The sequence below is a fragment of the Struthio camelus genome, chromosome 2 (genome assembly GCF_040807025.1).
Source record: "Struthio camelus isolate bStrCam1 chromosome 2, bStrCam1.hap1, whole genome shotgun sequence".
Lineage (NCBI taxonomy): Eukaryota > Metazoa > Chordata > Aves > Struthioniformes > Struthionidae > Struthio > Struthio camelus.
The window spans coordinates 56,731,331-57,288,433 of NC_090943.1; the positions used below are offsets into that span (position 1 = coordinate 56,731,331).

Genomic DNA, 557,103 nt, shown 5'->3' on the forward strand with positions numbered 1-557,103 from the left:
AGCTGGGCAGCGGGAAAGAGGTTAGCCACCCCGGCATTAAAAAATTCCTGGAAGTTGGTAGTGCAGCTAGCGTGGATGGGATCCTAACAAGGTGAGGGGACATGGAGACTAACAGCAAGGTTTAGCCAACAGTCTCAGTCTGGAGTTCATCTTAAATATTGTAATTCCACAATGCAAATAAAATCTGTATCCTGATATCACTTATCTATTGTTAGGAGATGGAATTAAAGCTGACAGGTGCATCTGGTATTTTAAAGCCCAACTTGAAGATAGTATTGCTTTTAGAGATAATTTTGCATTTAGCTGGTCAAAAATTCTGTAATTATTTTCATGTTGAAAAATGTATGTGTATAAGCATCAACAAACTCTGCAGCATGCAGAGTCCAGAAGAGCAGTGATACGTTTTATTGATCTCTAGATCTGTCTCAAGCTAATTAACACCGCAAAATGCACATATACACACACACATATATACACATATTTAGATTTTTTATGTGTGTGCGTGTGTGTGTGCGTGCGCGCGCACGCATGCATGCTTGGTTAATATCTGTTTTATTTTTTCTTCTACCATATTCACACCGACGTCTTTCTTCTACCTCTCTGTGCCGAGAAACAAGAATCACCAAGGAACTAGAAAAGCTGAGAACAAAAGTACCTAAAATAAACAGTTCATATTACTTGGCATAACTTCAGAGCCAGCAGAGCGGCAAGGTTATCTTCCCCTCTCTGGTTTGATGACTGTTAGCTGGCTGAATACTTTTTGACCAAACAATTTCATGGACAAAGTGACTCCAATTGACTTTCCTTCCAGGTGTATTTTCTTTTAGAAACGTCTCCCAGAGTGCTTGTGATATTGCCATCTGGCTCCAGCGGGATCCTCATCTTCTAGCACACAGCAAAGGCAGCACGTGTTTGTAGGGGGCTGCTTACTCATATCAACAGCTCTATTCAATGGGATTACCATTTTTAAAATGCCTTGAAAGAGCACAACTTGATGTAGCTTTAGTATTCAGACAGACTTACATACTGCATTTGCTCCTGCTTGATGTCAGGGAGGCTGAATACCGTAAGACCAGCCTGACAGTGGGTAACAAAATGCAGGCAAACCTTCACAGAAGTGAAGGCAAAGTAAAAGCCTCATGATGTGGCCCTGCAAGTGTAGCTTACTGTTGTCCTTTATCATGGAAGAAAAATCAGAAATGTTTATTGCATACAACCCTTTTAAAGGAAATTAGCTCAATCTACGGAGAATGTAGATTTCTAAAAGTCATTTTCTGAAAAAAATGTGTGACTGTTTTTGCACTCACAAATGTACTTATGCCTATGAACAAGAAAAGGGCTACTTTCTTTCCTATGATAGAAAACTGGGTGCAAGTTGTTTAGACATATATTAGTCATAGTCAAGCAGACATCTGCTTACGGTACAGGCTGGTGGACCAACACACCGTTCTTGACCTTTCCTCCTCGAACCACCTACCCGCTTTCGCAGCAATGCCTTGTCACTATAGGGGTCCCTCTTAAAAAGGCAGGATGTTGCCTCTGGCAGGGGCAGGCAGTTCTGGCAGGCAGCCTGAGCACCGGCTGCTCACCGCTCTGCCAACACCTGCAGGAGGGTCACACGGACCTTGCTGCGGCAACAGCAGTGGCAGGTCGGGCAGCAGCGGGCCTTGAGCCCACTCCTCCCCATGCGATTGTACTGTCGGCATAGACGTGGACCCTGTACTGACCTCAGCAATTTCCCCCAAACTGCAAGAATTCTTAAAATTGTGTTCGTACTTTGAATTTTGGCTTTTTATTCTCTGCCAGCTCATCTTCTGTGGCGCTGCGATAATTTCAGCCGAAAAGCAAACGTTCACATAAAAATGCAGGTCCCTTTTCACGTTTCTCTCAGTTTTTTGAGATCCCTAAATACCGCTTATCGGGGCGGTACTGGAGCCAAGCAGTGGGAGCGCCAAGGTCCCCGAGGTGGCCAGAAGGGCAGGGCACACACCATCTTGCCCTCTTACCAATCCCCTTGGGTCCCCTGAGTTCAAGAGAGATTTTTGGGTTGGACGTACAAGAGCTGCCTGTACCAACCCACTTGCAAATCACTGTCCGGGAGCAGCAAGGGCAGGCTGCTCCGCGCGGGAAAGTCAGCCGGGAGCCACTGCGACAGGCATGGGGCAACCCTCCATCATACTACATCCAGACAGCCAGTAACACTGCATTTGTACTAGACCTACTTTATGTATTCCTCCATGAGATGTTCCTACCCCTTCCACTGACAAGGACCCGTGATCTCATTTTAATACCCCTTTGGTTAATCTGTTTTCCATGTCACAATAGCTTTTTTAAGTAAAAGCAGACTAAAATATCTGTGCTATTTACTCAGCTCTAACACTGCCTCGTTGTAACTATATGCGTAGTTCCTACTGATGCTGAAACAGCTGTATTACCGATGTCCCTCACGGCTAAGTCTGTGGAAAATAGTCTCACCATTATATTTAAATTTTTTTTGTTCAGATAACAGTAGAATTTCTCCCTCTAGCAACAGCTGCTTCTTAATTCAGATGTGCTTTTATTTTCTTTCCAAAGAGAGAAAAGTTTTTGAAAGCAAAATAGTACATGTCCAAAAATCTTGTCTAAGTAACACCCTCTAGTGTAAAGATGCTATTATTGCATGGAAGATTTAGTATGTCACTGTATGCATTTTTTTTCAGAGGAAGGATGTGGAGAGGAAATAGAAAAAAATCATGAGCTTACGTAAGACTCAGTACATAACCATAGGTCTTTCCCTGTTTAGCAAAGCATATAGGCTGCATTTAACTGGGAGCACCTAAGGTTTTAACAACTTTAAGGTAATTTTGTACTTACTGTTCTTTGGCTTCCTTATGCGTTATTTATGATATTTTTATTTGTGCATTATGGTTTCATATATAAATATATTACACATATTGATTTAAAATATGAGAATAAGATGTTGGCAAGAATAGAGAGGTCACAAAATTACCACCGGTTGGACTTGCAGCATACTGATACTTCAAACAAGCAAAGGGACTCGAGTTGATAGAACGCTACTTTGTAAAAAAATGGCTTTTCAACAGGAATCTCCTAATTTTTCTATCTTTCAGAAAATTCTTTCAAGAATATAAAACAGGATACTATTTTGGTGGGTGAGATTGCTGATGTGATTATGTCATTATTCCATTTACGTTTTGCTGTAGAGTTGCAAGCAAGTCCTCAGGTACTGTAAATTAACATAATAGTCTAAAGTAACATAATAGCACTCAAGTATGCTCCTGCCCCTTGCTCCATTTCAGAATTTTTATGTCAGCAAATGATACAGCTGTGCAGTATGGATAAAGAAAGAATAGAAGCTATTCTATAACTGAGACACAAAAGAGGGAAGTCTTTGCAATTCTCCCTCTCCTGTGTAAATCAAAATCAGATGATCTAAATGAAAGGTCCTGAGAAACTTTCAGTGATTTAGTGATACAAATACAATATTATACTAAGGAAACTGTGAAGAGAATAAATCTTTTCAGAGTGCAAGACAGGCAAAGGTTGCTTAACTCCCGCAGACTTGTAAAAATGCAGAGTTCAATTGCCCAGAGGTTTTTTTCTGAAACTGAGTCCACTTGACAACTGTCTCTGTTGTTAATGAAATCTGAGAGTTTTGTCTCATTCCTTGTTTCACTGATTTCTCCATTTCAATACATTTTCTCTTCCATCTTTTCCTTTCTTGCTGTTCTCTTTGTTCTTATCTTCCCTTCTTATTTGCCATTCTCCACTCTATCTTCTCCTTTTTTCTTCCTGCAACCTTTTTGCTTTTCCCTCCAGCTTCAGTTTCTACGTGGCTTTTTTCAGTCACTTTCAGTATGAGATGGTGCATTTCCTCTCTAACAAACAGTAACAGTAATCCATCAATGTCCTCATATGGCAATATAGTGTAGAATATAAATGACTGTACTTTTCTAATCTTTATTTAATATGAATGGTGTCTTCAGTGAGCCAGTGTCTTCTTGAGACTCTTCCATCCACGTTTTGTGAAATGAGGGGATAAATAAAATTTACCTTGTATGAAATTCATTCTGTGTGTTTTGAAAATGCAGTGTATTTTCCCCCAACAAATGTCCCGTTTAAGGGATTCTTCTCTCAACTATGCCTTAATAAATTCATTCATAAGTAAATTCATTAATAAATGAAGCCTTCTGGTGTTATAAACCACAGTCCCAGCTGAAAGTTATACTGTAATGGTTATAGGGCCTCACATTCTTTTAGTCTGGTTGAGCTGATTATGAATTTCCTACTAAGGCTGTTAGAAGACACACACGTGCTCTAAGCATTTCTAGTTTAAATCCACGTCAGACGTGCAGCTGCACTGGGCTGCTTACCAGACCTGTCTCACTGCTGACATAAATAAATTCCTCTAAATTCCTAAGTTGCCTCTGTGATTATCATATGAGCTGACAAAAACTGTATAATCACCTTTGCCTTGGCAGAGAGAATAGATCCTACATTGCTGGCCATCAACATTTTCTGATTAAGTGTTTTTCCAATAGAAAATACAGATTAATCCAAACTGGTATGTTCTTTCACACTGTGCACCTACCCCTCTACTTGTTGTTCGATTACACCACCGTTTCCCTTTCCCTGGCCAAGTCTCTGGCATATTCACAGGGAGACAGAGGGCAAAAGTTGGTCTTCCTTTCAGAATTACTGAGGTGAGGAAGACTATTAGATCCTTACTGCTCTTCTGTATTGCAGGATTCCCCTGTATGGGGACTGTGAAAAGGGGACTTGGCTCCCACTTGGTTTTATGCAGAGGACTGAGGTGCAGAGACACCGGGAGATAGGCTGCTCGCATACGACCTTCAGGATCCATCGAGGGGGAGAAGATGTCAGGCTGGGGGAGAGGGATGGCCACGCTGGTGGACCCATCCCGAACAAATTCTGCAAGGGCTTTCTTCTTGTCTCTTTAGCAAGATTAAACAGCCTGTCTGAAGTCACCGTGAAGAATTATTTCTAATGAAATTATAATCCAGAAATAATGATGCCCTATGCTGTTTGGTTCTCCTCTCTCTGGCACCTTATGCAATCACATATACCAGCATAAAATGAGTATCAGAAACATGAGAGCTTTTCAACTAATTAGCACAGTAGCAGAGCACAAGGTGCAGAATAGAAATACTCCACCAGCTCTTGGCAGGTTTAACTGGCAGGATTTTTATTTGATAGTGCCACCAGACCGTGAGTAACTCCCAGTAACATGAGTACATTATTGTTAACTGAAGAGTGAATTTTCTGTAAAAAAATGCCTTTTCTAGGCAAATCTAAACTCCAAGGAATAGTACAATGCACTGTATTATAATGCAATAGACTGAAATCTGCTTGCATGGGCAAGGAAGGTGAGCAACAGCTTTCACTTTGAATTATTAGCTGTGAATAAAAGGAAATGACTTTTAAAACTTGGAAGCTAGTATTTTTCTCTAGATGACATGATTACCCAGATTCTTCTATGAAGCAAAGGAGGCATGTTGCTCATCTTTCCTGTGGAATCAGAATCATGAACTCCATTTCTTAGCAGAAAGTAAGTTTAAAAAAATATCCTCTCAGGATTACAGAGTGCTATACAATGGACCACACTAGGATCAGCATTTTTGTCTTCAATATTTTACATCTGTAATTGTATTAGTGTTGTAAGGAAGCCAGAGCTACAAAACCTTTGGCCAGTGTCCCCCTTGCTGTTTAAAAACTGCTCTGTTTGTATTAGTCTTCTAATACAAACTTCTGTAACCCTCTGAAAATTAAAGAACATCGCTAAAAACAGTCAGTATGCTTAATACTTTTTTGAAGAAGAAACTGGGAAAGTAAAATGTTTTTATTGCCATGTTAAAAGACAAATGACTGGCTTCTGTGCCCATGCTCTCAATTCCCATGAAAACTGCAAGTCTCCAGGTGCTTTACATTGCGTTATTTATCGCTACAGAAGAAATTATTTTTCATTAGCTTCCCCCGGCAGAGAGAAATCTTAAACCATGTCATGTGAGGGAAGGAGTGAGTGAAGGCACTGATTCATAATTTCTGAATGCAAAAGGCTGGCATAAAATATAAAGCAGTTGAGCAGGCAGAGCTGGCCCATTGTTCTGCTGGTTTCAGCATGGCATTCCTTTCTTTCTATATCTCTTTCTTTATGCCTTCAGATTGTGAAACATTAGTTGATTTTTTTTCCAGAAGCTGTAAAGCTTTACATAAACTTATTAAGAAAAAAATTAACCCTGACTGGAAATGTCATTGCTATGGGCCTTACACCCGACAGGGTGCAGGGAATGGATCTCGTAGCATTCCAGCAGAAGACAGCCCTTCTTTGGCTCTTTGGCGTGATATAAAGATTTTATATTTACTGTCTATTGCTTTTCTGGAAGACACATGTTAATCCCTCGAGAAACTGAGAAAATGAGTATTCCTCTTTATTTCCATTAGAAATCACTGAGCGTAGATCAAAATGACGAAGTAATTATTGGCTCTGTGGAGAAAAAAAAGGAAAGGAAATTTGTCACACACATGTTGCATTGACCTTGTAAGCAGTTATACACTTCTAGAAATGTTAATTTCATTTTCAGAATAAACTTTACAGAAATAAATTTTACAGGAAATGTGTATTACAGAATAAAGCGTGCTTATTTCCTTCTGTTTTATATTATATAGCAGATTAGATTGTGTATACTAACAGTGCCGCTAAGACTATTTTTGGTGAGCAAATAGGGCCCCTAGGCAGAGCATCAAGCACTACGACATATCCATTTGAGAGATGACATCATGGGATTGAGCCATGTTTCGAAACGCAGCGATAATGGCTGGAGCTGCACGGTATAAATCTTTCAGATCTGCATGTAAAGCAGAAAGCAGAAAGCACGTTCAAATTGAAGTAATTCTGTTATATTGAAAAGGTTCAAAGTGTGCACAACTTTTCTTCCTTTGGGGTGGCAGGAGAGAGGAAAGTTAATGGTAGTTCTCTCTTTTTAATTTTCTATAAGCAGCTTTGAAGACTATACTAGTTATTTTGTCTTCTGGTGTTTGCCTGCATTGATTCTCTACTGCTCCGTTAAGGGAAAGTTTCTATTACTTCCCAATGAGGATAGTTTTACCTAGTCTCTCAGAGAAGGAGATAAAGCCGGTCCTTTCTTGTAACCATGAAGGCCTGTTCACAGAGTATGAGTGATGAGTCTCATCTGGGAAGTCCAACTATGCGGCCTGTCACGTGAGCAAGTTCAGACCCTGGATCTTCGACAGCTCCAACTCACGTTTCTCCGAGAGCAGCACAAGCAAATGCTCCAATTTTTCAGCATTTTTTCAGAAAAGGATTGTTTGGTAATGTATTTTTAGATTCTATTGCATGTTTACGTCACATTTGACAAATAAGGCACTGGAGAGATTTTCTAATGAGAGATGATTAAAAGAGTGTGGTTTGTTTAGCTGGGCAAAACCCAGGCTGCAAGACCAGGAGACAAGAAGCACAACACTGGGGAAGAAAGGCATTCATGCACGGTGATGAACAATATGTGCATAATGAGCAAAAAAAGTATACAACATGCAAATATGAATGAACGGGCTGGAAATTTGAAGTTTTTTAGCTGCCTAGAGCAGTCCAGTCTACAGCAGCTTTCCGATGGGAACAGGGGAGACAAAAACTGAGCTGCTACGTGAGATGCCATTCAACGGAGTTATGGACAGCAGCGTGTGATATTGTGCCCAGGATGGCAAGGGCTGGGTCTGAGCACCCCTGACGAGTCTCTGTCCCTTCAGGGTCCCCAACGCTTGCCTATCAGTAAAGGTATTTCAAAACGGGGAGGAGGGACAGCGAGAGGGTAGGGGGAGGGAGAAGAAACAGTAGATGAGCTTTAGTAAGACCAAGTAGGAAGGAGAAAGACATGAGAAGGAGCTGTGACTTACAAGGGGAAGAAAGGGCAGAACTGCAGGGAAACAAAGCTTCTGTAATTCCCCTTTAACGCTTTCTGGCCAGCGGACCTTCGGAGGGCTCTGAAAGCTGGGCAGCGGCTCAACAAGTAAACCACGAAGGCCGTTAACGGTTGGTGCTTGCGGCAAGCGACAAGGGAATACTTTTGTCAACTAGACGAGAATAAAAAAAAAGTTCCATTCAGAGAATAACATTAAAATCACATTTTCTCACCTACATCAGCTGAAAAACTTCAGAAAAAAAAAATCACTCATGGCACGCTCCTACAGTACAACAGCCACAGGATGTTTAAGCCCATCGCTCAGTATCACCCCACTTTGCCTATGAGGCATGTAAAAGCCTCCGCCTCCTTTTTAATACTCTTTTGCGCCTAAAAGGGGCAGGGCGGGGGGGGGGGGAGACTACGTAATAGCAAGAGAAGCAGGGGGAGGAGGACCAAAAGCAGGGCCGAGGCCCGAGATGGCGCCCTCTCCCGCTCCAAAGGAGGCTCAGGAAAGCCGCTGCCGGCAGCAGCTCGCCCGCCCTGAGGGGCGCCCAGAGGCGCCCACGGCACCCGCGCCGGACACGTCCCCCCTCCCCCCCACCACGCCCGCCACTGCCTCACAGGGCCGGCGAGCGGGCGGGAGAGCAGGGCCGACTGCTGTCTGATTGGCTAGCACTCCTGCCAGTCATCGCCCTCTGCTCCGCCCCGCCGCGGAGTGGGGGAGGGCGGGGGCGCACACGCGCGCGCCGCCTGCCTCCAGTCGTCCCGGCCTCGGACACGGCGGAGGGCTGGGTGCAGAGGTTGTGGGCGGGGGGGGGGGGGGCGCATCACGTGACTGCACGCCCAGGGAGGGAGGGAGGGAGCGAGCCGCCCCGTGCCGCCTGCGCACGCGCAGTTGGGGCGGGCGCTGAAATTCAAATCTCAAGAGCGGTTGGGGTGGTGGTTTCGCCACTGTCGGGGTGACGTGGGGGAGCGGACGGAGCGCGGGCGGCAGCAGCAGCAGCAGCAGCAGCAACAACAACAGCAACGGCAGCGATGGACCCGTTCACTGAGGTGGGGGCATGGCCCGGGGGCCGAGCCCTCCTGGGCTTTGGAGGGGGCGCAGCGGGGGCTTGGGCTGGGAGGGGGGGATGGAGGGAGGGGACGCGGGAGGTGGCAGGGGCTGGCTAGGGTTCGGCGGGAGCTGCGCTCCCTGTGGGACTGCTCTGGGGCCAGATTAGTTGTTCTCAGGTCTGGTTCCTGGGTGAGGCCTATGAGACGCTGGCGGCCCTCCTTTGCCTTATGCTGAGGGTGAATGTGCTTGTAGAGAGGCTGAGCAATGGGGAGGGGGGACAGCTCTCCCCCATACCTTTCTCTCCCCCTCATCTTGCTGGTACCTCCAGTATTGCAGCTGACCAGGTGTTTGTTAGATGTGTGATGTTGTCCGTGAGAGGACAGAGAGGTTATTCAAGGAAGATTTTGAGGAGAAGAGGTCCTTTTTAAACTGGACTGGTGCCTGGCTGGGTTTACTGTTGCATTAATATCTGCCCTTCATGTTTAGCTGTGTGTGTCTGAGAGATAAGTTTTTCCCCTGAAGTTAATGGGAGTGGCACTGGTACACGTTGTGTCTGACACATCTGAAGGCTGACTGTGAGGTTTGCCACAGCAGTGAGCATCTAGTTAAAAATGCCTCTAACTGATCACAGGAGGCAGTCATATCAAGTCACTTTCATTTGCAAGCTCAGTTCCTCTTTTTAAAAAACAAAAGAGGTCAGTCATTAGAAGTAGATTTGTGTTTGTGTGCTTGAGGTTTACAGAAGCAAGATTTGAATGAAATGAATGGAATTGACCAGCTTGAATCTGTATAAGGGTTGTAGCTTTCTTAAAGGTGCTTTTCTCTGGTTTTATGTGACAGATGTAAAGCCATGGAGCTGTCTTGTGAGTGCTTTAAGAAATACCTTAGCATAAATACATAAATGAATAGTCTCAAGTCCGCAGCCTGTCTGAACAAAAAGCTAAACTAAAAATTTTCAAATCAAGAACACTGAAGAAACACACTCACTCCTTTTTGTGTCAGTCTGAGATACAAACTGTTTTGCATAAGTAAATTGCGTGCCCATAAAAAAGACTTGCGTAGATCTGATTTAAAAAGAACGCATAAGGTATTGATCTAAATGAACGTGCTAAATGCCTTATGCCAAGGCAGACTCCCCCCCCCCCCCCCCCCCCCCCCGTAAAGCTTGCTAAGTATAAACAACTAAAACCGCCTTCCTTACTTGGTAGTGAGTGACATGATGAGGCTAGTCTTAAATAAATTTCAAGTCCAGGCTACTAAATCAAGTTTAAAATTGTTTTGCATGCTGGGAAGTATTCCAACCTGAACACGCCCTTCTTCCAGATAACTGATTTTGAAAAACTATGACCAACCCTGAGGGCGCTCCTTGAGTAAACCTCTCTCAAATGTTTGCTAGTACTGCAGGGTGCCTAAAAGCGTGGCCTTATCAAGAATTTTTTTTGCTGTAGAGGACTTTCATTGTATATATCGAGTATATATGCAAAATGAATGCGTGGTGTTACTTGCAGGGAACTGATGAGGTGTTAGAAGTGTTGATCTTATAAAGCAGTATAATTCAAGGCTTTCTTGGCCAATGCATACTGATAGTTCAGCGTTTCCTGACTTTGCTTTACAACAGTAAATTTTGTCCTAGTCTTACTGAATTTAAGCTCAAATAAATTTTGCTGTACAATTCAGTAGAATGCCTTCGGGTCATGCAGTTCTCAAATCACGCCTCTTCTGAGTAACCTTAAAAGCAAATCTAACAATCTCCTGAATGTCAGCCAAAATATTAATATGGAACACACTGAGGAGACCATGCAGTGGATACTTTTTTTTTTTTAAAGCATCATAAAGGCATGCTGCTCCTGACCTTCACCTTATAGCTGATTGTATAATTGCCCTTTCTTCTTTAATGCTTCTAAATATGGTCAATGTGTGTACCTTAACAGATATTTTAAAAAGTGAGATTGTCTGTCAACATTAAAAGTGGAAAGACCCTTTCTAATTTAAAAAAAAAGTGCTTTTGATGCACAAAGCATGACCATCTAACAGTGACTTAATAGATTTCAAATTCCTGTATATAATGAAATGCTTAATTCCTGCTTTGAAACTTTGGCTGTCGTCGGAGCACTTAACATACTGGTGGTAAATGCCTTTTTAATGATCTTGGAAAAGTAAGTCTCCAGTTCAGTGACTTATCATATGTAATAGCAGAGTTTGAATTATGGCAGTTGCATGGAAAACTTGAGATTCCACAAGCCAATAGTGATTGGACTTCAACAATAGGGGCATGCATTCCTGTTAAATGAGATCCTACTTGTAACAACTGAAACTTTGTTTTACTGAATGTGCGTGTGCATTTGAATAGAACTGTAAGAACAGTGCTTTGGAAAATATACTCAACTTGTATTTATATTGTCTTTGTTGTTTTATTTGTGTGTATAGTACCTGCTCATCTTATAGCTCTGTGTTTTGGGTGAGTGGAATCGAGGAAACAGATCTGGCAACAACACTGGCATATAACTCACAGTGAAGGCACTCCTGGTATTTCATGTGTCTTCCCTGGCCCAAATCCTTCCTTGCAGTAGAAATTACAGAAGTGGCGTTTTGCTCTCACAGAAAACTGTTGAGTTTGACTTTCCATTTGTCCAGTGTTGCCCTACAATGAGACATTGTTTAAGACTTCAGCCTCAGACAGTTAAAAATGTGAAATGTGTATTTAATTGCCATGCAACAGGACAGATAATAGCTGGCATAGTTCTCACACTAATTTATGTACCACCAAGCAAGTGCATTTTATGTGCTCCCATTTAAAGCCCATTAGTTCAATCACACAATTTCTTGTCTCAAACTGCCTTACAACCTAGATCAAAGGCGTAATTAAGAATTCTTTAGATGTGATCAAATCGAGTGATATTGCTTTATGAATGCAATTTTAAAAACAAATTATTTCATACTTGGATGCTATAGAGAATTACTTGTTACTACTGTGAACACTTACCAAAGCAGCTAGTTCATACGGAATATGATCATGCTGTTCAACTTCCTAATGGTTAGGAAATGAAAGAACATGTTTTTAAGACAGCTTAACTAAGATCTCTATTTTTCTGTACACAGATATATCAGGATAAATAGCCTGTATATAAAGATGAATACTTATAACATCAGAGTTTCCCTCCTAAAATTTAAGCTTGAAGAATGGAAGTTTAGTTTGATTTAGAAGGTGTAATAGCATCAAAATTCTTTTATTTTAATAGCCATATGTTTTGTTGGGTTTTTATGGCTGTTTGGGAGCCACTTAAATGTTGTTTCTTTTGTTAAAAGGTTAGTATTAAATCAAATGGCCTGAGCATGTGTTTCGGCAACATGTCAAAAAAGCCTACTAGCCAGACCTAACAGTTCCTTAGGACTGTCATGAGGTGATTCAGTAAGAATGTGTAATTACTTTGAAAAATATTTCTGACTATTTGAGGCTCTATAGAAGCCTCTAATGTTTTTTTCACTTTATCATTGGTTATGTCTCTTTAGCCTGATTTACTTTGAAAGTCAAGCCAATGGGAGACACCAGCTGATTTAATGACTGGAGCTTTGGAACCTGCTGGCTGGCTTCATCTTTACTTAATAAAGAAGTAGATGTCTCGTGTCTAACTGTGTTTCTACAGTTTTGATGAACGTTTGTGGCTGGGTGAGAAAAGACCCAAATCAATGCCTGTGAAGGAAATGCTGCAGCCTGTTATCTGTCTAGCAGGGCAAAAAAGTTAAGGTAACCTGCAGGCACGTACTGACTGGCCAGACAGCAAGAGGGTAGCTATTTGACATAGTGTAAGGTGCCTTTTATGTTAGTGGTACTTCCTGAAAATGAGAGCATTGCAGCAGTGAAGTAGAAGTATCATAGGGATCAGGGGTTATTGCACTGAGAAAAAGGAAGTAGACCGAAAAAAATATACGTACGTAGAAACATTTTGTTTCTTCTGCTTTTGGGAGGAGGAGGTCATAACCAGTCAGAAAACCTGACTTTGAATGTTTCTATAGCATAGCATGCACTACAGTAGGTCAGTTAGTAACATTTGGTAGGCATATTTATTTTGAAAAGTAGTCTCAATAAGTTTCTGGTATTATAGACCTTACTATATGCTTATCACAGTAAAAACTCAAATTCTTAGTTTGAAATGTATTAGTTAACTTGCATACTGAAGTGTATATAACATGTGATTTGTTGACTATTCAGAAACTACTTGAACGAACCCGTGCCAGGCGAGAGAACCTGCAGAAGAAAATGGCTGAGCGACCTACGGCAGGAGCGAGACCCCCAGTGCAGACCAAGAGGGCCAGGGAGCCTTTATTGGAAACTAGTAACCAGACACCTCTGCCTGGTGAAGAAGGTATCTTACAACAAGTACAATAAAGAATTATCTTTTGATATAAGTTCCATCTCTTTTCTTGTGGACAAGGAGATAACTCGTGGTGTTTATCCTAAACTAAACAGTGATGGGAGGTAGTCATCTGCCTGCTAGGTCTCAATATGGCTAGTGTTTAGCTTAACCTGAGAGCAGATACTCTAAATAATTAGTAAACTATTTAAAAATAATGATATGATGCCAAACATCATATCTCGTGCTTGGTAAGGGTAGTTTTTGAACTACCCTTGAAAATTTGGTAAGGGTAGTTTTTGAAATGCCCATCAGGATATACTTGCATCATAACTTCATCTATGTTATACTTTTGTACTGTTTCTCTAAAAATGCTTTAGATAATGTTAATTTATTTAAATATTTTGACTTGTACAGTGAAATCTAGTACAAAGCCATCACCATCAAAGCGGCTCTGCTCTAACAGTATGGAGGCTCAAGTTTCCAGTTTAGAGAATAGACAGCCAGTTCCTTCAAGTTCCATAAGCCATCATTCTCCTGAGATGACTTCAGAGTTGCGTGTAACTGCTTCTAACAGGACTTCATCAGTTCAGTCCCCTGAGAAAGGAAAATCAAACACTAAGTCAGAAACTCCTGCAGCCCCTTCAGTCAAAACACGTATGCAGAAATTGGCAGAACAGCGACGTTGTTGGGACAGTGAGGGTACGTTTTGCTTGCTAAACGATATTAATGCTTTTCGATGTTAGCGTTGATGATAATGTGTGCTAGCAGAGGGTGACTTTGTGTGTGTGAATGCTAATATGCTCTCATAAAGAGTTCTTATAGCCGCTACTGGGGAAGGAGAAAGAGGTGCCTAAAAATACTGAAATACAGACTGCAGCTTAGTTTTCTACACCCTTTTCCTAGTACTTGTGTGAGGTCTTGCTCCTCAGAACAGTGATGTAAAATTAGTAAACTGCTCGATTAAAAACGTGCTGGCTTTGCAGTGATCTTTATTTCAACCTAAGTAGTCCCAGGGCCCTCAAAGATAGTATCCTGATCCTTTTGTTAGGAACAATGTCTAATGTTGATAAACCTAACATATATCAAAATACAAATGTATGTAGTATATTTTATTAGCAAAATAAATGTGTTCTTTTTTCCCAGATCCTTCCGAATGTGCTCATCTGTCTCCCCTCCAGTCGAAAGACTTGTCTATTTCTCCACCTAAGCAGCCATCTATTGCCCTGGCAAGCGATACCCCTATTGGGAGAAGAGGCCGTTTAGCTAACCTTGCTGCTACAATTGGTTCCTGGGAAGATGACCTAAGTCATCCATCTGCAAAGCAAAACAATGCACAAGAACAGCCTGGCACTACTTGTTTATCCAAATTGTCCACTACAAGTGGAGCATCTGCTAGAATCAATAGCAGCAGTATAAAGCAGGAAGCTGCACCCTGTTCTCAAAGGCTTGTTGAGGCTTCTATTAATAAACCAGCAACCTCAAAGATATTGGTGAGTGTCTGATTAGCTGCTGATTAAGAATTGATTGGGGTATTGGGGGGGGGGAATGTTAATGTATACGTATTTAATTTGAATGCTGATACCAATTTTAATGGTTTGGTGGGAGCTATCTCAGTCGGCTCACAGCTTTTGCCTTGTTGAAATCACAAGTACCCTTTTTTAATAGACTTGAAATAGCTTAAAATTCCTCTTTTGAGATTAAAACTGAGTGTGTGTGTGTGTATACGCCTTATAAAAATTGGTGTCAAAGTAATCAGTTGCCACCCTTTTCTTCAGAATAGTCGTCTTAAAGTGAAGAAGAGGAGTCTTTCTGGGTTTCATTCTGTAACTTTAAAGGTGACCGACTTTTAAAACTGTAAATATTAATTCAATAAGAAAAGTCAGTCAGAACTCTGAAATTAGCAGTATCGAATGACTGTTGTTCCATTTATGAAATGGCAATATGTGCAAATAATCTTGTTTAGGCAAACATGCGAAAATATCTGAAGCAGCTGGCAAAAATCCAGAGTCAAATACTGAAACAATATGAAATAATGGATCAAAATGCTACGAAAAGCTTGTAACTTTGATTCTCAGCTTTTTTTATTGTTCAGAGAAATAGGTGTATTATGTTAGTGTGCTATGCAGAATGCCTCCTTTTCTTTTTAGGGAATGAATAAGGATCTACAGTCTCATTCCAATATTATTCCTTTTTTTTCCCTTGTTAAGGATCCAAATAATTTCTTAACAAAATCCTCAAGAGACACTGTTCCCAGTTCTAAGGAATCTGAAGTACCACCCCCACTAACAGAGAATTCCTGCAGTCCTCAGAAGACTGAGGAACTTAAACAAACAGTAAAATCAACTTTGTCTCAACCAGTTCAGTCCAAAAAAGGGCTAGTCAAAGGAACACATGTGCAACTTGAACCTCAGGATAAACCCACAACACCAGGTGAATATTGTTTCTTCAGCTTCCATAAGTATTCATGCAAGTCGTGCTTAACTCTCTCCTGTTTTGAAAATTACATACTAATTAACAATGTATGGTAAGTAATGTATCAGGTGGTCTATATTTCCTGTTGTAACTTTAGGAAAGTGCCAAAGAGGTCTATGATAACGATCGTAGATAGTACAGCTTCCATATTTTGCCAGGGGTTTTTGGACATGTTTTTAATAACCTAAACTCGAGAGCAAAGCTGATTTAACTTTCCTCTTTATGTGAAAACTTGTCCTGCTAACATCAGTCAATTTAGGCAATTCAAAGCTGCTTTTATATATTGGATATATCTCATATCCAACAATTTACCAGTTAAAGATGAGGCTGCGTAATTGTTGGCAGAAACCAAAGCTAAATGCTTTCAGTTTTGAAGGCCGTCTAGATCATTTAAGTTTGCATAGCATCTTTCCTTTCAGTGATAGCACTAGTGTCAGAAGAAGTGTTCTTTCGCAGTTTGAAATTTAACTGCTTGCTGGGTTAGAAACTTAAACTGGCAGCCTCAATTCTTTGAAATGAGTAGACCAACTGTGTCTCCCGATATGCTGACAGTAAAAGATGAGCTTGGTAATGAGGTGGATGCCAAATAGTGTATCTGCCTTACACATTTAATAGATCCTTCCTTTAGATGAAGGAAGCAAGCCAATTTAAATAAAATAAAATAAAAAAAAGATCATGTATAGAATTTTGTAAGAGGAGGACACTTGCCTGCTCTGATTTGCTGCTTTAGTGACTTAGAGTTCTGTTGCAGCCATGGCTTGCACTTCAGGTTTAATATCCGTAAAGTGTAACAGAGTAAGAGCTGTAAAGGAGACATCTCAGTTGCTTCCTTGAGAACACTCAGTGGTCTAAAATTGCAGTGTGATTTCTTTCTATGTTTTTGAGGGTTTCTTTTAATCAAAACAATTATTCTTGTAGGGGGATCAGGAATTAAGCCCTTCTTGGAACGTTTTGGAGAGCGCTGTCAAGAACATAGAGCACAGAGTCCTGCTGCGAATACTACAGGCTACAGAACACCCATTGTTACCCCAAGTACAAGGACAATCCAGGAAAGACTTCTCAAACAAAATGAAAATTCCTCTACTGCCAGTTTAGCGCTTCAGCTTAAGCAGGTATGGGTTGCTATACTTCCAAGCTTATAAATAAGCTTGGGAAAGGTTTACTGCTCTGCCACGTACCTGAGGAATTTTAAATGTCTTGACCTCTTAAGACTGTCACTTTTTCCCCTGCTCCCCTTTACTTGCTTAGGAACGTGAACGAGAACTTGCATGTATTCGTGGCCGGTTTGATAAGAGCAATCTGTGGAGTGCAGAGAGAAGTGAAAGTTCAAAGAGAAGAATTCCAGAAGCTGAAATGGTAATGTATCACAAGATGATAGTCTTTGAATTGCTTTAACATGTTCTGGGTACAGGGATAGATGTGAAAAGATGAAAATCTATGCTCTTTGAACACTCAGACTGTACGAGACTGCCAAGTAGTCTATATGATTATTACTAAAGTATTGTGAGGTTTTTTTCTTCCTGAAGAATCAATTAAGGAAACAAATGATACTGTTTGAGCTGACTTTTTTGGGGATGGGGGGAATGATGCCTTTATACGCTTAAAAACCTTTAGAAACAGAAAAGGTCCTTCACAAATCTATTTAGTACTTCAGCTGACCTTCTTAAATGAATATGATCTTGCTTAATATCGGATATGCAACCTCTTTTTCCTAACACGTGCTAAAATGTGTTTCCTTCAGGCAATTTTTTTAGTTACTTTGAACTTCATCTCCTGCATGCGCTATGCTTTTATTTTTGGCAGGAAAGCCAATCTCAGGCTAGTCCAAACTGTCCTCCTAGTTCAGATGCCACCACTTCTGGATCAGCAGACGATGTACCAGCAGATGATAAGGCAGCAAAGTCTCCCAGTGTGGAATCTTCAGGTGAGAACTGTCACTGTAAGCATGTGGCTAACGCTGGACTGAAGCACTGTCCTCTGTATTAAAAATCGGGTAAGGAGGCTAGTAGCACTGGTGTTCATGACCTGGATCTCAGCCTGTTCCTTATTTGACTGACGCTATCTTTAAATCTTGCCATGTGATAACAACTCTGCACTTTTATGCTACTTGAAAGACTGGCAAGGCAAATGGCCTTTTGCTTTCTCAGTCAAGGTCTGCCTATGTTTCATATTTTCATGTATGTTAAGTGCAGAGAGCGTGAGTGAGAACGGACAGTTTTAGACTTTATCCATACTGTAATATTAATATATTTATCCAATTTTCCACAATAATCTAATGGGAAGACATTTTTTCCCTTCCAATTTTCCCTTAATTCCCTTTCTCATAGTAGGGGAAGGGAAAAGAATCCTGAGATGTTTATGACATCCTGTCTGATGTTCAGTAAGTGGAAGAGGTTCCTATACTCCAGAAAGAGGAGAGAACGCGATTAACGCTTTTCATAGACGTTATGGGCAGACAAGCTCTCAAATGATGTACTTCTGAAAAAGCAGAATGATATGCTGCTCTTGGTTTTGGGGTGGGGGTTGTGGTTTTTTGTTTTTTTTTTCCTACCTTTTTGCCCTTGAATGGAATGCACTGTACTATGGTTTCAGCATTGTTTCTTATGCTGTTAATTTCCTGATTATGAGATGGCAGAAATCTAGCTGCCCAGGGTGTCAATCATACAGTAACAAAAAATCAGTGTCTTTTCATTTCAAGCTGACTTGAACGCTCAGTTTAGTAGTGTTTTTCGTAAGTAGTCAGCTGTATTAATAAACTTCTAAATTGATAATTTAGGAAAAAAAAAAGGCTAGACAATATCTTCAGTGACTGACTTTTGATGAACTTCTTAGACACTCCTAAATGTGAAGAGACTGATAAACCCAGTCCTTTGAAGATCACACTGATGAAGAGCCCTAGAAAAGCGATGTCTGTCTCAAAACTTGAACAACTTGATGAGAAACAGAATGGTTTGTATTGATTAGATGTATTTTAACATGTGCTTAGCTTGCTGTTCCCACTTGTCCAGCAGAATGTTAATATGCTTCAAGTTCAAATTCTGAATTCACCATACATTGTTAATATCGACATGTGTGTTTTTGTAATCAGATTTATATAAAAGCAAGTCAGGAAGCTTTTTATCATAACTACTCTATCTTGGCATTGAAGTCTTCAAGGAATATTAAAACATCGATATTAAACTCTTGGGAAGGGGTGGAAATGATGGCTCTACTATTGAACTTGCATTTAAGTGTCAGACTTTAATTGAAATGTTGGACAAGTGCATCTTTTAGTGTCTCTGCATCAATTATTCACTATACATGATAATACTATATTAAAATAAGTGTTAGTAGGTTTTAGGATTCCATATGCTTTGCTATAACAAAAACTGCTTTTTTTAATCAAGCTTACTTGAAAAGCCAAAATAGGTAACTTGTCTATTACTGTATTTTTATTTAATGAGACTGAAGAGTTTAGTCTTGATGCTACTAATATTTTTGAAACATCACCCCTCAGATGAAGTATGTGAAATTGAAATGAGTGTGGATGATGAGCTGAATAGCTCAAGAGTGATAAATGAAATTTTTGAAGTTCTTCAAGAGGATGGTCCGGACATAGAAAAACTAAAGAAAGAAATGAGCATGAGCCTGGAAGGTGAAAGCGATGAGGATGAGCAGGAAGAATCGCTAAATATTTCATCAATGTCTCTGTTAACCCCTTTAGTGGAATCTGTTGGTCCGGAGGTGAGCATCCTTGGGAGGAGGGAAAGTGCTCGTTTTTCATAGAGATGTGCAATTTGCTTATGAACAGTGATATCTTAGTGTATTGTGATACCTGAGCAAGTACATAATGTGCAAATGACATTTTGCTAATGAAACTATACGTAGTGAGGCAAAGTTTCTGAAGTGTGGCTTAGCAAAAGTTAAGTCACGTTTTAGTACTTACAAATAGAAGTCCAGCACAAGTCAGAGGTGTATACATGCATTCAATGAAATTGTTATTAGTTCAAGTCTTTTAAGAGAGGTAACTGCAAAAGAATACCAGTTTGGCGACTAAGGGTGAGAATTCTGAGCTTATGGATTTGTTTGTCTCTTTTTTAATTAAAAAAAAAAAGCCAAACAAAAATCAGATGTCCTCCCTCCCCCAACAAAACAAAAAAATGCACCCCAACAAGGCAGACAAAAATGATAAATTTAAGTTGCTCTGTGTCTTTAATGTTTGTAAACTATCCTTTAATAGTGTTAAGCAGCCTCCAAATTTTAGGTATAATGACAAAGAGAGTAAAGATGAGAAGAAACAAGTCATGATCAGTTCGGAAGAATATTGTAACATAACTTTCTTCTCCCTAGGCATTTATTTCCCCTTCTAAGTCAGTTGATGAGGGCAGCAGTGTCAGTGATGCAAGTCTGAAGTCTGAAAAGTTCCAAAGGAGTAAAGTCCCTAGGGCAGAATCGGGAGACAGTATTGGGTCTATTTCGGAAGACCGCAACCTCCTATATAGGTAATGAACTGCAAAAAGTTATTTGATTGTAAAGGTAAGAAAATGAAGACACTGTTTTTCATGCTTTCAAAAAAGTGATTTCCTTAAAAGAGAAAATGGTTGGGGATAGAAGGGGAGAACATGGTTGCTTTACAAGTATAAGGACTCTTTCAGTGAAGTATACTGCTTAAATTACAAAAGAAGCTTTCTTCAAGATCTTGGCCTTTATCAAAGGTTGCCTCTCTGCATAGTCTTTATGTTGCTTCCACTGAAAATAAATGGATAGAGTACTTTCTTTGAAAAACCCTCTGGCAAGTTAGACAAAAAAATCAATACCTCTCTATTTTATATATATGTATGCACGTACACATACATACATTTTAAATGTATTTGATAAATTAGATAATAGATATAACTTAATATTTATATCTATGAATATTATATAAAATTTTACATATACACACACAAATAGAGGTTGACACATCTGTGAAACGTACTTAACCGTTTCCTGTTTTCAGTGTTGACGCATATAGATCTCAGAGGGTTAAAGAAACAGATCGTCCTTCAATAAAGCAAACCATTGTTCGCAAAGAAGATGTTGCTTCCAAACTAGAAAAGAAAAAGAATGGCCCATCTGATCAAGTCAATATTAAAAAGAAAATGCAGGTATCCTGCATGTGTGTGTGTGGTGGTGTGTGTGTTTTTTTTTTTTTTTTCCTTCCATCTTTTTTATTATTCTCTTGCTCAGGACACTCACATATGCTTAGGGTGGCAAAATTAGGTTGTCCAGCATAAAGATGTAATGAGCACTGAGTGATAACTCTGCACAATTCAAGTAGCTAATGCCTCCTTTAATAGGAGAGCAAGGCGCTGTTTTGAAAAGGGAACGTGAAATCTATGTTTTGTTACTGACACTGAATTATGCAGGTTTCACTACTTCACTATTTCTTCATTACTTTTAGTTAGCAATATTCTGATCCTCACTGGTGCCTCATTCACCTATGTCACTTCTCTTTTTTCTGGTTAACTGCTTCTTCTATAAATATTGGTGGAGGGGACATTAGAGCTCTGCTTTCCTACTTCTAAAGTAGGAAAAAAGAATGCACAGTGTTTTGTAGAAGCAAAACTGTAAATTGCAAGACTTCTAGTTTACTAACTGTCTAAACAACAATCTGAGTTACTGAAGCATAGCCAAAGATGCTAATTTCAATACGTTCTTATTCCTTTTTTTGGACTTAACAGAAAAACTCTCATGTAGTTTTGCTAATCATTTCTACTACTGTTTTACTCTAGGAGCTGAATAATGAGATCAACATGCAGCAGACAGTAATTCATCAAGCCAGCCAGGCACTGAATTGCTGTTTTGATGAGGAACATGGAAAAGGGTCACAAGAAGAAGCAGAAGCAGAGAGACTTCTTCTCCTTGCCAGTAGGTTTTTAGACTCGACTCCAACTCTTTGTCATGAACACTTTGGGAAAAATTAATGAGTTTGGGCAATCCATTTATTATGGTACTCTGTACCTGTTTATTTGTTACTGTTTTTCAAAGGAAAAACTACAGGAAAGTATCTCTTCTGCCTCAACTTCTCCAATAGGCAGGATGACTTTTTTGGTCTATCTCTTCTAATGTTCTGGGAGATGACTGACACCTCTGTTACATTTTTATATACTTTCATATAAAAATATGTATATACTTATGTAAAACAGCTTATGTTCAGTAATACATCTTTTTTGCAACTATACTTAATTATATTCTCTGTGCAGCTGAAAAGAGAACTGCTTTATTGGAAGAATTAAATAAAGTGAAGAGTGAGGGACCTCAGGGTAGAAGAAATAAAGCTGCATCTACATCTTCTGAATTTGCTCCATCCAGGGGATCTGTTACTATTTCAGAAATGCGTCTACCTCTAAAAGCAGACTTTGTGTGTGGTACAGTTCAGAAACCAGGTAAAACTAACAACTAGAAGGTATATTTCTCTTCCCCCTCCCTCTCAACGGATCTGCTTCTTGGTTAAGTTATCAGTATTTTCCTGGTCTTGTTAAAGTCATCCTTTTCTGGCTTGTGAGGGTCAAGAAACTTATCACAAGTTTTCTAGCCTTATCTTAAAAAGATCTTTCTGTGGTTCTTTGTAATTTGTTCGGGACAAAGTAGAATTTTGTGTCTCGGGTCTTTCTCTTTTACTGCTCTGAAACTTTCTTGATTGATGCAAGTCTAGTACTAGGTAGCAATATGTGAGTTCTGACCTCTGTTTTGTGAAACGCATATTAAGTCTCTATTTTTAGTCTTTCTCTTAACTGAAATGAACTGAATATTAACTGAATATTTGTAAATGAAATACTTCATTTACAAATGCTTGTTTTCTGTTTCTTGTCATATTTAAGTCATTAAAATGTTAAAATGTGGATTTATTGTTTCTTTTGTTCTGGGCTAGACAAATGTAATTATTGCTAGAAAAACGTCTGGCGATACCTTTCTGCAGGTCCTGAGATGTATTCTGGAACATAGTGAACTTTTGTGCCATGCGGCTGTTTAAAGATTACAGTCTGGTAGCCCACAATAACTAGTGCTATTTTATAAAATACCACAGAAGTTGAATGTAGCTGGATACTTGTAACAGGTTTGTACTTCTTGCCTCACTAAAATTTGAGGACAAGAGTCATTGGACAAAGTCTTATTTAGTCTTGGCTGCAAAAGTTCTAATGATTTCATAGCCTTTTCGTTTTTAACTGTTGTATGGAGCGTAAAATGAGATTTTTGTTCTCATCTGTGATCTTAAAGACACGAGTGAAAATATGTGATGTAGTTAACCTCCTGACATGTTGTAGTTCTTGTTGTGTGAGATTTTATGCAATTCTTCTCTACTTTTTAGGAAAGTCTTTTTAATGGTTGCAAAAAAAATCTAAGTTTATTTTCTCTCAAATTCTAGCAACAGAATTGTCTAAACAAACAATTATGAACTACTTATCAAAGCAAGCGCTGCATTTCTGGAGCACGTGGTTATGTTCTGTGCACCAGAATGTATTCTATTTTCACCCCTTCTGAAGGGTACAAATATGTACCTCAGACATGAAGGGTACCAATCGGTGCTTATTGGCGTCTACAGCAGTTGTTCTGAAAGCTCTGACCTGTCCTGTGCAACAGAGCAATCGCTGTTTTGTCTTTGTTTTGTTTTTAAAATGATGTGACATTATGCAACACTTGTTCTACCATTCATCAGTTTTCTGCAGTCAAACTCCAAATTGTATCCTGGCTGCTGACATGTGCTCTTGTGGTTCCCTTAGTTAGGCAAACAGGTTGCCTGGATATCAATTCCTTCATAGGAACTGAAAAAAGGATGAGAATACACATCAGAGGAAGCTAATGCATAGTAAAGCAGCCAGCCCTAGTGAATAACAGCAGAGTCCTAAGGAACTATGATTGATTGCTGAATCTGAAAGCTTTCCTCCTTCCTCTCTTGCACTGGGTAGTGTAAGTCTGGCCTGAGGTGCGCTAGGCACTAATGTAGTTAGTGTGACTCCTGTGGAGGCCGTCCTCCTAGTGGACGTAGGAGGAAAAGTAGTTAACTTATTTTGAGAGTAAATTTATAATCAATTTCTTAATGTAACTCAAGTATGTAAGTGGGTTGAAACATCTTCTGTTTAATGACACTGCAATACTTGAGGACTTTTAGTTACTTGGACACCTCTTGTAAACAAAACTGTCTCAAATGTATTTACAGAAGCAGCAAATTACTACTATGTAATAATACTGAGATCTGGAGCAGAAAACATAGTTGCAACTCCCTTAGCAAGTACTGCTAGTTCCCTGAATGGAGATGCTCTTACTTTTACTACAACATTTACTATGTAAGTATAAAGAAGCTGTTTTGGAACCAGTTCCATCTTTGACTCTGAAGCATATATAAAAATGTTTAAGATCTTGTATAACAATGTCATTCTGCAAACAAATATTGTGAGGTTTTGTCGTATGGGTGGTTTTTGTTCTTCAAAAAAAAAGCTGCATTTCTCTCAAAAGAGCAATCTAAACTTATTCCACTATTCATCAGCTAATCTGTCACTTGCTTTTCTTTTGTTCTCTTCTGGAACACCTGCACTGACAGATGGATTGCTCTCCCTGAGAAGATGTTTTTCTGTTTTGCCACGACTAACATTTTATATAGCTACTTGGTGTCTGAAAAAATAGCTTTGTTGAAACTAAAACATCAGCTGGTAGCTCTCAATGTTATCTAAAGAGACCTTCTGAGTTCAAATGGCTGTTTGTTTCTTTTTTTGAGGGGGGGGGGGGGGAAAAACCTTTTCAAAATAAATAAGCAAACCCTCTTTTTAAAGCCTGACTCTAGGAATTATTATTTACGAATTATTTAGGAATTATTATTATTATTACTTACTCAAAACTAATCTCTGCTTCTAGAAATATGTGGTAATAGTGGACGGAAAGGTGCATTTTGAGAAATGATGAACCGTATCTCCATTTCCCTCCACCCCCTTTTTCTTCTCTAAGGTCTGGAAAGTATCTTGAGTATACTCAGGTCTGAAAACAGCATAATGCTGCCTGTACTGGAGAGTCCTATTGTAGAAATGAAGGCATCTCAGGCCTATTCACATGCAGGGACAAACTATGACTTACTAATAAGAGATTGGCTGCTATCAGTCATTACTTTGGGCAACCATCTCCTGAGTAGTGCCTAGATGCTCCTAACTGTTCCCTGGAGATTTTACCTGTTTTTTAGGGAGCAGAAGGTAGGCAGAAGGAACAACTTACTTGGAAGGAAAATGCTTCTTGGCTCAGTTCATATTTAACTCCTTTTTTTTTTTTTTTTCTCCCCCCCCCCCCCGCCCCTTCTCCCCTCCCCTGCTTTAGGCACGATGCATCCAATGACTTTGAAATAAATATAGAAGTTTACAGTTTGGTATGTATCAGACCCTCTCAAAAGGATGTATAAAGCAGTATTAAGTGTTGTACTTTCTTAATATCCTCTTGCCTTACAGGTGCAGAGAAAAGAAGTTACAAGCACTGATAAAAGGAAAAAGGCAAATAAGTCTAAGGTAAATGGAACATGAAAATCCGTATGTTTTATTTCAACAGGAGGTATGCTAGGAAGACTGCAGTATTCGGGGAGAATTGACTAATAGCCTTAGTCAATCTGTTTATTGCTTTTATTCCCTTTGTTCTTTCTTTGAACATCTGCAGCGACAGATGGGTTATGGAGTCCTTCAGCTATTAGTAGATTGGACCTGCAGCACTTAATCAAATCTGATATACATTGGAGGGGAAGGAGAAGAGTCTTACTAGTTCTGCAAAACGCTGTGCTTCACAAACTTTTACTTAACATGTGTGATGGTTGCCTTTGTTAATGATTTAGTATCCTAATTCTCCGTTTTAACAGAACTATGCTATTCAGTATACCCTACCCTGCTGTCTGTGGGATATTTTTTCCTTAAAGGTTCTACTGGTCAGCTGCAACACTTTACTGACTTTCTAGTGTTAAGTAAAAGTAGTAGTTACTTATTGTTAAATCAAGCAGTTATTTACTTGCAAGTGTTATTAAAATATTTCAGCTTAAATAGAGTGCAAATTGTAGGAGGCTTTCTTTTCCTTGCCATTTTGACTGTTGGGCACACCATGTTAGCAATTTTTAGGTCTGCTTTCCTCCTTGTCAAGGTATCTGTCACTAAAAACAAGAAACTTGAGTGTCTTGCAGAGAAGTTGGAATGGATTTGTAAATCCTAACTCTGAGAATAGAAATAGCAGATATTTCTTAAATCTTTACTTTTATTTTGCACAGTGAAAGCATGCTTCCTTCGGTCCCTCAATAAAATTATGTTGATGTCCAAGGTCTCTCCTCTGTGCTGTTTAGAGGAATCTTCAGCTTAATATTGAATGTTTTTGTGGTACTCTAGGCTGAGTTGCTAAAATGAGGCTCTAGCTTTGCTGGTGGGATCCTGTACCTGCTTTTTGACAAGCCACTTAAATCTGTGTCTCAGCTTCAACAATGAATATGCACATAGTTCTAGTTCATGTCTAATATACACTCTCTGTATTGAGATTTTCACTTGAAAATATAGATACATAATAATATACAACATTAGCATACTGAAACTGTGTTTGTGTCCTTGTCTTTTAATAAGCAAATGTAATTATGAAGCCTTGTTACAGGAACAACAAAGCATACTGAGATTGTTTTTCAGATGCACATAGGCCATCCCATGCTAATGCATACTTTAAACTTAAATTTTTTGCAATAAATATTTCGTTGGTATGTAGCTTCCACTGAGACATGCTATGTTCAGTATAGGTTCAAAAAACAAGGATATCTGACTCGTAACAAGAACTAGTAGCTATTCAAAATTGATTTAGATGAGCCTTTAGTAGTTTCTCTGTCTAATTTACATGCCAATGTAATGGACAATTTGATAGCATGAAATTCAAATACATTTATTTTATATTCTTTTTGTAGGTTATTACTCCAAAGAGATTATTAACGTCTATTACCTCTGTAAGTATGAGTGTAACACTACAACAAGTTATCAGTATGACCATTTCCAAAGGCCATATTCTCACACAGACTAAGGCTGTACCTGTAGTAGGCGTTGTCCCTTACTTGAAACTCTATAAACTGTCCAGTTTTCTGCCAACTCTTCAGCACCAGCTCAAGAAATAGGTAACTGCTCTAAATACATAATGCTGGAAATATGCAGTTACTACACGTTTACTTGGATTTTTAAGTTTTTTTTTAAGTACTTGAAATCTAGTTTCTTTTGAACCTAACCTTAGTTTTCTGTAGAAATTGCCAAAAACTTTTCCACTAATTTTTTTCTGTTTTTCTAGAAAAGCACCCTTCTTACCCCAGGTAAGCGAAATTAAACAACTTATACCAAAATGAAAGTTAGCACTTGCTGTCAAAAATAGTATATTTATTTAAGTAATACTTCTAACAGCTGATAATTTGGTAGTGATAAACACAGTTATGTCAGTTTGCCAGCCCAGAAACTCGTCCAGTGTTTATATCTTTTTTTACCATTATGTTTAGTGGAAACTCCCTTCAAAAATCAAAATTAGCTTCTGGTATCAAATGCCTGTAGTATTTTAAGATTTTAAACTAGAGTCTGATGTCAACAGGCAAAGTAATATAGAACAAACTTGAAGTTCTTGAAAATATAAAGAGACTCTGAAGTACTGCTTTTGTGTAGTGTTTTCAACAACGTTCTTGTGTATTTCTGGCCCTTGAGGGAGAAGGGGAACAGCGCATATGTAGAAGTTTTTCTGTGACTGTCAAAATGGCTTATGTTGTTATGTACCTGCGGTTTGAGATACTTGAGCTAGTTCAGTACAAGTTGGCAGCAATAAGGAGCTCCGGAGCTTACTCTGAGATGTCTCACATGCTGCTGCAACTGGGACTGATTTCTGTGCCTGGGCCAGAGTGCTTGTTTCTATGATATAATGGAAAGACAATTTCTGCAAGATTGCAACATGTCTCTTCTTTTCAAAAGTGTTATGTTTTTGCATTTGACTTTTAAATATCTTGCTGCTTCTCAAGATCCAACTGCAGGGCATGTATGCTTTGGAGGTGTGCCCTACAATGCTCTCTGTCCCCCAAGACCTCTTAATGTGTTGTGTCCCCCTACATTTCAAAGCTACTTCCCAAGAGAAAGGACATACTGAGGAGGAATGGTGAACACCCAGATCCTGTGTGAATGTGTTGCCAGGATGTGCTGCAAAGATTGCTTTCCTGGAGTACTGAGTAGGGCTCCTATACAGTAGTACAAACGCAGACTGTCTACACAGTTAAGGTGCTGCGAGGGTTATTGTGTTAAGACCTGTCTTGAATTTCTTCCTCCATAGCCATGGCCAGTCCAGGTGGCCCTAATGCTGTGCGCACTACGAATTTCATCCTTGTTGGATCCCACAAGCTGTCACTGTCTTCAGTAGGAAATACTAAATTTGCATTGGACAAGGTAAAGAAAATTATTGCTTACTGATCCGAAGATAATTGCATATTACTGCAAAAATGAATGTTGGTTTACTATTTCCAGGCAAAATTACTATCTTAAAAATGAAACCACTATAAACATACATATGTACATATATTTGTTGCTATTCTTCAAATTTTAATTTCATGAGATTGAAATGTAAATTTGAAATGCAAAAGAAAAGACTACTTGAGTTATTACACCAGATGTTCATTCTTTTCTCTAGCTCAGTGTAAGATATACAAATATTACAAAGGCATTTGGTTACTGAGAGCTTTTGCTGAGAGAAAATTGATGTACGTGGCTGTCATCTCTGTATGTGGTCTTCATATTATTTTTAACGTCCTGCAGTTCTCCTAAAATAAGCTATTTAATGTGTTTTCAAATACTTCATTATTGTTAGTTTTCTGCATTTAATTGACTTAATCATCACATGGGTATAGTCAGGCGTATGAATTGTCTTTCATATCACAACTAAATTTGTGGAAGCAGACTATCTTAATTTTTTTTTCCAGAGAGCTGTTATCAAGTTGTATAACACTAGTTTCTTGTCTAAACAGAACATGTTTATTGGCTCTTACTGTTATAAGTTATAAAAATTGCATACTTATGTTGATTGTAAACGCTAACCTCATAACAATTTATACTAAAAAACTATTTTAATGCATATTTATGCCAGCAGCTATCCTCAACTAGCTTAAATTAATTCAAAAGTTATGACAGCTTATAGTAGTACTAAACTACAGCTTTATCTATCCAAACAGCAGTAAAAGAATAAATTTTCTTCTTGGCTAATTAACTCATATTGAGATAACGCTAGTATTGCAATTACAGCTTTTGATGAGAGGTGAAATAATAACAATTGGTTGTGTTTGCACACAAGACTGTAAACAATATCTAAAAAATCCCAAATAGCTTTTCCGAAGCCTTACTCCTGGCAGATAGGAGCAGAGTCCTTTACTGAAATTGTTTGCTGAGCTAACAGCTGAATTGCTATTACTGATAGTATGAAGTCGAGGAGCACCAGCATTGATTCTAGCATAAAATTCCTCTTAATCAGACCTACCTGTAGAAGTTGTACTTATTTTTCATATGTCTTAGTTATCGGAAGCCTCTTGTTCTGTGAGGTATAGGGAAACAGATTTTACTTTAGTCCCCTATCTCAAAGGATAAACTAAAAAGATTCAAACCTAAATTGCTGAATACAGACTGGGTGAGTAAACTATAGCACAACCACAGTGTTCAAATGGAGTTCCAGAAAAACCATCGTTTGGTTAAGTTTTTGTTTTTTTTTTTTCCCAGATGCTTAATTTCAACAGTTGTGAATAGGAATTCCTTTTTTTTAATCAGTGTGCTGTGTGGTTCTGTGGTGACTTTTTTTTGGGGGGGGGGAGGTGGTGGTAGAATTGTGACCTTTGCATAGCTTTAACCTTGCCTCGGCCCTGGCAGTACCAAGCAGCTGCTTTTTAACTTGCTCCATGCATTCCTACCTAAGGATCAAACTGCCACCACAGTGGTTTTGCATGACTTTCATTTTTCCCTTTTATACCATGCGGTGTTAAAATTAAGGGTATAAAACACTGAAATGAACTCGTGTGTAACTTGTTTTCAGTTTTTAAATACTTAACTTTGCACTGATTACATTGAGCATGTTTCTTTTTTCCACTAGATAAATTATGAAGGGGAGGAAAGAGAGCTATTGGGCTGTATGTTCCAAGACAAGGTTGCTATGGTTATTTAGTTTATAACTTAAAATTGGAAAGTGCTTCCTGGTGCATGTTGCTTATGTCCATTTGCTCTTTAATTTTTTGCAGTATTCTTGTGTATGTGCTTTTTGTTAATTCTTCTAAGAAAATGCTTGCAAAGACATACTAACTAAACATAACAAATGTTAGGAACCTTTAAGACTTGCAGAGTTCTTTTTCTGGTCTTGTGCAATGCCAAGCATGCAGCTAGAACTCAGTTATTTAAGACACATAGGGCTTTTCCTTAACTAGCATATCTGCAGTCTTCCTAGATCACTAAAGGAATGCTTTTCTTCTGAAACAAATTGCCTCTTTTAAAGATTGCTAGTTAGGAGATTTAGGCCAACTTCTTGGCAAACTCCTGCCCAAGTAGCTGATGCTATCTACTGTGTAGGGGACTGGGGGGAAACCATGCTAAATACTGGATGAATTCAACTTGTTGTCACTGAAGAAAATGAGTTGCTCAAGAACTAAATCTCGTTTCTTAATAGAATAAGATCTTGTTTGAATACAGTTGTTAACCAAAAAGCAGTCATACGGAACTAAAATTTTGAAAGTCAGAAATTTGAGGTTCTTATACACAAATATAAATTTAAAAACATTTTGATTAGTATAGCCTTTGTGTTTTTAGGAATACTTAAATTGTTATGCTAGCAAGAAATAACTTCTCTTGAATCTCTGAAAGTACAATTTTATTTAGTCAATAGTTAATTCTCCTTAGATATTCCTCAAGACACATTTTAGCAAATTTTACATATGTTTTTCTCAAAGTTAAACAAGCGATAACTTTAAATGCCTGATATCCCCTATTGGTGTCCCCTACTGAGACCTGAGATGTCTCAGTTGCTGACAGTGGTGTTAAGCTGTCTTGTATAAGCCAGTTCCCTGTCTCTCCTAAGATGACCATCAAGAATTTTATAAGAAGGAGTTTCTTAAGTCTTTTTCCAGATAATTTTTTTTTATGACAGTAAGCCAATTTATTCTTATGGTAGGTATTTCGATGATCACACCAGAAGGCAGGCTAGCCTAGTCACGGGCTTGAGTTTTCTCCTCATTTAGCTGTTTAGTCAGCAGAATGCTTTCTTTCGTCTCCTGCCTAGTTTGCCTTGGAAAGGATATACTGCTGACTAGCATGTATTATACTCTCTATATGTATACAGTAGGATGTTCCGAGACCTGCTTTAATAACGGTACTGTATGCTCTGAATAATCGATACATTGATTTTGTTATACAGCTTTATCCTTTACTGTCACACAGCTCTTGACTAGTTAACTTTGCATAATCTACAAAAAAAGATGCATCTGTTCTGACGTAAGTTAGAAAGGAATTCAAAACGTGCAAACTTTTAAGTGGGGATTTGGCTCAACTTCCATGAGGACTTTAGTTGGAAATGAATTTTACTGTAGTTTGGATATAAGCCAACGTTTCCTGAGGTGGCATGCAGGGCTCTAACTTCTTTGCTGATTGAAAATCCAGGATTAATGCAGTTTTCGACTATATGAATTTTTTTATGGTCATGCAGAACCTAACCTAGTGCTTAAAATTTTGCTGTGCTCATCTATGGTGCCAGGTACACCAGCCATGTGTGTAGCTCTTGGTTGTGTAGTTTTAATATGTGCAAATGACTTGTTCTTTTGCTCATGCAGATGCATATTGTGTCTGGGCTGAAGCTGCAGTATGCCTGCAATTCAAAGGTGATCGGTTTTTAATCGCAGGACACCAGTGTTTTACAGGGTTCCTGAGGCCTACAAATATGTACACCTTTAACTCTTGAGGACTACTTGTGTTGCTCTTAATTACTGGCAAAACTTATTTCTGTTTGATGGACATTGATTCCATGGCTTTGAATGCTACTTCATTATTGTGTACGCGAGCGCAGTCCTTAGAAAATGTATTCTCTCCTTGTATTTAAGCAGCATGCTCAACTTTTCTGGTTTATCTAATAGGACAAAGCACCTATATTTCTGATTTTTTAACAAGATTTTGACAGTAGTGCTTATTCAGATTAGCCATAATATAGCCTATGTATAATGCCTTGCAAATGATTATTTGCCTTCTGAATTAGCAATTTGTCTCCTGGTTTTCCTGTAGAAAATGGAGGGAATTCATGCGATTTCTTGACAGTAGTGGTGGGAGCACTCAGCGTAATGGGGTGTTAATGAATGGTGGGCTTGGGAGAAATCAAAAAGCAGTTTTGGTTGCATGCTCCTCCTCAATCCTCTCGAATACTGAATCAGCACTAACCAATCTCTGGTACAGTAGTTAGGTTGCTCTTTCCTCAGTAGTAGAAGATAGGATTTGGAATCTCTTGTGGTAGAAATCACTTAGTGCAGATCTTCAGCACCTTATGTGCTAGAAGGGGGGAACTGCTTGCATTGCTTTTCCCCTTCTAGGCTTTTGTGTACAAATACTTATCTGGGTGGGCACAAAATCAGCAAAAAGTGCTTATGACATCCAGGAACCAATCCTGTGTAAGCCCACTTTGATGTTTTCCAAACAGCTTAATGTCAAACAGGCAGAAGCTTGAAGGATGTGGACTACTGCCTTCCGTTGTTTATAACTATACTTGGAAAGCCTGTTTTTTCTAGATAGAAGCATGTTTGTGCAGCTGTCCTGAGCAAACTAATGAGCAAATAAGTCTTGAAAAGCTCTGAAATAGCTCTCTTGCTCGAGACTGACTACTTTCTGGCTGGAGATCCTAAGAACAACACACTGCTAACATCTTGGTGCAGGTGGCTTGCTTGAACTGGTAGTATTGATAAGAAGTATCAAAATTAAATAATTATTGTTCTACTTTTTGTAGGTTCCCTTTTTGTCTCCTTTGGAAGGTCACATATATCTAAAGTTAAAATGTCAAGTGGACTCTTCTGTGGAGGAGAAAGGGTTCTTGGTAAGATACTCACTTTAATGTCCTTTCTTAGAAATAAGTGGGCTTATTAAGTGTAATCACTTTCAACTTCACCCATGTATTTGTAATGATAGTGAAGTTTAATAAAACTGTGTTTTTTCTCTTAAACCAAATGCCCAAAATTTCTTAGTTTATCTTCTGAACTAGCTTAAATTAAAGTTGCCTTTAGCACTGTTGACTTTTAGTAAAACTTTAGAGTTTTAGTAAACTAAAGTATGTATTATTCTTCTAAATGCTATTCATTTGTTTTCTTGACATTCAGTCAGCAGTTTTTTTCATATAGTCTGTTTGTGAGATGAGATTCTAATTTTATTGCCAGAAGTTTTTACTAGACATCTCGGACTTTTGGCCTAGTAAAAAAAAATTCTCTAGCAAAAGAGTGTTTTTTTCCCCACTTTGTGGACTCTGACTTACAAGCTTCACTTTTTGTTTTGATAAATTTTTAAACAGTGCTCTCTCTAAAACTGGCCTTAAATGAAAATGTAAATACAGCTCATACTTGGGTCTAATAGATGGAGCTGTTGAGCTTGTATCCAGCAGATGGCAGTAAATGCACCATGAAAATACTTCAGTAAAACGGTAGCATTTGTTGTTATTCTGGTGTATGCATAAGTTGGTATTTCTTTTAGAATTTTTTCCTCCAAAGCAGTTCTTTCTGCCACCTTATCTTTTACGTTAAGAAAAAAAAAATCGAACTGACTTCATTAGATGCACATGTTATACGTGCTTGTAGTATTTACCATGTTTTTGTGTACTAGTTTTCATTTTACCTCTGTTGTGCAGTATGTAAAACCTGAAGAATGGTGGACGTGCCTTTTTTTCTTTTTTTGAGTGAGGGATTGGAAACTCTTGGCACTATTAAAATGCCTGATCTGAACTGCAGAGAGTGTAAAATGCAGTACACCAAAATTAATTAGAAGAAAATGTCCTGTACAGGTTCAAGAGCGATCAAAGAGAAGATAAATACTAAACTTTCCATTCCAGTATTAAGGAAATGGGCCTTGAAATCACCTAATCCTGCATCCATTAAGATAAACTGCCGACATTAACATTAAAAATCAACTTCTGCTTTTAAAAATTTATTGGACTCTATGCAGAATAGCCAAAAATACTGCATTTGCAATCCTGATTTGTAAGTCAAAGAAGATTTAAATACCTCATCATGATGACTCATGCTATTGTGCTAATAAATGTTTTGTTAACTTTTTTAGCCACTGTTAGAAGTAACCCCCTCTTATCTTAAAATAATGGGAGTACCCACTACTGTCAATATTAAAATCTCTTCCATTGAAGTGGCAATGATAAGTGTGTTTTGAGCGTAAGGCTACAGACTTGAGATGGATAGTATAAGCCCATTTTCTAAGTTATCTGGAAAATAAATATATTTATAAATAAATATATACCTCAGTATATTTTTTTCCTACTCTAAGTTTATTTCCACTAAGGGTTATACTAGCAGAACCATCTTGGTAGGGGAAATAAAAACTGTTTAGTACAAACCAGAGTCAAAGTATAAAGTTAATCCATTCTCTCTCTTTAGACAATGTTTGAAGATGTTAGTGGATTTGGAGCATGGCATAGACGCTGGTGTGTACTCTCAGGAAACTGTATATCTTACTGGACATACCCTGATGATGAAAAACGAAAGGTAGTACTGTTTATGAAGCTCATGATTAAATAGTGTGTGTGTGTCCATGTGTGGCCCTAATTTAATGTTCCCTTTAGTCTTAAGGCTTTCCGTTACTCTTGTCAAATGACGGATTTAGTGATTATTTAACTTAATCCAGACTTCTGTAATAAGCAGACTATATCCAGTTACCTTAAGTTTTAGACAAAACAACGACTTTAACACTTGTGTTAAAGAACTAGAGTGGGCAATCCTTCTGTGTTGTAGAAGCATAGCTGTGCTTAAAGCTTAATCTATTTGCATTCATGGTTTTCTTACAGCTCCCCAGTATAGCTGAAACTGATGCTTTTTGGTGGTTATTGCAGAAGACCTAAGTTATGGTCTGGCTAATGAATTAAACTGGAGATGTTCATTTGTCACTAATATGAACCGTCTTATCTCCACAGTGTGTTTCTGCAATACGTACTGAAATATTTCAAGCTCCCTTTAAGGACTGCTTTCAAGAGGGTTTTTTTCACTCACTTAAGGAATTTACCATTAAAGGCTTGCTTGTTTGTTGGCAGAACACTTTCTTTCCCAAACTCTGTGGCGAACTCTGGTCCTTGTGGGTCTTCTATGCCAGTCCAGATTCCTGAGTCTAGTTTCTTCCCTCCTAACAGAGGAAGACCATATGCCGAAGGTTGACATTGCCAGAATATATCAATGTACTTTCTTTCCTTGCCAGGAGAGAGGAAAAAAAATCTGTCTTCTGTAATAAAAGATAGGCAAGAAATTGAGTTGGGCAAGAAAGTTTCCTATTCTGCTTCTGTCCATAAGAAAGAAGCTTTGGGCTGTTTCCCAGTTTCTTGTTCTTGAAAAATCTTCCAGATTTTTTTTTATCACTGTCATTCTAACTGAGAAAGGGTCAGCTATATTCTTTTGATATATTATCTTCTACTTCAAAGTTAAACTCTTTCCTTATGAAATGCCTCTCCCTCTGCCCACCATGACCGTTCTACCTTGCAAAGATAGATGTAGCTCAAAACTATCAGTGTGGGGCATTGATTGCTTTAAATCACAAAATTACTTTAATGAAGATTTTCCATGCACAAATAGGCCAACTTTTGCAACCATTTCCTCGATTAATCTAATGTTCCTTGAAACAGAGTTCTCCTTTTTCCTATAACCTAAGTTATATTAACTATGTATAGAATGGTATAGAGAATATGCACAATAAATAGCAAGCTTTTTTCCAAGCCAAGAGCTGCTTGTGATGTTTCCCTGATGAGGCATTCTGTAGGTGTGATGAATCAGAGCCAAGGTCTGTAACTAACTTTAGGCATACAGCTGAGGCTCCCTATGTAGTGGAAAGAGACAACTGCCTTAAAATTTGAAATGCTCTGTGAAGGAGTCTAGCTGTTGACTATAGAGGGAGCTAGAACAGCTGGACTCTGAACTTAGGTGCCTTCAGTTGCATGCTTAAAGATAAATCCGTATGCTTATACGTTTTGAAACCCTGAAGAGTTTGATTTCTGTAGGTTTTGATAGGATTTGCTCTATCAGTTTGAAACCTGGCTTCTATTATTAAGTTCTCTTGGAGCTGAGAGTTTAAAAGCAAAGCGTGGTTTTTGTTTTAGTTTAAAACAAAGAAAAGTGGGGGAGGGGGTTAAGCATAACTCAATGGTAAATGGATTTGTTAACTATATGGTAGGTGACAGAGCAGGACGTATTCCATTCTCCGCAGTATCTTGCTTCAGCCATGGCCCTTTTAAATGTGAGAAAGGCAATCCATTTTACATATGAAGTAATTGGATCTTTTTTATTCCCTTAATATGGTAAAATTGTCAAAGTATACATTGTGCAGAATGAGTCTTGATTGCAATATTGTTGACCAAATTAACTTCACTTTCAGCATCCTTTGGGTCGGATGAACTTGGCTAACTGCACTAATCGTCAGATTGAACCGGTCAACAGAGAGTTCTGTGCCCGTCCCAACACTTTTGAGCTAATAACTGTCCGTCCTCAGAGGGAAGATGACAGAGAGACTCTTGTCAGCCAATGTAGAGACACACTCTGTGTTACGAAGTAAGTGAAAAATCATGATATTATGTATGTTATGGACATGGGTGGTGTTTTAATGGCCACAGAAAAATTTACCCTTGTGTGAGGGCTTTACTAACATGGTAGCTTACTCTGACATGCCAGTGCAAAGCTCATTTAAATGCTAAAATGTTGGAATAACGCTTAAGTTGTTTTGCTCACTTCTAGCCCTTTTTTGCCCTACCGTCCCATTTCAGGCTTCTGAGAGCAAAGAACTCAACTTCATTTTTCAGAAGTGAAAATGCCATGCAACTTGGTAGTCTTTTGTAGAACTATGCACATTTTGATTTCGTTTCCCACCGCCACCCCCTACTTGGGCTCCCACTGAGGATCAATTTGACCATTTTCAGCATAACTAAGTAGAGGTGGAAAAAGATAGGTATTAAATTCATTGGGTTCCTTGCTTTTTAGGAACTGGCTGTCTGCTGATACTAAAGAAGAGCGTAACCTCTGGATGCAAAAGCTCAACCAAGTTCTTGTTGACCTTCGCATGTGGCAACCCGATGCCTGCTACAAACCTATTGGAAAGCTTTAAACTATGGAAGGGAAATATTAAGAAAATATGTAGATGAAAACCCATACGAACTACACAAAAAAAGAAATTGCAGTGAAAATTTGTGGAGGGCCCTCTGGGTTACTTAAAATGCTTTAAATTTGAGAGAGCACATGCCATTATGCAGGACTATGTTATGCAGTATTTTTATTTCATTTTAAGAATTTTTAAACTCTTCCTAGCATTTGAGTATGACAGGAAGTAACTAGTTGTTTCTCAGTATGGTAAATATTTAAGTAACTCCTCCTTTCTCAGAAGTATTTTTAGCTAAGTGCCTTCTCTTCTTTTTGAAACAACTAAATTATTGCAGGAAATCACACTTCTGAAAGAAAGCCTAATTTAAAAAGCAAGCTTACTGGATAACTCAGCTCTCTAAAAGTAACAATAGCTCTGAGTTCTTTAGCATGGTGCTGAAACAGGAACTTTAGTTTTGGAGGGAGACTTTTTTTGCTAATGATCTGGCGTAAAAGTTACCAGTAGATTTTGTTCTACAACATGTGATACAGGTATTTCTTGCATGCACAGTGTCCTTTTCTCCTGACCAAAAGAAAAGCATATATATTCATAGCTCTTTCTTTTATATTAGATGTTGTTTGCCGCTTCTCATACAAACTGGTAAGGATAAATGCATGGCATGTATACTATGTGGTTTACAGGTGTGGAATTATGTATGCAATATATTGCACTTTCATAGAAAGGAAAGGTCTTGAATATTTTCATTAGGACCTCTATATTAAATACTTTAGTTTTAGATTGTATACGTCAGTGTTTCCTGAAGCTCATGGTTTGTATAAACTGGTTCTCAAATGGAGAAGAATTCTAGGAATAGGTTGTAAAATTGCTTTTCCCATAAGACACTACAAAGCTGCTATGTACTAACTAATGTTCTACTGGCCGTAAGTATGGCTCTTCCTCCCCCTCAAAGAGATGTCCATAAACGCAGGTAAGAATTGTATTTCAGACCATCATTAAAATGGCAAAATTATTCAGTTAAAATCAAATTTGCAATTTTCACAGCTTTTCACTGGGCTTAGTGAAATACTATCTCATTACCTCGCTATTGTGAATGCAGTAGTGGAATACTTAAAATTGTTATTGCTGTTATATATTCACACTTGAAACACTAAATTCTGTCAGCTATACTGTTTTCATCCTGCTATTTTTGTACTATTGTTTTTAAACCTAGTTTTCTTTTTCTGATGTCTTTGAATATTTTCAAATTATGTGTTGACTTATTTTATTCCCTTAAAATAAACAATAAAACACTTTACATTGTTTCTCCTAATATAATCTATGCACTTGAAGCACTAATTGGTAGGTTGAAGAAGAAAAGCTGGACTTCGCATAATATTTAGGAAAGGATTCCATTCAGTAGATGTATCCAAAAATACTGCTTGATTTGGAAAGATAATATCATGCCTCAGGTACAGGCAGAACTAAATTTTCTGTTGGGAGGCTGGATTGTCAATGGGTAGTTACCATGAGCTGACTGGAAAATACATGAATGTAGAGGTTGCTAGAGACAAGCAATTCAGTGGGTATGAACAATAGAGAGTTCTGTTGCCATCTGTCATGAGTAGAAAGTAGTAATACAGCATGAACAGTGGAAGAGCAAGTTTCGTCTGTGGATACATGATAGGCTGTCTACCTACCTTAAACTTCCTATAGGATATCAATAAAAATCACTAAATATAAAATTCTGAAAAATGAGTCCATAGAAGGGAGTTAAGAATGGAGATATACAGATATATCTATATATAAAAAAGGGTGTAATATACTCCTGTATAGGACAGGTATTTCTCTTAACAGGAAAAAAGATTATTTGGACTATTATCCATTATAGAAGCAAGTCTGAGTTTCTTCATTGCTTAAGATGAAAAAATATTCTCATCAAGGAAACTTACAAACTGTAACAGGTGATGCAAATTAGAAAAGCAAAGAGTTGATTCCTGTGTGAAAAGCTGACCTGGGTGATGAGGTCTAAGCACAAGGTGTCAGTCATGCTGATGCATGCTACTGCAGTCAGCAGAAGCCTGAGACATTAATTTACCAGCAAGCCTCCATTTACACCTTTACTGACTTGCATTTCTGTGTGCCTCCCTCTATCCCTCATCTACTTTCAAAGATGAGCTGTGGAAAATTTTTGCCAAATGGCTGGGTGGGGGGAGAGGAGTTGTTTGCTTTCTGAGTATCTCAAGGTTGGCAAGGGGGAAGCAAGGAAAATGCTATTATGAGGGGAGACAATTATTACAGCAATGCTTTTGGCTGCTGGGGTGCTGAAGCCTTGATGAATAGTGAAAACAGAGGGACTACAGAACATCAGTTCAATATAAACTTGTGCTCTATCATAACAATAAAAAGTGACTGTGCTCTCACTGCAGCCCAGACTCCTAGAGATCTTGCATGGTATAAGCTCAATTTTTGCTAAAGTATAAACCCAAATAAGACTACAGCATTTGAAAGAGCATCAGAGATAAACATAGCACCCAATGCTGAGAGCTTTCAGTGCTACAGGTCTTTTCTTCCTCTCTCTCCCCCCCTCCCTGCCCCCAATGTTTGTAGCTGATCTCTTTTGGAAGAGGCCAGACCAAGTTAAGTCAAATAGCTTTAGGTAGCTATGGATCTAGTTCTAAACATCAGAAATAAATGTGTCTACTGTCCTCTTTATAAAGACTTAAAGCTTTGTTTGAAAGTAGTTAGGAACTTCTTTTTTTTTTTTTTCTGCTATTCCCAATTTCCAATGCACTGGAACTAGCAAATGATGTAATCCCCCTGTATTCATATGTCCCGATCTGGTGAGAGCAGAAGACTGTGAAAGACCATTTCCTCTAGAAATCTGAACTGCTCTAAAGCTTGAATATCATGGAACTATACTTAGTTCTCCAAGAGCAACACCTTTTGTTGTTGTTGTTTTATTTATTCCCCCCTCCATCTGTGGTTGATTTCTCTTCCCCGTGCATTTGTCATCTTCAATGAATCTAAGGATCAGGAGACAATTAAATTAACAAAATAGACTAGGATTCATAGTCTGTTACTACTTTGATATAAGTAAGTTTTTTTTAATACAATTTCTTGGAATATGGAACACTTATTTTTAGAATGGTACTAGTAAGTGACTAATGATTGAGGATGCGGATCTTTGGCTTTTTTTGCATTCTTTGAAATAACTGGGAAACATCATGGTTGTGAAAGGTGACGGCTTAATAAGCCAGAAATTCATCTTTATTCACAAATAGTTATTACATTAGTTACAAATCAAGTTTCTGTGTACAGCCTAATTTTAATGCTGAATTGCAGAGATTGCCTCTGAGAAATGAGAAAATATACTTTGGTTAATGCTCTTTCACCAGTGGAAAGCCCATTTCATGAAATCCCTCAAAAACCCTTACTGCATCAAATATGGAATAATTACACTGCTAGAGCAAATCTAAGAGCTTTGAGATTCAGGTATGAAAGGGAGTTCAGATTTTTTTTTTTGAATTGAGAAGTCATTTTAACTTCATGAGAATTTTTTTTTACATTGTTCAGAGATTCAAGATGTTCACTGATAAGAAAAAGCCAATAAATTGAATATGCTATGCTCTGGGCCATGAAGATTATTTTAGTTGAGGAAATTTCAGTTTTACTAGCTTGTAAAACTCCTAATTGGCATTATTAAAGCTGAAGCTCAAGTGAAATACAATAATTTGTAGTGAGATTGCCTGAAAATTTGGCTGCTAAATACTGTGTTGTCTCCCCCCCCCCCACCTTTAATTGCTGTGCTTTTGTATTTTGGTGTATAAGAAATTATCTGATGTGATTGTATAATTGTCTGTAGTAATTGTCTGTTCCTGGTCTGTAGTAAAATCACATGGATACTCTTGGATTTTTTTGTTCTTTTCCTATTTTTAATGAAAGATAGAAAGCCTGAATAGGTAATAAAAATGGTTATACAACGTTCTACCTGGCCAGTGTATATTGAATGTTATGCTATTTAGCAGAGAGAAGTTGTAAAGGAAGCAGGTAGGTGTCGTCTTCCTACTTTGAATACTTCTCAGTCTTCCTGAGACATGCCTTTGTAGAGCTGAAACTGTTGATGGGAAACAGCTGATATTTTGGAAATATCTAAATGCCTTGAATGAATTGGGGCTTTATTAGTAAGTGTCATTCAATTAAGGAGTATATATTCCCTTTCGATTTCCTAAAGTTAGGCGACTCGAATGTTTCCTCAAATATTAGTAGTTGTCCCAGAGGAATTCTCATCTTATAAAAGATGCAGTAGTGCCTGCACTAACAAAAATGAAGGATCTAGGATAGCAAAATACATGCTTCAATCAAGATAGGACTTACAAGTCATCCTCTGCCTGTTCAAAATACTGATCAGCTGCATCTCCAGTGGCCAGCGTGCTCAGGTCCACGTATGGCTAGGCCTTCCATTTTAGTTCTGTAACTAAAGAGGTGGATCATACATGAAGACACCCAATGCCTTAAGCATTGGACAAATTTAGAGCAAAGAGCAGACCAAGTCTACTTTGGCTAATTTAGATGGGTTTTAATTGTGTTATGTTAACGCTTTGTATTTACCAGTTTTTTCCATGAGTGGCTAGCGCCATTTGTATGCTGTCTGATAATAGGAAAAGAAAGCTGCAAAGGCTTTATCACCATTAGGGCTGCAGTAGGTAGAGCTGTCTCTAATTTTAATTTCTTCCTCCCTTTACCCCCTTGGATAAGCTGGTCAAAGAACTCCTAGTCGTTCTCAACTCTATTCTACGCATGAAGTAGTGTGGGTAAGGACTGCATGTTATCTTCCGTGATTCCCTAGGTGATATTTGTAAAATGTACAGGACTGGGCCTATTGCATTTGTTATGAAGCAAGGGTAAAGACGTATCAAAGCTTTAAAAAGTAACCTGTTGTAAATACATGAAGGGTTGTCGAGTAACTATCCTGTTAACGGTCGGGGAAAAGAACCTGTGCACAGTCAGGCTGAGCTAATACTGCCAGGCAAATCTGAATTCTGGTGCCTTGTTATTCCTAGCACGTTTTAATAAGCAAATAGCAGCTAAATAATGTATTGACAGTCAGGGCAATTACATATACACAATTTAGAGCAACATAATGAGTTTGATTTTTTTCTTCCCCTTTTGGGATCAGATTAGCTGTTGAAATAGTACAAATGGAGAGCCAAGAAATATGTTCTTGCAGGAAAAAAAGTTGAGGTAGGGCTAGGAATTTGCTGTAAGTGGAAAAAGCCTTATGGATTTGCACACCAGTACAATAAACGGCCTAGCTGGCAGGCATCCTGTGATTTTTATTTTTATGGCTCCACAGCAAAAGTATGGCCTGCTTGTGCAGGTGGGTGACTTTGCAGCTAAGATACAACATTGAAAAGAGTTATTACGCTATTGCCACTGCTACTGACTTTGCACTGCTAGTCCAAAAAAAAAAAAAAAAGGCAGAAAAGTAGTCAGACTTTGATATCTTGTACCTTCTTCTGTCTGTAATCATCTTGTTTCCTGGAATTCACTGAGAAGCATCACCATAAACTGTGCTGCAGGGCTCCAGCAGTTTTGAAATCAGTGTCCACCTTGATCTTTGAATATAGCCTCAATCTGGTTGTTGAAAGGATTCTCCTTTCCAAGCACTTGAGGCCATTCATGTAGTGCCTTCTGCCAGGTAATGCTCGTTCCAAGTGCTGCAGCAATCTGTAAAGAGCACACATTATCATTTTTTGTGCACCTCTATAAGGTACTTGTTTCATGGTAGCACTTAGGAGTCCCCACCAGAGTGAAGACGCCACTGTATAATCAAATGGCAACAAGTAACCTCTAATCAAAGAAAATACTTGATTCCAGCTGCTTCAACAGGGCAAAATCCACCTGAACGATAAAAATAAGGTGAGGACTACATGTATCCACCTCTCTGAACGAGGCAAGGACTGGATTTATCAGCAAAAGCATGATTGCTTGTTTTCTGTAAAATGAAAAAAAGATGTCTCCAAAAATTCTTTTTTCAATAAAATGTTAAATACTACATTGAATCATCCTTGTTTTTAAGCTGCTCAGCATAAAGAAAAATGGGCATGTATGTGCAATTTGCAAGCATACAGTTCCACATTCCCTTAAAAATGTATTGTCTCTTATGACATACTATCTTTTCAGTTACAGGAAAATGTACCTGTGATACAAGCAGACAGTAAGACATACAGCCTAAATGGTAGTCTCCAAATTCCTCCTCATGCCTATAATGTCTGTTCAAAAGTCACAGGGTCTGATTTTTTTTTTTTCCTCCAAACATTTTGAAAGTATTTCAAAAGCACTCCTTGGCTATAACTCATAAATCTGTTGCAAGTCCAAAAGAATTCAGGTTCCTAAATTCTTTGCATACTTTTGATAAATTTTCTCTCTAGTTTCCTATTTGGAAAGCGTGGGGTTTAGGTAAAAGATGCCCAGTTATATCTAGGTTCAAAACTAACCAGCTATGATTTTCTGAGTTCACACCTGCTACTGATTGGCTTCTAAACTGCAGAAAGTTGTGTTAAATACCTTTTCCCCTCACTATCAGAACTGCTCTAACTTTCATAGAGTGTTTGCCCTGGAAGGCATGCACAGAAGATAAATTGTGTCTGCAGTACTGCAAGGGTGAAACACATCATGGGGAGGACAAAAGGGAAGAGAGAACAGCCCAACTCTCCTTTAACTAAATTTTGACACTCTGTGAACGCATTTTTACTGTAGCTTCTTACCTATAGTTATGGTTTTCTCACATGCTAATTTTACTTTCAATGCCAAAACTTGCACTCACGTTAATGATTATGAGGCTTAAATAGGGCTAACAAAGCTCTTTTCTTAAGGGTCAATATGCACTGATGGAATCAAATTATTTGAACGCTGATGTTTCTGAGTTTGGGAACAGACTGGAGCCTTAGGAGACTTTTTTTTTTAAATGCACATTTTAAATTCTGTGCTTTTGCAAGAAGCTATAATGATAGGCCAGGAGACAAAAACTCCCATTTATTTAGAGCTCATGTACAAAGAGGCACGTTGGTGGGGGGGAAGGTCTTAGGCTGTGGCCACTTGAGGTTTCATTAAACTAGCAGGGGTGTTGGGGCAGAGGAAAGGGGTGGGGTAGATTGTGTAATATGGAGGATTTTTTTTTCCTGCTCAAATTTTCTAACATGACCAAACTCATTTTTCTTTGGGAAGCCCTATGGTTGCCAAAGGGTTGAGACCTGTCAGTGACAGAATGGTCCATTCTGGCCTCCTCACTGTGTTACACGACCCCAAGGCTCCCCTATTTTGTTTCGGCAGAGGTGTCTTATCTTTTTTTTTTCCCCCCAAGCTATATTTGTGTGATATAGTCTCTGAAAGGGTGTCACTAGAGGTATGCTCTACAGTGTTCAGACTACTGTTGACTGCAGGTTAAGGTGTATATGCCTAGAATGCCCTAAATTATGTAGGTCCTGTGTGCAGATCAATTCATGTTGTGCTGACAGTTTTGGTAATTTAATCTGGATGAGCAGCATGGCACAGAGAAGGGTTCTTAATTCTAGAAATTATTTTGCTTGTTAGTCTTTTCTAAATCCCAAAGATCTCAAGCTTTGAGATCAGCTGCAATTCATATATTTTTTTGCAATTAACTTTTTGTGAGGGTAACAAATTCTAAGCACGTTTTTAAGGATTTTTTGCCCGTTTCTCGCAGAGCCCTGGGTGACTGAGGGTGAGGGGTGGCTTTGCTATTTTAGCAGCTTCTGGCTACCTGTTTTCTCCTGCACCAAACTGGGGATGGGCACACTTTTCAGTAAAATGCAAATAAACAACTAATCTGATATGTGTTGTTTCAGCTTCTTCCTTTTTCCTAGTTGGAAAGTGCTTTGCTATGACTTAAGGAAAGAGATAAGGGAGAAGCTAATCGCGCTCCAGCTGTGCTTTCTTGCCTGTACATAATCATTAAGACTCTTCCAAGCAGCTCAAACAGGTCCCCAGTTTGTGAGGCTCAGGGCTTTAGCATCGTCCGTGGTAACGTCATAAAGCAAGAAACAAAGCCATTTATATAGAAGCCTCTTGAAACGCATGGTCGTGCCATACAAACACAGCAATTAGATGCTCTAGAAAGAAGCGGTGTCCTTGAAGCCATCTGGCACTCAGAATGGTTGTCAGTGAGATTTTGGCAGTGAAGAAGAGATGTGGGAAAGGTCCCTGGGTTCCCAGTATAGTCAATGGAAAGAGAAACCCCAGACTTCTTCAAAGGACACCTGAGCAGGGACTCAAATGGCTTTGGGGAACTGTGTCTCCCAGACAACCAGAGAGGGAACTTAGTAGGAATGAGTTAGATATCTTGCTTTAAAGGTCAAGAGTACATGGTGTGAATTTCCTCCACCTATGCTCCGAGCTGGGTGTTTGGAAAACTCACAGAGACGTATTTTAGCTTTGGACCTTACTAGGAATATGATTATGCCAAGAATGTGTTTGTTTGCAACCTTCTGTTCTGGGAGTTAATGAAAACACCCAGGAAGCCCCCCTTTCTCCACCAGAAATGTTCAGGGTGAGACTGTAGCTTGGCTGAATAAATGAACATGTGGTATTTATCCCTTCTTTCAAGGAATTTTAAATCTAAAATACTCTCTGGAGTGGGGGCTGTGAGGAGTAGTTTTGCTACCTGAGTGTCCTAATCTAGTCTTTTTCCACCTTATGAAAAACAAAATAGCTCTAACAGGAGAAATAGACTGTTGCCTTTTCTTTTCTTTCTCTGCCTTTTCTTTCTTGTTTCTATTCCTTCTCCTTAAAATATATACACAGTATTCAGTCAGGAAGGTTCAGGTCCCTTCTATATTCTTCATGCTTAATTGGACGGGTGGACTATTGGATATATCTGCTGACAGGGATATATATGCCATTTCTATACTTTTTTTTTTTTTTAATTAGAGTGAGAGCAGCTAAACAACTGGTGAAATCTGTGGGCATATACCAGACCTGCCCACTTGTGTAACCCAAGAAGGAGGAAGCGTGCTATCCCTCCAGCTCCCTGTTGGCACACACAGGCACTGCTGGTCTGGCATCCCAAACTCAGAAGTTTCTCTGCCTCTGAAAACAAGCCCTATAATGTTTATGTGCTCCTTGGAGTACTGCTCAATTGTTTGTCTGCGTGACTGTTTGTCAAGTGCTTGAGATCTTCAGAGGGAAGATTCAGTGAAAACGCCCCAAACTTATCTATCATCATATTTGTTGGTCATGCTATACATAAGGAGCGGGGAATAGCTGCAGAGCTTGAAATAAGAGACTCCTTTCGCTTGACAAGCTGAACAGCATCAATTCTCTCCCACTAGGCAGAGCTATATAGTATTAAAGCAGTACCTGACCAGAGGCATTCATGTTGGTATAAAGTAAAACTTTAAAAAAAAAAAAAAGCTAGCATGAAGAGTGAGCGAATTGTTTATCACTCTCTGGTGTGCTCTTAAATATCACTCTATGCGCACACTTCCCCGCTCCTCTTCTCCTGCTTTTTTATTAAGGCAGCAACTCTTTCAGAGCAGAGTGCTACGTCTCAGCCCAAATAGTGGTACGTTGCTAGCAGCCTTCTGTAAAGCAGAAGGAAAAGAAAAATGGGTTTAAAGTGGTAGATGTTTGGATAAGGCTAATTAATAAATCCTGGAAGGGCAATAACTCACTTGAAGTGAGGCATATCTACAGCTGGCACCTTGAGTCCAAGGGGAAATGCAGCTATAAAAGCATTAACGTCACCCAAACGGCAGCAGTGGGAGACTGTAACGGCTGTGGGATGCCAGCTCGGGAGGGAGTGAGATGGAGACGGCCTGGCCCCCTTGGTGGGATGCCGCAGCTTGGCACGCCGGGAGCTGTCGGCTTCTGGCTGCCCTAAAGGCCTTTCTGCAATTCTGTTTTGGATTAAGGATCCCTTCCAGATCGATACTTGCTGCGTCCACCTTCCAGTAGCTCGTGGGATGCGGGATGTGGGCAAGGGCATGGAGGAACCGCCGCGGTCCAGCGAGCCCGGGTGCCCGCGGAGACCTGCTGCTGCTGCTGATGGCTGTAAGATGCCTCAGGCCAGCCGCAGGGTAAGGAATAAAAGTAACAGAAAAACCTTTCTTCTCTCCACGCCGGATTCCCCGCACGGCACACTTTCCCCAGACGGTGGGATTGAGAATGGGGCTCGCTTCGTCTTTGTTTTCCCTCTCGGTTCATTTGCCAAGTTTTCTCTGTTTGCTTTGTTTCAAAAGGCCCGCAGTAAAAAAAAAGCCAACCATGCCTCCTCCGTGGCCGCGGGCGGTGAGCTCGCGCTTTCATGCAGCTCTCTCATGGCACCGCCCAGAGCCAAGCAGGAACTGCTGCTCTACCGGAGGCGCCTTTTTTTGAACAAGACTCTCTTTTGCCTTGGCAAGGGTAAGCAAGCTCCCGTACTGCTTCAGCTGACCTGCACGGGTTTAAAAAACAGCGCTTAATTTGGCTTTGACGCTCCCCACACCCCGACGGTACAGGCAATGGGGAGACCCCGTGGCCAGGAGCAGGGCAGCAGCGCCCTCGAAAACAGTGTCCTTCGCGCTGCCACTGTATTCAGCCCCAAAATGTCACTGAGGAACGTGCCTCTGCCATCCCTCAAGGGCTGCCCAGACCTGCGTCCCGGTCAGGGATTTGGGATGCCTGGTTCGCGGGTCGGTTTGGCTCTTAGCAGCAGGTGGCACCACACTTCTGGCCCCCCGTCTCTAAACGTAACTGGTGAGGAGCAGGCGTTGGGTTTGCTGCTGCCTGGCAGGGCTTTTTGACAAAGAGGAAGACAAGGAAATTGGCTTCGTTGCTGACACCTGTCTCCATCAGCTTCTCCCCCGCTTCCTGCAATTTATTCGCTTGCAATTGAGCCGAGCCGAATTCTTGCTCCACCACCTCAGAAGAGACGAGATTGAAGGCATGGGAAACTGGGCTTACCTGTTGTCAACCGATTAAATTTTACAAAGGCACTAACTTTGCTCGAACCGTTGGTGGGTTGCGACATGAGCCTGGGGCTCCCTGGGGCTCTAGTAGATAAGCTGTCCCGTAGGGCTTAATTGCATGGTCCTAGATTGCCTACCTCATGGTGATGATATCAGGACCTTTGTTTTCTCCCATTACCAGTGCGGCTCACAAGAAAATTCAGGCAAGACTGCTGGTGCGAGGTTACAGGCTGTACACAGCTTTTGAGCTCGCACAGGCTTTTACTCAAGGCTGTTTTGGGAAGACTGGCTGCTGTTTTGCTTTGCAAGTATCATTGAAACCTGAAGCTAGAGTGCAGAAAGAGAACGCACAGCTCCAAACCAGCAAGCTTTGCTCCAGGCTGCAGCACCGGTGGCGGGGGGGCTTCTCCCCAGGCTGCACCGTTGCCCAGATCCTGCAAAATGCATGGTGGGGGGCCTGTCTTGGAGGCTGAAGGCGGTTTGGCTACGGGATGGGTTAAAGAGTAATAGAGCGCGGCAGATCTCACAGCAAAACCAGCCCAGCTCCATGCGCCCAGCACGGGGCATTTTGAAGACAAAACCTGCAAAGCAGCGGCTGAGGCAGGCAACTCCCGCGGGCATTTGGGTGCCCTCCGTGGCCTGATGGACCGGCCCGGCCACTTACCTGGCTGGGGTGGAAGCCGTCGACGGGTTCGATCAGCTGCCAGGGCTCGCCTCCCATCCGGCGCCACTCCGCCGCCGCTGCCAAGCACAGGAGCAGAGGGGTTAGCGAGGGGCGGGGGGGACACGTGCGCTCCCTTGCGCACACGTGCACACGCGCGTGTGCACGCCTCACCTCCAAGGACCCGACAGCTCTGCATAAAGACTACGATAATTTATATAAAGTTGTCAGAGCCGGCACCATGTGCAATGCCCTTTTCCTTGGGGCAGCGTTTAAGACTTTATCATTGTTATTATTATTATTTTTAATCCTTGATATTTATGCAAGGAAGCTCTTTGAACATAAATGATCATAAAACAATTCACTTTGCTTTCCAGCTAAGACTGACACCGTAGCAAGTAAGGCCATAAATTATTTAATACTGATGTAATACTTTTGCATTTTCCATTTTGGTTGCATCTTCAGTAGAGCAAAAAAAAAAAAGGATAAGATAAAGAAAACAGGGCTTTGTAGAGAAAGAGATGGTAACACAATATTCACATGGGCTGATATCTTCAGGAACAGAATGTCATTTTCAGTTACTTTTCTTCTGAGCGGTCTTTTTCAACTCTAACAAAAAAATAACCTTTTTGAATTACACAAGCATGACATTCAATGCAAATGATGCTGTACTGTAAGCCCCAGAGCGATCAGAGGAGTATAAAGCTTTCTCTCTTCAAAAGGGTTATGGAATGATCAAACACTGGACTAGTGGATATGGCATTAGCAGGCTCTAAATTCAATAATTTCTTTTATAATGATGGATTAGGAATTCATAATAGCATTATGCAGGCATCCTGTCAGGAGAAAAATATTCTCTTTTCAAATCCTACATTTCTGACTTAGACTCTCCGCCGTTTGTTGGACCCTGGCTATTGTGTCAAAAAGTGATGCCAAAGTCCTCGTTCTAACTTTGAATTCATAGAGTTTAGTGGTAATATTCCTGCTTTGACAACAGAAACTGATGTGAGATACTTAATTCAACACCGAAGTAACCTCTTTAAAGGCACAGGGTTCGGGGGGTTGTTTCAGATTTGCAATACATGAGACACGTCGCATACCTTTATCTTACATCATGGAGTCCACACACACACATACACACATGCAATACACATGGGATCAACTTGCCTAAATCGTTAAATATGATCTTATTTACTGTGTATGAGTCTGTGTATGATGTTTTACTTTGTAGAGGGACTACTGTCCCAATGCCAGAATTAGCAGATGAGTAAGTGGAACCCATTTGTGTCACAATAAGTGAGTTTGGCCCATTATAGTTGATTTCCAAAAATCCTAAAGCAGTTCTTGGACAAATACACCCTTCAGCTGGATAAGTCCAGAGTTAGTCTTAAAAGTGCCTATTGCCTAGAATAGACTAGAACCTGCTCACATCCACATTAAGAAAAAGACAAAATGACCAACCTTCCCTCCCCCATTTATCGTACTCCTCTTTAAAGAAGCTACTCAATCCTTCAGCCAAAGCCAACATCTGACTTGAACGTCCACCTAGAATAGATGCTAGTGCCCAAATTACACTGCAAGAAAGCTGGGAGCTGCTATGTATTTATACGCATATACATATGGACGCACAGGCCAGCCTGAAGTCAATGTACTGATCACAGCATGCAAGTGCTGCTAAATATTTGATGTCTGGAGAGTCTAGAATGGGATTTGCACTTGCTTCAGAAAGAGACTGGAAAAGTAGGTCAGCAGCCATAACTTGCTTATGAGCATACTCAGGAGCTGACAGCTTTACTGATGGGAAGCTCATATTGTCAGCTCCAGGGCTGCAGGAAACTTTGCAAAGTGTCTTTCAGAGCTGATGTTTGTATGTGCGTGTGTGATTTTGTTTACCTCATTTATTTAACACGATGTAATCAAGAACAGCAAATTATATTAAGATGTTTCTTTTCATGAAAGCAAATAAATTACCTAAAGTTAGCAATTTAACTTATTAAAGTAATTTGCCTACCCAGCAGGTAGTTTGTTCCAAATCCTAATGACTTGTTAAATATTAAGTAGCTGAGACAAAATTCACAAAGAGACCTGGACATCCTGAAACTGTGGTACGATAACTGACTTGGCAGTGGTGTCCACATCTCTGAGCTAAAGCTTTGGACAGAAAGATTCCCCCTCCCAATCATCTCTTCTTTACCTCCTCCTCCATGTTCTGCATGAGACCCAGAACCAGCTTCCTGAATTGGGTCATGCAGCATAAATAATTTTGTGGAGTTGACAGGGTTTGGCTGCAACTGAGATTTTTTTTAACGATAATCTTAGGTGGCTTGACAGCTTTATGCTTCCAAGGACAGGCAGCCAGTGCTGGGGAGGGGTGTTAGAGATGGACATTTTGAAGTATTGCCAGGGTGTTTCTGTCCTTTCATGGCTCCCATTTTAGCTGTTTGTTTGCATTTTGGGATTTAAAATACCATTACAAAATATATCTATACGCATATATATACACATATATGTATGCGTGTGTATGTGTACATATATGTGCGTGTGTGTGTGTGTGTGTGTGTATAATGTATATTGCCTGGTCAAAATTTTTCAAAAAGGACCAACTTGGGCTGATCTTTCTATGTGATAATAAAAATAAGGAAATGGAGATTGTTCTTTGAAATATTATTATATGCGATTTATAGAATGTAAAAATTTCTGCTCACAGGGGAGGCCTCCACGGTGGTGGGGCTGGAGCCCTCGGCCCCTGAGGAGAGACTGTGGGATGGGAGCTTGTTCAGGCTGGGGGTACAGTGGCTTTGGGGTGGGTGCCTGATAGCAGTCCCCCAGGGCCTGCAAGGAGCTTATTGAGGAGACGGAGCCAGGCTCTGCACAGCCGTGCAGGGTGGGAGGACGAGTGACACTGGGCGATAATTGCAATGGGAGGTCCAGCCTGGGTCCTCTCACACTAACAGGAGCAGAGAAAAAGGTTTTTTTTTTTTAAATTTTTTTTTTAAGTGCCAATTGCAGAAGGAAGCGATGCAGGTAAGTTGAAGTTGCAATATTACGTGGGTACTTAGGGAAGTATAGGGAAGAAGGTAGCTCTTCACAGCAGAGGTGCTGGTGCTTTTGCAAACACTGCGTCAAGAGGGGGCGGCTCTGTCACTCAGGTAAGAAAACTGCCTGGGAAAAATTCACTTTCCCGAGGCACTGCTCATCCTGGAAAATGCAATGGAGGCCCAGTCAGTAAAGTCATGCATTATAACTCACACCTGCATCGCTGCAGATATGCTGTTTCTTTTTTCATTAATTGGTCAGAGAAGCTGCAGTGGACCGGCAGGAGGCATTTTCACCTGAGGCTACTTCTCCATCTCCGTACTTAGGCTGCCTCCTTCTCTGACTCCTGCCACACGTGGGGTTCACCTCACTGGTGGTGGATTTGGTTCCTTTACCCCTGCGTGAAAGCCTGGGGTCCAGGCCACCCTGCGGCACCTGGTGCAGCAGGTGACACCCCGCGTCCAACACCCAACAGCCAACGCTGACACCAAACGACCAGCGCCCCCAACACCCAATGCCGAACACCCAGCGCTGCCATCTAGGCCTGGCAGTGTGTACAGCCGCGAGCGACACCGGGAGAAGACAGTTCACAGCTCCCTGATGGTCCTGGCCCTGCTCTGAGGGTCACCCAGGTGGGCTGGCTACGTTGCTGTCCTCGCAATGGAGAGCTAACATACGAGGAGCAGCCCAGTACCAATGTCTAAATGCTTCTTGAGAGCAAAAGCAAGAAAAAAGCAACTTACTTTGTCTCAGTGGGAAATCCATGTAGAAAATATCAAAGTTGGTGAATTTTTCAGATCTCGCTATTTCTTTCAGGACATTGGAGAGTTGTAAAGCTCTCTGCAAAAACCAAGCAATTTAAGGACAATTCATTGCTACTCATGCCGCTTTGTACGGATTCAGCTTTTGTCACCGATGTGCAATCAGGGATTTGAAAGCTAATACTGCTGTTTTAACTGGGGGAAAGGAGGTGAAATGGAGTTCTTCATTATACCATAGACTTATACTGAACACCATTAGCCTTTGGGCTTTCAGGAGATAGATAGCTCCCGGTGCAATACTTCCCTGAAGATTGCCGTGAGGCTTCATTGGATATAATAAGGTTAATATAGCAAATAGTTATTTTACTAGGCACTTCTTCTGGTAGTGTCCTTACTCCCCTATATTGATAGGGGAGATTCAGAATCTCATTTTTGGAGGTCTCTTGACAAATGGGAGCCCAGTCATTTCCATTCCACTTAAAGGAAACTGAAGCTTTTTGTACAGGGAAAGTTTTCTGCTCTCTCATTAGCTTTCCTGTTGCTGAGTTGTGGGTGTACACTTATCTATCCAGACCAGCTTCTGCTCTCACTTGCCGCAGAATAAATTGCCTTCGTTGGACCTCCACCTAACAACTCCAGTGTGGAGTTATATCCAGGGTGATTTCTACAGCTTTAACAGGGATCAGAACATCCTAAATATTTAATGTGTACAGTTTGGATGATAACACAGAAAATTAGTTTCAGACAGGAACTCAGAAGGAAGATTAATTCATATCTTGCAGACATAGGAATTGTTCATGGACAGAAGTTACATGTACTGAATGCTGTGTATTGTTTGCACTAACATATAGGCTCTAATCCTGCAAAGATTTAGGCATGTGCTTATTTGCCTTCTCCCAAGTCAAGAGGAAGGGGACATAAAATGAAACGCACGTGCAAACGTCGGGAAAATTGAGGCTGCATTTTTTTGCCTAGTGAATGCAAACATTAATACAAACACTCGCAGACATGACACCTTTGGCAATATGTGAGTACTGGCTCCTTTACATGGCTGCAGAGCGGGGAGATTAAACATCTCCTAGCACATAAGGGGAATAAGTAGCTGATATTATGTGACATTCGCTTCTGTAGTCAGATTTTTAGGGTAGGTTTTAAAAGACATCTCTGTTCTGTCTCTTCCCATTCATGCACTGAGTCTAGATGCTTCTTGGTCAGACCATCTGGCGACTAAGTCCACAGAAACGTGCCTGAGTAAGATTAGCACAAATCCCAAATACAGAGTTGGGATCTTGCTCTCAGGGCCTGCTCCTGCTGCCAGCAAAATCTAGGCAATTGGCTTTTTGTACTCATAGCTATGTGATTCATAAGCCTTTCCTTTCTCATTAGGTACATTGTTCTTTAAGAACAAGAACTTGAACATTTGTGCATCCCTTGAGAATAAATTTGAAGAGCTGAGAAATCAGAACGAGACTCGGCTCTTAACTCAACCAAGCTATATCCTCGAGCCTGAGAGGTGTTTGAAAAGAACGGATGCAAAAGTTTCCACATCTTGTCTCTATCTTTGGAAGAAAAGCCTGTGGTGACATCCTGCATCTGAGATATGAAGTTTATATTCTCAAACATATAGGCAGAGTAAATTCAAAGACTGTCGACACAACTGAGATGCCTCCATGCAGCCTTCACCACACTTACCTCCGAGGTCAAATTCCTGAGGGTTTCGTTGGAAGTCAGCCAGCCGCTGCAAGGACTCACCTGCGCAAGCAAGGAAAGCCATGCTTTAGTAGTAGAGCGGCAGACAGACAGCAAAGGGTAGGTCATAAACTAAAGAGGGAAATCTTACCTGGAGACAGTTTAGGAAAGAATACAGTTGACCATACGTGACATCTTTGTTCAGCTGCCCTGTAAAAACACAGAGAGGGAAAGAGTGCATGCTTGAAAGCCAAACGTAACATGACTTTTGGGTGCCCCAGCAGCCTGTTCCCGTGCATTAGGCTGCCGTGGGGCCGAGCCGAGGGCGCCAACCCCCCCAGCAGTTGGAGGGGGTCACCCTGAGCTTTCCGCGTGGGCAGTCGTCCCCACAACCTGCAGAAACTTTTTTCCTCCCGCAGAGCACATGACTCTCTCCCTTCACAGGCAGTTCATCTCGCACGAGGGCTCAGTCATCATTGCCCGTGCAAATCTCGGAGTGAGTGACTGGTATTTTTATCCATTAACACTTCTTTCACTCTCCAAACAAATGCAGCTGTTTCAAACCCGAAAGGAAGATTGAAGGTGACTGTATGTGCTCTGAGCTTCACATTTACCTTGGAGAGGTTAGCTTTAAAAGGGAGAAACAATTTTCCTGTCACAGAGGGATGTGGATATGCCCGTGTGGGTGAGTGGATTCAAACACTAAGCTAAACATCCATCTGACAAATTCACTGTGCTACGTAATAGCCTGGCTTGCTGAGAAAATTACTCTTTTTCATGACCCTTTTGCTTCTTTGGTAGCTACAGCCAGCCCAGAAATTAAATGACCACTCGATTCTCAGGGTTTGTAGCTCACCGATCATCCCATCATGCTTCATTATTTTTGCAATGCTGAAATAAGCAATTCTTTTTTTTTTTTTTTTTTGGCTCTGTTCTGGGAACTCCGAAGCGTGCTGTCTCCCAGGTGAAATACACTTTCAGGTTGCTTGGCAGCAGCTCGGCAATACCGATGCAACTCCTGCCTACCTATCTCATAGCTGTCCATTGCCAAATAGCAGTATCAGTTTCCCAGCTGTTACGGCTCAGGAGTCAGTCACCCCGATGGGGAACGTGGCCACGTCAGTGGGGAGCTGACCAGCTCCGAGCTAGGAACGCGTTCTTCTAGCTCTTGGGCAAAATGACGCTATAGTTTGCCTGGCTTTTGGGGTGGATACTACCTAGGCTGTGAGAGTAGGGCTAGGAGAAAAGTTTGGCAGCTTGAAGGCCTAATGTAGCTGCTGTACGGTAGGGGTGTCCCAGACCACATAGCTCGAAAGCTCTGGGCTCCAGGATAGGCTCTCGGGATGCCTGGGGACCAAAGCCCTTGGATTTGGCTTGCAGGAGCCCAGGTGGGTAACCTGGCAAAAAGCCCGACAGATTTCTGATAGCACCTGACTGGCAGCCAAGCCGTGAAGACTGCTTGTAACTCGTTGGAAAATCTGTCACAAATGCTGTGTTGCTGCAAAATGTGTTGCTTAGGATTAATTGGTTCCCTCCAATGCAAATCAGGCCCTCTGAAAAAATTCCAACTGATCCTATAGCTAATCACTCCTAATTTGACTTGTGCCAAAAAGGCTATGTGTGATCATTGATAATTAGCTATCCAGTAGAAGGAACCACTCCTGTGATAAACATGTACTCAAGTAAAGAAATGCATTTATGTGAATAAAAATAATTATCACAGGCTCCTTCTGTCCTGAAAGAGGCAGGAGTTTTTTTCTTTTTTCTTTTTTTCTTCCTTTTTCACTTTCTAGTAGTGTAGTGCTCTTTAAAGAAAATAAAATGGGCTATCAGAAAAAGGGAATAGAAATGGAAACCTCAGACTTCCTGAGAAGCAGCTTTTGAAGGGTAAAATAACCTACAGTATATAAAGCAGAAGTTACGGGGTCATTGACCATGATTAACCTTGGAGGGGAACCACAACATAGAGTCCTCCGAAAGCTCTATTACCCAGTGGTTGTCAAAATCATCTGAAGATGTAATTCCCCGTTTAATGATACGATTTAGCTTTTCTCTCTCTCTTTACTGATGCAAACTAAGATGGCAACAACTTCTTACTTACTCAGATGCAAGAGAGATTCCTTTAACCAAAGAGAAAAAAGAACATGCTTCTAGTCTTAAATTTGGCAGCAGAATGACCACATCGGCTCCTTACGCAGACATTTGAATGGAGAATACTGAACGTATTTTTGTTGTCTGCATAAAAACTTCTATTTTTGCTACCTGTATGAAATAGTTTTTTATTAACTGTGGGGTGATATGTACTTGGAGAGAAGGAGTTCTGGAATGAACTTCCAACTTCTCCTTCTCCCAAACCTTCCACTTCCCCAGGGAAATGTCTCCAAACTGACCTCAGAGGCATGACCAGCAGCCTAACCAAGGTATGGAATTTCACACCTCATTATATGTGATCATATATAATTTTCTGATAATATTTCTCCTTAATGCTTGGCACAGTGTGAAGAAAATGAGCAAGGTGTCTATTAATGGCCAGATATGGAGTTTTGTGCACCTTGTGAGATGACAGTTTCCAAATCTCTAGAAACATTGCCTCAAAGCATCTTATGGCAGCTGCACTCAGAGGAAGCCCAAAACAACATGTCTGTACATGAAGTGATGCAATGTGATGCAGTGACTAGGAGGTGGCAGACACCCAATGCTTGCAGGGAACTTAGGTCTGTAATATCTAATTGGTCTTTTGCAAATCCTTCACTTAATCTTGTCCTGGTCTAGATCCAGCTTTATCAAGACATCTACAGCTCGGTGAGTGGAGGTGTTTGCTAAGTGGTGATATCCAGTGTCTCCTCTAACAACATCCAAGATGAAGTACAGGCTTCAGTTTTGGGCCAAGGCTGAGGCAGAACAGCTGGTTTTCCCCCAGAGCATGTGTGAGGCCTGGTTTGGGGCTGAGCGGGTGCTGGTTGGCAGCAGAGTATGGACACGAGGCAGGACAGGGGTCTGCCCTCTAGTTGCCCTATCCTCCTTCATGGGCAGTAAGCTGGCTTTCTTACTTCTACTTCACAGCCAATATCCATCTCATATCTCTTACAAGTCTTCTACTCTATTGAGTTTGCTTGAAATTGTCAATAGATTCATAAATTATTCAGCGACAGAGGAAAACATGAGCAGACAGATAACCAAGAGTATCCCAAAACATCTCATATTTACCTAGAGGATGGTATCTGTCATGTAAATTATCCCAGAGAAAGCGGCCATCTACCAAGCCTGTTAAAATCACGTGGCTGCCCTTTGGAAGACGGGAGTTCAGGAACTGCAGAGCTCGCATGACGTTGGAGAGCATTTGTTTGGGTGTAGTCATGTGAGCCAATGTGTCACGTTCCCTGCAGAAAAAGAGGATGTAAATGGGATATTGTGTCAGGTGATACTGTTTCCCAAAAGGCAGTCAAAATAGCAGCACATTCTTATTTGCTATTCTTCCATGTTATGTTCACTAAAGAAAACCTTATGAAAAAGACAGTGTGCCGTAGTTGTTCATTTTTAACTCCAAAATCAGAAGTGATTGACATAAAAAAAAACCTCTCAGTATAGCAGACAAAAACTTTCTCCCTGTTAAACAAAAGAAGACCTGCACACCTTTTTTAGCATGTGGCTGCCATACAGAAAAGCTCTTTTACTGGTTTTATGGTAGAATAATTCCATTGTTTTCAACTGACTCGGTCCTCATTTACACTGCAGAGAGGGGAAGCAGAACTATGGAGCAGATGATGGTCATATTGGTCTCCTGTGGTATTATAATCCATGTAAAACTATTCCAATACCACTTGTGCCTTACTTTTCGTAGTTGTTGCAGATATTGTAAAAGAAAGTAGGATTATAATTTGGTTTGAAGACTGCCAAGGAACATTAAAAGTCTATAGGAAACAGCACTTGTGTTTCCATGTGGCATTTTATCCTCTAAATCACCCATAGAGCAGTGCCAAGACTTACTGAGAGGGGGCCCTCCCTCTACCTTATGGCACGCATTATAAAAGCAGGAACCCGTCTAGTGGAGGTCATTAGAAGTCCTCGTGCTTTTAGTGATTGCTAAGTTATTGACCTTGCTGTACTTGTCAAATCCAAGTCTGCTATTTACATTTGATTGTTCTAACATCTACCTCAGGCTTCAGCTGGGAGAGGATTCAGTGTCCTAACACATTGCATGGTGCTGCTACACCTTGTGAAAGAGTCTCTGTGGTTCACCTCAGAGCTGGAGGAAATGGTGCTGCCCTGCACTTTTGGGCTTTGGGATGAAGGAGGCCCTATAAATGTACCATGTGATTGTACTGGGTGGAAGGACGGCTTCTTTTCCCACAAATTACTATGCATATCTTACATGCAATATACTGTTTGACAGACAGAAACATGTAGGGTAGCTTTGGCTCTTGCATTTCATATGACTCTTACTCCAGCTCTGAAGGAGAGAGGAGAGCAGTGCTGGCTCTGAACAGGTGTGGGAGACTGGAGAGAGGAGTAGGAGATACTTAACTGCTAATGAACTAATCCTCAGAAATGTTTTTTAGGATACAGGAGTTGTCAAAGTCCCACATGGACTAGAAGGACATGTTTTGTGGCATGCCAGCAGGCCTAACAATCTTCAAGCCAGAGTCTCAGACTCAGACTTACCTTTCCCCTCTTGCATTCAGCTGTAAATGGCTCAGAAAAAAAGAAAAAGAGAAAAGAAAAAAGTCCTGACATCATTGAAATAAATTTCAACTTATATAAGAAAAACAAATAAGCAAAAAAAACCCCAGGCTGCCTAGAGAATGCTGCTCTAGTTATATCATTAAAACAACCATTTTATTATATCAAAAGTGTTCACCGCTCTCTCCTGAGAGCTATTGCCCTGCTCTCGCAGCATACAAGCCTATAACTTGTCCTATACCAATATGTGGGCTAACCAAACAAGCCAGCGAATGAGGCTCTGGGGAGGCAGGCCCACCCTATCTCCTGTGACCAAGCGGCGGGGGGCAACCCATGCGTCCATGTCCCAGCAGAGAGCCCAGTGCTGTGGCGGAGGTCTTGCTCTGGAAAAGCCTTGGAGGCAGATCAAGGCCAACACTGGGGAAAAGCCTCCTGTTGTCTGGAGACGTCCTATTTCTCTCCCTCAGGGCAAAGGCTCGGGGGGTGGAAGAATTGAAGCCATTGCCTGCTTCTAAAAATCCCTGCACGCAGCTCCAGGATGGCCTACTCCCCACCCAGGGGCATGCAAAGTGGAACATACAAACCTATAAGCTTCTTTTTTTAAATTGGAAAAAACAGTAACAATAAACAAACCCATGCATTTGCAACTTAGCTCTTCAAAGAGCCCTCAGAAACAGAGGCAAGAGCACAGTGGTTAGGATTCAGGACACACGAACGCATGCCGCCATGCATGGGATGGAACAAACACCACCTTATTGAGCACAAACAGCTGTGAAACAATGCTAAATGGGCTATTCCTCGGGGTGTGTGCGCTTAGGTCTCCGATCCAGCCTACGCTCCTAGTTAAAGACTCTGGAAAGCAGTTTGGGCAATGCTAGTGCTCCTGCTGCCCGGTGGTGCTGGAGGAGGACCGTGCAGGAGTTCCCACCAACTCATTCCTGTGCTGTAGTGGAGCCACTGCACCATGCTTGTGGCCTTTCCTTCCACGTGTATCTGCCACACAGTTCATGTGAGCAGCCACAGTGTAGTTTTAAAGCCACATACTAGGGTTTATGAAGGCACAGGAGCATTCATGTCCAAAATGCTTATCTTGGGATGCAGATGAGCATCTTCTGGGAAGCAGCCCCTCATGACATTTTTGGCCTAGTGCAACTCAGCTTGGCCAAGGATATCAGAGAGAAAGTGCTTTTTCAGAAGCTTTAGTGTTAAAAACATGCTCAGGCCTTCCATAATGTGCAGGAGGATGTAGCCAGCGGTACCAGCAGCCTCTTGGAGACAGCTTTAGGGAAGGCAGAAATGACAAAGGAATGATGAACCTCCTGCCTCCTGCTTTGAAACTGGCTCTGTCTCCTCTCACACCGCAGCAAGGGGAAAGGAGAGCAGGCAAGAGGGTGTCCTGGGGTGCTTTGCTGCTTATCTACATGTTTCTCAGCATGCTTTGAGGATCCAACCTAGTTGCCCAAAAATAAGAGGGGAGGGGGCTGCAGGCTGCTCTGCATGAGCTCGCACTGAGCACCTTTAAACTCCATGCCTCAGTTTCCCCACTTCTAAAATAAGGCCAATAACACTTAACTGCTTCCCAGGGATAAGAGAAGGGCAAACTTAATTAATGCTTGCAACGATCAATGAGCTGCTGGGAAATCAGGTAGAATTTGTTGTCAGTGAATATCGTACATGCACTGGCTTACAAAAGCGCTCTTGTTTTGTCCTGAGGCATTAGCAATGTTTGCATTTGGGGGGAAATGAGTTCCATGTGAGAGAACCGTGTTCTCGAGCAAGGATTTGGGATTCTCTAGTGGGCTGCATTTTGCATACAAATTAATAATTAGGCAACTTTCCTGGGCCTAGAAATTTATCTTAATGCGGTGTGTGCTTCTGAAGCATTTGAGAATTTCCAGTTAGAGAGAAATCAAAAACCAGCATTAAGATTCAGGCTTAAGCTTATGACAGCAACTCAGGCAAGGGACTTTTGAGATAAGACTGTAGTTTTGCCCATAAATTACCTCATTTCACCTACAGGTGTTGCAGCACCCAGTTTCAAAATCCTGCCCTGATGTAAGGCCTCTACCACAAATAAATACAACAGTGTGAGATGAAACTAATATGGCGTTCATAACGCCACAGTCTCATGTCATTCTCCACTTAAGTCATGCAGATATTTCAGTGTATTTCTTCACATTTCCTTTTCGTGCCAGACTATGAAATTAAAACCAACCAATGAGTGAGCACATTGGTCTTGGCTGGTGCAGCAATGGCTTCAAGGTGTCTGAGATAGCGCCAAGGGCTGTTGCGATACCATCACATCGTCTCCCTGAGACGCAGCAGCCGGCAATAGCTCCTCAACACCCGGGGCCTTTGGAAGCTGGTGTTTGCCGCAGGTTATGGTGTCAGGGCAGAGCAAACAGACACTAACGCCGGGATGTTTGACTGCTTGCTGCATCGGATCAGATTGTTTCAGGGACCTCTCCTCGCCCCCACAATATACAGGAGAGAGCTATACAGTACCCTTGGATGTGCACACAGGCAGCTCATGGATGTCCTGGTGCCACGAATACCCTAGCTGGGCACACCAGTGGGCAAGCCTCACGCAGTCTGTGTGAAGCGTATCCAGCTTTCCTCTGCGGAAAGCTCCCACAGCGTATTTTTCGAGCTGGGTGGAGCACGGCAGCGCGTTGGTGACAGCAGCCTCGCAATAAGGGAGCGTGCTGCTCCCTGGCACCGCTGCCGCTTTGCAGAAGGGTGTCTGCTCCCCTCCAGGCTGCTGCCGTCCCACCCCACTTTGCTGCTGTGACGCGCGTATCTGTTGCAGACGCCGTAGCTGCAGAGCTGGGAAAGAGAGGCTGGGGAAATCGTGTCTTACCCCAAACGCAACTGATATCCACAATAACTGTACGGCGTTTGAGACTTCTGGTGCTCATTATTTTCTTTTCTTATTTTTTTTGTTCCAGGTCTGTGTGTCCCACATTGTGTCCCACATTTACACCTCAGTGGGCTGAGAGATACCATTGCCATCTGTCTTTATTTTTCTAACCCCCCATGTTTGGACACCACAGTGTGGAGACTACTGGGAACATATAACACATGCTGCCAATTTCATTATCTTTCTCCTCTACAAACATTCATGCTACTCATTGCCCTGCTCTTCACATGGGATGAAATGCTGGCACTTTAACAATGCTTTGGCTAAGAATCACCCCTCCAGCGCGTTCAGCACATTGCTTTCTATCAATGGTAAAATACAGGATCAGGCTATAAGGGCTCTCTAACCGCAGTTTAAAGCTGTCCTTAAAGAGGTTTTTATTGGGCAAGCCTTTGGTTTAATGTCAGGCCCATTGGATGCTCCGCATCCTCCATAACCTCTGATGATACATCAGAGCCAGCGCAGCTGCACACAACGATCGGCTCTTGCAAAATCTCTCTGCTAAGCCTCCCACTTCATGGGAGCAGTGTGTTTCTGCAGAAGCTGCAGCATCTTTCCTTGCGGGAGTCGCAGGAATCATTACGGCCTTATAGCCCCAGCCTCTTCTGATGCTGCAAATTTTTGGAGCAAAACAGACAGCAAAGAGGATTTGAGCAGAAAAAAGTGTCGCTGTCAGGTAATGCATGCTGGGATAAAAAGACAACAGTGTTTTAAATTAGGAATATTATTTTGGAACATACAGGTGGATGTGGTAAAGCCAAAATGACTTAAATTGCATGGAGAATTTTTTTTTTCCTTTGGACAACAATACAGAGCAGTGTTAGAGACAGGGGGAGTGAAGGGAATAACCTGCAGAAAGGAGCATACAACAAAGAAAAAGAGAGAGTTTTAGGAAAGCTAGTGAGACTGTGAAATTGAAACATAACAGAGCTTCGGACAAGCCTGTGAGATGACACCTCAGCAGTCTTTGCAAGAGGAGCCCCAGGCACTACTGGGGGTGGCTTTGATTGCCCATGGGCTGGTTGTATGCTACTGCCATGAGCTTCTTGGTATCCCAGAACCCAGGATAATACTGTAAGCAGGTAGCAGGGAGTCTGGAGGGGTGGCAGTGACTGCTCTTCCCAGTCAAGCAACGGAGGGTAGTGGTACTTTTGATAATATATGTGTGTCTTTTCTGTAACGTGAGGGCAGCACTGAGTGCATGCAGATTTAGCCCTTCTGGGCAAGGGCACAGAGAGAGGCAAGTTAGCACTAGAAGGAGATGTCAAGGGCTTATTGCAAAGTTTTTTGGTTCGAATTTAGGGAGAAATTTTATTTCTGAAAGTTGAACTGGGAAAGGGGAGGGCTGGGGGAGGAAGGCCACTCATTTCCTTCCCCGATTCCCAATCCAAGTTTCTTTCACTCAGCTAGTACCAATCTCCCCTCAACCCTGCTCCCAAACCCAGTTTTCATCTGCCCACTATGTTACAAGCTGGTCCCACCTCTCTCCCACCTACAGCTCCTGCTGGACGTGGTCCCCCTTGCATCCCAGTCGGGGGGTTATTTCCGCATGCTGCCTGCAAGCAGCCAGAGAGAGAGGGTGGCGCTGGGAAAGTGCCTAAAAGATGGGACCTGAGATCCCCTGGCTCAGGCAATGGGGCCCCGCGGCAGACGGGAAAGCCCTGCCCAGCCCTTGTCAGTCCCAGTCTGGAGCACGGCACCCGACGTGCAACGTTTCAGCCCAAACACTTGCTGTTAAGCAAAGCCGTAGGGAAGAAAAATGGCAAATTTTAATGGCAAAGCCTGACGACCTTAATAATAGCCCCAAGTTTGTTATATAACCTGCAGGTGAGATTTTTTTTTTTTTTTAAGTTTTGGAGGGGGCTTTAACTGTATGTATATCATTCATTAAAATGAATGTTTTGAAAGCCTCAGCTGTAAGTCAGATTTATTTCTTCTGCTTGAAAGAAAATCTGAAGATTCATCATGGTGAAAATAATGCCACAATAACAAGAGCAAAATGCACATTCAGAATAACCACAAAACCCAAACTGTGGGATGTATGTGCGCTATACTGGCCTGGTTGCAAGGTGTTTTCTGTCTGAACTCTCCGGGATACAGATTTCTCGCTACCAGGAGGACGAGATGCAGCAAAATAGTGAGCTCTCAGCTTCCCTTTGAGCGTTGCTAATGGATAACTCCAGAACTATTATTTTCGAAAGCATCAGTTCATTCTCCTGCTGAGCTTATGACGTGAGTAAAAGCCAGAAAGATAAAACCTTCGTCAGGATAGCATAGCAGGCAGCACTGCAGAGAGGTAGGGTGAAAAAAAAAGCTCGATGGGGAAGGCATCGTGGTTCTTCGTGCTCTTAAACTCTCCCTGCCTCCTCTGTTGTTGTTGTATTTCATTTCAGCTGCTAAGTAAAAAATATGCTACTTCAAACCCACTACTAGTTACTATATCATTGGTTACAGGCTTGTAATAAAAAGAAAGACAAGCTCCAGATAAGGACTGCTGGGTGGCAATGATGAATACATAGAAAGCAATAACCACCAGTATTTTCAGCAGAGAAATAAGGATGCCATAAAGAGGAAGCCCAAAGTAATGAGATTAAAATGCCCAAGCAGCAAGGAGAACTCTAAAGAAGCCAAATATACGATAATATAAATGTTAGCTTGGTTTACACCTTACCCATTGCAGACATCATTCCCGATTGTAGCATACAAAACTATGGCTGGATTGTCCAACAGCTGGTTTCTAGCCAGGCTAAAAAATAAATAGGTAGCTATATTAATGGGGAAACACATTCTGAGCGTCTGAATCACACACCGTGCTTAAGTGAGATCACATTTGGCCAGTGCTCAGATGGCTACACTTCTGTTTTTTCTTTTTTCTACAGTCTTATATTTTTTTGTAAAGCTTCCTATATATTCATTTTTTCGCACCTCCCTTTTTGTCCCTCATGTACTTATCTCTTCCACTGTTTTTTGCTGGCTTTCTATCTTTGCATTATTCAGAAGTCAAATCAAGTAGTTTCATTTCAGGGCAAAGACATCAATCAAGACTGGAACTTTTTAATTAGAGATGGGAGAAGGAGGCTACCTTTGGCTGATAACTAAGTGTGTGTGCAGGACTGGGCTCAAGATCAAATCAGGATGTGGTTTGAAGATCCATGATAGACAGCTAAGATTCATTATCACTTTTTCTGTGGGAGGAGTCTTTAAATCACTTAGGATGTGAACTGTATAACAACACGGAACAAACCCAGACACTGCACCGACCATCCAAAGTCATGTTAGAGAGATGCTGCCTCTCACCATTTGGCAAACTCTCGATCATATTGTCTTGAGATAACACAGTGGACCTGCCCACGTCTGCCTACTTTGGTACAAAACAGGGGAAACACAAAGCACAAATTTAAGGAAAGGCTTAATCCCTTCCTGAAAATTACTGGAAATGGTCCCATTGGCTTAACTGGGCCCCTAACGATGGGCCACATTTAAAAAAAAAATTTAAAATGATGTTCATACCAGAGAAAAAACAGTCAGCGCTTCAAAGCACAGTGGCCAGGTTAAAGCTGTTCTTTTTCAGACACTATCGGATAAGATATTCATTACAGTGCCTTGCACGTTCCTTTTGTGGATGTGGGATTCCAGCATTGCTTCTGTAGCCACAGCCACCATTCAAATCACATTAAACACTCACCTTTTAATTAAATCCAGGAGGTTTCCTGAAGAACCACCTGCTCACACGTAGTGGGAATAAGAGGAATAGTGTGACATTGTTACAGTGAAAAACAAATGAAAAGCAAATCCTAATTTTAGTCTATATTTCTTAAAATGTAGAAGTATTTAAAAAAAAAAAAAAAGGAACAAGAACTCATCTCTGTGACCTTCCTGGGTTCTGGCATTAAGCAGCAATGCTACATCCAGGGACCGGCTGCCTCTCACCTGAGTCCCACACTTCAGACAGTAGAAAATCAAATATTTGTAAGTGCTGGATCGTTTGGATCCGGCATTTAATCCAGATCTGGCAGCTTTTTCCCATCTGTTGAACATAGTAGTCTCTTGTAAACCTGCCAACCTGACTTGTCAACAGCCAATCTACTTTTAACTTTCCCTATAAATTGCAAAGCGAACTATTCCCGCTGCGAGCTGTTCTCACTCTGCCGAGGGAATGAACGTCTCACAGCTATATCACTTTGGGAGTGATTCAGGTCCTAAACATAGGCATCAAGTACTGTTTTTGACATCCCAGAGTATCCAAGACACCTGTGGCAGGGCTGGCAGAGACAACACAGGATCCCTGAGAAATTGTGCACTTCTGGAGAGGCAGCTGGAGGCTGGGAAGACGCTGTAAAGCATCTAAAATAGCACAGACATCAACGTTCAGGCGTCCGCATTGCTCTCACTGTGAGTGGCAGACCTGGGAAAAACAGTATTAGGCCAACTGCACCCTTCCTGAGCAGCTCTGCATTTCAGTAGTAATTCACCCAAATGGTTAGATGCAAGTCTTTCCTTCTCCGGGGGAAGAACTAACTAAACATCTAACTAACTAAGCATCTGTGAACGTATATAATGTTTCATTTATGCCTTGAATCAGAAAAGTGTTCCCAATTAGGGAAAGCTTTTATGTGCAAAACTTACTAGCAGGTCTTTAAAGGCTACACACATACATCCCGACTATCTACCGCGCGCAAATCAAACTCTACCACCTGCAGTGAAGAGCGCCAGCAAGCGAGTAGCCAAAAGGGCATTATGTTTTGTTTAAGAATAGACCAGGACTGTGATCGCAAGAATCTCACTTTACAGCAACGGAAAGACGTCACTATAGGCGTACAGAAATATAAGCTTCAGAGGAGCAGGCCTACAGGTTGCACTTCTTTTGCGTTCATGCTTTCTCTCCTCTCTTCTCTCTCCTTCTCTTCTTATGTTACACTCCCTCCATTCTTCACTCAGCTTTTCCCTATCTCTCTTTTCCTCTCGCTCTGCATTGTCCCTCTGATGTGTGCTTTAAGGAGCAAATCCTGCCCTCCCTGCAGCTCGTGGTGCGAAAGTTGTGGATGGAACATCATTAAATCTCTGCTGGATCAGTGCCGGTGAAAGAGCTAAGAGATAAACCCCTAAGGTAGCAATAATACACTTTGCATTTTAATATCAGTGCCTTTGTTATTATCACTCACTGTGATGCCAGCTGCATCTATCAAGTAATCTTTTATGTTTTAAATAATACAGTTCTTCCTGCCTAAAAATGAATATATCTCTCTGCCACTTCTCTCTTGAGGGTTGCTGGGCCATTCAAAGGCTGTTCCTTCTGTCGTGAAGCTCCTTTCAGCAGAATAAGAGCCACAAACAATCCTTAGACAATATGGCTTAGAACATAACGTCCCCTGTTTAATATCCCTTCTTCCAGTAAGATTTCAACAGAGCCTAAAACATCCCTCTGTTAAGCCAATCTGCGCACAGTTCCCCAGAGTCTCTGAGGCCCACAGTTCTACCACAAAAAACCTTAGGAGCCCCAGAAACTAAAGGTGGGCTTACAGAAAAGTAAGAAGCTGTTCTTAGATGTGTATTACCTCCATGAGTGATTGTATGTAGCAGATCGAAAGCGTTAGAGACAGTGACAAATCAAAGCAGCAAATCAAGAAAATGAAGGGTATTTTTAGAGAACTGTTTTTAGGGGTAAATTGAATCATCAAGGAAGTTTTTATGATCCAGGGTGGAACTGGTGTTCAAAATATGCAAGGGAGAAAAAGAATCAAGGCAGAACAACTGCACTTCAGTTACCCTTGTCCTGTTGAGTATCCCAACAATTATTCTTGGATCTCTCCTGCTCCCCTCTCTGTTGCTTTCCAAACATTTTCAGACCAGTGGGATTTTTATTTTTGGTAAGGAGTCAGGGTTGTTTTGCTTCTGCTTGTGAATGAACCCAAATTCCACGCACCTTGAAATACTTCTGAGATGCAATTCTTAATTTTCTTTCTCTAGACCTTGTGAGGTTGACAAGGAGCGGTGTTAACATGCATAGAAAGAGTCTAGTTCCAGATTGCACCAATTACACCAGTTACAATTACACTAGTGTCGAGTTACTGAGAACGGCTTATTGCTTTTTAATCTTTTGTTCCCCTACACCATAAAAGCAATTGGAAATGTAACGGTACAAAGAGAAAATTCTGCAGTTTTCTCTAGATGAACTCCAGGCAGACTAGTATTTCCAAGAGAGCTGAAATTAAAGTAACATTATTATTTCTTAACTGGTTTTGAAGCCACCATGAGATATCTGGTGCTTGATTGCTCAGTGAGCCACAGCACATGTTAACAAGACATAATTTCTCTGGTCAAAGGGAAGAGTCCCAAAGAAAAAGATCAAACTACAAATGGAAAAGGAATATATAACACCAGTGCTTTGAAATAGCATATTTTTCCATGTATCTCATAGAAAATATGGGTGATATTTGCAAAATTGTTCTGTAATTATTTAGAAATTCTGAGGGTATTCACTTTGCCTGTGTTTATGTAATGATTTTTTTGGAATATTTTAGCAACTGACTTTACTATCAGGACTCTTCTACGAAAGCAAGTGATTTTCAACAAATGCGAGAGAACATTTAGAAAAACTTTCTAGTTCATACCCTACAGCATGGCCAGTGCAGGGGGAGGGAAGGGGCCATGTGCCTCTAGGAGACATGTTTCTTTTTCCTGCCCTTAGCAGAATTTAGAAAGCGAAGGTAGAAACCCCCCAGCACGCGAGCTGGGAAAGTTTTCCACCGATGTGAAGAAGGTGCGTTTCCCACGAGGGATGCTAAAGGGGACCACAGGGGAAGCTCCTCCCAGCTGAGCGCTGGTGCAGATGCTGAAGGCTGGGGTGGCTTCGCAGGCTGGCTGGAGACAAGCCTGTCTTTCGGTGGATTTCCAGGGAGAGCTGTCAAAGCTGGCGAGTCCGAGCACCAACCACCTGCTGACTGTGCCGGCGCACAGCGGGAGGCCTTCCCCTTTGCACCCAGGAGACCAGGAGAGCGGGAGACCACGTCCCCGGGTTTGGCGATGCACCCTCATCCCTCCTCCTTTCGTTTTGTGTTTCTCAGCCTGCGGAGAGTTATTTTCGGAGGAAGGTGAAGTTCTCCCAAGTGGGGCTGGGTCAGGCTGGTGGTCAGATTTTGTGCTTTACTGATACTGACAGTGTCCGTTTAAACCCTCCCGTTTGGGGAAACTGTTACACCAAATGAGGCAATAAAACTGAACCTTTGTAATACTGTGTCAGCGGTGATTAAGAGAAGGCACTAAGGAAAGATGTCCTGGGATTTTTCTATCACTTGTAATTCTTCCCTTTGTAAATTCTCCTTTCGGTTTTCTTCAGAGCCGTTTGCCCTGACACCAGCTAACCTCCTTTTATACCCTGCAGGCTTCTGTAGTGTAAGTGTAAAAGCGATATATGAGATGAAAAGAAAGAGGAACGATGCACACAGTGAGACATTTTTTAAAGTCTGTGATGGAACTGGAAAGAAGGAAGAGGAGCAAGTGCATCCCCCAGTTCACGTGAAGGGGACAGAACAAGGTGACAGGGTGTCAGGCAGTTCGATTAACCAGACCTAAGTGAGAAGGACTACTGTGACTGTCTAGTTTAGCCTTTTTTTGTTCCCTCATCGGAAAGGGTATCTGAGGGATGAGGAACACAGGACGGAGATCACGTGAGCTGCTGATCCAAGTCGTCTGTGACTGCTGGACAAGAAGTTCAGAGGGTTCATAGCCAACTGCCCGCCAAGCCCACAGACAAACGGCCTGCCAAAAACGTTGCAGAACATTTGTGCAAAAGACCAAAAGCCTCAGAAATACCACATGTGCCACAGGAAGGAAGAAGACTGATCAGAGGCACTCCTAGTGCCATAGGTCCTGCCACCAGAAGGGAATTTCTTTGGTGAGAACGTTCAGGTGAGCCTGGGAGGTGAGCCTTGCTTCACGCAACATGTTTGGGCAACCTCTCTCACCCAGTAGGATCTCTGTCTGCCTGAGCTGGGGGCAGGAGCACACCCTTTCTGAGTCTAAATCTGGCAGGAAACCTAATCCTAAGCACTCAACAAGTTTTTAAATCATGCTAGGGGCAACAGTGCTCCTCACCTGTGTCCAATATGATTCATCTGTCAGACATGAAAATATCCCACAAAGCCAAATTACCCACCTGAGGAGAATAAGCTTTCCCTAGCTTCTCCAGCCAATTTTCTAAAGCATGGCAGTTAATTAAATACAATACAAATACAATAAGATAATCACAGAATAATCAATTATCTTTTAAACCTGCTGCCAGGGACATCACCTAATCCAACACATAAAGCCTAACACCATAAACCTTAATTTCTAAGGGAGATTACTCCTTTCATACAACCTCGTTGGTAAATTTGATCAAATTCCATCTTGAAACAGCTTGGAGTTTATGTTTACCTTCACTCCTCTGTTTAGAGGACTATTGTAGGTTTTCACTGCTGGATAGTCAGTAAATTTTTAAATTTCCATTTGAAATAGAGATAGGACTAATGCATATCCATGTTCTTGTACCAGGACTGTCCTTCGGTTTAAACCATTCTTCCCGTCTCTAGAGAAAATGCAACCCCATTAACCCCTTTCCAGCACTATTCTGCACTCCTTGAAATTCCCGTTTGCACCCCAATCTGTCTCTCCCTCCATGACCTCACTGATGAGCAGCTAGCTTATGGACCAGAGTCCCCTCACTAGCTCCAATGCTCATGACTTGTATGATTATGTTTCATGCCATTGCTGTCACTGCCGTTCACAAGCTCATCTAAACTATTTATATGTAAAGATATGGCCTACTTCGAGACTGTTAATACCCTGCAATTTTGCATCAGCTACAGGCGCTCAGAAGCACACGCTAAGGTCACTGCTCCAAATATGAAGCAGCACTGGTCTCAGGACAGATGCCTGGGGACCCTGCTAATCCCTTCTCTGCAGATTGACGGTTTCTCTCGCAAACCCGCTCTTCTTGCCTGTTCAGCTGGTTCTTTACCCACCTCTTATTTCTCATATTAATCCCCCTCTTCTTCACTGTACATAGACATTTCCTGTGAGGTACCATGTAAGACACTTTCCCTAAATCTAGATACATTAGATCTGCTGCATATACCCTTGCCTAGGAAGGATGTTATTTCATAGGAAAAAGATGTTAACCTAGCCTGACAAAATCTGTCTTCGATAAAAGTGTTAAGTTTTCTCCTCAGCTTCATTGACCTTTGTGTCCTTGATTACCCCTTCAAAATCTGAAGGGTATATGAGCAAGCAGAGATCATGCTAGAGCCAGAGAGATCTCCTCCAGATGAGATCCCTCTCAGCTCGGTGGCCGGAGCTTTTAGCTCCATCCCTACCAGCAAAGTCCATCTAAATCCTCCCATTTGGGGAAAACACTTCAGGGTTACAGCGGGGTACGCTGGTACTCAGTCAAGGGGAAGTCCTTAGTCACAGCACAGATAAAGTGGCCAATCACATACACACGTCCTTACTTAGAGGCAGAAGAAAAGATGCTGAGTTAAATCAGCGCTGTTCTCTGCTTTTCCACAAGACATGCATGTGACTAGCAAGGGCTTTCTCTCTGTTTCTGAAAGATATCCACCAATGCAGCACCAAGTATCTGCCTAGTAAGGTTAAAAAAAGAAGTGAAAAAACTTAACATACCATTTTGGGAAATGTTCTGTAAATCTCTGTGATTACAGCGATTTCTCCTGCGTAAACGTAGATACAGAGAGTCTGTCCAACCTCTGAAATAAATGGAAAAAACACAAGCTGCTAAACTCATGTGATGTCAGTGAAAACATTTTTGACATTAAAAAGGAAGTACGTTCCTGACTCTGTACAACTCTGTGCCCCGGTTACATATATACTCCTGTTTTGCCATCTCTCTTTTCGTCGTATAATTTTCTTTACTTTGACTAGGTTAGCCTAAAATGGAAGCCAAGATAGTCTCGCAAAAACTATACATTGATGGATAATTTCTTTCAAATTGTCCATCCTCGATGTTTATCCTGATCCTTCAGATGAGGTGTTTATGAACTTTTATGTGCTATATTACTTATCAAAACAATCCTGTTGACTGCTCAGTATTCGACTGCACATCGTTGCTGTGGAACAGTAAATAAAAAGAAGACATATCGGCAGAGCACTCCTTTCCCAATGCCATAAATCTTAGATTGATTGAGTAGAAAACAGGTTGTGTTTGATCCTTATTAGTTTTCTCCTTTACTTTGCTCTGTTGAGAAAAATGAAAATTCCTATAAAGAACAACAGTCCCTGGGGAAGCGGTTAGTAAGAACAGTTTCCAGAGCCACGAGTACCTGGTGATCTTTAGCAGAGCTGTTGTTCTTGTGCTTGAACTTAGACACTGAAGAAATTAGGTAACTTAACTACCTGGGCTTAAGAACGGCAAACATAGATGAATGCAGAAAAACATAAACGAATGATAGGTTTTGAAACCAGCGATAAAAAAACAACTAGTTACATAGAAACGTGCGATAATGCTAAGCAGTAACCATGCAATAAGCTACACAAAGAATGTTTGAAATCTTTGGTTTTCAGCCTAGCACGAAGGTAGCTGAGGAAAAGCAAACAGAACTTCTTGGGTCAGAGGATGTGCTATTTAGTTAATCATTGGTATCCCTGTTTACTGATTAGGGGTGGAAAGGATGGGCACAGAGCATATCAGTTTGTGTCTCCATTTCTGCAAACTCACAATAAATGGTAGTCTTTCTGCATACTGTTCTCTTCCACCCTACTTTGCCTGTTCTCTCAACCAGACTTATTTCTCGTGTTATGAGAGTCTGAGCTGCTCCTCTTAAAAATGACTTGAACTCCCAGACAGTCTCTTTTTTCTTCCAGACTTGGAAGAGATTAAAACAAAAAAAAGATTAAAAACTTTGAACATTGATCCAAGGCCTATCACTGGCAACTTCAGGGTCAATACTAAGTTCTGATTCCTTATGAACTTCAGATTTTTGCAGCCCAGATAAATACTGAATAGCCAGTAACTGACTGTTAAAATAGATCTTTAAAAGCCGGTTTTGCTGTTACACTGAAAGAGGAGGCTCCATAGATCTTCTCTGTTGGCTTGTCAAGTACTGAACCACATCATTAACACATTGACTGGGTAAATGTAGCTGAGGTTGGGAGCCTGTTTTTTTGTAGGACAGAGAAAAGAAAGCAGAACGTACAAGTGTATGGTGCAGTAGATGTTTTTCTTCCTAGAAAAGAATATACTGTCCCAATTTTTTAACTCTGTTTTTAGAGGGCTTTTCTAGGCTTGGTTCATGCTTGGTTTGGCATCTCACCTTATTCATGGTCTATCTCAGTGCAGAAACTTTACATGGTAGACATAAAATAAAAAAAAAACCGTGTAACATGTAGCACCTAGGTTTCAAGTATCCATCAGCTAACGCCTGAGTCTCACCCACTTTGCAGTAGGCTGGAGTAGGCGCTACTGATTACTCTGTCCTTTAGTTTTGGCATGAGGCAAGGCCTCCAAACACCGGCCAGAATGATAACTGATAAAATTATGAAGATTTTTCTTTCATTTTGTGGTTCAAAATGCACCTATTTGAAAGCGTTTTTGTTATGTTTACACTTTATTTCTCCCTCCCCCGCTTTGGCTGAGACTTCTTTTCTATCCGTATAACCCAGCACTCTTCCCCATCTGCATCAGCCAGTGCAACAGAGGAAGTTAGGTCACCGGCTTTGCCAAATTCTGCTTTTGCTACTTCCCTCTAAATGTGCAATAAAGGAAAGAAACTTCACCCAAAAAAGAGATATCATCAAAATAACTCTCGATTACCATTATTCTATTGTTTAAGCAACAGAAAGGAAATAGGAGGAAAAGAGAAAGAGGAAAAAAACCTAAGAAAACGAAAAAAAGCTAAGAAAAGCAAAATGCTGATTTTTATTAGTGTCAACAATGCTCCCCTTCGCCTGTACCTCCTACGCAGTAGAATTTTGAAAGAAGCAAGAGTTCAATTTTTTTTCCTCTTTTTTCCCCTTCTAAATTAAAATTTGTCCAGCTCTAAAACCTACCATGAATGTCAGAAAGAATATTTTGCATTGTCCATATATTTAAAAGGAGAGATTAAAAAACTCTAGGTATGGAGGTGATCTTGATCTTAGAAAGAATTGAAGCAGTCTTCACTAGTATTTTCAGCTTTCCTTTCAAGCACGGGGTTTTTCTCCAGAATTTGCTGTGTTTTGAGGGTCTTAAGTCTTGCTTAGACTTGGCTTCACCTTCTGCTAACTTACCCAATTGTGGAATTCAGAAATCCAGTGACCTCTGAGAACTGGGGCCAGTCAAGCTCATCAGTGAAAGCCATGGGGAGATTAGCAAATGCTTTCTGAAAGAGAAATTTTTAAATTAACATGGGTTCACTTTCACAAACAAAATCCTTTCTACAAACTCAAACACTTCTTAGTTGGAACATTAGCCAGATAGCAACAATTCCAGTGGAAGCTATAGCTGTAATTATTTACACATATACTTAAAAAGTTGATGCTTGTATGACAAACATAACAAGAGAAGGAGGAAGAAAGAGCAGAACCTGAGGCTGGCAGAGACGTTTGAATTACATCCACTTTCATTCTGAAAGAGTCCAAAACTCCTCACAATGCATAGTGCATACTGCAGGTACAGGCAACTGAAATAGCAGAGATTTGCTGCAGCCTTCAGTTTAGCATCCAGACTATCCACATGTGGGTCTCTACAGACATGGGAAGAGATGCCAGCATGATTTTCACAACTTATACAGCAGAGGGCTGGGAAGACAGGAATAACGCTGCATTCACTCACCACGCATGCCATCACTCACTCACTAGATGCCACCACTCACTCTCTGGCAGACTGGACTGCAAGCATCTGGCCTCCTAAAAACCTCCACGTGGTCCTCACTGCAAATTTCCTCAGATGCCACCTTTCCCATTGCTGGTCATACTGGAATTTGCTGGATTCGTAAGGCCGGAGAGATACATTTTGCTGCATTTTTGCTACTCCCGCCAACAGAAGAAGGTCATGGGCCTGCCACAAAAACACTTCTGCAGCTGAGTGCGTGTAGTGGGGGGAACCCACTGCAGCAGCAGAGTGAGAATGGGACCCCTGAACAGAGAGGGAGAAAATCGCTTGTGCTATGATAACCCTCCCACACAAACAGATGCAAGCTCTATTTGTCTCTGCTTTTGCTGGTATTAGTCCCTAATGCTTTTTTCTAAGCAACAGCCTCTATGCAGATGAAAGCTGTGTTGAACATTCAAAATACAGCGCTCTGTTCTCTTCCATTGTGATTTGTGAATGTGTCAAAAATCATGAAAGGGGAGAAAAACGGGCTCGAGAAATTGCACTGTCTCCGAAGGACAAGAGCATGGTGTAAATTTTCAGCTTCTGCTAGTCTGGGGTACGCTTGCAAAGACAAATGCATAAATCGGTGCGCTCATACTGAAAAACTGTTGATGAAAAAGGTAATAACCAAAAGAAGGTCAAAACATAAAATAAGGAAACCTACAGGCTGGTATAATCCACGTAATTTATTAGCTTCATTTTCTTCTGAAGCAATTGTGGTGTTTCTTTAAACCCTCACTACTATAAACAGCAAGCAGGTGGATAATTTGTTCTCCGGGAGGGTCAGAGGTAACTCATGAAGAGCAGAAGAGCTAAATCTTGCCCTTCCCACCAAGTCCTCCTGCCTGCAGAATTAGCATTTAAGGGAATGGGCGTTTTGCCTGAGCAGATGATGACAGGTTTTCTTTGTGAAAGGCTGGGGGAGAGGCAAGTAAAGCGGGGCAGGAGAGGCAAGAAATCCTGAAGCTGAGCTCTGAGCAGCCTAATGCACAGCAGATGCCAGTTTAGAGCAAGTAATGGCATATTTGACCTACTTACAATAGATCTGCTTTAGTTACCAAGGTGAAAATGGTTCTGGCTCAATTACCTTTCAGCTGTTTCCTTCTCTCTCGTATACATGTGTGCCTGTGTGTATGTGTGTGTATATATATATATATTTATCTTTTTTTTTTTGTAAGACTCGAGGGAATTTTAAAACCTGCCTTCTTCAAAGCCGATAGTTTTGTGCGCCAGCAGGCACTTAGTAGAAGGGCACTGTTAGGAACAGAAATGGAGGCGCTGTTAAACTGTGCTGTATGGCTTGGCCATTTGGAATATTTGCCTCCCTGTAGCTTTGCATTAAAGGCAACAGAAACATCTGAAGTAACTTAGCATAAAACAAACAACAGCCATGGTCTCTCATCAGTCAGAGCTTATACGCATAGAGCCCAAATATGATAACGTATTTTCGAAAACAAATCCTTCTGTGACCAATTTTCTCATTAATGCCTATTAACATTCCAAAATCATGATTTCATTGGATAGGCCTCATAATAATTTTAAATTTTTTTTCCTGCAAACTTAGCTTAGATATGATTTAGCCAAAACCTAACTAACTGAGTTGGAAATTTCATTGAAAAGGAAAGTATAAGCTCAGTATTATTGCTGCACTTGAAAACTGTATTTAAGTTAGCATCGACACTGTTCCAGCAGAGCACTTAAAACCAGACTTTTGAAGATATTTCGAGACGGAAAGGTGAAGACGAGTGGCTAATGGAAATTGCAGAAGAATGCTAGGCCTTGAACTCTGCAGGGACGTAATTTGGAAAAGATAGTCTAAGCAACAGACTGCATTTTTCTTAGTCTCCAGAGCTGAGTCTATGTTGACTTTTAGCTTAAAACTCTTTTGAGCATAGCCTTGTCTAAACACCATTCTCTAGGCTATTCTGACTGAGAAACCGCGCTTCAGCCTAGTGTCAGATTTAAGCAGAGAATGATTAGGAAGTTATTCCAGACTAGTTTCAAATGTCCTATTTTAGCCTCAAATGCTCTAGACAAGTCTCGTTTCGAAGGAATGTTCTCACCTCCTAGACATGTCCTACCTGGAAGCATGTCTCCCCAAACCCTCGCACTTCTGATGCGCAGGGCAACCAAAACCATGGCCGATGATAAAGGCAGGTACCAAGCCACGCTGAAGAAAGTTAGCCTAAATAGAAGAACGCTCCAGGTTGCTATGGCAAGAGATTTTCAAAATCAGGACACAGAAGGGTATTGGACACTTAACACTCATCTGAACCTGCGGAAATGGCAGGTGCAGAAATTCTGTGAGCGCTGAAGTATCCCTTAATTTGAAGGGGAATTGGCTATTTGTTTTCATTGTCATTCTAATTCTGTTCAGATCCTCTAGATAGCATTAAATACCCCAGATAACATTCTCTTTCGAAGTATTCAAATAAGCACACCATACAGCTCTTGAGGAAGGAATATCCTATCTTTTTAAAAAATCATGTACAGCATTTATACTCTGTAAAGCTGCAAAGGCATAAGTTTGAAATTAGGAAAATAGCAGCCTTATTTCCCAAAACTACAGCATCTTAGTTATCACAGCATTAGTTGATAGAAACTTGCCTTCACTTTACTGGATTTAGAGCGAAGCTAGAAAATGTTTGGAATAAGATTGTTGCATACGAAATTCCTGTTATTTCCAGCGGTGCAAAAGGAAGCCAGTGGGATAAGTATTCAGGACATGTTTTCATCTTGAATTTGCATTTAAAGAAATGATGAACTTTTCTGCATATGTAATATATAGCATGAACCAGTTGTTTAAATGAAACCTGAGAACCCCTTGAGTTCATGGCCAAATAGATATTTACTGGATTACAGACAGAGGTAGGATTTATTTTTCTCTTTATTCAGCATGAAATGAAGAACCAAGAGTTTTTAAATGCATCTTCCTAGAAAGGGTATCACCAGCCCATTTATAAATATAGTGCTTTTATCTCCAAATAAAACTGTCTTTAAAATGAGATTTAAAAGTAAGCTCCTATTCCAGACACATAACAGAAAAACACTGCATTTAGTAGCATTTTGGAAGTCAATTGTAAGCAGATGGACAGAGCAGCAGGAGAGCAATATCGACTGCTAGACACACCAGTGTTTTTAACATTAGCTTTCCTCAAAAATTGTCCACCTCAAAAAAAGAAAGCACTTCTGCTTTGCTAAACTTCATGAAATATATGTCTACTGCATTAAATTGTGTTTTTTATGTCAACGTTTTCATGTCAAAGGAATGAACATTCAGCCCAGTTCTGCTGAACTTTTTTATAGGAGAAAAGCCTGATGAAACCAAAATCTGTTGACAGGAAGGAAGCCAAAATAAAGGTGACTCATCCCCTTCTTACAGTTGTATAAACCCATTCCTGTAATTGTGCTCTGGGTGCTTGGGGATTTAATGGAGTTACGACAAGTTAAGGGCAATGCCACTCACTGCAGCTGCCTCTGCAGGAAAATGCATGCAGATACACTCAGTCATGGGCCTGACATCATTTTGTCTGTGTGGCTGCACCTCAGCCAAATACCTGTAGGGCAGACTTTGGGGCACAGCAGTATAAGGCTGGTCAAGGACTGAGGCAGATCTGTGGAAAATTGAAGTACCTGCACGTTCCTATACTTTTTTTTTTCCTTTATAAACTGGAGAAATAGCACATCTGTCTCAACTGTAGCTTTCCAAGATGTGTCCACCTTGCGATGGACTTTTTCCATAGGTCGTGGTCGTTCTGTACGCTCTTGGTAGGAAGAACACCTGCTCAGCGGGATTGTTACGGTGCTTATGACTGAGTTCCAGCTACGGATTTTGGAAATGGAGTTTGAAAACACATGTCCCAGGTCGCACATGGTGCGCATCTCAAGGAGCACCTCGTGAAACGGGCTCCCATCTCAAAAAAAGAAAAGGAAGACTATAAAGGTACGAAGGGACTCCCCATCGCACACCTGGATGCAGGACATCTCACATGGGCATCTCCCCTTGCACTGGATCACACGGGGGTATGATCCTGTGTGAGGCCAATGCTAAGCAGGCAGTGATTTGCCAGCTAGGCCGAGGAGGCAAGGACTTCTAAAATCCAGTATAAAACAGCTCCCTAACAACAGTCTTTCATGAGATGGAGCAAGGATCTTAATTCCAAATCTGTTCTGCCCAAACTAGACCATCTGGTCGTGCCAATGCTGAGCATCCACTTAACCCAAATGACATCCTGAGACTACTTCAGCGAGGAAATTTATCATTAATATTCTCTATCTTCCCTCATTCATCTTTATTGCTCCTTTGCTTGGTAGACTATATACAGTGTAATCAAGCAAAGCAACCACTCTGCAGAGGCTCTTAACTAAAATTCTCAGCATCTATCCTGTAAAATTATTTCGCCACCTAATCAGCTCGAAAACAGGAATTAACAGCTGCCACCGATGTGGTGCTGATTAACAAGAGGGCCCAAACAATTGTTACTGAGTGCATATTTTACTATTAATAAATGTGTATAAGGGCAAATATAAATAAGAAATATTTGAAATAAAATATGTAAAATAAATAGGAGAAACAGAAAATAATAAAAATAATAAAATGCAGCAGTTAATAACTACGAGTTAAGAGTCACACAACTTTTTCCTTATAACATGATAAAATTATTGCGGGAGGGGGGTCCTATTTGGAATTCCATGTAGAGGATTAAGAATCCATTGAAATGGAAATCAAAGCTTTGAACTAACTCTAGCATTGACTGAGAGAAAACCATTTGATTGATAAGCTCATTTTTCTATGTGTCTTATCAAAGAAATTTTGGAAGGATCAAAATGAAGTGACTTTAGGATCGCAGGAATTTGATAGCGCCAGGGAATAGCAGGGACACGAGGCTAATGCCTTATCCTCCCCGCCTCAGAGCCCTACCTTTGAATCCTTGCTGCGGTCCCAAATTAAGGATGCTTTCTGCGAGATTGGGACTAAACTCTCTGCACTCTCTGTGGTCATAAAACAAACCTTGTATGTGATTAGAAATTCTCCTCGAGGAAGGCCTAGCGCTGAAGAAAGATTAATGCTGGTTGACAATATCCTGTGGGGGAAAGGCACACAGGCTTCCAGCACACGGCGATTAGCCTGAGATCACGCTACTAGCTCGCTGTTTTTACAGGAATTGAAAACCATGACCTGCAGTTTTAACCCTTCATTTGTGCTGTTGGGAGAGGGAGAAAGGGAGAGGAAGAGAGAGGACGGATGGGAGGAAAGGAGGAAGGGCGGCTCAGTTCCGATGTGGAAATCTCTCACCGGCTATCTGAGTAGCATGGAACATCTTCCTCAGTTTTATGCTTTGGTCTCACTACAGAAACATCCAGAAATAACTTTTAAAAGCTTAAAAATAGCAGGTTTCCTTTCCGATTTGTTAAGTAAATCAGCACATGAAGGACATTCACCAGCAATATTTAACACTGTGCATTGTGAAGGCACCTTCACAGCCCCAAGGCTGGGTGAGCTGCTGCCGTTGCCATTCTACCCACAGAAACACCGAGACACAGAGAAAAAGCAAGAGCAAGAGTCAGTGGCAAAGCCTGAATTTGCTCACAAATTTTTTTGCTGGCATTTTCATGCCCTAACAACTTTCTTACTTAGGGCGGGATACAAATTAAATAACATTTTATAATTGCCAGAGTTTAAACACAGATCCTTGATTGTTCACAGGAGTGAACTTTCTCTGTATCACTGCATTAAAACTTAACTGCTGTATTTTTGCCAGGCCTGTAGGAAAGTTTGCAAATAATACTAGAAAAGAGCCTGTTCTTTCTTATCCTGAATCTCACGCACCCAAGACACCCAGCCAACCGTGCAGCGTGCTACAGAAGTGCTCTGCTAGCCACAGGAGTGCTGCATTTCCTGCCAGCCAATAAGCCAAGCCATGCTCTGGGCTGGGTAGCTATAGCTGACTGTTTCAAGTTCCTCCACATTACCCATTATCAACATATCCCGAAATGCTGCCAAATCACAATGCTAGAATTGTATATGTGCTTTGTGTTGGTGCAAATAATGACCTAAGTGCAGGCAAAAAGAATCTGGTCTCCTGACTATAACCCAGCAAGTCTAGGCCTTGAGGAGCTTGCTCTGGCAGAAGACTGTGTGAACGTGACTGAGAATATCGTATGAGTTAACCCAGAAAATGGTTCAGATGAATGGTAAGAGGCAAAGACGCAAAGCCAGGGGAGCAGCTATGGCGGCAAGGGTCTGAGTCCAGGGTCTGAGCCTTGGTCCTCACCCTCTGAACAATGATGTCTTCATGGAGGAGACAAGGCTGCTGAGGATCAGGACTAGGCCAGCCACTGCTTTCCCTGAAGCAGGTCTCCTTGCAAAAGTTCATGGATGGAGCTGCCTCGTCTGCATCCCACCATCTGGCTTTATTTCTAGCTGCAAAAGCTGCCCCGTTTCCTGACCTCCTCCGGTGGGAGAGCCAGCATTGGCTCCCCTGCATCTCCATGTGAGGTCCAGGCTGCTTCTTTAATAACTCACATACTTTATTTAGCTTCTCCAATTCAGTGAGGCCTTAACTCCTTTTATATTATATCCCGTGAGTGAGTGGTGTGAACAGGAAAGGCCAGACGGTGAATATGTCTCTCTTTGCCCTCACTACCCTGATGAAGGACCTGAATCATCCTTTCTGCAAAGGAAAGAATCACCACTTCTCCACTTCCAATCAGTCCCTGATCTCCCTTACAAGCCAGCCAGCTGGAGTTCAGCGTCGAGAGCACATAGTTGTTAGGCCTTATGCAGAAAGCACCAGTTCCCTTCCCATGCAAGTTGCTCTTCCCCCCTCAGACAGTAATAAATCGCAATCAAAAACCACTTCATAATCTGCACTCCAACTCCTGACCTTGAAGCCTCTGCTTTTGTATGTTGTTACTAGCCCTTGAGCCATCCAGCTAGTGGACTCATGAGTTTCAAGCAGGAGAAGCACTTTCTAAACCTTCATGTCAGTGACAATAAAATGCTGACACAGTCTAAAACTGTACTTGCATCATGACTCTGCTACCAGTGTCACTGCCAGAATCATCATCACCATCAGTATTATTACCATCTTTATTAGACAAGATAATCTCAATTATCATTAGCACTAATTTATTACGCTCATCATCAGCTCTGTCATCACTGTCATTTGTCTAATCATTGCCCATAAACGTTTAACAAAGAAAAACAACTGCTAATCTACAATATCTAAATCAGCTCAGCTCTGGGAGCAAAAGTGGGAAAATACATACAATTCTGATTGAAACGCTCATACCTCCAATAGCACTGTAATACCAGAATTTTGAAATTATTCTCTAGGATGTTTCCATATTCCTCTTCCACAGAGGCCAATGGAGGAGTAGCATATTTCCATCAGGGAAGATGAGCAACGACCCAAGTTGCTCTTGGGCATTTCCCCCATCTGCTTACCTTCACACAACATAGCTCGTGTGGAGAGAAGAAAAACGTACAGTCCTCCCCAGTTAGGGAGCGACATCAGCCCAGCATAAATGTGCTCCTGGGAGGAAAAGATGATGCAGAACAGGAGTATACCTGCACATTTATCTCCACCACTCAGTTGCAGTTTGTTAGAATGATCTTTTCCCCTCAATTATTTCATTCCAAACCAGTGAACTGCAACAGCTGTAGTAGCAGCATAATTCAGGCCGGTGCAATTTTTTTATTATTTGAAAACGGGAAATGCTGTGACCCTATCTGAAGACAGACATCCATTGTGTTATATACTGTGGTCACTACAGAAACTCTTTCCTTTAGGGCATTTCCATCATAAGTCCCTGGGTGACCCTTCAACACTTGCAGACGTATCTGCGCAGTAAGCCTCGGAGCCTGAATACTTGAGTTATTAGTTCTATTTCATACATGCCACAGATGAGGGAAAGCAGTCTGGGATGTGTAATTTCAAAAACAGATGCCTAGAACAGAAGTCCCTGAACTGCCAACTCTGCAACGCTTTTCCGCAGCAGGAGCCGCAGCAGCAAGCTAACGGAAGTGCTCGTCGATGGCAGGACGGATCCCACAGACAGCATGGGTCTCCTTGAATCACGGGCTGGTGTTTTTAAAGCCAGATGTCCTGGTTTATGTCTCCGGCAGGGTGCTAGAGCGGGGAAGACAAATTCTTTGCTGACACAATTTCAGAGATGGTATGCCTTTTCGCTCGCAGGAGAGCAGCGGCTCCCCTAGGTGCACGAGACTGGCCTGTAAATCCCAGTGCAACGGCTGTTTTGCACTTGTCGCCCTTTGGCAACCAGTGGCACGGGGCAGAAAGCAAACGGCAGCCGGCGGTGGGACAGTTTCGACAACCCGAGCGCGATTTCTCACCGCCGACATCCGCGTGACCGTCATCCATTCGGGAGGGATGTGGAAGTGGGCGCCGGCCGAGTCCCCCAACAGAACGACCCCTCGGGAGTCCGCACCTAAGTAATACCTTTTTTAGTCATATAAAAGAGTCCAACCCAGGCAGGCCACGTACCCATAAAAAACCAAAACCAAATTGAGACAGGGCATGAAGACCAATGCCGAAAGAGCAGCAGCGCCGGCAGCTGATGGGGGTGGCAGTGCAAATGCAGTGCCGGCCACCGCTCGCGTGGCTGACATCTCGGCAGCGCCGGCCCTGCTATGGGATTTTCACTCCAGCTGCAGGAAAAACCTATGGAGAGGCATGTGCCAACAGCTACGCAAAACCACTTGGTACCTGGCATGAATAAGAGGGAGAGATATTCTTGCTAATCAGAAACATTCCCATAGGGTTTTATTCAAGGACAGATCTGTTATTTCAGCACAGGCTCTGCTGTGCTGCTAACATCTGTTTTTATGACCTATAGGATATTCATTTAAAAATACTTAAAATCAAATGTTTTGGGAAATCAGATTACTCAGGAAACTGCTAAAAGCTCTTTATAATTGAACTAGATAGTGGATGCTCTACTCATATAAGTATTTCCGCTGCAGAAATCTGGCTTTCTGATAATTAACATTACTTAGCTTCTGTAGATTGTCTTTCATGCGTCAGAGAGCCTTGCCAGGCAAAGGTTCATCTCCAGGATGGTGGTTTAAATAAAAGCCAGGGTGAGCAGCAATTGATAGTTATGGCTGTTTAATAACGGTGCTTTATTTGTGTATGCGTGTATTCATGCACACACACACACGCACATACACACACACGCGCATTGCTGCCAGGGACACTGGTTGATGGTATTAGTTCACCTCTTTGAAGCCTTCTCAGAAAAAGCATCAGCATCACATTCCTGGTATTTACAGTAGTGGGTCATACTGGGCACACCTGGGGATTAAACCGCTGCCCTTAATCCAGAGGCATGCCCTGGAGGTTAGGCAGGCTTCAAGCACAACGGAAGACGCAGAGCAGGCGTCTCCGTTTGCTGCCATCCTTGATCTCTGTATTTTGACCCAGTAACTGCACCGGCTTTTAACAGGAAATTAGTATTAGCCTGTGCTTTTCAGGTGTCCTCTCTGCTCGTTCTCAAGATTGAAAAAAAAAAAAAAAGGAATTTGCCATTTTGCCTTTCTAATGAAGCAGATAAATCTGTTGACTTTTCTCTACATTGTCAAAGACTATGAAAAATATTAAAATATGTATGAAATGAATACAAAATACATATTGTCGCTTATATTGAAGATTTACCTTTGCAGAATTTCTTCTCATAGGGAATTCCATCTTTTGGATCCACCCCCTGTTAAGAGGAGAAAAGACAGAGCTGATTGATAGTATCTATCTACTGCCTAAAAAATGATGTTATAAAATGGATACTAAGAATTTTGTTCTTGAATTTTTGCCTGTAGGAAGGACTGCATCATAGTAATGATGTTACCCGTTAAATTGTTTTAATACGTATTTGTACATTTAAATTAATTTTAATAGTTATAATTTAAATAATCATAAGCATCAATGAAGAAACTTCTTTCATAACTGTTTCCTCTTTTTCCTTATTTTTTAATAAGTATGATGTTATTACTTGGGAATATCAAAGGCAATAAATAAATGTGAGTAACACAACTCAGTTAATAAACCAGAATAACAAACACTCGCAGACTAATCCTAAAGGAGGAAAAAAAAAAAAAGCGTAAGCAATCAGGAAGGATTTTTAAGATGTAACTTAATTTACTTACCCATATGCCATTACAGTTAGAATCACTTTTCACATCCCAATTATCAGGACTAAAACAGAGTTACAAAAAGATATATAGGGTTACAGAAAATAAAGCAAAAGGGGCTTTTAAGGAAATCGGATTCTTTGTGCCATTCTCGCTAAGAATATAAAATAATTAGAAATTCCTTTCTGCATCAAGGTTTCTTTCTTTCTTTGAATTCAGGAGCGGTAATTTTTCCTTCCAAAGTGCAGTGATACTGGAGGGTGCTGAATAACACCCTTTTCGCTTGCACATTCACTTAACTGACGTGAACGGGAATGACTTTCACAAAAGCCAGGCCCTTTTTTCCTTCCCACAGCCTTTAAAATTTCATTGAAATTCACTGAGCCCCCTGACTTAAAATTCAGTGGCATGGAATGAGGATTTGATCCGGCCCATAACACAGCATAATTAGCTCGGGCCTCTTTTGCAGAGACACTTCATCTATTCAGTTTTTCACTGCCGTGGCTTTGTAAGATCGTTTCCACCAATGCGGTTGCGCTGCCGAGGCTGAACCGAACGTAATTCTTCCCAGCCTACACCTTTAAACTCAGCTTCCCAATTCGCAGTCCAATTAACGCCTAGGTTTAACAAATCTTTCCAATCAATACCTTGGTAATAAACCCACGGCAGAAGAGAGCTTTATTTTTTGAAAGAACGTTTTGAGCTTGTTTGGCACGGGGCGAAACAGTGAGCACGGAAGACCTTGTTTAACATCCCACAGCGTTACCACCGCCTACGTTCTCCGTTTCGGGTGTGCGTGGATGTCCCACTGGGCTAACTGGGAGTTATTGACCTAGACTGGGGCATGCATGCTTAGCTTTAACCCTCTGCCAACATACCGTGAGGACCGGACCCTGGAGCTGCCTCCCCCGGCGCTGCTAACCAGCACGGGACGCACAAAATACGTGAGATTTTCATACTTCAACCCTTTCTTCTCCCTTTGGGCCCATTTGGCCGGCAGTTCTTCTTTCAGAGCTTCCGCTGATTTCAGGGGGATCCTTATTTGGGGGGGGACTGCATCGCAGGGCACGGGGGTTTTCCCGTCCTTACCTGGGTGCTGGAGAAGACCCACAGGCCCCGTGTGGTTCACGTGTGGGATTTAACTTCCAGCTTATTAAGAGAAGACAGCAGCACTGCAGCCACCCCAGAGCACACTAACGCTCCCAAGCTGCTTCCGGGCATTCGGCCGGAAGCCCCAGGCTGGGGCAAATCCGAAATATCTTGTCTCACGCCCTCTCAAAAGCAAACACGGAGCTTGTCCTTAAAGAAGCTGTAGTTACTAAAATGCATTTAGAACAATTAAAAGCCTTACCGTCTGCCGGGGTACACGGTGGCGTTTTTGTCATTGCAGTCTCTGCCTCGCCAGTGATAGCCCCTCAGTGTCTAAAAGCCAGGAGAAGCGCACAAACCGGATGTTCATTGTTACTCTTGTTCTTTTAATTTAAAATATCTAAAATGAGAATCTAGCTCGAGGTGCAGGAATAAAGCCCCGTAAACGGGTTCTATTCCAGAGCCCCTTTGCTAAGCTTTAATAAAAGACGCTATGCACATTTTGGAGCAGAAATAAGACAAGCTGGCAATTTAATTTTCTTTTTTATATGACTTTACTTCACCTCTTATTAATTCAGTAAACAGACCACTCAGCAGCAGAGCAATTTGCTTCTGCAGGGAGTACAGCTTTATGCGTGCATCTCCCCAGGTGGCATAAATGAATGACTATTTTTTTCATACAGAAAAAATAAGACCTTTAGTAAGAAAAAATCTCCTTTCGCTTCACTCCTATATCCATTTTTGCATGAATGAATAAGGCTTTGCAGAAAGTGGGAGGAATCCCATAAGACATTCTCATTATCAAGGGATTACTGTACCAAAGGAAAAGCTTTGCTTACTGGGAAGGTACTAAATTTATCTCCATCAAAATCTTCAAAAGGCAGTTTATTTCTTATGACACTGTAAAAAACAAAAACAACAAACCCAGTGTTAACATATGGAAGGGCACTTACTCAAAAAGAAAAAAATACAGTAAGACATTTAGACTAGATAGTAGCTAGTATATTTTTCACAGCTCCATATTCAGTTTTAACTCTGGGCTTCTATTTCAGCAAACTGATTCTGCCCAAAGGACCAAATTCTGTCTTCTTCAGTACCTCCTGAACTCTGGAGGTGAAGTTGAGGGAAACAGGTACAGCCACAAAATCTAACCCTTGATCTCTAAAACAAACTAGCACATGAAATCTGTGGTAAAGCTATCATTTTTGGAAATAAACACCTCATTCAGCCTGGCAGATCTGGCTAATCTGTACAAAGTGAAATGTTAACTGACGTCCTTCTCCCTGAGAATGAGCTGCAGGATAGGGTCTTACGCTGACGGGGACTAGCCTTTTTCTTCTGCTAAAAACAAATGGCAAATTCTGATATGCACCCTTCGAGCCTTCTCTCTCCTGTTATGCTGGGCACAGAAGACTTGCACTTTGCATACCACCCTGCAGTTACACAAACAAACGCTTATTTTCTCAGGCAAAGGTGGATTTAGCATGAAGAGGGGCTGTGCCTGCTGAATAAGCAGGTGGCCTCACGCATTAACTGAGGACCTGAGTCTCGTCTCATAACTCTTGTATCCAGTCCCACAGACTTCTGGCCAAGCTCAAACATGCTCACGAGAAAAGTATTTCACCTTGATCTGAGCAGCAGAGAACTGAACCCTCAGTGGTTAACTACTTTCACTCTTTGAGAATTACATATTTTACATCTCTTTTTTTTGTGGTGTGACTTTTGGTTCCAGCAACCATAGAGATGTTAGCAGTACCTGAAGCAGGTGTTAAAATGACTGTGTCAGCTCCGTGCCCCTTCCTTTTAAACTGGGACATGCACCAGCTTTCACACCGCCTTGCACAAGCTACAGGACACAGCTCAGCCCACCCACAATGAACAGTCTCTCCTATTTGGCCCAGCAGGCAGCACTCTTTGAATGTCATGCTAATAATCCTTTCCTCGGAAAGCTTCCTTTCCAAGCATTTCCAATCCCTTGGACTCATAAAAGATGTTTAACCTGGGTCAAAAAACAAATGGGTGCAATGAGGGTGGGTTCTTCAGGCTGCAGTCACATCAGGAAAAGGAGAAACGCAGAGGAGACGGGCAATGCGGGCACCTGTTGGTGCTCGTAACCCTTATTCTGCCTGTACTCAGTAGCTTCCACGTGCTGCTTTGGGAAACTTCATCTCTGCAGCGAGGCTCAGTTGCAAGGAACTGGCACGCATCCAGAACTAGCTAAAAAATCCAACTGCCAAGCATGTTTCTGTAGTTACAGGAAGAAGAAAGGGGAAAAAAGCAGAACGAGAGCAAGAGAGAGAAGAAGAGAAAGGAAGAATTGAACGTATTTGATCTAACATGCAATTTGCAGTTTGATTCCTGCTTCTACTGTTGAACGCACAGGGCTCAAACACTCATTCTCCTTTCTCAGGTTATTTATGCCCTGACTTCCATTTTAAAGATGCTTGAGACATGTTTCATGTTAAGCAACCCATTCCCAATAAACTCTTGGTATTTGCAGTTTCACTGTAATCAACAGAAATAGATCTTAGTCTTGGGAGCCAAATTAGTCCAAAAATACTGCTGATAATACTGTTTTCTTCTTAGATTTGCCTAGCTCTTCCTCCAGCCCATTTATTCCGTACATTGACAAATACTCTCTAGGACTAACAGCCCAGCTGATGTCCTTGGCCCTTCACAGGGACTTTGGCTTAGGGTCAGCACCAACCACCGCAAATTGTTTTCCGTGTCCACCATCCCCCTAGGTTTCTTAAATATCTTGAGGTTTTCCTTACACTTGGTGTCTGGCACATAAGTCATATTCTTTACAGAGTTATGTTGCTGCTGCTTGCTGTAAACCCAGGGGAATACGGCTCTCTGCATTGAGCCGTGGGCACCACAACTGAGTGAATGCACAAAATGGCGACATCTCTTGGGCTGAGGAAATCTCAGGAGAAAAATTGTTCCCTCTCAGAGGCTCCAGATCTTTGTGTGTACAGATCGAGGGTTCTGCCCTGCAGCAGAGTATATCTGTCCCCTGGGACCTGCTGAAATTGTGCAAGCAGTATTGAAAAAGAGCAGGGATCCCTCCTATGGTTCTCACTTACCTGAACTCTATGCAACCTCCCTCTGTACTGCCCAGACAGTGTTTTTATGAAAGAACGAAATATAAGAAGACTACAGGAAGCTTTTTTTTTTTTTCAATCTGAGGATTATTTTTGCCTCTCCTTTGAAAGAAACAAATGCACCGTATTCCATTTCTGATTAAGGACTGAAAATTTTATACGCACTATTTAATCTTCTCGCACAGCTTATCCAGAAGAGGAAAAGCACATAAATTTGAGAACCCCATGATGCTTTTCTAGAAGGGAAGAAGAAAAAAGAAGACAAGTGCATTAGTTCATAAAGACGGCAAGGCTTGGGATAATGAGTGTCAGCAGAGTTCAAAGCTAAATCATATACTTTCTGCTTAATAACATCTGAAAACCCCAATGACTCCAATAAGGATGTACATGCCAGAGGATTTAGGCTTGACACAGCAGTCAACTTAAGGATTTCAACTGAACATGCTACAAACCAATGACTCTTGCTTTCAAAGAGTTATCAAATTAAAAAGGAATGAAGAAGTTCTTACGAAGCTGTCTCCCGTCATGTACCAAAGTTATTTTTTCCACCCTTTTTAAAAACTGCTATTCTCATGTTTGATAAACACCGTGGTATCTGACACTTAGCTCAGAACTACTGAACAAAACATATGTTGTGGGCCAGGAGGCTGCTTTCTGCATGCTCGGGGCAGAAGAGTTGATAAGCCAGAGGTCAGGAACAATCCCAAAGAGAGGATTAATGGGAGGATCCAGCATGTGCACAGGGCACCTTGATTTTTAATGTTTTTTAACACAGAAATCTCATAACTGGGTTTTATACTTACCGGAGCTGCAGGCCATAAAAGATGGCTCCTGCAGGATAAACTCTTTCAACTCTTTAGTAGACATTAATCAGGGGCCAAGCTACATGAGGAGGTCCAAGGCAACCGGAAAGCTCCAGAAATTAAAACAGACCTTCCTAATGCATGCCCAACTTAGAGAAACATTGCACTGCATTGGAGAGCAACTCCATGCATGTGCTGCTCATGTGGCTTCACTGTAAGGTCAGGTGGTTTGTAAACACTGAGGGCATTCAGGTGGTCTACAAATATGGAAAGCTAGTCAGTGCACAGACTAATTATCTGTATTCACTAAGGCTGTATTCAGCACGTAATTATGAAGCAGCTGAGCAGATCGACATTCTCATTTACTTATGCAAAGGAGGGTAATAATTTATGTTGCGATAGCACCTAGGAGCTCTATTCCTGGACCAGTTCCCTGGTGTTTCACACTTTATATTCGTAGAAAAAAAATAAGATAGCCCTTGCCCTTATGAGATTACAACCTAAATCTAATAGAAAACAAGAGATAATGGCTGGACACAGCTCAGGGGAGGACAACGAAATTGTCCAATTGGCTATTATTGGTGTGAGGGGCAGCAACCTCAGCGTATAAAGCTCTGAATGATGAAGGAGACCTTCAAAGAGGGTACTGAAGGACAGCGAGGTCGTGTTGCAGTGGCACATAAGGAGCTCCCCTGCAGCATGAGGGAAGGCAGGAAGATGTTTGTTTGAAAAAGAAACAAGGGGTGATGGAGAGGAGCAATGCTCTGCTTGGAGCGGGATGTCAGCCACCAAAACATGTCACAGCCAAGTGGGCAGAAAGGCACCGGCTCTGGCTCAGAGCGAGTCGGAGATGGGCTGCCCAGCAGCGTCAGGGCAGTGCCTGAGGCACTGGCTGCACCGCCACCATGCAAATACTGCGCTTTCATTTGGACACCTCATCACTTGCCACCTAACCACCTCAGTGGCACTACGTAGGGGAAATTTTTAACGCCATCTCATTTTCTGTTTAATTACTGCACACAGTTTTGGAGAGGGTGCGTGTGTGCATATTTACAGGTAGAGAGAGAGAGAGAGAGAGAGAGGCACCCAGGCAGAGAGCTGGCTTTTCTGAGAGACCTTTGCAAAAATATGTACACCTTCCTGAAAAGAAAAAAGAAACCACTTCCCCCACCTCCTCCATGTAAGAGTAAGCCTAACACTGTCTACAGAAGCAGCAGAGGCTCTTAAAGCTTTCCATCATGCTAAGATTTGTGGCATCTTCTTCTGAGCTGTTGGCTTTTCACTTCATCCTAAGTCATAGCGTGCAAAGCCTTTGAAGTTAAAGCATCCGGAGCTGAAACTGTGCCAAAAAGACAAACCGCAGGGCTTCCTAGAAATAAATAAATAAAGCCTCCTTTTATTCTGCTCGCAGGCTGCATTTAAAGGCTACCCTTTGCCGTAAGTAGAATAAAACCTTTCCTGCCTTTTTCTCAGCTAGTCATTTAAAAATAGCTGCAGACTGGAGCTGTGTTTCCATTAAAGGGAGGATAGCCTGCAGAAACCCAGCAGACAGCCTAGCTTCGGCAGCGGCGGCTGGAAGAGATGGGCCCTAGGGATTTGGGTGCTGAGGGCCAGCCACAGCAGTGGCACAGCACCCTGCCACAGGCAACCCTGCTGCTTGCAGGGGGACTTAGTTGCTCTTTCAGGGTACCTCCGAGGACCCCCAAAAGGTGGCAAGGAGCACAGGGAATAAACCCTGTGTGCACACGTGTAAGAGAGGGAGAGCGTATATGGGCGAGCACTACGTGGCTTTCCCTGTCATGCAGCTTCCCTTGCAGGTGGGCAATACGTGTATCTGGGAGAGGGCAGGTTACTTGTCCCTAAGTGTCAGGAATGGGTGGGCATGAGACTGGTTCAAGTGCTTCTTTGCCTGGCAGGGGGAAGAGTTGAAGAAGGGTAAGGATTGACTTTATCACCCAAAGGGATGAAAAGCCTCCCTGCCTCTATGTGCAAGTCTTTTTTGGCTCCCTCTCTGCCTTCCCAAGTCTCCTGATACAGGACTGTAATTTGCAGGCACCATTTAATCACGACAGAATTATATGCACGGTGCTTGTTCTCCACAACGCCATTCTGCATGAAGTCGGTTTTTTTGCTGCTATTGCTCAAAGATGCGTTTTTTGTGTCTTCCCCACCCACGAGAAAAGTTAGTGCTAGTGACTGATAACACAAATACTTTATTCATTGCCAATTAACATTCTATAATGACATTTCAGTAATTATTTTAATTGGTTTTCCAAAAAAAGAAAAAGTAATGAATCCTTAACGTGTGTTGCTATTTGGTTTAAACTATCGCTCACAGATGGCTCACTACTTTTAATGAATGAATGGAAGATATTTGAAAGAATTTTGTTGGTTGTGTTCACCACATCTCTACATCTGGAAAATACCTGTTTTTTCCCCACATCTAAGATGATCCTAAGAAATGACCAGTAAATGTCAATCCCCGGGAGCCAGACAGATTTCCCACTCTCATTACCAATAGCTGTAATCATGCTGCTTTTTATATGCACAGTCACACAGGGCCGACAAGCAAAGACGGGGACAGTTAACTGGCAAGAGCCACTTGAGAAGGCTGGGGAATCCTTTCCGCAAACATGCAATGGGCCAAACGCACAGTAAATAACAAATAACCCCAGAAATGCTATTGTTTTTAATTTTCTAGCTTTAAAGTGTGTTTCTGTAAGGGTCACCAAGGTAATTGTTAAAAAAGATGCTAAGAATAATGATCCACCCAATTATACAATGTTTGTTTTAATCTCATTTGACTTTGTAGCATGCAGTTATGTAGGTTTAGATACACTCTGACTGAACACTGATTGAGGAATCCCAAATTATAACTGAGTACGTTGCTTTTTGCCAGGCCCCTGCAGTCAGCCAGGGTCTGCCACGCAAGGGATGAGGCATGATGTGATGTGCCGGCAGCAGCAAAGAGGGTTATTCACCCTCCTCATTTCAGCTTGCGAAGCCAGACCGGCACGTGCGAGGTAGCTACCCACGGCCAGGCTCCCATGGGGGTAAGGAGCTCTGTCTCCTGAGAGGCCGGCTGCAGTCTTGATCTTGCCTCATCCTTGCACCTGCAGCTGGGCTGAATCTAGCAGAGAGGCTTTACGTGACTCACTGCAGGCATTAACGTGTGGAATTGCACCCAGAGAAGTGGAAAGGGATTAGAAATTTCATGTAATTTGAGCGGAAATCTCAGGCCATCAGTAGCGCCGTGCTGAATAGGAAGGCAAATGAATAAGATCCTGCTGCTTGCTGTTCTGCAGGAGCTGAGCCCCATCTCTCCAGTGCATTGTTTATTTCCCTGGCTTTCCAATTTGGCAATTGCCCAAAGGCTAATTAGGAACCTCAATTTTCACTTTTGTGAGTAGCATCACAGTGAGAATTCAGGAAGAAGCAATATCAGTAATTTCTTCACAAACAGCAAAAACATTTGCTCTGCATTAAGCGCCTGAAGACAACTGGAAGCAAACTCTGTGGCTGAATTGACTCATATAAATGAACCCAGCAGAATAAAAGCTGCCCTTCTTTCTCTGCTACTGATTAAGATCAGTTATAAATCCGAAAACTGGGGGAGGCAGAAAGATTTCAAATCCCAGTTTTCAAGTTTAGAGGCAAAGGCAGCCCCTTACAAATAAAGAAAAAATACGCAGAATGCACATTTAGGGCATTGCTTGAAATTCAGACTACCCCAAAGTACAGTCACTGTGCTCAGAGGCAGTGACTTGGTCCAAGGGCTCCCTCCCACACACATCTACAAGGGCAAGGCAGGGATGAAAAAGGACAAGAAAGAGGCACGGAACGAGGAGGAGCCGAGGCTCAACAGTCCTAGATGCTGCAAGAAGTCTGGAGAAAGGAAGTTTCCCCGGACAGAAGAGCACAGAGCAAGGCTGAGCGAGAAATTCCTGATTTTGCAAAACATCTCAACAAAATCTATACCAAAATGGTTGGGGAGCAGGGAAAATGGGATGATGGGAGAAGGAATTTGGCTTCAGAGGAAGCAGCCCACATTTCACTGCTAGGGTATGGCAGGTCCCTCCCTGAGCTAGGGGTCTAAGCTCATAGGATGGCCAGCGGCCAGAAAGTTTGAGAAGGTCACGAGTACCACTGCCTCTTCACCAAAGTGTGTCTGACAGAATAGTCTCTTTTGAATAGGCAGTACAAATAACTGTGCTGAGCAGCAAGACCAAGGGGTAAGTTGACAGTAGATTATGGAGATTAAGGTACGGGCAATGGGAGGAGAGCTTAGGGAGCTTCTGGATTTTCTGGGTGAGTACACTCAGTGAAATTAATTTATGCTCATAGGGCTTTTACTCTTGTCATTCCTGTCCATTTTCCATTATTAACTTTCTTCCCAAAAGCTGCAGTTGTTGGTGCTTGTATTCTGTTTTAAGGCTAGCTGCCCCACCAAAGGAGAGCAGGACTGGTACAAGCAAACATCTCAGTGTGGAGCTGCACTATGCAGCCCATGGACCGCGTCTTCAGCTGCTGCAGGAATTTTGAATACAAGTTTATATCTCAGATGGACCTGGACATCCCTACGCTACAAGCAGTTTGTGTTTTCCATGAAGTTTTGTCTGTTCCCCATGTATTTTTACACTTTGTCTTTACTAAATCTCTCCCTCTTCTTCTTTCCAGTCTCACCTGACAGAGCAGATCCTATACTGGATAAGAGTGAGTCAGTGTTCAATTTTATGATGATCAGGTGGATTTACAAGTAGGCAAAATGACCTCCCTCATTCCTGATGAAATTGAGTTTTCCTGATAAAATGCAATTACAGTGTAAAACATCCCAATGAGACCGAATTCTTACCAGGTCCTTGGAAGTCTTCATAATCCTTTTTGCTTTCCTTATTGCAGTACTTAGCCCCACCTAGGAAAGCAAGAACAAAACAAAAAACAGATCACCTTCTCAGTATCTCATCAATTTTTCTCTTTATTTTCTACCTTTTTTTTTTTTTTTAAATCAGTCACAGCACAGAAATGATGGATGGGTCCACAAACTCATCCACAAACTCACCTTTTATTGGACTAATCATCAATTATCTGATCACCATGTGTGAAACCTCAGTTATGAGAGAGTTCATTCATTTCGCTCCAGGGCATCATTTATCTCCTAATGGGAAGTCCAGATCAGTTTAAGAGCTGAGATTCTTATCCTGACTACACTGTAGGATTTGCAGATGACAAACTTCTCCAGCGACTCCCACCAAAGAACAATGTATCTATTAGATGGCCAGAAAAGGGTTATAGGTGTCATGATGGTCTAACTTGCTGTGGAAGGGTACAGAGGAAACATTTCGTTTCTTAATAAATAGGGTTTATACTCAGCTGACGTTGATTTCAGCAGGGGAACAGCTGACATATGGGAAGACGTAAAAGAAGAAATATAGTTTGGAAGGCAAATCTGCTTAGGAATAGGTTAAGCCTAGGATCTAGGAAAGTTAACTTATTGTTCTGGAAATACCTGTTCTGGAGGGCAAGTTCTCACTGACTGTAACAAAACTGTTTTTCTGTTGAGTTGTGCAAGCTTGCGCTGAAGGAGCATTTTGGGATTGGTCCAAAATGAAGATACAGATACTTAAACAGAAAGGAAGTCTGGGAGAACCATTGCAAACAGGGCTAGAAAAGACCTTGGAAAGGCATCCTTATCCAAAGAGGAGCAGTTGGCCATCATAAGGCCACTGATTACAAAGAAGTCAACTACCAGCGTTACCTTAATAATTCCCCAAATGCCCTCCCCTTACACACGTGCTCCTTAACAGTAAAGAGGAAATTTCGCTCAATGGGGCCTGCGTGTTTGAGGGACAGCTGAGGTGCCAGTGACCTGCCCTGGGGCAGGCGGAGGATGGCTCTGCTGTGCACCGTGTGTCAGTGCTGCGGTCAAACTGTCACTGCAGGGTGTCATTTACACATGCAGAGCCATTTTACACAGGCTTTGGCCGCCTTCTTGTTGGGTATATTATATCTAGATTTTCCTCATGCTGCAGCTTGTGAAGAAAAACTTGCTGTCCCGGAGGCTGGATGGAGGAAGGAAATGCCTGCAACGAAGGGAGCCACGCGGCTGCTCATGCCCTGCTGGTTCATCTTCTTTGGTGCTCAGCCATTGCAGAAACTCAGCCAATGCACTTTTGCAGCATATCCAGTCTGGAGTCCTAGTCTGTGCCTGGCTGAGGCTGATATGGGAGGAATAAGCAGGGACTATGTTTCTGCACCATGCTGTTAATCGCTGGCCCCTGGCCTTTAGAAATTTGACAGCATAGAAGAACCATATTGCTTTTTCTGCCAGAAGGACTCCTCCCAGTTGCAGAGGTCACAGAGATGTGGAGACCCTCTGGTTATGCTCAGGCTGTCTAAAATGCTGAGGCATAGCTAAGACTGGGATCTGAGCATGCAGGAATTGGGCGTCCTTTCTCCTTTTTGCTTTTCATAATCACATTTACACAAGATAACTGGAAGGGAAAAGCTCTTTGGTCAAAGTCCTGGGCCTCTGTTGGGCCAGGCAGAGCTCTGGGGAGCACTCCTGAGCAGAGCTCTGCTTGTGGGCTTGGGTCCAGCATGCAGGCAAACATGTTTGCTTTCAGATGTCTGCACCAGCATGCTTCCAGCTGCTGCTTCATTTTCATTTTCAAATAATATTCTTCCATCTCAGTGACGGTAAGTCCCAGATGTTGTTCTGCTTTTGTCAGGCCACTTTTGAAAACAGTCATATCTGTGTGACAGCCTCCATGTATCCCTTTAGTGTTTGGGATGAAGAAGGCTGCAAATACTGCCCGTCTGCCCTCTTTCAGAAGAAATAACTGCTTCAATTCTGCAGGCTATCAGGACTGGTAAAAAATCAATTACTGCTGAAAATGTTTTAAACAAAGAAAAATCATACCAGCGTATCACAAATATGTCAGCATTTTGCTGCTAATCAAAACGGCTGGCCAGGACAAACTGTTCTGTCTGATGATAACCTGCTAGCAGTCCCTCCTACAACCCAGCATAAAAACAGAATTGCTAGCTTTATATCTAGCAGGTCTGAAGGCTCCGAGGTAAAGTTCAGTGCAAGTTTATATTTATCTTCCTGGAGTTACAGGAACTCAACCTGGGAAAAAGTATGCTTTGCCAAGTGGCAGATTTAAAGCATTTTGAAAAAAACAAAACAAAACAAAATGCCCCTCAACTGACAGCGCCTTACTGAATGGTGGGCATACCAGTGTGGAATATTAAAGCAGCATGTATTTGCATTTCAAGCAACCATTATCAGCATTTTTTTTTTTTTTTGCTGGGAATAAAATTTAGCATGTCACTATAATTGATTTAGGCAGTGATCAAAGCAAATTAATTAACTGGGAAATTCAAGGGTCAAAAATTAACAGTGAACAGTATAAAAGGATGGGAAAAAATAAGAATAAGCAGTAAAGAACACAGATTTTAAATATTTTTTCAATATAGAGCATCATTCTGCCTACAGCCTTTATAAAAATCTGCATATGTCACAAATAGATGAAGGATGCCAGTAAGGAGCCAAGACAACGTTTCCTAGTTTCTTCCCACTGGGCAAATTCTGTCCCCCAAAACAAACATCCATCTTGCATATGCAACAGTTATGTTGTATGTATGTTAGCAGCTGCTGTCATTTCTGTAATAAAATAACTGGAGACTCAGAGAAGGAAAATAGCTTACAATTGAGCAGGATGCACAAAAAATTTCCAGCACGGTAAGTTTCATCAGTCCTTTCCTTCTGTGCAGGAGAAGGGAAACCTTTCTCGCTTTCAGAAGCAGTGGATGAGGAACACACATTTCAGACAGCCAAGGCAATATCACACACTCAAAGCATAAAACAGGAACAGAATGGCCAGATTGCTTGAGGAAGGAGAAAGCAGTCTCTCTGAAATGCTAAGGATGAGGTCTCCTCCCTCTCCTCCTCCTGCAGAAGTTACTTAAGGAAGGACTCTAGGGCACTTTGTGGAGGACTGCCATCTGAAACACCCCTCTGGGAGGAAAAAAAATCCTGGTTTAATGGTCATTAATATCAGGATTTTAAGCATGTCACAGAGCTATACAACCCATACAACTTTTCTTATTGCAACTCAGCCAGAGAATAACCTCCTCTCTTTCCCACCACCTTAAAGTAGACCTAAACCAGTGATACCAGTGATCCTCCCAACAGCAGCGTGCAAGGCATCAGCGCTGCACGTGTGTCCTGGGGAAAGGCGCCACCAGGATTTCGCCTGCTTGCTTCTTTCAATGCTGTTCGCAGAGCCTACGCATTACCGATAATGAATTTTTTTTTAACCAGATATATTTCTCATTAGAAACAAACAAATGAACAAGCTTTAATTGTCTCTCATTTATCATCCTTGTTAGCCAGCTCTTTCTCAGGAGAGCTGATATTTATAACGCACAACAGCAATTTCTCTTCTAACTCTTTTTTCATTACCCTTTTACCGACAGTACACATAGCAAGGTACCAAAATGCTGTGCAGCTTGCTGCACAGCACTAGCAAGAACGGGATTTGTCCCACAACTCGCATCTTTCGTTTGGCAGAGGCCTTAAGGGGCATCATTAAGATTACATAGGACAGCCAAACCAAATGAGATGTGCTCTGGGCCCAAAATAGGGAACTCCCCTGCAAACATAGATCTAAAACACACCAAGCCTGGCTCAGTCCTTATCTCCCAAGGCCCCGACTTCTGACAATTTTAGTCTGCTTATATCCTTTTGGATATGGATCCTGTGCATTCTGGATTAAACATCATGATCTACTTTTTCTTGTTGGTCTTAGCAAAAGATGGCCCTGTATCGACGAGCAACAGTTCCTCGCCCTTGCACATCCGTCTGCCCACTTCTCTCCCCAAACGACGCTGTGCCATGCACAGGGCACACGCATATTATTTGTGAGTGATCGGCAGCTGCATATCACGCTCTGTAAATGCCACGCCAGCTACAAACGACGAGGTTCGATAAAGCAGAGAATCATGTAAGGAATGAACTAGTATTTTCTTCATGCTTATTTCGTGGAATATTGTGATTTCAGGGTTTTTTTTTTTTTTTTGCATTTTATTTTCTGTCAGTGAAATACAGCAGAGGAAACTGTGAGAAACAAGTGAAAGAGGAGGAACTAATGCTCAGACTGTGCCTTTTTTCTGCAGCTCGCCTAAACTGTTTCTTCAGGGCTTGGTTCCGACTGTGGCAGACACATCTCATGTTTTAGTTGACTTTACCTATTCCCAAAAAAAGAAAGCCTTAAAAGAGGTTTTTTTTTTTTCCCTCCTCCCAGGACTCACCCTGCCTCCCAACGGCTTGCTTTACGGCCTAGGATCACAGAACAAGGAAATGGGGCCACGACACAAGGTCTAAGTTTGGCTGGAAGTCTGATCTCATTGCGAATGCAGAAGTATTGCCATCCCAAGGTCTAGTTCTGTCTCATCTCCCACTAAGGAGTTCACATTTTCAAAACCAGAGAGGAACAAGAGAAAATAGTAGGAGTATTTTTATTTTATGAAACCCAAAAGGTTTGTTTCTTCCACACAGTCCTGATTGGCTCTTAAGTTGTCAAGCCTGAAATCTAGCTGAGAACTGAGAGATCCTGAGCTAGAAAGCAGGATAAACATACCAAAGGTTTCTCGTCATGTGGCTGATTTGTATGTATAGTTGCTCAGACAGCCTGGATGGCTGAGGCAGATAAAATCCACAGTTACTCTGGCAGACAGGAGGAGTTTCGGACGCTTCTTTATGCTTTAACTTTATGCCACTCTCACTGTAACCCAGCTGTTCCCATCCATTTCCTTTCTTTAACTATCCTTTGCAAGATGCCCCAGTTACATATCAGCAAGCCAACGGACTCCTGAGGTCCAGGTTCAAATGTGAAAAACACCTTAATTTTAATTCTCAGTTCCCAAGCCACAAAACTTCTGTTAATTCTGTTGCAATTTAATTTATAAGATGAACAAAAAGCTTGGCCAGTCCACGTCATCCAGAAAAGCTGCAAGTCCCAACCACAACACTCACAATCAAATTGCAAGGCCAGGCTTCCTCCGAAGAACGTGATGGCTGCAGTGACATCCATGAGGGATGGGGTTTTTATTTTTACAAAGACAGTGAAAGACTCAGTAGATGGACCGGTATAAGCACTTCTGGCAGTGAAGTTTATTTTGGTAAGATAAAGGGCATAAATGACATTAGCATAAATATATCTGCATTTGCTGACATGAAATGCCGCTATACTGTCAGTTTAGAGCTACCAGCAACATCCTACTACTGGAGACGTGGCTAAAGTCTGCAATCACAAGGTCTCTAAAAAGCTGGAGCAGACAAAGCCCCAGAGTGCTCAGAGAGCAAAAGAGGCATTTTGAAAGGCAGAAAGAAGAGTAAAAACGCCTTCCAGCACAGACTGTTTAAGAGATCAGCAGCCATAGGACTCCAGTGCTGAAGATAAGTCATTATCCTGGCCCAAACTAAGTCAATTAAAGTGTTGTCTTTTAATTCAACAGGCCAGCTGGCTCAAGACAATCTAGAGACAAGCTGACAAAAATCTTCTGCAAATCTACTCACTCCTCAGGCTCGAACAGGAGCATGGTAGGCAGAGCTTCAAATCCCTGCCCCTACCTCAGTCCCTATCACGCAGCAGAGGAACGTTCCCCTATCATGGGACCTGGTACAGAGAGTCCTCCACCGCCTGAGCCGACAAACATTTTTTACAAAGACAATATCTAGCCACCCTAAATGGGATAGCTTGGATACTTTTGGCCACTGTCAGTATTTCAGTATTCTATTGCAGCCAATGAGTACACTCTCTTGATGTACCTGAAATCAAGAGGCATATTACAGCAATTTTAGCTATTCACTAGACTTCAATTAACTATTGTAAGTCTGCACATTTACTCCTAACATACCATATTATTTTCCTTCTTGACCTGGAGGAGCCTGCAGTGTCACTGCTCCCATACTAAGGGGTGAGAACATCCTGTAACTTGAGAAACGTGCAGTAGGAGAGCCTACAAATGCACACATATGTGCACGTCTTTCACTGGGCTAGATTCTGGTCTGTGGGCTACTGGTGACAATAAATGGTTTACAGGGCCTTATTAAGAGTAAGGTCTACACACTCAACTGCCTCACACAGCTATGTGGGTGATCCCCAAGGACAGCAAGCACTCCTTCTCTGTCTCCACCAGTGGCAGGGTCTGCTCCTGAAACTGCCCACCAGAGCACAAGCAGATATGGATATCTCTACAATACCTCACGTATTATACCTAAATTTGGTCTCTTTGCGAACCCCAAATAGATCCACTAGGCATTATTGGCTCTTAAGGCCAGTAATCCCAAGGACAGGGATTTGCTGTAGAGCTGCTTAAACGGTCTCGCAAGTGTGCAAAGCAGGTGGAGACGCTTCTCTTTCCATGCATGGAAGGGAATTTCCAGGTCTATGATGGAAGAATTTATCCCTAGAGCTAGAAAGCTGTCTTGGATGTCAACTTCCTGAGTGTTAACAGCAACAGGGTATCAAGATGCTCCCGGAGAGCCTGGGAAAGCCTGAAGGTGTGAGTAACACAGACAGCAATATCCAAGCACAGAGCGCAGCGCACCCCCCCGCCTCCTTACTGAAAAACCAGGCAGCCGTGTGCAGACAACTGCAGGGAGGCCACAGTGAGACAAGCCCACGTGTCCCAACTGAGGAGGTAGCATGTGGGCTGGTGCCACAACCAGCCCAAGCTCCCCGGAGGTCTCTGCACACCAGAAACACGCAGTGCCCATGCAAGGAAGGTGCCTGTTCCTGGCAGAGAGCTGGCATGCAGCTCCGTGCGTCCCCCATTGCACTTGCCCTAGGGCCGTCCTCCCAGGAGCATGCCGGTTAGACTGCTCTCGGCTGAGAGCATTTCACTCTCTGTGAATAGAGCGATATATTTTATTCCTAATTAGAGCCAAGTCTCCTACGATAATCACAGAGCACTAATGGCTCCAGGCAGGTTGGCAAAAAATTAATTTGTGCTAATTTGTCAGAGATCAGGGAAGTATGTAATATAATTCATGTATCATTTACTTGGTTTACAATGTCTCAATTACGTAGATAGTTTGCTAGGCCTCTGAAGCAGTGACTCTCACCTCCTTGGTAGACGTGACCTTACTGGAGGAATACTACAGAAACACAACAAAATAATCTATTGATTGAAAAAGCCACTATATGTTGATGTTTACCCCATTAAAGACTATGGAAAACAGAATATTCTGCTGCTTTACAACTCCACATTCATTGTGCTCACTTCGCCAGTACAAACACTGTACTAATTCTGGGAAAACGTGCATTCAAAAGCCTAAATGAATAAATGATGTAGCTAAAAATCAATAGAGTTGAACAAAACAGCCATTAGTATTAAAGTCTTGTTCATATACTTGGCAGGGGACTGAGCCAACATTTGCAGGCTCATATAACTGAAGTGATCAATCAAATTACAAACCGAAGAAGCAAATGTGAGGTAAACTGCATTTTATGCATGCGTCTCTGACTGTATATTAATTTTTTCACCCATAATTCATCTTTACTCAGTCTGACTTGTCACAGGGTTACTGTTGGTAATTTGTCATCCACTTGAGCATGAATTCTCAATACAGCTCCTCTCCTCCCCTCGCACTTTCTTGGGGCACCAGAAGTGTTAAAAATTGAGGGTAGTGTTTGGGTAGAAAAAAATCATTTTGTTAATCCATCTCCTTTACTCTCGGTGAGAGACAAAGGAAGTTTGACAGAAAGTAGGATACGAACACCACTTGGAAGGGAGAGCGCTTGCTGGAGCCATACACTAAGAGGGACAGTCTCCAGGCCATGCCAATGAAAGTCCAAATTTTGTTAAAGAGAAAAAAAAAAAAAGAAAGAAAATACCTGCAGACATTTTTCTTGCTGAAAGCGTAATTAATGGAGTTGTTACTGGAGGCAAAAGGAGTCAGCAACTGGGTCCCTTATCTGCTCTACGAGATGGGAAGCGTAACCCAAAGATTTGATAGGAACCCTGTGCGTGATGGCCTGTCCTCTCTGGTAGTGGTAAGTTGAGGACTTCACCACAGACTTCTTAACTTCTGTATGAAGCCACCTTTGTTTAAACAGACCCTTGATCCAAGCTCCTCAGCCTAGTCCATTGTGCAGCACTGAAGGTGGGGAGAACTGAAAAGACTGATTGTGCAAAAAAAATAAAAATAAAGACAGTGACAACAAATGCTCTTGAGATTGCCAAAAAGCCACCCCTGCTTGCTAAAACGTCCAGTTCACCCTGGATGGAGCTGATTCAGTGCCTGTATAGAGCTATGTTTGACCTTCAGGTATTGCCTTGAGTTTCACAACCTGCTCAGTTAGGGAAATTTTTTTGCCTCTACGAATAGTCCACTCGTCTCTTTAAGCAGTTTTATTGTGCACATCCTCTTTAACTCGAAGAGCTGCTTTGCATTTATGACATAGGCAGAAGTCAAGGTGTAGGATGGTTTCTACTTATTTTTAATCCCCTTACACAAGGAAGTCCGTATCCAAATGGAACTCTTGGGCTAGCAAGGCAAAGCCTGTGCAACTGCGATTGCTCCCATGCCTGCTGGGCATCTGGGCACTTCCCAGGGCCTTTACTTTACTCTCCCCTCCACCTTTAGGGCTGCTAATTAAAAAGAAGAGGCCCCACAGCCTCTGACAGGGCCTCCACTGCTGCTACAAGGAAGATCTCTGAAGTGCCGAGGAAGAAAAATCATGCCATGACCAGGGCAGAATATGACAGACTAACGAACATTTTTGTGAGGAGTAAAGACCTGGTGATCATTAAAGGAAGGCTTGCAATGGGGTTGCTCTGATGTACCTTAGGGAAGGGTGGACAGATCTATAAACTAATCTACCAGTTTGGACACAGAATTTCTGAAAGACACCTGCAACATCCTGGTAGTCAAGTCAGCGTGGGCTCTGTCTGTTGACTAAAACCCTCTTCTCTCAGCCAGCCTGGCTGCACACCCATTATCTCTATACTGGTAGGGGAGGGAGCGTTGTAGTCATGTCGGGGACACACCTGCTGCAAAATAAATGTCACTGTCTTTCTTTGAAGTCAGTTATTTCTCTAGGTCTTCATATCTGGAGAACTAAATCCCTCTTGGATATGAATCAAAGCTCATTGAAGCCAATAAAAAGATTCTGATTGATTTCAATGGCTGTTGGAGGAGGTCTTGCATAAAACATTTTATGGAAACCTTTAGAAGTCAAAGGTGACTTCACCTATAGGCAAGAGAAAGATTTTCCAAAATAGGTGCTTAAATGTATAACATTTTTTTTGAAAAACTGCCAAACAACCACTTTTGCTCACAGGTTTCGGTGCAAATTGGGCTGCAAAATGACAGAAAAATCAAATCATTTCTATTTAAACACCTATGCCTAGATGTAAGTGTTTGAGTACCAAAGAGTTCTGACACGCAAACACGTTACCATGGCATACCTAGTCACTGTACATCGTAAGAACTGTGGTAACTGCACATGTAAACGCCTTCAGCCTGTGGCAAAATGTTACACGAGTTAGTTTAAGCCTCTTTCATTGTGGACTACGCTAAACCAAATAACCTTGCATTTGCAGCAGGTAACTAGGGCCTATGCAGGCTGTCATAGCAGATCAGGCAATGAGAGGATAACTTGTTACGCCATGGTAATGTGGTAGTATAGATGAACCTCAGCTGAATACCTGTTTTGCAGTTATTGTACTCCTTTAACAATAAAATCCAGCAAAAATGAGTTTTTTTCCTGCTATTCTTTTCTAACCCAGACTGGCACAAAAGAATTCATCCCTGTAATTTCCCCTCTTTGAGAATCATGCTATTGAGGTTCCGCACAGCGGGATCCTTGCATGTAGCCATGTAAACAAATGAAGTATGCTGTGTAGTTTTCATTCAAACAGACATTACTGAAAGTGTCCACACTAGCAACGTCAAAAATTTTTTCCCACATGCTGCATGTACACTGGAGGCCTCTCTGTGCTGTACAGCTCCAGTGTAAAAGACCCTCCACAGTCTGCAGCTTTGAAAAACATTTAAAAGTAACTCACCTTAGGAGGAGGGTAGAGATGACAAAACGGTTGTCCGGCATCCTGTTTGCACAGCTTCAAGGAATGGCACACCACATCAGCATTCATTTCCCTGTCTATGCTGAAAGAAATGGAGTGAAAACAAAGACTATTATGTTCTTCTGGGTGCTTGAAGGTACAAGCTATTTCCATGAGCAGGTAAATCAACAACAGCCTCAGCTCACTTCACTGTGGCCTGTAATCTCCGCTCAGTGTAATGTTGGATCCTAATGGTTTTTTGCCACAGCATCCTACTCAGCATTTAAAATTGGATCCTAGTATGATGAGAAAACACTATGCTTTATAGGCAGCACCCAAGTCAAATACGTTATGACTGTTCTGGTTTTTAATCAATCATACGTATGACAAAGATTTAAAGGTTAGAGTTAATGCATATGCAATTTGGCACATACGAATGCTCAGTCATTAACTCAAGAAAATAACTAGAAATCCTTCAAAGATTCTCAACCTTTAATCACCACGCACAAGTGCAACGATTGTTTCTTTCTTTTTGGGATACACCTCTGGGCTAATCAAGAATTAAATTAAAATGTTTGATTATAGCACTTCTTAGTCCTGTAAGCACTTTGAGGTCCCTTAGCTAGATTTAAAAATAAAACAAAAAAATCCTAGGGAAGAAGAAGGTCTAGAAAAAACTCTGTTAATTAAACTAGGATCTTTTAAAGAGAAATAAAATGACCTACATTTTATTTTTTTAATTGTTCACATTACTTTGCCAGCCTCCCCTAAGAGTACGTATCAAGGTCGGGGCTGAGAGCATGTAGGGACTGACAATTAGAAAGCTTGATTAAAGGTAAAAGGGAAAACAAGAGACAAATACTACAGCTCTGCAACTCTGCAGAGCCTGTAGCACACACACACAGTTATCCAAATTCCTCCCTCAGCCAAATGAGTTGAATTTCAAAAGGTAATTACACCAGGTAGGCCTGATCTGAGATTCAAATACAGTATGAGAATGGTTACCAGTGGCAGCCTGTATTTATTCACTCAGCAATAGCTATGTGGGGTCTTTCATCCCAAGTGCCAAATCCAGAGTTACTCTCAATCATCTCTGCTTTAATAACACTGCGATTTTTAAGAATGAAAACCCTGAGCTTCAATCTGATGGTATATCCATAGGTGTAAAGAGCAAGCGAACCAAAGACTTGAAACAGTACAGGAAGACTTACAGATCAGCCAGGTGCGGTCCGTAAAGTTCAGCAAACAGGTAACAGAAACCTTGGAGCTCTTCTAGGAAATATACAATTTTAAAATAATTGAGCACAGTGGAACTGGTTTTATAATAGATAAAGTACAGCAGGATTTGCTTTCCTAAGGTGAACGCTACTTTATTTTAGAGGAACGCATGTGAATCCATGACCCCAGGGTCTGAATTTCTAACCAAGGCTGTAACTCGGAGCCTTTCTCTGTCTTTAGGCAAACCACACAGAAAAGACTGAAAAGGATAACTAGCATTTGTTAAATGCGCTGTATATAGCGTAGTATAAAAACTAAAAGAAGCCATAATATATACAGTACAGCATTTTCCAAGCAGTTTAAACAAACAGCTTGGTAGGCTTGCAAGAAGAAAGAAAACAAATACATAAATCAAAGTGCAGAACACGATGTAGGACTTCATGCTACTGCTAGAGTTGCCTTAGTGCTTCCGGGTATTTGTGCAAGTAAGGAGAATTTATTTGTGTAGAACAGGAATTGAATAAGAATAATTAAATTTAACAAACATTTTACACTTTCTTGTTGCTCCCTTTCATTCTCGACAGCACATACCTTTTCTGGAAGCTGGCTCAGATTGCTTCCCCTGTAATCTAGGTGAAACATGCCACGCATGCCAGCCAGGAGATACCATGTTGGAGATTTATTTAACGTACTATTATAAAAAAAACAGTCCTCATACCATTTCATTACCTCTAAGCAAAGACACTTTTGGAAGGGACATGGGTGCTTGAATGCAGATGCAGTGTGATAGTAGGACTGATCTGATAGTTCCTTTGAAGGAAAAATGATTATTTCTTGGCCTGAATGGACAAGAGTGGGGCAAGTTAGTTAACCATGCAAGTACTATACAATGGAGGTGTCAAGCCTTGTTTCAGCAAGAGTGTTGTTACTAAAAGCTATGAAGAGGTAGCCATACACGCATGCAGCAATGACAAAGCATGGCAAACTTGCAACTCCTGAAGTTCCAGAGAGATGTTATTTCCCCTTGCCCCTCTATTACCCAAACAGATAACTAGCTGTATTTGGGAAAGAAAACATAGAATATACTCATATTTCCCAAAGAAAAACCTTAGAAATCCCCAAAGCAGCCAATTTACCCAGAGATACCTCAGGCCAGGGACCCAGCTGCTTTCCCTGCCAGAGCCACGGTCACACCAGCTGCCCTCACCTCCAGGAGGAGGACTAGGCCCTGAATGCTACAGCAGGGGAGGAAAAAATAATTTCCCCAGCACCCCCCTAGTGATACCATGTTGCAGCTGCTGTAACTACTACAGCTGATTTTCCTTATCCCATGCCAGATATTTTAGTTCAATCAAGTTGTTAGCCTAATTTCTTTGCTTCCTTTGACACATAATTCCTCTCTACTGGCTTTTTAGAAGCAATCTGCAAGTTAAAAATTGGTCTCCTGACTAGAATCAGGTTTTATTCATGCTCACCTAAAAGGAAACACATTGCAGGCATCAATAACCTTGCATTTGATGTCATCGCTGATTAAAACACCCTGCGATGAGGCTTGCCAGTGGGGCAGCTGGCTCCCTCCAGGTGCTCACAGGAGCAGAGGGCTGGCTTCCCTATCAGCTCCTCAGCACATCCCGGGAGAGTCTCCTTAAAGGTTTCCCAAGCCAACTGGTTTCCATAATGTTTCTGGCCCTGGAGGAGCCAGCTGGCTGCCATAACCCATAGTGGGAACTGTGAGGAGGGGAGGGTTTGGCCGGCTGTCAACTGTGGGAAGCTGATGCTGGGGTCTGCTAGTGAAACCGATTTCTCGGCAGAGATTTCCTTGTGAGCATAGGAAGCTCAACATATAATTATTCAATGGGATAACAAAAGGGAGAGTGATGGGAGGCAAAAGAAACGGCAATAACGCAAAATTTTTGTTGGGCAAATAGAGTCGTCATAGAAGATATGTACACCATTCAGGCTTTGGCTTCCAGTAAAAGAGGCCCAAGACACAGGCATGGTTTGCAAGTCTTGCTCTCCAAGCCAGACTGTACTCGTATGTTCACAAACCGCTTACTTTGCTGAATATACACAAAAATAGGGTATTATGGGAAGAAAGCTCTTTTAGGATGAAGCTGTGTAAGTTAGAAGAGGGGGAAGAGAGATTATGAATAATTTGGAGTGTTCAGGGACAAGAGCAGAGCTTAAATCAAATAAATTAAAAGCTGGAAAATTTTGAAAAAAACCTGGAGGTGCTTGGCCAGAAATGAGCATAGTTGCTTTTGCCCAACTTCAGGTTGTGCAAAACTCCTAACTGTCTTGTTCTTATTGTGATAAAAATCCTGTGGATTTTCCTCTGCAGCTTCACAGTCCTAGAAACACAGATTCTGGCTGAATCCCAGAGGGCAAATATTTGCATGGAAGACGGTATTAATCACGTTGCCATTTCCACTTGAGCTGTAAGGTGTTTACACAGCAGTGACTGACACAGAAGCAGGGCGTGACTCAGAGGTGATGCCAGAGACCGACGGTCTCAAAGCACACGTTGCATATCAGGTACCTCTGTTTCATCAGGCAGCCAGCCAGTACCCAAGTAAACATATATTCTTGCTAACAACGACTCTTATGCCATAAATACTGCCCGTTCCCCCAGACCTGACGTTTGTGTATGCTCGGGAGGCTCCTTCACTCATGGTGTGAGTGCCCTTATCTCTCATCAGAGTATACGCCATGTTGCTTTGATCACATGCACAGCAAATATTTCCATGTAAATAAGGACATGATTGTGTTTTCTGCACCGTCTAAGGGATTTGGTGTGACTGGAGGTACTAAATTTATCTCTCTGGTTTTTTCTAAACATTTTTGCTCTTGAACAGCATCTAACTTCACTGAAGGCCTGATCTGCCCCTTTGTTGCAAGAAAATTATATAGGCCCATAAAAAGACCAAATTCTTATTCCTATTTGGTCCCTAGCAAAAGCCTCATTGCCATCAATTTGCCGCTGTTATACTTGCAAGCAATTGTAGGCATATGTTAAAATAACAAAATTATTCATTCAGCTAAAATGGCATGGCCTGCTTTAATAGGTTTTCTCCTAATGAGTCCAACACCATTATTTCAAGTAGCAAGAAGAAGCTGTTGATTCATATTTTGGAGTTTACCACCTGGGAGAAGATAAGCTGGGTTAGGTGGTAGCTCCTCCATGATCCACAGGATTTTGCACTCGTTTCATATTCAGGGTCAATTTTTTCTCTTGTCTGTATCCATGCATCTTACGGAAGGTAACTGGATTACACAGATTTAACTGAAGGGATAATAGGATTTTATGTGTAAAGAATGGCAGCTGTACAGAAATATCTTGACGTGTTAGCCGAACAAAGTTCACTGAGTGAAGCATGACCATAGACCTAGCAACTGATATTTTACAGAAGAAAATTGTATTTTAATAGCAGGATCAGGGCTTCTAATTGCAACTTCATAGTTATGTGCCTGTAATTTAAAACACTGAGGATATGACTTACGAAATAGAAATCAGATAAGCATTATTCTATCAGTGAATGAATTTCAGCAATTACCTCTGTGCCCCATCCTGTATCAGGAAATTATGTCTTAGAAAGGAGAAAATTAATATTCCACAGATATCTTCTATGAAACTAGGGACTATAGAGCAAGATGGTTTCTCAGAGATACAATTCATGAAATCCTGTATTAATGACTTTTTAATGAAGAATCCTAGGCCATCGTTCTGCATTCATAAAGTTAAAAAGACATCATGAACATGAAATGTAGTCACTTACAGAACTCATCTATGAGGCAAGTTACTCTGCTATTCCAACCATTCTCTATTTAGAGATGTGCTTTTAGACAGCCAAGTGCCTTTGAGCTGCTAAAATAAGGGGGAGAACAAGAGGAGTCTGTATATGTTCACACAGAATAGCTATCACTTTTGAAATTTGTATCATCGGTTACATTTCAATAGTTTCTCTGTGCAGATCAAACGGTTCACATCTTACACCTGCCACCCTCAGCTAATTGTTGTGATTTTACAATAGTGGCTTCCTATACCTGAAAACATTCTCATCTTCACCGTAGCTGTAAAGACCCATATCAATAACAAAGATAACTGGTTGGACATACAGTGAACCTGACTATTTTTAAGCTGCTTACAAAGACTCAAATAAAGTGGAGACAAATGTGTGTGGAAAGGTGCGTGTGTGTGCACACATGCATGTGGACTTAATACAACCAACCCCACTACTGTAACTTCGGGATGAAATCCCAGCTGCACTGAGTCCAGTGAGTCATGCCACTGGCTTCCCTGCTGGTAACACCTTGCTGTCTTTCAGCTACACTAATTTTAGGTGCTACACGAGAAGCAGACAGCTTTTTCAGACTCAAGTGCAGATTTCTAATTACCAGAGAAATACAGCAGTACCAACATAGCACAGGGCACAGTATTTCATACTCACCAGGTATGTAGTTGCATAGTTTCTCCAAGGCTGCCTTTACTGTACTGTTGTGCCACTGTGCAAGCTGTTCAACTACAGAGACCACAAGCACGCAACCTTCAAACAAACAAACAAGAAGAGTGAATATAGTCATCTCCATCATGTGATGAAGCACCCTGCACCATAAAAGAATTTCAGGTGTCGCTGGGCATTTCATTTCTTGAGATGCTCCATGGCAGATGAGTGTACAGGGGAAAAAAATATCTGAGGTTCTGCCTTTACTCAAAAATGGTGACTTAACTGACCAAAGACAGGATGCCAACGGTAGAGGAACGTGCAGAACTGCCTAGCTCTTACAGCACCGAACATGAGCACTGACCACAGCATAACACTCTGTGGCCGCCGTGGCATTGTTTCTTCACGAATTTTCTTCTGAAAGCCAGTCGTGGGTGGCATGTGTGGGGTCTGTGGGCCAAGCTACACATTTTCTAAAGCCAAAACATCGCCTCAATTCACTCTGCTCTCTTTCTGTGGTTGGGCAGAGGACATTTTCTATGATCTGTGAGGCTGGTCATTTCTCATGGCTGATCTTGGCGTGAGCAGGGGTAAAGGCTGGTTGCTCCTTGGACTAGATGGGGCTGACAACAAACAGCCTGCACACGGAAGTAGAGCATTTCTTGAGATGTGCAGTGCTTTTTCTGATACTTTTGGGATGAAATAGTGTCAGCGTTACCCCCGCAGAGCAATTATCCAAAATCTACATGATGAACCATAAGCCTGCCAGTTCAAGAAGATTTTAAATTGCTGTAGATCAGCATTGCACTCTCTCTCAGTCTCTGCAGTAGCTCTACCATATTATAAAGAAGCCATATTTGGTGATGCAAAGTCTGACCAAAAGAGTCAGAGCTGGCAGGCTTTCCTGAGAGTAACAAAGGTGGGTATCCCAGGTGGCAATATAACAGTCCAAGTGCCAGGGAGCCAGAAGGACTATTTCCAGCAGCCTGAATAAAGATTTCCCTTTGTATTCCACGTAGCTGAACACTGTTTCCTCCCTCCCACAAGAAGTCTCAGATCTCAAGATTTGCTCTGATGCAGCCTCGAAATGGAAATGAGCTGCAACATTTAGATACGAATGTAGATCCACCTTTTTCCAAAGCTCAGGAGCATTAATGTTTAGGTTTTTAGACTGGCATGATTCTTCAAAGGGTGCTTTTAAAATCCTTCCAAGTACGCCTGCCTATGTGCTGTTAAATCAAAGTGATGTTTATCCACATAAATAACTTTGATGCGCCTATGAATCGAGTAGCAAATCAGAGAGGAGATGGTATATTTGGAACCTGCTATAAGGACTTGCAATATCCTTGAATCTTCTATTACCTATTCTACCTCAAATAAAGTAGTCCAATGGAAATAACAGTGAAATTGCCACTCTTTTTGCAGGGATAAGAGCCCACTTCTCATGTTTATGAAATAAAACCCTTACTCAAAGTCCTCTACACAATGGTGTATCAAGCATGCTAAGAGCCATTACCTCTAGCCAGCCTAAAAGAACAGAAAAGTAAACAGAGACAGATACAATTGAGAAAAAATCCTGAAAAAAATCATTCTTTCTTCCCTCTAACCCCTCTCCCCCAACAATACAAAAAAAAAAGGCCATATGCCAGCCCGAGCAATTAATACTTAACTAAACACAATAACTCACAAAGCAAGAAAATATATGGAATGATAAAGACCAAAAATAAAACCAAAGGTGACATCCAAACTATAGGATAAAACACGCTCAGGGCACCGGCTGCAACAAATGGCCCAGGATCATCTGTTTCCTATTTAATTGCCAGCATGAGCCTTAGCAGTCTTGTGCCAAAGTCACCCCAAGCAATGTTTGTGCTTGTGCAGGGACCGGTCCCTGAGCACATTCGGATGTGACCATCCGGTCTGGGGGGATGCTGTGGAGCGCAACAGACTTCAGCTGTTTGGGTGTGAGCCATGCCACACGCTCAGCCTCAGAGGGAGAAAACCTGAACTGAACTGACTTGGTGCTGATATAGTGGTATACGTCCTTGAAACATGCTTGAAAAACACCTAAAAGGGATTGCCTCTCTCTGTACCTACAAGGCTGTATTATTAACATACATGAGCAACGTACAAACACAAACAGGATTACCCTTCCCCTGCATTTTTCCTACAGCTACTTTACCGATGGGGATGGAGGCTCAGAAAAATTAAGTGACATAGAAGTGCAGATTTCTTGAAGGCCAAAATGATGCCTTTACCACAAAACCACATATTCTTTCCATATCTTCTTTTCTTCTCTTACCAAGGTCAAGCCTTCCTCTAAAGACCTTGCTGCCTAGAAGACAGAGACACGAGAAGTGGAAGGACAGGAAGGAGCTAGGCCTTTGATATCTACTAAAAGAAATAGCTTTGATTGTTTCACCTCTCATTGCTTTGTGCCAGGCCCTTACAGGAACATAAGAAAGCTACAAATGAGGATGTGGTGGTTCTCTGCAGACCTCGGTTCAGGAGTCCCCAAGGTGTTAAGGTGAGAAGAAGAGAAAGAAACACGGGCAATGCTGAAGTTAACAGCTTTAACAGAGGACGAACTGAAGTGGGGAGAGGAGCTGGGCTGGCAGACAGACACCGAAAAGTAGTCTGAAGCTGACCTGAGAGCAGGGGTGTTGTGGCAGTGGAGGTGCCAGGAGAGCTTAAAGCTTGCGATGGCCTGACCACACCGCCAAATTTCAAGCCCAGGCACAAAGCAAGGGAAGAAGTCTTGCTCCTGCCTCCAACACCTCCTTGCCCTCTGTGGGATGGAGGTGCTGCTGCAACAATGCTTGCAAACCACTGCCAAGCAATGCGCTCTCGCTGCGGCCCGCGTTTGTGTCATGGGTCTGCTGCATTTGTGGTTAAGCGGAAATGGGAGGCCACTTTTCCTGTGTCAGAGCAGGCTGGCCGTAGCCTTTGCTGTTGCAATGAGAAAACATTAAACTCTACAATTTCTCTTTTCTACTACAGTAAATTGCGTGCAAAAACATTAATCCAGAGCAACTTCTTTGCAGTGCTGTAAGGAGAGATTTTATTTCAGTGTAAAGGTTGGCCTGATAAAAAATCAAAATACCAAGTCAGCCCTCCCGCTTGCACCAGGAGAGACTGGCTTGCAACAAGGACACAAGCCTTGCCCAGCAGATGAGGGGAGAAAAAAGCCTCTCCCTAGCTTGAGTGCTCAGCTAGGGAGATCACTGTATCTCAATTCAATGGTTTTAAACTTAGATTATTCATCCTAAACACAGTCTCAGCAGCCTGCTTAATGTTTTGTCTCAGGGAGGGGTACAAAGAGTTTCCTATCTCTCTTACTCAGTCATTATCTCATTGACTCTCTTTTTCACTGTCACAAAAGGGTCTTATCTCTTCTACTGGAATCAGTGTAGAAAAAGGGGATTGCGGACAAACAGTCTCTGAACCACAGGCTGAATGACATTAAAGGCTGAGCACTCAGGATCCAAAAAGTTGGGCTGAGGATAAAAATAGCCCTGGCACTTCACTTTCCTTGGGAACACGAAAAGACATTTTCTACTGAAAATGTAAGCAAATTTCTTTCTCATGTTTGTCAAAGTTCTACAAGGGAAAAAAAGCTATTTCTGGTTCACCTCTGTCAAATAAAAACAGAATTCTTAATTACAAAAACAATCATTCAGGTAACCTTACCCATGGAACAGTCTCCTGGTAATTAAATGGAAATTTTTCCTGTTGATTAAATCAGTTAGACACTTTTGTGTCTATTGAACCAGGCCCAGAGGGAGGTTTCCTGCACATGAGAATTAACGGAGTCATCGCTGAGTTTGTCAACCACTTAATGCAGCACCTTGGGCTAATAGATGCTATATGAACATAAATAATAAAAATAACAGCCTGACTACTTGGGAAAAACCCACTGCGCTGAACTTCCAAGTGTTTGCCTACATAAACTAGTCTTTACTGTCATGTAGAAGATGCTTCTGATCACACTATTATGCCCCTGTCTGGGGCACGGCAAACCATACCTGGATTATTCAAATGCTTCCCCCTAAACGTATTTACTCCAGACAACATTTTATGCTTCGCAGGGCAAGGAGATAAAGAAAAAACTTGCCCTATTTCAAAGGAGTAAATCCTGCTGTTCCCGTTAGAGGAATCCTAAGCCACAGGCAACAAGGCCGAAGTCTTTGAATCCGAATTTGGAGAGTTTTTCTACCCCACTGGGGAAAAACCGCTCTCCAGAAATGTAACATCCTTCTGCTGCGTGGGAGCTACTTGGGTCGCGTGGCTGAGCTGTTGCCTTCGCTCTCTGTACCTGGGTTTTTATCAGGTGTCCTTGATCTACCTTGCTTTACTCCTTGCAATCTGCTGACATTTCTCATTGCCCTGCCATAGCCCACCCTGGAGTAACCCCAGTTTATGTTTAGAGCCACTCTGCTGGCTCCAGTGCCTTTAATTTAGACTCATGTCCTCAGGAGCAGATTTTGGCCTGGAGACTATAAATTACTCAAGAGAAGGACTGAACGTTGCGAGGGTGAAGGAGGAGCATACAAAAGCTCACTGTAGTCCTGTGAGGTGAACCCACCGAGGTTCCCAGTTTTTTAGATAAAAACAGGCTCCCCTCAGTAAATAATTCAGATTTATCCTCTAGAAAATGCTAGTTCTTGTGTTTGACTATAGGTAAAGCCTCAAGAGGTATCTATAAACTGAAGTTAACTTCAAATAGTCTCACTACCAGTACAAACCTACTGTGTTTATAATCTTATACATCATCTTTCTCCAGATTTACTGGCAGAAAAATAATTCACTGTTGGCTACAGCATAAAAAGTCACTACACACTAACAAAATCAGTAAGAAACAAGCACAAAAACCCCTCACTGCACACTAAACAGGTAAATCATCAGAAATACCAACAAGTTATCCTAGTCTTTAATGGCTCTTAATTCTGTTGGCTAAAAATGGAAAATAATTACTTAGCTAAAAAGGGCAGAGGGAAATCAGCTGTCGTTGACTGTAGAAATTTCATTGCTTTAATTACTTATGATGTTGTACGGGAGAATATAAGCTTTTCAATACTCTGAGACTAATAGAAAAAGCACTTCCAGAACTGGGTAGTCATTAACAACTATTTGCTGCTTTTAATTTAATACAAATTTAGATGTGATTTATTTCTTATAGTGAGGCGGGCACATAAACGGCAATGTAGATGGGCTTCCTAATTAAAGGTTAAAAAAGCTCTACGCTTTTTGCAGTTGCCTGTGATTTTTCTTTATAAACAAGTTTGAAGAAATTGACTCCATTGTGGCACTTTAATAATAGATTTCAATGCCTTGACAGGCTGAAGGATGTTTTCTGTGGAAGAAATTCATTGGTATTATAATGCCTACCAGCCGGTAGAAACTAGACTCTGGTATTAATAAAATGCCTGTCTCTTTTAGAGATAGTTTGTTCCATCTGCTATTAATTTCTGAAGAGATAAGAGAAAATCATAACTATTTTGATCAGCAGCAGTAATCTGAAAGCTCACATGTCAGGAAGTACTTCTCCCCATGTATTTGAAAATAGTGTTTAATAATAAAATGACATTTCTAATAGGCTTGGAAAAAAATCATACCCCAATAATAAAATCAGAGCTGGAGAGATTCATTTCTTAGCCATGAAGCCTCTGGCAGTCTGAGCAGACTATTTAACTTAATCTACTCCTGCTGCACACATTTGAAAGAATCTATAATTAGAATTATACCTATGGATGTCGAGAAATGTCTGGATACCGAGAGCTGCCTCTCTAAGCTTCAGATTTGTAGATATAGTTGTCTGAGTAAAACTTGGTTAAATGGGATTTCTGGCACCTGCCACGTCGTCCTCTGCCATCCTTTGCTCACGGGAGTAGGAGACCTTTCTCACCCCTCCAGCCGTATCACTGCGCCCCAGCTAAAAATTGCCCTGAGCTTGTGACCTCCTTTTGCCAGGGGATCTTCCCTGCCTCTGCCGAGGCACCGCTCGGCACATGGTGGGGGCAAAACAGCTTTCCCAGGAGCTCTCCCTCACTGCCGGGACAGCGGTTCCTCCCAGCTCTGCATTGAGGACTGCAGTTTTGCTCAGGTATCTATCTGCAGGCTTGGGAGTAAAATGTCCTGCAAAGAGAAAGTGATGCTGGCTCTGCTCCTCTCCTTTGCCATCCTTGCCTGCAAAGGGCCACAGCCAGGCCCTGCAGAGCTTGCCGGACGGGGATTATGCGAGCGGGAAGCAGCAGCAGCAGCAGATCTGGTGAACGCTGGTTTTGCTCACAGGGAAGGGCTGGCTTGGCTTCCCACACCAGAAAGGAGTAGCTAATCCTATTTATAAATTGTGCAGAGTTTCAGAAAAGGAAAGGTAACTCAAGTTTGACAGAAAATCAGGAAAGATTTGGGTACAAGGTCATTTCTGCCTCTAATATCTGTCTGCAGAGGCATGACCCTTGTAAAAATGAATCAGTCTATCACATTCCTGTTTTTATAACAAAGATGAAGGTTTTCCCGAAACACAGCCTTTGCTTCTTCCATTTCAGACAATTATTTCATGTCATAGGCTCCTATGCATCTCTTAAAATAGCGCATAGCGATGAGGAGTCGCCAGAGCCAGTCTACAAAGCGTGCCACACCATAGTGTGACTCCTAGTGCAGATGCTGTTGCTCTGGAATAAAAATGCCTCCTTCCAAATTCATCTAATCCAGTCCCAGTTCGATTTGGAACAAGACATTCCTGTTTGAAGTAAGAGCATTTATATGGCGAGGTAGTAAGAAATAAGCAGTTCTGCTTTAAGTTCCTATCCTCTCTTAATTTGAATCAACTTTCCTGTGCAGGCAATCTCTTAACCCTTCAGCTAATTAGTCTTTATATGCAATTGTGAATGCATGATTTCAACTGGGACATAACACAAAGTTGCTATCCTTAATCTAATGTACTTCATGATTAATGTAATGCTTGTTCAAGTATCAGACAACTCCATCACAAAAAAGAGCATAAGGTTATAGAAAAAAATGAGGGAACAGTATTAACTATAAGATCTTGACTATTTTTCTTAAGGACAATGACCATGGTGTATAGTTAAAGGGTTCTCTAATAGTTACTGCATTTTGTAACTCAAATGTATTAGGCTATCCTGAAACCAAAAATACTTGGAGGGATCTTGTGATTGATGGCAATGGAGATACTAGCCCCAGCTAAATTCTGCATCAGAGAACAGGGGACTTTGGTCTGCCTGACAACTGCAGAAAACTTCATCATTCCGTCTGCAAACCGCAACGAGATCCTTGAAATGTACAGGAATATCTTATATTCTTGTGCTACAAGAGTTGATCACTTTGGCCTGCTCACCCTCCTTGATTAATATGCACCATGGAAAGTAAGACCTTGGGAGGAAAAGCGTGCATTTTTCTCCTCTTCTAATTCCAGCTCATGCATTCTGCAATGGATGTGCACCAGTCTTCTTCCTCTGCTGACACCTTACCTGCCAGAAATACAAGGCAAACCATACTGGTCCATCTATTCCAGTATTTCCACCTATCCTCTGCCACTAGCTCTTGGACCGAAAGAAATGGGTGAAGTATCATTCCTTATTTTCCATGCTTTTCATGGTTTTATAGCCTTCTCTCATAACACACCACAGTCATCTCTCTTTCCTGCTGAAGACTTTTCATTTATTTCATTGATGCTCATATAGATGCCACTTAATACAAAGGTATTAAGCCATTCTTTAGTTATCACTGTTGTCTTCCTCTAACCCTCTTCCACTTCTACTATTTTCTCTTCTGAGATGATAGGGAACAAAACGGCACATGGGCATTCCTTGTGCAAGCAGACCACGGATACAAAATGTTACAGCATAGGAACGTTTTCTTTTTCACTCTAGATTACTTTCCTAATACTTCCTAATATCCATTTTGCCTTTTTAACTGCTTTTGAGCACTGAGCTGGTTCTTTCAAAGAACTACTATAACGCCAAGATTTCACTACAGCATGGTAATATTCAACTCAAAGGTCATAACTGTATATGTGAAGTTGGGACCGTTATTTTCCCATGTGTATTTAGAGGGCTTTTTGCTTTGAAAGTTAATTTAGAAAGAAATTTGATTGTGTTTTTTTTTAAACTCAGACCATTCCATTTTTGTTAAGTATTAATATATTTCATAGAGCTATTGTTGTGACTGAATATAACTGTAGGTATCCATACTCAAATGTGTTGGCACACCTTTTCACCCTAAATTTGCCCATCCTCCAAAGTTATAAATATATTGGAAATGCTAAATGGTACAGTATTACCAATATGGTCACTGTGTATAAAATTGCATACAGTGTACCTGGTAAAAAATTTTTGAAATACTAGTATCATTTTAGCAAGACTTAAAGCGTATTGAAGTACGGTAACAAAAATAGCAAATCCTGTGAATATCATTTATCAATTTTTTTGCTCATCCCTCTGCAGTTCATACAATAGCAGGGCATCATTTCAGACTCGTAATTTCACAGAGCTCTATTTATTCACTACTGTTTCCTTAAGACACCCTGTGAGGGCTCTGAGGCAGATATGCTGGTACAGAAAGTTCAGTTACCATCTAGTGGAAGACTCTGGTATCCATATCTACCAGCCAAATATAACCCTGGCATTTCCCACAACACACTTTAAAAACCCTTATTTAAGAAAATCTATAACCCTAGGCGTTTCCAATGGTAATGGTTTTTTTTCATTAATTAACAGAAAAATTGTGTTCATGTGCTATTAACATATTTTTCTTTTCCAAATCAGGAAACGGTATTAGAAGCTTACTGAAGCTTGAATGGTGGCTGGGGGACTTTTGTTATTTCTTGACATTGGGCCTGTTCCCTTGTCCAGTGCAGAAGGGTAAGCTACACACAGAATTTCATCCTTGTCCCAAAGATTAACCATTTGAAGATTCTGAATGCATAAAAATTGATTCAGATGTACAGTTCCTTACATCATTAAATATGATTGCCTTAAATACATGCAGCTTTTTTTTCTCAAGTTTTGTTCAAGGATAACATATGAACATGAGCGGGAGGTACACATGCTGTGGGAATCTGCAACCAACCAGACAATCAGTACTAAATAAATTATCAAAGAAAATCTTATAGTAAAGGCAAGAATTAGAGGTGTAAACCTTACCAGACTGCCCAAGTCTACATGTGCATACACACACACACACACACACACACACATATATGTATATATGGGCCTGCATATGCACATAGGTACATGAAGGTATCCGTGTATGCTAAGCCTAACTTTTCATTGCAGTCAATAGACATATTTGCATTTTATAGCAATAACTTTTCAGTAAGACTTGGGGTGATTTACCATTAGTTGATGAAAAGTACAAATCCCCAAAGAAAATATTTCCAGGTCAACAGTCGGTTTAGTATCCCTGTCGCACTACTCACATGCCTATGTTTTCTCAATCTATCATTTAACGATAGGAAAAATGCTACAGTCACATTTGGCATTTATTCCTGATCACCAGGCCAGATTTTGCTGCAGATTTTGTTTCCACAGTGTCAATTGAGCAACATCAGTGAAGTGAGCAGAGGTGCTGCAGCCTGACAATGGTGCAGCTGCAATTAAAGTCGATTCCAGGCTTTCAAAATAAAGTACCACATTGATATTGGGCACGGCCTTTTTACAGGACTCATTGAACTGTAAATCATATGCTCTGTCGCAGGGCCTCCCTAGACAATATGTGCACCGCCACTTTGTCTGAGTATAATCATTAAAAGCCACTAACTCCACTTGGCACGGTGCATTGTGTTAAGTTATTGGGAACTCCAAACACCACTGGTGCTGCTGCTGCTCCGCACAGCATTTTTCATCCCTGCATTCATGCCAGCTAGGCAAACTGTTTAGGACATTGACTATTAAACAAATAAGCCCAGGTAGAAGTTAACATTTTATACTCCTGCAAAGCTTCGAAGCATCCATTCTTTAACGTTACCAGCACTGAAAATATGTTTCAATAAGATGCTCCTAGGTATATTAGGAACTATATTCTCATGGGTGAGCGGAAGAGGTGACCCACAAAGGTTGCTTGAGAATGGCATTATATCGGGTGCTAAGATTATGACATTTCTCTCTTCGGCTGCTGACCCACAGCATCTTAGCTAGCTAGCAAAGATGGAAAGTACTACTGCCCAAATGTATTGAGCACTCCCTGACTGATAGCCTCATTCCAAAAAGGGCAGCAAAAGCTAAATTGCAAAAGGAGCAGGGCAGCCTGGTGCTGGGGAGAAAATAAACAAACTCTGCTATTTGCAAATGATCCTTGCAATCACAGCACAGAACCACAGAAAACTGGCCTGGAAAAAGTCATCTTACACAAGCCGCTACCCTAGCAGCTAATCAATGATATTCTAAACCATTCTCAAGAGAGGGGACAGACATAGACCTGTTAAGACCTCTAATGACAGAGTTTCTACAGCCTTCACAGGAACTGGTGGCAGTGCTTAACTACTTTTACTATCAGAAAATATTCTTCCTGACCCAAATCTCTCTACTGGTATTTATTTCCATTATTTCTTGCTGCATCTGTTATGAACCTGGAGAACAGATTACCACTTCAATGTTTTTGAGGACAGCTGTCATATCTTTCCTCAAGTTTTTCTTCTCTAGACTAATTATCTCCAATTTATTCAATCATCTTTACAGCTTATGCTTGTTCTCCTCTGAAATCCCCAGTCACTCCACATCTTTCTTGACGCACATCCCCAAAATCAAACAAAGAAATTCCTCTGAGGCTTTATCAGGGCTGAGAAAAGTAGCAGATTCCTTCGCATGTCTTGCGAGCTAACTTCTGCTCACACCTCCCAGTGCATACACTGTGTGCCTTTCTCATACTATCATTGCTCCACTATCTGATCGTGCCTCTGATCTTCTTCCCTGGGGATGCTACCTAGCCAGGCGTTCCTCACCCTCCCTGTGTGCAATTGACTATTTCTGCTGAAGTGTCTTCAACATAACCAGACTGAAGTGATTTTTTTTTTTTTCTTTTAGGCAGCTGCTTCAGGTTTCCAAGATTGTTTTGAAGCTAATCTTGTCCTCCATTGTACTTGCAAACTTTTTCAGCTTTATACGAGCTGCTAATTTAATAGTAGACTGCTTCATCACCCAGGTTAATGAAAATACGGAAGGGTACTATGTTGAAAACGGAGGTCAAAAACCGACCTCATTTTGTACATCCTTCCATTTGGGGAGTGAGCCACTGGTAATTACTCTCTGATTAAGGCCATCCATGAGTATTTCCTGCCTTGTAGAAGCTTAATTAATGTCATAGATCTCTCAGCCATTAGATTAGCACTGAGGTAGTGCCAACCGCCTTGCTAAAGTCAAGCTATAACATCTACTGCTTCTTCTGTGTCTACAGATCATTACCCGTCATAGAAGAAAGTCAGGTTAGTGTGACACTGTTTCTCCTGGATAAACCCAATTAGTCTCTTACTCATATTTACTTTTGAAAGATCTTTGAGAAAGTCTGATGAACTGTTGCAGGATTTGTCCAGGAATTGATGTTCAACTGGCTGACCAACAATTCCCCAAATTCCCTTTTTTTTACCCTTTTGAAGAGAGGTGAATGCATTGATTCCTTCCCATCTTTCACTGCCTCCCCTGTTTTCTATGGGCTCTCCAGGGTAGCCTCCGCCAGTAGGGAGGTTGCTTCAGCCACAGCTAAAAGTCATCTTTGCTAGAGAGCAGGATGACTTGCAAAGATCCTTTACCGGACTCTGCTGCAATTGAAAGGGGAATAAAACCTTTAAAAACGGTTCAGTAATAGTAGAAAAATAAACAATATCACCTTAGATATGATGAAATAATACTGTTATTCCATCTTTGGTACATTAACATTAACTGAGTAAGCCTTTTCTTGCCCTGTGAAGTGGGCAGTATTTTGCTCATTTAGCAGATGGGGAAACAAAGACCTGAGTATTGAATTTTTGTGAGAGAAATACAGAGATTCCTGTTCTCAGGATTTCCCACTGAAATTATCAGGCTGCTCCTAGCAAAAGGATTTCTAGGTCTTGTCCTGAGTTTATCCCTTAAGCCATGCTGCCAGTTAGTAGCAAAACCAGAAACTGAAACTAACCTAGCATCCAGCTTCCAAACTGGTGAACGGAGCAAAAAGTCACAGTCTTTATGCAAGGAGAAACAGCTTTGTAGGTTCTTGCATATAGGGCAGCTCACCAAAGCCCTTGTATCTAGCACAACGATATACCACAAGAAGATACCACATCCAAAGCCTAGAAGGGCCCTGAGGGAGGGCCCGAGCTCATTTCACAGGCTGCAGAAGAAGGTCAACCGAGGAGGCAGCAAATAGCTTTCAGGAATGGAAAACTTTGCTGCCAGAAAGAAACTGTCAGGTGTTGGGAAATTTTGTCTAATGACAGGGATAGAGAAAGATGATGTGGAAGCTCCATTGTCAGAGACCTTGAAGAAGAGGCTGGAGGTGGCTGGGAACAACTTAGGTGTACTTAATCTGATCTTGTAGCCAGGAGGATTATCATCAAGTCCCTGCGCTCTCTTTTCCATAACTCAGTTCTAAAAGGCAGCAACATTAAACCTCTTTTTAGGTGGGAACACTTTCCAGATGTGAAAGTAGCTTTGTTTTCATACTCATATAACTATGAAAAGACTTTCTTTGAATGAAGCAGCCACATTTTTCAGGAGGATTCAGCAAAAGTGATGTGATTTTTTTTCTGTAGTTACTGGGGTTGATTAAAATTGTTCTGTCTAAAAGTTTTTTAACACAATTAAGTTTGCCATAAGAAGGGACCTTCCTTAAAAAAAAAAAAACAATTTGAAAGCAGAAATGTTCTGGCCAAAACCCCCTAAACATACTTTGAACTGGACAGCCTGCTGTGGTTCCTGTCTGGAAGTATGCCCTCATTTCTTCTAGCCCCATTCCTTATCTGTATATGGATTCCTAGCTAAAATTCATTTCCCAGGACATGCTACAGCTGGGGAGTCCCCTGAAGCATCCAGCTCTTCCCCTAGTAAGACCAGACTATACTGCAGAAGATGCTGTCTAAGACGGAAACAGAAGAAGGAAGCAACCAAGTTATATATATTCAGCTGGAGTACCAAAGCAGCATTTCACTTTCCTCTCACATCAGTTCTACATATTTCTTCACGAAGTGTGACACTTCCAGGGGAAAGATTTGATGAAAAAAAAAAAAATCTTGGGTTTCCTACTGAAAGAACATCCATTTTCTGGCTGACATTGGTTATTAACATAATAACAGTCTTGATCATGCAGGTTATACACACAGGAGTGATCAGAAACAACTATTCAATGTGCAGCGACCCCATTTCCCTCAAAAAAATGAGGCAAACAGCTTCAAAACATTAGACATCTGCCCGAACATTTAACTTGCTTGCAAAAGTCCATTCCTTCAAGAAGATCTCCCACAGGTTTTGCAGCCGGCATTTCTCACTAAGGAGGCAACGGTAAAAACGCTGCCTTGTTCTATGTTGCCAGAAAGACATAGAGGAATTTGTTAGGGATCTTCCTCAATGCCTGCCCAAACAGAAAAATGAGCTAACAGGATCTGCAGTCAAGCTGTTCAAAGGAAATCACACTCTCTCTCCCGAAGAACAACGCAATTTTGAGGGAATTTCTGCTTTGCCGAGGGCTCATTTTCTGGCCGCTGAAAGAGCGGGGGGAATTCCTGCCGCTGCCCCTGCTCCCCACCACTGCGGACGCAGCCATCGGCTCCTCGCTGCTTCCCCTCTTTTATTGGTGAAAAGGAAGAAACGCAGATGGCTTGTCAGTGTTTGCAAAAATGAGTCGAGAGAGCAGCTAATGGGTGAAACCACAGATGCCGCCATCTGGGCTAGCCAACGGTCGTGCGTGCGTGCGTGGTGGCACCAGCCCTCCCCGGGCGGCCCCTGCGCCCGTGCGTTTTTAATGATCCACACGGTTCATTTCTAGCCTGCAGTTTACCGAGGTGTTGACAGCCTGTTTTGGTGGTGAGGCAAGCTCACGTAGCCGCTGTCAACACCACAGTGAGCTTACGCCGAAAGGGCCCTTCAGAGCGAGCGGCTGGTGTAGGAGGCAGGTTTTCCAATGTCTCTTCACAAACCGGATAAACGCCCTAGGGGGGATGCGCGGGAAGCTCAGCCGTGGGGCTGGCACCGGCTCCCACTCCTCCGCGCGGGAGCGCAAATGCCATTTGTCTTGTGCAAGGCAACGCCTGCAGGCCTCGCGCGGTCACCTGAGGAACTCAGAGCCTTGCCGGGGGGGAGAGGTGCACACCAAACAGCCCCAGAGGGCAGACTACGCTCACACTGGAAATTTAAAGACCGCGGAGTGTGAAGACCTGACAGGTGAGCGCGCTCATTCCCTTTCCCGTGTCATTAAAAATGTAGCTGAGCAAAGATGCTGCCATCAAAGAGCGCCGTTCGCCTTCTGCCCTTGCAGCTGCTCCCGCAGTCCGGGCGCTGCTGCCAGCTCGAACGAGGCGAGCCCCTGACAGCCATTTCGCTTTTTCATCGCTCGCTTTCGTTTTCAGGCTCGTGGCTGAGCCCTGGCAGGGGCTGCGCAAGCGTCACCGCGGCTTCGCTTGCAGCTCACCCGGCCTCGGCAGCGCTGCAGGCTGCAGGAGCACTTTGGCTGGCCTGGAAGGGTTGCAAAAACCTGCTTTTGTCCGAATGGTTATTTCTAATTGTGCTCTTTGAGCCATGATAGAAATAATTCTAGGCTGAAAGGAAGTTATTTCCTTCTGAAGCATGGGGAACCATGGCAGGACTTGTGTTTACAGCACAAAAATGCCTCGAAAAGCGAACAGAAGATAAAATGTTTGACAGTATCAACGTTCAAATGTTGAATAATGTATGTTTTATACAGTTATAGACATTAAAACTCTAAGCTCCTGCAGCTCTCTAGGCGTACGAAGTCTCACTCCAACTGCATTTCTGACATAGAGATGCCCACGGTCCGTGCTGGCGTTGGTGTCACCAGCTGTGCTTTGGGACTAACGTAGCCGTAAGCGTGCAGGCTGCGCAGCGTGCCCAGCTGTGCTGGCCCTGGCCATCAGCACAGCCGCAGCGGCTACGTGGGGAGGGCTTGCCGAAACGTGAGCGCACCCCGCTTCCCTCGGGCTTCCCCGCGTGGGATGTGCAGGGGCGCATGCGCGTGAGAGGGCAAGCCAAGGGGAGGAAACTTCTTAAGGAAAGTTTCCCAGGAAATGAAATAACCAAGGAGGCCTAGGTGAGGCTATGGGAAAAAAACCTTACTTTTCTGCAACTGAACCCAACGCATCATGAACAAATACTAGGAACCAGTAGCACCTTGTTTCCACTTCCCAGATCTCCAAATACTAAAGCCAACACTTCAGCCACCGTTCCCTGCAGAGCAAAAACATGAACTTTGGGAAGCAGCCAGTGAAAAAAACAAAATCATAAAATCACTCCCCGACCCCATGCTCGCCTTGCAAAATCTGCAGGGATTATTTCACCAAAGACTACGCGTGTTTTTGCAGTACAGCTGTTGAAATAGATAAAGGAGTGATTTACGATGTGCATAGCAGTTCTCTGCTCACCAGTGCAGTAACGAACGAACTAGTTCAGCAAGCAAACATAACCTGAATACGTACCGACGCACGTGTGTCCTTTGTACACCCCGGAGAAGAGCGAAGGGGCCGATGGGTCGTTTCCACCGGTGAGAGGGGAGGGAGATGCAGCCTTCAACAGAAGCGGGAGCCAGAGGATGCAGAATACGTTAAGAAATGTCTGTCTAGACCCTCTCATCCTAACGAAGGAGAGAAAGAAAGAAAAAATTAGAAGGGGCGAGTACACATGGACCTTTATTCCCTTAAAGCTCAGGGAGCCTCCTGCATCCGTCTGTCACTAGCAGCTTGAGGAGAAAGGACGCGCGTTCTCATATATACTTGTATACTCATATGTACTTATATGCTCACATATATATAACGCAGGGATAGCTTCTCACCCGGACCCACACGTCTGCCCCTCTCCCCGAGGATCCTGCGCTCGCAGTCTCGGAGGCTTTCCTGGGTCCCTGCCGCCAGCACCCCCTCACCCCCTCTCCGAAACCGCTCGGGCACGGTCACGCAGACTCCCACGCCGACCCGGCGGCTCTGCCGCGGGCCCCGGACCCGGGGGGTGAGCTGCCCGAGCTGCCCCCCTTGCAGTGTCCCCTGCTGCCTCTTCCCAACCTGCCGGCCCGGGAGGACCAGGAGGCTTGCACGAGCGAACGCCTCTGGCTCCGCGCTCTCGCGTCTCTTGCCTTAGCAGCGGATGACTAACGACCTTAAACCACAATCCTTGCCGGAGCCACTCAGCGTTAGTAAGGCAAGACACTCCCCTGAACAACTAGTGTTGCGAAAAAAAAAAAAAGAAAAAAAAACCCCACAACCCACAAACGTTTCCCCTCCTCCCTCCGCTCCTCTGCCCTCCTCCACTCCGGAGGAGCACGGCAGGAAAAAAAAGAAAGAAAAACAGCCCTCAGGCTGCTGCCGTAAAATTTCAGATTAGGCTTTCCACTGGGAAAGGGCGGGCACGGAAATTAAAACACCCCTGGCGCTGGAGACTGCCGCTCGCTCAGCCAGCGGCGGGGGCTCCGGCTCTGCCCCGCGCTTCGCCAGCGCGGCCGGGCCGGGAGGCGGCACACGGGGGAGCGAGGCCAGCTGTCCTCAAGTCTGAAACATCCCGATCCTCTCCTGCTCTGGTAACCACAGCGACTAAAGGTTTTCCTGTACCTCCTTTATTTTTATTTTTTTTTTTGCCCCCACCCCCCGATAAGGTTAAAACCGTCTTCCCCCTGCCTGAAGTAAAAACAGAGAGCAAAACATTTTTAAAACGGCATCACTTCAAAGGTGGAACACGTCCAAGCAGCTAAGTCAAGGAAACCGTGGCTGGGAGAAAGGGTGACAGTAAAGGCGCTGCAGCGCTGGAGCTGCACCCCAGCTCTGCCTCCGAGTTTCTCGGAAACCCTGGGCAAGTCTCTCACCCTCGCAGCGGGCCACCGACGCTCCGCCGAGCTCTTTCCGACAGGGCTGCTGTGGTGTCAGGGGTTACTAAAGTGCAACGGGGAGTCTGTCCCGTTTGGCATCTCCACCATGCTTCCTCGGCGGGGGGCGGAGGGGAATGAAGGAGAATCACCAATAGTGTTAAAACAGGGAAATACGGACAGTATAAATCAGCAGATCCTAAGCTTTAAGATGAATGATTCCCTGCCAAATGTCTTCAGACATCCCTGCAGATCAATGTGACCGCGCAGAGATCATGTCGGCTTTAGTATTCAGTGTGGTTCTTGCAAACCGCTTCTGCAGGCTTCTCTTCTGTGGGAGCCTGGCATATGACATTCTCAGAGACAGTCACTGAAGTTGGCCTCAACTCTGCAAAACAGAATTTGCCTTGTGATGATGACAGTGAAATCCAGTGGCTCTGAAAAAAAACGACTGTTAAAAACTTCAATGTGAATGCAAATCACTGTGTATTTCCATTCTCTAAACCAAGCTGTAGGCTTGCAAATATATGTTTTTCCATCTCTGGACCAAAAAAAACATATATATATTAAACCCAAAATAGAAGCAATAGCTGGTGCCTGACCCGATCCTACTTATCATTCTTCCTGTAGCTAGCAACATTCGAAGTGAATGGCTCCCCCCTTTTTTTTATAGCAAATAAACAAAAATCATAGTGCAAAGTACTTTATCCATATGCCAATCCTACTGAAATCTGCAGGATGTTTTCCTTAATGCAGTAAAAACTTGCTATAAAAAGATAGTATGCTACAGTGACAGCAGCTCCATTAAACCCTTTTTAACATACATATCAGTTGGTTCCCAATGACACTTTGAAGTCCTTTAAAACTGTGCATATTGGCTCATAAGCGCCTGCCGCAAAAGCAGAGTGCTAATAATAGGCAAAAAAAAGTCTTCCTACCACATAGGTCTTTGGAACGGTTTCTGCTTTATATCTGCAGCAAAACACAAATCTAAACAACAGCACTTAGAAAAAATATAGACAGATCCCAAGCTGCTCCCAGGCATGTAAACCTGCAAAGCATACAGCTCTAGACCATAATCAGCTGTACTATTTTCTTTCATCTGAGGTTCTGGAAACAGCAGCGAGATAACCCAGAACCGTACGTAAGACAGAGCTGTTTTCCCCTATACCTTATGCATTAACAAAGCTCTTAAGCCAATGAAGGAAAACCCCAAAGCTTTTACAATATGCAGTCTGGTCCGACAAATAAGAGATTTGCATGCTTAGACTTAGAGTCCAGCTGAAAAAGTGATCCCCCACTCCCCACGTTAAACCTTTCTTTCTCCCACTCCCATCAGACAGCAAGTCCTGCCTTTTGCCAAGAAGATTTCATGTTACTTGCAAGCCTTTAAGACAGTAAGACCTAAAGCCATTGTGGTGCAGCAGAGAGGCAGCACGTAACATTGTCTCTTAATCTTAATAAGTACACAAATGATGTTAATGGGAGGTAAAAAAGAAACCACACTGGCTCTCTCCCAAAGGAAGGAATTCACTCCTAAACACTTCCGTTATGCTTGTGCCCAACACCACAGCTGGCAAAACCAGGACCTAGACAAAGCCTGCTGAGATGCTGCCTCCCTAGAGTGCAACAGCCACAGCTGCGAGAGGCAGAAAGCTCTGCCCTCGGCAGGCCGCCAGGGCGGGATTTGAACTAGCCATAACTATGTATATGTATGCATGTATATGTCAGCAGTGGATTGCGGGGTATGTGGCTGCACGTTTCTGCATATACATATATATGCATACCCCACCCATCCACTGCTGCTTCCTGCCAAGGGAAATATGGAGGAACCTATAGCTTCGCCCTGTCAGCGAGCAGATGAGGAGAGACGTATGTTACGTTTTTTGCAGGGTTTCGGGAAAATAACGCTCCAAGCGAGAGGCCTGCAGCTCTCTGCCCTTTGCTGTTGGGATATCACAGCGCACTGACAAGCTCCTCGTCTTACCCTGCAGGATGCAGCAGATTATTACATCCTCCCAGTTTATGTTTCTTGGGGCGTTTTACTGCGTTTGAGGGACTGTATCAAACAGTACAGTCCACAGTGCTAAATACCTTACTCCCACATGTAGGCCAGTCTTAAGGGTAACGTGTGGGAGGGGACACAAAGCAAAAGTTTTTTGGGTTTTTTGGCTGCCTGTCCTCAGTTGACTGGCACCAGAGGGTCACAAAGGCTAATGGACCACCTCATGCCCCACCTGGGCACTCCTGACTCAAGTGATTCGAGCAGAACTTAATCTAAATTTCCGTGATCACAGAATACGTGATGGCAGGGCATGTACGTAGCTAGTGAAGAAAATAAATACTTGTGGCAACAAGTGGAACAGTAGCCCAGTTGCCGGAGCTTGAAGTACCAGGACTCTGTCTTCATTTCATACACTTCAATTTTTGCTCCTGACACCTAACATAAAATGGCTCGGGTGACGGTGACAAATGAGTGAGGTGATGGGTTAGCATTTCAGCCTCCAGTGTTGCTGCCCCTGATACAGATGCAACGGAATTGAATTATAGTTTCTAATTTTCTGAAGGTAAAGAATGGCTTAAATACAATTGTCAACATTCCTGGAAAAAAAGATTCACTCTCTCCCAAAGGGGACACTTTCATGTGACTTGTCACTAAAAGTGTGAAATGAGATGCAACAACGGAGTTATTCTTAACACTATTTTTTTTATAATAGGTCCCTAAAGACCTGTTGATATACGTGGCAGATGATACACTGAAAAAGCCTATGAAAAAGAAAGAGAATGCAAAATACTTGCCTGAGGCTTCCAAACAGGACAAGTAATCATTGATATGTCACCTGTCAGAATTAGGGGTCACTTGATTGAAAAAGGGAGACACTCCCTTAAAATATAGAATAGTCATCTCATGCAAGGAGTTCAAATGGCAGTGCATGTTTATCTATCCTATTCTGTCAAAGTTGCTACACACCTTATTGTACTTTTTTTTTAAACTGTTCAGTTATATTTCTGTTATATATTTACATATAATACAATAACATATAATGAATGATTATATATTTATTTTTAAGCTACATGGTTTTATTTTTCTCTTTGTCACACTCAGGCACAAATTTTTATGATGAGTAAATGTTATTTCAGAAGGTCTCCTCTCTCTCTCTTTCTCCTATTTGACATGTTGTTCAACTCTTAAGGGAATAGATATATACCTTGTATTTTTCTGCATGGAGAAATAAAACCTGTAGAAAGAAGCCTTTAGATCAAAGATCCTCTCAGCCCCTTTTCTTCTTTTTCTTTTCCAAACGTCGTCCTTTGTGCCCCTTGACTCTGAAGTTCCCACTGGCTCATTGCCTTGGTTATTTTTCATTACTGCTCTCAGAATTTTTGTGATTGTCATAATCATCCCTGCGGTTGGTGCATTATCACTGGCATGGATGAACATTTCCAAAGCCCCATGTGGATTTTCCACCGCACCGCATCCAACTGAGTCATTCCCTCTGCCCCAGTTTCCTTATCAGTTGCTGCTTGCAGTTCAAGTTATGCATCTATTTCAGACTCTTTCTCAATCTCATTGTCATTCAAAGCCACAGGGAAAGCATTTAAACCAATATTTTCCTATGCTCATATCTGTAAATTTGTTCCAAGTTATTACCAAGCTGTAGCTGCGATGATTATCCTTTATTCTGTAACCTTTAATGAAATAATGAAATAACTGTCCCAGCCTGCAAGAGCTGTTGCTATATGTGCTTTTGCAAATGTAAATCACTGACACTACTTATTTCAGTTTCAGGTATAGCAAAACATGGGAACAAGACTCTTAGGGTTTTTAAATAGAGAACTCATGACAAATACAGCTGCATTAAGTGGCTGTGTAGTACATTTTCTTAGTTGATCAGTTTTAGTTTAGAAAAACAAACCCGGCTGTTACGTTCTTACTACGTGCAGGTAGCACTGTCTATTCCCACATAACTTTACCAAACAGCTTCTGCATTTTGAGCTGTGTGAGCACAGTTTTGTGCATTTTCAGACCCAGAAAATAACAATTCCTGCTACCATCTAGACGAAAGAAACAAACCTGGCAAGTAAGGAGCAATAGAGTTTGGCAATATTACCAAGAAAGGATTAATTAGAAAGGGTTAGTTAAAACACTTAGGTGATAGAGTAACTATGAGCCAGCTGTAAATACACGTCAAGAAGCCTGGGAAAGGCTCCGCACTGCCCTGCAGTTTGGGCACTCATTTAAATCCAGGAAAAAGTAAGAGTCAAGCATTACCAACTCAGCACGATGGCATTTTCCCCCCATTATTGCATTGCCATAAATAACTAGTGGCTTGCTAGGCATGCCCGGATCCAGGCTACTGTGTTGATCCTCGCAGAGCTATCGCAGTTGCATCGAGTTTTGTCAGAAACACACCAACCTGTCAGGCTCGCAGTTTATTGCCAATGGAAGGTATGGCAGATGCAGAAGAGCTGCCCCAGATGGTGTTGGCCTGTAAGTACTTACAATGGGAGCGCACAACACCAAAGAAGAAGGGGGAAAAACTGGTTGTTTATGTTTGTTTCATTTGATCTTTCCTCCACTACTGCAAATAAAAGGAGTGCAGCTCTATAGCCGCTTGGTCTCAACGCAGAACATGTGCAGATAAAAGATAAATATTCCCAGTGTTTGGGTTAGCAGACAGTGGCAAATGTCATAGGAGGCATTTTTAGCACATATCAAAGTTCCCGAGATTATTTAAATGTATTGTCTAAGGCTGGTACTGGGACTTCTTGCCCAGAAGGGGACCTGATCAACATATGCCCTGCTGATGGCACTTCACAATCCAATAACAGGGCTGGGTTTGGGGGATTTTTTTTCCCCCCTTTCAGAGAGACATTTCACTGATTCTCTTCAATAATAAAAGACCTGCAGGTGAGCTGGACAATTTCCATCAGCAAAATGGCCCTGCAGGGATAGCATCCATCATCTACGTATAAATATGCAAAGGCAGCACAAGCTGATTTTTCAACTAATAATTAACCAAATCACTGGTCAGCCAGCCGTGTACAGAGTTTTCAGGCTGTATGGGAAGCCTGGCCATAAGAAAGCACTCAGAGCACTTGGAGGACTGCATACTCACTAATTCAAACAAGTTGAGGTTTAGATTAGAGTCAGCAAAGGCTGCATAGACATCATTGATACCAGGTGATGTCAAATCAAACTAAAATCAGGTACCAGGTCAGCCCTCAATACTTGATCCTTCAGACACATCACTGAGAATTCCTGGGGAGCTTATTTGCACTTATCTGTCTTTTCACTTGCAGCAGATTGTATGCTGATGTACTGCTCTGACACCAGTGGTTAAGTCTCGTATGTATAAGAGAATACGACACAGGTAGATGGTTTTAATTACCACAGTTTGTGGCCACCTCACCATAAAGCAGAAATGTGCCTCTCCAAGATCACTGTGCATTAAGAAAACCATTCGTCCTTCTTTCTGCTTTATAGATGAACATCCCCCTGCATTTGACTCTTCCTTGCTTCAGAATCAGTATTTTGTTTTCTTTTTTCTAGCCCATTCCGGCTAGGGAAAATACTCAGTTAAACACAGCAGCACTTGTTCAGTCTCGTTCTGGCAGACTTGATAAGGTGAGTGGCTGGAATTCAATGCAAATTTGAGACAGTTAATTTCCATCAGAAGAGGCTCAGATCTGGAGAAGACAGGCGTGACTCTTTCCTTTAAAAGTAGGAATAGCCTCTCTGGAATTAAAGTAGCAACAAAATGATTATAAAACTAAGAGAGGGAGAAGTCAGGTACCACATCACATTTTTTTCCCCACTCAAGCTGTCCCCTGAATGCAGGATACTTCCACCTAGTCTCTGGTCCCTCCGCACATACTGGAGTCATTAAATCGTTCATCAAGATGCCATCCTTTGCACGCTGCAGGATGGCTGACTGGTTGACTGCCTCCCTCTCTCATTGTTAGCCTTCTGCGGTCCTTTTCAACTGATTTAGCTAGCCAATTCAATGAAATATAAATAGCATTTCAGATAAACGTTCACCCTGTTATAATACCTTCCTGACGTCTTTCTGTTCTCGCTCTGGATGCATAAAGAAGAGCTATAATACTTTTCAATGAGTTACTGAATCCTTTTAGAAACCTGATATACACTCAGTACATGGTTCATTAAAGAATGAGGGATATAGGCATACGCATTAGCAAAGCCTAGCCAACTAAATTGTTCAGATGAGAAGAGCAGACAATCTTCTGCCTTGCAAATCAATTGCTCTAACACAATAATGTGCTCCAAGCCTGTGAAGCTAGGCCTACCTCTCTTTTCTGCAAAGAGGCGTCCACAGTCATCTGACCACAAAACAAGCAGGGCTTGAGCTTTTATGACTTTTTTTTTTTTTTTTTTAAATAAAGCTGCCGGACAGCACAGCAGGGGGAAAAAAGGATTATCCAGGTTTTACTTTCTGATCCTAAATTCTCTTTTCTTTGCCTATATAATGTAGGCTTTATGCCATATAACTAGCTGAAAAATAGAGAGAGGCGGAATCAGGAACGTTATCTAGGGTTTTACTGAAGCGTGACAGCCTAGTAGTACCTCCTTCCCTCCTCCTGGCTTAGAAAATAAACTGACACTGGAGTATTTGCAGAATTTGTCTCCAGGTCATTTGTTTGCCACCATTCGTCATCTAGACTTAGTGTTTATTTATATTTAAAGCAACAGACATAAATTAACAACAAGCCTTGAGGGTGTTAAATAACCTCCAGTAAAACTCCTTCCCCTCCTGAGTGTTGTTTCTCACAATGAAGATACTTGAATAAACTGCTAGGTCTAATACTATGCCCAGAAGGTCAACCAAGTAGGGACTGAATGACTTGCACCCGAAGAACTTCACTGCATGAAGAATATGAGAGTGTCTCTTTTGCTTCTGGAAGGACAATTAAATGGAGATGCATTTTGGGGACTGAACAAAGTGGCGCTCTCAGTCTGAAGAAAAGGCAGCAGGCAGACACCCCAGCTGTATGCGTGCTACTCTTCGCTGCATTCCCAAGGCCGAGGAAGAAACCAGCTATGATCTGGAAGTCTCTGGTCCCTGAACTGAACACAGGATAGGAGCTGCCTCTAGCAATGATCAAATCCCCAACAAATATAAGGCAGAAACCAAGACGAAAGTTACTTAAGGAATGTTACTAGTCCATTTTGTAAGTTCTTGGCCACTTAGTGACAAGGAAGTAAGCAGAGACAGGAGAGACACAGACGGTCATGTTCACACTCAGAAGTGTCTCAGTGGTTGTCTAACTTCCTCTTGACAGCTGGCTCTTGGCAAATTGTGAGCACTGACCTTCTGAGTATTTAATCTAGGTGAAGCATTTGAAGATGAGCAGCCAAAGACCAGAAACATCACTGTGGCAAAAATTGTATACAGAGGTTAGGCGCTACTGGATATCAAATAGGTAAAGGAAAATTGCCTGTTTGTTTAGGATACACAGAAAAACTATTTCCTTTCCCCGAAGTTAGTGTCATTTCCAGGCTTTCAAAACTAGAGAACATTTGCTTTAGATCTATTTGGTGCATCGTGCTATTTCAGGCAATAACTTCAGACTTTGAAGTGATGAAAAACTCACAATGTATGCACCTACGTCACTTTGCTTTAATCCTGGATTCGACAAGTTCTTTTGATGACCAGCAGAAATAATACAGTCACCACAAAGGATGGGAATCTGTAACTTTTATCCAAAACTCTATAACGGTATTTATTGAGCAACTGCTTGCTTTTTCAGAGAGGTGACCCAGTCTTGCTCCTATCAAACGTGACGGATGCTCAAAGTACTTCCAACCACCTCCCTTCCTTCGTGCACACTGCCAGAGATGGCTTTGGATGCTCTGGACCACAACAGTTCGTCCATGTTTAGCTGCAGCTTTTGGGAGAGCCTTGGGACACGAAGTCTGAGGCATATTCCCATATCCTAGAGGTGCAGTCTATCTGGTGTGTTTCCTAAATACGACCGTGGCGCTGCCATTGAGGCTCTCCAAACAAGATGGTTTGCCCACCGGTAGGAGATTACTGTACCCATGGAAAAATAAATCATTCCCTTCCTCTCAGTAAGATTAAGTAGAACACTTTCAAATACAGGATGTCTGAAGTGCTGTTCTGGATTTCCAATAGGAAGAAAAGAAAGTGATATTTCCAGCAGTATCCACCCTAAAAGTCTGGCAGGCTTTCAAACATTGAATTGCTGTGATACCCTGATCCAAGACCTCCATCACTAAATTTGACATGCTAATTGACACTGTTGATAAAGTGAATATGCTACAGATTCTTTCCATTCTCACTTTATTTTGGACTTCGCTCTCACTAGCTTAGCGTGGTAATTCAGGTCATCACGTCTGGCCCGCAGGTCACGACTGGTAAATCTTCAGCCATTTCTGCAGTGCTAACTGCCTCTCCGCACAGACTGTCCATGGGGCACCTATCTTCAGAGCTTCCCTTCACATCATAACTCTCTAAGGCATTTCTGAGAAAGATAATAATCCTTCAAAAAAAGCCACCTATCTTTGACCGAATGGTTAATTTTCCATGAATATGGGTAGCTAAGTCTTTCATCGTTCTTTAAAGCTGCTCACTTATATTTAGGGCCCTTGGGACATCCCATAGAGCAATACTGCCATAACATAAATATGACCCTCTGGCATTTTCAGAAAAGGGCAGTGAGATAGGCAGAATTACTGTCTGCTTCTGCTGAAAGAAGGTAAAAGCTCCACACATACATATGTATGCCTGTATGCACACACACTGGATACATCCTGGGAGGAAAGACTCATTTCTAGAAAGACTTTTTTTGGTCACGTTTACAGGAAAGGAAAAAAAAAATAGAAGCAGATTTTTTTTCCCCCCCTTGACTAGAAGAAGTTAGTTTATCTAGCTGCAATAGTTAATTCAAAGATTTCATATTGTTATGGCATCTCTACAATACAAAGGGAAGGAAACTTTCAATATTTATTCAAAGGGATGATTAATTTTGAAATGCTTTATTGTGCAAGTGTAAGAGCAAGCCTTCAATTCAAGGGGCTTAGAAGGATTTGTCTCACTCAATTTTAGGAGTTAATTTTGGTGCTAATAAGTAAACATTATTTTTACAGCTGTTTATAGCATTATGTTTATGGCTGTTTGTACATGTATCTCACACACCAAGTAGACTATATATACAGAGCAAAACCCATCCTGTTCCTCACAGGACATAGAGCAAAACCCCCTGTTCCTCCTGCAACCTAGGCAGGACAAGGGCTTATTGTGACCTCTCATTTTAAAATATTGCCCAATTGTTTGGCTACTATTTTTTTCTGAGGCAGTTGAGCCGTAGGTAAGAAAGGTGCTGTTACCCACTGAATGGCCTATTCATCACACCTACCCGTCCCGCCGTCCCAAGAGGGCAGGGAGAGTAAAACTGCAGCTGCAGATTCCACCTATGTTTCACAAGGCGGTCTCCAACCCCTCAGCTCCAGCAATGACTTGCCACGCATGACCTGACACAGTGGTGTTGCCTGAAAGAGAAGAATGGGAGCAGGTATCACTTCTCATCCATGTGGCAGGTGTGCACACATGTGCTGAAACTGCCCCCTACACAGACTGACTTAGATTTAGGCTGGGGACAGGGAGCTCTGAGCTGCAAGAGCAGTTGGCAAGGACCAGCTCAAGCTCTTGCTCAAAAAAACCACATCTCTCCACAAGCCTCCCCAGGCAGGAAGAGCAATCCTTTGCTTTCTCTAGCACCAAAACCTCCCAGTCCTCCAGACTCCTTTTTCCCCTCCCCCCAATCTTCTTCCAGAGCAGCTGGAAGAGCCCCACTTACTAATGAATACCAAACACCATATATTAGCTGCCCTAGGGAAATAGCAGCATAGGTTTCCCAATTACTAGTACCTTCAACCAGCTGTTGCAGCCTAAGATCCAGTAACTACCCTCAGCTGAGGATCTGGAAAGCTCAGCACCCTACATTCTGCAGGATCAGGCCCAGAGCTGTATATAAATCAGTTACAGGTGCTTGAATTAAGAGAATTAATTAATAAGACCTTCCCATCCCCTGGAGGTACAGACCACAATGAGTTAGGTAGGGTACAGGCCAACACAAAACACTATTAATTCTGTATTTCTCCCAAGTGTGACAGACTGCTCAGAGCTATTTTTCATGTAATTCTGCTTTTCTGCATGTAATGCGTGGAATCACGTGGACAGAGCTGACCTCATTCTCTCTGTGTGCAGGGAACGGCTGATGAAAGATTAAATTTCCCGATGCCATCACCAAATCCCAGGATCCTCCTTATGAGTTATTCAGTGCTTGCCACTCTGGTCTTGCACAACCCTTTGATCATCTCCACAACCACCTCTGTCTTTCACAGATGAATATTGATCATCTCCATTGCCAAAGCAGAATGATACCCTGTTATTTTACTAAGACAATTCCTTCCTTTAGGATAATCATACATATCACCTGAAAACTTCTCTTTCTCATTCTAGATTATTTCAGGAGTGAAATAGAGCCAGGCTCCAGTTCTCACCCGGTCAGTAAGCAAAAGAATATTTAACATCTTCACCTGGGGCACAGGCACCTAAATAAATCCTGGACCAAACGATGCCACCGTGCTGTCTCTCTGACTCGTTAGACAATTTTGGCTTAGGGCTATGGCTTAGTACAAGCAAAAACTGGGGGGAGCTACCTGTGCATTTACCATCCACAGCAAGCTGGAAGAAGCTGCAATTCATTACAAAATTGGCCAAGAGACAGGGACCTTTGCCCAAAGGAAGCCCATAACTGGGCTTCAGAAGCTGTGAAATTGTAAAGATGGAAATGGGTCTTTTCTGATATTTTCAAGAGCCTGCAAAATGCCTTTTGAATATGCTAGAAAATTACTAGAATTACTATGCAAGAGAATTACTAGTCCATTAACAAGTGGGGAGCACCTACAGATTCTCCTCTCACTGTACCGTGATTTCTTTTCTTTTCTGATACATGGTATAAAATTGTGCTCCTATGGCATCTTCTGTGCCCTGATATGCCATTAATATGACAAGACAGTCTCAGTAGCATTAAACTACTAATTTCCATCAGGAAGATGGCCAGCCAGTCACCTGCAGAAATGCCTTTCCCCGTCTTCGCCGCGTGGGAAGCACAACCTTAGCCCCCATCTGGCAATGCTGGTGACGAAAGAGCCACCCTCATGCTTGTGAACCAGAGGCACTGAGCAGGGAGCTGTGGGCGTCCCCGGTACGGTGCTATGCATGCCGTGGGGATGCTGACGGCAGCTGGAGCTGCTTAGTTCCCCTGTAGGACCTTGCTTGAAAGCAGCCCCGCATGGTGGCAGGAGCTGGCGCGCTGGCAGGGGGCACGTGGAGAAGGCTCTCGCGAAGCAAAGCTGCCTTTTCTGGCCCTCGTGAGGAATCGGCGCTCTTGGCTGATGGCACAAAGTCACTCAAACCTGGTGCACTGCTCCAGCAAGGCATTGCACTAAATCATCTGTCAGCACCTTCATTTACAGGCTATGGGTTTTAAAAGGCACCCAGCTCAGCAGCGGCTCCTTTCTCCCTGCAAAAGGCAGCATCAAGGGTCTAGTAAGCCATAGCAAAACAGGAGAGGAAAGCAATCCCCCCACCTCCTGCCTGCTTGACAAATTACTCTTCATTGTACAAGCCAGTGAGAAACTAAACTCTACCAAGCGCTAGAAAAATACAATGCAGTTAGCAATTCCCTGGTGGTGCAGGCTCGCCTGGCACAGCAGACATTTGACACCCGACCTGGAGCAGACAGGATGCCTCGCTGGGCATTTGAGCACAAGTTAGTGCTCAGGTCCAGGCTCTCGTCCCTCAAGACCAGGATTTGGACTGTGCTCTAGCTGTACTGAATGGTACCAAACCAAACCAGTGAAGTCAGTTGCTGCTTGGTTTATTTATTTCTTTATGAGCACAGTTTTAATTCAAGGCTGTCACCATTCTCTTGTATGCTGCAAAATTTTGGTGCTTGGATTACCTTTTCCACCAAATCTGTTTGCCAGAAATATATTTTGGGGTGAAAATAGTGCTGTACAATTCATTCTGCGGGGTATACTGTTGATGGACTCGTAACACATACCTTTTTATTTCAAGTCACCTATATGGACAGGGAGGATGGATTTTCTCAGGTCACAAAGGTTTGGTGCTCTGCGTTCTGGAACTGTGCAAAAGCCAGAAGTTCTGGTCAAGGGTGGGGGTATGCAAGACTTTTGCAAAAAAAAATGAAAGCAAAAAACTCAAAAACAGATTTTGTTTCAGTTTTAACCTTTTAAGACGCTTCAGATCTTAGGACTAAAACAAAAATTCTTTCAAAAGGAGAACGGTGACCCATGACAGTCCAAAACTACTCTAAGCGGCCAGTTTCAGCAGCATTAGATTCTTAGTTTCTCCTCCCAAAGCAACAGCTCAGCTAAATTTACACCTCTTTTTGTGTGTTTTGATGTTCTCTTGGTGGCATTTTCCAGCGGAAAATTGTTCTGCTGACATCCTCCTGACCAGCTCTGTATCTCACCATGGCTCCCCTCTCCTCACCCATAACCCCGGTGCACTATCCCCAGGCACAGCACCTCTTGCCGCAACATAGTTTAGGTGACTTAAATGTAGTCAGGCAGCCCGCCTATACTAATGAGCACTTTCACAAGGCACAATAGCAGTGATTAAAAGAAGACAAAAAAAATCTGACATACAGTTCAGGTTTGAGTTGGAAAGGCCACACTGCCTGTGCAGTATTGTCTCTCTTGTTCCTCGCTGCCCCCCACCCCACACTCCCCAGCAATTTGGTGCCAGGCCCACCTGCGTGTTACCCTCACTTCATCTTTGTGACTGTGAGCCCCACTTCGGGTATAGGTATTTTTGAGGGTGAGGCTGGCTGACAGCGGTGCCCTTCCCCACACAGCGGCTCATTCCTGCTGGTCACAGCCTCCCCTGCCCACGTCCTTGCCTGTGCAGCCCTGCTGACCTGAGGGCCTCCGTCTTGATGCTGCCCACTGGAGCATTTGACACTGTCAGCCTATAAATGTGCTGGGTTTAGCCCTGTTTTCTAGGGAAATGAAGCTGAGCCACTTGCATCCTTGTATGCAGGTGCATGTGCATCCACCTGTGAGCTGTCAGCTTTGACAAGAAATAGGAGGCTCAGAAATATTAAGTTCTTGCAAGTCTTAGGAAAATGAGGGTGGAGAGGGTCCTCACTGAAGCAAAGGCTTCAGCTGGAAGCATAACCTTATTGGATACTGGAGAAGCCACACAGCAGCCAGCCCATCTTAATGCCTCAACCTCAATTTTAAGTGGAGCTTGAATCGTATTAGAAACCAGAGACTCAAATGCATGAAGCACATGTTTGCAAGAAACCTGTCTTTGCCGGGTTGCACTTAGAAGACTTCTTGTGACAGGTTAAATGGTGGAAAAACAATGAAAACCTATCAATGCACCAATCCTGGGCTGGAGACCCTGGCACAGGCAAGGGGAAAACCCAAGACTTTGAGAAAGGTGAGAGAATGAGGGTATCATGAGCCAGGCAGTATGTACAGAAGCACTAGAGCAAGTGAAAAACAGCAGAAATAATTCTACTGGCGCTGTTTAAATGTCATACTCCTGGCAGAGAAACCTTTCACATGTTTCCCCGCTTGCAGCTCAAAGTTTTCAAATGCACTAGGCTTCTGCCACTTCGTTGGGGAGAGGGGAGCTCTATGAGGGAGCTGTGCCCTGGGAAAACCCCACGGATGAGCCGTTTTTTTTCTGGGAAAGTCACAAGCAGCCAGCAGCTCTGCACCACCGCCTCTCCCCTCCACAGCCACCAGCACCTGGGTCCTCACTGCCCACATTTACAGAAAACTTCTATTTTTTGAATCCCAGAAGGTTCCTACATTGCTCCTCCCAACTTCTCCCAAAACTACCCCAACATCATGAGCTCCCCACTAATTCGCAGGGAATTAGATCACAGACAGCTCCCTGGGAACTTAACCCACAAGGAGGGCTCCGTTATGGCAGCTCCTGCTCATGCTTTCCCAGGCACTGGGCCATCACCAGGTGTCCTCTGCATGGCTGACCTTGTGAGGCACTTTCGCTTTCAGCTCTTCCTCCTCGGGGCATGTGTCCAAGTCTCATAGACTTGGCCTCCAGCCTGCACGTGACCTGCTGGTGATACAGCAGAGGTTTCTGATGTGCCTTCACCCCTTGGGGAGATGGGTGGAAGGGGATATCAAATCTGAGACATTTCAAGAGAAAGTGAGAGGATGTAGACATCCCTTGGAAAAACTGCTGCCTCTTATTAAACAGGAGACAGCCAACCTCCCTCCCCTTGCAACAACCCAAAGGAGTCCCAAAACATCAGTTTAGGCTGACCACTACATTTCCAAGAAGATTAAAATTAGACTCACAAGGTTTCATCAAGGGAGAACGTAATTGCTGTGCTCAACCAGGCTGCAAAACCCTCTAATGACGATTGAAGTAAAGTCATTAAATACAAATCCTTAGGCATCACAGGAAAGAAAGTCTGCCCTTGGGTGAATGACTTGGTGAAGCTGCATTACACATCCTTTTCCCTCCCACCTACAACGTGCACCGATGCCTTGTTGCCTGCCTGGGACGGTAGTACAGGGCCCCCAGCGTGGTGCCCTAGGTCATGTCTCTTAGGAAGCGGTCTATAGCCAAGAGGCAAATGGGATTAATGATGGCTTTGGTTGGACTCCCAACATGAGCAGACTTGTTTGGCTCTTCCAAGACAGTATAAAAGTACAAAAGCTACTGCTCTCTGCAGAGCACCTGCAGGGGGATGGCTACAGTAAAGCTGAGAAATTCTCTAGTCAAAAAGTACAGCAATTTAGAAACTGTCCTATTTCCATTATCAATCTATCTACTTGGAGAAGGATAGCTCATGAAATATTTCCTTTGCCCTAGGTGTGTCTCTGCAAGCTAAGCAGCACAGGGCAAGCTCTACTCTTCGGTGAGAGGCCTTCAAGGCTTCCCAGGTAGAAGTGAAAATATAATGTAATTATATGTTATTAAATGAATTTGAAACTGTCCTTTTAACCTTGCCCTCATGAGGCTGCAGTGGGACTGCACTGCCAGTATCAGCGCTTCGAAGTCACCTCACTTTAAAAATTCAGGGCTCTGCCAACAGTCATTCATACGTGGTTATGCCCCAAAGAAGTTGTGCTTTAGACACTACCTCCGCTAGTCCCCTGTCGAGGGTGTGTGTGTGTTTTAATCCTTTTGCCTCTATGAGTCTCAAAGACGAAGGAAGCGGCTGGAGCGACACTGAATAATCAGGTGGTGTCTTATTTAACCTCTTACAGTAACTAGTGGCACCTGATCCTATTACTTATCATACAGGAAGGTAGGCATAGCCTGCAAACAGGCAGTACCTGGTAAAATAGCCTTGCTGCTTATATGGGACATGACCTAGCCAGGTCCACAAGCATGCGCTTCAAGTTGGGTGCCTGCTTATCAAACTGAAATCAAGTCCGTTTCGCTGCTTGGGGATAAGCATAAGTACTTGGCTAATCAAGGAACAAGCCATGTGTATATTTAATATTCAAATATAATTATCATCTAGTGAAGGAGCACTGAGTGAGTCTTGCTCTGATGTAGCAAGTGTAAATGACAAATCCTCTGTTACATGAATGTCTTCTAGAGTTCACAGGAATTTTACCCTCAGGACCATGTAGAGGTTGTGAGACTGCATCTGAAGGGAAATCCATTTCCCTTCACTTCCAACTCCTTGATGGTGCTGAAAGAGGAAGAGCTCTTTTCTTATGTCAAATGCTTAGTATTCAAGGCTTTTATCTGACAGCTAAGATATCTTGAGGACAGTAAGGGCTACCTTTTTTTTTGTCTCAAGAGTCAAACTGGAAGGGGGGAAAATCTCACTTTCAGCTTATTACATTCCTCAGATGAACAACTCTCCCACGGCAGCCAAACTGCTGGCATTTACTGGTCTGTAAGCAGCAGCAACAAAAGAGAGGGAGAAAGGCAGGGATACGCCAGTATGAGAATGTCCTCCTCCTCCATACCTCCTCCATCACTGGTTATTGCTGAGCCTTAACAGCGCTCACCACTGTAGAGCTGTTGGCATCACAGCCACCTCCAACTATCGCAGCCCGAGGGAACGACAAGCAACTAATAAGCAGATGGCATTCAAGGCGCTTTGTGTGCGTGTCTCTCTCTCTCCATCTGCGCGTGCCCAAAGGGGATTTTTGTTTCTCCTCCTTTTGACCCCTCCCTCTTGCAAGAGCTGCTGGGAGGCTCCAGGGTAGCTGAGGGCGTGCAGGGCTCCCTCATGCCTTGGCACGTGCCGCGGCATGCCGCACGAGCATGGTGGGGACATATTTGTTTCAGCCAGCAGATCCTACTAGATCTCCAGAGGCTTTCACATCCCAGCACACACGCAACATACCTGCACTACCTGGGGACTACTGATGTGGGAGAAATGTTGGCAGCATATGCCCTGGGCAAGTAAAATGCAATCCTGAATAGGGCACAAAGACATCACAAGAGGATTGGGCAAATAAAGTGGCCAAGGTCTTATTACATGGTCATACTGCAGTCCTAAAGATAGAGTCATCCCTTACCTGCATCTTTGCAAGAGAATGTTATTTTCTCCGCAAGTTCTAATGTTTAATAAAAGTTCAACATGCTAAAAAAGGAACTGCATCTCAGAGACAGTAATCAAAGCCATGAGACAGCCTTTCTATGACACGTAGCTTGCTTTTGTGCAGGATTACTTAGCACTGCTACTCTTCTCGTCCTTACAAGCAGGACAAGCAGTTGACTTACCAAGATACATATTTTTCTTGATTCAAGTTTTCTGGTGAACGACTATTCACTTTCAAAAGAAAAGTCACTTCAAAAACAGCTGCTAAAATTAGACTTACTATTTTTTCCTCCTCTCTCTCCTTTATGGCTTTTACAAGCAATTACCCACTTAACATTTTGAAATTATACAAAAAACTTCAATAGCAATTTTTGTTCCTCCTTGAATGTGAAACCTTAAAAGCTTTTCCAGAATACAAAACAGCATGAGCAAATGAATTTGCCATTTTCATTCTTTTTTTTTTTTTAATGAATGGGAAGCAGCGGGCTACTTATTCATCATTAAACATATTTTTGAATTTCCTAATGTTGAAGTAATTTTGTTTGACAGCTTTAGCAACTGAAGGCAGGATTCTTGTTTGCACCACGGCCCTGTGCGTTGCTGTGGGAGTGCTTTTAAAATAGCTGCACGGGCTATCATGCCAACGCATCTCTCAAGCCTCTTCTTCCTTCTGGCAGGGTGGGACATGTGATGGGGTGACAGATTTAGCATGCCTGCTCACGTGACAAAGCCTACAACGATGTGAGGTCTACAATGAGAGCTAGGCCATGTGAGGAGATGAGGTGCTAGCAGGGGTCTTCTAAATGCAGAGCCCTTTGAGACGGTGAACCTGAGCCCTGCAATGGTGCTGTGGTATCGGCCTGCCCCGGGCAGGCTGTGAGAGCCAGGAGGAGTAATGGGGCAGAAGAGCGGCACTGGGCTGTGTCACCTACGTGCCCAAGGGATATAAAGAGAGAGCCAGCTGTGAGTGTTTCATGCTCAAGAGCATTACGCTGCTGCAGTGGTGCCATGGTGCGTTAGCATAATGCGAACTGGCCCAAGGCGTTTGTCTATAAAAATGGAGGGCTGAGTTCCCAGCTCTCCTCCCACTGCCTTCTCTGGGCTCCTAGTGTGCCATTCGGGGCACTCACTTTGGTGGGGGAGTCAAGCCTAACCCTTCCCTCCTGCTCAAGCTGTCCCCAAGAGGAGAGTTGTTTTGTTTGCTCCCTTCTGATTTCGTTCCTGCTAAAATCAACGTGCGTCATTGCCGCTGACCAGGCAGCGTTTGGCTCTTATCACTTGGAAGTGAAAGGTGTTTCTTTTGACAACGCATAATACACAGCTGAACCACCAGCTCTGCAGCCTGTAAATAAAAAGCAAGGGTTATGCATAGCTGAGTTGCAAACATCCAGCTAGGTCAGGGAGATTAATAAAACAACTTAGACTCTCTGTTCTGCTCTGAGACTTGTCTTAGACAGACAAGGGGAAGTTTCAGTGTCTGGTAAGAGACATGTTTCTACCTCCATCCTCCACCTCCATGACCCCTCTGAAATCCCCTGTGGCAGGCAGTGCCCTTGTTTCCAGACACTCCTGACCCCGATCACCTTTGCCGCAGTCTGACAAAGTTTCAGAGAATAAAACATTTCCAGCTTTCATATTGCACATCCCCACTCTCATTCATACTGAATTTTCTCTCAGACCATGGTCCATTGCAACTTTTTACTCCGGTGTTTAACTCAGAGTTTCTTTTCCTTTCTTTACCATCCTTCACCATCTAAACCAATCTACATTTCCTGCTAGATCAAGGCACCCATGAAATACTGCAAACACAACTTCAGGAAGGTACCTTCTTTAGGACTCTTTAGGATTTCGTGCAATGTTCTCCTCTTTCTCCTCTCTGATCCACCTGAAGGATGTCATTTCTCTTCTCCACCTGGTACAAGGTCAGTCAAGAGGCTTGCCCCAGGTCCAGGTGGAAGCAAAGGTTACCTGAGTTGAGGCCCTGTATGTGCATCTAAACTGAAACTGCCCTCTAAGTATCTCTGTCCTCTAAGTGCAACCTCTGATAAAATCCCTTCAAGGTCTTTTTAGACTTGGTCTAAGCAAGAGAAGAACCCACACAAACTAACGTTTGTCTTTAGCTTGTGTGGGGGAAGGATAAGGACTGATGGATTCTTCTACATCTAGACCCAGCACTTTTAGGGTAAGAGAGACTGAACTAAGTAAAATACCTATAGGAAAATGAAGAAGGGGGAGCAAACTATCCTGCAAAGCCCAAACCTCTCCAGTACTATTCCTTTGTAGCAAGAAACCCTCTCTAGAGAGAAAACAGCAGCACAAGAAACGCAGTTACTCCAGCAAACACGCTCTAAGTAGCAGCCTTGAGTAGACCATGAACCTTTCAGTATGCTTTGATTTCAGATTTCTCAAAGGCTTCTCCTTATATGAAGGCTCATGCACCTAGAGCAATGCAGATCTCTGGCCACACATCATTTTTGTCACCCCAAGCAAGTAAGTAAGCAAAGGAAATCAGAGGTATATGAGAAAGGTTCACCTTTCCCTCTCCTGTCCGTACCAAAGGCTTCAGAATTGCTATGAAAATGCAAGAATAAAAGAGAACTTCAAAAGAAAAAACAAAGTTCCAAGAATCATCACAACTCAGATTTTTATTCAACAGCGAAGTTGAAGGGAATATTGTTTTCTTCCCTTCGGGCAAACGTTCCAAATGGAAATTAAGTAAAAATATTGTCCCCCAAAAGTACTCACAATGAAATTAGTTTTCATTAAATATATTTGTTTGGCAAAATAAAGTAAAAAAAAAATTAGAACCCGTACAAAAAAAATCCCTTGCAAATTTGTAACACTGTAGCAATGACAACAATGTAAACCTGGATGTTTGGCAGTTTGAAGTAATTTGTGGAAACTACTGTTGAACTTTGGACCAAGAAAATAAAAATCACTTTGAGTAGCAACAAGCCAATTTTAGAGGCAACTGAGGCTTAGGGAACGCTATAGAGACAGAACACACTAGTGGCTTCATACACAATCTGTGCTAGTGATTTGCTAGTGTAGGGCTATTTAAGAGCTGGGAGGAAAAGAAGTTAAAAGCTGTCGCAACATTGCAGCGTATGGTACAGCAAAAACCTGCAGACTTTCAATTCTTGGGAGCCGATCAGTTGGGTGAAGGCCGGTGACAAGAGTCGAGGTGACAGTGGAAAGAATAATGACAGTGACAAATGGTGCAAGCACTGGGAAGCAGTTAACAATTTTCATCATTGCATTGGATTCAGTTGTGAGCAGACTCTTGGGAGTGTCTGGGAAAATCTTCTGCTTACAGTAGTTGCTTCTGCTCCCTACCTCCCCCCTCCTTCCAGTTAAAGCCTCTGCCCTGCCAGGTGGGTTTCACAGGCATGCAGTTTGGTAGCATTGTCCTTATAATTAAGAATGTCTATTCCTGTATTAAAAATGTATAAAAAGTCCTCGGGAGGGTGCTTCTTAGTGGTGGTCTTCGCCTTAAGCATGGCCACTGGCCTGCAATTAAAAGTTAATTAAAGCAATGTGGATTTGGATGAGCCATGGGGAAGATGGGAACAGGAAAAGGAAGGGATGCAGGGAACAGGGAGGAATGCAAGTGTTTTAACACCCCTCCCCAAAGCCAAAATCCAAGGTGCGCAAGTGGGTTTTTCTTTTTTCATTCTCTCTTTTTTAAAAATCTCTCCAGTCATAGTATTTCCAGTTTTGATGCAAGTTTCAGTGGCAGCCTCAGTTACAGTCATAAACAAAGTCGTAGTTGCTAGGCTCCTTTGGGATAGGTGGGGGAGCATCTGGGATCTGTATGTTTTCCAAGTCAAGGAGGCGTAGCTTTATCTCCATGCTGAGCAGTGTGTCTAAGTCGTTCCGTGTTAGATCACTCAACATATCCTTCCCAAGAAGGGCATTCAGCCCATCGGTCCATACACAATACTGCATAGGAAAAAGACAAAAACTACCATTAATAGGCTTTCTGCACACAAACCGCTTCGCTGGCCTTGTCCTCTACAGGTATTGATCCCTCAGAGACTTAGGAAGAGACCTAAAATGAGGCAGGTTCATCTTATTAGTTCATACTATGAAGAAGACACGTGCCACAGAGCTGCTCCAAAAATGAACAAAAAATTGCCTGAAAATAGGAAGAAATGATAACATTCAGGTGTTTAAAAGTTAGGCATCTTGTCCAAGCACGTTGCTGACAATTCCTCAATAGTTATGGGAGGAAGAATGGTACCTGACTTAGGACAAAGAACCTTTGGAGAGCCCTCCTTCTCCTCCTCTCCTTTTCCAGTATTTATAGAGTGCATGTCTCTCTTAGACTAAACTTTTAATTCCAGGACAACTAAGTTAGATGAGCTGAATCCCAGTCAAAATCCCCCCTCGACTCTTTCTGTAAGAAATTCTGTGCAAACTGTCTAGTTTAATTTATAGCAAAGCTAACCAACATAAAGTGGTATCAACTAACCTGTGCAGAGATAGGCCCTTGTTTACATATCTCTGTCTACCACTATTTTACAGAGCACAAAATAATACATTCTCAAAATTACAGAATCAATACATGAAAATTAAACGCCACGCTACCTGGTGCACCTCTACATGCTACAAAGGCTGAACTGGCCTCTAAAATCCATTCCATATTGTTGTCTTTTTCCTAACAGGAGATGCCACCTTCCCCAATGGCTGACAGCTTGAGATAAACATGGGCTGAATAACCACCTAAAATAAGCAACAAACCCACGGGAGACTGGAGATCTAGAGTCAATTTTTATCAAATAAGTCACTTTCATTTATTACTAAAAACCATTTATGCAACTATGAACAGAAGTACTCAAATGGCATCATCTAAAAATAAAGATTTCAATCATGAACTTGTGTGTCCTAGTTTGCAGGAGCAAATTAAATCAACCGTAACTGCATTTTTATCTTACAAATGCTTCCGCTAGATTTCATGCCAAAAAGTGGATTTTAAATTTAGCTGACCATTTGCTAAAAGTTTAAAGATAGCCACAGTTGACTTTATGCTACAGCAGAAATGGTTATTTTTAAGAAAGAGAACTCTCCCCCAACCTCTTAGGGGTATATCTTCATCCAGAAAAAAGGGCATGTTTTTAAAATAGGATGGTTAACACACTTCAACATACACGAGTGAAATCTGACCCATTTAAGTCAGTAACAGAATGATAGTAGAGCTTGAATTTCACCCAGGGTGTAGATAAGCCAAGCTGTAGCTTTAATATGAGATTAGCTGTATAGTGGAGACTTTAGGGCTCAGGCTCTCCTGCTATCAAGCACTAAAGAAATGACTTACCCTGCCTATTCGAGGCTCTCAAAGTGTGTTACTTTTAAAGCGTGTGATTTCTATGGAGTGGATGCAGAACATCAGAGAAAGAAAAAAGCTATCCTAGAAACATAATTATTTTTTAACATAATTTTTTAATGATTCACTTAAAAGCATTCTTTGGGAAAGTTTTCCCAGAATTCCCTGTGAAGAAAGGAACAGAGTGGCACAACACCCTGCTCAGCTTACAGAAGTGTGGAGCACCCATTCAAGAGACGCAGCATCGGATGTGAATCGTCCATGACCTGCTCAGTGGGTATGGCCAGCACCTCCTCGGGAGGAACCCCAGTGTGCCAGGACGAGCAGAACTGCAGTTCACTCCTGTTCCAGATCTAACTCATTCAGGGCCCACAGAAACCAAATTCTGGCCTCAATTCAGATGAGTGCAATGGCCTGGAAAAGGGGCTTCCTCTCCAATCTCCATATTGGCAAATGCATCTAATTAAACTCTTCTACATTCTGAGCAGAGAGAAATCCTAATGAGCTGGTTAGAAAATGGAGGCATTCATTCAGAAGCTTTTTTCTTTTTAATAAGCAAAACAGCCTAAGAGCCACTGAAAAATTAATTTACTACAGATTCATTTTCATAAAACTCCAATGAAACCTAATTATAACCTCCCTCATCAGTTTCTCTGTCAAAAATCAAGGATAAGATTAATCCACCTTTTTTCTATGTAGTTGAAACCAGCTATTAGTATTCAAATGAAAAACAAATACGACGGCGTAATCTCATAGTCCTGAATCCTCTGGCTAACAGTAAAGCTCCAACAGATGGCTAAGAGCATTGCCAAACTTAAGTGCGCAAGAATGAGGTTCAAATCTCTATGATATTAGTTCAGTAATGAGATTTTATTAAAGAAATACTTTGTAGGTCAAACAATGGAAGCAAACAACCAAAGAGGTTGTACAGGCTCCATTCTTGGAGGTTTTCCGGACCTGTCCGGAAACATCCCTGAGCCACCTGGTATGAGCTCGTAGCTGAGCCTGCTTTGAGCAGGAGGCTGGCCTCAGGACCTCCTGAGGTCCCTTCCAACCTGAATTTTCCTATGATCCTAGTTCAGTTTTCCCTTTTAGGATACATTTGATTTCCACATTCAAACATCACTCTACAATCACAAGGACTGACTGGAGAAGTACTTAAAAAATAATGAAACTTGAAATTCTCAGGTACTAACATCATTCTTGGTGCTTCACACAAAGCTTGCCAAATTTCAAGATTTCCCTCACCAAATCTCCAATGCTGACAGCCCTGTTAAACTAGCACTTCTGTCGACAAGTACCCCAGTTACTTCCATGAAGAGTTATGGGCTTCATAACATCCTGTCCGCCTTTCCTTGTGGGTGCTTCCTCTGAGCACTTGTACTTTTTACTTTAATCACAACTCACTCTTCTGTAGGCCATGAAAAAGTAGAGAGGAACAGAGATGCCTTTTTGAAAACGTTCACTTGGGAACTGTCAAGTAGTAGCAGAGACTGCTGCCTCCAGCCGATTTTTGAGCATATTAATTTTGTTTCAAAGAAGCTGAGCAAGATTAGAAAGAGAGATAAAGATAATAGGTGTGTTAACACAACCATGAGCAATTGGGTTACTGCCTTTTACAAAGTCACTGCTGTAAGCAGGGTGCAGTAACAGGTTTTGAGCATTTAGTCCATGAAAATATGCTTGTAGCCATAAGCTATATTTCCAATGCAAGCAGGCTGAAAATGTTCTTGATTTTCATGACCATTTGCCCTTATGAGCTGAAACAGACTAGAATTCATTTACGGGAGAATTTTTATCAGAAAGTATGTCCAGTTCAGAGGATGAAGACAACCATGTCTTGCTTAGAACAACAGCTCTAATGGCTCGTTATGCTTGGGAACCTATTGCTAGTTTCTCTTAGATGAAAATTTACCAACAAATCTTTCTCAGGCTTGAAAATGACACTCAAACATTAATCCTCAGGAATACTCAAATGAGCATAACCTCATTTCCTCTCTTAAAGTTAACATTTATTTGAAGGTTTTTATCCAAAAATGCAAATGTTGAAGCTGCATAACTAATGCACTTCACTTGTAATGCAATTTCATGCACTTTAATAACACTACAGCATAATACAGTTTAATGCAATCTTCTGTGTTTCATCTTTCTAATGCAGTATCCTGAATTGAGACCAAATATGATACCACAAAATAACTGTGTAGATGGAAAACCAACTCTTGTTGCTTTAGAGATAGGGAGGAAATACTTTATTCCTTCTTTCCTTTTCTTTTCTTTTCAATACAGAACTCATTCGGTCTTGCATGTATTTACATTGAGACTGTTTCTATACACAGTGGCAAATCATCCCACTATGGAGGTGCAAAAGAGAGGGCTGTCTATGATTACCTGTCATAACTGGGCTTAAGCAGTGTGAAATCAAGAATTAGGGGATATGCTAATTCTGGAGAACATAAGGCTATTGCTGAAATTGAAATTTAGGGGTGATATAACATCCCCTGACTATAATGGGGCAGTCAAGACCAGATGAAGATACCACCGATTATTTAAGAGCTGGGCTGTACAAACCATCAATGTTGAACTGAGGTTTAATACAATAGGTTTGTTAACATGTAACAATTCAGTCTTGAACGCACAGGAAAATCCTCCAGTGTCTAAAATAGACCAAAACAGGAGAAGTCTTTATCACACCAGGAAATTGTCAGTGAGGTCTGTGGAATGGCGAGGTCTGCCCAAACTGTCTTCTTTCTCTTATTTGTGGTGCACATTTTGGTAGTGCTTAGAAATACTGCTCTGGAATCTGAACCTCCATGGTGTTCCACAGTGTACAAATACAAAACACGTCCTCTCTACGGCTCAGGCCATGCGTGCAAATCGCTGAAGGCTCCATTCCCACACTAATCCCTCTGCATTCAGTCTAACTGTTATGAGGCAGGACACGAGGATAGATGAACCTTTACTCTGAGCCAGGATGACCATCCATATGTTCTTATGAAGCTGGCCATTGCCATAATGGAGCTAAAAGGGCTTCAAGGAAGTTCTTGTAGCCTGAACTTGACTTACCTCATGCTTGTCTGGAGCAATAAAATTCAGCTGGCCGCTTGAGTCATACAATATAGAGAAAGCAAGCTCTAGCACCTCCTGGAACAACATAAAGAAACATACATCAAGGATCTGTGAGACAGGCATTCATACATTCATGTCTTACTTTCCTTCCTACCACTCATAGCCCACGAAAAGTGGAAAAATGGCACTCCCCTCGGCTGGCCAACGCAACAGACCACTGCAAGACCGCTGCAACAGACTGGCACAGCAATAACTCCAACTCAGATGCTTCAGTTAAAGCTAACACTCCCACCCCCAACCCCTTCCAAGCACTGATTGTAGCTCACTCGATCATAGATTGCTTTAGCATTTGAGTTCAGATCTGAAGCTAGGCAATGCTGAGGACTGAAACAAATATAACCCATGATAGTATACTTGCAACAAATTCTCCAAGAAGGCCCAATGTTTTTTCAATTTGTAAAGAGTAAACTAACAAAGTTCTGCAAGGTTTGATTTTATACGTCAAAAATCTTGCCTGGACAGCTAATCTCCTGGTACATACCTATGCTCTTTTTCACTGCTGGGAATCTAGAAAATGATTCATTCTCAAGAGATTTCTGATATTTTTTCTCCATCTTAACTGGAATCAGCAGACTCATTCCTGTGAGTTCAAACTGAACTACTTCTCTGTGTATCTGGGTTTTTCAGTCAAAAAGAACCAAATGAGTCTTGGGAGAGGAAAAAAATCAAATTTCTTTTTTTTGCTAGAACTGAAGCTAGAATTTCAAAGGCACCAAAGGGAATTCATTAAGCACTGACCTTCCCTGTAAGTCACCTGGAGCTCTGTTCCTTTGGGGAACCCAACCAACCTCAATAAATAACAAACTTTCACGAGCCAGCAGTGAGCACACAAGGATATTTTGTTTTCATGGTTATTCCACACATCACTACAAGCACTGTTACAAGGATTTCACAGCCTGTAAATTAGCTGATAGGGAAATAATACATTTGTGGAAAAAAGACCTGGCTACAGAGGAGGGTGCTAACTCTGAATTACTTTGATCTGTAGAGTATGTCTTGTTCTTTTTGTCCCTTGGCTTCCTGATCTCATAATACCAATTAGTTTTGCTGACTCTCAGTTGACCACTGCCCCTGCAGTGCTGGGCAGCTGTAAGAGCACTGTTTCTTATATTTGCTACACTAAATTTTAAAATGGAGGAGCTGACTGTGGGGACTGAGGCATATATATTGGTCTAGATTCCTACCCCTGATCTACTGGCCTAAACCAGGAGCAGCTCTTTGGATTTCAGTAAGGGTTACTTCATTTTTGAACTTGTGTGATTAACAGCAGAGCCTGAATCACACACTTTCAATCCTCAGGGATACTCTTTGCTTGATCGGAGATCAGGATATCATGGGACGTACTCTTGGTTTCCTTGAGTTTAGTTATTAGTTTTAACTTGCTGTATGGCAGGAGACAAGTCTCTGGGTTAAATCCCCAAGGAAGTTGCAGCTACTAACAGTAGTGGTGCACTCAGCAAACAAATTGCTCATGGCTCACTTTTTGTGTTTTAGGCATGTGTCTCAACCATGCCTTATTGAGATTAACGTCCCTCATTACAGGAACAAATTTACCTCTGCCCATGCAAACCTGGCATTATCTCCTCACAGAGTGTTACAAATTATTGACATCAGAACACACCAAGACAGGCAACTGAAGTTGTGGAAATAAAATACACCACCACAAAAAGTGTTTGTTGAACTGCACTGCTATGAAGTTCCTGAATTTCATGAAGGTCAACAACAATTCAATAGGCCTGGCCTCTGAATATTTGCCCTAGGGGGAATTCCAAGGAATTGAAATTTTGTTCAACCCAAAGAAAGGAAAAGCAGAAAAAACCTCTGCCTGAGAACGGGAACATCCCAGGGAACCATGGGTTTAGTCCTGTCCAGTCAGAGAGATAATCAGAAAGCCTTAGATTTGGGACACCAAATTTCCCTTTATGTGGGAAAGTGGGAGTTTGACAGCCCTGGCTCCTGTTAGTCTTTGTTGGCTGCTCCAGAGATTAAACATTTGGGAATTACAGCTTCCAGGCCCAGCATCTCTGTCATCTCATGCATGGCAAACTGTCAAGGAAAAGGGAAGCTTTGGTCCTGAAGGCGCTGGAGTTGCTAGCTGGCCCTCCAGAGTGATGGTGATCTTGGTGGCTGAGCTGACTGACCTCTCACCTGGTCTTGTTACATTCCCGCCAACAGCAGGTGATTTTGGAAAACTGGAACTCTCCATTAGCTAGCTCTGTTCTTTTCCCTTTTCTGTCCTACTTCTCAACCTCTCTCAAAGTCATTCTCACATGCCTTCCGACCTGCTCCTTATCTCTTTGTTTTGCTCTCCTTCTTCTTCCCCTCCATCTGCTGAACTTGCTCCCTCAGCATGCCTAACTCCTCTCCCCTTGCAGATTTCAGATCTCTGCCCTTCCCCAGATGCTTACAAAAGGTAGCCATATTGGGACCCAGGATGTGCCTCTCTTTCGAGCTCTTATGAAAACAAGGAAAAAGAGATTCTGCTCCAACAAGCTGGCCACTGCCTGCTCCTTGGTTTCAACCCCACAGGGAAAGGTGTGAGAAGAAGCTTGCTCTCCTACTCCCAATGCTTCTCTCTCCTGCAGCCTCCACTAGCCTCTCACATATGGGCCCATCAGAGACAAGCTATTTTTGATACGCAGGCATTGTTAAGCGCTATGGCTGAGTGATCCCATGCAGCTGGATCGACCTTGCTAGTCTCTCCCCACTTCACCATCAACAGCCTCAAAAAGCCCATGTCTTTGCCGATGGCTGAGACCATGGCCCTGTTAAGCTTGCTTGTGAGAGCCAGAAGGTCCCACCAGAGAACTAACTGCACATGCACTGGCAGGGAGCTTGTGAAAACAGCATGAAATAAATGAGAAGAGAAGTTACAGAAGAACAGGGAAGTGAGTCGAATCATTTATGCTGACTAAAAAGGCCCCAAGTCTGAAGACTGTCACATCAGCAGACAAACCATGATAGAAGAACACTCACAGCTACATGAACATTTTTTCCCCAAATTCTTCTATCATGTTTCTTTGTTTTAAAGGCTGAAAAATCTAATATATTTCATTTCCTTGAAATTCATTAATATTACCTGAGAATCAGAAATGAGGACTTTAAAATTAAACCCAATTTAAAAATTCAAGTAGGATGAATAACAACGGCTTCAGGTTTGGTTCTATCAAGTCATTCCCGCTTCATATGCATGCAAATTCCCATTTAGTTTAACTCATGTATTTTTAAATGATCCCGCCGGAAGAATAAAGATCATGTGCTGGCAAAGGAAGAGATGCTGAAGCCTTTGTTATGGACATTCTGCCAATTCTAGCTACATTCGTAACAGTGGCATTCTGCCATTCAATTTTCTTTTCTGCCAATGAATAAACATTAAGATGGTTGCTAGATATATAAAAAGACAGCAAAAGATGAAAATGCATCTTAAAAAAATGTATCGCCAATTGTGAAATTTCAGGAAGTGGAATCTAAAAGAAAGATTTCATACACCAAACTCAGCCAAATCACAGTCTGTCTCTGGCTTCCCCCCCAACCCCTTCACTGTCCACATTAGCTTGCTACTCAGCAAACAGTGACGTGTTATTACTACGATCACACTGAAGTTGTTGCAATACTGTGCATGACAGTTTGTTTGGCATGACAACTAATTTCCCAAATTCTGTCATTTCCAAGAGATAAAAATCAGGGAAATAAAAAAACAACAAAAAAAGAACACCAGAAATAGTAAAAACATAGTAATTATTATTGTCTGCATCAAAAATTGAATGCTCCAGCTATGGATGGTTATGCTACCTATCAATTCCTGATCTTCATATCCTCAGCCAGAAGCTTTATGACAGTCCAAAGCAATTTTACCCGAGGAAATGGGGTGATGCTGACAGCTGAGGACATGCAGATCTGCAGCACTGCTATTTAGCATTAAATACTATCTAGACATTACTGCTCCATAAAGATGACATTCACTTCCATCACTGCCACCCACTGCTTTCCTTCTTGTGTGGACATATGAGTACTGAAACAAGGAAGCACTAAAAATACTTTATATGCACCATATAAATGCCTCAGCCAAATGCTTCTGGTTCTGTAATATGAGGCAGGGGTTGTATGCAATCTATTGTGTGCATGAGTGTGCTAGTGTCCTGATTCAGAAAATCAACAAGGAAAGACTATCCTGGAATTTCTTCCTCACTTGACTGACTTTTCATTTCAACTCACGTAAAGCCAGTGCTGAAAGCAGACGAAGATATCCTGATAGACCTAAATCAAATGGCATGTATGAGAAACACATGCAAGCAACACTTGAAATGCCATATGTATCCATCTCCAGCAACAGTTAAAGAAAAGTCAGCAATGAGATAAGACTGACAGAGTTACATGTCACATGACGCAATTTTGACAGTGCCTCTCTTCATTTTCCATGGTTCCCATAGGAATTGTTTTTTCTAGTATTTTTATGAACACTAAATGCACACATTTTGTTTTTAAAATATTGAAGCGGGGACTCTTTGCAATTTTGTCCACCAAAATCTCTTAAGAGCTGGCCATAAAATTTCTCATTTTGAGGTAATTACAGATTCCGATTCAAATTCTGTAAGCTGATTTCCAGATCTCGGGCTGTGGTTCCAGGTCAGAACATAACTAGGATCTTATTCTTTCTCCTAAGGTCAGCAGCACAATCTGATGGAAAGCTTATGAGCATACCCCGTATGATATGGTACGAAGATCTACACCATTAAAGATGTCAGAATTCGCTAGCAACTCAATTTCTTCTTGATGTGGTGGCAATTCTTACTAAAAAAGACTCTGCAAGATTCTGGCGCTGTACGCCTTGAGTATTAGTGTCGGTTCACCGCTCTTGATCTGAAATTCCGAGAGGTAGCATAAACCTAACTTAAGCTGACCATTGTCTCCTACATGCATTTCCAAATGCACTGTTGAACACATCCTTATACACCTCATTAACTCTCTAGCATTTACCTTGCATCCTACTGTAAGCAGTTGTTTTTCTACCTGACTGGATCTCAAGTTATCATCAGCTGGACATTAATTGCAATTCTGACATGTGCCATGTTCAGTGAACACGAGCTCATCCGAGAATGCAGCTGGAACAAACTAGTTATTTATCAGAGACAATACAGAAGTAGGTACCAACAGTCACTGCTGCTCTGTTCCGCTGGGTAACAGCAGTCAAAACTCGTTTGCTTTAGGAAGACTATCCTAATACGCTCTGGGCAGCTCAGAAATATCACAATGCACATCTGCCATGAAATCTGAGTAAAGGGAGCGCAGGCTGTCCTAATAATTTAACTCAAATGGTCTGAGGTGAAAACTGTGTGTGTGTGTGTGTGTGTGTGTGTGTGTACACCGAAAGGTGTCAGGCTGGAATGAAAAATATCAGCGAAGGTCAAGTTGCCAGACTTTGTATTCTGTGGGGGACGTGTTTATTATAATTTGAGAAACTATACCTTGTTTTGTTTAAGAGCTCCTTTCTCCTTCATGTGAGGGCAGTCTTTCCCTGTCACAACAGCTTTTATATCTGCCACCGGCACTGCATTAAAAAACAAAAATAAAAACAAACAGACAAGAGTTAAAACCGAGACGTGTAAAAGCTACAGAGCCTAAAAAGAGTCAAAACGAAGGTGTTTAAAAAAGTCACCTCCTTTGCCATTTCCAGCCCGCCGTACAAAAAGAAACTGTAAGCAAAGCAACTAAAATAGCATCGCTGAGTCTTGACAAAGTTTCACGTATCTGGTTAAAAATCTGAGTCTGCTTTTTCTTGCCTGCAGAGATTACTTTAGGAGAGAGAGTTTCATATAGATGTGTACCTGTGTTTGGATAGTTTTTACGTGTACTCCTGTATCTAGACAGCACATACTGTTTTCTGTCTTACTAACGTAATACGCCTGCCCTGTTGTTGCTCTTCCCTAGGCATCTGGTTAAAGTCTCTGCGGGACATAGCATACTGAGTTAGGTGGACCCTTGATCTCACTTGATGTTGCTGTCCTTCTGTTAATGCGTATATGAATTTTTCATACTGTTTTTTATTTAAATCCAGCCAGTAGTTTAGTCACTCCTTGCTACCTAGAGGAATGAGGACTACTAAGGCTTATAATGGCCCATTCTAATTGCTTTAAAATGTAAAATCATCAGAAATCATTAAAAACAAGGTAACATAAAAGTTTCGGGAGCTGTTGTCACTCAGACTCACTCACAGAGTGAACGTAGTGAGGTCACTAAAACATAAATTTCTCTGAGCTTCAAGTGGAAGTCAATTTTCCGACAGTAATTACATTATAGAAAATCTATACACTCCACAATACAATACGGTCAGTGAGTGACAAAGTTTTTACAGTCTATAAATAATCCATTATCTTTGCGGCTTCAGAGGAGCATCATATATTTATAGAACAGTATAGTGGTATGAAAGTCTGTTATTGCCCAAATCTTCACAAGGTCTAATGGAAATGTTGGAAAGAGAAGAAATACATTTTCTTTTCCACTGGGCGCAGCAACACTACATATTTTAATACAGATTACCTCAGCATTGTGATCAAACAGATAGCACACAATACAATGACATTTTTAAAGGACTTTGTTTGCATGGGAAGCTAAAAGAGGTGGAAGCTATTTGGCCCTTCACTATTCAACCTCTCTCGCCCTTAGTTTCAGCGTTTCACACTGCAGTCCTGCTTTTTATGTCTCTGGCATGATTTTATTTTTCAGGCTGAGGTGTTATTTTTGAGGGGAGAGAGTGAGCTAGGATAAAGTGGGAAACAAAAGAGGTATTTGATTGCCAGTATGGCAGAAAGGTCTTCTCAAGATGGAAGAGTTGCAGCATTTGCTGAAAATGCCTAGGTACACAATTTATCTGACTGCATAAGGAAGGGTTTTGCTAAATTAGATCTGTCAACCAAGAAGGTTTTTTTTTTCCCCAGATTTCATAAACTTCTTGGTCTCTGTGGTCTGCAGTGTAGCTAATACAGGAGATCTCAGATAGACATGATGTCATGATCTTTGATTTATCTGGAATTTGGCCTATTCCTTGCTTTGGAAAATAGAATCAAAAACTTAAAATAGCATCAGAAGCTGACTAAGATGCTGGAGGGTGTGAGCACAGATGTGGTGTGCTCACAACAGATAAAGTCCTGAGAAAGGGGGCAGCTGTTTTCTGTCCCAGCTGGAGTCTGCACAGCTTGATAAGTCTGCTAACCTGAAGAGAGAGATGACATTGAAAGAAGTCCAAAGGTTAAGAATGAAAAACAAGAACAAAAAAACCCCAAAGTCCCCAGTTTATTTTTGGAAAAGGTGCTAGATGGTCAAGTTTGGCAAGGTGTACACAAAATCTCCTCTGCAACTTCTCTCAGTCCTCCACTTTCCTGCTCACCTATCCTCTTTATCTGCTGAACCATTCCCAGATGGTAATAATCTGGATGACCAGAAGAGTGAGAAGGTCTAAAGATATGTCCTCTCCCAAAAGTGGAGACCACCGTATTTTGTACATGGGTGAAAGTGTCATTATATTCAGATCTTTGTAGTTCAAAATTCAATACAAGTCTATCCAAAAAATACCAGATCATCACTGGAATATGTTCTGTAAAATTCCCAAGACAGTTTGGCCTGATACGTTTAGAGCAATGATGCCACTTTATAATTCTATATTCATATCTCTTTCAATATTCTCAACTTTGTTTAATTAAACTTTAATGTGGTGGGCACTATGGTAGCTCTTATATCCTTAACAGCCTCAGAAGTCTGAGGTATTTAAAAAATAACCACATCTTCCTTGAACTGCATCAGTATCCACTTCGGTCTGTCAGCAGGCATGCACAGGGAACATGTGGGTCTGACCCAGCAGCTCCTAAAGTAGCAGCTACTGTCCCAATGGGATCATGACATTCACAGATACGCTCAGGAGCCTAAAGGAAATTCAAAAGCAAAATGAAGCTCGCAGTGGAGCTGGGCTTATGAGTATGGAAGCGTGCTCAAAGCAAACAAGTCTGGGAACTGCCGGGCTAGGAACTGCCCCTGCAGCTCAAGTGTGATATTCATCACTTTTCTGTCATTCTGAAGCTACTGTAACATTCGAGGGCTGTTTCTCCAGCTCTTGTCCAGACAAATAGCCTCTTTCAGTGCCAATGAAGAAATAAGGTCATCTGTCCCAGATTTTGCCATGACTGCAGTAAAAGCCTGAAACATCCTTAAGGCAATGTGTAAGGCAATGAAAATAACTGAACGTGACTGTGACCAGCCAGGGCTCAAGCATCAGACAGGCTCTTCTTCCTCCCTTCCCCAGCCCACACCTGGGAGCACTTGGAAAATTTAAAAGGTGCTGCTTGGAGATGGGTAGGGGGAGGAGGAAGGAGAAACACTTCTTTTGCTATTAACGTATACAAAAGTTCAAATCACTGATCTCCTCTTTTCTCAGTTTTCAGGCTGGAGAAACTTCTGAAGTCTGCATTTATTCTATCATTTCACAAAAGAAGAAGAACTACCAGCTTGAATGCTTGTACAAGCCTTTGTCTCATTTGATAATGCCAAGAATGACATTTATTACTAATGGAGGTTCAGAAAAGAACAAAAAGAAATAATTCCTCATTCAATGCTTGATTTTTCAGTCCCATTTTCTGGAGATAAAACCGCACTGGTCATTATCTGAGCCATCACAAAAGACTCCCAGAATTGCAGGTTAAGCCTCTATAACTCATGTTGAAGAACTAAGTATGATTTTCTAAAGGGCTCCAAGTGGGCTCCACAATGACTTTGGTCCCTCTAAAAGCTATCCCAGTAACTCCCCTGGTAAGAGCTGTCATAAAGTCATGTACCCTCTCAGTTGGGCACACAGTAACTGTGAGGTCCTATCGTTGCTCTTCAGAGCAATGTATCATTTTTAAGTCCACTCCCTGTGACAATCAAAAAGAACTCCATCTGCCATGGGTTTCTCCTCTAGACACTAGATTGTTTGCAACTGCAGAAACAGCTGTCTCTATTGACAGGAAGTGCTGAATATGCCAAAGTATTTTTATTTGACATCTGCAGTTAGATGAACAGTAAAAATAAACTGTTTCTCCCCATGCAATGCATGACATTTCCAAGCTCAAAGAAATTATGGGCTCATTGGAAAGCTGAACTCAGTCCTCACACACACTTGCCCAAACCAGGAGAGCACTGTCTGAATGCGTAAGGCAATGTCCCCTGTTAATTACCCCATAAACAGAGCAATTGATAGCGTTCTGTGTTAAAAGAAACCCAGTAGAATTTTTGAAGAGGAACTTAAAAGTAGCAAAGGCAGCACATTCCATGTATATGACTCACATTTATCTTGCAAGGAATCATGGGGGACTTCTCCCTGGGGACTTTCTTCCAAATCTCCGTAGTGCAAGACCTTATGATTAGGCGAGAGTCGGCAATACCAAAATTTGTCTGTTAAAAGAAACACACTTGTCACTATCTTGTCTTCATCAGCATTATCAATAATATAAGAGAAAATATACTCAAATGAGGCACTACAAGGCAGGACTGTTTTGTTTTTAGAAGAAATGTGTGTAGTGTATTGGAAGCAAGGCAAGGACTTGGCATAGTAATTTTACTTGATTAAAGGAAGTGTCTTTGAAACTGGTATCAGTCTATCATTCCCGTCTCGATTCAGCCACTGGTTCCAAAAATAAACATTAACCAAGAAACAACTGACTTAGCTTTATATGATGTTATTATATACCCTCATGGACAGGGGACTGGCTAAGTAACTACTGTTTTGAGTGGCTAAATTTAGTTTTCCCCCAAAAGCTTCATTTTTAGTACCCACTACATGAACATTGAGCCCTGCCAGCTGTCTTGTGTGGGACTTCCAAAAACTGAGACATTTGAGATGTCCTATACCTTATGAAAATTGTGACTCATGTCTTTTTGTAGACATGACAAAACATCCCCCTATTCATGGTAGGACTGGACATCCCAAACACATAAGGATTAAAAAAAAAAAAATTAACTCTCTTGTTCTGTAGAGAACTCGGTGGTTGATACGTCCACAAATATACCCATACTATGCTCCTACGTTCATTTCAGCCCTTCCTAGGAGATGTACATTTACATCTCTTGCCAACTCCAGCTTCTCAGGATACAATTCCCCTTAATGATATTTGTTAAAATCTGCTCCCACTAAAAACATCGACTTTGTAGAGCAAGGCTACCACGCTGCCTGCCGTGCAAGGGCGGTGCTTGCCAACTCCGTTTCCAAAACGGCAAGAATGATGCTACCCTTCCTTCTCAGAGTACCTTTTATTTAATAAATAGCTCACATAACAACGTTAAGCTGTCAAAAATACAATGTTGCTACAGCCAAGCTATGAACCTCCAAAAGCTCGGAGCTGGGCTAGACGTTAAAATGCTTGTGGAGGGGCAGGTGACTTCTCTCCCCCTGTGCCTCTCTCCTTGCTGGCAGCAGTGATGCTGTACCAAGCAGCAGCCCCGGGGACAATTTTAGGTGAAATGGTAGCATGGACAGAGTCCCACAGTGTTGCAACAGCCAGGAGCAAATGCATAAAATGTTGGAGGAACCACAGAACCACCAGAGTCAGACCCTGTGCGTTCATCCAGGGCTGTCAGCAAAGGAAGGACTTCTTGGCTCCACTAGTGAAACATTGTTTTCATGGACTCAACTTCTTCTTAAAGGACTCTCTAAAATCCTGTGGCCAACTGTGTAAAATGCAATGCAATAAGACACAGAGGAAGGCAATTCAACTCTGAGGTTTCTCTTGGCTTCCATATGCCCTTTTAGGTACTCTTTTCATGGTAGGCAAAAATGGGGAAAAAAGAAACATTTCAAACCACCTTCTGTTTATGTAGGTGTTTCTACAGAAAGGTTTCACAGCTCCTTACAAACCACTGGCAAAGGGTTAAGATAGAGAGGAGGAAGATTCTGGTATCTCACAGGCATAAACAACAGTGAAGAATTTATGCTGATGAGCCTGAGATTATGATTTCATGATACACAGAAAAAGAGCTACAGAAATGTAAGCTTCCCAGGACTGTACACAGTATGTATAATATAGCACCAGCACGGAGTTGAGAGGAAAACCTCTCTTACTAAACTATTGTAGGGATTTAAAACTAGAGCAAGCAGGACCTCTCATTCAATAGCGTCTCATCTGAAAGACATACACGCACATAAATTGAACTTGTTGGGCAGTCTGAGCGTCTCAAAAGGATACCTGTCAAACTTTAGTAGATTTGGACCTTTTACAAGCAACTCTACCAGAAGCATTTCAAAACCTGAGGTTTAAAAAGATGTACCCCACTGAATCTGGCAGTGGATGGATCTGCCCCTTGCTTACCGGAAGAAAAGCTGCTGCTAAACGCAGCAGGAGTCTCTTTGTCTAGCTTTACTTGCAACTTCATTTCTTATGAGAATGTTTAATTGTAACCTCATTATTTATGAGTGTTTGATTTCAGAGTGTACAAAGGAATATAGCTTTCCAACTCTAAGATTAAGAAAATTCTTTTTTCCTAACAAGAGCCAACGTAGTTTTACTGTCTTCTCAATAAGCTGGCCAAGAAGATGATGTCACTGATGAAAATTATCACGAGTTCCTGTCAACTTGGCACAAACAGGACTAGGGTTGCTGGTAAGGGTTTGAAAAAGATTGGTTCTTTAGCCTCCTAAGGACTAAGGTGTTTTAAAACGCCTTGCTCCTGTTTCAACCCTCTGCTCCAAAAGTGAGAGGAAAAAAAAAATCTGTGAACATTTCTTTACTTTGTTTTTAGGAAGTGGTGGTTTTATAGAAAGAAACCCTAGCTCTGCAGGCTTATAGAGCCTTTTACAGCAATTCCCCATAGCCCAAGGTTAATTAAAGAACTAACAGCCACAGATCGTAGCTTGAAGCATGTCCAGTGCAGTTCTCCTGTGGGCTCACTAATAACTACCATCGCACCAAAACTTGGCTGTTAGGGGAAAAAATCCTTAAATGAAGCCTACGAATGGAACTAAGGAGATCCTGTCAGCTGCAGCTGCTAGACCACTGCTAGACCACTGCCCTAACCAGGCTGAAAGAAGGGCAATCGGTACATTAGCATTGAAAAGTAAATGTTGCTTCCTTTTGGGAGCCTCTACAGCCACAGCCAGCTGGGGATTTTTTAGCTGTACATGATGTTACAAAGAGTTTATTAGACACTATCCTGTTTACGTGAGATCACAGTGCTTGGGGCGGGGGGGATAGTTTTTAAGGGGGATGCATGTTATTTTACTGTACTGCAGGTGTTGAACACAACTTTATTTGAAATACAGTGCATAAAGTAATGCTGCAGTTAAAATAGGAATTATATGAAATTGCTTCCTTCAATTAAAAAGGGTGAAGAAAATATGATTACAGCAAGTGGAAAGTGGCCCCTTCCAGCCCTAAATACTTGAATAAATAATAATAAAAAAAAGAAACAGAGAAAAAGATAAACTTGTGCTCTTTTCTACTGTGATTAGAAAGTTGTTTTAAAAAACAAAGACAGAATACGGTCTATAAACTCCAGAGCTCTCAGACATAAGGTCACAGAGTTGAACTGCCACAACCGGCTTTAAAGATGGGACAGGCATTTCCCCATAGACCCTCTGCTCCGCAGTTGGTAGATCTATGTGTATGTGTACAGATGAAGTTGGGGGAACTGTCAGTTCAAAAAATAGCTTTTTTGCTTTTTCAAGATCGGTGTCAGACTTAGGCCCAGCCTTACGAAGTTGTCCCAAAGGCTAAGTCCTTTTTTGATGGCTTATTTTGTATCAGATGTTATTACCCTTGCCTCTGCAGAACTCCTTCTCAAAGCAGGCAGCCGTAGGAAGGGCATCCTCTAAGCACTGACTGTTCAGAGACAGTGTTGGTCTGTGATTTCATTGCAATTTTCCAGTGCTACACTATTTAAACTGTCCGACTAGTCAGTCCGTATGTCTTTCATGCTGCTCACTGACAACAGATGCAATTAGATTAAGGTGCTAGGGAATCTTCCTTGAGCAACTGAATTAATCATTCTGATCTGTAACCTGAAAAGGTTTCACACAAATTGTTTAGCTTTTCAAACAATTGCTAGGGCAGCCAGTGGGTTAAATATGCTGTAGCACCCTGTTAAAGGTTATGGAAGAGGTTAAAAAAATCCCAAACAACAAAACCAGCTATAATTTGCCTGGAAGAGTGATACTTAAACTGCGACCAAATGGTAGAGCATAGAACATTTTGCCAATGGGCTACAGAGTGCTGGCTATTCATATGGTGTTTCCAAGCGCATTAATGGCCAATGACTCATATGCCCTTAACAATGCTATCCCCATGCAAAGAATTGCTGCAATTGCTACAGAAGTGCTCGGTAGCTACAATCTGGAAAGAAAATAGCTCAGATATTCACTGACAGAAGGCTCAAAGTATATATTTTATCCCGAGATACAGTCCACACTACTAAAAAAGTGAAGTTTACTTGTTTGAAGAAAATGTTGCTCAAGGATTTAGTGACAGGAATGCATGCATTTAAATACATCTGTGAAAACACATAGACTTGTTTAGATTTTAGATATATGTGCGTGGACTCACCCTTTTTCTTTCACTGTGTTGTGTTTCTCTAAGATACCCATCAGAGTGACACATTTTCACTCTATCTGGTCTCAAATGCTTACAGAAAGCCAGCAAGCCCTGCAAATTATTTGTGATTAACTGACTTGTGGCAATGCTAGAGGGGTTAGGCAGGCTTGGTTAACCAGTTCCTCTCGGCAATTCACATATCACAGAATCTTTCCTTTTATACAGCTATGTAAGGTGGAAAAGATGAGCAGCAATAAAGAGAACTTGGCAGAGAAAAGAAAGTGTGTGTTCTCATTTGACAGCATGAGTCACTTCTCATCCTTGCAAGAGGCAGAAAACTGGGTTTGTTTGTTTCTTTGTCTTAATTAAGGTTACTCTTTCCAGGTTACTTAAAAAAAATATGCTGTCCTTGTGTTTTTAATTTAATGATGTGTCTCACCAGGCTTTTTCCCCCTTCCAAAAATGACTATTTAAGAAACCTTGTCTTCAGTTGCAAAACCACTTCAATAACATGCAATTTCTCTATAACCTTTATAAAGCTAAAAGGGGAAATTATTTCCAAGAGTGCACCCAGCAATATAAACTACAGGTGTACTAGATGTCAACTAGAGAAGCATCCTCAATAAAACTCTTACCTTTTACTTAGCTGTACTGGAAATAATAGCTTTTGGGGTTGTAAAGTGCTTTGTAGGCTTTGCTTGGTCTTCGTCCCTTTCTTTTAGGACTTAACTAAGGAAGGAGAAAACTGAAGAGGGCTATCTGTCAGCTGACTTTTCACAGTTAAAGAACAAAGCAGGGATTTTCAGAGCTTTATGATCTGTGTTGAACAATGACTAGAAGGGCAGGGTGGATTTTGCTGTTTCATTTTCAATTGCTTAAGGATGTCTTATAAAAACAGGAGTTAGTGCTGGAGCTGTTCTGTGAAACGTAGCAAGGAAAAGCCCTTGTGTTATTTGGAAGTGCCAAGAACCTGCTGGCACAATAATGGTATTTCTGAATTTCGGCTACAGAGAGATCATGCTGATATGATAACCTTGTGCTGAAATACAAAAGGCAGAGATCAGACTACAGATACCTCACATCTCAGTCTCAGCCCCCCTCAGTGAATCACCTGGTTTGGTTCAGAGGCTTTCCAATGCCAAATAAATATGAAAGAGTTTCACATCTTCTCATATGGCTGTAAGGGCTGTAAGCTCTCTGCTCATTTTTTTGTAAGTCAATTGTTTCAACTTAATGCGACTAACCATGTGTGTCCTACCACATGTTCAAACAACAGTCTTAATGGAAGTTTGCTCTGGAGTCTTTATCATGGGATAATGCCAATTAATTATTTTTTACATAGACAATTTAATGGTTTCACCTTCTCCTGTGTAGGCCATGTTCAGATTCCTCTTTGCATAATCTGTAGATCTGCAACCTTTGCCCCAGGATTGTCTCAAGGGAAAAAAAGAATCATGAGGAAGATAAATCAAGCTGTATGCATACTGAAGTAAAACAGCTACCTGATCTTACCACTCTTGTAAGTAGGTTGCCAGATAACAGGCAAATTGCGATGTCTTACAGCACTCCCCATTTCTTTTTTGGCTCCAAATCAATCTGGACGGACCTCAGCCCTTTGAGAGCCTTGATGATGCCACCTGGCAAGTCAATTCAGCCAGAGCAGCGGGTAGGTGATGGGGCTCCTCCTAAGCCCCTGGGCAAAAAGTCCTGGGAGGTGGGTCAGGGGAATGGAGGAGGGGAGGTCGGTTAAGACTAACAGAAGCCTTACTCAGGAACTGAACCATTTTTATCAGGACACTCGGGGGAATCATCTAAAAGCTGGACTGCCCTGATGTTTAGCAGCACCTGCTAAACATCTGGCCCCTCTGTTCATTTCCCTTAGTCTCACGGGTCTTGCCATCACGACAGCCCTGACGTTGTAGTGTGCTCCACTTGGTGCCCAGGAGACGGCGAGGGGGACAGGCCCATTCCAAGAGCGCTCCTTCCACCTCTGTACGTACCTAAAAAAGGACTGTCCCCTACTAAAAGGCTTCTGAGCCAAATACGCTTGTGCTTATCATCCTTTACATGTTTATTAGATCGCACAGTATTAGACCTTGGTGAGTTTAGTCCTGTTGGCATCATCATCATCTGTAATGGTGTTGTATCTTCTCCCTCTCACGGGGAGACATTACCCTTTTGCCTCAGGGAATATGGGCAGTCTAACATCAGCCATGAGGCAACTTCTTTGGACAAGATGGGCATGTATTTGACAAATATAATACACTTCAGAGATAAGAAGCAAGTTCTTTGAGGCATGGCCACACATTTTATTTTTTTCCAAAGTATCATGAACTCTTTCGGTCCTATATAAATATGACATCAAAGCAATTAATCTGGTGTCCTATACAGTTCACTCCAAGGCATGATATAGCAACCTTCTTAACTGTGGACCAGAAGATTACATTGATATTTCCGTTACTTCAACTCCATACATATGAGTGGAACTAATTTATATCCTGTAAGGTTTTTGATTCTATGAATCATGAACTGACAACAGTTTAAAATAAAATAAACAGTCTGTCTTCCTTTTGGAGACCTACCAAAACAAGAATGTTTGCCACAAGCCCTGCTCCTTCTCTAGAATTTCAGTCATTCAGATTAAGGTTTTGGGAGGAAAAAAAAACCCTCACTACTGATTGCCAAACCAAACTACATGTTACTTTAGCTCCTTTCGCTCCGTGAAGATGTTGTTGAAGGGAAAACACTTATCACACATCTTTATGAAATTTGTATAAGAAGTCAGAGTGTAATTTTCTCTAAAGCTTGCAGTGGCCTCCATAGGGGTTTGCAGGCTTGACAGAGATGAGGTAAAGCTGGATCATTTTTTTCTCTGACTTAACCCTTATATAAAAGCTTGGAACTTTCCAAAACAACTTCCCTACATGAAACAAAATAGCCTGCTTGTTTGTTAGGAAAAAGGCACTGTAGGCATTCTTCTTTCTGTGAAGAAAGCAGTTTTCCACAATTGATCTGAAGGTTTCAAATTCTGATCTTTGGCAGTACTTAGCCTTAGCCTTTGTGCCCTTCTAATTTGTGCTGCATTTGCAGAGGAAAAAAAAAAAAGATGATCTAAATTTCCACAAAATGGGAGTTTTAGAGGGAAAAAAAATCAAACTTTTGAGTAATCTGCTGCATTTACATTATGTTGCCATTATTTTGTCCTGAGAAAGAAGTGTGCCTCTCTGAAGGGAAAAAAGAACCATAGAGAGTTTGGCTGTAAAAAAAGAAGCTGAAAATCTACTAGCAAGCAAAGACTCATAGGGTTGGGAAACCAGTCTTCCCATGTCAATCAAGTATTCATCCTAAAGTACACAAATTACTGATCTAAGGAATTTTTATAAGTAAATTTAAACACCATTGCATATTTAATATATATGTTAATAAGAGACAAAAAAATATGGACAGGCAGTATTAGAGGGAGAGGTGCAAAATGAGCTCATCAAATGCATAAAACTTGGGTTTCTGCTATCTAATTCACTAGTAGTATAATTTAAAACAATCCAGTCGGAAAAGAAAAAAAAGGTTTTCCTGATCTGAAACATTCAGTTTCCGACTACACCACGTTTCACATGCTGCACCTGCAGAGGTTTAGGAGATTTTGTTTTGAAATTAGCAAGATGCCTGGACATCAGGCGGAAATCAAAGCACTCAGTTCAGACTGCAAGACTGCTGCTTGAGATTTTCATCAAATGCTGGACTAATTTCAGATCTGCATGACAAAGCCAGAACCAGTTCCAGTGAAACACAAGAAAGCCTAAAAGAACTTATCTAGGAGGTTCTTTCAGGTGCTCCCTGGAAAAAAGCAGTCTAGAAAGCACTAAACCCTAGGATCTTGCCAGTAACAGTAGTGCTCACCATCTCAACTTTTAGACAAAAATGACATTAGAAGCCAGAGCTGTACCTTGCCGCCGCCGACTGTTGAGTTTCCTAAAGCAGGTCCCCTCCACGAGCCGATTAAGACGTTGCTGCTTGATCAGCTCTAAAATCTCAGGCTGAATCTTCTCTTTTAGTTCCCTTAGGAAGAAAGAAAAGCTCTCATGAGGTTCAGCAAGGACCACTCTCTTTCCTCTGGGACAGAGTCCCACGAGATGTTTCTGCAAGGAGTTCAAAGGGGACAACGGTCACAGGCAGGCCCGGGTCAGAACCTGCTCCAGGCAAAGACCTTTTTCGATAACAAAGCAGTGGAGTCAGGATATTTCTGTCTGAGACATCTCCCTGCTAATGCATCAGTGTATGACTCAAGCAAGTCGCTTACTTGTTTCTCATTTACCCATCTAAAAATAATGCTGTAATTCATCAACAATGTTTTCTGAGGCAAAGAATGCTCTTTCATTGTAGGAGCACTATGAAGCCTCTTGGAGGGTCTGTCACCTTTCATGGCATGATCCTCTGCTGGTGCACTTTCTTAGCATTATTATGTAGGACAACACAAGAAGAAGAAAACACATTTTGAAACAAGAAAAAAGAGCGCGCAATGGCAATAAGCCAAAACAACAATCAGTGCTGTATCCTTGCTCTTCCATACTATTTGATTAATTCATTACTATAAGAATTTTGTTGAAGAGTTACCCATGACTGGGGATTGCTCAAGAATCAAGTTTTACCCTTGCGCAGGAGCACAGAACCTCACGGTGCCTTGAGAAATATAATTACATATCCTTAAGAAAATCCATTTCCTACAGCCTGCTTCGATAAATGGGTTCAATGTGTTAAGAACCAGGCAGAAAATGTATGCACATAATATTTAAAGTTGATTTCATACACTGTCACATGGATTCACAGGTGTCTGAATTCATCAGTTATAACCTCACTTAGGTTCATTAAGCATACATAAAAGACAGGTTTAAACATCAACTTGACAGCAAGCCTAGTAAAATTAAAAAGTAACGGAATGTGTAGAGGGTTTATAAAATATGAAGTGCATCAGAACCACAATTTTGGATTGCCGTGTGAATTAGGCAATACCAAAAATCATTCTGTTTCGTAGTATGTTCCAGCATTCTTCATCAAAAGAAAGCAAACCCATGGTATTCCCTAGATAAAATAAAAACGTTTCTCTTCTTGAAAAGTTAGGAAGTTCAGCAGATTTTCACGTTTATTTGGGTCCTATACCTTTGATATGCAAAATCCCATTGAAATCACTGCAAGTTCTCTGTTAGAGAGATCAAGCCTTTAAATAGAAATGCCATCATTCTCCTAGGCATTAACAAAATGGTTGGCATTCTTGATGCATAACCCACTGCATATTTGCAAGCTGTAAAGATCTAGCTGGTCAAAATTCAAGTATTGTAACTATAGAAACAGGCCACCTTTAGGAAATGTATTATTAATCCTTTACGATCAAACACTATTGTTTTCTCACAGGAACTAAGGTATTAATATGCTAAATAGTTAAATACTATGATTAAAATAATTTTGTGCTTGAACAAACGTCTTTCTGAGCTGATGAGTTTCTCCATTCCTCAGGTAAGTGCTGGGAGCAGGTGCAGAAGAACCTCAAGAGAAAGCAGGGTTAAAACACAGTATGGATTACTGAGCTCACAAGGTCACCGACTGTAGCTCCAGCTGGACTGATTTCAAATAATTGATACTGGTATAAACATCAGTTTGATATGTAGGCAGTTTAATTCAGAAACTGGATGAGTATCATTAAAGAGGTATTAAAGACATCATAGCTTCACAGATATTAGACACCACTAAAAAGACAGAAATGAATGGGTCAGTCACCCAGCACATTAACATCAGCACATTAAGTGATTGCTTACTCATAGTATTCCCTCTTCTCTCTTCTAAAGCCCCATCCGCCCTTTACAAACCAGAGGTAGATAGGGATTTTTAATCAGTCCAAAAATAAACAAGTAACCCCCTCCAAAGTAGCTCACTGTCTAAGACAGACCTTCCATCAGAGAAAGGGAAGCAGGAAAGAAGGGAGACCTTCTGCCTCTTGGCTAATATGCCTGAGTCCTTCTCACGCGCGTGTATGTACCCTCACAACTGCGAAGTGCAGAGGCAGTACTCGCTTCTGTTTTACAGTCCCCAAACTCGAGCGCACAGAGGGTTTGCCGACAGCTTTCCTTACTCCTCTGAGAGTCAGCCTTTAGTGACTTGAGTTCAGATACATCACTCAACCCAAAAGTCCATCCCCACCTTGCTACGGTCACCTGTGCTTACTGGCCTCAGTAGCTCAAGTCAACTCATTACTACCCTATCTTGTACAGTTCTTTTTGTTCTTTTAGCTATTCCTCAATCTTCTCAAAAACTATGACTCCAGATTCATTCTTGCAAGGTGATCCTGCCACTTAACGCTTCTCACTGTCAAGAAGGTTTCTGTTCTTTTCCACCGCTTCAAGGTGAAAGAAAAGGGGCACAACAATCAGATGTAGGCACACAGGTAAACCAAAGGGTCTAAGGACAGGAGCGTTAGAACAATCTCTGAAAAGAAATAGGTCCCTGTGCCTAATTTTAAAACCAAATAGGAGCAGGGAGCTAAAGGAAAATCATAAATGTAAATCTATTTGGGTAAAATTTTTATTTATTCCTCTTCAGATGACATCAGCTGAACGTTTTGTGCTTGCAAAGGATGAGAGAACAAACTAGGACAGTATAAGGAGAAGGTAGCTTTAAAAATGGCTATTGTGGAACACGCTACTGTCCTTCAGAGATGAGAGAATGACAAAAGTTACTGAGCTGATATGACAGAAAGCTTGGGAGAACTATGTAATAATATATCATCATTAATTTTCTGATCTCATTGGTCTCAGCGCTATAGGCAATACTGACATCAGTGACTTGCTTTTGAAAAACAGCCCTTAATTGCCTATAAATTTGAAAATTCCTAGAAATAATTTTTGAATTATTGGAAGAATACTAGCTCTTTTCTGCACCAGTTAAATCTGTCCATAACTTTTAACTTACAGTTTCAGTTCCTTCTTGTCAGACACTTTCCTTCCACAACAGGGCATATTATAGGCATTTAAATCATTACAACACAATAGAAAAGTAATACCAAAACAACTTCATGTGTTTTGTCCTTCTATCTTTTAGGCTTGCTCCAAATCACTTCATGCTTTCAGCTCAGGCATTAATGACTCTTTCCAACATTGCAGAAGAATCTTAAAAGATACAGAACGCTCCAAAAAGCATCTACATCTCTCCCTCTATTTCCCTGTATGCTACTGATTTTCACCTAAATATCACTTAGCAGCTGCTCCCAAACTGACATGATCTCTCCTTGAATCACCAAGCGTCCATGTGGACATCAGAGCTCTGTCCAGTATTAAGCCATCTACTGCCATTTAATGTCTCAAGGAGACCTCTGGTCCTCTACGGGCCAACGGGATTCCCAGATACCTTCTTCCACAGTCAAAATGGACTAGTGATATTTGTTTTTTTTGTTGTGGACTGGCAATTAGGATAATCAAAAATCATCCCAAGCTCTTGAGTAGATTCTGTTCTAGAGGACTTTTTATTTTCCCTAATTCAAAGTAGAAACTGAAACACTTCAGCTCAGGTGATGCAACAATATTCATACAAAAAAAAACAGTTACTCCTTGCAAAACAAGGCTGTTGTAATTAAGTGGATCTAGGCAGAACTTTCCAACTCACATCCAAATCAAACTTGACGGAAACTTCTCTCATCCAGCACATTGAAAACTTAAAACTTCAGTACTTTATAAAAGACCAGCAGAAGAAAGGCTCCTATCATTCTGAATCAATGGATAACCATCATCTGATTGCCATATTCTGATGCAGAATTAAACAAGGCTCCCTGACTTTAAATTCAGTTGTGCACCATCTCTTTTAGCATATCTGTAAGGCTTTTAAATATACAGCACAGCAATGATTCCCCTCTCCACTCACAGTCTCCCTCCCCACAATGCAACCCTGATTCTGTACTTATATCCATTGTGCCATCTATGCAATTTGAGTGAGTTCAGTACATGGAATCAAAATCAAAGGGGAAAATGAAAGGACCGTTCCTTTTCACAGTCAAGAATAAGTGATCACGGATGCAATCAAAATGCAAATGCATAGAGTTAAATCTCTGCAAATACAGTTGTGATTGCTTAAACACCTTATCGACTTAGCCTTCACAGCCTTTAGGCTTAGCCTTTATCCTGAATCTGAAATGAGTCGCTCGTAACCTTTCTGCTGCTTTTAACTGTTTGTGTTAGTTGGCTCTTGCATTCCATGATGGGGAAGGAGATTTCACACCGTGGCAGCAACTAGCCAGAGTGATGCCAGAATTAAAGAGTCACAGAGGGCACTGAAAAGTCTCATGAGGTTAGGAAATGCTGCAAGTGAATATAAATAGTCGACCTGTATCATAGTTAAATAGTTGACTCAAAGGGGAAGCAGGGAAAACGAGAAGCTTTGGTGACAAGCTTAGCAGTATAGAGCAGCTTTGAACCACTAAACATTGCAGGGGATTGGCAGGGGATTTCTGTGCAGTGTAGTGATGCAAAAATGTCTGGAACTATTTGTAGGTTTTTAACTGATGCATTACTATGAGTGACACCAGTTCTAATTGGGCATTAGGTTCTATCTTCTAATACACTGAAAACATAAAAGCAGCATTTTCCCTTTGATCCAAGTTGGTATGATTCAATTTGAAGTGTGTAATTCTGCTTAGCTTACGCTCTCCCTGTTGCCCTGCTGCCCCTGGAGGAATGTGTCCCCAGAGCTTGTACTCAGATATCTGCACCCTTTAGAAACAAATCAAGCATCTTACATATGAATTTCTGTAGTTCTGCCCTAAAAAGGAGGTCTGGATAATCATAATGAGCCTTTCCACTTCAAATATGGTCAACATTTCCTGACATTTCAACTGATGCTTTGGAATTGCCCCCATTTTTCTGCTAATCTCAAGAGGTTCCTCCTTTTCTGAGCGTTTGGGCAGTACAAAGTCAGAACCTGTCCTGTGCCACCAGCTCAGCCACGAGCCCAGCTTCCATCCAGAGCCAAGTGCGGCCTCCGCTTTTCATATAATAGAACAAAAGGTATTCTGAGAAGCAGGCAGGAGCTACGGTGGCAGTATTAACATTTGATACTTTGCAGTAAACAATGTAGGAATGAGAATCCCGCTGGACAGCTGCCAGAATATTTTCATCTACAAATAAATAACTGCTTTCTATTAACATCAAAGATAGATAAACTATAAACAAAGACAGTAACACACAAATCTATTCTTTCATGGAGCCAGCGTATATTGGCTCCTCTTGCTCTGGGCTTCACTCTCGCTCAGAGAAGTGACATCTGGAATTTTTAAAGGCCCTCGGACAGAAGATAAAGTTTAATCTGAAAGAAGAAAAACTAACACCACCGACACAAACAACCTCACACGCACAGTCATACAAACCCTGGAAATGTCAAAGCATTGTTTGGTACAAACAAGCCATGCAAGGCCCTGTAGGGATTTGCTGAATCTGATTTAACTGAACTCTGAGAAAGAGCTGTGATTCCCCGCAGAAGAAAGCATATGCACTTCAAGCAGTTGCTGCTCTACTGCTTTTGAGCACAGCTCTCTGGACAGCTTTTTCTTCAGGTCCTCCCTGAAGAGCTCCCGAACATCATTCATATTTGTTAATACTTCCATATAAGAAGGGGTTAGGAGAGAAGACAGTACTTACAGAATCGGACGAGACTGGAAATCTTCCTGGTTCATTCTTTCAGACTGACGGATTTTCAGTATTTCTGTGTAACTGAGATTCTGAAGTTTGCTCTTGAACTGGTCCAGAGAGCTAGGCTTGGTAGTGAGCGCTCTCATTATCTGTTCCTTCACTACCTGCATTACCTGTGGATGACAACGAAAAAAAAAAAAGAAAATATGTGTTAACTCTTTCTAGGGTTTGGTGTCACGATGCGGTTTCTAGGTAAAGAAGATGATAAGTACAATCTGGTCTCAAGACAATTTCTCAGTGGCATAACCAGAAAGTGAGCTTTCTGGTAAAGGTATCAAGGTACCACACCTTACAGCAAGGTACCACATCTTACAGCAAAAACTCATCTGCACTGTAACACAAAGACGTGGGGCAGGGGGGCCTCAATCGCCACTCAGCTGTCTCCCTAGACAGCTAAAGTGTGATTACTGGTTACAGTTTTGGATGTCCTGCTCTGCCCAAGGCTTGTATGCACATGACAGCAGTAACGTGGCTGTCTGCATTCGGAGCTGAGGTGACGGTCCCATCACGCAGGGGACAGGACACCTACAATATGCTTGTAACTGTAGAAGAAAGCTGTGAAGTCCTTCAGAGCTGAGCGCAGATTCACTTTGGGGCTTCTGTCAGCTCAACACAAGCAAAGTGTTTTTTCCATGCTGCTTAGGATAACAGCAGTAAAAAAGGTTTAAAGCTGCTCTCCTGACCAGAGGTTGGCAGCGCTCGCTTCCCTCATTGCTGTCACGGTGAGAGGAGGAGAGTCTGGCCATACAATTGTGTCTGTGTGAACATGAGCATTTGCTGTCCAGTTTCTTCTTGTTCCTTCTCCCCTTTTTTATGCTGGGGCTATTTGGTCAGAGCACCGGAGTTTCAGTTCTCAGCATGTCCGACATGAATCTCCCTGGTCTCTGTGATGGAGCACCTTCCTCTGCAGGTGTGTAATTGCCATATACAGTGAAGGACAGAAAACTTGCTAAAAGAGAATGTTAAGTCAGGAGAGAAAGAGATCAATTTGCCAAGGGTATTACAGGATTGCTTTTGAAGCAATGCCATAAACAATGCAACCCAAGAATGAGACTGAAGGATGGCTGGGCAACAGCCATCAATCTGTGTATTAATTATTTTATCAGGAGAAAACTGCTGAGACACAGTTAACTAAGGGGAATTGCTTGGCACTAGTTCAAATAAATACATATCACAAATTACTGTCTTACTGTGGAGAGATTATTCCACAATTCTAGACTTGTTTCCTTGGTGCTGGTGCAAATCACACGCTTTGAAACATTTATCTGATGCTGTGCTTAAGCTGGCTGAAAAAACAATTTGTCAGACTCAGAAAGGCCCATCCCACTCAAATCTAGCAGCTAGGAAATAGTAACAACCCTCTGGTTTCAAAGCAGATGTGACAGAAATTAACAGCTACAGAAACAGAGGGCAACAGCTTTTTCTGCACTGTTAATTTTCTTTTATTCTTTTGTCTTCGCTACTTTTCTTAAAACAGAAGACAGAAGCTCAGCCTCTCAGAGGTTCCCTACACATTCTGAAAACTTTTCTTTACACATGAATATTTTATTGCTTCTCATGTTTTGCCTTGGTCTCCTAACTGTCTTTGCCTGCGCTGTTTTCTATTTTTGTTTCCTGAGGTGCAACTTCTTTCTGAGATGTGACCTAAGCGTTCATCATAGCTGTGTCCAGCAGGTGAAATTAAGCCATTCAGAAATTGAAGATAACCTCCTTCCTTACCACAGGGACTACAACCATCCCAGAGATCTACTTTAAGAAGAGCAAGATGCTCCTCACAAAGCTGCCGGCTCCGGTGGACAGTGATGGCTTTGTCACCTTCCTGCCCTATGGGTGAGATAGCCTACCCACACTTACTTGGAAGAGTACCTTACTTTGAATGCACCCTTGCAATGAAGACCCTGCTCTTCGTAAATTTTGCAAAGCTGGTCCAGAGAGAGCGGAGGTTCTCCTCATCCCTTCCTACAAATCTAATAAGCACATTGTTGTGCATTTGCAGAAGTCTTCTAAAACTCAGTTTGATGGTAAGAAGCAATTTGGAATTCTGTACACTACATCAAAGCACTGCTCCCTTCATATACAGAAACATTTGCCTTCAGATGGTGGGCAACATGCTGCCTAATGCTTCGAAAGGGTACTTTGCTGGTCTTCTGGTGGGAATTAGCTGTTTCATCTGAAAGAGGAACTTCTCGATTGCCATCTGACTCCTTAGAGGGATTAACGCCTCCTTGACTGCATTTAGAGTGCAGTAACCAGACCATCCCAGTCCGAATAATAAATGTGCTGTGAAAACGTATTTAGCCATTGGTTCCTCCTAACGGTAACGTCAGAGCTTCCAGTTAATTGTGCTTAACTTTGGGCCCTCAGAGAGAACACGACATTTAAACACCATCTTTACTTCCGATTTCTGTGTCCCACAGAAAAGCTGTGCTGGACTACTTACTACACAGTTTTACAGTCAGCCTGCAGTCGTCATTTCTGTGGTATCATGCAAACACGGGCAGCTAAATTCAGACATGTAAATAGCATCATTGCTTGCTCATAGGATCAAATTTCCTGGCTACTAGAAAGCAATAAATTACTGCAATTTCAATCAGACAGGCATAGCAGTTAAACCTTCACTTTTTAGCGCTACACCAGATTTGCAAGCATATATAGTGAAAGTCTTGACTCTCAAAGATAAACAGTAGGCACTCCTAGGCCTTTGAACAATTCATTCAAGATCCTCTGCCTGAAATCACTTACATATATGCGCGGTTTCCATTTCACACATGGTTATACCTAACTCATACGTGCAAGTATCTATAAAGATCTGGTATTTTGTTGCTTATATGTGGATTTAGTTTCTTAATATCAGGCACTCACATTGGAGTGCCTCTATGAGCAGTTTTTCCCATGAAATAAATAGTCACACAAATTAATAAATACTGTATTTTAGGGAGCTGCATGCTTGCTGATCTCCTTTCCAGTCTGTCCTCCGAGCCATCCAAAGGAAGCAGTGCTCATTCTTGGCTAAACAATGCACAAGAGATTCAAGTTCGGTAGAGTCAGGGAGCTTTCATTTACCTTTAGTTGCAAACTGCTGCATAAACCCTTGTCATCCCATTCCGGTACTCTCTGTTGTGGTTAATACCCAAATAATGCAAATTGCTCTCCTTTGTTATGATCTGGAAAGCTATTCACAGGGTACGGTCAAAGAGCTGCTTAGTTTATAGGCTCCCTCTGTCCCAATGACAGAAGGCAGGAGAGGTATGCCCCAAGCCCAGCGTGTACTGGGGCGATCATTTGCCTTTTAATGTTTCTAGCCAACAATATTTAACTAGTTGGCCAAAACGTCAAAGCTGTTGGTTGAGTCAGGTCTCCTGAGCATTTGGGAGTCACTGCCAAGAAATTCTAATCTGTTCAAAAATCTCTAAAGCTGAGTTGCCAGCCCTTGATTGCTGCTGTCTGAGAGACAAGGTTATCAACCCTTTCCCCCCATGTATCTGACCTTACAATGAAATTAAAGGTATTCTCTACTCAGTATAATTGTACGTAAACATTGGAGATAGATAGTTCTTTTAATTACATTACACTTTGTCTCTCATAGTAAGAGGTGAGTGTTTCAGCGAGCGCATTTGCTTTACATCATGTCCTTCTCATCTGACGACCGTCTATATGGTAAGAAAAGGCTGAGCTCTGCATTACGACTAAGACAGGCAAACTTAGTGAAGACAATAGCCAAAAATATACCTTTTTTTGAAAGTTAAAATCGCCACGAAGCACAGGACCTTATTCCCTGTCTTTCATATTTATCTAATCTGTCTTACATTTCTAAGGCTGATATCACCATAACATTAAAATAGATAAATTTTTGTTAAGCTCTTTTGGTCTAGCTTTGTGTTTAGCTTGATTTCATCTCTGCTATAGCCCATTCTGATTACTTTGCTTCTCCAGCACTTGCCCCTCTTTTGTTCTTTTTTTCCTCTCTCCTATCTCTTGGCATAAGAACTTTTATCTATGTGAATAAGCCTACTCCTTTCCAGAGAGATCAGAGATCTGAACACTTAGGCCCTGCAGCATGGGACAAAATAAAAAGCGGTACGAAGTCAATGTGAGGAAGGAGAGCGTATTAGGGCCTAACACCTCACTACATGGCAACGTACCACTATCTGCATTTCAGCAGCTCATTTGCAACTATGGAAAGCGCAAAATGGCCTATCCTTTCTACTTACCCCATACCAGTGCAAAGTTTGTCCTTGGCACTGACTGGAGAAGACTGGCTGCCATCTCAGACACTTATCATTGCCTGCAAGCTTCTGGAAACTTATGTCTGAACCTTCCACTCACCAGACGCCCTCTTTCCATGAGCTCACAGCATCGGTCTTCCTCAGAAATCACCCCAGAGCACCCCCAGGGCCTAGATCTTCACCTCAACCCCTCTGTGGCACACTGGATGGGAGATGAACCCATTTAATAACTTCCCCAGAAAATCAGTGTTCCTCTTGAGCATGCATGCTCTTTAACATGTAACAAACCTTTTGTAGGTCATGGCAACCAGAGAGCTGGAGACTGTCACAGAAGCCAACCAACTTGTACTACTAGTATCTGGTGGCATACGTTATAAGGGAATTGTTGCCTGGTAACTAATTCAGGGGGTGTGTGTGCATGTGTGTGCCTGTCTGTTGTGCTGAATGGTTGCCATCAACCTGACAGTGCAGCTCTCTTCAGCACAGACAAGACTTAAGTAAATCGTGAGCCCATGAGACAAGAGTGTGCTTGGTTCAATACTTTCTTAGCTTGGCTCAGAACTAGTAAGTACTGACACGATTCTCCTACCTCATTGCAGCACACTATAAAAGAGCAGCCACTGGACTGCACTATATCTGGAGACTGCCCTCTACAACAAGACTTCAAGCATTTGTGAAGATACTTCTTGGAGTATCTGAGAAGTTTTAAGGCTGCATCCATTGACTTTTCCATCTGACCATTCAAAAACACACACACAGAAAAATGGAAGAAATGCCTTTGCAAATTTTTTTGCCATGAATTCATACCTAGTTCCCTTTCTAAGTCTATCTAAACATTCCTGAAAACAAGCATCTTGGTTTGTACAAAAAATTGTAAAAATGAAAGAAGAGAAAATGTAAAAAATGAAGGAGAAGATAATCTGGTGATTGAGATCCAGCTTATTATTTTAGTTGCAAAGGGATTTCCTTCAGGTAAATCCAGACAGCAGGCAAAAATAAGGCTGCAGGATGAAATGGTCAAATCACTCTTAATGAGCAGTGCTTACTGACAAAGAAGGCCATAAAGAAAATCTAATTCTGAAGGGAAAGGAAATGACTTCACTTTACAAGCAGCCTGTCAATCCCTGTAATGAAAACTTTCATGTTTAAAGTGCGTGCCAGCTAATACAAGACACTTTTTTAGGCCATTCCAAAGGATAAACTGCCTTAACTAGATCAATGGTTACATTTTCAGAGTACTCAGAATAGTCATCCTGAGAGACTTCAAGGTTCTTGAAAGATAATAAGGCAATGCTGTTTCTTCTACTATTGCCACATGTTGCAGTCTGGAAGTTCACTCCAGTCCCTCGTTCACAGACTGTACCAGGCTCCCACTTCACTTCACTTTAGAATATTAAGCCAAACACGCCATCCTACACAAGTAAATTTGAACTTATTGCTAGCACACCCTAACCACTGACAAGAGACTCCAACATTGCAGATCATTTCTTCTGATATAGTCTGTATACTCAGAAATTATCAAAAAAGCAGTTTCTAATCTTCTTACTTATTCCAGAACACAAGGACAGGAGCTGCAGCCAGTGATAAAAAGACTTCTCTAAGCCAGTAGGAAGTATATAACCACAGGAATAATTAAGTTGATTCATTTTCAGGGGACAGTATTCCAGGGGATGAGGAAAAGGCTGTCAGGGGATTTAGCAGGTATAAGCTCTGATTCATTTTCTCTCTTCATTTTCTGTAGAATTTAAAATTTATTCTGAAAGAAGTTTTTTTGTTAGGATTTTAGTTTTGGCCTTTTTTTTAAAACTCTTTTGCTTGTGATTCTGTTTTTCTATTATGGATCAAGAGATCTCTCAGTCTGCAGGCAAGAGACTTGAAGCAATGCAATGGCTTTGATCAAGTGGAGCAGCCTGTCTCCATGTCATATCAGTAGCAACATGGTTAACCAGTTCAGCAGTGAGCATTATTTTGCAGGAACACCTAGCATGAACAAACGAGCACACCTAGTAGTTGTGAACATGGAGACAAGAGGTAGAAGATGTGACAGCAGCTCCATACAAGGTGTTTACAAGTTCTGCAGCAGGTCCTTAAAAGCTGAACGCTGTAGCAATATAGAGTTTTTCAGTGTGAAACCTTTCACAGTGTCAGAACCCAAATAAATCGCCTGCCTTCTGGCAAGGAAGAGAGTGAAGAGAATGTTGCATCCTTCCTGAGGATCCCAAGTCCTTCTGAAGTTCCTGAGAGCCAGCCCAGGAGAGCGAGTGGTCAGGAAAGAAAGGCTGAGGACAAGGCGAGGACCACAACCGCTCTGCAATTTCAGAACAGCTCCTGACTGTTCCAGCTTCTTCGGTCCCCTTGACTACTGAGAATCACAGGTTTGGGGGAAAACAGACTGATATCACCCGGTTCCTGAAAACTGAAAGGCAGAGACTATTGCTAATGGAGGACCACGAGAGAGGGGACAGAGGATTCATTACACAGGACATAGCTCCTCTATGGGCTCCAGACTGGTAAGAAGGGAGGCTCAACAGCCCCAGAGTCATGACGACAAGATTGGCAAGTGCCCTGAAACAGGGTCAGAAAGGGAGGCTGACAACACACCAAGGAAGGGATGAGAGGATCAGCTTCATACCAAGAAGCTGACGTAAAAAAAAAAAAGTTCAGTTCCCTGACTCCTGGCTACTTCTGCTACTGGATGTGTGCATTTTCTAAATACTGTTAAGTGTAAACAGATCACTAATTGCTGCACTCTGTTACATTACAACTTTAGGCTCCTCTACCTCTATAGGCAAAAGAAAGTAAGCCTGTGGAAAAAACTTGACTTTCCATTCCCCAAAGCAGCTCTCAATTCTGCTAGCTGCAGTGGTTATTTTTTCCTTGGCTATCTAGATACTGATGAGAAAGGAGCCTTCAGTTCTTTTCCAATATCACTATTTATTTGCTCAATTAAAGACAGGAGTACTGGTAGAGGCTTTGGCCGGGAATAAAATGTAGCTTGAATTGGATTGAGAAAAAGACAAAAAGCTACCAAAAAAATCCATTGAGGGTAATATGGTTAAAGGGATGGGCAAGGAAGACGATTTGAACAATGAATGTTAACAGACTGGAGTAGACGATGGAAAAAGACAGACAGCTAGTAGAAAGATACTATGGAAAAGTGACCATAGCTGGAACAGAGGTTCTATTAGGGAGAATCAGCTTGCAGAGGAAATCATCTGGTTGATGATTTGAAACACAATAAATGAAAGGACAAGAAAAGTCTGAAGGAAGGAGGACCGTGGAACTGAAAGTTGTGGTGTTGCAGTAGAAACTGAAGACTGAAGAAAAAAGAAATGAGATTTTGGCAGAATATCAGTTAAGAAGAAATGGAAGAAGCATGGGCAGAGTATGTGGGAAATGATATCTTTATTATAACAGCACAGTAAGCTTGCTGGCTGAAGGGAAAGCCTCCTTAAGGGCTTGCCTGAGGAATTTGAGGCTAAAACTGATAGTAATAAAAGGGAAGCAGACAGTAGTGCTTTAACTACTTGAAATGAGGATTTAGAATCATTAGTAAAAATCATGCAAACATTGTCCATGAAGTCTTCATCCATTTTGGTAAAAGACAACGTGAAAGCAGTCCATTGGGTTCTTGCAGGGTTAAAATAACATGCTACCCTCAGTTTGAGAATTCAGTTCAAAACAGAGCCACCGACGTTAATCTAAACATTCAAGTCAAATACCACATACTTGGGTTGTCTTTGGTTGAAATAGGGATGACTGATAGATGGGAAAACTCTTCCTTACACTTGGTATTTGCAGAACACTATTTGCACCAGAAATAAGAAATAAATCCTGTTCTCCTTTGTGCTTTATGCCTTGAGGTAAGCAGAGCAAAGGATGAATCCTGTGTGACAAAGCTTTTCTGCCCCAGTAAAATGATGTGCAAAGTTAATATGGCAGTCTCTGTAAACTGGCTTGTTAGTTAATTGAAGTCTTAGGTCAGCCAATATTACATTATTTGCCCCAAAGTCTGACAACCTCCTCTGGCAAAATGAAACATGAACAAATCATTTGTGGGTGGCATTTAATCCAGGGCTTTTTACAGACAAAATGTACTGTCTACTGTCCGCTGATCTTCTCAAACAAAATGTTAAGTGCGGGGAGGGGGAAAAATGAGAAGAGAGATATTTATATCCTTAGTCATATACTGATGTAATAAGTAACATGTCAAACAACACAGTTGTGAATTCTAGAGGAAAACAGTAACAGTTAACCATGATTAGGAATATATGTTTAGGTGGTGCTTACCTTAAAACACACAATTATATTAAATGGCATACACTAAATGCACATTAACTGTAATATATTGGCAAAGAACTGATTCTAGAGAAGGAAAGAGAGGACCAGATCCTATTAGGCCGCTTTTCCCATAGGCAAGAGTAAACGTCAAAGAACACAAGCTCTGGGTATTAATGATGAACAACAAAAAAAGAGTCTTTGAATGAGCAGAGAAGGAAGAAAAGCATGGGAACAAATTTTGAAAAAGAGGATCAGAAAGGGCCAAGAATATTGATCAATAAAGAATATTGATCAATAAATCTGATAAATGGATAAAAATTTAAGAACAACATTTTGGGTTACAGCTGCACAACCTCCTATTTCCTTTGGCTGAGATGAAGCGGGGAGAAAGAAAGAAAAAGATAAAGGTGTGACCAGTCACGTTTCTGAAAAGACCTTCCACTCTTTTACAGGGCTAGAAGTGCAAACCACTGTGCTCAGGCCTGTTCGGCCTGGGGTGCGAACGGCCTGAGCCTGCTGGGTGTCCCTGCACCACCTCTCTCTGCTTTCAGTCCGCTCCTGGCACTCTGCAGCCCCACTCCAACAGGGAACGGTGGCTGGTGCACCATGTCTGCCTCCTCTTAATACCAAAACTCCATTACTGCTGGTTTTACTTCAACAAATAAGAACTTCACCCTTTAATCCTGTGTAACTATTGTGATGTTTTCTTTTTGCCTTAATAAGAAGTTGAAATATTGAAGATTTATGGAAAAAAAATTCCACTAGCATCTCCACAAAGGAAAAGAAATGATAAGTAGAAGTTGAAAGCTCTAGCTAGTTTCCTGGACTTCTGTTAATTGGCATTCACCACTCGAATTCTACTTTTTTTTTGACATTCCATTTCATTAAAACACAAAACTTCAAATGTTTCTACCTAATAAAAATTACCGGAAAGATTAAAATTGTGGTTTTGGATTCAAATTCTCTGTTTAGAAAACTAGATTATGCATTTAGAAGGTTTTGCTGAGGAATGTAGGAACCAAATGTTGAGTAAACTCGTGCTGGATCATTTCATTCAATCCAGTTGTGTGCAAGTCCCTCCAATTATGGCAAATGATCTGGCTGAACATCTAGGAAATACGCAAAAAGGCATTTGTGCAGATGTACTATTCCTCTAAATGAACTTAAATTTTTTTATGCAGCATAATTTACAACAAATAGGCTGTAATAATTTTTAGGTAAACGCTTGTTTTCACATTCAGGTAAATGAAGAAAGCAGTGAGCTGAGAAACATGTCTACAGAGTATCTTCTTTTTAAGCACATCTCATTTAATAACAGTTTCAAGTGATAGCTGTATTGATATCACAGAGGTCCAGTCAGTGCTACAAGAATAAAAACAGTTGCATGAATTGACTCAATGATTTACAAAAATACACAAAGCAGTGAAAATATTAAATCCACTGTGACTTGTTAGATGCTAGCTGGGTCTATAAGAGTTATTTTGTAAATCCTAAGCTCACAAATTACTGACTTGACGGATGATAATAAGCACTGTCGGGACTGTTACAAACCAGGATCTGCTCGTAACTGCCAACCATGCACAAAATGTCTTATGTGCTGAAAAAAAACTTAAGAAAAAAATGTTTTCATCACTGTTTTGAAGTATTTTGAAAATTTTGAATAATACTTTTATAAAAATTCCAAATTTGTGCAGAGTCTAGTCCGATGAGATCTTTGCCTGGGATCATTATATCACCACTGTGCTGGTCATATAAATAATAAGAACAACACATTATTTTTTCCCCTTGAGTTATGGCATGTAACCAGGCATATAAGGAATTCATCTAGAAGAAGGAAAAACATAGATGACATGTTTTGCCATGCCTCATTCTAAAAACTGCATCAGAATGGTTTATGGCTTCAGAGACCTATATATTTGATAGCTGCAAAGGAATATATATTTTTTTCAGATTGAAGGAAAGCTTTTTTGAGATCTATACACAGTACGGGAAAATAAACTACCCCCCCATGATAGAAACCAAGGATTTCTCTGACACTTAATACTAATACCAGCAATTTCAAAGCATCCAGATACCTCACTGGTTACAAAATCAATTTGCTAGCCAGGGAAATTAAGAATGGGACAAACCTGCTAGGTTACCCAATCCTCTTCTTCAGGGATGGGATACGTTCCCATGAGCCACCACAGGTGGTCTTAATCAAAGACATATCAATAAGCAGTAAAGCAGTATCGTCGGGACCCTTTGTCCCCCTCCCTTTCACTCTGTGTATAGGAAGCACCTGAAACTAGCACTTTTTCCCTCCGCATCACGTCCTTACCACAGCCTCAGGTTTTTTTTTTTTGTTTCTGTTCCTTTCACTCATGCTAAATCAGAGCTGAAGGAAGTTTTCTCACAAAAGGATTAAGACAAGATTGCAGTATTTGGCTTCAAGTTTATTTCCCATTATCGATCTGAAACTACCAACGACACACAGAGAAATGCACACATCTCCAGAAGCACATCGATCCTGCCTGGAAGGGTAAATAAGGTCTTAAAATAGCATTATTTCCAGTAACCAGCTAGTAAGTTATGGATGGAGACAGGTTTATAATCTCAGTGACGACACACCTGGTCATCGGTCTGGTCTCTGGTAACCTGAATGCTGTCACTGCACTTCTTCCCATATTGTCATAGATTACTGCACTTCTTTCCTTACTGTTATAAACTTACATTTCTAATAAACCTGCTGACTCCTCCTGTCCTACCACACTGTGACTACTTGGTGTGCTGGGGAAGGAGACGTTCCCAGAACTAAATGCAAGCTATTTGTTTTCCTTCAAAAGGCTATAGTCAAATACTGGGCACTCCACAATGCAGTAATCAACAAAAACGTATCAGACTTATTCTGAAATCCCCCGAGTGCCTCCCATGTGATTACACATAGGATTTGCTTCTGTAAATTCACTTGGGTCCAGAAAGAGGCCAAAGAGCAGACATGATGCTGGAGTGAACTTGTTCCAGTGGCACAGACTGGTACGTCCAGACACCTGTTTCACGTTTTGGTGAGGAGAAGTGTAGAGCTGAGGCTAAAGAAACCAGGATGTTATTCCTTTTTTGAATCATCCATTGTACTGCACAACTGGAGTGCAGCAAGAGCACGCGAGGAAATGAAAGCAAAAGGTTTGGCAAAAAAACTTCTACTATTTTATCCTAGTGACAGCTACACAGAAGAGGGAGGGAACTCCTGTAAGGGAAAGGTTGGTGGGAATGATGCAGTCAATGTTTTTTTGCATGAACTGGTCATAGAGACAATGTTACAGAGTCAAGGGGAAACCACTAGGTAGAAGCAATTTGCACCAGGTGGAAGGTAGCTGGTAATACAGTGGGTGTAAAGCCACGGAAAAGCAATAAAAATTTGGTGAGGGAAAGGTGATGATAGTCTAACTTGGAAATGACTATGTAAAAAGCATTTGGAATAAAGTACTGCTGGATTTTTAGGATATAGGGTGTAAGTCAGGATGGACAGAAGTTTTTTGAAGGATTATCACTTGATCACATAACACAGCAAGATGGAAAATAAGATACACCCAATAATCAAAAGAGAGCTTTTTTGGAAACCTCCATCCCCTTCTTCTTGCATCAAAAATGCATCGAGGCCAAAGACTGCTGAGAGCAGTGAGCCATCTGGCATTTTCTTTAAACAATCTCTTTTATTGCTGGCTTTCCACCGAGAAAATTGAGATTTCACGCCATTTTCTTCACACTTCCAGGTCTGCCCAGCAAAAGGCAGGTGTCTGCACTGTCATGGCCCACACTTCCGCAAAGGCCGTTCACAGAGAGGACATTTTCCCACACCAAATCACTTCACGTTTTTGTTATCTTCTGCTTAAGAGCCACTACAGACTGGGCTTTCCCTCGCTTTTTTTTTTTTTTTTCCTTTCCTTCTAGAGTTATGATGTGCTCCCAGGAGCATACTAAGCGAACCCAAACGTCCTGGCGCAAACCCCGCAGTCACACGTAACTTTCTACTTCAGAGGAAAGACAGGCTGGGGAGAGCCTCATAAGGCTGCTATCATGGTACGAAGGAGGCAAAATAACAGAGCGCTGCACAAGAGTTCCCCGTGGCAGCTATGAACCGGGCAAAGCGCCCGGGGCGCAGCGGCCAAGGGGGACGTGAGCCGAACCGTTGGCTCCCAGGGAGGAGTGAGGTGGGAAGGCAGAGCAGCCAGGTCCTTGGGGAAGGGCTGCTGGCATGAGGAGGGGAAACATCGGTGGACATTGCACCTGTCATCAGCACCTACCGAGTCTTCGGGAGTTTAGCTTTAAATAAATGAGAAAATCCCCCCCAGCAAAATAACTCAAGCTCAAAGCTGACTGCTCCGCGGCTTTTGGCTAGTTCAGTTCTACACGGAGGCTCTGCACACTTCTTTAGCTCATCATTCGTCTTTGTCAAACGAAACACAATCTTAGCACAGTTGGTGTTGCAGCTCACAGCCATTACCTACCAAGCGAACAAAAGTGCTGGTTGCAGGAGAGACAGCCTGTGGAGAACAGGAGTCGGCCTGCTAGTATCGTTTTTCATAGAGGTAAAAGGAAAAAGCTGCCACTCTGATTCAGTACTGATCACATCACTATATCTAAGTCTGGCATCAACAAATAAATAGGACGCACATTTGCTACACATTAGTATAGAAGATATTACTGAATTGGAGTGGAATTAATTCTGATAACCTACCAGACTCCCTTGCACCACATAAACCACTGTGCTTCATCTCAGCAAAGCAACTTGCAGCTGCCTAATGCCTCACCTTGCCTCAGCTGTAGAATGGGTAGAAAACTATTTACTGTGTTTAGCTCACAGTAAGACTGTAAGACCCTTTCAACATTTATAAGGCACACCTGAATTCCTCAAACAAAAAGACTTATGTAGGTGCAAAGCACTATTATTTGCTTTGTTCCTGTTTTCAAAAGGTGAAAAAAATACCTGTTAGAGCTCCTCAGGAAAGCCGTAAACTACTCCAATAGAAATCTAACCAAGTGGCATACTTTTTAAAAGAAGAGAGATTTGAGGTGCAAGTACAAAGGTCTTGAGAACAGCAAATGCCTGTTACCTTGTACATAAAGGTACCCAAGTCCTCAGCATTGTTATTGATTTTATACAGACACCTCTACAAATACCAAGATAAAATGAAAAGATAGGTAAATATTTCCTGATGAGAATAAAATTCTGATTTTCCTATCAAGTGTTCACACTAAGCACGCCTCTGCATAGCTCCTGATGAAGAGTCTGGCATGCGCTGCAAAAATGACAAGTAACTTGGGCTCAGTAGCTTCAGGCAGCTCCAGTTGCTTGGTACAGTTTAAAGGTCCTTCCCTTCCCAAATTACTAATCACCTGCCCTCTCTGAAGTGGTTCTTTTCATGAGTCTTAAGTTCATTGCTCATAAAATTCACAAAATCAAAATTAGTGGAACCCACCGAAAAAAAAAAAGGTAGTAACTGAACATCTCTCCAAATATCAACTTGTCTTACTGCCAGAGATAGCAACGCAACAAGTTTGGGTAAGACTACTTCCCAACAGGATGTTAAAAACGCAACCAATGTAGCTGCTAATTTGGAAAACCTTGATTAGCCCAGATGCATTGTTTTCTTTTGAGGAAACTACAGAGAGGAAAGCAAGCCAGTGTGCTCTCCACTAGCGCATTGTGCGCTCAGCTCCCAGGCAGCCCAGCTGCCGGCTGGAATCTGACCCCGGAGCGCTCCGAGCCCGAATTGCGCTCGGCTCCCCTGGAAAGCCAACGCTGCAAAGAAAGCTACTGGACAAATATGGCCAGCCTTTCTCTCTGCACAGAACAGTTTCCAATGGCTGCAAATGAAAGAGGCTGGTATTTAGTAGGGCTTGAACAAAGATAAGGAAGGCTCCGTTGTAACATGTTTTGCTTAGACTGCAGTGTAAGCATAACTTTTACCAGTCGCGAGAAAAACAACCCAGAGAGTTTTAACCCAGTGGTAAGTTCATGTGCTTTCTGTATCAGTAAAAAATCTCTAATTTACACCCATTTTAAGAATTGCTTTCCACTGCCATCAGGTGAATATCAAAAGGATGGTAACGAGAAAGAAAAAAAAAGGGCCAAACTGACCCCTGGTGTTATTGTAATCAAGCTGAGCTAGACTGGGAAACAACTTGTACTCTTCAAAACTCAAACTCTTCCTTTTTCCCCCCTGCTCAAAGTAGGGTAAATCTTGAGAAGAGAGAAACATCAAAGAACGGAAAGAAGTATTTATGTCTAGATCTAAACATCTGAGAAGTCCCACTGAACACAGGACTGCGCTTAAGAACAGTACTGAATAAAGGCCCTAGTAACTGCCAAGTTCAAAAGCCAACATACTCTGAGAGACCGAAGGCAGTGACAGAAGAAAAAAACCAATCAATCAGCAGGGACTATTGCAAATAAGCCTGCATGTGTGCATGTATAGAGGGCTTAGCACACACAGGGCCTGCATCTGGATTGCTGTTGCAATAATAATATCTACTGCATATATAATCAATTAATTTTGATGATTTTTTTCCTTATCTCAAATCACTGTCCTCAAGAAAACAGTCCAATAAAATCTATTTTGAGGTGTTTTTGTTAATATGGGCTAGTTTTTAGGTCACTTAAAACTTTTACCTAAAGAAGGCTGGATACCTCCCTAAAAAAAAACATAGATAAAAGAAATTATTATCAACTTCCTCCTCAAAGCATTTTAACAGAAGCTTTATTTATTCTTGGATTCTTGAAGATTGCAGCCCACGTATTATTTGTCATTTTCCTCTTTTTGGCCAATTTGTCATTTTAATTCTTTTTTCTTTTCCTGCTTGTGTCTCTAGACCCACTTCTCAAAATAAAGAAAATCATGAACAAGGAATAAGTAGTAAAAAGAAGACATCAGGAATATTTGCTCCTTTCAAAACTAGGGCTACTTAGAGAACCAGCAGCCAAATAACAACATCATTTTTCTCACTTTTAGAGCAGATATAGTAGAAGTAGAGCCTGGAAAGTGTTTAATAACCCTTACTTCAAATTAAGGGGTTTTATATACTTGTCAGCAGCAATCTGCTATTGGCAACACTTTCATACATATCCTAGTTATTATTAATCATGGTAAGTGGTGAAGAGGTGAGATCAAGTAGTAAAATCTGCATGTGGGCAGGAGCTTTCCCATGGTGGTGAGGGTCTACAAAGCGACGGGTTAAACCAGCCAAGCATATCCATGCCATACAATCCCATGAAGTTAAAAAACCCTCAACTCCCAGTAAGCTTTCCAGAGAGATAGGCATTCAGGTGCTGATTCAGACTGTGTGCCAGCTGCATTTGAGATGATGCCAAAGGTCCCTTGACAGGGAAGCAGCTCTGGCCCTTGGGAGAAGGGACAGCGGCCATGGCTCACCCAAACTTCTCACCCCACTGAGAAGATCCTTCTGCCTCCAGCTTCACTCAGCTTTTGGGCAACACCTCTCCCTCAAACTTGGTGACGAGGAGGGAGGATAAATCAATAGCTAAGTGTTGCTGACTGAGGGGAACGACCTCAGCAAAAACAACTTGAAAAATTAAATCTCCTAGCACAGCAACCAGAGCAGCCTGTACATGGAAGCAGCATCACCAGCTGAAGGGAGGCTGGGGAAACTCTGGCAGAGAGACTAATGTGGGAGTTATGCTAGCGTTTGCTGAAGGGCTGTAGGCAGGTGGGAGGAACCTTATTTTGCTCAGGGAAGGAAAGGGGAAAGAGAGGGAGCAGGAGCCCTGTTGTGCTGCGCATATGGTGGGGAATACAGAGAATGTAAATTATTATGCTTTCTCCTCAATGTTCTTCGTGTCTGATTTAAGAAGCATGCTGATGGAGGGTATTACTGGGTCAGACTAATTTCAGGTTCCGAGTACATAAAACAACTGAATTTTTATCACTGAGGAAAATCATTTTTGGGGCACAGCACCTCTTCAGGAAGCGCATGCTTGGCAGCACCGGCAGAGAGCGGAGTGCACGGGGCATCCAGGCTGGCGGTGCTGCAGCTCTTGCTCCTCATCGGCCACAACCTTTCACATGGGAACGTGGCAGGTGAGCGGCACTGGCACGCAATAGCAGAGCCGCCGGGCCCTTTCCAGGCATTTCTGCACAGCCACGTGATTGCCAGCCTTTTTCGGGGGGGGCACCTGACAGCCACTCCCCGTTAGCCAGAGGTAAAACACAGAATCAGCCTCCATCTGCCACAACTGCCAGCCTGTCTGGTCAAACTGCCTAAACCCTCTACTTCTCCCATAGTCCCAGCCCCCCTCCTGTCCTTCTCCTGCCTCACCAAGAATTTGAGGTATTACAGTAAGCTCTGGCACCTCTGTGAACTTCTCCACTGATTCTTCCCAGGCTACTGATTTTATTACAACTGTCTAGTAGATATTCTTCCTTCGTTCCACACACTCCCCTAGGTGGGAAGAGGGGGAGAAGGACTTTCTGCTGTTCACAGAGACCTTGAAGGCTTGAGGGGTGATGGGGATGTCCACGACCACAACTCACCTGGCATACCACTTGTGCCAGCCCAGCCCTGCCAGCATGCGGCAGGAGCTGCTGCTTAAAACTCGGTCATCAAAAGCCTTCCGTCATTTGTTTTCTAAAGCTAGCTGTGTTTCTCAGGCCCTTAAACATGTCTTCTTTTGGCACTGTGTTTTTCCAGGCATATTTTGCTTGTCCCTAAGCAATACCCACACTAGAAACATGTTACACGTATAACAATGGTGCCCCTGTAATTCACCTTCCTGTTGTTCTTGTTTTTTTCTTTGAAGTAGAAAAAGGCAAGCTGCTCTTCCGAATGACTGTAGCATAAGTAGGTGTGACAGAGATGTGTAATTTTTTCTACCTAAACCACCAGGAAGCCCATTTTCAAGCATAAAATCCAACACTTGGCACATACATTGCTCGTACGAAACAAACAGGGCTGCAGCGCTACCAGTTGGAAGTACATGGGGATGCCCTGTTGTGGAGTCTCTATCTGAAAAGGAGTTTCTGTGGGATATTTGGAGAACATCCCATTTGCAAAGACTGCAAAAAATATTCCACCAAATGATCTCAGAGTGTGCTGCCGATTCTTCCTTCACTCCACCTTTCCCTGAGGGAGTAAAACAGTTTTTAGGCCCCTCTGGAGAGCAAACAGAATGCTAGACAGGACAGATAGCTTTCAATTTTAAAGAGGTGAGAAACCTGCATAATTAAAGACATCTCTTTCAGACTTACTAAATATACTCAATGGAAGAGCAGATGTTAAAACTTCCAGTTTCCCTCTCATCGAAAGCAAGAAGGAGGGAAAGCTTTTCTGCTCCTGAGATGCTCAAAGATTTGGCCAGCTGAGACCACTTCTTAGTTTAGACTTTCGAGTACAATGCACATGTGTCTAAGTAAAGCTGAGAGGGAAATCTGTTCTCTGCAAGCACATTTGTCTCCACAGTTGTAGCTATGCCCCAAAGAAGCTAAGACAGTATTTATGTGAGAGGCCCGAGAAGGATCAGCTTTGATGGTATTATTTGCTGTCTGCTCATAAATCTCTGTGTCTTTATCCAACTATCCTAACTCTACAGGTACCCGCAAGCAACTCTTATTTTATTTTATGAAGCCAACTGTTTAAGAAATATTTCCAATGTTTTTTCTGAAATGATAGCAATAAACATTTCTGTCATTCCTACCAAAAAGTGAGCCCCCAAACAAAATTGGATATCAAGCCTAAGTCCATCCCAAGAGAGGAAAAGATTCGGCCCTGAGCTAGTAACAAGTTTCCTAGACAACAGAGTATCAGAGCTTTAAGGTTTCCTCTAATCTCACAGCTCCACAGGCCTGGAAACAAGGTCAAGGGCATTCAAAGAGGAGAATTCCTACCTTTTCAGGGCAGACAGTGCTTACCTCAAGTCATGCAGAGTCAGGAGATGTTAAAAGGACAACAGTTTCACAATTAGGAATGTTAAGTCATTCCAGTAGCTGTTTTACACCTATCCAAATTAATCTTTCTTTCCCCATGAGCCCTGGACATTTAGACTCCGAGGTTAATAAGGCACACTGCCTTTTCAGTTGCAGGAATGTATTTTTAAATTCTTCTGTAAATTTTAAATTCTTCTGTAAATTTTAAATTCTTCTGTAAATTTTAAATTCTTCTTAATTCATTGCAGAAATAAGATTTTTGTAACATACATGCCCTTCACAGAGCAGTATTAAGATTTTATAATCACTTCTGTGAGTGCCCTGCATAATTCACTTGAAGCTTCATCCCTCCTCAACAGTGGGGTCGTTCCAAGCTCAAGCTTTTTGACAACACATATTTGCTGTGTTGTCACATATCCCTTACACCCACAACACATATTAACAGTTTGAAGTAGAATACCTTTACCTAGAAGATATAAGAAAAAGAAAAGATTTAAAAAAGAGACAAAGTGAGTTCAGTTTAGGTTGGTAACTCAGCTTATCTGCTTGCTCACCTATGGCCACACCACTCCCACAGCACCCATCCATCCACTATACACTAGGAAAACAAAAGTTAATGAACGTAGCCAGGCTTATACCTTGAAGAACGCAACAATCGTTTAATATGACTCCTTCTCCATGTGCTTGGGAAGTTCAGAAAATATCATGAGGCAGAGCAGCTTTCACCCTTGTCTGTGCTGAAGAATTACTCCAAGCTGCTGTCTGCAGTTGGGGCAATCTGCACTGGGCAGGTTTGAGACTGGGGCCCCTGCAGGTGCACAGGGTGAACTGGAAAGGTTGCTAATGGGGATAATTGTGGTTTAAAGCTGATGAAAAGTGGGGGTAAACTTCAATTAGATGAGCAGCTGAAACACTGAGGCAACCCTGTCTATGCACGCAGCTCAGTACTGGTACATCTATGCTAGTTACCCAATTTCTGCCTTGCTCAGGTCCACACATCATGCACTATTCTTACATTCTATACGCCATATTCTTATATGCCTATATTTCTTTTGGCCCCTTCGGCTTCCATTTATGTGCGAAAGCATTAGCATGACAGCGGTGAAATCATTTCCTCACTCCAGCATAGGGCAGAGCCTAACCTGTTCCCTTCAACTCCATTTGGTTCTGCACAACAACAGCCCTGCTTATCTCAGTCCTGTGGTTCACTCCTTTTGACTTGACCTCCTCCCTGGTCATCAGCAGACCTCCAGACTCAACTTAAGGATGGCTGCATGTCATTATTTGTAGGGAACATTTACCCCACTTGGGCCCATCAATAGCAAATCCCTATGCCAACTCCTTAGGAAAGATAGTAGCATGACTGTGGTCACAAAAGGAAGTTCTGGAAACGTGGCTGCTCTGGGGAAACTTAGGAAAAAAAGTCTCTTGTCAAGAACATGCAGTCAAGCCACCCTGCCTGTTGCGGCAGACAAATTACCTCCTGATTAATTCTGTCCCAACAAATGCCTGCAGGGGCTGCCAGGCAGAAGCATTTGTTTAATCAGAGCCTCTGGAAAATTAAACACTTTTGGTGCCTGTGATAGATATCACCTTCCTCCCCCTCTCCTGCTCTGTTCCCCAATGACGGTGCCAGAGCTGCTCTCCTCCTCTGCAGCACAGTGAAGAATGGAATACAGATGAACAATTTAGAGCCGATAAATCAATCTTGTTTTACTTATTCTTGCTTCCTCCACAGCTTTCCTCCCACTGCTGTCCCCTGCCACACAAACACCCATACGTATAAACACTGCCTCAGCTGGGTCAGCATTATTTTTTTTCTCCCCTTTTGTCCCACAGCACATAATAAATTAACCTCATCAATATCAAGGCTCCCACCATACCTTCTGCCCTCTGACTGCTACTACATCATCTGCCTTTATACTGGCCTCTTGCAAACTGAACTCCCATGTGGAAGCAAAGCACAGTTACGAATTTTACGGCGTACTCCTGCCCCTTTCTAAATAGATTTTTCTTTGTGAAACGTGATGCTCAGATAAGACTAATCAAAGAAGACCTAATTAAAAGGTCTTTCCCAATACTCTTTGGGATGCCTGTTCAGCAAGAGATCCAGGAAGCATGACAACTGGCTAATTTGGTTGCACAATGCTCCCTGCAAGACAAAACTATCACAGTGAGCCTGGTTATGCATTCTACATGAGTTCTAGTTGAAAATTAAGTAACTATTTTGCTGTTAAATAACAAATGTTCAGTTTTTCACTCTTCACTGGGTATTAAGGAAAGCATTAGCAAAAAAGAAGTAACCTTCTCTACCTTCCCAGTAACAGAACTGGAACTGGGTAGAGGGACACAATACACACAGGAAAGAAAAAGTTTTTGCTCTTTTTCTGCAGTGAGGAAGAAGTAATTGATGAAGAACCACAACTTGCTAAACAGCTGTTCACAGCTGATGCTGGGAAAAGAGATGCTTGCTACTGTCAATACAGAAACCAACTCGTGGGCTTTTATGATGTTCATCTGCCAATTAGCTGTGCCTTTTTTTTTTAAGAAATGCTAAACTGCTATTTTATTTCATACATCTATTTTTTAAATTCAGATGAGGTATTACACAGGTATGTCCTGAACGCTCTAACTTTAAGAGTTTAGAAAGAATTTTTACAGACATTTTTACTGTGACAAAGGTGTTTGATTTCTTTAAGAAGGAAAGGAATGCCGAAATCCGTTCTTTCTGTGCAACCTCAAATGTGTCACAGTAGTGAAATAAATGATGCTATTTCAGGTCTAATGTGCTGATCTTATTTTTGGTAGTTCCCAGTAGTTTGGTAAAACAGGAAATGCAAACCAATCACCATGAGAATTTCTGTAACTCTTCTGTAACTCTTTCTGTAACCTGGATTTTTGCCAGTGATGAGAGTATTTATCATCTCAGGTGTTTGGTAGATGCATATTTATGTTATTGCTGTCACCAGAGATATCTGCATTGGGAAAACAGTCCCATTCAGATAGGAGTTAATTTGAAACTTGGGAACATGGCTTTGTAAACATGATGGGGAGCTCCCAAGTCTGTATGTTTACCACTGTAAAGGGCACACCAACAAAGATATCAGTGGGCACTGGTAGGGGCAATTAGCTCTGGCTGATTCCCTTGACTGCCTGCTCTGAAAACTCTCCTGGGCTGAGCTGACTACCGTGTGAGAGGCTACAAAATCTGGTCCTTACTGACAATTATATACATACTGTATGAACCAGAAGTGTGCACTCTCTTCACCCATAACTACAGAAACAGTAGTAAAAAGTAAAGGCAAATCACGTTAGTAAACAGGTGTCCATGGCACAGCAGACATTAACTGGGTAAGATGCAATGTTAAAGCACATTTTAGAGCAAGACTGATCTAATTTCTACTGCAAGCACTGTAATATGTTTGGCAAAACTCACTTTTGAGGTAAAAACCCTTAGTTCCATTGAGCACAATTAATAGTATTAATTTATTCCAAAACCATGAGTTGGGCCAGCTTATGGTATCTGGGTGAGCTAAAGGTTGGATTGCGATCTACTTAGTACAGGCCTTGTTACTGCAGGAGCAACCACATTGACGGAAAACTCTAGAGAATAGGCCTTAGAACTATGTTTTATCTTCACGCTTTTAATGGGAATGCCATATCAAATGTCGCTCATTTAAGAGTCCTTTTTTATTTGTTTTCATCTGAACAGAGACTGTTCCTGACAGATGAATGAGGTGAGCATTTCTCCTGCAGCTACTATTATTGTCCAAGTACAGCAAATACTCCAGAGGACATTTCACTTCTTGTATAGGACAGCAGTCCAAATTTTGCTCTCTGGCTTGAGAGTGCAATGCCTGCTAAACCTTATTTCTTTATGTATTTTATCAGCTGCATTAGCCTCACTTCACCTTCTGCAGTCTTCTTAGTAACTTGGCACACAAGATTCAGAGCTTTTAAATTCAGAAGGGACCATGAGATCTACTAGCCTGAACTCCTCCCAGCAAAGGTCATTACACTCTGCAAAGTCACATTTGCACTGAATCCAGCAAGCTACAGATCTCTAAAATATCTCAGAATAGCATCCAGCTAAGATCTACAGACACTGAAAGATAGAGAATGTACCACTTGCGTGACTGGTCTATCAACTTCAGTATCTCCATTCACCAGAATCTGATTTTAGAAATGTCCTTTAATAGTCGATAATAGGCCTTCATTATCTATTCAGAACTGAAGTAGCAAAAATGCATGAAAACTGGGGAAAGGATAACAAATTAGAAAAAATTTCAGATTCTAGCTAAAGGACTGGGAAAGAGGTTTAATGCTCCTAACCGAAACTCCTCCTTTCTCTGTTGAAGATCCATATCTCACCCATATACATCTGTCTATGGGTTCACACACTCTCAATGCCTAGACGAGGTCAAGACAACAACTGTTATTTCTTACAGTGCACCCCATGTCCTAGTTTGTATGTGAAGCGATTCCCGAAGCCTACCCTCCTCCCTGGGCATAACTGCCTACAGGAAGAACACTCTTTTCTGTGAGGCCCTTTGCACTGTGTGACAGGAGAGTAATTCTGGGCTATACAACTACAACAGGGCTTATTTACAGTATCGCTTTCCTTACCATATGTGCGGTAGTATAACTAACCTGAAATGATCTTAACAGGGATTATTGAGTAGAGTTAAAAAACAAACAGACCAACAAAGAAAACCCCAAATCAATCAACTAAACACCCCCCCACATACACACGATCAAAGCCAAGCTGCATTGTTAGCTACTGAAGCTCATGAATTATCCGGAGTGTGGGGTATATATGCGAATTAAAAGGTAATTGTCGGGAGTCTAAATTATAGAAATGACTACACAGAAAGGAGTTTATGCATACCTAGGCACATGCATATATTTTTTACAAGGCCCAATTCAGATGCTTTTCAGTCTTAGCCATAGGTAGGAGTGCATTCATGTTGAAAGCGTAGTGTTACTTTGGGAACATATTCAGATACAGATGCTGCCTTAGGCAGCCTTTCTTCCCACACAAATCCTTCTTGCCAATACTTGGAGCAATCTCCATGGATGTAAGGTGCTGAGACAAGAGTAATGCAGGCTCACACATGCTCCTTATGTCTGCTCCAAGCCTGCCATGGCATATGCTTCTCCCTAGTCTTTACCACAAAGCTGGTTAGTATGTTGTCTCAGGTTAGCTCATCGCGAGGGTTTTGGAAGATTGTAAAATGAGGTTCAAAATCTAAAACTGAGATAGCTGCACATTTTCTCCTCACATCTGCAAATGCATTAAGTGGTGGCATGAGGCAGGCCAGAGAACATTAATAACATGACTGGCAGAGAACGTTCCAAATCGCATATGGAAAAATCTAGGTCTCGAGTGTGATGGCATAATAATGTGCTTGAACTGCACTGCTCCACTTAGGCAGAGCTTGAATGAGCACTGACTTCCTTCCCTGACAACTAACAAGACAACAGAACAACGAAGGCACTTGCCAATTCCCAGACATGATTTGCCAAATGCCTAAAACGCCCAGTGACAAAACAGGTGCAAACACGTTTGAAAGTCATACCTACATTACGGAATACAATCTGCCACATCAAAATATGCTATCCTTGCATCTACCCTTGCTGCATGTACTCTGGTCTTTTTCCTCTTTTCTTTTTTCCATTATTACTTTTGCAAAGTGCTCTTCAGATACTGAACTACTGTTTACCATTTCACCCTTTCCCCTCATTTACGGCTTCCACGACTGCTTCTGGAGCTGATGGAATCTAAAAAAGAAGGCCAGGCTGTGCTGCAAGCTATGTAACTACTTGACATTTTCACCCATGTGTTGAGCCTAAGAGCCCATTGTCTATTCCACAGGCTTCCCAGGAAGACGAGTGCACAACTTCCTTTCCCACCACCTCACCACTGCACAGTCCTACTTCTGCCATTTGGACTGAACACACGAGCATGAGACAACTCTCCCAACCATCATCCTGTTATTTCTATGATGGCATGTTGCCACGTGTGCTAATCACTGAATAAGCAAGCAAGACACTGTCCATGCTGCTGTAGTTTAGCTAGACAAGGCTAGACAAGTGGAACGTGCACAACAGAGAAGCAGAGCTCACAAGGCATGCAGCAGCTCCCCGGGAGCGGGACTGGATTGCCTCGGTGGCACAGTCCTGGTCTTGGCCTCCCGGCCACTATGCCTCTCTTTCTACATGTGGGATATTATAGAAGCTGCTATTTCACATGGCAAAAATGGAGCCCAGCACACGGTCAAACACTGAGAAAGCTGAATTCTGGAGTCCTGCTAGTTCTGACCATAAATTCACTAGGAATATTAAAGAGAACAGGTTTCACTTTATGAAAGCATAGACATGTCAGAACACCAGCTGCCAAAAACATAGCTATTCGGGCAAACAGGTGAGGAGAGTCCTTGGACCACTGCGCTTGCCCATACCCCTTATAGCACATGCTGCCATCCATTAGTCATCAGAGAGTACAGTTTCACCTTCAGTGAATCATCTCTCAAGGCTCACAGTTAGCATTTTAAATGGTAAACCTCCTAAAGTGCTATGAAGGATTAGAAATCAGTATGGAGGGCAGATAACACTTAAGATGCAAGGGATCTAATTTATTTAATTGTCTTTACTTCCTGAAGAATGCTTGCTTATTGAACTTGTATCATTTTCATCTTCACGAGGGAGGACCCCCACTGCCATGCTCTGGAAAACTAATTAAGCATCATTATGTTTCTTAAAAACATACTACTACCTACTACATGCATTACTCTTAAAGAGATTTTGTGGACTGAACTTACAACAGACATGGCTTGCATACGTGACAACTTTCTATTGTGCTCCCAGTTCCAAGATGATTAGGAATAACTTGATATGACTCCTCTTAAGAAAGCATGAATAGAAAGCATGGGCTGGCTCTGTAACTGATGGCTAAGTTTCTTTCTTAGCCACTGGAATACAAATGGCTTGAAAACTTTTACCTTTCTGCACAGACACTGAATGTCTTATTCAAAGTCCTTGACATAGCCAGGTATTTGATATAGTGCTCCCTGCTGCCCATCTCTTCCAGCATATGAAGAACTCGATTAGGAAGCACTCCTTATTTGCCAATTTGAGGAGTTCTGCCCTGTAGCTGCCTGGATGCTGAATCACATTTACTGGCTTTCCCCATGACAGTATAGCCTGAACTCAAATATATGAACACATCTGTACGCTGTTAGCTTATAAAACCAGAACAACAGAATTTTGGAGGAATTAAACCTTTGTCCCTACGAACATAACCATTATAACTCACCCTGTTACCTCATGAGAATTAAAACCAAGATTGGCCTAAGTTTTGAAAGGGAATATTTTTCACATTCAGGTTACATGAGATGTTGATCTACTTCAAATGTCACTGAACACAGTCTTAGTACATCATGCTGAAGGGCAACCTTCACTTTGGTAAAAGACCTTCTGCTTCCTTTTTTGTATCCCTGGAAGTCTTGCTAGTACCCAAAATGAGAGTAGAGGACAATGCTCTTTCTAGATCCAACTGGCATAATGAACTGTTAGAGAAAGGAGGGAATAACATAGCCTGAAACAAGTAGCTGACGTCTGTAGCAAAAAAATAAAGGGCAAATTCTGCAGTTAAATTCATCCAGCTAGTCTGGTTTTAGTGAGACTATTCAGATAATTAAAGGAGTTTATTTGAATGGACTGGTGCCCAACCACTCTTGGCATGTAAGCCAGTCTGTGAGGAGAACAACTAGGAGGAAATAAATGAAAACATAAGAAAGCAACATTTCAGCTAAATACTAGAAAAATAATGTCAGGCTGTGGAATCATCTTCCAACACAAATGGAAGAAACCATACAGCCTGGGTTATTTAAAAATTAACTTGACAAATCACATAAGAACAGTTCTATGGACTGTACATTATCCAAGAGGTCTTTTTCATCCAGAGCCTACATAATTTTATTCTGACTGCAGATGTAAAAAATATTAAGCTTAAGTAAAAATGTAAGTCATTACGCTCTACTTGGGGTGCATCGCTTATTTAATGGGATGTCTCCTAGGGAAGCAATTTACAGCCAATAACACTGTCTGCTGTTTAGCTGGGACAGAATTAGCACAAATTCAACTTAATGGGGACACATTTAGTTAAGATCAAGTAACTGTGTTACATCACAGTAAAATTCTACAAACTTCAGGTTTTATAGCCACTAAATGAAGACTACAGAAAAAGTGCATATGTGAAACACCTGATCAACAGAATGTGTGGTTTTGTTAAGCATAGGGGTGCATTTTTGCATTGCTATTGTCACCTGAGATCTTTTTACATATTATTTTTAATGGCCTCTTCACTTAGTTGGCACAGGTACTTCATCAGAACGAGCAGCTTCCCACCTCGTAAGAACCATTCCACGACTATATTGTAATCTGTGCCTTACTACCACTTCAGATGGGAAAAGAGGTGGTGGATGGCTGCTTCATTTTGGCAATCTCCCAGCAGCACAGATTCTCACTCAATTGCTTCCCGTAATCCTAGCTCAGCTATGGCAAATGCCCTGATCGCGTTTTCCGATTTTCCTGCTTCTCAGCAACACGAAAGAGCCACACAAAAAATAATCACTTGTCAGCCTGGAGATTTGGACAACTGCTACTACGATAAAAGAAGGGGTCCAGTCCTTGTTAAAGGGTACGAGCAATCCCTTAATAAGAGGCAGATCTAGAACCCACAGAAGCATGCTGCTCTAAGAATGACTCAGGCAATAATCTTTGTCGCATATTCATAAGCGGCACAGAAGAGCGTTAATTGAAAACAGCCTCTCACCTCACAGAGTCACTATACAGAGGAAGCCATGCACCAGGAAGTCTGTATGGTCTATTACCCTGTCTCCTATGCCAGTCCTTGACAGGAAAGTTGGTCATGCTCTAAGGAATTATAGGAAAGTTTTCTTCTAATCTTAGATGTGGACAGCTAATTCCTTGCAGCCTGGCAGTGACAGATCCCATACAACTAACTCGGGTAGTTAACTTGTATGTTGTTAACGTCTTCTTCTTTCTCAGGAACACAACAGACATGGAGCACCTGCAGATCCTAGGTGGTATCTGCCAAGTCTCTGCAGATGACATGGATTTCTGATGGAGTCGGACATGGTACTGGATACCAAAGCCTAGGCAGCTGATTAACTTCCCCAATGACTATACATGGTACCTCATTTCCTACTTCCTACTGCTGAGATACGTAGGGCGGCTAGAAAAGAGACATCCTCTGAAGTCAAAGTGGCTTCCCTAAAAGCTTTCCAGCCCCTTGAACACTCAAAGCAGAGTGTGGCAGCATGTTACACTACTGTAAATGTCTTCCATTTTATGAAAATTTAATGCACAGATACTCTAACTTGAAAGTTGCTCTTAAAAAAAAATCCAAATATGAGGTAACCTGCAAAAATGCAAAAACCTTCAAAACAATCTTTGGACCATATCCCAAGAGTCTTTTTACTTTGGGATGTCTCATCTATCAGATCTATAGTATTGTATGTACCTCCTTGCCCTAGCTGATTGAAAAGAGATTTCATTGTCTTCAGTGGTCACCCATGGAACAAAGAGCTGGCTATCATACTCTTGAGGACGAAGAGATATAACGAGTAGGTTAACAAATAAGTTAAGCGAGGGAAAAATTATACAGATTTTAAGGGGACCTGTAGTGGTAATTTAGTGCTCTCCTGTAAGGGACAAGAACTTGCAGTACCAGTGTATATCGTATAAAAGTCCAGAGGAGGGACTGGAACCATTTAACTGATTCAACAGAAATTCACACCAACTAAATAATTAAGTTGGCACAAGCGTGAACAGGTCCCATTCCAACTCAGCTTCCACTGGCTGCAACAGGCTTTTGTTAAGTAACGAACTCTGTATTGACCTGCTTCTTTCCAGGCATGATTATGATAACTCCCAGCACATGAAGTATGTCAGAGGCGACAAATACCAAGTGCCAATGACTGCGCTTCCCAATCCGTCTTTAGGAGTGTATGTGTAAGACATGGCTCAGTTCACCAGAGATGCAGAGAAGCTATCGCTAGGTCACCTTATTTCCATCAGACCATTTTAACTCAAATGCCTCAAAAGCCTACCTTTAGGATAGGTGTACAAACACAGGAAATAGAACATTAAAGCATAATTCAGTAACTTAGCCTTTAAGTATATATTTTTACACTTAGCATCTAACAGGATTCCACTTGCTGAGTTATCATTTAAGCATTTAATTTCTCATAGTTATTTTCCAAAGCAAGGTGATCAATCTCTAATAATATATTTGTATTAATATTCAATCAACTCATGATACTTGAAATCAAGTGGTTTAGGAAATAATTTCTGGTAGGCATTTACTTCTTTCAAATCTCATTAATTTTAAATAAAGACTATGGTCTTTATCCAGGTTTTTATCCAGATGTGATTACAGCTTCCTAAAAATTGTCTTTAAAATTACAGTCATAAAATACTTTTATCATGAATATGTAAGGAAGGAGAAAACTAAACGTGTTTGTACCTCTGTGTGTGTATGATGAGAGAATTTTTAAAACCCTACCCATGAGAACCCTAATCACCTCAACTCACTCTTCAAAAAAACACGTATCCTGATAAATCGCAAGTCAGTCACCCTAGAGAGGAACATGCAAGCACCTGCGAGGTGTATTAAAAATAAACATTTTTCAGTCATTTCCATTATAAAACTGTTTCCATTATTGTACTACCATTATCCTGGGCAAAAGTAATTTAAATGGATGAAGCAGAACTGGAAATTGGAAGCATTTGAAATTATTATTATTATTTGAAGTGAAATAAATAAACCTGCCTTCTGGCTTTAGCTTTGACTCTGCATTTAAACTTTGAAAAATCAAGGCTCTATATTTTATTTTCTTTCAAACATGTTTTGAAGAGCTATCATTTCCATCCAGGCCTCCCTTAGAAACGAAGCAATTATAGACAACACAAATAAGATACATCCTCATGAAAATGCCACACACCTTTGCCTTGAGAGTCCAAGCATACCAAGTTCAAGTGAGAAAATTAACATAAAATAGTGATTTCTCAATTTCCAATAATTTTTTCCCCAGAAAAGTAGTACTGTCAAAGAAAAAAAAGGAGGAACCACTTCTGCTGTATGAGGTCTGCTGGCCACAGCAGGGAGAAATGAAGATTTAAGCTAGGCACCATTCACCTGGTATCTAAAAGAAGCTGGTAGGTGAGATTCACCTGAATTGCCTCAGCTCCTGATTTAAAGCTTAATCCAGCTGAAATCCTGGTTCTGGTAGTTAAAGCCCTCCAGAAGCTAGGACCCAGAAATCTGAAAGACTTCCCTCTGTGCCTTAGAAAGAACATGATCAAGAGAGAATGTGCAGAACAGAGAACACTGCTGCAGGTTATTGAAAATAGATTTTTTTCAGAATGTCCTAAAATTTCTTGTATTAGCACCTCAATGCCCTGACAAAAGGCATACTAGAAACAAAGGGGAAAGAAACATCTGTCCATCCATTTATTTCTCCACGCTGTAGCATGCAGAAAATGCCTTTGTGACTTATGTATGGCTCTATAATTTAATGTCCAAGGAGTTCTGCAGACATTATGCTTACAGCTGAAATAAAAAATTTTGAGCTGAGCTGCATGTTTTCCTGTAAATAAAGGGACAAAGCTTTCCTGACAATGCTGACTGATAACTTACATTTGTTTCCAGTTACGCTAAATTTCCTATTAGCTACCTCTCACCTAAAATTTTACTAAATAATCTTGCCTGAGCCCCATACTGCCCTCCAAATACGTATCTCCCACTGCCTTTCACTTTTTTAACTAAAGCCCTTCAAGGTGCTTTCCTCTTGTAGCATAAAAGCGTCGCTGAAAGCCTTCAAAGACTATAAAAAGGACCCAGGCTATAAGATGAGCAGTGCTGCTGAACGGACCTACCAAACCCATGACATGTATATTCAAACAAACCTAAATTTCAAAAAAGGAACAAATGCATGCCAACCTGTGTGAAACACTCGTTGGATCATTCAGAGGCTGCATTTGCACTGAACAGTATTGCCCTCTGGACTTCACAAGGAGAAAGGAATTCTATTAAACATTCAAAAAAAAAAAAAAGCCAGGTTCATTTTTGGCAGCTTATGAGTTTGTTGAAAAAGCAGCCTTTTAGCTCATTTTCCCAGAGGTGTGATCATTTTTTTATGTACCATTGATATCTGTGCCAATTTAGAGCACGTTATAGCCGGTATATTTTTCCAGAAATATTAAAACCTCAGACCTTGGTTGGACAGCACTTTGAAAACAGATTGCTGAAGGACAAAAGGACGTTGCTGTGCAGCCCTTCAGAAGAGCTCCCTCTTTACATTTTTATTTTTTAATTATGTATCACTATTGACGCCAGACTTTACAGAAATAATGAAATTAAAGTATTGCATTGGTTTGAATATTAAATGTCTTTAATAATTTTTTCTTCTATGTTTTGTTTACAGTGCCTAGACCTATCTCGTAACAAACTACTATAAAATAGCAGAAGTGAGCAACTCATTTAATTTAGTGTAGAAAAGCTTCCTCAAAAATCTGTTTATCTTGTCAGTAATTTTCAAGGAGGAAAACGGGTAGTTTTGACAGTAACATTAGTGATGCAAACTATGTCACAGAGTCCTGCAGGCTTATATTCCCCTATTGAACCATAAAGACCACTAGCATTAATAGAGGAGACGTATGTGCACTTCCCTCAACCCATCAATACAGCACCACTGTCAGAGAAAGAAAGGACATCACGAAGGAGTGCGGTGCCTACGTTTTAGCACACATTTCTTGGACATCAGTGTCTTCAGGACATTAACAGACTTAAAACTCATGCTTAGAGGCTTAGCTTGAGTTTCTGGAACATCCGCAGAAAATCAGCTTTCTGAGGCTGATTTGTTAAATCAGCTCAAATTTGATAAAAACACCTTCCAAAACAGATACAGACCGGAGGATGTACCTTCTAGTTGTATAATCTCGTCCATGAGCATCCGTTATGTAAACACACAAAAGACTTCTTAGCAGCAGACTCCAGATTTGCTCTTTATGTAAATACTTTCAAATAACTTGATGTACGTACCAGACAATGTGCCTAAATCTTTAATGCCTTTTCTTTTGGATTTTATTAGGAATTCAAGTCACACCTAATGAAGATTCTTATCTCAGTAGTTCCCTTAACGTATAAAAAGAAGACTAAAAAACACGCCAAAAAGAGGTCAACCCATACCCATGTTTCTGCCATTCATTATCTAGATATAGGGCAAGAGTACACTACACATCAGAAATGTAGGTCAAAGACTCATCACCACACACGCAAGCAAAATAAACCATGATGATGTTCCATTTACATTAATCTTCTTTCTTTTTTAAAAAAAATGGCATAAGGGACAAGAGTCAGTCTGGGATTTGAAATCTGCACAACTAAGTAATTCATTATGCAGCATTCAGGAAGCATGCTGTACTTTAGGGAAGGAACTGAATGTTAAATGATGGGACTGAGCAAAACCCACAATGGATGAGGTTTCTCCTTCCTGATCATATGCAGGAGATCGTACTTTGCAAACAGTCTGGTGAAGAAATGTGAGGCCCAGTTACAGAAGAGCTTTGCCCAGGCACTACGTTTAATGAACACAGAGTAAATATTATTTGCAGATTGAAAAGTGAAAATGTTTCTATTATTAAATTTTAGAGAGGTGGTGGAATATGCTTCTTAATCCTCTTAACCTCATTTGTGATTGAGCGAGCGGGTATCAAAAATAAAAATAGGCATTCTTCAGCTTAAATCAGGCAAAAGCTCATCTTTCAAATCTGCTATTACAGTGCCCATGGCAACATATTTACCAGTGCACAGGCTGATTAGTGATTAACCTAGGGAAACATTAGCTTACTGTAATATTTTGACAGAAAGATACAAAAACTTGTTGTCCCAAGAAAATACTACAGAGGATGTATAGGTCTGTTGGTCATGTACACATATGTACACTACTGTACATACATGCAGGCTCAGTACATACCCCAGTATTAATGTTCATAGATGCAATACGTTGCTTGTGTTATCAAACAATGGATAACATTTGCATTTTTTAAAATGGTAATTGAGACATTCCCTTGAATTGTGAGAGTCTGACTTCTTAAAAGTAATAGCAATTTAAATGAAAACTATCCACTTTTTTTCTCTTTCAGTTATTTTGATCTCACAATCATATAAATCATTTTATAATAATTTTAGCGACTTACAAAAGGATCGTATTGCAGAAAAACCAATGACGTATTTAAAATGTAATAACTGCTCCAGATCGGAGTAGGCTCACACATTCTGAACAGAGGCAGACTGGACAGGGATGAAGGTGAGCACTGAGGCTTTTCAGATTCTTTGAGTGACTACATCCAATGCAGAGGACCACCTTCTACCTTCTAGCTTTGTTTAATTTTCTTGTCTATCATTTCAAAGGCTTCATCAACCGCACTGTCGTAATTCCAAATTACCTTTAAAACAGCTATCATGGTAAGCTGTGGACTAGTATCTACTAGGAATCACAAACATATCTCCTAAAAAAAAAAAGCAAAACAAATAAACCACAAAAACCCTCACAAGTCTGCAATTATCCATGAATATCCTGAGACAGGCAGGTGGCTGGCCCGCGTAAACAATCCACCTTGCCAACTGTAGTGCCATCACAATTAACACCAGTTGAAGATTTTTTGACTGGTTGTTGGAAATGCTTTGATGTTACTTTCTTTGAACATACAGAATTCTTCCTTCTCTTCCCCCAGGTCAGATTTAGAAAAAAGACTGCAATAACCGTACAGTGAAGTAAACTGTACTTCAAATGAGAGAGCAAGAAAACAGTAGCCCACAGGTCACTAAGCCTTTAATTAGCACAAAGCAATGACAACTGACATCACATTGCATTATATTCTTACAGGATGTTTTTTTTCTCTCCCCTCCTCTGAGCAGAGATAAACCGGTATTTTATTCCTCTGTTGAAGCTGTGACATGAGAAATGAGATTTCAAAACAGTCTGACTTCAGGGACAGCTTGAGATTAAGTACTTACATTAAACAATACATTTATACAACATGAGAGAAAGATCTGACAAAAAAGGTTGAAGTGTTTTCAGGTGCAGTATGATGTATCCTGCCTTGAAATATTTAGCACATCATATTCAGGTCATTTTGTGGTTTGCACACCTCATCACAAGCATCTAGCTGTGAAAGATGAAGAATGCAGCATCTAAGCTCACTAAACTCTGGAGAAGCAGACAGGGATGGCTGCGGGACCCTGATCGCTTATCATCAATGTGAATTCAGTGAGGGTCATTTACAGCCACAAAGGACAACGGCACAAAATCCAGAAATGCTTCTTGACTTGTCCACATATTTGTGAATTTACTGATCTCTAACTCAGAAGCCAGGATTTTTTCTGCCAGTTACTTCAGCAAATCAAGGCAGGATTTCAAGATGGGAGAACAGCAGCTTTGGACAGAACAATGCAACTTCTCCTAAAACATATACACGGGGTTCCTTACTTAATGCTTAGAAATGTTTCTAAAAAATAAAAGCAGTAGGTGTGCAGTCTTTCCAGAAATGACTAGCATTTAGCTCTTTCAGCCTGGAAACATGCTGTAACTCAGACTCAAATCTTCTCTTCACAACTTTTTATGCCCTATTACTTATGAATTACCTAGATTAACTACTGTTCAAAGTAAGTACTATTCAAAGTAATGACAAATTATCTCAAAAAATCTTTTGAAGATATTTGCACGGTCCTTTTCACAGCTATTTTTTTCAAGTTCCTCTCCCTTAAAGGATTTTCACTCTGTCACTCTTTGGGAAAAATGCTTTCTGATTTAGCCATTCTTCTTTCTTTCCAAAACTGAGACAGAATCATGTCTACTTTGAATTTAAAGTAAATACATAATGCTTGATTTATGTTTTTCTTTGATTAAATTGCCTTCTCCTGTAATCATTTAAAACTCGGGCATAAATAGGAAAAATGAACTAATTTCAGCCTGCAGCCAGCTAAGCACTTAAATATGCCGTTAACTTCAAGCACCAGAAGTAATTCTGCTGCAAACAGCTGGACAGCTCTCATGGAGGTTTCAGAGCGAGTTCAAGAGGAGAAGTGAAATGGAGGTTGCACCACCTGCTCCTGAAGTCCACAAAATGAGCAAATAAATTTCAGAAGATTTTTGAATAGTCGTCTTCAATTAGGCCAGATCTCTACTACTTAAGTTTTGCCATCTTAGCCATGCCAGCTAAATGTGTTAGAAAAAAAAAAAAAAGCCAAACCATACAAAAATTCCCAAACGACCACACAGCCTAAAACAACAACAACAAACTGCACCCAGTTATTCTGGGCAAAATCCCTCATGCAGATGTAGCTATAATGACAGAAAAACTTTCATTGTCTGGGCTGATTGTGTAATTACACAGAAATCACACAGAAAATCAGCAGAAAAATGCCTTCAAATGGCATACGCTGTGTCTACCCCAGGAGATACTATCTGCCTGGCAATCCTGACAGTGCTCTGCTACTGATGAGCCCTTGGAGCAAACTTGCACCACAGGCAAACGTTTTCAGCAAACTGAGATTATTAAGCCTATCTAAAATGTTCCTTTAAAAAGCAATTCCAGAAACTATGCCTGCAAATTAACATTTTTGTTAATGAGGCAGTGGTTGCACTGGTTGGCTCTGACGTCTGAAAATCATAATCCTGAGACTTAGGCTGCCCTCGAATGGGTCATACAAGCCAAAAAACTAATCACGACAATTTAAGCGTTACGCCTATTTGGCTGCCGTTTATTTATAAGTCATCTCCAGCTGCTAGAGATTTTTGGCAGAACCTCCTTTTGCATGCAAGGCCCCCAAAAGGTTACCACTAGGTTCTACTCCTCAACTCTAACCTCTGTTTGTTCCTCCCTATGATGTACAAACTTGTTATTGCTTCCTCATTAGCTTTCCCTGCCCTTCAAGTCCCCCATGGTCTCCTGGACCTCTACAGACAAACTCCTGCAAGCTGCATTAAATTATCGGTTACAGACTGAACAGAAGGGAGAAGTTCTGGCTGGCTCTTGGTGTGGGGAATACACAAACAGTATTCTCTACAGTTACACTTGCTCATTTATTCTTAGTTATTCTGGCAGGTGTTTCTTTCAAATTATTTCTTTTGGGCTCTTAATCTTCATCACCACTCGCCAAAGAAAAATGGTGAACAAGGCACATAGCTCTCAGCAGGAGCAGAAGCAACACTCAGAAGGAGAAGAACAGCAAAGCTGACAGCTGTGCTTTTCTGCACTGAGCACAGTGGGTAAATCAATACCCCGGCAGCCCTGCTGCCATCTGTGGAGTTTCTGGAGCAGACGGGTTATTTATAGAAACTTGTTTGCACAAAGCCAATATTTACCTGTCGGTGCTGTCAAAATTTGCAATCCATCTTTGCCGTTACCCTGCTGTTTTTCATGTCAATAGTGGAATTTTCCAAAAGAAAATACTGCAACATTTTTCCCCCCTAAATGCTCCTTCCCTGCAAGGGTCGGCTGTATTAATTGTTGCCGTAGGATCGCATCTGGTTTCCAAGGGGCCTTGGGGATCCTCCAGAGCACTGGGAAACTAAAGGGATGTCACATCTAAACAGCCCATTTCTCTGTCTTGTTTCAGCAGCAGCTCTGTGGCATTTCCCTGCCAAGGCCAGGCTGAGATTTTAAGTCACAAAAAAACACCATCCCCACCTCCCAAACAACAAAAAGGGTTGTTTTTCGGAAATCTGGCTGCTGCTGTTACTGCTGTAAGCACAGCCATTATTTTCAAGCAGAGAAGAAACTCCCATGTGAAGTTGCAGTGCCTTTGCCTCCAGAAAATGAACTGAAATTCTATAGCTAGGTTCCAGGAGTGAAAAGCCTGGCTCCCCGCAAGCTGACCTGTCCTTCAACAAGCTATCCGCATGCTGGATGCTCACCGAGAGCCAGCGTGACAGAGGCATGAAGGAAGCACCAATCTCAGGGTCTATCCCAGTTCCTTCAGGCTGGGTCTTGCCACCAGGACAGCATAAGGCAGTAGGACCTGCTTCTGCCACTACCTTTGGGTGGCTACGCAGAAGGTGTTGCTCCCTAGGACTATTCCTGCAGAACTTCTGGTGGTCAGTTCTCTAAAAATGAAAGTTCTTCTGTAATCAGAGATGAAGTTCTTTTGAAAATGGCAGTCGAAACCAGCAAAATAAATAATAAGAACACTGAAAAGCAGCAAAAAGTCTTTTAGATTTGCTTTTATTTGTTTTAATATTAACTATCAAGGCCTTTGTCTTAAATGACTTCAAGCAGAGGAAGGCCAGAACACAGAAATATCTAAGTCTCTTGTTTTCTCAACTAAAACTCACAAAAGGAATCCTCTTTATAATACGTGGTTTCAGAGAGTTTTTGAATATTGCTTAAAGAGTACCTCAAAGCCACAACAAAGTAATTCCTACTCTTAGATAAGGTCTGTAAACACCCCTAGGGCAAGTCTTAGAGTGCCTGCAGGAAAGCTGCGTTAGACATGGAGCCACGGATGTGACTTTCATCTGGTGCAAAGCAGGGATGTTACGTGCAAGGCAGAGATGCCCTGTTACGAAAAGTAACATCTTTAACGTACACATAGATATTCCTATAAAACAAGAACCTCCTGGATTTCTTTTCTTTTTTCTTTTCTTTCTTTGGAGAATTTTCTGGTCTTGTACCCTGCTCGGGGATACAAGTACAAAGGTGGCGGAATACAGGTGCCCACTGGTGATAAACGATCTTGTCCTATGGCCTAGTGGATTGTATCCACAATGTCTTAATTCTTTTTCTTAACACATACACCAGTCCTGGAGTGTACTATGGGATCTCTAGGGTTCACAGTTCTTCTGCACTCAGATCAGTCCATAACCAGAACGTGGTACTTTTCATTCCACTTCGTTATTAACCAAGTTTTGTTTTATTTGCAGTATCAGTGATTCCACTGTGCTTTGCTAGATCTGTTCTAGCTCTTGTAGTATTGACCCCACCACAGCAGCACACGTTTACCAGACAAATGTTTGTACTATCCTATCAGAAAGCAAAATAAAGGCTCTATCCCAAGTCTTTGCTGGTGAAACTTCGCCGCATTTGTTAAGCTTTGTCGAGAGGTCACAGCTATAAGAATGCTCCTTAAGATGATAAAACTCCTGGCGACAGAAATGGTAAAATACAGGCTGAGTTACAGTCCTAGTCTCAATATGACACTAAATATGTCAGATGGCACAATATTACCAATATCCGCTGCCTGAATAAAGCTGACTTAAAAAGTTGGCAAGGACCATATTCTGGATGCTACTTTTGAGGGCTCTTTTCTCATTAAAATTCCCCCAAACAACCAAAAGAAGGCCAGACCTCTATTTAATACACTATGTTAACGCTTAGGTTGGATAGATCTAATTGCTGACTGCCACAGGTGCCTATGTTTGACCATGACCACATCACTTAATCCTTCCATCCTTCATTCTCCTTGTATCTTTCTCCCCAGTACTGCAGACTGGCAACTGCTAGACCTAACAGAAAGGGTGGGAGAAGTTAGTGCTCCAGGTAGCATTAGTATCTTTCCTGCGCCCACAGATGGGCCTTGCTCACAAGCTCAGGGTTTAAACCAATGCCACTTTTGGCTAAGAGAATGAGATCCAGTGGGACAACTAAAAACGTTGGGTATTTTTACTTTCCTCTGCATTGTACGGGAATTTCACTTAAGAAATGAAATTCTCAGATATTAGACTATTTCATTTAAGAACTAAAATATATCTCAGGACCCTAAGAGGTCCTGAAATAAGCAATCCCCTTGATCTATCCTGTGGCACATTATAGAGCTGCTTGTAGTTTTCTACTGTAGATCTACATTGCTTAAAGGGCACTGGGAAGTGTTTTGTGTGCTGAAGCATGCAATAAGACACATGAAATAGAAGTGTAATGCTCTTTTCTGCATTAACGTGTATTACTGAGCTGCCAGGATGGAACCTGGATGACCCAAGTGATTCTTTTCAGTCCAACGTTCATGAAATCAAAATTTCCATCTTGTGTCTAACTTAGAAAAGAAAAAAGCTCTGATTGCAGCCTTTAGCACACTTACGTGATTAGGGTAATGAGGAGGAGACCATTTTATAACGCAATTCACAGATCCTTCCCTTCTTCCAAATTCCAGAATGCAGCTGGGTTCAACCTTCCAGCTGGCAAAGAGGGGACTCCTCACCCTAAGTACTCTGTTTAATTTGGAGACTTCTCAATCAGACACAGTTGAAGTAGTGGCATGATTATAGGCCTTGGTCAATTGTCGCAATACAAGATGATTTATATTAATCAGGCTTCTCTAGAATCAATGCAAAACAAATCCAACACAACTACGGTCCTTGAAAGACATCTTTCTTAGCCTATCACTCTTCCCTCTGTTTGAATATGCCCCCTTGACAGATGGCAGCCAAGTAACCAAACAGTAACAACGACAAAGGACCAGCACACAGCCTGGCCACACAGGAACATCACTGGCATGTGTTAAGCCCATGCTGTAAAGTCCCCTTTGGGGTTCACAGGTTGGTTTTGCCCATGAGGAGAATTTAACCTTTCTCAGATTTCAATACGCTGAGGCTTTTCATTGGCTCTGAAGAGCTCCAAGTTGTCAGAGGCCATCCATTGTCCCACGGCACAAAAAAACCTGTCCGTCTGTCTCTGCTATCACTGAACCATGAAATGAAATGCTTACACTAAAGAGACAGATGTGCCAAATCTCCTGATTTGTGAGAGAATAAACTAATATACACAGGCTATTTTAAATCCAGCTTAAACCCCAATTCACAAACAATTTAGAGAGTAAAGAAGAAAAGGAGGGGCAATAGGATTTGGCCAGCTCCACCTAGCTTCCATGCCACTGAGGTAAATGAGCCAAATGTTTTCTTGCTCTGACTGTTCTAATGAGGGCAACTTCCCTTTCTCACTGGTATTTTGTTTTTGCTGCCTGACAGCAAAGCACCAAGCTCTGCTTGGCCACAGTGTGGCACTGAGGTATCTGCGCCCTGGCAGGATAGAAGAAAGGAAGCAAGAATAAAGGGAAGATGAGGTAGAAAATATATGAAAGGGAAAAAAGAACGGAAAAATGAATGAGGAAGGTTACTGCAGTCAAAACTCAGAAAAATGAGGTGACTTGGGGCGAGATTCCAATCTGTCTCTCACTCTGGATAAAACGTACCTTACTGGACCTCAAACTGGTACTATTCGTGGACAGGGATGCAATTAAATGTTCAGAGAAAAGCATCTGTTTTGAAACCTTTTCAAAATCTAATATGCAAGAATTGGAATAGGCATTTCAATATATTCCCCCTGGAGCGAATTCCAGATGACCACATGATTTGATACCTTGCCTTCACCTCTAGCTAACAAACTTCTCCCTCACTGGACCAATGCAGGCAATACGTATGGCTCCAGAAACACGGAGCAATGAGCACTAAAACAGTCAGTAGGAATCCAAATGGTCCATCACATCATAAAGGTTGTCTCTGCAGGCTCTATCAGAAAATGCTCCTTCTTCCTTACAGATATGATCAGGGTCATTAAGTTCCCTCATTAGCTGCACTTTCCACTATGTCTTTGCATAGACGTGGATAGGCTGAGAGAGGCAGAGCACCGGAACCTCCTTTATTCTGTGCAGGAGAGCGTGTAAGCCTAGGGAATGGAGAGGGTGTTTTTAATTAATTCGACACAAACAAAATTGCCTGAAGACATAGAGAAGAGTGGAGGCTCAGCCTTCTGTAGGTCAGACCCAAGGGCTACATTCATACCCAGGGGCAACTTCATTATCCTCAGCTGGGCTGCACAAGGGATTAATTTGACCCTCAGAAAAGGGTCAAGAGAAACTGGGAAAGGAACAGAACAACCCATTAATAAGAGCTATAAGGATATATGTTCATTGGGTTTAGTTCAAATTCCTCCTTTCAGCAGCTATTTTTAGTACAGGTGGGTACGTATAGTAACACTTCCATTTATATTCTACTCCCTCTGCTGTTGTCAAAGCAATAGCCCATTCTTTTATTCCATATTCTCCAATGGCTTTTAATATAAATTATTTATATTCTCAAAACCTGTAAGATCTAGTTAAGTACTCTGAGGCTTGATCACCTTTCGATTAGAATTTTTTTCTTTTGCTTTCTTTTAATAAATTCTTAAAATGTATCTGTAAGCTGGAGAACAATTTTTTTTTTCTTTTTTTATGAAGCTGCTTTCTGTTTAATAGCTAATGGTTTCAGTTGTAGGCTGGCAAGCAATGTTCATAAGCCAGAAAGACAGAGCTGTCAGGTTCTAAATGTGACTGTGTAACTCAGGTGTAACAAGGTACAGTAGCCCATCAGTACGTCAGCTGCCACTGTTAGGCAAGAAGAAGAAAAAAGGAGGTGGAAGGGCAAAGTATTAACACTAGAAACATTGTAGGACTCAGCATATTTTATACTCGGGGTACACGTTTTTATAGCTTGTTCTTATATTCCAATCTCTTCTTCCTAGTTATTTGATGAACACAGTGAAGATGCTACCCTATTTATTTATTTCGTTGAACTAAAGGATGTCAATGTAACCGGAAGTGCTGGAAAATGTAAATGATATGGAAATTACTTAAATAACTTTTCTATCCCTGGCACTTGTAGAAACAAGAGATGAAAAAGGCCTCTGTAATGGGCACTCAACTTGAAGGTGAGCTACCTGCTGCCTCCAAAACAATTCATATGGCCTGTTCTCTCTTTTTCTCCTCTTTTTGGAGGGTTCCTCCACTCCTCCCTCCCCACTACAAGCTTTCCCATGACACAACAGGCCCACGTCTTGTCCTTAGGAAGGAAATATGCATAAAGGGAGGACACATTGACAATTGCTGCAGTGAACGGCCACCCCAATCACCTAACAGTGGAGCAGCCCTTGACCACCTGTACTTGACCCAGCATGACTCCCCCAACAACCCAGCTGGCATCACCGGTCTAGTCTAAACCTCAGTAGTGCCCTGGTTATTGCCTAGCAGGTATTTTCATACATGCTTATTCACATTTCAACTCTTTCAGAGTCCAAATGTTCTCTAAAACTGATAAATTTGACTTTTAAAGAAAGAGGGCTCTCATTTGGACCCAGTGAGTCAGCAGCAAGTTTAACTGAACATCAGGAACAATTTCAGGCTTAGTGCAGAGTACTGGATATTCCTGCAGAAGTGTTTTTGTTAAAGAAAATCTCACTTTGCCGTCAAGCAACTAGAATCTCAGTGCTTTAATTATAAAAGTGCCCCGGGCTAATAAATTGGGTTTACATTAGTCAGCCAAAACACTTTATAACAGGTCCTTCACAAAGAAATCCTAACCCGCGGGACTGCAGTCTATTTTTACTTGCTCTAAACCACAGCATTAGATCTTCAGTGTATTTTATCCTTGCAACATCCCACTGAGACAGGACAGTGTTATTGCTCACCTGTGTCACAAATGGGAAACCAGGGAGCAAGAAAATTTCAGCAGCTTGGTTCAGGGTGACACAACAAATCTGTGGTGGATCGTAGGGAAAAAGCAGGTTGACTAAGACCCAAAGCCAATAACCACACTATGCGGCAGTGCTTTCTCCCTGCTGTTCCTCAGGGGCAGCCTGCCTGCCAAATACACAGAACACTCTCTTGCTCAAGGTTGGTCTTGGTATTTCCATTCTGGATATGACAATGAATATTTTCACTTCCCCTCACCACACAAAGCCATTTACAACAAATTTACAACAAATGTTGGCTCTCATTTTGGTTTTTCCCACTCTTCACTCTTCCTTGTCCTCAAATACTGCAAGGCCTTGCGTTCTGCTTTCCCCTGTTGAGGTTTGCCGAGTTCCTCCTAGCTACCGTTCTGCTCTGGCAACATACAGAGGGATTTCAACTGCACCTTGCTAGTGTTAGAGACAAGGCTCTGTACTAGTTTTCCTGGTTTTAAGTGTACTAAAGATCTCCAGAAGAGATTACCGTCTTGTCACTGTGTGTGACAAAAGAGAACAGCAATTGCATCACCTGCATATTCATTTAGTACATATTTAATGTGTAGATAGCTAGCTGTCATCACCTGTCTCTCTGCAGCTTTTACCAGTCATAAGCTTGGAGGATTGCTTCTGTTAGAAGACAGCATCAATTAGGCCAATACAGAATTTATTACACCTCTCTAATATTAGCAACCTAGCGCAAATTTGAGTACCCACTGATGTCAACAAAAAGCTACTGGATGATATCTATGAACACTGTATCTGACTCCTGACACCTGCACTGTTGAAAATATCACTGTTGAAACAGTTGAAAACTGTTTTTCAACAGCAATCACTGTTAGAAAAACACTCACTTTATAGCTTATGCAGGTATTTACACATCTAAATTCCTTTATCTTACGAATGAATTTTTACAATAAAACTGTAGGAGAAATGTAAGGTGATATGATATAATATTTAAAAAGAGATCCACTTAATTCTGAAGGTCAATTAACAGCATTTGACTTTGTTCTGCACTGTAATATGCCTAACATCACTGATTCCCTTTCTCTTTCTTTCTAATAGCAATCAAGAATACATAGGGGTAGGATATCCGCACTGGAGGCATTGTTACCTATTCGAGCTGCTTTTCAATGAAACCTTGCATGGTTAGTGTGAGGTATTCTCTGCCCTGTGATCACTTCCCCTATAGCAAGGCTGGTCTTACTTCAGAAAAACACTTGGGGAAACAGCAGACTTCCAGATCAGTGAGCAAAGCAAACAACTTGTGCAGAAAAACTCTTTTTCACGACACTAACTGAAGTTCCAGCAGAGGTGGGATTCTTAGGTACAAATAATTTTCATCATTACTGCAGGAAGGGCAATCTCAAAAGACCCAAAGAGAAGAATGACATCAAAGTGTTACACTTAAACCAACTACTACACCGCCATACTCATTTAAAACAACACTTCACTGGCTGTCAGGTTAAGCTACTTTTATTTAAAGACCAGCACAGACCAATATTGCTCTTGATGAGACCAACACCAGTGACTGCAGGGGGTTCGGATTATCATGCTTACAAATCAGTGGTTAAGGAGCCTGCATTACCACAGGATTAAAAGCAGAGCAGACAGAATTTCACTCAAGTGCTTTAATGCTGCTGTCAAACAAATGCAGTTTAATCTTCCTCTCTATGAACCTTGAAAATAAAATAGTAGAAATCTGCTCTTTTTTCTTCTCCAGATTAAACAGAGTACTCAGTGAGGAGTCCCTCTTTTTCCTTCTTTTCAGACTCATACCAAAAATCTTTTTGTGGGTAAAATATTATCAGAACTCAACCCCTCCTCAAGGCTGATACCAGCAGGAAAATAACTTGAATGATAGGTAACAGCTTTGTGGATTCTGTATATCCTTGTTTCACTTACACTTCTGTCAGTACAGTATATATATTCATTTAGCTAAATTTCTGAAAATGCCTTTTAAATCTTCCTAGAATCAGAGGAAGAATAAAAATAACCTGGTAAGACAGAGATCTGTATGTTCTGCAGAAATTTACATTTCCAGCGGTGAGCCAGTGATTTGTATTAACAAGAAGTCTTCTAGGACTACAGGGCAAATCAAAAGGTGAAGTATTAATAGATTCTTTATAACATTTATGCACACAGAATAAACCATTTTTCTTCTTACACTAGCAATGCCAAGCATCCTGGTTGTCTTCTCCTGCATAAAGTTAGATTTTCCGATAATTTCTAATTGCATTCTTGCATACTAAAGCAGTAAAAAAAGCTCCTGTCCCCGAATTCAAGAGACACTCAGCTTTCCTAAGAAATATTCCACCGTTTTCAAAGTGGCTCAAATCATGTTTGAATTACTTCCACATCGCAGTAATCCTGCTGAAATCCATAAAATGGCTTCAGCGAATAGTACCGCTTAGCACAATGATGAACTATAGAATTTGTCATTAAGCAACCTCTTCCTAGATAAAAAGGAAATGCTTTTTGGTTAATTCTCTCCTCTCACTCTCTCACATACAGAACTGAAGAAATACAAAACTAAAGTGTAAAACCATAACTAAGATTTTTATATATATATATATATATAAAAAATATAAAATAGTGCAACAATCTCCTTTCTGGCCATTATAATAAGGTTTGTACTAGTGCACTGCAGAGTTTAAAAAAAAAGTTAAATGTTACAGACAGAATTAAAAAGCTAAGCATTCATAGTAGGGTTTGGTATCCACCTCCTCTGATCTAAAATGCATACGTCTGCTTCTGCTGAGTCAATGTCGTTTTAAAAATAGTGGATTCTTTTCCAAAAAAAATTCCCAAAGCCTTTGAGGCTTTTGGGGTTAGCATGGCTTATTTATAGGCATCAAAGAAAAGGATAAAATCTTACCCTGCCCTCCTACTGTTCGCTGCAGGTAAGAGGACCCTGCAGGTTTTCAGCAAAATCTCTGCTGTCTCTTGGCAAAACAGGAATTATCAACAGGGGACAATTGCAAGGCAGCAAGATAAGTCAGTGCTATTACAGAATGGCTTGGAATAATGAAACAATTTGATTGACTGTGCTGCTGGACTGTATCAGCCAACTTGGCTGGAAGTATGTTTTCCTCTTTCTCTCTGCATCCTGAGAGCAAAGCAAGTAACAAGCTGTTATCCCTGGTGGAACAAACATTCTTTTTTATATATTAGTAATCAAAATTGTTGCTTGTTTTGCGACTGACTCGCATCCAGTGCTTTGGAATATTTTTTCTTTAGCAGGAGATACCTTTTCGCCATATTTCATGGCATAATTTGAATGCTTAACTCAACAAGAAAGACGACTCTCTGATTCTAGGGTGCAATCCTGGAATCACTGAAATTGCTGGGAGTTTTAGCACTTGTTTTGACACAGTCAAGGTTTCACCGTCTGCGTTTGTGTTCCTTTTAAGCAACTTCTGAGTTTGCTCCCCAGGTGTGATGTTCATATGCGTAATGAACACAGCTGAGGTAACTGGAGTTGCAGAGTAGAACCACTGTGCCCTGAACCAAAGCTCCCATATAACTCACAGCACTAACATTTCAGAGGTGCGATGGCACCAGCCACAAACGAATGCTCCAACAGGACGGTGGTGTTAGGGACGCGCGTTGCCCTTGTTGGGTTGTGTGATATGCCAGCACTAATGACGCAGAGGCGCTGGTCAGGACAACCAATCAAGGGCACGATCCAAAAGGATCTGGATTCAGGCCCAGGTATCTGTCTCTGCAGGAGATCATGATGAAAAGTGCACATTTCTTTACAATTACGAGAACTATATATTGTGATTATCTTTTGGCAGCCCACTATTGCAAGCTGCAGCAATCTCTAGGATTTTGGTGCAATAAAGCCTTTTAAGTCATAGCTCAGGCAAACTTCCGTAACAAACAGCAGCCAAGTTCTGCTGTTTATGTTTAAAATCATGTAATTAACTTTGGGGCTTTCCTATATTTTTCACGTTACAAATCTGTCGTGTATCTCTTCTACTGAGAAAAGAGAGTCTCATTCTGTGAGACCATACTCAACAATGCTTAACAGAATTAGAAAGGTGACTATTTCTTCCTTAGTTGAAGCCTGACAGCCAAGTCCTCTATAATCTGAAAAATCTAATGCACATGTAGCAACTCACCTTACCAAATCAATGATTGAGATCTGTATGTCTGCAATGCTTGACATTTACTCCACTAAAGAAGCTCTCGTTCTGAAGTTTCTAGCTTATTCTATAAACATATTAAGAAATCCAAGTCATGAAAATCATTGGGCTAGAACCTTTTGCAGTGAAAACTGTTATTGGGGTTGGTACAAAGCTCAGCCTGGAGGAGACGCCCATGACTTTTAAATGATGGAAATCCTGCAAGCAAAGGTGGGCTGATAAACAATTATTTCATGCATGAGCAGAATTTACGTTGTTTGAGATTCACCTGTACTTTCTTTGTATCATTAGAAAATAGCATAATTCCACTTGCAAGTGAAAATTGGACTTAATACATTTAAAGTAGAACCCCAAAACATTTTGTTGCCCTTTGAGTTGGAGTGTTGATTTGAACAGGGGATTTAAAAAGCTGAGTTGGAAAGTGGTAATGAAAGAAGTTATTTGGGCAGCAACTGTGAATGGAGTTTCCATGCTTCTGTTAAATATTTAACTAATGATATAGCACAGATAATAAAGGCAGAACAATTCAGGACTAAGTATAATGTGTGGATTCAAACCTTACAGAAGGGGAGTTTGGGGAAGGGGGAGAAGAGAAAGTTCCCTGTGAAGGCATTAAGAGAGTCAGGAGAGAAATCTGGTTGATCTATGGTCTTTCCCTTCCCTGTGACTAGTATATTTACAGTTGGTGTTGAAAAAAGAGACCATGAATTAGTTCTGTTAGGGAGCAGGGTTTTTCCAGTTGTGATGTTCCTCAGCATTGTGCTAAACTGTTCAATGTGGAGGTTATGACCTTGTGCAGGTCCCCTCTGGGAGGTGTTCCTGGGGCTGGGATAAATCTATCATAGTTTATATCTTTGCTAGAGAAGGAGGCAAATGGGGAAGGACACCACACTTTCATGAGAGGCTCCAAAAGCAGCATCATAACATAACACTATCCTTTCTAGTGGCTTACATGAGAAATCAGGTAAATAACCTAGCCTAAAGTTAGAATGTTACTGACTTTCACAGTAAAATGCTAGCAGAGCTAAACTGGTAGTGAACTGGAAAATCTATTATTGTTTATGCTTTCAAGTCTGTTTAATTACCTTGGTGAGGCTGAGAAGTAAAGGAACGTTCTGTTGCTTCTGAACAGAAGCGATACAGCTTATACTGAAACTCTCCCCTTCGTTTCTAAGATCCGTGGGTGCAAGCCTTTTATAAATGTGAACTCATTCAAATGTTTTTGTTTCCTCCACTTTTTTTTTTAATCCATTTCATTCCCACAGGTGTCGGAATAAAGTGACAGCTTTGATCTTAGTGGAGATAACTGTACGTGGGTAGATACTTTTTTTGAAATGCAGACTGGGACTGGATCCAGAGGTCAAGCCAGAAGGTTACACGCATTTGAGAACCTAGTTTAAAAGAAAATCCCATTGTGTGGCTTCTAATATGCCTATGGATGTGAACCTTGAAATATCCATCTATGAAAGCTGCTCTCTGTATAATGATGTTCCAAATCTTAAGGAAACTGAAGTTCAAAGAGAAGGGAAGACTACCACACTCTCATTTGTAGCTATGGAACAAGCACTTGCTTTGCCACATCAAAGCACTGATAAAAGCAGTCCACCAATTCAGGATAAGAGTATATTTATTACTTGATGTATTCATTTGACAGTGCGCTAATAATAATATGAAGATCTCCCTTTTCACCCCATTATAAGATTGATTTAGTGCATTACAGAGGAGTTGAAAACGTCCAAACGCCACCTAATCAAAGTTCTAGTTTATATAAAGGTCATACATGTCCTCTGAGGTTTGACTGTCACAATTTTTTTAAAAACACTCAATTCTTAAATAGTTAAATATGCCAGGTCTTGTGTAAAGTCCACAGAAAAAGGGATCTATGTCCTGCAGAGCTTACAAAATGCTGCAGATTTACTGCAATACTTGTAAGGCTCTGCAAGTTATTGACACCAAGGACACATAACTCAATTCATGTTTTCATTTTCTGAGTGAATGCCATGTCCCTTGCTATACTGGCACGTAATTTAATTTTGGGTGAGGTATTTATGTGGATGATATGGAAGAGCGAGTAGGGAAAAAAAAACACTCTCTCCAGTTACATGGCCTCTGATTCTGGATAAGAAGCTTGAGTCTCCTTCATACTTGACACATCTCTCTTCCCATGACACTTCTACTCATAAAGGTACATCCTTAATAGGGGTAGTAGCTCCTAATGATAGAGGTGGCTCTTTTTCTTAAGGAGGGGGCAAGCCATTCAGAGTGAAAGAACACAGGGCAGAGTAGAAGAAAATTCTCTCCAACTAGAGTAGGTAAGGACCTAGATGCTCCTCCAGAAGTACCAGTGACACCACTTGCGAAACAAGAAGAGCTAAAAAAAAATTCTGCTTGGAGCCATTACTGCTGCTGTTTCCATCTTTCCCAAGGAGCAGCTGTTGGAGCAGGATATTAACTTATTATGGTATTCTAGTTCTCTGAGATATTGAGTCAAAATGTGAAAGGAAGTCTGCAATTTCTGGGGATTTCTCCTACCACGCTGACTCCTACCGCCACCTGTTGTAGAGTGCTCAAGACAGGACTGAGAAGGCAGCAAATTGCATAGTACGGTCTGCAAACGTGTCTTAAAACACATTCACGCTTATACATGAATCTAGGGGCAGCTATGGCTCTTATCTTGGATGACTGCAGAAGTCTGGCAGAAGAGACTCAAGAGCACGTAGCTACAGACATTATCCTATCTCTCTGGAGAATCAGTCTGGGGCTGGCCTCTGGATCATCTGAAAAAACAGGAATGTTGGAAAAACACTGAGAAATGCTTGGGTATAGGAACAGGTAACAGCTAATGTATGATGTCTGTCCACACATACACTTTGGTCCACATGAGCTCTTACTTAAGTGCAGGATAAACATCTCTGCCATCTTTCATTAAGATTCTTCATCACTGAGAGTTAATCCAGAGAGCTGGATCACTCTACAGCTGTGGAGGTGAGGAGTCATATCCAAATCTTCAAACGGAAAATGGATGATACAATAATACTATTTTTTGCTACTAGTAGATCTAAATTCCTCTCATCTGCATGCAGAGCTTGCTTTTAGATTTTTGCAATTAAGAATAGTCAAAAGTGTTTTTAAATAGAAAAAAAAATTAAATGAACACTGCAAAATAAGCACACTAGAATGGGGGCAGACATACTTGTAGGGATCTGTGCTGGGCTGCAGTCTAATTGTAAATGACAACATATGCGAGATAGTGACACGTGACTCCTCTTTACTAGACCACTCCTGAACTCCTGCCAAAAATCTTTTTGTATGCCACTTAGTGCTTCAAGACAATGGAAGAATAATGACAGGTCTGTAAAATCTGCTGGAATTGACAGTTCCTATTGTTCTGAAAACTTTTTGTGACGCATAGAAGTTTTCAGATTAGCACTGCACAATGTTGAACAAAATGGGCGTCAAGCAAATCAATGGGCTTTTCACGATTCACTCCTCTTTGTTTTACTGCTGTTCCATTTTTATTCTGTGCTTGGTGTTGCTGCTCTGTTGTGTGCACTTGCCATTTGAGATGTGAGTGTGTGTGCACTGAAGGGGGAGAGAGAGCTTCTTCTGGCTGGGCATGATGCCCTGTGTAAGCCAGGTCCTGGCACAGAGTAACTTTTCCTAAGAAACTTTAAACAAGGAACTAGTTTCATGTGAGCTGCTAGCCTCATTCACAGTTACCATGGCCTGCAATTCATTTGGACATGTAAACATCGGAGTCACCCAAAGAAGAGAATTTGGTTTGTGGTTTGCCTACAAGTTTTATCTACTCACTTGAATAACGGGATGAAAATAAAAACATAACTGAGGCAAAACTGATGACTCATGACGCTAGTGTCTGCTTACCTAGAATATGAGTGACTACAAGGTTTCTGCTGAAATGGAAGGAGGGTTAAGCTCCAGGGAAGGAACGAAATATTCCAAGTAAGTACGTCTGGACTTGTATAAAGCGAAGAGCCATCTGAAGGATTACTTCCTCGTTAGAGGAAACCTCCCTTCTAGATTTCTGCTCTATATTTCCAATATAGACTGACCTATGGGAATGAAGCTTGCAAGAGGAGGAAAAATAACCCAGTAAATTTAAAGCAAGTTGAAACAAGTCAGTAATTGTGGAATGCCTGCTCCATTCAGATTTTCAACATTACTGTTGCTGAGTGAAAGGGAGAGAGAAATAAGAATAACTTGCTGTCTTTGTAAAAATTTTCCTCTTCCAAGAAACACTTACGCATAAGGCTGAAGACCAGATCAATGTCTGGTAGCTTCTAGTGTAAGTCAATGGAGGTATGCCAATTCGGTCTGGCACCAAGCATTTTAGAAGACATATGAGCCCATCGAACCAAGTGTTTTCCAATGCAGCCAATTAAAGCTACCTCAAGATAGCATTTGTCAGCTTCTGTATCCTCCTGACTGCTGCCAGCATGCCACAGACCTCATTGAAGCCCACTTCTTCTTCTGTTGCTGGAAATCTTATCGCCTGGGAATCTGAAACGTTCTCCCACATAGATCATCCCCAAGTGCTAATGACAAGCAACTGTTCTCTGCACCATCAGGTCAAAAATCTCATGCAAATGTGGCTTTCATTGCAATACAGATTTTTCTACCTCAAGCACCACTGTGGTTTGAAGCCTTGAGACAGACTGATATAATGCACTATCCAAAGCTTAGCAATTATAGGCTGTCTCTCTCCCTCCCCCTTCCTCCCAGTCCCCCTCCTTTTATCTGCTAATGCACACGGATAGACAAGTAAACAAATCCCTTCAAACAAGGTTATGGGAGATATAGGAATTCTATCAGTCACACAGTATTTGGCTAATGTTAGTGACTAAACTTGAGAGATTTATATTGTTTGAACTATATCTTGGAGTGTTAGTGAGGGCTAAAATATTTCAGAACTGCAGCGACCTTAAAAGACAATGTTCTCCTAGGCCTTATTATTATCAATCAGAAAAGAAAGCGGAAGGTAGTAGCTACAGAATTATTACAAAGTACAATAGAGTTTTATTTTGATGCATACCAAAGGTGTTCAAAATGACCAGCCTGAAGCCAGTAACGATCCACGCACAGAGGTGCAAGAGTCCTAGCTCTCCCTCAGCTTTTTATAAAATACCTCAGCCTAGATCAAAGCATTCACCTCTAAGATGGAGAGTGGGCACAACTCTTTGCCTAGACAGTCACGTGTGATGGGTTTTTCAGCTACATGGATGCCAAATAAATACAAGTGAATGACACAAGCCAAAGGGTAAGGTGAAATATCAGCTAAACGCCTGCTTCATTTCAAAGATTTCATTCTTGGCGCTTGCATCACTGCTGAACAGAAATAGTTTTCCCAGTAAGAGCTAACAGTTATCACTCTTTTGCGCAGATCAGGAAAATGATGTTGTTCTTAAGCCTAGAGCCATGGGATGTCTGGGGGCATCATTTCAATAAAAGGTGACTCAAACGGCCCTGGAAAAGACAGGGAAGAGCAACTTACATCAATGTGTTCAGAAAAAGCAGCAATTCGAACTTAATGAGGCATTCTCCTGCATTAGGGATGCACTGAATTAAACACGTGAAAGTACACAGAGGAGCACACTATACCCTTCACAAACAGACGCTCTCCCTGTATCGACGCACTGAATTCTACATTCTGTATTTTTGTAGCTCAGTTTGATCAAACGGTTCTTGAAAACACAGACAACTCTTTTCGGCATCAACATCCGAGGTGAAGTTGATTCCTTTAACTGAAGGGATAAGTTCTATGGATACCCCTTTCTGCCACAACTTGTAAGGCAGTATTTCAAAAGCAAAGCTGACTGGTTAAGCCATATCTAAAAAATTACACCCTCAGTATTGAGATTTCCTAGCAGCTCCCAGCACTGGGCAAGGAAGTTGTGTGCTTAGTTCTAAAACGAACAGCACACCAAAAATGGATCCCTAAAAAGCAGTCAGCTTCATATGATGCTTGCACTCCAAGTTTGGTTACTACAAATTCCTACTATGCACGGCCAGTTCAGGCAGAGATTAAAAATACAGAAACTTTTTTTCTAATTCTTTTTGTTTCTATATCTGTCCTCCCCTCTATTTGTTTTCACAAACCAGATAAGAAGACTGCAGTCTCTGAGAGGGTTAACCAGAGAAAGAGTCATTCATGAGCCCCGTGCAGCAAAGCTCTTAGTCTAATGGCAAATACCTGATAAAATACAAACAGCACTGAGTCAAATTCATAGCTGGTGTAACTCCAGTAAGCCCAGAGGGTCATAGAGGGACTGATTCCCCTCCTCCCTCCCCCCCCCCCCAAATATCCTATTCCTGTTTTACGGAAGCCTTACTGAAAGCACAGAGTCCCAGCAGGCGAGAAGCACCTTCCAACTCATGCCCCGCAATGATGAAAAAGGAAACTCCGCGCACTTACCAGACACTCACCTGTTCTGTCGACAAAGAAAAAAAGCTTTTGAATTACATCTGCTTTTTTAAGCCTCCTCCAAAGGAAGAGATTAATTTAAAAAAAAAAGGGGGGGGGGAGGAAGAAAACAGAGGGCAGGAAAGCAGTAATTCTCTGCGCTGACAGCAGTGCTGAACGATCAGCAACTCGGGTTTTCTTGGCTCGGCGTCCGCACTACTGTTTTACAAACCCCTTTAATAACGTGCCTGTCAACAACACAAACGCTGGTGACCACATATGGTCACCTCCGACTTTTTGCATGCGATGCTCCCTTCCATGGGGATCGCTCTCTTTTGCAAACACAGAGGCACTCCAAACTGCCGAGGAAAATACAGGATCCTTCCACAGACTAGTCTTAATTAGGCTAAACAACCAGTCAAGGTGATGCCAACAGCTGACTAGTGAGCCCGATGCCTGGAAGCATTAATAAGAGCACATCCAGCCAGATGTGAAACAAAACCAAGAAGCCCCTTGTGCTATCATGGTTGTCACTAATTTGCTTTTGCTGCCCCTTGACAGCCAGCGCCGTATAGCGAGCTGCGCTCCGGCTGCAACGCCAGGATAAAGTACACAGACGTACTTACAGAGATCCCGTAGCTCCATCGCTCCCGATGACAAATTCGCCTCCTACACGGCAGCGAGCGGATGACTTAATGCTGCCTTCTGCAGGAGGCAGGACGCGGGCGAGTGGCAGATGGTCCCCGACGAGGCTCTGTAACGCGCTCCCTTTGCGGTGGCGCCATGTGAGAGGAGAGATTCCCCCCCCCCGCCCCCCGCACACCTTTGCCCGCTCTCGGGTCCCGGCCCCGGCTCGTCGGGCGAGCGCGTAGCTTTGCTTATGTCGCGAGTGCCCGAGCCCCGGCGGGCTCCCATTGGCAACGCCGGGTGCCGGCAGCCAATCGCAGCCCGCTCCCATTTCGGGGAAACTCCTGCCCATTTATTTTAGCATCTCGGGAGACTACATTTTTGAGGAAGAGCCCCTTGCTCCTCGCATCAGATGAGGAAAAAAAAAAAAAAAAGCAAAAAGCAGAGCTCCTCGTCTCGGGCTCTCCCCCCGCGCGCTGGCCGCCTGCTAGCGCTGCCTGGAGGGAGCGAGGCCCGTGGGGGAGCGTCGGTGGGGCCTCGGCCCCCGCGTCCACCTTGGTGGGGGCCGCGGGGGAGCGTGCCGAGCTCCTCAATTAGCGCCCCATCGCCATGGAAACCGCCTGGATGCAGCGGGCTGGATTTGTGTAGCACATCTGCTGCCAGGCTCATAAGCGACTGCAATCTCATCTTTTTCCCTCGGCGCTCGCTGCTTACTCGATTGCGAGTTTGCTTCCTCTTTCCACGCGTGTACGTAAGCAGCAGGCACATGTACCTTCTCCTTGCGCCAACACATTGCGCTACATGTATGCACACACGTACACGAGGACTTGTCACTTTTACGCGTGCATACGCTGAAGTGGTACACTTTATATTCACCCACACAATACACGCTACTAGTATTTCAAGTTTGAGTAACGAACCAACACACGAGAAGACTGCTGTATGGGCCATCAAATCGTTAGATTTAGCTTTCCAGATATTTAAGTCACACCTGTCCAAAACAGGGCCAAAATCTCTCATAGGTATTACAAAACTTCCTCAGCAACCTAGTATTTTGTTAGCAGGTTTCCCAAATTATATCTAACATCCCCCCCCAAAGGCTACCTGAGCTTTCCAGCAAGTAACTCCACATGGATGTTTGCTGCCCTGTCCAGGGCCTGGTGAGACATGCCACTGGGAAAACTGCCCACACAAAAGGATGGTAATCCCTGGATAGAGCAAGTCAGCCCTCCCCTCCGACAAGGCAAGAAGGGAGCAACGCCGAGGTCAGTGGAGGAAAGGAAATAACGGCTGAGAGAAAGAAAAGGTTCACAGGCCAGTGATTAAGTCAGCACAAGGACAACTTGGTAGTTTGGGGTAATTCCTGGCTGCTCCGCAGACTTTCTTCACGACACCTGAACAAATCACTTGCTCTTGCCATGCTTCTGCTGCTGAATCTGCAAAACGGGGATAACATCGAAATGCATCCATTTATACTACAGGGATACACCCACAAAGACTGAGAGACACCAGCACACTGCAACAATGGCGACAGCAGAATTCCAGATGGAAAAAGAGAAGAAACGTTCCTTTGTCATGAATACTTACCTTCATTTATTTTAGTGAACTAAAAAAAGAACAAAAAAAATGAAGAGGCCTCTCTGAAGAAACATTCCTGTATTGCTCTGATAATGGCAGAAATCCACTGCACTAGCCATTGTAAACAGGGGTGTTTTAAAAAGCAGCCCAACAGAGCACCGCAAGTAGACTCTCAGGTGTCCTTGTATAATAAAGGCCACTGCTTGTTAAATCTCTTCTGCTAGACTCCTGTGGGCCTAATCCAAAGTCCAGAAAGGTCTTTGAAGCCTGTCGTCCCAGTTTTCTAGAGTAAGACCAAGAATTAGAGTTGCACCAATAGTTCTATCTGCTCAGGGCAACATCATGTAACTCAATGGTCATTTTGACAGGGAATCAGCCAGTTTTTCAGAGAACTGTATTTTTTAATGGATTGGAGTGGCTTAGGATTCACATTTTGTGTTGCTATACTCCTTCTGGCTTTTCATTTTCATTAGAAGCGGTATGACCTACTACTTCCTTCAGCATGACCTCTATAATCATTACCCTGAGCTTGCAGTTATTTGTAGTTACTCTTTTAGTTCTGAAACATTAAACTGTGGAAAGATGTTCATTTGCATTTTAGGGGAAGGGAGGCTAATTAAAAAGCCTAGATTTGTTGTCTGTCAGGACTTGCTGGAAAAAAAAATCTTGCCAATTCCACCCCTCTCCCATCCCTCCTTCCACCTAAATCACATGAGGAAGAGGGTGGTTTGAGGATTTGCAGTACACCTCATTTTTTGTGTGTGAATGATGATACACCCCAGCAATTCCAATGTTAATTTTGCTAATTATTGTCATGTATTAGGGACTGAAAGTGCTGTCATTCTCTAGAGCTTAAGATAGCATATTATTTATGCTATGTGTAACTATCAGACAAAGAAAAAAACAACTGTCACATTCCTAGTGAGTCTCCACTCTGAAATTTGTTTTCTTTTTTATGCCAATATTAAATTGGAGAGCTTCCTAATTAAATAAATTGTTCCTTTCTGTTGTATGATACAATTAGTTCCAAACCATCCATTAGGTCTTGCTTTGTTTAACAAACCACTACTGCAAGCAAACATAATGATTATCAGTTTAACTTTGAAGTACATGGAGAAAACTTCCCTTGGCTGTTTCCAAAACTTTTACGTCTGTTCTTCAACCTGTGACAGTGAGAAAATGGCATCCCAGACCAAGGCAACCAGCCTAGAACTGAGAAGACCTATTTTTCAGGCCCTTCCCTGCCACAGGGAGGGAACAAAAGCGACAGAGATCACTGGTCTTGACAGCGGCAAGCTGTTAGATTTAAATTTAAGAAACCTTACACTTTGTCACCCTCCTTTTTAGTAATCTCCTCTATAAAATTGCATTTCTTTTCTTCACAAGGCTGTGGTGTGAGAATAAACAGATTAAGAGTTTTGCTGCACTCACATAACACAGGACGGGACAGAAGTACCAAAGAAATCTTTTAAGGGAGATCAAAAATTCAAGGCTAGAAAAATCAAGGCAATTTCAAAGAGACATAATAAATGAGATTTATGAAAGACCTTTTGAAATAGTGGGATAAAATGAAGTTGTTCATCCAGTAAGATCAAAGACTTCCAGGAAGGCTTCACACAGAAGTTGCTACTTGTCAACCCAACAGCAGTTTGCTGTTACAGGCAAGGACCTGTTTATGTGTGGGAGCCGAGGAACAATCAATGGTGACATAATGCTTACTCATCCTTCTAGATCGTGGGTTTTACTTTTCTAGCCTAGATACTTACATGGAGAAGATGGTTACCCTACAAAGATAGAGAAGAATCTGCAAAGACTTCCCAAGTCACAGACTGGTTGGTTCCCAGTGACTCCTCTTCCAACATCATAAGTTACCTGTCAATTCTCAGTAAACTTTCAGGCTCACTCAAAAGTCCATTTGCAGAAGAACTGATTTGCAGCAGGAGCAGCCAGTCCTATTCATTTATTCTAGGAATACCAACAGATTTCCCTTCTACATCCATATTCATGAGGGGCAATCAGGACCCAGGCTGTGGATACTACAAACAAGTATTTCAGAAACTTTCAAGATCACATTTCACATTTAGCTTGGTCTCCCCCAAATCCTAGCATCAGATAAGCCTCATGCTCCCTTCCCAGGGGCCTCCAACACTATTTCAAACAAGTATTTTCTTTTTTTTTTTTTTTAATATTTATGCAGCTGAAAGAGAAGTTTTTGAATAGCAACACGTGAGCCACCAGATAAAAGGAAAAATGAAAACGCCAGGCCACAGCATAAAAAGATATCTATCCTTTCTGCCACCTAGGACAGTCTTACTACAAACCACAGAGCTTATCTGACTAAGAACACTAAGTGATGTATAAGCTGCTGAAAACACTGTCAGGCACACAGCTTTGCAAATCAGATTAGACACGACCTTCTGAGGTGATCTGCCACCGTATCACCCAGTAAGGTCTATATGATTTGCAGAAACACAGAACCTTTCATTCTGCAAAGGATGCATGGGCTTGATTACCACCCGTCCAAGTAGAATCATGCATGTTCAATATTCACTGCGTTGCATGTCCAACTCCTGTACTTTGAACGTGGGGAGCTTTCAAGTCTGTTCCTGCATCCCTGGGCAAGTTTCCTGTCTTCTGAGGATGTGTTACATTACATACATTAAATATTGGCAAGGTGCAGGCAGCTGGTTAGACAGAACGAGTGTGCAACAACAGGGACAACTGCAGTAATGAGTTACTGTTCATGCAGTTTATCGCTCTCAGTCCTCTGCACTTATTTAGATCAGACCACCCTGCCTTTGAGATTCAGGCAGGTGTATTACAGAAAAACTGTACTCATTTTATGCAAATGAAATAAGACCTTTTGAGTTTCATGCAACAGTCTTGGACATAGAAAACAACAGTCTGGATAACAACTGGCTAAGGGTGTTAAATCTGTAATATTTCTTCATCTCCTCTGACAACTGAAGTCCTTCAGCTATGCCAAAGACAGCCTACAAACAATCCTGAAATTGGCTACAGGAACTGACATGAATACTTCTCAGCTTTCCTATTGCTAAATGATTACATGCAGTCTGGATGGTGAAAGGAGACTTCCTAGTCTAGACAGCCCGACTGTAGGCTCCATTTCCAGTTCCACTATCAACTCTAAGAAAATTCAGAATGCCTCACACAGCCAAAACATTCCCATGTTAACAAATAACAAAGAAGAAAACCCACCGCAACCACACATAAGAGACCTGGTGTGAAGAAAGAGAAACTGGGATCCTTAGAGGAAGACTATTTTGTCACAGTGAATAGATTTGAAGTTGGATAGATTTTGAGGCAAAAAGTGAAAAATTATTTCTAATCTTGACACTGGAAATAGCAGAGCTCTCTCTGAAAAACAACCTCATGTGATGTTTAGGTTTGGAGGCAGTGTCACACACAGTCATAGTTAGCTCGCCTCCACACAGCCATCATACAAAAAAATTAAATACACGAGCCCTGCAGCTGTCTGCAACCTTTAAGTCTTGCCATCTGAGACATATATAACAGTCATATAGCATTAGAGGTCATTGGAGAAGTTCAAATCAATTATAATAAATCAAGAGAGCAGACAGAAAAAGGTCTCACAGTGCAGATTATCTTCAAGATTCCTAAGGTAGTATTCTAAGAATGTAACTGAGAGCGCCATAGAAATGATCTTTCCAGTTTCACAAATTTAAAAATATTCCCTCTATGTGAGCGCTGCCGGTCAAAGTCTGTCACATCTCCACACATCTCCTGCGGTTGGGGTTAGGGTTTCTCTGACTTTTTTTTTTTTCCATCTTGATTCAACTAAATGCATATAATTTGTGTCAAAAATCCTTTTCAACACGCTGAGAGAATTTTCATTCATGTCACTGAATCTCATTCATTCACTTGGCTTGGAGCACATGGCCGGGATAGAAGAGTTTCACATCGTTGCATCATCATACCCACAATATTCTACCTTTAGCTACTCCCCCAACACATACTTTGCACAAGCTGCCAAACAAGCGACACAAGCTGGGTCTATCCGCAATCCAAAGAGTCTGAGTCTTCCTTTTAATGCTTGCTCTATAGGAGGATGGGAAGTGAGGAACGCACAAAGTGCTACTGATGTTGCTGAAACAGAGGATGCCATGTATGTATTCAGTGCTACCTCTCTCACACGTATGCACACTCACCTCCATCCTATCCATTAGCATGTGATGTTTATCTTCTGGAAAACACTGATGAAATCTCTACTCAATCATATGAAATGGCAACAGAACGATTTATTTGACTTTTCTGCTTCTACCTATACCAAAGAACATCAGGAAGGGCAAAATAAAGGAAAAATTCATCTAACTCCAGTATCTGGACTTACTCTAATGCTGTCATGGTTCACTGTTTAAATAATGATCTATGAATATTTTTAATACATAAATTACATAATCGGTACTTAGGAACTACTTAAACAGGGGATTATTTACCCCATTGACTGCAGCAGCCCATGTGTCAGCACACCTGCTGCACACAAAGATTAAATGTGTTCCCATAAAATTCATGATCTTTTGCTAATGGGGAAAAGGTTAGTAGTACAAGACCTGAAGCAGAGACTTAAGGTTTTAATCCAACAGGACCTTAAAAATGGCACGATGGATGACATGAGCAAACACCTCTAGATTTCTAAAGGCCTTGTATATATTTGTCTATGCAGTCTGGAAAAAGAAAGGAGGACTTTGATTCAGGAAAGTTTTCTATGTGTGCATATTTTAATTTCAAAAGTTTCTGTTCTGCGTTATTTAAGAACAACAATCAGACCCACAGCAGTCTTTAGAGGAACTGTATTAATGTGTTTACGCACACTGAAGAATTGAATGACATTGCTGGTTGATGATGTTTAGAAAGCGCGTGCTAGAAACACTTCAATTACAGAGTTATCTGCACCTTGGTTCACCTTCTCAGCTTCCGTTTAAGAACCTCTAGACCATTATTTTAATAGCCACTGATGGGGGCCTATCCACTGTTTCTAACATTGATTCCACATTACTTTAGCACCACCGACTTAGAAGGAAGGGCCAGAAGGCTCTGGAGGTGCAGAGAGGTAAAAGGGGTTGCCAAGATCCTGGTTAATGAGAAGAGCAGAAGGCACAAGCCTAGCATCCAGGTTCAACACCTGCACAACACACCTTCTCACAAGAGGAACAAGCCCTGTCTGCTTCCACCTCACACAGGTACGGCAGTCAAATTAATACTTAGGGAAGCTGAATAAACAATTAGGGCTATTTATCACATAGTGATTTTTTTTTTCAGGTATGCTATAGTAACATCAATTTATAAAGTAGACACTAGCTTTAGCTAGGGAGTCTCATCTTCTCTTGCTGCCTTCACAGGGAGCACATAAAATGAGCTCTTCCTGATACCCTGCCTCTGGGCCAGTCCCTGGAAGAGCCTCTCTGCTTTCTGCCTTCAGAGCCCCCCCAGGCTAAGCTACACTTTGCAAATACCCCCTCTTGAAGTCACCGGCAGGCACTTTTCAATCCATCCCCACGAAGATGGAAACGTGCAGCCAAATACATATGCCCCAAACACGCGTTGCATGCACAACAGAAGCATGCCCACGCACGCCCATTCACAGCCATGTGGAGTATAAATAGCCTTGCTGTATAAATAGTCTTGCTTAAATGAAGTCTCTTCCTTAAATAAGCCTCACAGAAATAGTTTATCTTTTCTCCTGCCTGTTGTATCCCATGTTTAAGTTTGGAAAGTGGCAACCATCTTAAAGTGACTGGAGAAACCCCAGTGAAGCATGCAAACACCCCACTTCAAAAGCCAACCGATATGAAGGACAACTGAGCCCAGCATCCTGATGCATCATACCACTGCTTAAGGTTTTGTGAAAAGGACAAAAGGGAAGCAACTTTTTTTGTGATATTGTGATAAATAAGTATTAGTAAGACAGGCAATGAGAAACTGTGAACAATCAGAGGAGATCCTCAAGCACTAAAGCAACAGTCCCCACAAAGTCAAAGTTATAAAAATAAAACCCACTTTCTCAGTTACAGGGGGAAAAAAAGTATTAAGATAGGAAGATGAACTTTTCCCTCTTTCTCCGCATCTTTGGAAGCTGACTGCCCATACTCCTCACAATACTCATGCTTGTATTTACCAATATGTTTTTATGGACATTTTCTGACTTACCCTTTTCAAAACATTTCAAATAACTGTTAAGACTGTTTTCTCTCAAGATGGATAGGAAGGACTGGCTGTTGGAAAGCACTCTCTGAACCTCCCTGTAGCAACCCTGCTTCACATTCAGCCTACACACCAGGCCCAGCTCTATCAGTGCTCTGGCTCGTTTTGTCAGGGCTCTTGCATCTTGCATCTGCTCAGCACTTCCTTCCCACTAATGAGTTGCTCTTCAATCGATCTTCAGAGTGCATTTTTCTTCTGCCTCAATCATCCATGTGCTTAAGATGCCATCAGTACAACAGCAGGGCTATGCTTGACATGTCAGGGACAAATCCCACCTACTTGCTCTCCCCACCGAACTCCCACTCCCCAAAAAATAGGACTGCTAAGATGCACATCGTACTTGTAGGTCCTCTCTGCCATGCACCATGTATTCATTTGCCAATATGATTGTCCCTTGGAAGAATTTTTACTCTAATGCGGATGTCGATGGTTCTGCTGGCAAAGCAGCAAGAAGCTCACTAAAATCATTCAGTCTTCCCTTTGCTATTCTTGACTGCAGATGCAAACATCAAAAATTGAAAGAGCACTTAGGAAATTAATGACATTAGATCCCTGTAAGAAAATTTTGCTCACTACTTTGTGGGTGTTCTGTTGCTGCAATTTTTTTCAGCCTTTCATACACAGGCACACAAATAAAAGCCAATACTAAAAAAGATCTTAAGATGCTATAAGATCAGTTTTTGTTAACTGATAATTTTTGGACATCAAAACCCACTTACATCTTAGGAAAAAAGTCAATACTGATTAACCTCCTAAGGCTACTTTATTCTGACCTTTTCAGGAGCTAGAAAACAAAATGGTTTTCCTCCATGTCCAAAATATGGCTACTGCCTTTATATTTTCCATTGAAGTTTTCTACAAAGTGAAGATGACTACACATCCTAAACACAATGGAAACTTTAGTTTCTTCAAATGATGTTTCCAGTGTTCTGCAGCTTTCTCTGGGACTCCTGAACAGTCCTAGCTTTTTAACTGGTCTCTAAAAATAGGTGGATTTGTGTTCAAGATGTCATGCTCATTAGTTGGCAAATATTTGTTTCAAAGCAGTTGTTTGTCCCAAACTTCAACATAGGTACGATCCCATTAACAAACACATTTGCTACAGCAGAGAGGCAAAAAGGACAGGTACAGGTGGGTGTTTGGTAGGGACTCTGTCTCCAGTTAGGGTCACCAAGTAACAGAGAAAAGACTGATTGATATATGCAACTCAGTTTTCTTTAACGTGCTCTGATTTCACAAATGGTAGAAAGAGGGTGCAATACAGAGCACTGAGTGTTTTATGTTCCCCAAAATGTGGTTTTATCCTTATGGACAGAATACAGATGTATGCATTCCCTGCACTTTGCAAAAGGTGGGTGGAATGATTACTTCATCTTCAAAATGAAGACACAAAATCATAAAGGTCAAGCAATGCAGAAGCAGTTGTAAAAGTAGATAAAGGCCTCCGACTTTTCCGTCCTTACTCTCCATTCCCCAGCCTCTGAAGCACGAACGTATTTATCGTGTTTAGCCAGTAGTACTTCTACCTGTTGTATTACCACTTCATTCAGAGTTGGTCCAGTTTCATTCCATTAATACTTTCATTTAAAAACATTTCAGAATGGTTAAAAAAAGAAAAAAGGTTTAAAAAGACTTCAGTCTTCCCTAATCATACAGGAATATATTTTCAAAGCAGTATGCCAGAAGTATTCCACATGACTCCCATTCATGTTAAAATTAGAGTCACCAGAATAAATCCCATATGCTGCTTTGAAAAGGTACTGCAATGTGTCCAAGGAAAATTTCCGCAGCTTAATGGTGCTTGCACATTTTTTTCTGCCTGCTTTTCTTCCTTTCGTTCCTGAATATATTTTTAACAGCTCTTCATTTTTTTTTCCAATAACACTTTGTACTATTTTGAAAAACACAAAGAAGTGATTTGCTGGTTACCTTGGCTCCTCTGCAGCCTTCTTATTTTAAGATAATCAGAATAGCTTTGCTCTGCAGTATGCTAAGCTTTCATTATTGCTCTTTTTTGATATGGTCACAACAGACAACCTTTTCTATCGGAGCTGCATCCCACAGTGAGGTCTGGCTGCCCTCCACACCTGAACGGTCCTGTGTTGTCAGGGTCAATATCTGCATGTCAGTCTGACATTAGTTTTCACGCTTGGACAGTGGGGCACTGTTTTCAGGGAGGCTGAGGCACAGTCTCTCCTTGGGAGTAATGGCACGTTGCTTGTGCTGAAGCCGGGCAGGCTAAAGGTGTAGTGCCAGCCTCACACGTGGATCTGACACCCAGCACAGAGCGTCTGTAACACCAATGACAGCTGCACAAGCCACCCCAGACCAACCCTGCTGCAGTGCCAGGCTTGCTGCGAGTACAGCTTGTCCTCGTTTGTCTCTGTAATTACAGCAAGCATCGCATATGCTGTGCTGATGTATGTGCACACTGATAAATGCTGGTTGAGTATTAAATTTGTCATTTATGACTATAATCTTCCTGGTCATTTAAAAAGAGAGAGAAAATTTGTAACCTAAGTTTTCATTTCTGACAGCTCCAGTTCTCTTGCGCTCGCCTGCTAATCTTTGCTGCTTACTTATGCTGCACATGAGAGATTGTGCACAAAAAAACAGTATGACAGCCATCTCTTCATTTTTTCCTCATCTTCCTCATTACTCTCCCGAATCCCAACGCATCATTGCTTCAGCAATTTACAAAAAAAATCCAGCTAGCTCTGTTCCTAACAACTTCTTACTTTAACCTTGAAAGGATATGTAAATAAAAGGAAAACATCTTGCATAAATATGGAGGGTGCTTCCAACCATAAAAAAGAAAACCTCTGCTTGCTCATGGAACCATGTATCAGGACAGGAGAAAAGAAACCAAGGGGTTGTCTTGCCATTAAAGCACTGACAAGTGAGATGTGGATTAAGTACCCAGCTCTGCCACTGATTTTCCAGGTAATTCTCTGCAAGACATCATTTACTTTTGTTATCTGATTAAAAAAAATCATTTTATTTAACTTGCTCTGATTTAGCACATGGCAGAAAGAAGGTGGAATACAGACCACAGAATACTCCTTTGCATCCTTTGTATATTCTATGTAAATGGCGCTCTCCTTTGATCAGAAACCACTCCTTAGAAGAAACATCTGTAAACTTCCTAAACAGCACTTGCAGGTGGAGCTGTAACCTGCATGCAACACACCTTTAGCTGAAACAAGAGCCTGTGTTACAAGACAAGCACTTCAAAAAAAATCCCTCAGTAGCCAGACACCCCTCTGCAGTTGCTGCATATGTTGCCTGCTCCAAGCATCAGGGTTAAATACACTACTGGGTTACTGTGGCTAAACAAGTTACCACACATCAGCCGAGCTGCAGCAGCTGGCTGTCAGGAAACTCTTAGCCAACAGTAAACGTTTGGCAAAACACACTTACCTAAATGTTGGCAGGAAAAGTTTGTGCAATGCTTTTGACCTCACACGTGTGAGGAGCTAAGTTCTTGAATACAGTCAGTAATACTGGCTCAGCAAAACAAGCTAAAACTGCATCAAAGGGGTCACCACAGTTAGTGAAGAAAATCTGACTTCTTAAAGGTGGCTGGTGCATCTATCACAAAGTAAATCCTTTGCACTTTCTTTATCATTAGAAAAATTTTATGAGATTCATTGGCTCTGCATGCATCTGTCTTAGTTTTAATGATGATTAATGACATGAATTGCTATTTCTCCCTACTTCTTACTAGACAAGAAAGTAGTATTAATATATGGAATTACAGAGTAATTCAGGTTGGTAGAAAGCTCTAGAGGTCACCTAGTCCTGCAGACATAGCAGAGCCAACCTCAAATTTAGGTCAGGTTGCTCAGGGCTTCATCTGGGCAAATTCTGAGTTTCTCCAAGGATGGAGATTCCACAGTCTCTCTGGAAAACCTCTTCCAGTCCTGCACCACTATCTATCCTTGGTAGTATTTTTTCCTTTTGTCCAACTGGAGTTTCTTTCACTGCAACTTACAACCTTTGCCTTTTGTCCTTTCCCTGTGCACCTCTGAGAGGAGTATGCAATTTCTTTAGGTAGTAGGAGTGAGCAATTGGGTCCACCTCCCTCCCCAGCCTTTTTCAGGCTAAAAAAGGCTTGTTCCTTCAGACTCTTCTGTACATCATGTGCTCCATCCCCCTTAATCTTCTTGGTGGCCCTTTGCTGGACTCACTGCAGTTTGTCAATCTCTCCTCATTACCGGGGCGCAAAGCTGGTCACAGTACTCCAGACGCAGCCTTACAAGTGCCAAACAGGGGAAAAAGTCGCTTCCCTTGACCTGCTAGTTATACTTGTGCTAATGGCGCCCAGCATGTGGTTAGCCCCGTTCTGCAAGAGTGCACTGCTGACTCTTCAAAACAGGGATCACTCTACAAAGATCCAGAGTTATACTTGCAAAAATAAAATTAGCCTGAGTCCTTAGTTTGCCCTGGCAGTCACGTATCCTCAGCTTGCTGTGGTGCAGAAATTAATTTTAGAGCCCTGGCCAGCGTAAAAATCAATACTAGATACTGAAGTGTTACTCTACTACTAAAATCAAGAAGTGTAAAGAAGGAAATTAGAATCATCAAATTCTTTCAAATGATAATAACTAAAGCAAATTGAGCAGCTATGAGATATTCTGTTCTCTGGAGCTTAAAAGCAACAAGCCAATAAAAAATCCTTAACCCATACAAAGCTAAATAGGCTTTATAGGTAGAAAAGAAAGAAAATCTAAGTAGAGTCAGCAGTTTAAAGATTTTCCTTTAGTTGTTTCCTTCAAGATCTTAGATAGTGAAGGGCCATTTAAGCCATATATATGTATATGGCCTAAATATATAGGCCTTCAGATATATATATATATATGTATGTATGTATGTATGTATATGTGTATATATATGTATATGAATCTATTTGCAGGTCACACATACACACACACACTCCTTCTACCTGAGTTTTATCTCTCAGTTTCACGAAGATAGTCCCTTTCACTAAGCAAATTAAACCTTACAGACAACTGTATGTGGAATCGGGCTAGAGAAGGGACCATCCCTGTTGGTCCTGAAGCACCATCTCTGTTGGTGCTGTTTGTGTAGCCACTCATGGCCTTCTTTGGCCATATAGCTATTATCTTTAGAATAAAAAAAAAAAAAACTACACACATATCTGCACACACAATTTCAACTCTAAAATTTAAACTATGTCCTTCAGCTTTCTATCACTGCTGAAAATAAATAGCTGCCAGAAACCTTACCCTGCAAACTGCTTTCCAGTATTCTGCCGTCTCAAGGGGTCTTTTCTGATCTCCTAACAGGAGATGTGGCAGCGCCAAGTAATCTGCATATATCTTACCTATAGACAGTGAGAAAAGTCCACTCTATTGACAGGTAGAAACAGCTGTATGAACCATGGTAAAGCTCTCAAGGAAAAGTAGAAAAAAAGATTGGAGAATTAATTCTATTGGAGATAAGGGTACTGAACAGGGAGAGGGGCTAAGGGAAGCCTGACTGAGAACAGAGATAGAGATCCAAGAGGATTTCTAGGCGTTTTTTTTTCCCTTGAAAACATCCAGTCACTAATTTATAAATGTGCTTATAAAAATCACATACAGGCCTTAAAATACAGAATAAGCAACAGCTATACAGTAATCTCATCAATTCAGATTAAAATAAAAAATAAACCACCAATAAGAAGAAAACAGACCTTTAGCAGCTTCCAAACCCCTAGCTTACATAGAAAAGAGTTCTTGGAAGGAATCTGAAAATTGTGACAGCCGTAAGATTACATCTGCCATCTCACACATCTGATTTTGCAAAAATAAGGGTCTTCTGTTTTCCTTTTTGGTGACTCGTGAGATATTATTTTCACTCCGAAGGGCTCATCAGTTGCTTCTGAAGAGGCTGGCAGTATTACAACAATACAATGAGACTTGCAGATTCCTTTGGACTCCTGGTTAAGTACAACAAAAAGTTTCAGACAGCCTTTACTATTAAAGCATAATGGATGTAACTACAAACTTTGAAGTCCTTGCTGCTAAGGGTGTTGTAACATCGGCAACACAACAAAGATGAGCCAGTTTCTCTGAGACAGAAGACTAGTGCTTTAAAACCTGAAGATACCTCTCCAGAGAGAGAAATCACCAAAAAGTTCAAAGCATGTGTGGAAGCTATTTCCCCAGACTCTTCTATTCTTCCAGAAACAGATTGACATTCTTGCTGTAAGGATGGTTCTCGAATATTTTAGTTTCACAGACACAATGTGAAATTAATGTCTTCAATTGACACAGCAGGATTTTCAGCCATCTGTACTGGTGTCTTTTTCAAGGATTTTGACACAGGAATTGGTATTCATCTCTTTACCTGTCTCTCATCTTTGGGATAATGTAATTACCTGACGTCAAATCGCTCTTTGTTGTTGCACTCACAATTTCTATAGTGATATTCATCAGCTTTTATACATGTTACTGGGGGGAACCTTGCTTCTCTGCTTGCCATGACCAGTGTATAATGGTAACTTTGAGGAACTGGGAGAGAGACTATCAATAAATTCTCATCAGTGTATCTCATTCTCATCAGTTATCACTATACCTAGAGCATTTTTCACATGGTTATTCAAATTGACAGTGCAGTGGGGGAAAGGCAAAGATGAACGGGTCGCATGACTTTCAGAGGAGCACTCTACACCTTCCTGTCTCCAATAAATTATTTTGCTCTCAGTGGAAAAAATGGTGGAACCCAAGTGCCCATGTCTCAGCTTCACTGCCATTTCCAAATAACAACTATCTCCGATGCGTTCTCAAGGCCAAATAAGCTGAGGAAGAAACAAAACCTAGCATTTCCTACTTTCCTTCAGGAAGTATGTGCTGAATCCCTCCCATCTCATCCTCTTCCATTTTCCCACTCATACAATCTCTGGAACTTGAGAGGACACTTCCAGTTAACACTCCAAGGCCCACCTTAATCTGTGATAAGGAAGTCACTACCAGCGGTTGCTACAGCCATACTTCTGTAGGAACCGTTCCCAAAAAAACAGAGGGAACGCTCTTTTCCAGAATTCCAGGTTTCCTTAAAAGGGCTTTTGTGTTTCTCACAGCTGTGGGAAAGAACAACGACCCTTCTGAACATACCCTAGGCAGCTCAGGCTGCAATGAGACACGGGAGGACACCACCAGGTACACCAGCTTACTTCCCCTCCTGTGCGGCCTTATCATAGCCCGGACGCCTGATCTCGCTTTACACGGGTACACTGGGTAGCAAAATCATTTTGTCAGATGCTGGCCAGTTACTTCATGTTCTAAAAACAGCGAAACACAGCAGGAGCTACTGATGGACAAATGCTAGTCTTTTTAATGGTGACTGACGTATTCAATCAAGACACCGCGTGAGAGGGAAACGTCAAACAATGAAGGACATTTGTATAAGGACAGATGAGACAAAAACAACAAAAAGCCCTGGCTTTGCTTGTGAAACACGTATGAAAGATCTTTGCTGCTCTTTTCAACCACAGTGCTATTTAGATTACAATTACTTAAAGTGAACCAACAATAATATAAGCTCTTCTGCTACTCTAAGAGAGGCTATAAAAATCTCATTGTCAGCCGCATCATTCATCATGATAACCTCATTTCAACTGAAACAAAATCTCTGAGACATCACCCGCCTCCCCCCTCTTCTCTTCCCTTTTTTATTTGCCTATAATAAGGTCTATAGTCTAGGGAGCTTTCAGGCTGAGTTCCATGCATTGTGATTCACAAAATGAAAATCTGATATTATATGCCCACTGACATTCACATCAGCAGCAATTCATGCAGCAAAAAGCCATATGCCATGCACCTCTGATTTAACTGTATTACAAAAACATATACTAGAAAGAAGAAATAAAAATACGGAGGCAAGAATGGTTCCTCGGATCTGATTATTATCCACACTTGAAGTCAAGAATGACAGGGGCAATATCACAAAATACGCTGTTCTAGTGACAGTTCCAGTTAGTTTATATCATTTCCCTTAGTGACTAAAATGCCCTATATACAAGTGAGATGAATTCTTGCCCAGTAGAAAATGTTTTTAACAGAGGGTACCAAAACAAGCAAACAAAAAAAGCACAGATAACCTAAAGCCAGGGTTTTTCTCTGGCTTTTCACTCAGTCATCTTTTTGAAGGCTGTTACGTATATTGGCTTGATCAGCACCCACAGAGAGCACTTTGAAAATATAAAGTACCAACAGTTTTAAAAATTGCCATCTATAGGGTATTAAACAGACCTGTGCGTGTCCTGCAGTAACACACAGACTTCATTAGGAAACAGAAGGGTAAAATCCACTCTTCCAAGGAAGTCTGGGCTTTTACAAATAAAAGATTTAACTGCTGAAACCAACAGTAACTGTCACTGGGGGGGAAAGGATGAGTCAAAGGAGTTACTGACCAAGGAATGGATTTTACTAAAATACTCTCTTTTTTCCTTTTTCTTTTTTAGTAACAGATGCTTTGTTGAGACACCCCATCTTTTCCTTGCTCTCTGCTTGAAGAATCCATCTCTTTCTTTGTGTTTCTATCCTCGAACGTAAAGGGGAAGAATCTCAGCCTTAAAATGCTTCTCCCTTTAAGTCTACAGCTTCCATGAAATCATTCCATATGTGATCATGAGAGAAGGGCAGTTCAGCTACAATAATAACTAGATGTGACCCTGCTACTAAAGGCTTCCGAAGCCTTCTGGCAAAAACAGAAAGATGATATTTTTAATGAAAAAACATCTTTAAGCTAGAAAAATACTTCATATACTACAACGTGCAGAGAAAGACAAGCGTGTTTCTCCTTACTGCTTCACTGTTCTGTATAAATACTTAGGTCTCATGAATTAACACCAGGTTATTTCAAAGGTATTAGCACAGTTGATAATGCTAGCGGGTGTTGAACATTTTTCAAAAGGAAGCAACTAACTAGGTTGAAAAATGCAATACAGTTGTTTAGTTCCTTTAAGTTTAAGGGCTTCAGACTTTGGGGTATGAATACTTAAACTGAGATCTGATTTTTACCGTCAGATCCCTCAATAAGCGGAAGGCTGCATCATCAATCTTCAATACCCCTCTTCAGGTGCCTGCAGCCAGAAGCAGCAGAGGAGTAATAAACTTGCTCTGACAAACACAGTGGGACACATTTGGACATCTGACAGGTGTAGATAAACGCACAGAGACGGAGAGGTCCAGCAGAGCCATTCCCAAATGAACAGCTGATGAATAAATCACAAAATGCATGGAGCACTGACCTAACGCTAGGGAAAGGTCTTAAAACAAACAGGATCTCCCTATATTATATTAAGCTGCTGAAAACAAAGCCTTTTTGAGCAAGTGATTGCTTACAGAACAGGCCTGACAACCTTCCTGCACTCAATTATACTCTTCTAGGAGACTCCACTGTATTTGGACAGTAATTTTTTCAATTAAAAACTCACCTTTTCTCTATAAGCCATGCAGCAGACTTGCAAAATGAATGTTGTCACAAAATATATTTTTGCTAAATTCATGAATTACCCAATTAATGAAACAATATATTTATAGCAATTATCTGCTTCCAAGGAAATTTAATAAAGCACTAATGGCCTCAGGTGTGAAAATACAGAATTTAATTTGTGCTAATATGCCTAAGCCTGGGGAATACTGAATTCACTCTGTGTGAGCATAATTTATCTGCAGTATCCCTGACTGATACAAACAAAGCATTGCCAAGGGAAGGTGTAATAAAGCTAACCGAGGTGTAATCATTCCACTGGCTCAGCGGTTCCCACAGGTAGAATGCAAACAGAACAGTCTCCCAGAAGTTCTCTCAAAAGAAGTTAAATTCATCTGCTTCAGACTGGTGAAACACCCCAAAAGAAAATAATAAATGCATTGGAGAACACCTGTGAAGAGCTATTCAGGATTCCTTCCCATATTTACCACCGAAAGGAAAAGTGAGTGAGACAGATTTGTGTGTCTGACTGGAAAGATTTTACTTTCAAGTTTTTGTTTGTTTGTTTTTAAACCAATTTTTCCTCTTAGAGGCAACAGGCCTTTCATCTTCCCAGAGCTATCACGTGCTATCCTCCTTCAAGCCTCTCCGCATGGGGTGGAAGCGGGACACAGGCGCAGAACGAAGCTGCGCCTTTGGGGCTGCCGCTGCAGCTGCAGCCAAGAGCCGTGAAACAGGGCGGCAAACGGGGAAGGAGGAATCGGCCAGGAACCACTTTTGTGCTTTTGGCCTTGTCACTGCTTCGCTGTCAGATCACTGGATCTCGGTCCTGCAAAATGGGGATACTGCAATTTGGCCAGCTCTGCAAAGCGTTGGGAAGTGCAGCATATTGATCCTGCCACTAGAGGGGATCCCTGGAGCACGCTGTGGACCTGACCGGCGCAGCTGCCAGGGGCGATGCCAAACCTGCAGGCCAGCATGGAGCCGCCACCACCACCACGCAGCGCAGCTGCAAAAAGGGGGACGGGGCGATTGCAGCAAGGGTGGTGTGTCCGATGGGACTGCCGACAGCCCGCAGCCTGCCCTGGCAGCTCCCCTACTTGCAGCGGATCTGCAAAGCAGGCGACAGGCCCTCTGCTGCGGCCACCTCGCGTCGCTGCCCTGAGCCTTTCCCGACTGCCTCCATAGGCCTTTGCTCCCTTGCGGCCACCTCGCGTCGCTGCCCTGAGCCTTTCCCGACTGCCTCCATAGGCCTTTGCTCCCTTATGGTTAAGTTACATTATCCGATTTTGGTGTTGGGCCACACGGCCTGCTTCCACACACAACATCACTTATACAATTACTCTCTTTAAAATCTTGCTCTTGAGCAATTAGTCACATTTTGAACCTAGCCTTCAGCAATTATTCATCCTAAAGGTACCTAAAATGTAGCAATGCTAGAGAAGCTGAGAAACCTGTGGCATGGCACTTCCAAACCGTCACTGAGCACAGAAACAGTATTTTTCATTTTTATGTTATGCTTGGCTGCCTTTTCTGTTATCTTGTCACAGAGCGAGGTAAAATGTTCACAGGGTCTAAGCATGAGCAATAAACATCTTGTGGTTATCAAATGCCTCAGTGTTTGCTTTGGTATTTAATTACAGGACTCACGTAGGGCATTTATTGTTCGCATCTGCTGCCACTGTGAACAGTATCCACTATACTGATTACCATACAACACACAGTTTGTTATGCGCATAGCTGTCAGAGACACGTATTACAGTCTTGCAGAGCAGACCCCACTCCTGCACCAAGGATCCAGTGCTATGGTTCGGCACGGCACTGAAACAGGCGCACAGCACAAGCGCCGCGGCTCGGGGGTACCGGGGTCTGCCACCATGAAAACGCACACCAGCTTTGCCAAAAGGCTGAAGTCAGAAAAAATGTTTTTTTCATTACCGCAATACAGAATATGTTTTTGTAAGAACATTGAGAAGTTGGGATTTTATACTCTGATGATCTAAAACATATGGCCAGAGGACAAAATAAGTTAACTAGAGTTCTCAGTAATGAAAAAAAAACAGTTGCATCAACAGTCAATCCCCTTTCCTGCTCCCCGAACCTGTAGTTTCAGTGAATGCAATAGACTTTGATCTCAAGTGCTATACACCACGGGAGTATTAAAGTTTTTGCAGTTTTGATGTCCCCTACTTAACTTTAGTCATGTTGAAAAGGCAAGAAAGATGTGTCTTTGTTACGACTAGTGATTTCTGGCTATCTAGCAACCCTATATACTATACTCATTCTCTGCAAAGCAGCTTCAAAACCTCGGTGGGTGAATCAAATAATTTTGTTCCTTACTACACAGTGGGACTGAAAGCAGTAAACTTTTTTTTGCACTACACACAGAATTAGCAAATTGTTCCACAGGTCTAATAAGACAAACTATGGCTGGCCCTGCAATTAAAATAATCAAATAATCCATTTGTTCACCCTTCCTCCTATTAGCATGTGAACTTCAAAGCTGTAAGAAGCACCAGTCTGAAATATCTGGAGAAGAGAGGTAAGAGGACAATCTTGTCCCTCACAGAATGTCCTTCCCATCTGTGCTGGTCCTGTCTCATGGCAAATAATAAGTGTATTTTTCAGGATCACTAATACAAGATAGCTATTGCAATGTAAATTCTAATTAGGACAACCCAGACTCACTTACCTAAGCGCAGCTAGTGGAGATCAACATAGAATTTTCCATTGGGAGTTTACATTAAAGTGACACCATGAGAGGAACTCTACAGTGGGACGGTTACCTTGAATTCCACCTACCATCATGTACAAAAAGTCAACCAAACCAAGAAAACCCTTCTTAAATGAAGTACTTAGCAGCCTGTGTGGCAGCCAGGCCTGATTACCCCGAGCAGGCAGTGCAGAGTTGGTGGCCCTGACGAGATGGAGAACTGACTGATGGGCACCCATTTGAATGGGCAGGCTGGTGACAAAGGTTTCTGGAAGGTTTCTGGTTTCTGCTGGAAAGTCAGCAAACTCAGTCCAGCTTCTCTGCAACCACCACCGACTCTGAAATCAATACATAACCTTTTCTTCTGTCATGATAAAACATGCAGAGTTATGTAAAGTTTGGAGACAAGATTACATTTTCAAAGTCGTAAACTGTGCTGTCTGCTCACAAATGACTGGAGGAGAGAGCTTGTAACATGTCCTTTGATCATCTGTATGCTCAAAGAAAAACAAAAAGGTTTCAAATGGAATTGTTGCCACTTGCATGTCTGTCTATCCAATTGCACTTAATTCCCTAGAAAACTCACCAGGCATGAATTATGTATGTCTTAAAATGTTATAAAGGCATAAAATAAGCTTAGCTGCCTGACTGAATTATTCTATTCAGACCTCTACTAGTATATTGAGAGACTGTAAAAGAGGCTCTGTGTCTGACAGTATCACGCTATCACCATAGAGATCTGAGAATTTTTTTCTAATGCACAGTGGTGTAAGAGCTGAGCCTGACAAAAAAGGTGCCTAGTTTAATGAATGAGAGTCTAAAAGACAAAGCATGAGATCAGGAACGTCTCACTAAAAGACCATCAAATTTTTCCAACTATGAACAAAGTGCTGTTTTAGTCACTTTTTTTAAAGCCTTAAAATGAACAAACTGATATGAAATCTCCACAACATGGACTGAGGAACCATGGTGGAGCAGTATGTAGTTTTGCTATCAAAATAAAATCTTAATCTGTGGTTTAAAAAGCCCTTGAAAACAGGCACTGAAATCTGAGGGAAAACATCCAATTACCTCACCTCTTTTAGCACCTATCACTCTCCAACGCAACAGACGAGGAAACAAATCTTCATATGTGTACATAGACCTCCTACCACCTCTAATATGTGCAATTTCCCGTGATTAATCAAAATTTTAAAATTAAACAAAAAAAGCTCCTTTTCTTCAATTATTATTAAAGATCACAGCAGGTGGATTAGCTTTCCAACAGAAACTCCAGCTATTAAAAGCTACCATCCAATATACTGAGCGTTTCTAATTATGTTTTTTGGAGATTTTGCAGGAGGAGGGGAAAGGAGAAGGAAGAAAAAGAAAGATCCCATCACCCAAGGGAATAACAAACTGTAGGAAAGTGATGTTTCATACATTACCACAGCAATCAAGTTATTGAAACTGAAAAACAGTAACACAAAGAAAAGAGGACTTTTCATATAAGCCAGACTACTGCAACTGGTAAGGCCTGCCTTCTTCTATTCACTCCTCAAAGCATGGGCTGAACGCTCCCTGGGTCTACATGGCCTCTGCCTGCCAAGATTTCAACACTATCTGCTTAAAAATTGATATCCCTAGCACACAGAGAAGATGCAGAAAGAATATGAACGTGCCCTGATCACCAAAGCCTCTTAGTACTAAAGAATTAAAAAGAGTATTGTTTGGTTTGGTAAAGCCATCAACACTGGCAGCTGTCACCCACCAACCAGATGGGTAAACCTTGGGTACCACTATATAACATATTATCCCCCACAATCCAGAAGTGCTTCACAAGCCCACACAACAATAGTTTGCTTCACTCACTGATGGTTATCAGCTGACTAATGTACCTCACCATCACATGTCATTCGGAAATGGATGAGAGCACAAAATCTCCTTGTGACTAGAAGAAAGGATATACACAAGCTGAACATAACTGCTTGAACTGTTAGAAATGACAGAGTCAAAACAGTTTATTATTCCCATCCCTTTACAAAAAGCATTAAGAAATCAAGAACAACTTGAGCAGGTAGAGACTTCTCAACAAACATCTCTATAACCAACACCTAGTCTCTGGCAGGGCTCAAGATCCAGTCAAAGGATGCCAACGAAGATAAGGATGCCTGCTGGCCAGAGAAGTGCGAGTCTCACATTCTTGCAAAGTGCAAATGATGCTCTCCAGCCTCCTGGTAAGTTAGAGAGTTAAACCGGGACATTTAGGGCCCACTCAGCTGGCCAACCCTGTTCTCCATAGCTTTACTACTAGTCAGTAGATTGTCTGACAATTCCAGATGTCTCTCTTCAATAAAAAGGGTGTGATTTGATTTTTCTTTTTTGTTAAGAATTTTTAGCTGGCTGCACTGCACTTTGTCAGGATCACGTCCACTCTTGTATATTTTACCACTTTAGCGCTCAAACGAAATGAAAGGGATGAACAGAACTATCACTGCATTATTCTCCTTGCATTATTTACAACCTTAGAGGCTGCAGTACTTCAGCGTAATATTACTAAAAGGGAGAATTTCCCCTCAAGCCAGGTTTTTATCTTCAGGGTCTGAAGCGCAACATGACTGAAAAAGGTCTAGAAACTTCCCTTACACCTCCTATCCCCTACCCGTGCCTTCTAAATGCTGTCCCTCTAATGTGCAAAGAAGCTGAACAGGTGAAACTCCACAGCATTTAGAAGTGGGATCAGTAAATCCCTGTGCCTCTAGGTACAAGTATAGGGCCTTGCTTCACCATCCTGCCCAGATAGTCCCTCCCAACCCTTTTTCTTGCCTTGTTGAAGTCCTCTGAAGTTGCCCTCATTTCCTTCCATGTCTTGTTCAAGAGCTGAATGCAGATACAGAAGAATTCTTCAAATGATCTGTCATGGGTGAAGAACATGGGATGGAAATCATTGCAGGTCTCACTGGCTAAAAACAGAAAAAAACAAGGGGAGTGGAATATTTACAGGCAGGAACTTCAAAAACAAACAAATAAAACAGAACTCAACTACACAACGTAGAAAGTACTGTAACTGTCAGGAATCCCAGTTTTAACAGTAAAGGTCGTCAAACCATTATTCTGAAAAGCCAGCCTTGGTCTACAGTCCAAAGGGCAATAAAACACAGTACAGAGCCTCTCTCCAGGAGACCAGAAGCAAAATCAAGAGGAGGTAACTACCTGTTTGCCTGAATATCCTCTCAGTGTGTGCTTTGTTTGTGCCAAGTTCAGGCTGGGACAGGGAAAGGCACAGACAGAGCCACAAGTCTCTTCATCAAAAGACCAACCTTCCCCACTGCTACAGTGTATACTGTATTTTCTGCTAAGAACCAGACAGCAAACCCAACCAGTCACAGAATAATACTACATCAGTGTATAAGCTGAAATGTGAAGCTCTGCTGACACAGCAGATAAGCTACCATATTGCATGCGGATACACCACAGAGGTAACCAGAGAAATCCAGACAAACGTATAGATGAGAATATAACTGATTAATTTTTTTCTATGAAAAGAACTGGAAACAAAACAATACATGGATCTTGTCATCTGTCCCTTTTTCCTTTTGTTGTTTTTTCCTCTTTAATCAAATACTGGTTTTAAGGAAGGCAAATTAAAAGAACACTACAATGATGATCTCAAAAAGGGAGTGTACAGTTTAACAAAACTGATATGCAACTCCTAGAGTGAAGACTGGATTTTCAAAAACTAAGGGTAGGGCTGAAGCAGTGTTAACCTCTGGGCATTTCTGAAGAACCTGGGGAAAGAACTGGTTTTAGCCAAGGAGAAAAAAGGCTCCTTACACCCTGCCATGACTTGCAAGGCTACTTCAGTAGGGGCAGACTCACATACTTGTACTCATCCTTATTCTGAGGACCAAGTGGCCACCACTTAGATAAGCCTCCCCCACTACGAGAACAGCAGAAGTACTGCATGTCAGGAGAAACTGCCCTTTTTCTTGACACTGGAAATCCGTCCCTGATACCTGCACTCTCTCAGCGGAATTGCAGAAAGTGGATTAAGACTCTCTGCAGGAATACGCGAATGGCACAGCTAGGCTGACTCCCTCAGCTGGCCGCCACCACTTGGTCCCAGTGCCTCTTTTAGCAGCACATCCATCTGTTTGGTGCATTTAATTACCACTGCCATGATAGCAGCTGCTGCCATAGGCACATGAGTCGGGCTCAGAATGACCTGAAGCCTCAAATAAAAGTGGTTCCTGATCTTTCCCAAGATGCAATATTCCAATTAAACAGCAAAACTCTGAAGCTTAATTGTAGATTTGAGGCTTAATTTTAACCTCAAATTTACTAAGATCTAATCAATTCCTCAGCTCTGTAGTTAGGATGAGAGTTAATTTAGGAGCACCAGGTTTCACTCTAATCAAATAAACTCCATTTACTTCGAAGGACGTGCAGCCAAGGGGGAATTAGTCAAAGCAGAGACCTATATTTACGAGGCAGGAATCAATCCCTTTAAAAGAATAAAATCCTTGAGGCATGATTTTCAGAGCACCTTCAACTTCCATTCACTCAACTGGAACTACAAGGGCTCAGCACTTCCAATAATCAGACCTTCAGCCTATAATAACATTAGAGACAACAGAGCAGATTCTCAGAGGGCACTTGTCTTTAAGTCATGAAATACTATAACGATGAGAAGAAATAAAGTAACAGCGAACAGAAGAATGCAGTCAGTACCTTGGCTGCATAAATCACAGCATGAAACAAGGCAATAACCTTAATGTACACTGGCCTTTCTGATCCTCTTCAGACCCTGAGCTTATCACTGCTCCTCCTCATAAAAAATCAATAAATCAAAATAACTGGGAAGGACAGCGGTTCTCAGAAACTTGATAATCGATTTTAACTCATGCTACTTATGATAATCAGCCCCAAACTGCATCTACTATGTGGACTGCATGCAGAATTAGAGGTCTCCCCCCCCCCCCTTTTTTTTTTTTATATAACTAGACTACATAATGCAGTTTATGACTTTTCAGTTCAAAGACAAAAGAGTAAATAACACTATTATTGATATAAATGGAGAAAGTTAAGCCTGTTAGAAAAAAGGATCAACATCTTAAAGGAATCCTGAGAAAAAAATCAGAAACAAATAACAACTTCTTCAAAATTCCCACCCAGCATCTAGATAGTGGAAGAAAAAAAAATCGTATTTAAAGGTAGCTTTTTTGTATGTCTGTAGAATCCTAGGCAAAATGATCCAACTCAACGGAAACATCACAAATAAAGCATATTAGCAGTATTCATATTATAGCACTTGTAGCCCCTGCAACTCAGACCAGGCTTCTGTTCTGCTCCAAGCGCTTAAATGTCTAATGAAAGACAGTCCTTCTCTTCTTGAGAGATAAGCTGAGGATGAAGAAAAAGGTAAAACTGTTTCTAGCAGTTTCCAGAACAGAGTATGACTGAGCCCCAGTCTGAGCTCCTACCTCTCTCCCTCCAGTCCCAGGCCAACACCTTAACTACCAGAGTACTGCTGCCTCTGAGAAGTGGGCAAATTTAGAGGCTGTCCAGTTTTACCAACTACAAACTTCTGGCATTTGTTCATTTTTTCTTTTTTCTTCTCCACTAACTTGCAATTTGATTAGTTATAATCTGAAACTGAGGTCCATCATCAAAACAATCTGGAGACCTTTTACACAGGATCTTTTACAGGTGCAAAATTCCTGGGCTTAGGTCCAGCACTGTCTAACCTTAATTTTCACAAGCAGGAACCAGCCACGTTTATAACAACACAAAACCTTGCAAGCACAGGACTGCAACCGAGGGACACAAATCAACATGATTATTTAATAACATCATCAGGTTTTAATTATGCTCCTGTGAGATCACCTTTGAAAGGCAAGTCACAGAAGAAAAGCCTGGCCTACATAAATCCAGTGAAGATCTTGTTGATTTTCTCTTCTTGGCACAACTCTCGGAGCTGTAGACCGAAGTGCCACCTATTGGGAATTAAGCAGTCCTTCAAGCTTCTAACTGATCTACAGCTGTGACTTTTGAGAAATAAAGCTCAGTTCATTTCTCATCAAAAATTGCTCTGGCCAAAAAAAAAAGCTAATTTCTACCTTGGAGTTTTTGTGGTTCTTGCAGTCTATATTTTTTAGAGCGTCTACCCAAAATAATTTTGTTTGGCAGTTCATTTTTTAAATTATGAGAAACATTCAAGCATCCCAGAGCATTCAAATGGTAAACAGATTTGATACGTTACATTATTCCTCTGCAGATTAGCAGAAAACAAGAGGAAAAAGCAAATAAATTGAGAAAGACTAAAAGAATTGTATCTTCATGTTTTACCCCATCTCTGAAAGCCTTTTCCCATGAGAAACAACAAGAAAAACAAATCAGGGTAGAATTTCTTCTAGCTATGTTGGGAATAGTTAAGCATCTGCATACTTGCATAAGCCTGTCTTGGAAGGGCACAGATTACAGTAGGATGTTTCAATAACAGATTGACCTGAAGTAGAGCAGAGATTTAAACTTCAAAGTCGCTGTTCAAAGTGAACTGGATGGAGACAACAGGGATTTCTGCATGCAAGACAAATGCTAGGAAAGGACAAGTGTCACCAGAACGAACAGTTGGGGTGTCCCCTCCTCACAGTCCAAACCAGTGCCACCAGTCAAAGGCTACCAGTTCATCAAAAGGTGGTACCAACATTGCGCTGACAGCAGAAGTGATACCCTTTCCACTCCAATCTAAAATTAATTTGAGGGGGGAGGGTGCTGAGTACATCTCTCCCCCACCTTCAAAAAAATAAAAGTGTAGTTATTTTCATTTAGCTTCCACCTAGAATAGGAAAAAATCTGAATACACTTCTTTTCTCTTACAATTTATTTTTTGTGTAATACTTGGAAATAACACAGCGATACTCTCTCATCCCAAATTACAACAGCAGACAGAGACACAATAATGCACCTCTTTAGACAAGGTATTGCCCTGGGTCTTAAGAAATCTCTGATTTCTTCCTGGCTCGGCTGCTGAATGTTAAGTTACTACTAGCTGCTCAATCTCCGTCGTGCCTTTAAAGTGATAAGTGGTCACTCTGATCTTTGTGAAGTTCCTGAAGTCAGGAAATGAGAAAGATGGTATTGATAGGAAAGCAAGATAACAAGTAGCAGTCTGAAAAGGAACTTGAGAAACTGGGAACACCCAACCCTCTTATTTTCAAAATTCACTCAGGGTGCCAGGAGCAGGCAGCCTGGGGTAGTTTGAATGGCCATTTTCCAAGAAGCAGGAGTCTTAAAGATATCTGCTCTCTTTTAAAGAGGTAAGATGTAAGGCCTCCTGAAGAGATCTGAGAAATAATCCGAAGATGCTCAGCCTTCACTTTTGTAAAGAATCTAAAATTCTGCACCCAGAGTTTTTGGGTGCATGGGGAAATCTTGACTGCATTGTGTGCATTATAGAAGAAATGAGTAAAAAGAGCTGATATCCTGGTGCAAGAAATAAAAATATCATCACGTAGGCCAAATAGAAACATGTATTATTCTTTTAGTAGAAGAGTGTTCAAATTCAAACAAATACTAAAAACTTTCAGGTGTACTCAGACATTTAAACCTGGCTTCTGCTACTACATGCAAAGACAAGGACCCCAAAAATCCTTGCAAAGCGTTGGCCATGAAACCATTATAACAAGGTACAGAACAGGCAAACCATCCAAAACAAGAGCTATGTTCACACCTCACAGTTCAGATTCCTGCTAATAATGAAGAGCCAGTAAAATACTGGCATATTTTAGCCAACACAAAGTATATGCTTCCTTAAGTTTTCTAGGAAGCGTTCCTTGATCGATAACTATGCAATTCAGAAATAAAAATGTTTAATGCTTTATAAAACTCTGCAGCTTACTTCCTCTGCCACCTGTATAGTAACCTCCCCTGGAGAATGACATTTCAGTGGCTTTCCCACTCCTCTCTAGAATTAACGGTTGAACCCATTATATTGGGAACGCACATCAAAGACAAGTTATTAATGAGCAATGAAAGACTCATCATGGTTGTCAGCTAGGTACAATCTCTCTACAAAATGCATGCGGAAGGGATTTTGTTGAGTAAATGTGGATAATATACAAAAGCAATAACATTGCTTTGTTCTCTCAAATATTTCATGAGCCAGCAGACGGCTTAAATTGATCAAATAAATTATTCAGTCAGGCATATAAATATGATCACTGGACATTAATGATGTTACCCTTAAAGGGACAGAAAGACCCGTTGGGAGGAGCAAGCCTCTGCACTGGGGGTGTTATTAATGGATCCTGTGTTCCAAGAAACTTGTCGAGATAAACATCCTGAAATCACCTCTACCAGCAAGATACTGAGATGAGGGAAGAAGGGAAACAAAGCCTGGGGTAGCTGGCTAGCAAAACCCCAGTGAGAGAGGGATTTGACAATACGTGCATCTCCTGGAAAGGTGTCTGGGATCTCTGTGATCAAATGTTCACATAAATTTGTGTTTTCTATTACTGAACTGCTGTTTAATTCAGCATGAGTCATTTATCCCCTCTGTTGTTTCCCATTTTCACAGAATGGAGATGATAGTATTTGATGAGAGGAGGGGGGTGACAGAAAGACCCAGTGCCATTTCTGAAGTGCAGCTGCCTCCACAAATGAATGGTGCAATATGGACCTTGGAAATCTCAGCTCCACTTGGCATGGCCTCCTCTGGGATTACTTGCCAATAACAGAAGACAACCAAAGAGCAACTAATTCTCACTAGCCCTCTCAGGAGAAGGAGCACTGTAATTTCTGCTCCTCCCTGAAGATGAGACATAGTAAAAATAACTGCTGCCATGACCATTTTTATGTACGCAATCAAAAATTCTCTCAGTAATACATACAATACGTAAGAAAAAGTGCACCTAATACTGCAGAAATATTGCAATTGCCAAGTTATCTACACTGCTGATCCCTGCAGTCTTCTAGCAATAATTTAGGAAAAAACCTTTGGCTACTTTTCAGTCATGTGATAAGGAAGCAGTGTAATTTAAAGCAAGGAAGGCCACCGTGACAACGGCAGTGCAATAATAAAGCAGTAATGTTGCTGCCAATCGTGTAATTTCCTTTCCTAGGGAACAGCACTGTTTAGAAGGCTCAATCGTTATTAGAACAAAAGCCACTGGTCTTTTTTTTCTTTGAATTGACAGCATTAGATACAGGCACCTAAGCTTCAAGAGACAGAACAAAATAATACAAAGAGCTAAGCTGCATTTGTTGAACTCTAAATCTAGGTGTAATTATTTGAATGCTTTGTATGAAACAAAAAAAGGATAAGGAAGCTCACTAGCTCAATAAACCATTCAACATGTGCCACTGGCATCCCAGGAGGTGGCAGAAAACATCACCCCAGAATTCCTGACAAGAATATCAGAACTGAATCTAAACCCATTTTTTCAAGTTCACTTCTTACTTCCATTTCTTATAAAAGAGGAGCATGCATAGCTATTTACTATGATAACCTCAGTCCAAGAGAAGATGAAAGCCAAGATACATTCTGGAGGAAAATTAGCATAGGGCTAGCGAGAGGCCCAAAAGTCACTTAGTTTTTTCAGCACCAAAATAGCACACACAATTACACGGGAAAGGGCAAAGTAGGTCAAAAATGCCCCCTCTCTGACAAGGTATGTAGTGTTTCCAACGTGCACTGCACCAAAATTATGGGTACAGGAGACATCCAACAGCTCACCTTACCTAATCATATTTAGTTGCAAGAGAAAGGATTTGAAACTGCTAACACGCAGCAAATCCACTAACGTGCACGCCTAAAACAACAAGGCAACAGCATTTCTCTGAACCAACAAGGCTTCTGAGTAGGAGAGCTATAGAGAGAAACTGGAGGGAAAGTACACCTTAAAGATTTCCTACTGATTCCATTCAGCTTTCTTTTCCTGTGGTGTGCCTTTTTCTAAGCTGAGAATAAATTTCACCTGGCAATGGAAAACAAGGATCCCATGACGCCTCAAGTCTGATGAGATGGGCAGGACTAGGACATGTACAGCTTATGTAGCCCCAAGCTCTTCACTAACTTATCCAGATTCACTGTGCAGGTGACTGCTGCTAGATTAGAAGCACGCCTCTTTCCCCCGCCTCCCAATATCATTAAATAAAGGATTTTATTTTTTTGCATCCTCCTCTGTCACTTCCCCAACTGCAAGCCATGCAAGAAGGCTCCTAACTACTGCAGCACAAGTCAGTAAAGCCCCACACTCATCATTAGCAACCAATCCAACAATTCAGAAATGGCATCTGTGCTATGAACCTCAGGCAGAGACTGAAAGATGAAATCCAGGCAGACTCACCCTGCCACATCCAGAGCTGATGGTGAATTGAAAGAAGCCTGTAAAGCCAGTGGTGTCCACACTACTAAGCTGATTTGTAAAAATAATTCCTTCTGCAAGCATCAGTAAATACGCTGACTTTCCTGAATCTCTCCTACTTACAATGGATCTGAAGACTGAATGTTGTTCAGAAATGCAAACAGAAAGCCAGAGCACAAAGATAGGAAGTTACTAAAAGGAATCTTTAGGCAACAAACAGAAAGATCACAAAGAATCATCGTCACACCACTAAGGGTGCCCTATTCGTTTCAAAAGAAACCTATTTTTATTTGTGATGAGAGAGGTGCTGGACATGAATAACTGAATTGCCTCTAGGATGTGTCACAGCACACTGTTGGCCAAGCAGGAACGTATTCTCCTTCCCCTCTCACTCCTCCCCTACTCCCACTATAAAAAGCAGGGATCGATAACAATAAAAAAATGTAACTTTAAAACCTGATGGGTAAAATGGAGAATCATTTTCAGAGGTGAGGGAGCACTTCATTCAGATTAGTCATGCGCTTACAGAAGAAAACTCTGTAAGAGCTGAAATGGTATGGAAAACAAGGACTCGTACTTGTCATGTCAAAAAAGAATGTCTATTGTGAACATGAGCAATAGATGTACAAGCACAGATCTGCAATTACATTCTAGCGCATTTACAGTATACTTGAATAAAACAGCGTTAACCAATTATTCCAATAAATATGCTAAGGGAGCATGAACTGTTTATGGTTACTTTGAGTAAACAAATATAGAATTAAGAGGACTTACACAGGTAAAGCAGAATCTACAGAAGTATATTTAATAAGCAGACAAACTATGTAAAACCTTCTTACAAAAATATCTCTGCTGCTCTGTCCTGATGCCTTACAAAGGTAACGATGGCTATGCGAGAGCTTACAGACCATTTAAAGAGGCATTTCTGACGTTTCTCAGCCCATGGACTGTCTGCTCGAAGGCGAACTGACACAGCAAGTTGCACGCACACAAGGTCAACTAAGCTCACCACCTATTAGTGGAAACACCTTATCACATCTGTTACACCTTGACACCTTAGCCCCTTCCCTGTAACATCCTTTCTCTCCTAAGCCTTCAAAGAAACTAGCTTTATTCCGTATCTCCACACAAATGGGGGCGAATGACAATAATGACGGGGGAGGTAGGTATTCTCATCATTTATGAAGCGCAGCACTTACACTGCATAACAACTCTTTCTAGCCCTACAACACCCAGTGGGAAAGTTTATCCCTAAGTGCTACACTTGGGCACATTTTCTGTTAACTCTTCTGTCACTGCAGAACCAGAACACTCTTGGTCAGAGCCCAAAGTCCCCGGGGTGCAGGAGAAGCAGGCTCTCATCCTGTCTTCGCTTGCATACCTCCTTGATGTGCACACCAACTAGCAAGCTGGGGGACTGCCCTGCATGGCAGGAGTGCTGACTTCTCACTTCTTACTCTGCCTATTATAGATAGCACCAGCTTATTGCTCTCCCTCCCAAACGAATTCTTACTAAAAAGCACACTCTTACCGCTAATTACCCATTTTCTTTATTAGGAAGTTACTTAAACTACACTACAGGTCATAGCTCATGCCTCTCCAAAGACCTTCTGTGAGCTACTTCATCAAGATGATGCTCTGGTTACCATTTGAAATACAGACCATGCTGTTTCGATTCACAAGAGAGGAGCTGTCACTGAAAATTAATTCTGCTTTAAATAGGCTGGCTAGGGCTCCATCTGTAAGCAAGACTTAAAGGAGCTTCTGAAAACCAGCAGAAAAACATTGCAAATAGTAACCTGGAAAATCTGCAGGCGTTTATTTTAGGTCCCCCTTTGTTATCTAAGCATCTCTCATTCCTCCTTTCCTCATAGGGACCTCTCTGTTAAAATTAAATGTTTAAAAATAAAAACACAAAAAAAGATGTGGTCATTGGGTAAAAGAACTACTGTAAAAAACACACTTTTTTGTATTTGATCTTACAAGTGAGCAGCAGCAGGAGAACTGCAAGGGAAAAAAAAAACAAATGAGCAGATGGAGAAGGCAACAAACAAGGAGTCAGGCCAGGAAGGAAAAGAATATCCTGAGATCAAATCATTCCTCTTTAAAAAAGTTACAGCTGAATTACTCATGAAGAGCTGACACAGACTGCCACAAACCCTCCGTACTCACCATTAGAGGTGCTAGTACACACGATTATGTCTCCTTTGGTGCACTTTTGCAACAAGCTATCAGGCTACCATCAATGCCCCGTGACGGGATGGATACCAGACTGGCTGCCTGATACCTCTGCCTGATCAGTCAGGCTAGCTCCCAAGGTGCAATACCTGGAGGAGGACAACCGATCAGTTACCTAGGAAGTGAGTAACTTGGCTAAACCTAGGCTAGCATTTACTAGGATTCCAAATACGAACGATTGTGCATTAAAGCTACCTTGGTATCAAGGAAAAGGTAGCATGACAGAAACACCCTGAATTCCCCAAAATCACCTGTTTTGAATCAGTCTTGGATATAGTCAAAATGCTAAACAAGGTAACAAAGACACAGAGAAAGATGACATCAATAGTACAAAAAGATGATTGCTTGTGATTAAGGTGAAGAAAATTCACTGTATCATACATCCTAGAGCAATGGTAGCTCACCACTCATATCAGATCTGCTTCTGAACCGGGCTGAAACAATACTACTTGCTCAAGAACGAGGAAATCCACTCCCACTAGCTGTATTCAATTTCTCTGAAAAACATGTAGTACTACAGCTACTACATCTCCAATTAGAACAACTTACCTGAGCAATATCACCTCTCCTCCCTCCCCTTTTGCATCCCTACGAACAGCGTAACCCCCTTAAAATAGGTATACCTATACACACATACAAGTATATATTGACTAAGAGCTTCTTTTTGTGGGTGAAAGTGAAATGTTAGAAAGAAGGAAGAGGCCACTGGATACAGGTTTGCACAGACAAAATCCTGTGCCATTTACCCCGGCCTGGGAGCACCCCAACACGTCCATAGCCCAGATGCTACTTCATTCGCGGGCTGCCATGGGCAGTCAGCAATGCTCAGTGAGGAAGCAGCAACTGTGATCCAGTGATTTGTCAGGAAATGCAAACCCTTGTGGACTCAATCGCTATTGGGGCCTGATCTGTCTCACTAAGGTGAAGTTCATTAACTTGCTGTAGAACTGTGTCTTAGTTATCCAACCACAACTGTCCAAACTGTCTTTTTTCCTTACAAGTTGTCTTAATCTGTAAATTATGTTTTAACTATCTACACTGTAGTCCCAAAAGCCAGCCTGATAGAATAAAATCAAAACTGCTGAAGCATACTCTTTTAACATTCACCAGACTGAGGAATTACTATTTACCAAGAAGGAAAACAGTGATGAGGAAGGGTGCAAGCTGCCCAGAAAACATTAAACCTCAGTGCTTGTTGGTGTATTTATCTGAGATCATCACCATAATGCACCGCACAAGTGCCAAGCATCTTCAAAGGGCTGTGTAAACACCAATCAATCACTAGAAGAATATCAGTTAACATTAACTCTTCAGATGTCAAGCTTAACCTCTTGAAAGGCAGTCAGAAAATCAAGCTAATTAGACTGCATGCTTAACAACCAGAGAAGCTATTTAAACAACACGTTTCCAACGAGCACATTCAGTCCACGCACTACTCCAATGGAGTTTTGCACTTCACTCACTGACGCAGACTCAGCTGTTTGATACTACAGCTGCCAGGGCCTGGTTTAGGATAGGTAGAACTATTGTCATCAAAAGTTAGGTTTTAGAAGTGTTTAATTAGGCTGTAAGATTGCCCAACTTCATTTTATTGCTCTTCTTTATAGGTTGAAACATTAAGCCAGCATTTCAGTTATAGTACTGCTAAAAAAAAAAAAAGTTAAAACATTGTATATTAGTCTGGGAAATAGTTCTCTCTTGCTTTCAAAGTATTTTGAGAGAGCAAACTTTTTCAAATGAATTCCTGCTTTATATCCATGGCATTTGCATTAAATACTAACAAACATAATTCATTATAACCACATAACCTTTCAGTTTATAAAGTAGCTTAGAGAATCAGAGAGTTCAAGGATAAATGAAGGAGTGCAGGTTTCTCTCCTCAACGTGGTAGCTGTAAAAAGCCTTTGAGAACAAATGAAGTAAAGATGCTGGAGAGTGGGAGAGGACAGAGGCCCAGAAAATGCATGTAGACTTGCTGAGGTCACATCTTTGTGAACTAGCAGAATCAGTTTAATAAGGAGGAATTTGGTCTAAACTAGAACATCTCTGGAGTTAGCAACTGTGCAGTACTCCCTTGTAGCTTGTTCCATTACTTATCTAGTCTGAAACTTTGTTACTATCATTGTTATTGGATATACATTTTCTCTTTTGTATTGTAAATCCATTATTTGTTTTGTCCTTGCTGAGTACAAGAACAGTATAAAGTAATTTTTACATCATGCGTTTAGGTTTCTGAAGATAGTTATATCCTTTCCATCACTTTATTCCACCTTGACCATGAGAAATTGTATTAATTTTTCCTTGAGGGTCTTATTTTCCCAAGTACATTATCATTCACTTCAGAAATACATTTGTATTCATGAGGATCACAGAGCAGTGACATACAAAGATGAAAAAAATAATTCCTCAGAACCCAAAAGACATACAAGTAAAGAGGCCTTCAGCTGAAATTTATCTGTTGTCTGTGGATGCATCTGAAAGGGGAGCTAAGCTGCTTAGAAACTCTCTCCCACTACAGGGCAGACACTTGGCAATTTCGGACAAAAAAAAGGAAAGTCATCTCAAACAAAACCTCTGTCTGACTCTGCATTTCAGTTTGAAATTAATTCTCAAAACTTAGCATTATTGCTTGTCAGCTTTTTTTTTTTTAACCAAGCATTATCCCACTCATGTCTCAAGAGACATTGCATAAGCAAGTCAACATGAACTAGCTTTGCTTTTGTTAAAAAAAAAAAAAAAAAAAAAGAGTTCCTAACACAATCTCCACAATGTTAATTCATTTGAAAAAAAAAAATCATCATGGTCTTAGAAAGTTGTCTTCAATTCACTCTTGACTGACTGCATTTGTGACACCTGTACATATAGGTTATTTGAACCTATTTAAAAATTTTGAAGTAACATGTCTGAAAAGGGAAAGTGTTTGCCAATCTGCTGTGACAAGTTATAGTAACAGTATTTCAAAGCAGATCAACGAGAAACAATTAAGATTTTAAATGCTTCTTTGAAGAAATGGTTAAATATTCTCCATCACCCACAGAACAGATTAGAAACTTTGGTTTCAAAATCACTAAGGCAAAAGAAGCCCATACCAAATGGGTTATGGGAGAGAAATAAATAACCTCCCCTCCACATTTCAACCTGCAAAAAGCAGTAGAAGCTTTTCTTGGAGTAGATTGAAATTTGGGGAACCAGCAGGCAGTGGCAGCCCAGGGCTTTCCTTTCTGCTCTCCCATGAGGCAGAACTCTGCTCTCACTACAAAAAACGCAGTACTGGCACGTTGCACCTATGCTGGTAACCTCAGTGGCGTATCTCATTGGACTGAGGTGTGTGTGTGTGGGTGGGTGGGTGGGTGGGAGGGAGCGTACGAGTGTGTATGTGTGTACATGGATGGACCTCTGGCAGGGCACCCAGGCAATTGTGCAGTTACTGAGAGGGGGGTACGAGAGCTTTGCTCCCCTCCTATGAGTTCCCACCACTTGTTCCCCAGCCACGGCATGAATACCATCTCTGTTACCACCGCCTCCGTGCAATAGTTTTGCTTGCTGACCCCAGCAACCAGGTTTAGGGAGGTGTGGACAGGCGGGAGCTCAGTGGGGTGACAATCAGCGGTGCGGAGGCTGCACAGACAAGGGGGCAGGCAGAGGTAAAGCCTCTCCCCACATCGTGGCCCCTCACAGACCTTCCTGTGAGACATGAACCCTCCTATTTTTGGAATAGCCTCTACTAAAACTGTACTGGAATAACCTAAATCAGCAGACAAACTCAAACTGGAACTGATTCAGAATAGACTCAATTGGTTTATCCTTATCTTACCTACTTATACATTTATTGTAGAGAAGCCCCTTGCCTCTTGACACAATACTAGGGGCTTCACTATTCTTCAGTACATTTAACAGGAAGGTAAGCTCACAGATTTCTTTTTTTTCCTTCTCATGACTGAAAGACATGAAGAAAATTTCTTTGAAAGTCAACTCAGCAGAGTCAGGATTTTAAAGATGTGGGTAAGTTCAGGCTAACAGAGGTTTTCAACAGTCCGCATGGAGCCCGGTTCAGGCTCTGCTCCACGGCGTTGCTTCAGCACACAGCCAAACCATGTGGCTTGGCCAGGCGAGTGCATGAGAGACCTCTGTTGTCTCCTCCGCGAAGTGGCAGTGTAGACGCCTCTTTTGGAAATGAGGCAACCCGGGTGAGTGTGAGCCCTGGCCCTGCACCTCTCCTGCGTGAGCTGGCCAGATGCCCTTGCCTTGTGCCCCAGAGCCTGTGTAGCTCGCTCTGCTCACAGGCCACGGAGTTACCCAGATTTTCATGCTCACAGTACAAATTCCAGTTAATGCTTTCTGCTATTAAACGTGTAAACAACTGTAGTTCATCTGTAAATACTTCAAGCCAAGAAGCCTAAGTTTTCACAGCCCCTATGAAGGTATCCAATTATGCATCAGACTTGCTTCTATTAAGCTGCAAGAGATTAGCTTTTTCCCTTAAAAAATAGCAACAACAAAAGAGACAAGTCACCTTTCTTTATACGTCGTGTATTAAATACCCACTTTTTGAAACCATGATCCTTCCTTCGCCTTAAAAAGTGCTTCCTATACAGGAAGGATGTTACTATTGCTATGCAGCAGCAGAGCATGCACTCTGCTTTTGTTTCCAGCACACCCTTTGCTGGTTAGCCAGGCTTCACTGCTCCATCAGCACCTTCCCATCCTCACCTCTGCCTGCGCTTTCCCAAGAGCTCATGATACTGAACACAGGTGCAAAGAATCGATGGCTCTGACAGGATGAAAATGAGATTATGGAAACAGCCGTCTCTGAAGTAAAATAATAATGATAACAATAATAAGATAAAAAAACCACAACACACACAGTCCACAGTGCTTAAATTGGAGGGAATGGCTGACTTCCACCTCATGGAGTGCCCCCCTCTCCTACACAATTAGGTCCCCCAACCCTACCTCCTCTTGCAAGTGAGCGCAGACTTTTAATAAATTTGTCATGCAGGGATGGTTTCAGAATAGGAAAGCACACACAACGCTTCTAACTAAAAAAGGAAAGGAGGAGAGGTGAAATTGGTTGCTACCAGGGCTATTCTCAATAGCAGACAAAGCTTAGGAGCAAATTTTGAAGGAAAGTAAGAAAGAAAATATTGATGTGAATAGAGATTGAGATAAGTATTGCATGGGTTTACCAAGAACAGTCTGACAAATCTAATCTTCTTTGACAAAATAACTATTGTTTCTCATGAGTGGAATGTGGTGGACTTAATCTATTTGCAGTGCGGATAGATTCGTTCTCCTGCATCTGTCTTGCTCTGTAAAATCTTTTGATATAACACTTTGTGCCAGACAGAAAATCATCAGATCATCCAGAGAAAATGAGGTCTAGTACAAGAACTGGTGAGGCGGATGAGCTGCTGGCCAAATATGGAAGTGACAAAAGGGAAAGGGGAGTTACTAAGCTAAAAGTAGCACTACTGGAATTTCACAAAGATTAGTTTGGGGCTCTTTTTAAGCATATTTTCATTAAAAATGTTGGCACAAAACACAGAAGTACCTCCATAAAATTTGCTGGGGCCCAAGCCTGGTGACACTGTTAATGGTATCCTAAGGAAAGATCAGAGAGTCAATACAGGAAGGACTTTGAGAACCAGAGTAATCAGAAATGGCATGAAAGTGAATAGAACCAAGTGAAAGACTGGATAATAAAAAGGATTTCTGCTATAATCTGAGACTCACCAGTTAAAAAAATAGCGAAGAAAGACCTTGTATACAGAGAAGGCATCAAAAGCGTGGGGGAAAAATCACAGGAAAAACAACAGTAATCCTTATCATCCCAGTGAGAAATTTCTAGTAGAGATAGTGAAGTATTAATAAATATTATATAAGATATAGTTTAATTAATAATTTATTATTAATAAACGATAATTATTTAATTTGATGCTGTTCTACTGAGTGCACAGTAAGAATATTTACTGACTAGGTACATGTGAGAAGGTTTCTACCTTAAAACTTTGTTTTCTTTACTGGAAACACAAAATGCACCAACGATGATACTACATCACTGGTCAGAGCAAACACTGAGGAGGGCAGCAACTATTCAGAATATTTCTACTATCTTTATGACTTGTTCTCTTAACAAGAATTACATTCAAATTACCTTCAAAATGTATAAAAATGAGACAATTAACTAAACAATACACCCTTTACTCATACAAACACACACTTTCCAACAGTTTCAAAACAATTAGGAATATTGCATTGTTACTTTTTCCTCTTCTCTCTAGCCATTTCATTTACTCTCCTCGCACCTTCACCTTTGCAATTGCCAGCACACGAAGATTTCATGTTACTAGAAAGTCTGCATTGTGCTCTCAGCTGAAGTGGCTGCAATTCCAGGCAAACACCTGCAAAAGGCTAACAGGTATTCCAGCAAAGCCCACACCTGATCTGCAGTGTAACTGATGCAGGGATGGACCAAAAACAGCACCGTAAGTGTTGCTCATCAACTATGAACCAGGATATATCAGCTGGGACTCAGGAGAACAAGGTTGTCTTCCTATTTTAAAATGCTAGAATGATACCACAAAACTGTTTCCCACGGTCTCAGTTTCTTCAGCTACACTATAAGGATAATATTTCCTTCCTTCCTCTGAGAATGATTGTTTAGGTGCTCTACTATGAGTTGCTATTGAAATGCTATGTATCTCTTCTAATGATAAATCTACCAGTATGTTAGAAACAACTCTGCCCTGGGCACCCATAATTCAGTTCAGCTGTGACTGGAGTAGGACGGCTCAGCTGTTCTGAGGCTCCAGCCTTCTCAGGAGGAAGGCTCTGTCAGCACAAAGAGGCTCTCAGCTTCAGCAAGATGGTGCAAAAGTCAACTCCACCTTAGACTCTCACTGAGAGGAAAAAAGTAGGCTTTATAAATGAGACTTAGCACTTTTATTATTAAATAGATTACTCAGAATTACTGGATAGATGACTTAAATTTTCTTATTAAAGAGACAAAACAATGCAGCAAGTCTCAATAGCGATTTCTCTTACTAACTACCAGACTTTGAAAGTCAGTGCTTTATTTTTGAAAGTGTACCTCCAAATTACACTAAGGGCAAGAAATGGGAAACCCAGCTATGCATTTCACAGCGATGGAGGCTGCTGCATCTAGAGGCACATATACCAGACACAAGACTCTCTTATTATGCTGTGATTATATGACGGTTGTTCACTGCCTAAAACCTGTTTGTTTCCTTAAACAGTGTTGTTGCTGAGGGTCTTTATAAGCCTCCAGTTGCCTTAAAACTCGTGTCAACCTAAGCTGAGTGATACAGAAACGTCACCTTTTCAGCCTGTCAAGTTATGCTATCTATAGTAGCAGATTCAGGAGGGGGAGGAACAAAACAACTAGACGCTTAAAGGTCTGAGTTGGGTTTGAAATTAACTACTATGGCAAAATGATGTTATAAAACCACAAACAGGAAACCTAGTTTTAACCAGAACACAAAACACACCAGCTCAATCTACCAATTCTGGAACAAACAGTGACCAGGTGCACAAGCTAACTCTGAATCCGATGCTGAACTAAGTGGAATGAGCCAACACATGCATATGTAATAAATCTCCTTATTTTATATTACACACTCACCTCCCCATGAGAAGTATTTTCCTATGATAGATATATTGATGTGACCAAAAAAAAAATCACTTATATCACAAATGAAGTTTTTCTATATTCTTTTGAAATATCCTCTAGGCTATTTTTGATTTGGTCTTGATCCCCATTTTGCATGAATCATGGCAGAAACGTTCTATTAGCATGCTTGCGATCAGGTACACTTTGCAGATTATAATGAGTCAGGCCTTAATGACTCAAGCCTCACCATTATGAACCGAAATATTGAGTGTTTGCATCTCTCTCATTATTGACTTCCTAAAGTGGTATCTTCCCCGCTGCACTAACAGAGTTGTTGGAGATCCAATATGCAAGCAGAGCAATGTTGTGTGGGACAACAATACTATTAGACCAACAGATATTTTAAAATAACAGTGACAAGCTTTCAGACTGGAGCAAGGGCTTGCGCACTTGAAAGCATCTTTTCTGTTTCTGATACTATTAGAAAAAAGTACCAAGCTTTATGCCAAAAGCTTGTCTGACCACAACTATTATTATTTCATATCTATATATTTATATTTTTTTTTACTTTTACCCTCACCATTGTATCATTCGGTCTAATAAAAGACAATACTACTTCTAATAAACTTTGCTTTGCTTAAAATAACATCCACAGAATAGCACCTTAGCCATGGGTGATACTACAAACCTAAACAGAAGGCGCAATAACTGCTGATTTCTTAGAACGAGCCTTTCCCAAAATTTACTGAGAAGACCTATAGTCCCTTCAGAGAGAGATGGGGGTTTGACTGTGCTGCCTCTTCCTTCAGTTCTTCTATTTTCAGATAGATGTATATGCCCAAGTATTGTTCAAATACTAAATATTTACAAGTGCATTTTACTTATTGTTATTAGATTTATCAGGAGACCCAGAAAAGGCTTTAAGCTCTCAGAGGACTTAAAGGTTAAGTGTGGCAAGAGGTCCTTCCCCCAAAATGACATACAGCACTGCACAATTTAAAACAAACTAAAAAGACCCTCGGAACATGAACAACTCACCAGATCATGACATCTCACATGCAATGAGAAGAAACAGATGTAGAATGGAATGATAATCCCTATTCCCTAAGAACAGCAGGATTATCTATTCATAATGCCTGAAGACACAGGAAAAGCACCAGAATTTGCAGTCACCCTTACCACGAGAAACACCAGGCCTTGCCATCAGTACCTTTTTAGTAACATGTTCTGCTGGTGTAGAGAGGACTCTGGCTCCCCACTGTGCTATACCACTGCTGGGTGGGCTCTTGGCATTCACCCCAAGCCTGCATGCTTGGTTGGCACCTCCTCCTTTCCCATGAGGTTATAGCCATAATGTTCCAACACAAGCATCATCTAAAGCCAAATACAGAAGAACGCATGGATTCCTAAATCAGATTATCACTAGTACCAGCAGCTTTGCAAGTGCTCTGAAGGCAGAGAACAGGTAACAGGTAACATTTTGTGATAGTAGTGGTACCCACCACAGTCAAAATAGTCTCTCAACCACATGCCATTGGGATCACACTCCGTTAGATTCCTTAGCATCAATAAACACAGCAGTAAGACTTTTCTGGTTGCAGATGGCAGCAAGGCTCTGACCTATTTGTTCAGTCTCTTGACATCCAAGATCATTCAAAGATGCGGCTTCACCACCTAAACCTGGAGTGCCACCGAAAGGGATAATTTTTCTCGTACTCACCCCTTCTTCTCCCAGCTGTGCATTGCCCATCACCTCCCTCGCATGCATGCAGCTACGCAGATGGAGCACGCAGTGAGCTGATCTGCTTGAGAAGTGCCATGCTGGCACAAGGGAGGGGTGGTTTTCATTAACATAGTCCAGGTACTTTGCAATTCATATGCAAGAGAGAACTGGATCTTAGTCACTACTCTTAAACACAAGTTACAGCAGAAATCCCCCAAAGAGTCTAGAACATAGATTTTTTTTGGTCTGGATTTCATGGGGCCAGGCAGGGGAAGCAGTTGGAGGGAGGTGATGGGGGTTTTTTTGTTTGTTTTTAACTTTCTTCCTCCACTTTAGGAAATAATGATTTGCATATTTACTGGATGCAAGCCATTTTTATGAGTCAGTCCCTCCTGCTTGAGAAATTGAAAAATAATTACACTGCTCTTCTAGCAGGCACAACAGAATTATTCACAGCAAAAGGTAGAAGAGGATAGGTTGACACAGCTATCAGAAAGAAACAGCATGCAATAGGGGTGGAAATTTTTGTCTGGGGACCTGAAACATCAAGACAAGCCATTTCAATGATAAAACAATGAGAGATAAAGGGACGGGGTGAGAAATATTTTCCCCAGTCCTATCAGTACTAATAAATCTCAGCACAAAGTATACCCTACAGACATTTCCAGAAGAAGTTTCTTTTAATTAATTCAGAAAGCTAGTACCAGAAGCCAGAAAGCCTATTCACATAAAAATTTGTTCTTGCATGTATATTCCAACAGACAGGTGTCAAAAGTCTTTTGGCAACAATGCTGGAAGAAAGGCATTAATACACTGCTCTCTGCATTTTCAGTTCTGATTCAGCATCTTGTAAAGTTTAAAGAAGGTAAAGAAGTCTTGCATATATACAAGGATCAGATATTTTAAAGGCTCTATATTTATTAGAGTACTTCTGAAGGTCTTTCTTAACTATGGGACTAATTGTGGCAATACAAGTCAAATTATAAAGGCTTAGATTTTTATTCACTTATTCATGCTGGAATAAATTTCACTGAAATTGATGCAAGGGAAGTTCCACAATCAGGCCTGCATAGAAAGGATGAAATAAAATGCAGAAAAAAATTTCAAATTAAAACACAATAAGCGATACTTTAGTTAACATACCAAACAAGATTAAAGAATAGTTTCTGAGAACGTCCTGGGTTATGATCTGAGCGGAATTGGTCAGAATGCTGCTTGAGAGGGAAGAATTACTTAAATCTGATTTTTAATTTCCCAGTAGTTTTTCTGCTCTATTATCAAAAAATGAAAATAGTCCAATTTTTCCTTTTCTAAAGTTCTTTCCAATTTTTTTTTTTTTAAGATCTTTTCAGGAAAAAAAGGGTAGACTGCAATGAACAAATATAGCCTATCCTTTTCTTTTTTTTTTTTTTTTCTATATAACATATATATGGTGGTAAACTCTCCTTCTGAAATGGCTAAAAAAAATACTATAAATTTAATTTAAAACTGTTGAAGGAAGAAAATTTTTTTTCCACAGCATGCAAAACAGATTTTGAATTACTTGTAATTACTGTCAGCTTAAGACTACACATTTCCACTTATTTATTTGCTTATTTATGCAGGCAAGGGGTGGAACAACTTCTGGAAATGGAAGTTTGGAGGGATGGGAGGAAGCACCCAAAAGACACCAAGAGCACATAGTGAAGGAAGAAAGGATGTAAGAAGTCTCCGACTGTTCTGTACAACTGACCTTGACCGTGTCGGAGAGGAAGACAAAAACTCAGAAGTTGATGAGGGTAATTTGTCAATATGTAGCCATAAGCTTGAGTTGTGAAGACCTTATTTATCATAGGCTGACTTGGCCCAAAAGCTTTTCAAAAGTATGCCTTCTATTTTTAAAAAAGCTGTGCAGCAGTAAGCTCAGGATCACTGCCTCCATAGTAAACAGGTAGGTGGGAGATCGGCTCTCTAGATGTCATTTCCAGAACGTGTTTTCTCACATGGGAAGATTTGTGTCTCATACTGCCTTTTTAAAGGTCAAACCTCCTCCAGAAGGGTCCTACATCAGCAAGGGAGCTCTTTAAAGTCTAAATAGGGTTCAACAGGTACTTTACCATCAAAGGAGAGCGTCTGTCAGGTCAGTTCTTCCAGCCAAAGAGCTGCCATCAATCAGTTTGGCAGTTCAAATTTATAAGGGCATTGCACTCCTATGTCCTCATACCGATAACTTTCTATGGATGCAAGTCAGCTTAGACTCTGTGCTGTTCCTACGGGAATGCACACTGTCCTCTGGATTGTGCTGAATGCCAGAGTGAAATATTTCCTTCTACGTTGCACTATAAAGAAACAGAAGCAAAAAGGAGGAAGTTCCAGAAGCACAAGCATTTTCTGCCATCAAATGTTCAGATACATCTTCTTTTGCCTAAGATTATTACCTTAAATTTCTCATAATAAATATTGTACATTTTGTAGGTGGCACTCCATGGTTGGCTGTAACACAGAGCTGGTCTAAACCAATTGAAATAATCAATATGGTTATAGCAAGCAACTGTCACTGTATTGCATCAACATCCACCAGATAAAATACTTGCTGGAGCCTCAATCAATTGATACAAGGGAAATAAAGGCATTGCATGCTGCTGCAGTACCACAGGAGCAATATCTCCCTCAAACACAAACATTTCTGTCTGGCTTTGACATTAATTACCTATAAATGCATCCACGTGGATACGCCAGTAGGAGACCACTATCCACGACAGCATTTAATATCTGTGGCATTCTCTGTTAACTCTAACTCTGCTGACCATACCTCTCTTGACAGCCTCAATTTCAGATCTCTCAGCTCCACCTTTTTCCACACGATGGACTTGCAGCCACATCCTCCATGTCTTGCACTTTCCTTTCCACCCTTTTTTCTGCTGAAAACCACATCTGTCAGAACTGGAGGCTCATGAAGTCAGCCCCATAGAAACTACATATGGTAAATGGAAGGAATGCCACTAGGATTTCAAGATGCATGCATATACGTATAGATCCACGTATAGCGCCTGCATTCTGTGCCTCTAGTGTGGGATCATTTGCACCACCTGTTTTTAATGCATCCACAATAAAGGTCAGCAGTTCTCTTTGGTCTGTGATGGTTGCAACACTGAGTTTTTACCTGCAGTCCAAAATCAAGTCAATGACGGAAAAAAAATAAACATTCTGAAAGTTATTTCAGGTTTCCACTGAGCAGCAGGATGAGTAAAATTTGTTTTCCAGTGGACTGAGGTCTTCATTTAGATCCACAAAATTCCGTGTGGATCTGCTGATGGTTAATAGTGTGAGAACACTCCAAAGCTTTTCCTCAGCAAAGGAAAGAATACAATCAACCCAGAAAGCTATTTCCATTACATTTTTCAGAATTTTATATCACTGTTTGTAAAACTCGATTGAAATCGACTACCAGGCCCAAGCTATTGGGGAGGAAGGGTACAGATGCACAGAGACCATCTGATCACATATCCTTCATTTTCTTAGGGAAACAGAGTAAAAATAACAAATACCTTTGTCTTTGGAAATATAGGACAAAATTAAAAAATAGGAACTTGAAAGGCTGAAACATAAGAAGGTAAAAATCTAACTAGAAAAAAAAAACATAATCCCAATAGAGAAAAAGTTATTTTCAAAAATCATGTTATTTAAAGTAGTCTTATCTCTTAAAACAAACAAAATAACATGAGAAAAGCTTGTGTCCTGTGCCAAATATATAAAATATGACCACATGGAATAAAGTTGAATATGATATGCCAATAAAGCAGACTCAGAGTCAGTTGATGAGAATCATCACTCTTGGAGTTGTTTCTATGGGTTGTCAGAGAAGCTGGTGAATCCAACAATATGCATGAATATCCACCATGGAAAATGGCAGAAATGTATTCTCATTGGAGGGAAAAACAAACAAACAAACAAAAAAAAAACCAGGTGCCCCATATTCTGATTGCTTTCTTCATCTGTAGAATAATCTCACTTTTCTGCATACTGATATCCTCACAGTTCACTCCACCTCCTATCTTATACCTTTAGTAAGGCACTGTTCTGTCTCTAATTTGAAAAGAAATGGGTACTTTTAACCTGGAGATGGCAGAGAAAGCTCCAACTCACATAGGTAAAAACAGAGCTGATTTGATATCACTCAAATATTAAAAAGCATCCTCGACAGCTGAGAGTCCCCAATCTGTCTAGATTATTTTTTAATTTCATAATCTAGTTAAAACATAGTAAGACCAGGGTATTATAACACGATATAAAAGTTATTTTAAACCTTATATTGGTTAACTACAAATAAGATTCTGCAATGGACTAACGGGAAAAAGCAAAGTGTATTGCAGGTCTTTCCTGACTTAGTATCACCAGGCCATTCTTATAATAGGTCAACACGAGACTTTGTGTATGCCTGTTTTTCCTTCAGACATAATGAGACACATCAGTAAATACAAGAGTAAAGTAGTCCGTAATCTCCAGTGAGACAATGGAAGAACATTACATGCAGATTCAAACAGGGAAACTTTACTTTGCACTATTAAATAGGGCTGTCTTCTGTGTAATTCAGAATTGCCACCCTCACATGTCTCAGGGAGACAAATGTTACATCAAACTCTAAAATGGACTCTTAGTCCTTAAGTCTTCAAGAACTGAAACCAGCAAAGTCTGTATGGCACTCCTCTGCTCAAGACTGTAAAAATCAAAGTTTGCATCTTCCTGCAACATTTGTTTTCCTTTTGTAAGACATGGGACCCCAAGGAATGTTTCCTATACTGCTGCTTTAAAAGATGAATCGTATGTTATAACGGACAGTCAAGTTGCTTTTTAAATAGTCTGGTTTTTTTAACATTATCTTTCCAATATTCCAGTTACAGTCTTTCCAGAACCTTGGGATAGACCATGAATCCCATTTTACTGCTAGGTGCTGCAGGGCCATTAGATGCACATTTGGCCTTTGACTTAGTCATACCCTCACACTAAAAGGGAGAAAGATGAATTTATTAAAAAGTATAGAGGTCTCACAGACTCCAAAATAAATTATTAACACCATGCTCAGACCGTCTATATTTGTATTCCCCACTGCCTACAAATTTAAACAATTCGCTTGCTGGCCTCATTTTAATTTCTCAGAAGCAGACAATTAGGACTGTAAGATAATTTGGGAACAGCTACAAAATGTTTGAGCTGACTCATTTGAACAAGTCTGAAAAAGACATGATCTACTTTATTAAAAAACATTTAAAAATAGTAATAGTTATTTGGCTAAAGGTTAACCCACAAAAACTCTTACCAAAAGTAGGCTGCTTACATCCACGCTCCCCTGTCAGAAGTATAAGCAGTGAACTATAAATTCAATGAAGACAGAAGTTCAATGGACTAATATGCTTGTCTAGTATGCCGATATCTTCATCTCTGTTGCTATTTTAGAGCATGCTTAGTTACAGTATGCAGAGCTAGAATCTAAGTTTCTGCATCACTCATTCAAGGCAAATCTCCCAAAGTTTGTAGGAAATAAGGGCTATGTAAAGTTACGCTCACACAGAGCAACTCTCCATTCTTCTGTTTAGGTGCAAATGGTGACAGTCTCCAACACAAATCATTATGCGTGTTGTAGAATGAAAATACCCATTCTTTGGGAAAGATATCAACTTTTGATACTTCAGACTTACTTATGTATGGGGGAGTAAAGAAGGATTATGTTTCACTGCCCACATGTTAGAACAGGACCTTCCTTGGGCTCACTCCCAGCTTTGTCCCAGCACATCCAGGGCAAGAGAGGGGCCACGACACCAGAGGTCCATTTTTTGCTGCTCTGCAGAGCAAGTATTTCAGGCCAAACACAAGAGTTTTCTATGACGGCTGGAAAGCAGGGCTCCTTTGGACTCTGTGGTTGGGAAGCAGTTGTATAGGACAGTTAAGCTCTATGTCACCTTTCCTGCACAGGATGTATAAGTTGTACTGATTCCTTTGCCTTAAGCCTAAGACATTGCTTTGAGGATCCTTTTCTGTCTGCATCGTTACCCATTTTAGGCCATGATAAAGTCACCCAATGGGTTTGCTGTGTTTCACAGTCACCCACAGCACTAACAAAAGGCAGAACCTGGACTGTAGTCTTTTATGTTAGGCTTGGACATCTTTCAGTTTGGGAGGGTTTTTTTTTTTTTTTAATTGTTCACTTCTTTTTGTTCCATTGTAATATAACATTTCATTTATTAAAGTCAAAAATAATTTGTTGGTGGCAGGTAGAGAGCTGTGAAGAACAGAACAATCAGTTTCTCTTAAGTTATCTTGATGCTTGTACTAAATGCGTATTAGCAAAACAGCTAATTAATTCTGTAAGTAATATATGAATGTAATGTAAGATGTATTGAAGTGTAATAGCTATGCTATATAATAATAATATATTATGCCCTGTCAAGCTCCCTACAAAGCCTAAGATGAAATTAAATACCTGGAGTCAAATTTAATGATGCAGACGATAGGACCAGTCTTACAGGCATTCTATGTACAAAATACCCAGGAGTTCATGGCCTGTTGTTGCAGGTCAGCACTTTCTCAATAAAAGTAAGTCATTATCACTGAGGTAATCTTGCCTCTTAAAAGCACTTCAAATAAGCAGCCACGAGAGCAAACTCAAGTGGACTGTGATTTCATGGGAGCTGCGGGTTACTTTAGTCACCATTTTCCCCTACGCTTTATAAACCATCTAGAGAACTACTAGATTTGTGACACTTTTTTCCCTAATTATGGATTCGGGGACAATTTTGCATATCTCCAACTGTCAGCACTGCTCAGCTTTACAACAACAATGAAAAAGATTCCCTGGATATGATTTTGATCAGTAGGTCACTAATGAGAGAGGTATAACTTGAAAGGGCCTCTGTCCATGAGCTCACTCTGCCTGGGAAGTTGGTGGCTCTGACCCGGCTACTGAGAGAATTTATCGCTGACTAGAACAAGTTCAGTGCACGTGTCCTCATGGATCGTGTCTTCATGCAAAGCACAAAACATCCTGCAGTGGTAACCTGAACAGTACAGAAACTTGAAACAGTATTCCAAACTTACTTATAATGTATAACCAGACAAATCATTTTCACAACAGTCAATAATTTTATTCCGAAATCCTCCTCTTGTCTGAAAGAGCTTGAATAACCCATCAGAACAAAAAAAACCCCCGTAAGCGTAACATTCCCTGCTGTATTTTACCCATCCTTCCTCACAGCTGTGTATCCTGCTGGAACCTTAAAAGAAACTAAGCTTCTCAAACTAGCTTGAGAGTCTTGTGGTCTTTTCAATAGCCTTTGCCATTTCTCATTCACACAGCTACAGCTGTGTTTTCCCTCCCCAAGAGGATTCTGTTTTTAAATAATTATTTATTGGACTCCATCTTACAGGCTTTGGCTTGCTAAAATATTTTCTCACACACAGATGCTGTTTATTTACACGCTTTTTCCATTTCACCTGTTCTTAAAAGAAGAAGGAAGGGGGTAGAGAAAGAAGTCTGTAATTCAAAGCTCAGTCTCATGCAAGGCTGCCAACACACGTCCCCATGATCTTTTGCACAGAGCCTCCAATCTCAGCGTGTTTGCTCAGAGATCCTTGGGAATTCAAGGGATTCTACTTGCCGAGAACTGCTTCTAGCTCCAGTCACCAAATATGTAAGTCAATACTACTTCTAGCCTGTGCTAATAGGCTTCTTTCTTCTACATCCCCTGGCTTAGTTGTGCCTTTTGGACCTTGCTCCAAGCCTGGCAGACCCTCAGGGAACGCTGCCTGGAATCAGGGCACCTCTGCAGTTACAACCTTTGCTGGAGCCCTGTACAACCCCTCTGAGCTGACTCTCCTTCAAGAGTCAGTAAAAGGGAAGGAGGTCCATGTTATCTTTCTATTTTAGCATCAATACCTCTGTGCCAAAGCTGCAACAGCGACAGGCTCTCAAGAGCAGAGAAAAGTTCCCGTGATCTCTCCTTTCACTCTGTGCCACCATAAAGTCCATGCACAATGTCCATGCACATTAAGACTATAACTATATTGTCTGTATCAGGAGGCTGTTGCCTAGATGTTATTACCAGTTCTATTTTGGCTAGTTGTGTGACCTACAAGCTCATGATAAAAATATCGACCTCTTCTTTATAAAAAGCTTTGAAATCTAATGACGGAAAGTGCTACACATAATGTTATAGTAGTAATAATAATGACCATTATATTAATTAATATCAAAATAGTCCTAGCCATAGTAACTCAACTTATCCATCCTAAAGAAAAAAATAAAAGGATGAGAATAAAAAAACCCCATATTAAAAATTTCCAGATTTTTAACTGAGAGGCAAATGAAAACCTTGACACTTTCAACCAATATAGACATTCACCACAAAAACACCCACTTCGAAGAAACATCAACAGCCATGTTGATCATGGGAGCTGAAATGAAGATGTGGATTCCAGTTGTTTGGGATGGTGACACTGTGCCATCAGTCCATGCATGACAGGAAATAGATAGAGCCTTCGGCAGCCCAGGAACACAGAGGGCACCAGCTAACACCCTTCTGCAATATCTGCAGCTCCAGGCTCAAATGTTTAGGGTGACAACATCAAGTTTTTCCTAAGGCTGCTAAGCTTTGTTTAAACCACCTTAACCAGCTTTTTGCCCAAAGGCTCACCTGATCCCCTTGGCACCAACAGCTGACAGGACACTGGGTGAGTTACTGTCCTGGCTCTCAGTTACTCCGGAGTGAGTTAGATGGCACTAAGATATGTCTTATTAAAAGCCCTAAGAAATAAGACAAAAATCTTTGATAAAACACCTGAAAGATTTCACATCTAAAGTTAAAAAACTTCCGGAGAGGTGGAAGTGATAGGACTTATATTTGCAGTGTTAAAAAAAAAAAATCTCTCAAACGTGCTTCAGTTCAGTGAAAGCAGAACTAGAAGCAACAACTGTGATTTAATTTAAAGACTGTTTTGCAACACCTGCCTCAGCAACATCTGGCTCCTGCCGCTGAGTGCCGATTCCAGGCAGGCTATCAACCCACCAATTAGAAGTCACACACCGGAAGATTAAATTTCATTAGTAGAATGGAATTTGCGAGCTCAAGTTGGCAAATCTACATCATTTAATAAAACAGTGAGAGCCTACCAGCATCCAGCAATAGGAAGACTAGACCCTTTCCCACACGAAGTAGTTCTTCCACTTTCCATCCTCACATGTGCATTAGCTATTACTCCAGCTATGCCACCAACACATCTGCCCATCTCTGTTCCTCTGAATTAACCAGGTTTCTGCTCCTGCCATCATAAAACCTAGTTATTCTCTCCTCTTCTAGCCCCATTTATCTATTCAAATCCACTTTCATTCAACACAAAAGCTATATCTGGTTGCCAGAAATCAATATCCCAAAACTAACTGACCAACCCACATTTTGAAATATAATGACTTTATAAGTGGGAGACAGGAAAGAAGGAAGGAAGGAAGGAAGAAAAAAAATTACTGGAAAGCTGACTTCTTTGTATTGTTGTATGCACTCAACATCACTGCTTACATCAACATCACTGCTTACATCATATACTTAACACTCCTCCTATTTCTGTTCCCTCTTTCTGTAAACCTTCTCCCTTACAGTACTCACAGCACCAGCGCTCTTCCAGTTATGTAGGATATTCCTGTATGTTCCAGGGGACTGCATTCCTTGCTAGCCAAGATAAAACGAGCTGACAAGCTCACGCATTTCCCTTGAAAGTGATGTCTCAGCACAAAGATTTCAATTTGGTACAACAGTGATATTTCACCTCCAGAAGTAATGACTCCATCATCTTTAATACTGCCAGTGTTACATTTTTCCTGGGTGAAAAAAATTGCACTTAAACCTAATGTATTTCAAAAAGACTGTCAATGTCTCAGGAGAAGAAAAACCTCCACCAAGCACATTGATCTTGGCTTTCAAAAGTTAATTTCTGGGGCTTCTACCTCTGGGTGGTAAAAAGTAGCAGAGCCCTTGTTTTCTAACAAGGTGGTTCAGCACTTTCTGCAAAATGAGCCTGGTGGAGTTTGGGCTCAAAGTGCTCCAGCATTTGAGGCATTCAAAGCTACTGGCTCCTGTTGGATAAAACTTCAGCCCTAGTGCTTTTTGCTGCAATATGTCATGTCTACCACACTTACAAAGCATCCTCTTGTCTCTGCGACTTTTAAGCTTCCATTCAGAAAATAAACATAGCTGCCAGCACACGCAGCTGCAAATGAAATCTTCTCAGGAAAGTCTAGTGTAACCCAGCACAAAACTGTTGGAAACATAATTACACAATATAAACATGTATGGGCTTGAACCGGACTGAGAGCCATTATTTTCATTTCTAACACGAAAGAGACAGGTAAGAGACCTAAATTTTCTGTAGAAATAGGTCCCATATACACCATACTTTTTCTTCCAGAATAAAATAATACTGATGAAGATTAAACATGTCCTTGATCGGACTGTACAAATTCAAGGTGCAATGTATGACTGATTGAACTGATTTTAATGGTAAAGGCAACACATATGTAAGAATGGAAAATAGGTTGTTTATCACATTAAATATTTGTCGCCAAATAGCTTGTTCTGCATCTTAAAAACGTGATCAACTTTTGACACCTGCACCAGGATATAAAGATTAAATATGCATTCTGAAGATCACAAGATTCAGAACCCCGTCAATCTGATCCAGGTGAATGGTGCTCACGAGATTTCTGATAGGGCTGTAATAAAAGCCTTTGGCACTTGAGAAACACAGGTGGTAAAGGGGAAAATGCTGCAGTCTTGCTCCTGGGAATTCTCAAATCATAGCTCACATCAGCTCTGAAATGTCTAAGTAATAAAACAGAATCCAGAAAACAAAAGCCCTATTGCTGTATGACTCTCTTCATTTCACAGACAGACAGGGACGGAGGAGTGAGAGAGAAACATTTCCTGCCTCAAATCTCGGCGAGATCTTTCTGCTGCAATAAGAAGGACACTGCCACACAAAGGTCCTCTACCACGGCTTGTCTGGATGGAAATACTGTGAAACTCAAGACACAGGAACAAATACTTGTTTGAAACACTCTCTATACGGAGCAGGGCATAACTTGTGAATAGCACGACAAAAATAAATTTTGCTTTACTCCACATCAGAGCCCAGGCACAATCAACATGAACCACCATTACTGGAGACTAATTGAGCAGATTTACCACTACCAGTACACATCCAGTAATCGAGGGAGAACAGCTGGACCACTCCACACGTTTTTAAGTGCATGCAGCTTTCTCCCCCTCTCCTAGATCATTACTCCAACCTTTCCCCCCACATCTAAATCCTACAGGGAATCCACACTGGCTAGAACTGGAGACCTTTGTGCACGTATGTACACAGCACACACAACTTAAGACATTATCTTGGAAGAAATGTGAGCAGATGGACTCCCACTAATGAGATGATTTACAGAACCAAACCCTTCAGAATGAATGTTTGATAAGAAGGAAATAAAACAGGCTTGCTGTACATGCAAATTTTATCCCAATACAGCTATATCAGGAGGGATTTTTCTTTTTTTTTTTTTTAATAGCTACACCAGATGTGATAAGTCATAAGGTTCCCTGGAAATGTCAGTGCAGCACAGTTCCAGCCTTCTGCTCTGCCTTCTGATGTGTACTGAGATAGACTTAGGGAGCCTGGCCAGTACGTATTCATTCACCGACTACCTCTCTGTAATGAGTAATCACACCTAGATGTGTCCACAGTGGTGCGTGGTGAAGCTACATTTACAGAAAGCTTGGAAAAGAGCTGGAATCAGCTCAGCTGAGCACAAAGAGAAATCCTCAAGAATTTTTGGGAACACACCTTTTCTCAGGTAGCATCTGTGTTTGCATACTCACTGCAAACAATGTCATCATTGTATAATCTTTAGTACAGCTGGAAGAAAAGTAGATTAATTATTTATCTTTCAACCTGGCTTGCAAACGTGTGGCCTGTCCTGTGAAACCAACACCCAAGGAACACGGGGGACAATAAATCTGCACAAAGGTGCTCACTAGCTACAGCAAGTTGTGGGAGTTCAGTAGAGTTAAGGTACAAACTTCACTTAGCTACAAAAACTGATCAGACGAAAACTGATAATACCAGAGCCATGTCTGCAGAAATCGGCCTCCGATGGGGAAGATGATCAAGCGTATTCGGGCAAGCAGAGGGCTGAAACAGCTTCTGACCCCAGACTCGCATCCTCTCATACCAGTTTAAAGATTTTCTCTACTGGGCAGTTTACATTAGTGAGAATGAGTCTGTCATTAAAATAAATAAATAAATAAAAATAATAATTAAAAAAATCAATATTCATATAATGGTGCCCATATTAAAACAGTACAGGAGAAGTTGAGCTGTATAGCTCAAGTAGTTCCACTTTTGTTTGTGCATGAAACCATATCACCCCAGCCTTTATTTTTCTCCTCTCTTCTCATAAGGAAGAAGATACTCTTTACCTTTGTCTACATTTTCCTTTAGCTTGTTCTTCAAAAATAACATGCAGGCTTTGCTTAACCACAGTGCGATCTTAAATAGTTCTCACAAGACAAGCACACTACAATTCAATTGGTAATGCAAATCATATGACGCTGCATCTCCTTTGTGATTGTATAAATATAGGTTTTATAAATCGTGAAAAATTCTGGGAAAGATTACTGCAACTTTGCATTTCTTAAGGAACTGAGAATTAATATCTGAATAAATTAGCAATTATGCAATGGTACATTTTGAGTATGTACATGTACTGTGCATACTCTGCTGCTGAGGGACCCTTTCGGCAGCCTCTGTAATTGCTTCTATGCCAATGGTCTGGCAAGGCATTTTGGGAAAAATGTCCCTGCTGTATCAAGTGGAATCCAATCTCCGATAAAGCACATCACTTGTAGTGTGATTGCCCATGCGTGTTAAGATTTGCTTTCCATTAATACTTGTACAAGTAATATTGGATTTTGCAGAAGTTCATTTAATGGGAAAACAAAAGGAGCACATACACTGACAGAAGAAGTTTTTAAACTGCAATGAATAATTGAGGCAACTTTTGCAGCATTTGCCCAGTTCTGCTCAACAATAACTATGGCAGCTTGCTTTACCTAAGCATCTACATAAACATTTAAAAATTCATAATTTAGCACTGACAAGGCGAAACACTTCTTTTTTTTTAATTTTTAAAATGAATAGGTATCTGAAAATACATCTAATCACTTCAAGCTGTCACCACCCACCCCTGGAATCTGGGGGTGGAAAAGAGGAGGAAAGAAACTGCAGATGATGGAAATGCCTGGTTATTTGTTCATTGTTAGTGAACAGCGATAGAAATAGCACTTCCAGTGTGCTGAAATGATGCGTTAAGTTTGTCTGTCTGAGGGTCAGCTCAGCTTTTTCAACGCTACATAATGCTAGATGATGCTGTAACTTCAGATAATGTGGAAGTCCAAAGGATATGAATTAAATGAGATTTTAAATCTTAACTCTCACAAAGGTCTCCAAAAATTTCTGAGTATTATCTCCATCATTACCTAGTGCTCCTTCTACCACATACTCTATCAGAGTTCTTCTCATGTCACACCATATTTACTGTCATCTACTGAGACCAAAAGAACATACAAGAATTGTACGTTTACCGTACATTTCTATACACATTCTCTCTCATAGGTGGAGAGAAAGGTATCTCAATAAAACAAGAGGTTCAAAAATGGTCAAATATGAGAGATCTTGTAAAAAAAGAGTAAAACCTCAACCTTTTATTGGCATTTCTGAAATAGCTACATCATTTCCAAGTCCCTGGTACTCAACTGTTTGAGAAAAGAGGAAAGTTAAATACAGTCAGATTTCATCTCTCTAGCTGGTAGTAGCTTTCTATAATTACCCTTAAAGGCCATTTGATTTGATAATATATTCACCATGATATAAAATTTACATAATGTTTTTCAATGACTTATTAATATGCAAACATTAGGATAAAGATTGAAAATGCAACTCAAACATTCCTAATACATGATGATGTGCTATTTAAACACAGGGTAAAAAATTATTTTAAATGGAACATTAATATTGCACAAATCTAGCACAGTCAGTGCATACAATAAGTTGAGTTCTACACCAGCTGCACTGCACATCCGGTACACGTGCTAGGTGTCGACAAAAAAAATTAAATGTACGATTTTCAAGTACAAGGAAATAAATGTTAGAACTACCTTCCCTCTAGACAGAAAGGGAAGGAAAAGGAAGGGACTGCTGGTGGCTCTACTGCTGAAAGCTAAAGTAAAACAAGAATTCCAGGTCTCACCTCCAAATATCTGCCTGTGAAGCTCAAGAATACCTCACAATAATCCTCAAGATTTTTAATAACTTAAAAGAGCACATCAATGAAATTCTGCAGATTAGTGATCCTCTAACCCTGTCAGATGATACGCTAATGAAAATCCTGATCATGGATTAATATATGAAAAAGCACCGAATTTCCTGCACTGCAAATATATTGGACTCTACTGTACTAATTTAGGGAAAAAAATATCATCATCTAATCTCTTAGCAATTACCAGTGCAATGCATTCTAACAGCACCTTCAGCTGGTCACTGCAGGAAGTGTTCTAGTCTGACTACAAGCTCTTCATAAGGCATATCTGATTATAGTGATTTGTGGAAAAGCAGGCAAGAAGACTAGAAAGCTGACTGTCCTAAAAATTTTAAGTCTTTTTAGAACGTGAGATTAATTATTTCTCATAGTAATGGACACATTGCACCACAGCTCCACATAAAGCCTTCCTTTTTCCCGCACTGGCAGTACTGTTATCTCAGAAATCCCAAGGCTCTATGTTTTATCAACAAGAGGAAAAGAGGAGAGAGATTGGAAATTTTCCACTTTTCCTCACTATGTCTGGCTAAAGATTAAAAAAAGGTTCAACAAGGAGTGTGTGTCGGGGGGGGGGACACTAAAAAAAAAGAAAAGAAAGAAATCCTTCTATTGGAAATAGGAAAAATCAAAAGCCTAAATCAAAATTAATTGCAGCCTGATGAACGGATAAATTTTAGGTTTAGACAGATGCACTCAAACATTTTTTCCAGTAGACAGCCATTCACTTCCTTACAATCTCTTTCTGTTGGTACTGACTATGATAACTTCTTTCCTCTGCCAAAATGATTTCATCTCCTTCGATAACAGTATCTGCCTGTAGCAAAACTCCCTTAGCAATAACACTCCTCTGCTATGGCTGAGCCATTTTATTCCCCTATTTAAGGTAAATTTTCCTGCTTTGGTATACATCCTGAAATCTCTTTAAAGTCTGAACCGAGGTTTCCCATCTACTCTAAAAATACCACATCAGTAGCAACTGAGTTGTTCACTGAGATACTATGCAGCAACTCAGGAAATAAGTCTACCACCGTGTTAATTCTGCTCCACCATGCGATAAACCTGTGCTGAATTCTGCTGGGCTTGACTCCTCTTTGGTGCAGCTAAAACAACCTACTATCACTGACGTGGATGAGTAAGTTGTATTCTACGCCAGACACAAAGCTACGGACAGCTGAACGCATCAAGGACAAAATATATTTTCAGTGTTGTAAGACGAACACGTGATATGCATGGTTATAAGGCGATTAATCATTTAGCTTTCTGTTTTAATGAAGTTTGATACTTAATTCTCAGTGAGCGTTTGAAGAAGCCCAAAGAACAAATTATCAGAGATCTTGCCTTAGAATTTTTCTGTCATCAGCAAATCATCAGCTATATTTTGCGCTGAAAGGCTATATACTTAAAAATGAAACAACCCAAAAGCAATCAATCTACCAGAGGACTCATTATCCACCAAAAGACAATTTATTGCAAGCAGCTCTCAAAAAAGTCAGTGTCACACCAACAAGCTCTTTCACACTCACATGCGTGGAAACAACCAATTATATTTTCTACGTCTTGATAATCTACTTCAGATGAAAAAACAAGAGAGCTCAACACATTTCCTTAGCTCCTTATCAGTTACTTCATACACACTTATAGCTAATATTGTTATGCTACGTTTTGTTAAACGACTGTCATCAAGTGGGTCTTTGATGTGAAGAGAGGGCAAATCTGGATCAAACTGATAGATGTTCCCAGTCCTTTACTCCTAGAGGCTAGATAGAGTAATTAAAATGATACTCTGTAGTGATGACTACTAGGGGAGAAAACAGAATCCACCATCCTGTTTGGGGATTATGAGCAAGTAAATTAGCAAGCTGTGCACATATAAAACACAAAGGTGCAGGAAAAATAAGTAAATCGCTAGGTGCTGAAAGAGTCAAAACCTAGAACTGCTGAAGGCCAGAGCTCTGTAAAGACACAGCATTTGAAATTGCAAGGATAAGAATAAAGTTTGTGTATATACTTTAGCAATGCACAAAACAAGGGAAAAATACAGATATGTCTAACTTGTGCCCCCATTTTTCCCTTCAAAAGCAACAGCTTGGAAAGGTCCAGAACACATCACAGCTCTCTAAGCCAAAGGGGCAGCAGTATATTAAAAAGTGTTTAGAGGTAGCAAATAACTTCCATCAGAAAGTATTCGCACATCTAATAACTTTACATAGAGAGCTCCATTTTTTTCTGATAGCCCCAAATACAGGAAATAAAGAATTATAGGAGCCTAAATTCATCTGACAACCTGCCTTCAAAGTCAAAGAGTGAGAGTCTGTACGGGTGCGTGCATGCACACCTCCCTATTCATATATTGCCTACTGCGACAGGCTGCCTGAGTAGGCAGCGAATAATTATATTCCTCAAATGACTTATCAGCATATACAGCCACACAACCAGTGCTCATGAAGAGCACAGCTCTGCTCTGCCCTCAGGCCTCCAAACTGGCACGAAGGAATTGTGGGAGACCCTGCTACGTCTCCCAGCCTGTCCTCAGAGCACATATGTACTTACCCATACATTGGGGACAGCAAATGTGAAAGGAATTATATTCCCTATGGAAGAATTACAGTAATCTTCTCTCAGATCTATCAAGAAATACTAAATGGGAAGTTCTAGTGATGTTGGTTGCAGAATGACCAGCTTCGAGGCAGGGAAAGACAAGGGCATGCAACAGATGTGAAAATATGGGTTATAATTAACTATGAAAATGTAATGAAGTCTCGACAGTCACAGGTGCCATGCGGCACTTGAGGGATTTCTCCATTCCCCACTGCTTTCCCTCCCCTCTGCCAGCAGATAGTCGCGTTGGCAGCCTGCTATGGAGGGCCTGCTGGAGGATCCGCCATCTCAGCCTGCCATCTCCCCTTTGCGAGTCCTGTTGACCGCTGCAGCAGTCCTGTTTGAGGGCAGAGGGGTTCCTTTAGACCATGACACCCAAGCACTGCTCTATCATCCCTAAGGAGTCAGTGGCAGGCTACAAAGTGTCCTGTGGGGCCACTTTTGGACCACCCTAAGTGACTAAGGAGCCACCCATGCTTCTGTCTCAGGGAGCAAGGCAGGAGAAGGTGCCGGAGAGGTGCTCCTCTCCTCTGAAGCAGCCTCTCCTTGGCTCTGCCACAAGACTAGGTTCAAAAACGAGCCTAGATGGATCAAGCTAAATTCCAACTTTCCTAATTCCCAAAAGAGGAACATGAGACACTGATGCCAAAGCAAAAGTTTTCTAGATGGTCATGATTTCACCTCATGGCTCCACCTCGAGATGTCCTGTGCCACATCCACACGTATTTAATGTCATAGGCCGATTTTCTTCAAATTATTCAGAATTCCTCTCTGGAAATTAAGAGAGTAATCCTCCACCCCTACTAGCAGGTATCAAAGTTTCAGGTTTAAAAATTACCCTGACATTGTTTATAGATTTGCAGAAGACGGCTGCGACAAAACTTCAGCGCAGAGACCAGCAACGTTACAAAACAACAGGACAAGAGATGTGATTCCTTGCCATATATAAATAAATGTGCCATTAAAATGCGTTCACTACATTTAAACAGTTGCTGGAAAGTTTCTGCTAATTCGTGTATACAGACTGCCATATACAGCATAAACAAGTAAAGCTAAAGGGGTATTTTTAAGTATGCTTGCTTTGAATCCTGCATCGCGAAACAAACATGAAGCAAAATATAACCCTGCAGACCCTCGTTTTTATTTTACTCAGCCTGCACTATTAAAACTCAAGCTGAATGCGAACATCTTTAAGGTCTGTAAAAGGCCTGAGGGTCTCCAGCTTTCCCCTGTCATAACTCCAGCTGATCTACGCTTCTTCAGGAAGGGCAAGTGAAGTTTAATTGTTAGAAGCTAATTTTCTCAAGCTTTTCATTAGCAAGCGTTTCAACAGAAATGAAAGTGACAGATGATATTTCAACGTGTATGTTCACATCAGTTATTCAACATTAAATAATTGTGTCACCTTTATAGTGCAGCTCCAATCCTTCAGGTTACTCACCAGTGCTGTTTTTTTTTTTTATTTGCAAAGATTGAGATTTACCAGTAAATATTTACAAAGTACATACAGTGCAGCTTGATGATGTTTTTCAAGTAAATACAGCTAGCTAATGACAGATAACTTAAAAGCCTCAGATCTTAATATATTTTCTTTACTACTCTGTTTCATTTATTTTCTATTCACTTCTTAGAGGAAAAACTCTTGCAAAAAACAAATCACAAGGATTTGAGATTTAATTTTGAATGAAGAAAATGTTTTTCAGTTTTTTCATATGAATTAAGTAGCACTTGTAGACTCCCAGAGAGATCTGTCCCTCTTGGGATGCATATATTTCAGAGATAAAGTAAAAGGGACATGCTACCTTAAAACAGTTACCAGATACTTAGATAGGAAAGACAAGGGGAAAAACAGCTATTGTACAGATGGGGAACAGAATCAGGAGTGATCAACGGCCAAATGTACCCTCGCCATTAAAACAGTTCTACCAATTAAAAAGAGTAACAAGTGGGGCCAAAATTTAAGTACAGTTATGTGATAAAAGTATTTCCTGTTCTGCTGTTTCTTCTGAGAACACCCATGTTTATCTGTGTGCTCCACCAAGCAACAGAAAAACACCCTTGTGGCTCCCTGGAAAGCAGAGTTTGTGTTGTATTTACAATGCACAATGTGTAGTAGGAGAAATAGCACCTGTTAACCAGAGACAAGCTTCAGATAAACGTAACTAAACCGTACTCAGTGCCTGCCTTATCTTTGGTTAGTACTACATCAGGCCGTTGTGCCTGAGCCTCTTTCTCAGGAGCCTGACAATCTGAATTTTGCATACATTTAAAGCTGAAGGTCCCTTGCAGATTCAGATTTTAAAAAGCATCTACTGTGAGCCACAATAAATCACAAAAAAGATGAATTACCAAGTTTATACTTGGGATAAACTAAGTTTAAAAGCCTAGAAGAATAAAGCTTTCTCACAGAAGCTTGACCGCACAGTCAACAGATAGTCCAACGTGCCTACAGCATCCTTCAAGTTCCCTGTGGAGAGACTATGCAGGGTAATTTCTGGTACATTCATTACCTTAGAAGCAAACTGCACTAGGGGGTTGTGACAAGGATGGTCACCTCCTCAAGAAAAGGGATATTATTTCCAGGGTCTCCTGTGTTTTCCAGGATACAGCACATTGTCTGGCCTTTGCAGTAGGGCTGTGTCTCAGGAACTAAAGGTTAACTACTCTGTTAGGCTGTTTCTCATTTCAGACACCTTTGCTAATGGAATTGTCCTCAAATCCTGAAATTACTTCAGCTTTTCCAGGTACCCTCAGGTACCTCCTCTCCACCTGCAAAACTTCCTGCTTGCACCCTGAAAATCCTTTAGCGTTGCAAATACAAACTCTTCTGGAATATCCAAAGCAGCTTTAAAATACAGTGAGGCTGCCATTAAAACAACATGAGGCTTTTATAAACTGATTAATTCTGTACACAGTTCATTAAGCAACTATATATCTATTTTAAACAGATCAGCTGCACATTTCCAGTCTGTTGCACAAAAGTACTGTGAAATCTTAAAACTTGTTGCAGATGAGAAGCACGGCAGACTTTGGCTAGTTTTAATAAATCTGTATTTAGAAATTAATCACACAAAGTGAAGTAAAGCCCAGAATGGATTCCAAGATGATTTTTCTCTTAAATTCAATCTGCTCGGCATTAACCTGTCACAGAGCAAAGAGCAATGGGAAACCCTTAAAATGTTTAGAAATTGTTCCAAATAGCAACAAATGTTTGGCTGTATATCTTAGCTGCCTGAAGTGCCTTCTTCCTGTGTGTTTTCAAGTGAGCTTTAAAGGCCTGAAATCTACTGTGAGATTTTGTTTATCGTTTCCTTGTCCAAGTCGGATAGGATTAGAAACACTGCAGGGAAGTTTCTGTTGTTACATTTTTCACAACTTCACACGTATCTTCCTGGCAAGCCAAGTGCAGTGGAGCACATGACGTAAAGAGCTAACAAACTTCTCCAATGCCTAGAAAAGATTCAGAGATTTCAAAATGGAAGACATTTTGAATATTGTACTTTATCCACAGCTTTTGCAATGGCAATTACCCAATCTATTTTAACCACATCATCTTGTTTGTGGTCACACCTGCCCAGACTTTTATGTTACTGCTTCATCCATTATAGCCTGGAAAAAAAAAAAAAAAAACCTAAAACTCCACAAACCCTAAAGTTTAGTTCCAGTGGCCAGGATGAAACAAATAGCAACTGTTACTCTACTATCGCATTCTAAGGATGAGATTAAGAAATTCAGGATGAAATTGAAAACTGCTACATTTCACCCAACCACTTTTTGGTAAGAAAGTTTTTTTTAACCTTCCTAACAAACATTTGCTGACTCCTAAAATGTTTCAGAATCTCCTCAAAACGAAATTGCCAGAAGAAACGTGAAAATACTGAAAAATCCCTCATGCAATTTTCTTTACTATTTCTGGGGCTTTATGTATTTACGTTTAAGACAAGGAGGAGGAGGAGGGCAGAAAGGTAATTAGGCTTCAAGTAAGGAGAAAAAAATTAAAAACATGACATTTAGATATAAAAACACTGGATTTTCTATAGCAAAAGGAAAGCCAAACCAAGCAAGCCCTCACATCCAGAGTGCTGATCCTGCAGTGACCAATATGCTTTCAGGGAAAGAATAACAGGAAAAAAACTAAATTGCACATTGAGGATTGTGCAACGCAGAGGAAAAATTGTGCAAAGACGAAAAAGTGCTTCCTGACCCTTGCAGCAACCAGATTACTCCTTGAAGCATGAGATTCGATTACTTTTATCTCAGCAGGCAAAACCATGAATATCACTGTATACCTTCTAAACACCCAGCACATTCTATGTGATAAAGGGACAATTGTGAGAATTTGTAGACAATTTCAAGTCTGCAACTTCGGCAATAATTGCAATGAGAAATCTATAGCAGGAACATGTACAAACAGCATCAAGGGCATTTTAGTATACCGGCATTTAGATCGTCTCTGTCAAGGGAAAAAAAAAAACCTACAAACTGATCAAGTCTAACAAAAGCCCAAGACAGAATTAAATTCCTCACATAAAGGAAGCAAGAAAACCCAGTGAAAAAGTTGTCTAATACAAGCTTTAGGGCTATATATCTGGCATGTGGCATAAACCCCTGCAGTCTGTCATAAAGCTTGAGCACAGATTTTTGCAAAAGCTCCTAAACAACTCCCATCAAAACAATCAAAAATTTGCAGTTCAACATCTGTCCCTTACTCCAAACACACTCAAAAAATACTCCAAGTCTGACATGCCTTAGCTACAGAATAACTTAAGGCAGGCAATTATACTAGCTTATGAAACATCTTTACGCTGTAATTCTAGTGGAAGCACTGAAAAGGCACCCGTGTACACACCGCTGCAATCTATTGTTCACCCATCAGCGACACATACACCTCCCTGCCGGCTTCACGACTCAGCTTCAGCTGAAGCTTCAGGTGAACCTGCATGGAAACGAGGCAACAAGTCTGGGAAACTGTACCAGTCCTGCATAAATCAAGTAATAGAGACAAATATCACCTTCTCATGGGAATGAGCTTCACAAGGTTCGAGGGTAGGAAGAGTCTCACATGCTGAGCAAAGTACAGAAAACGAGGTGTTGTAGGCACTGATCAGAGAGGACCAGGGCTACTTATGCAAAATGCTGAGCTCAAACTCTTGTCTAAGACAAATGCTAGGTTGTAAGGAACCCCAAATCTCCTCTTAAATTTATTAAGTCCAATTCTGGAAAGCCTTTTGGACATTGTTTTCAATTTCTTTATTTATCTGCAATGCTATCATTCTCCCTGAAAAGCTAGGAGTCTATTAAGTGGGTGTTCCTTTCTGAGCATGTGTGCCATGTACTGAAGCTTCAAGGAAGAACAGGGAAGAAATGGAGGCTATCTTCTCTTCATATGTAGTAAGGAGGAAATAGGAATGGCCTGATTTTAGCTGTTCTTCGTGCACATAGTCAGCATACAGGCGTTGATGCAGCAAAGTGCCTTACCCTGAAGGAGGAGGATGACTGCGATCGCTGTACGATGTCAGCTCCAAGACACAGGGACCAGAGGACAAGTAAAAACACGTATAAGAAACTATCACTGGAAAAATCAGAATTATCATAGTGCTTGCCAAGATGAGTGTCTTGGCAAGCACTCAGTAAAGCCACTCTCTCGAATGCCTTTTTAACAGTAACAGTAATGCGAGATTAAAAGATTTAAGCCAAATAGCCCACTCTTCCCTGATTCAGACATTCCACTGAAGGAGAGACTTCAGCACGTTTCACTTCAATTCCCATGTTACTTAAAAACTACATCAACCTTTAAGCTTTCAGCTCCTGTACTTCCAGGGTCCACCCCTGTACAGTATTTGGCATATGCTGAGCTTGCAGCTTATACTTGAGCTTTCTTTACTTACACAAGATTTAAACATGTGCTTAAATGCTTTGCTGAAGAAGACATTAATTTCCTAGTCATGAGCATTTGGGGAAGTCAAGTACTTGGATTTGGGGAAATACCAAAGCTAGAGGGGTGGCTGGTGCCTTTAACACTTTCTCGTGCAAGTCCTTACATGATGAATGCACTGCTTGAAAGGATCAAGAAGAAATGGAAAAAACGTCTTCTTGCTGCCTGAAGGTATTTAATACAGTGGAGCAAGGAGAATATAATCAGCATTAAAGTGCTCTTCATAAATAATGGACAGTCTAGCAGCTTTTATCTACTCTGCACTTTAAGAAGGTTTCTACTGCTGAATATTTCATAAGCAAAAGGTAATTTATTGTGCTTTTAAATTATACACTTCAGAAACTGTTAAAAAAAAAGTTTTACGTTCCAATACAATAACGACTGGCTATGAATTTCTAAAGAAACACTGGCAGCCTAAAACACACATTCTGAAAAAAAAATATATACAAACTATTAGGAACACCTTTGCCCTACACTGTAGCAACTGATTTTTAAGATGTCCAATCTTATTCAGCACTACAGTATCTGCTTTCAAGTGAAGAATAAACCGCTACACACGTTTTCCTAAGACGTCACTTCTCATTTGCATTTCTCAATATAACATATGCAAAGTGTTACCTGGATGCTGATCACAGATCATTTTGATGCACATTATTTTAAATGTGTGTTTTATTCTGGCCTTTGTAAATGGCAATTAGATTTCCACAAAGACAAAAACACTAAGCAAACGTACTAGGCTGAACAGGTGAATCAAGATGCATTAGAGGTAACCTTAGCTCCGTCCCTGGGAACATAACCCTGTGATGCAATCTTACTTCCACAACCTCAGGCAGACACTCTGTGGGTGCAGTTAGTGCAACTTCACAGAAGTCAGTGGTGCTACCTGTTAATTTCTCTCTACAGAAGCACCAATGCACTTCTCCTCAGTTCAAATTTTGTCTATATGACTTGACAGGCCTATGAAAGACCACCATGAGAAGCCTGCTGGGAACGTGCAGCACCGAGCAGTTAGAACATTAAAATGCAATTCCACTCAACCTGGGGGCTCTTTCTGCAAAAATTTTAAGTTTCATTTTTACACCCACACTTTCAAACTGTAGAGCTACTTAAAAAAAGACAAAGTTACTTTTCTTTTTAAAAATAAGATAACAAAAATATCTTTCCCTTCATATTTTCTCTAAATAACTGAGCTGATTAAAAAAAAAAAAAACTTTTATTTTTTTCACACTCCCTGCTTAAAAGGACCAGATAATGAAAGAGTTAATCACGAAAGGTGAATACCTCCAGTAGTTAGATGCAATCATAAGGAACAATACCATATGTGGCAAACCACCTATATATTAATAGCCCTCTCCATACGGACAAACATGTCTATGACAAAAAGAGGTTTCTGTATTGAATGACTTCTCATGACACAGCAAAGAAGGTGGAGAACACTCGGTTAATCTCCAGATCAATCGTCTCTGTTAGAAGCAAAGCGCGCTGCAAGTCCCACGGACTGGTGGGATGTATACCAAAACACCATGTACAAAGCAGTACATTAAATTCTGGATATTTTTCTGTGTATTTGTAAAAATAAAATGAAACTAATCTTTAGCACTTAATCTAACCAGTCTAACGGCTTTGAGAGGACATGTCTCTCCTACATTTATTGGCAGGAAAATTCAGACAGACTTATCATGGATGACTTGGCACTAGATACCAACTGCAGCAGTAAGATTATTTTGAGGAAGAAACCTGTCTGCTATAGTCTGAACCTTACATACCACATTACCATTGTCTTCACTTTTGAAGAGATCTAAAATAGTTCCTAAATTATCTATTTATAGAACTACTGAATGCACTCCTTAATAACTCTAGTTTACTTAGGATGGTATTCAAAAGCAAATACCATACTATTCCGCCGGGTCTGCCAAATACTGAGCGTCAATTTGGAAACTACAAGTGACGCAGGGGGTTTTATACTGGCTCACTGCACAGGGAAAGATTTTTCTTTTGGTCAATAAGTCTCCCAATACACCGGATTTAAAAGCTTTAGATGTAGTAAAAAACACATCAAACTTAAAACAGAGCTTTTGATGTCCATTGCAGAATTAGCAGGAGCAAGAACTGAAGTGACACCTTTAAGCTTTCGTGCTGCCTTTCGCAATTGTTCTTTTCACATTACGTTTTGTTGTGTTTTGCTGTTGTGGATGTCGGGTTAAGGGTAAAAGAAAACCCTTATTAGCAAGAAAATTCAAAAGGAAACAAGATGTCGCAGAAGGGAAGAAAATGTCTCAGTTGTGCCCCCTGTTTGTACCATATGAAAAAGAAACTTGCCAGAACAGGCAGCAGCAGGATGCAAAACATTTATCAACAGGTAACTGAAGTTCAGATATATTGACAGAATTAAACACTGACACGCTAGGCTAATGATGATATGGAAATGGTCAACAGATAGTATCTAACGTTTTGTCGAGTGACTATAATCAAAGCCAAAGATAACTTTTTAGAATGCTTGTTTACTTTGTATTAAAATACAGTATTTTATATCGCTCTGTTAGAGTAACTGATATGCATATCTAAAGCTCTACCTAAATATCAGGTATCTAATAGAAAACGCAATGTGTCAGTTTAGATGAGTAATCCCACTACGAATGACAGTGATACTCATGAAACCTACCTATGTACAAACCTCTGGAAAGGTGAGAAAATGAACCCTCCCACAGAGAAGATAACCAGATCGCCCAAATGTGAAAAGAACTGATCTCTCAGGAAATGATGCAGCTGTCCAGCTTCACGCAGAAGAGATTCAAAGGTCAAATGCCATTTCCCCTCTTCCACCCTTATCCCTGGAATGCCCACAAATTAGCAAGAAGCACTGAAAAAAGGGTAAAGTCATTTTGAGTGTCGGTGTTTAACACAACCATGTTCAAAAATGATTCCCAGAGGAAAATCCTTGAAATAAACTTCAGGTATCATTGAACCAATCTATGGTTCTTAGAGGTCAAATAAACAAGTCAACTTACGTAGCTCTCCTACTTTCAGTATTTCACACAGCATCTTTGTCAGCTCAATGCTACTCCGGCCAAATGGGCACTCATGCTTGTCTTCTCGACTACTGTTTTCCAGGACAATCTGAATTAGGAATCAAAATGGAAAATAATCAGTCTGAAGAACACGTGAGTTGAAGTACTGCCTTCCATGTCCAGCATATACAGGGTATGCTCTTTGTGAAGATTGTTTTCATAAATATTAACATACCCCCCAGCTAAACGACAGGGCAGAAAAGAGCTAAGGGGAAAAAAAATCCAATATTAATAAAAAATAAATGCATCCCTATGTCTGAGACAGTCAGGGGTGCAGAATTAGTGCTGTTTCATGGCTGACTCTGAAGCTTTGCCATTCCCATGCAACGTCACTGTTCTGCTTGGAGAAATTGAAGTAGAAGTCTAAGGGAAAGAAAATGCTTCATTTTAAATTCACTGATTAAAGGGAAATGGATTTAATGATTTATAAGCATGAGCACATCCCTAGAAGGAACTTTTTAAAAGGTTCAGACAAAATAACATAGATGGATTCAGGCTCCAGGAAAGGTCCAAGAGTTTAACAAAAAAAAAAAAAAAAAAAAAAAACTGAAAGCCCACAGCTAGGGAAAGAAGATGTGCTCACTTTCTCTACTATGGTAGACACTTATGCTTACGTGCAAAGCATTTCAGTGAGCCATTATTCTTGCATCAAGACCACGAATGCTCCAAAAATAGCTCAGGAAGATCCTTTGTGTTCTCTGTTAAGTGACACTCCAAATTAAACAGAGGAAAAGAATTTCTTGAACAATTTTGCACTGAAGTTCTGCAGTATCAGGTGCATTTGTGATAAAACTTTCACTGGCACTGCAAACAGATAAAATATTCCATTGTGGAGGAGAAAAACATGAGTTATGACAATACTACAGCTTTCCCTGAAGCTGTGAGCCTTCACAGGAAAAGAGCACAAAATAGGGCCTGAAAAAAAGAAAAGCTCCGATTTGCAGTAAGAATTGGCTTTGCCGTAACACACTTTCCCACCAGCTTCAAAAAGGAACCACAACACACATCCTAAACAGCTGCTCTACCAGCCTTGGGGCTGGGGAAGAGAGGAAGAAAACGTACTTCAAAGGTAAAAAGATTTTGCTAAGCATCAGAGAACTTCACAGATTCTCTAAATTTTCTTCACAAACAGATGTTTAGACACTGCTCTCCACTTTGTACTCCTCCTCTCTCCTCAGCTCCTATCTTCATCACGTTTTTTTTTTTAATCTTTAACTTTTATGGCAAGGAAAGCTTCCAAAACAGTAAAATAGAAAATTCTAGGCTCCTTTCTAAACACCCTGGAATTCCCACTAAACCAGGATTTGTAAAAGGCTCGAAGGCTAGAACGTAGCCCAAAACACAGTGGTGGTGGTGAAGAGGACTGGATGCCAGCAAAGCCTTTCCCTCCCTCCCCAGATCTCAGCTGCAAATGTTGCATATTCATACTCTCACGTGCATAGAAACCTTCTCTGTGAAGCAGCTCAAGGTGAGAGTGGAAAAAGAGTGAGAACCCACTTCATATAATACACCAAAGCCTCTTTGCCATGCAGGACCTATTTTAGTCCTACTGCACAAATGGAGGCTGTTACTGACCCTACCCGTCACCCAGGATTGTAAAAAAAAAATCTCGTCCTCTGTGTTATGAGAGTGGGTGACTGCTTGTTTTCGTTTTTTGAAGAGTGCTCAATATCCTCTGTCATTTTATTTTACCACTTGGACCTCCCACAGACTCTTAGGAAGCTAATAGGGATTTGACAGCTATTTGACCCTTACCAACCTGTATTGGGCTTTTCCAACAGGGCAGTATCAGTATCATGTTCACCACTCTGCCTAGAGGAGTCAATTTTCCTTCTAAAAGTTTTGGGATAAATTACATCTAATTGTTCCCCGTCATATCTGGATAAGAGCTGTATCAAATCAAAGAAACACCCCTGCAATTTTTGTTTTACATTGCTGCAGCCACCCTTCAAGGAACATGTGAATATGACTTTGCATTCAGGATGAGTCATCCTGCTTCAGTGTCTTTCATGGAGGATAATGCTACATTTCCATACCTAAATGCAAGAGCAATGAGAGAGTAGCACGAGTGCAATGTAATGCCGTGTCTCAACACCTCCCTGAGATCACTCCTCTTGTTTTATTATTACGCTTTTTATCTCTCACATAATAAAACATAAAATCTGCATACCGGAGCAGGGGGCTGCTTTGACACAGATTTAGATACAGTGGAGAAACACGGGTAATAAAAATCAATGAAGAGGCAAAATGAAAGGGTAAGGGGGAGGGGAAGAGCAGCACTCAGATCAGCATTCCTGCTTGCTTCTGGCAAATGCGTTTTGTTGAGTTTCACATTAACCCAACATATTAACATTTCATGAGCGCATAAATATTTAATAGTGACACCATATATGCATATAACGTAAGGCAGAATTACAGCAATCAATAAGAATGCCAGAGAAATAGTTAAGGCACTGTGTATTGCTATATAGCAAATTAAATGGCAATTTGAGTAATCAATATGTAAAGTAGCTTTGGAATGAGCCTCATTCACACTCTGCAAGCATCCGTCTTTTGGCATTTGCTGTGCAAAATAAGGCAGAGCTGACATGTTACATTTCTGCAAAAAGGGAAGATGGCAGAGCTTCTACTACATCTAAATATAGGCAGGCAAATTTGACAGTTGCGAATACTAATCTCCTATAAGAAACAGCAATGGCAAAAAAGAAAGAAAGAAAGAAAAAAAAAAAAAAAAAGAGGCTCTTTAAATGCCCAAAGAGAAATCATTCCTAATCCTGGCAACAGAGTTACAACATTCATTAGTATATTTGTAACATACTTTTCACAACTTAGCAACTCATATCCTGTTCCAAAGTAAAATGCTATAAATACAGCTGATAAGGGTGTGATTTTAATGTTATTTCCTTGATCAATCTGGTTACGGAGGAGAAATAAGCAGGAAACGGACATGTTTGCTTAATAAGCTGGTGAAAACTACAGCAGGGAAAGAAACATAACACATAGCTCTAGACTGAAAATACTTGTGTATGCCTACAGTTGTGAACTGCTGGCTTGATTCACACTTCTATCACAACAATTATTTTCCCAAGGAAAGGAAAGCAGCAAGGAAGCCACCAAGCCCACACAACCTTCATTCAAACGGAGGTCTATCATTAAGGCTCAGGAAGTGGCTGCACGCTATCATCTTCCTCCTCCTCTCCCTCACGTATCCCCCGCGAGCTCCAGATCCACCAGCCATTTCACAATCTGCAGGCATGGGGGCTAATTTTGCTTGGGTGAGCAAAGATTTCGAGGCAGCCCGCATGAACATGACGGGAGAAATCCAGCATCAGGATCAGCTTCCCTCAGTCCTATCTCAGCTCTGGGCTGCTTGACTGTCCTCTACTTTGACACTAGGCATCTAGTGCTGCTGCTTCTTCTTTTATTCACTACAGAGCTACAGAACTGGGAAGTCCCAGCATGGAAATACAGCTTCTAATATGCCGTTACAGATACAAAATCAAAACCATCTCACAATAAACCAGCACTAAATGCTGCATATAGTCTTCTCATCCTCTGTTCCTTTGATCAATACTGCCCACCGCTACGAGGCAGAGCAGAAAACAATTGCAATTTGCAACACTCAACACCAAATAAGGATTTTTAGGGAAAGGCAAAAACAAACAAAAATAGACAAAAATCTCAAGGAAAAAAAAACAAAAGGAAAAGAAAATTACCAAGAGAGCGCAAACATGAGAAATTTGAGTGAGAAAAGATACTAAAGAGCAAGACAGTGGAGAGAGTTGGTAAGAAAACAGATGAAGTGAAAAAAGAATAGAAAAATCTATTGCAGCACAGAAAAAATGGGGGGGAGGGAGGCAGAGGGAAAGAGAGAGAAAGAGACAGACTGAGAATGAGAACAGAGAATGAAATGGAATCGCAAGAACAAGTTGAAATGACTAGTAGATGAGGAGAAAGGAATACACTTATAGTGCTTTTAAAAATGCAAGGAGTTGAAATTTTTAAGAAAGCCAGTGTTAGTTATCGATTTTCTTGACATTTTTGCAGATGAAACTTTGCAGCCTATTCAGGCATGGGAATTGGACAAATACTTGCAGTAGAATACAGATCTGTACAGTTTTACTATTTTTAATGCATCTAATGTAGAAACTTCTTCTCTCTAACTTATGAAGTCCTGCCATAAATGGAAGGGAAACATTTCCCAATTACTAAATAAAATCAAGGAGTAACCAGAAAGAGAAATGAAGGCTTGGTATTGTTTCCCAAGGTAGACGCTTCAGGCAGTACTGGTAAGCAACCGCTGACAGCCAAATTTTCTGGGGAATTGAGTTAGCAATACGAATTGCCTAAAAGACTCTGTTTTCTCTGAAGCCAAAATCTTTTCAGCAAGCAGAAGGCAGCCCTCCAACATCCAACTGTCCAGCAAAGCATTTTAGAAAGATACAGGAAAGAATCTTCTTCCTTAGGAAATATGTTTGGTTCTTATTTTTGAAAGTAAGATCTTATATACTTTCCATTGTATTATAATTAATATAATTAATATAATTAATACAATGGAAAGTATGGGTGCTGAGCATCACCCATAAGGTCACCTACATTTACAATCCATGTACCATTGGCATGGGCAGTAATATAATAGAAATTCATATGTCATGCCAAGATCACAGAAGAATAAGGTAAAATCCCCAGTAGTGTAGAAAACAAAATCAAAAGAATTTCTAACTTCATGACATGAAACTTCCTATTGTTCCTTTGTGATCATCCATTCTATTATTCATCAAGTCCATCACTGTCCCAGGAGCACAAAACAGACCTCAGGGAGGCAGTGGACTAAATGAAATATTTTCCACGTTTGACTACCATGGATTTAAAAATTTGCATCCGCTTCAATAATGAAGCTTTTTCTTTCAACTGACAGCTAATGACTGACAAAGAACAGTGCTTTTTAAAGGGGTATCATCTTCAGATCCCAATCAAAAACCATGAAGAAGATACTGCCAGATAATCCTCCTTCACTAGGAAAATTGACCTAGCCAATCCCTTAATCCTTTACAATAAAGACAAAATTGGCTCCCAGTACACAACAGCACAGCAACTGTAGATGTAATTCTTAGATTCCTGAACTAGGAGCTTGGCAATAGAATAGAGATTCATTATGACTAGGAAGTAAATACAAAAAGTAAAAGGCTGCAAGATCTACTATAACTGCAGCAATACGTATAATAAATTCCACAACAGATAATTCAACTAGCACTGCTGCACTATTACAAAGGAACATTTCCTTACACCTACTTTATAGTCCTATCTAAAATGATCCTACAGAGGCTGAGTTTGCTAGCAGTCCGCAGTAGGTTAATATCAAGAAGTTCAGAGAGCTGGTTAGTTAAGATGGTAAAAACCTGCCTAGACCAAACACAAACAATCTGATAACATTTTAATACCAAAGAATTGCAGGGTTCCTCTTCCTTTTCTTGACCCTTGGCTTTACCTTTTCCTAAGCTTTCTCATCATACAGAGTAGGTTTTGCCATTCCTATTCCATTTAGGTGCTTTCAGTAATTCCTTAGGAAGCAAATCATAAGGATATACTTCCTGAGAAGGATAAGGGACTCTACTGCAGGCAGACTCAGCTTCTATTTTTCCTCTTCTCCATTCTGCTTCCCTCCCGAGGCAGCTTGTCATTTTCCTTAACTTCAGCATCAGTGATCTCCTAAAAACCTTCCTTCGGCATTGTCCCCTCTAACCTCTCTTGTTATCTCCCCTGTTTCATTTTCAATTTCCCATGCTTCCTCTCGCCCTTATCTCAGCCTTCCTTCACATTCCTGAGGCTTAACAGAAATTCTTCAAGGCAAAACTAAAACAGTTTTGTCCGTCTTCCTCAGAAAGGGACTGGAATTGCCATTTGTTAAGCCATGACCAGAGGGAAGAGATGGGGCCTATTAAAAGATGTTGGAACAGAAAAGGAAAGGAGCCACTGACGTGAGAAACTCAGCAAGGAAGCCATGCCTTAATTGGGAAAGACCTAATTTTATTGGACCATTTTAAGGATTACTAAGAGTCTCATGCGAGCCTCACAGGGCAAAAGCATGAACAAAGCTGGGGAATAACCAACATATTGTGTGAAAAGCACGCTGCACTTTGCTGCTCTCAGTGAGAGCTACTAGGAGAAGGCATGGAGCCCAGTATATGGCTAAGCAGCCAGGAGATAACCTCATACACTCATATAGAAGGGAAGGGAAAGGAAAAGCATTCAATTATGTCACTGTATACTAACGGATATGTAACGGGGCGAATTCAACGCGTCCTGGTAATATTACTTCTAGTGATTGCCTCTGCAGTCATAAAACACTGCTAACACAGATGGCTTAAAATTTCCAGTATTTGGCTTTCTTCTGGAAAATTATGGATTCCTTCCCCATCGTCCAAATCTAGTGCCAAACTATTACAAGCTACTTTGCTATGATCCTGCAATTGTTTCACATGATCAGTCCCCCTAGGAATAAGTTTTGCATGAAGCATGATCGTGTCGACTTCATTTCCCACCAAAAGCAAAAAGCACTGTGAATTCTCTTAAAATATCATAGAACTTCCTCCTTTCTTTGCCACTGCACACACAATCAACCAAATCCCTGTAAACGGTGGTGGTAACACCCTAGAAAGAAGAGAAGATCTCGCTGCCATGTCATCTTTAGAAGCAGCGCCAGAAACTGATCTTCACTTCCCACCGGCACAGGCAGGAGGGGAGCAATTTAGTGTTGGCCCATTCCAATTCGAACATAAGTGGCCAGGTACTCCTCCTCCATATACGCCCCATTCAGATGTGAGAGGGCAATACTTCTCCTTCCTTGCTCTCCTAAGACAGAGGAGGACGGTAGGAACCTACAATACCTGCAGGATATAGCAAGTTTCTGAATTCTTTCTTTTCTTCCATGGAGTGAGACGGGTCCCACCAGGACCACAGTGTTATTGTGACATGGGTGTATTACGAAAGCTTGAATCTTTATCTTATATCAGTGAGACAGGCAGTTGGGGGAGCACTGTAATAGCTAGGACATAGAGTAAATAGGAAGAGCTATGAGACCCAAAGCCACTCTTCTTCTTCCCCCACGTATACACAACTTGAAGCTTTGTAGATGAAGGGACTGTGGTTCTACAAAAGCCACACACATCTTCCTGTGCTCCCACTGCAACTTGTGCTCTCATTCAAAACCTACTAAAGGCAATAGCTAGATTCCTAACAACTTCTGCGTGTTTTGGATAAGGACTGCATTTTGCCAACAGCTCCCATATACATGGCAAGATTCATTTGTGTTGTGAATGGTCAGAAGTGAGCTGAACAAACATAGGACTGCAACGCTGCCATATGTCCCACAGTACATATCACATGGGGCTGTGCCAGCAGGGGGTGTCACAATTCTCTTACGACTCTCTTCCTCCTCCAGGATTAACCTGGCTCCATATTTACACTGCGACCGACCACTCCAGGCTTTGGTCTCTCTTCACTCATGGGGACCCGCTACAATTTTGCGGTCAATGACGTGAGCTCCTGGATCAAAAACAGAGAACTTCCTGGTATGTTGGGAGGGAAAGCAGAGACACTGAGTAAGGCTTGGGAAAAGACAAAAGGCAGACAAAATAGAAGATAGACATGAATAGAAGGCAAGAACAGAAAATGTGACAAAAAAGGTGAGGAAAAAAGAAGGCAAGAACACGTTGACAGGCTGAGAACCACTGGGCTTAGACATTTAGGCTTTATGTATAAAACTTTTCTCTCACATGAGATACAGCAAGGAAACAAAAGCAACAAAGCTCACTTTTTTTCCTCCACCTTCAGCAGCATAGAAATAAATTACACCCCTTTCCAATCATTTCTGGAGAAAAATAGCATGGCAGAAATCAGGCTTGGTTTTATTTCAGAAAGTGCTGAAATTATATGTTGGACTACTCATATCTGATGAGTCTAGAATGAGTAGGCACAAGGAGACTTTGTGAATTGGCGGAAGGATGTGTAGGCAGCCTCCTATAAAACAACTGCATGGGTTAGAAAGTATATGGCGCACAGTCTGACTGTGACTCAACCCATTAAAGTTCTGAAAGGTCTTTGTTGAATGTCAGCAATCTTCCTGCCTGTATCACCAGGGCTCACAAACATCACCTACTCCTCCACCATCACTACTAAAGGGTTCAAAGAAAAAAGAACTCCCTCCTCCATTACCCAAAAGTAGCAGCTCCAATAGCTGCTACGGAAAAAAAGCATCTCTGCATCCCGGCTTTGTGCATAACTGCTTGTCCAGCTCAGCAGATGTAGGGGAAAGAGGGTGTTGTGTTTCTGACCCTAAACTAGCTTCATTTTTCATTTTCTGGTAATCAAACCCACTACTGGATCAGCTGCAGTCCCAACATTTTGTTTGAAGCAGTTTAATAATCTTTAAAACTTGTTTCAAATACAGGAACAGAAAATTTAGGAACCTATCACTAAGTGCCTTAAATATCATGCACAAAAACGTAGTAGCAATGGATCCATCATAAAAGACACCAAGAGACCAACAAACCCAATATTCAAATTTACAGCATGGATTTCAACACTGGTTTCCCACCCTGAAGCTAATATTTTATACTGTTTGCAAGTTTTACATTTAATATTTAACAAATATTTACACAAAATAGATTAAAAAAATCATTGGAGGAAGGGGAAAAATACCTTCTCTTCTACAGATGAGGGAATCAAATTCCAGCCTACAGTAATATGATTTCTTTGCAAGGAACACTTATTCTCCCTATACGTATAAAGAGCCTACTCATCTAATGAAAGACAAAGAATCGAGCATAAACTTGGGTAGCCCACTAAGCTGAATCCAAACAAATGGATAGTCAACACTCAGAACTGAAGCCATTTAGTTTCTCTTTCTGTTTTTTTGCTAAAAGAAACAATCTCTCATGGAACTAGCTTAAAGGAAAGGAAGAGACAGAATAATTGTCCTCTCAAGACACAATCTGTCCTCAAAAAAGCAGAGACCTGTTTGAATATGGCTGCTTATAAACCCAGAAGAAAAATTCAGACAGATCACCAACTTGTCAATCATCAAAAGCAGATTCATAAGAGTGAGATATGTGGACACCACCACAGACAATGTAGTATAGGGCCTCTCTCTGACACAGGTGACTTACTGTGAAGAACAATAACCTGTAGTAAAATCCTACACTCCCCCCCAGCTGAAGGTTCTCACTATACTCAGATGCCTGTGAGAAAAATATAAAATAAGGAAATATTGAAATAGTAGCACATTAAAAGAGAAGATGCATTCACAGTTTACCCAATGGCATCTTCTCTTTCTACCCCAATATACTGTTAATTTAGCCAAGATCCAAGATGAATGGCAGTACACTCACAACTGGAGCAGTAGCTTTGATTTTGCTTCCTCCTGTCCAGAATACCTGGATGAACAGTAGAGGGCTGCTGCACATTTAGGGGTCAACTTATCAAAACTGCAAAGTTAGTATTTCCATAGAAGAAAAAGGCAGAAATAGGGCACACAGGCCAACCCAGGCCAACAAACAGCTATCAAATTTTTCTGGGTTACAAATAAAGGGTTTGCTCCACTTTGGTTCCTCTAGCTTGAACTCTACAACAAATTAAGCACATCTCATTATTTTACATCAATAATGGCAATCACTGAAGTGTACACACACACAAGAAAGAAAAAAAAAACACCTATGCAAATGAATAACACATACATAGAAGCACATATGTATATAAAATATTGGCTTCATATATTTATACCTCTTTCTTTATTGTATCTTGAAAACAAAATTGCTCTAAATAAAATCTGGCACCATGAAATCCCAAACAAGTCAACAACAAAGCACTAATAAATTGAGGTACTAATAGCAATGATGACATAATAGGATTTCCATGGAAAGGTTTTTACTCAAACCCTTTCTACACTCAGGAAAATTTCAAAGGTGCATTGCTACAAGTCACCAAAAAGAAAATCTCCAGATACCTGCATTGAATAAAGTCTGTTTTAAATGGTAACTTATAATTTTGTTTTTAAAATTAGTAGAACTTGAAGCTGAAGTAGTTCTGGAAAGGAGAAAATAGGAGCCGGGGGGAAACTTGTCTGCTCCAAAAGAACAAAAAAAGATGATCTGTCACAAAGCTTTATTCCAATCATTTTCTTCACTGTTAACTTTAATTATACACTCTGACTGTCCTGTAATTATGTAGCTTGGGAAACTGCCAATTTTTCCTGTGGAAACTTTTAAAATTTCTTGCAGAGATTCAGCATTACTTCCATCAATGCATTCCACATACTGTGTCACCATCTTTTAAAAGTAGAACCTCTAAAAACAGCAATTGATTAACTGAAATATGAACAAAATGCTGTGCATTTTACTTAAGTCACTGATGGCAACAAACAATAAAAAAGAAAAGCTAGCTCAACAGGAAACTAAATCAATAGGAAACTTTTTTTTTTTTTTAATCTATAAGGTAGCTAAAGACAAAGAAAATCATGGGGTTTTTCTTCCACTAAATAGCCTTTCTTCTTGAGGCCCCAGTCATATTAAATGGCAAACAGACAGTGAGATTCAAAAACAATTAATTCAAAGTACAAATAAAGAAAAATAACACTGTGTTTCTCTGAAAGAAGGACAATAGCCTGAACAGAAAACCCACTACTGTAATTTCAGGAAGAGACATAAAGCAGGAAAAAGGAGAATAACGGAAATAGATTGTGGGAACGTAGATAAGAATCAAAAGAACGAAAAGGTTTGGTTATTTTTTTCCTTCTCTGCAGTGTGACACCCCACGTTTTCATCTGAAATGCTTTCCTTTTTTCCATGATGCACAGTTACCCATCCTTCACGCCCGTGCTCTTCAACACATCGCAATAGCATTTCCTATTACTATGAATTATTCGTTTGGTACTTGTCTTCAGAGCTCCATTGCCCCTCAGCTGAAGGGCACTTTAGCTTCAGACACCCTTCCCACCTAACTAATCCATTTATTAGGCACATTAATTCAAAACAGAATGATTTACGAGAGGGAGCACAAGAAAGAAAAATGGAGATTACTGAAAAGACTGGATAAGGAGAGGTTAGAAGGGAAGGCAGGGAATAAGTAATATAAGAAGATACATTACAAAGGGCCATGCAGCGGGGACATCTTAACAAAGCAGCAGGTCAGAACGCAGTGATTTGCATTGCCCATTAAATGCAGTACTGGGGGTACCACATAGGCCTGGGCTACTGAGTGTACATAGTACTAGGGTACTCAGCATAGTCACTCTGATCTCCTGATAGTATCTTCTCTTAATACACTACATTCTGTCAGGAAAAACTTGGTATTTTGCAGGTTCATTTCACATCAACTTTGGTTTCCAGTCTAAATTTTTATTTATTCCACAGCACAGATATTATCTCATTTGGAGCCTTAGGAATTAACCCCATGGCACAGCAGTTAACTGTATTACAAAATGACAAGTTGAAAATAATTTCTCCTCCTACAAGGCAAACTGTCTCCTAGTTTCAACGGTGAGGAAAAAAGAAAAGATCTCCTGTCAAACAAGTTGCTCAATATGCAAGTGTTCCTTGTCTGCGTATCTAACAATTTCTTGTGGAGACTTCACCTCGATCAGAGAGAGTATTTTTATTTGCTAGGGTATGAGAGTTGAAATGCATCTAAACGGATAAGAAAGTAGGTGGCTTTTGTGATCAAAGGCTAGCAACGCTCTAGGAGTTGCATAGTGCCTTTTATCTCTGGAGTTGTTCTGTGCACTGCTAGCACGCCAGGGTGGAGAGCCATGGATGAGCGAGCTACCACGCCAGCACCTCGCACGGCTCAGGAGAGATGGGTAACCTAACGTATTCCCAGGCACATTAACAGTTCCCGAAGCAACTCTGGGCAAGTAATTTAATCTAACTGTGCCTCAGTAGGCACTTATATTGTACATGCATAGGCATACTCTTTCTCAAGTGGGAAATACATAAGGCACTCAAATAGTCTCATGACAGGAATCATACAAGACTGAAGACAGACATCTCAAAAAAACCACCAAAGCCCCTCAGGTCAGTAGTGCGGTAGCAAAAATATTCCACTGTATAAACAAAATTGAGTCCGGACTCAAGTCTCTTTTAAATAGCGAGTAATTATATGCAACACTGAACTCAATTTTCAAGACGGCACTTGCAACATGAAGATTAAAAATATGAAAAAATTGAGAGATGCCAGTGAAAGTTCTCTTTCAACAGAATTTCTGTCCTCTTTGAAGTCTTTCAAAACCTCTTAAAAATATCTCTCTCCCTCATTTGGGAGCACTGGCTACTCTCTGTAGTGTCCCACTATGCAATATTTTCCTCTAAAGCTGTAATTTTCAGAAGAAGCCTATGGAGAAGCACCAAGTCTCTTTTCATAAACAAAAAATACAATTCGGCATAGTTTTTCTAGCAAAAAAAACCTCACCGTCCAGTATATGAAATAACACATAATTTCAGGAATTTATAGTGTTTAATAAAAATTTGCTGCATTGTATGCTAGCACAGTATCACTTAATAGTTATTGCTAGCTTCAGGATGAGACAGAAAGATATATTTGAAGGGCAAATCTGATATTCCTGTGGTCTCCTACTATGTCTGTGGGTCATCCTGGCCTGGATATCTCAGCACACCCTTTACATATCTTTTGCACCCTTGACACTATCCTACTTTGAGCAAAAACTAGACCATATTGCATACTGACTTAAAAGTTCATTCTTTTTTAGTAGAAATGAACGGTATGCCTACTGTCTCCTTGTTACATACTATTTGCTTTAAGCAAGTCGACATGTGCCCACTTTTCTTGTGGAGTTTAACCACCCCAACTGTCTCAAAACTCTGACTTTCTTGACTCCTCACATATTGATTTCTTATCCTCTCTTCCCACGTGTGCTAGATATATCTGCCATGTGCAAACCTTCAGTTTCAATAAAGGTCAGGAAAAGCTGGTCTATTCAGATACAGGTATTGTTCTGCTGTATGCCTTTTCACGTAAGGAAGCAACATATAACTTGTTTCAAACTACCCTTGAAATAACAAATGTAGGAGGAGGAGCGGGTAGGGGCAGGAACGGGGTGTGCAAGTGAATCATAATTCTTCTTTCCTATTTGTCTACAAGCATTACGTCAACTACAAAAGTAATTTTAGCGGGAGCATCTTAACTCTCAGGACGCTGCCAACAAAGTCAGTTATCAAGGTATTTCCTAGTCAAAGCCTCTTTTCTTCAGAAAGCACTATTAGTTTTTAGGAGCCTTAGAGCAGGGCAGAAAATTCTGCACAATTATTCATTTCTGATTTTATGGACATTCTTCACGCATCCAAAAAAGGCACAAGCTTACTTCCCTTCTTTTTGCAGGCCTAAGCAAAAAGTAGCACGGCTTCTGTAATATTCGACTCAGACAGGCAGTGACGGATTCCGCAGCTGCACAGCATCTTCCCTAAGCTTTTACAGACGTGTCATCTTTTAACGTTTTATGCTTTGCTTGCCTAGAGTTCGTTGTTGTAATGGCATCACGATTCTGAACTTCCTCTTAGAAGGGAACCGTAAACAGGACATCATCATTGTGAACAGGGAACCGCACAGATCTGAAAGGGGAGAAGAAGCCTTACCCGTATATAAGCATCCTGGTGATGTTTAGCGAAGTACAGCATATTGTCGAGGGCTAGCATTCCTGGAGGGGTCTGTGTAAAATCCATTGCTGGGTTTACATGGTTCTGCAAAAAGACAGTCAGATCGCTCTATCAGTATCTTCACAAAAGCTATCAGCTCCCCAATGATTTACAATGTGCATCATGTCAGCATGCTGATGCCAAAAAAATCCAGCAACATAGCTCTTTTTGTTGAGCAGAAAACACACAACAAGGAAGTGGCCCATACCCCAAAGAAATGTTAAGCCAAACGCCAAACCTTTGTGGCTGGTGTATTAGTCGTTCAGCTCTGTAACTACAGGTTGGAGTTTTCAAAAGGTTGAGTGCCCTAGAAGCACAGGTGCCTTAGGTCTTTCACAGCAGAGAGACTCATAGGTTGTACCAGAGACTAGAAGTACTTTTCACTTGAAAATGTAGATACATATGCAAAGAGCCACCAAAACACTTATCCATAAAATTGCTATTGAACTAGCTCAGAAAAAACAGGAAAAGGAGAAAAAGCTGCTAAATTTGAAAGCTTCATTAAACCTGTTGGATCTTGTGGATGCCTGAACACAAAGGGTCACAGACAGGAATGTATGAAATTAAACTGATTCACTTTGGAGAAGTTAGATACGTTTTTTCTTATGTTCTGAATTTATTTTCAAGTATGTAATTAATGAATGAGCATACCAAACATTGCTGAAACTTGCTAGCTTCCACACCCCGCTACAAATTTCAAATGTTCAATTTCACACTTTAGGCGAAAAACCACACTTGCTCAAAATATTCATTAACCCAAGTCAGTCTTTTGATGGAATGGAATTAAATGTACATTTGAATATGTTTCATGTAGTTGGAGGTTTGTATGTGAACATTTGCCCAGCTACGGACAGGCTCTTAGGAAACACAGAAGCTGCTCAGAAAAAAGACGACCCAAGGGTACGGCTCCATCAAAAATGCTTATCTTCTGCTACAGTCTTATCACTACCTCCTTCTCAATGTCTCCAGCTCCACTCATCATTCCGACACAGGAAGATTTCCCTGGTCGCTTAGCGATGGCATTTCTATTCTGCAAGTCCCAGCTGAGAGAAACCCTTAATGTGCATTTACTACCAGAAAACTGACTATGTAACAATGGCAAAGATCACCTTAGATTTATTCTTTCATCAATCTGTTTCTTCTGTGTACACAGGGTTTGATCCACCCACTCACTGACAAAAGTATGTTTTTACTACTTTTCCTCTTGTTGATTTTGCCAGGCCAAAACGCTGCAGAAAAGTGAGATGAGATTCTACTCTCTCGTCTGTGTTATTTTTAGATGCATGACAGGTTGGTTTTAATCTGCCAATAATTCATATGCACATAAAAGATCAGAAATACTAGAAAGAGAATTTTATACATTAAAATGACCACTGCCACTTTAAGAGGAGTTAAAGGTTTGGAGATGAAGATGGTGTGTTTAAGAGGTTTTTTTTACATCCGTGGCTTAGGTAAACTGACATACAAACAATACAAGCTTAGGATCACCCACTCTGCAATAGGGAATCAAGAGGACGTTTGAAATCCTAGGTTTTATGGGGTAGTACCTATGCGTCTGTCTTTGGAAGGAAGGAAAACATTACACAGAACAACGGCAGTAGTCTAAGTGGAAACAAAGGCTTACAGAGTTGATTGCATTTTCCAAAAGCTCATCATCTTTTACTTAAAAAATGAAACAAAACAAAAACAAAAAACACTTTCATCTATTCATCTGACTAGAGAACAAAATTCCTTCAAAAATCTTCACGGCTATTTCCCCAGCTAAACCTTCCTTCCTCCACATGTGATACACTACTTATCAGTCAAAACACTCAATCAGCACAAACTCTCACACCGTTCACAAGCCTAGCAAACTTCAGCTTCTGAGGTGAGGTAACAGAAGAAAAAACTTTCCTTCTTGCCATCTTCAAGCATTCCAGAAAGTGCAGCTTTTGCAAGGCTGGGTCTGGCGGACACACAAACACCCCCCAATACTGAGCCTTTTTAAGGAAACATCTTAGTGGGCCCTTCTATGCACTTGGAATATTCTTCATTTGGGTTATAACAAAGTACAAGCCCTGGGTGGGGAACAGCACTTGATACTTAGCCCCATAGCAAGCCCTCAGAATTGAAAGGTAGGGAGAGAGAAAATGTGTGTTTGGGGGGGGGGGGGGAATATTGTGCCTTGCAAAATTGAGTTGCATGTCCTTGGAAAAGCTCTTGAGAAGCTGTCAAGAGGTAACCACACAGCACCAAGTGTACAACGCCTTTTCCAAGTGGAACTTCATTACAGGGCCGCACATATTCTCCTCTCTTCACCCCCAGGCTTCAAAGCAGACAGAATATATTTGGATAAATACCTGGCAAGCAGGGTGTATCAACATCCAGCTACCTTTCTCCAGCTGTTCAGCTGCTAGCACCCATTTTATTGGTATTTTAAAAACAGTGTTAAAATACAAGCAGGCTATTGAAATAAAAGCTAACCCACCGTTGCCTGAAGAGTTCTTTTCTTCAATCCATTCTGCAATGTCAAATTGTGAATGTAGAAATTGTGAATGCAGAATTGTGTATGTAGAAGCTTCAACATAAAGCAATAGCAGCAAGAGTAATAACAGTTTATTTTGCCTCTTACCATTGCTTAGGTCTACCTGTTCAACCAGAAAAGTCATCATCATCACCTCTTATTTTTTCTGAGTCAAGCCTATATAGCCAGTTACTTTTGTCTATTTGTTTTTAGAGTTTGTTACTTTGATACCAGGATAACTGGGGCTTGATCTTCAGCTCTGTTAAGTCATAAATAATCGGAGACATGCCAGCTGACAATAGCCAAGGACCCACAAGGCAGAAGTATGGCATGTGTGAAACGATACACTATCTTCAGTTACTCTTCAAAAAAGAAATGCCAGCTGCTTTGTTTCCTTCCTCTCCCCACCACAAACTCATCCTCTTCTCAACGTGTTGAATGTTTGTGGTTGAAATATTAGCTTATTGAGAGTGGGCTTGGAAATGAGATACAAAGCTAAATTATCTAAAATGCTGTAGTGAATAATTCAAAAGTATGCAAACACCCCCACCTACAACATAATTTATTAAATATATGGAACACAACACTTCAGGCATATTAGCTTTATCTGTTTAGTGTATAAAGTCTATTGCATATTTCTCTTGCCAAGAATAAAAAAAATACAAAGGGAACAGATTTATTACCTACAGCTATTCAGACCATTTTTTTTTTCCATTAGACTGAATAATATCTATGCATCTTTCAGCTTCATCATCTGAGCAGTATTTAATAGCTTATGCTCTGATACGGCACATGTTGATGTAACAAATTCTTGATGTTTTTGGTAGCCAGCTTAGTAGGTACAGCGGAAATGAAAATTTTGTCTTTTGCATGAGATGTAAATCCAAAATGAAGTTTGCTTATTGCATTAAAAAAAAGGCATGTTTCATAGGATTATAGTTATTCTGGGTAAATTCTAGTGCAGTAATTACATTCTGACAATCCAGCATTCGCATACAGGCCTAGCTGCATAAAGCAATCCTCACTATCTGGCGTGAATGGCTCTAAGGTCTTATTCTTGCCTTTTAAGGCAATCTCAGAGGGATGCATAGATTTCAGTGGTAAGACGACATGTCCGCACACTAAGATGCTTAATTACAATAATAGTGTACTGTCTGTAGATAACTGCTAATGGAATAAGCACCACTAGTTCCTTATGTTATTCCTAACAACAGTATCTTCCACGTGAATATGCTGAAGCACGGAAACTGCTTATTTCCCTGTATTCGTAGCCTACTACAGTACGAACTTCTCTTATTTCTGTCTTGACAGATATTGACAGCCTATCACAAATTCTGCATCAGTGCTACATTCAGCTCTGTAAGTCTGTTAGGCTACTTTGTCCTGAAAGCTGCTGCAGTAGGTGCTAGACCCTGTAATCACTGTGCAACGCAGAAAGAAGAAACTTTTGGTTTCCCAACCCCAAAGCAGCTTGGGGGAAACGGTCTTCTGTACGTCTCCCTTCTGGAAGTTTGTATTACAACAATACTAGAGAATTTCCCAGGCAAGAATTGGCATTGTAAAAAAAACTGATGATAAAACAACTTCAGAACATCTGAAGAACTTTGAGGGTAGAGTCCAGTTTAAATGGTGTTAATCTAAAACGAACCCCACTCAAACATATTCTCTGCAAAACGGATAATCTATTTACAAAGGTAGTAAAATTGATCACTTTCTCCTAGCCTGATTTACATATATTTACTCATTTTACTCTTTCTTCTAAATTCAAATCACTGTTTTGTAGACAAGGAAGGAAAACAAATTAATCACCCGGTTCTACATCACTGGAGGACCTATGCCAAAACCTTCCTTAGGCCAAATGAGAAAATTACAGTAGTACATACATGGATGTTTGCTCAGGAAGAACTCGGAATCAAGAAGGCAGGAATGTTTTAAGTTATATTTACAGTAAGTTATGAATGGACTAACTTATGTCAGAAGTATCAATGAACACACACAAACTCACCATTTACCTCTTCTCTCATGACTCCCAAAGTTTTCCACATAAAATGTTTCCATCTGTTCATTCACAAAGGAATTACAAATAGGAAAAAACGCTACATAAAAAACATTTGTATAGAGGTAGTCAGCTAAAATTCGTAATGAGGAAGTAATCTTGTCTTTTCATTTTACTGTATTGTATTCAAAGAGACCAACTGCACAAATTTCACCATTTGGTTTAATGAGATACCCCAGTGACTTGGGAATTTTTAACCTCTGTATATTCAAGGAAAGCAAGAAATAACAAACAGATTTGTTTTTCCCTTGATAATTCTCTGAGTATGCAAATATGCATTTCTGTCTTCCAAAGCTGATTTACTGATTTTCCAATGTGATTCTGGAATAGACTGAAAACTTACCTGGAGTACTCCTGACTTAAAACAAAGAAGCAACAGCAACCAGCAACCCCAGAGTGCATCTTGAGTCAGATATCTCTACGCTCAGTAATAGTTACATCTTTTAACAATACGCATAAAGTCTTTTAAGATACATTTAGCGTGAGTCATTTCAATTACATACACACACACACACACCTCCATCTTCCATATAAAGCACTCCACTACATTTCTATTGGATATGATTTTCACAGACTTAAAAATTATGTTTGTACACTTACAAAGGGGCAGTAGTTTTCCTTTAAATAAAGTAGCTAGCTTTTTCCAGCTTCATGTTCCAGCAAATATTTAGCTAGAAATTTTCTACCTGCTTTAGTATATATGCAGACTATTAATATATATTGCAAAGCATAAATACAAATCGCTCGAATCTACCTAAAACGTTAAGCAACAGCCTTTCTGAATAAAGTCTGAACTTGTCAATACTGACCTTCTCAGTAGTAAAGTCATTACTATCTGCACATCATTTGTCCGTCAAAAAAAAAATATTTTGTTTCAAAATTTGACTACTTGTATTCCCTTGATTCACTGAAAAATGTAAGTCCTCACAGCTTCACATAAGTCACCACTGGAAAAGTGTCCCAATCATTCTTCATGAACGGATGCTCTGCTATGGTGGTCAAGGTTGCCAAAATCTGAATATTGTGGTGGCATAATTAAGCCAGTTGAAATTATCAGATAAAACATTACAGGGCATGTCAAGGACAAGCACTGCACATTTTATAACACGAATAAATTACACTTCTTAAGTAAGAGGTAAAGCTATTAAGCAACTCTTGTTCAGCTATATCTGTATTTTGTATTACAGCTTTGCAAATGAACAGAGTTAATGCTTTAGATCCCAAGATCATAAGCCCTATGGACAATGACAATAGTTTGGAAATCAAGAAGAATCTAAAATGAGTGCTGTGACACTGAGGGGCCACAACCTGTTCAAAACAGGACAATTAAGAACCACCTTTTAGGTTTTCTATTAGTTAACAATGAGCAACTTTTAAAGTTGGATAGACGCTTAGTACATCATACAGAATGCTAGCTTTTTAAAAAACATTTTTAAAAGTGTTTTTGTGAACACAAATGTATCCAGTGACTACGGATTATGCACTCTCTCAGTGATGTTTAAAATGAATCAGTGGGACATCGTCATTACAATTACATTTTTCAGTGGGGGATTTTTTTTTTTAACCAAGTATCTCAGTATCCACTAGGTTTATTAGAGTGACTGAATACGTAGTCAAGCATCTGCCTATAGATCAAGTTAGATTGCGTTAAAAAATTAAAACCATGCTAGTTCATTCCTACTCCATACTTGAGATTACCAGTCCATTTAACAGCTGCATCAGCGTAACCCGTAAAACTTCTAGTCTCACAAATTTCAGGACAAAGTCAGTCTGCTTAAATAGAATTACTGTTGGACACGGTGCAAACTAATCCAGGCAGCTTTCACTGGAGTGAATTAGAGACCGTTCAGACAGCTCCAGCTCTTTCAAAATCGTAATGGAAGCATACTACTGCAGTCCTGGCCAACAAGTAATTTTTTTGTATTATTTGAACCACTGCGGTTAAGAAGTCTCCCAGGATAAACTGGAATAGTGTCCCCATCCCAAAGAGAAATAGTGATATCAATATAGGCCTCTTCATGTCCTTGGAACTTTTCAAGAGATTAACTGCTTTAATTTTACCAGTGTCGCTAAGGCAGTCTGCCTTTGCTACATAGACAGGATATAAGGCACGAATTCTCATCCTGCCCAGTAAAATAATCAGATTAACAAGATAGCGATGCAAGAAAACAGTATGAACAGTGCTAGCAGAAATAACAAAAAAAAAAAAAATCTAAACTTTAATCTCTTTATTTGCAAGATTTAAGTGTTTTTAACTAAGCAGAATTCAAATAGCACAATCCAAATCTATAGGGGTTACATGTAACACGAGTAAATCTGAATAATTTATACATTTGATAAGATTTGGAAAGAAAGATAAAATCATTGTTCCTAAGGTCAATTTATGGATGAAAAGTCTTTCGGGGGGTCATGTAAGCTTACTGTCTGCTAAGGTCACTGACTTCTGCTCATTATTTAAGGAGACTGGCTGGCAGCATTCACATCTTGGTACACAATCATTAATGGGCCTGGCTGACACTTCTTCAAAGACTACCTATTAAGGAGAAATCCAGAGCTCTCCAATAGGCATTTCATATAAAAGTTAAAAGGAATGATACAAAATAGTAAATAAGTGTATATAAATTTATTTTCTAGTTTATGGCCAAAACATGCGAGTTGCATAGCCTGTCAACAGGAAGAAAGAGGATCTCTAATGTTTTTTATTAAAAATAATAAAAGGTTCAAAACCAAGTTCCACCATATCCTGGGCTGCATGTGTCAGCCTTCTAAGCAGAAGGCAACCAGGGGAGTACCTTTTTAATTGCTGTAGTTACACTTCAGGCAATTTTATCTAAACGTACACCTCCGGATCCAATGTTTGTCTTTGTAATTAAGATTCACTAATTGAAACACCTTTCAGTGGTGTTTTCCTTTAAAGAAAATGAAGAAGGATTACCTAAATTGTGAGGAATCTACTTGAGTAAAATGAGGGTAAAAATAATCATTAGAATTTTCCTGACGATGTGTATCTACAGGGAACCCACATGGGGGGGAAGCAGACAACTTAACTGCTACAGTTGCCTTTCCTGTACATCATCGCTCAGAAGATTTGAGAGAAACTCCGAAAGGGATCCTTCCTACTACAACAACTATCAGCTTCAGTAAAGGATACGACACGTAACTATCAGCCTCAGGAAAGGATATGACACTTATTGTGGTAGGCATGGCACAAACACAGAACAAAACGACAGGCACTGTGTGTGCAGCAAATTAAACCTTCCTTAGATCTTGATTAATGAGGATGACTGTGGTGGCTGGGGACATCTTTGCATCCTGACGCTCTGCGCTCCTTTGAGAAGGATGAGCTTGGCAAAAGAGCTGGCACTGGGTTTAGGAATCTCAAAAGTAAATTGGCAGAATTCTCACCCTCCTTTTAGAGATTTCTGCAGAAAGGCTTTATGTTTTTGTTTGTTAAGCAAGCCAGGTAAAACTGCTGTCATGTGCAGGAGGACAGGGTCAGGCAGTGTTTAACTCAAATAAAAGTTCAGAGATGTGTCAGCTTTGTGTTTGAGAAAACTCCACTTCAGAATGAATTAGCTATGTGAATTTATTGGCTGCCTGGGAGACAGCTACAGCAGCTGACAAATTTCAACACTACGCAAGCCAGCTGAACTGCCATCCGTGGCTAGACACACAGACCCACAGTCCTACGGGTAAAAAAGACTGCTGCCAGTGCAGTGGTTCACACATTGCTGCTTATTTTATTATCTGTGACCGTATCAAGCTAACTACTAAGCGAAATACGGAAGATGAGCCAAAAACCAACCTACAGGGAAAAAAATTGTCAATATCTATGGTGTTTTAACTGCCTTTGGACTTACGTCGCTATATACAAAATTACTATCTCTCTACAGTCGAATCTTTCCCCTGCTTGGATATGAAGAGCCAAGTTTTGTAGACACCGAAGAGAAGGGTTTAGAAAAAAGGGCCAGTCCACTCTTAGGACTTTTGAGAAGCCCATACTTCTGTCCTAAGTTAGCAATAGCCTTTGTCCATCCTATATCATACTTCATCTGCCCTCAGTGGTGAGGTGGTAAAAAAAAAAAAAAAAAAAAAAAATCGAAATTCACTGCATTCATTTACAGGGGAATATCAATTCACCTGACTTTCATTTTTCTTTGCCTCCCTCTACAGGAGTATGAAGACCTTGTGACTAAGAGCTGTGCTCTGCAAAATGTATATACCTTTTGTTATGTCTTGGACATTTTTCTGCTGTGTCTCCAGTTTCCTCCACATAGCAGAAAGAGGATGGGAGCTGCACCAAAATATAGCAAGATAAAAAATATATATATTTTAAAAACTTTAAAGAACACATATTATTATCTTTCTATACAGGGGCTTCATTAACAAGTGGACTATATGGAATAACCAAAAGATTCTGAATTTAGATAAGAAGGTGTTTTTGATTAGAAGAAAAAAAATACAGCCATTTACAAACGAGCTTCTCTTCTCCTCATATTCTTTTAATTTTTTTTACAGACCTGAGATTACAAAATCCCATACTGAAAGAGAATCTTTTACATGGAATGTAATTCTTCATAACTGAAGAAAATCCAAATAGTTTGAGCTATGTTTTTTTACAATCCTTTAAATTTTACAAGAGGCAATAATGCATTATGAGTGAAAGGAGGGGGGGAGCAGAGTGACAGGTATATATATTCAAGTAATATACGCATCTGTTTGCATGCATGTATGCATGCATGCACACAATGGAAAACTGCATGGGCTTAAAGAAGAAAAATGAGTATCTGTGACAATTCAACGTAAATTGAATTTACGCTACTCCACAATACAAACATTACTTTGTTATTCAGCAAGGATTTGGTATGGAATCAGCTATTAAAAAAAATAATAATAATAAAAAAAAATCAAGCCTTGTGAAACAGATAGAGCCAGCAGAGCGATGGCATTACACATGACTAGCTTTCAGGGGACCGATTCTCCGTCTTAATTCTTCTGTGTGCAAATTCTGCAGGATGCGCAGTACATAGTATCTAGAGAAAGGTGTTCAAGATTCATCTCCTAAGACAAGGGGTTAGGAAACAATTAACAGTAAAAAAACCCCTTCTATTATGATACACAGACGAGCTACTTGAGACAAACTACCCATCCATGTCCATGGAGCTTGCCTGCCCCTAGGAGTTAACTGTGATGCACATAGTAAATAAGTGGCAAACAAGAAAACGATATACTGAAATCATAGACAGTATATAAAAATGAAAAGGGACATATAAGAAATGCAATGTTTTATAGTCCCTAAATCTGCAATAGTACATTTACATTTTTTAATGGATTTTCTTCAGAGGATATAGCCATTTTAATCAAGATGAGTTTAAGATTTTTATCATACAATTTCACAATTAAAAATATTGGAAAAGGTATAAAAATATAAAAAGTACTTTTACTCCGCCTGCAAAAGACTAGATCTTAACCTGTCATTAAGAAACTGCTTTAAAGGATGGATCTTCCCGCTAATATTCATAATAATCACAGAATGATCAAATAAAACATTAGAGAAAAAAACTGAAGTACAAAATAATTGAGATTACAGAGTTAGCTCATTCAAATAGAGATATGACCATATATACTTCATTCTGATTAGTCTGAACTTCATTAACATAATGATAAAAAGGTCAAAGATTGGAAGTACATCAATTTTTTTTTTTTTTTTTTTTAAAACAGGGCTTCTCAAAAAAAGGGACATTAAACTGAAGGGAAATGATCTCCTCTTCTCTGGGAGGACCAAAAGCTAAGAGGAATTCAGCCGTACGTGGTAAAAGACTGGTTTATTCATTTCAACAATGTGCAGATTGTTAGATGCCCATAGCTTCTGACAAACAATTTTGGCAAATTGCATGCAGCTGCATGGTAAACAAGAACAATGGCTTTAACATATGGATTTGCTGGCCCCAGTTCTTGGTCACAGTAACAATGCGGCTGACCCTGGTGCCTCGTTCTGAGCAATCATTTGCTCAATCCAACAGTACCAATTTCGTAGCTCCTCTAAGACATAGATATTATCCATTGTGCAGTTTGTAAGGTCAGACTTCCCCGCTCACAAATTGACTTATTTCTGGTAATAAAATTTCTCTCAGGTTTTCTCCCAGCCATTTGAACAGTGCCTCTGAGAGTGCCATGCCTCTGAACAGTAGTAATTCTCTTGCATCCTTCTCATAGCACTCAGGGCCAGCAAGCAGATGCCTGAGACGAAGAAAGATGCATTATGTTTACTTGGATTTACTGATCAAGTCATGGTTTTTATCATCCCCCCCCTTTTTTTTTTTTGGTCATTCTCCAGATGTTCATTCAATATCGCAGCCACATTTTGGGGAGAGCTTCTGATGTCACCCGGCAACTCCCCCTACCCCAGGGGTGGAGGTGAGACCGCTCTCCCTCAGACATCACACCCTGCCCCATCCTTACCAGATCTGCCCTCTGCTTGCACAGAGCAAGGCAGAGGACAAAGCAGTCTCCTGCTTTTGCTCACCAGGCATCTACCCACGCTTCCTTACAGCACTGCTGGAAATCACTCAGGGCTCAGTGGGGCAGGTTTGTGGACCAGCCACTAACCCTATGGGCTACTCTCCAAGTTATACCAGAAAAGATCATCTTCCGCAGCTACATGGATCGAGAAAATTTAAAGAGATGTCAATGCTGAGACTGAAGGTTCAGCATGAATTCTGCTGACTTAATTCCAAACGTTTGCGTGCAGCACTTCATTCTACAAAATAGTGCAGCAGTCCTATTTCAAACACAGTCTCCTTTCTCCACAACCCGACAAGAAATACGTGGCATATTACTACACTGTGGAACACTGTTTATGCCAAACAGCATTGGCATAAAGAAACAGAGGGAAAGAATAGAGTAGTTTGCACACTATCTCCTGACAGCACAGGACACAAAGGAGCTATGAACGTGAGCTTGCACAGCACCTCAAGGATTTCTGTATTTCTCCCATTCAGGCTAGGAAACTCAGAGCGATGTACTGTTTCTCTCGCTCAAGCTGCAAAACTGTGGCCACACTCTGCAAATCACACCTAGGTTTTTCTGATTAGATGTTCAACTACATTTACAAATCTCTTCACTAACAGATTTGCAGAGACTGTTGGAAGAAAAATCCAGATTGCAAGAAAGCATCCTTGAGAAAGAGCCCAGGCAAGACTGATACAAATTGAGACACGAGTACAAACCAATATTTCAAAAGGAAAAAATACCTCACCATTAAGTGACAGGACAAAAAGAAACTGCACTTACAGCATACTTTCTAACAAACTGTAACATGCAAGCCAAATTCAGTAACTTTTTCCCCCTCCAAAAGATATCGTTTAGCCCAAATAACAAACATCTGCTGGCATTCAACTAAGAAATGGGAACTTGCAGCCAAAAAGGGTGGTTCCTGCTATTTCTAAGGCTGAAAAGAATCTGTAACCATGCAAGTCAACAGCTTCTGTGAGCAACCTTCATATGCTATGATGCTAGTGCCCTCTGCCGTATGATACTACAAATTAGCCAGCAGCTTTCCTTTAAAATGAGGTTCAGCTATACTCCAAAGAACACCAATCTATATAAATACAGTAAATTAATAATTTATATCCTAAGGTGAATACAAAATCATTAAAGAAAAACAATCTTAACAGGCATTCAGTATTACTGTAAGAAAATAAAAATCAAAGTATTCACTTAGAAAATATTCTATGATACCACAACACAGAACCGCATAAAAATCTAGTAAGATTAAGGTATCATTTTGTTTTTCATACAGAGGAGAAATGTCCTTTTTAAAATATCAAATTAAAAATCCCTTTTCCAGTGGGGTTATCTGAGTACAGATTCAGAAAATTTTTACTGTTGAATTAAAAATTGGATTATAGTCCTCCAAATGCCAGTAGAAACTAGTAAAACCCTCGGACGCACCTTTGGTATCATTATCAGTTCACTTATATTTCCTTCCTCTTATATTTTTCTTTCCCTCCTCCTTGTGCCAGTACAGGGTTCATCATCCCACCTCTGGTTGCTCAGATTGAGATCTATCAAGTAGCACTGTTCACAGAATCTCTCTCCTGTGAGATATCGTAATCTGGATGTCCAGAAACAATGACTGAAAAAGACTACTGGTGACTTCTGAAAGCAGCTAACCACTGCCCATTTCAATTCTCAAGTTCTCTAACAGGAGCAGAACAGAGACCAGTGTTTTTTCTCCACCTTTCACTCTTTCTTGTTCTGCTGCAGGCATATACACTGTCAGCCAGACCTGTCCAGTGATACTAAGCAGCCTAAGAGCAATTTTACAGGAAAGGGCTAAACTCTAAACCCCCTCCTAGCATGCACACCCTACAGCCACGGCTTAGGTCTACTGTCACTGTTGTTTTGACCTAGTCATAAAACTTCCATCTGCATCTCTATTTTGGCCAAGGAAAAAATCCATTGATTGTATCTTTTAAAAAACACAGCTATGCTGGTAAAAACCTAAAGGAAGTCACAGTTAAACCTGTCAAAAGGGGATTTTACTGGTATGATACTTCATTCCTCCAGAAGAAAATAAGAAACAGAGGGAAACAGCAGAGGGGAAGCAGGCAAATCCTATGTTCAGGATAAAAGTGCTTCAGAAAAAAGAAGGCTAAACCTATGACACCCCCACCCCCCCACCCCGCACCTGCCATCTAGAAAGTATGTGGATACTTCGTCACATTTGCTAAACCAACAGAATCAGACCGAAATAACTGCAAGATATTCTAATAAAAGTGCCCGTGGAAAATTGTCAGGGAACTGAAGGGCAGAGGGAAAAGATCTATTATGGAAGCCAAATATCAAGTGGGAAATGCTTCTCAGAGAACTTTGCATCGTCCCACAAAGTCAAAGAAACAGCACGAAATTAGTAGGATAGCAAGATGTAAAAAGAAAAGGGAAAATTGAGATAGATGCTCTATTAAAGTAAAACTGGTTGTGCGACCTGCAATTCAGGCTGTCTGACACTTTCCATTTTTAATCTTTTCTTTTGCTTCTGATACAACTATTTTAAGAGTTTGGAAGTTAAGCATCATCTTTAAGTTCAATTCCTTAAGACGTTTAACTGAAACTATTTTTGTTCATTTTCAAGAATATTTCACGAAACACTGCACTGCTTATATTAAACCAATTTTTACACAACGGTTCTGTTGAGAAACTCCAGCTCATTCATACCACGTAAGACAAGCTTGACGCCTGGTAAACGTTTCGTCTCATGCCAGTCTTTCGAAATTCCTGTGGAAGGCAGAGTAAGTCTGGTTACATAATAAAAACTCTGCATAAACAGAGCCTCTGTGGAGCGTGCACAGCTTTTTCCTGACGAGGCTGCCTGCCCTGGGCATTCCCTAGCCCCATCCTCAAGGCTTAGAGGAAAAGCAATGACTAGGAATCAGGAGCTGAATGGAAAGAGAAGCCAGGCAGAGGGCACACAGCATGGGCACGGGAAAAGGGCAAAGGCAGGCATTCAAGAGGGGGGAGGCTTAGAAGGAGGAGCAGTGCAAGAGCGGTAGGGCAGATGCCAAGACGGAAGCGAAGGAGGGCTATAATTATCTGCCCAGGGATGAACAAGAGGGTAGAAAGACGGTGATAGAAACGCAGAGCAAAGCGGAAAAGGAGGAGAGAGGCAGAGGCAGACAGAGAAAATACTGCACGTGCATGTAATTAAATGTCATCGTACACAGACGGTGAAGGGAATGAATTAAAGCCTCAAAGACTACCACATTCCTGCCTTTTCCTAAAAACATTCAACTTTGTTGCTCTTTCAGATAAGTATTTCAAACATTTACATCAATTTACGTGCTCTCATTAGTTTAAGATGTGAGAATTACTTGAAGTTCTGGGCTGTTACTCCCAGTGACTAGCTCTTGTTCTTGCAATATTCTTATACACATCAATAGGATTATTCAGATGAATGTTACTTTCCAGAGACAGGAACCACAGAGCTGGTTCTCCAGTTTTGTTTTGGCTGGAGTATTTCTAAATAGTGCTTAATAAAGCTAATAGAGTAATTTGAAACTACCTATGTCTCCTCACTTAAAAGAGGATTAAATTTTGAAAGTAGCAGTCACTACCCAACTGCACTCTCTCAGAACACCTAGAAACAAATATGTATGATTAGCCTCAATCTTCTTAAACTTACTGTAAGGAATAACGCAGTAATGGCTTATTTCTAAAATATCCATTGAAAACTATTAGCTTTAAAAAAAGGACATGGAAGTCAGTAGAGAGTTTGCAAAAGGCGGAGAAGAGCAACCTCTAGTGGTCACAAAGGTAAAAATGGAGGAATAAATGCTATATACATTCCTGTTTTACTCCACTCGTTCAATATTAAAAGAAATTTCATTACAAATTCATACGTTCATTACAATTCATATTTGTCTGAATCACTGAAAGGGCCAAGGATTTTTTTTTTTCATATTTTAGGATTACCATTTCTGCTACACACAGCTGCTTGTAGGTTTGCTTTCAATAAAATCCAAAGCTGAGGCTTTGTCTCATTACCTTCTCAACCCCTGATCAGAACGATCTAGCAGTGGCCAAATAAAATCCTTCTAGCTGTCTCAAGGTAGACTTTGTAATTCCTGACTTTCTAAGGAATAAACTGATGACACCCCAGCCCCTACCCATGCAAAAATAAAAGTTTTGTAATTAGAAACTACAAATAGCATAACCAGCTCTGATCATCAATAGAAAAAATAGAAGTCAGAAGAGATCTCCAAACTAGACCAGGCAGATGCTGACTTCTTTCTAATTTGTTGTTTCTGTTTAATAATAGGCAATGTATCGAGGAATTCACTGCTACCTTCCAGATGGGCTGCAAATATTGGGCCTTTGGCGTTATGCCTGTCTAATCTTTCTGGGCAGGAAACAACACTCTGGAAAAACGCTGCCTCCCACTTGCAACAGTTCTAAAATATAAAGAGCTTTTCACATGCACCTACCACTACCTCTACTCCTTGATGGGTTAAAGGCAAAGATTGTTTGTCTCTTTATCCTGAATTTGTCTAGAAAATTGCTGGTAGGCTCCCAACATGAGGCTTTTCCCCAGACCCTGAGGTCAGTTATCCCAGCACTTTTTGAGAGAAAATCCACTGGCTGCAATACATTTATCAGATTAACAGAGGTGATAACTCTGGTATCAGATGGCCTCCATCTATAATATGTTCAAATTCTAGCTGGAAAAGCTCCCAGCACACAAGTATTACAGCTCAGCCACACAGCTGGCACACCAACAGTGCACATTACTGCAATTTGGAGCATTTATCATATTGCTGACTGGAGAGCACTGACAGGAATAAACATAGCATCAACAAATTCCTTAGTGAGAACTGTAAAAATTGCTAGCAGGATTGAGTGGGGAATAATCAGAGCACTGGTAAATAAGATGGATGAGAACTCTTGGCAAATTTAATTTTCTACCAATATGAAGAAAGCAGAAAAAAAACTTGATGGAAAATGAAGATTGCAAATTTTACAAATTACTAGACACCTGGCACTCCTATAGGCTTCAGAAGTGTGTCTTCCATCTATTTGGCTAGTTTCAGTAGTGTCAAACAACATACTTCCACCAGCATTCAAGGCCTTCGCTGACCACAGGCACCACAAACTTACTCTACTCCAGCTGTTGACAGGGTATGAGTTTAAAAGAGCATGGTTGTGTAAAAACTTGAGATTAGCTACTTTAAGACTTGGAAGGAGCTATATAAAAGTCCCTGTGAGATTGAAGAGGAACACAAATAATCAAGGCTTGAATGCCACTTAGAAAGATCTCATGAACATCCCATAACAGAAGGAAGAATGATTACCAAGTCTTGCTAGGGGAGAGAAAATGGAAGGCTTAACCCCAAAAATTAAATTATATTTAACAAAAAAGTAATGAAAACAGTCATGAAAACCTGAAAAATTAACCTTTGACCCTAAACACGCCTAACAAGAATCACAAAATAAGGAGGAAGACAGGTGTCCAGTATCCTCAAACAACCCAAGATGTGCAGAAGTGCCACAAATCTCCCCGCTGTTCCTTCTTTCAGTTCCTCCTCTTCCTGCTGCCATTTCCAGGCTCCACAGGAGAGGAGCTGTCACAGGACACACTCCACACCTTAGCTGCTTAAGGAAAAAAACAGTTCAGCAGTTTAGCTGGACTTGAAGAGTTCAAAAAAGCATATAACTGCATGAAAAAGCTAAGGCACACAAGTCCTGTTCTACTGGCTTTGCTACGAGGCTGTAATCTCCTGCAGAGGACCAGTCTGGGGCAGCAATGCGTTACATGTGGTATGAACTTCAGCTCTTGACCTGACATTTTAAGTACAGAGAATTGTTTGTGGACGTAGAGGTGTAAAAAGGCTCCAGCAAAGGAATACTGCAAATGTTCTGCATGGAGCTACTTGAGAGACCACAGATCTCAGGGCCTATGTGACTTGAGAATGATTTTCCATGTTTTATACATTTTAGCGTTACCTTTTTTCTGCTTCAAGTGTTGCTGGCTGGATGCTACAATCACAAAAGTATTGCTTTACCACGATCAATTTGCAGGTCTGAACAGTTTCAAGCCATATGTAGATGAAGCAGGACCAAAAAGTTCAACTCCAATTATTTGCCAAAAACATGAAGCCCAAGTCGTTATTTTCGTTATTATTTAAAAGGGTCAGGAATACCAAAACTAGTACGTAACATCCACTGGAAAGATGTAATTTTTCCAGTTTTAGAGCAAACAAACCTTTCTTTTATAAATACGTAGTCAACAATGGGTCAGGAGGTTTCGTTCCTGCAATAAGTTATTTCACAAGCTTTGAAACAGTAGATAGTGAAAGAGAAGGGGGAGGAGTATAGAAAATGAAAGAGGATGGAAAAATACAAATCATTTCAGGAGTGCAGGCAACCTGTCATGTAAGCCTCTATTCTTCCTCTCATTGAACCAATAACTGAAAGCTCTATTTTGAAAGAAAAAAGGACACTCAGATACAGCGTTGCTGTTCTGTGACTGTTTCCCTGACATGGCCAAAGCCAGTAAAAGAATTTTAACGCAAGAAAGTATGCAACAATCCCCATCATTGCAGAATATCATCAAGAAAAGGAAACAGAGCTGTGAATAGAACAGCCACAAATGACCATTTCAAGACCTTCCCAATGAATTTCCTAGCATTTTACACCAATTCTAGACTCTACTCCCCAGACCACAAAACTCCAGTCTCTTGTTCTGGGCTTCCCCAGCACTATAGTTCATAATGTTTTAAGACTTCAAACACTCTAGCTTTCCTTTCTGGGAAGAAAATGAATATTCATCTTCAGGTCTTTCATAAGAACAGCTTATGAATGCATCACATGGGGTCTGTTTCTGTCCATCTCTCTCCTTCCTTCCTTCCTTCCCTCCCTCCCTCTCAGGAAGTTCTTATCATCCTTAGCCAGACATACCCCTGTCATTAACCCAAACATCCACTGGAGTGAAGGGGCTTCAGAAATCTGATTGACAATAAAAAAACCACAGAGTTGCAGGACTATTAGTATCGTTGCAGAGCATGGCATCCCACCCCCACACCTATCTTTTTCAGTTTTTAATCTTTCGAGTCCTTCCTCAAGATCCTCCTTAACTGACTACGACTAATCCACAACGTGCAAATTATCTAGCACTGTGTGTTGCCCTTCAATTATATGTTTTCGCTGAGACTTTTCCTCTTTCTACCAGAGTGAATAGTAAAGGCTGAATGGTTATCACATAACGCTCTAAGTTATTCCTACTGCCTTTCTATCAAACAGAAATCTAAGGGGGTTTGTTTTGGTTCAGGTTTTGTATGTCTTAAAAAACAAAAAACAAACATAATATACACAATACCAAGTAAATCCATGCCTCAACTCTGTGGTCATATAATTCATCATTAATGTTAGGTTACCATAAATCAATACTTTAAGAATTCTTTAAAACCAGGACACAGCTATCTAACGGCCTGAAACAGTAACCAAAAAGGAGCACCACTTTTCAGGTAGAATAAAGTGAGCCTCACTGTTGTTAACTATACAAGTCAGAAGCCTTCACTTCCTGGAAAAAAAAAAACATATATATAGATATATCTATCTATAGGTCATTTAGAGGTGGTGCTGATCATTTTTATGGTTACCTAGCACTTGACATTGCTAGATCAGGCTCTCAGCTGCTAACAGCTCTGGCATCACTTAACACAAGCTGAACTTCTACATGCCACGGCAAATGTTCATCCTTGAAACACTTCAACCAAATCCAACCTATGCGTTTCTGAAAGTAAAACACATGAAAAATGCAATTTGGACCTGGTGACTTTCACTGCAAAGGCTAGAAATGAGAGCCAGCTGCATGGACAGGCTAACGCATATGAGTTACACTGAAGAAAGTGGGAAGGGCAAGGGAAAACAGTAGAACAGTGACACAAGGAAGGGGTGGAGAGGAAAAGTAAATTTACTGAGATCAAATGCACAAGATAATAAAGGTCAGCAGTCATGCTGGAAGGAGATAGATCTGACCTGAGACCAATATGGAACAAAGAGCCCGAGGAGGAAAACCAAAATTGGAGATTAGGGGAAAGAACGGCGAGAGAAAGGATAGAGGCGAGCTCTGTTAGAATGTGTCAGCACTTATTGCAGTCATCTGAGTTTGCCCCTCTTGCAGGTAACCATTATGAAGTATTAGTTACACAAGTATAGGTTATTTTCCCGATAACCTCTTTCTTTCAGTGCAGGGAACGGACTTCTGGGGAATACATCACAGAGTGAAGCAGGTTACTTTTGCTGTACAGTCTTTTTAATTTGCTGAAGAAGTTAAAAGTCATATGGAAGACAGTCTGACAGGGGTTTTTAATCCAGATAGCTGGAGAAATAAACAGACATGGGAATAAGAAGCAGCAAAATGGATCCAAGGAGAATAAACCATATTGTAAAGTTATCCTGGCAACTATTGACTTTGTCTTAAGTTTGCTTTGCCCATGGCGATCTAAGGGCTCTGCATGCCATATAGTAAGTGACTACGATTAGCCTGTTCCGGGAAAAAATGAGTCACTGGAGTCACTTCTGACATATAGATGGTTGGTGCTCGTAAGAGTAATGTCCCAAACTAGATACTTCCCATTTGCTGGTGAAACTAAGGAGATAAACACAGACTATCTAGACTTCAGGCCAAACCTCTCACTTAAGACTTGAGTCGTGGACTTGGCCTAGTGAGAAAGCTATTCCTAGGGATTACAAGCAGACTTGAGAGAGACTGTGTAAGGCGTAAGACAGTAACTATGCTCTTCTTTTTTCAAATGCCTGATTTGATACACTCAGTTCCACTTTGTAGAAAGTGACACACAGGCATAACAGAAACCAAGCCTTTGAGGGAAGCAAAAAGTGCGCTGAAAAACAAAGTCCTGAGCATCCTTCTTCAGCCAGAAAAAAAATCAAGGGGAAGTTCCCTCTCTTTTCCAAATAGCCAACGCTAACCCTAGGCATTACAAATGCTAACTAATTATTCAAAGAAAAGATGAAAAACACTGCAAAAGAATCTGTGAGAAACTGCTAATTTTTAATCTTCAGAGCACTATTTGAATATTGTGCTGGGGAAAAAGGCGTAAGGTCACTTTTTTTTTTTAAAAAAATGAGATAAAAAGTAAAAATGTAGCTGCTTATCTGGGACATGAAAGAGAAACAAGCTTGGAAGGAATCTCAGAAGCTCATCAGGTCTACCTGCTGCCCAATGCAGGATCAAGCACACTTTTGTTACTCTTGATGGACGCTTGCCTAACTTCCTCCTAAAGATCTGTACAAGACATCCTCCCAAATATCTATTCTGCTGCTTCTCCATATATTAGAAAGTTTTTGCAATGTCTAACACATCATCAGTACTGGCATTTATTATCCATCTTATTCATGTCTTCCTTCGGACTTCTCTAAGCAACTTTGTTTTTTCTCTACAGTTCTCATAGGTTTTGTTTCCTAGATCCATGACTGTCAAACTTGGTACATAACCCCTTCCATAAATGATCAAGCATCATCTTTTAACTAATAATGAATTTTGTCCCCATGGTTGCAATTTAAAATCTTTTCCAGAAATTCACTGCTTTGATGTTTAGAAACCTTCAATTTTCAGTTTAAATATATAATCTCAGTCAATTTATGCCTGTTTGTTCTTTACGAGGAAAGGCTGAGAGAGCTGGGCCTGTTCAGTCTGGAGAAGAGAAGACTGAGGGGGAATCTTATCAATGTGTAGAAGTATCTGAAGGGAGGGTGTCAAGAGGATGGGGTCAGACTCTTCTCCGTGGTGCCCAGCGACAGGACAAGAGGCAACGGGCACAAAACTGAAACACAGAAAGGTCCGTCTGAACATGAGGAAAAACTGCTTCACTGAGAGGGTGACCGAGCACTGGAACAGGTTGCCCAGAGAGGTTGCGGAGTCTCCAGGGAAGGCCTGGAGATAGTCAAAAGCTGTCTCGACACAATCCTGGGCAATGTGCTCTAGATAACCCTGCCGCAGCAGCCTGGTAAACAAGCCAACCTTTTAAAGTTACCTCTTGTGAGACATTTCTCTAATCACAGCAGAAGCCTTGCCCTCTGCCCTTGTCCTGAATTCAGTCAGTCTAGGTAACTACAATTAAAACTGTACAAAGTGTAACAGATGATGTCTCAGAGACACAGAAAATGGCATTAAGAGTTTCTCATCTGCTCTGAAAGTATCTTTCCACACACACCCTAGGCTGACATTTGTGTTTTCCATGGCTGCATTGCATACTCTCTCTTACCTTTGCCCTTCCAATAAATGAGCTCTTTGCCTGGAGCAGAAATTCTTGCAAGGAGTCATAAACGAGCACTGCTGCACTCTGTATCGCTGAATAACATTATCTTTCTATTTCTCTAATCCAAAAGGTCATCTAATTTCTGAGCAGTCCGATTCTCTTTCATTGATGCCTCCCAAATTTGCCTCATTAGAGGATTTCATCAGCGCACTCTTATACCAAAACCACTAATATTGTGAAAGTCAAGCCCAGGCCCGCCTTTTGAAGAATTTTCCACTGTGCTAACAATCTTCCTTTTAATTGTCACCTTTTTGTCAGACAGCTCCTTACCGACTTCATGTCTCCTATAGTGAACCACATTTTATTTTGTTACAACTAGTAATTTCCAGTGTGGCATGGCAGTGCTAAGAAACCATTCTCCATCTTGTTTTTTTGTGTTCACTTAAATATATATTTTTTATTTAAGAAAAAACGGCTAACCAAACAGAAAACCCAGGAGCTCTGCATATTCCTAACTTGGAGGATATGATCCTAGAACAGCTGTTCTTAACATTTTATCCTTTTTAAATTTCTCGGAATTTGGTCAGATCTACTTTAAACACACACATTCATTACAACTTCTCAATGTCAATTAGTTATACTTAAAGATTCCTGCAAAAAGATAGAAGATATCACTTTCTTGAGTTATATGCAATGCCTGCACATGGCATGTGGGAATTAAATGTATTCAAATACAAGAAACTGTCAGAAGCTTCACAAACAATGAATTGTTCAGAATTGAATCATTTCAACAGCTCAGAAATTTTAAGACTGATTTTCTCTTATCGATATATGTGTCTTGCCCTTTTGGACATCCCTAACACTGCTAACCCTATTACTGGAAACTGTGGAAAACTGTACTTCTGCTAAAAGAATCGCCAAAAGTAAACATTGCTTGATATTTCCCAGCCAAAGGCAGATTTTAAAGGGGGAGAGGGGGCAGGAATTCAGGCGATTTCATTTGCAATTGACTCAGAAAATAATTCAATAGGGTGGAGTGTATCTTAGATCTCCTGATTGGGTCATCTTTTGTAGTACTCATCAACACTTTAATAAATCTCCTCAATTCTGTCTAATTTGAAAAACTCTCTTAGCCCATAATAAACTGCACATAGGTCATCACAACCATCTGGAAAGGCCTTGTGGTTTCTGTAACTAAATGTACATTTCTAACTATGTAGTTTTACTAATGATATTGCAAACTTCTGAAACAGTATCTGGACTTTATCCCTTACGGACATTTCATTTGCAATGTGGCAAAGCTGTCTGATGTGGCAGAGAGAAGAAATGAACAGAATCCTTGCATTTTTACATAAAGAAAGGGAATAAGCGCTTCAGAAACAACTTGATGGCTAGATATGGTTTTGCTCTCCCCCCCCAAAAAGAATGTTTAATCATTTCAAGAAATTCACATCCTGACAACCGTCAGCAAGATGATGGCAGCGTTTGAAGGCAGTCTCAAACGGGTCTCTTTTTGTGCCACCACAAAGCCCAAAAAGGGGAATAGAAACCTCCCCTTACTCCCCTAAGGGCACCAGTCTGCTAATGTGTCCCTCTACAAATAGTTCCGGAAAACACTGAGGGCGCTTTAATGATGGAGCAAAAAGATGCAAAAGGAGTGAAGGCAGTCCCTCATGGGAGTCCAGCCAGAACACAGCCCACATGGAAGGCTGGAAAGCTCCGGTCCCAGGACAGACTCTCCTAAAGCCACCTGGGAGCTCCCTAACAGGTCCTGCTTCAGCCCAAATTAGAGGACGCTTGCTTTAAACTTGGTCTCTCTCATGCTTCCGTATGCCACAGTCCCTGTAGGCATGACCTGACCATACCTCTGGCACACCCCGTTACTCCCTCTGGCCCCATACCATGATCTTTGTTTGCCACCATTCCTACTTTTCCCACCAGTTTCTTCTCTTCCTCCTATGATAGAAAGTCAGACTCCATCTCTGTTCTCATTCACCAAAAGCTAAGGCTCTACATCCAGCCCGTTTCTCCCTGAGCCAGGGCCTGCACTTCACTTGAGCCCTGGCCTTGGGTGCCCAGTGTCTTCTGCTCAACTCATTGTAGCAGTTACCAATCCTAGGTGTTGGGATAGCATTGTCTTCTATCACACTGGAATTGAGGAGGGATTCATACACTTTCATGAAACAGAGATTCAAAAACTTCTTCAAAGCACTGATTTCACTACCAATATTGCAATCCTGAAATGTCAAATTCCTCCCTTCCCCTCTACTTATGTAAGACTCCTTACGGCTTTAGCAGCATTGATACAGCAGCAATTTTTCCTCACTCACCAGTAATGAAAGCAACTATCAGAACCCAGAAAACCTCCACCCAAAACCACCATGCAACTCAGTAATGCTGAGCCCTGTATCATGCAGCTGAGCAGAGTGCTCAAACTGCACAGTGGGCTTAGCTTGCATTAAGGTAGTGTTTAAAATCACCCAGTCCATAACTTTGGCTTCTGTACTATATTCAGAATACACATGCCAGGTCAACAGCATAGTTACGACTCACGTAGGATATTGAGCATATAATTTTACCTAAGGAGAAAGCAAACTGCATACTAACCTACAGTAACCAATAGATTAGGATACTGATTACAGTGTGCATGTGTTTGTGTGTGCATGTGTGTCTCCTCTGTTTCCAGAAGGACAAAAAGATAGATATTATTCATTGAAATAAATGTACCTAACAGTATCACCAGATTCTGCACCCCAACCCAGTTTCAGCCAAGATCAGAACTTGTCCTGATTTGACTAGGGTAAGGGGTAAGAGACTCTGCATCCCCTACTCCACAGGAAAAAGGACTTCAGGCAACCAAAACACAAGATACTACAAGTAAATACTATAAATAAAATCCTATCTCTGATTTATTGTGCTTATCAGTCCACATCATTACTAACACAGTGCAACAACTTTAGAGGTCTCCATAGGTCCATTAGATAATGCCTGTTCATCCAAGAAACTATTAAAAGTTAGATTTTTATAATGACATATCATGCAAAACTACATGCTTCATCTTCAGAGAGTTATCTTTTCCAATTCACCCTAACTTCTGCTAGAGCAGTCATTTAAGGTCCTACGTTAACCACATTTGCAAAAAAACAAAGGGAAATCATGCTATGCCCATGTACGAAATAACCAGAAGCTCGTGTAATAGCAGAAGTGACTGATTATGGAATGTGTTACAGCAGATGCACTCATTCACATTCAGTGTAGCACCACACAAAAATACTCACAATAAATCCAAGCTTTTTGTAGTCTCGAGTATACATAGATTTGCGTTTCTCAATACTGCCACTACTGTTATTAGGTTCAGATTCTGCATCAAATGCAATTCTTCGGAGTTCAAATATAATATCCCGCTGAGCCTAAGTTAAAACAAGTTTAAAAAAAATAGTTAAAATAACACCCTGCTCACTTTGAATTGCAAGATAATGCCACAAAGGTTGCTTCAAAACACTGCATTTCTTCCACTGCCCAACCTTTCTTTAGCTAAACTCTAAACTCTTACTCAAAGACAGTCCACACAAATGACTTTGGGACTCCCATTTTTTAAGGTCTTCCCATTTGGGGGGGGGGTTCACACGTAGATGTTCAAGAGCTGACTTCCAGAAGCTGGACCCATGTTTGTAAGCTTACTAACTACATACTTAATCTTAACCACAGGCACGAAACCACAGAAGCCAACGGATGACAATTTCAAATTAAACTAGTGCTTAAGCACTTCACTGGCCTAAATCAAATGGCTCAGCACTCTGCATTCGTCTCAGTAAATGCACATTTTTGCTATCATGAAAACAGGCAGGAAAGGGATTATTGCAGTTACACATCACTGGGAGCATCTTGAGACAGTGATAACCATCCCGCTGTCAGTACTAACAGTGCTATATTGGTCATGGTCTACGGAGATGTGCACCACACGGTAATCGCACATCCATTCTCTTGGGTCAGAAACTTGCCTGCCTCAAGCTAGAAAGACAGGGAGGGCAAAATCCTACAGCATGATGTTGCTTAAGTTTACAACCACCTTGCTCTCCCCATATCCTTTCCTTCATATTACTATTTCAGCTTAATGCAAGTCCCTATTAAAAAATGAAACCAAATTCTCCTTTGTACTGGGCCTGAAAAAGGAACCACTAAAATTAAAGAAACAAAACACGTCTCTTCTGTTGCTGCTTGACTCTACAGTTAAAGCTTTTAGGGAAGTATGTGTCTATTTGTGCACAATGAAGAGTATTAAAACTAGTGGAACACAGTAAACAATAAAATGAACAACAAAAATGAGTTTATTATAACACCAATTAACTGCAACTCTGGTAGGTCAGACAGTTTTCATTTAAACATTCACTTTAGCTCTATAGAAGTAATTTTACTAAGGACAATAAACCTCTGCTGGTTCTGAAAGGTACACAAAAACAAATAAATGCTGGGCTGCTGTTTACAGAGTTTTAGCTCAAGATGACACCAAATTAACTAATGGAAATACATGCTAAGGGGAAAGAGCGGGTCGTTTTGCTGTTACACTTTTGCACAAGGAATGCAGTAGCCAGTTCATCATCCTCATCTTGTAACAATCAGAAGACATAATCAAGCTTCGGATCCCCCTAAAAAACCGTGCAAGTATTCCTCGTAGTATCTTTTCCTCCCTAAAGAGCTTTAAATATAGCAATGAGTAGTTGTTTTCTTCCTGTTTTGACTAGATCATGACAGATGCTCACCTGATCCTGTGGATCCATTTTTGTCATCATTCTATCTTCCAGAAGGTTAAAGGTAAGCACTTGCAGAACATAAAGCTGATGTGCCATTTCATTATTGATGGCTCTCTGAGCCCTGATAACATGCTGTAAAAGGAAGATCAACTCAAGTGAATGCCATCGTACCAGAAACTCCTATCAGGTGGGCTCAGGTATTTCCACTGCTGTATGTATGTGTTTGATACACAATAGTGTACGCATGCTCCAGAAAAAAATAAAAACAAGACTAATGACAGTGATTTAGGTATTCAGGTGATCTATGGGCTGTATTAAGAAACTTTTTAAGGGACAAGGCTTAGTAAGAATGCACTGAAGCTTTCTCCTTCTAACCACTAGATAGAGCACGTGCATATGTGAGTAGCAGCAAAAAAATCAGCGGTAAGGTAGTCACTGAGGAAAATGCAACTCCTTACCAAAACCATTAGACCTCTGTATTAAAAAGTGGATGCATTAAGAAAATAGTACAAAGAGTAGCAGTCTGAGTAAGACAGTATTCAAGCTGCCAACATAATCTGCTGATGCAGCGATATAATATGGCTACAGCAGTAATCAACATGACATCACAGTCCTGTCTCTACCACATGATTTCATTCTACACGAGGAGAATGACTTAGAAACACATTAGAATCCAATGTCCCATACATGCAACACAGAACTGCCCCAGGTACAAAGCAGACATCAAATTGATGGACAATTTTTAAATCTCTGGTTTGCTCCCAAATACCGAGGAATTCCATAGGGGAAACACACCCAGCTCACTAAACATTGCTATGCATATGTAAGCAAAGTCACTCGGTAGGAGAGAGATAACAACTGCAAGGGAGAAAGAATCTCTCTGGGAAAAGGCAGGGGAGCATTTTATGACAGTAAACAAACACCTAAGAACGTATTCGCAAGCATATGGATAACAATCAGGGCAAAGATACACCTTCTGAAATAGAAATTCCCTGTTTTTTTGCATGCAGACCTTTGAAATCGTGAGCGTGAGCAGGTGAGTGAGATTTCCTTTTTTTTTTTTCTTTTTTTTTTTTTTCCTTTAAAACACTGCCTAGTGCAGTGATACTAGTGCATACTAGTATCTCATAACAGATACTGAACTTGCCCCTTTCAAAAAATATCCTTTCCTCTGAAGATCGAATCTACCCTAAGGTCAAGGGCAAAATCCCTGTGATTTTCCATGATAGGAGAAGCAAGTCCTTTATACTACTTCTATTAATTTCATGCTTCTTTTGTGCAATACTACACTACACAAATTATGTGCAACCCAATAACAAGACACATAGAATCATCTCTAGAACCAAAAAACTTAGTGGTTCGTTTTGCTAGACTGAAAGTCCTGGGCAACTTGCTTGGTCTTCATCAGGTCCAAACCCTAACATAGAGGATTTACCATAAATTTCTCAGACATTCCCTAGACTGCAGGATAAAGTTCACATCTTCCATTAGGGTAATGAAAATGGTCTTCTTTTCAAGAAGACATGACAAGTTACTTGACTGGGAAAAAAAAAAAATTCGCTCTAATAATCAGTTTTGAATTCATTCAACAAGCAGGCCTTTATCCTGTACATCATAAGCTGCAAAACATATCGAAATACAAAAATAATTTAAAAAATGAAGATAAAGCCTATGCATATCAAAACTTGAGTCAGCTTTTCTCTCTCCTAGTGAAAAATAATCTTGGAAATAGTATACTTACAGTTAAGATGATGAGGCGAAGCTGTTTTTGTGCCAAAATGTTCGCCATTTCCTGTTTTGGTTAAAAAAAATAATAACAATAATTACCCAGAAGTAGGTATTTCAGCACCATACTTAAAAGAACACAGAATTTAAAAGGTTAGAGTCTTAAGTTTCTGCAGTATTTCCTATAATGATATGAAGCAGCATGTCAACTATATATGTGTTATTTTATTTTTAGTGTCACAAACTCAGATTAACATGAGAAAAAGGCAAAGAAAGCGAGAAGCGTATCACAAGCTGCAGACTTTGGTGATCCAAAAACTGCAATAAAACACCATTTAGAAAGAACTCTGTGGGTTAAACCAAATGTTTACATACACGTATTCAAGCACAACCTCCCCAAGTCCCAAAAAACAAGAAAACCACAGAGAAGGAAGCAAAAAATGCTTCTAACCTGTCAGCCAGGACTTTTAAAACAAAATAATGCCAAACAGTATGCATACGCACATTAATATTTCAACTGCTTTAAAGTTTAATGCTTTAACTTTGAGCCAACAAATCAGTCTACAACTCACTGCGATTTCACCACAGCAAGTAACTCTTCTCCCCTGTATCCAGCAGTATTGACGCTGGTTGACCAATTTTCTTTTGTCTTTCCTTCCTAGACCTAACTGCAAAGTCACTATCAACCAGGATATGGTTCTGCCTTCATTCTTCAGCATCTAATCTCAGCTATCTGTGCAGCAAACTGCCCTATACTGCATAGGATCAGCCAGCCATATCCTGATCAGCCAGCAGCAGAGCCTAGTCTCCCGAGCCAGACCCGCACACCCTATTTTTAAGGCCTATGATCTTTTCTATATATACAGAAACAGGTGTGTATATGCGGACACATGCTAGCATATGCAATACATGCACCAATGCACACAACCCTTGCTTTCAAACTATACAATTGAATAATTTGGATAATTTTGGTAAAATATTGCACACTACTATTTAAACACTGCTGATATGTACGCATTGGGGCAACGTCTGGAAATAGTGGAGGATTGTTTGGAGATTTGGAGATACAGCCCATGTGTCACAGCCCTACATAATACAGCACAACATAACGATATCAGCACCAGCACTTGCAGGTTGTAGGACATTTTTACAATGCACTGAGGTTCTCTGCAGTTGACGCAAAGTCAAGGTACCGTTCCGATTTAGAAGAAATAACTAAAAAAAAATTTTTGCTGCTTTTTGTAAGATTTAAAGAGTAATATAAAGTATATATTGGTTAATCTGTACACTGAACAAGAAACTGGAAAACAGGAAAACTATCACACAAAACCCATGAAGAGCTGCATTACTGAAGCCAAGTTGCAGAAACAACGTAAACGGAGCAATATTACAGTGACAACTTGCTTGCACAAAAAAACTGCTCTGATTCGAGACAGGAGGCAGCCATGGGCATTGACCATTTCCTTTACACCAGAAGAAAGGTGCTGTGACAGAACGTGGAGGGGATAAGAAGAAAGAAGGGGGGAGAGAGACAGGAGAAATTTGGCTTTTCTTTTCAAGCCTTTGCTTGCAGGGCAGGTTTAGGTTACACCTACAGCAAAGGAATGAATGATACCAATGCCTTCATTGCTCTTGGAAATATGCAGCTGAACTGAAGGGGGAGTACCAGGAATACGACATATTTCAGGTTAGGGAGACCTGGTCAGTTTTGTCAAAGTATAGCCACTGCAAAAAAGATGGAAAGCATATGAGGCAGTTCTTCCTGCATTCAAGGTAAAGATTTTATTTTACTTGTTGAAAAGGATAATCAAATTGGCACTTCATTCTTATACCTGGAAGTTAAAAGACTGTTATTGGGATATCTTTTTTGGTCCCTAGACCAAAATCTGTGATAGGAGGGACATGCATTCACAAAACCTGGGGGGAAAGGGGAGGAGGAAGGGGGGAAAAAAAAAAAAATCAATCAACTTTTGTCTCCAAGGCGGCTATCAGCCATCAGCAGCTGATAAGCTGCCTCTTCTAAAATAAGTATTGTAGTAACAGATGTGAACAAGAATTATCTGACAAAATTTTCCACCTCATTTTCCATAGCAACAACATCTCTCTGCAAAAATGCAGACAATTGCCAAAAAAATCAAAGTGCTTCAAATATTCACAGTAACTTTTCCCTGCTCAAACTCTCAGCTTTTTTCTGATACGTAAAGACTTTTTTTTCCTTTGTAAATAAGGTTTCTCTAGATGATTTGGTCCTTGGCCGAGGAAGCAAAGCAAGAAATGAATTCTCATTTAAAAAAAGAAAATACACAGCGGAGGAGGAGGAGGGAAAGAAATTCAGACTCTAGCATCAATTTAAATCTCTTCCTTAAATCCAGGGCAACCATCCACATCACACTGGATCCCCCTAGCACAGCAATAGGGAGGGTGCCAAAGCTCCTAGAATCATACATGTTTGGGCACAGAACTTGCCATGCCATTTCTGGTGGTCGGCAGATGTTTCTCACATGTTCTGGTTGTGGCACACACTTTTTCACAAATACCTGCTCTTGGTCAATCCTAGTGCAATGCCTTCGACAATCTCATCAACCACGCTAGAAGGTTACAGTGTCTGCAAAATACAGTTTTATTTTCTGGGAAGACCCTACGGCATTGTCATCTTCAGGAGCACACGCCCACTGCTCACCAGTCTTATCAGCATCTGAGATCATTGCTCAACTTCGGACATGGCTCAAACACTTCTCTGAACTGCCCCAAACGAGGACAAAGTTTTCGCAACCTAAAGTAGCAGCAATGATTTCTTAGTGTAAAGAATGAAATCTTTGTTTTTCTTGCAAGCACCTATCATGGGTTTATGTCAAAACTGAAAAAGTCTAAAGTTTTCATTCCAATTTTTGGTCATTAAGTCCCTTCTTCCCTTAATAAATAACAACTATATTGGAGGAAGAAGGAAACAATGGGACAGAAAAAAAGGTCTACTTGAAACTAAACCAAGCTTTTTAGTTTGACTTGTTTATAGAATATTATATTAAATATAGAAAATTTTTCAAAATATTTTTGAAGCAAGAAGAAAAACGATCCATTAGGTTTTTGATGTTTGTTTAAACAACTTCCAACATTTAAAAACATAATAAATCTAAGCAAAGCCTTAATCTGCAATAATTAACAACTCCCACTGAATTTGTTCTGGATACTAGCAATATGTCACCACAAGAATTATTAAGTGTTAAGTAAATAAATGACTAAGTCTGTTTGACATAGGCTGATGTTGTGATAAACATGGATAAAACTGCCCTTTTTGGATGGATACACCACGTTTCATCCTCATTTAACAGCAATTAGTAATCTTGAAATACTTCCTTTTGAGGAGGCTTCTCATCTCTGGCATTAGGTTAACTTAATATAGCAAACTATGATGTTATGAAATGCTTACATGGCAAGATATTCCCATTTTTTAAAAAAATATATATTTTTTATTCAGAAATCTGGTGGGGGAATGATTTACCAAAAAACCATCTGATTTTACAGGCTGTGCTGGCAAAGAGTTCAGGACAATAAATACCACGGCCAGCCACAGTCAATATGGTTCATGTGAGGTTACACTGACCTACAAAAGCATAGCAGAATGCTTCATCTCAGTTACTACTACTCGTGCAAGATGGAGTTAACTCCATTAAAGTTAATGACATTATACCAGTAGAAGACAAAGTGAAACCAGAAGCAGAGTAAGTATCAGTTAGAAATAACAGCAGAAAAGTTGTGAGAGGGACAACTACAGGTTTGACTATGATCCACTTTTTCCAGCAGATGTGTAGTTTTACAACAAAACACAACTTACCTGCCTCTTGTCATCCGGTGCTTTAAGGAAAAGTGCATTTATTACTGCAATGGTATACGTCTGGATTTCTTGATCTGTCCTGTTTGGAACAAAATTATAAACATGAGAGATGAAAGTGTATGCATGAAAGCTGTACAAACTATTATTCTACTTGCATCATACTTGGAAGTGACAAACTGCAGCTACAAGTGGAGGGACTGTTTGCACTTCATGTTAAGCATGTCAAAGTTAGGTAATTAGTCAAAGCTAATCATCCAAGTTATATATCTATGATTAATAAGAGCTAGGATGCTCTAGAGGGAGATTCAGCATCTAGGGAAGGGGGAATGACTCAGTCTCTAGCAGTACCCTTGGCCCTCCATTGACTAGAGCAGGAGAAACTTATGCTAGATGCTCCACAGCTGAAGGTAGGGAAGGGCAATCTTCCCCAAAGCGCTCTGCAAATGAACATGTCTGCTTTAAAAGCATTTTAGACAAGTGGAAAATTTCTGAGCTGCGAGAAGAGCGTAACTAGTTTACAATACGCTACCCTTGCGTTATAAGAGGCAGCTTCTTTTCATGCATGTAACAACAGCACATTACTGTTAAAGAAAATGCCCTCTCCCTTCTCCAATATACCTTCAGCAAAAGATGACCAGGTTTTGTCTTATCCATTTCCCAGAGGCTGGCAAGCAAAATCTAACCTGTATGCTAATATCACTAAGCATTTTCTCATTGCTGGTGACTGAGCAACCCCAGAAAGCTGGTTACTGGTCACTCAGCCACAGATAACGGATGTGAAAGCCATACAGGAGGTTGCTAGTCTTTAAGCCATTCTTCTAAATGCTGTGCTTATTTGAGGAAAAAAATCCCACCGCATCAGGTTGCTGCTGAAGACACTCACCCTTGGAGGTGTGGGATTAACTGCCCAATTGTGATCTCCTGTGCCACCTTCTGGTACAGGTCATGGCTATTGAGCACCATTGATTCCAGGATCGCTAGCGACCGTTGCAAGATAGAGATGTCCGAGGCAAATTTGTTCACATAGCTTGCTATCTACAGATTTAAACATTTGGAGAATTCACATCTTGTTATGAGAACAAGGAAAGAGAGGAGAGAGAAAACTGTGAACGTGGCACAGAAAGACACTAGAAGAAGTCATCTTGTCCATATCCCAGACATCAGTGAATACCTGAAAGCAATCAGCCAGGCTGGCTGCATATTCCTTCAAAGGGCACAGTGGCACGTTCTTCAGCTGGCATGAATCAGTGTAGATTTATGTCAATATTTATACCAGTAAAATATCGGCTTCAACATTAATTTATTGTGCACATGATAAATTATCATTAAAGAACTGTAAAGTTTATATCTCCGGGTTACAAATTATAACTCAGTTGATAATCAATTATCAGTACAGCTGGTTCTGCAACTCTTTGGAGAGTCAAGGCTCTCTTTCTAGCTAGTCATTTATTTGCTAAGCTTCACTTTTACTGAAAGCCTCCATGAATAAATGGCTCGCTTACTGAAAGCGGGGCTGACCAATGCTTTTTTGCAGCATGGCCATGGCACACACGCTCAGACCTGCTGAACCAACACAGCTGTGCACTAAAATGCAGCAACATGCGCTCTGCTGCATGCTGCCCCTTCTGTGGACCCAGCTTCCCAGAGATAAGCTTGCCTTCTGCAGATGAAAGAAGCAAGAACCGCCTGCATTTCCTCTGAATGCACAGATATCAGCACACTCAAGTAAAACATCACCTGAAGAAGCACAAACACGCCAAAGAAACGTCCTGTGACTGTTATTTTCTCTTTGCAGCTAAGTAACTAACTAGAGTAACTATCTCAACAACACGCGATGCATCCTTCCTAAAGGACTCCAAGTCCATGCCTTTCTTAAGTAGTCATGCTGCAAGCCACCGATGTGATTACACTACTTCTGATCCTGGAAGCTCACTTGGACCTTGGTACTTTTTGCCTCTTGGAGGACGAAAGTCATGCCCTACGCTTCGAAAAGCTGCCAAGCTGACTGCAAAATTCACAGTTAAATATTGGCATGTGGGCAGAGACACTACTTTGCATTTGTGAGATTCTGAATAGTGCCGAAGCAGCAAAACACCTTTTTCCTAACTTTGGTCGGAGACTATGGGGCAAGAGGGACAGATTTCTCTTCTAATCTATTGCACTGCTATTGCTTGTTCTGCTTCTGGCTTTGCATTACCACAATAGGAACATGCTATGCTGAATATAACACGCTGGCTTTACAGAGAAATAAAGAATAAATCATACATGAATGGAAAATAGGAGAGGAGCAACTCAGTTGACCTTTTTCCACTCTGGGCCTTCGAACTCTGCTGCCTGCAAGTCCTGACCACAAAAATATTTACATCAGTACCTCATGCACATTGTGCTGTTCACGGTGATAAGGAGCATCTCAGCAACATCACACTACCCTACCTCTTGATAATAATAATGCAGATGTTTTCTGATGCCCTTTAGCCAGGGCTGCCAGATATCCAGACGTGCCACAATATGGACAGGTTGCATGCACAGAGCAACTCTGCACTGCTCACACAATAAGCCAAACACTCTGGATGCCTCACAGTTACCAGGCACGCATGTGCTGTGCAGTAGGAATGCAGTAGGTCTAGCATGTGCCACAGATCATCAGACTACTGTCACCATCCTCTTTAGGAGCGCTAACATGTACGAATCATGCTTTGTGCAGCAGCTCCTTCCCTTGATTTTAAGTGCCAATGTAAACGCTTCACTTGGATATAACATATTCCTACCAGCAGCCTGAACTAGTGTAACAATACAGATCACTGAGGCCTCAAATCAAGGAAAGGCTGCGTTAGACAGATTTATTCATCTGATCCTGGACCATAATACTTTTTTTAATCATAAACAGAACCCAAAGGCATAACTGAAGCTGGTTTGCATGTTTAAAGAGCTATGGAATATCATACTGAATATACACACAAAGCACCTAGCGGATAACTTACATATCAAGCCATGTATATTCATAATCACCTTGCTGAAGCATGGAGTCTGACCTGAAATAACAGGCTTGTCTATCCCTGTAAATAAGGCATGGCATTTCCAGAGGGAGTAAAATTGGATTAAAAAAAATTCTATTATCATAAAGCTCTGAATTTGGAAAAAAAAAATCCTTCTTGAAAATAAACAAGAACCAATAGGAGCCCAAATGTGTCATTTGCTGTTCTCTGGGGAACTCTGCTTACTGAGCACCATGCACAGAGTGGGCTTTCAAGACTCAAAAGTAATCCTGCCCACATTTATCAGAAATTTTGATGAAGAAAAGTGATGCAAACTCACAAAAATAAAACCACTGGCCCCTCAGAAAACTTCATTGCTTGCACCTTTTCATGAAAACCTGTCACACTGCTTGTCCCATTAAGGCTAAATCCTTTGCTCAGCAAAACACTTGTAACTTTAAGCATCTGCACTGGGACATACAGGGCCATATACAATCAAGGTAGCTGGGTGCTTAACTTCCCATCAGTTTTAAGGGAAATAAAAGCTGGAATGCCTTTACCATTCTGGCCTCAGTGCTGTGCTGAAACAGGACCTGTAAGGAAAACCTCTAGAAAAGCAAACCAGGTCTTCTAAGCTCTCTTCCTGTTTCAGCATCACCCAGTGCAGTAAAAAAAATTCAAAAGTGGAAAAAAAATTTTTAGAAAACAGTGAAAGAAACAGATTTGGTTTTTTTGAACGATGTTATGTTCATTAGTCATTGACCTGAAACATTTGTGTCATGTTGCATTTTGTAAAGGTACAGAAAAATTTGATGCAGTGTCGCTCTCTGTGAAGTCCTATTGCATAGTAAACTTTTCAGGTGTGTCTTATTTTCAAGTGAGGAACTAGAGTTGCAGTTTACTACAAAAAAAACAAGTGACAGCTTTGAGAGATTTTTCCCTGCTGCCACCCCCTTTTCCTGTACAGCAAATTTTAGAAGGCAGAGTAAACAATTCATCAAGGCTAACAGGCTGCATCACGCAGTTATGAAACCGCAATTACGTAAATAATCCTAAGAGATATTTTTAAATGTCTCAACCAATGCTACAAACCTTTATTTTGTTTGTCCTCCTGTAAAAACTAAGGATAAGAGTATCAAAATTGTGTATAGTATTTTGAAACCTGATTACCACCACATTTTCTAAGAACTGGCCATCCAAAGCCTTTAGGCAATCATGAAAGCTCAGCCTAAACAAACCTCATTTTCAGAAGAAAAAGGTCTTGGCAGAATCTTGCATATCATAAGAAAGTTTTTCAAATGATGATACTTTCCCCTAAGATAATGAACAAAGCTCTACTTGAAGGTGTTACTTTTATTCGCAGCAGTTGGAATGGCAGTCTTTATGCACCCAAGGTACTGAAGAAGGCCTACATCCAACACCATCTGGCTGGTCATCAGGAGCAGGCAGAGGCTCCCTTGAGGCCTCCTCCAGCCTCTACCTTTTTAGTTAGAAAATAATTTGTTCAAGGGGGAAAAAAAACCACCACCAAAGTCTAATCCCGCCCCACTCCAGTTCGGCTGCCATTTAACCTTATTAAAGAAAACCTCTAGGGCAGAAGCACTTCCAGCAGGACTGTGGAGCTCCCCTTCAACTAGCAGACACTTATCCAGCCTGTCAACCACTTGAATTAGCCCACTGGCATCCCCAAATAGGCCGGCAAAAGGCCACGGTGAGAGCACCAAGAGAGCGCAAAGCCGCAGATTCGTACCAGAGATACACAGTCCAAAGGTCCTTTACGACTTTCTATTAGGTTTGCCTCTTGCCTGCACAAAGCCCCAGCAAAGGCACTTGCTGTTCCACCTTCCCAAATGTCTGGCATTGGACACACGCCTGTACCTTTTTCCTGTATTTTTTGTCATTTTTCCTCCTCCTGTTTCTTTTCTGCTCTAACACTCTTTCCTGTTCTTCCTCTTGATCTGTTTCTCATCCACTACTTACTTTTTTTAAACTTTAAACTTTCCAAGAAAAAAAAAAAACTCATGAAGTATCTGAGTAAGTTTTTTTTTTTTTTTTTAATTAGGTCACTGCCCAGGAAAATACATGGAAACATCGGCAACAGAAAACAATAGATATATGCCAATATTAGGGGTGCACACAACACATGCTTCTGTAGTTGCTTTAAAACACACAGGCAATGGATGCTGGCAGGGTTGGACAAAGATATCTTTGAGTCCCCCAAGTAGATTGATTTCAACTAATTTTTGAAAATATCTTAATACACTTGTTAATAGACTCTCTTAGCAAATAAGGTAGTCTGTGATTGACCTTGTATCTCATGAAGTCAGTCAAAAAACAAGTGTATTTCTTTGCCATGGAAATATAAAAATAGATAACAATAATTTCTTTTGTTAACCTTAAAGGATAGGTAGATTTATTAAGTGAAACAGTTTAAAACTTTGACTTCCTGTTTCTTAGCCCTTCTTTCATTATCTACCCTACCAGTCTTAAAAGCAGGACACTGGCACTTTCACAACCAAAACCTCAGGTAAAGAACTGGGTAGAAGTCATTGCCAAAGGAGGCTGCAGAGGCCAAAAACATGAACCAGCCTTGAGAGAACTTGGAAGAGATCATCTGGCACATACGGTTTATTATGCCTTTTTCCTAAATCTCTGCTACCAGCCACTGTTGGAAACAGCATACGGCACTAGCTGATCCTGTCATCTGATCCAAGGCTGCTCCACACATAACTTAGTTATAAGTTGTACTAATTGTTCTCATAAATAACACGTTTAATGATCAAAATCGAAATTTAAAATCTAATTCTCTTTCCATAGTTGTTTCTTCTTTCACTTGTGACAAAAGTAGATCTGCTCTTTCATTTGCTGGTAGCAATTTTCTAACCAAATTTACATTAAAAAAATCTCACTTTGACACATTTTGTTAAAAAGAGGAAAGACTTTTCCACAGGATATACTAATCCTATTATTGTTCCTCCTATCATTGTTAACCTAAGTGCACTTTAACACAAGATAAATTCTGACGTTAATCTGGTTTAAAAACTCTTTGTAAAGAGACTTTTAAAAAGCAAAATAAAACCCCCCTCTTTGATTTCAACCTGCTCGTATTTAAGATGACAAGAAATAAAAAGGGTTAAACGACTCAAAATAAAAACTTTACTCTCGAGTCTGTTATACCTCTGCGTTTAAAGAATGCTTCTGTGTAATAAGTTTCTGTGTTTGCGTATTTGCCTACGTGTGTGAAAAGAAAAAAAAAAAAAAAAGTGTCGCAAATTATGGAAAATTCTGTTTTGTACCACAGACCTTAGTTGCAAGAATTCAGGGAGCCAGAGTTCAATTTAGTAAAACTCAGTAGATTTCAGATTAATAATTTCAATTTGTAAACTCACTCATTTCTCTTCCTCCCATACTGCCAGAGGAAACATTTCAGTGGTGTTTTTGTTTCAAGAAATATGATATTACTTATTCGAGCTTACATTAAATCAAAATATTCATTTTTGCTTTAAATTGCATTGTATCTGCACAAGGAGGTTACATGATAATTTAGCAAGCAACTTCTCACGTAATAAGCCTAATTCAGGATTGATCCCATTTTACTCCCATTGATTACAGCAGAAGTTGGGCCAGACGCTGCAATTAAAAATATTTATAAATATTTTTTAAACCCACTTCTGTGTACCTTTTCTGAGTAAAATAACGTACCTGGGGGGGAGGGGTGGGAGAAGATACTCACCTCAAAAATTTAAAAACGTGGAAGCAAACCAATATAAAACACAGCGTTGATTACAAATTTACCTTTTTAATGAATGCCACAGAGAATGTATCCCACGATACAATCCCATGATCCATCAGCTCAACAAATGCAGTCAGTGTAAAGGACAACATATCTCCAAAGCTGCAAGAGACAGGAGTCGTGACAACAGTTACCAGCAATGCAGCAGGGCAACGACTCAGGGAATAAAGCAGCAGGAAGCTCTTAGAAAGGCAGGACAACAAAGCCAAATATTGACTGAGAGGCAGCAGCAGAGCAACAGAGCCATGCAATGGTCTCCAAAATAATTTAGCATGGACATCAAGAACAGTCATCTGAAAGAAAGCAATTTTGTAAGAGAATTAATCCCCAGGAGAACGCTTCATGCAATACTCAAGAAAATCAGATACTCCAAAATCAACTTCTCTGTTTAATTCAGTTTTTTAGAACTGACAGAAGAAAATAAATGAGCTTTTTCTTAACTTACAGAAATGCTCCTATTTGAACTTCATCTTGTTTTGGTACCTCTGTATCAAGCAGGTTAGTATAAAAGTAAGTGGATTGTTTGTTCCTTCTCTTACGAGGAAGCAACTATATTTTAAGAATGGACCAGAAGAGAGAGATTTCAGATTGAGCACTGATTTTCTAATATTTAATGCTTCAATTTAAATTTCTTTTAAACGAAAGGAGATATATATCCAGGTTATCTGTCTGCAACCACATCAAGCAGGCTGCAAACAAAGTCCCAGCAGTTTAACCACGACTGCAGCTCAGATTGCTTTGGGTTTGCAGGTCACTGCACTGCACAGCTACCCGAAAAGTTGAGATTCGGTGCATCTTCTTATTAGGTCAACTATATTCAAAACAGGTTTAAATTCAACATAAAGAATATGGTCTAAACTAGCTGCACAGGAATTTTTAATGTTAAATCTGTTTTCAAACGTTAGTTTAATTTCTATATATAGTCATGGTACTGAACAGTCAGCAACCATAATGATTTCAATGGAGCTATTCAATGAGGTAACTACTCAATAGAAGCAGCAGTGCACAGAGCCCTAAATGAAGCAGCATATTACTTTTAAGGGCATGCCAAAATGCCTGTAAGGTACTCCGCTGCTAAGCCATTAACAAGCATAAGGATGCAGTCATTCTAAACAGCACAAATAGTCCCACTGATTTTAATGCAACATCTTACATAATTAAAACTAAACTTAAAAAGCTCTGCCAGATTGGAAGTATAATGCTCAGTATGTTGAAAAACTGAGTCTAACACTATAACCATGGTTAAAATAATTGTGACTGGTAAACCTTTTTGGGTGATTTGACCCCCTACAATCCTGCATCAGCCCAACACAAATAAAAGAAAGTCCGCTCAAATGAGAAGCATTTACTGTGTGGTACAGAGGAAAGAGGCAGAAAATCAGTTTCCGTGTAGCTGTTCCAGGAGTCATTGTTTACTGGATTTGATTTCATCTACCATTAAGAAGGCACCTCACCATCAAAAAAAACCCATGAGGCCCCTTCATTTAAGGCAGCTCATCTTCATCGAGACTCAGTAGAAGCCCTCCACTAAAATGAAACTTGCTATTCTTGGTATTTGGCAGGAGGGGTGGGGGGGGGGGGGCACAGGAAGAGGGAGGAGGAGGGAAATCTCACCTACCGTAAGTAAGCGTGTCTCCAGTATCTTTGATCATTTATGACAAAACAGAAAGATTATGCCAAATAGCAAACAAGAAAAACACAAGGTCTTAAAAGAAATCCACTGTAGTTCTACTAGGAATATATTGTTCAGCGCATACATGATCTGGAAGTTTTGTTTTGTTTTATGTTTGTACTGTAAATTTGGAGAATTGAATCAGATTTTTACATGTCATCATGGGCATTCCAAATGCCCAGGATTTCATAACAAGAAGACAGGGACACTCTGTAGGAAATATATTAGCTGCACTCCTCTCACTCTCCCCAAGTCATTTCTTTCAAATGCAATGGTGATTTACAAATAACCAAAGAAAGAACGCCCCTAATAAAAGTTTTTTTCTAAAAACTTGTACAGAATTCTCATGTTTCTTCATGCAAGAATATTCCATGAATGTGCAGAATTCTGTTGTTTTATGAAGCTAGACCAGATCAGATCCAAAGGAAAAAAAAAAAAACTACTAAGAGATAGGTCATATGGACTGACAAGGAGATAAAGATGTCTCTCCTAGCATTCACTTATCTCTGCCAGATTATTTTATGTGTTGTTTTAAAATTCACTCAATTAGCCTGTATTTACTACATAAATGCTCTTCTATAAACTAACTGTAACTGAAAGCTAATCCCAGTTAACCATGAGTACAGATTAGAGGCATTACTTAAACTATATGAAACCTGCAGTCATTCTCCTCCAGAGCAGAAGTGGCCTTAATTCAGTTTAGTTTAACTCCTTTACATTCAACAGCCTCATTTGTTCTTCTCAGCAAAACAACTGATCAAACCACTCATTAACCCAGTCTCCTCCACACCTTAGTAGGGGAAAATGGGTTAACAGGGTTGGTATCAATGTATAAACCTGTTTTTAGTACCTAAAACAATGGTAGAACTGTTTGGGATTCCAGAAGGTGAAAGTGCTTCTCAGCTCAAAATTATCAAGCTGCCCCAGCAGGTGTCACTCCTGCACTCTTTCAAGGAATCAGTGTGAAGAGGTGCTACGCTGAGACTAATCAAGCAGAAAGAAATACTTCAACTCCATATATTGTGTAACAACTTATATGCATATATATAATATATGCACACACACACATATATGTATATTCATTTATATATGCATATTCATATATATACACACACACACTCTCAAGTGTATATTCAACGGTACTGCAAAAGTCAAAAGCCAGGCTTACAGGATAAGCATTAGGAATAGCACAGTTAGAGAGGATGAAAGCAATCTCCAGGGTAACTAGCAAGATAAGGATTAATGTATCTGTGGGAAGGAGAGGTGATTTTTTTTTTTTAAACACATGGTGATAGGTAGCAATAGAATTATACTTCCAAGCATTTCATTTTAATGCACACACGCACAGACGCACTTATACCATTAAGAGTGGCAGGCAGACTATTTACTAGAAATTTCAGAGGAATCAAAGTTTGTTCATAAAAGTAATAATCTTAGAAAATAAGCGATAAGTGCTGTTTGTCTCAAAACCTCAGCGAGTAAGTATTTTAGTCATATTAAAAGTCTGAAAAATGATGGGGCCTCTTTCTGCACAGAATCTTTTTAGATTAATCCACAGCACGGGGCACGACAGTTCTGTAAATATCAAACCCTGGTAGCTCTTGCAAAATGACTTGATGGTAATTCCTGATGAAGGTGCTTTTTAATGTGTGACATCGCAGCAAGAGGAAAAAAATCATCAAAAAGATGCACTGTGTAATTGCAATTTCATATCTCACTAACACTGACATCTTAATGATTTATGGTGTCAAGCAAGCTAGTCCCAGAGGCCATCCTGAACGCTGTTCAGGGCTCTGGCTCGTAAGCAGGGACATCCTACGCTGGGACAGCTGATGAAGTTACCACTCTCTGCTGTGCAGCTCCCTCCTCTAACCACTGTCACGGGGACGGCTGAGCTGATCGTGAAGCACCCTCCTGACCACAGCAGCTTACAGGAAAAGCCTCAGGACCAGCTTCACGCTCAATGGAAAGCTGCAGACCGAAACCTCATCAGCTCTCCCGCCGTCAACACCCAGGTTCTGATCCAAGACTTGAGCATCTGAAGCCTTCAGCAGTGAAGAGCATCATTTGTGTTTAACATCTATTTTATCTTCAAATTTTATGGAAAGATAATGTCAAAGCCTGTTAGTTTATGTTCCTCAGAATTTACTGCGTTCTTACCTTAGGAAACTAGGAAGAAAGAAAAACAAACATACATTTTGATACTAGTTTTCTCTCTAAAAATAAAAATGAATATGCATGTTTTTATAGTATTCATGGGTTCCTGAACACCATGCCTGCCCCTCACCTGCCTTTGTAGCATCATTTCTACATGCAGAAAACTTTTTTGTCATGTATGGTATTTAATCCTCCAGATGTATGTATAAAACCATGGCTGATGTTCTGAGAGGTGCCTAAAGTAATTTGGTTTTCTTATCAAAATAGATTAAAATTAATGGGACTTGAGTACCCAAATCCCCAAGATATTTTTAAAAAAAATCTCAATCCATGTTTACACACATACTGAAATGAACACTGTATTGCTGCTGAGGTAAAATGACACGATAGAATAAGATCAAGCTGTTCAAATGATTCTTTAAATTAAGCAAATTAGTTAGGCTCAGCTGCCATTAGGTCACAAAAGCCGCAATAGGAACTTTTCAAAGCTTAGTGGGCTTATATTGTTTTATGTTATACATGATAAAATTTGCAGAGAGAAACTGGAAATTAATAACTTGCTTGTCTCTCATGGCCACAACACAGCTACCAGCTCATTAAGACCAGATGCCAAAGCAAATACAGCCTCTCAGACAATTTTGCATAGGCAAAAATAGAGCCAAAGCTACCGATCTCTAATTGTGCAGAGGGAAGGCAGCAAAGAAATAACTCTAACTGGGGAGGAGGCAACAAGAGTGTTGCAGCACACAACTAAACGTAGGAGTTAAGGAAGCAAGCAGTTAGCTTCAAGCCTTAACTTCATTCAGCGACCGTGCTCACAGCGTAATACTAGGTAGCTGAAAGGCCCTGACATCATTCAGGTTAACACACGGAGTAAGTACAGCTTTTAAGTTAGAAACAGAGGTGGTACAAGGATAAATGGCCACAAATACATTTGAACAGGGGAGAAGAATATATCTCATCAGAGGACAAGAGCTCTGGAAGAGCCATGGGGGCTAACTAAGAACCTAACTAAGGCTAAGAGGAAGTCCGACGATGCAGCAGGATGCTATGCAAGCGCAAACAGCATTCAGTACCTCTTTTATTGCTACAGCTTTTTCATTGCTTCTACACTGCTTTGCTTTTCATATAACCTTCCTAAGGTGGAGGGTAGGGCACTATCAAATCAAACAAGGAACAATTCAAACTTGCTCAGCTACTTACTCCGCACAGCTGAAAATGACTGAACAATCTGCAAGGTAGCTGCCCCCATTTTTCTGGATGATTACAGAAAATGCATTTAACTGCTGTACTGCAACTGATACAGATGATTTTTTGCATTCTGCCAAGCACCACTGAAATATTCTTTTGTGGTCCAGTTTCACTATGCCCATCACAAGAGATCAGCCCGACTGATCCTAAACCACCGGCATTCCAAGCACCCAAAATAGCTCTGTATCCCTGCATTACAGCTTCTCTATGCTTGAAAATTAATTCCAGTTAAAATAGGCTGTGAATTTAAAACAGCACAGTAACTATTCTTGAATAAATCAAGATGTAGAGACTCTTATTATGGAGTATGACTTAATCCACTTTGAGGTACGTTAAGCATTTGTCTACAAGGGGAAGGAGCCCAGAGGAGCTATTATGCACTGGTTCTTCACGAAGATGTGATCAGAATTACTTTTTCTCTTATTCCCCATCCTTTAAATTCATATTTTTGCTCGCTTCATGGTAATTTTCCTGAGTAGACAAGCCTTTAAAAGACTAGGAATAACCACCTACACAGGAAAAACCCCAAACGCACTCTCCAATCAGTGTAGTTTGACTACAATTCAGTACTGCAATACAAAGGTCAGCTGATATAGCTGTTCCACATGGAAACATTTTTCATGTATTTTTTTGAATCCAAGTGTTAGCCAACGTGTTTTGAAAATAAAATGGGAACCAATAAGACTGAAAGGACATAGGGGAAAAAGAAAGTCACATTTTAGAAAAAGAATTTCCTTCAGCTGAGAAAGCTATTAGACAAGCCTTCTCTATGAAAGTCAGGTTTTAATTAAGTCAGCTTCCCTAGGCTAGCATGTGCAAGCTACCAGAAATAAAATGAAATACTGACACATTATGAAATAATGTTCCATTCTGTAAGTCTAAAGTGACTTTAAAAAAAAAAAAAACAACAATAACAACAACAAAGCATTTGGTTTCTCTAAAGTAACCAGTCATGAAGACAGGAAGCAGAGGCTGCTCAGGTCAGGGATTTGCAATCTCACCTTTTAAAAACTTTAATTTTGTTTCATTTGTTATATCGAATTCTAAATTTATTTTTATTGTTCTTGTTTCATTGGACCTTTTCCTATTAATACAGTGGTGAAACATAACTTACAAAAAATAGCTAGGGCTTTAGATAACTACAGTCATGCAGCATTAACGTATCCACTTCATCTTCAAAATGAATGAACAGACCAGGTTCTAGTACTATTGGTTTCATGCCCAGACAAATGGCTCTAGCATCTCTCCTAGTACAAGGAGCAAACTCAAGAATTTGTGATGCTGTAATTATATCATTTCACATGCTACTGATGGAAATCTTAATATTGAAGTGTGCACCCTCCTGCAAATTGAAGCTTACACTGGTTGTCCAATGTTAGAATAGACTTCGGTCATGTACACTTTATTTTCTACTGTATCCACTGATATGCTGTACCTACGTCTATCTGTAAAATTCTTCTTAAAGTGGGTAGGGTCTTCCTTCTACGAGTAAGCAGGACTACTGTGCAAAAAATCAATTCTGATCAATATTACCAGCTCCTAAACCCAGGGAGACCTCTCTTGAGAAACTGTTCAGAGCAATCACATAATTTAATGTGGAGAAGCCTAAGGGAGAAAAGAATTTGGAAACAGAGCAGACTACAACTGAGGGAGTACAAGCACTTCCACAAATGCAGCAGCACGTACTTTCACATCAGTGAAGGGAAAAAAAAAAAAAAAGAACATCTAAATGCATGGGAGGTATCTTGTCTTAGGCAGGGGTGATGCTGCCAAGGATTCTGAAAGCCTCATGACATTTTAAACATTTTCCTCAGAATCTAAACTTTTCTATTAAGCAGCAAGTTAATTTGTGTTAGGTTGAGAAAGGGAATGGAGAGGAAGGATTTAAGCTCCCTGCCAAATTTATTCTTACTGTTTTACTTTATTTATTAGGCAATGATTTAATGATAAATGTTTCAGAACTTTGCTTACAGTAGCTTTGTGAAAACATGATTTAGCATGCGTTTGGATGGGGAGCTGCATTTCCTGCATGCTAAACCACATCAAGCCCTCAGAGCGACAGATGCATGGTTAATTGATTAATTATTCTTTTGCTCCTTTGGTTTTTAGCTATACTTGACATCTCAAATTTGCAAGCCAATAAAGAGACTAGAATACCTCTTGGAGTCCCAATTTAGCAAAGCCTATGAAGCGTGTGCTTAACTTCAAGCACACAGAAGAGTCTCATTCAAAACCATCGGGGCAACAAGCACGCTTCAGAACTTTCTGCCACAAGACCTTACACTACATTACAGTTTTCCTTTATGCAGTTATTAAAAACAATTAGCATTACTTGGGACCAGCAAATAGTAAGAATTCAAATTGGCATGACGACTCTTACTGTTATCCCAGTAACATCAACAATTAAAATTGCCTATAGTCAATCATGTAAGCCAAGAGAGATTGAAGGAGAGGGGAAGGTGGGGAAGGCAGGGAAATGATTTGCTTGCTCAAGTTGGTAAAAAGTCTTATTTAGGAAGTATTAGAAGCCCCTGCAACAGCTACAGAAATGAAGCACACATTCCACAAGCAAAGCAAAAAAGGCTCCATTAGAAATTTTCAACAAGTATCAAAGAGCAGGAAACAGAGATTGAAGATTGGCTGAATGAATATGCACAAATGTATTTACACATAAAGATTAGCACAAGGGCCTGAACTCGGTCATGCAAAAAGAAGAGTAAGCGTACAAGGTGATGATCCAATCAGGTTCTTACCAGGGCTTCATTATCTTCTGCAATTTCTGATATCGTCTGCAAAATTTAAAAACTTCCACGTGAGGAGAAACATTTTAAAACATCTGTACTCACTATTTACCTATGCATATCTACACATACATACACACACACATACATACATTATAGATATATATACACACACACACACACACACACACACACCCCCACACACACACCACACCATTTTTGATTCACAAAATTCAACTACAGACATACAATAAAGGGCAGTAAGTTACTAACAATTTTCTCTGAAGGGAAACAGTTCAGTTCTGGTATAAGAAAGCACCTCTGAAATTAATCTCAAATATTTGTTGTTTTAACTTCTGTTAAGAAAAAAGCAGCAGAAGACAGACAGATAGAGGGAAAAAAACCATCAAATACAGACTTCTCTAAAACCTGTTTCTCTTCATCATTAGGAGTGCCTAGGCACCTAAATTACTAAATACTTGCATAAAAGTAGTCTTTGTTAAAAAAATTGAAAAAGAATAAAAAAAGGTTTGCACATTAAGCATTTTCTGTCCCGTTGCTATGACATGCAGTCAGTCAATTGTCTGACAAAATCCTTTCTTTGGTTCCAGTCTCCATCACTAATACTCATGTCCGAGATGTCAGCACAGCTGAGAGTTGTTGTGTAGCTGTGACCAGCACAGACTGAAATCCTGACCTTTTGAAGACAGTGACAAGTTTTCCATTGACTTCAAAGAGGGCTAAAAGAATTTCACCCTGGCTTTTTAACCATAATGTTGCCTTTACTGAACAGCTCAAAACCATCTTGCAGCAGCTCCCTGACACATAACTCCAGTACAGCCTAGTCTTCTTCCAGTAAAATGTGTGAACTCATCCCCTAGCTCTGCTGCTCTTCAATTCACACACCTATGGACATGCCTAGACCCAAGGGCTGAATCAACACACTTGAGAAAGATAACGAACAACCAGCTGTAAAAAAGGTACTTATCGATTCAGAATTAAGAGGCCAAGCCACATACCTAACTGTCAGTGTGATGCTGTTAACAATTTTAGTAACTTCCAATACACATGGTTCCTAGTTGTGGGAATAAGTTTAATGTACCACAGCCATGGAGCTTTTTTGTATTTAGACTTACCTTCTTTTTCCAGAGATATGCAGTACTGCGCATCGTCATCAGTGAACCAGAGGCTACAGCATCACATTACTATGCTTAGGAGATGGGAAGACAAATACTAAGGGCCGGGGGGGGAATAAGAGCATTTGAAAGCTGTAGTCCACTGATCATTATTTGCAAACATCCTCCCACTAATAACCAGCTCCAGAACTGCTAATTATGCTACTAAGCAAGCTGAAATGAAGAGACTGAATGATGGCAATGGCATCCAAGATCAATAAGTAACTTTTTTAAAATTTCACTTAAACTTAGGGGGCAAAAAATCTCACTCCCCTACTTAACCTCTTTGGTGTCTCCTAAATCTGTGTGTTTCACAGGTGTCTCTGGCTGCACCTTCACACTGGGCAAACGACCGTCCCAAAGGAAAACAAGGAGGTCCCTCTTTCCCCCCCTCCTTTCTTCCCCAATTCTCCCCTTTGCACTTGCTGTTGTGCTGTTCAATCCACAACAGCTCCAGACCTCCAACCTCTCCAATAGCTGATCCAAGCCTAACCTCAGAATTCCCAAACATCAATGGTTAGATGAGTTGGTTTTTTGTTTTGGGGGTTTTTTTTGGTACAGCAATAACTCCTCCTACCTTGCAATTTCCATGCGGTTTCTGCAAAAGTGATGTTGTACTTTCTACATAGACTGCGTGATGCTGTTGCTACTCTATTTCATTTCAAATTGATTTAAAGTGCATCTTCTTCCAGGCCCAACATACATGACTTACAGATGTAACACACGAGTTATGTATTTCCTTTGCCACATGGTCTCCTATTTCAACCACCGAGAGGTGCTTCAGAGGGAGGAATGCAAAGTGAACACCCCTCTTGAGATTCCCGCTCCATCAAAAAAGATTGGTATTTTTGCAGGGCTTTCAGTAGAGATATGTTTAGATCTGTTTTGAAACTGGTAAAATCCCTGGCCAGTCTTATCTGCTAAGGGAACAGCTCTCTGCTTCACAACCTCTGCAAACAACGTCCCACGTGTTACACCTCTTCCTACAGCTTGACAATTCCTTCTTTCCAGTGGAAAGCCTCCCTCATGGAAAGTCACCGCTGTCAGACAGGGCAAAGGGGGGATCTCTTCAGTAGGAAGGACCAGCCTCAGGGACGGCAGCTTTGAGCTGGCCTCTATATCCATCAGGGAGACAAAACAAAGAGGGACAGTGATTTGAAATCATTCATTGCCAGCTGTGCGCTGAAACATTAATGCCTGAATATAATGATCAGACAGGTCTATCCTAGCACAGGATGGACTTCAGCCTAGCTGCAATTAGAAAAGTGACAAGATTTTTTCACTGAATTTTGCAGCTTTGTTTTCTGCTACCCCAGCTATCTAGATACCCAGCAGTAACAAGGAAACCAAAAGGATCCCAATGCATCAGAGAGCCTTGAGAAGGGGAGAAAATTACCCTCAATGTGGCTTTTAGAAGCCAGAAAGTTCAAAGCATTTGTCACAGTAGGAGATCCCAACTTGTCCCTCCAGTGCTTCTACCAAAAGAGTGCTCCTTGCTGCTATATTGCAATAAGATATACAATAGCAAATGGGTTTTGTCATCTCCCAATAAATGTGCATGGATCCAAAAAACAACCTCTTGCAAAACGTGCCAGCAATACTTATAGCATCTTTCTGATTCCATCTTTCAAAACAGCTGCTTTTCATTCAGGTACGGGTTTCAGCTAAGTAGCAAGTAAACTGGAAACTGGTGCTGTGTCCGACTAACATCAAAGAGAAACAACAGAGTGGTGTTTGCATACTAACGGCATTTCAAAGGGCAGGCTCAGTTTTGCCGGAGATTTCTCACAACAGGCTATAAATAGGTGTATTTTTCCCATGGCTGAACCCAGGGATTAAAGAGCAACTACCTGAGTTTCAGAACAAAGCATTTAGGTAGTAACCTCCCAAGCATTTACAGGGCTCTTAACCATCTTGAGTTACCTGATAACTACTTAACTCAAGGTCACAAAATATCCAACATCTGCATTTTCTTTTGTACTGTATAATATGGATAAATAGTCGAAATCGCCTGGACTTTGTGGATGAAGTAAAAGAAAGACAACGAGTTTTGACTTGAGAGAAAGGATAACCATTGTATTAGGGCAGATAATTTCCATTAATCTCTGCTGCTTTTGGTATGTGTGATAAAAAGAGCAACCAGTGATATCAAATGCTGCAGCATGGTTGAATAGGGTAAGTACAGATGCACTTTTACCACTGAACAGGTGGACGTTGTTAGCTAAAGCAGTACATGCTACTTTCATCCCATTATCAAATCTAAAACCTACTGCAGAAGTACCTGGTATTAGCAGAAATTCCTGTTCAGATTCATCCACACACCACATTGTTAAGCTGACACACTCAAAGAGCTGTCAAGCTAACTCTTCCAGCATGTCAGCCTGAAAAGGAACAAGTACAGTCTACCACCTCCACCAATTTTCCTCTTTCTATATATACAACCGTTGTTCCTTCTAGAGAGCTGATTCTGTGGTAGCAACCAGACAGTTCTGTAAAACACTTCTTGGGTGAGTCACCACAGGAATGGTCAAAAATGTTGAAGCTCTTACTGATAAAGACATTGCCTAATCAGCTAGATAGCTACATTTATCTTTTCTTAGAAGTAAGCCATTCACCAATTGCACTTGCATGGATGAGAATAAAACCATGCCATAACACACAAACATTGTGAGGGTAAATTAACTCATGTTTGTGAAATGTCGAGCTATAGTGGTGAAAGCCATAAAATACAAATAGCAATTTCTACATGGGGAGGAATCTCAAAACTAGTATCAACATAATGTAAAATAAACAATAATGGCAATTTACTAGCTTAGACATTTTTGCTACCACAATATGTTCCCTGTTTGGCCTCAAAGAAAATCTGTGATATATATCTGGCTGAATCCCAAGAAGTAGCAGTTCCCTTTGGACTTCCCCAAGCCATAGAAGTTTAATATTTGCTTGAAGTGCATTGCAGGTTACATCAAGAGCAGCTTCCAGCAGAGACCACCTTCGCAAGGATCCTACTGGATCAACTCCCTTCTGTTCATGTGCTAAAATGGCTGCACAAGGACCAAAAGGGTCCTAAATCTCAACCACAGCAAGGGGTGAGATGCAGAGCACAACAAGGGCTTGTCTGCACGGAACTCGTGGAAATTTTGTCTCATTTTGTAAGTTAGTGGAGACCTACCAGAGTTAGCAAGGCCAAGAACCAAGGCAGTCTCATCACTCACTGCAATCACTGTTTTTGAATTTGCACTGTTTAAATATATGCAGAGCATGATAAAAACATCACTGAGGATAAAAGCTTTTCATGCATTACGGCCCTGGAGAAGGTCATTATTAGCAAAAGTGGAAAATATGCACAAAAACTTCCTCCTATAAGTAACAGGAAAACTAACCAGATGATGGACAAACAAGCTGCTAGCCACATTAAACATGCATTTGGCTAAGGCATGTCCACATTGTGGATAACAGGCACTGTTTAGAAATCAATAAAATAATATAAGTGTATTTTAGAAATACTTATATCAATCATTTCACCATTTGCTTTGGTTCCCTCCCCTCTCCCCTTTTTTTCCCCAGCATATACTTAGACGATGCTAATGACTATAACATCCATATGCTTATCCCTATACCCCGGTAAAAGGACTGGTTCAAACAGCACCCACAATAAATACAACTCCGGAAATCTAAGCAACACATCCTGAAACATGGCTACCTGGAAACATGAGCGCTTAAGACAAATACAGAATCCAGAAAGGTACTTTTGCGCATCAGGTGTAGCTATAACATGGAAACGAAGTTTGGGAAACGCTCTGACCAGGGTTTGAAATAAAATATTTTGATGAAATTTGCAAAATGACTTAACTAGTGCATCAACACTCCCACTCCTCACAGACACCACAACATCCCACAGCCCAGGAGACAAAAGCATCCTAGAAAGTTGCAGAAGGGGGCATTTTAAGCTTTTCTCCTTATTTTTGTGGTTTCTTCAAATACTACACTTTTGTCTAGAGTTAAAAAAAAAAAACAGGTTTTTTTTTTTTTTGGTCAAACACTTGCTACTCTGAAGAACATCTGGCAATATAAATTCACTGTAGGAATTTCTCTTTTTATCCTGTTTTACAGAAGTGGTTCCCAAATAAAAAACATAGTATAACTGTCAAATGTCTCCTCCCCCCCTCCTTCCTCAGGTCAACAAGGTGTTGACATCAACAGTTAGCACAGGTCATTTAAATGCTAATATTTTTAAGTAAGGGCAAAGTAAGAAAAACAACCCTCAAGTAAAGGTATTTAAAGATGGGGGGGAGTGCAGGCGGGAACAACTCTCCCCATCTTCCCTCCAAAGATGGGATCTTTGATGGCTCATTCTTCAGATGAGCCTTTATCTAAAATATACAGTAACTACTATGTATATGACAGCAGTCAAAGATGCACAAACAAGTTTGGGGGCCTGAGGGGGGAGGGGGAAGATACAAGCCTGAAAATTGATGAGCCAAACAAACCCAAAACAGCAATCAAAGAAAACCTTTCTTGCTTTATCGGAATTCCAATGAGAGATGATGCTGCAAGTCCTTTTTCAGTCTCCTACCATTACCGCCTTCACACTGGTATTAAGGGGACTACCTAGTTCTATATAGGTATTTCGGATTTTTGCCACCTCCATCTTTGGCTTATGTAGGCAGTGGTCACATGCTCCTGATGTTACAGAAGCTTGGAGAAACGGGGTCGTATAAAGCCTCTGTTGGATAAGAATTCATTTTGGCAGTAGCGTCAGATTAGATAATCTGTGGTTGCAGATGGATTCAGAGGAACGGCTGAGCCTGTCTAACAGCCCACTGCTGCCAAAACTTTTCTTTTTCCCCCTACTTTCTCCAGTGGCTGTCTTATTTTCTGCTGGATTAACAAACTGCATCAGCTCACTGCAGAGTCAGATGAGCACTGGAGCTGGCCAAGAGAGGGAGCAGGGGCTGCGCAGGCAGCGGCAGGGCAGGGTGAAAAGGACGACTATATGCCATAGTAAAGACCTGCTAGATTAGCACCGTTCATCTTAGGAAAACTCATTTTCCTTTCACTCAGTCAGTTGTGCCTGTACAAGCGCTTCCTGGGGCAACACACTGAGCTTGATCACGAAACTGTATTGGGTTAAGAAATACCCCATTAAAATAACCTTTATTGCCATTGATAATAACATAGATGAGGTTTCTAACTCAGTTTCCTATGAACAGTATTAGCAGAGCTCTTGAGATGAAGCAGGACAGGAACAAGTGGCTGTGAGGAAGGGCTGCTCAAGTCTTTTGACAGTAATACTGAAATACTCAAACTGGGATGGAAAAATTTGTTAGCAGGTACTTTAACAAGCTTTTTGGGACAGTGGCTCAAGTCAGAAGAACTCCAGAACAATCTTCAGTTTTCCACTGGGCTGCTATACAACGTTACCTCTGTGAGGCAAGCCAAAAACTAGAATTTCCCTGAACAATACAATTTATCCTTAATGCATGCACAATTGCTTTCTCCGAGACCTCTAGCTGTAAAGCTGCCAACTCCACAACTGCATGCATTCAATGGAAGCCTCCTGTTAAGTTGATAAGTCAAAAAATTCAGAAACACGTTTATACCGAAATAAACGCACATGAATCTGATCTAGCTACATTTATTATTTCCAATAGGAAGAAAACCTAACTTAAAAGCCACCAGAATTTGAAGCAAATTTTTTCTCTCTAATCTGTGCACTAAGCCATTACATCCCCCTTAAAATTAAAACCAGGCTAGCTGCAACTATGTCTCCACAGCACCTACTAGCCTGCTCCTGTGACACTGCTGTGTTCAATAAAGATACTCAGCACCGCTACACCTATTAAATAGACCTCCAAACAACTCCCTGCTCACAACAGCAGCACAAACAATTTTGCTTATTAGAAAGACAGTTAAGCTTAGCACAGTCTCAGCTTTCCCGTAAAAACTGTGATTTTAGTCAAATGACAAGAGGCAGAAACACTGACTCTGCCAATAAAAAAAAAAAAAAAACACACACACATACACACATACTTAAAATTCCACATAAGCCTTCCTTCTTTTCTTCCCAGTCATGGGATTATTACTGTTACTGGTAGCAATAAAAATAGTTATGTATTCCTTCTATTAACTCTTTGAACATTCAATATTTATGGTTTTGACTTCAGTTTCCTTTTCTTATAATGTAAGAACTATCAATTTTTTTTTCTTTTTAGAAAGGCCGAAACTCTGTCAAGTCACATGACTAATCTGATACATCAGGAAAAAACAAACAAACAAATAACCCACGTCTTTACTAATCTGATTACATCAGAAGGACTAGCTGTACTGTTATAATCTTCTAAAATATTAATTCTAGGATAGACTATGCAATATAGTGGAATGAGCAAACTACATTTGGGGTAGCAAAGGGACACATTTATTTCTTCCAGCTACGTTCCCTGAATATGATTTTCACCAGTCATTATAGCAATCGGGAGCCCCTAGCACCGCTTTCTTTCTGCGTCCTTTTCGTACATTGCAGTCCTTCACTTCCCTTTTATGTCGTCTGTAAATTCAACCAGAATGGCTGCTTTTTCAACTTCCCCTAACTAGGCATGAACTCGGCTTCAAATTAAAAATTAGTTTTTAAAGTGCTATGGAAATCTCTTACCGAAAAAGAAAATAACTCAGAGGGTGCAGAAAAACACCCTTTTGGGGACAGGGACGCACAATTCAACATCCCGCATTAACTATAAAAAAGAACCAGCATTTACCTGTTCTTCAAGACCTAACTCCTCTTGCAGTCTGTACTATAATTTATAGTTCACCTGAATCATAAAAGTAAGCATAAAAACAACTCATATCTTCTTGTTTTATTTAATAAGGAGACTCACAGCACACTCTGGAAGCAAGAGTGAGCCTGGAAAAAAAAAAAAAGTTGAGCTATCTCACTCGACAAGGATTCAGATAGACATAGACAGTGCCTAGATATCTTGCATCTCTTTGCTAATAGAAATACATTCCTATGGACAAGAAGCACTCTTAGCTCCACTAGAGCCCCACACACACTGCAGACTACTGCCAACCTCCATCGCTTTATCCAAGCACACACCATGCCTACAAACCTTTTGCCCTAACCAGCAGGCACTCAAGGAAATCTTGTCCAAATTACGGTAACTACACATAGAATTAAAACTGCTTTTAAAAATATACAGGAAATCAAAGAACTCTCTCAATTTGTTATTTTTCAAGCTAGGCTTACAACAGTAAGAAACTGGAAAATGCTGTTTTCTAATGCATTCTAATTTTCTTCAGTATTCAGGAATATTACAGGCCGAAAGTCAAATGAAAAACATTGCTAGCTCCTGTCAGCTTTTTATATTACTACTTCTTTTAATTACCAGCAAAATGACGCAGAGGAAACCAGAAACTCAGGACTTCACATTCTTTTGCTCTGGTCACTGTACCTTTACAATCACTAGCTTGACTGAAATAACGAATAAGTAAAGCAACAAACAAAGCCAGCTATAAATACAGCTTCCTTGGTGAAAGGAATATAAAAGCTGGAGTCTTGCTTTCCAGAGCCTGCCCACTAAAACTTTATTACACACTCAAATTATAACTTAAGAGCTGCCCCTAACATGAGTTCCATATGCAAAAAAACCTCAAAGCAACCTTACATTGAGCATGATGGTACTTTTAATGAGCACTGCCCAGTCCTGTGGGGAAAATGCAGAATAAAGCCTGAATTAACAAAATTCATCAGTTTCTAGCACAGCTGCACCGGGCTGTGGAGAAAGGCCCCGCTCAGCCTAGGCTCTCCAGCGCGCAGACATCCTCGTGGTCACCCACAGGCAGCAGGGGAAGGACTTGGAGGGGTTCCCTGCAGAGCAGCAGCAGCTTCGTGGAGGGTCTCCCAGCCCCTCTGACCCCTAAGTGTCCAGGCTGCACGCTAGTGGGGACACAGCCTCTCTCATGAGTGATGATGTCTCTCATGTGAGATGAGCAGCCATGCTCATTCTCACAACGTGACTGCTCTCAGGTTGTGGCTCAATGATGCATTCAAGCCAGAGTAATGGTCTGTTGCCACAAAAAAGCTCCTTCCCCACAGCTACTTGTTCCTGCAAGTCTCAAAATTAACAGAAAACTAACTCTGCAAAATAGAAGTTGGCATTTTTCAGTCAAGTTAACAAACTGGATTGGCTCTGCAAAGCCTCCCAACACCAGAACCAATTTAAGGGAGGGAGCTGGACTGGGCTGGAAAGCAAGGGTTAACACACAAAGGATGGGAGAAGAAGGCAGGAGTCAACATCTCTCAGCAGCATCAGGCCTTAGGGCTTTCTCAGCTGTGTGGCTGAACCATACCCTCACATTCAATCAAGGATGACTCAGGGACAGTAGCTCAAGAGCAAATAAAGGTAACTCCAGAGTGAAGACACACCTCGAAGGTATACTCACAAAATATATTGTCTTCTACAACTGAGCCAAAGTTTCTGCCCTTCCTTGAAACTTCTGGCTGCTCATTCCTACTCTAGCACTGCCCCCTCTTGTTACTACAACTATCTGGGTGGGTGGGTCAACCTACGGACACTGACCTGATCAGAGTTCAAAAATATCCTTGGGGAAAAGAAAGCGGCAGGGACTCTGGAGAAGAGGAGGGAAAAGAGCTCTTTTTGGTTTGAAGCATTTCAGTGATCCAGTCAACATGCAGCCCAGCAAGCCAGCTGGCTAAGGGGGCAGGCCAAGGGTGGGAACAACAGCAAGGATGCCTTTGGCTGGCTTTGCCTGTTCAGCCAGCATCCTGTGGAACCTCTTTTTAACGGTATTGCAGAGGGTCCAAGCAAAAATAGGAATGGAGATGTTAAAAAGACGTTTGACTGACTCTGACTACTCTTTCTTGACAGCCTAAGGCACTCAAACTCCTGATCGTCCTTGTCCCATTCTCTTCTCCATATATTTCTCTTCTTCATCCCCCATGGGCTCCTTGCCTGCTCCCTGGCCATTTGGGAAAGCCGTTTTGGTGCAATAACCCAATCAATAAAACTCAAAACACTATTACTGCTTCTTCTGTGAAGGTAGCTTGTCTGTTGGTTTAGTGTGCTGAAACAGCCGAAGTCCAAGGAGTGGCAGACCCTAAGAGGGGAAGACACGATCCACAGCTAGAAGTAAGACCAGAAAGAAAAGCAGCAGCACCACGGCACGGTTAGGTTGCTGAGTCTGGGTGCGTTAGGATGCGCTCCTTTCATTATATCTCAAATTCTGTTATGTATGTGCTTATCAGCTTTTCACTGATGCACAGCATAAAAGCAGAAGTGAATCTGTACAGTGTAGTACAGATGGCCTTGTTTTACAACTGCCCTCATAAAGCTAAACCTGGGGGGAAGCGGGGAGAAATCACAACAGATACTCATAATTCAGGAGCGCTGTGTTGCTAAAACATGAAAAAACTGCAGCGTGCGCCGAGTGTTCATTGGCATGTGAAGCTGCTGGAAACTCTCAGTTTGAATCTTTGCTGTTTTGCCTAAATTAGACAGATTTTCTCCCCACAGGCAGAAACATTGATAAATAGATTAGATCTGCAGATCTAATCTATCTTTGGTAATATATTACACCAGCTAAAAAGAGAAATCTCAAACCCCTCCAAAGGGAAACCACTTAAAAAAAAAAAAAAAAACCCAACCCACACAGCAATAGACTGCTTACATGCCCAGTCTACAAGCCTGCTATGTTGAGAACTTACTACCCTCAACCAGGAATTACCACCAGGGTATAATTTGCTGAGCATTTCTTTCAACAGTGGTGCTGGCTTAAGTAGCTCTCCTCACAAATAAATAGTTTTTAACCCAGGTCAGTCTGCTACAGTTTGGCTCATCTCTCAGCTACAAAACAGCAGTGCAGACACATTTGAAGGGCAAGGAGGACACTTGCTTTAGCCATGCTGCAAGCTAAAAGAAACGTTTGTAAGTCACATGACTATTCCTTGCCTGTTTCAATACAAAATAAAGTGCTTTAGTATACCTTCAGCAGCGGGAAAATAAAGCCATTTCTAACTTAACCGTAAACTCACCATTTACACCATCACATCTCAGACTGCCGAAAAGGACAAAACAGCTAAGGAGCAGTGACTCTCAAACTGCTCATGTCCTGATCTTTACAGGCACATGTGAGCATGCCCACTCAGTATGTTTTCAAATTAGTTCCGCTGCAGATGTCACTGCGTGCGTACTTTTAAATTGGCTTAAACCTATCTTCAGTTCTAGTTTAATTTGGTCCCTTAAACAACACAAACTCTATCAATATAAGCCAAGACAACCAACCTAATTACTAGTACTTTTTAAATTAAAAAGTGGCATGTAATTGGTGTCACAGACCACACAAGGGCAAAAAAAAAAAAAAAAAGGCCCCAACACCAAAACACTGACGATGACACCATGAGCTATTGGAGCTCCAACGTATAGCTGGTATTAGGCAATGGGGATTCAAAGCCCAGCAAACCATTAACCACATAACAGGCAACGATCAACGTGAAGTGTGCTCTCAGCATTTTCCACTCTAAGGAACTGTTTCGTTCTAAAAGACTACTTAATTTTTGAGGAAAACCCACATTATATCTTGTGTAGGACCACTACAAATAAGTTTTGCTCCATTTAAAAGCCTGTCACTTTTGCTTTATCCCCTATTTACTTTCTTGGATCTTTCTTGGAGGGAACGCAAGCACACTTGCAGTGACTTCAGCAACTGACTTTTGAAAACTAGTCCACAAGTCTGAGCATTCCCCAAAGAATGAGAAAGCTCCTTTCACAGTATTTGTCAACAGAGGGTAAGAAACTGTTGACTTCTTCAGGTCAGCAATTGAGAGAGAGGATAGAGATTGAGACTGACTGCAAAGTTACTAAGAGTAACTCTTACTTGAAATCAAAAGCCTACTTGAAATAGTAATATTACAACATAAGTTAATAGTGCAACAACCCAGGCGATGATACATTTTTTGCAGCAACTTCCACATTAAGTCCACGGAGAAACTTATTCAGAATGCTGAAAATGCTAAGATTTTTGGGCAAAGAATTAAGGTGTTTCCAGAGGTCAGCTCTCACATAATTTCCAAAAGCCATTGTTATTTGAAAATCCCGTTACAACGAAAGCAAAAGTGAAAGTTACAAAGTAAGCACTGGGTTTTTGCTGCTGCAGGTACTGTTACATACACCATACTGAGTAACAGTGACAGTACAGTTAATCAGATGTCGCCACTTAAGACATCAGCCTTGAAATAATAATTTATATAAATTCTGATGGGAAGAGAAGAAACTAGGATCATAGCCTCCCCCAAAACTTCACAGCACAGAGGGTACTCGTAACTTCCTTCTTTGTTCTCACAAACACACACCCACTCCCACCAGCCCATGGTCATGGAAAATTAAAAATATATATTGTCTATGATCATGGAGATACTGCCCTAGCAACCCACAACTTCAAGTATTTCCTTTTACATAATCTTAGAAGTAACGTATAGATAGACTTCAGGCTGACAGACAGAGAGAGAGCATGAGCACACAGAACGAGACACAAATGTCACAGTTTAAGCAGAATACTTACTCTGTGCCACTTTCAACCATTTGCGTCAGGAGAGAAATACCATCTAGGTTTATAAATTCTTGGGCAAACGTAACATCCCGTGAGTAGTTGGCTAAGTCTTTCAGTGCTTCTAACTTTGCATCCATGCTAGAAGACTGGATCCTCTCGTGGAGCTGCTGTGCGTTTTGAGCCTTAAAGAAAAACAGAACAGATAAAACAAAAACAGCAGAAGAGCTTTTGTTACAAAGGCAGTAATGAATAAAACGTTAGCTCAAGCAGGAGCAATAGCCATGTTTAATAACACATTTCCAAATAGTTTCTAGTATCAAGTTAACAGCAGAGAAGCTTAAAGAATTTCTCTGAAATGCTTAAGTAGCTCACATACAGATTACTTTCACAGAAGAATATTACTCATTTATTATGCCATCGTTATTATATATAACTATTTGGATTGTAACAATCATAAGCTGAGCAATGAATTGATATCCCATTGTGTCAGGCAAAATGCAAACATTAAGACAGACAGCCTTTGGCTTGAAGAGCTTATGTGTCATATCAATAAAAACAGAAATGAAAATAAAACAGATTGCATCAGACACAATTACACTATAATTACGCCAGCATTTTTTTTCTGGCGATGCTTACACTGCTCATGCAGTTTTCATGACCTTTAAAAAGTAAAACCCTATATTGTCCTAAATAAGTTATATCAACAGAGCCCAACATCAGGCATTCTGCTCCATCCTCCTCTTCCTCCAGCTCTTTCTTTCCATTTTCGTTCACAGTTCAATTCAAAAATTCATATACTCTCCAAAATAAGTACAGGAACAATTATTTTCCATAAACTATGATATCAACACATACACATATATAATGTTAGTTCAATAATCGTATATATTAGGCTATTTGGCCCATTAATGCTAAAAAATATAGGATGAAACAGTGAAATCTGAAATGAACACGGAGGCTAAAAAGTTAAAGAGATGTTTAAACAAATTATTAAATTGGTCTTCTGTTTAGCTGCACAAACACTTTCAAATACATCTCACATTTTCGATTTGATGCTTTTACTTATCACAACACAATATCCAAAGCTTCAGTTAATTACTGGCCAATACTTTTGTTGGCAAAAGAATCTTCCTTGCTATATGCAGATACTTGCAAAATTCAATTTCCTACAATTTACTTCGTGCCTGCACTGAATGAAAGCTGAATGAGAAGCTATGTGCCATCAGGAAACCAAATTAATAGTAAAGGCTGCTCAGAGTTGCTTGCTCTGAGATCATGCTTTTTCCTTCTCAGCTAGAGAAGACGACAGACAGAAGAAAAAGCTTTACTGACAGACAATTCCTTTTCTGTTCAATAATGAATATACTCTTTGCAGAGATGTCGTCTCTGCGCAACAAGATCCTCAGACAGCAGGCGTTTTTAGTGGAAATGAGCATTTAAATGGAAGACAGGAAATAATAACAACACTACGTACTTTAAATAATTTTGATTACCTCACAAATATTAATAAACTATAAGTCCCAATATCTTCTGAGATCAGCAAGGTTATTACTTCCCATTTTTGCAGACAAAAATAAATGCAGGTTGACACTTGGTTTGGCCAGAACCTATGTGGTGAGGAGGAGTGTGTAAGGGGAAGAAATATCTTTTAGCTAATATGGCTACGGTTAACATCTTCAGTTAAGACATAGCATCAAAAAGAAAGAATATTGTTTAGCCTCTGGGCTTACTACGCTTAAACTGCTGCGTGGTGTAGCCATAGCACTTATATTATCTATAGAAAGGCACAATCCTGTCATCCAAAAGCTCTTTCTGCCACCATAAATTACCTATTCCATCAACTGGCTTGAGCTATAATGGGGAAACAATGCTTTAATACATTCTCTCTTTAATGGGAATGTCTGTCTGAATGGTAATAAAAGAAAATTCTCTCAAACATAAGTAGGCTGATAAGCTAAATCATTTGTTAATGGGATCTATTTTTATTTCTTCCATGAGTTTTTATCTTCTAACTTCCAGGATAACCACCAAATACTTCTTCCAACCCTTTCCTTCCTTCACCTGCTCCCAAGAAAGAAAAGTTTTAGTAAAGTAGTCACATGGTCTATTCAGTTATAAAAATTCAGAGCAGCCACTATTACTACAAGAATCAGGAGTTCAACCGCCAACTTGCAGCTCACCAACCTCTTTTACTGAGCTGTTTCTTCTCAGACTCCATGCTATTATAACTCAGAAAGATCCGTTGATGCAAGGCATCCTCAAAACATTACTGTTTTTCAGAAAACATGCAATGTCTGACTTCCTGCCCACCTCAGAAAAGAAACATTCTGGAAAGACATCAATACTACCAAGTCAGCTACGTTCCTCTGACTTCAGAAACAGCTGCACAAACCTAGTTTAAGCTCATTAAGATCTACTGATGTGTCTTCCTCCACTTGCCATGGTTCTGGAAGATTACTACTCCCAGCCTACCCCTCACTGTCTGCCTACTGAACATTACAATCCTTTCAGCTCTCCGTAGGCTCCTGGACTTGGTGAAAATGAGAGCAGAGATGAACAAAATACCTGGTTCACTGACTGAGCAGTACCCATCTAAGCTGCTCAGTCGGCAAATCTGAAGGGGTAGCAGAGCTGTGGCCAGATAGGTGGGCAGGATAATCTCATTATATAGCACAATAGCCAAGGAGCAAGGGAGAACTTGCGAGCTGAGCCAGGGGAACATCCTCCTAAGAACCAGTTCAGATTACATCTGTTACTGCTGTGTAAACACTTCATTTACACATAAATTAACAGGACGGTATTAATGGCCAAGTTCATCCTTCTCTCTGGGAAGGACGGCTGCCCCCAGCATAGACACCTGGGGCTGAGGAACTGCTTCTGCCATCCCAGATAGACTTCCAGCACACACAAAAAGAAAAAACTAATCCTATCTCTCAGCAAAACTGAGAGCACCAGCACAAGGCCATCCATGAACAGCTCACCTACAGCACAAAACAGCAGCACGAGCAGGACCAACCTTTTAACACATACATGTTAAACCTTGCAAAAGTCAAATATGAAATCCTGGTTCCTGTGAAGTCAGAGCTTTGCAAACAACAATGCAAAAACCAAACGGTAAACGTAAATCTGTGACCACTTGCTCCCCTCCGCAGAGCACAGATATTATAATGTAATGTCCCTGTGTTATAAAAGTGTTTCGACCCTATTTTTAGCACATAAAATAAAACTTAGTAGCATCCTAGGCATTGTTTGGCTATGCCAATGCTAATGTCCCATTAGCAAAATGTCAGAAGACTGCAAGAAAGAAGAAATCAGAAGGCTTAACTGGGTCAGAAGCTCTACAGAGCAGTGCTTTACATACATGAAATTAGTTTTGCAAGCCACTGCATCCAGTAAACCATGTTCCTACTGCTTTTTGGAAGAAAAAAGAACTGAAACTGGCAGAACAGATCTTGATTAAAGGGGTAAACAAATCCTTGTCTCAGTAAAAACACTGGTACATGTCTCATCAGAAATACGGCCAGAAGTAACGTGGCTTTTGTCACCACGAATGCCTTATGGGTGAAAATACCGCTTCAGTGGATACCATGCAGTCCTCACAAACCTCCTAGTTCTTGTTGCCATAGCACTCATACGTGCTTATGGAACGTACAGCTCACTTATGACTGCATTAAAAAATGAAACCCACATGAAGCATGCTCTGAGTGCTTACCAGGGAACTATTTTAATGATTTGCAATCCATCAGTGGATGGACAGTAGAGAGCACAGCTCATTAAAGTAACAGTGGAGCTAGCTGCCATGTCTCTGCTCTTATTAAAATATCATTCAGGTAAGAACAATACATAAACATATTAAATCTGCCAACGGAGAACCATTATGAGGGAATTAACAGAAACGTGGCTGTTCAAGTAAATGAAAGACAATGTTAACTGCTCTCCCGTTTAGAAAAGAAGGAAGACAGGGAAGCTTGTAAAACGTGCGCTGTCAAAGCCTGAGCATTTCAAAAGGCTGTCAAGGGGCATAAGCTGCGTGCCTACTCTTAAATGACTTGCTGCAAGGACAGCCAGAGAAGGCTACCCTTACAGAGTAGCAGTGCTTAAAAGGAGGAGCAGCTCGATGAGACTGTCAGCTTTAAAAGAAAACTAATGATCCAAATCCAAGATGTGACTTGCTTAGAGACTTGAATAGCCTTTTGGAGGTTAAGAATCTCAAGATCATCCCACAAGGGATTCTGCTGATCAACTACTCAACAGTTCTTTGGCACTGAATACTTTGTGCATCAAACTTCGAGAACTATTTATTACAGAGATGCACACAGGGTTTTGGTGCAGAATACAAAATACAGAGAGCTGAGGCAGAAGAGAGGACACAGATTCCAAACGCTATCAAATATTAATGTGCTACAGGAGATATTTGGACTGTATTGATTTAAGTTGTCTGTAGCTGTTTCACCATTATACGATCACAGTTTGATCCCTTATTCTTTACAAAAAGTAAATAAGAGTATTTTGGTCTGCTGTGTGGATAAGTTAGTCACATCATTCATCTTTCTGCTACAAAAAAATAAGAGGTATACAGACCATTAGTGACTACCAAACACAATTTTGCACCAAGTAAGTTCACTTGTGTGGTTTCATCTAAATAAGTGTTGAAGCAAACTCACTTTATGAACTACTGTGGTGGTTTAAACTGTTACCTTCTCCTCATTTGTTACTGCCACCTCACCTTCAACTCAATGTACTTCAGAAAACAATGAAAGAGTGGATATGTTACATAATCATCATTACATGTGAACCAGGTTTAACAAACCCAGTAAGACTGACTGGCATCTGATGCCAGCTAAGGTATGAGATTCAATTTTAATAAGCAAAGGCATTAAGATTAGTATAGTAATACTCAGCAAGCACAATTTCTATATTTAAATCCCTGCACAAACAATACATGAGGCAGTCCTACGGAATCACTATATACAGCTAAAGGGGTAGAAACAGAGGAACAGGGAAAGGGTCACATCTGGAGACACATACAAAAATCAATGATAAGAGCATTACAGACGCTTGCACATATGTATTATACATATACACCTAAGAGTTTAGGCAGTCAGTAGCCACGTATGAATATTTTCGAAAGGAGCACTGATTATTTTTTCCTCCCATTTCAGTTGAAATAATCATTTTTTCTTACTCTTTGTAATAAGACTTTGCAAATATGTAAATATGAGCTTAAACCTGTAACCTATAAAAAGACAAAAACAACCTCCCTTCCCTAATCTTCCTCCTGTATCATGTGCAAACACATATCAAATTCACTTATGGACTTCAGTGACCAGTGCTCCTAGTATAGGTTTTAATAACAACTAATTCACAATTATGAGATACACGTAATTACAACCATAGGCTTAATCTGCAAATATTTATGCATTTATTGAGCTTTATGAAGATTAAGTCAGTTGACCACAGATTTAAGTAACCATAGATCAAAGATTCCAGACCAGATCCCCAAATTCTTACGTATTAAAGACAGAGGATATAGATGCATAAGTAGAGATGGGTTAAAAAAAAAAATCTACAGTTCCTCTTATGTGTGATCTATAGGGACATATATGAGGAAAACACAAGTTACTCAAGTACATAAAAGTATTCAGGCAAAATACTGTAATGACTCTCAGTGAACACCCCTATTTGTGTGAGTGGTCACACTAGAAACGTTAATAGAGCTGCCTATAAACAACTTACAGGTTGAGAGCTTAACCAGTCTCCAACCACAGAGACAAAAAATTAGTTCATGTGACAAAAGTAAACGATCAGGCACCATAAATGCCACATTAGAAGAGGTTAGCCATTGACTGAATGCTTCAAGTGTATAGTTTATGAGCAATGCTTTCCTAACTATCCAAAAAGCTACTTTTGAATCAACAGCTAGCGCTCAGATAATCGATTCTGTTTGAAAACCATTAAGAAAAGAAATAGAACTGTCTCATCAGCTGAATTTTCCCAGTATTTTAGTAACTTTTCAAAATGATTAGTCATTAGAAGGAAGATTTGCAAGATCTGATCAAAAGAAATCTACAAGTCGCACACAATAAAAGGTTCAGTTCTGCTGGCTGCACTGCAGGATCAAAATGTCCTTTTGGAATAGTCTCACACTCAGGAGCAATTACAGCTCATTTATACACCTACCCACCAGCCACTGGAATATGAGTATCACAAAACAGACAACAACAATCTGGCATTTCACTCTCACATATGTTCAAATTTAAAAATAAATAAATAAATGATTAAAAAAACCCGTTGCACAAGAAACATCATTGATGAGTCCCTCCAGAAATGCAAATGGACAAAGGGGGAAAATAGGTCATGGAAAACAGCAAAAACATGATAGCGCAAAGAATTGTGAAGCAGGAGGAGAGGAGAATAAAAATAAGGAAGAAAAATGATATGGGGAAAAAAGATAATATGAGAGAAATTCAATCTGTACCCAAGTTACCTAGGAAACGGAGTGTCTGTGTGGAGAGTGGTTTATAGAGGGAAAAAAATAGCATTGTTTAGAAAAAAACAGCTTTCCAGAGAATCACATAAACTTTGCAAACAGACCTGCGGAAACAAAGAGGCAGTTCAGATTCCCACCAGGCCTGACTACCGGCGTTTGCAAAGTTCCAACTCAAAGAAGTTTAAAATAGACATGTTATAAATCTCCAAAGGCAAGCATTTATAATGGATTCAGCAGTGCACCATAACTGCAGTTTTGCTAATGCAATGTCACAATGATTGAGAGAAAAAAGGGCTCCATACACACATACAAAAATCTAAATTTGAGATAAAAAAAGGAAAGCATTTAGATTTGAGGAGTTAGATTTCTAATCCTAATTTAAAGAAGCAAATCCAAAAATGCTGCCTGTCTTCTTCTACAGCAAACTATTTGTTCTTTTAATCTTTAATAGTATCTGCTATGGGTACATGAGCAATATCAATTTTGAGGTTAATGACAACAGAACTCAAAAAGATTGTATCTCATCCTTCTCAATCAATCTTCAGTGTTAACATTCAGTTAATTAAGAACAGAAAAGCATTTCAGGTATATGCAGCCTTCAGAATTGGTCAAAATTATCCCTCACAACTCTTCAAGCAAAATATGTTTCCTCAAAAGGCTTCTTGAGTTCAGGAAAGATTTTTTGCCCACAATAGGAAGGAAATAGCAGACTAGGGCAACTCTGGAATTACACGGTCACACCTTGTGGAAGCGTGCTAAAGCTCCAAATAAACTCACATGGCTCCTCTTCCTTTCATTCTTCTACTCCCCTTTTTCTAATTTCCCTGCCTCTCCAAAAAGTGTTTAAGTGTGATTTTCATTTTCTAGGGGAAGAGGGAGAGAGTTTCAGTTTTATCCTGATAGGATAGGAAACCCTGTCCTGACAGGATAGGAAAACGGGGGGTGGGGGGGAGATTTCAGAATCTTAACATTTTTACAGGATGAGAAAAACATTTCCCACCTAGCTCAAGCAGCTAGGAAAGCATCTTCCCCATTTTGCAGGAATATATCATGCAGTCTGTTCTTCACATTATCTCCTCCAACTACTGTTGCTCTCAGACAGAACTTCAGACGAAAAACGGAAACAGATGGTCTGTTAGCTTTCCAGGGTAAATGACAAGCGTTGTGTGGGTCACCAGTATAAAAACCACAGCTTAGAAGCCTTTAATTGTCTTTTTCAGATATCTCTACGATGACCACTTCAATAGTACCTTAAAAACAAAGACACTATTCTAGGGTGGTAACATCCAGAACTTCATTTATCTCTACAATTTAAAGAATATAAATACTTTAATCTGGCATAAAAAAAAATACCTTTCAAACCTCCACCCAAACTACTCCCCTGATTTTAGAAAAAAGTTTTGTTTGTTTGGTTGGTTTTTTTTTAAGTTTGAGTATAGGTACTAGTTTTGAGGAGAAATGTCAATACTGAAGATTAGAAAGTAGACCAGCCTTCTGGCTCATGACAGGATGGAAAAATATGGCCTTTAGGAACATATCCATAACTGTAGGCCAGAGTGGCTTATAACCATGGTAGATAGCAGGTAACACTCTCCTATCCTGAAAACCTCTGTCTTGGCTGACTGAACATAACGTAAAGGAAAAGAAAAAGCAGAAGATTTATGCAAAAATCTCACCTTCCTACCCACAGCTATTAGTAGAAAGTGTTATAAATCCTACGTTTGTCTTTTGTTTGCCAGTCACACTTCCAATTCTACAAGCGATCGTGAAGACAGATAGACAGCCATTTCCACAGATCAGCCATGGCATAACCTCACTTCAGTTTTGCATGGTGCAACTAGTTGCAGGTTTTGAGAGGGGGAAGGATTCCATGAATCAGTGCTGTGGTTACACAAAAGAATGATGCACAGCGAGCTTAGACCATGCTGTTTCTTGACGAACCACAGATGTTGTTTTGATTTCATGAGATCTCAAGTTGGAGCAGTAGCTAGCCCTTTCTCAGTGAAGTGGATGTTTGTTCCTAAGCAATTCCAAGGGTTAGAAGGAGCTGGTGCTGGGATTGTCCGTTTCTAAGGAAGGTCCACCAAATGGGGTTTTAATTCACAGGGAAGTGATTTCCAATGTTCTAGGCTGTTCTGGTGACATACAGCAAGAGGCTCTGGACTCGCGCAGATTCTGATAGAGCCATGGCCTTAAACTGCTGTTTACTCTTATAGCTGTAAAGCTCTGCACGTGACCACTGAAAAAAAGAAGATAAATCATAATGGGAAGCATCTCATCTGTCCCCAGTTGGTGATACTTAGCTGTGCTTTCCATTAAGAAGCTGTCCTCTTGTAAAATAGTTTTTCAGACACAATCAAAAACCATATATGTATATGTTTTCATACTGACTTCTTCAACTTCTACTTACACACAAGCCTGCTTATAAATTCAGCTACCTCCTAAGTCTGGACTATGTCTTCATCAAGTTAAACAGGCTGGGGAGGAGCGGAAATGCACTCCATACCTGGAGAACTTGGGAAATTAGTAGCAATACACACTTCTTGTTTCTTTACTTTGAGACTAGGACCTACTAGCTGAATCCACCTAAAATGGATCTGAGGTCTGTGTGCAACTTCTAGGTAGACACATTTCCACATAACATGGCACATTTCCACATAACTGACTCCACATTTATAACAGATTCAAGAGAAGCCAAACCACCCCAGCTCTGTCTTGCCTGTTCAAATGAGTGGCAGAACAACGAAGACAGAATTTGCCCATAAGAATGCTTTGAATTTGCAGAGGCTAGATAGAATACCACCAAACAGAGGTAAATCATTTTAATAACACACTGCATTCTGAGTGTGATCACTGCTACCAGAGACGTATGTCTTCTGGGGATAATTAAGGTTTTCAGCATGTGGCAACAGTACTGCTCAACTCAGCAGGGGAACAGGTCATTACAAGGCAACCAGCAACTCTGCCATGCTTTTTGAGGAGCTGGCAGGAAGATGGCATTGAAAAAAAACACGAAAAAAATAAAAACAGCAAAAGCCCAACATCACAGTTGCTGCTCACTCAGCAGAAACCTAGACAGGAGGAAAGCTCTGACCTGAGCTGCCCAGCAGAGCTCTCCTTTCTTCAACTACAAGCCCCTTCTCCCAGCTCTGAGCTCATAGACAGGAAAGGAGCATGTGAATGAGGTTGCAATGCCAGCAGGGAAGCAGAGGTACCTTGGACATGAAAGCTGTCTACAGTGGGAGAGAAGTAAGAGATTAAAAAAAAGTTGTGCCAGCCCTACCACAAAATTTCAGAGAAACCACCCCTGCTGCTGTAATTCAAAAAAAGAGATCAACACATAGTCATCTTGTGACTGCACGATCACCCTACTTTTTTGCAGCATGACTGTGGGATACAATGTGGCTAGAGTTAAAAACAAAATCCACAACAACAACAAAAAACCCCAAAAGCCCTGCCCCACATCAGTTCACTGCAATTCTGTGAATTGATCAGATCTTTACTTTTTACTTTGTGAAGGAAGAGATGAACAAAAAGGTAACTCACTGGAGATGTTGTTAATCGAAGGATCGCTCCATTTTTTATCTCATTACGATTCTGAAAGAGAAAAATCCAAAAGGTTTTCTTTAAGACTCAAAGACACAATACGTGCATTGAACAGAACGTACACTAAACCAGCAGCAGCGTTTTCTCTTGCCTCTGTGCAAAAGCTTTTGCCTTTTCACATGCAGGCTAACATGTATACAACATTCTCCCCACCGAGGCATGCTAACACTGGCCTCAAGCAATAGGTGGCTGTTCATATGAGTTTAACAGATCCGAACCCTTTCAAGAATGACTTCATATTTTTCAAAGTTTAGCTTCCATTGGCAACTTCTGAATATTTCTTTGAAATATCCTATGTAACAGACACAAGTAACTGGCCATGATGTCTGGCTCTGATTTTGTGCTACATAGTTGAGTTCGTAAGTTTGCTGAAACCTGTCATTAGACATCTGCAGCATTTAAATTTTATCCCACTGGCTCTCCATTTTCTATAACAAGAACATGCTGACTTAAACCACTGGAACCAGCCACTGAGCTCTGCCACCACAACTCTGCAAAGTAAAGAAGCACTGCTGGTAAGAGGTATGTAAAGTTCAAACATGCCCCAAGTTACTCTCCTTTCCCTGCTGGCAGAAAGAGGAGGCATTAAACATTTTCTTTCGGTTAAGCTCACATTAGATGTTCAATTAGACTACGGGCAGATGAAGAAGCTACTGTGGGGTAAGCCATAGCGTGCACTTACAGTGCACTCACAACCTTGTGGTCAGCGCCCATGTGCAGGGTCTTACCCTGTGGTTAGTGCAGGGGAACCTGTTCCTCTTAGGGCGAGTTGCCTCCTGTTCCCCACAGGACCACGCATCCTCAGTGCAATGCACACTCACAACCTCTGTTGCTTAGAAGCTCAGCAGCTTCTTCATGGGCCCATATCCTAATACCTCAAAGGAATCTGAAGAATCCACAATAGTTTGAGAGACATGAGTTAATCAAGTGTTTTGAATGAAAAATCTTCTTTTCTGGTAAAGCTGTTCTAAAGATCGCACTGCAGGCTTTCTGCAGACTGACATTTAGCCACACAAATCAATTTGTATTTCTTTTTGGGCAATTCTTCCGAATTTCCTTTCATCTTTCCTGCTACCAATCAGATACATCTCAAATCCAAGATGCTAAAAACAGGATGAGTCCTGCTTGAAATCAGGTCAAGCAGTCCCAAAATAAACTCCATTACATTGTCTCTTTCCTGGTACCCAAGTCCTCTGTAGACTTGGTTCTAGCTATCCACAAGATCACTCTCCACCCACAAACACTTCTTCCCTTCAGCTGAAATAATTAAGCTGTCAGACAACACAGGAGGTACAAGAGACGTTTTTTTACAGAGGCTTCGCTTACATACGCAGCAAACGTATCGGCCCTCAGCAGTTCCCTCCTAGTGTGCCGTTGCCTGCCTGCCAGAACACCATGTCTAAGGCATCTGCATAAAGTGGTAATAGTGCATCTGTGCAGTTATTTTTAATCAGCATCAAAACAAACTCACTTGGCAAACAGCTGTGGTGGCTTAAACTGTTACCACCTCCTGGATTTGTGCAGCTGAATGAAAGTAATTGCTTCAGCATAGTCAGACAGCTTTGGTTAAATCTACCTCCATCAACAGTTGGAGGTAAACCACTGGATCTCTGTTGCATTAGGCCAGAGTACATGTACATGCGTGCATGTGCACACACACGCACTTCCATCAGTTGTGACGCAGCAGATTCCAGCATGCAACAATATTAAAAACAGGTAGGGAGTCCGGCAGCACTTAAAACCGTCCAAATCATATCCAAAAGTGAAAAAGTCAGATGACACTCTTCGGAAAAGGCTGGAGCTAAGATACATAAACCATTCTTTAACATAAATAAGAGCACCCACACCAGTTTATTCTTCAGCAGCATAACTTGAATGAGTTTGAAAGCAGCTCAGTTTCTTACACATTTTTTGCAGTAACTAGCGTGAACTACCAGATCTGAGTTACAAATGAGTTAGTGGTTTAACGAGTTAACTCACTTCATCTGGGCCACAGTAAGCATTTGTACAAACACTCTTAGTCCACTGCAAACATAAGGTACTCAGTTTTGTGTAAGGAGGCAACACTAAAGGCTGTGGTCTCCAGGAGGAGTTTACTAAACAGATGAGTGCTACTGAAGGGGCGGGGGGGGCCTCCTTCCACCATCCTCCTGCCTGCCTGCTCCCTTTTCTACCTTGGAGCAGCCCCAGCACTTGGCAGACGTGTCCACCAGTCGATCTCACCAAGTAACCTGGCAGAAAGCAGCACCAACAAGAACAGAGGGGAGCTTTCTGGGGGGTTAGTATAGGAAACAAGCTCTGCAAGGGTTCAACCCCAGAGTTAACACAAGAAACATGGTGAAACCCCACAGCTGGGAGCAAGGAAGGGATGGGGGGTGGGGGGAGAAGGACACAACAGAAGCATGAGGAAGAATTATACCTTCCCCTTTTTGGTGGCAGTAAGCTGTCCACCGCAGCCAAAGTTACATTAGCTTACAGCTGCTTAAGGCTGAAAGCACGTTCCAGAGCTTATTCAACTACAATAATTTTGTCACAAAGTTGAAGCCCTAACCCATAAAAAGTTGAATTTAACCTGAAATAATCTCTACAGTCAAGCATGCAAGCTAAAAATAAATCTCTAATGATGCAAGAACACATTTCTCTTGTGCACAGGTTGAATCCACAACCAAGCTAGCAAGTGGAACATACCCTGTTAAATAAATACACTATTCCTCTATAGCCAGATGAATTTAAAAACAAAGGGAAAGAGGGAAGCTGATAATGTTTTTTTTCTAGTTTTACAGACCTCACTGACGTTCAGACACCACATACAGACAAACAACAAAAGCATTCTCCAGAGTGACTATACGTCAACAGGTTACACATAAAATAGCACAGAAAAACAGATCCTACACAGCACACAAAAGCATCACTGGAAGCTTTGTTTGGGGTCTTTCTGCTCATTTACCAAAAAGAGTCTGAGATACCAACGCTTTCAGATCCAAATCTCCAACACATGTTAGAGCCCACAGCACATGGAAAGCTAAGACTTTTCTCTCTCTAATCACGCCTGGCTCAGAGTAAAGTGCATAACATAATTCTGTCCGATACTGTAAATGTAATCACTGCTATCAAAAGACACAGACAGCTATTCTTCAAATCCTGATTTAGACAAAGGCTTAAGGAAAACTGCCTATGCCTTTTATCTGAAAGTATTCAAAGCACCAAGTTTCTAACACAGCAGGCTAATCAAAACTTTAAAAGGGTTAGCTGTTCCCCAATCAAAAATCCAATTTTGTTTATCCATTCTAAATAATGACTTAAGCACCTACCAAGAAACGGCGTGTAAGCATACAATTAAGCCAAGAGGATTTCCCACATTAACTGCGAGATGCAGTACTCAGCACGCCAGTTAATTTCAATTGCAACATTTATACGCAGTTAATCTCCTTAGTATTAGGGACCATGTCCTGCGGAGCTCTCTCCCGGCATAAGAGAATGTTGCTCCAACACAACAGCCTAGCTTTAGCATTCTTGCTCTTAAGCACCGCTGTTACTCAGGACAGGGTGCACCACTAGGTAGGACTGGAGAGAGGAAAACAAACAAACAAACCAACCCCATACTCTTCTTCCAAGACATTTCTGATCTGTTTCTCACATGCATATTAGGTTTCTCATACGCATATTAGGTTTGCGGGCATTGTTCACACTGTTGATGTGCGTTGGGAAAGCTTATTCCCAGGCAGTGAGGAAACTATTGAAACAGCACTCTCTGAAAATACGGACCTCCTAAAGAAACTCTGTGACAGGCAAAAAGATTCTTTATAAATGCCACTTGGGACTAAGACAGCAGTAATATAGATACACATAAGCCTCAGTTGCAATACTATATCTAATGAGAGTGTACACTCAAAAGATGATTTTATTCTAATCGAATATGTAGTATTTCCAAGCATCCTACTCCTGCATGACACCTTCCAAGCTGAGTTTTCATCAGACATACAAACACTGTTGTGAAAACACATAAACAAATCAATGCAAGTAACAGAAAACATCTAGGACTGTTTGCTTCATATGTCCTTCTTAGGGCCCTCTGCCTCTCAACTCCACCAGCTGGAGCTCCATGAACCTGGTTATCTACCAGGTTCTGTTCCTTCTCAAAGTTTTGCCTTTATTGTTCCACAGTCTACTTTGCCCAAAACACATACAAGAGACTCGCACAGAGGAAGCCATTTAAAAAGCAGGTCCAGAGCATTAAGAGTCCCCCAAACCACAGAGAGGGACAAAGGTACACACACTTGCTTTCAAAAGATCCTATCAAAACAGGCAAGCCAATTATTCAGAACTTTGCTGGAGAGACACTTAGGAAAACTCACCAAGCAAGATTAAAGTTTCTTTTATCATGTATTTGTCCTATCATTTTAATAGTCTGTTACACCCAACAAAATGCCTCATGACTCAGCTCACTGCAATTGGTTGGAATGCAATGTTTTCCTAACATATTTGAGGAAGACCTAGAAGCATCGGTTCTTGTGGTTATAGCTCACTCAGTACTTATTTTTTTTAGCCTTGACCAGGCATTTTTCTTTACACACCTCTCTAACCTGGCCAAAGAATAATACCTAAGATTTTTCAAAATTCTTTACACATTTACATTCCAAAGTAATTGATTCTTCCTATTTCCATATTATTATTATTATAATGTTATATCTTCCTTCAAGTTGACACAACAGAAAAATCAGAGCTCTGAAATATACTAAGCCAGGAACTCCGTAACATTTTCACCAAGATGAGTTTGGATGAGCAGTAAATAAGGAATAAAGAGATAGATGGTAGAGTTAATTTTTAAGTTACAATGCAGGAAAGACATATGGAGTCTGTGTTGATAGGTCTCCCTTAAATCACTGAATAAATGTGCTGCCACAACCAAAAAACATTGGGCATCATCAGAAGCAGGACTGTGAACTAGGCAGAGGGCATCATTCTGCTGCCTCAGAAAAAAAACTTAATGCACCCCCATGCAGGGTACTGTGTGCAGTTCTGATCTTCATCTTGCATTGGACATAGAGTCAGAGAAATGCAGAGAAGGGCAAGTGAAATGATCAGGGGGACTGAGCTGCTGCTTTACAAGGCAAGGACTCTTCAATTTGGACAAAAAAGGTCAAGGGGAATTATGATCAAAGCTTATAAAATCATGAAAGCAGTGGTCAAGCTGAATGCAAAACTGTTATCAAATCTTGCAAAACGAAACCTGGGGGAGACTTGATGAAAATAGTAATACATCAGTTTACAACAGATAAAGGATATATGTCTTCATTCAGCAAACAGTGAACTTCTCGAGTTTGCTGCCACAGGAGGTTGTGAAGACAAGCAGTACCAGCAGGTTCAAAAAAAGATTCAAAAACACATGGCCCATATACGTGTACAAAAAGGACTAAGTGCAGATGCAACCTCCAACTTCTGTAGCACAAGTGTGAATGCTGAGGAAATATAAAGGAAGCAAGTCACAGAAACCAACTGGGTTCCCAACCTTAATGGGCATCTGCTACTGGCACAGTTAGAGACAGAACATGAGGTTAGATATACCACTGGGCTGACTCGATAGGGAATTTAAGTCCATTTTTAGTCACCAAAAGCTTTAATAAGGTGAGAGTTAAGAGAGAGATGTACATAATCAATGTTCTTTGTCTTGGCATGACAGGACTGTACAGTTTTAGAAAACATACCAGGGCAGTTAACCTTGTGATAAAATTCTTTTTCTAGGGAGTTGTTGGAAACAGGGAGAATTTCTTACAGTTTTTACATTAGAGCTTGAGGACAGCATTTTCCATGACAAATTAAGTGCTGGTAGTTTGGCTAATGTTTCTAAGAAGAGAAAGCTTTTCTGCATGCTGCGTATCTGCCCCTATTGAAGGATTACAGAAGCTAGCATAAATAAACCAAATTACACCAGTGGTGTGACTTCAGGGTATGTGTAGATTTGTAGACTAGTGAAATTAAACAGCCACAAAAGGGCAATTCCGCATATACCATCTAGCATGCGCGCTCCCAACACTTTCCTTACATTGGATCTACCAACACGCAGCAGCACAGTCAACCAGCCAATCTTAAAAAAGTTCCCTCTCTTTCTCCCTCCTTCGTTCACAAAAAAAAAAAAAAGGGAAGAAAAAAAAATCCAGAGTTGGTTCAATTCATGGTTCTGACAGAAGACAACTCACCTTGCAGTACAGTCTCTAGGATGCTAGAGATGTGAAAGGAAGGAAGCCAGGGAGGGGAAAAATAAAGCTTAACCACCTCTCTCTTCAGCAATCCACAGTTAAATGAGGTTGGATGCCTGTGAAACCAGCCTAAGAAAACTAGAATTTAAGAAAATGCCCATACTTCGCAGCATTTACTCATCTTCAGGTGGAACGATCTACACAATGACAATGTTATCAGTCATCATTTGCTCTGCAGAGCAGCAGTGGTATTATACTGTGGGCAGACATCCTTCTTCTGATGCATTAAAAAAAGTTATACATGGGTTATTTTTAATCTGGATCAGTTCCCTAATCCAAGTTACACACAGCTTCACAGACACTTGCACCAGTAACATGGAAGGGGTGGGCAGACAACAAGCAACCCCATCGCCCTCTGATAAGCTGGAACACAAGAGCAGCATCCTCCAAAATAAACATCGGGAAATGACAGACTTAGCTGGGTATGTAGTGTTGTTGGTGAGATCAGGCGGGGCAATTAGAACAGGGAACTGATATGGACATTAATAAAAAATAAAACAAAACTAAACCCACATACCTCCCAAACAAGAAAGGGATTTGCGTTGAAGTTAACTCTCTGATGCAGTTCACCCAGCTCTCTCACCCACAGCACAGCTGAGGGGTCAGTAGCTCCTTAAACAGACCGTGCTGCCAAAAAGTATTTGAAGACCCAACCTAAGACTGTGGTCCATGGTCACTTTTGCCAGATCAAAGCATAGCTTACTACCATAAAGGGGAGTCTTGCTTTTTATTCTCTTGGTCATTCCTACCACTGTTTTTGTGTGGCATAAAACTACTTGATGAGTCACTGAGGGAACTAACCCAGCTGAAAATTCTTCATTTTGTTTTTTGCCCAATTTGTAAAGGAAAAGATAGGAATAAGCAGTATGGTTCAGGAAGAAGGGCCATTCCATTTTGCAAGACTGAAGGTGAAACCATATTCACAATCACTTTGTTTCAGGGGAAGCCTGGAAGTGCTCAGGTCACCTGAAATGACTTTTTTTTTTTCCTGTGATAGTTTCTTCTGTAATAGCTGGGCAGATAGGATGGGCTTGAATGAGACCTGGCATCATTTACAGAGTTGTATTACTTAAATTATAGCAATAAACAAAAAACAATATCTCAGCATGCTTCCAAAGGAACTGGTGCACTTTTAAAAGCAACAGCCATACACCTCATGTGCTTGTACTCCTCCTACACGTATGTCCTACTCCTATTCCCTTGCTCTTGACCTCCCTCTCCGACACAGACTAGATAGTAGGTAAATATTCCTCCATTTGTGACTGTAATCAACAGAATTTGCCAAAAAGTTTATTCCACATCAGCCAAAGGCACAGTTTCATGTGCAGTGCAACTGAGGAACATAAGAGCTCACGGCTGCTAAAAGGGGAAAGTTTCATTCCTCTTCCCTCCCTTTAACATTTTCCCTCTCCTCAGCCTATTCCTGGCCATCATTAAGGATCCTGCTCCACTCTCGCATCAGATCCAGCTTTTGTCAGACCTTTCACTGAGACCAATTAAAATGGCACAGAACGATCCCCTCACCCCCTGCCAACACCAAGCTGTCTGAAAACATGCTGCAGCCAGCACAAATGATGCAGTAGAATCTCATGGGGAAGGGCAAAAGAAATCAGAACTGTCCCCTTTCAACAGCAAGTCATGATGTTTGTTCGCTGGATCTTGTGAAACTCAACCTCTAAGTAGGACATTCTTAAAGTATAAAGTGGATTTAAAGAGCATTTTTCTTTCAGCCAGATTTAATACAGATTATTTGCCATCAATTGAACTCAGTGTTTGTGGCATACCGTACCCACGTTTGAGTGCTGTAACAATTGAGTGCTTTGTGAAGAAAAACAATTAAAGAGAGCCTTCCCTTTCTAGCTGGTCACTTACGTGGCAGAATTACAAACTACATACAGGAAGATAAATGTATATACAGCTTGAAAAACACAGTTGATCCATCTCATCAGCCTTGCTGTGGAATTAAGGAACTAAACAGAAGATATTATCGTACCAAATATTTAAAAAGGAGATAAACAGAAGAACTAAGCTGTTCACAGAGGTGCCAGAAAGTATTACAGGTCGCCAAGACAGAATGGTTTTCTTTGGAAAATTTAGCATGAACCTAAATACAAATCCTAAGAACTTTGACTAATTTGCCAAGAGAAGGATGAAAGCTTGGTTCCTGGAATCAGAATCTGAACAAAGCAGGACTGAAAATGATTTAGTGCACAGATACTCACATTTTTATGCATGTCCCCTGGAGAAACATACTAATGTCTGCTAGTTTCTAGTAGAGGCCACCAGGTAGCTTTACAAGCATTCATCCAGCAGGCAGGAGCATAGCCACTCTGACACTACGTGCTGTCTTTACTGCTGAGAATCTCTGCAAGGCTGTGCAGACGCCCCAAAATAATGGTAACAAGTTTAGGAACATGAGGGGGACACCAGATGTCAAGTAAACAGTAGGGGAATGGGAAGGCTAGGCATAATTTGGTTGAGATTTCAGCCCAAATCCAGATTGAAATCTGCCATTTATGAAGTATTATTAACAAGTATATTGTAAGGAGTCATGCAGAGAAAAGGAACAGATCATCTAAATGCACTTCTATTCCCGACTTTTATGCTAGCACCCATTCTCAGCTGCTTAGGAGGAGCCAGGTCCTTCAGTGAATTAGAAACCTTCATTATTCAGAACTTTTACTTCCAACTCACTGACATTCAGTCAGTGAAAACAGATGAATACTAAAAACGTGGAAGAAAAATTCCAAAAAACCCCAGTCCTACAAGTGGTTCACTTCTTGTCCGGTCATTGGCATACACTCCCACATAGGGAGCCTAAAATGGCATAGTCGAGTTTCACATGAATATACGATTACAGGTTGCTTGTATTCAGCAAAAAATAAGTCACAAGCAAAAGCACCTTTGAGAAAGAATAAACAACAGTGACTACCTAGGCTCAAGGGGAAGGTAGAAGACCGTCCCATCTGCAAATGTAGAGAACGGCTGAGTAATAGGAATAAAATCAAGGTGGGGGCAGCTCCACTTGCAAAACAGTTTAAAATTCTCCCCAAATACATGGAGGGAACTCAGTATCTGTTCTCCTTCATTTCATGCACTAAGACATAAGAATGAAAGGGAAATGTGGGTGGCAGGAAAGAAGGAATAAAAGGTAGGGAGTCTGCACAGCCATCAGATATAAAAAGATGAAGACAATGAAAATATGACTGAATAAAAATGGACTGCAGTCAATAAACGAACAAATGAAATGTCCTCGTATTCCAAAGACAATATAAGAAATGGCACCAGTATCATTATTGTGTGCTGAACATAGCTTGGAGCTGACTCACAAAGCCCCTCAGCAAGGGCAAACTAACCATTTATTCCCAATAACTGCTCTGATACAAGGATAAGAGTCACCACATCCTGGGTCCAGCAGCAAAGCCAGCTTGAACAATGTTCTCCCTTACCTCTCACCGCTGCGGCCCCCCGCAACTACACTTTATCACACCTTCAAACGTGACAAGAAAACCATTTCTGAGGCTGTGCTGTAACCTGAACAGCTGCAATGATCCAACTCCCCTTCTTTCACCATCTATTTGCTTTAGGAGACCTAAACTTTGAGCTAATAACAAGCCCTCCTAGACCCAGACCCCATGGTGGGCAGTACAGACAAACATAAATGGATCTGCAGGAGCCAGATTACGCAGCACACAGATATCCAAGCTGTGGTCATCACTTCAGGGGCACAATATAGCACATATGATTGTATAGCCATTTTTTTTCTCTCCAGGTAATCATTTTCTGTTCTAAATCAGCGCTTGTCCAGGCTATAGGCTTCCTAAGTTATTATGCCTGATGTACACAAGCTTCTACTCAGCTACAATCTGAGCTGAGTGAAGCAGAGATGACTTTTTTGGTCTCTGTTGTACAGTACCTCATACAATGAGATCCTCACCCAGCAGTCAGGCTTTTACATACTTGACCTAGCAAGAAATATCTCTCCATGATAACTAAGGCCTTTAAAAAGATGTGCATAATAATATAATTAAAAAATCACAATCTTTTTGATTTTAAAACACAGGTCAGGCTTAAGCTTAGGTACTATGACCAATTGGTTTCTTTGTTTCAACTTTTTCTTCTTTTATTCCTTTTTTTTTTAAAAACAACCATCAACATATGCAATTAACATTTTCTACTGCATTTTTATGAGCATAGACATAGTCAAACAATCTGAGATGCAGCAGTCCAGAGCGCATCTCCTGTGATGACTCCCATCTCTAGTAGGAACGCTGGCCGACTCGTGACAGTTAAAAGATTGCCCTTATACTGTCTGAAGGAGTTACTGCTACTCCTGCAGAGGCATTTTTCCAAATAATACAGCCAGATTAAAAAAAAAAAAAATGTAGACAGAGATCCGCTTGGGCGCTATTTTTATTTATTTATTTATGGTATCATCAGGAAATATAGGTCAGCTACAAAAGATAAGAGTTCTGCATCTGACAACCAAAACACAGATGCGCTGTTTGCCACCTAAAAATGAAAATATAATTGTAAGCCATGTGTTGACAGTCCCACACTTGTAACATTTTCACATCAAAGTTTCCTGTTACCAGCTACAGGATTTCACTGATTGCTTTTCTTTCTAGTAACTTTAAACATAGCAACATTTAAAAGGCATCTATACCTGGAAGGCCCAAAATCAGCAAGCATCCAAGCTCTGTAGAAACAAGACCGATACACAATGTTTTCTGCATATGTACAGACGCAGGATACATCTTTGGAAGAACTGAAAAATATTCACTTACTATAAGCTGTCACTGTAGCAAAAGGGCTTTGCTCATCTCCGAGTAAGAAGCAGGTTAAAGCAATGTGCACTTCAACAAACTAATTATTACTGTTCCTGGCTTCATTGAAGTGCATGTGTTTGCCTTCATCCCTGGTGTTTTCCATGCTTTAATTCTGAAAGCAACATCGTCTTAGTATACAAGTGAAGGAGTGCATGTAGAAGGGGTGATGAACTATATAGGCCTCTCTTTATAGCCTCCATTCAACAAGCAGTGATAAACTGTGAACAACATCTAATAAAAGTCACAGACATCTGAGTAATACTGGTGGCATTTAGAGCTCCTCTCTTATTTATGTGACTCAGAGTCAGACACTCTGCATATTTTCAGCAGGGAATAAACAAAGTCCTCTCTACAGTACAAGCCAAAATGTTCTAGAAGACCATCCTTTTCCACCCTTATTATAAACCACAGACAGACAAAAGCCATCATGCTTCCTTTTAAGCAGAGCAGAGAATGTCCATTTTCTCCAAAACTGCAGTCCTGCTCATCAAAGGTGGAGGCAAAGCCCGAAAGACTCCCCCAGTTATACCCAGACACATTCCTTCAACAAGCCAGAATATTTGCTCAACACTGGATTCTTGGAAACACTCACTGGACAATTTGAGTTTAAATGCCAACAGACAAGTTGAATTGTGTCTAGCTTATTGGAAAATGTTGTGTCACTATTCAGGGCAATTAGTAAAGCAGTCTCCCTCTTTATATTTGGGTGGAGGAAAAACACAGAAGCCAATAATTACTTCAGCAGTTTCCCTTGTGGTGGCCTTTGAAGTGTCTGTCAATTGAAACTTGAAAAGAAAGGAGGAAAAAACACAATGGAAAAAGGAAGATCCTGAAACAAAATTTTGACACTTGGAGAGTTGTCTGGGTTGACAAATAGTTAAAGGAAAAACTGAAACTGGTCTGCTAAAAAACAAAACAAAACACTATTTTATGAACAACCACTCTAGCTGTCTTGCTAAATTTAGTCTTTCTAAACGCTTAACCACGTCTAAGTTCCCCTTATTTTTGGGGTGCGGGTAAGAATTACAGGAAGAGAAAAGTTAGTTCATGCCTCAGCTGCCTTTGGCAAGCCAAAACTAAACCAGTATCAACGAGAGAGTAACAAGAGGCACCTATCTCTGCACAGCTAACTTCAGGTCTATTTAGCTCAGAATCCACTGCCATTAGGGAATCTTCATGCTGATTTCAGTAGGTTTTGAGTCATGCTCTTTTTTGTTGATTACTTACAGACAGTACCTCTGCAGCACTAACTTGTACTGCTTTCCAAGCAAATTAATCTTTATTGTAATTTCAGTAATTCTAGCAGTAATGCTAGGAACGAATGTATTTCTTGGTCTTATTCAGATGAGCATGTCCCATTTATTTAGACTACACATTCCATTTTTATTACAGCTACAGCCTTTTCATTACTTTCTGTGCTGAAATCATTGCATCATTTCGTGAATCACCAATTGCCAATGTTATCTGGGGACGAAAAAATATAACCCAGCATAACATACATAACTGGAGAAGAAGGGCAAGACAGCAGGAAGGAAGGAGTAGCAAACATTTTGCAGTCCTTGGAATTTTTTTCTGCCTGATCAGTCAAAGTGGGGAGTGATAGTGCACTACAGTTCTCTTCAAACATCAGTGAGCCCTTCATGTTTTACATATTTTAATTTCCTGCATACCACTTTTCAGCAGAATACTAAACAAGCACAAATGCCAGAGCTGAAGGGCTGAATGTCTGAAGTCTGATCAAACGTCACTGGCGTGAAGGCCTTGGCACATTCAAATTTTTGTTTTGCCTTTCAGAACAAAACAAAAGACTCTTTCAAAGTCATTAAACTAACGTTAAATGCAAAGAAATCAAACAAGTCATTGATAAGAACCAGACTTTTCTTAACCTCAGTGTTGCTAACTTCTTCACACTTGCTGATATTGAACATAAAAGATTGGTAGACCTAATGAGGCCCAACATCTACTGCCATTAAGCAATATAATGGAAGATTCAATTTATAATTTTGCCTCACACACTTCAACATTTAGTTTTACCAGTTTCCAGGTCCCCTGCACCTACTGTCCCATCAGCATCACATTACAAAAATATGAAGTATTTTCCACAGGTTTTAATACAAGTCAGAATTAATTAACTGAGAAATAATATTACTTGTACTTTTAATTAATTTGGCTCCAGCCATAAAGATTGAGTATCTACACTGCAATACTTCAGGTCAGCCCATTTAGGATAGTAGTAACATCAGAACTTTCAATTCCATGTAAAAACCTTAAGTAATACCATGAAAAAAATATATCAGCAGTACAGTTAAGCCTAACCACAGCTCAATGGCAGACCCATTAGGAACAGCATTATTGCTGCTACTAATAAAAATATAGAGAGTAACTCACTATAGGCAAACTTCCCTTGCATTCACCATATAACCTCAGTATTAGGTGCTAGCAGGATTAACCTCTAAATTCAGTGCACTTATTTCGCAATGAACTAAAATTGATTTTGCAGCCTGTGGAATTCTACTGATTTCAACAGCAATGAAGTAACACGAAATCTGAGGTGAATTTCTCTGAATTACTTATTAGAAAGAGAGAGAAGAGCCCTCCAATATTTCAATTGCACTTTGGCATGAGCGATTACTTTATCACAATGTTTCCATATAGAGTTCAGACAGAATGATGTAAAGATGATTCATTTAAATTTGAATGGTCTAGTACTGTAAAAAGACAATATTTTATATATGTTAAAGTAAACTATTGTGGCAAACACGCTTCGATAGACTATGCAAGTGTCATGTTGAATGATTTACCTACCTTCTCTGTGATGTAGAAATTAGAACTATCAGCATGCTGCAGCGCATATTGATCATGATTTGCAAGAGACCACCTTAGAAATACAAAATACAAAAAGTAAAACATAAAATGAAATCTTAAAAAAAAAAAAAATAACAGTAACAACAACAAAAAAACCCACACCCTTTGCATAACTGGTCTTTGCTATGATCAAACCCGTACCCGTCACTCAGGTGCATTTCCCATACTTATTCACAGGCTTCAACAAGGGACTCCAAAGTTTAAAAAAGAAAACAAAAAGCATGCATTCATAAAAGAAATGCATACTTATGGGCTATGTTTATAGTTGAGATATTTTTCCCTTTGCTTATCTCTAACTGAAATTCCTAAGCTTGACCATGGTCAGTCAGAAAGAAACAACATAAATACATTTCCTCAAAAGTAAAGCTTAAAAAAGTGAGAGGAAAAAAAAAAAAAAAGAGAGAGAGAGGAAAAAATAAACTCTATTTTGGCACTTCAGTGCTCCAGACAAAAAAAGGTGATCATGATATTAGTTCCAGATCTACAAAAAAAAAACAAGCATAATTTTTGCTTGCAATAAGCAAAGTCATTATATCACTAAAACAGACAGACTGCATTTACAGTATTGGGACTCTACATTAGCTTATCTATAAACTCATATAATGTTAAATTCATATATTACATTAACTCAGAAAACAACACCTTTCTAATTCAGCTGCAATTTGATGGACATGAACTAGTTTCTTCTCTATTGTAACCCTTGCTTAAAAGGGCATTATTTCACAAATATCGATAGGTTTAATTTAAAGAAAGATAATTTTGTCGAGCAATTATTAGTTCATGTTGAGGACAGGACTTGTACTTAGTATTTTAGCTCCACACGAGCAGTCAAATCAACTGGACCAGCTTACAATATCCACTGGGCCCAGTGCTTAGAAAGCGAAGCCACAGTCACCGCAGCAGTTTCTTAACCTATGAACTGCAGGGACCACAAGGGTAAAGTGAGCGGGGAAATCTCGTTTTTGTGACGAATGACAACAAAAACGAGCCTAAATGAGCCACCCACATATGACAGAGATGCTGTTTTCAGAATCTTATAAGTAATCGATCCAAAATATACTGCAAATTCAAAATCTGAAGATAAAACAATTGTATGACTTAGGAAACTAATCACGAGTCATTCAGAAGATCTACATTTTCTTCAGAATAATCATTATCTCCCCAGTTGGTTTAATAACTCAAAGTATAGTATCTAGTACCTACTGTATGGCAGAACTTACCCATCGCAGACTTCTTTTATTATTGAGGACAGTGGCTTTTTCTGATCAAAGAAAGGGGAAAAAAAAAAAAAAATCAGCGAATTGGAACAGCCCTGAACTCCTAAAGTATGTTTCCAAAACCAGTGATTCCAAACAACAAAATAAGTTAGCAGCATTTCATTTTCTTTTTAATATAGATTCATTACATACATTCATATCAATTCATTTTCCTTTTAATGCATCCTTGATAGTACTGAAAAATTTTCTGGTATTTTGGTCAGCAAGCCTATAAAGACAATGCTACATAATTAGAATGATAGTCTTTTTTTCAAGTTTTTCAAGTTACCAGTCATTTCTGCCAACTTTAGCCCATACAGCATCAACTGAGCTTGTGGAGGGAGTGGCGAGGGGGATCAGAGAGTCTTTTGTGTACACTGTAACACATTACCCAACAGAAAAAAAATAATCAGATATCAACATTAGCATTTGCCTGGAATGACATCTGAAGCAAGAAGTTATTCCGCTTTTTGTTTTTTTTTTTAAAGCTTTTGCTGCTTCCAGGTATCAGTCATATGATGACAATAAAACTCTCCTAAATATGCCCATACAGCTTTCCCACTGCTAAAGCATCAGCTGAGAGGTGTCAAGATTCCAGATGTATCAGTTCTGCTTTTTTCTATGCATCTGCATTTGAAAGCATTTGGACTGACTGAAAACAGTTCTGTTTTAGGTCCCAAAATAGAAGAAACAGTCTAGTCCAGTGATGTTGCAACACTGAACATTGTTATAAACACAGGGTGCACGCACACACGTGTCCTTAGAAGAGTGCTGGCTAAAAGAAAGTACATCTTTATGACCCAAAACGTGGCCAAGTTGCATGGCAAAAAGAAACAGACCATTGTTCACTTCTGAATGACCACTGGGCCTTTTTTCTCCGATCATGGGTGACCCCACAGAGCATTGCACAGAGCTGCTGCTTCTCAATAACTCTTCACATCACCTGAGCAATGTAAGAGCCTCAGCTCTACTTTCAATAAGCATAGTTCACTGAATCATTACAAGAAAAGAAAGGGGGGAAGAAGGGAGGGCATAAACCAACTCTACTGCCAAAAGAAGCAGTCTCCCTTAAGTGACTCTAGATAAACAAAAAAAAAAAATCATGAAAAATCACATTGGGAAACTGACTGGGCAGCAAAGGAACTTGGTGGCAGGGCACATTGCACGGAGAGGGTTATTTTTCACTTGGATTTGTTGCTTGAACTGCATCATTGCACAGAGTGGAAAGCAGAGATGGGAATATCAGCTGTCAGGTCAAGTATAAGGAGGGTTTTCTGATTTCAACAGTCAACTAAGATGGTTTAGAACAGGCAAAATATAACACCACATCATTTGAATTGCACATGAATGAAAGCACTTGCTGAAAGGACCCATCCTGTCCCTGCTTGCCTTACCTCCCAAGCCTGTGCTTCTACCCTTCCTTCATTGCCTTTTCTGCTTTTTATGTAACCAAAAAGATGAGCTGTACCAAGGAACTTGATTAAAATAAAAATTGGCCTAGCAAAAAGGAAAGGATAAAATAAGTTTTCAAATAGATAAATTTCCTCATCTGACTCAGCGTGTGCCTAAATGAACAGCAAATGGCAGCATGCGACAAAAAGGGCAGAAGTGTGAAGCTGGTCCTTCCTGCAGCAGCCAGCAAGCATCATCTTCATAGCAGCTTTGCTCTCCTCTGGGCTGACCCAGCCATTTGGGTGGCCATGCTGTGAACCACACCAGGCAGCTGAGCCAGGAAAGAAAGTGTTTTCTTCCCTCCAGTTCTTTAGCCTGATCTCGTTTACTCTGTCATTTATGTGGGGCTGCTTTGACCTGCTGCCCTCCTCTCCCAAGAGCATTTGTAGCACATCTGTTTCTCTATATGCATGTAGCTATGTGAGTAAATCACATCTCCTTATTGGGAGAAGGGAGAAAAAAAAGTGAAAAAAAAAAAAGAAAAAAAAAAAAGAAAAATCAGCAACCCTGTGTAGTCAATCCCCAGCTTTCTTCCCTCCTATCCCTCAAGAAACATAAAACCCCACTGGGGCAGGAGGGAGGAGCGCAAGTTTGCCCAGAGCTGGGAGATGCCAAGTTGCTGGCCAGCAGGTGTGCGCCGATTTGCAGGCCAGCTGCTGCCCGACAGCGCGTACAGCCCTGCACTCGGCCTCCCCTTCCCTGCTTTGGATGCTAACGCCACCCTTCTCCTGTATTTGCCGATTGCAACAAAATTTTTATCTGGGATTTTAGTTCCTTTTTCAAAGTAAATTGAGATCAGCTAACATTAAAAACAAATCAGGGACAAATAAGAGCAACAGCCTTTCCCTTTCCCCTCCTTGAGGGAATTAGGATGAAAAGAATCTGCAACAAGCCAAAATGGCAATGATAATGAAACCCTGGGAAGGTCAGATACAATTACTTTCAAAATCAGGATTCTGCTACTTCTGAATCTCCTGCCCCATCAGCTTTCATGTCCTTTCTCAATCTTTCAGTCTAAGAGACCCATCTCCCTCCCGCTTTCACTAGTCCAGACCATCTTTGCTTTACTATACGACATTTGAAATTAAAAACTTGGAGGAAAACAAAACACAGACCAACTAGAAGCTGTAAAGGCACAGTTAAAAAGAAAAACAAGATGGATCTTAAATAATAATTAATACAGACAGCCTTTCATAGCGCTGCTTTGTCCTCCTGCGGCACTACTGCTGCAGCACTGAAGTGATGAATCGACTTAAGCGCAACCCAGTTCACAGCAAGAGAATGAAAGGAAAAAAAAAATCATCACCAACAACAACTCTTCTGGGATACAAAGTCTGCAATTAGTGATTTGATATCACTAACGTGAGCTTTACAAATCAACAAAGGTAAAATAAATACCACTGCAATCCTAATAAGCTGCTGCTCCTAACTATCCCCTAGGCTGCATTCCCCTCCCACAAATAAGTCTCTAGACAAAATTCTTCTCCCTTTCACATGAAACAGATAAATTGTCACCAGCACCAAGTGCTCACAGCTGTAAGCGAGATGTTGCTAAAAACCTGCGCCGGCTGCGACAACTGCCTCTGTGAAATCGCTCCGGCGGCGTTATGTAAGCCAGGGCTGCGGAGAAGGCTCTGGCAGGCAGCGCATCAACCGCGCAGCGCCGGCTCTGCTGCCACCCCTCCACACCAACAGCAACGTTATTCATTCTCCTTGGAAGTGAGAGATGGGCGAGGGACCAGTGCTCGCCTCCCTTCCTCCAAGCTAGCTCGTAGCCCTGTCTCCAGTACTGAGCCCCTCGGGGGCCCTGCTGCTAAAGGTTGCAAGGAAAATATCAATGCTTAAACCAACACTGACAGGACACTACTATTTATTTTACATATAGCAATGTATCAGTGTTAGCAAATAAAGAGAAGTGAACCACTTCTTTTCTTTTTAAACCATGAAAGAGGAGATAAAAGTCTACTTCCATTCTCTGCAGAGTAAATCCACTCTGCAGGCCATTCAAAGATAACAAGTTTTCTTGCCTAGGTGTAAACATTTGCCTGATATCAAGGAGAAAGGATTTGATGTTTTTGTTACCTTAACCTTCACATGATCATTTTTATGGAATAAAATTTTTGCTACATTTACAGTTCTTAAAAGCCAATCCACCTTATTACTTCAGGGGCTTCAAACACCTCCTTACAATTAGACAGTCCAAAAATCTTTCAGAGTTTTTCCTTTACTGAGATTAGTAGTTTCTACTAGTGCCATCTGTCTTTATGTCCTTTTCTACACTAGCTGAAATGAAGTGTGCTGTTACACATGCCGAAACGTTCATTTAAAGCTTTAGCATGGGGGGGGAGGGGCAGAAATCAAGCTGTAGTTTTAGTCCATGAAATAATGCAGACTAAAGTAAACTCTATGCTCCTTGTAGGAGATTACCCCCTAGCTAACATATCAAAACCATCTGTACTGAACACAAAGGTTAGTATATGGAAATTGTTTTTCTAGTGCAGATATTGAACCGATAGCGGAAATGCAATGGAAATCAGTAATAGGACATTACAACCTCATCACTGTTGTTATCATCTATGTATATCATCTACATATAATTACACGTGTGGGCAACCCCGTAACTGACGCTAACCACAGGCAATGCTAGAGCTGATGTGAATTTACACATCCAGTAGTCTAAAGCATTGGCCAGTTAGTACAGGTGTCAGAGATGCTGGCTTAGTCTAATCCTGACAACATCCACCATGCAGCAGTATCCTTTTTACCTTTCCCTCATCATTTCTGCAGTCCTCCGCATGTGTCTCAGGACATTTCCAGGTGCATCTTAGCACATAGGTCTCATCCTCAGTCTACTTGAGTACGTCCCTTGGCACTGTGCAGGAGGTAGCTATTTGGGCAGTATTTTGTACCACTTCTGAAGTAACGGGCAGAGCAGAACCTGAAATTTCCCACTCTAAGATATTTCTCCATCAGTTTCAGCCTTTCATGTCTACAACTTCCAGTCCCCAAGCACAGACATGCAAGGCCAGGCTTTGTGAATCCACAACACTCTTTTCTTCCAGGGAAACTGTGAGATGGGGCAAAAGAAATTAAGAACATTCAACCTGCCAACATTAACAAAACCCTAGTCCAGTTCAAGCCACCAGTATACTAACCTGGGTACATTAATCTGAGTTTAAAGCACTTCCAAAACAAATAGAACATGTGCGTGCATGGACTTTAAAGAGGATAAAAGCCTAGATCTGGGTACAGGCCTATGTTATACATGCAGTACCGACGCTTTGATTGGGTTATACCTGGAACTTGTAGACAGGTTTTCTTTAAGGCAAGGACGAATACCTTCGCTTGCAGAGGCTCATTCCTTTTTCCTATTGTTGTTGACAACGACTGGGGATATCAGTTTCCCTAGCTGACACCTTTTATCACAGAATTAATAAGAAAAACCTTAACCCTTGCTGTCGTTAAGCCTATCACAGAGAAACAGCAGACGCGGCACATCTGTTGGAGAGCAGAAGACAGCCAGGGAGTAAAATAGAGTTCTACTGCTGCTCTGTACATCTGTCAAAAAGCCAGACTCAACATAGTGAATACACTATTCCGTCTATAATTAATGGTACCGCTCTGCTAATAACTCTTGTAGTGCAAAAGTCATTTTTATGGCTATTATAAAACAGAAAAAGACCTCTCTTCACCATCAGTAGAGGCTTCCTCTGTTACCATCATATAACAGGGGCTACAGAAACAGAAGTACAACTGTTCAATTGCAAGCACACCAGACAGCAGGACACCCGGGTCCTTGACTTACTATTTTGCCACAAATTTCTCCTCATGTAAGAGACGAGGCCCTCCCCTGTAAGTGGAGGGTACCAGATCACTCTGGACTTTAGTCATCCAGCTTGTCTTTCCTTCTCCAAATCACTCCTGGAATCAGCTCTCTCTATTGACTACAATGGAGTATTTGTCAGACCAGGCTCATTAACTAGGCAATGGGTATCTAAAATACGGAGAACTGGATCTCCCTAGCTCATGGGGGCTCTGGAGGGAAGAACAGGAGGGCATTCCAGTACCGCAATAAAAAAAAAAAAAAAAAAAGACCTTAAGAAGGCCAAGGCCAGGTCTATGCTACAAAATTGGGTTGGTGGGGCAACACGACCTAAAGCAGGAAATATTCACACCCCCAAGTTCACAGGCAAAATCCTCATTGAGAGTGCAGCTTGCTGATGGGAGAGAGATTTTTAATGGCTTAGTTTATATCATTTAAGGCGGCAGTTTCAGTAGGGCAGTAGAAAAACTATGCTATAAATATAGCTGTAGGGGTTTGCAGGGCACATAGGACTTGAGGAAAACCGTGCGCTTGTCTGTTTCCTCTTCTCCATTCTCAGCTGCAGTTTCCTCAGCTACCCCCTCCTCCCCAGCAAGACATCCTCATTCCTAAATCTGCATTTCCCTAGATACCGCATTGCCCCACAGCACACATGTTTAGAATGATAAAGTGACTGTAAAACAAGGAAGCAGCGTTCTTGAGTGAAATGTATCAACATTAAAACAAACAAAACACAGAATTTTATAAAAGCTCGTTACTCAACATCTTGATGTCCTAACAAGCCACAAGCCCTGTCTCTTCAAGTACCTTGCAAAGTACTTTGGCCTGCCAAAGAAACTCCCAGTCATAAGAGTACTGAGGGGTTATAAAACACCTAAAGACATACAGCTCAGTGGGTTACAGCATGGTCCTCTGCAACATCTACTTGCACCACAGATTTAAAATACAGTTCAGAATACTTCTTCAAAAGTTATAAAGCAGGGCTTTAAGATGTGTTTCTTCACAAAATCATGATGTTAGGTGAGCATACTTCTGCAAATTGGTAGAAAAAGTCTCTACGTGAAGGTGCGGAAAATTTGCACTGTGGGGTTTTTACCGTTATTCTCTTTTGTAATACAACTCTGAAGTTCTGGAAGGAGGATATAATTGAATTATGAAGTGCTCCTGGATACTCCAGCTGGCCAGAATGTGAATGAAGAACCTTGTAATTAATTTAGTTGTGTGTAACTCCAGGAATCTCATCGTTATACCAAATGTTTCCTTTAAACATAGCAGAATTAACGCTTGAGCCATAAGACTCCTGCTGTTTCTAGGAGAAGAATTGTTATAAGTGTCTGTGTGTCTCTATATGCAAGTGCTTCTGTGCAGATGCCACAATTTCAGTTACATACTGCCTTCATCTTAAAAACGCGGTAAGTTGAAGGCAACAAAATTCAGGACTCCTATCAAGAGGTTCTTGCTAGCACTATGGTGCTAACAAAAGCAGAGCCAGAATTCTCTCTTCATTCCTCTTAACAAAGGAGAGAATTAATGAATGTCTCATCTCTTTTTTTTTTATACATCTGGGTTTTTTTATACTATTCCTGATCATCCTCTATGTTAGAGGTCAGGAAAGCTGGGACAGTACTTCTGCAAGATCTTAAGAGAAGTCCTATTTCAAGGGTCTCTTGGTTCAATTTCCACTTCTATAAGAAGCATTTAAAATGCCTTTATGGGCATTTAACTGATGTCTCCTAAGGCAGAGGAGGACAGCACAAGGTAGAAAGTATAAACCACATCCATCAGTCCATACCTCACTAAATATCCTCCATTTCTTTCACAACTTCTAATCTCCCTCTACAGCCATTGCCTCTTCAACCCATTAAGTTTTGCTGCCTTCTCTGTATTCAAACACTATCTGCCAAAGCTTTTCCTGTATTTTTCAGTGATGAGGTCCCAGCCATGCACCACAGGATGTCAGTTCACAGCCTCAGAAGAGCTCTAACCAAACAGTCTGAATGTGGTTTTGGACAAGCCTACAGCCAGACTAATAAAACATAATATGCAACTATAACATTGCTCTTTTATCCAGAATGGCTGCCTGCCACCACAGCGAAGAGCTAGTGGGACTCTAATGATGACTGCTCAAACCCTATGGTCCCATAAGAAAGGCTATCATATTTTTCATCACTCGTTGTAATTGAACAATGACTGGTTCATTATGTTAACAAAGCACTATGTATGTATATATGCACTGAATTATATCCAACTCATTAAAACATCCGGATTATTGTTTCCACGGTTATTTTTATTGCTAAATGGCTTTTTTCCCCCCCTCAAAAAAGAGGCTTTTCATTAGTCCAGCAAAGAAAATATTACCTTAAGTTAGCGGATATTATTTTCTTTCCAGTTCTATTAACAATCCCTGAAGGTAATAAAATCGAAAGATTATAAAAAGTTAAATATTTTCACTGTGATTATACGTTGGTTAGTATCTACTTTATAAACACTTTCATTTTCTATTTTGTGAAGTTGAAATACTGACCATTACAACAAAGAATAATATAAGAAGTCATTAAACACTTACTAGTCTTTGTTTAAAACCTAAAACTTTAAATAAGTCAGCTTTAAATAAGCCCTAACTTCAGTAAACTGGCTCAAGCTAGCCAAGCCATTTCCAGCCTTTGGAAGAGGCAACCACCTTTTGACTCATCTGCCTTGGTGCAGATTCCTGAGGCAGCAACAACCTGGGGGAGGGCTGAGAAATGGCTGTGATGGCCAGCTTCAAGGGTGAACTCTCCAGCCTGGAGGAAAGGGTTTGTTGCTAGCAAATCCAGCAGGCAGCAGTTCTCTAGGCACTGTAAGAATTTTTCATGTGCTCCCTCCTAGTCCCCTGTCCTCAAGAAACTGAGATCTTGTGAGCTGTTAAAGGCACTGGCATTCCCATTAACTAGTTTAAGCTCATAAGGTGCAACACCATTGGAAATCTTCACAACAGTCATACCAAAAAAGCATCAGTAACTCCAGCTACTGCAATACTATTACACTTTTTGATGATAGTTCATATAATTTTGCAGGCTTGTGGGAAGGAGGTAAAAAAAACTCTCTTCCCTCCTTTACCCCTTCAGCTTTTTAGAGAGTCCAAGTGCGGGGCCAGGACTAACCCTAGGGAGTGGCATTTCATCGTACAGCCTCTGGTATAAACCGATACTAATATCTCTTTCTTCTTCACTGCTTGAACAATTATGGTGTTTGCTAATACTGCAAACATTTAGACTGTGATGCTAGGATGGTATCAGAATACTACTATTACTAGTGACAGCACTCGCAAAAACCACAGCTATTCTTATTTCACATGCATGACAGAAATAATCTGCCATTTTTTCTTCTTTAATTAAGCATTTCACAACCTCTTCTGAACTACGCTTCTCACCACAGTCTGAGAAACACTGACCCACAGTTCTTTCCAAGTGCTGCATTGCACTGTATTAACACGAAACTGCCAATTGACAGTGTTCCTGCAAATTTTGGCCACTGTACCAGATTTGAAAAGGAAAACAGTTTTATTTTTTTTTATTTTTTTTTTTTTTTACCAACATAAAGATCCACATCAATTAACTTACTCTACGCTAAATGATCTGGTAGAAAAGAAAACGTGGAGGAAGAGATTATACAACCAAGTTTGTCCACAAACTGTTCCTTCAGGCAGGAACAGTGTTTACCTCCAACAGTCAGGAAGTTTATCCCCGAGTTCAGAGCAATCTGTTTGTAGTACACAGTGATACCACACAGGCACAAGTGGATTTGAATGGGATGGGCTAAAACTGTTACTGCCCCCAAATATCCATCCTGTGCTTCTCTTGGATGTTGCTTCCCCAGTAACAGGAATAGTAAAGCTGTAAATCCACGATAGAGCAAACAGAATATCTAGGTAACCTAAAACTGGTGCTGGTTTACTTAAAATATTTTGTGCTGTAAATAAAAAAAAGTTGTTGAAGAGCAAGAATAAATAACATTTCAGCCTTCCTATTGCGAAATGGAAGCCTTTCAGACAAAGGAAGTGAAGACAGCAGAGAGCAGGCAACATCCCAAGTTTTCTGTACACAGCCCATGTAGTCCCACTCTTAACATCTTCCAGATTTATCAACCTAAGTCTGGAAGAAGAAGATAATATTCGGTCAGCATCTACCTTTTACTTATTTTCCTCCGGACTGCACCCCCCCAAAAGAGCCCAATGCAAATTCAGATACTGCCTCATTTCTGCTCCTTGTCTTACATGACAGGAGGACTTAGAGGTGGAAGGTCATCCTTATATCAAGCTCAAAGTCATTATCAAACTTTTTCATTAAGGATCAGTTTTGACCACAGTATTGACAGTGAGGATTTATGAAGGTCACACTACAGGAAAAAAAAATGTAGATATTATTTTCCAGATTTCTGTCAGAGAGACAGGGGAAAGGGTGAACACAAACAACAAAACTAAGACATTACGGGAAGCAATAACTGAGTTCAGTTAAGTCCATCTCTCAGGGAGAACACAGAAAAGTACATTATCTTCCTCATCCTTTAAAATAAGCTGTAATGAGTACAGGAAACAGCCAGCTGCTAGGTTTATTGTGACTTAGTGAGTCCGTATCTGGTAAGAGAGGGACCTGTAAGTCATGTGCAATTTTTCCCTCCCGGTTTAAAGCAACTTTCCAGGAAAAAGCACTTGCAAAACTCTGACATCAAATAGCACAGTTCAATGAATGAGAAAGGCGAGACAGAGGCTGGTTCAGTAAAGCATTTAATTATATATTAATTGCACAGGCAAAGAGTCTCCTTAACTCAGTGAGGGTAATTTTCTGTGCTTAAAGTTAAAAACTATCATTGATGAACCCAGGTCAGCAATTCTGCAGAAATGTAATGTAAAGTATCTACTAAAAAAGCTCTGTGCCTCATGAAGTTCAGATTGTCTGAAATCACGTGCTTGAACAGAAGGTTTTCAATGCAAAATCTACTAACTATTGATGGAAAAAATACTTTCCAACTATTTCCAGGTTCAATACCTTTCAATACACCACTGTGAATTGCTGTGGCTTTACAGTGACATTTCCTTGTTTTGAGAGTATTTTCTTCTCTTCACTGCAGAGCAAAATAGGCATCTATACAGCAGGTGAAATGGGTTATTGTGTAATTGCAAACAAATAAATGCCACTAAGCACATACAACAAGCAACCTAAAAAAATACAGATTTTTCTCTAATCTCTTACAAGGAATTTTTAGTCCAATATTTGGAATGGCCTAGTACTCTAAAAGATAAAGAACTTACAGTATACTACAGGGAGGTTTGCTGTTGTTGTTTTAAATAATCATACAATGCTGTCCTTTTAAATATTGCTTTTCTTGTTAGTAAGTGATCAGAGAGGGAGAAAAGGGTAAGGCAGAGTTTTTAGGTTTTTCTGAAATACATACCAGGTAGCGCTCGAATGAGCGGATCCCACCTGGAAGATATGCACTGCACTCTTTGGCTGCAGTGTCTGACCAGCGGGGCAAGATATTTTACTTCTGTCTCCCTTTTTCTTCCTTCCCTTTATCATCTCATAGAGAGCAAGCTATTTGAGATATGAATCATCTCCTCCACTAGAGCTTTTCAACTAAATAGATGTTTTAAGGAAAATGGATTGGGGAAAAGTTGACATTAAATGAACAAAAACCAGAGCTGTGCACGTAGAAGTATGTATCACCCTGTACAGTCTCAGGGCTCGTTCCCTCACTTATCCCATCCCCACCCAAGGAAAACACACAGGCTTGTGTGTATACTTATTCAGAAAGGATGCTTCTTTGCCATCGTCATTTCTTGTCACCATCTGTGCTTTTCATGCCAGAAAGGGGAGGGATGAGGCTCCCAACCTTCATTCCCTCACTTCCCCCCCCATTACCAGTAAGGCTGCTATTAGCCTGCTCCTCTTCAAAAGCATTTGCCCCCTTCCTCCTCCCTACAAAATAGCACGGGAAAGCTTGCAGACAACTTGTTGGCCCTTGCAGGCTGGATTTGAAGAGCTCTGCTCCACATAAGTCAGCCTTGATCTTTCTTGTCTCCTCTAAATCTTGTATCATAAAGGTAAAAATAAGGTTCTATGGCAGTAAGTAATATTTTAGATAAGGAATGAGTTTTGTCTGGAGAGTTACTTGAAGCCTTTTTGTAAATTAAGAATACAATCATTTTGGTATTATTTTACTGCTGCTTGAAAAGAAGCTGAATAATATTTTTTCATTTTTATCCCCACTGTTCTTGATAGCAACGAGCTGTTGTTCATCATGACTAACATACATCTTTCCCTGAATACAGTGTGCACAAAGTCTACCATTTGTTATATAAGAAGAAGAAAAAGGGAATACATTTTTTTTCACTCCAGAAGGCAAGAAATTTGTATCTGTAAAGATATGCTTAGTAAAATATTTCAGCAAATGAAAACAGAGAAGGTTGGCAGGTCTGTAAATCAATCTATAAAGTGCTAAACACTGGAAAACAACCCTTTCTTCTAAAGACGCTTTCAGTGCTCTGTGTGCCTAAAAATCAGACTGCTGTTATTCCAGCCATTCTCAGTCCCATGTTTCTTCAAAGTTCACACAGGCATACGCCACAGTGGAATTAACTAGAAGTGATGTACTGCATGAAGAAGTTAGGATCCCACTTCAGTATAATGTTTTCAGCATAAATTCAGATTTTCTCCTCTCCAATAGAAATTTAAAGTGTCCTCCGTCCCCAGATAGATTAGGGTCTAAGCGAATTATTAAGAGCTTGGCAAGGCTTCCTTCACTCTATATAGTATTTACTGAAATAATAATAGTTCTGCACAGGCATCATGCCGTAGGATTTCAATATATATCGAGTAAACTGTTTAACATTAAAGAGATTGCTTTTAATATTAACATATATGCCACAAACAATCTCAGAGAAGTCCAGAACATAAAACACGGCACTTGTATAACTTAATCCATTTTCTTCCCTGTAAATTTCCTACCAGGAGTTTTTAATCCATAAATCTGCATTTGTTAGCTTCTGCATACTGTCTCAGATCAGTCTTGTCCATGTGGCCATTGCATTAGACCTAACCAACTGCATAGGACTACCCATGAGATACGCTGTAAGGAAAATAAAAATTCTCCTGCTCCCAGAGAGTACCAGTGCTCAAGTTCCAAAATCAGCACTCGCTGCAGCCATTCAGTGTGATCATACTACAAATAAAAGGCACTGGCTGCAAAGATTTGAAAAGACTTACCACCAAGAGGTAACAACATTGTCATAATTTTACAGTTGAACAAACTAAAGAACAGAAGTGTTAAATGGGTCACATAAGCAGCAAACACCTTATTTAAGCAGCTGTTTTAGAAAGCAAAAAAAAAAAAAAAAAAAAGGGCAAAACAACCCCCCTCAGCTAAACACATCAAAAATATTCAACACAGCAACAGAGGAAGAGGGTTACACCCCTCATAAAACCACTTTTTACAGCATATATACTCTCAGAAACATGCATGGATATATAAGTAAGCATAAATGTGAGCACATAAAATAACTTATTTACAGGGAGGCACACAGGGAGCACACACGCAGGCACTTACTTGATCGATTTCCATTAACTTGGGGAAGGCACCTGGCCATTCTATCGCCACCTTCACTATATCAGCAGGAGGGGGCATTGCGACGCTGCTGTTCTTTGGAGCCGGAAAAACTGGACACTAAATACTGCAGAGAGCCGCTCTCATTCACACCTGCAGGGAGAAGGGGGAGAGAGAGAAAAAACAAAACAAAACAAAACAAAAAACAGCAGTTCAGACCAAACTCTAACATTGCCGTTTCATTTCCTACATTTCTGCCTGGCTGAGCAGGTGCATGAATATCTGTGTGTGTGTGTATGTGTGAGAGCACGAGAATCACACATATTCCAGAAGCAAACACAGGACACACTGCCACCACACACTGCACAGCTAGACGGTCTGTTAGAAAGATGGCTGAAGCACGGGAATGTACAGTGAATAATAGTCATGCATTAGATTTAAATAGAGAAATTATTTTTAAATATTATTGAATAAGCTGGTGGGCAAAAGCAACAAACTACAGGAAGCTCCTATTACAGTGTCACCCCTGGAGTCCCAGGGAACGTGAGTGAATAGGCTAGAGCTTGCACTCAGTTCTCTAGAAGAGATTGCCCAGGAAGTTATGGCCAGGAAACACTGTTTCTTTTAACTATAGCAATGATCTTCTATGTGTTCACAAATAGATCCCTGCACTATAGCAACCAGGATGTCAGGAAGAAGGCAGAACACACAGCAGTTTCCACATATACACACACATACTTCCTCACCTAACTGATTCAGAGATACCCATATATAAATACTTCTTTACGGCAAACCTCAGACATGAATATGCAAAGATACAATATACATTTACAGTGATGCAACCAGACAGCTACATAAAGCATCATAATCCTGCAAGAACATTACTATCAGCAGAATCTCATGTCAGACCATGCAGGCTACGAATTTTTGGGAAGAGAAGGAAGGAAAGGGGGAAGAGCTCAGTCCTCATGTTTTGCAGAACTTAAGTTCTGTAACGTTTGGGTCACAGAAGTTTGTAACCTCGCAATGACAACAAACATTATTCAAAAAGGCAGAACAACCTCCCACACGTCTCTCTCGCAGCTTAAGGGCAGCAGGACACTAGCAAAGCTCTCCAATTCCCAGGCACAGCAGCCCATGCACCCTCCTGCAGACTGACAGCCCTACTTGCTTTACCAAGTCCTCTCTTTAGGTTCCCCATGCATCCTGCTGAGAACTAACCGAACACTGACACGTGTGCCAAAATGAAAGAAACTGTGGAAGTCCCCAGGGGGCAGCCTCACTTCTCAGCAGAAAAGGAAAGGAAGTGGTGAAAGCCTGGACACATGCTTGCACATACACACCATTTGAATGAGCTAAGGAAAGATACAAATAGATAAGAGTATGTCAGACATTCAAAAGCCACAAACAAGTATAAAGGAGGAGTCTCTGACCGCCTTCAGTTGCAGGTTCATAATCAGCTTGACCCAGACTAACTGTGGTCCCTTCATCTCCAATTGCAGCAGAAGCATGAACTCAGGTCAGCCTGAGGAAAATCATGAAACCACCCTTTCATCAAAAAACGTGGTACCCTCATGTTCTACTACCTCTAAATGGGTGTTAGCCCAGCCTTCGTACATATGGATTCACTTTTTCCATTTGCATCTTTTAGTCATTTCCGAAAAAGCTGAGTCCTCCACGTTTGCAAGCCCTGCTACACTCTGTATAGCGTTGTGAACGCATCCTGACAAAGCATTTTATGAACTTTAACACTCCAGCAATTTATTTCCAACAATGGCAGTTCTGACGCTGACAGCCTCACGCACCACCACAAAGCAAAGCGCAAGGCAGTAAAAAAGACAATGCATTAAGCGCAAGGCAGTAAAAAAGACAATGCATTTAACTGGATTGCAGGAAGTGCCTTGAAAGACACAATAACATGATGAAGAAATGTAGCGAAACTTTCTACATTGGTATACAAACAGAAACATTTGGTAGATGTTACAGAGACCGAAATTAAACACAACTAAGACAGGCAACTGGCTTGCTGGTGGTTAAGAAGAGTCAGACAGCTGCTTTTGGCTGCAGTTTCCCATTACAGCGTGAGCGAATGAAAGGCCCCGCCATCCCTCCCCTACCATCTCACGCTCCCACCAGTTGCATCTCCCACAGGCTCTCCTCTCACCCACAGCACACTGACCCAACTTAGCCCAATCAGCCCAGCAAAACAGCTTTTTCTGTTAGACTTAAGAGTATGGCAGAAAACCTAACGACTTCGTGGGATGCCACAACTTGGCAGAGGAGGGAAGAAGCAAGACTGGCTGGCAGTGACGAGCTGTTAATCCACCTTGACAGCAAAATGAAACCAAGACCTCAGCACACATGCAGGGGTGGTTAAAAAGGCCCTTCAGGGCTTTCCTCCCTCTGCCGTTTTGCTCCCACACTCACAGCGAGGGTATTTCCCACCTCTGCAGCGGAAATTGTCCTCCACAGCCAAGTAGTCCTCAGTAGTTTCACATACATTTGGCAACTTTTTGGTATTGAACTGCAATGCTTAAGTTGAGTTGGTTCACTCAGCGTGCGGTTGACAGACTTCTCCCTGCGTGCCCTGGTCAAGTACAGGAACCGCTGGGAACTGGCGGAGGCCTGAACTAGAGTCTGACTTTACTGGCCATAAACTAAAAAGAACAGCAGTTTCTGTCAGACAGACTTGGTTTAAGTTTGCTTCAGATGAGTAAGTTCTTATTTTCAACTACTTTACTTTCCCACCCCTCCATGTCTGGTTTTTTATTTTTTTAAATTAGAACTACAAGAATTATCTGCGTGCTCCATACCGAAAGATAGAACTAAGGGCTTACAAAAAGCCATATAGTCAAGTGAGAAAAAGAAAAGGTAACTTTCACTCCAGCATCTCCCCTAGGGGCAAAGCTAACTAAAACTAGCTATGAATGCTAGGAAAACTTCAGTTCACAACTACTGGCCACGACTATGAAGCAAAATCACATCATGCAGCAACACACTTGCAGAAAACTTTCATTATCACATATACATGTGGGCATTAACCCTCATTTTACTTTAGTGAGTTGTAATCCATCTTAAAATCTCGTGCAGGAAGAAAGAAATGGCTTAAAAATGAACAGTCAGGGAAAGTTAACTGCAAGTTAATCAAATTCAGCTACGGAAAATAAATATTTGCACCCCCAAGCATGGTACAAGAGAATTGTGCCATAACATTTAGAAGAAAATTTGTGTGACTTTTTTTAAATATATACACATTAGCATGAAAGAGCTCCTATACAATTATAATTATTAATACATGTACATGTATACCGTTTTAAAAGACTATGAAAAGTGATAGATCTTTAACTAATATAAATGGATGTAGATCACCTTCTCCTACTGGTAGGAGACCATCTTAGAAACACCGTAGCGTAGTCCGAATGCTGAGAAGCGTACCTAAGATTCTCATAAGTTTCGTTTCTTTTTGCTTTTCAATGGACATCGTAGTCAAATGCGCTCGGACTTGGTTTTTTTGGCTTTTATCCTCATGAATTCAGGACCTAAAATACAATTGGATTCCATCCTACCTATGTGACAATGCAAAAAAATACCACCTTTTTAGGCCAAAATAGATGTTTAGTTGTCATCATCAAATTATGATCGCAAAGAAACTTCTACAACCTACAGGGCTGACAATTACGAATTAACTCCTGTTTATTCCCATGGCATGCAGTACATTATGACACTGCCCCATGTAAAGAGGAAGGCATAGTTCCTGGTGTGAAATGCTCCCAATGTAGTGAGTAATTCTCATGACATGCAAGAAGAACTAGAACCAAGCTCAACTGTTCTTTGTTGTGCTGGCAACAGTTAAACAGCAAAAAGGGAACGGACATCACTACAGGGTCTAGTTAGGCAGTTTTCTTGAGCGTGGCTCTCTCTTCTTTCCTGGGGGACCTGAGAAGCACCCCTACGCAAGAGCAACTACTCACTTCAACAGTGTTTGTTTTCAAGGTAGATTCTGACAGGATGTGTGTGTGAGTGCATGAAGTGGAGGATGGCTCTGAGGAAAAGGAAGGCCGCTATTATTTTCCCTAATGCACACTCGCAGCTGTAACCTGAAGAACACTTAAGCAACTTCCACACTCAGCAGCACATTATTTTATAATTTATCAGAAGAACAACCAAACCAAAAGCCACACTGGAGTACACTTTCCTGCATCAATATGGTCTTCAAAACTATGACAGATTAGCCCAGTAAAGTGCAAATTCTGACAGTTATTGCTACACCACATACAGTATATTCCTGCATTTCAACCACTCTATACAGCTTCTTCCAATGATCTAGGTCAGAGCAATTAACTCTCAGGTTGGAAATCAAAAGCTCCAATTGAATGCAAAAAAATGCATCAACACAGACGCTCAGGCTCCTAAATTACCTGCCTGGCTCATGATTAATTCAATACATGAGTCAGTAAAACATTTAATTTTCCCCTTAAATGTATAATCTATACCCATGCATTGCACATGAAAAACAAGAATTCATTTGTGTATGGAATGAGTTGTCCCAGTAGCACACTTTGGTTGTTTGCTTGTTTTACAGTTCCACTGGCACTTTCTATACAAGGATCTCAAAGCACTTGAATAACTAATATTTATAGCTACCAGAACATATCTCTAAGAAACAAAAAATAAATTAAAAAAAGGTATTCTTAGTCCACAGAAAAGGAAAAACTGAGGCTACAAGGAATTGTATGACTAGAAGTTATAGTCCTATATGAAAATAAGAGCCTGCAAAAGCACATTCTTTTACAGAGGAGGAGAAATGTAACGTTCAAATGCTAGGCCAGGTCATTTCACAAATAGGAAAAGTCAGAAAGTGAACGGTTAAAAAAAAAAAAAACACACACTACCAAACACCAGGTGCGCCTTTGAGCATTTTATAAAGCCCAGCATGTGTTCCTCCTCCCTGGCTACCATGCAGCACCCATAGGAATCACCTGGAGCAGGCACGCTTCAACCCTCCACACTCACAGGAAGGCCTTCCCGCAGCCCTTCTCCAGGGCAGCCACGGCGGAAGCAGCCACACAAAGAACGGGAGGGTAACGCAACTCTCAGCTGCACTGCGCGCATAATGCGGCTGACAGCAGAGAGCTGAACCGTGCCTGGTCATTCACAGACCCATCGTTTAGAGCAGAGGACCTTGCCACCTCCCGGGATCTTACGTAAGCGCCTCTTGTCAGACCTCATCAGTCTCCTCTGCTGAGCTCCAGAGGTCCTGGCAAACAGAAACTAAGCGGCAAGTTCAGCTGAAAGGTCCCTCGGGGACCACGTCTGATTAACAATTTTAGAAAGATAATCCAGCTCTAGATTAGTATCCCCAAGAGAGTTATTTTGGGCTCTGAACTGCATGACTGAACAGGCGAGTCTGAGGAGCTGTAAATACGCTCTGCCTTCTCCAGCACAGAAGAAAAAAGCAACGTGCAGAAGCCAGGGGCTGGACGCAAACTCTGTATACATAGAAAGGCTTTCACGCTGCCTTCTTCCCTTTGTTATGTGCTTAATGTTATTCACCCTGGAACTAGACAGAAATCACAGAGTGGGTGCCCAGCAAACCCACGGCAATAAATCCGCAGATGCTTTGCCGCAAATGTAAGGTAAAGCTCTATAGAAGCCTTAAGAGGAGGATGCTAGTAAAAATAAGGGGCGTCTCCCTGAGGAAACAGGCAACCCAGGGTCTTCTACCCTCTCCCAAGAACCTCTGACACTGCAGCTTATCCTCCACGGACACCTGACCCTATGCCACAGACTTCCACAGTTTAGAGCAGTTTCCTACAGGCAACGCTTCTTTGATGTTGAACTTGGAGCATCTGATCAATAATGCACAATTAGCTCAGGAATACATCACTTACTGCTAAGATAAAATGAGCTTGGGATCCTCCAGGTTTAAACACACCACTTTCTCTCTCAAAAATACCAGTATTGGAGGTGGTTTTATGAATACAGATGTGAAATAAACAAAAACGGAAGGAGAATATTTGTCATTAGTGATGTCACACTGGAAAGAGAGTGATTATTCGTGTGATTATCATGTGCCCAGTTTTCACATACCCATAACCTTTCTTCATAGCTGTATTAGAAGTACTTTACCTTTCCCACAGGCTTCGTGTTGCTCCATTCCATGGGAAGCATTTTATATGTTTGGGGTTTCACTATCATTGACAGGCCCACTTTCAAATAAGCACTGTTCAAAACTAAAGAGAAAAAAAGGCTTAAAAGCGTGCTTGAACAGAAAAGGAGGAAGAAAAGAAAACAGGATGTACTTGGTACACAGGCAAGCAGACCACCTGTTTTTGCTTCTATAGGACATATTTAATCCCAGAAAAATTCAGGTGCTTACTTAACTTTTCTCTGAGCTTCCTGGCAAATTCCTTTGCTTCTTGAAAGATTGTGTCCCTTCTACTAAGCAACTTCTAGCTACATATCTGTAATTTATAACATAGAGTACTAAAAACTTATCTTTGCTTATTCAAGGTATCTGAACCTCTGTGGCAATTAACAAACGTATACTGTTCACTCAGCTAAAGATGCTCTACTTACTGAAGAAGTTAATATCCAAGCTTTTCAAACTAAAGATCAAGAAAGTTCCCTAACTGCTCACCCAAGTATTCAAGAGACTATTCCAAGGAAAAGAAAGGATTCTAACCTGGCAGTCAAAAAGGTAGCAGTTACATTTGGCCTGACAAAGTATGACTTTCAAATGTGTTAACTATCCACTCAGCACGATTTAAAGGCCATGGCAGGTACCAAGCAAACAAACAGAATCAAACATTAACCTAACTAAAGCTTCAGAGTCCACTTAAACTTTTCACAATTTATCAGGGCTTGCTGCTTAGTTTGGGATTATATCTTGACCTTGGTCTCTACTATAGAATGTTCTAAACTGAAACAAACAGTAAAAAATATCCCTTAAAACTCAGCTGAAGATAATTATCTTGAGGGGAAAAGAAAGAAAAAAAGGAAATTAGTAGTGTGAAAATACAGACTGAAAAAAGCAATGCTAAATATGATGACTCGAGAGAAGTATAGATGAATTCTTTTTTTTTTTTTAAAAAGACTTTTTAATTCTTAAGCCAAGGACACTCCAAAGGAGTCTAATGTAACTGGAAAGGGAGTAAGTTGATTGGAAGCTGGTTGAAAATATGTCAGACAGGTAGGCAGGGCACAGAAAGTTCATCAAGAGCTCTGTAACTCAGGAAACCAGTTTTGAATAGTATTCAACTACGAGTAAAGAAATAACATAAGGTCACAGTCCTTCCCAGCTGTAGCGTGATCTGGCATTTGGGATTTTCCTGGCATTTGGATAAACCAGGACATTAGAAAGAGCACACAGAAGAGCTTCAAGATGATAATACTTCCTTGTTTCATTTCAGCAGAGGCCGAATCAAGACAAAGATGATGGGCTACATCCCAAAGGAGGTAACAGACACAGGTTGGGAAAAATTCTAAACTTCATGCCAGAAGCAACATTAAGAAGCAGTGTAAAAAAGAAAGAGGACTTTTTACCCTATCGATGCCTATGACACACACAGAGGAACTAATGGTTCAGTCAGGAAGTTAGCAGTCAGAACGGAGGAAGAGAGGGCAACAGAGATGCATAAATGATAAAGGAAACTACTGAGTTAGCTGACAGCACACAGACAGGATGCCTAAGATTGAAATAAACAGAATTATCTTCTACAGAAATCATCCTGCAAAAAAAAGTACTGTGGAGAAGAGACACATGGATACTCAACAGTGAATAAGCAAAGGCAAATGCTCATCATCACACTCGCCAGAAGTAAAAGAAAAGATAAAAGGAAGACCAGTTACCATTTACGAGCCTAATAAAGACAATAAAGTTTTAAAGACATCAGCCTTTTCCCTCAGGCACTGAAACTGCTCTTGAAAGATCACAAAAACCAGGACGGGGAGGGGAAGACTGTCAACGATCTTACAGCAGAAAGCAGCTGTACAGAGGTGCTCCTACCCGTACTGCTGGGATGAGTTTCTCTTATGCCTATTGAAATCAGTGTATCAAAATAACCAACAACTACAAAAATTAGTAAATAAGTAAAAAGCTGCCCCCCCACGCATTCCTGACTCGTCTCACTGCTATACAGCCTCCAAATCTACTCCCTTAGGGGAACCATAGCTCTCTGCTGGTAATAACACTCATATTCAGAAAAAACAAGTTGCCCGTAACACTTGCCGACTCCCCAGTGCCTGCACTCCGAAAGGCATTCAGCAAAACAAAAAGGCTGCAAATGGGAAGCACAGTGATGACCACACAGAAAACATGGCACAGTTAATACTATGACCTTGTCTATACTTGAAACTTGTGGAATAACTTGATATATTTCGCACTAAAGAGACTGCATCCCCAAACATTTGCTGTTGGGACTCATCTAGGATTTTAATGCCCATTATTAAACCCACTTTGGAAACAAACAGAGATGCTAAGGGAGCAAATATGGATACAGTCAAATCCCAGAAACAACTATTGGACACCTGACAATCCTTCCTACTGTTACCCAGGCTGCTGTGCTGGGTACCTGCTCAGTGTGTGCACCTGCGGGCCTGGAACCACTGTTTCAGGGACGCCCCGGTCAGGTATCACCTGCCTTTCAATGCTGGCACACACCTTGGTGCCGTCGTTTGTAACGCAAGTTGAAAGACTGTACCTGAGCAATTCTCCCAACTATCCAGCAAAGTTAACCATAAGATTGCCGTAAGGTAAAATACAAGCAAAAAGATTCTGAAGAGCACAACAACAGAGCAAGCGCCAGGTTCATCCAACTGGATGGATACCTGCAGAGGGTATTTTGTGTGGGTTGGGGTAGGGCGAATGCTAGAAACTATGCAGAAGTAATTTGCCTACAAGGTAACACATCAGTGCCAACGCTCTGCTTACCTAACTCATTTCAAGGGATGTTGTGCCCTGAGTAAACAATTTGATAAGCTGCATTAAATGTGATATTTGGTAACAGGAGATCTGGGCATTTTAATAAGGGGGCTATCCCTTGGTTATGTCTCCAGTGCAAACCCACGAATACGCGAAGGTAATGACTCTGAACACCTCTGAAGTCTTACCCTACCTATCCATGTTCAAATATCACGCCTCTTCTATACTCAAACGTGTAAGCTATGAGCAAAGAGAGTCGATTTTGTAGCAAGCTGCCTTCTACGCCACAGAAAGAATTTCTAAGCACACTAAAATGGCTGTTGGTTACAACTTAGGAACAACATTCTCTGCACTCTCCCCAAGTGGCATCCCAGAGCACTCATCCACAAAAGATCCCAGTCTTCAATAACTTGGACCAAGTTTTTAAAGATCAAGGTGCAACTCTACTTCTGATTGGTAAAGTAATATAAAGTATGTTAGTATTACCATCTAATACGTTACATTCAAGCATCGTAATACAACTTGTAGCTGCCCCACAGGTTTACTGTGTGCTTTATTCAACGTTAAAAATCTACATCGCCCAGGGAAGGAGAGAAGAATGATGCAAATACATCATCTATCAACTGGTTTGAGTCGTCAGCTCTAGAGACTCACGCTGTTTAAGCAGAGGAAAATAGCTGAGGAGATTACTCCCTTTTAGCAGGGACAGCAGAAGAGGTGATGTGTTCACTCCTGAGTTACAACCCACATATGAACTGAAACCCTCATTGAGTCTGATTTATGCTAATACACTGGGCTGTGAAAAAGGGGAGGAGGAGAAAAGCCACCAATTCAGCTATTGCAACTAAATGCAAAGAGAGCTGTTGATCAGTCTTCTGTTTTACTATCAGAAAAAAGTGGAAATACTTTATAGAGGAGGTTAGAATAATCTTGAACCTGACTCATGAAAAATACTGGCTAAATTAGTAAACATGGTTACTTCATTCCCTAGATAACAAGTCATCATCAATTAAAAAGCTACATACATGCTATATATGATCTTCTTTGCCAGATATCTAATTTCTAACTTACTAGTAACTATACTTACAAATGTTCTCTAAGATTCTCCAAATCTCTACAGCTAACACTGAAAAAGAGCCGATGACGGCACAGCTGTGTTTCCCTGTCTCCACACACTGGTTGAAGCTCCTGCTCCAGCATCTCCAGCAACATGCACAGCTATGCCAAGAATGAGCAAAACACTCAGTTTCCAAATTGGCTAATCAACAAACCGAGTGCTTAACCTTCCCACAATACACGCATGCAGACAATGCAACCAGAGCGCTGTCTGCACTCTGAGGACTAAACTGTGCCAGCCACATTATTCTGTAAGACAACTCACGGCAGTTTCCTTCTCAGAAGCCAAAACGTTGATTGTCACTGATTGCTACTGCAAATCAATCAACTTGTATCAAAACACCCATTCAAGATACACCAGCACTTGCTGTGTGATGCTGTTGTGTATTACCATAAAAACAAATTGAATGCTCCAAATATTTAAATACTCTTTTGATTCTCATCAGGAGTTACTGCCAAATATTTTACATGCGAAAAATTTATAAATGCCAATTAGAGGACAAGGCCTCTAACCTGGCCGTAACCAAGACAAAGAACACAGAGCCTTAGCTGTGTAATAACATGCATGCCTCTAACTTACTATACAATGGGAAATGAAGCTTCACAAATGCTATGTTAAAAATATTGTAATGTGCATATCACCATCACCCCCCTTAGGTGGTCTGCTGAATGAAGACTTCTCCAAAAACCTCACGCTTATACCATTCAAGGTCCAGTTCTTCTGCAGCAGATCTCATGGCTCTGTTTCTCCACTGCAAGGCTTGGCTTCCTCCTCTCCAGCACCAGCACTAGCATCTGTGGGGCAGGCTGGTTCAGAAAGAGGGACCTGTCCAAAAACTAACCCAACAAAACAAAGACAAAGGCTCATTTTCAGCCAGATCAACTCCTTGAACTAGTTCACCAACCACCTGACTATCAGGACCACCATAAGGAAGGGGTAGGGACAGAGAGCAAAGCAGGAACGTAACCTGCTTGTCTCAAGTTGTCATGGAAATACACCCTGAGCCTAAAAAGAGGATTTTTCACCTGTGCAAAAAGTTCATGGCACACAGCTGAGCAGCTGAGATGCAATTCAGTAGAGGAGAATGATGTAAAAATATGCAATTACCAGTTCATTACAGTATGTTTCATTAATTCAATGAGCTGCTTTATAATTGTAGCAGACATTAAAAGATTAAAGTGTTTGGATAAAATCCAAGTACATACTTAGTGCTCTGATGATTGCTAGAGTTCTTATTTTCAGAACTATAAAATAACATCCCTTCATGAAGTCACCTGTGAGAGTAACCACTGTTTATCATTCTTGCTTTCAGACTTCAGTGCTCGCAAACTAAATTTTGCTGTTGGGGGGGGTGGGGGGGGGAGACGACTGCAGGGTAGCTTAAAAAAAACCAAACACTGATCAATTAACTGTCTAGTTCAGTTTGACACAGTTAAAGTGTTTTCAGATAAAGTTATCCACTGAAGTAGACAGAACTGAAGACTAACACTTGGTTGAAAGGAGGTATATTTTGGGGAAACGACAACATAAACCAAGCACAAAACGGTAACACTGTGGCACTTTTCACCTGCAGTAGTAATTTAACATCAGGAGATCACTAATTTCAAATAATAAATGTGATTTAGCTATTAATCTCATTAAAACAGAATGAGTCCTCTTTCCACCCTTCAGTAAAGCACTTTTACACTACTACAAAGTTTAAAACATAGTTTTACAGGTTTGGTAGCATGGGGACGACAGTAAATAGAAAGCCTTAACCCCCTCTCTTTTTTACGCTATGTTAAGCAATATTCACAAGTCATACAATGAAAGTGTAAGTATTTCCAAAAAGCTACTATGCACATCTCTGCTAAAACAACAGTCCACATTCTTCTACTTCCCCCCGAGCACACTGACCTTCCAGCTTACCGCTTTTGCAGTTCACAGAACTTTTGCTACTGGCTATCAGAAACGTCTTTTAATTTGGAGTAAGGAGTATGATGAGGAAAGAGATGCCCTGTTTCCAAAACTGCCAAGCAACAGCTTGCCCTGTTTAAGTAAATGGACTGTGCCTCTTTGAAGGCCAAGACTGATTCTCACTCCCTTTACAGCACCCTGCTCCCTATAGCTGACTCTACCCTTCTGTCTGTCAAGAGTTTTAGATGATCCCACAGATAGATGAGACCTCTTTCTACCTTGTTTGGAAAATTATTCCAGCATCTAGGGCTCCCAAATACATGTTCTCCACAACACACAGCTCCCAGCTGCTTCTTCCTGAGCCAGGTATGCCAAAGTTAAGAGGACAGTGTACATGAGAAGTGACGGAAAATAAGTTTTTGAGGTGTCCTCTTCAAATGCACCATTCTCCAAACTCTGGAGGAGATTCAACTAGTCACACCACTTCCACAAGCTCTATTACTGGGGTTTTACATTGGTAAAGAATTAGATGGATGTCAGCCACATCTCTTACTTTGCTGGTCTCACCCACTAACCCAAAGACAGGTTCAAGGTGGAAAATATGACAAAATTAACTCCACATGACTTGAAGGGAATTCTGAAGGAGCAGTATCCAATTGCCAACAAGTCTAATATTCTGCAGAAGTACCCAGGACAGAGTCTACTGCCACCGTTTAAACATGAGAGAAAAATGTATACTTGAATTTGCAAAACAAACCTCCTGAGAGATAAAGCCTGCAAAATCTTATTTATCCCTAGTGTCACTGAAGGAACAATCTTACCAATTCATTAGCACCTAGTGCAAGATGCACTACAGAAAAATAAAAAACTGAAAAAACAACTGCAAACAGACCCCATGTCTACCAAGATTCTTTTTCCCCACAGCACCGATTAATCTCCCTACCACACGTAGCAATTATATATACAGCTAAACAAACAGAAAGTCTGCTTCAAAGACTAGGACATTAAGCTTGCGACCAGCAACACTCGTGTTTAATTTTCTTTTGCTCAAAAGCTTTATGCGTGGCCACATGCTTGCCCTCTCACCTCCTGTGCCTCCAATCTCCAAGTATAAAATGGGGCATGACACTCCCTCAGAGCGGTGGAGGCATTCACAGGGGTATGTATCTAAATTAGCCTGACAGATTCCCCACAATGGGCAGCCTGTTTGTTTATTCAGGGGCTTGGGCGGACCACTTACTGAATCCTTTCCTGTATTTTAACCTACACAACCCTTGAGGTTTTGAAGCAGGGACTAGCCTGTCTCCCTATTTCTTCATTTGCATGTGATGCCTGCAATTAAAAGACAGAAGTAAAAGTGGAGGATACAGTTGAGGAGCCTGTCAGAAACAGCCTGTACTCTTTTTGAAATTCCAGAGCACAGCTATTCGTCAGATGGGGCTTCTCACAAGAATACCAGGGATGGTATTCTTCTGGTAGACTTTGGGATGGGACAAAACGAGCTAAACCATTTTGTGGATGAATTTACTGTCCAATGCTTTCTAACTCTCTTACTCTGCCAAATTTTAAGTTTCACTCTCAGCACAAAACAACATACGTTTGCAGGTGGATTATATATCTTAAAACAAATTAGCAAGGGAGATTAACTTCCCAGGCAAAACAGAAGCAATATCATTATATTCATTTAAGGCAAGTCTGAGAAAGCACACAGAGCATACTACAGGGAGCAAGTCTGAACTCTCTCATTTCCATTTCTCTATACGTATAAAGCTGCTTTTCCTCACCTTAAGAGCCCCTGAGGCATGCACAAACGCTTGCAGAGCCAATCAAAGCCCAAGTACTCTGAAATAGTCCAGTGAACAACTATTGCTCGGCCCTTTACTATGTTCTTCCTTCCTTTTACGCTTTCATCATTTGTACAGGTGACTTTGCAATACACTGTATGCTTTAGTTTCAGAGCCCTGAAAGCTTAAGCTGCCCTCAATTTAGAAATAGCCTGTCATCCGGCTCTCCAGTTCAGTCATTCCTGGCAACTGCCTTCCTGTCATATGTATGTGCTGAAAGTAAGAGACTGCTGTGCTGTGCCCATCACTTCTTTGTAGCTCCAAATAATCTCTGTAGTTTTACACCCTGAAATTAATGCATGGCTGCTGACTTCCCCCACCCTTTTGCTTTTAGTCATTTTAATGCTGAACTGCAAATATAGATGTTTAAAAAAAGAGAGAGAGCAAGAGGGAGGGAGAGATAACAGGAAACACTTTTTTTTTCCCCTTTGAAGACATATAACACAACAGCAAGGTGAAAAATCCTACAGCTACAAAGGATTTCAATATCATCAGCATGTGAGTTTATAGGGAAGAAATATTCAAAGCTTCTTGCAAGGAACAACACATTCATCTCTAATAAATCTGAAATTCTCAGTAAACTGAGGAGCTGCCTCCTTTTAACAGGCCCTTTCTTAACTCTAACACTATTTAGCCTGGCTTACTAACCAACCTTAATTTAAAAGGAAGAACATGGCCAGGTGACTTTGCATGCCACCAGCTAAATTTAACTATGTTATGCATTGCTGCTTTCTGTTAGAAGAAACCCAACTATGCCAAAGTTTAACAGTTGCTGAGCAAGTTTTCCCTTTGAGCAGCTACATGTTTAATGACATATGCAGCATGGCCATTAGCTTACGTGTGGGAAGGAAGGGCTGCAGGTCTCTGCTGTCAGGCTGCATCCTCCCAGACTTCCATTTTCAAGTTTGCAAAAATATATTATGTTTTTATACAGTGGAGCAAGCTAGTAGTGATACCAATGAAAGGTATTTTCAAGCACTTAATATTAAACCTCATTTAAAGCATAATTTAGCCTGGATCCGCTTTCAGATTTTTTTTTTTTTAATTATTGATTTACGCATTAAAAGTTATTGGAGGCAAAAAGTCATTTGCATTTAAGATGTTATTTTTGCTTTTCTATGACTTTAAATGATGACAGCTTTAAAACCCACTAGGGTAAGCAGGGATTAGACTTTTATACAGTAAAAGCACTCAAAGCACATTAAAGTTTCACAAGATCAACTCTTAGAAAGACTAGCAACTGTCAGGAGTTTTACTGTGTTCTTCTTATCAAGGATGAAAGGAAAAGCATTCTTTTTAATGGGATATTAATTCATATAAAAAAAATATTCACCTTTAGCCTAAGCAATACAATTTTTCTCTCTTCACCTTTGACTATCTTTTTTTTCCCTGATAGTGTTTTATTTCCCTCTTCATGACCCATTCTTCAAGCCTGTTTTCCATGCTCTCAAAGAGATTAAATTCACCCCTCCACCCCTTTCCTCAGGTGGAGGTTTTCTGCCAACTGCTGCACTTGTTCCTTTGAGCCTAAGCACATCCTACCATTATTCAGGATGCTGAGATGGAACAGGGACATTTCATCTCCCCCAAAACAACCTCTGTACACTTCTGAGGCTTTTAAAGCACACGAGAGTAAAGCAAATCCACTAGCAAATTGGGAATTTCAGAAGTGTACGCCGATATTTCATTCTTCCTATTTTTTATTTTAATGTCAAATTCAAATAACCTATGCTCTGCAAAAGCCAATTCCCATAGCTTAAGAAGGATAAAAGTTCAAAAGGAAAGCTAGTTTCTTCATTTAGCAACCTCTTTCAACAATTTTGATAAGAAGCGGCCAAAGAGTAACTACACATGCGTATGGCAGCAAAGGGGGATGGAGGTGAGGGGGCACACGAAGAGCAGGCTGGGTTTCAACATTTTTAGTTTTTATTTATGATTCCTTCTCCACCAGGTTCGCACCTTACACCATCCCAAACAGCAACTGCTAGCAATGAGAAAAGCAGAAACAATTTCCTGCTATCTTTTTCCGCACACATCTAGCAAACAGTCCCCAAAGCACGCTCTACTCTGAATCCTCTGACGAAAAAGCGCCCCAGATACACACTGCAGCGCAGGCATAACCATGACAATTATACCTCTCTCCCAAGCTTGTAGGCTTACTATGCTTTTTCTCAAATTGCCTTCCTAATGCCAGATCTAAATCAAACAAAAAAAAAGTAAATGTACTCTGTGAAGTCAAAACTTCATGAAAGAGGTTTTTCTTTTTTTTTTTTTTTTAAACGTTAACTTTGCACACGATCATAAACACCAAACACACGCACAGCATTATCTTCCATTGAATTTTCTAATGAAAATACACTGTTACCCCAAAAGGAAACACTTACAGATCAGTAATGATTCATATACTCCAGAGAACAAGTGGTGAACAATGTACACTCAGTAAGGTTTCAGCTTTATCCCTTATTAAAATAAACCACGTGCCTGATCTCTAAGCTATTTTGATTTATTAATGTTTTTGCTTTTCAAGATTACTAAAGTAATCTGGAACAGAGGAGTTAAAAAAATAATTTATCATGAAAGTCCTATTAGAAGAGCCATCAATCCTTCTTCCTCTCAAAACATATATTTATAGTTTTGAAGGACCTGATGGGAATTCCGGTTTGAAAGTTGCAAAAGTAGGCTGATGCAGAAAACAAAATATTACATCCCAAATGTAACAGCCTCTACTACTGCACTACTGCACATAGAGATCAGTTGGTCACCTGTCAATCTAAAAAACACCAAATGCATTTGCAAGATATTAAAGCAACAACAAGAAAAAAAGGACACATTCTTTGAAAAGGTCAGAAACTACCAATTCTGAGTCCTGCCTGCCTAAGTCTTCAAATCAAGAAACGACTGTGTGCGCTGCACTGCAACACCTGATGGTCCAACCACTGTCCCCGCCACAGTCTTTCCCTGGAATATAAATCTAGATTAAAGTCACAATGTAGAAAGGGGTATTATTCTTTCAACTGAGTCCCATTCCAGCAGACATTTGCTCTGTACTACAAAGCATGTCACATTTTCCATCACGCACTCAGGAAACTTCTCTCACTGGAAAAAGGCATGGGATGTTGCAGGTCGGGACAGAAACATGCTGCCTGAACAAGAGCTTTAGAGGAAGGGGAGCACTTTGCACAGTCTCTTCCTGTTATTACTCAACATCTTCTTGGTGCCAGCCCATGTACTTTAAAGGGTTTGTGAGATTAGTAAGGTTTACATACAGCCCTTGCATGGCCAGAGCTGTCCCTTGTTTTTATAAGCCTAGACAGGGAACTCACTGCCCCAGCCAACTTTATAGGACCCTGGCAACCATGAGACAGCTGTGAACAACTTCAACTTGCCTACCACTGCTTATTTTCTTCCTCTTGGACCATCCGAGCACTCAGCAGTGGCCTGAACAACAAAGGACTGCAGGCTGCAGAGGATTTGGAGCAAATAAAACCGTTTGGTCAAGTGGCAGCAAAACAGTTTCACAGACAATAGGCCTTCAAAAGGCACTAGTTGACAGCATCTGCAACAAAGCTAGCAGTTTCCATGTTGTTTTTTTCAAGCATTTTGGCTAATAAAACTCAGTCATTTGACTGTTTGAAGCAACATAAAGGTGCAGAGGAGAGCAAAGGAAAAGGAAGAGATTACATTTCATAAGGGCTTCTTACAAGGGAAAAATAAAAAAGGTGCAAAAGCAAACTCCTTGGATGGCAACAATTCTGGGGCACCATCTCAATGTCTGTTGGGGAAGTGTTTTGACATTTCAGATATGCCAGTGGAAAACTACCACTTCACAGAATTATCTCTGCAAGTTAGATCTGATCTACTACTATATCACTGTCCTGTGCAAAATACCTGGAGCATTAGTATTCCCACAGCATAAGCATAGTTCCACAGAAGGCAAGAGCATTACCCATATTTTGAAGCTAATCAAATCCGCAAGAGTTCATAAGGTGGTGCTTACCTCTCCACCATCCATCCTCTATAGCAGAGTCCTTGTACAGTATTTCAGCTGGATCAGAGCTTAGGTACCTTCCTGAGGTAAGGTCTGCATAAGACCTGGATGCACAAGATGCCTATTGAGCATACTAATAAATGCACTTTAAAATACAGGGATTTGTTTTGCTTTTGAGCAGTTTCACAGCTCTACTGCAGAAACATTCAATTTGGTTTCCTTCTGGATGTGGTCCTAGTAAAACACACCTATCTGAGCCCATAACCATGGTATCATGGCACTCAGGCTGAGATTTATAAACTCTCAGCCAGACTCAGGAGGCCTTAATATGGTTTTTATGAAGGTGTGTTTAGAAGTCAGATGAGAATATATTGTATATTAGTGTGCATGCATGCATTTATATGCACATGCACATCCATATACAAATGCAAACAAACGCACAAAACCACACATCATGGACTATCTCATTCACATAGTCTGTCACCTGTCTCAACTTGCTCTTTGGAAAGTTAGAAAACAAACATGCATCCTCTACTTAAAACTTCAGCTAGCTATAACATCACTTCGAACAGCAGCTCTAAAAATTTCACTGGGAAGTCCAGTACCTACTGACACTAATCCTTAGCTCTTATAAAAATGAGGTAGCTTCATTAACTTTAGTGGAGCTGAGTAGATGGCTCCTTTTATCTAAACACTGGCTATAAACCATTATTCTCACAAGTGCTTCTTTTTTTTTTTCCCTTGAGGTGACTGTTCAGAACATCTTCTACTCACTTTAAAATAAAAACACAACCACCTCATATTCTTTCGTGCTCATCAACTACTACTGGTCGCTCAGACAAGGTAGATTTAGAATGAGGCTCTGCAACAGATAAAACCTCTATAAAGTTGTGCTGCTGCAGTCTCTGCCCACACTGGCACTTCATCTCCACGATGAGTCAGCCAGGCAAGTAAACTGGCAGAAAACTAAGTAGGGGAAAGGAGTGCGTGCTCTTCTGCCAGGTCAGCTCTTGGACACTACTCACAGCAGACACAAATGGACACAGGCACAACACAAGCGAGGGGGCTGGACTGAAGCAGCGCTGGTTCAGTTCAGTCTAGGTTACCACTGTGCATGTTCACAAGCAAAGCAAGATACCCTGTAGCTCCAGGTAAGCCTTGTACTCCAGGCTTGATGAACTCCCTCTTAGGAATTCACCTAACAAACCTGCAGATGCTGGAGCCCTGGAAAAGATTGCACTTCGCACCCTCCCCTAAGGCACGCTGGCCAGAATGCCTGAGAACCGTAAGGGTGCTCAGAAAAGGTTCAGATGTAAAAAAATCAGTGAATGTACTTAAAGAACAGTAAGCTCCTGAGCACTGCTCTTATTTAAGAAAGCATCCACCTTAATTTTACAAGGATGAAGCCCCCAAAAGCATTTGCAGCAGCACACACTTCTAGCTTTCCTATTTTAGATCTGTTTTTATTCATCAGACTTTCCACATGGTAATCCTAGAAGAGCAATTGCAATGCAGTACTTCCAGCATCAAATTAAAGAGGCCTAATTTGTGGCCACAGCTGTGGCCTGTTATCTGTACTTCATCACTCCAATTCAGCACAACACAGACTCCATAAGTCTTCAAACTCCTACATGCCTCTACACCACAACAGCAATTAATTTGGCTCCACCAGCCTGTATCATAAAAATAATACAGTAACATACCGCAATATGAAAATAAAACAGATTCAGCCCTACCAAACTTCTCCGTAATTTAACAAAAAGCCCTGCAACTTCAGCATTTAAGAATTTGGACTTTTGTCAGAAATTTTTTTTATTCATATACTTACTGTTAAAGGATACTGATAAGTCTGAAGTAGTAATTTCAAATTAGCACCTAAACCACACCCCTGCTTTTACAGTTATACTATGGTTAAAACATAAACATAAGCTTGCTTACTTACCTTATCTGTTTTCATCTACCCAGATACATTATTTTCTCAGATACATGCCTACCCCTTAAGAACTTCTGCAAGAGTTACTCTGAATAAAAAAGAAAAAAAAAATTCCCTGCAGTCTTTAAAATGGCTCCTGCAAGTTTTCCTACAGGCCCTTTTCAAATCAATTGTGCAAGACAGACTGCTTTTTAGACTTTGTCTTTCCCTTCCATCCTGCTAGGGACCTAAAGGCATACTATAAAGGAACCTAGTCACAAGGTTAGCTATCTCCTACGCTTAACCACGAATCAAGAACCACCTTTCCCAACTGGCATGCGTTGTCTTCTCTACTAAGGTGACTATTTAGTCTTGCTGCTTCAAAAAACATATAGGTATTGTTTTGCTAGGTAATTTTGCATAGTAATCTTAAACTAACATCGCTCATTGCATACTCTTATGCACTATTACAAATCCATGCAAGTAACCAATTACTTGCAACAAACAGAAACAAGCAAACAATGCAAACAGAAATAGTCATTTACCAATGGGGAGTGGGGGAGTGGGGGGGGGGGGAGGAGATCACCAACCTTTGTCACAAAGCAGTTGCTCAGTCTCTGATCTCCCAAGGGAGGCCCTATTAATCACCTTCCAGAAATGAGCTAACATTATAAAATCTGTAGCTCTAAGAGCAAAAATCCAAGACTCGGAGATAATGGTTTTATTACACACTTTATAACGTCTTCATGTTTTACAGAACATACATTGACTCGCTCCTGACAACTTTCTTGCTTCTTTTGCTTTATCAGCATGTCCTTTACTCCACAGACACGAGTTCTCCTTTACTGTCAGATGTTCTGATACATATCTAAGTTCAAAGCACGTGTTTACAAACTTGAATTCAACTTTGATGCCTGATGCTCACGCTTTGTGACTGAAAACACTTTTCGCAACTGAAATTGTTTACCTTCTCCAGCGACACCTATTAGACTAACGAGAGTTATTACCTCTATGAGCAAATCTTTTTAATACAGTCATTTAGCGTCATGAGCCCAGGCTTTTAGAATAGCATCAAGAGTTGATATTTGCAATAAAGCCACAGGAGCTGGTAGCACTGCTCAGTTTCAGTGATCTCAAAGTACTTCATAAAGAAGTTCAGGAACTTCCCAGGTCACATACTACTGGCATATACAACTAGGTATGCAAATATATACCATGAACTAGGTACGTACAAGTCCTTTGACTTGTTCAAGGGCTTGCGCTCACTTCAGCGATCAAATGGCCAATTTACACACTGCCCCCATTATTCCCTTCTACAAAAATCACAGATTCAAGATTGTTCATGATTTAAGCTGGGACTAACTTGGCCAGCTGGGGAGCAGAGGTTCAGGGGGCGGACTATATTTCAGATAGAGCTGTGTCTTGGTTTGCTAGCCTACTGATATTTTGCAGAAGCATGAAGGTCTTCATGCTTCCTCAAGAGTCCTACTGGCAAACAGGAAGGAATGCAGCACCTGTGCAAAATCTCATCAACTTGCATGCACCTTTGCAATGTGGCAGTCCACACTGCATTCACACCTGGGTAGATCAAGGGAAAGGTTATCTGCATAAACTCTGCTGAAAAGATCTTCCCCAAGGTCATGCAGAAAGTTACTAGCAGAGCCTAGAACAGAACATACACAGAAAGTTTCTTTGCTGTTGCTTTCCATAAGAGAAGGATTTCACCACCCAACACTCAAATTCAAGGCTTGTGCTACAACCATAAGAACAGGTTCTCTCATATACAGCAAGGAATGCAGGAATCAGAGAGAGGCAGAAGACCAAGTAACTCCTGAAACGTGCAAAGTCTTTATCTGTTTAAGATATTGCATAGATTCTGAAGATGACTAAGAATTTTATTCATGAAAAATCAACCCCAAATAACTCAAAGAACATTCAGCGTGGGAGGTTCTTTTGCAGAAATTAAATAGCGATTGTGATGAAATAGTATCTTGTGTTGAGTTTCCCAAGAATTTACATTTTGCTCAAGCTATTACCTAACCATGTATAACTAGGAACCATCCACACAGAATACTGGCCAATTTGTTATCTCAAAACGTAGAGCTGTTTAAAAAAAGCAAAGGGAGAGGAAGCAAAAGAAAGGATAATTTTAAAAATAACCTTGGGCAAAATTCACTTTTCAGAGCTACAGATCTCACCTCCAGTTGACATCAGCTACAGATCTGCACAGAGCAAGTATTTGTAATATTGCAGATAATGCTGGCTAAGCACAGATCATCTCGGATCTACTTCTACTCACACAATACATCACTGACTTACCTGTACTTACAGCAGATACCTCATGATTTAAAACCTGGTGCCTCAAAAGTGTTGCCAGGAGATGACAAGAGAGGCTTTGAGCACCAAAAAAAAAAAAAAAAAATCAACATTTGTAAAATACACTTTTTAGAATTTTTTCCTTCCCCCTCAGCTCTCCTATATTTATAAAAATGTGATTTTTCACAGTTTTAGTAAGCAAAGTTATGAGCTCCATCCTTTCAGGTAAACCACCTGGATGTTAGGTGAACACTAACATGTCAACAGTTACTATGTAATGAAAAAAAAAAAGTACTAAAAAAAAAAATCCACTTCCAAAGCTGCTGATAACATTTAGAAACTAAAAAAACACTCCTTAAAACTGATTACACCTACTGCATAATTAAAACAATTAGTTTTTAAGGGACTTAACATGGAACTTACCATCTCTTAGGCATTCAGTCTCAGTCTGAGAGAATATTACTTATCTGTAATCACACTCTTGGGAATGCAAAAGGAAAAGGAAACCACAACTATATCCTGATTTCTTTTAAAAATTTATAAAAATCAGTTCTTCCATTTAAAGCGCCTTTTGCTTAGCATTAAAGCACTACATTTGTTCAGTTAAAGAGATCGAACAGCATCTAAGTCCATCAGTTTAGGACAATGGGCTACTATGCTTCAAGTCACATGTAGCACATATCAAATCAAATGTCAGAGACACCAGGCATTTAAATGCATGTTTGACATACTTTTTGCGACGCGGTATCTTTCACTTCTCAATGGGGCTGTGGGAGGGAGACGAAAAAGGTTGGTTTATTATGAATTTCATTATAAAGGCATGGTTTGGCAATTCACATCATCAGATGGTACAACTGCCCACTGCTAGATGCTGCCTCGCACAGGAAAAATACATGCCAGAAATCACCATTCTGCATATTCAGAGGGAGCAATTATAATCACTGCCTGTCTACTCACATAGCGGCATTATACAGCTCTCGTACAGTAACGCCAACAAGAGTAATTTCTCATGAAACTTTCAAGCCATTCATTCTCATTTGTGCACAACAACATTTACTATTCTCAAGTGCCCTATGTCACTGGATTTATATCAAGCCTTGACAACAAAGCAAAGACAGTATATTTTGAAGGGTCCCAAATTACTGCTGCCATTTTGCAAACGGAGTCGACAGTATTAGGCTCTGGTCAGTCATACCAAGGTTTCTCTCAGGTTTTGTCTCCACTTCTGTAAGAGAAAAAGGTCCATTTTTGCCAGATGTTGATTAATGTGAGTTTACTTTCATAAGGTGAAACTCTATCAAAGACAAAGCAAACTTTTCTTTCAAGTAAGTAAACTAAGCTATATCCAGGAAAAGTAAGATATAAAAGCCTGAACTTCTGTTTTGCACTAAAAGGTGCTTTCTTTCTGCCATAATTCCAGAGAAAAATAACTATACTCATGATTAAAGTTACTATAAGTCATGTCTTTTCCCCAAGTCCATCCTCATCTCTACACTATTGAACAAAATCAAAGACAAATTTCAGACTTCCATTTTGATGTTAATCAAATACCACCACCTAGCTTAGCACTTCTAATACGGAGGGTTCTCAGTACTTTCTAGAGGATGTCATTATCACTGTTTTACAAACAAGGAAACAGAGATCCAAACAGCTGAACTGGGTAAGATCAGTAAATTGAGAGACAGGGTTGGTCAACCTGAGAAAGTCAGTGCACAAGAAACTAAACTCTGAAAGCAGATTAAATCAAATTAAAGGTACTTATATTTTACTTGCCTGTAAAAGAGTTTAATGTAATTTTATTAATGTATTTAACTGCGGAAGTAAATAAAGCAAACCAAAGCCACTTAAATTCTGCTTAAAAGGTCTTGTACATGAGCATAATGTAATTTAAACTAATCCACTTCAAAGCATACCTTAATCCAGATTAACTCTTCCAAATGTTCCTATGCAGATGAATCCTACCGTACACTAAATGCAAAGGTCGTTACTCAAAGGAGATGAACTACCTTATTCTTACCAAAATAGGGAGATTGTTGATGAGTTGCTGGTGATCGATATATTATGACATGCTGATTTCCCATTACATATCCTGAAGTAACAGAAACCAGATCTCCTAGATCTCAGGTTCAATGTTTCCCACCCTACTGGATAGGGAATCTTCATTTTTGAACTCTTTTCTAACAGAAAACAGCTTCAAATTCAGGCCCAATCAGATTTCAGTTTTATTGCTGTTTAAATCCAAAGGGAAGATTTCACATACGACACTTAATCTTTTATCTACCATTGTCTAGATTGATGGTTGCCTACAGAAGGGTTTGATTTAGCTTGCTTAATCTCATTTTACTTATATATCTTTGTTTCAGTCAAAAGAAATGCTCCTCCTTCAGAACCAGAGTTCTCCAGACTTTCTTGTGACAACAGATGATGTCTTTAAGGAGGCGTATGGAGAGCATGAGAGGTAAGGCAATTCTTCTACATGCAAACCTTCCATGCACATACAAGTTACGTGTATAAACCCTGCCCAAGATGATCCCGCTCTCTCTGAATGAGAGGCAGACATGCTTAAGCCACTGGCTTAAGCACTCCTTTTAAGACACGAAAGGACGCTGGCTTGCAGTTGTCACGTTTGGCAGTGCGAAAACACAGCTGATGACGTACTTCTTCCCAACTTTGTCTTCCCACATGCGAGCAGCAACTCCACAGCAAAGCCATGGGAACCATTCTGCAAGCTAGATCTTGCATGTTGGCCATCAGCAAACCTCATCACCTGACCTGCAGGTTGCCTTGCAGTGAGGTGGGTCTCAGCAGAGAGCAGCACCAGCAACCACAGGTGGGACAAGAACTGAAACCAAAGTTGTCCCACCAGGCTTCACTGCTGGTGCCCAACATGGGAGAGGAGAAAGCAGTCCTGAACGCTCAAGGAGGAGACAGGTCAGTAGCTGAAGTAAGAGGGGAAAGCAAGATGGGCCAGCTATTAAAGGGGTGGAAACTAATACACAGCAGTCTGGTGTTTAAAGCCCTGATCTTGCTGTGAAAAAACTACATCGCTAACATGGTCAGCTAATGACAGTTAAAACTTAAAGTTAAAATAAATTATATAATTCACATGAGTCAGCAGGCAAAAGTCAATCAGGCTCTTCTACAGCCTTAAGCTTAACCTGTTAGCTTGTACAGACTATGAATTGTGTTTTCAAAGATTTAAGCTTAAGTTAGTTAAATTAAGAACCCACCCTTTTTCATAGTTAATTCAAGGGTACAGATGAAACTAGAAATGCGTCTCCTCCTACTTCTATCACCCACCCCCACAGAAAAATACTTAAATAGCAGGGATTCATAATCTGGAACAGAGAGCAATAGCCTATTAAGTATCGTCTAATTTAAATAACACTCTCCCATTCAGTGCATTCTAAAATACATTTTCACTACTTCATTCTTTACTTGATATTTCTCACTAGGTTTCCCAAACCTCAGAGTGTATTTATTCTAGACACAAATGTAATGATAGATTGCAAGTATTCAGCTGAATGATGTATTTGATATTGTAAATATATTCTAAGTATCAGAAAAATTATCTGTAGCTATATAGTGCTTTTTTTGGCTACAACTCCATTATCTAAATATTCTCTACTCTTTGCAAGTCACAAAATTCCCTCTTTTTTTTTTTTTTTTTTTTAAACTGAATACATGCAAGTAACCTCTCTTTCCCACTAAGTTCTTATGCGGCCCATTACTATGACACTAAGTGCCTCACAACTCTTAATGCATTTGTTTTCACAATATCCCTCTTAGCAACATTATACAGCATTAGCTACCAAATCACTAATAAAACCAAGTATGGTAGCTAATCGTGAAAACTAGAACAAAAAGCAGAGAATATACAAGTCAGATCAGCATTTGAATAGAACTGTAATACCAGTTTTCTCAGCTTTAGGAGAAACCAACAAAACCAGAATCTTCTCCTGTGACGTACAAGGCTGAACCTCAGTTGTTCTTGTGGGAATGACTCTGCGTTGGAGAGGCCAGAAAGACATGATTCCCCACACAACACACAAGCAATATAAAAATAATGTGAAATGCATTCACCCACCGCCTAGTAAATGTAACCGGGAACAAGATCTGGGGTGAAATGAGGATAAACATATGCAGTTTAACAGGAAATATGCAAGGTGGCAACCCAGAGAGACTGATTTTATTTATTCCATTATAAATCTGGAATAACAGAATAAACTGCACTGAAACAGAGATCAGAATCTAACCTACGCAGCTTATGGGAGACGAACAATATGATAAATAACAGACACTGCCAGAATTGTTCACTGCACAGAAGATACTTGAGTACTCAAAAAACATTTGAGTACTTTCATCGTATCAACAGGTACGAGAACAACTTTTGAACCTAAAGCATTACTATCCCACTACAACCAACCCACCCCTCTTTCCTGATGTGACACTTTGAGATTAACTTGGAGCACATTCAGTCCCTAACCAATCCAGGCGACACTTCAGACCTGGAACCCTTCAGAGGAGAAAGGATTTATATGGGGCAGGGGGAAAACTACATGAAGCTCACGTGGGATGCAATAGCTATTTATGCTGACAGCCTGCACAAGGCACTAAAGGCTCTTAAACCCTTCTGTTAGATCCTCACCTACAGATAAAGGTTAACTACCTAAGCCCTAGTCATACTGTGGCTTCATTTTCCGAGGCTATTTCACTAGAAGAAAACTCAGATCAGATGGGGTCATTCCTCCACAGTGCAACAAAAGGTCCTGCTCCAGAAGAGATCACGGTATGCAACTGCCACACAACTTAGATGTGGTTGTCGTGCCCTAGAGTTGCCAGTTCAGCGCTGATTTACCTTCCTCCCCACTGGCTTTTCACAGTGAGTGCTAACGCAGACTCCAGCAGAGTAAGAGAGTAGACAGCAACAGCAAATAAATTAGATAGCAGCAGAAGTGACCTAGCACCACCTGGATTAAGGGCTGCATGGAAAATAAGGGGAGGGAAAGGAGTCAGCTCCTCAACAGCAGCCATCCTGAAGGCACCAAGTTTATCAATACTGAATTGATGGCTTCACAGCTTTAATAAGCTTTGCAATGTAAGACAGTACTCTCCCTATAGCAGATTGGTAACAGGGATAGGTAATATAAAAAACAAGCGTGTGTGATTTCTGCAAAAACAGCCTGTTAACGTGGCTATAAGTTATTTGATTTACTATTTATTAAGTACTTGTAAATTGGTCAGTGCTATCCAAGTTACAAAGACAAATGTCTTCTGCTTTAAGAAGCTGACAATCGAAACGACAGAAGGGAACAGACAAGGTGCACTGAGAAGCCAGTGATGAATGGTGAATATTCTGATTGGAATTACATTGCTTCCTGTCAGCACCTCAGACCTAGAGTTCTTGCTGGAGATCTGCTGACTCATGGGCAAGTGATTTGGAGCGCAGTATCAGCAAGACATTTCAGACAGAAGGAGCACAGAGAAAGAGTCAAGAAGAGACAAAAAAGACATCTATTAGCAGCACATGGAGGAGAAGCATGAAGGATGTCTTAAGTCATCTGAAAACAGCTTTAGCTGAGAAAAGAAAGCTGCAGGAATTTGATACTTAAAGTAAGCTAAAGAGGGAGACAGTGGGAAGAACTCGTAGCTGAGGTAAGGGGAGAAAGATTAGAGCAACCCTTCTTTACACAACTGTGAGAAAAACCAACGTGGCCATTCAGGAGACCCATCTGATGAAGGCAGGTGAATGAATAGTCGTCAGCTCTTGAGAATGAGAAACAGTCATGTAGTTATGAAAATAGGGTTAGATGAATACTCAAGGACAATCCCTCAGCCTTGGGAACATGCTCACTGGTACAAGTCTAACACGTCACATATCTATAAAGTTTGTGAGTGCACTAGCCAAGAGTTACTTTGGCAGCATAAAAGATATTACTGTCAAAGATGGGCTTTGTACAAATGATTTTTTGTTTTTCTTAGCAAGTGTCCCTTCCCCTCCCCCCAAGTCCTCAAACTATACAAGGCTTCAAATGTCTTTTTCCCTTTATCATCACTTACAAACTAGACAAAGAATAAAACATGCGTTTGTTTTCTCTGCTTGATAGGAGAATAGTTTTTCCCCAGTTTGGTGGTACTCCAAGTGAAAAAGACAGCAGATAAGTACTGATGTCAAGAGGGTTTCCCCCCACACCCCATAAAACTGTTTACTGTGCCAGCTTTTTCTGAGTAACCTCAGAAATGATGTACTTTATTTCTGATAGATGACAGGACAGTGTAGTTGGCAAAAAAAAAAAAATTAGACCCATATGAACGTGTGATTCATATGCAGTGTCATTAGTCCAAAGAATAGGGTGGTACATGGTTATTAAAGATATCATCCTACACATAAGCCTTCAAATGAACGTCCTTTCCTGGACTTTTGCAAAGCTCTTTTCCCAGCTCTTCAGTACTTCACAGTTGCTGAGCAAAACTCTTCTAGCAACAGAAGAGCTCCTCTTACAACTAAGCGTGAAGTTCAAGCATGAAGCTAATCTGGCAGAGCTGTCTCCTGACAACATTTCCCACATGGCCTGAGTTATCAGATGGTTTCACTGAAATCATACAAAAACAGAATAAGTTTGAGAAGTTTCAGATTTTTTTTTAACATTTAAAAAAAAAAAAAAGCAACAAGCATAAAAACATACTATGGTAGCAACACCTCTACCACAAACTGTACAAGCTACTGTTTCCTCCCAAGTCTGGCTACAGTACAGAACCTGAAAAACACGCACACAGAGGATACAGTCTGCACCAAAGACAGATGGATTTGATAGCTAGCCTACTTCAAACACTAGTATAGCAAGGGGTTGAAGTCTAGCAACAGAAGTACCCTTAGTTAATGTATGTAAAAGATCACTCTGTGAAAGGATTTTCATCCAGACACCTCACAGGCACGCTCTCAAAGCCAGCAGCTATTGCTGGCACCATCAGCCAGGACAAATGCCTCCTCTTTACAACAAATGGATATCTCAGCCAAAATAAGTGACCTTCAGGAGACCATATACTACACAGAGAAAGGTTAATTAAGAAACCCTTGTTTCTTCTTCCTTCTCTCCCACGCACCAACAGTTTCAGGTCTGGCTCTAGAGGATGAAGGGGATTACTAAAAAGAGCTGCAGAGATTGGCACTATAATGCCACCAGGAATAGGAATTCAAGACAGATCCAGGAGACCTGGCCTCAGCGACTGACCCAGCCTCTGACCCACTTTATGACTTGGCCAAACTGCTTCCCTCCTTGGTGCCACGGCTCCTCTCCCAGCCTCTGCACACTCTTAGGCAATGAGGCTGAATTCCTCAGGGCAGTGACGGCTTCTCGCCATTTTTAGTAACAATGCTGAATAATATGCTAGTAAAAAAAAAAAAAAAAAAGGGCCTGATTTTATCAGGTTCTGCCACGCTAAGAATAAAAGCATCTTTGCACTTAAATAACGGAGAATGCCCATACAGTTAAACCTATTAATATTCTTTAAAAGTAAGTATAGCTGAAAGAATGAAAGGTTGTTCTCCTTCACAAAATTGCTGTATCCATAATGATGCCTCCAATCTACCCTAAATGTCTATTTACAGAGGCATTTCTTCTAAGCTTTCAGTTCTCGTCCTTCCCTGCAGCTTTATTCCCTCATTTAGGGATTGCAAACTATTCGTGATGTGGGAAACTGGATCAAGTCTCAAACGAACAGAAAAAATAATCTGGAGGAAAACAAACAACTTATTTTTAACCTGGATCAGTTCCCTGACTGAGCTGATTCCCTACCACAGAACAGGTGTATCAACACGTCTGAGGAGAAGCTGCAGCAAATCAAGCTGCCACCACTGCTGAAAGAAATAAATGCACGTATCCACCAGTAGGATACAAGTGTTTTTAAAGGCTTAATATTCGAGTAGGGGTTCTGGCATAGGAGAACTCTTTAAAGCATCATAAAATGGACTTAATACATATTCCTTATGTTTTTCACAGTTTCCTTTGCCAGTTTGGCTAATTATACGATATTTAAGTTTAAACATATGTTTCCTCCCTTGCAGTGAATCCTCTCCTCCTACATGATACAGCAGTGAAGTCATCCTGCTGACTTCAAGCTGAATCCTGCACCCTCTCCAGTCAGTGGGCATTTTAGTTCATCTGGAAAGCAGTCAGACTGGACAGTGCCATGATTCTTGCTGCAATGAGCAACCAGGAGCTCCACCATCGCAAGCTTCCTGAAACACACTGTCCAGGTACTACCTCTTAAAGACCCAGCATAAAGTCTACTGACCTGGGAATCTAGTTCTTAAAACATGTAAGAGGCACTCAAGACATCTGCATTAGTGAGAAAGGTGAACCAGACCACCATTGGTTTTTACTCTCATTCTGTCTACACTACCAGCAATTGACATTCGATACTGGCATTTTTCCTTTTTTTTTTTTTTTGGGGGGGGGGGTGGGGTGGGGGGAAGAAGGGGTGATTTTGTTTTGTTTTTAGGCAAAGGCACACAAGGGACAAGACAGTTCCAAATGGAAGGAAGTGGCAAAAAAATAAGCCAAAAAAGAAGGTATTTAAAAGAGCAAAAACCATCCAGCCCTTAACTGTCATGCACTGCTGACAGGAAAATCTCTGTCAGTTACTCCATTCCACATTATAAGTGCTTTTTTATAAGAGCAGTAGCAGAGCATGCCACAATAACTGTGTTTCATTAGCTTAGTGTAGTAGAGTATAGGATTTAACGGGAAAGACAGCAGCTGAAAATAACTGCATTAAATTAACATTAACCCACAAGTCCAGAAGAGGCATATAATATTCAGGACCACTACGGAAGCAGTAAGTCAGAATTAATGCCTATAAAGGATAAATAATCCTGCTCCTGGAACTCAGACTGGGATTCAAACATCCTAAAGGAAGAAGTTCACCTCAAACAGTGTTCCCTGAGAGGAGGGGAAAAAAATTAAGGAAGAAAAGCATAGCCTAGTTAAAGATATCAGTAGGTAGGAACATAGATTGTAAAACGATGTGTCTCCCGAAGGACTAACATTTTTTTATGATTTATACACACATTCCCACACATTCCTTCTCAAAAAGGACTTTGAAAAATAAATCCGATTTTAAGAACTGTAAATGAAACAGACATGTGAGAATTTAACACTTAGGGTAGAAAAGACCAAAACCTCAGAGATTAGAGCAACAAGGGCAGCCAGGACTGGAGTGGACTACAACACAGCCAGCAGTGACAGCGGTAATACAATTTGTGGATGTACTTTACAACAGCATTATCAGTCTTGATGCCACAAGGGCTTAAAAGAGGGCAGCATCACCAAAAAAAGTACTTAATAAATCAAACTGTTAGAACGAAGAGACACATGACAAACTCCAGAAAGAGTCTGTGCTTCCCTCAAACTAAAGACAAAACGTATGCTATAGTTGGGGAGGTAGTTATAAAAAACCAAAACAAAATAAAAAGGCTGAATTACAGCACCTATTATTTTCGTGTATGTATGGACAGGTACCAGAGGTAGGCAACAGTATTACTGGCAGAAAGGAATATAAAACTCCCAAGTTCTTTCTCCCTACTGGAAGCAAGCAGAACCTTCCCATGTACACTCCTCTCAGTGGCCAGAAATGGCCAGAAGCATAAAATTTTCTGTTACACCGCAAAGAAAGTTTCAGTTTAGATCTGTGTCTTCTTGCGTGTGAACAAAGCGCTAGCACGCAATGCGAGCACTAACAAAATGCTAATAGTAACAGCTGCAGCAAGAGCATCAAGAACAATGATGGAAAGCAGAAAGAAATAATTTTTTGGCCAAGGATAGGGCCCATCTAGCTTTTTTATAGTCTAAAGACTACATTGCCCCTTGCCCTCCCTTGGCTGTTTGATTGGAAGTCCATTTGCTATATAACCATACTTAGGTATCCCAGTCACAAGATGAGTGTCTATCCGGTGAGATGATGGACTGTACCTCAATCGGTAATGTGGGAATAACCAACACTGAGGCACCATCTCAGGATGGTGGAAGGTCTGCATTTCTTTCTTTCCATTTACAACATGGGTAGGGTATGTGAGGCCTTTGGGAAAGGAGGTAGCACAGAAATTGTTTCTAGAATGGTTCGGACAGCCTAAAATCTGTTCCCTCAGATATCTTGGGGGAGCCCTTGTGGAAGGAGCAAGGCACAGGCCATAGACTGACAGGTTACTTCAGAAAGCCAAAACTGACCTGAAAGCTTCCACTATAGCAGGGGAAGGATCTTCCGGTTCTTTTGAAGGAAATCCTCTCCAGTTGGAAAAAGATAGCCTGGTTAGGCCCTTGTCTAACTGAAGGTCAAAAGGAAAAATTGAGCCACAAAAAGGAGGTGTCAAGAAAGTCATGGCTGCAATTACCATAAGACCAACTCTAGGCATACCAAAGACCTCACCAAAACCGCTGCCTGATTAGCTGATTGCCTTCTCAGTTTATATGGCTACTCTAATTAGTAATGAGTAATAAATTTTAACTAACAGAAAGCAAGCATTTGGAAAGCATTAACATCCTATTTTCTGTAACAATCATGTTCAGGAAAGTTTTTACTTCCCTTCTGCACCCTTTTAGGATTTATAGTATTTCTAAAAAAGAGACAAAAATAATCTGTGGACTCTGCAGTTATAGCAAAACTAACTAACAAGGTGTTTACACTTTGGGTTTTTTAGGCTCCAAATGCTTCCTTATCAAGCACACAGAATGAGTTTGCAATGCACCTTTACTGGGTAGTTAGAGGTTTCCTTCTATTTGAGGTCCGCAAGAAAGCAGGATTTTTCAATTTATCTGTCTTTTTCTATCAGCTGCACAGAATTATCCCGCATGGACAACCAGTAAGGTTTTTTCTATGTTTTTGTTAAGTCTCCTTCATTAGCAGTATTATTTCTTGGTTCTGCTCTTTCACTGTACAGCCACCACCACATTTAGGTTTAATCAGACTCGGCAAGTGAGTACAAATCCAGTATTTCAGCTGAGCTTTCCTGTAGTATGATCAGCACAGAACTGCCTAAAAATTGAGTAAAGCACAGGATTTTAATTAAGCTGAGACTTTTATGTTTGAAGTAAATGCTCCCAAATATTTTTCATTTAAATACTCCAAGGAAAAACTGGAAGCCTGAATCTCACTTACTTCAAAGCTGCTTTATACTACTCTGGCAGTGGGGGTTTCGTTTACAGGAAAAATCACGTTCTGTATGTTTCAGAGTACAAGTCAAGTAAGTTGTGATGTGACAAATTGTTTTTAGCACAAGTTTTGGCTTTCAAGACTTTCATTTCATTTTTCTTAGAACAGTAAGTGAGAGTCTCCCTTTCTCATACACTTGTCTGACCAAGCAAAGCAAACAGCTTTCCTGTGAGTATCAGAGCTAAGGCCACCTGGTCAGAACCGCTGCGGTAAATTCTCACATGTTTAATAAGGCTCACACTGGAGTCTCTGCCTTACACTTTCTGCTCCATCAGTTTCCTACTTTCACAAAACCTGTCTGAACTTTGCATCTGCAGGACCTCTATTGCTCTGCTGACTTGGCTTGAATCAGCTAACAAGTTAAAAGTTACTGTAAGCAGAGAGGAAGGGGGAAAAGAAACAAAGACCCATATATACAGCTAACAAGTATATGGAGCAAGTGTATGAAAAGAATCCGAATTAATCCAAAATCCCTTAAACAGAATCGTATAAGCACTGTTTCTAAGGGGAGCAAACTAAAAACTGAGAAGGTGGAGGGATTACCCAACTTTAATAAAAGCCCTTCCTGAATTCCATACCTCATAACACTTCACCAGCTGAAATCCTTTCTAACACTGTGGCTTCCAAATGCTGGAAACATCAAGTAACAAATAAAATTACACCTGAGGTTCTCTTTTTATACGTGATTTTAGCTATACTGCCATTTTGTTGTAAGAGGTCTTCTAAAAGGCCCAATGAAACGTGGCATTTTTGATCAACCTCCACACACTGAAATTTTCAAATATATAAGCCAAAGTTAAGCAATTGTGTAGCTGTTGCTGTTCTTACGTTTTCACCAGTTATTTGCATAGTCATTCTCACTCTGATTTAATCTTTCCTTTCATGATTGCGTATGTCCGCATACAAAAAGAAAACAGTAAATCAAATCAAGAGTTTGGCAGGCACGTATTGGTGAGATCACAGCAAGCTCTTGGAACAGCACAGGCCCTCTCATACACAATCGGGTCATGGAGTTCCTGGGTACTTTCAGTAACCATCATCTGACTAACAAGAAATACTGAAATGGACACAGCATGCAAGGGAAGCTGCCTGTTAGCTAGTGAACACCCAGGGAGGTGACAGAACTAGTATTCAAGTTTCACAATTTATGCGTTACGTTATGTAGTCTCCCTGTATTAGTGCATTATCAAAACCAGCACATACTAGAGCTTTTTACATCATTAAGCTCGGAAATAAAAATCAAAAGTGGAAGTCCAAAGCTCCCATTAAACGATAAGCTTGAATACACAGAGGGCTTACTTTCTCTGATTTTTTAATTTTCTGATTAAAAAAATAGAAGGTATGACTGGCCAGAAAAATACTGCATTTTTGGAAAAGGTATACACGGCCCAACCAGAACAACAGAAGAATTACTTTAATATGTTTGTAATTCATCATGGTTCAATACCTTCTCATGAATGCTAATGCGTTTCAGTGAGACAAAGACTTGCGCAGGTGTGACAGAAACGATTAGTGAGTTATTCCCAAGCTGCAGGCTGCACTGGTGGCCACGGCGCTGAGGAACCTGTACACTGCATAAAAGGACCTGCCCGTAACTCTCCACAGACCAGTAGGACAGAATAATCAGAACAATAATTATAAACATTTGTTTCTCTCTCTTTTTACTTGTCTTCATGGTAACATGCACTGGTTATACCAAAATGCTATATACTGAAGTTAGCGAGGCTCTTATTGAGGAGCAAGCATATGAAAAGAATCTGAATTAATCCAAAATCCCCTAAACAATGATTCGCTGCCTTTCTTCCCCAAGACCTTCCAAAATGATGCTTATTTCAGACAAAAAATATCTACATGGATCTGTCTACATGCACCAGTACAGACAGGCTAGTTTAAATTTAAGCTGTACCTTGCATGAGTGTAACTTTTCCCTCTACCAGTAGCTTTGCAGTGAGCAATAAAACTTCATTTTCTTTTAGCACTCCACTTATTTCCACAGGTCTTGCACAACATCTAGAGAGAATTTTCCATTACATGTTGTTTATTACCAGTAATTCAACACCCTTTTCTAAAGCAGATATCAAGAGAGCATGAAGGACTTAAATGAAATGATGTGTAAGAAGAGGGGGATTTTTAACTCATTGTCCGCTTTCCAGGAAATACACTATTACCCCTTAATTACAAATAACATTCAAAGCTTAAAACACGCCCTTCCAACAAGTATAGGGGAAACAAAAATCAGCACCCAATATTTTCTAAGAGCAGCCACACCATCCAAGCACTCGTGCTCCAACAGCTGCCTTGCGTGAGGCAAACAGCAGCATACTCATGGTACAGGGGAGCGGGCTGCCGCTGGCTCCCTGCCTCTCTGCTTCCCTGTACACCTGAGACATGCAATTGCTGTGGCGTCCTCCTTCCCATGAGACAGTCGCAATGACTTCTGTAGCATAGGGGATTTCTGAAATGAACAGGAGATAATCCCCCAGGGGCTTATTTTATTAGCTATACAAAATTCTCAGGGTCGGAGGTCAGTGAAATCAGACGAAAACCGTTAATCCAGTGGGCTTCAGACTCTTTTAATAAAGGGCACAGGCATGTGGCTGTAATGAACAGCCACAATTTGCATTAAATTTACAGGAGCTCCATTTCCAGCTACAGTTTAACTGCTCATTTCTTACATTACAACCATTAAAAAAAGACCCAACTGAGCATTACCACACAGGGCATGTGCACATGTGCACGCGTGCATGGATATAAAAGCCAAATAAAAACAATGCTCTCTGAACGCAAATTACAATCTCAGTCTCCTACATAGCAAAAAACTTCATGGGAAAGCTTTCCAAGCTATTTAGAAAGTAGCTATTGTCAGAAGCACAACTGTGTAATACGGGTGCTTCCCACTCAGCTGATCTGACCCATGCATTCATTTTCTCCAACACTCATTCCTGCCTGTACTGAAGGGTGGGCGGGGAATTTACAAGTGTATCTTTTCTGGTTTGTACAGAATCAACAGGATTACTGACAAAAATCAAAAAATTTAAGTACTTTTTTTTTTTTTTTAAGTTAATGAGAATCAGAATCCTCAATGCCTTCCTATACACACCTTAAAGACCCAGAATAACCTAGGATTGGCCTTAAAAGCTAAGAGCTTCCTAGCCCAAGATCTTTCTTATCCCACTGCAGCCATGTGGTAGAAAACCCACAGCGCTGTCTGCTGAGGACCCACACATGCTCTGCAAGAACAGATAAGGACGGAGGGGGAAAAAAAAGAGTTTACATTACAACACATTGTGAAGGCAATTCAGAGAGGGGTCAGTATGGCCGCTGCCCCGCAAAACAACTCGAGTGGCAACAAGGCTTCATCGTTTTCCTGGGAGGATGCAGAAGTTGTTTAAGAGCGCGTTATGGTCCTCTCCTGCCTCAAGCTAGGGACTGTGCACCCAGTTGGACAGTGAATTATATGAAAGTAACCATGTAGCAAAGCTGTGGAGGTTTGAGTTGTTACTGAGGAATCTTTACCTGATGAGTGCACAATTATGCATCACTCCTTCATTCTTCAGGGTCATTTATGAGCTATATTACAGGCCAGCAACAGTCTAGCTCAATTTCCATACCCCTGACAGACTAGGGGAAAACAACAAAAGATACCGCTATATAGATTTGCATCACTAGATTAAAACACAATTTGCTGTTCCAGGCTTATCTTGCAGAAAATATAATGGCTAAATATACCTGATAATAATCCTCCCTCCACATTTGGGCCTGGTAAGACTCTCTCCTTTTGCTTTCTTTCTTCCCCCTTTCTCCTCCTTCATTTCATCTTATTCTGCCTTTGCCAAAAACTGAGAGACACAAGCAGTTTTTCAGACATGTCTTTGCTATGCCAAATTCTGTCTCTGGTTACCAGACTTAGTATCCTTCACACCCTTTCTAAACTATCCACCACTCTTACAAGGATAGCATTTTCTGTTGACACGGCCAGAGGCCAGGAACACTTCTGACAGCACAGCTCCAAAGAGTCTGAAACAGAGCCATCCCTTTTGTTGCATGAGGAGATAAGAAAGTCCCAGGCATGGTTTTAAAAAGGAGGATGAAGCATGCTGCTGGCATCATCAATTTTGAAATAAAAAACAAGTTTTCCCTTACAGAAGGGCACATAGCATATAATGGCATTCACCAGCAGTGAGCACCTGCTCCTCTTACCTACTTCAAAGCGCTCTGCAGAGAAGCTGGAAAAGACATTACATTGTGGAACTCACACCCACATGTGTCAAAACTCCAGCCATTCTACTCTTTATTGCAGAAAGAAACGGCGAGTGCAAATGCTACAAATCTCTGCTGGTTCATCTCAGTATAGCCTTGCTCTTCCTTTTGATAGCCATACAACAAAAGCCATTGACAAGCACAGAAAGATAATGAATATTTTTGTCAGAAATAATAAAAAAGTGACTGCAGAAAGGTGCATTATTTCATGCAAACGTTTCAGCAACCTCATCTCATTATGTATAAGGGTAACAATGAGCAAACTGCTGTTCCTAAGACAAATACACGCTCACTCTACCAGTACAAAATCGGAAAAGGTCCTTCTCCTCCTAAATACAATTATTCTGCTTTAGTAGAATAGAAAAGAAAAGCAGAAAAAAGTAGAAAAAGTAGCATAAAATTTTTCTCCTTATAGCATCAGAATGACTCTGCAAACAACAGAAGTCTTTGTAATTATCACATACATCTCCCTCAACTTTCACTGACTTCCCGCGCTCCTCAACAGGATCAGAAGTAGCTAAAAGCCAATATGAGACTTCAAAAAGGAGAAAGTAATTTTGTGGGTATCTTCATGGCCTGCATCAACTTTTCATAAAATCCAAGAAGGGCATATTCTTTCCTTTAAACTCATTTTCACACTCAAGTGCTGAACCGTGAGCCCACAGTCTGATTGCCTGTCTGCACAAAGAGGTTATGCATTGGTCACAACCGAAAAATCAACACATACAGCACTGTATCTGAGGTAATTCTGTTACTTCTTCTTCTAAAGGCCAAACTCTAGTGGTTTAACACTACTGGACTGAAAGGTGTTAGTTCAGATGGAACTGAAACATGCCACAACCATTCAGGATTACTTAATGTTAGTATTAGAAATACTATGGCAAAATATTACCACCTTTCATTGTACGAGACCAAGATAACCCCCTGCACAGCTGTTCCCAACAAAAAGTTACAGGGTCATTTCTGTTGTTGGAAAAAAAACAGCAAGATTTTTTCCAATTCTAAGTGTAAATACCCAGACATGAAATCAGTATGAATACAAAACCATAGAAAATTATGGAAAATGCCATGAATTAATGTGTGTCAATTAAATCATGTTGCTGCTTCATGATTTTTCATCTACAGACAACCTTTAGTAACATACAGGGGGTATAGTTCAAGAGATAGCACCTGTAGAATTATTGGAACGATCAACTCTTTCAGTGACGAAAGACAGAGCTGACGGACCATTCCCTTCATGAAATCTAGATGTTTCCAGGGAGCTCCTGGGTATATTCCTTTAACAGGTTGTTCTATCAGTGGTTCAGTAACACTTTATAACCACCTTCCTCCGCATCTGTTGATGAGGTGCCTCCTAAAAGCTCCCTTTTTGACCTTATGTTCATGGGGCTTCATGCCAGTGCCAGCTTAAGAAATGAAGACAAACATTAGCAGATATCACAAACTGAATCTAACCATCACATACTTTCTTCTTTGCCATCAGTGCACACTATGAAATTTCCAGCATTGTTACTTACAGTCGATAGGCAGATTTATTGAATACAAATACTAGACAGCCTAGCATAAACAGAGCTGTGCTGAGCTCCTCCCAGCATGAAGAAATTCCATATTATTTTGTACACTGAGACTGAGCAGTTTACTTCTACAAATACAGGTCCGTATCTGAAAAGAATAGCTGGTAGACGATTTCTGCTCCCTTAGGCCAATTCTGCTCACCAATGCGCTACAGTCGCAGTAGTAACCTCATGCCACAGTCTGAGGAGCAGTAGGAAGAACAAGAGTTCCCACTGCTGACGCACACCATCCATGCTTTCCTAGGCGAGGCAAATTGCCAGCTTTTATTCAGAAAATAGCTTGCAAATACATCACTTGATGTTTGCATTCTGCCTACTATTTTTAACTTAATATTGAGAAGCTTGCTCAAAACAACCTCCAAGTTTTCTCGCTGCCTCAGGTTACCCTGATCTTTGTCAATATGAAACACACCCAGGCTTAGCTCCTGTTTGTAACTTCTCCATAAAAATAGGTAAAGATGAAATATCCACACAGACCATATTAGACTTATCTGCCACTTTTAGTAAATACCATGGATTATGAGATCTTGTTACAGTTGTAATAAACTAATGGTATTACACCTGATTACTCTTTTCAATAGTACTTCTTTCTAGAAAGAATACATCCATGCTAGTTGTTTATAAAGATACTTTTCTCCGAAGGAGTCTCCAAGGAGTGTCTCTTGCCCCATTTAGTATGCATGTGAAATGACACCCACGGACTAAAACATACAACTCCATTTCCCTTTGGCTAATACTGATAATACAGTTAATCATATATGCATAGCTGTAAATATATATGCAGAACTAATGGCTGGGTATCTCAACATAGATGAGGCTGCTGGAAATATAGCAGACTGGGAGGAAGAAGCGAGAAGACACAGAAAACATTTTATGTGCCCTTCCGAGGTTATGCTTACTACTTCTAACTAGAACTGGGGGCACTACAGGGCATGGATAAGTTCATCTCTTCTTTCTGTGGGAACACTGCTAGGGTCAGTGCATTGCAGAACAGTCGCACCAAGGGTGCGCTCACCACTCCAGGCTCTATCTGAAGCAAAGGCTGAAACTACGTCCTTCCAATTTCAGACTCGCGACGTACAATGCTTTCTCCATCACCCAAAACTGCAGCGCAACTCGTGCCTCCAAAACACAGCCTGCAGCACAACATGCGGGGCTAGTTTGGTCAGCAAGCACCATCCAAATGCAAGCACAGCTGCCCTCACTCGGACTTCCCATTTCCAAATAAACTTAGAATGACTCATTTCCTAAACACCTCCAAATTGCTCCTCGGTGAGGCTACCTCTCTTTTCAATCCCTATCACCACAGCTGGAGCCTCTTTGTCACATAAGAGGCAGCTAGCAACAGGACATTTTCTAAGAGGGGGCCCTCCACTTTGAATTTCAATAGATCAAGAAAGAAGAGCTTCAAGACAGGAAAGCAAGGCTTATCCCCTCAGTCAAGCTTACGGGGGACCAGTGAACACAGGAAGAGCAATTAGTTGTAAACAAAGGATCTGCAGCTTGATTTAGGTTTGTTTTTCAGGTCTAGCTTGGTGGTTCCCTATTTGCCAATTTATTTGAAAGTGTTTGACTGCTTGCTCTCCCCTTTTTTCCTTTAAGTCATCATACTTCTAATGAGCAAGTAGTTGCCTATAGGCTGGAACAGTTGCTTTTTTCAATTAATTATACATTGATTTATTTAAAAACTGAGAAGCCTTCCAATCTCTAAAATGAGGTGAAGAATTTAAAAAACTTAAACAATTTAGAACATGATAAGAAATCTTGAAACATACTGTTTCAATTTAAATTCATATGTACTGCTACAAAGACCTGAGAGAGGTAAAACAAACTTAAAAAAAAAAAAAAAACCCTGCCATTGAATTGGTGATGTTTTGATCCCTCTGGCATATAGGCCAGGAAATCAATTTACAATTCCAGTGCAAACAACCCTAGACCATTTTATTTATATTGTTGTTTTAAAATAGAACTTCCAATTTGGATTTAAAATTATGTAGATTATTTTCTTCCCTTCTCCTTCTGCACACATCTCCCCTTTGCCATAACGTGTTTTCTGACTCATTCGCAGCTGCAGGGGATGGAGTCTTTGAAACCTCTGCCTTCCAGAATGTCATCCTAACGCAGAGCAATGCTCTTGCTGTTTGGGGGGGGGCAAATAAACAACAACAAAAACATTCTTCCAACAGGCTAACTTCCTAAGGTAGCTAAACAACAACAAAAAAAAGGGCTGATTTTTAACAGGTCAGGAAATAAAAGCCCAGGTCATTACCTACTAGAAAAGTTTATGAACAGCACTGTGCCTGATATATTCTAGTTACAAAATATATATATATATGTATATATATAGACCACAATCACCACTTTTGCATGTAGAGGGAAGAACAGATGCATAAGTTTCAGGTCAAGTCCATATATGTCAGAGAGGAAAGCCAGGACAAAAAGGTAGGCTTAAGCCAGCGCAAAGCAGAAGAGATCACTGTTCACTTCCAAAATTTCATATATTATTTTTCACAATTGTACTTCTACAAAACTGTAGTTAAAAGAGAATTTTTTAAAAAGAATCACATTCATATTAAGATCATATTAAAATCTAACCAACTTCTAACCTGAGCTGCAATTAAAAAAAACCTGGCATTTGTATTCAGAACATGGGCCTTTTGGGGGTCCTTTTCTATCCCTTTTCCTCCTTTTCTGGACATAGCATTAGCTGCAACATATTTAAGTACCTGTCACAGGTATGGTTAAAATTATCTTACCTGGTGCAAAGTGGGAAGGACCTTACATTTTCTTTTGGCTTTGTACAGTTTTTCGCTTGGTTGCTTGGGTTCCCTCCTCAAACTTCTCCTGGTAGCTAACAACCACCAAGTGTTCTGTCTTTTGCTGACTAATGAAAGCTCTAATCTCTTCCACTTTCTGTTTTTTTCAGGAAGAGAAAGTTAAATGCAGCAAGAAACTTGTATACCTACCTATAGGAGAGGGGATTACATAAAAAGTATTGATCATTCTTAGACCCCATATCTACACGTGAATGTTGCGAGCTTGGCAAGCAAAAGGGATGTCAGTGTGTGCAGGAACAGGCGCAGTGGGAGGTGAGGTGAAAAGGTTGATAGGAGGAATGCACTTGAACCACAGGGGGTACAGCTTCAACAGCTGGGTGCCCTGGTGCTAAAAGGAAGGAAAAACAAAAAAGCAGAAAGCTTACACAACACCGACAAAAACATTGCAGCATTTTAAAAGCATACTGACCAAATGGTATACCAGATACCCTTTCCAGAATAAAAAGGCTACTTACGTTTGAGGCAAGAACTTTTTTGAATTGGTTTGGCTCAGAGTTACTGAAAAAGTTTATCCAAAAGTCCATGCGCTGAGCCAACACTTATCAGGTTTCAATTTCCAGCTGAAGCCATGACTGTTGCTATGAAAACTAATGTGCAATTGTATTCCAGAAAGCAAAGTAATGGAAAAGACTGTACTGAAATGTAACAAATACATGCATTGGCACCAAGAGCAAAAATTGCATTATACCAACCTGTGTCATAACAATTTTTCTCCTCCTCTTATGGGGGAAGAAGTGTGCAAGACAAGACAATCTTATTGCCTGGCCACAGCGAATATTTATTAATTTCTTATTGTCCTAGCTCAATAAATCACTATATCCACTAAAACGTGAAGCAGCATTTTAAAAAGTCAACTCCACTATGGTTGCTCCAGCAAGATTCAGAGGGCGCAGCAGATTGCCAGCCTAACCAGATAAATGACTTGAGCATGTGAGCAGTTTAGTCAAGCCCCACACAACCCTGATACGTCTGCTGCACTGGACAATAGATGCACATTGGCCAGAGAGGAAGAAAAACAGACAAGTAATATTTTCACTTTGGCTACAGATTCTAGCACCAGATCTCACGCAGGTATTAAAAATGTACAAAGAGTTAGCTAAAAACAGTTCTTTATCCATGGAGGAAGGGTTAAAACAACCACTTTCTTTAGAAGTTTATTAAAGCACTGATTTTGGTAGGCTCTTTTTCTATCACTCAAAGTACAACAGAAATTGTGTTCTATCCAAATTAAAAAAAAAAAACACTAAAAACATTCTTCTATTTGCAGAATATTTATACATGTCCTGACACTACCTAAAAGATTGAGGTAATGTCAGAAGAAATAGATATAGGCTCCAAATCAGTGAACAAATGCACTAAATATACACTGATTCTTTCAACCTGTGAACATGTGAACAGTCACAGGAAAAAGGTAACAGCACGCTCAGTTCTACAGAAGTTTGTAAGAGATTGAATTAAGAGTTAGGACTCTGATTAGGAGCTGGGATTCTTCCCATTCTTATTATCAAGTTGACAATGAACCGTAAGAAAGCACCTTTGAAGAGCGCCAGCCATCCTAATCCCAGGCACTGTACGTGAAACCTCAGATGAAGGAGGGCTGACATGCTGACAGTATTACTTGAGTCTGTTAACATACCCTGCGTACTCTTCCTTTCGTCCACCTTCAAAATGTTGGATGTATTTGATATACAGGTTGTCAAGGTTTACACATTAAGGTCCATACGGCACATCTTGTCCATGTTCACACTCTCTGAACCGCAAAAAAGTCTTGGAAATTAGATCATCTTCAGGAAAACACTCTCTGCTTTAAAGAGCGGGAGTTTAAAGCCATCACATCTCCAGAATCAGTTTTCTCTTAGCAGTGACCCATTCTCCCTTTTGGTTGAGGCAAGAAAAAAAGTCAGGTTTTATCATATTTGTATTCAATTAGCTGCTAAAAAATTACTCAATTACAGACGATGTAGTATTTCAGAGATGGTTCTGTGCTTTATATGTCTCTATAAATTAGGACTATACAATACACAATTTAAGCTGGAGACTTTGAAATGTGATGATACACACTTCAGTCTACAGCTTTTCTTGCAAATTTTAAATAAAGTTACTTAACTGATTAATGACCTAAGGGATGTCTGGAAAACAATTTGAGAAGGAAAGGTGAAACTAGAAAGCTAGGATTAAAAATATATATACAGATGATCTCAAAGGCCAAAGAATAACATAGCAAGGTAGGGGTGGGAGACATGAAGAAAGAAGCGATAAGGACAGTTTAACTTTCAGAAATAAAAAACAGAAGGAAAGCAGAGGCAAAAGACAAGAGAACACACAGCTAGGACAGAGCTATTATTTTCTAATGGACTTGTTTGGGAACAATTCATTTTCCTTTTCAACCCTCAGCCTCTTTGTTGAAGAGGCTGCTTCACAAACACTTTAAATTAATCTAATTCAATCTGAAAGGGGTAATCTTGCCCTTAGCATGGTCTGCAAGTTCCCACTCCCTCCCTCGTGCTACCACTAGCGCCTGTGGAGCTGTGCAGTGTTACATTACTGTAAATGGAGCACAGCAGAAGCATCAGTAAGCAAAGGAGACTTATGTGCTCAAAAGCAGTAATAATAGTCCACTTGTCACATATGAATGACAACATCTCCAGGTAATAGATTCAGCTCTCTGAAAAGCTCCAAAGGCTGTTCACTAGAGGTGTACTAAAACTACTGCATTGCATATAGTGATTCCCTTAGAAAAGTTATTTGGCCTAACAGAAGTGGCTTCCAAATTTCATCACTTCATGCCTATGAAGGCATTTTTAACTGTTTGCAAACAAGCACCATGTGAATCACCATCCACCTTGCTCTTAACCATAAGCATGTGCTCTACAAACCAATTAGCCTCCCCAGTTTGAGAAGTCAGTAGCTTACCATGGGTACCATGTATGTGACACAAGCCATTTACGATATGTCAATAACAACAAAGATAAGTTTACATCCATCAGATCTGAACCAGAGAGAACAGGAAACATTAACTGTCTCCTGCGGCACACACCCTTCATTACTGTTGCTGTTAAATGGTAACAGCGATCAGAAAGCTAAGGAAAGTAGCAGAAAGGCTGTGCCATTATCCTTCAGTCACCCTTTCCTGTCTCGTAACACTTGCAATAGCGAGGGATCACACTACAGAACTAAATCCTTGCAAAGGGCTTGATGCAAAAAAGCTGACTGAAAGGCAGCTTCACAATTTTGTGATTATTCTTCCATTCATCTCTTAAATGTGAATCTGTGACACCATATGTATACAGCTTGTTTTATGTTAAGTGTCACTTATACGTTATCACCTCTTTTTATCCATACGATCAAATGCCTGCCAACATACTGGCTTCTGCCAATTGCTTTTAGTTTCTTTCTCTTCTTTTCCAGTGTTGTATTTGGAGAGAGGTGGGGGGGAGGGGGAAAGAGTGACTGACTCAAGTAGAAGGAAAATTATCCGAAATCCTTTAAACAGTTGCTCTGTTAAACTGACACAAGTTTAACAACGTGTACTTGGCACATTCCTCTTTTGCCACGAATACAAGAACCTTTTTCAAAAACTCATTCAAGGCAGGGAAATCCTTTAAAGATACAGCACAGGCATTACTGAAAGGTGGTTTGGTGGCTGTTACAAAGCAACCTACCAGGCCTGCTCTAATTTCTAGTCACAGGTGTTCAAACCACAAAGACTTCATCATCGCAAAACAACATCTTTCCAAAATCTCCTCTTTAAGAGGATAACGACAGAACAGGGAGGGAAACCTGCCCAACTCACTCTGCCGCAAAGCTGTGCCTTCAGAACAGGGCAGAGATACAGCAGAGAAGAAAATCTATTGGACTTAGGCATAACTGTGCAGGGAAATAAACCAGAAGATACAACATTATTATTACCTGCTCTAAAGATGTAGGATGTTTTCTAGTTTTCAGGTTTCCTAAAATCCCATCACCTTCTACAAACTTGTCTTAATATAAGGACATATTGCATATGTGCACCAGAGCATGAGAAAGAGGGCTCCTATACTATAAAGGGATGATACACTTAACAGAAAACTGAAAAATCAAGTGGTAGCAAGGTCTCAGCTGAAGAGGAAGATTGTACTCGATAGCCTCATCAGAATCCTAAACAAATCCTTATCTGAAAAAAATAACAGAATTAGAAAACTCGTGGTCAGCAATTTATTCATGCAGGAGCCTGATGCTGGAACAGAAGCACACCTCATGTTAGCGTGTAGGTGCACTGGCAGAGCTTTGTGAAAATCTTTTCCTGGTTACAGCTAAATCATTATAGTCATTAGCCTCCCATTCCATCACACACTGAATCTGTCTACAGTATTGGCAGAAGAAAGCCGCACATCTCGTCATGCGCGAGCACGCAAGCTCTGCTGTCTGTATGTCAACGTGGAAAACATGAGCTCATCGTCCAACATCCCTCCATAGCCTGGACACTGTGAGAAAGAAAGTCTACGAGCCCAAACCTTAAAATCAAAGAGGCTTCTATTAGGTAGAAAAACAAAGAGCGGAAGGAAGGGTGGAGCGCTACGTTACTCTTGCTCTGCAATCTGCTGCAGAACGAACCGTACTGCTATCAGGAAGTACAACGCGCACAGCCATGTTTCAGCAACAGTTGCACCTTTAGGTAGAAGCTATGTATCAGAAGAAAGCAAGTTGTGTTTTAATACTAGGGTAAAGGGGCAAAGAATCCCTTCTCTCATAGCAAGGTAGCCAATACATTGCACTTCAACAGTGAGAGAACAGAAACAGTTTCAGGAAGGCATAGCATCAAGTACTGTCTTCACATGAATGACGACTGAATTGCAGGTACTTTTAGTGACCACAAAAACTGTTACAGAATAAGCAGGTAAAAAAATAATTTACCAAAATTCATTTGAGTTTTATATCCATTATGTTTTCCTGGCACATGAAAGACATTAGGAAAAAAGGGGGGAAAAAAAACATTAAAGCTAGTAACCTGTTCATTCCCCTACCTTCCTCATGAGGAAATTCAGACAATGACACTCTTACCTAAGCTTACAGAGAAGACAAGTGTACAGCAAGTTTCAGACAGGTTACAAACCCTCAAAGACAAAAGAAAAACAACTACAGATCTAAGTATGCAACCTCTCTTGTCATGAATAAACTGGCATTAGGTACACCTCTAGAACTGTTCAAATCACACACTGATCAAAGGACTACACTGACTGCGGAATCTTCAGTAATACCTGTTCCGCATTATGTTGCTGCTTTAACCATATCCATCTTTATTTTCTCTGAATGCTGAATTCCAAAAGGCACTGCAATATGTTTAGTACTTTTATGAAACACGGTATGGATATTCTCCTAACAGTACACAAGAGAGACATTTACCAGCAAATTGTCACCACTGCTTGTCCTCTTTCCCATCCCCTCCCCTCCAAAAAAGTTCTTTACTGTGAAATACTCCACATAAGCCAGTCAATCAAGCAGGAATGACAGGCAGAGAATGGAAGTGACACGAACAATGAATGATCCATAAACGTCTACAAGATTATATAACAGTGGATGAGATGGCATGCATGTGTTTGTGCATGGGGGGAAGGAGGAGGAGAAAGAGCGAAGGGGAAGAAGAGGCAACAGACCGCTCGGTCACAAACACAGAACTCCTGTACAGTTCTTACTCAATCTCCTCCTCTTCCAAAAGATAAAACATTTTAATATGGGGCAATCTGGCAGCCGAGCGACAGAAGTAAAAGAAAGACTATTTGCGTATACATACACTTCAAAACACCCCCTGCTGAAACTGCACCATTAATGCTGTATCATGAAATACAGCTTACAGGCAACCATGTTTATACTAAAGCAATTAACACATGGTACATTTCCTGCACTGTTATTATCATTGGCACTATCAAGTGTTTGTTGCACATTTTGAGCCTTGGCAGGTTAAGAGGTATTCTTACAAAGTTAACAACAAACGTTGCTGATTTGAAATGTACTCACTGTTATTTTCCAGGAACTCCTATATTTATGTTAAAGCATTCCCAGGGGAGAGCTGGACAGTTGTATTAGTTCTGCAAGGAAAAGATATTCAAAATAAACTTTGCACAGGCTGCAAGCCAAGCGGCTGAGGACTTCGCTGCCTGGATGCTATACCCACCCGCCGTACAGGGCTCTGCACCAGGGCTCTGCATAATCACCGCCCACATCGCAGCATAATCGCTTCAGATGAAATTCATCAGCCGTTGGATCATTTTTATTGTCACCAGCACCAAGTTACACAGCGGCACCCCCCCCCATCCGAAGCTCTTGAAAGCGCGGAGCGGGGGGGGGGGGGGAGAGAGAGGAGGAGCCCTGCCCCGAGGAGCAGGCGACTCGCCGGCCGCACGCCGAGATGCACTTGCTTTAAAGTTGAGGGGGTTTTTTTTGTTTCCCCCGGCGGGGCCGGCGCCCGCCGAGGGGCTGCGGCCACCTGCGGGCCGGACCGCGCGGAGCCCCCCACCGCGGCCGCGGGGCAGGCGGCGGGGGGAGGGGGGGAGAGCGGCGGCGGCTCCGGTGGGGCAGCGCGCGGAGGCGGCCGTTACACGGGGCAGGGTGGGGCAGGGCGGGGCGGACCGCGCCCCCCCACCACCACCCCCGGCAGCCGTTAGGACGGCCGTTAGGGCGGCCGCGGCGCGCGAGCTGCGCTTCCTCTTCCTCACAGCGCCGGCGGCCGTTTCCTCCGCCGCCTCCCCCCCCCCCCCCGGGGGCCGTTGCCCCAGCCCTCGCTCGGCCCCGCGGCAGGTCCCGCCGGCACCGTGTCCGTGTGTGTCCCCCCTGCGGCGGCCGAGCCCGCCCCGCCGCGGGCAGGTGCTGGCGGAATCCACCCTCCCCGGCCACAGCCCCCCCGCTCCACACGGCTTCCCCGCCGACCCCGCACCCGCTGCCGACGCGGAAACTCGCCTACCTCCAGCGGCGGCAGCACCTTCCCCCTGCCCGCGGCGCGCCTCAGCGTCCGGCGCCGGCGGAGGGAAGTTTGCCACCCGCCCGCCACCGTGCCCGCTCCAGCCCCGCGGAGCCGGCTGCGCACCGCCGCCGCCTCGCTGCGCTGCGCCGCGCCGCGCCCGGCGCTATCCCATCGCGGGGCTCGCACAGGCACCGCGGATCCCCGCCGCCGCCGCTCGCACTTCCTCTTCCTTCCTCCTGCTGGCCGCGGCCGCGACGTGCAGCCCGCCGCTGCTGCCGCTGCCGCCGCCGCGGAGCCCGGGGGCTGCGGGGGCGGCCGGCACCTGCGGGGGCGGCACCCCCCTGCCCTCCCGCTGCCCGCCACAAACCGGGGCGAGGGGGCAGAGGTACCTCCTGCCCTTCTACGTGGGGATTTTTACTTTGGAATAAGTCGCTTGTTTTGTTTTGTTTTCTTGTTGCAAGAGAGCCACCGCCGCTCCTCGGCCGCACAAACCTTTCCCCCTTCCAGCGGGGGGGTCCCGGCCCCTCCGACAGCCCCGAGGGCCTCGCAGGGCGGCCAGGGCCGGAGAGAGGTGCCCGGGCGGCTCGCGCTCCCCCTGACTCGCCTTAACCCGCAGCCGCCGCGCGGACGAGGCACGGCGCGTGGCATGGCACCGCGCGCCCTCAAACTGTGTTTCGGCTGCCGCAGACCTGATCCTCGGCCACTATCGACACTGAGATCTTTTTTCAGCCTGTGTGAGGTTTCCTCAGGCCCGTGCGTTTCCCTGCGGTTCTGATCAGAAGGGATAGGTAGCACAGCCCTGAAACGTCGCTTATGGCACAGCAGCAGCTCGAACAAAATTTACGATTTGTCGGCTGCCGCTTGATGCACGAAGGCCAAAAGTCCCGTCTGTGATCTTGCAGCTAATTACGCATGAGAGTATCTTTGCCCAGGTTAATAATCCCCAGCGAGTTCCTATAAAAGCGCTGTCTTGCGATGCCGAGGCCCACGGACCACAATAACGCTGTTGTGCACCAGCTGACGTTTATGAGGCTCATTGCCCCGAAAGTGCCACAGCGACTTGGTCGGGTTTTACCCTGAGCGGAGCTGGTGGGGTTTTCCAGAGCAGGAAGCAGGGACTTGACTTTCCACTTAGGTTGTAATGCCAGATCCGAGCAAATACTTCAGCGTGAGGCAGCAAATGGCGTGACTCGCCCGAGTCACGCATTACTATATTTATCGGGCTGGAGGACAGACTTTACTGAATGGCAGTGACTTCTTTGGCCGAGCCTTCACCTCAAAAACATGCAGAAATACAGAGATATTGCCTGCTTGCCCACCCTTTCTCCAGCACCCCGCAGGCTGGAGAGTCAGCGTGGATGAAAGCAGTGAGGACCAGGGCAGGAACAGCTCAGCTCAGCAGCCGGCCCGGGAGCCCGAAACTTCTCCGTGGCAGGAATTGCCCACAACCAAGGAGCATTTCTGTAAAGCCGCTGTGCTTTAGGATCCCCGCCAGTGATAAAATCCGTGGAGAGGCTGGCACTGAGTGCGTTTAACTGAAATGTGTAGGTTCCTATATTTAGTATATGTTTTCAGGCACCTTTTCTTCCTGCTTTATTAAGGTGGAACTCTGGAACTGAACATAAGATGTGCAGAGAGAACAGAGTTGTTCTTATACGAAAAGACAATTACTGAACCATCTCAAGAGCTTCTTAGGGCTATACCTTGTTTACTGACAGAGAGACAATAGCAGCACCAAGTAATTGGCTGTTCATTTGGCATTCGAACTGTTTCTGTAAAACTGGGATTTTTTTGCACGCCTATGTGTACTCGGATTTTGGTGCTGGGAATGGAAGCAGGAAATGTTCACAGCTTACAAAAGGGCACTGTAAATATAACATAAGATGTGCAAGACAGTTTTGTTTACCTCATTTCCCAGTATTAACTCAGCCCAGGTTCCTAAGATATTTACATAGGGGTTTAGCTTCATTTGTGAAGTTAAATGCACATATATAGGGTGGTAGGAAAGGTGCTGGGAAGAATACTAGTAATCAACAATATTTTAAATACGAGATATTTATCACCACATTGCTATTTTCCTCTTTTCTCTCTCAGGTTCAGCCATGAAAATCATTAAAATTGCTTTCCACTGTATATTACCACAATTGTTGGAATTAAATAGTGCAGGTGAATGTTTATTTAAGAATACAATTGTTGTTGCAATTTAGAACATTTGTGAACAAAATTCTGCTAGTTTATGGGGACAAATTTAACCACCTCATTCTATTGTAGCATTAATGAGAGACAGCATGCTAGAAACCTAGAGAGGATGCACTAGTGAAGCCTTCTGTTTATCCACAGACAGAGTAGTAGCAGTAGCACTAGCAGTAGGATTTTTGTTCTCCAAAAGCCCGCATGAACCTTTACTTTAAATATGTGTGTATAGAAGTGCTTGGCTGCAGCGTCCATTCCTTAATTTCTTTAATTGTAGTCCCTGTTATGGTGTCTGCTACCAAAGCACGTGTTATCATCACAACTGGTGCTTTCTGTACTGGAGTTGTTCCTATGATGTGGGCTTAAGATGTTTCCTAAATAATTCTAGAAAGCCAGAAGAGGGAGTGCAGGAACAGAAAACACCAAGAACTGAGCATTTTAGTTTATGTGCCTATTTCCTCTGCAACCTTAAAAAAGAAGAACATTGAGCAAGACCTCCTGCTTTTGAAAACTCAGCTGCGCTGACAATCCTCTTTCAGGATTGTCCAGTAGGTGCTAATCACCTGTTGAAATCAGGCCTGCAGAAACCTCAATTTCCCTACCCCAAAACTGTAGAGAACCTTCCGAGCCATTAATCACTTCTGGCAATGAAAACCTTCAATCCTTAGATGAAAGAGCTCCTGACAGTTTTTGAAAAAGGAGAGTTTTATGATAGCACTTCTGGCCAAAACCTTCCCTTAGGCACCCATAATCCAAGATACCATTCATTATACCCACTGGAAATATGGTTGAATTTCACTGATGAGCTCTGTGCTATAGGCCTTATGAACTATCCTTAATAATGTCAGTGTTTTAATTGGTATAAGTAATTACCTGCAGGATCTTGTTCATAGCCATTTAAAGCCTATCAAGATGCAGCTGCCATATAGAAACAAAATACTGGGATACTATGGTATTTTGATTTTTTAGAAGACACAGATAAGTTTTTCTTTACTTTTACAATGCTAGCTATCTACTCTGTTTGTGCATGTATACAAGCATGCATTCGCATGTGTAGTCTATTAGATATTTTTAAATAGGTCCTGAAAATCTGACCTAAATTCATGAACAATGACATCAATAAAAAGGGACTGTATCAGCGACTTCAAGCTCATTTTTCTAAGCTGCAATGTGCTTACAGATCTCTATTCTTAAATCCCTAAATTACAGTTGTCAGTTTGATTTTATATACATATATATATATATATATGAATTCTATATTTTTATATTTTTATATGTGAACATTAAGTGAAGGAGTTTTAAACAAAGTGAGTACAACATAAGGGTTATTATGACTCAGTTGCAGTGTATGTATTCAAATTGTAAATCTGATGCTATCTGTATCTTGCTATATAATACGTACTGTGGGGAAAATTACGGCATTTACAGAATAGCCAGCTTTAAAAAAGAAATATATAAATGCTGCATAAAGCATGTTTTAATTAACCTAAGAACAACCCCGTTCTAACAAATATTTTAAGCCTATTTATGGTGTCATATATATCTTATTTGGACATAGATTTACAATAAAATAAATTGTGAAAAGCTAAGACGGTGAGTTCAAAACATTTATAATCATTGCACCAGTTATGAAATCAAAGCGTGTACAAGCAGGAAAATGAAGAGGTCAAGAATTGCTCTCTCAGTTTTCAGGCAATTAACCTGCTGTGTTTCTATAAAGAAAAGCACATTTCTACAAACTATTTCACTGCCATTTACTTGGTCTTCTACATTTTTAGCATGCCTGTAAAAGACCTCTTCAGGAGTCCATGAGCAATCATACGCAGAAGCGATTTCATCACAGTCTGCTGCTATCTGAAGGAGAAAAACTTGGGAAGAACTGCAAGCTTGGCAAGTGTTAAAAACAACTGAACTTTGAAGCTGAGCAAGCTGAGGATAGAAACACAGCTCTCTTGTTTCAGTGAAAACAATTAATCGTTGGAGCTGCCCAGTGCTCATCTAAGTCAGTCCTGATCAGAAATGTTTAAATTAAAGCAGGCATTTTTGTAAGATGTTGGTGCAAGCTAAAACTTACCTTTATAACCTGAAGGAGGAACTTAAGGAAGTTCTACAGTCTGCCATATGTAGCAACCACAGTGGTATTTCCTAGCTTTATAATTTAAGTCTCACCAAGTTTGACAAAAAGTTCTCCACATCTATTTAAATAGCAACCAACCTGCAGAGTTCTCATTGCATTCACCTTCAATCGGTAGCAGAGTAATTTAACAGAGAGGAAAGTTTACTACAGCATTGCTACCAATAGAAGGAGAGATCTAGTAAGTGTGTTTTTCACCCTCCGTTCACAGGGCTCAGTTTAGCACTCATGGAAAAATGAGCAGAAACCTCTCTGTTGGTAGGAACAGCATTGTATCACCCTCAAATGATGAGGGAAAGTGGTCGGTGCTTGACCTAGGGAAGAGGAAGCCGATGATCAATCATTTTAGACTACGGCCTGTGACTTCCCACCGTGCACCATAAGAGAGGACGGGCAATAGTCACAGGAAGGTGGGAACACTTACAGGACTGACCAGCTGCTCACGGTGTGTGCAGAACGCTGCTGGCAGGGAGTTTGCCCACCTCGCTCTGCGCGACGCCAGCTGCAAATCTGCAGCGTGCTGGGGAGAGGATAACGGAGACAACAAGCGAATTCCAGTCCTTTGCAGCTCCCCAGCTCAGATGCTCAGCAGGACTTTACTAAAAGAAGAGGCAGGCACTGCAAGAAGCCTTCAGAGAAGGCACTGGAGGAATTTTAATCACCCTTTCGAGACACAACAAAGTTGTTTGCTGCATGTCATGTTTTCCCTTCCACCAATGCAGACATTCCTTATATCTGTTGTCAGATTAGCATTTTATGATAAAACCTCCCACTTGTTCCAACCACATTTAAGGATGGATATCATTTCCTTTCATTTTAGCTTTTGTTTTGTTGTTCCACTCATAAAAGGACTAGAGGCTGGCAGGCAGGGAATTAGGACTCTGGAGCTTTGACTCAACTGTGGGTCTTTAATCCACCGTACAACTGTGGGTGAATCACATTATCTTTGAATATCAATTTCCTACCTTGCCCCCTTCCTTCTTTCTCTTTCTTTCCTTCTCCTTCTTTCTTTTTCTCTTTTTCTTCTTCTTTTTTTCTATCATATCAGTTTAAACTATACTGTCTCCAAGACAGAGAATTTTTTGTCTGTGTGTTTGTACCTGACCAATATGTTACACCTCCAATTTCATTTAGAGTCTCCTGATACAACTGCAGCAGAGTTGTTATTAATAATCCTAATCTCATGAAGAAACTCACTGTGTTTTGACTGAGGTTTCTACTTCTTTACCCAGTTTGCCACCCTGTTTGATTTCTAGGTAATAACATTACTGGACAGTGCACAAACCATCCCTACTTAGGGTCTTCTTACTTCTCAACAGACTGCAAACATTCTTTATCAGTCATTAGTTTTCCGATCACCTTGTGTTCTTTGCGGATTAAGATTTGATAGAAGTGTCCCATTTTCATCCGTTTAGCAGCTGTGCTGGATGTGTAGTTGAGGTTTGAAAGGTGCAAACCCACATCAAGTACTCCTGCACATCTTTATTAAAGAACAGCTCTGACCTTTCTGAGCCGCAGTAGTGCTATTTATATTGCAATAGACTACAGAGACTTCAACTAGCAAGAAAGCTGAACATGACATAAACTCATGGTAAATGTCATCCTTTTTCCAAAACTCAAAGTATAACACACAGGCAAAACAAGAAAAGAAGAGAGAATGGAATAAAAGCAATGCAACGTATGTTTTCTCTGCAACAGCATAGCACGATTCACTATTAATCAAGGTCAAATTCTCCTGTCCCACCTCAAAGCAAGAGAACGCTGCACTAGTAAACCATCCCTAGGACTTACTCACAACTCTTCTGACAAATTTATGACTTTCTTGCTGCAAATAACAGACTGTTATTTCTATCATCCTTTAATCCTTTCACAGTATTAATTGACAAACAGTAATTGCTGGCAGCAAAGCATAGCAGTAAAGAGTACAAGCTCATCACCCGGAGTTATGCTGGCTGCCCACTCTACCAGCACGGTGATTGACTTCAAATGCTTCACTAAACGAATTAACATGAGCAAGTGATACTCCTCATGAGTAACAGCTGCAGAAGCAGTACAAATGCACTCATGAATGCATTTCAGCATTTGTACTTAGCCTTTCTTCCTTCTGCATTTATTATTCCATTATTATGGAAAGTCACTTTGCAGAAAAAATATTTTGCCCTGCTGTCAGGTATTATTCTGCACATTTCTTGAGGAATATAATGCTTATGGCTGAAAATGACTGTCCATGCTAAAAAAAATGCATGATGCTTCAGATCTGGTTATAAAATAAGAACTGTTCGAAAAGTCCTAACCTATGAACACACATTCTTTAGATGACGTGGTAGCCCAAAAAACATTCATTTAGAACAAACGCATACAAAAAATAGGCTGCAACTTTCAAAACAACCTGCTTTAATGTAAGTGACTCTTCAGAGATGTTGTAAGGTGTTAAATATTTTATTTTATTCACGTCATTTCTGGACTATATATTGATTTATGGTAACCCTAGAAAGCTGAGTTAAGGTTGTGTAGGTAACATCCTGTTGTATTATAACCTGATTGAGCTGATTCACTGTTTTCATATCCTCCTGTTTTGATGCACTTCCCTTATGTACTTATATCATCCATTTTTCATGCCTCCTTTTGCTTTTTTTCCTTTTGCCATGCTCACTTTATTCAATAGCTCAAAGAACTGTCTGCTTCATAACTTTGAGGCCTTGAGGAAGTTACACCTTCATGCATATTTTTCATTGATAACATGTTGCTGTCGCTGCATTACATTTCTCCTACTCACCCCTTTTTAAATAGTTCTCATGCTGTTTTCAGTTATTCTTTCCCCCTAGGCCTTCCTGCTCCAAGTAGGGCCGTAGTTGGGTCATCGGAAAGCATAGGATTTAAAAAGAGAATGCCTGTGTTTTAAACACGCTTCTTGCCAACATGAGGAAACCGTAGTGCTGTGAAGAAGGGTGTGAATTTTCAGCCAGAGACTGCTGGGGACAGAGGACATGCATGTGGGCACCGCGAGAGCCCAAACACCAGCCAGCCACTCTGCTGCCGCATTGCTCAGCCGCAAAGCTGTGCCTGTCCGAGGAAACGCTTGTAGATGGCTCAGGTGCTGTAAATACCTTTTCCACGTGGTTAGGCCCACCAGCTCTTTCACTGAGCTCAGTCAGGCTAGTTTCAAATGTGAGAGTGCTTGGGATGAGGAAGCTAATCCTCACCAGCTAGATCTACCTCTGATTGCCCTTTTTAAGCAAGCAGGCAATGCTTTGCAGCAGGTTTCCTCCCCGGATGGCAGTGGAAGGGAGGACAGGGTTTGAGTGCTCAGCCATCAGTCTGGCACAGAGCATGAACCTGCAGCCTCAGTCCACAGCATATCCACAAACCACAAATCCAACTTGTGAGCTGCAGTAGCTCTGCAGAAAATAGCCCATCATTGTTGCAGGGCAAGTAACCTATAGCAAAGGGGCAAGGCGGACAGCTGGAGGCTGCAGTCCCTGACGATGCCCTAGCACAAATCAGCAGAGTTTGAATCCACGTCTCTCATGTGGGGAGCCACCATCGCCCCACGAATGACACAAGTTCAGTTCCCAAGTCTACAGTTAGGGATAGGAGAGTGATTTATTTGCTGAAATGTGAAGTTCTGAGTCAACAAAAACTGTTCATATATTCGTATCAGACTTAATGAATACTCTAAGTCAAAAAGTGATTTCTTTTTAAAAAGTCAAAGGCTTTAATCTGTCATTTCTAACTGACAGAACAGAGCAAAGCTCAAGACCTTTTGAGACTTAGGCTACCTGAAGTTCCTATTTTTTGAGCAGTGCAGAAAATGAAATAAAACATTTTATTCTACCCAATCTATGGGAGTAAAAGGTCATTTTGACTAAAAACAAAACATTTTTCAGATCAGCTCAAAAATATTTAAAACATTGAAAACGTTTTCCAGTTCAGCTACCAAACCGATGGGTACGTTACTCATGTAGCTTTAATTCACCCCATTTTTAACAGTCTAGTACTCAAAGCACTGAACACCTGCAGCTCCTAGTCAAGTTGGACATTCAGTATTTTTAAGTCAGTAGGAGTGCCTGGATGTGCAGCAGTTGTGAAAAAAATCAAGCCTTTCATTTGCCGTGAGTGCTTAAGTAGGACTAGAAGTGTAGACACTCTAAACACTCCCACTTGAAAATGTTGTTGACTACTACAAAAGGATCGCAATTTGCCTGCCTCACAGGGAACCTAAATTCCTGCCCCAGGATACGAGATGCCCCTGCTGACTTCTCAATCTAAATTGGGAAAATTCAGGCCTTTTGTGTCACAAGGATTAATTAATCAATCTCTGTAAAGCTCTCTGAAGGTGAAAAGCATATCTATGTTTTACCCTGACAGATGGTCGTGGTTTAATTTTTCTTTAAAAAAGCTGTTATATGGAAGCACTTATTCTCCTCACTGTCCACCAGTGCAGCTGATTCATTTGGAACTAGTGTGCAGATGGAGGAACAGGATGACAAAAACCTCTGCTCCGGCTGTGAGCATTCAAAGGGAAAAAACTTTAATACGGATTGACTTTATGAACCAGAGTTCCCCACTGTCTTGCAGTAGTATAAAATACCATAAAAAGCCGCCAGTTCTGCTTTCTCCACTCATTCCTGGCCATGATAGTATTGCAGAGTATCTTCACAAAAGTAAATAAACTAAAAGACCTATGGGGAATTGAATGGACCTTGTGTCACCAAAAGTAGCTTACCGCACCATGTTCCCACACCTGTCCTCGAGCCCTGTTGCAATTAGCATCTTGCACAGATCTTTGAACATATGCTTGCTTTGTCATCCGGTGGCATATTCCACCACACTGCGCAAAGCAAGCTGTCAAAGGCTTTACCGAAAGCAATAATGACTAACGATTTACAATAAAATAAGCACTGTGATCCTCAGCTGCATGATTTGTATGGTGTAAGTGCAGCAAGAAGGCAGCTTTCTCAAGCTTTTGTTAATTGGCTTTTCAATTCTGATTCCATTTCTCAGGAAACATAGTGTCATACTCATAAACTATGCATGATTTATAGAGGAATCCAGAGGGAGAGAATACGACAAATATGGGCAGGATTTCACAGCCAGAACTTGCTAAACATATCAAGCCTGCTCACCCGAACTGCTCATAACAGCACTTTTAAGGAACAATATTATGGAGCCTGGATTACTCCTGTGGCCATCAGCACAGTGTCGTCATCATTAGAAGTAAGGCAAACCTTCTCAAGGAAGCAATCATGATGTTTTCTACTGATAGAGTTAAATCATTTTTTTAGGCTCATAATCAAGATAACTCACTCAACCATGTTTTGGATGGTGCTGCAAAATGGTTTAGGGTGAGCAAGTTATCTGGGAAATTACCACCACCACCACCACCACCACCATTTGTACGTTGGCTAAATTACGGAAAACTTGATCATGCTAGATACGATTTGGGTTTTGTTTTGGTTTTGTTTGTTTATTTCCCTTCTCCATTCACAATGTCTGTTCTTACCAATACATGTTAGGTATGGTATATACCTTTTGAGAACAGCTCTCAGTCACTGCTGTACTGTTAGATGCAAATCCTTGAGGGCACTTGGGGGACAGCAGTTGACATGAGGGTGATTTTATCTCCTTGTTTGATTTCCTACCCTTTCCATGGGGAAAGGGGCCCTAAAGGGCTACTGAGGAGCTTAGCAGGGAAAAGGTAAGGAGCTTTCTATGAAAAGGGATGAGATAAGCAACCCTACGATATTAGGAGACCCATTTGGAGATGCAGTTAGCCTCACTGGTGCTGCTGCAATTCCTTGCTTTCTCTTGGCTAGACTCTTTCAACCTTTTTTTTTTAGTGAATGATCAGCCACCTTCACAGGAGCAGATAGGTTTTACCCATGCCACTAGGGAAACGTGCTCAGATGGCAATCCCAAGTGCTAGGCCCCTCACTTCAATATCAGGTCACACTACAGGCATGGGTGCTCAAGCTTTTGCCTGAGACAGTTCTCTAGACTGAGGATTTTTGTGTGGCTGAAATTTCCCCTATACCTACCCACTTCCCTCTTACTCCTCGTGGGAAACCAGGCAGTTATTTGTTCAAAAAAATTACTAGCCATCAGAAAAAAACCTGACTTTGCTGTGATTTTTACTGGATATGAGCTATCACGTTCGTCAGGATGCTGCTTTTATCATCTACTTCTTCCTCTATCTTGTTAGCTCTGGCTTCATGCTGTGTCCTGTGTTGCTAGTCAAATATTTCAGGCCTCTCAGCTTCCCCGTCCCCCCTCCATTTGGAAGAAATATTAAAACCAGAGTCTGCTATCTTTCATGCAATCTAGACAGTTTTCAGAGAATGTAAATAAATTGCATTTCCTTTAGCATAACAGAAATCAAAAAACAAGACAAGTTTATGGACCAAACTTTGTTCATGTGTACCTAGTGCAGAAGCTTTCTTTTTCTCAGTGCTTGTTCTAGTTGTCTCTCTTGGCTTTTCTGTCACTACTCTATTGTGTCCCATTTTTCCCTCCACCAGTGAATGCCTTAATGCTGTTCCCTCTTCCTTCAGTGTTTACCCCGAAAACCCTTCAGGTTACAAGGAACGAGGTAAGCCTGTGCACAATTGGTCTAGTGCAACAATGTTTGGTGCTCGCAGTTCATGGATTTACTTTTCTCTAGTTGGTTGTCAGTGTTTCAAACATCTATTTCATCACTGAGATGATTTAAACACTTTTGAGCTTTCCCTCCCCCCACAACCCCGCTCCCAGGAGGTAGCTGTCTGGAATGCCTGAGAGGATGGGAAAGGGACAATTTCCAAGAAGAACTGCAGTTTCCTAAAACATGAAATCAAATCTGCTTTGGGAGTCCTCCAAAACAGATGAACCTCATTCTGCCACAATGAAGGGACCCACTGCTTTGGTGGCCTTATTCCCACTTGCACCAGTGGTAATCTTTTCTCTTGTTCGTACAAACTTCCCAAGATATAGTTCCTCTCATTATTTTGTTCTCCATGTTTATCTGAACTGCTTATCTTACTGCTTTATCAGCCATCAGGTCATCTTCTTCCTCTCTTCCTTGGAAATCACATTTTTGGAAGCCTCCAAGTTTTTGGGATGATGGTGGGGCGCTTATTTTATCTGCTGCAAGGCAGCAGCTCTTGGCAACTTTTGTCACCTATCTCATCATCAAAGAGTTGTTTTGACAAGAGCCAGGCAATCTTATTTCCTTGTTTTTCTCCTGAGCTCTTCCTTCGCGTGACCCGCTGCCATCCCATTACATCAGCTCGCGGGTTCTGCCACTGACACTCATCAATAAAACAGCAAGACGCAGGCATCGCTACACAGAATCCAACTGAGTCCTTTTTTTACACGGCTGATAAAATTCATCTCTGTGCTCATCCTGCACATCAGTAGGAGCATTGCGCTCGGTGGTAGTGAGCTCCCCATGCCGCCGTTTGGGTTTGCAGTGCAAATTCTTTCGTATACGGGAATGCAGCCAACTGTGCTGGCAGCGGCTTGGCTGTTCAGTGCTCTGGGCAGATCTTGCACAGAAGATCAAACGTTATTAGCTACCCCAGCCAAGGAGGCTTCGTGGGACTCAGTGCTTTATGGAAGATCCTGGCTCATTTGCTCTTCTGGCCTGCTAGCACGCTCACAGGACTGATGTGTCTACCTGGAGCAGTGGGTAATGCCTTTGAGAGGGCTTTTCAGACTTGGTCAGATCCCAGGCCACTCTCTATCTCCTCTTGGGGTTGGGGATGAGGCAAGGATAGCCCCCTCTTCTGTTATAATACTTTTGTGGAAGTGCTGCTTTATGTGGCACCTGAGCCATCTATTCCCATCGCCTCACCTTGACATCCTGCCCACAGTGGTTCAGGAGGAATCAATTGCTCTAATCAAAACAGAAAAGCAGCTTTCACTGGAGTGTATCTGTAATACACATAGATACACTCCTGCTCTCCCCCAGTTATTCTCAACTGAGAATAAATAAAAATCAATTGCTTTGTTTCCAGAAAAAGGTAGCAGTGCCCTCAGGAGTATCCACCCCGCATACTGTTCAGAATAAGGCCCCAGACACATGAATAGAAGGAAGCAGAAGCATATTCACGGAACAGGAGAGGCTTCCTACTTCAACCCCATCTTTCCCCAGTGTCTTTTATGCTTAACCCCACCAGAAATGATTATGCCATACTTCTTGGCACCAGCAGATGATTATAAAGATCAACCCTGAGCTCAGTGCATTTGAAACAGTCCTTTTTCATTTTTTAAGCTGTCACTAAGGCACATTACAAACTCTAGTTTGGAAAACTAAGTTGCTGAAGCGCTTTAAAAATATTTTCCACGGGATTGGCTTTCTAGCTCTTCTTGCTTTATATAATCAGAGTATTAAAATTAGGAGCTTACAATACATGTTAAAAACACCAGCATCTCCAGAGAGGTAGGAAGAAGTGTTCACGTGGGCTTGTATCCAGCTGTACTGCAGATTGCTTGTGGACCTGCATGGTGCCAGCTGCGCTGTAATTAACACAGAGTGTTTGGCAAAGGGAGCGCAGTCACTTGTTCTTGGAAATCATTGCGTTCCCCCCCCAGAGATGGGCTTCGCAAATGGCTCCTGGACTTTTGTTCTTTCGCAAAATCCCATTGTTAGCCTGCTTTCTTACAGGTTATCCACTCAGTCCAAAGTGGAACTTTGTAAAGAAAAGAGAGGCACTGAAGGCTCTCTGTGAGGTATGGAGATGTTGAAAGATCTATTTTCTCCCCCACTACAAAATTTACAGATACAAACTGTGGGGATTTTGTTTGTTTGTTTTGGTTTTTTTTTTGTAGCCAGATGGTAAGACTGAAAATAGGAATGACTATTCCTGTTCCTTGATAGGAACACTATGAGGACGTGGCTTCTGGATAGCTTTTGAGGGTGCAGACAGCCTACTGCTCTACTGTTCAAGGAGCACTAAAAACAGATCACAGAATGGATCTGGTGGGGATGAGGAAACCTAATTATTTGCTGTAATTAGTTGCATCCCAAGATGAGGGGGCTGGATGCTGGAGTGGTGCAGCTCAGCAGCCACACATTAAAGTCACGGAGCCTCCATTGCTTTTTTCCAGCTGGCGGTGTGGTCCTCAGCTGCCTGCTGCAATCACGGATCTTAAACAGACCTGTCTGACAGGGGATGTTCTACATGCTTGCAAGAAAAACAGAACACCAGTGCACTTCCACAGGATCAGAGAAACTGCATTATTCCAAACAAGCCTATTTACTGAACAATCTCCTGGGTCTTTTCTCAGGATGAAAGGATTACAGAGTGCACCAGTGACGTAAACCATACAATAAACTGCCCAAAGTATCTCATTTTTGCAGCTGTTTATTTCTGAAATTTCTGAAAACAATATATTTTCCAAAACCCAGTATCCTCATAGTCCCTGCACGGTTGCATCAGCTCTACAGTTGCCAATTTCTCTGTACAGTTTGCTCTCAAGAGCTCGTTCCCTTTCAGGCATTGCACCTGCATTCATGTCTATGCAAGACAGAAAGGAGATCTTAAAGGAAAGAATGGCCTTCAGGAGACAGGAGCTCAGGAAAAGGCAGGAAAAAAAAAAGGTTCTGAAAATAGGGGACCTAAAAGCCAGAATTGGCTATATGGTATTAGCAAGGCTACAAGGACAAGAGTGATTAAGGAAGCTTCATCTATTCTGCAAGTCAAGTTGCACAAACTATTGATAAGCACCCTGTGATTCACAGGAGAAGGAATCACACTGTATGTCTGCTCACCTGGGACATAAAGTAGCTCCAAATCCTTTTAAGCACACACTAGAAAACCTACCATGACAGCTGTTCCCTCACTCTTGTAGCATTTGGTGAAAATTCAAAGAGATCTCATAATTGACTCAGTCTCCTAATCATGCTTGTCACAGATGGGTGCTACTGAAAACAACTAGTAATTAATTTACAGAAGATCAAGAATAGTGGAAAAACATTATTCATTCAATTAAGATGACTGGGTTTGCTGGCTCTGGAAGCATAACTGCATATTAAGCAGTAGGAGGGGACTTTGTTCTGTTCTTCTTTTCCCCATTTTTCCGTAAGTAAGAGCACACCACATAGATGGGGTCTATGCTCAGATATTCTACTAGCTAGAAGAGACAAGAATTACTTGGAAAGACAAATTTAATTTTTCTCTGAAGTTTTCCTTTTTCCCTGGAGAATGAGCAGTAAAGCTGTTAAAATATGGATGAGGGAATGCAAGCTCCAATCAACTCTATAGAAACCTTGCCATTGATTTCAGTAGGGCTAGAATTTCCATCTTAATGAAAAATGCCTTTTCATTTAGTAATCTAAGAACTGCCTTGGTTTCAGTAATGTTTGGAGGTCTGCATTTTCAAAAGTTACTTATGATTTTAGGTGTCTGGAGAAATCTTGAAGTGCCGGTCACATGTCCCAGGAATGGCACAGCCCTTTACAATAGCACAGTTGGTGGCTGCTGCTTGGACAGAACTTAATTCAGTTGTCTTTTATGGCTAACAGACAAGAACAAAACAAAACACAATGGGCTGAATTTGATACTCATTTGCTCTAGCGTAAATCCAGAGTGGCTCCAATGGAAGAAAGGGGTATTTTTCTGGATGTCTCCCATCTTTAGGCAGGAGTAGAATTTGGTCTGGTGTCATCACACTTCTCATGAGCTGTGGCAAATTAAGATTACTGGGAATTATTTTTCTTTTTCTTTTGTTAATGCTTGGGTGGGTGCTCAGTCTATTGCAGTGTGCTGGCTTGTACAGCTATAAGCTTTCTCTGAGGGTTTTCTTATTTTATTCCAGCAAAACACAACATCCCTGGGCAACTCTTGTTTTCATAACATCTTTGACTGTAAAACTAGTTGTCTTTGGGACAACACTAGCACAGTAATAAACCTGTTGGAATAATAAGTTTCTGGCTGTCAAATGAGAGGTTTGTCCTGAATAGAAATTTGGAGAAATTTGCTCTGGGCGCCAAGCCGGCGGGTAGCTACTTAACATGTGCACGAGGCAGCAAATCCCAGGGGGGATTTTCCCCACCTGCTCGCCCCAGGTGCGCAGGGCATCCCTGCAGAGCAGAGGGAGGCAGCATCCCCCAGCTACCACTGAACCTTTGGGGCTGGAGAGAGATAAAACTTGCCTCAGGAGCAAAAAGAACAGGGGCCACGGGGTCTCCTCAGGCTCCTTTTGCCACTGTTTCTGGTGAAACCGCACAAAACTCGCCCTGTGTTTAGTGACAGGGGAATACAGCCCGCGGGAGTCCCCCAGCTACTGCAGCGGGGCGATGTGATTTCAGGGCACTGCGCTATGCTTTCAGAGCCAGCCTGAAAAACACAGTGAGCTCGGGCACGGCGGGAGGCAGCGGTGCGCCCATTTTGCAGGAAGAGGGAAAAAAATAAAATCACAGAAAATTTCCTGGATATTACTCAGGGGAAGAAACTGCAGTTCTGGTTCCTGCAAACCTCCCATTATGGTGAAGTCAAGCTGCACAGGAGAAATAACCTCACCCTAGAGGGTACCTCTTAGAAAGGAGAAGTTTTCACTTGTTATCAAATGCAATTTGATATGAAAGCACGTCATGATACTGACGCGAATGTATAGGTAATACCTGGTCCCCCAAAGTTGTTTCATTCCCTCCTTTAAAATTTTCATCCAAAGTAAGTTAAGAGCTGCTTTTTAAAGGAAAACACACACATGCACACATATGTACTAGCAAAGTGCAAACTGCCATTACTCATCCATCAGCTTGGGGAGTGGAATAGAAAGAAATGCACCCTCCTGAAGTCTATTTTCGTATCTCACTTGAGGAAATTGTATGAAATAATCTATTGCTTATTTGTCTTTGAAAGGGTTAATAGGATTTCTTCTCTTTAAAGAAAAGTCCACAGCAAAATAGCAAGTTTTCTGTCACACAGAGCTGATAGGCTGGAAGAGGCTGATCCATAGTTCTGCCTAGAAGATCATCTGTGTTTACTGGTTTCCAGTATTTTTAAGGATTCCTTTATATCAGAGCACTAGGAATTTATCCTAATAGTTCTCAGTAGTTTTCAACCAGTCAAATAAATGTGATTTTGAAAATAAGGACTCTGTGTCCCATCTTAAAGGCTGCTGTTATAAATTACTATTTCAGCAGCTTGTCCAAGCTCCATATTATCATAGTTATGATCTCCAGGATGATTCAGGAGGATATGGGAAATATTAACCCCGGAAAAATTTAGCTGTCTGGGAAAGGAAGAAAATGAAGTGTTTTTGTTTACTTTCCAGGAAGAATCAACAGCAGAACAGTAGTATATCAATAAAGACACCCAGCATAGTTTCCTCTGCTCTTGCTAGTTTACTGAATTTGTCACTATTTGTCAGTTTGTGATCATATTACACAAGTAACATAGGAGAGCTGAAGCACAGCAGAGGGGCTTTGGTTTTGATGAATATTTCAAAAAATAAGGTGTGTCATAACAGATTATACCATTCCTGTATCCAGCACCTTCTCCTTAGCACTGACTGGTCCTGATGCACCAGAAAAAAGAAGTGACAAAATTACATAATGCATCAGTGTATTCAAAAGTGCTCTAATGCAGTGAGAAATGCCTTTGTTATACCTGCTATTCATCACTATCCCTCCTAAAGCCCGGCTTTTGATCACCACTGTTTTAGCAACTGCTTGCTGTCCAGCAGCACTCAACTCAGTGGCATGTGGTGCATGAGAAAAGTTTGCAAGATCTGAGGCAAATATTGCTCCTTCATCAGCTGCTTTAAGGAGAAGCTAACTGGGCAATTGAATATTAGTGAGCTATAAGACAAAATGCCTTTAGGAGGTTCCTTAGATCCCCAACTCTAGCAGGGCCTGTCTGAGCAGATTTCTGCACTTGAGCCTTACCTCGGTGAAGTTCACGTTAGCTGTACTTGCGGGCCTGAGGTCTTAGTGCAAGAAGAATTATCACTTCTGGCGACTGAGCAGAAAGCACCGCTGCCTTGGTTCCTCAAAGCATTTGTGTGACTGGTTTCCTCCTGCTACAAAGGAAGAAAACTATTTTTACGTACGTCCTGCTCTGGGAGAAGTGACAAGGCTGCAGTTGTTGCTAGTCACCGAGGTATGGAGCGTGTTTGCAGAGAGTTATTCAAGTGCAGTAGGAAGGGCAAGAAATACGTACCGGTGCGCACTAAAGCTAGAGCGAAATCAAACAGCCTTTCCTTCTGTTTATCTGAGGACCTGATGTTCCTATCTCAGGGCAGCTGAAATAGTAATATATATTCAATACTAGCATCATCTCTGGTGAATAACCAACATGCTAATCTGCACCCCTGCATGTTAATATTTAAGAAACGTCAAAATCCGTGCAGACTGCCCTGTTCTCTGAAGCTGCTTATTTCAACCAGAGTCAAAGGAGGGAGGGAAAGGAGAGCAGGAGGGAGAATCTAGTTGGGAAACGATGCTCACCACAGCCTAAAGAGGCAACAAAGAGCAGTTCACACAGAGCTACGGTACAAGCACGTCTAGGCCATTTTCAAACTAGCTGTCAAGGAACAGACAGCTGTGTTTTGTGCTCAAATTGAGAGAAAGAAAAAACCCTACTGTTTAAAAAAAATTCATTTTACCCCAAAATTTGTTGCTGTACTTAACATGTGTTCCTCTATGTGCACAGCAAGTACTTTTTAAGCAAGACTTTTTGCCTTTCACTGTCTTCATTAAAGATCTACCGCGATCTCAGAGAAACAAATACAAACCCTGTATCCTTCCTGTTGATTTCTCGTGAGAAAGCATCAGGCTCTGAATATTGAGCCTGTCATTGGGAAACAGCAGCGAGCTTAATAACAACGTGGCTATTTGCAGTGACACGGGGTCTTTCCTCCACGCGCCGAGCGGGCGCCGCAGGCCACGCTGCCGCCCTCGCCCACGGAAACTCGTCCTGCAGCGAACAGCGCGGAAGTCGACGCGACTTCGTGCCGAGGAAGAAGAGCAGAATCAGTCGCCGACTTGAAGCGTCACAGAAGACGCGGCGGGTGGCGGGGGAGGTTTATCGCGTCGGTTTCTCACTCGGTGCGGCGGCCCAAGGACACGCAGCTGGTCGGTGGCGGAGGGTAGACGGCGGCTCCCAGCGCTCGCGCTTCCTTTTTGTCAGCGAATACTTTCAGAAACAGGAAGAGCAGTCGCAGCGGTCACATCAGGCGTGTTCAGGCTGTACGAAGGCAAATAACGTTGTTCTGCAAGCTGCAACCCAGGGGAGCGCCGAAGGGCGCCGATTCCCCCTGAGGAACTGTTTCCGAGTTCCCCCGACAGAGATATTTCCTCCAAGAGGGATCGTGCTCTATAGCCGTCCCTAAGAGCGTAACCTTGCTCAACAAGCAACTTCTCCGAGTTCTCTCTGCTCTGATCTTAAATTAAACTTGTTTTAGCATATTGACAACCAGGTCTTAAACATCACGACAACATACAGTAATTTTTAACGTGACCTAAGCCAAGCTGGAGCGAAGCAGGGGTGGGAGCAAGCTCAAAACTTTAGAGGGAGCGCAGCTCCCAGGCCGTTTTCCCACCCGGCACGCACAGGCAGGATTTCAGCAGCCTGCTAAGGCAGAGGCCCGTGCAGACGTCCAGCAGAGCTGCCACGGGGGCAGCACCAGGACTCGGCCCCCCCGGCAGCCGCTGGTGCTGGGCGCTCAGCGGGGCAGGTGGCCAGCGGGCAACAGGGCTGCCCGCGCGGCTTTGGCACCCGGGCAAGCACCGCTCGAGCGTGCCCCCGTCAGACCGCCGCTCAGACTGGGTGCTTGTGCCGAAAAGTGAACACGCAACACGTCAAGCATAGATCTTGCGAGATCGACGGGTTCTCCCGGTAACAAACCCTTTAGGGTGAAATCAGGAGAGGGTAGAAAGGAGATTTTTCTCAGAGCTTAAGCGTAAAATTAGTTCAGGGTCTGTCAGCAATGAACAAGTAAAGCCTCCTTCTTCACAGCCTGGGGCTGCATAGGAAAGCTTCCTCCCCCCCAGCCCCAGCAGATGCTGCCCTGTGCAGAAAGGGGTGAGAACAGAAACCCAGTAGGTTGGGGACAGGATTTAAAATAAAATTAAAAAAAAAAAAACAAGAAAAACTCTACCGTGGGAACAAGCCTTATTTTTGTCTATCTATAGCTGTTGTGGTTGAGGACACAGAAAAGGCTATGTCCCTATTATGGGCTCCATACCTTCAAGGGCAGTTCCTCAGTAAGATTAAAAAAAAAAAAGGCAGAAAAGCCTGCAAAGAGGCTCACCTAACAAACCATCCTTCACCCAAGTTGTTTTAAGACCTATAAAAAAAATGGGAGAAAGTTCTAAGTTATGAACCATTACCAAGTATTTTGTTGCAGCCTGATGGCAAGGATGTTTCAAGTAGCATTTTTCTAGGACGTTGCTCTGTTTAGCCACGGGGTGTTTTTGTCACATCTTTCTGGGTTTGGGTGATCACAGCTGCAGGAAGTCTTGACAATGCTTATTGTACTCTCACCTCACTAAAGGGTTCCTTATTCCTTAGTCACATGCAACTGTTACATATGCTTTAAAAAACAAGAGAAAGGTGGGCTTGATGGGTGGATGGTGCCAGTATTGTTCCAAGACCTCGATGGATGTGTATACATGCCTACCAAGTAAGGCACAAACAAAGCCCCAAGAATAAGATGTAGCTGCTCAAGAGATGAGAAATGCTATGGTAATCTAACTGCCCTAGTACTTGAGAAATGTGAGATCAGTGGCACAGAGAGTAAAAAGGTCTAATTGGATTCACTCAGATCAGTAGCTCCCAAACTGTGTGCAAGTAACAACTGTGTGGTCCACAGAGCTGAATCACCTGGAGTGTCTCCAAAGAAAACTTTGATGCTATCAGTACATGTTGGTTTGTGGCAGTTGTCCATGGAGAAAAAGTTTGGGAAAAGTATGAGACCTTGTGAACAAGCCTTTGTTTTAGCAAGTGGGAAGTGAGAAAAGGCCCCACTTCTTTTCCCTTCCAGATGGCCTGGCAGGAGGCAAGGCACTGTGCTCTCATGGCTACAGCAAGCAATATCACGCTTACCTCTGAAGCGGAACAGGGTTTAACAAAACAGCTCTCTCCCCTCGCAAAACACCCAAACTGCATCACTTTTGCCTAAAAAACCCAGCTGAAATCAGACATGTGTTGCATGCTGCGACTTGGGGCTTGGAGTAGCTCATGGAAGCCCAAGTTGCCTTAACAGCTTAACTTTGCTGGAGAAAAATGATGGGAAAAATTAAATCTAGGATAGCACAGTCTGTACAGTCTTCACCTAAATCTGGAGAATAGCACATGGGGTCTCTTAGCCCCCCTGCGCTCATCAACCAGGAGGAGAAGGTGCCAAGCGCGAGGTGGAAAAGGAAGCAGATGTGGGAGAGGAGACCAAGCGTGTAAGTTATCTGAGCTGCAGCCAGATAAATCCCCAGACATCTCACTGCAGGCAACTTCCCTCGGAGGGCAAAGCTGAAGTGCTCTGTGAGTCTGCTAGGGAATAAGAGCCCGATAAAGAGGCTGTTTATTCTGGTTCACTTCCTATAACTGACTTGGTGACCTTTAGAGCTCGCCTGTTTGCGATTTGAGTGACAGGCTGTCAGCACGAACGCCTGTCCTACAGACACCTATAAAATACACAGCCCTTAGAAAAAGGGAAACTTAGCCCATATGTTTATCTTGCTGTGAATGCTTGGGAACTGGTGGCTTTGCTGGACTGTGCTGAAAGTGTATCCTCCAGTCCCCTGTGGGCTCAGTCCATGGAAAAAACAGCTTTTCTTGCTCAATTTCACACTGCAGCTGAAGGGCAGACTCTGGAGCTCTGCATCTCAGATAAGATCCCAAATGCAACCAGTGGGGCCCACCCCAAAACCGTCTCTCCAGTGCCTGTGAGTTGGCATGGCTGCTTGGAGAAGGGGGAGACATCAACAGGGTTTGCTCTTCTCCTGCAAGACTTGTATCTCCAATAAATCCTTGGTAGCAAACAGAAGGTGACCTTCTCCCTAGTTTCTCTCCTACAGGGCAAAATGGCCCTGGCAGAACAGGGCGTCCTTCTCCAGGGGTTCTCTGCCTAACGGGATTGCTGCGAGCCAGCTCAGCCCTTTCTCATGGCTATACGAATAAGTGCTGATACTATTCTTCTAATCATGAGGCACGAGGTCACTGGTTTTCACAGACCTTACATCTTGCCTTTTTGTAGAGGAATAGGTCTCGTTCCATCCAGAGACCCAGAGAGCATCCATCCGTAGTCCCTGGATTATCAGCATCCCACCTGCATATTTATGCATTACAACAAATTGCACATGCCCTTATTTGCCAATTTTTAAAAATTGTTTGCCTGAACCAGGTAACCTATGGACAGCAAATAGAAGTGGTAAAGACAAACAGATTAATTCTTACAACCCAGCTGCATTTCAATTTTTTTTTTTTTAAAACAGTCAACGTTTTCTGAGAAGCAGCAAATACAGTTTGTACAGTGTCCTGAACAGCAGTCCTTCCCGCTTGGTACATGATGAGGACCGGTATACAAAGGACCAAGTCAGCCATTTTTCGAGATGCACAGATTTCTCATCCTCCCAATAAAGGGGCCAGACAGAAGGCTGCAGAGAAAGGGGCAGCAAAGGTGCAATTCAGCAGGTGTTTCTGGTGTTGCCTCAGCTGTGGATGCCGTGTGAACCCACCAGAACATCAGGAGTTTATTTGTCTCCATTCTGAATCTCTCTGGCCCTACATAATGGGGCAGAATTCTAGGAATTCAGGTTCCCTACTGCAGCCATTGTGGAGATATGGAAGGATGAGACAGAGCTGAGGCCCTCCCTCTATACCAGTAAGCACGGGCAGTGGGATCAACCTCTGGTGACTGCCTGATGCCTTGAGGTGCTGGGAGCGTGTCAGCACCTCCAGGCTAGCTCCTTCTCTCCAAATGTTTTATTGGTACCCGCTTAAACTTCTGCAGTAGTCCCAGCCTGGTCTGCTGGGTGAACTTCAGTGATTCCCAATACAAATCTCCAAGCAGTATTTCCAGAATTACCTCTCTCCTAGCATGATCATTAAAATCACTTCAGAAAAGTCATACAGTCCCCTTAAAGTCATAATAATAATTACCAACACTTCACATCTCTTATTTAATACACTGCCTGCTTTCCATTCTTTCCACAGTTTCTGCTGAGCTGCTTGCCTTTTATTTGCATGTGTGCAAGTCTGCAATTTTTCTACGATAAACTAAGCACTAATAAATCCTGGAGGCCTTTGTTGGCTGTCCTCATTGCTCAGCTTCTGACTCTGTTACATTATTCTTTCTTGTAGAGACACAGGAATTGCCATCACTGGCTCAGGCTCGTTCTTCCATCTACTGGCCCACATCCTGCCCCCAACACTGGATTATCCTGGATTTGTAAGAAGCAACCCCAGGGGCAAAACTTTAGCTTTAGATTCTCTTGATGTTTCTTTGGTCATGGACTTATTAGCTGTTGCTTGAGACCTCAGCTCTAGGTGCAGTTCCTCTAAATATCCCCTAAAAACAGTTGCAGCTGAAATGTCTTGGCGGGATGGAGTCCTGCGTTTGATTTCAGCTTGTCCTTGCCTGCCAGAGTCCCACAAGCAGGTGGGGGCTTATGTCCAGTGAACGAGTCTGACAGCCATATGACGACAACTGGATTGGGGCTGTAACGTCCCTTTTTCCCTCCCTCTCAAAGAAAAGTCTCTTTTCCTAAACCCCAATCCACTGTTTCCACCTAACGAGACAGTACTTGACCCAGACATGCCTGGTAATTGCTGATAATGTGCTCTCACAGGCTGACACGGCATCAGACACTTTCCCCTGTATTCCCCTGTTCCCAAGTAGAAACCGATCCTTTCAAACCCAGACACAATTCATTACAATGCATAGAACAAATCCCTGCAGCCCATTCATAAAAAACCCTACAAAATCAGCCCACGTTCTCCACAACCCTGAATACATTACTGTAAAGAAAAACAGTTTCTTTCCCTCCAGAGAAGAAGCTGTTCAGAAATATTTCCTGCAAAGGGCAAAAATGGGCCATAATATCCCAAGGGAAGTGATGGCAGCTCCATCAGCAAAATAATTTAAAGAGAAACTCACTGAAGTCCCAGCTGGGAAACCCCAGGACCAGTCCTGCACCAATGGCACGTGGTGTAGGGTTTGATGCCCCTGTCTGGTTTCTGGATGGTAAAGACAGGGGGCGAGAAATCAGCTCTCACAACTGACACCCACCTGTTGGTATAACACCCTCTGCCAGGAGCCGCCTGGCCCCTGCGGCAGCCTGGCTGGGGACCGAGCTTCCCGCTGGCACGCGGCCCGCCGCGCGCTTGGCCAGGGATGCTCCTCTCCTGCTGCTGCGTATGCAGAGGAGCAGGGAGGAAAGCGTGCCAAGTGCATGACTCACATACGAATTAAACAGAGCAAGTATCAATATTAGGCAAGCCTCTGACACTGGCTAGAACTTTGTCTCCACAAAGTTTATTTATTGCCCGATACAACTGTTTTATAGCTGTGTTTGACCTGCTCATTAGGATTAATATGAAGTGATGCTTAGTAGTGCATGGATTTATTCTTACAATTCAAAGTACTTAAAGATCCTATAGTTTTTCAGACTTTTCTTCCTGCTAGAAGCGTGTGTTTATAATATGGGCTATTGCTCTCCTTGAAAAAGCTGTCATGCCCTTGACTGCAATCCCATCACCATTGAAAGAAGTCTTTTGAAATGTCAAAATCACTGCTATTCCTCTCCTAGCTTCTGTTTTCTGCAAGAGCATACTCAAATTGGTTTTTCCACTGAACATAAGTAATACAGGAGATCTTAGTTGCTGTCTTTTTTTTCCCCTGCCTGAGCAGCCTCAGTCTGTTTATTTGCCAAAGTGCTTGACAGCAACAGTTCCTTGAAAATGAGATAATTTGTGAAAGAAAGTTAGCTATGCCACTTGCTATCTTATTGGAATGCAAAGCATTCCCTGCTCTTGAAGGGATATCAGGTGATCATCTTTTTGTGGAAGATAGCCCCCAAAAAGAAGACAGCAACAAGGAAATAAAAGCATTCCCTGCCAGCTGTTTATTCGGCAGTGCTGGACAATTTAATCAACTGTCCTTGGAGCCAGACAAGAACCACAGAAGTGAATGCTGCAAAAGAGCCCCAAGCGTGTGACCTTGCCCACACTGTACATGGGGAGGCAAACATTAAGTCCTGTCAAGAGCCACGTATGTGTTTTTATGAGAAAGCAGCAGCTGCTCTTTGAGCATTTTCTATCATACACTAAAAATAAAAATAAAAAAACAATTTACCACTTCCCAAAGTGGTAGCATCCCCCTCCCCTAGGATTTCTGGCCTCAGCAGATTTAGCTTTGCCTTTGTTCCCTGAATAGAAACCCCTGACTTCAAGGGCACAGCGGTGGAAAGGGGACCTTTGAAATTACAGCCCCCAGCTACCTTGCACTGCTGAACCATGGCAAGCCTACAGAAAAATACCTCTCTCCATATTCCCCTGCCCTTCAGTAGCACCATTCATCAGCAGAGCTGAGTGCTTTTCAGGGGCTAATTAGGCTTTGTGATTCTCCTGCCAGGGGAATGAAGGTCACCTGGGGAGCAGGTCAGTCTACTCATTGCCAATAACTTTTTGTACAACTCAAAGAGGAGAAAATTCTCTCCTTTGGTTAGTGAAAGGTTATAAAGGAATCCTGAGTTTTTGTGGTTAGGTTGATATTTTTTTCTTTTTTCCCCTGCTCAGCAAGTATTTCTGACAAACAACAAGCAACATCTGCTTGTGCACAGCTCCTGTTAGTTCTACCTCCCAGCAGCACCACAGAGCAAGTAATGCTTCTCTGCAACCTGAGATTTGAGTAGCAATTCGGTACAGAAGAAGAAAGGAAGGAGCCAAGCTTTAAGACTCTTTTCTCACAAGTTTGGGGTCCTGATTTTCCAAGGCAACTGGCTGTTTTGACTGCCAGACCTGAAGCACCCTTTCAGGGAGGTACCTTCAAAAACACTGAGCTCCCAGCTGCCGGAAGATCACATTCCCTCATAGCATCCCTGGCTCTGTGCACAAACACAATCAAGATCCTCAAAATCAGCAATCATTTTTTAATATCTTCACCTTTTTGTGGTTAATTAATCAGGACCATGCACAAGGAGATTCACGTGGCCAGGACTGGGCAAGCTCCTCCAAAACGAGGGGCAGGATTAGGGGTGGATTTCAGCCCCTGCCCCAGCCCCTGCCCCAGCCCCAGCAGCAGGCAGACCCCCAGCACCAGCCAGCCATTTATTAGCAGCATCACAGATTACCCCACCTGGGACACACACAGGCCAGATCATTTGTTTAATTAAAGTGGCTTTCATAGCCAAATCGTTTATGGGCTTTTTGGTGTTTTGTTGCAAAAGGGTTATTTTGCACACAAGGAAAATCTTTTGAAAGGTTTCAAATCAGCTCTAGTTCAAGCCATATGGGAAATGCTAAATTATATGTCAAAATATCATTCCTATTCATTTAAGCAAAGTCAATTTGAGCCTTAATTTCCCTTATGCCTTAAACCCTTTTCATGATCAGTTTTCCCCAGTGTCCATTCCCTTCTACACTTTGATTGCACTTCATATTAATTATGAAATACTGCAGGAGAAGCTCATGGGCTGCTCTCTGCTCTGCTGTGTTATTTTGCTGTTTTGTCATTCAGCTCTAGAATAACCAAACATCTATGAACTGCAAGCACTACATTTTAAAAGCAATTTGCAAAAAATGTCAGTGACAGGACACAGCTGGCTGTAATTTAATGACTATGGTGTATTAAGAATAGAAACAATTTCAGAATGCACCAAAATAGCTGGAAATGTAAGACCCTTGGCTGACTTAACGCCTAGCAGTCTTTGTGTGAATGGGATGAATAGAACAGTTTTATAAGATCCTTTAATTCCAGCAAGCAATTGGCAACCACACTTTAACCTGCTGATGCAAAGTCCTCTTGGCTCTGCCTTTTATCCCAGCTTTTAAGATAGATCTAACCAGGACCTGGCTCACATATGGTATGCTCTGAGCTTATTTCCTGCAGGGTTTTATTACTGTCAGTTGCTGTTGCTGCTGCTTCAGAGACAAATTCAGATATTAAATGCAGTTGACTTAGGCTTTGAAGCTGAACAAAGCTCTGTGCAGATGTTTGACAGGAAACGAGAGTCTTGGATTCCTAGCAATTTTCAGAAATTGTTGTTTCTGATAGCTAAGGAGCTTCATGCATAAATGAAAACAGTGCAAATGGGGTACACGAGGGACAGCAAATCACAGGACAATCCCTTCAGTGCTCAAGACAGATACTTTAACATCTTTTTTGGATTTGTCCTTTGACTCATAAATACATTGACTGTTTCAAATCACTTTTAAAGATCTCACAAGTCTAAGATTTCAGTTAGTGATTTTACCTCTTTTCTTACTGTTTGAAAGCTTTACTTTTCCTAAAAAAAAAAAAAAGCTTAAAAATGTGTCAACCTCAAAATCCCTTCCAAAGTGGGAATGCATGCTAACCTTTCTAGCCTTTAGCTATACTTTTTCTAAGTATCAGATTCTTAGGAAGGTACAGTGTTCCCTTCACAGCTTCCTGCTTATCTGTCAGATTTACCTCCTAACAGCTACAGCTGGGAGGAATAAAGGTGTAAAGTCCCCTCTCCCCGCTTAGATTGCTTTTGCCCCAAGGGGGTGTAAGCAGTCACATCCCCTTTTCCAGGGTGTGGGATCCAAGTGGGATTGTGGGGACGGCAATGTTATTTTCGTGCATATGACCAGGGCACAGCCATGCCCCTAATTTGGCAGTCTATCTGCAATTGAATTCAGTACGGAAGTTTGTGTGTGCAAAGGAGCAAATAAACGCACACCCAACTGTAACCACATGCAATCGCATAGCCCAGGGGCCTCACAGCCTAGGCAGGCTACATAAGGAGAACAGTTCAGCATCTGGCCTTTGACTTCGGACAGCTTGAAAATCTGCCTTTTACAAAAAGACTTGTTTTGCTCCTTTAGCCTTGAGGACCTTCTGTACACCCTCTCCCCTCAATTACAGAAAACAGGAGTGAATTAGAGCAAAATATGGTGCCCTTTCCCTACGTAATCGTGTGGTGGAAAGAGTGGGGCAAATAAAAATACATTTCAGGGCTCCCTTTGGCCGTGAAGGTTGCCGGCAGGTTGTCTGATGCTATCTGTGGATCGAGGTGAGCAGCTCCAAGGCCATTTTGGGGCTGGAAGAGGGGCCAGAGCCACAAAATTTTCTCATAGGTACCTCATAGGCCAGGAACCCCTAAGGGAAAGTACCTATGGAATTTAACGGAAAAAAATTTTTCTTTTACTTTACTTAGATTTCTTTTACAAAAAGCATGTGAATTACACAGCTCTTCGAGACCGAAAGAAGGAAACTATTTTTTCTAAATAAAACCAATCAATAACCAGTGTTGTAGCAGAAAAAAACTGTTTTATGGCATTTGCTTCTCACTGATTTGTACCAGTGATGCCAGTGTCCAGGCAACACTGGTCAATGGCAGCCAACATGCACAGTCCCTATGATCTCCCCAAGCTGTACCAGCTCAGTGTCATTACCACTGTGAGCAACAGCAATTTGTCATCATGTTATAGTCAGTGTTTGGGTTTCTCAGAGCAGGACAGTTGTTGGCTAGGATCACAAACTTGATTTTGTCTTGTCTGATCATTTTTGAGGCTGTTTTGTAGCCAGGATGTATTTACCACTTCCCATAACTGGCTGAAATCTGTGGTTTGTGAATTTCTTATCCCCACAAAGACCACTGTCCTGCTGTCCTCTGTGAGGCTGGGCAGCAAAGATGCACGTAAGGATGGCCAGGCAGCGAGGAAGGTTGCATGAGGGGATCTCGCTGCAGCAGGCAGAGTACCCCAAACAGGCTAGGACAGCGCACTCATGGACTTTGGATGGGGAGAACCAGCAGAAACAATTAGTTACAAGAAGAATGGTGAAAAGGCAAGAAAAGGAGGGTAAGAGAGATAAGGAAGAAATGTAGAGTGAAATCACAACTAACATACTGAGGAAGCAGATGTAGCAAACAACTAGCCATGACAGGTCAGAAAACCGGATCTGGTCAAGTCACAGAATCACAGACTCATAGGATGGTTGAGGTTGGAAGGGGCCTCTGGAGAACACCTAGTCCAACCCCCCTGCTCCCGCAGGGTCACCGAAAGCACGTTACCCAGGATTGTATCCAGATGGCTTTTGAATAGCTCCAGGGAGCGAGACTCCACAACCTCTCTGGGCAACCTGTTCCAGTGTTATACCACCCTCACAGTTAGGAAGTTTTTCCTCATGTTCAGATGGAACTTCCTGTGTTTCAGTTTCTGCCCGTTGCCTCTCATCCTATCGCTGGGCACCACTGAGAAGAGTCTGGCCCCATCCTCTTGACACTCTCCCTTCAGATACTTGTACACATCGATCAGATCCCCCTCCTTAGTTTTCTCTTCTCCAGGCTGAACAGGCCCAGCTCTCACAGCCTTTCCTCAGATGAGAGATGCTCCAGTCCCTTAATCATCTTAGTAACCCTTTGCTGAACTCGCTCCAAAAGCTCCATATCTCTCTTGTATTGGGGAGCCCAGAACTGGACACAGTACTCCAGATGTGGCCTCATCAAGGCTGAGCAGAGGGGAAGGATCACCTCCCTCGACCTGCTGGCAGTGCTCTGAGTGTCTCCAAGGATCACAGTAGAAGCCTGAAACAGTTGATAAGTTGCTTTTCTTTTGCACCTGTATTGCTACCTGCTGACCAGGAAAAAACACATGTAATGAGTTACATAGGTCTGAGCCTAAATGAGGCTAAGACCTCCAGAGTGTTCTTTAACGTATGTCACTTTGCTAATATTTAATTTCCATGTGCAAGAGACAATAATCAAAAGTGTCTACCATTGTCTTTCACTTTCATACCTCTGAAGAATTTACTCGTTGAGATTAAATGAATCTACCTCCGAAGAGATCTGAACTCCTAATTTGCTTGTGGGGTTTTGAAAAGAGTTTCCAGCCATAGTTATGCATTTATGGGCATGGTACAGCTTTGTGGTTCTCACAGTACAAAGCCGTGGGCACATGGCCACAGCAGGAGGACAGGACTTCAGAGGGGTGTTTAGTCTTTCCACGTTCCAAACTTCACAGTGGAAGAGATCGTCTCTTCCAGAAAGGGATGTCCTCTCCTTGTAGTCCATGTTTGTTCACAGTGATGGACTTTCAAAGGTACTTAAAGCTAGCTGAATTGAACTTTTTAAGAATATCAATTTGATTATGCCAGAATATATAACATATTTATAGGATTTTATAGGATTTATAATCTGTTATTGCCCCAAAACTGGGCTCCCTGGTGAGCTATGCACTAGTCGGCTTTGTAAGATTATCTGATCCTGCTTCCAGGTACTTATGGTTTCTACAAGGTAGAGAGGCAAATTAACTGTGCATCTTTTGAGCTTCAGATTCCTCCTCTTAATGACATAAATAAACTGAGATTGAGCTCTCTGAGTCCTGCAAGCTGCTACAGGAGCACAGATGATACCAAATCCAGCTATCCTCACATTCCTCTCAAGCATGTTTCCAGTCTAATCTAAGCCCTGAAAATGAAGCTATGTTTTACCTGGGGTGGAAGGAGAACCTGGAGATACCACCGGAGATGGCCTAAGGCTTGTGAGAGTGCAGACGTTAGCCAATGGCGTAGCACTAATATTTTTGGGGGTGGGGAAACATCCCTCCCAGAGGCCCACAGATGGGTACTTCCCTCGGGCAGAGCTGGCTGTTGGTCCACGGATGCAGGTGCCCAACACCGCGGCTAATACATAGTGCTGCCAAGGCATGTTGCCTGCATGTTGGAAAAAGTGTTGTGGCAGGATGTTTGTGTAAGGAGCTGAGAAAACAGGGTGGTAAAGTGGTGCATGAAAAGACACATTATACTCAAGTAGATTGAGCAGAGTGCTGCAGTGAGTCAGTGGCACATAAAAACAATGTCATTTGCCAGCCCAGAATCATTTCCCAGGCAGTAAAATTCTTCCCTCAAAAAGGTCGGAGCGGGCTGTGGAGACGGGTTGCTGGGCTGGGGTGGCTTTTCTCTGAATGGCAAAGGCAATTGCTGCTAGCCCCGCTTTGGCTAAGAGCTGCCGGCTTGGGAAGCAAGCTCTGGCAAACGGAAAAGAAAAGCAATAAGAAGCCTTGAGGCACTTAACCTGCTCTTAGTTTTCCAAAGTGAGGTGTTTCTTGTTCTAGAAATTCCTTAAGGCATTGATTTCTTAATCTGGATTTCTTAAACTCCTTTTTCAAGGGTTGAAAAGAAAATATTCTCTCTTGTTTTCCTAAATAAAATGGAAACAATGCAGCCTTGTTTGTCTTTTGTTTTGATAGCTCCCTTGCTGATGCACCAGCATCTCCATTTGTGCCAGCACAGCTGTGGGAATACACACGATCCCTCTCTCTCTGCTGGTCGGTGTGTTCTTCAGAAGCTGAACACAAAACAATGTAGGCCCTATACTAACAATGTTATTTGTGTGTGAATATAGGACAAGGGGAGAAAGGGGGAAGAGCAGGACATCAAAGTTGTTTGTTTATTGCATAGCAATGGTTATGTGCTAATATGAGAACTCACCCCTCTCCCCCCACATTAAATGACACCACTTAAATTCAGGACATGAATTATCTGTCAATTTAATTTAAGTATGCAAATAAATGTCTGAAGATAAAGCGAGGGAGAAAAAGAAAAAAGAATCAGGCCATGAATGCAATCATTCTTATTTATGCAGAAAAGTACAGCTCTGTGGATTTCCCCCATCTGTTCCGTTATATAGAACCAAATTGGAGTTAAATGTGCATTTAGAATAAATCATTCTGGCCTAAATTGAACATGATTCGCAGGGAAAATAAAGCCATATGTGTTACATTAATTTCTCATTTTTGCTCCATCCCACTTCCGCTTGGTTGGATACATGTCATGCTCTGTTCCTAAATGGCATCACTGATGCTGAAAGTAGAAGGTGACACTACATCTTCAAAAGTGGGCTCAATCTTTCAGCTGAGTAACTAAAATCTATGGGAGTCTCTACAGTTCTTGGAGGTTACGGTGTAGAGTCTCATTTGCACTGGTGCAAGCTGGGAGGAAATCTGATCAAGTTAATGAAAGCACACCAGTATAACACCCAAAGGAGAAGGTGATGCGAGGTGCAAGAATAAAAGAAATTAAGACCCTCTTGCCCTTGCATCATATGTCATTATTTCAACAGAGTAAAATGAGTGTTGCACCAAGCCATCAGTGATAAGGGTGTACTTCAGAGCAGCACCTGGATTTTCAAGTCATATATGGAGATTTCACAGTAAGTTGTGTAGCATGGGGCATGCCCTCGTGCAGCTAGAGTAGGAAACGGTCACCGAATCAAAAGGATCTCCTAGGGATGCTGGGTTCAGAGCAATGCCTGAATACTACTAGCTGCTGATCCTCGTTTCACATAGCCCATCGCGAACTACACGTTGCACTCACTGAAGGCAGAGCAGCACGAGTGAGCAATGCGTTTGGAGAAACAAATTCTCCTGGGATATTTCTTAACAGAAGAGCAACAAGCTTTCCAGCAAAGAGAAATGGCACTGCAGGTTCTGGTATTGCATGTTTATTGACATTTTAGGTGGTGAATAAATGGGATGGGGAACTCCGAGCTCTTTTGCAGAGAGCGCACAGGCAGTTTTTAAGCCATGGTATTTTAAGAAACAGGCAGGATAAATGTTGAGCTGAATTCCCTCCTTTTTTGTCCCAGCTCCCATTACATATATAAACGTCATGAAAGACATGTAGTGGAGACATATTTTTTTGAGGTTTCTTGGAAAAATATTTTAGTCTGTGTCTCCTCTGGAAACTGATATACCAAAGTCTTACAGCTGCTGGAAGTCTACAGGCAGAAAGGAAGAAACACTAATGTTTACAGAGGGCACAAAGCCATCGCTTTGCATTTTAATGAGAAACGACAGCAGAAACGACGGCCCTCCCTGTTCTCTTTTAGCTGCGGCGAATTCTCAGATATTATGTTACTTTATGTGCTGTTGTCTCCCGCGTCCTTGAACTCCTCTCCCCCTATGTGTCACAGAAAGCCTGACAGAAGCAGCGTCTCTGGCTTCAAGGTTTATATCTGCAGCTCTCCTCACCACGCTGCAGAGCAGAGATGACTCAACCGTCTTTCACCTAGCTCGCCTAAGGATTGCGGGCGGTCTGGCAGCAGCAGGGTCTGGAGAAGGAGCTGACTGCAATATAAAGACACCCATAATTTTTCCAGTCTCACATTCAACATGTCTTTCCAAAATGGTTCTCAGTTGCAAAGTGAAACCACAAGGTACTCCTTGCCCCTCCAAAGTCAGCTATTCATGTTGATATACCTGCCCATTCCTCTGATGCAGCGTTTAGGTCATCACCACCCACGGCCGGTCACTGGAGGGGGAAGCTGTGCATTGCGGGCCAGTGGCAAAATACTGATTTTTTTTGTGGAAGGAGCCCAGAGACAGAGCGGCGGATGGATAGACAAGTGGGCAAAGTAAACCTGAGTAACACTTGCCTTTGTGCCAGGATTTTCTAACAAGCACCTTCCAGCTTTCTGCCATCGTGCCCTGGCAGCCAGGAGATATTCCCCATAAACATCCACCAGAACGCCGCATGGGTTTCCTCTCAGCCCGTCCTCAAGCACCTGCTCTGCTGGGAGGCCCTCCTAAGCGCTGTGACCATGGTGAGGCCATGGCGTGCCACGGTCAGGGCTTGTCCCGCTGGACCCCTGCAGCCTGTCATGCCCTGGAGCTGGCACAGAGGCTACCTTTGAGTTGTGCTGGTTCATTTGCAAGCTGTGCAGCACGCTGGCTAGCCAGGCTGACAGCGCCCAGGGGCAGCTATAGCAGTATAATTAAGAAAATACTTTTATTTGTACAGTTCTGAATGTCTCTTTGAACCAACATGAGCTGAGACAGGGTACATCAGCATGGCAAAGAGCACAGCATAACAACCCAAAACCAGATAGTCCCCATGCTCTGTCTAGTTTGTCCTCTCCAGGGATGTTTGTGGATGCCAGAGGCCTTGGGACCCAGTCAGGGTATTCAGAGGGTGACCATACCCACGTAGAGCCCAGACTGACAGCCCTGGCACCGGACGCTTGTGTTACACCCGGTCCTTTGCCCTGGCTCTGGATCTGTGCCGGTGACCCTGCTCCTGAAGCTAGCACTCCTTCCTGCTCGCTCGCTCGCTAGCTTTACATGTCACCAAGGACCCAGAGGAAACATTCCCTAGATATGCCCAGTAACCTGTACAGAATAGGTACTGTTTTGTGTGTCATCCTATTTTTTAACTGCTGATGGTTGGCTGCTTTTGGCAGTTGGCCGCATGTTCGGTGATAAATAAAGTTGGTGTTAGCATTTCTTTCTCTGCTCAGATTTCACCAAGCAAAATTTAATTAACCATGGGAAAACACCACTGTATGAAATCCCACTGTGCATTGGACATATTTTACTCTTAGACAATTTCCTCACACAAAACTGTACAGGTATACAGAATCCTACCAGTCAGTACAGTGACTGCCTAAGGTTAAAGTAATCGCAAGCAGTGAGTGCAGTATTAGGCACTAATGGCAAATGGAAACATTCAGCTCTGCCAGCTCTGGGCCTTTCTTCCATCACCACTCATGAGCAAATGAAGTGCACAAACTCTAATTGGGTTCATGTACCTGTCGCTGGCAGCAGTAGCAATGCCAGCTTGCAAAGCTCATCTCTCCGGATACAGATAATTTGCAGCCCCTTAACCCCCCAGACTATTAAAAGCCTCACCGTGGCTTCCACCGAGCCCAGCAGGCAAACTTGCAGCTTTCTCACACTGCTGCTGGTGCTGTCATTGCAGGAGGGACAGTGCTTTCCGTTGCCCTGAGAAGAGCCCGTGTTTTGTCATACCGTTCAAAGTACTTATTTGATAAAATGGGCTGGAGCTATACGAAGTACCTAAGTCAGCTTGTCACAAGTCTTCCTGCTCACCTGGGGTGGACGAAAGGCTATCAGACCTCCAAGGAGTGGGTCTTCCCTGCAGGCTCCAGCACAGATTTGGAATAAGCCGGGGGGATTCAGGAAGGTGGGAGCATTTCTTTGTCCCACACATGGTCATGGTAACACAACTATGTAGTCCTGACCTTCCTCACCCTCTGCCCTATTCAGACTGTCCCTGCTTAAGACTCAGCAAAATCAGCCTCACAACACACACAGGCTTTCCTTGGGTGCAGCAGCACAGATGATTAATTTGACCCCTCCTCCCTTTATGTATCTTTTGACTAATGTATTACCTCTAGCTGAACCAGCACTGTACTTGGCTGAATTGAGTTAGAGAAAGCTTTCAGCAACAGGAGTGTGTTTTAGGGCTGAAGAATCACGTGTTGTATATGTCCTAGTAGCCTAATCCTGGGTCCAAGGACAGCAATGATAAAATGAGCTTCGTCTTCATCAGCCCACTGCTCAGGTTGGGCTGTGGGAATTGCATGGGGGGAAGCACTCAAACTGTGGCCTTTCTTGTTGAGCTGAAACACACATTTTTTTGAGAGCTGTGCCCAGTAAAACCAGTGTGTCTGGTCTGCCAGGTCTGAATATACCCCTTGCTCCAAACCCAGGGCATACCAGATGAGAGCTTGGTGTGCACCAGGCCTCTTTCCTCTTATGTCACTCCTCCCTGCCCCTGACCTAGGCTTTCTCTGATCTTTTATTTTTTCCTGGACAGAAGTTGGGTATTTGGGCTGAAAAGGAGTCATGGTGAACTTCAAAAAACCTGCAGTCTGGATGCTCATGTAACTGGGACCCCAAGGCATGCTACAGCAAGAGAGGTGAGTGTGGACCTGCAGAGCGATGGCTACATCAGCTGAGTCCCACCACCTCTGATAACAAGGATACAATCTGCTATGACTGGCACAGGAGAAGAGAAAGAAGTCATAAAATCCTCATTATATTATCCCTTTTCTGTGGTTATGACAGTATCTAGAGCAGAAATTCAACAAAGATTATGTTCAACTATTTATATAATAACTCTTAAGCACTTTCTTTAGAAGAATACATGTATTGATTCATGAGAAAATAAAACTGGAGCAGTCTAGGCTCTGTCTCCATTGATACTGAGCTACAAACACGATACGACCCAGGTAGGTGAGATACCCACTCTGTATTCTCAAATCTCTCACTCACCTGCTGTGTGTCCTTTACTGTGGCATTCAGGTCAGCGCTGAACCTTGGCTACCTCAGATTAGGCAGAAAGCTAGTAATGACCTACTTTCCAATGACACTAAGTACTGGCAGCTCCCACTAGGTCTCTGTGAACTTGGTCCTTTTTGGAAACAAGAAACCAGGCCTCTTCACAATCACATGTCAAAAAGCAGCTGCAGCTGTTTAACTAGGGCATGATATTTTGTCCTTGGAGAAGTCTGCAAAACTAGACTTCCATCTTCAGTTATGCAAAACCTCTGCACTTCAGTTGCTACATGTATTGAGTTGGGGCTACCGAGAGTAACTCATACCCACTGCTGTTTGGCTCAGTGGATGAAACGCAATATGTAAAACACCAGCCGTTAGGGTTAGCAACAGATGAAGGATTGTACAGTAGTGGTAGGAGGTTTGCTATCCTTTTCTATCAGTTGGAAACATGAGCTTTACCAACAAACCCCAGTTGCTTCTCAGCATCTAAATTTCACAGCACATCTGTTGTGTCTCTGCTAACGAAACTGCATGGATCTGGTTGCTTTTTCCAAAAATTTGCTCATGTCTGGATTGTTACACTGGATACATCTGTCACGTATAGAATAACCAGTTGGAAGGGCTGAATTAAATAGGATTTCTCAGGCTATTCCTATATACTCTCATGAACAACATTTCATTTTCCTGATTCCACTTAAGATCCCTCTTAGATCTAAAAGGAAAGGTGGGAGGGAAAGGATTGGATAGAAACCAGTGTATAGCACCCTGAATGTGGGACTGTAATGCTAGATACATCCGTGTTAGAGAAATACTTCCCCCTGCCTTTATAGCTGTGCATTTCTTCCAGGACAAACCCCTAGAGGGAACACTTTGTTAAGCCATATTAAGAATTATATTATCTGAAAAGTATTTCTGTATTAGCGTATGGACAATATCTTGCTAGAGAGCGAAGAATGCCAGAGGAAAAGCATTTGCAGATGAATCCATGATACGGTCAGAAAAAATGGAAAACCTGACACTTAGACTGGGCAGATAACTATTATGCCTCTGCTTTGAGCCGTAACTCTCTACTGGTGCCTTTCCTTTCATTGAGGTTAAGTGTCTGGAAAGGCAACAGGGATCCTTAAGACAGCACGTCACCAAGTCCTAAGAGGTTTTCAGTAGGTTTAGCTATGTCTGTGCCCTCCCCACTGTGCATCTTCCGCTGTTGCTACTTAGTTACATGAGCAGAGATTTATGCAGCACTGCTTTTTTTTTTTACAGCTGACAAGGCCAAAGAGAACAGCAATGGGGAAAATAAATGTAAAATGTTACCTTGACTGCATCTTTAAAGGAATCACTCCACTAACAGCACCAAATTAGCTCCTGCAAAAATCATAACTCAAAGCCCCTTGGGCATGTGTAACATTTTGTATCGCAGTATGAGATGCTAACTTTTATGTCTTATTATACTCATGTACTGTGACTGAAATATAGTTGCTGAGGGAACCATAACCTTGAATTATCCTGACTTATTTCAGGATGCCAAACCACAACCACAGGACTGCTAGTGCTTGGACTTTCCTACATTTAGTAACAAGGAATAGGTCTCACTGCCTTTTATTGGCCAAGTCATATACTTGTACTAAAGTCATCTTATGGGGCTGCAAAAGAAGAAAGCAGATTTAATTTCAAAAACGGAGCTCTACTGACTGCAAATATTTGCTGCATAATATACCTGTACTTTATATTTAGACATACAATGGTTGTTTTACATGCTTACTTTTAAATATCTGCATCTTCAATACATTTTGGCTGGCAAATACAGCAACAGAATATATCCTTGCAGATGCTGAAGGACAGAAATCAGTTCAATTCTCCTCGCTCAGTCGGAGAATACCTAGTAATAATCACAATGATAACTCTTGTCATAATCAAAGGCTATGTGGTATCCTGCTTACGGTTACAGGTACCTTGCTAAATGCACATGCTTCAGTGAATTCAATCCTGGCCTCCAGGCCTAGGGTAGCAAATGGTCCTTCGGAGCAGGCAGCCCTGTCCACCTGGGGTAGCACTTGGCTTTGCATCTTCTCTGGACCATATAATGACACCCCTGCAGCTCTAGGACACAATTATTATTTTGGATCTAGAGTCTTTTTCCAGCTGAAGTATCTGTAAGAGTATGAGGGCTGTGCTGTTGCCTACAAGAGGGGAATTTTTTATAGCATGAAACACAAGTTAGGTATTGCCCATCTGTGCAAAGTCTACTGGAGTAGCCTTGGAGGAGTGTAAAATGGAGAGAGCAAATCGAGCACAAATTCATGCATGCTGCCTTGTAGAAGAGGTCCTTGGGGAAGACGTAGCCCAAGAACAGCTCATCCCATTGTGGATGGGACTAATGGGTTCGCTCCAAGAAAGATGCTAAGGGTGAGGTAGCAATTACAGTGTGGCAAATCAGGGGAGCAGTACCTGGACCAAAGAGTTACTAGGCTATGTAGCTTGGGGCAACAGAGGACCCACGCTTGGGGACAGAGAGGGAAATAAGTCTTAGGGCTCCTCTTCATGAATCCTGAAATTTCTATATGGTGCTGGGAGATAAGCTGAAGTTCGTTCACCATGATGAGTACCTCAAGGGAAGGTAAAGATACTTTTGATCATTATGGTCCTGAGGTCCCCCCAACAACCATAGCTATGTGTCCTCAGGAAATCATTTGCTGGAGAGATGGGTACAATAGATGAGGGCTTTGTGTTGTTGCCCTGGAGAGGAAACAGTAGCAGCAGCCGGGGGAGATTGCTCCTGAGTTTTTCCCTTGCCCTTCGTTCTGTGGGGTTTATCAGCAAGAGGCACCTCCCCGAGTCCCTTCACATGCAGTGAAATCATCTGGGGAAAAATCAGGATCAACAGGAGCTTGCTGCTATGATCTCCAGGCAAACCTCTGGAGTTTGCCCTGCTGAAGAACTGCCTTAGTTTTAAAGAAATACTTTAAAAATAGTTGAAGTTTGCACATGCTGTACTGCACCTAGCATTAATCCAATATTGCCTATTCTGTAGGTAATGTAACTGTGTCTTGTACGGGGTAAATAACACATTGAAGAAGATATCTTTTGCATCTGCCTTGCCTTTATGCTCTGTAGAGAATCTCATGTCCATTGGTTGTTAATTGGCAAATTCCAATGCATGTCTCACATACCTCAGTTTGCCAAACATATATCCTCCCCCAGAACAACCCCTCCCAAAACAAAACATCTCCACCACCCCTGATTAGCCCTAAACAGAAGCCAAAATAGTATGGAAATTAAGCCTCTGCTGTTGTAGATGGGTGAACGTACAAGATGGTGTGGCTCTCGGACAAACAGTAGGAATTTGATTTTAAAGTGGTTTTCAGCAGTTGTCCCTTTCTGTTTTCTCCCTTGTTTCCCCCTCCTTTTTGTTTAAATGGAAATTCCATTAAATGCTTTAAATTTGAGCTTGTTCTTCATTTTGTGGGTATGAACATAATCAGCCCTGACACATTCTCTCATTAAGAGTATAGTTTCAGTGAAGTGAAATCATTTAATCAAGTCAGGGTTAGAGCAGCTTTGTTTTTACTTGAAATGGCTACGAGGTCATCTGAACGAACACTTCACAGGAAACACTCAGTTTTTTGACTGATCTCAAAAGATACCATTAGATTAGCTTATCCTATATAGTGTGCCGCTCAGAGGAAATGCTTACTCTCTTAACTGAATTGTCATCGTATTGACACATTGGTGTCCCCCCCAACATATTTAACCAAGTTGGAATATGTATTATTCGTAGCAGGTTGATGCATATATAGAAAATGGTGATACTATAAAAGGCCTTTTACTGTATGAGTTAGGATACAAATACTGCTTCTTTATGGGACTGCAGATTGCCAGGATATCTGGTCTCGAGAAGCTGAGGTGATCACTAGGGAAGCCATGTGATTCGGGTCTGGGGACTCCAGGGGTGGCTGCTGCCCTTTACGTGTACCGTTCCCCACAGGATATACCATTCCTTGCAGTTCCCTGTAGTCCCCTGTGTACCGTTCCCTGGCTTTCCCTGGCTAACATGAATTTAGCTGCTTGGGAAAAGCAGAAAAAGGTGATCATCTTGCTGGCGACGGTGTTTGACTGTGGCCCCTTAGCACAGCAAGTGGAACAGAAAATGCCCATAGGCAAGATCTTCGGCTGATGGGAACCACCTTAGCGTCAGGGACACTGGCTCTTTCGTTTCATGCCACCAGAAAAAACAGCCCTCTCAGCAATAAAAAACCTCAAACAAACCATGGCAAAAACAAGCATATGTACAATTTTCCTGGGAAAGCAAACAAAGTGTGTTTCTCCCAGAACCAGTCCTCGCGTATGGATACCTCATTTGATACGGGTAGGATATTTTCACTTCAGAGTCATAATATAGGGAAAATAGTCACAGCTATAAACCACACGTGGCAAACCAGAGTCTTACTGATGGAGGAGCTAGCATTACTTGGAGTGTTTGAAACCTCCCTCCAAATCCAAGTGCAAATGTAAGGAAAATCTGAGCAATTGAAACTTTACAGAAATAAAATCAATTGGAATTTTAACAAATTGTTGTAACTAATTAAACGTAGCCTGTACTTCTAAACTTTCTGTGTAATTAAATGTAGCTATTGTATAGCTTAATTAGGAAATAAGAACAACAGTGTACTACTACTGATAGCTTCTTTACTCCGGGACTTCCTATGGTAGCTTCAGTCTTTATAGTATGTTTTACTGAACAGCAGAAAACCTACCATCAAGCTGAAATCATTGTTTCCTTCTTTGTCCTCACAGTTTAGGTATTTCTGTTTTTCATTTGTTGAAAACATTCCTGGTCGAAAGCCTTAAAGCAGAATGCAAGTTGAACCTGGGAAAAAAATGTATGTACTTCTGATTTCAAAGTGCATCTGTAGATGCACTTTATCTTTGCTGATAGATGAGCCAAAAACCTCTGTCCAAAGATCTCCAAATGCTGGGAGGTATTACCTCTAATCCTCACATTCTGGATCCATCTCTAGTTATATTAAAAATAGCTGAGTAGCTTGACATAAAGTGTCAGCCTATGTAAACTGCCCTGAAATTGCTTAGGATGATTTATTCTCCCAATCCTCTCTCACATCTTAAGGTCTAGACTTATGAAATTTTATTTAAAGTCAAACACAAACAATTTTTTGTCAAGTGGCATTTGCCCATCACCTATAATATTTCCAGTTGCCTTGAGCTCTGTATTATGGTTCAGTAATCCTCAGGATCTCCTTTGTGTGTTGTTGCAGTTGTCTCCCGAAATTCACTTCTTTTCCCATAACTATTGAAAAACTTATGTCAGTGCAGGATGAAAAGCCCTGAGTTTGCGCAGCTGAAAAATTGTTGCCCAAGCAATTCCAAGAAGGGAGCAGCAGCCCTGAGGACTGCGCTTTCTTTCTGTCCTGGAGAACTGGTTTCCAGTCAAAAACATGCCTTTGCTGAGAAGCTGTGTCTGGGAAAAAAAAGAAACTGCAGCAGGATCTGATGGGTTAAAGCCTCAGTCACGGTAAGGTTGGAATCCTTCAGGAGTGCCCATCCTGATTCCTCTGGCAGGCAGGAAGGAAAAGCCTGTTCCTTAGCCCCATGGGCATCCTGCCAGCTCTGCACACAGCGCATCCCTACAGCAGTTACCAGCCTGGTCTTCTTCTCAGGTGATAATGAGAAAAATGCCTTTGGCTACTAAGTCAGTCCTTCACAATGCTGTACCCTGGCGGTGCTGCCAGGCTGGGCTGGAGCACCCCAGCTTTTGTGGCTCTCCTAGCTGAGACTGGAGCACAGCCACGCACCAGCACCCTTGGGGCTGGCAGCATAAAAAGGGGGGAATCACCTTAACCCACCTGAGACACTAAAAGGTCTCCCCTTCTGACCAGTACAGGTAGAAGCCAGCTTGTTTTGTCCACACCAGAAAGCTGACCGTAGATCTGATTCTCCCATTACTTATTCTGTCCTGAATTAGGACCGCTAACAGTGGGGTTGGTTATGTGCTTGTAAACAAGGCCTAAGAGCAGTCACTCGAAGTTCCATGGTTTCCTCCGTTTGCTTGTTTAAAAGTAGGGCCAAATAAACTGTCAGCGTTGAGTAAATAATAAAAATGATTGATTCCTCTTTTTAAAGCATATTTGGCCAAGTTATTGCATTGTCCTTGTTTTCTGCTTCAGATCTCTCATTCTGCAGGCAGAAGCCACTTGAGTAGGATGGAGGTCACAGACTACAGACAGCTTCACAGTTTTTGAGAAAATGAGGGAGTCTATTGGAGGTTTTTACCATTGCAAGTATAACAAGAAACCTTATTAAATACATACAAGCAAAGCTCATGAAAACTGCCCCATGCTCAGTGAGGGCAGAGCACCTCGTAGAGTGGGTCCAGCTCTGGTGAGACCCCGTACTGCACTGCTGTCCAAGCCACTCACCGTGCTTCGGTGTCTTTAACTGCACAGGTGCATAACTAAGATACAAATCTGATGATGCTAGAGCCCAGGAAATTCAACTTCGAATTTAGGAGTGGCCCTGAAATGTTAGATTCTTTTTTTTTGTCTTATCACAGAATAAATGCTGAAGTTTTAACTGTAGAGAAAAAATATTCATACAAAAGTCTGTTCATCTGCAGAGCTCCTTCCTTTGAAAAGAAAGATAATGGTTTAGGGCAGAAGACTGAACCACTGAGTATAAGGCAATTTTCTTTTTCCTTTTTTTGTAGCAATATTTCCAACTGGCTTTGAAGATTTAAACCCGCTCCTTACCCATTTCTTTGCAAATAACTTCAGAGAGAGCCAGAGACAAATTACATTTCATTACAGTAATTGCAGCTCTAGTCAGTCCAAGAAATTCTCAAATGTTTATCTATCAGCACCATCCAGTCAGTTCCTGACACCGTGGCCTGCTGGAAAACTACTGCAGCTAAACAACGTACTATATGCAGATGACTTTGATTCCTTCAAATACCTTGCTGCAATGCAGAGGCAGTTTCTCTACAGTTTTCCTTGTATTCATGATAAAACTTGCCACGGAGTCCCAGCCAAAACCATTCCAAGGCACAACTTAGTCTCCTGTGTCAGTCTACAGGGGGAAAGGTAGATTTTCTTCTTTATTATTTTGAAGTTTTATTTATATCTGAATGGAAGCCTGACCTGCTAGGCAGAATGAGCTTGCCAAAATAGAGGTGATCAATGCTGCAAGAGACATAATGCAATATAATAGGCCTGAGCCCACACCTTTAAATTAGCAGCAATTTTGCTTCTGACTTCTGAGAAAAAGTGGGCCAATTTATTCAATATTTATAAGCCCAGGAGAGTGCTGAGAATTAAGTCCTGCACAGTAAGAGGCAGAGTCTGCAATAAACCGAATGCTGCATCCATGGCAACTCACAACTCAGTTAATAATTTTTCAGTGTAAAAAGAAAGATATTTTTCGTGGCCATCGGAACAGAAGCAATTTATAGAACTGACTGAGGTGAAGGCGTTTTACATCTGCTGTGTTTTTCATGCCCTTGGACTTCTGTTTGAGCCTTGGCTGCTCCCCTAGGATGCTAGGGGAGCGAGGTAGCCCCCAGCAAGGGTTTTGCCTTCCCTCAGTGGTGGGAGGAGGGAGGGAAGTGATCTGCCTCCTATGCTTTCGTCACACTGAGATTTGATACCTGGCCTATGCAGAGCACAGAGCTGCATGGGAATGGGTTAAAAAAGATTTTGAATTTTTTTTTTTTCCTGTGGAGGATTCCAGTACAAATGAAAATGGCATTTTTTGTCTGTGCTTCCACAGTTAGAAAGAGAAAATTTGGGGAGGGAGGGCTCCTGCAGACTGCCACCTGAGAGGCAGTGCAGGGTCCCTGCTGTCCCCATTTTCTGCAATAGGAGAGATGGCCATTTTAGCAGCACCAAGCGAAGTACCTGTGCTGTGACGGCTGCGTGCTGCTTTGTGCCTAGCGGGAGACGTTCCTGCGTGAGGTACGCTGTCATTAAAGATCTTTCCATCAAATAAACATTTGCACCAGCTAAGTTTAACACAGCATTTCCCATACCAGGGAGACAAAATACTCCTGGCTGCTATGTTAGTCATCAGTTTTGGTCATATTGTTCCCTACTGTGTGCAAAACGCTCCGCAGATAAAAGGCAGTAATGTGAATGGTTTACCAGCAGCATTCACCCTTCCCTACACTGTTGGTGAAATGCAACAAGATTGTTGTTCTCACCCCCAGCATGCGCTATCTTCATGCTTTTTTCTGTTGAACAGTCATATTGTATATTCCTTCCAACTGAGGTGGTTTGTTTTCCTTTCAAGTCTTTACTGTATAATTGTGTCGCCAATGAAAGTCAAATGAAAACATCAAGCCTGTACCATATGTTGATGCATGTGTTATTTATGAAACCTTACTGCATCTGGATAAGTCAACTAAGATTAAATATCCCCTTATCATGAAAGTCCTGGTTGCTGTTAAGGACTTCAGCACATCTGGTTCTCCACACATTGTTGATTTTTGCTGTGTTATTTTGCTTAACAGGAAAACTAAAATACCAGCCCAGCACCCTTGAAACGATGATTTAAATTCCATTCCATATTTTGGACATACCAGTATAATAAAGATGATAATGGGCTGTGGAAAATCCCTTTATTTCTGTAAAGGGAACATATAAGGAAAGAGGACTGAGGATATTCAGTCTCTGCTAGAGAGACTGTTCTGCAGGGCCTGTTTATCTTCTTGCAGTTGAACTGCTTTCCCATGAAAACGCAGTAATCTGCAAGTAGCCCTGCTCTGCTATGGCACTTTGGGCACTAATTCAGCAGTTCCTGTGTCCATATAGCTATGTGCAATGCCCAGCAGACCCACATGAGAAAAATACCTTTTAGCTGTGACGCCTCATGCTTTGGAAGCAAACCTAGATGGAAACTTTGCAGGGCGCAAGGAAGTAATAACCGAACCCTCTGTTATGTCGAGTTCATTGCAGAAAGTAACGAGTGCCACGAGGAGATGGAATGGAAGTACACTCTGCGCAGTGCTGGCAACGTCTTCGTTACAATGGCCACCACCAACATCAAGCAACTGAGCCTTCATTCTGCTTGGTTCCTCAGTAGCCTGAGAAGTTTCCCACAATCAGAAAAGCAGAGCTACAGTCAGGCAGCCGAGAGGCAAGAAGGGCTGAAGTGATATCTTCTTCAAAAGAAGAAAGGATCCAACTGTTGTTCAACCATAGAAAAAAATGGTGTTTCTTGCTAAAGTTAATATATATTCAAAGAAAGAGAGGTACGTCCACTGGGGATCAGCACCTGAAGACCAACACACCTAAAGGGGTCTTAGCAAAAAATCTGCTCTTCAAAGTGCTTTTTAAGTTATTTAGTATTAAAAAAAGTCTTATTCAGGGAGTTTTACTCAGCTAAAGCGCTGTATAGTTATAAAACATGGTGCATACAAGGGCTCCTCAAAGCCATTTTTGTCTGCAGATAATAGCTTTGCCTGATCACAGCAATTTCTCTGTACATGAAAGTTTGAAAACAGAAGAGTGAATTGACATGAAAATGGTTCTTGACAAAGGGAAACAAGCAGAAAAGTGACACAGAGAACATGCTTAAGACCAATTTAGTTCACTATACATCATGATTTAGGAAAATGAATATGCGTTAAGGTGAATAATTTTTCTGACAAGGCAAGATGTGGAGTTACCAGTCCAGCATAAGTGATGTTCAGAATCACACAGATAGATAGATTCAGAGAGAAGGAAATAAATGGCTTATGTGCACCGATTCAGCATAAGGAAATCTAAGGTAATGAGGCTAGGAAGAAAAATAAAAAAAAAAAAGAAGAGAAGGGAAAGACATGCGCTCTCTCTCTAGTCATATGCTGAGGGCACTGAGCAGGGAGAGAACCAGATGGTGTGGCTCAGACTCAGAAAGTATAGCTTTCTAAGTTTCAATCAATTACATTAATGTAAACAGAAGGTCTACCATATTTTAGAAGACACTAGGCAATTTTCCCCTGAAAATAACAACAATGATTTCATCTTCTCCTTTTGCTGAATCCAGATGATTCTTGCCTGCTGGATGTTGGCCGCATATGGATGTAAGTTATGAACCTTACCCCAGAGCCTGATTTTTGCTTAACAAATTATAAAAGCTTCTTTAAGAAGATTAAGCTGTTACTCTATCTGATCTCTAAAAGAAAAAAAAAACACACTCAAGAGAGAAATGTCTGCTCTGGTACTTACTCCACAAGCCCTTTGATATGGAAATCATTGGTGTTAACTCCTGTAGCCTCAAGTCTTTCTCCAGTAATTCAGATAATGCATGCAAATGCTTGGACATGTAGCCCTCTGTAATCACAGAGGAACAGGCTTGCTGTTCCTCTCGGGACTCATCCTTTCTGCCTTCTCTTTGGTGATATCTGAGTATCTCAGCCTTCCAACACAAGGACTGCATTTGTGCAGCACCTGATAAATCACTGCTGATCGTTCTCCCAGGAAACCCTGGTATGCAGGCAATGTTACAAACAAGGTACATGAATATCTAAACGGGAGGCCATCAGCATATCTGCTTAGACAAACCAGAATAAATGAAAATGCTACATTACCGTTGGATTACCTGTCAGCAGGATCATTTGCTGACTAATGTGCTGTCCTATAGGACACCGTCACACATTTGTCAGCAGTAATGCTCCGACACCTGGTGAAGAGGGCTGCAGCAACACTACTTCTGTTCAGCCCTTGTGCCAAACCAAAGATTAGGAAAGGGCTTCCCAAAGTGCTCACAGGACCAGTGTGCAGCCTGGCCACTGAAGCGCCTTTCTGCAGGGTTGCGGCAAGTGTGCCAGCTCCCACTGCAGCACCATGCAGCTGCTGCAGGCCCTGCCCCAGATTTTCTCTCCCTCTGTTAGCTCTGAGGATGTTTTCTTCCCTTCCTGGGGGTAGATTTTACATTCTTGTCAGTCACCATATCCTGGTTGGCTCTTCCCCTTGCATAAAGCCATAGTTAAACCCTACTCTTTCCTATGTGGCCAGTAGGGCAAGGATGGCCCAGCCTGCCTCATTTTCATCCAGTGAGCCTTCACCTCTCTCCATTTTTCCTGCTGTCACCCCTCACTTCAATTTTTTTTTTTTTCCTCCAGGATGCTTGGTTTTGCAGGAGTGGGGGAGAATGTGTTGAGTTTTGCTAAGACTGATAAATGTGTCTAACACGCAGAGTGTATAAGAACGGTGTCCATAAGCAGCCGTCTAGGGAAAAGCAAGAATAGGACAAGAATATATGGCACTTCCCCAGAGTACTGTCCCCACCTCCTGCTATTTTCAGCTCAAAGAAATTTCTAAGCCTGATGTGCTTTGTCTATTTAGTCACCTTCAACAGACTTCCCTTCCAGCTGTTTGTTCAGGCTTTCAAATTTGAATCCCTCTAACCGTTTTGCAGCCAAATCGCTCAGTCCTTTGTGGGACGAAGAATAGGGAGACCGTATGATGGGGTAGTGCTGTTCTAGGAAATGGGTTTTGCAAACATAGGAACTCACACACACATACGCCTAAGGGGATAAATCTCAGTGGAGCAGTATTTTTAAAATGTATGTGGGGCAACAAGAAACTTTGTATTGGCCCTGAACAGGAGCCTGCAACAGTGAAGCAAGGAAGAAACAATAGCCTTGTCTATGGGCCCCAGAAGGTGTTGATGAACCCGGGAATCAAGACAGAAAAAACATGTCTCTGTGGAATGAGGGGGACCATAGACCCACAGAGGTCTTCTCATTTAGAGGAATGAGGCGTGTTGATCTAGGAAGAAGACGCGTACCATATCGGAGAGTTGGCAATTTTTTCAGTCCTGTACTTTCTCTAAAATCAGGAGTAGGCCATGTTCTACTCCACTTAAAAAAATTTCTGCTGTCCGCCTACCTCTTCCCAACTTCCAGCACTTTACCTCAAGTGGGGATAAATTCCCATCTAATTAGTTTTCTACAGGGCCACATTCAGGGAAGAAGTGTGTGTCTTCCTGCGTTCATGCAGTTCCCGTTCCTGCCGGCACGTGCTCCATCCCTGCTCTGGGCTTTCGAGGTGCAGGAGATGTGAGCAGACGCATGCCTCCACGCTAGGCAGGAACAAATGGTCAGGGGGCTGTTCCACAGTAACAAAGAAGCCCCGTTTGCCTGTGCATCTGGCTGTAGGTCTCTGCCCTCTTTCCCCTCCTCCAGAACCTCAGAGGAGGGACTGTAAGTATTCAATATCATTATATTTCTAAGTTTAAAAAAAACGCAAAGCACTAAATATGTTTTCATGGTTCAGAGAGAGACAGTTGCACATATTTGGAAGGATTTGTTCTGCAATTCACTCTGAATCCAAATCTCCGCAGGGCACTGAGGTCTGATTTCAGCAAAGGACTTGTCACCTTGTCCATCCTGCCTCTACCTGAGAGAGGAAAAGTGGGAGAAAGGACAAAACCTTAGAAAAGAGACCACAACCATCAGTGCCCCAGACTGCACAGAGCAGCCAGCTGCAGGAGCACAATGGAAACCCAGACAACGCTGCAGAGTATTTGAAACAAAGCTTCTGCTGATGCCAGGGAAGCAGGCCTAGACCAGGAAGGGGCGCACCTGAAAATCCCATGCAGCATAAAGCTGACAACACATGAAATAGTTGTATAGTTGTCCATGATATAGCCAACTGAGCCCTCCCAGCAGATCCAGCACACCAAGGCAGACCATATGTAACTGGCATTAGCCACAGCAAGGTCACTGTGAGCCACGGGTTGACTGGTCTCTGCCCGGTGACCTGCTCTCCCGCTCCAAGGGCTCACTCGTCCCTGGAGAGGATGAGGATGGACACTTGGGCAAGCTGCACCCAAAACAGTGCCTTTTATCAGTTCAGAGATGAAAGTAAGAAAAGCTACAGGAGAAAACTATTGTAGAACCAAAGCTGGATACTTTTTGCCCAGAAATCTGATGTGCTTGCGGGGTGGGGAGGAGTGAAGAGCTGACATGGAAGATAATTAACTTCTGTGTTAAATTTAATGATTTCATCCACCACTGTCAGAGGAGCAGGTGGACTGGTACCTGTTACACAGTGCCACGGTGAAGAGAAGAAAGGCTGCGTTTTAGCGAGATTACCTGAGCAGGAGAAACTGAAGAACAGACAAAGGTGTCCCAAACACCTCTAACCTCACTGAGCACACAGTATGCCCGAGGCACATAGTACTGAAGCAGAACTAAAAAGACAAATTCAGGATGTGCAAAGGAAGGAAGCAGATAAGCAATAGTATTGTTTCCTTTTTTAAGTCCCGTACAATGTGTCTTTGTCAATGCCTCTGTGGCAATTCACTGGCATTTGAAAGGCCCCATGTGGCAGCACCTTTACCACTGCTTCCATCAGGGCTCCCTGTGTGACTCCCATTGCATCCCATCCACTTCACCAGATGCAGTTGCATCCTGAGTCATTAAATGCTATTTCTTTTATTTCATGCCACCATAAAGTGTTTATCTTTTTTTTTTTTTACTTTATGGTCAAGTTGCTCACAAAAATTTGCAATCACAGAGCCAAGCAACAGTACGAAACTTATCCCCTTCTACACTTTCTTCTGTTAAAGGTTTCTATCACAATGTTCATAACCTGTGGGCTATGGCAATTGCAGGTAATGATGTAGATGGTCTAGGAAAATGTTTATAACAAAGGCAAAGTAACAAGCACAGACTCTCATCTCAGAGCACACTTCTAAATTTCCCCTCAAGCTACATAAGGCCAGCCTCACATAAAGTGTGGGGACTCAGACACAGAGCATATGTGTTAGGAGTGCCCTGCGCTAGACGCAGGAAAGCAGAAAGTAGCAGGAAATGTACCACGAAAAAAATGCCTGAGTTAGACGATATTTTTGCAGACTTTCACAGTTGTTTGTCATACGCTGAGGCTCCCTCTTAGTTTGTACAAATGTCCTGTCTCGTAAGATGGACGTCCTAAAATCCTGTCCCCTCTTAACAGCTTTAGTGAATCTTCTTTTACAAATTCAAAAGCTCCATTTTCCACATAGAAGCAAGACGTTTTGCTGCTGTGCTTTGCTTTCAGCACACTTTCTCTCCACTGTAAACATTTTCTGTGTGTTTGCTTTCCAAACTTCATGTGTTTCAGCTTCCTTTAGACATCAGATACCTTCCATGAAAAGCTGTTGGGCATATGACAAGCCAGCCCTGCAGGATAGTGTCTCATTAGAGAGCAGTTTTCATGTTCTTCCTAACCTGTGAAAAAAAGCAAAAAATTCCTGAGCAGCAGATAACATAAAGAGGAAGTTAAAACCATTTTGTGAGATATTTTAATCTTCCAACAGCTCTAATTTGCTACTGCTTGACTTACTCTGTAACAACAGCCAGGTTAGATTCCTTCCTGTTGCTCTTATGTGGATGATGAGTGGTGAATTTGGAAGATGCGGGAAAGCATCAGCAAGGCTTGGAAACACAGCTACCAGCTGATACCTGCTGAAGCTCTGAGGTACCCTTTTAAACACAGAAGTGGACATAGCTTCTGTGCTGAGACCATCCTGGTCTCCTTTCAAGCAAAGAATAGGCATGGAAAGTTGTAACTAGGATAAGTATTCTTTGTGGTCTGTAGTGTTTCAGTACAACATTGCAAAGTAGTGTATTTCCATAGCAATCGAAAAAAATCTGCTTCCAAAACTGATTCAGGAAGGGAAAGGGCATTATGCCCTTCTTGAGGGTAAAAATTAGGACACTGAGGGCCATAAGAACAACAAAGCCCAGAAAGAAGGTTGCACCGAAATCTTCTTTAAGCATCCATGAGTTAACCTGTGGGATGGTGAGCACTTACTCAAGGTCTACTGCGCTTTGCTGTGGATGGGGAAGGCCTGACTGTTCAGTGAAGCACACAGAAGACATAATGATGATTTCTATCTACAGAGGATTTTGGAAATCTGCAGCGCAAGACTGGTGCCTCCATGATACGTGAAGGCTCCCCACAACCTGCAGATTGCCCTACACTGTGAGTGAAGGGAGTCACCCGTGTTCTACACAATGGACTCGCTGTGGATGTGCAGGAGTCTTGCTTTGTGTGTATAGGAGTGGCTGTTTGTGGCATTTTGGTCATTAAGCAGCAAGGTGGTGGACTGTCTGACATGCTAACAGTCACAGCAGTGACTGGTCCTGAGTCTGGCAAAATGCACCTTTTGGAGCAGAACTTCAGCTCCTGTCAGTTATCACTGCTCCACTGATAATGGAGGTGATTTCAGTTTGCATCAACAGAAGATCCTACTCAGATTTCATTGCAGATTTCCTGCACTAATGCCTGTGCTGATGGGGGCAGGACATTTTCAGATTTGCAGAGTAGATCTGAATATGAGAGTTGGACCAGTTTTTGCAACTCAGACCCACCTCTAACAGCAAACAACTGGATATTCCCAACTAAGCATACTCCCGCTTGCCAAGATACATGGTCCATTCTTTTTCGTCCTCTGAGGAGCTGATGTAATTCTCACATGAATGACACAGGTGTTATCACAAGATTTTAGCACTCATGAAAGCTTTATTTTAAAGTGAGATCTCCCCAGAAACAATACAGTAACTCTACAGAAACCCAGTCTGGAGTCTGTAAAATCTTCTAGGGTTAGTGTGGCCAAAAGCAAGTTTTGTAGTACTGATGGGAGATGCTTGTCAGTAGCCAGCACATCCAGGTAACACAAAAGACGTATCTATAATATAAAACCAGGGCTACACAAGAGCAGCCAAAGCATAGTAAGAGCCTGCCAAACAGCCGTGGAGAGTTCCTGCAACAAGAGAGACAGACGAGTGCATAGAGAAAAATACAGACATTGCAAAACAGCTCTGTTAAATTTGAAGCCTATTGGCGCATCTAATCTTGTATTTTATTCCCTTGGCCAAAACAGAATCCTTTCCTCCTGCTGCTGTCAATATTACCACAGAGTCAGTTACTGACAAGTGTTTAAGATAGCTCTTGCCCCTAAAGGTTTTGTGGTGTGAACAGATGAAGAGGGCACAGAGTGGAGAAAATAAATACTATTGTCCTTTCACCGGTGGGGAACTGAAGCCCAAGGGAAGAAATTTGCCTGAAGTCATATGGGAAGTGTGTAGCACTTACTGTGGGACCAGTCATGCTCTCTGTTAATGCAGCATCTGCTCTGTTTTGTTCAGACAAATCCTACATGCTTCCACCTATTCCTTTTGGGAGATTATTCCTATAGGTGAATGCTGTGTGCTAGCAGGAATAGTTTCCTGACATTAAAATGTACATATTTAAATGGAAATGAAGCTCCACAAATGAAACAAGCCAGAAGCACTTGCTAATTGTGTTTGGTCATGCAGCATTAAAAATGTTTCTCTAACCACAGGAGGGTAAAAAACATCAATCCATTTTCTTGACAACTCTCTACAAGATGCAGCCCAAATCTTGCCACCACACAGAAAAAAAAAATGAAGGTTGCATTCCTTTTACAGAGACACTATAGGACCACCACAGAAAGGCAGCTGTGTCTTGGGAGATACTCCTGTGGCTGTTGGAATGATGGATGAGGATGGAGTGATGGACGGGGATGAGGTAAATGAGCAATTGTTGGTGATCCTGACATTGACAGCCTTCATGAAATATTCTATAAAGAGCTTCAGCAGAGGCTCTACCCTGACAAAAAAAATAACTAAATGAAGAATTCGTCTATAAATATCTCTTTTTCTTCAAACCACCTTCAACCTAAACCTTGAAGACTAAGAAAATAGAGAAATGTCATCACTTGCCCTGATGTGGGTAAGTTCTGTGGGTCTGTTCTTCTTCAATGCAGGCAAGTAAAAGGAAAATGCCTCCCATAAAGAATAGTCCACCCCTCAGGATCAGTCTGGTGGCGTAAGTACTGCAGAGAGGTGGTTTAATGGAGGGCTGATAATGGAGCACCCAAGAGGAGAGAGTCGCATGCCGAGCCCTTCGACCTTCCTCCCTTTCCGCATGATAAGGGAAGGAGGCAATTGTCAGCAAGCAAATAAGTGCTTCATTTTTGAAGATGGCAGGTAAGCAGGTTCAAAGAGAATATACCCAAGGGCCCAGGATAGAGTCTGCACACTGCTTGCTTCAGTCTGTTGCTTCACTATGCTGAACTATGTGAACACACAGTTCTCCACTTCCAGCACATTCTCATTCATTGCCATCTCATGTTTCTCCAATGATGCTCCAGCATTTGTCAAAATAATCTTGACTCCATGGTGCTCCAGGTGTGAACTATCCAAATCTGCATGCACTGAGAACATTTTACCTACCTAAGCTGGGAAGAACACTTTCTTAAGTAGCCAGTCATTGATTTCTGGGTCTAGAAAGAGAAAAAAGAGATATGAATCACTTTGGAATTATGTTTTCTCATTTCTACAGTAACAAACATTGAAGAATTACAGATGTTATGCAAACTAACAAAACTGAGCAAGAAGTGGTGAGCCTGAGGCCCAGAGGTGGAGATGATATAGGGAACAACCAGGGCTGAAAACCTCAAAGATGAGTCACATATGATGATGAAACAAGGAGGTCTTTAGCTTGGAAGGAAGGAAGATGGAGGAGGTCCTGCAAGCCCAGCTGCAAGGGGAGCAGTGCTCTCTTACCAGCTTCACCATGGACATCCTTTGAGCAGGACGTTTTTGGTGGCTGTCCACCTGCTCCTCTTGTTGGCTGTGGAATAAAAAGAAACACCAACAGAGAATGCAGCTAACTCACCTTGGAGCAAGCAGAGCTAGTGAACAGAGACAACGAAACTGCAGCAAGAGGAGGAGCTGCCACCTAACAGATGCATGGGCTGTGGAGAGGAATTTCATCTTTCTTACCATTACAAAAGTGATTGCCTTAAAAAAAGTTGCAGAGTGATACTGTCAAGGATAAAGACTAGATTGGTGGCATAACCAAGCAGTGACCTCTTCCTTAAGAAAAGAAGAGGTCCACTTCTCCCCATCTCAAATCTCATATTTCTAGGTTAGGCTGGGTTTGGCTTTTTATTTTCCAAAAGTACATATTTCATTTTCAAACTCAGCCTGCTTTGCTTGATGTGGACATGAGCAAGGACCTCATGAGCCTGCTGTCTAAAGGCAGTCAGCTTCCAAAAAAGCATTTCTCTCCAGCAGCCGCGATGGCAATGGAGAAGCAATAGGGATTCTCAGGTTGGAGTCAGCTGTTAGGAGCAACAGCAGAGGCAAGGAAAGGCACATGCTGAATTTCCAAGACAAGCAACAGTATCAGCTGACTGTGCTCACAGGCTGAAATCAGGATTTTGTTTCTTGTCAGCCTTTATTGCCAAGCTGTTCAAACTGCACCAAATGCCCTTTATGTTTCACGTTCATTTTCACCTTCCCCTCTCTTTTACCTGTTTCCTGTTCTCAAGGCTGCTATCTCATTCTGTGTTTCCTTTGAGGTTTTTCTGTAATCAAAAAGAAAAATAATGATTTTCAGCCACTTAGTTGTGCTTGGGCTCTTTTCAGGGCTACTATGCTACACAGTAGACAACAGTCTCCTGTTGCATGTTATACAATTGTTTGCAGAGAGCCCCAAATTTCTTCTGGTCAGATAATGTCCCTGCTCGTGTATTTGCACATTCCTTTGCACAATGGGGCTGAAACATTTCCCAGAGGAACCCAATACAAGCAATAAGAAATATATTTTCCAGTGGTACATCATTTCTTTTTCTGCTCCTAAACTAGGAGCTCGCTTTACATTATGTGTCTTCATAGGAATTGCTACATGAAATAACTGAATCCATGTCTTCATCGAGTCTTGGATAAGAGGCTATAGTAGGAGATCCTGAAGTACCCAGGTGGCGGTAAGAGTGCACACCAATGGGACAGAGTTAGCTCTAGATTATTTTATTGCAGGAGAACGTCAGTACTGCTTGGTTACCTCCCATTAGATATAATCCACCATGGTAGCAAGAAGGGAGAAGGGGTCTGGCATTTTCTTTTGTGATGTTGTTCCACTTTGCTGGATGGAAGACATCATGGTATTAAAAACAGATGATTTGTACTGCCCATTAAGCGTGGGGGGGTAGCTCTACCATTGCAAACAGTGGAAGAGTTGAAAAATTTCCTCTAAAATTCTTGTTATATTAAACTTTGCATGATATTTCAAACTTCATTGTTAGCATTCATGTGGTGCATTCATAATGTCATTACATAGCTCTTCTCACCAGAGCATTAGAGCATAAAAATGAATCCTGAAACACTTCACATGACTGGAAGAGGAGTTTTCCAACCAGGCTAATATTTACTGCCGACACTTCACGCTTGGTGCCTAATTTGGGAGTGACTGCAAGAAGGCAATACTTAATCCCTTGTGTTTGCTGAAGTTAGAGGATTTCTGCATTGCGGAAAGGTTGAGAAAAGGAAGATCGAGGCTGAAAAGTCCTGTACTTAGACCCACATGGCCTGGGCTCTGTATTTAGATCATGACATGAGGATGTACTGTTTTGGAACTTAGATTTTTGTATACCCTGTTACGTGCCGGGAAGAACAGCCCAGTAGTTAGAGAGAGGACATGGTTTAAATGGCACATGAACTCGAGCCAAGAAAAGAGAGCTGTTGCTCTGAAAATAGTTGTGTGGCTGCAGGCTCTGCTGCTGCTGCTGAAGCTGCTGCTTTTGCTATTTATTCTGCAAAGCAGCATTATGAACCTGGTGCAAAATATTAGAAAGTGGGGTTGAAATAGATATCCAGGATATGCCCCACATCTTTTGTCTTCTGAGGAAAAAATAAGCTACTCCCGGCATCTGGTAGGTGTGAGACAAGACTTTCCAAATCTAAATCTCATTTGCCTTTCTGTGGTTGGGTAATTAGATGATAGAAGAAGAAGCTATTCTGTATAAATACCAAGTGCATGTTCGATGTTCTATAAACCATATTCACTTACAATCAATAGCACATACTTCAGGTATGGCTGATTTGGAAATATTTTGAATACCATAAAATAACAAACCCAGAACAGAGGACATCATTGCTAATACTTACAGCCCAATTAATTCAGAGTGCTGGAGCTGCTCTTCTAAGTTGTTCACTTTTATCTGTAGGTCCTTAAAAGTTCAAAAGAAAAACCAGCATAGTCCATCAGTCTGGTGTACAATAAAAGTCAAGTCGGAGCTTATTAGCGTAAGATAGCACCAGTGCTGCCCTTGCCAATATCATTCTCTTCTCCCAAATTGACTCTAATAGAAAGCTACATGAATCTGCTCCCCAAGTACTATTTGCATTACAGTAACTTACCATTTGTATTACATCAACTTCCTTCATTACTTCTGTTCCCAATAACGCAAGGTCACCCATTTTAAAGGTGTACTTGCTGGTTTTCAGGCTATGGTAATTAAAACCTCTCACCATTGCATTTTTTTCTGTGCATATGTTACTGAAACTATGGGCAGTCTGACTCTCTGCAGTCATACCCGTATAATATTTTACTCTATTGCTTTACGGTTTGACATACTTGTTACTAGCTTTGTAAAAGGCTGTGGTAAAATGGTGCTGGTCTGAAGGAAGAAAGATCTGTGCTGTGTAACAGGATGGCCTACCTCTAACACTTTCCCCTGTTGTATGACTGCTTCTCTTGTTTCCACTATTTCATTTTTTTCCTGAAAATCAATAAAATCAGATATATTTTGTTAGGGGCAAAGCATGAATATGGAAACAGCACTTTAATGTGAAGAGATCTACTAAAAAGTTCTGACCCTGCACTTTCTATCTATCAATAGTTTATCCAAAGTGTAGATTATGTGATCACATGCTCTGTTTAACAGCCTTCCCAGCCCTAGATGTTTTGGCTGATTTCAGCAGTGGAGAAAAGCCTTAAAGAAAAGAGATTCCTATCTGTTCTGTAAAAACTAGTAGCTCTTCTGCCGCTGCAAAGGGTGCACATTTGGGGGTTTATAGATTATGGAGTCAGAATCCTGCCAGCGTTGCATCGCTCTCAGCAGCTTGGCACTGCAGAAAAGGCCCAGGGGGTCCTGGCAGGCAGAGAGCTGGGCTCGAGCTGGCAGCGTGGCCCCCTGCGGCACCCAGGGCTATATGACTGGCACAGCCTGTAGGTCAAAGGGATTATTGCCCCTACCCAACACTCATTAGACCTCATGGAGGTACTGTGTTCAGTTTTGGGTCCCTTCATACATGAAAGACATGAACAAATGGGAGCGAGCTCCAGGGAGGCCCCCACGGTGGTGGGGCTGGAGCCCTTGGTCCGTAAGGAGAGGCTGCAGGACAGAGCTTGTTCAGCTTGGGGGTGCAGACAGCAGAAATAAGTTGAGACAAAGGAGGTTCAGAATAGTTGTAAGGAAAAAAATTCCCCATGAAGACAGAGCTGCATTGGAGCAGTTGCCCAGGGAGGCTGTGCAGGCTCCATCCCTTGAAGTTTTCAAGACCCATCTGGATTCAGCCCTGAGCAACCTGGTCTGGGCTGACCCCACTGTGAGCAGGAGGAGGTCAACTGGGGACCTCCTGCAGCCCCCTCCAAATTGAATTATTTTGTGATCTTATGTCTCTGCTGACCAGTCAGCTTGGTTTATGGAGGCCCCTTCTAAATAAGAGCTGTTCCTCTGCAGTATAGCATGACATCACAGACGTATGCACCATTTCAAAACTTTGCTGGCGACTTTTTTATAACAAGTACTTGCCTTTAATCATTCAGCTGGGAAAAAATAACCATCTCCTCTATTTGTACTGAACAAAAAGAAACTATCAACCAGTCAAAAGGGGGAGGTAGGAAAAGGGATTTGTAAGTCAAAACAATCATCTATTTTGTTTCGCACTACACTTTTTTGAAGTCTTGTGATGATTGATTGAATACAAGGGATTTTATTTCCAAGAGGCTCATTAAGCCCCATCTGTGTGTTTAGAAACCCTAAGCCCCAGCCACTGGAGAGACAAACCAGGGCATTAGCTACCCAGGTATTCATACTTGTTCCTGCAGTAAAAAAGGAGAAGAAAGCCTGCTGGCATGAGGCCATTATTTTGCCCACAAAATAGGAGATCAGAAAAAAGCACAGCTGCAAATCGGTCAGTTACCAGCTGATATCTGTGTAAGAGAGGTGGACCGCCTACGCCTCTTTCATGGACAACAGCACATGTCACAAGAGCACATACTGTTTGTGATTCACTTTTGGGCAGCATCAGAAGAGAGCACAAAGACTCAATAAGACATAAAGCCAAAGTCTGTCTTCCCCAAGCTCCTTCTCACACTAAAGTCTGCTCTCAGGTCATCCTTGTGTTCAGTGACAGAAAGACGGGAGAGATTTTATCATGCCAGTGACAGTCAGCAAAAATCTCTGGTAGACCTGTGTCTGGGCAGAGTTAAATACCACCTATCCATTTCTTTCACTGCTCCAGGGGAAGCCCAAACTTACAATCTATTTTTAATAACCTTACAGTAGACTCTCACTCTCTTTCTTCATACTTCATGCACATTTCTTTCTTCCTAAGGGCATTTTGATACCTTTATAATGTCCTTTTTCTTTTCTTCTATCCATCTCTCCCACTCCTGCAAGCAGATCTAACACAGGAGAAATATTAGAAGAGGGTGAGGCTGGGCAGAGTGACGGGCAGGGAGAAGTCACAGACTTGGCAAGATGGGAAACCAAAAATGAATCTTATTGTAAGCTTCGCATATCCTCAGGGTAACTGTCTACAATCTTTCTTAATGTGAACTATGCCATTTGTTTTTATTCCTATTAGAAAATAATGAATCAAAATCTTTCTGTGCTGGTTATTTGCAGATCTTTTGCAAGCAAAGGAAAATGGAGGAAGCCTTTGTGTGTGGGGGGCGGGGGGTGTGGGTGTGTGTCTTCATGTACTCAGTCTACAACCAATTCCTTACTGCAGTTGTGCATAGGAATAAGTGGAAGAGTCAGTTGAATCGAAAATGGGCTTCTTCCTTGCTGTTACACAGAGTGACAACTGAAGTGTCAAGCCTTATTGTGTCTAGATGGCAAAATCTTTAGATGATGAGGTGGATTTTTACTTATGTACATAAAATATCTGCTATAGCAAACACCACTCCTGATTAAGCACCCTGCATACCACAGATGGCTTTACCAACGACCATGCATCTTTCACCTTTATTCTTCCTCAGGAAAGATGCTCTTGAATCAGTTTGCAAGCCCTTGGGAAACAGGAATATCTTATTCTGAACATTTCTATGCATCAAGTCAAAATGTAAAGGTTGCATACTACACTTTTTATCAAATCATTAATAGGAGGTTGAGTGACTACTTGCCCACTTGCCTTCAACTGATTTATGTTCTCTATAAGTGGAAGCTCTTGATGCTGAAGAAGTTTATATTCATAGAATTCAGAAATCTGAAATTTAAAATCAATTACATGTCATGAAAAAGAAACAGTGAAGTGAAATAGATTTTTCTTTATTCTCTTTATATAAGGGTTCTGGATTCATTAGATCTATATGTTTCTAGTCCAGAGTGACAAAAAGTTTCCCTGTGAAGCCTAGGTATGAAATACAATGGCACAAAATGTAAAGATGACTGAGGATGTGTCTTTGCAGGAACTGCCATTTTAGTTATGCTTCCCATGAAGGATATAATTCAATTTTCAAAAGATGCCTGAAATATTAAGAAACAATAAGTGTCATTTCAGGCACTGAAGAGGTAGCACATGAAGGCTACTTCAAGGTAAGTCCTCAACATATTTTGCCCATTTTTTCAGGTTGTGCTTAATTATCAGGAAGTTAACAGTATTTTGGAAGTGCATAAAGAAAACTTGTTTTTTTTTGTATTTTCAGAACAACCGCTTCTTTGCAGTTAGCTGAAGTACATAGAATATAGCCTGACCTCAGGAGATTTCTTTTACCACGATGCTGCAGGTAAATGTTTCGATGTGTGTTTGTGTGTATACCCCTCCCCTCTCTCTGCCTTGCAAGCATGTAAAACAGAAGATGAAAATCTAGCTCTATTTTGAATCATCGGGAAAAATTCCACTGACTCCAGTGAGACCAAGAGAGCATAAATGTCTTGCCCACAGTTATGTGAATCAGCCCTTGTCCGGAGACACAGATACAAATTAGCAACTCCATCCAGACTGTAGTACCCTACCTCCTCCATCTGCCATTCCAAGTCTTTCGTGATCTTTACAGGAGTAGAGACTGTGTCCTTCTGTCTCATCTCGGTCCTTGGAGGTGCAGGTGAGCTCTGAAAACTGTAGGATACAATGTCACGTGAAGGACAACACTTTGGGTGACTGTTCTGGTGACAGGAAAACTGGCAAGTTGGGAGTGAGAACATTAAAATCGAAATTCAAATCTCATATTGCTCCTTTTGCTTTCTCATCTCCCTCCATATGTTTTTCCTTGTTGCACGAGATAATTATAAAATACTTAAATTGAGCCTTTTTATGCAACAATGACTTAATTCCACTTTCAAATGACAAAAGATTTTTATGAACTCCCCGAAATATTTTTGTACCTTTATCTATTTTGCGCTTTCATTATCTGACTTGGCCAAGAACTGGATGTACCAAAATGTATAGGGAACAATCTTATCACACATTTATTTTAGCCTAATGAGTAAAAGGAAGTAGACAAAATCTCAGAAAGAAACTGTGCTTTTCTTGTGAGTTCTGAGTGGGTTAGGAAGTACCTGTATTTCTGGTCAGGCCTATTTAACACCAGAAAACATCTGCTTTGCAATCTTGTTATGCAAAACACTCTAAAAGATGTTTGCTTTCCACTTGTTCTAGGAAAACAGAAATCCAGCTTTGGTTGAATACACTTGGAGAAGGAGCCATATTTGACACAATTATAAGCAAATCTATTCAGACTGTATTTACCTCCTAAAATGCCTGTTTTCACTGAGGAGTGATGCTTGTTTTCCTCAAGTAATTTATAAACCATCTTGCTGAGATCTGTCTTCGCACTTTTTAGTGTCTCTGTAGCTAAGGTCAGGTCTGTAAACATTATGTTCCTACAAAAACATTTGCACGGAAAAATCTGTTGTTTTGCACTAAACACTGGGTCACATCCCTTCTCCTACAGAGTTGGAAAGAAAGATTCAGCTGGGCTGCATAATTGCCTCTTCCAAATTCTTCATGTCTGACAGACCTCACAATGGGTTGTCTCTTATATGTTTAATATCAGTTTCTCCTGGACTTTTGAGACAAGCTTGTAGAAAACCAATCCTGATACCAAGTTCTTACAAAGCAAAACAATATATTTAATGGCAGCAACTGTTATAAAACTGCAAAAAAGGCAAACATGGAACCCCTTGGCTGTTTTTTTAATCCATAAGTCTAATCTTAACATTATTATCTTAACTGTTGAATTTATCTCTAATTCCTTTGTTAGACAGGGCATTCAGGCACAAATAGGCTTGAGGCAGTCATATAGGACATGCATGACTTGGCCAGGAAAAGAAATCCCCCGTTCAGGGCTTTGGTTGTGAGGATCCCGTGAGTACATGGCTACCTACCTGTGTCCTGAGTGACTTGAAGGGAAAGGGCTGAGGTAGTACAGGCAGAGCCTATTCAACAGTAGGAAGTACTGGGTGAGGCCATGATACTATTCTTAGGATCTTTTCTTGATCCCAAGCACAAAAAGCTTTGCTGCAATTCTGCACAGGCTTTCAAGGAAAAAATAACCTGCGTGAAGGGAGCTTTTGGAGGCGTTTCCCGTAGGTAGCTCTGTAGCTCTATTTACACAGGGAAAGGATTGAGCTTTTCCTCTGGTGTTCATGGCCAGGATGTCAGATATAAAAATGAGGGATATTTTTTGGACAATTGGCCTTCTGAAGGCTGCAACTGCTTGGTTATAGCTGTGAGGGCAGAGTACAGACTCGTGAGGGTCTAAGGACAGGACCGGTGGTTGCTTGACCAGGCGGACGTGCTCCCACCACACGGCAGAGCACAGTGCAGAAATAACTCAGCTAGCGCTGAGCCAGCGAGTACATCTCTAAGGTAGCGTGCAAGAGGTGGGCAAGTAGGTGGGGGTGCAGAACAAATGCAGACATCTCAGTCTGGCGCTTTGCTTGGGCTACGGCAAATCAGCGCATGGAGGCAGCAACATGACTCCCGGAGCCGGAGTTCACTCGCTCAGCGTCGATGCAGATGGCTGCGCCTGGCCTGCCCCAAGCTGGGGAAGCACAGTCTACTCTGAGAAGGGAAAATACAGGGTTGCTTTCCAATCCACAAAATAAAGTAAACTGTGCACTGATGTTTACCCCTCAAGGCATCTGCTGTAATTTGAGAAGAGAGGTAAAATCACAAAAGAAAATGGCTAAAAAAGTCTCCCCAAAATCCGCGTTAATAAAACTTTTGACAGTTTCTTTTCTGTATTCCACCTAGGACCCCTGTGGCTGTATACAGCTATTTAGAGGTCCTGACTGGGTTCAGCAGGACTGTGAGTCTGTTCTTTTCAAACTGACTAGGATGAAAAATGTGACATAAACCAACTTTTTACCAGACAGAGCACATCAGAACAAAAACTAAGGAGAATTCACACAATGTGAATGAGATGTCATCTCTTAAATGCAGGATAGCACCAGCTTATCCAGACAACCATACTTTGCTTCTAGGGAAGGCAACATCCTGCACCCTCTCCTCTCTCTCTCAGTAAAAGCAGTGCTTTTTATCCTTTTTTATGTGCCTTGGGTCTAGCCATCCCAGCAGAAAGAGGACCTTAGACTTTAAAGTAGTTTGTTCTCTGTATTCTCCTGTAAATACTTGCACTAGGAAGGAGTGAAGGACCAGAAGGCTGTGAGAGATGTTTGCATTGTCACTGCATGGTCTGTTCCGCCAAAATTCAGCGATTCAGACCAAGCAAACAGAGACACAACTGTGACAAGGACTCACGAAAACAATTGAAGCCTCTTCTATGCCTTCACACCATCACGTCACAAAGATTTAGTTATGCATCTCAAATAAAGGTGAACTCTACACCTCAGCCAGAAACAAAATACAGTAAAACGGGAAGGAGATGAAGAAAAACCTGATCTAAACGTAAAAGCTAGGATCAGAGAAGGCCGCACTCCTTGACTCAAGAAGATCAAAGGTTAAGTGCTCTTTTCCAAGTATGGTTATAGCTATATCTGCTGCATCTAACTCTCTAATGTCCTCAGATATGGTGAGATGGCGTAAGATAATAAATTCTCAGTTAACAGACACTATCCAGCATCTTGCCTTTGTCTTTCTCCAAGAAGGTTCAGTTTTGCTCCCACCTGAGAAAACACTTTTTAACTAACTGCAATGGCTAGAGAACAGTGGAGATGAGCTTTAGTGCCTGTAGTCTCCCTCTACTTTCACTGCCATCATCGTCTCAAGCTGCGGTCACTGCAACACACCAGTTGCCACCTTTGTTGGTCAATGGTGTTAGAGCTCTTTTCTGCAGGGTTGGAGCTTTGCAACTATCGCTGTATCCTCTATGGCTTGTGTGTGCACTGACACTATTACTGGTCCCCAACCTGATAACTTGGGGTGGCTGAGCAGATGGGACTGTCCCTTCTGTGGCTTTTGGAGGGCTCAGCCATGCATTTGGCACAGGGAGGTTGAACTTCCTGGATGTCCTTGATTTAGGGCGTTTTCTCCCTTCAGCATCCCACAGGCTCGAGCAGAGAGCAGCGGCTGGCTGAGCAGGGCAGGCCAGCACAAGCCTGTAACATCTGTGCTCATGGTCTGCTCAGGCTTCCTGTTTGCTTCCGCTTGCATGAAGATAACTCTATGAGAAGACAGCAGTGAGCTATGTGGAGAAGCTACTCCTTGCACTGCCCCCTCGGCCCGACATGAGCAACTGAGCTGACCGCTCCCAGCCTGGACTCTCTGAGGTGCAGGATTTTGCTTCTGGAGTTCACATCCTCTGGCAGCTCACCAGACCCCAACCTACCCAAGCAAGATGTAAGGCTCATTTATTTTGGCTTGTTAGTTTTCTCTTTCTCCTGATAGTCTTACTCTCAGGTAACTGCCATGTCAGTGGTACTATTAATTCTCATTGTGAATGGCATATATAATTTCCATGTGTTGGTTTTTTTAGTAAACCAGCTAAGCTCCTGGGGCAGAGAGGCTTTCAAGAAATTAGTTTTATAGTACAGGGCAGCTTCATCTTCAGGACCCAGTTCAACAAAGCATGTAAGCAAAGGAATAATAACTGACTTGAATGGGAATATTAGGGCTTAAAGTTAATAATGTGCTTTTAAAATTTGCGCTTATATCATGCCAATCAATCATCAATCTCCTCAATTACAAGCTCATGTTAACAAATAAATGTCTTGGTCTTTCTTTCCTCAAAAGGGGAAACAGATACAAATAGGCCTTGAAAAATCTATCAGAGACCCGTAGCTAACACAGCAAAGATCAAAACTGCCTTAGCTTGCTCCCTGCTAACTCTTATAAATCAGCAAATGCAGTGTTCCAACACTTTAGTGAAAATCAGTCCAGTTTAATGAACAGAAGGACTATGCTTTAAAAACCAAAAGGGAGAGTTTTTCTCCTCCCTTGAGACAGTCTCAGTGGGAATCTGAAAACTAAGTCTTTTTCTCATACCCTTAGTTCTGAGATTTCTAGGATGCATAAAAAAGGCCCACTAAAAAGTACATCTGAGGGACAGAAATTTAGAAGGATTACTAGAACATAGTAGGAAAGGCAGGATGCTAACTGCAAGGTTATACAGATGAGAGTTAAAGACTGATTAGAAGCGATACTTTGTTGAAAAGCTGGATACTTTCTCACACAGGCATCAGTTACTATCAGGCAGACAGGAAAAAAAAAACCCCTCAGTGCTCTTGCTAACCAGCAAATGCTATTTTACACTGCAGTAATTTTATAACTGTACTTGCACTAACCACAGAGACACCCTAAGCAAAGCAAACTGGTTCCTCAGTGAATTTATGGATTAAGACATATGCTTCTAAAAGACAAGACTGTGATCTCAACACTTTCAGCTATTTCAACAGAAACTGTGTAATGGATAAATACTGTGATATAGCTGTGGTTGAAGTGGTTCATATGGCAAGTTACTAGCTCAAGACATCTTTTTTTGTCATGCTATTATTGAGGTCTGTGGTGAACAGCAGAGCTAGGCTGTTGTTTTTCAGAGACAGTCTCTGAGGAACTAGAGATGTTAAAGGAAGATGTGGTGTTACATGCTAATGTATGGGATTCAATAACCTGAACCAACTTATTGCTTCAATCCATGTCTGATCAGCTGGAGCTGGTATTATTTCCAGTAGTCCACAGATCGATTCCTCAGTTTTATTTTAAACATAGGAATAATTCCATTGCTGCTGCTGCTGTTGTTTTAGACTTCTCATGTACTTTGCTTTTGTGTGTCATTCATTTTACAGACATTCTTCTCCATGCCAGCCTCTAGGGACTGGGGGGTGTAGTGGTGTAGTGCAAAAAAGTTTTCTTTTGAAATCCACTGCCGTGACTGCAAAATGGGAACCAGAAAGCTGGTTATCAAGACAATTAGCATGCAGTTTTTATTCTGTAGGTGTGTGATGTGTTAGCACCGAGTATTTATTCTTAGTGTAGATATAAAAAAACCACACGCAACTATGCTCGGCTATGGATTACAAAACAATTCTATCTAAACCAAGATGTGTATGCATGGGCTCGCATGGGTGAGCACGTGCATGCATACGGATAGGGAGAAAAAAATGCTAGCTATCTAGGATTAACTACTTCGGGCTTTGCACCCACTTCTGGGAAGACCTAGAGGAGATGGAGCTACATTATCCAGCCTTACCTGAAAGAAACCATGTTTTGGCAATAGAGGGAGCGGGAATGAAGCCTTAAGACTCTTCCTAACCTCTTTTCTCATAGGCGAGATAGTACAGAGGGTCATTGACGGTAACAGCAAGGATGTAGGAGGTGAAACAAGATGCCTAGGTAATGAGGAGGATGTTGGGTTGGCTCAATTTAAAATAGCAAGTGCTATTTCCTTGATGAAGTTTTATCTTAACTGCCAGCTCAGACTGGGAACTCTGTGAAGCATCAATTGTCTCTTAGTAATGCACCAAATGCAGCTAGCATTCTGGGGTGCTCATGCTGAACGCCAACCTCTGATGGCTTCCATAATGATTTTAATTTTAGCAGCTCTTGCTAAAAGAAAATACATTCAAGTTGAACGTTCAATGTGGTGCATAACTTACTTAATTTAGCTTGACAGAAAATATTAGCTTGAACTTTCCATTTGTCAGGTCTCTTATCACCAGAGCAGCCTGACTGAGGCAAATAAGGTACCCCTGTGTTGAGACTGCGCATCCCAGACAGATGTGATTAACTCCAGCTTCTTAGTGACTCTAGTGCCAGCTTTTTCCTGCTCTTCATTCTCCCAGTATTTGGCAAATCAGAAAAGCTGTCTCCCAAGTGGGGGAATCCACTCTGAAGAAAACTCCAGAGAGATAGAGTTAGCTTTTTTGTGCTCAAATTTCCCCCTTCCTTGATTTTTGAGTGCCTGATTTTGCAGCCTCACTGGCGTCATACTTCTGATTTTACATCTTTACTTCTAATTTCTTTTTTTCTGCTTGTATTCCTTTATATCTTACTGCTCTCACCTTTCTTTGGGACATCAGTAGTTCTTTAGAGATAATGTACTTCTCCCTGTGAAAGTACATTGGTCTACAGTTCAGAACAGCTCACAGGACAGTTTCCTCCTTCCCCCAAAGAAAGGTGTCATCTTGTTAACCTCCAGATTCAGAGGGCCTCACTCAAACAAGGAACGTTTTTTTGACTGTTCTGTGGTACAGATGCCTGTCCTTTTATGGTAGCGGAATGATCATTTATATTTTGTGTACTAAAAGCTTGCTTTCTTGTGTATGAGTGAAAAATCCCACATCTGATTTCATCACTGCTCTGCATCCCTCATGAGTTTTTAAAGTGTAATTTCATTTTTTTATTCAATGGTGATTTTTTTAAATCCTCTCTTATTTCCAAGTCTGTTTGCTCAGAGAGCTGTCTGCCATGAATGCTCGGAGAGCAGATGCCTGCATCTTGTTTTTCAATAGACATAGCACTTTAAGTATGCTCTCGTCTCTTCTACATGGCTGTAAGTCACTCACTTTCACAGCAAAGAGCTGACATGCTGGGAGAAATTCAGGACACCTCTCTAACGCTGAGTGTTTTCACAATTGCTGGCGAGTCTTTCTTGAGTCTGAGTTACTTCTCTGTCCGCTCTGACCAAAGAATACAACCATGTTTCGCTGATAAGCTGCATTGGAAAATCCAACAGGCAGAAGGTAGATTGCTGTTGCCTCAAAACCAGTTCTAGCTGCCTGTAGGCAAACCTATTCCCAGACTTGGCCACCACAATAACAGAAGCAAATCACTCTTCCTATTTCATTCTCCCTCCAGAGAACTCATCAACATGGATAACTCAAGGTGCCAGCAGCTGCTCTTGTCGACTGCTTTTTTTTGCACTTCTATCTTGTCATGAACAAGGAAGATGTAAGAAACACTTGATGACCAGCTCAAACCAACTTTCTAGCAGAAATTATCCACAGTTTCCTCTAGGAAGGCAATTCACAGGCTTTCTGAAGAAGTTCAATAATCTATAGGGTATTCAAAGGGTCAAGACATGATCCAGCACTCTTAACAGTTATCATTGTATCACTAATCTTTGATTCCTAGGAAAAAAGTTGGATAAAATAGTCAAAACTAAGTGCCAACAGTAAGCATCTACCACGCATACTGAATACTGGTCAGGTCTATGAACATAGAGAAAAGTTCTTCTTGTCATGTTGCTGACCCACTTCCATAACATACCTGGAAAGATGTGTGGCAATGTCTCCTTTGAAAGTACAACGGGCAATTTCTGTTTAGCAGCTGAGTCTCTCAAAGACTTATCCACTATTCTCCTCCTCTTCATTGCTCAAGGAGATACTTAGAGATAATGGGGAGATGCCATGCGATCTGCTCTCAGCAACATAACAAGGATATATGTTTACGTGTCTCCTATTTTTAGCAGATGCAACCATGGCCATCACAAGGATGTCATAATGCAAACACATTAGACTTAGCTGAAGACCAGCTGGCTCAAACTATGCTTGTCCAACAGCACTTTAATTCCTCCCGTGTTTGCTCCTTCAGAATACATTGGACAGTTGTTATAGGAGGTTGAGAAGAGTTTTGCAGTGTATGGTGTGGAGTGGCACATAGAATAGATGTCTTGTTCAACTTCTGAACTAAAAGTCCATTAATATTGTAGTCTGTGAATGCTTGAGAAAGGCCATGACAACTCAGACGGTGACTTCCAAGTTATGATGTTCTTATGATTATGATAACTTTTTTCCGGTCATCTAGGAATTGAGAGACTGTGTTATGGTGTTCTCCTGCTTTTGGCCTCGAAGATTGCTACTGCCCAGAGGAAAAAGAGTGAAACAATATTTCTCATCTAAAAAAGTAAGAAAAAAACTTGGGAGGAGGAGGAAGTAAAGAAAAGAGAGAGAGAATCAGTAGGCATATTCTGTTTCTTACTGTGACAATGGGCTATTTTTCACACCTGTACCCCCACATCCTTTCACTGTTTTCTTTTTTTTTTGATCCATCCACCTTTACTCTTACACCTAGCTAGGTTGCAAGACCCTGTTTGCACAAGGGAGAAAAAGATTGGACAGTGGATAGAAGACAAAGGCCATGAAGGTAAAACACTATATTAACTTTTCTTCTCTCTCTTCATGGTTCTTTAGTTAGTGCGGCATTCTTTATATAGTTCTGTGGCTTTTCTACGGAAATGACAGTATGAATGAGGCAGTATTCCCTTTTAAAAATGAAGGAGGTAGTGGAAGGCTGTCTAGTTTCTAATGTAATTTATTGATTGGTATGATCAGGCCATGAGGATAAATCGCTTAAAAAAAAAACAAACGTAAGTAAGCAATAGCTGTTGGTTTACAGCTGTATTTTTTACTGCCTGCATGAGTTATTGTTTTACCATGTCAGCAGTATGTCTATGTCTGCCTCTGCAGAGATCCAGCCTGCAGAATGTGCCACAGCAGGACTACAAACCCTTGTGATGCAAACAGTTGCCCGTTGGAGAGGTTCCAGGACAGATTTTGAGGCCTCATCCTTAGGGCTCAGTAATGGCCACCAGGGCTGTCAACTGGTCGGGGCCAAAGTACCATGGACCCAACTCCACGAGACCTCATTTTCATCCAAGGTTGCTGGGGGAGCTGGCCGATATCATTATGAGGATGCCATCTATCATATTTGAAAGGTTGAGGCAATCAGTTATGAAGCAAATCCTTCTGGAAACTGTAGCCAGATTTGCTAAGGGTGAATCCTTCCTGATCAGCCTGATTACCTTCTATGATTTTATGCCTGGCTCTGTGGATGATGGGAGAGCCGTGGATGTTGTATACTTTGACTCTATCAAGGATGATGACACAGTTTTCCATGATTCTCAGCTGATAGTAAGGCCAATACTGTTTAATGTTTCTATTAAAGACCTTGCTGATTGGACAGAGCATATCCTCAGCAAATTTGAGGATGATACTAAATTGGGGCAGGTGGCTGATACACTCTAGGGCTCCCATTCAGAGGGACCTCAATGGGCTGGAGAAATGGGCTGACAGGAACCACATGAAGTTCAGCAAAGCCAATGCAAAGCCCTGCACCTGGGAGAGAATAAACCCAGTGTACAGTGTATAAATAAACCCATACAGTGTAACAGTATGGGCTGGGCACTGACTGTCTAGAAAGCAGCTTTGCAGAAAAGGACTGGGGGATAGTGGGTTGGAGGAGGGGGCTATCTGTTGGACAACAAGTTGAACAGGAGCCAGGAATGTGCCCTGCTGGCAAAGGCGGCCAACAGCATCCTGGGCTGCATTACCAAAAGCATAGGCAGTAGATCAAGGAAAGTAACTATTGCTGTGCTCAGCAACTATGAGACCACAATTACTGTGTCCAGTTTTGGGGCTCCCCAGTACAAGAAAGACATGGACGTAGAGGATTGAGTGCAGCGAAGGGCTACAAAGATGGCCTAGGAGTTGCAGTGTGTGATGTACAAAGCAAGACAGAGAGGACAGAGTTTGTTTGGCTGGGATAAAGCTCAGGGAGATCTTATTGCTTTCTGCAACTACCTCGTGAGAGGATAGAGAAAAATGGTGACAGATGTTTCTCAGAGGTGCAAAGTGATAGGACAAGAGGCAAAGGATAGGAGTTACAGCACAGGAAATTCCCATTAGATGTTAGGAAAAATATTTTCACTATGAGGATGCTCATGGAAGAGGACGCCATAGAGGTTGCAGGATCTCCATCCTTGGAGGGCCCTGAGCAACCTGAAATAAGCTGGCCCGGGTTTGTGCGCCAGTTCAAATGGATGGCATCCAGAAGTCCAAATGAACGTAAATTACCCTCAAACATTGCAAGTAGATCACTCTTGGTGCCATGGGTAAAGCTGTATTCCTAGAAGTGCAAACTTTACTCCTGTAAGAACCAAAGTCCCAAGAATATTTAATAATCTGTATACATGTTGAGGATGAGCGACTCCTTAAAAACTTACAGCTTTTTTGGCTTGAAGCAATACTGAAGTTATTAGATGTCACAGGTTTACATGAAAACTTCAGTTCTAGAAGCCTTCCTTTTTGTTACTGAAAGGCAAAATACTGCCCGTAGGTTAAAACACAAGGCACAACATCAGGAGACATAGAGGCTAGTTCTTATTCAGTACCAGACTTGCTATGTGACTTTCAACAAGTCCTCTGCCCTCTTTCATGACTTAGCTTATAGCACGTAATATAGGACTAATAGCATATTACATAATTAAGATAAATTCAACACTTTTCAATTTTTGTATTTGCGTGTAGTGGAAAATATGTAGTTTTTATTTTCTGAAAAGTGTTACTATGTCTTTTTTGTACTGAACTTAAACTTAAGTTTTAAACTGCAGGCTACTAAAATTTTACAAGAACATTTTATAAACTCAATCAGTAATTGGAGGAATAGTGTCCTTATTAAACCCTAACAAGAGTATTTAGACATTGCTAGGGCAAATATTACATCTTCCTCCACTATTGCTTTTTATCTTGTAGAATCTTAATGCAGGGATAGCACAGAACATTTACTGAGCTTTCAGATTTAAAAATTCCCAAGTATATCCTCATAATTTGGAAGAAAGAGAATATACTTATTCTGAACACTTTTATTATTCATAGTGGTACTCCTGGGAATGTATCTTCAGGTTTTTGAAGAGAAATGAATTTGGCCTTCTACTTTCTCTGTAGCCAGGTTTTGCAGATACTCTGCTGCGCCATTGATAGAGAACAACTTCTAGAAATCAAAAGGGAGTGAAGGAATAATAACACCTTTGCACCTATCTCTCCTGCTCTGCCAGACTTCTGACAGCAGATATTAGATCCAATTAAGAATATAACCAATGGTATTTAAAATATAATGAAGAGGATTGTGATAATAGATCCCTGCCAAAACTTCCTCCACCTCACACGCCATATTCTCCTCATTTGTGAAAAGACTGAGACAATATCTTTCATTTATAAAAGGACTGTCATGTATGTATAGTGTGCATAAAGCAGCTACTCACGTCTCTTTGCAAGACTCTACCACTCGACGACGGGACAGAGAGCCAGTAAGCGTTCAGCCTTCCAGGCTGCCCTGCTCCACCATTACTACATACATTTTAACATCACATCATGAAGAAAGTGTTTGCAATGGCTCTCAAATCAATATATTCACCTCTAACATTGTCTGAAATCTATATATGGAGCCATAAGTGGCATCAGAGGGACTGTCAAAAATAAGATTTATCAGATGTCTAGTGGCCAAGCACAAACCACAGAATGAATAACACCTCTTAGTACTAACTTACACTGAGGTATTATTCTAAGCAACTGAACAGCTGTTGTTGAGAGGTTGGGTGGCTTTCATATCACATGGGAAAAATATCTATATCTACATCTATCTATAGCTATATATCCACATAAGTGCATATAAACATACACTCACACATGTGCTTTTTCCCCTTTTAGCCATATTAGACCTCTTTCTTTCTTACAACTCTAGATGCTTACAAACAGACACATAACTGGAAATATTTAGTGTGTATTGAATGGAAGAAAAATAAAGAAAAAAAATATGGAAAACAATAGACTTGCTACATCAGATCATCACAGTTGGTCCCAGAACCTTTTTCAGCTGTTTGTAGTTTATTGGTAGAGGCTGACAGTTCAGGAAGCCAAAAAACCATGGTTGCAGTTCCTCAGCAGCAGTTCTTTGCATGCAGCTGGGGGACTGAACGTAGAGGGGTGATAGGCTATGCAGCTGCATAGTCTGCTAAGCCAGTGCCAGGTAAGTGCTGTGGAGGTACTCAGCTGAGGTACTGGAGTTAGACATGCAGAAGACAAAAGGATTTTTTCCCCTTCATCTTGGAGAAGAGAAGGGAAATGTTATTAAACTCAGATGAGAAGACTACAGATCTGGATGGAGTTTAAGAGTTCTTGACGGGAGGTAAGCTTAAAGCAGAGCTGGGAGAAAAAAGTTTTAGGATCAAAGTTAAAAGTGCTTCGGCTTTTTAGTCAACTGTGGAGAGAGATTTTGTGACATCTGTGGTAGCAAAATAGGATGTAGTTATATGTATACTTTGGGAGTCAGCGCTGCAGGAATTCAGGGCTCCTTCTAGGATAGCATGTACATTTCTCAAAATTAATTTATTAAAAGAAAATGTAACCAGAAAGATAAGAATGACATTACTGGTTTTAGTGATTTATCTTCAAACAAAGGATCAGAAGGAAATTTACACACTGATACTATTAGATCTCGGTTGTCTTTTTAATACCTTTTCATGAATAGTCAAGTTTTTAGAACTACCTTAGTTGCTGAGGACCACAAGTCCCCCCGACAGGCAGAGGGACTTCAGCTCTGCCATCACTTTGGTGCCTTTGAGAACATTCCCTGGTGCTCTTAGACAACTGCATGGCTCAGCAAGAACCAGCAGCCCAGTGGCTTTGCATCTACTTCTTGGATAGCTAGTTTAGACGCTAGTTCATCTGCTCTGATACTAGATTTTACTTTGCTGTCCTCTTCTTGCTCAGTGTGTACAGGAGGCCTAAGGAGGGCAGTGGGGGAAGCCTGGACTGCAATGTTTTTTTCTTTAGGTTGATGATACAGAGCTTTCTTCTGTTAGCCAGGAAGAGCAACTGAGTGCCTGTTTCAGTGAGCAGGAAAAAGAAAAGAATGAATTGAGTGTGACAGATGAGTCAGACAAGAAAGAGTGGTGGCTAGATGGTAGAGGAAAGTGATCAGAAGGTACACCAACAAAAATGACCTGTGTCACCAAAGATAGGCAGGTGTATGCCTATATTTATTTAGGTAATTACACAGTGGGATTCTGTTTGAACTCTCAAATTTTGCTGGAAGAACATGTATGAGGTGGGTTGTTTTTGAATCTCTGTAGCAGCAGTAGCAGCTTTTTTCTTCCTCTGTTGTGAACCTCACAGCTCCATGCCCCTCATGATGAGAAGATGATAGAAAGTAACAGAATCGGTTTTTACCTTCCACTTTGAACTATTGCAGTCCTTACCTTTATGGCAGCATTAACGGTGGAGGCATGCAAACAAGCTGCAACAGGGAAAACTAGGCTGTAAGTTTGAAGGGCACTACAAAAATACCTGCCCATACGCTTGCTCCAGTGCTGGAGCATCTCACTACACACGAGAGCTTAAAATTCCCTGTTGTTCTTAGCACCCATGGAAAGGCATCGCTCCTCTGAATATTCTGCTTACATTTAGCCCAAAGAGCCTGTGCCTGCTGCTATTCAGGTTGCCACCTGAACATAGACACAGCTTTCGAACGTGTTGTCTCAGGCAACTAGAGTCTGAGAAGGTTCTATGTGCCATTTTGTAGTGAAAAGGTGAGCAATACCAATAGTTAGATAAAATAGTTGGAGCTTTATTCCTGTTCTGTATGGATTCATATAATGGTCATTGCCATGGTACCTAAAGGCTGTTTTCATAGTCTCTGAAAACCTAAAAAAGCTAGATTGAATAAAGTGATTAACCAGCTGCCCCAGGTTGTTTCTTACTATATCTCCTCCTTGCTTGAGTACAGAAACTTTTGCAGTACTGAATTTTATTTTGGTAAGTTTTTTTTTTTAAAGATATATGCTGTGATGAGTTTCTTTAAGAGAAGGCAATAGCATCATCAGAGGAAATGCATTGCATTGCATTGCATTGCATTGCATTGCATTGCATTGCATTGCATTGCATTGCATTGCATTGCATTTGCAACTTTGTAGTGATTCTCAGTTCATGGTTCTCAGCCCCAGAGCCATTCCTGAAAGGGACTGTCTCCATCCCTTTATCCTTCTCTCAATGAGTCCCTGGGGGGTGCAGCTGCTCATGATGATCTTAATTATGAAACTAGGAGCAGCTGCTTCAAAACACAAGGCCCAGGCTGCAGAGCATCTTAAAGAGAAGAAGCAAGATCCTGCTCTTCTATGGGGATCTGATGTCAAGGTGGAGGATCTGCCTGCTCTGTAGCAGAGGTTGCTGCACAGATACACTGCAGCCATCCATATCAGCTGGAGCTTCCTAAGGATTTGTGTCCAGGAAATACACATGGCTGCAGTTCAGCCTGTGGATGTCAACGGTGTCAGTTATGGAGATCAGACCATCATCTATCAATCAGGGAGAAACCTTCTAGCCAATCACAACTGATAGGAAGTCTTACATCTCCATTTTGTAGTGAAAGTGACAAATCAGTAGGGGTAACTTTATGTAGGTCTGACCAGTTTGATCTCTCCCAACCTTGTCAGAGGCTGAGACACCAGGCAGTCTCATGCTTAGTGGCTCAAAGACTTGGCCCTGCTGCTGTGTCTTAACACAAGCAAGTGATTGCAGGTGCGTCGTCTCAGTTATGGGAGATAGCATGAGGTCCGCAAACTCAAGCGACGCATTTCTCAGAACTTGCCTCTTTTCATTCAGTGACCTTCTACAGGGAAGAATAACGCAGGTGAAGCAGTTTTTGAACAAGAGGAAGAAGGAATACATTCTGGATATAAGAAGAAGGTGTGCACCAGGAGAGCAAATGAACATTAGAATAGTGGCCCAGAGAAGTGATGAAAACTCCTTTGCTGTAAAAATTTAAGAATCAGCTTGAGAGAGCCTTGGATAACCCAATCTAAAGCTCTGCTTTCAACAAAAAGTTGCACCATAGGATCTGCAGAGGTCCCTCCCAACTTAAACTTTTATCTGATTCAACAGCCACAAGAGACACAACCTCGGATGTGCACATGGCTCTGTGCAGCATCACACAGAGGTACCTGAGCTATCTCTGACAGAGCTAACTCAAGCACTGAAAATTCAAGCCTGGAAAATAGGGATAAATTAGACAAGAGGGAGTATCACACTAACACAGACTGATTACTGAGTGCCTAAGTAAGGTTGGCTTAGATATTTCTGCATCATATTGCTTTCTGAATTGTATGCATACCTCAGACTCACACGGTAACATGCATATCTTCTTTTGTCAATGGCATGCACAAAAACTGCATGAATTCTACCCTTCCACTCCTAAAATAACACAGGCAGGCTGCTTATGAATCTGATGCAAAAAAAAGAGGGGAATATACTTCAAAAAAGAATAACAAAATATAATGCTGAAACCTCTTACCAGGCGAATCTACTTCTTCCTAACCTAGAAGAGTTCCCTGTTTCGGATACACAGCTGAAATTAAGTTAATGTGAGGATAATTTTACATATTTTAGGTGTGGGAACAGAATGATTACTAGATGAGCTCAGATACTCAATTACTTGTCTATGGGAAACTGAATCAGAAAATTAAACAGAGATTGCTTTTGATATAGAATTAATTATTTTATTGTCAGCTCATTGAGCACAGCAAAATCTTTCTTCTCAAGTGAAATTGAGGAAAAAAAGGGTTTAAGCTAAAGCAAGAGAAGCATAAGGGAAAATCTGGAGTGGATGTTGAACAGGCATTGTTTTATCTGCACTTTTCATTGTGCTAACGACACTTAGCAACGAACGCTGAGATCGCTCACCATGAGAGCTGCAAAAGTCATTGGATTGCTTTCAGTGACGACCCTGATTTGATGGTGCAAGGAGAGAAGAAAGCTAGTTATGGGACTCTCTCCTCAGTGAGTAGATGCTTCTCATTTCCAATTCTGCAGCACAATTAAGCCCATTAACTGCTTTGTTTTTCTAACCTCCTCAAATCCTTAATACCCCTGAAATCACCAGGAAAGCTATTCTTGGGGTATCTTTTCTATGTAGAGATACTCAGACTAGTTCTTAATATGCTAGCTTGAGAACCAGAAGCAATAATGCTAAATAAACATGTTGCTATGTCCAGCCTATTAAACTGTGTTGAGAAGCTAATGGGCACAGCAATGCCCTGCTGTGACTGTTCTGCTTTGGGATCAGAGCTTACACCTCCACAGGGAGATGTATCTCCTGCACCACATAGCGTTGCATCAACTTACGTTGATGTTATTTTGAGCATTTCTCCACCATGCTGCACTGACTCCATACGGATCTTACAAAGGCCTGGCATGTAAATCTATCTGGTAGGGCTTGTACTATCATACAGAAATGTCTTGTCACTCTGGCTTCGGTTAAGACGAGCTAGTAAGAGCTATAGTGAAAAATGAAGCAAAGTATTTACGCACTTATGCCTTCCAGCAATTAGACATCTATACAGTACTTACATCAAATAAAGAGGATAAACTGAAAAGAAGGAAGTTAGGCAGGGAATCCAATTGACCATTTATTATTTTTAATTCTATGTCTTATCGAGAGGTCTAAAGACCAGCCAGAACTAGGGGCCCAGTGGCATGGTGCTCTGTGCAACTTAAGAGCACAAAGAAGTCCTTGCTCTCAAGAGCTCCCAAATCAAAAAGGCAGATTTGGGCAAGAACTATCAGGTACATACAAACAGCATGATGGCTGCAAGCAGCATGGTCCAAGATTTCCTGGGGAATCGTGTGTCAAGTAAATGGGGAGAGAGGCTAGAGGACAGCAAGTGAGGAGGACACGATGGGAAGAAGGGCAGATGTGGTACTCCTCCCACAGCCCGGAATAGCCCTTGCTCTAGCTGTCTCTAGAGCTGCTCCTGGCTGGAGCCTCTAGTTACATCCTGAAATATTTCAGCTGCACTTCAGATAGATAGGCAAAAATCTTAAAAAGTATATCAGCAATGAGCTTATTCCTGACACAATTAGTTTCACACTTCAGCAAATACACTAAAGAGCTTAATCTAACACAAATGCTTATCATTAGATCAGAACAGAAACCTCCCGATTTAACAGTAAAACGAACCATGCAGTCCAAACAATTTCATGTAGTTGAGCACTCATATGCATACAGCATCTTATTTCATTACGCATTCTTTAGCCTTCTGATTAGGACAGGCTTTAGCTCATCAATATACTTTATGAATGCAACGCAGAGCAATTCCCATGCGGTACTTCCTTATTTCTGAAAGAGATATGAGGAACTCTGAATTCCAAGCTCCTGTCCAGCTCAGTTGTAGTGCCGAAGTCACGCCTTTCATTGTACATATGTTGAAGTAGGAAATCATCTTCAGTATCAATCCAGCACTGCTGGTACTAAGCTTTCATTTCTGTATGTCTCATACGCAGACACTAGACTATTACATGGAGGTGTGTTCCTCTGCTAACACAGAGAACACATTTCACTACACTAAATTTCATAAATATCTATATGTGCATATTCAGCATGAGAGGGATCATTATTAGAATGCTTTTTCCATCCATCTCAAAGCATTTGCATTTTTTCTGCAATCAGAAATGAAATAAAACAAAAAAAAAATCCAAAGAAAAAATAGTATTAGTGATTGCAGTTAATATTTTGAGGGAGAGTAGCAATAGACTTGTGTTGTAACTGTTTTTAAATAATATTCTACCTTACAGCATGCTACCTGCCTCAGCAGGCAGCCGATGAGAGGCTAGCATGCAGTTCAAACAAGTTTTAGGATAAGCACTGACTTTTTAGGTGAAGAGAAGGACTTTTTCTTCTTGCAAGGGCAGATAGCACATACATGATTTTATTCCCTGCAGTCTAATGTCAGCCTTATGGCAGCAGTAATGCCTCTCACTGTCAATCAGCTCTTCCCTCAATTTGTTTTATCCTGTCGAGAACAAGGTCTGATAACAAGCAAACAGCTGTACTGGATTCCCGATGAAAAGCATGTCTCCTGGAAAACCTACTGGCACAGGACGGATGAGAACAAGTAAAAACCTGCAGAAAAAGTTAATATGAAAGCTAGTGACAGATTGCTGGAAACGTGCAGTTGTTAAAAATAAATAAGACACCTTCTCAAAAGACCCGGTTAGACTGGAATTTGCACTGCTGTGTTTTGTGTGCGGTTCTGACCGCTCCCGAGTGCCGTGGCTCTGAGTGCTCCTCAGTAATACACACCGAGGCCAAAGCAGAGCACCAGCAGAGAACACGAATAGGTACAGGGAAAGTTAGGTGAATTTTTAGTGCTAAAATAGTTGTTTTTTCCATTTGTCATTTCCCAGGTACACGCTATTAAAGAAGTACGATACATTTTGATGCGGATTTAGGTTTTGCTTTGTCTTCTTTGCAGTACTTCTCCAGTGAAAGAGCTGGATTAGGGAAACAGCTGAACAGAAACTCGATGCAAGTTTATTTATATTTTATTCTTCAACAAAGAATCAGGTGTAATTTTGGTTCTTGCAAAAGAGAGAAAGGTAATGAAGCAGACTGAAGTGAAGACAGACTTTCTCCACAGCACTCTGCCTTAGATATTTTTAAGCAAAGTTTTTCTGAGTAATGATGTTTATGGATAGTAACTTACAAAATGGGTTTTTTTCCCCTCTCTAAATTAGAAAAGAGAACTAGGAGGAGACCACCAGACATATTTCCACTTTCCAGAGGAGCTTGAATTTATATCTCTGCTGTACAAATATGTGTGAAATGAGGAACTGCAAGTTGCATTTTCCTACCTATACTTTTACAAAATGTTCTTTCAGACGTGTCACGGGCAGTATTTCTCTCTCATAGAATGCCTTGTACCTCCTGGATGACAGGCACAAATCACATCCCCTTCAGAACCTAGGTAGAGACATTTTAAGAAACCTATTATCTACAAAGTGGTTTTGGTTGTTATTGAAGCCAAACACTTTTCCTTTTGTAGATAATTAATATCGTTTTGTTCAGGCACTTGAAATGGTAAGGCACATTAGAAATATGAATCAGAAAGTACAATTTCATTGGTTCCGGCTACAAGTTACTCACTGTAACTACATACTAAATTTCACCTATTCATATTAGCAGCTGATCTTTTGCTTACTGATGAATTGCAATTAGCCTGTCAAAAGTATAGCTTAATAACTGATTCAGTGAGGCTACACACAGTACTATATAGTAGGAACAGGTCCATAGCTGGCACTGAGATGCTGAGGAGCTCTGGGCTTTGAGCGAGGAGCTCAGGATGCAGCAGATGATGCTCTCATGCTTTCCCGGTATCTCATCCTCATACCTAGGAAGCAGAAGCTGCCTTTGCTTGAGGTTGCTGCTGTGACACATCCTAGAAAAGGCCTGAGGAACAGGAACAGGTTTGGTGTTGGTCAGCCCCTAGGGACATCTAACAGAAGCATTTCTTTCACAATCAAACACATATAGCTATTTGGGATTTTCCCCAGTTTATGAGAGGGTAGCTTAAAATCAGAACTGTTGTCAGGAGACAGAACCTTTTTTATCTGATCAGCTCCCTGATATCTCTAATGCAGGAATTTTGAAGGCAGTTTCAGAGGAACCTTTCCTCATGCCACGGTTGCTATTGGTTGCTTTAGACTCAGTCACAAAAGGGAAAATTGAAAAAGCAAGGCCTTGTTCTGCGGTCCCACCAGACTCAGTCAGAGGTGTCATTGGTGAAACTGGAACTAGACTGTATTAAAGATAATACAGTAGAGAGGATAATCAAGCTCAGGGCTCACTGTAATACTAATACGCAACTATGCGACAATGCCTTGGCTGATATAAACAGGTTTATATTAATTAATACCAGGTGAAGTGCTGGCTTTGAGCATTTACCAGGAACAAAGAAGGCTAGAAACCAAGTATTGGAGTAGATGTTTGACATTACAAGGTTTGATTCTTTCATGAATACAATGGAGAGCAGGGTCTAGCTCTTGCAATGTAAAAGAAAATGACATAATTAAGGAATAATTTGCTACTTCTAATGGTGTCGTCTGTCTGACAAAAATCTAAACAAACTCTATTTATTCAGGAATCTGTCCCTAACGGTTTGGGGAATACTTCAAAATTCACTCTCCACAATCCCAGGTTTAGAGACCCCTCTGTGGGTCTGTTCTCTTCTGTCAGATTTATATGGGCATCATCTCAATGTCTTCAGGATTGTTGCTCCAGGTTTACCCTCACGTAACTGAAAGAATCAGGTCCCCACAGTGAATTTAAGGTGTTCAGGTGGATCTTATTTTTTTCTTTCTGCCATCTGCATAATTAAAGGAAAAAAGTAGCTTTCCAAAAGGTCAAACCACTATGCCTGCACACATCCCACCGTCCTGGGTAGTCCACTTCTGATTTAGCACTCCAAATCCTTGAGCTCTATCCCAATAAATGAGGTAAATCAGAACACCTGGGTTGCCATGGTTATTGCGTGTACATCTCCAAGTTCGGAACAGATGGAAAAATCACTGACAGCACTTATTATGCCTGAGCACAAAGGGCACGGTTCTCATTTCTCGAGAACCTTTTATATAGAGCAGAGTGAAAGAGCCTGGATGCTACTCACATCTCAGGACAAGCAGTCCTTGTAATGTGGGCCAGATTCTCAATTACTATTAAAGAGTCTTGGCCTGTGAAATTGTTATGATATTAATTTAAGCAACGTGAAAGTTTGATCCAAGTGAGATAATGTGACTACGCAAATAGTCACAATACTTCTTCTACTTCTGCTACAATACTTCTTTTAGGGGTGTTACTAAGACCCTCTAGCAATTACTAGAAACTTACAAAATATGGACGTTTCTAGCACCCCGAGTTTAAATTCAGCTGATGTGTGATGTCCTAAAATAATCACATTCTGTCACCAGCTTAGTACTTTACTGGTGAAACTCTAAACGTACCAGCCTATAATCTGTTCTTTGAATCACAGTGAGAGAAACGCTCTGCAGAGATTATACTGCTATAGCTACATCTTGGGTAAAATTGCATCAATTTAGGAAGGAAAATGAAATTGCAATCATGTGTATTAAGCTTTCTCTACCTATTTAGAGCTTGACACTAACTACAGCTTAGAGTTGAAGAAAGATAATAATGATATCTGTCCCGGAGCAAACTCTAGTATTTCAATATTTGTTTTCATCCTGAGTCAGTACAGGAATTCAAAATTTGTGCCAGAATGAAAACATAAGGAAAAAAGTCAACCTGGAAAAACCCATTTGTGATGACCGCTTGGGAAAACATCCCTGCTATGTATCAACAGTATTATGCAATTTCAATAAAACATTCAGCTGCTTTAGCCTACCTGCAGATCTTTAAAATATGGCTTTATTCCCACTATTAATCAGGATATATTTATTCTAGAACAACACCTACAAGCAGCCAAGACAATCTGACTAACTTGAGAAGGTACAGAACTTGAACTGAGGATATCTTAGCTTTATCTCTAGCTTTGCCACAAAGGTTTCAGCTTTTCAGCTGCAACATGAGAAGAATGATACATATACCTTTTAACAGAGCTTTATGATTAACTGAAGAAAGATGCTAGGTAAGAGCTAAGCATGATTATTATTATTAAATAATATGTGAACATTTCTTTAGCTGTTAACCACTGTTAAAATTGCAAAATGAAAAAAGATGATTTCCATCATATACCACTGTTGTGAAGTACCACAGAACAGTATATCCCTTGTGTTTTTAATCAACTGTGAAGCAACAGGATGTAGTCAGTTAAGATGTCTTGTGTAAGATTATATCTGAATGTTAAATGTTGATACTCTTGCTTTCCAAATTATTATACTCAAATATAATGATGTATTCCGAGAGAAACCAATAAAGACTGCAGGAGGGCAGAACTGACCTTGCACAGACTCATAAAAGAGACTCGGTCCCGGAGTCTGACACCTTTTACCACACATGCCACACAATAACCATTGCTCTTGACAAGCCTGCAGTACTGACATGGCTAACAGTTTTTTATAAAATCTCCTAGTTTCTCTTTGCTAGGAGTGTACAGGTGTAGCAATTGCACTGTGTCCCAAGAGATCCAGACATGGAGCTAACACTTGGTAGAGAGCTGTATGCTTGGCTTTATGGTGAGCTTCACTTCATTCCTTGCACATCGTTGTCCGTACGACAGTCATACCCCAAGGCAAGCATTCAGTCAGTCGCAACATACCTCCTACCTTGCTCCAGGGCTCCTGCCCGGCTTTCTCAAAACACAAATGATCCCCTCCACACTGGGGAATAACCTGGCTCTGCCCTCACCTAGTCTCAGGTTGGCAAGCCACCTGCACCTCCTTAGACTACCGCACCCATTGGCGCGGAGACTGCTGGCTTGAACTCCGTGAGCTGGAGGTAATGCTGACCTTGGCAGCTCCTTGCCCCCCACTGCCCTCTCGACAGACAGCTTCTTCCATGGTTTTTACGATGATACCTCCCTCTAACCCCCCTTCCAAATGAGTGTCTGTGTCATCTACACATAGATGTGTAGCAGTGTTCACTTTAGGCAATTGAAGACTATGACGCTACAGAAACCGGAGGCTTTGAAGGCTTCCTATGGCTAACATATAGCTGTAAATTAGGGGATCTTGTGTGAAATGCATCGGAGAGGTGTTCTGATAGAGATGACTGGGAGGGGAAAGCAACAGGCAAGTCAAGCCAGCGTTTCTTCCTCCTGTGAACTCTTCACTGGGAACGTACCAGGAAAGCTTCCCAAGGCTGTGTGCTCACAAGCATATCCCTGCCCTCACATAGCCAAGGATCACAGCTGTTGCTTTGTCGTAGGTTCAGAGAAGAAAATAAGGCAGTGATACTTTAAAACGGCAGATATTTTGCTTTTTGTTCTTAGGTCCTACCTAAAATGAAGAGCCAAGTAAACGACACTTGAAGTGTGGAGATTAACGTGCAAGTATATACAGAATAAACAAAAGGCTTGGTCTGCAATGCTTTTGACATGATACTTGCAACTTTAAAAATATATCCAATTATCTAGTCATTTTATTTTGAACATATTTTAAATCTTTTCTGCGCAACTGCTTTCATCATTGTTACTTATTTGTACTTTCCTACTACACGAAAACCTTGTTTTATCCTTTTCTATGTTGTTATCCTGCAGTTCAATACCGCCTCCTAAAAGTGGGAGGTGATTTTTTGTTTTTATTTTCATCCATGTTTGTGCAAGTCTTGGGTTCACTATCACCCTTTCTCTGTAAAAGTCAGAATGGTAGGTTAGTTCTTTTTAATAACATATAGCTAGAAGGATAAATGACTGTTTTAAGAAAGGTTCTGTGACTTCCATTCCTGTGTAAAAACAGTAAAAATCTCAAACAAAACAGGACTACATCTATGTGTTTTCTACTCCATTCATTTTTGTAACATTTACTTCAATAGACTGGATTGAAACTAGAAATTATAAGGAAAATGATGATACAGTCTACTAGAGATCATCAGTAAATGAGCTGCTGAATGAGCCAGAGGAATCACTAAAAGTAGTTTGAAAAAAATCAGCATGTAAGTCCAAAGTATCAAATATACCTTTGATAGTTCATGTGTTTAATATGTAATGTTTTCCTTTAAGCAGACATTTATACTTCAAGCTTTAGAAATTAAAAGAAGAATGCTGCAGCTATTCTAGTGGCATAGCCTGCATTAGCATAACATAGCATAGAATTAGAGCACATCACTGAAAAGCATTTACAATGCTCTCAAGAAAATGCAGTTTTGTGACTAAGATATTTGTCACTAACTGAGAAGTCTGTGAAACAAATGCACATTTTAAACAGGTTACTATTAAGTAATGTTTGTATTTTTGACTGTTACAAGCCTAGTCTGGTTTGATGCACACATGTCAGTTTTGGCAAATACCCCTTTTTTCCATTTTATTAAGTATGTCAAAAATAGAAATCTTTCATTTGAAGTGAACTTTTTTCCCCTCTAAATTCAAATGAAACTTCTCAGTTGGGTGCGTGTAGACGACAAATGCTTCTTCTTTAGAACCAGCTGTTGGAACACATGAAAATCAGTGTGAAGCCTACCAGTCCTTCAGCAGATATATGCTGGAGGGTAAATTTTGCCAACACTTGTATTATATAGAGAGCAGAGCTCACTGTTTGGCAGAGATTGTAAGAGTGTCATCATTCTTGACAATTTAAAACAAATTTTTTTTTGATAAGTTGATACAACATTTATGAAACAGAATAATGACTGATGAACTATTTACTGGTTGTGAAAATATTAAGTAATGAAGAGGACGTCATTAGACGTCAGAATTCAGTGACAGACTGATCTGGATTGCTTAGTCACGTGCAAATTAACCACATACATACATTTTACTACTGCCAAATGTCAAGTTGTTCATCTAAGAACGAAAGAATATGAGCACAATTTTGATGGTGTGGAGGCAGTTCAGTGGGGAGCCACAGGTATGACTGGAACAAAGAGAAGAGAAGGTAGGTTGCCTAAGTGTCTATAGAGAGAACACAATTTTGACAAAGGGTTTTTCAATCTGGAGGCAAAAACATAGGCAGATACTGTGCCTGGAAGTTGAATCTGTACAAGTTCAATCTAGAAATATGTCTCATCCTTCTTTTTTTTTTAACAGAGAGATAATTAATAATCTAAAGAAGAAACATGTTACTGAAGGTAGATTTCCTTTTACTGGGAAAATTTTGACAGAGAAAGAATCATATTTCTAAATGACATGTTCTGGCCTAGACACAGAGCAATCCCAGGAAGTCCTGTGGACTATGCTACATAGAAAGCAACACAGAATGAACATAATGGCCTTACATGCACTAATAACTGATAAATCTTGAATATACAAGAGTCTTTTTACTGATATTTCTGAAAAAACTAGCATCTGGCTCCTTGGCAATCTATTTCCTTTGTCAAACTAAAATGTAGATATTTTGGCAATTTCCCCAAGCCCCTGGCATCAGCAGATATCTCTTCAACTGCTATGGCATTCAAATGAAGTGGTTGCCCATTATTGCCTCATGGCCTTTCAAAGCACACGTTCTGCAGAAGTTTGGCCAACTGATGAGAGACTTAACACAGAGGAAGACAAGAACTTGCTCCAGAGCTTGAGCAATATCACTGAACTGGCTGTAGCTGGAGGGGGATGTGGTAGAAAGGCACCGACACAAGAACACCTCCTTGGGAAGCAGCTCTCTACTTTTGTACAGGCAGTGGAGTAAGTTCTGTCCTTGATCCTTCCTTTCTTATAGATGTCAAAAGCGAGTATTAGTGTGCATGATGGAAGAAGTCTGGATGGGATAAATCTGCAAAATGCAATCCTGAAGGAGCTCCTCAGTGCTTCGGACGTTTTTTGCATGGGAAAGAGGGAAGAAAGGATGAGATTGAACTGAAATTCTGTGGTCTAGGTACAGTCACTCTGCAGCCTGCAAGGTAATGGTAAGAAATTTTAAAAGCTACTTTTAAACAAGTTGGCTTCAACACCGAAGCAGCGCTGTTACAGCTGGCTAGAGCTTACACCAGCTAACATTGGCAAGGGACTAAGCAGCATGGGAGAAGACCATTTCTGAGACAGCTTAATACCACGTTCAGTAGTCTCTTCTGTGAGATATTTTCCTGCTCTTGGAGACTTCTACAGCTCACGTTTCCAGTTAGGTTCGGTATATAGCCTATTGTCATATAATTAATTAGTCTCCTATAAAACCTGGATTCATTCTCATTCCACGTTCCTCCTGTTAAATTCTGATCAAAGGGATTGGTAACTGTTATTCAGGTCACTAGGTTGTAGCTGCGTGATTGCCAGTACAATAGGAAGTATCATCTTACCAGAAAACAGTGTTTCCTCTGTGAAACATACCCTGTGTCATGCTATACTACGTATTCATCACACAACGATGTTTCAGTTGGATGCCTGTAGTAGTGGGGAGCTGATAAGCTTATTTCATATATCATAGCTACCAGTAACTTTTTTTTTTTTGAAGATTAATGAAAATGAGATTTGCCGTAGAATCTTACCATAAAAGGATTTAGCCGTGACTGCAAAATCCTGCAAAAGCCTACATTTCAGTGTCTAGGTTGCTTATTTGCAGTCATAAAAAGGTCTCTAGCTGTCCCCCTAATAGGACTGTCTGAGCAAAATACCAGTTATCTGACTTCTGCTTATCTTTTCCTTCCTGCCTTCAGTTCAGGTTTCACTGTTGGACTCTGAACAGTGACCACAACGGGTCCTCCCCCTCCACACACAGCATTGCGGCCAGGGCTGCTACCACCAACCCACATTTGCAACTTATTGCCTTTAGGGCTGTGGCACTTTTTAAACTTTAAATATGCCTTTTAAATTAAAACAGTGTGATAATGCCACTTTTTAGAAACATCTTTTCAAATTAAAGCTGAACAACTTGAGAAACCGATGAACAGTTATTGCTAATCCCTTCTGGCTTACACGGTTATGAGGCTGAAATGCAACGTCCCAGAAATAACAGAACTGGAAGGAACTTCTATGGTTTCTGAGGCAATAGCTGAAATATGCCAACCAGCAGCCCCTTTGACAAAAAGAGCTTTAATTGTAGCCTATTTTACATCTTGTAATGTAACTCAAAACATAGTTTTAAACAGACAAGGTCCGATGTGCCAACCACTAACACATGCAATTTAAGGCATGGCAGTTATATTTATATTGGCTGTAATGAAATATCTGTAGTCTAAGATACGTTGTGATAACCAGAAAATAATTAACTTTTAAATGTATAAAGAAATCCTGGTTATTGTAGGAGAAATTGCTTAGAAATATTACTAAGAAACAACAACAAAAAAAAGTCTGAGGCGTATCACAGATATTAATGCCCCACTGTGAGCAAAACCGGTTTAGAAAACTATTACAGATATTTCGCCTTTTCCATATAGGAGGTAAATGCTAAAACGCCCTTTTCCTTCCCCACTTCAGTCAATATGTGCTACCTAAGAATGGAAAAAAAACCCTAAAATATCAAAGAGATGCAGAAACCATTTTGTAAGGTTAACATCACTACAGTATTAAAAAATTCCAAAAACTCACCAGGAAAAAACTCTTGTGTTGTAGGATTCACAGATGAAATGGAAGACATACCAAAACCAATTTTAAATTAGACAGTTCAGATAGCAGTGGGAATATAACTGGGGCAGCATGGAGCTCAGTACTGTTTAATTTCCCCCGCCCTCTTTCTGTGATTGCAGTATGGACATCTTTTTGACTTTTTACACAGATGTAAGCATGCTTCAGGACAATACCCTACTAAAAAACTACGAGAAATCAAATTTAGAATTATCAGAATTATTTGTAATCTCTCTTTGAGACAGCAAAGAAGCATTACTTCTACTAAAAATGTATAGCATACTTATTAAGCTTTCTGTCAACTTTCAGCTAGCCTCAGTCAGCTTGGGCCAGGCAGGCTTATTTGTACTAACCCAGGATGTTCTTTCCTAACATTTTCTAACATCCCATTTTGCAACACTCTGTTACACATAATAGATGTGAAATGGCCCCAAGTACCAGGACAGCACTGCCCCCACTATCAAATGTGGCAGGACCTGAGCAGGATCACCATGGAGCCTGAGTATCCATGGTGTTTAATCCATTAATCAGATAAACTGTCCATGGAAAAGGAGTTGATGTAATGTGTGCAAAACTCAGCGCTCAGGAACAAGCCAAATTTGTAGCTTTGACAGAGCAATACATGGTTATCATCTGGCTCTGGGAAGAGAGTATTTTTGTTGCAAAAACCAACTGATGAGTGAGTAGCAGATTTATAACAATATCTTGGATATAGAATATATATAAAAATAACAGAAACATGCGGATACTCAGACGAGAGGAGAACTAATAACATAGAGAGCTCAAAAGCACAGCAATCAAGTCATTTGTCCAAGGATCTCTTCTTCCCACCTAATATTAATTCATGCATGTTTTTAAGGGTATGGCTAATAACAGCTTAAGGTCTAGATCAGCTTCTCCTCCCAACCTCCTCAACCATTTTTCTCCAGGCTGCAGAATGTTTGGATAAAACTACCCATTATAGCTCCTTCTGGGGGTGAGGTCATCTAAATACTTCCAGAATTACCTCTTGAGTGAGAGCTAGGTGGAAAGCTATGCTGGCTTTTCAGGTGGGCCCTCCTCACTCTTGCCTCACCTTAGTCTTTATGTATTCTTTCATTTTCAGAATATATACAAGGAAGATTTCAGGAACATGATTGAAGAGAATACAATCAGTAACGGATCCTTTTCTGCTTTCACTCACACCAGCACCGTGAGTGCCATATTGATTACAGTCTACTCAGTTGCATTTGCTGGAGGTGGGATCGGATCCATCACAATGTCGTTTGTGCTGGTCGAGATGAATACTCTGTCCGTGACCACTACAGCAATTATTAACCTGGTTGTGGTGCATGGTCTTCTTCTCCTGACTGTGCCCTTCCGGCTGCACTACTATGTCAACAAAGAGTGGGTCTTTAAGATGCCATTTTGCAAAGTGGTGAGTGCAATGGTGCACATCCACATGTACCTGACTTTCCTGTTCTATGTGATCACACTGGTGATTCGGTGGCTCATATTCTTTCAATGGAAGGACAAGGTGGAGTTTTACAGGAAGCTGCATGCCATTGCAGCAAGCGCTACAGTGTGGGTCGTGGTCATCGTCTTTTTGGTGCCGGTCTTCTACGTTGAATACGGACGCTCAGGGACGTACGATAATAAAACATGCTTTAAGTTCCACAAAGAGCTACAGCAGGAGAGTGTTAAAGGCCTGAACTACACTGCAATTGTGGCTGTAGCCTGTATAACTTGTGTCCTCTTGGGTTTGCAGATTTTCATCCTGGTAAAAGTGGCAAGAAAATTCTCCTTCTCCCTCTGGTCACACCAAGAGTTCTGGGCCCAGGTGAAAAACTTGATTTTCATATGCGTTATCATAATTTGCTTCCTTCCCTTTCACCTCTTTAGGGCCTACTATATACAGCACGTGAATGATTATAGCCAGCTAGAAAGCTACAATGAAGTGTTTTTGAGTCTGACAGCTCTCAGCTGTCTAGATTTGTTGTCCTTTGTGCTGAGTGGAAGCCGTTTCTTTAAGCAAAGGGTGTATGTACTCCGAAGCAGGTTGACTTGCTGTTAGCTTCACCCACGTGTAGCATGCACCAACCTGGCAGAACATGGTGCAGGACAGAGAGCGCAAACCCAGTCCTAAACAAATCAGTGTGCGTGCTGGAAATGGCGTGATATACTAGCAGAGCCCTCTGCCTGCGTATTCACCAAAATAGTGGGACTAACTGCCTCCAGTATCTCAACTGGTAAACTGGTAGGGTAGTTCTTGGATTTTCTCAGAGCACTAACTCACGAGTTGTGGACAGACTTGGAGGAAATACAGCTTTCCTTAAGAGGGAGGAGAAGGTAAGGGCTCTTCTAATTTACTCTTTTCAAATCATAATTCATGAAGTCAAAGGCACTAGAAGGAAACTCAGGAGAATTTGCAAGTCAAAGAGTATGTAGAAGGTATGTTTTTTGAAATGCAAATTTCTACATAATTCTCCATATTTGTTTCTTATTCATAACAAGCTCTCATAAAATATTGGTGAAGCCGTTGTTCCTCCTGAAAAGATCTGTTCCTCTGCTGGAATGTCAAGCGTAACTATCTAGATTAAGCGAACAATTCAATCAACTCTTTAAAAGTAAAGAAGCAATATATATTTATTCATTGGAAGAGTTCTTGAAATCACCTTTTGAAGGTGATATCATTACAGGAAAAAAGAGTTTTGGCTCTCTTTCCCACATTGTGAAAATGTCTCTTACAGTGAAAATGACATGTCACTGCTGCAATGAACATTGTAAGTTCAAACCAAAAGCTTTTGTTTTTATTTATAGAATTCTTTAATTACAAAAAATTAATTTAGCTAATTGTATTTAGATCATTCAGACAGAAGTTGTCTTCTCTTCCAAAATCAAGTATTTTAGGTCTCCAAGGTAACCATGATGCTTTTTTTCCCATGCTGTTTTTGTGCAGTTCTTAAGTTTCTAACTGATTACTCACAATATCATTAGCTTAAAATCAGTTCTAGAAAAGTTGGTACCCTGTACTAGTAGAAGAAGCTAAAATGTTACTGCTTGAATTGGAGGGATGGGAAAAGCTAATGAGCCTGGTGTAGCTAAAAAGCCTGTTAGTTAGGTGTTGTGAGTAGGGAATTTTCTGAAGGTAAGTGAAGTGAATTCCACTTGAAATATGGAAAAACTCAGCAAAACTGTTCTGTGAAGGACATTCAAGCATCATGGATTTACTGTTTTATGCCTCTCCCAAAAGAGAATATAAGAGGTCTCTGACTGCTATTACCCAAGACAGTGATGGCTAATTTATCTTTCTTCTTGCCATCTGCATCAAGATCACATTTTTCATCTAGAGGCAGTTGAATAATATTTTAATGTTTTGACAAATTAGAGGTTTTCAGTTGATTAATTCTCAGTCAAAGTCTCTCCTTGTGATGCTGTTAAACTCCATCTTTTCTTATTCCTGAATCTTTCCATTTCTTTCAACTTCACCTTCAGCATCTCTTGCTCCGACTACTATCAAATAACAACTGGCTAATCCTGCTGTACCCGTACAATCTTGCTGCTGTGCTTATGGCTTTCATTCTCACCACAGGGTGATGTCCAGGACGGTTACATTATAGGATCCCACCTCTTCTATATTCTTGCTACCCTGTCTTTCTTCCTGCCAAGAGCATCCTCCCCCTGCATTATCTTTCAGTAGGTCTGATTATAAGAGAATATTTGCAGCTCAGAGTCTTGGTAACCCTATATAACACCTGAAGTTTGATATCACAGAAGTTCATAAACCAAGGGAAATGAGGGGGTGCTCACACTATCCACCCCTGGCAAATAGCCCACATAGCAACAGCTGTTGAGATACAAACATGGGTGTTTGCAGCGTGTGTGACTGGGACATCCAAAACTGTCTGAGAAGGTTTTTATCCAAAATGCATCATGTTAAAGAAGAAGGTGACCATCAGCCAGATTAAACAGTAATCAGGGAATTATGTAGACTTTTAAAACAAAGAAGGAGTCAGCCTGACTGTATAGTTCACTGATTGCCAGTTAATTATGTGCCATTAATGAAGCAATAAACTGCTCTGATCCCAATTTGGTTTAAACTACACGAGCTAAGTAGATGACAAAAGATGGAAAATGACACAATATTTCTGTTTCTTCCTATAGCAATGTCTTTGGCTGACAAAAATGCTTTGCTTGTGTTCTGTAGGTATTACATACCTTTGAAACACTATATTATAATCCTTTTTTTGTAATAAAGGTGTTAACAACCCAAATGATGGTGCGCTGAAGAAGTTAAGCAAGTCCTTCCTGAAAATATACATTTACATGACGAATGTTTCATATTTAACTAGGTAAAATTTTGAAAAATAAAGTATATAATTGCAAACAGTACAGCTTGACCATATAGCTTAACTAAACTTGTTCATGTATTTGGTAAAAAACACAAGTAGTTTAATTCTTGTAGAAAGCTTATATTGACAATATCCTACCCAGCAGCGTTAAAAAAAACATTAGCCTGTATTTTCTCCAAATAAAAATTTACTCCTGATGCTAATGAGCAGAAGTTGGGGGGGTCTTAATTCCATGCTTTAAGTTGGTTTCGCTAGCTGGCACCAAGTCATGATTTTTATGGAACCGTCTAAACAAAATCTACATCTGCTGCTCGTCTTGCTTTGGGACTACTCACATCCAGCAGAGAAAGCCTTGCTCCTCACAACGTGACATGAGCCTCAGCTCACATCGGCAGAAATTGCAGTGCCAGGTGGTGACAGAGGCAGTACTTCCAGCAAGGGTGCTGACTGGGCTTGCGGGGACCACTGGGTGCTGCTCTCTCCAACCTCCACCGGTTTCACCCCTCACGAGCTTCATGAGGGAAGCTGGGGCTGGGGAATTAGCAGGCAGTAAAGTGATCAAGAGGCTGTGAACCATTTGAGAGAAAAACACAAGAGTCAGAGAGCTGAAGACAAGAAAGAGAAACAGATTTCAAGCCTGTCAGAGAGTTGCTGGTTTGCTGGAGACGAGCTCCGCTTTTAACTACATCAGAAGCTGTCTCATGCTGTGCTCTCTGTCACACCGTACTCACTTTTCTCTGCCCAAAGTGTGTTCGCTTCCCGCCTCCAGGACAGCCTGGCTGTTTTCTCTGTCAGGTCCAACTAACTTCCTGGGCTCTCCTCTCCCGCAGGCACAGGGCTCAGACACCTCAGTAGCACTCCTAGCCCTGCTTCTTGCCCTTTCCCCCCACCTCCCAGTCACTCTTCCAGCTGTGCTAGCCAGCTCAGCTCTCTTTCTTCTGGTGACCAGAAAGGCTGAGGAGGGAATGGAGATGCTGCCAAGCAGGCCCGGAGAAGGAGAGGAGTCTGAAAAGCTCCTGATGCTGGAAGCGCAGACAAGGCCAAAGCAGCATCTGAAATGTAGCCGAGCAATGATGGCAGAGGCAGTGGTCTGCCATCTCTGACAGTGGCAGAGACATGCTGGAGTTGATGGAGAGAGGACCTGGGAATGCCAGTCACCACCATGTGCTTGGTCAGAGGCACCACAGGCTTAAAGTAAACCCTATTGTTGCTGACATTCGATCACAGAGGAGAGTTCTCGATTAAAAACAGCCACATGAGAAACAAAAAGCTATTTAACAGCCAGACAAAGAGGGGATAAGCCCTGGAGAATGTAATAGGAGAAGAGGATATGAGGGTAGAACATAAGCAAGCATCTGCTGCACAGAGGCAAGATTACACAGACTATGGCCTCTGTCTCATCTTGCAGTTTACGGAACCCTTAAAAGTTGCTAAATATCTGCAGTCTGGTAGGAGCAAACCTGTCCTTCCTCACTCCTTATTCCCACTTCCACATCACCCTTCCCATGCAGCTGGGATTCTTCTGCTGAATTCACTTCCAGCAGGATCAGTTCCCTCCTCTGATTCACCAGAGCGCCATGCAAAATTGAGACAATACAAGCATAAGGACAGCAAGATTGCTTTTAGCAAAAGTATGGGTTTGGGGCATTTTTCAGGCAGTAGTCCTAGTTGTCTCACTCCCCTTAAGCTACAAATCTTTTCTTGTAGGCACAGGTCTGAATCACTGATATTTCTATTTCCTCATGTTCCCTCAGACCAGGGCATATTAGACTAGAGCTGCTGCAAGCGGAAGGAGGGACCTCCACAGCTGCAAGCTAAGAAAGGAGTTTCAGGCACTCCAAGCTCTCTCCAGTGCGGGAGGGAGATGGGCATGGGAACCTCCAAACGAAGCAGATACATACAACAATTTCTGAAAATAAACCTCAGAAGAATTGCAGGACTTGGCATTTCTGACCCACAAAGTCACTCATTTCTGCTGTTCTTGAGGAAACAGGACTTTGTGTGCACTTTATCTGTAAGTAAACTGTATGGCTAGGACTTGACTGGTGACAGCAAGAGCTGGTTTCAAAAGTCAATGGGTCATAAATAAAACACCAGCTTGAGCTCCCAGCCAGAAGCTTCAGGAAATCAAACTGAACTTTCTGGTACTCAGTGAGGTAATTTTCCCCACCTGCGAACACAACTTAGTTGCTTAATAAATAATATATATTTTTTAAAAAAGTGAAAATACCAATGAAGATAATACGTAATATCCAATTCCTAAAGCATTAACCATAAGTATTTCCTAGTCCTCTTTCCTCTGGTAAGGCAGCAGATAGGCCAGCAGGCTGCTTTCTCTCTCTTTCGCTAACACTTAATGCACCATTTGCGAGGATGTGGCAGGTTTTGCTCTTTGCTACAGGCTCAGTCACCAGCTTTTATAGCTGCACCCTCAATTAGTTGTGTGTCACCCCGGGGTGATCTGGGCTCCCCTGACTCTTACGGCTTTCCGAAAGAAACTGTGCCAGGCCCAGGCATGTAGCTGAAAATGGTAACACACACTAATTGGGGGCACAGCTATTAATTCCCCAGGCAAACCCATCCATAGTGGGGTTACGGTCAGGAAGGACCACATGCCCCATGACCATCAAAAAGAGGCAAGATAGACGTTAGCAATGGCAATGGATGGAACCTCTTCATTTCTGGGCTGTGCTCATGCCAAGAGTGCTCTGCCTCCGCAGTTACTTTAGTACAGAAATTTAATAGCACCTCCGAATCCTTCATCAGAACGTCAGAAGCGAGATCCTGACTTCTGCCTTTGCAGGGGATGCACGGCAAGGGAACGGTACTCATGAAGAGGGCCTATAGCCTCTAATCTGTTATAGAGGCCTATAACACGGAGAAGCACAAGATCCTGCCTATCGCTGAAGTAGCAGGCATGTATTAATCACGGTCTCTAACAGACACAGCAGCATATGAGTAAGAAATATAGGTAGTCTTTGGTCTGCTCAACACTTTTCCTCATCAGAGGTGAAACCCCACAAATCCACTAGTCAGGTGCTACAAAAGCACAGGAGAAAACAAGAAAGGGCAGCACAGATTGTATTTGCATTCAGAGAAAACCCTTGGTGAACAACCTGGTATCACATCCTTGGATAGTGGGAGAGCTCACTCATCCGGGGGCAGAGTGCAGGGAAGGAGGCATGGGGTGAACTTTAAATACATGGAGACAGACCCCAGCCTGTCTTTTCTTCTTCTGGTGCAGTTCCCATCTTTTACTATATAAGGAGCAGTTGAATCACTATCTGGTGATGATGGGAAATATGTCTATACACTGGAAACTGCTATCACAAAGTTTTTCGTAATGAAAAAGAGTTTGTAAGTTAAACCCAGCTTGCAAGAATGAAACTGTCTATGCAGCAAAATGGCCTTCAGAAGGTTAAAACTGAATGGCGTGCAATCTGTATGCACTATGATGACACTGTGAAAGTAGTGCAGTTCTTTCATGAAATGGCTATTTCAGAAAATGACTGAAGATTTCAGGCATTTCACAAAATAATGGCTATTTTATTACACCATTGGACAGCATACTTTATTCGGTTATCACCTGAAATGCCTACTGGTTTCTAGCCTTTCAAGAAATGACTGTCACTATTGTTGTAGTGGGGACAGTCAGATAGTTTCAAGTATCAGCTCAGTGGAACAAAAAAATTAAACACAGATGAAAATTTTACAAAGTAGAATTGACCTCAGAAGAGTCTATATTATATAAATCAGAGTTTTTGCCATGATTTGTTGTGCGTTTACGAACAGGCTGGGAAATACCATGACGAAAAAATAGTTTTATATGTTGTCTTTTGCGCTAATAATTTCAAAAAACTAGAGATTAGGCATTTTGCATAATACCTGCCTACTATTTTCTGTCATTTTGCAAAATAACTGGAAGTCATTTTGAGAAATGACTGAAGATTTTAGTCATTTTGCAAAATGACTGGTTTCATAATACGACTGTAGCATACGTCAGAATTTGGTGCAAGCGTAGCTGTACATAAAAGGACGCAGTTGGATGAGATTTCTCTACTTCCTAAGTAATCAGTCCCGAAGATGCCTCAGGATTTCGAAGTTAAATTCAGAGAAGAACTTTACAAAAAATATAAGAAATGCTCCAAGCACATGATCCCACAGGAGGAGTATCATGCAACTATTGCTGAAATAAAGAAGGCAAGACAGAATCCCAAGTCAAAGTCAAGACATGAATACTATCTGCTTACAAAGTAAGTGTGGAAGACCCATTTTTTTTTTTTTAAAACTGTAGGCACACACATCATTACTTTTACCCCTTTAGAGTCACAGCATTTTTATTAATGACCTGTATGCTATTTATTTCCCTCATTTCAGATATGAAATTCTACAGTGTGGAGACACTGAAAAGCTGATTAAGAGAAGGCAGACGAAAGAGGAATCTCCTACATATTATGTGAGCATCGAGGATACATATGATATCATCAAAAAAGCACATATTGCTACTGGCCACGGCGGCCGCGACCGTGTCATAAAACACCTGTCATCCAGCTACGCAAACATCACCAGAGACGCCATTGAGCTCTTCAAATCCTTCTGTGCAGTGTGCCAGAAAAAGAAAAAGCATCACATGGTTAACCAGTTTGCTGGCCCGTCCGCTCTGAACAAGGAGCACTTAGCATGGGGGCAAATTGATTTTATCAGTATGCAGTCCATGTCTGTAGGCAGCTTGAAGTGGATAATGGTGTACCAGGACTACTTCACCAAATTTTGTGTTCTCCGTCCACTTACATCAAAAAAAGCAGCTGAGGTGGCTCTACAGCTTCTTGACATATTTCTCACTTTTGGTGCCCCTGTTGCATTGCAAGGTCATGATGGAACTGAGTTCATTACCGAAGTAATACAAGAACTAAAATATTTATGGCCGCAGCTTAGCTTAGAGGCTGGAAAACCAAGACACTCTCAAAGCCAACAAACGGTAGAGCATCCAAACAGCAATATTAAGGATATGCTCATGGAATGGATGGTGGACAATAATTCATGGGACTGGACTATGGGAATTCGCTTTGTGCAGTTCACTAAGAATTCAGCTTACCACTCTGGAATAAAATGCACACCATATGCAGCTCTATTTGGAACAGATCCCAGGTGTGGACTTACCTCGACCTCTCTTCCATCAGGCATTACCAACTGCCTAAAGACCAAGGAAGACTTGGCCTCTGTGCTGACTGCCCCTGCTGTATCACCTGTCTCTGTGGCTGCCACAGCTCCAGATGACCACACTGGCACCGCTATTGGAACTGAGGCTACAACAGAGCCTGCATCTGAGTCTCTGACAGCTGAAATTCGTCTGTAACCACAGAAATCTCCACCCACGCAGACCTTACAGACATTTAGCCTTTTGCCGCCAGAGTCCCTGGCCAGAGGATCACGACTAGCTACCCCAGCCTCAGAAGCTGACCTCTCTTCTCACCAGCAAAACTCCTGCAAGCAGGGTGAAGGAGCACGTGCAGACCAGGCTGGCCAGCTGGAACAAGGGAGGTTGGCATACAAGAAGGTAAAGTGTGGCCGAGCCAACCTTCAGGTTAGGTAAGAATGCAGTGACGTGACTGTTCCCCTGGCTCACCAAAGGACTGGCAAACAAGCTGATTCAAATGCTACAAAGCATAATGGATGCAACAACAGCCTGTATCATGATCGCAGTCTTAGCTGTGAAAATTGCCCGTTCAGTAGCGAAAGGTTTAAAGACAAACCTAAAGGAAAAAATACTGCTTTTCGTCTCTTACTCAAGCTTACATTTCAAGCTGATATTGCTTTTGAGGAATTTACATCTGCAAATTAATGTATCAAGATATTTTTCCAAAATTAAGTTAAAAAGTGATATAATAGTTCACTTATTTAGCAATCTGTAGATCTGGAGGAGAGGAAGAGGTGAGGGAAGGAAGCCATTGTTTTCTTTGGTGGGAACTGGAACAACCTCAGCCTACGGACACAAAGTCCTACTTCCTCCCAACAGTGATTACTGTTACAAGATAATATCTAATCATGCTATTGCTTATGTCACCTCGCCATAATGAAGGTACTAGGAACTGATAGTTTGTTTTTGTACTGCTTTCATTATACATGTCTTTTACTGCATGAATTTAATTTCATTAGGGAGCAGAGTAAATTAGTGTAGCTCTTTCTCATTACTAATGTAACCCATATAGATACACAGTCCCTTTACCTCTGCTGTATTTCCTCTGTATGTGATATTGTAATAAACAAAGTGGCAATATACTGTAGCACTGCTCTGATATTCAAGAATTTGCTCTGTTTGGGACTGCTGAGTGGCTATTGCACCCTTTCAGGCATTTTACTTTGTCTCGACAATAATTGACCTGGAAACTCAGTTTCAAAAAAATAAAGAGAAATAATGATACAAGTGAGCAGAGTTCTCATTCTGTCTACCACTATCAGCAAACTGCAAAGTCAAACTGATAACGTCTTTCATTGAGAGGTATTAATGTTCAGTCAATTAAGCAATTTGAAAGGCTGAACCCTTTTTGGTGCTTTAGGAGAGCTGGAGTTCTTTGTAATGTAACAGTGGGGTGCAGAGGACAAACCAGGTTGGAAAATAACATGAGCAAACTTTTAACCCTAATGAATGTGAAGTACACGAAGCAGCAAAATTACAAGAACCGATGAAAAACCTGACAAGTGAAATTAGGCACTAAGCAGTTAGTCCACAGACAAATAAGTAAAGCCAAGCTGTGTGACAAAAATGAATCTGTAAGAATAACGTTAGTTGTTCCTTGGCTAAATTCCCCAGACTGGGTAAGATAATAGGTCACTTGTGGGCACGTTTAACTATATGAGGGACCCAAAGAAATTGGTAACAGAGGGATATGGAAAAATACAGCATGTGAAATACATCACCATAACAACAACTTTTACAAAAGTGTGTAGGAGTGTGAAACCACTGCAGCTAGTGGTGAACTAAAAATGAGAAAAATAATTATTTTGGACCAAAGCAGTTTCATGTCTTTTAACGTCAAGAGGTATTTTTGCTATTACAGAAAAACCTTGAGCTGACAAAATATCAACAAGGACAGAATCCCGTTCAGCAGATCAGAATGTGTGTACGAGCAAACGGGAGATTAGATACCTTACTCAATGTGCCACATTAATAATTGCTGAAAGATCCATATGTTACATTTTCACTATATTTCAACTGTTTGCTTCAAAACTGCATTTTTCTTTTAAAAGTTATGCCATTTTTTAAGAAAAGGTAGTAAGAATAGTGTTATATTACCCAAAATTGGAACATTTTACTTCTGACTGGACAAATGTTTTTGACTGCAGTAAAATCAGAGAGCCTTATTTTAGAAAATCAAACTGAGTTTTGATCTGACCTTAGTTTTATTCAAATTGTTAAATTTAAGCATGCAAAGCAAAAAATCCCCATAGGAAAAATCTATGTTATTTAGCCATATTTAAATCAGGAGGATTTTCGAAGTATGGGGAGGATTTAACAAGCAACTTCAAAATCAACTAATTTTTAGCTTCTCATAGGTGACAACTGGTTGATGCTGGCTAACAAAGGTTTGAAAATTATGCCTAAAATAGTACATGATAAAAGAGGAGAAAAAAGGAGAGAATTAATTGCCTCTTTCTGTGTGCTCATTTGAACTGAAGGACCTAATCCCTGAATTTATTTTTGAGAGCTTGCAGCTTCTGATGCAAAGGAACAGAATTTCGAATTTTTAGATGATTTAGGCTCTCATCTTTACAAATAAATACAATGTTTTTAAAGATGCTTACTATTTCTGCTACAATTATTTCAGTTATTTTGTCCATGAAAATACACAACTGAAACACATATAGCCTTGTACTTTTTGAAATTTATAAGTAAACTCCCTCCCTGATTTACAACTGCACTTTAGATCAAATTATTCGTCGTGTTTAGGGTAGCTCTTTCTCTGCTAGATTTAAGTACAATAAATCTCCCCAAAGGTCAGGATTTGTTTACAGGAAAAGCATGGCCTCTTGGAGAGAAGACCTTCCTCATGCACTTATTTCTTATTGTGACTGAATAGCTGTTGAAGGGATGTCACAGGGAGTTGGTATAGGTAAATGAATGTGCTACTCGCATTATGGAAAATTGTCCTGCCTTGTCTCCTTATGCAAGCGTGTGCAGCTGCAGCTACCCTGTAACCAAAACACTTTGTGGCTTGGGTCAGTGACAACCCCGGGGAAAATGGCCACCTGCCCCTTCATCCTTGGAAGGCAGCTATAGGGGATGCCGCAACCAGTATCATTCAAAAGGCACTCATAGGGACAGGGAAGGGATCTCTGAGAAGGAATTTGTAGTGATAGGGCAGAGAAATGCTTGTGATGTTTTTGTCTTTTATTTATCTTAAAGGCACACAGCAAACATATCTAAAAACATTGTGAATTACAAAATCTGAGTTGACATGAGCCAGTCTTATGATCCTCTGTTAAGTACAATCTCCTTCCCCCCCCCCCCCCCCACAGGTATTTAAAATGGGAGCGGAGCAAGGACTTCAGGCTCTTTCTAATATTTCATAGTCCAGGTGACGGCATTTCCCTACAGAAAGGTTTGTGCTCTCTGAGGTCCTGGAGATCCGTATAAACAGCCAACTGACAAGCCTATTACTTTGCAGTAGGAGATTAGTCAGGCAGGTTTGCAAGGACGTTGGTAGCCCACTGGCTATGATTAAAGACCTGATTAAAGGAATAGCATCTTCTCCTTTTGATTCTTGCCAGAATGCATATTTACCCTGTGGTTGAACCTACATATGACTGCTTACACAAAAGCCTTTTCAGATTTGCAACTTTTTACTGCTCTCAAATCCTGCCTCTGCTGTATATCGACATAAAAGAGGAAAGGGTCTCATTTCCTTTCAATTGCTTGACTGAGCAACAGCAATCTTACTTTTCTTAGCTGTGCCAGTAAACTCTATTTTTACCTATTTAATTTCTTTTTTTAAGTTGACTGATTTTTTTGGCTCTTTTATCTAATACTAAGAACTCTTCTACCTTCATTCCTGGGCCTTCTCCTTGGGGCTGAGCGTTCCCCTCAGTCTCCGAACACCTTATGGCTTTGATTTCTCCAAGTGGGTTCAAGAATGATGGTGATCCTGGTTGTTTATTCTCTTCATCCATTGGCTCAGTCATTTTTTCTGCTCTTTGGGAGAGGAGGGCACCGCTAGCAAGTGTTCTATGTGTACTGGGTTGCACTGGACTTAAGACTCTTTCTGGATCTGGGGTTGCTCCCTACCAAATTTTTGGGTGAAGAGTAAGGTCTTAATCCCTGCTCCATCATATTTGCTCAGAGACTTTCAAGCCACAAGCAGAGACAGGAGAGGCATGTTGAAGTTCAGAAACACTGGCCTCCCAGT

General features: G+C 41.3%; 4 protein-coding genes and 1 long non-coding RNA gene across 36 annotated transcripts; 3 read left to right on the forward strand and 2 right to left on the reverse strand.

The window, feature by feature from the left end:
- Nucleotides 1-2,783: 2,783 nt before the first annotated feature.
- On the forward strand, nt 2,784-4,873 carry LOC138066361 (uncharacterized). Its single transcript, XR_011139759.1, has 3 exons — nt 2,784-2,837; nt 3,111-3,223; nt 4,747-4,873. It is a non-coding gene; the product is annotated as an uncharacterized lncRNA (long non-coding RNA).
- A 3,914-nt stretch (nt 4,874-8,787) lies between these two features.
- ANLN (anillin, actin binding protein) lies at nt 8,788-38,435 on the forward strand. Of its 3 annotated transcripts, none has more exons than XM_068935892.1 (25): nt 8,797-8,993; nt 13,205-13,358; nt 13,764-14,048; nt 14,493-14,839; nt 15,557-15,779; nt 16,740-16,933; nt 17,070-17,177; nt 17,625-17,745; nt 18,654-18,770; nt 19,318-19,544; nt 20,151-20,302; nt 20,800-20,947; nt 21,575-21,710; nt 22,046-22,228; nt 24,001-24,127; nt 25,143-25,191; nt 25,271-25,327; nt 26,740-26,778; nt 27,111-27,132; nt 28,125-28,237; nt 29,922-29,975; nt 32,802-32,888; nt 34,447-34,554; nt 36,425-36,597; nt 37,024-38,435. In XM_068935892.1, the coding sequence occupies exons 1-25, from the start codon at nt 8,976-8,978 to the stop codon at nt 37,145-37,147; spliced, it is 3,366 nt and encodes a 1,121-aa protein (XP_068791993.1). In that variant the 5' UTR covers nt 8,797-8,975; the 3' UTR covers nt 37,148-38,435. The 3 variants fall into 3 exon arrangements, with proteins under 3 accessions (XP_068791994.1, XP_068791993.1, XP_068791995.1); XM_068935894.1 differs by lacking the exon at nt 8,797-8,993 and adding an exon at nt 12,966-13,028; XM_068935893.1 differs by lacking the exon at nt 29,922-29,975 and having other exon boundaries at nt 8,788-8,993.
- Nucleotides 38,436-42,435: 4,000 nt separating this feature from the next.
- On the reverse strand, nt 42,436-126,980 carry AOAH (acyloxyacyl hydrolase). Of its 11 annotated transcripts, none has more exons than XM_009679675.2 (23): nt 126,524-126,980; nt 126,200-126,354; nt 110,569-110,664; nt 106,114-106,174; nt 104,906-105,005; nt 94,677-94,736; nt 89,187-89,257; nt 86,757-86,817; nt 86,180-86,250; nt 84,844-84,892; nt 84,359-84,407; nt 83,038-83,132; nt 74,093-74,184; nt 71,492-71,574; nt 65,517-65,553; nt 64,503-64,577; nt 58,894-58,923; nt 57,439-57,611; nt 54,383-54,441; nt 54,235-54,294; nt 52,525-52,621; nt 48,749-48,825; nt 42,436-42,847 (listed from the first exon to the last, which is right to left on the reverse strand). In XM_009679675.2, coding segments are annotated over exons 1-23 (1,782 nt in total). In that variant the 5' UTR covers nt 126,526-126,980; the 3' UTR covers nt 42,436-42,718. The 11 variants fall into 11 exon arrangements, with proteins under 11 accessions (XP_009677970.2, XP_009677972.2, XP_009677971.2 ...); XM_009679677.2 differs by having other exon boundaries at nt 126,850-126,933; XM_009679676.2 differs by having other exon boundaries at nt 126,779-126,882.
- A 19,839-nt stretch (nt 126,981-146,819) lies between these two features.
- Nucleotides 146,820-475,227, reverse strand: ELMO1 (engulfment and cell motility 1). Of its 13 annotated transcripts, XM_068935902.1 has the most exons (25): nt 456,658-456,892; nt 455,715-455,785; nt 451,357-451,595; nt 449,850-450,048; nt 407,849-407,998; nt 394,954-394,994; nt 393,674-393,746; nt 379,723-379,773; nt 369,699-369,868; nt 356,962-356,997; nt 349,131-349,230; nt 343,244-343,395; nt 342,361-342,439; nt 338,545-338,595; nt 336,813-336,935; nt 335,331-335,462; nt 310,656-310,760; nt 296,953-297,061; nt 251,891-252,027; nt 175,872-176,035; nt 170,144-170,256; nt 161,966-162,073; nt 158,119-158,201; nt 152,591-152,668; nt 146,820-148,143 (listed from the first exon to the last, which is right to left on the reverse strand). In XM_068935902.1, the coding sequence occupies exons 5-25, from the start codon at nt 407,924-407,926 to the stop codon at nt 147,943-147,945; spliced, it is 2,184 nt and encodes a 727-aa protein (XP_068792003.1). In that variant the 5' UTR covers nt 407,927-407,998; nt 449,850-450,048; nt 451,357-451,595; nt 455,715-455,785; nt 456,658-456,892; the 3' UTR covers nt 146,820-147,942. The 13 variants fall into 13 exon arrangements, with proteins under 13 accessions (XP_068792003.1, XP_068792002.1, XP_068792007.1 ...); XM_068935901.1 differs by lacking the exons at nt 449,850-450,048; nt 451,357-451,595; nt 456,658-456,892 and adding exons at nt 473,856-473,989; nt 474,704-475,227; XM_068935906.1 differs by lacking the exon at nt 451,357-451,595 and having other exon boundaries at nt 456,658-456,908.
- Nucleotides 475,228-519,726: 44,499 nt separating this feature from the next.
- On the forward strand, nt 519,727-554,046 carry GPR141 (G protein-coupled receptor 141). 8 transcript variants are annotated; one of them, XR_011139762.1, is made up of 6 exons: nt 519,727-520,000; nt 524,405-524,503; nt 524,672-524,743; nt 525,067-528,562; nt 544,474-551,952; nt 552,077-554,046. XR_011139762.1 is itself a non-coding variant. In XM_068935911.1 (3 exons), exons 2-3 carry the CDS (start codon nt 551,783-551,785, stop codon nt 553,053-553,055), a joined length of 1,149 nt encoding a protein of 382 aa, XP_068792012.1. In that variant the 5' UTR covers nt 545,417-549,713; nt 551,768-551,782; the 3' UTR covers nt 553,056-554,046. The 8 variants fall into 8 exon arrangements, 3 of the variants coding, with proteins under 3 accessions (XP_068792013.1, XP_068792012.1, XP_068792011.1); XR_011139764.1 differs by lacking the exons at nt 524,405-524,503; nt 524,672-524,743; nt 525,067-528,562; XR_011139763.1 differs by lacking the exons at nt 519,727-520,000; nt 524,405-524,503; nt 524,672-524,743; nt 525,067-528,562 and adding an exon at nt 540,764-541,496.
- Nucleotides 554,047-557,103: the final 3,057 nt, after the last annotated feature.

What these genes read in the sequence shown, in the direction of transcription:
- GPR141 (XM_068935910.1), top strand. Translation starts at nt 551,783, where the DNA reads ATGCCTCAGGATTTCGAAGTTAAATTCAGAGAAGAACTTTACAAAAAA. An exon ending in GAATACTATCTGCTTACAAA is followed by an intron (nt 551,953 to 552,076) that starts GTAAGTGTGGAA and finishes CCCTCATTTCAG; the next exon opens with ATATGAAATTCTACAGTGTG.
- AOAH (XM_009679675.2), bottom strand. An exon ending in TGAGAAGAAATTCTGCAAAG is followed by an intron (nt 83,133 to 84,358) that starts GTAAATCTTCAA and finishes GGTATTACTTAG; the next exon opens with GTGCGGACTCCCGAGGGGTC. An exon ending in TTTCTGAATTCCACAATTGG is followed by an intron (nt 71,575 to 74,092) that starts GTAAGTTAGCAG and finishes CATTTATTTCAG; the next exon opens with AGGTTGGACAGACTCTCTGT.
- ANLN (XM_068935892.1), top strand. An exon ending in ATATAGAAGTTTACAGTTTG is followed by an intron (nt 25,192 to 25,270) that starts GTATGTATCAGA and finishes CTTGCCTTACAG; the next exon opens with GTGCAGAGAAAAGAAGTTAC. An exon ending in AAGCACCCTTCTTACCCCAG is followed by an intron (nt 27,133 to 28,124) that starts GTAAGCGAAATT and finishes CTTCCTCCATAG; the next exon opens with CCATGGCCAGTCCAGGTGGC.
- ELMO1 (XM_009679671.2), bottom strand. Translation starts at nt 407,926, where the DNA reads ATGCCCCCTCCTGCTGATATAGTGAAGGTGGCGATAGAATGGCCAGGT. An exon ending in CAGAAGATAATGAAGCCCTG is followed by an intron (nt 349,231 to 356,961) that starts GTAAGAACCTGA and finishes TGTCTCTTGCAG; the next exon opens with CTTTGGAGATATGTTGTCCT. An exon ending in ACAAAAAGCTTGGATTTATT is followed by an intron (nt 310,761 to 335,330) that starts GTGAGTATTTTT and finishes GTCTTTTTGCAG; the next exon opens with AACCATGTAAACCCAGCAAT.